Source organism: Ornithodoros turicata, chromosome 8 (genome assembly GCF_037126465.1).
Source record: "Ornithodoros turicata isolate Travis chromosome 8, ASM3712646v1, whole genome shotgun sequence".
Classification (NCBI taxonomy): domain Eukaryota; kingdom Metazoa; phylum Arthropoda; class Arachnida; order Ixodida; family Argasidae; genus Ornithodoros; species Ornithodoros turicata.
This window is the reverse complement of record NC_088208.1, coordinates 38,981,689-39,469,275: the sequence shown is the minus strand read 5'-3', so window position 1 is coordinate 39,469,275 and position 487,587 is coordinate 38,981,689. Positions and strand designations below refer to the sequence as shown.

The following is a 487,587-nucleotide window of genomic DNA, read 5'->3' as shown; positions in this document are numbered from 1 at the left end:
GTGCTATGTGGTCAAGTTCTGTTTTAACCGTGTAGAAGTAAGACATTGAGAGCTATTTTATGCGTGGAGGCTTCATGCTTATATTTCCCCTTATTACGGCCCTGTATACTATCCGGTATAACTACAGTGGTATACCACTATAGTTATACAGGATATTATACGTCAACACAAAACGCTATATAGGCGTCCGGTATAGGTATATAGGTATACAGGTGTACGGTATAGGTGTTGAAGATCGGTTGATTAGACGAGGAGGAAGACTGGGGGGGACGAACCGAGCTCGCGCTGAGTAATAAACGAGGCATTCGATGTCTGTCTCTCAACCAGAACGGAGGCTAGTTCTTCTTATTCAACATAATTTGGTGCCGAAACCCGGGAGTAAAACTGACCTCGGCAACTGGGATGGACAAGCTGCGTAAGAACCGGTCTGTAGTCCGCGGCGCAACGACTCGACGGCTGTCATCTGCAACCGACCTCCTGAAACAAGAGATACCGTCTACCGAAGAGTTGCAGGTGGCCCTCGATGACCTTTTGGACAAAGATGCGACGCTTGCGGGCTTAAACGAAAAGATTGCGGACCTCGTCGACGACGACAGTTACGAAGAGGAGGTCAGTACCGCCTTGGATTACCACGAAAGGATTCTTAGCTGCATCAGCAGGATTCGACTTCGCACGCGCTCCCGTTCCGACGCCACCCTCGCACAGGCCGCCGCCACCGTTTCGCTTCAAGGCCCGCCAGGGGATCGCACCGAGTACGTTACGAGTTGCGCGGCTCCTACCGCTCCTACTGTTCACAAGAATCCTGCGCCTGGGAAGGTCCCTCGACCCTCGACGATGCGCGTTGCCCTTCCGGAGTTGCAGGTGCCTGTCTTCTCCGGTGATCCCCCACACCCGGCTGGAGACCCTTCAAAAATGTGGACGAGGCTCGACGCAATTGGCGTTTCAGACCCTGGGGAACAGCCCATCGACGAGCCAACGGCGGTGGTGCAGTTCCATGACGCTGTCTACAAGGACAAAGGGCGTTATGTCGTGCCCGTCATGCTAAGGTCTCAACTCCACGTGCCAAGCACGAATCAGACAGTTGCAGAAACGCGGCTAATGCGTCAGCTACAACGCTTCCTGACCCAACCCGAATTACTTCAGGAGTACGACAGCGTCATCAGGGAGTACCCGAAGGAAGGTCATGCAGAGGTAGTGCCAGCGAACGACGATTCAAGGATGGTATACTATCTTCCACATCACGCAGTCGTACGTCGAGAAGCCGTCACCACGAAAGTTCGGGTCGTATTCGATGCGTCTTCTCATGAACTGGGGAGTCCTTCACTCAACGACGTACTGGACAATGGAGTGAGGCTCGGGGCAGAGTTGTTCCAGCTTCTGTTGCAGTTCAGATGCAGCCCAATAGTCCTCACCGCCGACATACGTAAAGCGTTCCTGCAGATCTGCATCAGGCCGGACGAGCGGGACCTTCTGCGCTTTCTCTGGTTTCACCGCTTACCTGCAGCGACAGGACCTGGCCCTCCTTTTGTGTCCTCCGTCCCAGTGGACGACGCCCGTTACAACGACCGTACCCCTTGGAGGCAGACGCAACAAACGCCGCGGGGGAGGATGTTGAAGATCGGTTGATTAGACGAGGAGGAAGACTGGGGGGGGACGAACCGAGCTCGCGCTGAGTAATAAACGAGGCATTCGATGTCTGTCTCTCAACCAGAACGGAGGCTAGTTCTTCTTATTCAACAATAGGTATATAGGTACAGGTTTAGAGAGGGTGAAAGAGCACATTGTTGCGTCTCGTGTCCTGGAAAAATATTGATATTAAAAGAAAATGGAAAATGCAACCCACGATAAGGGCAGTTCCGATAGCGTCACCCGGTGCATGTGTTTTTGTTTTGTTTCCGAAAGTTAAAGCTAATCTTGGACGCATGAGGCGGCAGTATGGCGGCATCTTCGACGCATAAGGCTCCTTCACCCTCTCACGTTGGAGATGAAGGAAAAACGCGTCTCCGAAGATGAGCAATGAACAAAATAAATAAAGAAAGAAATGGTGTTCCTTCACGATTTTTTTGCGGAAGATCTACCGAACACATTTTTGTCCTGAAAACGGCTACGATATCAGGTCACCGAAAGGAACAGGTGTTCTCATTGGGACAACTTTGTGGCTTTTATAATTAAACAGTTAATTAACGTTTAGGCAATAAGTCATTTGACGATTGAGCAACATATGACCAAGAACCTGCACTGGCCCAGAGATTATAGAAGTGAAAACAGCATGTCTATAGCCATTATATTTTTCTAATGAAAAATCTGTGTGAAAAAAAGGCATCTTGTATGTGTGTCCTGTGTTGCAGAACTGCGTCGTAAGAACAGATTTTGTGCAGCATATGGGTCACGGCACATATGCGGGGAACACAGTTAACAGCCACTTGTGCAGTCACTTGCAAATCGTGTTTCCGATGCGGTGAAGCTCATTTCTAAGAGTGTACGGGCAGCGGACAAGCCGTCCATCGCGTTATCACTCTGGTCGTACAGTATCTTGATTACACATGGGGTCATTGTTGTTAATCGTGCCATTTTTTATTCCGACATTTATGTGAAAACAAGACAATACAGTGGTGCCTCTGGTTCCATGTTCATTGTCATCGCTGTTTTGCACGCGGGCTCCAGGCGAACTACACACGAGGACAATTTTCTTGGTAGGTGTGGCGTACTTTGTTGCTTTTTGCGCAAGCTTGGAACTTGGTATCGCAGCAGCCGAGCGAGTTGCTTCGAACGACAGCCTCGTCAGCCCACAGTTCGCAATCTAGGAAATGGAGAATGTGGAGAAATTAATTGGAACAGAAGAAGATGGATATGTTGCACGGTTGGTTGCTCTTTTCGTGCAACGTTTGAAAGCACCTTCTATAAACAGAACTTCACCGCATACACTCTTAAAAAAAGGGGTGTACTTTAACTCATTTTTCTTGCCACATATATAACTCCCTTTTGGAGAGTACATTTACTCTCAAAAAAGGAGTCTCCTCACTCCATCAAGGGAGTAGCATATAACACCTTTCTCCCTGCCGGAGAGTATTATTACTCTCCAGTAGGGAGCTAGAGCGTAATCAAGGAGACTCCAAGGAGACTGAGGTGACTCCTTTTTTGAGAGTAATTGTACTCTCCAAAAACGAGTGATGTACAGGGTGTCTCACGTAACGTGTCCAAAAATTATATTTAAAAATCTACACGTCGGAAAATTATGGCGTCAACGGTATTCGCCTTCAGATCGTTTTTGCCATCGTGTGAGAACACTTTTATGAATTTTCCCCATAGAAATTTAATTTTCCGAATTAGTCTGGAAATTGCCTAGTCACTGTCACTGTTTTTCATGCGTCGCTTCCCGGAGCGCTCTGACGGGATGTGAAAGGCAAGCGGCATTTTGCGCAGCCCGAAATGGGATATTTCCCAATTTTTTTCCGCTCCTTACTTTTGTACCACGAAGTGAAAGTTTCCGTGGTGAGCTAAACTCGACCCGTGCTACCCAAATCTGTCGAAAAAATGTTAGGTTGACTAGACAATTTCCGGACTTTAATTCGGAAAATTAAATTTCCCATGGCGAAAAATTCATAAAAGTGTTCTCACACGATGGCAAAAATTCTCTGAAGGCGAACACCCTTGACCCCATAATTTTCCGACGTGTAGATTTTTAAATATAATTTTTTGACACGTTACGTGAGACACCCTGTATGTGGCAAGGAAAGCAGTTAAAGTACACCCTTTTTTTAAAGAGTGTAGCATGAATGCGCCAACCATTGCCGACAGTGATAGGGTTATCGCTTCTAATTCGAAGAGAGAGGTGAGCGTACGCCTTTTTGTGACAATTTGGATATATGAAAATTGCCACAAAAAGGCGTACACCCCCCTCTCCCTTCGAATCAGAAGCGATAACCCTATCACCCTCGGCAATGGTTGGTGCACAGTGTGCTATGTGGTGAAGTTCTTGTTTTAGAGTACATCTGACATTCCTCATTCTGCTCATTACCAAATTCCTCGTTACTTTACTTCAGCCACGTGTCTCTATTTATTTATTTATTTATTTATTTATTTATTTATGTATGTATTTACTGTTAATAAAGGGACCATAACGCAGTCGAACTGAAGCCTCCTCAGAAAATTTATCTGTGCGATAGCCCACACTCTCTTTACTCTTACGTCATATAACTTTCGCACTAATTGCGCACATAGTTTTTAAAACTTTTCAAGCTTATTAAACTTTTTTTACACCAGAGTTTTTAACATTTTAAAATTAAAATTGAAAATTACGGACTACACTGTGTCGAGGACTCTACACCGACTGCGAAATGCGCGCCCAGTGCGGCGGTAAAACAACATCGCATGCACATTTCGTTTAAAACAAACGAAGTATATTCTATATACGTGTGTAGGTTACAGTCCTGTTTTCAACAAATCAGGGGAGAAAAACGATGCCATTCGAGATTACGGTTGGTTAAGAGGTGAAGTTACTGACATTCCGTTTGACGTTTGAAGTTTTGAAAGGAAGTGAACGAGTCACCTGCAGTTTCAATTCAATTCAATTCAATTCTTCCTTTATTTACTGTAACTGAAGGTTACCATAACACACCCCTAGCGAATGACCATTCCGAATTACATCGTTATCGCCCCTGATTTGTTGAGAACTGCACTCTTAGAAATGAACTTCACCGCACAGCACGCTCCTAGCCAACCATCACCTCGAATGATATCGTTATCTGCACTGATTTGCTGAAAACGGGAGGCGTACGCGTTTTTTGTGACAATTATGAACAGCATAAGTGTCACAAAAAGGCGTACGCCTCCCGTTTTGAACAAATCAGGGCAGATAACGATATCATTAGAGATTCGAGATTCGAGTTGGCTAGGTGCGTGCTATGTGGTGAAGTTCATTTCTAAGAGTGTGGAGTCGCACGTCGATTTTGACATATCCCGCCCACCAGTGACACTTGTCACAAAAAGGCGTACGCATTCCAGAAACTAGGAATGATAACGGTATCATACTATGGGCAGTGGTTGCACTCTAAAAACAGAACTCCACCGCGTAGCACACTGTGCGTCAACTACACTCTTAAAAATGAATTTCACCGCATAGCACGTTCTTAGCCAACCATAATCTCGAATGATATCGTTATGTGCCCTGATTTGTCGAAAACGGGAGGCGTACGCCTTTTCTGTGACAATTATGAACAGCATAAGTGTCACAGAAAAGGCGTACGCCTACCGCTTTCAACAAATCAGGGCAGATAACGATATCATTCGAGATAATGGTTGGACAGGAGCGTGCTATGCGGTGAAGTTCATTTTTAAGAGTGTAGTGCCACGAATGATAGGCTTATCGCTTGTGATTGGAAGACAGAGGGAGGCGTACGCCTTTTTGGAGCAATTCCATACATCTAAACTGCCACGAAAAGGCGTACGCCCTTTTTCTCTTCGAATCACAAGCGATAACCCTACCATTCGTGGCAACGGTTGGTGTACGGTGCGCTATGCGGTGAAGTTCTGTATTTTTAAGGTGTGCCTTCAGCAAGAGGGGTTCATGGGGTCAGGTTCGCTTTTAATATCGTGGTAGCTTCATGGGGATGTAGAAATCGGGTCGGGTTTCGTGCTAATACCCGTCCAGGAAACGACAAGGCAGGTACATGCACAATAGGTCGCTGTCTGAAGGCGAGGGAACATGTTTAATATTTACCTCCAGCTGGTCCACGGAGCACGTCACAGGATCCGTAGTCAGAGAAAAGAACTGTCAATGCCCCCTGGCTACCTTGATATGTACACATATACGAAATTTTTGTATTTAAGTGGAATATAAATACATATAAATACGGCATACATAAGTGCAAAATACATTAGAATATATGCGTACAAGTATTAAGCAAAAGGGTTCATTGAGCGTTAAATTACTTAAGCATTAAGTGTCATGGCAAGCTTTACGGCAAGCAGTTACGTCATCATTACCACTAGCAGAGGGCTCTCTTGACCGCATGGCAAGCTTTACGGCAAGCAGTTACGTCATCATTACCACTAGCAGAGGGCTCTCTTGACCACATGGCAAGCTTTACGGCAAGCAGTTACGTCATCATTACCACTAGCAGAGGGCTCTCTTGACCGCATAGCACGCAGTATGCCGTAATAATCGCGCATGAATAGAATAGAAATAGAAATAGAAAAAAAAAATGGAAACGTGCGTCGCACAGGTGCGACCAGCTGTTCCAGGACGCTTGACGTGTGAAAGCACTGAATTATTTAAAAGGTTATTTCAGCACGTGTATGTCCTTGAGGTAGGTCGTTAGTGCACACAGCGCAGGTTGCTGGTGCTGCCTTGGACAGCTTCCCAGTGCCTTCTCAACACTATACAGTCGGTTTGTCAAGTTTCGCGAGGGCTGCTTTCTTCAGTGTTCGCCGACTAGAGTCGAAACGTCGGCAGGTTTACCAGCACGTGCTCCGTGTTCTCCACAGTTCCGTAAGTTGAACAGTTCGACGATCCAACGACACCTATCTTACGAAGGAACGCCTAAATCTCATGGTTAGTGCCTAAAAATCCGCTCTCTATAATTCGTCACCAGCACCCTTTTCAGTTTTAGTTTTGTGTTATTCCTTTTCTTTTCTTCTCTGTCTTTTCCTTTCTTTTCTTCTTTGTCTTCCCCTTTTCTTTTCTTCTTTTCCTTTGCTTTAATTTCCCCTTTTCTACTTTTTCGTCTCCCTCTCTTTTCTTCCCCATTTTCTTTTTTTTGAATAGCAAGCCGACATCCGTCTGGCTGACCTTTCCGTTCTTTTTTCTTAATAAACATATTCTCCCCCCCCCCACCCCCACCACCACCACCACCCCATTATGGCAAGCTTGCCAAGATGTTGACGCGGTGGCACGGAAGCTCCGCTTACACCAGAACATCCTGAACAACACTCTTAAAAATGATGGTGGTGGTGGTGGTGATGGTGAAAATGAACTTCACCACATAGCACGCTCCTAGCCAACCATCATCCCGAATGACAACGTTCTCGCCCCTGATTTTTTGAAAACGGGATGTGGAGCCTATTCTGTGCCGTGCATAATGGCACAAAATAGGCTCCGCCTCTCGTTTTCAACAAATCGGGAGCGAGAACGTTGTCATTCGGGATGATGGTTGGCTAGGAGCGTGCTATGTGGTGAAGTTCATTTTGAAGGCGATACCCGTACTACATAACGTCGCTTTACCCGCGTCAATTATGATGCGGCGATAGTTTCGACGTCGGCCTACTACGCGACGCAGAGTGATGTGGCTAGCTATTCAGCCAATAGGAACAAGACTATATACGGCGGGGCTTAAACGTGCCTGTGTTAGCTTGAACACGACTACAGTCATATATTGCCCGCAGTTGATTTACTTTGCACGCATTTTGTGCCCATCGGCTCGTCTCTGGAACGATAGCAGCTTTCGTGCTAGTTAACGAACTGTTAGTTATGCAATCCCAGGGTTAGAGAATGTGGTACAAGTGATGCAGATATCTTCCTGGAATCTCCGCCATTCTCAACACACATAGTCCCACCAAACAAACAAGAAAGAAAATACCGCTGTAGCAGAGGCTGTCAAAGCTGTTGACTTACCTCCAGTAACAACAAGCTCCTTTCCTTGCGCTTTAACCTTTGCACTTTGCTTCGTCCTGAAAGTTAAAAGATCGTCTCACAGTACAGATTCTGAATGACACAGGTTCAATTCCTTACAGCGACTTGCCATCGCGTAACCCGAATGAAAAAGAAGCGCTTTTGCTTGCTTGATCAACATTGCCGGGTTTCAAATAACTACATTCACCCAGGTTTACTGATGTAGTCTTCACAAGAAAATATCTTTTGGATTGTCGACGTTGCAGAAGCTGAAAAGAGGCAGACACACGTAAGACGAATGAATCATGCACGAAAACTTGCAGCGCCACTGGTGGCTACCGGTACAAAAGTAACCACATGATCGAACGGAACTGGTCTTTGGACCTAGCAGATTTTTCTTTAAAAGGTGTCCTCTGAAGGTCCAAAAAGGCGCAGTACCCATTTTAATGTCGACAGCGCCTTGCTTTAGAAGTTATGTTTTTGTTTTTTACGAAACTAATTTGAATTTCTATTTAAATAATGAGCACCTTATACTCATTCGCACGGTGCGCAGCTTGTAGGTGGTATCGGACAGATACTTGCAAGAAAGAAAGTTCGTCGATTGGTGCCCCCTTTCACGAATTATTTTGCTCGGAGATTTAATTGAGACACCTGAAGTACACTGCTAACGTTGAAGAGATCAGAGTACAGTAAAGAACTGCTGCATTCTGTATCATTCAAACTACACAGCGCATATTTACTTTCTGGTCCTCCATCTCTATAGAACAACTTACCGTCCACGCATCAGTCTGGTCCGGGCATTGAGCATGCACGACGCACACGTACATGCAGACAACAAAGATGAAGATTACAGGGTGCGCCATATCGATGTCACTTGAAACGAGCTAGCTCACTATGGTACTCTTTTCAAGGTACTTATATACTCCCAAGAAGCATTAATCAAAGCGAATTAGATATGTGGCCAACTTGATATTCATACTTTGATATTTATCGGACAAGAAAAACGAATTATAAATCAATTTCAAATTCAATATCAATTGCGAGACAGGACAAACTTTGCTGCACGTGGCGTCAACACGCACTAAATGAGCAACCAAAAGTAAGAACGCGACAGCTGGATATTGTTGGATATCCCATACGATTCTACATGCATGTCGCGCACAGTACAATGAAATTTAAAAGGCAAACGTGTACAGTGCGAGACATATGTTTTTTTATACGTGTGTATATTTGACACGAAAACGCTTAATACTTGGAGATAATTATGAGTGACATAGAAGAAATAGGACAAACCTTACTGCGTGCCAGACATCTGGGACTTCAGTGTTCAACTTTTCTTTATCACGTAACGCGTGATAAATGCAAAATTTTCCCGCGACATGTCCGGGGGTCCCACACGAAGATCAATGAAAACTCCATAATGTAAAAGCATGAGTCTGGGTACACAGAGGGACGACACGAGCACACGACTCAAACCAGTAAAGTTTACTCTGAGTAAACTTTACTGGTTGCAAAGCAAACACAAGTGTTGCTAAAGAAAACGCAAGAACACGCACGACACTCGCAAGTACGTTTGCAAGTATACGTTTCAGGGTGCCTATACGTTAGTGTCGCTGGTCACAGTCATGCAGTCACATGTACATAGTCACAGTCATGGAGACACATGCACATAGTCACAGTCATGCAGACACATGTACATGCCATGACTTGAAAACCCGAGAGAGTCCATACACATTAGAGACATACGAGTACATGTTACCCGTCGAAAACAGGTGGAGAAACAGGTGGAGGGTGAAGAAGCAACGTAGCATTAATAAAGAATGTATTCATCATAGCTTGCGAATATGTGACAAGTATAACTTCTTGTCGCGGAACGTAATGATATAGCGTGGTATCCTCTGTGTCGTTCTGACGGACTTTAATGCAATTTTGCTGCTGGTGTTCGTGAAAATGCATCAGTTTCTTGCCTGCCTCACATTTCCATTTTTCTTTCTTTTCATTCTGCTATACGTATCCTCTTTTTCTTGACTTTGAGGAAAAAGAATGAGACAGTGGTAACAATGGTAACACAACGAAGTGGAGAGGACAGGATCATCTGATAAAGTTTTAATAAAGATAATCAAAAGTGGACAGGCAACATTCTGTATCATTCGCACTACGGAGGACATATTTCCTTTCGTTCTTGGTATCTGGAGGATAGCTCACGCTCCAAGCATCAAACGCATCTGGGGAAAGAGAAGACCTCACATGTGCAGAGCATGCGCGCACGTAGACAACGGAAGTAAAGGTGATTGGCTTCTTCATATGTTCCTTGTCCCCTTCGAAACAAGCGACTAGTATTTTTTTTCAGGCGTTTCTGTATCAAGACGCAATTACCAAAGCCAATTTGATACGTCCACAACTCAATATACTTGCTTAGATATTAACCGAGCTAAATGTAAAAAGTGAAGGGAAATGTACTGAAACTCAATTTAAAATTCAGTAATGGGTTGACATTTGCTGCATGAGAGATGATAAGCAGACACTCCAGCCAATATGTTACAACGCATCCACTTGGTGATTGCGGAAGCGCCAGACGTCTTAAAGATCAGCTACACCGATTTCGCGATGTGTTTATGTGGTTTGATATTTAAAACGAGCACATCCAACCTCCCCCGAAATGCCCCTTCGTCAATTTTGTCTTCCTGTTACGAAAATTCGTTAATGAAAGAAACCAAAACAAGTCATGAGCGCGGCCATTTTTGTGACGTAGATGTGCAGAACCTGCCCTATGTATGTGGTTGGGGTATCGTGCTTCTGATGGGTTGAGGGGTGGGGCTTTCTCAGACTTCCCTGACTGCTTCTCAGGTTTGCGAGAAACTCCAGTTATGGCGGTCGGCTATCACAGAGCTATTGGACGATGGAAGCAACTACGAACTCTTCTCTACAGCATTTTCGATGCGAAATTGAGATTATGTGCTTGAGAAGTTTGCTACTTCAGCTTGGCATTCACGTCGACCCGTTTGTTATTTACTATAAGCACGTATGGGAGCGAATGGGCAACAGCGTGACTAGTGGTGGTCGTGTGAGCACATACCTATAGAGGAAGGAGGCGGTACCTTGTGCCCGTGTGCAAATCGTGCTATTGCTAGACTTGTTACACGATATATATATATTGCATATACATGGTGTTTCACCTGAGGTGATAAAAAATTCTATCTGGCTACGTACTCGCCGGAGGATTGTCAGACTTTCGACAATTACCTTAACTTTTGCCACCATCGAAGAAGTCTTTGGACAATTTTTAAATGTGGGAAACTTTTTTTTTTTCAAATGAACTTTGAAAATTGCCAAGCGATTTTTATTTTACAGAAATATGAAGTCCACCACGGATAGCCACACACCCAACCGAAACTATGCGCAGTATAGCAACAGAAATAGTCTAAAAAATTAATTAAAAAAAGTCGGCTTTAGCCCGGACTGCTATTCTGCCCTGTATATTCTGCAGCATCATATCGCGCCCGCAATGAACGACGTACGGATGCATCGTGACCTCATTCCTCTTCCTCTTCCATTGAGTCGCGTCAGCTTCGGTGCTCGCGCTGCCCATTTTCTCCGCTTTCATCAACCTCATCGCCGTGAAAACTTCAAAGCAGGTTCACGCCAGGACAAAGATGATTTATATTTATCTGGGATTACCTGGGATGACGTGTCACAAACCTTTTAACCTGATGTCAATTCTCAGATAAATCAGATAAATGGCACCAAATCCTTCATACTCTGAAGACACGATGTTTAGTCCCAGGTGGAACTTTAAGGCAGTGGCCCTGCTGCTCTCTTAGTGGGTACCTTTGTACCGAAACTGCGCCGTTCCTGTACGTCTGCTCTCGAAGGCACTACTATCGCTCGAAAGCTACTTCTTTGGAGGAGGGCGCGACGTTTTCTATTTTTCGATGCAGGGCGTGGTTACTCTGCTACAGAACGGAGATCATGACGACATTTTCGATCATTGCTCTTGTTTGTACCAACGTTATGCAAAACCAAAAACAGATTGTGCTGTCTAGTTTTTGCGTGGTGTTGCTCTACAATACGAAGAGGCGGCTAAGTTGCGACAATTTTGGTACCTAGACTTTTTAATGCACACAGGCCTGGTGGAAACAATGCGAAAGTGCATTCGCCTCAATATTGATGACTGGTGTGATGTCCCGTGACGGCGAAGCTGAGTACAATGATGCGTTTAATTAATCCCGACAGTTCTACATTAAAAAGTTGTAATTAGAGCACCAAAAAGTAATCTACGGAATCTGGAAGACATCCAACCGAAACAAAAAGAACAAACGTTGAAAGCATCACCTAGCAGTGACGTAGCTAGACGGAGTTTTCGGGGGTTCAGTTCAGATGTCCCCCGGACCTTTGGATAATGCATTTTGGACATGGAGAACGAGGGTGAATTCCTCTCCCCATTTAAATTTCCCACTGAACCCCCGTGAAATACTTTTCTGACTGCACTATTGCCATGTAACGTCCATATTTCGAAACCTTCGCGATAGCAACTACAAGGGATGCTGGGAGGGTCCCAAAGGAGTTGCTTGGCACATCTTTATATGGCTTTTTATTGTGGCCAAAAAGCCTGTTTTGAAACCGCGGCATCTGGAAGCAATCTCACGTGGTATTTGTTGTATTCTGAAGGCTTTATTTTTAGGCTGAAAGGAAAGCGCCACACACTAAGTCCCTCTTTTGAAACGACTTGATTGTGTGTACTGCGTGCACCTCACAACTTTCAAATTGACACCTCTGCCCCTAGACTAATATTCTAGAAGTAAGCTAAATCGTAGGCTAGGCAGATTGAAAGAATACTAGCTCCTACGCTGCACGACAGCGAACAACATTCAGTTGGCTTTATTCGTGTGAAGTGTTCCATCTTTTTTAACAATGTTCTTGCATGTTGGTTCGGGCACGTACGCTGTGTGCAGGTACACAATATTTTTGACGGTTACGATGTGAGACATGTAGGTTCCAACGACATGAATGATGTGGGATCGTCGAGGCAGAAATCTCAGTTCATAGCAACAATTCAATGCGTACTTTGCTCGAACAAGATCTCGCTTGTCTCGAGGTCTCACAGATCAGAAATGCACAACGTCAACTACGTCTTTAACAAGCTCGAACAAGTGGACAAATAGGAACAGAATATCACAAAATTAATACAAAATATCTTGAAAGTTGTTCTTTACTCACACCACTATTTCAATTCATAAAATTGTAGGATTTGCAGTAATATACCGCATAGTATATTTTGTTCATGCTGTGATCGCGATCGATATGTTGCAAAATATGCGTGCTTCCTTCCTCTCCACGCTACTGACGAAGACAGCCTTCCTGGTAGGGGTGCTGGACTGAGCTGGACTTGGCACACTCTTGGAACTTTGTACTGCAGCAGCCGTATGATCTTGTTCTCAGGACTTTCTCGTGAACCCAGAGCTCACAAGCTGGACATACACAAAGGAAGGGGAAACAGGAAATTAGGGAATGCAATGTCGAAGACAATTCGAACTTCTCAGGCTGACGCTTTTTCGGCTTCATGGCAATGTCCCTTGCGACTGAGTTATTTCATGCCGGGTGGAGTGAGACTATGCAAAAGAAGAGTGACCCATTGCTACCACCAGCAAGAGCATTATGCCAACGACTTCCATCCATTGGTTACAGACTTTAATACACCAGCCTTCATATGACCATTTTTTGTGGACTGCCAATCGCTGACTGCATTTTAGGGCTTCTCTAGGCACATCTGACGGACGAAAACATTTGGGAAAGCAGAAGCCACGATCAAAGAATTTCATGCCAATTCCCACGTTGAAGAGACGCAGAAGCTTCGCAAAATGAAGCGAAGGTGGCGAACTAAGATGCTTCGCAAAACGAACCAGAACTAGCGCTTTCGTATTACATAGCGTTTAAGTAAAAAACGGAACATAACTCCATAGACAGGATTGTTCAATACCAACATGACCAAGAGACAGAAAGCCCATCCTCCTTTTGCTAGTACGCTACGTGAACACATAAAGTCATGCCGTATAGACGACTTCGAACACACGTTTTCTGCGTCTACCTGCTAGACAGCGGCTCGGCTCCAAAGCTACGCCAATCGAAAGCACGCCGTGATTACTCTAGGTGGCGTTGCGGTTGCTTGATAAGATATTTACCTCCAGTTGGCGCCAGAAAAACGTCACAGGTACCGTACTCAGCATGAAGAAGTGTCGTCATCCCACCCCGACCTACATGTACATACGCATGTTTTAAAGGGACATTCAACTGATGTAGAAACAACGATACATTTGTAAATATTGAACAACTGAGCAACAAAAATTGAACAATGCGTTATGAAATTCTGGAGGTCGACCACCACATAGTAGCACGGCAATTATAAAACGCGTCGTGCACTACTTTTTCAATCATTCTGCGTCACTCGAGTTCTTACAACAATAGTGTCGACGTCGTTTTGAAGTTTCACACGCGCAACCACTGACATTGCTGCATTCTTAAGAAAACACTTTTAGAACCAGTAGAATACATTCGCGAGGAATGTCCTTCTACAACGCATTATTTGTAGATTTCTTGCAGAGGCCTTCAGTAACAGAAACTACTTCATAAGCCGCACTTCTGTACTTTGAAGTGAGATAGCTCTGCATTGGCGGATCTGTAACAATGAGGTAGTAAACATGTTACGTAGGTTGTGGCAGTCACACTAGGTTTACGAGCTCTCATCCACAAAAACTAACAACAACATTATTGTTAAAAATAACATGACTCGGCTGACGTTGTGGAGAGCTTGGGATTGATTGACACCGCAAAGCGCCATTCGGTGGGAAATACACACGACACTGCTAGTATAGTTTAGTGACCCTATAAAGGGTCTACGACTTAAAAATGAAATGTGTGTTTTGATGAAATTGCAATGTGCAATCACCACGTCATACTCTGATACAAGCACGAGATTTCTGCACAGCCCGCACCGGAATCGTACGCGCGCACTTTCTTTCCTTCATGCAGTTGACGTCACGAGGAGTGTCAACATTATGACGGGGGATGTGATGGCGCCACCGAACATAGGGTTGACAAGCTGTATCGTCCGATGCGGACCTCTGTAAGGGCAGTGCTTTGTTGTTTAAAGGAATTTAATTTGTTAAACGCAAATACCACCAAATACAACCGGGGCGAAGAACAATTGGCGAATAAATGGCGAAAAATAATACACGGAGAGAAATATTCGTGATCACTACTTACATGATATATGCTTCTTTTTACATAAGTGTGCTTTGATGGCAACGTTTTAAGTTCAGGTGCCTCTGTTTAGGTATAGTTTTCTCGCAGATGGTAGAAGCCGCTCGATGTAAAAGGCGGAATAATTTCGGATATGTGTCTCGAGCGGGCTTACCTCCCGTAAGATGAAGTTTATCTCCTTCTGCTCTAACTGTCCCCAGCAACTTTATCCTGCAAGTCAACGCATTGTTGCAGAGTCCAGATGGAAGCATCGAACCCAATCTCTTACAGCCCTTCTCCATCCTTGTCACGTGATCCAAATGTGATGTTAGCACTTTTTTCGTTTTCAGAGATGAACGTCGGCTGATCCACGTAAGCACATTCGTACGGGTTCGGCGTCGTAGCCTCCAGAAGGAAATACTTTCCAGGGCCTCGACTATTAAGATTCTTTAAAACAGACAGAAAGAACTTCAACAAACCATGCGATGAAATACGTATACCAATAACACAACTTTACAAGGAACAGTGTTCATTTTGAATGGAACAATTCGTTTTCTGTAATGAACTCTCCTGAAGTAATGAACATGTACCACATAATGTACGAAAAAAGGAAGCCGAAGCTGTTCGGCTGCACGCAGTGTATCCGTTCGAGTATTCGAACGTCGTCATACCAGCACTGGACAGCTGTTTCGGCATTATTGGGCCATCATTAGCAGTGCGCAGGGAGGCAACATTTCTGTTGGGTGGCGTCACAAGGTCCGTCAGAACTTGATCCACTCTTAAGGATGAGAGCCTCACAACTGAAAGCCCTGAAAGCGCGGGACTTTCAGTGGTGAAAGTCTCACCCTGACGGGAGGACATCACGTTCTACGTGGCCTTGTGACGCTACCCAACCGAAATGTTGCCTGCCTGCGCACTGCTGCTATAATGTCGAAACAGGCGCCCAGTGCTGGTATGGCGACGTTTGAGCACACATGTAGCACATATGGTCTGTTATCAGGGTCATGACTGGATAGGGATTCCTTCCTTTGTTTTGTCCAGTCTTTGTCCTCATTGTTAGGAAATTTCTTTAGTGGGGTGAAAAGTTAAACGAAGCTACTGAAATTGCTTTCGCTCATCTCCGATATATCGAAAAAAAAAAAAGAAGTTCGGTCTTCTACTTATTATTAGTATTTCCCTTTGCAAAGCCTCACGTTTACGTAATTTTCGAGCAATTTTTGTTATCGCATTTGTTGTGCTAATGTTCTCCAATTTACAGGCAGTGTTCGAATTATCGGCAGCTTCTGGCCTGAGGCTGTTTCCTCGAAACTCTTTTTCTGTTTCACCATTAGTGGATACATTTTCTATACCTACAGCTACTTCTGCCGTGACACATGTTCATTATCTTTCTTTTTTTTTCTTTCCCCGGTGCTTAAGATAGTACTACAACAGTATACAACTTGCCTTCCACGCATCCGTTTGGTTCGGGCAAGAAGACCGCACTGTGTCCCCGACACTTCCGTAAGTGTAAACGCAACGCAACAGGACAACGAGATGCAGCTTCATGTCAATGCCACTCGTTCTCGTTGAAAGGTGCAAGCCGCATGCTCGTGCCGACCACCTGCATGCTCTCAAAGAGCGATTCTCAATGACGTAATAAACATGATTTACATTCAGCGTCTGAAGGGGCCGCGTATAAAGCCTTCCATTGTCATATGAGAACAGCTTTATTGTTGCGTGTGCGCGTGGCTATTTTATTTCCGCGTTAAGACCGCGGAGCAACTGCGTCTATGAGAGGTGTAGAGAGATGGAGAGAGGACAGCAGGAAAGAGTTAATATCCGTCGTGGACCGACTTCAAGGGGAGGTGTGACGGCATCTTCCCCGAAAAGCCTGCTGAAAAACCACCGAGGAAATATGAATGATTCAGACAGCAAATTCGAGTGTTTAGAATGACTTTGGAGCTCACACCAACAGGCAGATGTTTCCATACTGTCGCACCACTTCTTGTAGTGAACCCTGGTGACGTTTCGTGTTAATTTTTTCTTTTCACGTTAATTTTTGCTATTAATTTCTCTGTGGAAGTCGGATCGCGTTTCATAAAATGCGAAATGTGTAAAAAGCAGTGATGGCCAGTACAGTTCGACTATAGTTCGACGACGCAACACATTATTGCGAGAAGCCTCAAAATGCATGCGCCAACACCGGCGAAGAGAAAGACGTTGGGGGCGGATAGCATGACACGTGAGTTCGTCGTCGTCACCCACACGAAAACACCTTTCTTCATGCGCCAAACAACGCTAATGCAAAGCTCCCGCTTCTTTCGATGACGCTTTTACGGTGGGAAACGGAAGAACCGTACACCGACATTTATGCCTTTCATGTTTCGGCAGTGGACACATTATAGGCATTGCGAGAAAAAGCTTCGCCAACTCGCGTCACAGCCCGCAGCATGTTTTCATGTCAACAAACATGGCGGCCATCGCCATGCGCATACGCGTTCCCCGAAATGGTCCATTCTGTGGACTATAACTTTTTTTATATGCGTTTCAACTACCCCATCTGATGCACTTCTTAATTTTTAATTAAATTGTTTTTAATTCCTCTATTTTAATTCTAATTCTATTTTAATTCTTTTTAATTTTAATTCAATTTTTATACGTTTCACGCAATATACGAACGTCCTTCCTGTTTAATTTCGTTACTAATTAGTTCCTGTTTTACGTAAGAGCGTTTGATTTGTATTTTTATTCTTTTTTCTTTAAAAAAAGCCAGTGGTCCCGATACGGAACTACATCCATTATAAAAATCCTGTACCTGTACCTCAAGACTATACAAAGGCATGCGCAATGTCTCATGGCTTCATGAGGTCATGTGTGACGAATGATACCTGGAAAAACCTGCTTTGCATCCATCAACCATATTATTTGAATGTCGGAAACAGCTTTTAGCAGGATCTCATGTATTCATATCTGTGACAAGCAGAGATGGCGCCACGCATTTCTCTGCTGCTAGTCGCATCGCTCTGTAGTGTACTTGACGATCAGGGAAGAATCTTTGCCAGTCAATGGGACAACTTATGGTACGAGCCTCCGCCAAAAGTTCCACTTAAACCGTACGCTGAGACAAAGTCGATACTTTCCAAATATCAAGATGCGTGGAAGGCAAGTAGAACGAGCATGGATTTTACGTCATTTTGTATTGTTTGTTATGCGTGCGAAATCACCAGAGAATAGATAGGTGAGTACTGCATTACATTTCGGTAATGAGCAATGCTAATGCATAACATTTTATGGTGAGGTAATGAGTAATGTAATGCCATTAGCCATTGCTTGGGTTGGAAATTCAGGCACTGTTTAAAGCCAGCAGCTAGGAATTGTTGATGGTGTATGCAAGGAAAATTGCCAAGTTGTCTTTTTCTAGCTACCTTTGTCACCGACCAGATCATCAGGGTCTACACTGTGGAGTATTGGAACACCAACTCCTTCTACGTTACAATCAATCTTATCTATGGTTGCGCAATTAGATTATGAACACTGCTTTTACTGCTGTCTCTCTCCTATATGTAAAGGAGTAAAAGAAAGTATATTGGAAAGTAAAGTAAAGTAAACGAAACTTTAATAAATGACCAATAACGCCACATTACAGTACGCGCTTCAAACACCACATAGAACTGTCTCAGAGACTTCCAGTAAAGTGTAATGCAAAATAATGTAATAACTTGATGAAAGTAATCGTATCAGTACGCATGGAAAAGTAATTTATTTCAAGCTTTACAAAATAAAAGTAGTTTTCCCAAATCTGTTTCTAAATATGGTCGAAGGAGAGGGGGTGGGGGACGGCGCTCTTAAAACGCTACTTTGCAGCACTTTGAATTTTTGTTGATTGTCCCCCGAAAAAAACAAGAAATCTGAAATTAGGGTGGTTTCATTGTAACTCCCGGCACTAGAGGTGCTGGTATGGCGCTGGCGCAATGGTGCTTGGTACTCTGACTCTTGTACGAGATAGACACAGTCATAACTCAGCTATCCCCTTTGTCGTTAACACCTTCACGAACGTTGTAATGTTACACGCCACCGATGTTGGACATTGCCATACATACATACATACATACATGCGTACATGCATACATGCATACATACATGCATACATGCATACATACATACATGCATGCATACATGCATGCATACATGCATACATACATGCATACATACATGCATAATGCATGCATGCATGCACACCACCACCATCACCACGCACCATGCATACATGCATGCTTGCTTCCTCATCCTGCACTATTGCTGGGTGATGAGGCTATCATCCCTCTTAGTAGAGTTTAAAATTTTTTAAGTGCTATTGGAATTGTAAACCGTTTGTAGTTTTAGACTGGCATTTTATATATTGCTTCTCTGCTTATATTAAACATCTTACCTATTTTAAACTCATCTCATCTTAATCACAGTGTTGGCGCATTATGACCTTTGTTGTCGATGCGCCACAAAAACTCCACTCCTCATCATCATCATCACATACGTACACATATACATATATGGACTATACTGTCATACACAGAAACGTAGTTCCCTTTTCTTTATTTTTTAAGGGAGGGACACTTGAGCTTTCATTGTGCGTATAAAGTGTTCTATTAAATAGACAATTCCTGACCGCAAGCTAAGCCGAAACTATGCCTAAATGGATTATGAATTCTTCTGTGGAACTTTGTAAGGTGTTTCCCCATAGTTCAAGCAATCTGCTGGCGATATATTGATGGGAAGCACAGTGCAGAGGACTCCACTTGGGTTCCTTATACACACATGAAAAAACACTTGAGGTCTGGGACCCTGTACGTCATACAATCGTGGATTACTCAGTTACCTTCTCTGGTCGCAACGTCCAAAATTTAGTCCCTTTATCTTTTAGAACACCACGCAAGTTTAGGGATCACTAAAACAAGTTACCTTTGTTGTCCCAGTTCATTACGAGAAACAGAACTATGTTCCTGTATCAACGGTCGTACAAGCATGACCGAATGTATGGGAAGAACGGCCAATGCGTGAAAGCGGAGGTCATCTACATCGATAGAAGGACAAAGACTGCCACCGTACAGCTAAGTTCTGCGAACCACAAAAAACGTGAGATGTAAGTATTACGTCTGCCACCTGGTCTTTCATTGAGCAGTTACGTTGCAGTAATGCCTCCCGCTGTGAACTTTGCAGAACGCAGTTTGTTGCGTACTTCACCGCCAACCGCACAAGAGGGTATGACGTATATAATGTGTTATATGCAAGGTACGAGCTGGACTCAGGTGAGTACCACTCCGAACTAAACTCGTGTCTTCAGAACGCCAAATAATAAATGCAATTGCAAACTGCGTGCCTCTCATTGTGTCAAAGTAGCAGGATAGTAACTCCTAGTTTTGAAAACTATATAGCAGGTATGCAAGAAGAAGTAAACATTGTCAATCTAAGATCGCGAACGTGGGTCATTGTGCCACTGCTAGGAGACAAACGCTAGTGCTCGTTATGATGTCACATACTCTCATACCTACTATCTACGGACACCACAAACCCTTGCCCATTCTTTCAAAAATGAGGGAAAATTCTACTGTGTCTTCCGGAAACGTTGCTTATAAGACGGGATCATAATAAGCTCACCTCTCTAATAATCGCACCTGAGTTACTCGACACAGTCATACTGACTTTGTTTCTGCGGAGAACAGCTACACTCTAAGAAAAAAGGGAGTACTTTTACTCCTTTTGGGGAGTAATTGCATTGCCACAAAAAATAGTCCCTTTCGGGAGTAAATGCACGGGAGTAAATGAATGTGACAGAGTGAAGACCGCATTTCACGCGCTGTCGTAAGAGTCCCAGGTACTTAATTGGTGCGCATGCATGAAAATACTTCGAAGCAAACCGTCAACCGTGATATATCGAGTGATATAAAATCTTGCGCCATACTAGGGCACAATTTGCGAAGAAAAATGCGCTAACTGTTTCTTACTCTGTGTGGCTGGAAAATTGCTACGTTGTCTGAGTTATACAGCGTTATGCCCTTCAAATTGACCAAGGGCACATATTTACGGTGACTGTTGCATTCAGGAGACCATTCGCGAAGTTTAGTGACAATTTGCAGTCCTGGGGAGTAAATGTCGGGACTAAATGTTGGGTTAGGGGACTAAAATGGGGAGTAATTGCACACTAGGGAAGTAGAAGCTGCAATTACTCCCCGTTTTACTCTTTTTTTTCTTAGAGTGTATAAGATATAACATCGAGCGAGATAAAACCAGTGCGTACTATATGCAGAATAGAGTAGTAATGAAAATCGACGATGACTTCGTGAGTAATGAAAATGATCGCGTTACAAACCTACAATTTCTCTTCTTCCGCTTCTCCTCCATCGTCTCGCTCTTTTTGCCTAGAATGACGAGATCGCGTTCGTATATCTGGAAGAGGGTCGGACAGATAACTTTTTAGCACACCCTCGTATGTTCAACATTGACACACAACAATTAGTTTTCTCAACCTCATTATTCCCACTGACTTGCTGCAGATGATCCAGGTTACCATTATCCCATGATATTTTCGGACTATAAAACTTGCGGAATCCTGAGAATTCCTCACTATGAAAAACGTAAGTATGGAATTCATTTCTTGGGATAAGACGTCAGAGGATCCCCCACACAAATCCCCACTATAGCCGGCTGAATAATAAGTTGGCAAAAGCAATCGTACGGCGCATGCGCGCTTCCTCTGTGGGCCGTCTTCCGGGCGGTTTGGTTGAAAACAAACGAACCATTTTGTTTTTGCTGCTGAACTGTACCATTTGAGGAAAACGAAACGGCGAAGAATTGGTAGCTTTTACTCGCGAGGCAATAAGCATTCTGTTCTCTACAATATTGAATATGTCGAATGCCTATTCCGAACCTTTCATTTCATTTCCTTTGCGGGAGTAGCCGAATTCGTCAAGTGACGAATTCGATATCTTCCTTTTTTTTTCTTTCTATAATCAACCTCAACCTTCGGGCTTCGCTGCAGTTAACAAAACGCAGTCCTCAGATCAAACTTTGCGTGGGAAAGTACGCCGACGTTTATTCGGGCGTGGTAGGGGGTGATGGTGTTAAGCTGCAAAAGTTTCAATTAGAGTGTCACAGATGATACGTGAACAGATAATACATTGTGTGTGTTGTTCTGCAGCTGGGAAGCCAGCGTGTCAAGTGTGGGCGTACGAAGGGCAGACAATCAGGAGTAGCTGTATGTTCATCTATGATCTGCTGTGTGGACCATCCAGGTATGCAGTGTACGGTAAAGCAAAATGCCATTACGAAACATCGCACGATGTCATTATCGAAGAAGACTGAAGACTACGTCAAGCTTTCTTATCGTCTTGATTCGCAACTTGAATGAATACGATGTTATTGGACTTCTCCTTCTTGATGTTTAATAATATTCAACTTTACGCCCATATCCTAAAAAGTTTTTTTTTTCTTACTTAAGGCAGTGACATAGGTTAGTTGGTACATCCTGAACAGGGATGAAACAGCGAGAAAAACTGGACGGAGAAAAGAGAGACGTGTCCTTTCTCTCCGTCCAGTTTTTCTCGCTGTTTTATATCCCTGTTCAAGATGTCTTTTCTTCCTTGTTTTCAGCGTTTGGAAATTTTGTGGAAGTAGAAAATGGGAAGATAGTCCCGACACGGTCAGGATGGCTACCCCACAATATGCCTTACTCTAGACTGCAATGAAAAATAAAACGAATAAGGCAATAAAACAGAGAGCAGGCGAAAGTTCGATCTATCGGAAATCACCAGTGGAAAACACTCGCCGAGTGATCTCACGCACTTAAGCAAGGAAAGTCACAAAATAGTCTATCATCCTTCTACTGTTCTCATTTAAGTTTCGTACTTATGAGATTACACATTTTCAGTTAGTTCGATTTTTGTTCTCGTCTTATATTTCGAAGACGAACATCACAGTTAACAAAGGCACCTTTCGAAATATCCAAGTCCACACATCCGCTTGACATTTTCTCACACAATGAACACACAATACGACGCTTCCTGTGTTCAGAAGCGCGATTATCATGTCAGAGACGTTATAAGTTCATGACATTACTAAGTCGGAATCACTCAAAAGGAATAGGTTGAATTGCATGAAAGAGGAAATAGCGAAGATGTGGAAAAAGCATCATGCGAGCTTAGAATGGACAAACAAGCTAACGAGAACTAGCCACATCGACGAGTACTCTTTCACGATGCAGTCAGTAACTGTAATTAATAACTCTCTCTCAGTGAGCAGCTTTCATGGTGAATACCAGTCGGCGACAGGTAGTGAACAAAGATAAGTTTCTCAAATTTGAGACACAAACACGATATTCTAAAGCAACTAGTTGCCTCGCTGTATAGTTACAGTTACGCAATTGGAATTCCCCGGTTATCTATAATTTCAGAAACTTGTGATTACTTGTAACTAATTTGCTTCCCAAGACGACATCTGCAAGAACAAAATCATTCGAGAGCCAATGTGATGTTACTCGGGAACGAATGACAGCACGTACGAGTTCTTCTATATATTAAAAAAAAATGTTTACGTATATTGTGCTCTTTTCGAGCAAGAGTATTGTTGGCCAATCCAGGAATCATATTAGATGCACAACACGCCCGTGAATGACGTAATGAATGAATTAATATTATCTAATTATTTCATAAGTAACAATGAACGTAGCGAATCCCTGTGCGTGCCGTGCCAACCCCACACATGTAAACAGATGTTACATATTTAATGACATGTTAAACTCATAGATTGATTTCTACAATTTTACTTAACTGCGCGCATTAGCACTATAAAGTGGACTCCGGGTTACGACGAACTAACCGGTGAACAAGAACTCACGTCGAAGATTAATGTGAGCGCTAGTCGCCACCAAGCTACAGTTCAAAACTGCAGAAAGCTGACAACCCGTCAAGTGGGAACTAGGCATCAAGCGGTTGCGCGGAGAACTGCAAAAATGAAACTGAAAAACAAGCGGTGACCTAACTTGGCTCGCCTGCTGGTGAGAAGACGGAAATATCAAAGGAAGAAGAAAGCACTAAAACGCAAGAAAGCTGGTGTAACGACGTTGATGGTATGATTTCATTGAGCTTGAAGCAGTGGTAGGGACAAGAACACAAACCACAAGTAGTCCTACCCCTGTCCTAGTCCTGTCCGCTTGTGTTTTGTGTCCCTATCCCTACCACCGCCTCAAGCTCAAGGAAATGATCTGATGATACCATCAACATGAAAGGTAGAACCAGAAAGTGGGGGGGGGGGGGGGGGGGGGTCGGACTCGGTCAAGGAAGCGTTACCACAAGGAAGTCGCCATCCGTTGGTCATGGAAGGCGTTGGCCTTCCGTTTGCTGCTTCATTCCGCTAAACTTGACTTGCTTGTTTTCCTAAATTCGTCGCTTCTTATCTACGTAAGTTTGGCATACTATGTGCGTACCTCATGTACATTTGTTTAAGAAATAAGCAGCGAATATTTTCCACTAAATTACTCGCGTGTGTGCTGTCGTTCGTACGTCACTTTATTGTTACAGAAACTCGACGGGCCAGAGCAAGGAATGGCGGGTGGTTTCAGTTTTACATACTTGCGGTTCCCATTTGTTCGCAGAGCAGCATGATGGTGACTGTTGTTGTCTTCAAAAATGCATGCCTATATTCCTTACAATTTATTTATTTCACTCGCAAAGCATACACATGCTGCTTCAACACGTCATTTGCGGTAAACATGTTCATCCGTGCCGCCGGAAAGCAAAGGGTTCGCGCTGCTGTAGACGATCTCACAGGTAAGATAAGATTCACGACGTTTACGCTACGATACCGATAGCGCTACTTAATTCTACACACGCACGCAGAAGTGCCGTACATACGCAACAAATTGTACAGGCGTTGAATCGCTTCCTTCGCTGGCCGTATTTCCCTCTATCGTCCCGTTTCGCTGTTCCCACGTGCACACGTGCATGACTGCGCAGGGTTGGTAACAAACGCAGCAGCTCCGCTGTAGTTATGGGGCAGAAATTCGTCCACTGACACTGTCCATGACCAACGGCTAGGACGTGCATGTACCCATGCGCTGTCTGTCCGATGCAAAGGGATCAGCCACCATGACCATCGTCATCATCATCTGCGCCCTGGCGGTCACACTCGGGGATAGGGGGATCCCATCACAGGGGTGACACAAACCCGCCATTGTTGTAACTACCCTCAAGCGGGTGCTTTTGGCAAAACTGCCATCTTGTCCTGGTCGCACGTCATAGAAAACGTCACTTTCAGGTCATGTGACTTTGTTTATATGTCGTTTTGTCGCTTATGGACATATTTTCGCCGTCATAACACCAAGAGATTACCGTATTTTGCTAGCGTAAACTATGTGGTGCTTCTTCCGCAACATGGTAGCCCATTTCTCCTTAGTTTAAGTACATGGCATCGGCTCGGTAAGTCTTAACGCGCAGTCGTCATCACATCTTTGGAAGTCAACAATACGAGGCTTTGTGTGCAAAACTGCGCGTTTTACTGCAAGATTATCGGATAAAAATAATTACCGTGATCGAAAAACATCCAAAACGTCGTCCAGAAACAACAACCGCATTGTTTACAAACGGCTTGGCCGCCGATCACGGGCGCCGCCATCTTTAAGGTCACGTGCGCCTTGACGTTTGCTGTGACGTGCGACCAGGACCTGTCCAGGATGCATTGCGTTCGCCCAGCACGCTTTCGTCTACGGAGGAATACATTGGATGCCACCCCTGTGGATCCCATTGATCCATTGATGCCATTGCCTGCGCGCCAAGTCCGTTCTCGTTTGCTTCGCTGACTCCCCAACTGAGGGTGCTCCGGAAGGGCAGGACTACATGGCGCTCGCCTTTCTAGGTGGAGACACCGTGCCGTCCTCTCCAAATCAACTGATGGCGGGAAGGCGGAGAGCCATTTAAACGCACTCTTGGAAATTAAAGGTACATACACAGCCGTAACTTGTTTTCTTTTTTGATGCGGAAATTCAACTTTGTCGTGTACCTTTACATGAGTTTCGTTGCTATTTTATATCGATGACACGAGAAAATCTTATTTTTCTGATGAACCACCGATAACTATAGTATACTATAAATATTAATAGGCACATCCCCTGACGCGCAGAGAGTGTTTTGGCTACAAGGGCCGCGAGAAACGCAGCTGCAAAAGAATACACGCCCACCAGAAAAACACACGCACAACTCACGCTTCGTCGACTTTTTGCCGACTTTTTCTTTTGTCAATGTGAGTTATAGAGAGCGCTAGCGTGTTTCGCCCTTTTGCATGCTTACATGTTTCCTACGGTGGGTACTTGTGTTGGCCTACTCAAATCCCAAAGAGCGAGAGCGAGAGACCTCAGAGAGAGAGCGAGAGAGAGAGATCCTCGCTCTTATAAGGCCATTCGAGTTCATTTCCCCATTAACCTATTCGCTTTCCCATCCTCTTTGCGCACCGAGCCGCCCATCCAGAGCATATACTGATCGCACTCTCGCCCAAACGTAGCTTCGCCCCTGTTGAAGCGAACACACTAGAAGCTGCTGCTGAAATAAAAATGACGAAGACACCGGACCGGGCAAGCTCCCGCACACCCGACTACACGTGCACCCATAACATAGTCTGCGCTATCTGAGAATTTCTCACTGGACTCTCTGGTACACTTTCCAGACGTCCTTCTAAAGATTGCCGAAGAACGCATACCCCCCCCCCCCATTTCTTCCTGTTGCCCTCTCTCCATGTGTCCATGTCTGCAGACCACCCGTAGTAGCCGGTGCTTCGCGGCGCTAACAAAAATAAAAAATGAAGATAAAAAACGCTACACAGGTAAAAAGGGTGATATGTAACGCGGTGCAAGCACCCTTTGGAAATTGCACAGTTGAATTTTGTGCAGCCTCGCCTACTTCGGTTATGCTCTGAGGTGAGACAATTGAGCATACCACAAGTGCGCATCCATGGCTGATGCAACGGTTAGTTTTGGAGGTGCAGAAGGCTTCTGTGCTTTCTGCTTCTGCTGTGCTTCTGCAGAAGGCTTCTGTGCACACATGAATTCCCTTCCACATATCTGTCCATAATGGAATAGACACAGTGACAAGGACAAGATGGTGACTTGATGGCCACAAGGGCCACAAGCGACCGCTTCAAAGGGTAAAAGGTGAGCACGAAAATTGGGTTATAGTAGGGCATTCCCGTAGCTGTATATAATCTTCCTGTGACCTTCGGCGCTCTCGTGATTCTTTGAAACTTGCTTTTCAAAAGTACTATTCATTGAAAAGTTGATAAGTAAATTCCTATTCGCTATTCGTTATTACGCACACGTACCCCATTTCTACACATATTTTGTGTAGCACCTTTTTTATTAACAATCCGAGTGTCGAAACGAAACGTGTTTTGTTCCGGTTTTGTACCGGTTCGAGGAAAATAGTTCAGCTCCGGTTCAGCTCCGGCGTAAAAAATAACTGTTCGAACCGGTTCTGGCGTCAGCACAAGTGCCATCTTTGACAATCTCTGTGAACTTTTTGGATCTCGCTGCGCGCGTGTTTGCAATTGAACTGGACCAGGGGTGTGGGGAGGCTCCAAATTCCTCCATTTTTTTTTAAATAATACCCCTGACTTTCATGAAGTTGAACATACCACACCAGAGGTATTTCTGAATTGAGATTTTTGCTTGTTAGCTATAGGCTATTCATAAGATTAGGAATCACTCCGGTTTTGAAGCAAGGGCTGTGCCGAATTTCGGGGGTTTCACAAAGAAACAGGAGAAGCAGAAGTCTAAAAGAAGTATGATGTGTGCAACCACTCGATTCGAGATTTTTCGAGAGAGATTCAAGAAACATGCGCCGCACGAAAACTTGAAAATGGGCGAGATGATAGGAAATACGGTACAAGGTGGTTATGTGAACTTGCTGATCGTAGTCCATCTTAACACCGGTAAAACAAAAATGACAACTCTAAGACACCAAACGGCGGGGTAACCACATTGACGGTGAGTGAATCTAAGCCCGGTTTCAAGAGGATATGTCACACACTGCTTTCCGGTACGTACCTTCGATTTCCAGACGTCCCAACTGTCCAACCGAAAACCTTTAAGACCATTTTTCGGTTTTGTTCCGGAACGAAAAAGAACATTTGGTGTTTTCTTCAATTTCGGTTTGCCAAAAAATAACGGTTTTTCCGGTTTTCGGTTCGGTTCGGCTACACTATACTCTTACCAGTTGCTTCACGGAGCTAACGCGGGATTAAGGAAGAAAAGAAAGACTACTCTTACGTATAACAGAAGTACATATATCAAGGAAACAAAGCTCAGGCAATGCAAGAGAAGGAGGCACCGATATTTCAGCTTTATTTGGCTTTTCATTGAAATGTCACCTGGCAACCTGTACAGTTTTCACGCAATCGTGTCACCGCAAATCACCGACACAATGCAGGCGCACAGTGACGCAGTGAATACGGTGCGCCTACGTTTGGTGCTTTAACTTTTCATAGATAACAATACTATATCGTATACTTTGTATTTTCCGATAACGGTACTTCAACAACGTACACAGGAACACTTCATGGAGCCACGAGGACTCATTGATAAATTGGTACGCTTCGTCACACTTCAGTTGACGTGTTGCGCACAACTCTATGATGTGCTGATGACGGTTATGCGAACGTCTGCCAATGGAACTATTGACACGTTCACATTTTTTCTCAATGGGGGATATGTTGACAAATGGAACAGACGGGAAGAGGATAGGAGGTAGTGCAAGCATGTTAAGCCTAACGTGGCGTAAAAAAGTTAAGCCGTGATGCCAGTAGATTTCTAAGGATGCTTAATTCGGAAGCCTCGCGGTCACGTGAACATTGCCAAAAGTAAAAGAAATAGACAATGATTGCGTCAACTGTGATAGTTAGTCCCTGATATCCTGTACAATATATTTCGAGCCTTTCAAAGAACCACTCTACTCTCAGCCGGGCTTTTTGGGTTAATTTAAACGAAAGCCTGCACGCCTTTCTCGAATACGTCATTCATTATTTCGTCGAAAGAAAGTCGTTACACTTTGACTATTTCCCGCAAGAAAATATCTAGTTTACGACCAGGCACTCGTATTATGCATACTCAAAACTGCACAATGCCATTTTTTTTTGTGTTGTTGTTGCAGAAATAGCACTGTAGCCCAATATATCGAATTTGTAGCAGTATATCGAATTTGCTCATGTATATTGAAATGGCCGCGAAAAATCCCGTGAAATAAGAAATGCGAGGATATGTACGCAGTCGTACTCTCTCTCTCACACTTGCAGCATCTTTCGCACCTAAATAAATTCCACAAATATAAAATCAAAGCCAGGTCTTATGACAGCTAAGTTTTGTTTAGCCGCGGTAATGGATTTAGATTCCCCTAATGTATAAAAAAAAACACAGTTTTGTACCAAAATCGTTTACCGATATCTTTCAGTGATTGAAGGCCCTTAATGTTTCATACAAAAACCCGCAACCACACAAAGCAACAACAAAAAAGTCAATAAGAAATCCATGGTGCAGTCTTCCACTTTCACTACAGCCATCCTGTGATCCACTAAGTATACAGATAAACCTCTAACAACAACTGTCAATGAAACATGCTTGATATAGTCACAGTAGATATGTTCGGCCATGAAACAATACACAGACAATGCAATGGGCATGATGAAAAAGAAAGGAACACACATCTAGACTCTACGAGGACACAATGCCAACTTTACACAGCTCGACGGCGTCGGGTCGCTCTGGGCAACCGTGGCAGCCTTGCTAGTTAGGTACTTATCATTTGGCTAAGCGCGCACTTCGGATTACCAAAACGCAATAGGCTAATTGAGCTACGAACGAAGTCGTTAAACTCTGCGTCAGATGCATGCGACGAGGGACAAATTAGAATGGGCGAGTATTTAAAAAACTTAGAACACGAAGTTCTTTCGCCCGTTTCCATGCTGTTGTGATAGTTCCATGCACTGTAAACTAAAAAGCACCCTTATGGGTGCAAATGGCTTGTCCTATAACTCACACCTCTTTTTGCACCGTAAGGTCTGGAACACCCTTTTTAGAGGTTATATTCTGTGTAAAACATCCTTTGAAAGGGTCCTTTTCCTTGAAAATGCTGTCCTTTGCACCTTTTATACACCCTTTCAGGGGGGTGTTTAACAATCTTACAAGCTCCTAAAATGGTGTTTAAAGCGTGCAAAGAAGGCATTTTCAAGGAAGAGCACCCCTTTCAAAGGGTGTTTTACACAGAATACACCGTCTCACAAGGGTGTTCCAGACCATACGGTGTAAAAAGAGATGTGAGTTATAGGACAAGCCATTTACACCCATAAGGGTGTTTTTCAGTTTACAGTGCATATCATTTCGACGTTTCGAGGCTTCGTTGCTTCGATGCTAGAAACAGGGGCTAATTATCTTTTATGTGGCTTCACTGTGATTTGAAGAAGCTGATATGGAATACGATATTGGAAATTGCTTTGAATATAAATTGTATTGCCTGGTTGATACTATTCCATTGCCCGAAAAAGACAACGGAATGGATTGACACTTGGGACACTTGAGACACCTATAAAGCTTAAATTGTAGTGTTTAGAACGAATGGTGTTGTAGTATGGTGTCTTTGATGGGTCAGTATCAATAGCACCAATTGGTACATGGATGCTAAAAGTATGCAGTTTTATGAAGTAAATAAGTTTTCAAATGACTTTCTCAAAATACATTCGGTTTGACTGGCCGGGATTCGATTCTATTGGACTGTCGACGAACGTACAAACGTAAATGCAATGTGAGACGTGTAGGTTTCCATGACATAAATTAAGTAGGATTCTACGACACGAGGGTCACTAGTGGCACTTGAAGCATTTTTGTGTTTGGATGAATAAATTCAGCTTAGGGCTTTTAACGACAGTGCTACTGAGACTTTCTTAAAGTGGATTGTACTGACTTATCTTTCTAAAGAAGACAACAACGCCTAAGTTGGAATCCAACGCAAGGACACCTTTGCTTATTTAGCGTGTTACTGCGGGATCACGCCTAAGCTAAGTGTCCTTCAAAGGTCGAGCGTTTTTAGTGAATATAAAAACATGCTAGGGTACAGATTCATATGAGAGTGCAGACCCTCTAATCGTCCTATACTTTTCGACTGTCCTGTAATCCTATTCAGTGTCGCGTCAGAATGCCATTTCGAATTCAAAACTTCCACTATTCGCGAAGGAAAGTTCGTTTGCGAGCGTGCATATACGTACCGGACATGCAACATCATAGCGTCTAACATTATTTTTAAAGAATTCACTCTTTCTGCGAAATTATTTCAACGGTTTTCTGACCAGCATGCATCTCCGTCGTCCAAAAGGGGCAGTTGACCTATTACAAAAGGCACCTGTCCATTGAGTTTCTCTTGCCACAAGCGGTCTGGCTGGGATTCTCCCTTCATTCTCTTTTGTACACTGTTGCCGTTTGCGCGCCACAAAATGGCCACCGTAAAATTACGAGAGAGAGAGAAAAAAAAAGCGTGTCTGCAAATACGAGGCAGTTGTTGGGCTATGAGAAACGACTCGTCTGTTTTTCAAAGAACAGTGTCTGTCACGTATGAAGGCATATGTACAGTGGTGGTCACTGACATCGACTAATAGTGACCCCTAGTGAAGAGTCAACACCCGATAAAATATCTCAGTCATCTGGTGGAGACAGAAATCTGATATACATGACTACTGTGTTTTCCTATCCAGGTATTGTACAGAAGGAAGTACATCCAGTAGCAACGCTGATGGTATGCCCAGGAATGGGAGTCGTTTATGGTACCAAGCAGAGCAATATACAAGAGATGCGTGACGTCAGAGAACAGAATGATTGATGTCACTGAGATGCAGTATCAGTTAGAAAGGTAATGACTAAGGAGACAACATAAAATCGTAACTCGATAATTGAAGATCAGACAACACAGACTTTATTCGGCAGCCTCCAGAGCAAGCTCCACTGCATGGTTTTGTATCTGCCAACTTTTGGACCACTGTTTGGGTACTGCCTGCTGACGACGCCAATAAAAATCGCAGCGTCTGTCGTAATACAAGCAACGAAAGACATTAAAGATGAAAGAAATATCATCTAAGCGTTTCAGCCACATCCTACTATTTCCGAATTTTCAGAGAGCGTAAGGTGTCGAGCCCCGGCCACCAAACTACCCTTGAAATTCAGAAATCTGCAGTATGTGGCAAACAATTTTACGACGTCCCAGTTTCGAGGGCTACCATTGCGTCGCCAGAATGCGTTGACCACAAGTTACTCGGCTTTGCACTGGCATGAAGTCATATACCCTTCAATGTCGGAAGACACTTCCATGCAGCGTCGCATAATATCTTACACCACGAGAATGGAAGTCACAAGAGGTAAGTTCTGTTCGCAACCGTGCGTTTCATGTAGGAGATTTCCAGCGTGCAATTCGCCCGTCTTCCGGCGCACGATGTCAAACTCAGTCCTCGAAACCATGAACCGTAACGGAGACTTCATCGTTTCGCCTGGACTGCAGTTCGAAACTCGGGGGAGTATTCGATGAAGAGTTCTTGGCCGCCAGGAGGCCAACTTTGGCTCCTCCTCGCTGTCACCTATAGACGGGCTTGTGACCGCACAAAATCCGGCCGAACGCGCTGCGGAAGTCCGGGCTAAATATCGTGTATATGATGGGGTTAATCATAGAGTTCGCGTAACCCAGCCACAGAAAGAAGCTGAACAACAATTTGCTGGGTTGACAGGACGTGAAGAGTGTCATTAGGATTACCATAACGAAAAACGGCAACCAACAAATAACAAACACACCCGTTATGATGGCGACTGTCTTTGCAGCCTTTCGTTCGCGGCGTGATTCGATAGATTCCTCGACATTCCTCCTCTCCCTTTTGGTGAGCACTAGAAGTCGACCTATCCCTCCCTGCACTGCCTTCATGCCGTTACTTGACGACGGCGCAGGACTGGTGGGCCGTAGTTGAGCGGTTGGGCCGTGCTGCGGCGTGTTCTCGGTCGATGGCAACGCGGACGATGTGGACGGGTCCTTCTGCACTACAAGCACAGCTTTCGCGCCAGGCTTGTGCCTGATTCGTTGGCGGGCTACTTTGAAGATCCTCCAATAAAGCAGAAGGATCATAATGAGCGGTACGTAAAAGCTGGAGCACGTCGCGAAAATCTGATACGCAACGTCCTGGCTAACAAGACACGTCTTGTCGTTGAGGACGCGTCGATGGAAATCATCATCTTTCCATCCAAAGATCGGGGCGATGGATACAACGAACGCGACGGACCATACGAGTAGGATCATGATGCCGACCTTACGCACGTCCCGGCGACGCACGTAGTCGACACAAGTCACGGCCCAGTAACGGTCGACGGCGATGGCTAGAAGGTGGAGAATGGAGGCCGTACAACAGAGTACGTCGCAACACGTCCACACGTCACATAGCTCCGGCGCAAGCACCCACTCTTGAGTAACTTCGTACACGGCACCTAGCGGCATCACGAGGCAGGCAACCATGAGGTCAGCAACAGCGAGAGAGAGCACCAGGTAGTTGCTGACGGTACGTAGGTTGCGTTCCATTAAGATCGCAGCCATTACGAAAATGTTTCCGATGACTGTCGCGACGATGACTAAGCTTAGCAAGATGGACACCGTAATGACAACAACGAGGTTCTCGTGCCATATAAGCGTCACGTTCTCTGTTCCGTTACCTTCGGACACGTTCATGCTGTCTTCTTCCTGCAGAGCTCCGGCAGCACTGTAGATGTATTGGGGATCAGCTCCTTGTATGATGGCCGATGGAACAACAATGCTCTTATTGCAAGACTGCATCGTCGTTGTGGAGTTCCTTGACACGCGAGTTGTCTTGCGAAGCGAAGCAGTCGCTTGCCATTGGGTTTATGTAGTTCTCTCGTTCCAGATATGCGGTGTGGAGATTCGTAACGTTCTCGAGGCCGGTGCTACATGTCTGGCGGTGTACTGCGGGTGATCACCTTGTTGAGGTTGATGGAGTCTGTAAATAAAGAACAGTCCTTATTCAATAGGGAAAAATAGCGGCTGAAAAAGCTGGGTCAGGAAATACCCAGCTTAAAAAAAAATCACGTCGACACTTTTCAAGGCTCTTGAACTTGATAATTAAGTATTCTCGAACACCTCATTGTTCATAATAGATTCGCCCTAGATTCGCAGTTGAAAGACGCTACAGGTTGTATCCGTCTCACGTGTTTCATAGTAACGCCTCGGAAGTCACTCCACCTCAATGAGATATGGCATCTCCATTTTTTTTTCGTTTACAAATCAAATCAAATCGATGAGATACGGCTGCCACGACGTCCGTATAGCCCACCCGTGCAGGCACAAACTAGATCAATCCTCCCCTACAATCTCGCACGCTTCAAACAGAACCCCACGCAAACCACCAGAAAACACACACCCTACTACACACATAAAGCTAATTTACGTTGTCGACATTCAAATTACACGTTCCCGAAGGACAGCGTGACAACAAGGCGTGCCGAAATTGTCCCTGCCAACCGCGCCCCAAAATTGTGTAAGGAGCGCGAGCGATACAAGAACTCATAAATATGATAATTTGAAGCCCCGCAAGACAGCTAATCTGATCTCGAGTCAAAAGGGACCCAGACACTATTCACTGCGGCGAACCCCGCTCGAGCGCGCGCGCGCGGCTGGGTCTTTCTTGAATACAAGAAAAATACCTCCTTCCCCGACCGTTCTAGGTCTCCTGATTTCCTTTCTTTTCCCTTCGGACTCTCCTTACAATTGAAGGAAACGAAGCTAGAAATGCAATTACCTTGGCTGCATTGCGGACCGCACTTGAGAACTCTCCGAGTATATTTCTCCTTTTTTGGTTGGTACAAAGGAGGCAGTATGGTGCGTTTATTTGCTTAGGAAAGACGTGAGGACGGTTATTCGGTTAGCCTATCGATGGAATGCGGCGTTAAGTGTGTGGCGGAAGCTCCATCCTGTCCACACGCGTCTGCTACGAGGACGTCTCGACCGAATGGGATAACAAGGCATTATGCTGCTGGAGTGCCTACAATGGATGATACAATTTAAAAAAGATAAATGTAGGTTGCATCTTGCTGCAACACGCCTACGAAGTGTTCCACATACAACACGAAGAAGAAGGGACAACTTTCGTGGGACCGTCATGCGCATGCGCACCTCTCCTGCGATGTCCTCTCCTGGACAGTGCGGTTTAAAAGAAACCTTTCATTTTGCCTTCGTCGTTGTAGTCGAACCCGCTCAAAGGTCAAATTACAAAAATTGCTCGATATATAGTTGAGTTATGATTGTGAGCTGCTGGTTAATAAACCAATATCGCTTAGAGTTGAGGGGGGGGATATATTTATTAGACGAAAAGGAAAAAAAGAACGGGGGAAAGGTCAGCCAAACGAGACGTCGGCTTGCTATTCCAGAAATAAATAAATAAAGAAAGAAAGAAAATTAAGGAATAAGAAAAAAAAAACAAGAATTAGGAAATAAAGGATAAACTAACAAATGATGAAAGTAGGATGAGGTAGATTAAAGACAAAGATGACAAAAAAAAGATGACTAACAAACGGTGAAAGAATGTTGAGATGGATCACAGGAGATGACTTTAAAAGGAAAGCATGAGGTTAATGCGTTGAGGGTGAGAGTGGGGCACAGAAGAATGAGATTGCACGACTGAGTTCACAGGCTGTTCATAAGACTTGTGTTGAGTTGAGTTGAGTTGAGCGGTACTGAGCATGTGCGTGCTGTGATAACAAAACGTTCATTTCCAAGTGCAGCCTACTGCTAGAGTCCTACAAAATCCAAAGAAGAGTTAAAGAATCTAAGAGGAGTCTGAACAGAATCCTGTCTAGGTCAGGTAGTGAGAAGGAACCAGGGACTATATCGGCACTTTTCTAAAAATTCGTTCAACATATCATGTCACGGTTGGCCCTGTGCACATCACATCCTATCTCATCAACAACATTTCATAACCCATCGTTCGACTTCAGCGTCATAACCTATCATAACCGTTTGTATTTATCGAGGAATAAATTAACGGGACCTGGGTGTCCAAATAATATTAGCTCTAAGAAGGCCATATCGCGAATATGTATATGAATCATTGATTTCGAACGCAAAATGACACCTTCGGTTAGATACAATTTTGGCCGGTTTCCTGAGAAGCACCCGATGTATACGCACGCTGGTGCAGCTGATCACATCGGACTTCCGTCCGCTTTCCTACGTTCTTTCTCATTCCATCACTCGTTCCTTTTCTTGACGATGGGAGCGTGTGCAATGCAGCTCATCAGGCAGAGACAAAGGAAAGATTAAGTAGGCTTCGTCCTCTGAATGAGAAAGATAAGGTTTGAGCCTTAACGCGCCACAGAGATAAGGTCCTCATTTAAAGTCACAATCTCCACACTCTGTGCTACGCAGTCACAGATCTCGGTGAGCCTGGAGACCTTTCATAATAAGGTCCGGCGAGTTTACTGAGATAAAGGCCCTCGAGATAAATCCCTAAAGAAAAGAGAGGCCCACTATAAACCGATAAAGAGCCAACCCACAGAGCGATTTAGAGTTCCGTCGCGCCTGCAGCAAGTAGCAAGAATTAGAAATTTACATCTTTGCGAGAGACAATGAAGACGTTCGCGAAGACCTGGGCTGCATTTACGTCCGCAGTCCTCTCTTTTAGCAGAGAGCTTGGTTAATTACGGGTTTTTATGTCGATAGTCGATGAGCGCCGTAACATTGTACTGTAGTAACATTGTAGTATAACAGCACGCCGTCTACCTTTTTTTTTGCCAATAGTCATAGATTGAGAAGTTGCTCGTCAAAAAGAACCGACAAAAGAAGAAGCTAAGAAAGAAGAAAGAAAAGAAGAAGAAGAAAGAAGAAAGAAAAGAAGAAGAAGTTAAGTTACCGTGTGCAAAATGTAACTGAGTCAATAACGAAGTTCTTCAGCCTGAAATGTAACTCGCAGTTACTGAGTTACTTAAAAAAAGAACGAGTTACTTCCAAGTTACTTCGGACACAAAATAGCATTACGCAGGTGCAGCGCGCGTGAGCACTTGGGTTAGACCTTGAGTTGCCTGCGGAGGAGTGCAACACGTTTAGATCGCTTTCGTTTACGTCCAACAATAGACCTCTCCCTGTTTGTAAACAAATGACGTCATAGTGTTCGACAGCGCCAAAATTTGGTAGAATGGAACTACGCTCGAAGCTAGAGGTGAACAAGGTCGCGCTCGAAAGCCACGGTCTTGAGGGGATTACGATATGGTCCCTAAAAGGGACGTGACCCTCGGTCCTACTTTTCTTTCAATTGGAGGCAGCGAACAATTGCCCGTTCGTGGAACCCAGCCCTCTCCTTCCGATTTGTTTCGGTTTCAGTCTGTCTCCCAATGTCATGATGACGTTTCTCTGGTAGAGGTATATTCGAACGCTTTGCATCTTACTCCCTGTGGGCGCACAATGGTTCAGCTTCATTTCAATGGCAGCGGTTCTCAGTTCCTGAATAAAATACTGTCATTCATTGAATATCGCGTTTTATGGCAAAAAATGCCATGAAAGAACCGGAGAGAAAGCAAGAAAATATGTGGACGTGAGTGAAAAGTGAGTTAAAAGTAACTTGGAACTTAACTTAAGTTAGTTTGGCAAAGTTACCTGAAAAAGGCACGAGTTCCTCTGAAGGTTACCACGGCGCAAATGTACCGAGTTAAGTTACAAGTTACCAAAAAAAGAACTTAGTTACAGTAACGAGTTACCTCGAACTCTGTTTTTAGTAGGAAAATTAATAATCTCGGTACAACTTCTTCGAGCTAAACGCCTTCCACATGCTCAAGGGCTGAAAACGTACATATCAATAATGCTGTTCGGGCTTAGAGTAAAACTACAATTCTGGTAGCATAAAAGTTTCTGCAATGTACGCCGCGAGAGAACTCCGGTCATGTGCAAAGCCGCGATTCGCTATTGTTCTGATGTGCAATGCACATGATTTAGTGTTGTATACTTTGGTGCCACAAAACGTTTTGACATATTAGATACGACGCTGTAGCCGGGTGGACCTGTATTGGAATGTTCTCGTACGTGACATGAACGTGAAAGAAATGAAAGAGTACCACCAAACGTGTCAATATGGTGAAGTAGAAAGCTCACCTAGCCACATGTCCCGACGATGATGACGCTAGCAGATACAATAGAGTATCTTATTTCCTCAAAATAGCTGTCTAGTTCACTACTGGCTGATTCGTTTCCAGACTTCCGTCGTTAACAACCTAAACTTCATATTTTAAAGATTTAATCAATCACTAATGTACTGCCATTTCCCTGCACATGAAAGAGGACGACGTAATGGGCTACACCGTTACGAGTTCGGCGCGCAGGGAAGTTTCCCGGTTGCGCAGAAACATCGCAATACAGCGCTGCAACTGAAGCGGAGATGATGTGTAGATTGATTTGCCGCTCGGCCAGCGTAACTAATGCGTCGGCCACACGCAATTACTGGGGCAACCGTGCCACAAACGCGGGCAGTGTCCTTTCGGTTACGTGAACCAAACCGGCTCCCAAATACGAATTGTTTTATGCGAGAAATATATAAAAGTGTATAATATATATAGAAAAAGCGTAAAAAATATAAAAGCGCTATAAAAGCGTCATTTGAGACTGCCAGGTAAAACCTACATCGCAGTTTTGCTCTTGCTGTCTGCACACGTAGAGAGCAAGTCGCACCAAGGTGGTCCAAAAACGAAGAATGCGGAAGTCTCCGTTGTCACTACGTTTCAATTACCGTAAGTGCGAACGTAACAGAATAAAGGCTGTGGTTTACGAAGGCGTGCTGAGACGTTCCCGGCCGACTCACTTCCAGATATACGAACGCGACCTCGTCATCGGAGACACAAAGAGCGAGACGAAGAAGAAGCAGAAGAAGAAGAAGAAGATGATTATGATGATGATGAAGAAGAAGAAGAAGAAGAAGAAGAAGAAGAAAAAAAATTTTTTGTTTGTAAAGCAAAGCGTTCATTTTTGCTCGGGGGAGGGAGAGGTATATATTTATTAAGAAATAAGAAGAAAGGAAAAGTTAGCCAGGCAAAGAGCCGGCTTGCTATTCCAAAAAGAAAAAGAAAAAAAGCGGAAAAGAAAAACAAGGAAAATGAAAGAAAACGAAAGGAAAGAAGAAAGGAGGCAGTAGGACAACGCTCGGGCTATCAGTGGAGCCACGTCTCTAGACGACTTGAGCACCTACGTCATTGATTACGTAACGCCGCGGCGCAAAGGATGCTGGTGGGCACTACCAGCCTATCAGCCAACGCGTTTTTCCCGCTTCTTGCCCATCACAGCAAAGTATAACCTCGAACCGCTCTTCTCGTGACGTCATGTGTTTGTAAACAGAGTGTCGTCTATAACAAACGTTAAATTTTCAAAGATTGAACTTCAGGCTCTCATCATGTTCTTGTTCATGCAGAAGAAAATTCCAAAGGAAATCTGTGAGTGCATGATGCAAACCTTAAGTGACCAGGGTGCTTCAGACTCAACAATAAAGAAGTGGTGTGGCAACTTTCAGCGTGAGAGTTTTCACAATGAAGACGTCGGAGACCTCCAACAGCGTTAACACTGGAAATTGTTTATTGTGTCCATGACCTCATTTTGGCAGATCGGCGAATCTCGGCTAAAATAATTGCGAATTCATTATTTTTGTCTCTTTATTCGTCTCGGTCGCAACATACATCTCACGTACCAACCAGCCCAATATGTCTTGCGATTGTGGATACCTTAGGCATATCCTGAGAACGCATGGGTTAGTTCATGAAGAGTTGGGTATGCGGAAGCTGACAGCCAAGTGGGAGGCCGAAATGTTTGAATACAAATGAGAAGCAACGCCGAATGGATGGCTCCAAGTTGATTTTGCATCATTTTGATCGTTCTAGTGGCACGTTTCCTGAGCGACTTGTTACAGTTGATGAGACATGGTTGCGTCACGATGATCCTGATACAAAACGAGAGACTATCTCCAGAAGGGTGAAACAGTTAATGCAGCGTACTGCTCTAGCTTGCTCTTCCGGTTAAAGGAGGCTTTGAAAGAAAAACGGCACAGGAAGCCACGGGAAGGCGTTCGTCTTTTGCAGGACAATGCACCGGCTCACAAAGCAGGCAAGAATATGCAAGTTCTGAAGGACTCACGATTTGAATGCATTGAACATCCGCCGTACTCGCCGGATCGTGCCCCGTCGGGCTATGTTTTGTTAAAAAAAAAAGATTGAAAGGAAAAATATTCTCGGAGGACTAGGAGCTGATAGGAGCTAACCGAAGCAGATTTCGGAGAGCAGATAGTATCGGATTGCTTTTTTTTAACAAGCCTCAGGAACGATGTGCCAGGTTCGTTGAACTTGTAGGTGAATACGTTGAATTGTAAAAAAAAAAAAAAAAATCACGAATTAAATATTTTTCAACAAGCTTCAGGAAAGACGTGCCAAGTTCGTTAAACTTCTTGGTGAATATCTCGAATTGTAATGAAGATTTCTGATTCTAGGCCACCTTCTTCCTTGCCGGGCCAATACCTTTTCAGTACACCCTCGTATCTGCTGGATTAAGCACTGTATACCGCCCATCATCTATCTATTTATACGTGCATAAGTACGTTAAATCGCGACCCTATGAACCACAACATGCCTTTTCCTTCTGAGTACCTTCCTGAGTACTCCCTAACACTTCCATGTGTCTCACACTCCCATGTGTCTCATTCTATGCCTTCAACTTTAAGTATGCCTTCCTATGAGAAATCAACGGAGTTTATTCTTTTAATCGATGTGGTCTTTTTACAGTCCGAGAAAAAACAACAACAAAAGACTTGTGTGTGTTCATATTCGATAACTATCTGAAGATACATTCATTGAATACCTTGTTGTACAGATGCATCACAGCAAAGGAAAAGACAGCGAACGTGAACGTGCTATGTGAGATTTTGCGTGGGTACGTTCGGGCAATACCTTATACATATCATAGTATGAGCTAATACAAAACCATTATTGTGTATTATTATTTTTCGTCAACATCAACTTACTGTGTTGGACTCGTGCTGCATGGCGCTTCGTCCCGGGTTCTCCGGTCCGTTGTCTGCCCAGACACCTGGCTTAGCAGCATTGTACTGTTAAAAAGAGAAAAATGCATGCCGTATATAAAAACTCGTTTCCACACAATAAACTCGTTCGGAGCCTGTTTCACACACTGTTTATCTCAGAGATAATTAAAGCCGATTAAAATACCGATTAAAAGAAGAAAGAAACAGCCAAATAAATCCTCGCCATAGAGAGAGAGAGAGAGAGAGAGAAAAGAAGAAACTCAGACATAGGTACAGCGGCAGCACCTTGAGCAGAAGCGTACTTGTGCAGTGCTCTACTTGTTACTTTCTAGTCTCTCTTTTTAAGACGGTACATTTACAGGCTGACTCCATTTGCATTTAGGACTGTTTTACTTCCTTCCTTACCGGCTTCACTGATGCGGTCCGCTGGGATTCGACTCTCAATTAACCGGATGAAAGTTTTACTGCCACTGGGAGTCTCAAACGACCACTGAGAGAAGCAACTTAAGCCTCGTTGCAACAGATATCTGCGAGACTTCATTAGCGAGGCCCCGTATATGGACTTATCTAAGATGGCCTTTCTTTCTATGACGAGAAACGCCTACAAAAGACGAAAAAGTCAATAAGCTCCAACTGCAAATCTAAGGCGCGAGGCTGTTCATAATGCGCCTGATTGCATACTCATCTCTTTTAATGGCGCCATTCTGTGATTAAAAGACAAGGAGGAATAAAGCTTCCACGTGCGTTGTGCGTAATTGATCTCGGATCGTACGATTTTAAAACGAACTTGAGGGGCCCTTGATCATGCGCGAGTGATCATTTGTGAGGGAGGGAGAAGGCGACGAGACTTCGGGTGAGGATATCTCGGCATCGTTATATTCTATGCATTAATGGTCGTCATTCTATTGATTAATAAGGGCGACCGTCTGCGGAAGGCATTCTACAAATAGGGAGTGAAATCAGACGAATTGTCCGTCTGACCGAGATGGTCTCCAGTAAAGCGTGCTTTCACTGCATTGACATAATGTGCGCAGGAGGAGCATCCAGGCAATATGTCTTTCCTCGACGTAACGTTGCTGCGCTTTTCATGTTAAATGTGCTGACAGTGACGCGGGCCTTCCGTGTTTACTCAGATACACGCATCCTGAAGACAGTACAGCATTTCACTCTGTTTTGAAATAATTGAAGATCTGCTTCTTCACCGGTCGTTGTAACTTGTAAATATCCTTCAGTTGACTGCTCAATGCGTGATTCAGTTTACATCTTGTGACACTGGGAATGTTTTACAGATCGCGGGTTCCATCACGGCCGAGGACGGTGAGCAATGTGGGGGAAATTTCCGGCACAAGTCAAAAGAACGCCAGGTGCTCGAACTTATCCGCAGCCCTATCCCGCGGAACGTGCAGCATGTCGCCACACGAATAAGCTGACACGCCTTACGTGTAAATCTACTCCGTTTCTCTTTTTTTTACGTCGTCTCATAATATCCACCTCACTCATGACGTAAACTGGCGACCGGTGCCACAACAAACAATTCTTGAAGCGACACGTCTACTGTATCTAGGCTCTAGAGGAAGAATGACAGTAACTTATTGTGTTAATAAAGCTTACCTGGTAAAACGCATCTGTGTTTGTTATTATAGTGGTACTCTTGCCAGTTTACGCCATAAGTCTACTGAATCATATTACAGTAGCTCTTATATCATCCCTGGTGGACCTAGTAAATACTGTTGGAGCAAAAAAAAGGCTTCCTTGTTTGGCTTCGACCACATCCTCCTGAGATGTTCCATAAAGGTAATGCATAGAGCGAACATACGGCGAAGGAGAGATTGTGGCGCACCCAATATGGACTGAGGGGCTTCCCACAGAGTGTTTCAAGTCAGAACAAAACAAAGTCACCACATCCACAGGTAACTACAAGAGCCCGTTATCAGCAAGAGCCCGTTATGTGGCGCTCGTGCATAACGCGACAGTCTACATAGCAAAAGTGTAGGGAGCATTCCAAGGCGAGCCGCGACGAACACAAACTGATGTGGTTCTATCAGGGCAAACGCAAGGTTTAGACAATATCATTATATCGTAGGAATGACAATTAATTAATAAAAACCAGCTGAACGTTTTAGGATACCTTGGCAGGTAATCAAAATAAAATTCAAACACTTATTAAGAGCATCTAGTTTTAAGGAGAAGCTTTCGTGCATTCATTAGGTGAAAAAAAAAAAAAATTGACCACGCAGATGAATACACTTTTTTTTTGTTTACATATCATTTATTTCAAAAAACGTAGGAGAGTAGCACAGGTAATTTTTTTGGCAGGTGGGTTATACGACTATGGAGGGTGTGTAACTACTCTATTACTAATTACCCAAAATGTTAATATTTAATTTAAATATTTTTTATTGAATGTTTTATTTAATGTTAAATATTTAATTATTAATTAAATCATTCATTAGTCACAGAGCCATTGGAGCAGCACAGACGAGAGCACCAGCAGTCTTGTTCTATTGCTCGTAACTGAATCGACAAATTTTTTTTTCTGCAATTGTGGATCGAGAAAGTAAATCCCTGGTGAGGATCGACGCGACGCAAGTCCAAAGCCGTCTCTTCGGTCAACCTGTCTGAGCGATAAAAATCAATGGAAGCACCGAAGCAAATCTGCTTTCAAGTCGTTGAAATTGACTCTTCCACCTCGGACAACAAGGAAATAAGAGAGGTACAAGCTTTGGAGATTAGGAAATCAGGTAAAAAGCTATACTGCGACCCTCCTAGAAGCCAGATCGATGTCTGGGTACTTGTTGACAAGAGCGAAACACACTTCTTTGTCACTCGCAAACAAACACAACACCGTGTTCTTCGGCGGATTCCTTTCTATCGTTTTGTGTCACGTGAAAAGACAGAAGAAAGACACACATTTGAAGTCGTTCACACGAGAAACATACAGGACGTGTCTCTCTCTTTATCACATCGCCATCCTTGTCTTCGTCGTGTTCGCGCGTTGTCATCACTCAAGGGTAACTACCTGTTAGCCCAACACTCCACGCTTGCACTTGAGTAGAGTGGAGCACTGGCACGCTTTCAGGCTGAAACATCCATCGACGCTGTGAAAGATTACACTCTAAATTGGGAGTTTCAGAATAGGGGGCGCAGTTTTGGCGTACTCAATAAACGTCCCATACAGCGCACACAAAACGAAGGAAATGAGAAGAGACATTTTTGAGGTTGCCGCAACGGAACACAGAATACAAGGACATGGTGCTCGCAGCACGATCGAGCGATAGCCACAGTATTCCCTTTGTGTGCGAAATTCATTTCATTTGGAATACAAAGTTTCGGTCCCAAAAATCGAGTTCAATTTCGGTTACATTAGACCTTGTGTGCCTCTTTTACTCGTTTTCCATAGTGTGTATGCCTGTAAAGGGTGCTTCTCCTAGCAATAGAAAGCGTGGGAAGAAGCTGCCTTGCTGGGCGACGCCAACTGAACCACCTGCGAGAACGCTTCGTTCTTCTTTACCTTTCATAAGCACTCGTGTTTAATTTATTATAAAATTATGACACTTATAACAAAAGCAACTCCTAGAAATCACGAAGCATTCAGTATGCTTCATGAATTTTGATTTACGATGCGAACACACCGCTACAAGCAGAGAAATTTCGCGAATACTCTTTCTGAACGGATAATTTATAATACCTTATATTGCCTAGGTTTCGCACTTGTTACATCGTGCAAACATCCCACTCCGCGAACGCAATTAGTCACGACACATCCTCACGTCTTCGCACGTTCCTAACAATCGACCTCCGCAAAAACTCGGCACCACAGCTGCACCCATTGTTAGTACAGATATTTCAAGATACCACACCATACATTACCGCGTTGAATATTCCGAACAAATTACTTCCACCGCAACTTCCTTTCAACAGCTTGACATCAAAGGCCTATCCGACCATAGCAAAGTGCGAAACTCTGCTCTAAACGCGTGCACGCTGTTCTCCCAGCTTCTTTCGAGGAAGAGCTAAACTGCCGTTTTGGGAGCACGTCGCTGTCATATCCTCGCCAAGATGGTGACGGTAACAAAAGTACATCATGCTGAGTGACGCGCCTGCCAGCTTTACGATGTGCCCGTGCATGTCCTACGCGTTGTTGGAGCGATGGGAGACGGCAACTTAGCGTAAGACATAAAACACAGCGACTTAAGAGAAAAAGCGAGTTCTTGCCGTTCTTGCATTGCATAACAGGCACTCTCCCCGATATTGGGTTGTTCACTTTGCTCTACGTTGCCAGCAGCTGTGGATCAAGTTTCCTTCTTTTTTGCTGTTGTTGTCGTTGTTGGGCGTTGGAACTGTTGGGTGCATCGTTCTTGTGGCGCGTGCGTTACAAAGACTTTAAATACAACCCATCTAGAAGAGTAGGTTTACTTCATAACAGTAGCACGCTTGGGTTCGTGCACTGACATGACAAGTTTGTCACTTATTCGAGCGGGAATGTTTTTGCTTAGTTTAGTTTTGTTTTTTGTTGTTGATGGGTATGGTTAGAACACAAGAGGGGCCTTGTTTAGCCTCCATCTTGTTAAATGTGTATGGTCTTCTGTAGGGAGTCCTTGATTGTATTTCCCGCACTTTATGCTACGGCAGTACGCAGTAGTGGGCAGGCAAACCTTACCTGTAACATCACGGTACCATTATTAGTACGTCTCTGAGCATGAGAGAAAGAAAAGGTTGTTGTTGTTGTTGTTGTTGTTGTTGTTGTTGTTGGTGGTGGTGGTGGTGAAAGGGCTCGTCCAGTTCCGTGTATGCCAAAGGGAGTCTGCCCATTAATGGGCCCTGCCTACACCTGAGGCTCCACCCACTTTTTAAGGTATCTAGCCAATCACAGGTCGAAATACAGGTGCCTATTATTACATCCATCCTGCACTTATACCTCACCCTTATTTACTGGGTGCCACCATTTTGGAGAAACTCGATTGATTCGGATTGAAACGGATACCACCGGTGACAGACCAAAACAACGGATTTTGCGCTCACTTTTATCAACGCCATCTGCATAGAGAGAGGCATGTTGGGAAGGCTCAGAATTGCAGAAATGGTTGCTGGCAGAAGTGATTGGCCAGGAGAGCGGTACAACCGCTTCTTCGTAGCAGACGACTGCGCTATGAAGTTTTAAGTCACGTCATGTAACTAGATCGAATCAAAAATGAGCAAAGATGTATGTATAAATAAAATGCAATTATATAATGCAAAATCCTACGTATAAGGGTCGTCCTTCTTGATATTTTCTCGGTATCACGGTCTTAACTAGGAATAACGTTAGCGACGAAACATACCATTTTAGCGTAATTAATGATGGCGGAGCGAAAGTTGAAGCTGATTTTACAGATGCTTACATGAGGATATATACTCACAGCATAAAATTAAAGTAGTCTGCGAAAATTTTTTGCCACGAAATCTCCGCTTCGCCGTTCCAAGCACCATCCTCCATCTTGGAGAAAATTCGGTGTCATGGCAGCTCCCATGAAAAACAGTAACCAATGAAATGCGCCTAAGTTTGATTGACAGGTCGAGCCTCTTTTTTTAGGCTCCTCCTAATGGCCAGACTCCCCTTTGGCATACACGGCACTGGGCTTGCCGTTGTCGACCTCACAGAGGTGGGCAACAGAGGTGGGCCTCACAGAGGTGGGTCGAGTTGTCTCGCCGGTGAGAAAGTTGGCCGTTTTTCCGTCGAGAAATCGTCGTATGCGGTTACCGCTTAACGCTCTGGGAGAATGTGCGTCCTGGGCCGACTTCTAAAGGAACTGTGCCGACATATGTCTGACAGCGTCTGAGGAAAACCCTGGAAAAACCCCAGACGGCACAGCCGGCACCGGGATTCGAGCCCGGGTAGCTCCCAGTTCTCGACGTGACGTGGTCAGCAGGCTAACCACTCAGCCACACGAGCTGATGTTGTCGCGGTACCTTATTTAAGAGCGATCAAATGAGACCGTCCTAAGTGCACGAGTGGAAAGGGAAAAGATGAGGAGATGCGCGAAAGGCTGACATACTTGCATAGCGTATTGTCTTGAAAATGCGTCTCTTTTTAAATGCGATAGCGTCTCTTTTTAACGCTCATTTGGAACCATGGTGAAGTCACGTCGCGTCAGCTTGTAGGGCATCGGAGAATGAGGACATTGGGAGAGGGGTCACTTCACTCTCCCTGCGATTTAAAAAAACGGAGCTCCGACGAATATTGTGCTGGAGCTCGCGAACAAAGGTGCAAGCGCCGAAGGATTTTCATAAGTGCGCTAAGACAAGGGGAAGGGTATACGTATAGAGTTAAAATACGCGGGTGGGTTAGTTGCAGCTGCGAGGACATGCTAACGCACATGATCAGCGGTTACAAGTTAACCGACGTGGATCGGTCAATTGATTGATGACTGATTGATTTCTTTGCCTACTTTGAGCATCATTCATCGTCGTAAATTAGTGCAGGTCATACAAGGGGTTGTTGCCGTGCAGAGCAGGGCAGGCATCCATGCACCAAAAAACACGTCCGTGAACTGCGAACTATGTCGCTTCGCTTCCGTTCTCATCTCTTCGGCTCTGTGACTCCGCATTTGACGGTGGCAGAAATTTTTGTACTCGAGTTACGCGCACCGGAATTGCGCTTGGCCGTTTAGTGGGGTCGCTACTCAACGCGCGCACTGTCTGCACAGCGCGAAGGCATTGCTGAAGACTTGAAGGCTCGAATCCGCGCCGGGCTTTACCGTCTGTGGGGTTTTCTGCCAGGGTTTTTCCCAAAGACTTTCGAGACGGACATCGTCGCAGTTATCCTTGAAGTCGGGTGCAGAAGGGCATTCTGCCGTCGGCACCCCATTACACTGTACTACTGCGCGCGCACATCCTCCCTTGATCAATATGAAATCACACAAGAAACTACTAAAAACGTACTGCATCTCTGGGCATTGTGCCAGACACGTTTAAGTGCGTTAGCTTTATAGGGCATTAGTTGGCGGTAAATTTTTGGCGAAAGTATTTTCGAAAACGCAATTTGGCGATCACGTGGAGGTGACAGGTCGCCTTGTTAGTCGCGTGGTGTCACGTGTTAGTGCCACCACGTGATCTATAAAGCTATGGACGGGCCTACACGGTGGCTCGACCTATAAAACTATCGCCGAGAAAATCAAATAATCCGAGGAACCCCCCTCTCGTCGCAGCCGAGCAAGCGAAATCCTGCCTATAGGGACACCCACTTTAACGGGATAGCGTCGTCTGCCCGGCAAACGAGGGCATCTGACCGCTTCCAAATGCCGATTTCGAGAGCCTAGGCGTTCCGTAATGATGGCACCGATCGGCCAAGTTTGTCGTCTCACGGCAAGACCGCCCTCCCCGCAATTTCGTCCATCGTTGTCCGGGCGCTTAATTGCGGCCACTCCCTTCCACGGCGTGCCGCGCATTCTTCCTGCCGTCCGTTTTACGGGACTTTAATTTCTTCTCGACGCTACGCCCTGTGCCTCTGGAATGCGGGAAGTAGCCAAATTTAAGGATGCGATCTTCCTCCGTCTTCTCTCCCGACGGCTGACACTGCCGTACTTAAAAGATGCTTTAAACTTTGTCCGGTTTTAAAGTTTCCGCGCACGACAATCGGTTTCGTGTTGAATTGCTGAATAGACGACTTCAGAAAATCCCGGAGAGCTTAGCGCCGCTTTGAACTATGGGAACTTGCTGAGAACAAAGGAGGAGAAGGTCTCCTAGATGTTTCGATTCCTTCTCTCTCGACCGATTGTCCACGAGGAGTCAAGGTCAGCGAAAACGAAACGTGAAGGGCAGGTCTCCCTTCGTCATTCCAGTAATCTCCCAGAATGCAACGCGTGCGCAAGGAGCGCTGGGATTTTGTGAAATTGTAAATTTCAGTTCTGCGATGGCATATAGCGTGGTTTGGGTTCTTTATTGCGAACCAATGGCCTCCAAACTGACAGTGCAGTTAAAAGGGCTGGGAACAGATGGAAAGACCAATAGTAATGGACACACTTGTGACAGCGCCAAGCAAAATTGGACCGACAAACGCTAAGAAAATGGCGACGCAAACTCGCAAATCTACGTACTAGAAACTAAGGGGGTGGAAGGGGCAATCCACAAGAGGTGACCATAACTGGGACTTTCCACCTCTTTCGAGGCCAAGCTGGACACACAGGACATGGAACAAACACCCCTTTCAAACAGTTATGACTTCCATCTCAGTGCTGTTATATCGTGCTCATGTCACAATGCGACTACAAACCATCGTGCAACTACCGCGATAACCACGCAAATACCGGCTGCCATGAAACTATCGGCAACCATGCAACTACGGGACGCCATGTGACTACTCGCACAAATGCAACTACCGGTCGCCCCGTCTCGTAACATGTGACTCCCGCGGGCGCGTGCCTCATCAACACACGCACGTTGCACACGTTCGGACATTGGAAGTCGGTATTGATGATGATGATTGAAAGAAAGAAATGGGGATTGTAGTCCTCATCACGAGGGCCAGCTAGAGAGAGAGAGAGAGAGAGAAATACATGATGACGATGATATGGGGATGACTTCCGCTGATTGAGCAGAATGCTACCAGCTAGGAAGTCGGTATTGCGAGCCCAAAAACGTATCCAGCGTTTGAAACATCACCCCAACAACACAGAATGTCCTCTGGATGTACCAATAATGTCCTAACGAGTTCATATGTCCGATGGACATCCCTCGGACATCCATCGGACGTACGAATCCGAGTCGTACATCCAGAGGACATTCGCTGTTGTCAGGGCAATCAAGCATGCCTTTAATTGACTATATTCGTCTGATGGAAACGCTATATTAAACAACAATGACCTGTGAAGTAGAGCAAAGACATGATTATGACAATCCTGCGTGCTGGATTAACGTTTCGAACTGCGTGGAATGTGGAATATTCCCTGGCTTCGAGTCCCACTGCTGGTAACCTTTCATCAGCCGATATTCTTGATTCGTAACGAGTAATTTAATTCGTTCAATTTAATTCGTGTAACTCGTCCAATAAACGGCGAAAAGCTGAATTCCCGTGTCCAAATACGCGCTTGAAAGACAAATGGGAGGAATTTCCCAAAGGAATCACTTCCACGAAAACGCACATTCTCTAAACATTCTCTTATTCGTTATCAGCCTGGAACAGTAGTGATGCCTTTAAAAAATGCCTGAAGCCCTGGGTCCCAGTATGACGTGGTACGAGATTAGATCCCGAAGAGCGTCCACGAGGATTGGGATTGTATTCTATTATTGGACCTCACAAAGCCCTGCAAAGCACTTGAGGTCAGGAATCGTCCGAGGACCTCAAGGCGCTCTGGGCTGTTATTTCACCAGCTTCAAATCGGTAGTCGCGCTTGGTCCTGCAAATTGGACGCTCTTTGAAGGTCAGGAACCGATGCCCCAGGTTATTTTATTTATTTGTTTAACAATACTGCGAGCCCGTCTCGGGCCCAAGCAGATTACAACAACCAACAGTAAAACACAACAATACACAACTAGAAATGACGTTGAAAAATAGACGAAACGTATTACAAAATACGCAAAATAGAGGCCTATGTGTGAGCAAGGTATGAATTATGTACGGTCATGTGCTGGTTCGCATCCGATAATTATTATTATGCTTTTGATCATAATTCGTTATATTCAGTGACCAGAAGTCGCAAGCACTGTTTTTACATTTTTTGCCTTCGCATTTTACAAAAAGTCGTTTGCGCTTGTAGGTTGAGAGCTCTTTGTTACAGCATTGGAAGAATCATCCAAATGTGACTGGCTGTAAGAAACAAGCAAGGTAGTGGAGAACAGCCAATTGGCGCAGAGGCTACACGCGGGATTCAAACTCAACCTCACGCTTATTGCCCGTCAGATATTCTACCATTAGACCACACCGCACTGAAACCCGCATCGTCAACATACCGCGCCTCGTCCAGGCACGCCATTCTCCCTCCATTCACTGGCACACAACCGCGACTACACAGAAACGCCAAAGAAAGGACACTTGGTATTGAAACGCCGTAGAAAATAGCACAACGCTACGCTCCACGTTTCCAAATAGCAGGTGCGAAAGTGCTTCCAGTAACCTATTACACTGTAGCGTTCGAGATGTCTGTGCTTCTTATTCGTTTTCTCCCGTTTCGTTTTCACACGGCCATCACCGTCATCACGACCTCCTCGAACACGCTTGGGAGACATTCCTTTTCCATACCGCCATGATGTTTAGAAGACTCCTTCGTAAGGAAAACCTTTTGTAAGATGCATGCAACGCATATTCCAAATAGCCCCCCATAATCGTACAAAGTACCAGCAGGCCATAACGACAGAGGGAACATCGACGCACGTTTTCTATCGGCGCCTAACTCATCAAGGCATCTTCAGCACAGTGCACTGCCATTGACGAAACGCATTTTTCACTTTATCTCCGCCTCCCAAATCGACTCCATAAGAAAGCGCTTTAAAAGTAAGGCCAGGCAGCGAGCCGGGATAGTCTTAAAATATCCACACATATCTCCACTTTTCAAGACGTCGTTTATCAGGCAACGGCATAGTCGCCATTATCTGCGAGGCCCGGCTGTCGCCATGACTACAACGGACATTATTACAGCATCCCTTTCTTTTCTTTCTCGAATGTTCCTTATCCAATATCCGTTTACTTTATCCGAATCTTCCTCTCTTTCTGCGTCTCTACGGCGACGAATACTCGCTGACCTCATTAACACCGTTCTTTTTCGCTGTCTAACAAGTTGTTGCCACCTTGCTGCCGTCTTTCTATTCGAAGGCTGGAAGATGGGCGAGTGCGCAAAGTTTGGCTTTTATATTCAAGATTCCTTTGTATGTGGTATTAACGTCCATCTTTTAAACGGAAGTTGCTGTCTATGTGGATACATGCGGAAATTGCAAGAAAGAAATGGAAGTTTGTAGTATAAGGTTTAATCTATCTCATCCTTCTTTCTCCTTTCGTTAGTTTATCCTTTACTTCCCAATTCCTTCCTTTTCTTTTCTTTTTTTTGCGGAATAGCAAGCCGACATCCCGTTTGGCTGACCTTTCCTGCCCCCTTTTTTCCCTATGTTCTAATAAATATATCCCCCCGTTAAAAAAGGCGTATAATCACTCTGTCCGTAGATGTCGGTACTGTATTTCCACGTGGAAGACATTAGTGCTGATGCTATGCGGTTTCTTACAGGCTTAAGAGCACTATGAAGCCAAATTTGTCCAAGGGCCTAAAGCCTAAGTACTCTTACGTCCCAATTTTCGTCCCAATTGCGGCTCATGGTATTTCGGAAAATTGAAATTGAAAACTATACGGACAACACTGTATCGCCACCAACTGCACGTTGCTCGCCAAGTACTGCGGTAAAACTATGTTACATGCGCATAACATTGTGTCCAAAATACAAGAAGTCAGCTACGTGTCGGCTACGTAGCCGTCAGGAGCAGCAAGCCGGTTGGGAACGTAGATCACTGTTGCTTGACAAATTGGGAATTATTTCCCGGCAGACGTCGCCCCTAGTTTTTTTACGATATACGATGCGAGGCGCGTCACAGGAAATTAGACGAAAAGATGTGAAGATTCTGTCATATATTCACCTAAACAACGTAGACACGAAATGGCGGAAAAGAACTAGGCGCCTGTCTGCTCAATATTTAACTTGGGACGAGAAAAATAAGAAGAGTAGTATGAAGACTAGTTGAAGGGAAACGGAAACGAGACAGTGGACAAGTAAAATGTAGACGAAACCGTCACGTGAGGTGTACAGGGAATATAAAAACGAAATACGCTCAGAGGGAATTTTCGACAACTCTAGGCCAATCGCGCTGCTTGTTTGAGGCAAGGACAAGGGTGTTAAGAACCGAAACTGATGTCGCGAAATATACAGATGTCTCAGATAAAACATGCGGTTTATGTGGACAAGAAGAGTACATTGCGGAGCATGTCATACTGGCATGCAAAGGTATTCAGCCGACGCAGGGCGATGTGACTTTATGGGAAGCACTGGGTTTTCGAAACGATAGGAGCGAAGTTAACTTAAAAATAGAGCAAAATACAAAGGATCGACTAAGTGATTGGTGGCATAAGAGTAATGTCGTTCTTTCCAATGCAAACACCGGCAGTGTGAACAGTTCTGATAATGTGAAGTAACTTCAACCTCAGTAATGTGTCCATCCATCCACCCACCCACCCACCCGCCAAAGTTCCTGTTGAAGTGCGACGCAAACTGCTCAGACTATAGGCCACAAACTGAAGAGAATGAAAGAGATTTTAGTTTCAGAAAATTCCGGAAAAGACGCGGACCACAATATCTAAGACGCAAGAAGACTGAGACGATGCACTATAGACTTCTCTAATCCGGATTATGTTGCACGCGGTCGGCTATACCTTTTAGTGTACCCACATTACGATGATCTAATCCCCCCTTCCCTGCGTTTCTTTTCCCTATCAAGGCAGGATATATTTTTGGCCTCCAAAGTTGCAGTGGCAGCAATGAATTACTTTCCTGTAGCCTAAAGCTCCATAAGTGACAAAGAATGTATGTGGTTTTCGCTACGAAATACTGAGCTATAGGGACGTCGCAGCAAAAGTCAGCGAGCGCCGCTGGCGGCAATCGAACCAATACCTCTTTGGGAACAAGTGACTGTTCAATCAGAGTCCTGTGGGTTCGATCATCGGCATCCGGTGACTTTTCTTTATCACATCACCCCCACCATGGACAGTGTACAGCTAGCAAATGGTTCATTTAGACAGAACGAACTATATCCCGGGAAGTCCAAGAAAACAAGGGCAACCTGTAGCCGAGACAAGTTCACCGACATGTGAGTCGGCGAACTGTCTCCGCTAGAGGTCTCGCCCAGCTAGAGTTTCTGTCCAAGTAAGCCAGTCGTTAGTTGAACGTTGTCAGTGTTTGTCCCTGTTTCTGTGCGTTCTTTACCATGTCCATGCACCGATGGGTCTGGAATCCCACTTCTTAATTGCTAGCCAAGTGCGCTTCCTATGACACCATACCGGCAGAGTCTCGCAATGACTTCCCAAGGTCCTCGTTCAGACAGAAGGAAAGAACGCTCTCAGTCACATCACACACTGAAACATACACACATCCGAAGTATATTTGAACATATGCGAACGTATCTGAAGCGTTATCTGAAAGACACGTGCATGCAGCACACCCACCAGACACGCCGAGGCAGCGATACCTGATGAACATGACGGAAAGTAACGAAGCCGAGCACATTTTCGCTTCAGACGGTAGACAGTAATGGCGAATTCTACTGGTCCATTCGAAGCGGATTCGCGTGTTCAGCTTGCCGTTTCACATCAACTAGCTCCATACGCAATGACTTTCGGCGTGCTCTTATAGCTCGTTTCCGTGGATTCGTATTGGGTCTCCTCGTGCCCGATTTCCTTGCTCTGTGGCGGATCGATCTCTGTTCCAGATCGACCGCTATACTGAGAAACGCCAGTTTAGAGTGATGTTTCGGATGAGAGGGCGTGACAACGGGTTACAAACAGTCCCGTAGTCCGTCAGGAGAATTGTCTGACTAGACATGGGTATTGATGGTTGAACTAACGAATGTCTTATGGCACACATGTATTTCGATTGCTGCTGGGCTACATGGCGTTTTGACATAAGTCATTACAAACCAAGACGGAAAGCTACAAACACGGCCCGCGTCTACAGGGGGGGGGGCAAGGGCGCAACTCCCCTCCTGAGCCCGCCTAAAGGGGAGCAAAAAAGACACCTTTCGAGGAGCCAGAATACCGGGGGTGGGGGGGGGCGAAAATTTCCCACTTGTACCCCTGGTGGTGCAAAGTAGACGCCGGTAGTGGTTGCAAACAACACATGAGCTGTAGTGAAGTACCATATTATTTTCCCCCAATTTCACACCAGCGAGGAGAGTGTCCTGTCTTTCCCTGCTGATGTTCCAGGCAAAGTTCCTTTAATTGAAGGACGACCACTATCTCTTCTTTCCGCTGTCCTAGCTCCATTTGTTGGTGTCTGTACACGTGTCACAGCTATAGAGTCCTTATTTATCTTTAAAGAGAGAGAGAGACAGTTTGACATTAGGGAGAAGATAAGCTTATATTGCAGAACTCACAGCCGCTCCGCTTTCTGTTGCATGCCACAAACGTCAGTCAGTGTCAGTGTTCTGTCTTCTCTTTTTCTTTTGCGTTAACGACTGCTTAAGGTAATGTGTCATACGCATCACATTCTCGAAAAACACACGCATTATTTCTAGACACATATGCGTTCAGATGTCACTGGTGCGGCCCACCGTTTCTGTGTGCTTGGCAGATCCGCCTCTCCATAACCAACACTAAGGCATAAAATCTTCTTAATCCCAAACAACTCCCATCTTCCTTGTGACAGAAACGGGAAACCTCTAACAGGGAGTGCTAGTTGGACACTACTTCCAAAGCCTTTTCCGCTCAGGCAAGAAAGAAAGACACAGTCTTGTCCAATCCTCATTCTGCATAGCCGAGCAAGATGGCGCAACAGGAGGGTTCCTCTGTCAGTTTGAGAGGCTTACCTCCCAAAACAGCTTTCTCCTTGAAACCGGACCCTCAAAGTAGGAAAGAAGGAGAGCGTCATTACTGGGGGATAATCCGCGCCAGCGTTCACCGTTCTGTTAAAACTTGATCCACCTACCCGAACGATGTTTCCCAGTCGCTCTCGTTATTTTTCTTTATCTTCGAGACTCCTCCTCAGTCTTCTTCCTTTTAATCATGATTTCGTTGAGGTTTGAGAAGATATTCCGCTCCTAATGAGGACGTATGTAACGCTTCTGCGGCGTAACTACGGTAACCATCCTTCTTTGATACTGTTTGGGGTTTGTCTCTTGTCTTCTTGTTCTACTATCTTCTTGGGTCTTTCTCATATGCTCGTGAAAAGTAAGGAGTGATTCCGTGGTTTCTCATGCGCTTATTGGCTGAGGGAGACAGAAGACAGCGCAGGCAGTTGGTCGGATACATCACTGAAAAAGTGAAACGACCAACGGTTCAGAATCAGGTCTCGTCTGTGTGGCCCTTGACATTGAGCTCAAGACGCGCCAAGGTTTAAACTCCTTATCAGGCCATTCAAAAGGACCTATCCATTGCTGGTAGAGAATGATGTTCTGAGCATTTCGCGAGCTTTTTTTTTTATTCGTATAGGAATTTCTTCTATAACGTCATATTCGACTGACGTCACGGAATGCTTCTGCGTTTCCTTTACGATGTGGGGTCCTCTATCGGGGGACGTGAAAGAAAGAGATCCGGAGCCGCCAGCTGAACGGAACAGAAGAGTAGCGTGCCAGAACGGCGGAAGCTTCACGGATACGTGGCCAACGTGAAGACGCGACTCGGCGTTACTTCTTTCCGTGGCGCTGGCGTCATCCCTTGTTCGGGTCACCAGATGTGGGGTCCTCAATCGGGGGGCGTCAAAGAAAGAGGTCCGGAGCCGCCAGCTGATCGGAACAAGTGAATGGTTTTATTTCGCGCGTCCCGCGCACCTAAACTATAGCCGGCACAGCACGAGAGTGTCGTCGTCGGTGGCGCTACAATGCAATGCATGTGGGTGTGAACTGTGCTACGCTGTGCGCTGCGACCGCTATTTGTACGCTACATGTTTTCTTGCTGTTGCCAGATGTTCTAGATGTCCTTTTGCTGTTGATGCACCCAGGATGCAACAAAAATTGCAACACCAGCCTCGAAGTACCTAGGGAGCCATGTTGTTAAGAGAAAATTTATGCAAGACGCAGGGAGCGATTCAAACAACCAAGAAAATCAACAGTTATATACAACACTATATGCGTGTAACATACACTCCACAGATTCTCTATACAGACATACAAACATATAGACACTCACTTAAGACAGAATTGAGCCATATTTGAACCCTTATTTACCTCTAGAGTTCATACTCATCATTCTAAAGCATTGGCTTGACGTGAGCTGTTTGTGGCTTACACGCACATGCACACACGACAGCACATATTCAAGAGTCAAGACTGAGGAAGTGATAGAACTTGGTAGAGCCCTGGAGCGGTAATTCAGAAGATGTGGGTTCGAGTCCTACAGCTGGCTAACCTTTTCCGTGACTTTCATCCTTCATCGTTGATTTCTTAGGCAAATTGAGGCTTTGTATGTGTTTGTCCTCTCTATGTTGTTCCAGCCTCAGAACATCAGTTCTCTATTGAGAAAGCATGCCTGTTTCCAGGTTGCCTGTACCTGACTAACCCAATTTGCGGACCTTACTCGGTCCCGTGCAGCGCGCCCGAGAGTGCGTAGTCACCAGACTGCTCCTCCGTTACTTCGCTGCAACCGACCTACTGGTCGCCCTGTGAACCGGACTTTGCCCGCCTGGGTACTCTTTTGCTGATTTTTTTTGGAATAGCAAGCCGACACCCTGTCTGGCTGACCTTTCCCTCGTTCCTCTTCTTTGTTATCATTAAACATATCCGCCCCCCCCCCCCAATTTACATTAGTCAATCAAAAATATCACACAAGTGTGGATAACAGAGCGCTCTGCAGTACAAATATGGCATGGTAAAGAAGATAGTCCAAGACCATTGCAAGAGGTAACCTTACATGCCTAGCTTGCAGACTGACATCACAGCGCAATAACTCTCTCTACGCTCTACACACCAATAACGGCAATCTCCGTACAGAATTGCACACGCAAAATCACGACACGGCTCCCAAAGACGACGCCCCAGTGACCCTTCAGGTCCAGAGCACGCCCATGTGTCTAACAACCAGGACGGCTACGAAATCAATGATAGCGACCGTTAATGGTCTCCCACTGGCGTCCCCGGAGAAATCGCTGCGATTGGCCAACTGTTGTCTTAGAAGTGCAAACAGAAACGTTACACCGAAGAGACACAGAAGCCTTATTTTTGCTTGACCCGAGTGCATTTACTTCGTCTTGTAGGCAATGTCCCCGCTGAGGGACATTGCTTTTGCGTAAGGCATAAGTTAGTAGTGCTGTATGGTCGTTGCAAGGGAATTTGTTATGGAAGACTCCGGCTGGTCTTCGTGGTACGCGGACATGTTCTTTGCGCTGATATCAAAGAGAAGTCTGCAAATGCTGAGAAGTAATTCACGTGCACTATTGTACATGTAGCGTTTAAGAAGAGCGTAGACGATGTCTATACGTGACGCTGACCTCTCAGTCTCTGGACGACTATATGCTGCTTGCGTAACTAACAACAAGTATACATGCATTCACGCACATATTCTACGCTAGCAGGGGATAGTGCACGTTTGATGCGTTCATTGTAATATTGTACGTCTTTTAGTATGGTACAAGGAATGCGCAGGACGTGTGAGCATGACGAAAGCATCTTAAACATTTCTGGGCTTACAACGCGCTTTTGCTTCACAATTTTATGTCTGCCTACTGGATGTTTGTAAAAAAATTGTGAAGTCAATCCCCGGATTACTGAACTGTATATATTACGTTTGCGCAGATTTTTAATCGCTTGCGAGGCAAGTTGGGCTTCCTCACTTCTTAGTGAGTTTCAGTTAGTACGTTACCGCTTTTGCGTACGTAAAGGATAGCGTGGTGGTTCTGGGCACACTGCGAAGCTTTCTATATGTTTTGCACGTGCGCAGAACCATCAACGCTCTCCCTTATACACACTACGAAAAGGCGAAGTTCGTTAGATAAGGTTGACGCAAAAACTCTTCGTTCGATGATATGCATTGCAGTAAACAAACCTACAAGATCACGAGCTCTGCTTTCAGCGAGATCGTATGTGCTACCGTATCTGCTGTACACGCTCCTCATACGCACTGCATATGAACATCCCCAAGCAGTCAACCACATAGCATACTCGTACTAATCTCGAACATAATCTCCAGAGCAACGGTGTGTACCATCAATTCGGGGACCCCTTAGCGTCCTTCACTGTCAGCTCTCCGAACATGCTTCAGAATCCATAGCGCATCGATCTAAGATCGCCTTGCGGCATCAGATTTCTCTCCGAAACTTTGCGTGATGAGAATCTGCGTAGCATTATCCTCTCTGTCCGTTATGGCTTTGTCAACAGGGATGAGAATTCATAAGACCTGCGCAAACATCGCCGTTGTGTAACGGTACCTTTCGGAGCACCTGGTTATCAATTATTCGTGGAGGGCGCATGTGGAAATTAGACACAGTCTAACGGATGATTCTGTGTTTGTATTTTCCGTGGATAAATTGAACTTATCAGACAACGGAATGAAAAATAGATAGATAGACATTTTTGTATTCAGGTTCTTATTTACACAGTGCCGAAATTTTACATGGGATATGGTCAAGAGCAATACCAATAGGCGCTAACATACAAGGATCAATCGCTAGAAAATAGAATCCAATGCGTGGACGGTGAATAAGGGAGAAGAACCAAGAGCTTCTACGACTTTTTTTTTTCTTCTTCTCTTTTCAGCCCTGTGCGCGTATTAGTCGCAGATCCCGTGAATTGCTCTTCTGCGTGTGTTATGTTTCTAAGGCATAGGAGCTTTTGCAAACGTTCGATAACTTCGTTGTTGTAGTACATGTAACGATGAACATTAAGATGAACTGCGTAGACTGCGTGTGTCACTCTTACGTGCACTATTTTAGCTAAGACGATCTTCAGGCAAAAGAAGAACCTATGCTATGTTTTGGAAACTAAAAATTCAGTCGGTCACCGACCTGTAAACTTGGTAGATTGTCAAGTAGATGAAATGACTTAACACCTGGAATTCTGGTATTGGTTCTAAGATAACCGTATTTATCCATATCATGTTAGCAACGACCTGCTCTGATTTGTGTTAGAAAAAACATAACTGTCGAAGAAAATGTGCTTTTCGAGAGGATAGAGAGGTAGCAAGCGAGCTGGTGGTATAGATCCAACACTTAATACGTGTTATAATTTTCTTTTAATTCTGTGTGAGCATCACGATACAGCGGTTGTAGCCTACAACTTCAAGAAAAGATACCACCACGAACGGCTACCATAATATCATAGCAAAGTAGGCTTTCACCTTAAGGGAACCCCCCAAAAAACATGTGAATAAATATTTACTGTTTCTGACGCAATATGAGATGTGACCTGACTTGATTTAACACAGAATTTTTTTTCTGTATTCAACATTTAAAAAAAAAGAGAGAAAGAAGAAACGCACCCGAACATTGACGCGCGCTTTCCCACTCAACTCGCTCTGCAGGGTGAAACGAGGAGGAGGGGGAAGAGAGAGGGAACGTCACCGGTGATGTCATGCAGTAGGGTTCACAAAAGTGACAGCGCTCCAATCGGGGCCGGCGCTTCCCCACCCCCCTTTTTTTGGTTTCTCTCCAAGTTCTTCTTGTGTCGCAGACGACGTTTCTCAAAACCAATCAGCGGGCTGTATCGTGATGACGTCAAAGCGGCCTACTGCGAGCATTGCCACCTTTGCGCAAGGTCGCGGTTTTTTAAACCGAACTCTGCGATACTTGCGCATCTGTCGAATGAATCACTTCGCATAGTTCATTTTAATAAGTAGGTAAACGGCTCGCTTTAAAAAAAAAAGGCAGTGACTGAAGTGATTTCTGTGCTGCTTTACGTTACGTTGTATAAACAAAATGTGGAAACCGACACTGAAGATTTTTGTTTAATTTGAAGTTTAATTTGTACAAGCTTTCGCGTGGAGGTCCACGCTTCCTCAGGTACTTCCTCAGGTTTATGTGATCTACAGGACTTGACTCCCCTCATCGTATACGCTTCTGTTACGTTGTATAGTGTATTTTAATGTATCAGAATCAGGTTAGTAGTTTTATTGCTTCCTCTATTATCTATTCGAAGAACTATTCTTAGCGAACACGCGATGTACTTTGGAAGGCCCCAAAAGGTCCTCGTCGATATACTACAGGTAGCCAGCCCTGCTCCAGAGAAACGCTTGCGTGCGCCCTGCAACCGTGCCGTATACGAACTCCAAAGCACGTATCACGCCATAAAACTCCGTACCTTAGTCACACGGCTACTCTAAGGTAATGCGTAGCCGTGTCGATATTCTTTTCTCCTTTTCTCAGCCATTACAAGACGTGCATGTAGGGTTCCCGAAGGAAGTACAGTCTCCATCTCCAAGATGCCGGTTCCATAGAAACCTTGGAAAGGAGATTCGATATTGGGTCTCGATCTGTCACATCAAGTGCAACCTTCGGCCTGACTGATGTGCTAGTAAGGAACGGGCTCAGTCTCTTGGAGACCGCTAAACTGCGGAATGTTGTTGCTACGAAGGGAATGAATGAAACAAAGGAGATCTTGACGCTATTAGTGGCTGCCTCGGTGTCACCGAATGACTGACTGTAGCTTACAGAACGCGCCAAGTGCGGTGGGTTATGGGCGTTGTAACTGTTCAAGTAAGGACAGGTTGGAGCAATGAATCGTGTGTAGCTCTCAGCTTACAGCCACAGCTACCTTCGTAAAAAAAAACACACACACAAAAAACCCGTCCTAATCCCCATCGGAATATTGTAACCGTGTCTAAAGGAGACGACAAGTTGGCCCATATATAACAGGATATGCGAATAATTTCCGCGCTGAGATTAATTTAACTGTAGTTTCTGTACTTCCTGTTAGCTTTATGTCACCCCGCTATGGTCATACTTTGCAAAATGACACGTTTCTTTGATTCGAGTGGTAAAAATCTGCAGACTGACTATCTTCTGTTACCATCTTCTGAAACAACTAAGGTGAGCTTGATTTCTGCAAGTCTTCTGACTGCCGGTCAGAAATATAGCTGTTCAGAATATTTTATTTAACATAATTATCTAAGTACACAAGTAACTTCTCAGGTTACTAACACCATAACAACGTAGATGTTCTGCGTGCGAACTATCGTTACAAGAATGTCACACTGCTAGAAATATGTACAATCTACCATTCGTATGTAGACATATCGGGCAAAATTCGACTGAAAAAATGGTTGCGATTATTTACACTATTTACATAATCTGAATCCCTTGTTAGAAAACGAGGTTCCTCAGAGCAACGCGCCCATACTTCACGCATATATACCGATTAGACCACTGACGCAGGAATTCCTGCTCCCTAGCGAAAAGAGGCGGTGCTCAAGGTAGCCACGGAGCCAACACATAGCAAGGGTAAGTCTCGGATGCACTGCTCGAATACAGCGATTCTGAGCTGCAGCCCGACATCGGAACTTCCAGAGTACGAATGACACAATTATTATGATTAGGTGGTCAAAATTACTGCGAGCGCTCACTGCAACATTACGCCTTACCGCGAAGCGCCGGCGCACTAAAGTCCACAATGTCGACACTACAACACACCCATGTAGAACATGTGTATTTTTTCATTTGCACCACAATGCCATGGTAGGTATGTACCTTTCCGCAAACACACCAAACGTCGTGCAAATGGGACACACAAGGACAGGCCCTCCCCCCTCACCCTCTGCATCATTTTGTGAGGACGTTGTAAGGATCAGAGCAAACGTACCATTTTGAAAAAATAAGAAAGCAAGAGAAAGGCAATGTTGTGGTGGTAGTGTCGTTAGTATTGAGCAGCTGTCCTGCCTCATGTGCGTGCTTGTGAGGGTATCTTGCATCCTGGGTCGGCTTCATGGGGAAATGGGCCGACATTTGCCTTAAATCGTCCGACGAAAACCCAGGGGGAAGAGCAGAGATTGCTGGATCTATGACCGAAGTTCCCGTTCTAACATCAATAAGAACCCAAGTGCCATTAGACCAATCATTTTAATGTGGCAGAAAGTCAAAGCGTTTCCTTTTATTTTTTTATTTTTACGCTCTGCCTTTCCATGGTCCAGAACAAACTAAAACCATTCGCGTCTCAGTAAAACGAAACCCCGTGGAATGAAAGAACAGATCAAAGTGTTCGGTTCACAGATGGCTTAAAACTTGGCACTTCGGCAACAAAGTTTCTTTCCACTATACGGCTAATTAGTGAAACTAAAGGGCAGGTCAGAAATTACTAGGGCGTACGTCAGTGTGGCCAGCATACCGCGCGAGGAAGGAACTAATTCTGACCAGGTACGCTGAAGGAGATCTTGAGGTCAGTCGGATTGTTGAATTATGCATGAACACTTCGAGAGGGCACAAGAAGAAAGGGCCGAAATAAGCTGCATGCTCTTGGGAATAAAACAAATAGTAAGAGCGCCGAGAACGCCGTGCCGACTATGGTCATGTAGACAGCATGCGGCATTTGTCCGGACTTGAGGTCTCGGCAAGCAAAATGTGATGTATAGTTAGAAGAAACGAAAGGTAAATTTCGGGGGTTAACTGCAAACTGATAAATTGTAGTTGAAAGGTACCCCACCAACACCGAATATCCTCTGGATGTACGAATAATGTCCTAACAAATTCGTGCGTCCCATGGATATCCCTCGGACATCCATCGGACGTACGAATGCGTTAAGACATTATTTGTACACTCGGAGGATATTCGGTGTTGCTGGGGTACGCCAGCCTTACACCATTCGGGATATTATCTCCTTGTAAGCTCTCTCTTAATATTATTTGTAATCTGAATTCATTTTTCCAAGCAGTGTAAAACCATGAATGTTTTTCAGTCTCACAGAACCTGCGTCTTGTCTTAAAGGGTGTGTCACCGTTGGTGAGGCCGGATAAGTGTAAAAGACCTTTATTTGCATCACTTAATCCTGCGTTCCACATTTTACAGCGAAAGGACATAGCGTTGAAAAGGGACGTCAATACCGGAATTTACCCGGCTGTGACACCACGGAAGGTACCTCTGAGGCGGCCAGAAGTAACCTCCCCCATATAACGCCTTCCCAGTGTCGTTTGGGTGTATATAGATTGATTGATTGATTGCAATTCTGAACTCGTAGAAACTGTTTGATCGATGTGCAAAAAACAAATGTCAGTTTTGTTTATCCCACAAGGGACTCTCGCAGTCTTCAACGCAATCCTTCTTGTATTTCTTTTTTTTAAACCGTTTGAACCGTTTTCCCAAAACAGATAAAACTATCTATTCAGCATCTGGAAAATTCCATCATTCTACGACCTCTGCCGTTTCAGAGAAAGGCAGTTTACCTACCCTGTTTTGAATATTGTCCAAATATGGAATCCGTGCGTCACGCCGTGAGAACCCTTATCGCCGGTTGCCCTAGTAACGGAAAAGCATTTCAATGTCTACCGCCTCAGTTTATCCGATACTTCGGATCAAGCTTTGTGACTATACGGCACTCCGACGACGAAAAGGGAATTGTGTGGATTGGGTTAATGCGATGCCGTCGTTCAACTGTCAGTGAAACGTTTCCAATGGTACATTCTGGAAAGAAGACCGACAGAGGGAGATGCGTCTCTCTTTGTTACGGGTGAATAAAAGTGAACGCCAAAGGTGTCAGGGGCTGGACATTGATAACAGCAAGTTTTGGCGTCGGGTGTCGCCCTCTATCGGGACAAAAGCCAATGATTGGACACTGAACTAATTTCGTCCAACTTATACTACTTCGGGGCAAGTTAAATCCTACAGGTGAATCCCACCCAAAAACTTAAAGACATCTGCGATTGGCTTAGGCGGGCGTATGACGCCTATACGGGTAAAAGTTGATTCACATTACTGGGTTTACGGCTGCGTACAGCGTCTTACGTAGAAATGCGAAGCCCCGAAAAAAACCCGGAAATTTGGGCGGAAAAAAAAGTTTTTTCCGTTTTTTCCTCGTCTCCGGAAAAAGAGCCCAAAATATCCCGACGACAAATGACAAATGTAATGTCGAGCGAATGACATTTCCTCTGAATGTCATTCGTTTGCTTCGCTGCGACAAGGAAACATGTAATGACATAACACGAAAATGACATTCGCTTACCGAATCAATTGGGCAACTTATTCGCTTTTGGTTTGGCACAAAACTGCGTACGCTGCATGGCAGGGGTGGAGTCAAAAACGGCAACGTCAAATCGTAATAAAAAACGCAAATTATTAAAATTTATTTATTAAAAATTATTAAAAGTTATCGACCGATGTGTGCTTTGTCTTTTCGACATTAAAAAGAGACGACAAAGAACTGCCATCATTCCTAATAACGTTCATCGCCTCTTTTATGCCGGCCATATTAATTGTTGAGGTTGCTTTGGACCTCGTCGCGAGCAGTTATGTTGAAACTTTCCCCATCACATGTGTCTTTAAAAACATATTTAAAAAATACGAAAAGGAATAAGATATAGGCTACGCTCTAGTATAATCTGATACGAATACCATACTACTCGCTTGACCATATTAAAAGCAATGAGGTTCTCTCGTTAGATAAATTACTTGTATCAACACGTTGAACCACCAAGTGGTCATGCCGCCTCTTGTCGCACTAGGAAAGAGCTCCAAAATGTATACCCCTGTCCCAAGGCCAGCCCTCAATGATGATTGTAAGCAATGACCATTGAACACCGTAGCGCCATCAAGCGTGGAACGTGTCAACTTCTCAAAGAACATTGGACATAATGCTCTCTGACAGGTGGAGCCACGTGCACGTTCAATGGCCATTGGTTTCAATCATCATTGAAGACTTGCCCGTGTGAGAGGGTATTACACAGCGCGTAAAATACCATCGCCACCGTGTCAGTGCGTCGCTCGCACACATGGTCACATCACGTGCTATCGGTTGGATATTGCCGAGACGTTTTGCGATGTCGCTGTTACATCGATCAATCAATTTTATTATCTCAATTCCAAATTACAATATCGAGAATTGCCTAAAAGCAGCAAAACAGCCGCTTCACAATGAACTTGTTTTGTATTATACACTCGTTTCGACAACAAGTACGCTAAAGAAAATTTCAAAAATAACACTAAAACAAACCACAAATTGGACCGCCACATAAATGGTGCCTTTAATGAAGATGACGAGGGTTAATTACTATTTACACTGTGAGTGTAAGCATTAAAGTGGTAGGAAGACTATGAGATGGCAATTACTGAAGATGGTTCGCTAAAAGGAAACCTCCCACTCTTATGCATGAGGCATGCGCTGTGTGTGCCGCTTTTCTAATGGGAATAACGACAATGTGAAGCACCTATTCGAACACTGCTCTGGGCACCATACTTCGAGGAGTCTCACCACGTCCCTCCAGAGTCATGCTAATTTACCGCTACAGTTAGCAACGTGTACCGTCTGACGCTTTATGCTACGTGCTTGACTGCACGTATTTGATCTAGTGTGTTTTACCCGTATTGTATACCGATTGTTTTTCATGCGGAGCTCAGGCCGATGTCTGTAGCTGCGCTGCTACGTGTTTTAATGAAACAAACGAGCGAACAAATAAATAAACAATTTATACATAATCTCATCTCTCCCTCGCTATGAAAACTTTCATCGTGCCGTAAGGACATACTGCACTTCACGTCGAAAACAGGCAAGTAATTTATATATATGAGGAGCATGTCGATTCGCATGGTTTCCACGGGCCTGTCAACAACAAGCGACCTCCGCCTACCAGCCTATAAATTCACTCTTAACTCCCCTTTCCGAAAACGTGTATGTGAAACCTCCTTACCCTCTTATCTACCCTGTTCTCCTCCACGGTGAGACAATCAGACAATGTGACACACTTGTACAAAAAATGGCTTTCCGTAAAAAATATCGGGACAGAGCGGCATCTCCTTTTCTGCCTCAAATAAACACACTGTGCAGAAGTATAATGCCTGTTGCTTTCTCCGTATACTCCTTGAATGTATTATATCCGCGAGATGGTGTTTTCCTTAGGGCATATTTCCATTCGAGCCATATTTCTCAAGGCCCCGTCCAGGCAGCCTAATGCATCCGCTGCCTTTTCGGAAGTCTCATACATTATGCCCCTGAGCCTTCGAAAGTCCCCTGGTGGCAGCAGAGGCAGTGCGACAACGTCTGCTTCCCGATGCTCTCTTATCGTGACATTGCGCGTGTGTACACTTTCAATTTGAGTGTTCTGGTAGCGTACATGTTTCTGTACCTCCTAAAAGGAAACTAAAAACGGCACAAAAACGTAACACGGGACGTGTACCTTATTATCGTTTAAGAATGCACTCAGGGTAAAAGCGAACATAGTCGAACTCACTGATATTATCGTGCGATATGACCCGATCGAATCGTGTGCTAAGTTCATCAACAACGACTTTATTGAAATGATGATGAGTGCGGATACTAAGTTCAACGTATATATCGCGAAGCACCATGGCGAAGTAGTACCAGCTGCAGTAATGGGAGGTAGTTGCAGTACCTAGTACTCAAGTACTACTTTACATTTCCGAGGACTTGTACTGTCCATTTCTAATTGTGTACCTTATGATGAAAGATGAAAGTCACTGAAAAGGTTAGCCAGATGTAGGACTCGAAACCACATCTTCTGGAATACCGGTCCAGGGCTCATCCAGAAGATGTGGGTTCGACTCCTACAGCTGGCTAACCTTTTCAGTGACTTTCATCGTTCATTTCTTAGGCAATTTGAGGCTTTGTATGTGTTTGTCCTTTCTATGTTGTTCCAGCCTCAGAACATCAGTTCTCTCTTGTGTACTTTATACTGCACTGCAAGTGTACTTTTCTGTAGTGCTTTGACATGAAGTACCTGACTGACTTCCGATTATGATATGAGGAAAGAAAATGCAGAAGCCAGATGTGTTTCGTTTCACATTTCTACATAGCTGTAGAAAAGATGTTTTTCATTGCGCTTTACATCCTTTCATGAATGAGAATGATATAGTGATAACTCGTTGGGCATATGTGACATGTTACGATGCAGCGGGGAGTCATCGGAAAGATGTAGGTTCTGTTGGCTTGTCTGTCTGTCTGTTTGTGTGTGTGTGCTTGTGTGTGTGTGCGAGACAGAGGGAGAGAGAGAAAGCATGCCTTCCTGGTTCATATTACACCAGTACGTTGTAGTATAGCACCACTGATTGTCCGCGCAATCAGTGGTGCTACTACAACGTTCTGCGTTGCCTGCGCAGGTATAAATGCAAATTGTAATCTGACAATCTGTTCCAGTTCAAATAAGTGCTAAAGATTTACTGTAAATTTCAAGATATTATTACTTTTCGCACGTTTGACCGCCACCAACGGATGAAACGTTGCCAAGTACTGCTAAGTACTCTGTACTTTATTTCAAGTACGCTGTACGGTACTTACTGTTCTTAAAGGGCCAGTGAAGCTAGGTACTTAGCGCATTCCTTGAAGTGCAATTCTGAGGTAATTTGGCCATCATTGGCCAACTGGAGTGCTGTTTTGTACTGCTCAGTTTTGAACTGTGCGCGAGTACCGTCTAAGAGTAGTAGAGAATAGCACTACAGGTCATTCTTCATCATTTTGAATAATGACATACGTATATATGTACAAGAAAACAAATGTTCAAGTGGTTGCCACGTGTACCTTATCGCGAAGAAAAAATTCACCAGCGGAACTCGCGTATTTATCACTAATAAGACAAATTAAGACGACGAGACAAATTAAAATTCAAAGAGAAGGCACACCTTTTGAATGCTTGTCTCGCGCTGAAGTATATGCAAGGATCTGTCCCTGCTGCGGTCTTTCCTGCAAAGACAAAACAGAAGCTGTGAAAAAACTGGCAATCCAATATACCTTTTTTCTTTAGCTCATCAATATCACCAATATATATAAAAAAGAAAAAGACAGGAAATGAAAACATCGGCTACATGCTGAGAAAGAGTATATTTAAGATTCCACGCTAGAAGGTAAAGCCCGGGCGTACAGTACAGGTAGCCCGCAATAAATGTATCTCGCGTAACATATCGAACAAAATGTTACTTTTAATATATACACACAAATAACAGACACAATAACAGACATAAATAACAGACGTAATAAAACTGTGTGTCGACCATATTTTCAAAGAAAATCGATATCCCGGACGTTGCTATTATTTTGCCGAATCCCGCTATAGGGCTGTTGCAGTGAAGTTTGCACAGCGCCATTTCGGCCCCAAACGGTCACGGATCCCAACAATCGGTCGTTTCATTAGCGGGCTTTGCATGGTGTTTCAAACGGTATGTGTTCTAATGAAAGCTACAAAACATGTAAGAAATACACAGAAAAAACGGTGCTTCTTCAAAAGTGCGAACAACTCGAGACCGTGTATTTGAAAGTGCCGCGTCGTCTGCTAAACTATATACCGCGTGTTGCATAATTTGGGGCGCTGACGTTGCTGCTCACTCGCGCCACCTGGCCCAGAGAAGCAGGTCTATAGTTTTAGTGGTTGAGACACAGCGTCGCAGCATTTGCGGCCGCCACGGATCATGGCGGCTTCCGAACGTGGCGATAAGAGAGGGCGCCGAATCCTTACAAATCCTCTGTTTTCTTCCGCTTCTTTTCCCCGCAGTCTTTCCTCTAACCACTCTCGGTTTTATTTCTACGCTCTTTACTACACGCCGGGACAACACGAGACAACTACAGTCACACGATATATAGTATCTCCACTATAGCGGAGAAAGAATGTAGTCTTGACATTGAGACGGGGCATACGAGAAGCTATGGTGGACGCCATAGCCAAGCCAAGCCAAGCATAGCTGATAGCCAAGGTCGTGCTGAAGACTGGAAGGTGACACGGGTTCGAATCCTACCACCGGCTGTGCGGTCTGGGGTTTTTCCTCGGTTTTTTCGACGTCTTCCCAGACGAATGTCGGCACAGTTTTCCCTTGAAGTCGTCCCAGGACGCATAGTAACCCCACTGTGCCCCACTCCTTCATGCTGTCCTCTCTCCAATTTGTTCACGTCTGTACGACGCTCATAGCCACAGTTGCTTCGCGGCGCTAACGCAGAATTAAAAAAAAACATATTTTGCTTCCGCGTATATTTTACGTGTTTGCATGGAAATGTGCTTTAAGTTTGTCGTTTCCGACAAGTGTTTTTATTAAGAAAAAAAAAGAATGGATTGGTCAGCCAGACGGAGGTCGGCTTGCTATTAAAAAGGAAAATGTGGGAAGAAAGGAAAAGAAAGAGAAGGAAAGAAAAGGAGCAGAGAAAAGAAGAAAAGGGGAAGAAGAGAAAAGGAGAAAAGACAAGAAGAAAAGAAAAGGGAAATATAAAGAAGAAAAGAAAAGGGAAATATAAAGATGAAAAGAAAAGTGAGACAAGTGTTTTCGTAACATGATCACTATGTAAGCAAGTTCAAGTAAGCGAACGCATTATGTTATGATATGACTTGAAACTCTAACGGACACGCATAAGGCAATCACAGAAATCTTTAAATTTGTGGACTGTGTTAGCCTGTAAAAGTTGTCTTACCCGAAGGTATAAGTATAAAGCATCGAAAAAATGTGTCGAAGATACAAACTACTTCCACTTCTCTACTGGATATATAACTCCAGATTCTGACAGCCTTTCAAGTTATCACGCCATTGTCAACGAAATGATATTAGTGGATCCCTCTGCATTCTCGACTACTCCGCGGTAGATCATTCGAGACACTAATTAGATCTTTCTATTGAGAACAGCGAATAACACGTTTTCTTCATTCCCCGACGGCCTGTCCTAATTAAATGGCCCGTTGAAATTTACAAAGCCACACGTGCCAACGACGAGGCAGAGTTTTAGTCCCGTGTAAACCAGCCCTGGAGCAGTGTGCCCTTTTGGCTTCTCAAACAGTGCGCAGTAAGTGAGGTCATTACATTTGGGGAAAGAAGCTAATGCGTCACAATAATGTTAATTACGTTAATAAGGAGCCTTCCCTCGCCTTTCTAGTAGTCAAACAGCGGACTAATGAGATTTATTCATTAAAGCTTAAAATGTGGCATATTACCTAGCGCCTGTTGAAGTGAATATACGGCTTCACGCCTTATAAATTATGCGATGACGCCGCGGAACGACCATGACCAGATACAGATGTTTGCAGAGTGTGTGTGTGTGTGTGAGTGTGTGGGAGAGAGAGAGAGAGAGAGAGAAATGGGAATCAGCGGTGATACTATGCGTCGTTAGCCGACTTCAGAGAGAAATGTGCCAACATGCTTTAGGAAAGTCCGCCGAAAAACGTGGGGAGAACCTCATACAGCACAGCAGGTTGCCGGGGTGGATCCGTTGCCACAGTCTTCAGCATGACATTGGAGCCCCCAACAACGAGCGAATGGTCTCTATACTCAGGTAGCGCGTTCGAACCCGGTCTAGGATGAGAGATATTCGGTAGCATTGCACAAACTTCCGAGATACGTCGTCGTCTGGAAGGTGAACCACGTACGCGTCGCTGCGCTCAGATTTCAGCATACACAAGAAGAACAGTGCGACGAAAACTAAGGACGAAGTGAGGCACAAACACAAGCGCTGATTCGCAACTGAAAATATTGTGGAGGAAACGTGGTAGCCAAGTCGGTAGCGTGCTGGTCAAGATCGCGGGTACGATCCCGGCCGAGAACGGTACCAAGTGTGAGGAAGGTAAACATTCCTTGTCTCTGCGCATGAGAGGAGGCAGTGAGAGGGAAGAGGGAGGGCGCCGCCGTAGCCAATGGAGCTTCCCGAGTGGAGTAACCGGGAGAGGAGACACGCGCAGAACGTTCGGTTACTTGCAGAGCGTATAGCACCGTGCACTTCTGATGCGCGCTGAAGAACCTCAAGTGGTCGAAATTATCCGCCGTCCTGCAGTGCACGCGCAACATATAGCCACACAAGTGTGGGCGGTCTCACATTACGTTTAAATCTACTCCCAATTATTAGATATTTGTTAGTTTCTTGCTGTACACATACATGACGGAAAGGTAAAGCGCCACCTATTTCAGTGTCCATTGGAGGAGCCCAGGAAGTCATCTCTCAAAGGTATACTATTTTTGACGCATTATGGAAGTATGATGTGTGATTATGTGTGTGTAATATTTTTCTATTAAAACAAAAACAAAACAAAAAAACGCACTCGAACATCGACGCTCGCGTTCCCGCTCAACTCACTCTGTAGAGCGAAACGAGGAGGAGGAGGAAAAACGTCACCGATGATGTCATTACGGTTACAAGAGTGACCGCGCTCCAATCGGGACAAGCGTGTTCCGTTTTTTTTTTTTTTTTCGTTTCTCTCTCAGTCCGCTTGTGTAGCAGACAACGTTTCTCTAAACCAGTCAGCGGGCTGAACCATCATGACGTCAAAGCGACTCGGGCAGCTAGTTGCCGGCATTGCCACAGCTGCGCATGGTCGCTATTTTTAAAATCGATTTTTGCGATATTGATGTGTCTTTTGAATGAATCACAGGGGCCACCGGCTCACCCTCCAATGGGTCCCTAGCCATATTGGAATAAGAGGCAATGACGTAGCTGATCGGGCAGCTCCTGCGGCTCACCATCGCCGCTCAGCAGTCGTACTTTCGAATGGGGACAGGCGTTCCCTCTTGTCCGACGTTGACGTCGCCTTGGGCCCATCAGGAATGGTGTCATGACATCACCCGGTGGTCGCTTCTGTATGCTGTTGACCCAACGCTTTTATTTGAAATGCCAGGCGGTTTCCCTCGCCTCTTTACGTCTCTCGTGCGTCGTTAACGACTTAGCGTCGCATTCACCCCTGCACTCCGATATATAGGTTGGGCCACAGCAACACGGCGCTGTGTACTACTTGTGGTTTCCTGGCAACAATCCGACACATTCTAGAAGACTGCAGCCAGTACGTACGCGAGCGACGGGCCTTTAAATGTCAACTTGAAATGCTGGATCAGAGGCCATTCAACATCTGCAAAGTTCTCGGCCCATGGAGTAACCCTGGACATCAGTGCCGTGCACTTGGCGCTTTTCTTTCCTTTCTGAGGGCCACCGGCCTCCTTCACGAACTGTAGGGATTTCCTTCCCTCGTCATCCTTTCATGCGAACCTTTTTGGAATGGGGTAGGGTCCTGCACTCAACGCAGGGAAACATCCCACATCATCATCATCATCTATTCATCTATGTTGTTGTTGTTGTTGTTGTTGAATGAATCACTTCGCATAGTGCATTTTTATAGACATGTTAACGGCGTGGTTAAAACAAATAGTGGTGACTGGAGTGGCTTGTGCGCTTCTTTAAGCTACCCGCGCGGGTTCACGCTCGAAAGCGTCATGCGTAAGTAATAATGAATGCAGAACAAACAAAGACGCCGTATCTCTGCTCTCGGCGCCTGTTATTACTCAGGCTTCATGGCAGTGCGTACTTTCACTTAGCAAGACAGAACAAACAATTCACTCGCATCTCGCTCAAAAGTCTCTCTCAGAGAAGCTTTTAAGCGAAACGCTGAAATGGTTTCACTTTGCTAAGTGGCGACCCAATGTTACCGCGCGCTTCGCAAAACCTTCTAGCGCGATTAGAAGAACTGTTCGTTAAGCACGGCGATATTACAAAAGAGGCAATTTTTTATCCGTGTTATAAACGAACTTAATGGGGTCATGTGGCTAATGAAGCTCCTCGTTAGACTACTTCTGACGTTAACAGTAAGCAAGCAGTGTAATACTGCAGACTACCGCGCAGTGCATGACAATTCACTGTTGAGCTACCGTACTGCAGTCCGATGTAGCATTTGTAGCGACAATACAGCCAAATACACAGCAAAATACATAGCATAGTTGTGTACGAGAGGGAGCGCTCTTTCTTTCTCTTTTTTTTTTTTTTTTGTTTGTTGCGGATTTCAAACTTGCAGTGAAGAGTAATAATATAGCAAACTATATTAAAAAGCTGCTGATACGGAGGGAAAAACTTTCACGTCATTCAGTTGTTAACAGTGCTCACAACAAACCTTCTCGTAACCCATATCGTGTTGATGATGATGTTTGCGAAAAAATAAATAGGAGAACATACCATATCATCTTAATGCATGAACGGTGCATTTGCGTGTATTACACAAACTGGGCACCCCAGCTTTCATTTTTGTAGCATCTGGCTTGAGTTGCTAACAGCCAACAACGTATGAACGCAGACGAGAAGGTGCTAATTTCTTGTTTACCAACTTTACTACGTAATATTTGTCTTACATATTCTTCATCCTCTCAAAAACAAATCCCCAGTTACCTTCACTGCAGACGGTTCACATGCGACAACAGCACAATGCAAAGATGCGACAAAATCACAACAATAACATGGCAAAAAAAAACAAAAAAAAAAACGATGGACAAGCGTGTGCACTGTCGCACGACGTAGTACTCTCTACCAGACACTATAACCTTTGGTAAGCAGAATAAACAAAACACCTCTGAAAAAAAAGCAACCACGTTTAATAAAGACCACGCCCCAGACGAAAAAAGTATCGCGATAACATTCCCCTGTGGTCAGTAAACGTGTCTATTTTCTGCTTTCGAGACAACAACATCGCAAAACGGTCAGCGCTTTCGGCCTCCCGGAACACAAGCGAAACACGTATTTTCTCCTCCTTGTTCAGCATTCTCCACTTTATGCATTCCTCGAAAGTGTTCGTCACGTTTGTTCCACTGTCAACAGTCTCAATTGGATTTCTGAACAGCGTCCGTCCACTTGTATGCTTTCGATTCTTTTTTCGACCGACGTTCGGGCCTGGTAAGCCGGAGACGAGACGTCACGCGCGGATGAAGTTTGCACTTTATTCGTTGCGAGGGAAACTCTCCCAAAAAAGTCGTAAACCGTGAGCTCAATAAGAAGGCTAGTCTTACAAACGACCTGGAGTGAATAAGCAATATATGTAGAGGGAAGGACAGAGAGGGAGAAGGTTTCCTTTTACGAGCCTCGATGGCGTTCACCTCGTAACACAGAGGGGGAACAACTGGGAAAGGCGATAAAATTATTCCTGTGCTATTTAGGAAAGACGGGGCGCTGAGTACGTTTATAATGCAATCGGGTCGCAGGAATCGCGGATAACGTGAGATTGGACCGCGGGAGAACCAACTACCGGCTGTGTTGCAGCACGCCGAAATGAACACCGCTTCCATGATACTAACCGTGTATTCATACGAGCGACATTTCCCCAGGAGCGGAAGATGCGAAAAGCGTCATAGCACTCTGCTGTCACCTGAGCGCGAGCGCTCACCGTCGTGTCTTGTCGTCGTCGTGTACGCTGCTAACCATGGGGAATATCCTGCTACGCAGCCACAAGATATTCTATAGCAGACGACAGGAAACAGCAGTCCAAAGCAGTCTAAAAGCAGACGCCGATGGCAGAGAGGTGTCAAAGCAGATGACGTGCTAACACAGATGAGTATTTTTCTTATTTATTTATTTTTTTTTTTTCTGTACAAGAAATGCGAAAGCAAGTGCGCAGTACCTTTCGGGCTAACACCGTCTTGCGGATTTGTCCACTTCATCCCAGAGCGCCTTACAAAGTCCCCGCACAAAACCGTGCCCAGTTTCGCGTGCGTCTGCGTGAATAGGATTATGTAGGTGCGGAAATGCCTTGCTGAGAAAATTGCATTGAAAAGGACCCTCTACTGAAGCAGCAGCGGCTAAGCTTCCTTCCGTTCATTTATTGCTGAACGTGAGACGAGAGGAAAAAAAAAATGAAGAAGAAAAGAAAAAGAAACAAGCAGGGGGAGCCAATAGGAACTTAGACCATCGTCGGGAAAATTACTACCAAAGGCGTCACATCCAGTTTGACTCTACGCATCCCAAATTTAAGCAGTTCCTTCGGAACGACTAACTGTTTCGATCCGAAGTCAATTTGGCAAAACGTTTTGAGGGAGTTGTCACCTCATTTGGCAGCTAGGTAGGGTTTGAGTAGATTGAGCGTTTGAGTCAGGGTACGCGAACGATATTTAAGTAGATAAGAGGATACAGCTTCGAAAGGATGAATACTGACTGTATATAAGGTTTAGAACGTTCCCGACTGCGATGATACGAGATCAGCGAATGGGCTTATCTAGACGCAAGGGGGCCACGGCTGTCCGATCCGTAATAACCATGATGCTAAATGAGGCGTTCTATGGAGATTGTTATAACTTGTGTGGACCGCTCGGCGTTCGTATGCTCAAAGCTCCATCCATTTAATAATGGGGTAGTCACCTGGGTATGTTCCTCACTCCCGAGGCGGTGCACTGGATGCTGTCGTACAATTTCTTGCAGGTGTAGAAGCAGACAATGTATTTTGATTCTTTTGGGTTATTTTTTCCTTAGGTACTTCGACTTTCCTTAGGCAGGAAGAAGCATGCGTCCTGGGAAGACTTCGGGGGGAAGTGTGACCGCATTTATCCATAAACTCTGCCAGAAAAAAGTTCAGGGAGAACTTCAGGTAACACAGTCGATGGTTAAATTCGGTCTCACAACATTCAGCGTGCCACTCGAGCAACTACCGGAGGTTATATTTCGTCCCCCGCACCGCTGCTGCTCTAAAACTACTTGAACTCTCCAAGCACTTTGCGGTATACGAACGTTGACAACATTTGACTTGCAAATCCAATCTTCAAAGTAACGCCGCACTCTGCTTCATAATTTCGTCATTCACCACCAGAGAGCGCCCGTTCAGCTCCGGCCCAAATTTTCACGGTACGATATACTGCAATTAAACATTTCTAAAGCATCACACTCGAAACGAGAGAGCACGCACGTACACACAAGGCTCGTTTCCAAAGACGACGGCACTCGGCAAACAGGCATCTGGGAAACACTCAGGAAACGCTCTCAAGATCTCGCTCGAGACTCAGTCGCAGCAGCATAGAATAGAGGAAACCGTGTTAGACTCCTCGACAAATAACGGGATAGGAGTTGGGATTCTTCGCCGGCGTCTTTAATGAGATGACGGTTTTAGGAAACCTCGTTAACAGCTGAAGAGCACGTCGCTCCCTTCAAAGCTCTAATGAGACGAGATCTCACCCGAAGGTTGAAGCAAAAATAGCAGTCTTTGAGAAACACGAAGGATGGAGCGAGTCGTGAATGGGTTCGTAATATACGTGGTTTTAAAGTGAAGGGCCCGCGGATATCTCGCGCGTATAACATTTACGGAGAGACGTCGTTTTAATTGCGTGTTTGAAGAGATCTGCCCCAAGTTTCCGAAGTTTGCTTATGCAAAATATGCGAAATGGCGCGTCTAATATATTTTGATGAAATGTGTGGCGAAAGGAAACTACAGCTACACGATCTATTTAGTCTTAAATACCTGCATTGAAAGTGAGCACCATGCGGTCTTGTCTTCAATTAAGCTCAGTGTACATGTCAGGTTCGGCATTAACCCCACGGAAGTTCGTCTTTGTCGTCCTTTCGTCTGGTGGTCGAACTGCTTGCCGTAGTCGACCACGCTCACGCGGGGAACGGCACGACTATGGCAAGGGGGAGGATCTCGCGTCCGTGGCTGACTTCACAGGGAACTATGCCGGCATTTGTGTTAAAGCATGTAAGGAAAGCCCACACACACAGCCGGCACCCGGATTCGAACCCGGGTCACCTCCCAGCCTCGGCGCTGAATGCCATCATCATAGCCACTGAAATGTTAGGCCAATAACGCGAACGCATGGTTCGCGTATGAGTCGTTCCTGCGGATGGCTCGGTGCATGGACGAAAGGGTGATTTTTATTCGGGTAGAGAGCGATACATGAAAAATTCAGTAAGGGCTATAAAGGTTCAGATTTCATAAAAGGTACTTAGGGGGTGTGCTTGCGAACGGCAAGAAAAATTTCGTGGGAGTCGTATAGGGAGTTCGGAGACTATAGATTGTCCTTTTAAGCAGACGGTCACCATGTCGTAATTAGGAATGCTGGTCGCAGATGATAGCAAACGGCAAGACAAACAAACGGAGACAGAACTTCTTCACAACCAGAAGCCATACACGATACGTTCCACGATCAGAGCGGGATGGTTCACTAGTAAGGCCCCGGGTGCCGTGGGCACCGAGCTCAAAAGAAATCGCATAGTTCTAAAAAAAAATAAATAAATAAACGTGACCCGTGCTTCTCTGAAAGTACTGTAAAGCAGTAGAGCTGCAAATTCTCAGAAAATTTATCTCCTCGATAGCCTGAGCCATCAATACTCTTACGTCACAGTTTTCGTCACAATTGCGCTTATAGTTTTTTTTTAGAAAATCGAAATTGAAAATTACGGGCAACACTGTGTCAAAGTTGCCACCAACTGCGCAGTGCTCGCCAAGTACGGCGACAAAACCACATTGCGTGCGCATAACACTGTGTCCAAAACAAAAGAAGTCGGCTACGTGTCGGCTACGTAGTCAGCATGAGCAGCAAGCCAGTCGGGAACATAGACGCCCAGTTTTACAAGCAAATTAAAAATATTTAGCGTTCTCTGTCACATGTAAAACTTGTTCTGCAGGGTTTACAAGCAACAAGCTGTTGAACTACGCCGCCAACATAACCTCCTTGTCTGTCTGCTGCTATACGGTAGCTTGAATGTCATCGCTCAGACTCGCGAAGGGTTTCTATCGCAGAAAGATTGGATAGGATTGGATTGGATTAAAAATAATATGAAGACAGTGGCTCTACAAGTAGGGAGGCTTCTATCGGGTTGTCTACGTCATGCATACTCTAGTCACGCATTAGGATAGTTCTTTTTCTCTCTTTACTCCGGCGTACAATACAATGCATGCATGCGCCGTGTAATTAACCAAGAGTATAACGGTAACGTGTTGGCTTGCTGAGCTCAAGTTCGCGGGTTCGATCCCGGACGATGACGGTAGCAATGGGGAGGAGGTAAAAATTGCTTCCAGCACCGTTTATCGCAGTCTAGGTCAATAGGCTGATTCACCTTACGTGTACATCTACTTGAATTACCAAGAATATAAGTGCGTCACAAAGCAGAGTCCAGCATTATATTGGATGAAGAAGAAGGATCGGCGAACCGCAATATCAACCCCCTTAATTTATTCTGACAAAGCAGAAGGCTTTGCTCGTTCATTTGCATTGCAAGGATTCCTTATGTCGCAGTGACGAATTGCAAGCAGCAAAACAAGAACTTAGAGGGGGACCCAGAAATAGCCACGTAGTTTGGCAGTACAAAGATATCGTGCACAGAAGACTCGTTTCTCTTAAGCAAACACGTAGTTGTGTTTGCGCTTCGCAAGTGCTTGCAGCTTCCTCTAGCTGTGCACACTAAAGAGAGAGTTGCCAGACTTCTTTTTGCATTGCCGCCTTTTTTTGTTGTCGAACACCCCTGTAATGGAGCAGAACAACCAGACGTCCCAGTGGAGCGCGATGAAAAGCTTTTTCGGGAAGCGCAAACTTGGCACAGGATGACATATATCCTTTGTGACAAGGCACTCGAACTTCAAGGCGGGCTTTTGATATGATGCTATTGTCAGCGAGGGACGTCGACGTCACCGGAAACGCAACAGGTTCTGAAGTTCAAGTTCATGTTCTTATTTTGATTTTGTGGACGTTCGTCGTCTTTGAGAGAATGGGTTATGCCAATAACAGCAAAATAGCCCCTACACACGATGAATAAAACGGAAACGCTTCGTCGGGCTGCGAACAAAATAGTTCCGAACTCGAAAGGGGGAAAAAAATCACTAGGTAGGTCGATATTTTAAAGAACATTGTCTTTCGCGTTTGATTAGCATAGTTCGTATACCTTGCATAGCTCATTATAGAAGAATCGAAAAATAATTTAGGTACAGGCTATCGTGCAGCAAATATTGTGCATTCATGTGCATGATGATTGTAGAGCCTATAAGCGAGAGAGAGCGAGAAATGCCTTTGAAGTGCTCGCCTTCTGAAAACCCGTCAGTCAGTTCAAAGAGACCGTAAGTGAAGGAATGACATGGAGAACCCGCTGCAAGTGGCGCGGCGCCGTGTCTGTAGCAGACGAACTTTGTGTGTGCTTTTTACGCCGATGCTACGTCACACTGATCCTATGACGTCACGCAAGTACATTGGGAAGAGGCCAGGAACCATCGCTCATGACTGGCTTTTGAGGGTGTTTTTTTGTAACTTGCATTACGCAGTGAGAAGACACAGTTCAGCGAAGGTGTTTGGAATGATGGATTCGGTGGACTGGTTCGTTAATACATTCCATCATTTACTTTACACTCTGGGTTTAAAAGCGCTGCAAAAGGGGGTGGGATGAAAGGAAAAAAAAAAGAGACAAAACAATGTGGGATTACTCTTAGGTAGACCATAGAAACAAGTCTGACTATCAAGCACACACACCAACGGAAACTAAAGTTGGATGATGTAGTGTTCATATACTGCGTCCCTGAATTTATTAGACGCGTTAATTGATGTAATACAGCCAGGAAGGTGACTCCAGTCTACTCCCGTCAACCTTAAAAAATAAAAAAAAATAAAAAAATATGGTCTCGTGTCCGAGCACGATTATAGCAACTCTTGGGGGCCATAAGGAAATCTTAGCGAAACAAAATTATTCTGTTAGTTAGTAACGCAAGGATTTTGTTCGCTAACATTCCCCCAGTGCCCCCCAGCAGGGTCGCTGTTATCGCGCTCGGAACTGAGATTGAAATTGTTCCAGTGTTATTATTAAGGTTGACGGGTGCTGTACGCGGGGATAAATGATGAGTGGAAGGCTGCAGTGTTGCAAACTACGAATGCTTGATTTTCGGGATTTTCGGACAGCTTGTTCCCCTTCATTGCTGAAAAGGCGTCGCTGCGACGTAATATATCGACGAGGCACTAAGATGGCGTTCGAACTCTTTTATTTATTTATTTATTTATTTATGTTACTTAAATTCCGCGTTAGCTCATCGAAGCAACTGTGGCTATATGAGCGGCGTACAGATCAAGGAGGACAGCAGGAAGGAGTGGGGGGGACAGGGGGGTTAGTGTGCGTCCTGGGCCGACTTCAGGGGGAACCGTGCCGACATTCGTCTGGAAAGTCTTCGGAAAACCCAGGGAAAACCTCAGACAGCGCGCAGCCGGTGACAGGATTGGAACCCCGTTTCACTTCCCAGTCTCGGCGGCGTGGGAAGCGACCCTAACTCTTCTAGCACTAATCCAGTAAACTCATCTTGCGCTGAAGAACGCTCGTGCGCCATAGAGCCTTCCTCGCATTCAGAGGTGAGTACACAACCGCCAGAGAAAACAGGTCTTCACATAATTCCACGGCGTTGATTCGACAAATTACTGAACATGCCCACCTGAAAGGAGCTCCAATGAATTCCCTCCGGCGAAACCCCCGTAAACGTATACGGTCGGCTTACAAGTGCCGCAAATGAGTGAGTGGAGTGAGCGGAGGGAAAATTGTTTCGTTAACTCTTAGGCTTCGGGCGAAATAGATATTCCCTCGTATACGTAACGCGTCCTCATTAGCCGGGTGTCACAAGTGAAGGAGGGGAATCTACGGACCTGCTGCTGCAGAAGATGGAAATGGGAGCCCGGTGTCGAGATTGCAACTGCTATACCTGCCATTACGGCATTATCAACGGATGTACCTCTACAGGGAGTAGTGTCGTGAACAGAGATTGAAAACAAGTAGAGACATGGGAAGGATACGTTTTCAACATGTCAGCATCACCTTTCGTAGTGTTCCGTCATCGGGAACAATACGCTCTCTAGAACCCAGTTCCACTAACTGCTGTTTTTGAAACACGTTAAATGTTAAAGCTATACTGTAAACCACTATAGTTGCAATCGCAGAAAATTTATCTATTCGATTGTCTGAGCCCTCAGTACTCTTACGTCACAATTGCGCTCATAGTTTCATTATCTTTTTGTAACATTAAAACTGAAAATTACGAGCAACACTGCGTCGAAGTGGCCCCCAACTGCGCATATTGCTCGCCAAAGTACGGCGGTAAAACAACACGCATGCGCATAACACTGTGTCTAAAAGAAAAGAAGTCGGCTACGTATCGGCTGCATAGTCACCATGAGCAGCAAACCAGTCGGGAACGTAGATTACTGTTGCTTGACAAATTGGGGATTATCTCCCACCAGACACCGCCCTAAGCCCCCTTTCCGCAATTTTACTGGCTAATTAAAAATACTTAGCGTTCCTACTGACATGTATAACGTGTTGAGCTGGGTTTACAAGCAAGAAGCTGTTAAACTACGCCGGCAACATCACCTGTCTTGTCTGCTGCGTTACGGTACCGTTAACCTGAATACTTTCCACAGCTTTCGATAGGAGTCTTCGAGATTTTAATAATATCTATGGTTCCACCCAGCAAAACCTTGATTTCTCTGCTGTTCCATGGCATTACCTGGGTAATGTCTCGCATCAGTCTCCTTCGGAAGCAGGTAGTGGCCTATAGGTATATTACTCCAGATTGGCTTCTCCAACTAACATTAGATATTGCGAGGGGAAAAGCCTCACGACGAGAGCCTCCGATATTTCGGACAGAGACTGTTCTTTTGGGTGGCTCTCGTCCTGAGGCTCTCCCTTAACATTTCCCCACTAGTTTGGGACTGAAACAGCATCCGCACGTCAGTCTTAAATCCAAGGCACCGCTAAAGATTGGCTGTGAATTCTGAGGTCATCCCTTTGTCTCCTAGCAGTCTTTCCATGCGTATCTCGGTAAATGAGTCCGTGCAGCCACTGTTCCGGAGCACTAGCAAGACGAGGAAAAAATCTTCAGATCGTGCCCCAAGCTCAACTGAGCTCGCAGCAGTTCATTTCTCGCGCGCACCTTAACCGCGCTGGCGATGTTGCAGACACATATTCTCCCACGCGAACTGCCCGTGACTGGAGAATAAGAAGGACCCGGCGTTAACTTCGTAGAGCACGGCCGCTACTAGAATCTCTAGCCCTCGTTTCGCTACGTGTAATTCAAACGTTTGAGTCCTAACCGCTTCTCAACTCAACGAGCGCAAGTTCTCGATCGCGCAAGTCGTCGTGAATCTAGATTACATTCGTAGGCTCGTCACAGCGAATTAAAGCATTCCCCATCTAACGAGCATTAGAAATGAGCAGCCTGCAATCAGCAGCAGTAGCAGCAGCTTCGTCGAGAGCACTGCGAAGAGCAAGTTGAAGCAAATGTAGGTTTCAATTAGCGCAAACGACGCTCATGACACAGAACGCAAGAGAGAGAGAGAGAGAGAGAGAGATAGAAAAAAAGAAAAGAAAAGCATGACGTGTATATGGTGTGCCTTGATTGAAGTCTCAGCCTGCCTTGTAACCTGGCAACCGCGTCTCTCGGAAGCCCTACAGCGTCTCCGCTCTCTTCGTTAAGGAGGAACAGATCTGAGCTCGGCACATTTTGTTTCTCTCTCGGGTACCTTCTTGCTGCGTAGTTTTCCTGCTAGCACCAATCATGAGAAGGAATCTCTTTTTCTCTCTTCTTTTTTTAGGACGTCGTTAGTTCTTTATGCGAAAATATGGTAACATGGACGGTTGTGGTCTTATCATCTCCCGCCAGAGAAACCTCATCATAATTTCTAGCATCCCATCTTCCTCTTTGTTCCGAATTTAGGGGACCCGTTGCGTTACTTCGGGGATCGGTAGGAGTGACTGCCGTGATTGCAGTGATGAGTGATTGCATGCGCTCCAAAATTCGGGTTGTCCGTAATACCCGCGTAATACTATGCTCAAACTGATATTGCTACCTTCACGTCCACTATTGATTATTCCCAACATTGGTAACCAATGTTCGCTAGACATTGACTGCTTGTTTTTTCGCCGTTAAGAAGATTGTTAAAGGTACTGTAACGCAGCACCGATCAAATGTCATTTAGTGTGGCTATTCGATAGTCCAAGCCACCAGGACAAAAACTGCGCAAGTTTCATTCCAATCGACTGTGCAATTACTTAAAAAAATACGATTAAAGATTACAGGCAACACTGTACTAAGTATTCGAAATGAATCCTTACCCCTGCCACATACGGCGGCAACCACATTGCATGCGTATAACACTGGGCCCGACATAACAATTCACCAAAATCCACCATAAAATCCGCCCCTGCAGTCTACACAACGATCCACATCTGAGGATAAACGGATAAGCGAAATGAAATGCTGAGCCGTTGAAAAAAGTGTGTCAGACGTTCAAGAAGCCAGACAGCGTCGGGACTTGTTTGTTCACAGAGGTTCACAGAAAGAGATTGTTTGTTCGAAAGAGGCCGCGAACAGAAGGAGCGCGCAGGCGCAGCAGAGAAGTAGGGAGAGCCTCCATCGCCAGCGTCCAGCGCTGGGTTACTTCGCAAAAAACACTGTTAACAGGGGTTTCCGAATGCATAGGTAAACAGAGAAACTAATAATATGGTTACTAAAATAACGAAGTTCCGATGTAATAGTGTGTAATACCAATTTTCCGTGTTGCCGCTGTACAGGGGGTTGTTTGACACCAGGCGTCGCACCGCTCCACTGCGCGGAATTTTTCATGGCAAATTAAAAACATTTATAGCGCGTTGTCAGTCGTATGGTTGGTTCCGCATATGGTATTTAGAAGCAACAAAGTCTCTAGTCACATCACCGGCATATCAAGACGTGACATATGAAGTATGAAGACTCATTGAAGACTCATTGAAAACTCATATGAAGACTCATATGAAGTAGAAGAATCATTTAATCCCGGGACCAGTGGCATATGGTCGAGAGGGTAAAGTATTGTAGGTAAAGTAAAGTAAGTACAGTAAGAGGGTAAAGTATTGTTGGGTAAGACAGTAGCCGAGAGGGTAAAAGGCGTCCGCTCGTTCGCAGTAGCGCACCGGCCGTGCTGTCTGAGGTTTTCCCTGGGTTTTCCGTACGTTTTCCCATGCTCCTCCCCATCTGTCCACATCAATACGCCGCTGATAGCCAAACTTGATTCGAGGCCCTAACGCGGAAATTACAAACAATTGGGTGTGGGGACTAAAATAGGGAGTAATGGCAATCTAGGGGAGAATAAGCCGCATTTACTTCCTAATAAGCTCTTTTTTTTTCCTTCTGGCAGTTCGCTACGTACGATTGGCCCACAAATATCCAATGGAAGCCCTCACTTTGCTCGTTCAACGACTAAACATGGACATGCATTCACGGAATTACAGACACAAATTCGATCACTCTTAAATCCTATTGGAATTGTTCAATAGCTTCTTCTTTTTAGATTGACGTCGTCTTTTAGTGTGAAAGTAAGAACAGAAAACAAAAAAAAAATGGGAAGAAATAAGACGGAAGCGAAGTCAGTCCGTTTCATGAATATCTGTCCCGGTAATAAGACCCTTTCGAACGAGGATGGAAACATCCTGGAAACATCCCCACGGGAGCTGTGCTCCCTATCTACTTTGTACCCCTCTCTCCACCATTTCCCGATTCGCAATATTGTTCAATCAGAGAATAAATCCCTACCGTGAGTTTCCCTAATTGCCTGACCAGATCGGGGCCATTGTTTCAGGGAGATGGCAGGTGCCATTCGTAATCCAAGATTTATTGCGATTATTACGGCGGACGGAGGAAGATGTTCTTTCCTTTTTTGCTGAAGCACATGAGTCGCGGTGAACGACTACAGTAACTGTACGCGTACCAGTCTATTGTCCTTAATAAGCCGGTCTGAGCTCTTTTACAAGTTGCATGGAAGAGACAAGCCTTCCGTGAAGACGAGCTGTGTAAGAAGTGCAGCGGGATGAACGTGTGGGGAGACCAGTTAGACAAAGTAGGTACCCGAGTAGGAACTTGAGAGAGGTAAGTAGCATAGGGCAAATTGCTCCTAATTAGCTTTCGGGACTTACGGTTGCTATTGTGTGACTGGGGAGAAAGGCACAATGAAGGGATCAGCTGAGACAACTTGGACCCATGCTATTGTATTACAGTGAACCCTCGTTATTATGACCATGGTCGTTCCCGAAAATTTTGGTCATAATGCGGAATTGTCATATTAACGGAGGGGGCCGGGCGATTTGCAGAGGTTTCACTGCATTGTTCTCCAGGCGTATGGTTGTAAAGCGCATATGTCAGATTATCGGGGGTCATAGTAACGAGGGTTCACTGTGCATACTGCTAAAGGTTCACAAAACACAAGAAAATAACGTATCACAATGTAGAAGCTTTTATTTGTTTTGTTTAGAATTTTGGGGACAGATTTTCCTTCGAGAAGTGATTCGATGATGAACTTAAATTCGAGGAAAAAGATTGCAGGCACGGTTTTAAGCTCATGTCATTTGTCATTAAGAACCAGCTCGCGTGGCGTAGTGGTTAGGATGATCATCATCCACGCCGAAACTCACGAGCGACCGCAGTCCCGCAGCTTCTTTCGCACTCTCCGTGACGAAAACACGAGAAAGAAAACACGGAGAAAAAAATTGTAAGCGGAACGGAGGCCCATCTCACAGACCGCGAACGGTGGTGGCGCCACAGTGCGGAGCATGCTAGCAGACGACAAAAGCACGATTTTCATTCGCACGAGACTCGAAAACTGTAGAGGTTTGGTCCAGTTTATTTATTGCAGTCAATTCCTTGACTGTTGCTTTAGAGAATGACACCATTTTGTGACAGATGTCGTCGCCGTGGGTGTCTAGAGAAACGAAGGTGTCGCGACTCCCACAAACTTCCATTTTTTTTTCAAAATTTGACACATTTTAATTTGTTAAAAACCAGTAGCTCGTCTCAGGCCTTCCAGAAATATGTCGTTCCGTAGATAAACACAAAAGGAACACACTTGCACAGTTTTCGCATAGAAATGTCGTGTGGTTTATGCGAGCCGTACGAACAAAAATTCACCATAGACTCCCCCAGCATCTGTACGCTGCAAATTCGGTTCTGCGAACAGGGCTTATCTTTAGTATGCTTCTAGCATACTATAGACCGAGATAATGCTCACCTCCAGTATTCCATGTTGAAAGCGTTACGTGACATGTGTCCCGGGTAATTCGATTCGCAATTTTTGGTGCGTTCACACGGGCCAATTTTCTGCACCAACTCGAACCAACGTCTTATGACCAACTTCAAGACGGTGCCGTCCCCGCGTTCACACGTACCGACTCGGTAACTCCACCGAGAAGCACCTTTCGGCAATCGGAGTGTATGGGTTCAAATCCAACCGCTGGCGACTTTTTTTTTTTTTTTCGACTCTGATTATTCAGAGCAAAGTCATTTTATTTCGCCAGGAGATCACCAGTATCTCCAGAAAATGCCTATTATATGGCGCTAGTAAAAAAAAAAGAAAGAAGAAACGGGGGAAAATTAAGTACGTCGTGTAGGATTTGAACCCATGCCAGGTGGTACGGCTGCATGGAACGAAATCGCTTGACGCCCTCGACGGTCACGTGGCAATGCTCCTTACGTTGATTGGCTGGAACACCACCAACTCCTCCAAGTTTTCGGTTGGGGACCGATTCGGAGCAACTCGAGTTGGTCGTGGTTGGTGGTGTCGGCCAACTCGGACAAACTCCAAAGTTGGTCATGGTTGGTGGAGAAAGTTGGTGTGTGTGAACGGAGTGGTTTCACGCAAAAAAAAAAAAAAAAAAGAGAGAGAAGAGAAAACGGGAAAAAACAACAACAACAAGAAGAAATGACTTCAAAGGGACATCTACCGTACGAGGTGCGCACATCACATCGTAGAACACAGTAATAAGACAACATTTATATCACCCAGAGCGACAGTACCACGTCCGCGTACCTTCAGTAAGTTCCAATGTGCCGTATCCTGTGATCGATGAAATTGTTCATGCATTCGTCCGTCATGTTAATTGTCGTTAATTGTGTCGATGAATACAATAACGAAGAATCACTTTCTTTAAAATCACGCGCGCTTTTGCTTCACAGTTCCAGTTTCATTGTACACGATAATGGTCTTTTTAGAGGAGTTTTAGTGAATTGTTTTCACTCAAACGGTTCGCAAAGAGTTTCGCCCTTGCCCTAACTGGATGATTAGGTTCTGTTCCCAGTTCGATTCCCAGTGGTCAGTTCCCCTTCCCATTGGCCAGCCGCGATACCGTTCGCAGACCGCCTTAGCGAAAACGGTTCCCTGAAATTCACCGTTGTTCAAAACTGTGCACTGTTCAAACCATGCTCAACCTGAAAACCCGCCCTTCGATATCGCAAATTCAATATGGCAGATAGCTGTGCCAGTCTGTGCACGGTGCATTATAGTGCTTAAGAGAAAACAAAAACAAGCTGTGCGAAAGTTTCACACTCTTACGTAACCGGAAAGTTTCCGACAGAACCCAGCAAAGCTCCACACGCAGACATAACAAAAGACGAAATCTCCATTCGTTGGAACGATTCGACGAGTTTAAGCTCAAACTCGGCAACAGCTTTTCAACGGCGCTTAGCACTTTACGCGACAGAAGTTGCCAACATTGCAACAAGGACGCATCCACTTTTCGCGCTCTTTCTCGTGGCGATTCGAGTTTCTGTCTGCTCGCTCCGAAGCTGCGCAAAACAAAAACAAGATGGGCCGATCTCTGGCATCGGACGCGTTCCCGGTAATGACAATGCGAACGCTTAACGAGCAGCAAAAAGCTAAACCTACACCGTTTCAAAGTTTGCGCATTTCGTAAGCAAGCCCTCCGCGAACGAGGATTGAAACGGCAATTCCACGAAAGGGCATCAGACCGCGGAGAGGCAGCTGCCACAAATAGCTCTAAACAACAGCACCTCTACCTCTTACACTCTCGCATTTGCCTGGGTTTGATCTTTAATCGAAGCACTTCCAAGACCTGATGAAATTACTACCGAAGCAACAAACGAGAATATACTGTATCTTTCGGAAAAAAAAATAGATGTGCGTTGGAGCGGACGAGGAAAAATTGCGGTAGTTCCCTTAAAAAAAGAAAGAATAATGGAAAAGGCGGAGGATTAACGTCAAAAGGAATGCAATCCTGGTATCCTATCCACTAGGAGGGAAGCGGTTGTAAACATGTTTTTGGTAACACCTCTATCCATGCTTATTTTAAACATTGGGCATCCAGGAAGTTCCCGAAGGTGCAGTTATAGACATGGCACGGCTAGAGATGCGAAGCCCCGGAAAAAACCCGGCAATTTTGAAAAAAGAAAAGAAAGACACTTTGCTTCGCTTTTTTGCTTGTCTCTGGAAAAATTGCCCAAAATTTCCAGGCGACAAAATTCAAAAATATAAATTTTCGTGCCTTCGATGCGTTCCAACCCGCCAACAGGGCCTTAGGTGCCTCCAATCCGCCAACAATCACCAACTTAGAGCTCCGTCTGGCTGGTCCAAGCGATCGCCATCGCGTTCACGCAATGTCGGAGTTCCGGTCGGATTGGCCGGGTTATTCTAATTACCTATCGCTGAGTAGACAACAGTCTCATGGGATGCTCTGCTCTGCGTTTATGCCCAGAGGGTGAACACTACTAAAGTTTCTAGCTCATTGTACGCTGTGGCTTGGCCGGCAATGCTTCGACCCAGCAATAACCGCGTTTGTTTTCATTTTGTTAAATTTTTCGGACCCCCCCCCCCCCAAAGAAAAAAAGAACAGTTTTTTTTCCGAGCGATTCTAAATTTCCGGAAATTTTTCATCTCTAGGCACGGCATGTGTTATGGGACGCCTTCTTCTAGATCCCCCCCCCCCTCCCAGAGCAAGGGCAAGAGATACACAGTTCGTCGTCCATTCTGAATGTGCATAAGCAACTGTCCTGTCAGCAGTCGTCCTGCGTTTTGTTTCTCATTTTTGTTTTCTCGTTAACATTAAAACATCGTGATACACGTGCGCAGGATTTTAATACTTGGAAAAGAATAAAGCGAGCCGAATGTACTTCCATTTTCGGTCGGAATTAGGATCACGTATACCGTATATACGTGCATCTGATGCTGGTCGTGGAATGTAAAGAAAGACGGGAAGAGGGAGCTGGAAGAACGAGACGCATACTGCTTTGGTTTGAGCCGGAAAAGAAAACGAAACACACTTGTTTTATTCAGCAGCAGCGCATATGTCTCCCTTGCGAGGTATGAGAACGCAAACTAGAGAAGCAGTACTTCACTCGTAGGTTTGGAGTAATCAGGTTAAACCTAACTTGGAATTCGGAAGATAGAGAGGGTGGGTTTTTCGAAACGCATGAGCATTCAAACATTTGTATATGTACGGCAGGGGAAAAGTGGAAGACTGAAACAACAAGAACAGGTTCGTACATCCCGACAGTGAAATATTTTGTGGAAACCTCGTGGGAGACAGAGCTCTCCTCTATTTTATAGGGGCGAGGGGGAATATTTAAGAAAAATCTGGAGTTAACTGCGGCTTTTAGTTAGTCACATATTACAGTGTCATACTGCTCATAATATACCGACTATACTTTGAAAACAAATTTTCTCAATCTACAGAAACAAATCTGGAACCTTTAGAAGTTTACACGACTTTCAAGCCAAGTTAGACCAGTTTCAGACTTGCGTTTGTGTGCGCCATTTTAATTTTTTCCGCCTAGTCTCGTGTTTTCGTTATGGATATCTGCCACCAGCTCGCTTGCGAACTATCTTTTTTTGCGGATAACGTGTTGCCTATGGTGGCACATGCCTGCGAACGCTATAGGACATCGGGACACGGAGGGAGGATACACGATAAACATTTATCCAAGCGTTGCTGTTCACGAATACGTCGTGGTGTCCCTTACAGTCTCCAAGAAAGACGCTACGTATATATCAAGTCCCTGTACGACTTCCACGACTGAAAACGATAGCCCCTATCATTCTATACTTTCTCTTTCTCAGGAAGTGTCAACAGTTGGCACCCGTATCGACAGGTCCACCGGAGCATTACGTAACTCTGTCATAGTCTCGGGGTTATTTGAGAGAAGAAGCAATGGATCTGTAGACGTTAAGGCACAGTCTACGGACACACAAAGGAACACCAGTTGGGTTTCCTTCCTAAGAGTCTTTTCCGAAGGGTTTCTATGTTCCGAGACGACAGTACGACGAGATCGATCAATCAGTGACGCCATCACGATTCACGCGCGTGATGGCAATGCCTTGTGATGTAATACCGACGAACGAAAGTGGCCCAAGCAGCACAATGTACTGAAAGCCGAGTGCAATGGGGGGGGGGGGACGGTATGTGTCTTATCAACGTTCTTTAGCTTCACGGGTGTGTTCGAGGCTTTCCACTTGCCCGTCCACCCCCATTGCACTCGGCTTTCAGTACACTGTGCTGGTTGGGGAACTTCATTGAAATGCGCTACTGCCCTTGGTTCTGCATCAGAATAATCATAAAACACGAAGGAAACTGATGTTCTGAGGCTGGAACGCAGAAGAAAGGACAAACACACAAAACCTCGAGTCCTGCAGCTGGCTAACCTTTTCAGTGACTTCCTTCTTTCTTCAATCATAAACGTTTTTCAGGCCCGTCCATCTTACAGCCTTCTATTAGCAACTTCTTTCCCCCGTAGGCAGTATAGGTAATAATCAGATAATATTCAACAATTTCAAATTTGCACTCGTTTCACTTCGTACCTTGCTGAATAAAGTTGACAGATAAAATTGCTGAACAAAGTTGCTTTCTTATCAATTACCTTCCGAATATTGTACTTGTTTACTAACAGCGCACTTTCGGTGGCGCTCTCCATCAAATTCAATCACCATATTTCATCCTACACTTTATCTCGAGCACCCTCCACTCGCTAATAACACGACCGGTCTCCGCTCCCTTAATCACCTCTATATAACGTACCCCCAACAAGTTTCACCAAACCGATAATTCCCCTTCTTAAACTGTTCCCTCCTCGTAATAACCGCTCACCCACTAAAAGTTCCGCTGCCCCGCAAAGTTCGCGCAGGATCCTTTCATCATGGTCAGTGGTACGGCGGATAAAACCTCGCGCGTCGACAAGACCATTCACGATAACGCCTTTGCCTCCCGAGCGATCTCTCGCGTTTCAAGGCTCAGGAGGAGACCTCTTCGATTCCTCCAGATATAATTACGATCCTCCACCAGGGGGCCTGAGACGGCGAAATCTAAGCGTAAAACAACTTCCAAACTGCGCTCAGGAGTTGCCTTCTTTCGAGCGAGAGATAACGGGGGGGGGGGGGGGGCGTGTAATGATACGGTGGGCGGCATGCGGTGAAATGATTGTGGCTTCGTCGTTACTTTCTTCAGCCCTAGGCGGTTAGTGCGAGTGATGTAGGTAACCGAGGTCAATAGTGGGTGGATGCGAGATGTGGCAACTTGCGTTTTCTGCAAATTTTGTTCTGTGTTACGCTGTGGCACTTGAATGAAGATCATTCAGCTTTGAATTCACGTACCGTACCACAAAGCTGCAAAGGGCATGCTGTGCACCCGAGCACAGCATGTGCAGAGCAGGCACATGCATGTCCATGCATGCATCTCGAGATAGGAATGCGTGCGAGTTTTGCTTCGTCATGTGGCTCCATGTTCACATGTGACTCGTTTTCAAGACTAGACAGCGCAGAGCATAAACAACGGACGTTTAATGGCTGAAAACATGGAATGAAGAATAACTGTGAACGTGAGAACGGCTTCTTGTTATGAGTTAAGAGTTGTTAGCCATAATCTGAGGCTTGCTACTCTCTGAGAGAGAAACAAAAAAAAAACGAGGACAGTGGGATATGAAGACGCCTACCCGCCTCTGGGGGCGGCTTCTTTCTTTAGTTATGTCGTTATGGCGAATGCTCCTTACTACTATGAGAAGTGATTATTGCGTTGCTTTACGTCGCAAGAGTGCGTGTGAACATGAACGATTCAAATATGGCAGTCGCTTATGGTTTGATATCGGTACCGGAGAGTTGATGTTGGACTGGATAGAAATATTAGACGGGATAGTTGACATGGTACCATATAATTGATTAGGGACTGGACAGTTTGCGCAGTTAGTTGACGCACGGGCTTCGATTACTGTGGATACTAATGGTGATGCAGAGTTTGCCTTTTCTCTGCGCTGTTAACGCCGGCACCTTCAGCCACGTGGCGCGCGTCATAAATCCGACATTTTCGAAATGCCGCTAATTTTCAGGGCCCGCGTTCTACAACGCAAAATGCAGTAATATAGGGATTTGAGTCACACAAATGACATGACATGTGCCTGTCTGCCCGTTCATCCGTGACATCTCCTGTAAAGCGTGCTTTCACTGCAGCGGCGCAATGTATGCAGGAGAAGCAACCTTGTCATTATTTATTTCCTCAGGTCCCTTAGCAGATGTTCACAATTCCAACACGTATTAAATATATTTCGGAAGCCCTTTCGGACAGTGTAGTCGTGGAATCATCTCTGTACGCGCACTGGAGTTTGAGGTAGAAACAGAACATTTGTGCAGTAAAAAAAAAAAACCCTATCTCGGTTTGGTGCTGTTCTGAAAGATACACTCTTTGCAGAAAATGCTTCTTGCATGGAAGCTAAAGAGATATGACATCAGCACGATCGACTTCACAGTCAAGCATCTTCCTCGTTAGACACGCAGTTCCGCATTGAATTGCGCACGGACCACATTCTTAATACTGACGACCTAAGCTTAGTTCGCTTTTTTACTACTGCGACACGCTTATCTCGAGCCGCGCTGCAAGAATCCCTCAGTGTGTTCGGTTATTCCACTCGCGAGTTCGTGTGCGAATCGTGACGTATGAAAGTCATCGTACGTCATAGACTCGAGCGGCCCACATCAAGACGGGAGTCGCTGATAGTCGTCCCTCGAGCACCCCTAGTGTTGAATAATCGAATTTTAGAACGGGAGTAATGGCAACCTGCATGACGTCACAAAAAGCCGCACCGTGACATTTTTGCCCACCAAGAGTCGTCTTTCTCGACTCTCGAGTTGGTCGAGTCCAACAAACGAACGCACCCTTAACAAGTGTGTCGGAGGTAGCACATGAAGACTGCATAACAATAAGGCAGATAACTGCAGCGTGTCTCAAGTGGCCCATGATGCCTACTTAAGAACTGCGAAATACGTCGATCGTTTCAGCCCCGACACACGAAGCAGAAAAATTTAATCGCGCAGTGTCTATTATACAAGCACAGAAAACACTTCAGTCACTACCATTTTTTAAACCAATCCGTTAACTTACCTATTAAGATGCACTAAACGAAGATTCATTCAACACATGCATAAATATCGTAGAATTCGATTTTTCATCGCGAACCATGCGCAACGGTGGCAATGCCCGTTACTAGGTGCCCAAGCAGCTTTGACGTCATTACGGTACAGCCCGCTGATTGGTCTAGAGAAAGGTCGTCAGCAACACAGGGCAGAACTGGGAGAGAAATGAAAAAGAAAAAGCGGAAAGCGCTGGCCCCAATTGGAGCGCGGTCGCTCTTGTCACGTTTTGCTTCCCTCTCCTCCTCGTTTCACCCTGCGAAGCGAGTTAAGCGGGAACGAGCACGTCTATGTTCGGCTGCGTTTTTTCTGAAAAAAAAATATTGCACAAAGAGTCTCGCGTTATTTGTCAAGTAAAATCACATCCTTTCACAATGCCATGGAAACAGAAAATCTTTGATATGGCTTTCTGGGCTCATTTAAAAATTAAAACTCAACATTCCCGCGTTGTGAAACCAACTACGTCACTCACCATAGCTAAGTATATATCTTCCGAGCAGTTCAGTTTCAATAGGGCGACACTCCAATCTTAATACAAAGTATAAGCTCTAAGCCAGTAAAAGATACAGAAAAGTCATTTGTAACACTACTTCACACAGATGAGAAGCATTATATAACTGATGTAAGAGACGCAAGAGAAAAGCTACACCCCCGAAGCTATATCAACTAACTCTATCTGCCAAGCTGGGGAAAAAATATAATTTAATGCGGGCCCTTCATCACGGCAAAGGATAGACTTTATATTGCAGACGCTGCACATTACGGTGTCAGGCTCATGGCGACGGCATTGAAGAAAAAGAGTAGATTGAAAGCAGTTGGAACCAGACTCGTCTCAGTCCTCTAGAGGCTTTAGGATTCAGGTCGTAGGTATATAGGGAGTATTTTGAGATTTTCCTCGTAATGTTTGTTTTTCCTCTAGGGGGGCTTAAAAGCTTGGGTGTCGCCGAGTGAAGTTCTGTGTCTAGTTTTCTTCTTCTGGTTCTGTTTACTTTATGATGTTCGGGTTACCCTTGAAGTCCGCGTAGGAGCACAGTCAGATCTGCGTGGTGAGTTAACTTAGCTACTTCCTTCAAACTCTACGCCGTTATTTTCAGGTTACACAGGTATTAGAGAGTTTTAGTAGATGGAGAGATGTTCGCTATAACTGTTTCGAAAACATGATAAGCCTATCACATTATTCCCCACTTACTGATACCTCATCTGACATATTCCTTTATCGTGTCCTTTTGCGTAGAGTGCCTTCCGACCCAATAAATTACCCTGCACTTTTTCTGCTTTTTGTCTTGTATCTAGACGAATTTCCGGGGGATAGTGCGGAGCGTCTTTATCAAATTTTTGATTTGACGGATAACAGCTTCGGTTCACGCAATGCTTGCCAGAACGACCGAACGAACATCTCGACCCAAGCAGCAAAATGTACTGAAAGTCGAGTGCAATAGGGGTGGGCGGTATGTGTCTTATCAATGTTCTTTAGTGTCACGAGTGTGTTCAAGGCCTTCCAGCTACCCGTCCACCCCTATTGCACTCGACTTTCAGTACATTGTGTTGCTTGGGGAGGGTGAATAACACACGTACAGCCACGGTCCGACCTAACCGTAACGGCTCAAGCACCGCGGAGCGCTGACTGCTCAGTTTGAAGGCACCACATGCAACGCCATGGTAGGTGAGAGGGAGTCCACCACCGCGTATGATACAACGTTCCCCTGCTTGGATAATCGGCCAATCGGTCGCGCGCAGCCGCTATCGTAAGACGGTGGATGCGCGTCGCGGGACCCAGCCTCAATCCCACAGCCGAACGCTTCGCGGCGTGGCGCCTGCGTGGGTCACGCGGCAGCCTGTTCCGGTTAAGTGTGACGGGGGCTGTACATATGTAAATACAGTGTGTTCCACTGAACGCGGTACAATCTGGAACGCCACCTCGGTGGATCAGCTAGTAGTGCACCAGCTCCCGTGGCATAGTGGTTAAGATGATCGCTTTCCACGCCGAGACTGGGAGGTGACACGGGTTCGAATCCTGTCACCGGCTGTGCTGTCTGAGGTTTTCCCTGGGTTTTCCGAAGACTTTCCAGACGAATGTCGGCACAGTTCCCCCTGAAGTCCGCCCAGAACGCCCCTGTCCCCCACTCCTTCCTGCTGTTCTCTCTCCATCTGTCCACGTCTGTACGCCGTTCATAGCCACAGTTGCTTCGCGGCGCTAACACGAAATTAAAAAAAAAGGTAGTAGTGCGTCTGTTTTGTGTTCCACGGCTGCGAGTTGGATCACGCATAATTAAGTATTCCTGCAGCAAGCGGTATTTTGGATGATCGTTTAATTCTCCTGTCGGCGAAAAAGAGCACTACGAAATTAGTGACTCAGCAGCACGTCAACGTGACAAGTGGCAGCAACAAGAGGCTACCAGCACAAAGTTCGCTGTGGTAGCTGTCGTTGTTTGTTTGGCTTTTCTGTACGCAGCCCGAGGCTATACGTCGTCTATTCTTCTCGCCTCATACTGGTAACGCGGAGACGTGCTTGATCCTACCGCATGTCTGTATCCACTACCTGCTTCTCAAAGAATCAAACAATGCGCTTTACTTGGAAATCCCTCAACTTCAGTCCTAAACAGGAATATGCTGTACGTTCAAAACTGAATTAAAAACATATCTGAATGCGTGGCAAAAATATATGGACGCCAAGTGTTCTATACCAGGTTTTGAAAGGGACTGTAAAGTGAAATGTAACGACCATGTTTTACGATACCATCATACCGAACTTGGCTTTGTGACCGGACCCCTTATCATATCCATCATCATCTCTCATCACGTATAAGTGGCACTGGGGCAGCGTGCAGCCTGCTGGCCGGCATCAGCCCCATCTCATCATCGTATCTCTATTTGTGCGTGTGTGTGTTGGCTTTGTGATGACACACACAAGTCATCACCTCTCAGTTCTTCCTACATTTCGTAGAAATTAATTTTGAACACTTCTTGAAACTTTACGGTGGTGACTTTCTACTCCACCGAAGGAAAAAATGGGAGCCCGTCCCGGATTGGTAACTGGGTCATTCCAGCACAAGTGCCCCCGTCGCGTGGCTCGACCATCTCCGATTTCCGCGAAAAAAAATCTACAATGTTCGCCATAATGGCTACATGCGCTCCTCGTAATAGTTTTGTTTAACACAGCGCAGAACAGCCATTAGGCGGCTCCGAATGTCGCCGTCAGACCGAAAAGTGTGGTGCGTTTGAGCGGCTGTGGAATGGTTGCAACTAAACGTGCAGCAAAAATTTCAAGCGGACCTTCTTGGACAAGGATAAGACTAATTGCAGCCGCATCCACGCCTTGCCTGAGTATCCCGTTGAACGGCCTTTGCCGAGTGAAAGGCTCACAAAATCTGCGAAGTTTGAAATTTTTTTTCTCGTAGCATGTATAAATGCCGAAATCTAGAAACATATTATTTATTCTGTTTAGGCGATTAGGCATGTAGGCGATTTTTTTTTAGAAAATGCGAAAGTGAGGGTTTCGGGCGGAATTGCTTTAGTTTGGCAGGAAAAAGCGGAATTGGTGGATGCGCCTGAACGCTGAACCTTGCGCAGAGGTGATGCCCAACATTCGACTAATAAAAACAGAAAATATCTCGAGGGCGTTTTTCCTTTAACTCCAGTGAGGATTTTTCGAACGCGCCCTGGTTGCGAAGCTCTCGACGGTGCGCGCGACATCCCGTAGGGAACGTCAAGCCCACTTACAGGCTGCGTCAGGTCTTATCATCTGTCAAGAGAAATCCTTAGGTCCTCAAGGTACCATGTCCTTATGTAACACGAAGTCGTCGATGAAATCATAAAGCCTCAGTGCCGTTGCACATAGGGTGTCAGGAATTTACAATTCCTCTATGACGTCTGCTGCGCATATGTACACGAAGTAGCATATTTCAAATGACACGATGTGCTAGAGAGACTTTTTTTCAGGTTCCCTCGGGAAATACGGCGAACAGGACGCGATCAAGCAGGTCCAATGCAGTTTAAGTCACCGCCCAGAAGATCACGCGCAGAAAGTTTATTTAGAGGTTACGGGTAATGACTTGCCTTCATGCTACCATAGCGGCTGATGGTTCCTTCACCTTCAGGAAGCCAATAAGTCACGTAGTATCCGCACGGAGAAGCTCGTCCCAAAGAGGAATCAGTCTGTAGCACACAGTGCTGCCTCTGGAACAAAAGTGCTAAAGCTAAAATAGGTGCCTGACTTTACTGGATCTTTCACGACTTCCTATATTCTCTGGCTTATGACGATTTAGCAACCAGTTGGCGTTCCATGGCTCTTTTTCAAATGTTTCTTGATCCTTCATGCGAAACGGGTTGACATTGCGGCCGTTTGACTGTTGTAAACTGGATAAACGTTATGTTGGGCTCAGACTGCACGCGTGTGCTGTGACCAAGTAGGGATGGGAACCTACCTGTTCGGGTAGATACTTTTGCAAGTTCTTCAACTCTAGGCTACACATTCGAGAACAATTTCACGTGAAGAGAACTCGTACCTCGCCAGGCCGCCGGAACAGAAAATATTTGCATGTGAATCATTCGAATGGTTCGTGATACATTACACGACAATACACAACGAAAATAAACTGTGCCCAATAAATCGTACGTTGACAGTGAGCTAAACTTTTTAAAATTTCTCGTTAGCACCGCGGGGTTAACTTACGACTACGACAGTTACAGGTGGACAGATTGAGAAAAGACAGCATAATGGAGTGCGAGATGAGGAGGTTAGTAGGCGTCCTCGGCTGACATCAGGGCGGACTCTGCTACAAAATCCTGGAGGGTCTGCCGCAAAACCCTCAGAAAACCGCAGGCAGCAAGCAGAGCCGCTATGTGATTTGATGACTCAAACGCTGGAATGGGTAAATCCTTCTGGACAAATGGTCTACGAATGGCTTTGACAACTTAAAGCCTATATATTGCGAAAGCATGCGCCACTGTCCTTCCATCAACGATCGTTCCGAACGCTTCAAATCCTTTTCACAAACTCGGATTCCGAAACAGTCGGAAACACCGATTTGCTGTGCCAACCTTTCAAAGAGAGAGAGAGAGAGAAAAAAAGAAAGAAACACACATTACTGGTTGAAAAAGATCGACTGATCCTCTATATTGGGCCCAAGGGGTCACGCGTAGCAGCCACAAGAATAAACGTCACATTCAAGGTCGCCCCTCTTTCCTGCCTCTCTCGCCTCCAGGCGCAAAATGGAAGCGAGACGAACGACCAAAACCCCCTCTATTTCTTTTTTTATGAAAAAAACCATTTCCTCGGAAAATCTCACTGTAACCCATTACAATATCGCCCTTCAGAGAGAGAGAGAAAGAAAAGAGAGGATACCAAATATTGAATTTTTTAATACATCTCTCGTTATAAACACAAAGCTCTGTCATCGATCACACGAAACCACGAAGACTCCGAGAAGGAAACACACACGATATATATTTGGAAAGGCGACCGCAATTCCCGCAGTCTGGCGCTAACATCGCTGTAATTTATAACGGCTCATTACATCTGGACGTTGTTTTCCGGGCGCATTGATTTATGACCATTTCGGAAAATATTTTTCCTCCTCGTGGGGGAGGGAAAATAACATATTCCCTCCAAATGGAAACTCAGAGAAATGAAAGAGAGAGAGAGAGAGAAAACCGTTTCTGATGGATTCACCACAAGGCAGGTGATATTGAAAGGGGAGCCCGAAGTATTGATCCCCATTTAATTTGAGAAGGCGAGACCGGCTGGGTACAAGGCATCTCAAAGGGGACAGGAAGAGGGGGGAGATGTTGTTCTACCACGAGAATCCATTTCTGCCAAGGGAACTATTCGTCGAGCCCGCGAGTCGTCTGGCGTTTTCTTTCTTTCTTTTTTTTTTTTTTGTGTGTAATGATTTTTTGTATCGAGGTACCGAGACTTTTGCCTGATATAAAAGTACGAACTTTGAAAGCACGAATATGAAGAACAATAGCAACAATGAATGAATAAATAAATAGTGGTGATCACATGGGACCCTATATACCCAGCTTCACGAACATGGAAGTTTTATGTGATCACTTACAAAGACGTAGTGCGAGATTCGTTGGCGGGAGTTCGCGCGGTAAATATATTTCGGGCTTTGATGTGGTACTTTTTTTTACTTCTTGTGGACGTTGCTCGAAGACAGGAAAAAGCACTATCTTCTTGAAGTAGCAGTGCAAGACTCTAAAAAAACGATTCTTTATCCGACTGTGATGCAATGTTTTTCAACATAACGTTCTCAAACAGAAGAAATACGAGCTTGGCGCATCGGCAGAACGCACAGCAAACGTTTTACCTCCACGCGTTCGCGAAACACATCGTCCTTCTTTGATGCATATGATGTCACGGGTCACGTGTGCACATGCCACGATGCGACGATGTACATGAACACGGTAGAAGACGCTCTGCGACTGGCGTACGCAACACCGTGAGAGAGGAGCAAGATCACAGACAAATTATTTATATCATACTTTTATGGTGAATTATCTCGCGCATCATACCCCTTTTTCGGGACAAAACTTAGCGTTAAATGTCTTGACAGTTATGTGCTTCGGCAAGCACATACACTATTTTTGCACCACAGGCAAAAGGAAAACTGTAATAACTCTCATGGAAAGCTGAAAAAAAAAAAGAAAAAAGCATTCGACGGAGCGGGTTCCACTTTCGTTTCCGCTGAAGCGGCAGTAATATTTGTACGCCTTATGTCGTATGCGTAAACAGAAAATATTACTGCGCATGCGCTCTGGAGAAATGGTTTGCCAACAGAGAGAAGGTAATATCCGAGGGGGAAAAAAAAGAATAAGAGCAAGCAATTTCATATTTTTCCGCTTCGTATAAACGATCCCTGTCTCAGAGTGGAGGCGGAATGAGGTGCGCTTTCGCAACTGCACCAGGATTCGAATTTGAGCCTCGGCTCGAATAAAAAGGCAACGGTTGAGAATGGCGCGTACGCCTTCCTAGCACTCACTAGCTTCAGTGGGTGTACTTTCAAAGAGTTTACCTTCAACCATTTACAGCGAAATACGATGCATTAATTGTTCAGGTATCGTAATGGCAATCGTATTCAGGTTAACGCCATTTTTATTGACTTTAGTAAGGCCTTCGATAAACTCTCGCACGTTAAACCTCTTTTGAAATTGAAAACGATTCCTAAAAACGAGCGCATTGTGGGATGGATTGCGGATTACCTTTCAAACCGCTCTCAGTATGTTTCTTTTTCTATCCTATTGGGAGAAGATAATTATATTATATATATATATAGTTGAAATAAATGGGAGACAGAAGACGAAAGTAGGGGAAGTAACAAAAAAGGGGTTTATTAAAACTTAAAAATCATAAAAGCTAGGGAGGACGTCTACGTTACGGCGGAAGCTCCGCCTTCTTCGGGACAAAAGAGCTAAATGCGCTAAGAACTAAAAAACCACATTTAGCTCTTTTGTCCCGAAGAAGGCGGAGCTTCCGCCGTAACGTAGACGTCCTCCCTAACTTTTATGATTTTTAAGTTTTAATAAACCCCTTTTTTGTTACTTCCCCTACTTTCGTCTTCTGTCTCCCATTTATTTCAACTATAATTACGTAGCCGTCCGATCCAACTCCAACTTTTCAAGATATATATATATATATATACGGTAAGAGATGAAAAGTCGGATGGGCACGAAATGATATAAACACAAAATAAACGAGACGTGGACAACAGAAGTAGGAGTATTAAGTTAAAAAAAGGATTTATTATGAATTAAACTAGTTAATTAAAATGCGCTAACGGAAATTTACATTCAGTCTACGTTGCGGCGGAGGCTCCGCCTTCGTCAGGACAAAAGTATTAAGTGACCTCATAGGGCTTCCAAAAGTCACAAGTGTCGTCACAATGGAGGAGGTCGCGCCACGTGGCGCTGGTCAAGAGGCAGGGTTCTAGAATGTTCTTAGAACGTATGTACTAAGAACATTCTAGAACGTACTAAGAACATTCTAGAACCCGACCTCCTCCATTGTGACGTCACTTGTGACCTTTGGAGGTCCTATGAGGCCACTTAATACTTTTGTCCTGACGAAGGCGGAGCCTCCGCCGCAACGTAGACTGAATGTAAATTTCCGTTAGCGCATTTTAACTTGTTTAATTCATAATAAATATATTTTTACTTAATACTCCTACTTCCGTTGTCCACGTCTCGTTTATTTTGCATATATATATATATATATATATATTGATCGGGACCATAGGCAACTGCACCAGCCCTCTCCGCGTCTTCATTCCCGTGGATGCCACAGTATCTATGAGTCCAGTGTAGGGATACTTCATGACCACTACTCAACAGTAGACGGCTTGTTTCCTGGAGGATCTCTCTAAATACCGGAGACAAGGCTCCACCAAGACCCACATGCGCAATACATTGCAGGACAGCTTTGGAATCGCAGTATACCGCGCAGGTACTGCGACGAGTGGATGAGACATTTCTGAGGCATAGTAAGATGTCATGTAGCTCTGCACACGTTGAGGACGTGACATGCGATGATCGGTACTCACGAGTCACCGAGTCATCCTTAATGGTAAAAACAGCGGTCGCACTGAGAACCGGCAGATCCATCCGTGAACACTGCTCGTGATATCCGCTCCACATCATGTACTGCTCGCGACACGGTTGTCTGATATAGCCGATCAGTGGGTCTACGCTTCCTTGGTTGCCCTCGGAAATGTGTCAATATTGCATTTACAGCGCGAGCAGTACATTGTTAATTGTTTCAAAACGTGTGGTCTGATCCTTCCGGCCTTTCAGCCCAGGAATGGAATGAGAGAGAGAAGGGCTCGGGAACGTCCACTGAGGCGTCACAGGCAATATGGAGCTGGGAAAAAATGCGGGGCTTCACACTAGAGATGCTCCGGTTCCGACGACGAATCTTCGAGATCAAAGGGTGACGACGATAGCGAGCAACCAGGCGTAAGTAGTGATGTACATCTGAGACACACACGGACACTTGAGACGGAAGACCTCCACTGGAGTCCCGTGGAGTCGTAATAGAGGAAAACGAGGCCGAGCACGCAGAAAGAGGGCGAAATATGTACCGTACTGCTCCATTAGGGTAGAACTAGTTTATTACGGAGCACGGCGTACAGCAGAACTGCTACACCATAAGATGCAGTGCGCACTAGAAATACTATAGGAAAAGATAGAACTACTATAGTCGAAAGAGAATCTCTAGAACCTCCACCCTATGGAACAATTAAAGGCGCGGTCTCGTACAGACCGGACGATTCGGAAACTTAGCCGAAACCTATATTCACGAGGACTATTGATATTCAACCGTGAAAGTTTCGTTCGGAATAACGAAAGTGATTTTCGAGAAACGCGTATAGACATATCCCTGTATGGAAGACGAACATCACGCATGACGTATGCCTGATGGTAAGTTGCCCATTGGAGCGCAAAGCAGTTGTTTTGCAACATCAACACAATGCTCAATAACAGACTTTTTCAGCCTTGTGTTGGTGTAGTACTTCTGTTTGTGCCCACACTCTGTCATTTGCATGATATGGAGTATGTCCACCAGCTGGTCTGCATCTACGTATATTCTGTCTATATGTGTATATCAGGCGCTACAGGTGCACCAGATACTAGCTGCAATCTAGAAGCACTGTGTCATATATAGGAGAGATGCTGGTGGTGGTGGTGGTGGTGGTTGGTAAAATAACAAGGGGAGGTTGAATTCGCGCAAGCGAACTCTGCTACCCCCAAAAAAAGAAAGACGGTACACCCCAAAGCAGAAAAGAAAAAAGAAAGGAAACGGTACGATTGCACCACAGAATGTGCGAGCGCACCGCAAAAGTTAGCGTGGTAGGAGAGGTGTTGTTTTCGTGGACATGCATCATTTCATTTTTTTTTTTTGATTGGGTGTTAGCGCCGCGAAGCAACTATGGCTATGAGCGACGTACAGATGTGAACAGACGGAGAGAGGATAGCAGGAAGGAGTGGGGGACAGGGGGGTTAGTATGCGTCCTGGGCCGACTTCAGGGGGAACTGTGCCGACATTCGTCTGGAAAGTCTTCGGAAAACCCAGGGAAAACCTCAGACAGCACAGCCGGCGGTAGGATTCGAACCCACCACCTCCCAGTCTTCAGCACGACCTTGGTTACCACCAACGAGCGGACGCCTTAGCCCACTCGGCCATGCCGCTGGTGCATCATTTCATGCAATATGCACTAAGACAACAATAATACCACAAAGAGAAACAGAAAACAACTCCTTGCAGCATATACGACATTAACAGCACGAACACATGTCTATGTCCGCGGATCTCGGCACTGTCCAGAGACAAGAGGAGGGGAAAAAGTCCATTACAACTGAACGTGCCATTCCTTGCAGAACACACAGTTACACTGTGCATGTTCAGTTTCTTCTTCCGTGTGGGAATTGCGAGTGATAAATAATTATAAGCCGATAAAACATAGATGGTACTGCGCGTACGGCATAGGAAAACACATTATCCCATAGGTGGATCGGCGTGTTGATGACCGCATATGTTGATACAGCCGAGTACTGCGCTCCTGGGAGGCGGAACGTGATACTATGTCGGAATAGCTGCCACACACACACAAACACACGCACGCGTCCGCGAATACGTTTGCGGTGATGAAGCATTTTCACGAAAAAAAAAATATTGCTGCAAAACGTTATTTTCTTTCGCAAAATTCCATTTAGAATTTCAGACTGTGGATGCAGAAGCAAGATGGGAGGAGGGAAAGAGTATTTCGTAGAACTGAAACGAGGAGGAGGAGGAGGAGGAGTGTCGTTGGGAGGAACCGAGAGGTCTGCCTGCCTGAATAGGCGGCATGTTTCTCGGGAAAGGAAGGGTGGTGGAGAGGAGGAGAGGAAAGGGTGAAGTGGAAGACCGAGCGGAATCCGCTCGGGGGGAGGATAGCTGCGTCCATGGGCCGACTTCAGGGGAACTGTGCCGGCATACGCCATATTACACATCTGAGGGAAACCCAGGAAAAACCCCAGACGGCACAGCCGGCCCGCGGATTCGAACCGCGGACCTCCCAGTCTCCAAGCGCACGCGTTACCGCTGCGCCACCGGAGCTGGTGAACTGAAACGACGACGGGTAAAGCGAGCATCGAGTGGCTCTAAGTTACATGTACTACCTCGAAGCTTCTGGTATTCCTTTCTTACTCTTTTCTTTTTCATTTTGAAAACGAATTTCAATTGAAATCTGTTTGCGCGCAATTCGAGCAATTGCTAAGTTACTTAACGCAGGTTTACCTCAGTGGATTATTAACTGGATGCATGCCTACTCGTCAAACCGGTCCCACATAGCGGCATTTGTGGCACCCACTCTGATAGTTTATCTGTTACTTCGAGAGTTCCATTGTGCAGTGTTATTGGACCTTTATTATTTTTGATTGATGTCAATGATATTGTTGATGTTGTCAGCACTAGAGTATAAATACGTTTGTTTGCAGATGATTGTGTGTTATATTGCCAAGTTTATTCTGACGACGAACAAGTTCTCCTGAGTAATAGTCTATAGCTGGCACCTCCGACTTGTGTGACGGGTGAGGCATGAAACTCAATCGTGATAAAACTGTTCTCCGAATCACGGCCAAAGGGCAACCTATTCAGTTCGGTTATTTTGTTGGGAATGTTCCATTAGCGGAGGTAAAGGAGTTTAAATACCTCGGTGCGACCTTTAAATCTGGTTTCAAACGGTCGAGACACACTACAGACACATTATGGACCGCTCGTCTACCCAACGTTACCCCCCCTTCCCCCCCCCCAGACACATTAACTTAACTTGCACTGCCGCCATGCGTAAACTTGAATATCTGAAGAAGAAACTTCGAAAAGACCGACCTGATGTCGAGATATTGGCTTTTAATTCCATCGAAAGGGACAAAGAGTACGCCAGTATCGTGTGGGACCCGCATACTTGCCTGAAGCAGTACAACGGAAAACTGTGCGTTTTATTTTTCATGCATACGATAGACAGGACTCTATTAACTCCTCTCATGAGTGAAAATAATATTACGCCCTCGCAGACAAGTAGAAAAATTGCACGGCTGGAGTTCTTGTTTGAGACGTGTAGAAGTGATTTTAGATTACAGTGCCTTTCGTATCTAGAATCCCTCCAACCACGATGTACGCGCCATCTTCACCCTTTTTCCTTTAAACCAATATTCGATCTCGTTGCGATCTCGTTACCCAACCCCACGGCTTTTGTATTAGATCATGGTTTGAGAGTCGTGTAAGGAATGCTGAAAAAAATAATAATATAGTCGACCCGGGTTTATCCGGACTTCATTTATCCGGATCCTGCGCTATCCGGACAAAAAAGCACGGGGACGGATTTCTCCCCATGTATTTCGCCCTCGTTTATCCGGACTTCAGCTTCCGGACTCGGACGAGAATTCCAGGGAACAGAAGTGACTAATACCCAACAATCGGCTTCAGTTATCCGGTCATTGTCCATGAATGACACTTGGCCCACACCTAGTCAAGCGAGGTCGAGAACCCTGGTCGTGGCCTCCTTTTTACTGATACAAAGATGGTGTTGCTAGGAAGAATTTTCTCCCTTTCCGACTCTGCACGTTACACAAAAGCAAGGTACAGTAAGGTACAGTTTTCTGTGTAATTGTCAATAAAGATGTCCTTTTAAGATCACTCTGGATTTTTGTGTTTCACTTATCCGGTTTCCCCGCCATCCGGACATTTTCACAGGAAACGAAGCCGTCCGGATAAACGCGGGTCGACTGTATACAAATACAATAATTTCATGCCGTTATGCGAAGTCAAATATGTATATCAGCCCAATATGTGTATTGCAGAAATCATCTCTGTGCTCTCAATCAGTTATTTATTTATTTATTTTGTAGGCAGTGAATTCTAGGACGTGTCCAACTACCGAGAAGAGGATGCGAATAACATACTTTCCCTTTAAAGTGGATATCAATGCCATTCCGAATGATGTAGCATTCGTTATTGCTCTCTGTAGAAAACTGGCTTGTTTCTATTCCCTAAAAATTCCTGATAAACACGAATTTCTCCAGTGTACGTTTTTCTACACTGATGCACGCAGATATGTACAGAGCATTTGTATATACTGACGCACACATATTTGTTTTTTTTTGTGTGTGTGTGTTAGAGCCGCGAAGCAACTGTGACCATGAGCGGCGTATAGACATAGGCAGATGGAGAGAGGACAAGAGGAAGGAGTAGGGGCCGTGGGGTTAGTATGCCTACTGTGCCTAGAAGTTCTGCCACAAAATCCAGGGAAAACATGAGACAGCCGGTGCCTGAGTTCGAACCTGTGTCACCTCCCAGTTTCTGCGTTGAACGCGGTCATTCTAACCACTATGCCACGCGAGGTAATCGCACGTATTTATACAGTGCGCTTTTCAACGCTTATGGAAGCAGTGGTACAGTGTACATTTCTTTACTGATACACACAGTTTGTACACTGGACATTTCTGCATAATACACACGGATTTGCATAGTGCGCAAATATATTATTTTATTATTATTTCAACGGTAATGCAACCAGCTGTACGGTACACGTTTCAGCACTTATGCGAACCGTTGTGCAATGTAAATTTCTGCCCTGATGCATGCAGATTTGTACAGTGCACGTTTCTGCAGTGTTGCACCCAGATTTCTACGGTGCACATTCCTGCACTTATGAATGGAGATTTGCGCAGTGTGCACATATCTGCACTGATGGACGCAAATTTGTAGTGTTTGAGCATGAGAGAACTGATGTTCTGTAATCCAGAAGATGTGGGTTCGAGTCCTACACAGCTGGCTAACCTCTTCAGTGACTTTCATCTTTCTTTCATGGTAGTGTTTATTTCTGCACTGATACATGCAGATTTGTACAGTGCACGATCCTGCACTAATGCACCCAGATTTGTACTGTGCACATTTCTGTATTGATGCATGCAGATTTGTCAGGGTGAATCGCCCACCCCATTACCATCCAATGTATGTGTGTGTGTGTGTGTGTGTGTGTGTGTGTGTGTGTGTGTGTGTGTGTGTGTGTGTGTGTGTGTGTGTGTGTACAGTACACATTTCTGCACTAGTACACCCAGATTTCTACCGTGCGCGTTTCTGTACTGATGCAAGGAGATTTGTCAGTGCGCAGTCGTACACTGCTGTGCGGATATTTATGAAAATTCCGCACAGTTGGAAATTTCTCCACTGACGCATGCATGTTTGCACAGTGCACATTTCTGCACTTATACGTAGAGATGTGTGCAGTGCTCCTTTCTACACTGATGCGAACGATTGTAGAGTGCATATTTCTGTGCTGGTGCACACTGATTTGTACGCTCGATAATGCCACACAACACAGGTGAAAAAAAGCAACGACACGTCGAAATCAATGTAGGAGCGGCATATCGGGTAACCCGCGCGAAAGCAGGAGACCTTTGTTTACGAGCAGAAGGTATCGCTTTACCGCTCCACCGGCACATCCTTATTAACAAAAGCGCTTCTTCGACAAACGCTATAGACTAGCAGCCCGTAAGAAAACACATGTTGCCAACTTCTCTTGCGAGCCTTAATTAGCAGTCGACGGTAAATTAGCACACATCAATCAAGCCAGTCAGCTTGCGAGCAGCCACGCGGAGAATATTTCCCGCAGCAAGGAGAGCGGATTGCAAAATAAGGGTATATCCGTCTTTGTGTTCGACTTCCCCTTTCGCGGAGCATTGATCTCGGACACGCGCCGAGACAGAGTCATTCGTCACTGTCAAGAGAGGCGTTACTAACCTCTAACTGTCAGAGACAGGAGATGGAGGTCCCTAGTTGCCAACTTTGTTGTGGCCACATCCGCTATATATGCGAGGTGCATGTATCGAGACAGAAACGGTGATGATGATGATGATGGTAAGAAAAGAAAAGAAAATAAAAAAAAACTTTGTGGCCCGTCACAGGGTTATTCTTCGATGCACCTATCAGAAGTAACGTACGCGTGACACGTCAGATGAATAGAAAGAAAGGATTGATTGAGAGACATTAAGGGGGGTTGCTGCGATTAAGGTAAAGAAGGCAAAAATGGCTTGAGTGGTTAACTCTTCCTGCGTGCTACGTGTCAATTCGTACCCAAAGTAGCTAAATCGCATTGAGAATATTAACGGGAAAAATAAATCCAGCCGTTGGTTCGTGTGTGTGTGTGTGTCTGATATCTTTCCCCTGGGTGTGCGACACAGTTTTCCGCGACAGAGTTTACCGATAAACCAAATAAAGACCTCATACGGCACAGACGGCAGTGTATGAAGTCACTTCGCAATGTTTCGTCTCGATCTAAACCCAAGGCGTTAATAGTGTGACCACAAGGCCCTAATTCCTATCGGAACTCCAGAGAAAAAGGGTAAAGATTTCCCCACATACGCCACTGCATTGTTTATTTTCTCCCTTACGTTAGCGACCCAAAATATGACACAGCTAGAAGCTGCGTTAGAGCAGCCACGCTTAGAGCCCACCCGACACTGAAAGGTATCGTCTATAAATAGAAAAACTGTCAATGGATGATACTCTTAAGCCTAATCTTTTCACAAAGCCGACACGTACAACAGACGTCTTGACAGACCAAACCCTGACAATAGCTTTCTTGAGATAATAGCGGGTTTTAGTACATCGGAAGGTGTACACGATAAGTCGATAACACTTCTAAGACATGATAAGCCAATAGCCCTGCTTTTTTTTTTTTTTTTTGATGTGGGTGACATCACATTTCCAAGCTTGGATTTGATAACTTATTTTATCGTATTGTTGTTGTATTGTGTTTGTATTTGTTTTGTTTTGTATCGTTTGCTGAAACTCGCCAGCAAGCTTTCGTCGCAGCAACAGCCATATGTAGCCCAATCCTCGATCTTCTTCACCTAACACCTCTAAAGTGCAAAGCAAAGATAAAGTGGGAACTTGACCGAAAAGCTTCGAAAAATCTCGAAACGCCTACGCGTGTCAAAACGGATCAGATGATGAGCAAAGATACCGTCGAATTCAATATCATTTCCCGAATGCAGAGTCATCCATTCCTGCCGCGCGCAACAAGAAACCCGTCTGCTTTCTTTTCTTTTGTGGCTTGGCTTCGCTCCGGCTGATATATGCAAAAGCAAGGAGCGATGACAGAGGACGTGGTCATGCGCCCCACGCCATTTAGACCTGGCAATCTTGGTCCACTCTATCATGCTTATCCCGGCGGTTGCATAAAATGAGTCGGGATATCATAACGGCCCTTCTTCCTTACCCGCTCACTGCATGGAAATGAGAGCTCGAAACGTTGTCAACAGGCGTCGGCCAAGTCGCTGCTTGACGTGATGGTCATCTCCATGTGGAAGTTTAACGTCACTCGTGGATACGAAGACGACAAACGTACGAGGTTCCCTCCAGCTTCGTCACTTTATAGTCTCCCGCTCTTTCATTACATCTTTTTTTTAAAAAAAAAACATCTTACTTCTTCGTGATACAGTCAATCCTTGACTTAGCAACAACAACTTTATTTTAATGATGATGATTGTGCAGACTCGATTCGTAAGACCTCGATGTATGGTGCCACAGCGCTCTTTTGGCGCTCTTCCGCTTATTCGAAACCTCTATTTATGAATCCCTCGATGTATGAATCATTTTCGAGGAAAGGTATCCCGTTCGTAAACCGAGGGTTCACTGTATTTCAATGGTTGAACCCCAGGCAGCAGCCTGAGCAGACGCTCCACGTTTGTGAAACTATACCACTCCCTTATTTTTCTTCAAGTCCATCTCCATCTTCGAGTACAGAGTCAGTTTTTTACCATTCGTAGTTGGAGCGTAGGCTGATATAGCGATAAAGATCCTAAACTGACTCTCTCTCTAAGCGCAAACTCTCAATATTAGAGTTTTAGCGCATCGTACGCTATCGCCCTTGCGTAGTGAGAGATAGCGTTGGTGCTTCTACGCATGCGCAAAACATAAAGAGAGCTTGCGCAGTGCGCAGAACCATCACGCGATCCCTAACGTGCGCAAAGGCAACTCACTAATGTTGATAGCAATGTATCGCACTTCCAAGCTACGTGCGGCGGAAACAAACAACCGTTATCTACCTGGTCATCCCGTCCTGTGCTTTCCCCTCAAACTCAAGGCAATGTTAACATCAATTCAACACCAGGTAGCTTGCCTGCTATGTTCAACAAGAACAACTTCATTTAAATGGTGACGAGTGGGGAGCTTCATCGCCAGGGGCGGAACCCTGGAAAAAATGGCCCCGGAAGAAATGGTCTCTGAAGAGATGGTCCCGACGCCAGAGGCGGAAAAAATGGTCCCATCACAGTCGTCCGCGAGAAACTGCCAACGGCAAACTGAGACTAACCTGGACATATAAATAACCTAACTAATCGATAAATTACCAGCATGCTGCGTTCTCTTTCCACTGCAGATGTGGCAAGCAAGAGAAACTCGAGACGCGGGACCATTTTTCCGCCATTGCCGTCCGGGACCATTTTTTCCGGAACCCGGTGAAATGGAATATTGAGTCGCCGCAGTGAGGACCGAAGTCCTATACAGTGTCCGAAAGCTTCCGAAGTGCTTTTAGGCCAGAGCGTTGGTCGGTGCATTTCGCTATGGACCACAGTGAGAGGGCGAGAGTCCAGCAGATTTAGAGCTACTGAAAGGGTGGTTCTGAACGGTTGGTTGTGCGGGTAATGAAGAAGGATGAGGCGGAAAGAAAGGCGACCATACAGTATTATGAGGCTAACATGACACGGCTGAATTTCTGTCGCGTTCAGCAGTTGCAAGCAACATAATTTTTCCAGAATTTCCAACTGGAACAGCAGCTTGAAACTGCACAGACGTCCCCCTCTGGAAAGCCCGCGGCAAATTCGAGAAAGACCTCGGACTCCACAGTCCGTGGTAGAATGCGACCCAGTCACCTTCAAGCGTTCAGCATGACCTAGCAAGCTGCCACGTCGCCGGAATGGGTTGAACAGTGTCGAATATATTTTTACCATTAAAGCACATCACTGTCAAGTTATGAACGCGAAAAGTGTCGCCTCTACGTGTGCAAGCTTTAAAATACCCTGTTTGTTTCCAGACCAATGTGAGATACCAAATCTACTACCATGTACCAAACAGCATTGCAAATGCCATTCTCATTTCAGCTTCAGACACAAAATTGATGATGGCCTCTTTAAGACGTTTCCACCTATCTGCATCAAAAGAAGAAATGAATAAAAAGTCAGACAGATTGGAGCAGAAGACAATGCACTTCCATGGACTGATCCAGATCCTCCAGGGAGACGGCACAGTCGAGCAAATTACTCACCGATGCAGCGCGCTCTAATTTTCATTTCAACAGGTACAAGTTACGATCCTTCTGATCCTCCAATTCGTCCGATAGATCCCGAGCGTGAGATTTCCAAGCGCAGATTGCAATCTAGCCCTCAGTATTCTTCAACGCCATTTCTGCCCCGGGTAGCGTCTTAAAATAGGCACACTTGGATTGCTATTTTTTTTATGTTTATATATGTGTTTTTTGCAAGGCAGATCTGTCTGGATTGCAAGAGCAAGAGGGAAAAGGGGAAGTCATAAAAACGGAGCGCGGAAGGTAATGGTCGTCTGTCTCTCTCATTATGCTGGTAACGAAGATACAGTTGTATGGTACATGTGTTACTGATTTCCAAGTGCGTATGGTGATGTATGAGAGAAGCGAGTTCGTTTCTGAACGAGAGGATGTCAGAAACCTCCTGTTTGTTGGAGCGAGAGTTGCACCACAACTTTGTCAGAATGTAAACGATCTGAAGCAACAGACTGAGGGGTATGGTTCTGTTGTTGTTATAAATATTTATTATAAATTATTATTATTATTATTAATTATTATTATTATTATTATTATTATTATTATTATTATTATTATTATTATTATTATTATTATTTATTTATTTATTGCATGAATTAATCCCAGACGCTAGATGGATGGGTGTGAAAAGGGAAAGTTCGACACATTATTAGGGCCATGCGGACAACCCGGAACTTATTATACACAGCGACTGTTATGAGCAAGGATTCAACAACTTTCTATGGACACGTATACAAAAACTTGCTTATACAGTAACTTGCTATGAACACAGATACAGCGACTTGATATAAGCAGTTCTGAAACAATTTTTTTTAACTAAAATACTTTTTTTGAGCGTGGTCGAACTTGACTGAACCCGCAAAACTTTGCTGAGCTTCAAACGCTACTTGATCAGCAACCAAGCGCAAGCACTGCACCTCGACCGGAAGTGCCCGCGCAATCTGTCCCGTCATGCCACTCAAGCCCAGCTTGAAGACGCATTGTCAAATCTTATTTGCGATCCACCTGAAAAAAGTTATCTACATGTAACAATTTTGACAGTGATAGCAGAACTGAGAGACGAATCCATTCAAAGAAAATATATTTTGTGTTTGTTTCCTGCTGGGGACGACCACATTGACTTAGAGGACCGTGAGCATGGCCAATTGGATAATGGACCATAAAACGGAGTTTATATTTTGAATGATTTCCAACCGTTCACCAAACGGAATCCCTCCGTCGAGAAACAAATGTCGAAAAACCACTATCTGATAAGCCTTCGACGTGGCCGCCTAGCGAGCTTTTTAATGATGGTGACGATGAAAGAAGAAGACGATTAATTCAATATAATATTTCAGAGCGACCAACCTCGTTGTAATCCATTTTTCCACTTAATGTGGACGCACTTACTAGCTGTGTGCTCGTGATAGTTTTGTTTTGGTAACAATGATTGAAAAAAAAAAAAAAAAGAAACAAGAAAAAAGAACGGCAGAGGTAGAAAGAAAAGTTAATTGCCCGTGAAGTCACGGCTGTGATTTGTAGAAGGTACGTGGTTCGTGGATCGAGTGAATGAACGTTGTTACGGTCCTTCTTGTACGCTTCGCATAAAGTTACTTGTACCACGCGTAGACGCAGGGATTTAATTTGATTGCCTCATGAACGAGGAAATGTTAAAGGGAAATACAAAGCAACAATAAACAGAAAGATGAATGTGTCCAGGAATGAGATTCTGTAACAGAAGGCCAATGGAAAAATCACGTGGTCATGAAACGTTAACAGCTCGACACGACAGGTAGTCGAAACAGGTAGTCACACGGTTTGTCTATACGGATACAGGTAGTCTATACAGGGTAGTCACGTGGTTTGCTTTTCTTCAAACTTAGCAGGATTTCTTTGCAGCCTGGGAAGGGAGGATCCCATTGAACAAGGTGATCCACGCTGAGACAAGGAAGTGACCCAGGTTAGAATCTTGGCACCGGCTGTGCAGTTTGTGTGTTTGCCAGTGTTTCCTAAGATGCTGCGAGGCACATGACGACACAACTCCTTATGAAGTCGGCCCAGGGCGCACGATTTCCCGAGCAACATCCACCAACCAGGCGTGAGACGTAGATGTACCTGATTTCAAACAACCGAACCAGGTGCTTTGGAAAAGGCATTACCGCTTGAGACAAATTGATTCTCCCACCTGCTGCCACTGTGGTGCTCTTGAGGATCTGGAGCACATTCTTCTTCATTGCCCTCACTACGAACCTTCCCGAACCACACTCTCCGAGTCTCTTCGTCAGCTGGACTCTCGCCCTTTCTCCCTACCGAAATTGCTTGGTCCCTGGCCCAATCCAGCCCAGCAACGCTCTGCGCTCAAAGCTTTTCTGACATTTCTGGACACCATCGGACTTCGATCGTTATTGTAAAGGGGCTCGTTATTTTATTCCCCCCATTCCACCAAGCACTGGGGTAGAGTATCGCCTGTTGCGATGAAACTCCCCACTCTCCAAGGCCGGAAATAAAGTTGTTGTTGTTGTTGTTGGAAAAGGCATTTCACTTGATAGTCTAGCTCTAAATGTAACTCGTAAAATTCGCATATTTTACCTCCATTAATTAAACAAAGACAATACACAGAAATTCCCAGACTTACCCTAAGAGACCGCCAAGAATATGAAGCTTCGCGAAGACCCTGCGCGAAGGCCCTGCACATTTACACGTGTCCATGCGTTAAAAAGCAAAAAGGTCAGACGGCTACGTTCTGTTCCATCTCTCGAATATTTTCCCCGCTACCGCAGTGCACAGCTAATCTATTTTATGCCTACTGCATACACATATATCAAGAAGAAAGGCAAACAAAAAGATCCCTACGCCTTTGCGCTGCCCCGCGAGAATAGCACGATACCCTACCAACGATAATGAAGCACGAACGGTGGCCTATACGAATATCGCTCCGTAGACGATTACAGCTACGTCAGCAGCCGTTCGGGAGACAAAACATTGCGTCGGCACGTGATTCAGGGCCCACAATGGAGTCGTACGATGCCGTGTCAACAAGAACCCTGGATGCCCCTCGTGTGCCGGGGGCACGAGGAACGTGACTCGGGACAAGGCCGCGAAAGGCGCTCCCGGGACAAGGTTCGGCTTCGTCTATTATGCAGCGCTTAATTATTATATTATGCACGGATTCAGCGCAATACGTTGGCCTCCCCGAGGTGGAACCACGCGTGGTCTGCATGTATTTAAAGGGCTTTGGAAAACATGATGATTAACACGGGCAACACGATATGCAAAAAAAAATATTAGGTAGTTGTGGTGTGAACCCATCCGGTAATTTGAACCCACCATCTCCAAGTTTTCAGCGTGACGTCATAGACTTACAGCTACCAGACATGGAGATGCATAGTAAATTGGGTGCGTGTGTCTTTTACCAATTTTTGTAGAGCAGTACTTACAGATCAGAAGCGTAAAGTTAAATGACTCTAAAAGAGGTCGTGACGATTTTAAAAACAGGAAGCCCCCAAACTGTTATCAGATGAAAGCCAGATACAGGTTCTCAAGAAGGCTGACGAAAAAGTGGAGTCAACGACATAAGTTTACGCACATATCTTGACCAGTAAAGACCCGACCGGATCGTCTAGTTGACAAATCAGGTATCAACAACAATAGGCGCCTACTGCGTGGGGGCCCGGAGCCCTGAGCCCCCCCCCCCCCCCCCACTCCGGCCCGGAACTTCCCCGAGGGGGACCAGGCCCCCTCCTAAAAGTCTACCCAGCTGACACTCAAGATGGATGGTTTCGAGGGATATCCTAATAAACGCTTGTTTCATGCGAGTGAACATGAAGATCCTGACGATTTAGCATTATGCATGAAAATCCTGTATAAGTTTGCATCACAACGTCACAACACGGAATGCCCGACACTCATCCCTACCTCTGTGTATGAAGGGGGGTTGTGCCCGGGCCCCCTCCGGCAGGTTGAAAATTCTCAGCGTATCTCAACAATGACTTGTGCTTGATCGAAGAGTGTCAGATGGAATGCACTGCGTGCCATAAATAAGTCGAAGGCTATGTAAGTCGTTCTTATGGGAAAATTTATTACGTACGTAATACACAAACTAAACCGATGGCAACAGCGTACTTTAGAGACTCGAATGAATTCCAGTCAAAAGGTTAGGACTAGAGCGGTGATAAATATGCACTAGAAATCTTCGAGATATGCAGTAAAATTCCTGAATGTATGCAATGTTTTCGTTTGTTCTTGGTGTGAAAGCAACGCGTCGAATGCATATTTGACAAAATTTCAACATTTTATTTGGGATCGCGCGGTAAAATAAAGCCGCCTTCGTTCAGGTGCGCGAAACAAAGAAGGCTTGCGCAACAGATATAAATCAAAGGGTCGAAGGCTTTGCGTTCGGCACTGTACTGCAGTGCATATTAAAAAACAGACGCCGTCCGCTTTGTAACGGTAAAGAAAGTGGCGAAGGCGAAGTACGGCCCATCGACCGTGCACGGGGAGCGAACGCACTCCGACGACATGCGAGGGCGCGAGCCTTGAGCGTAGAAACTAAGAAAACATCGCAAACACTTGGGATATAGTGCGCTTTGCCCTGCTTAAACATCCCACTACATCGTCATCGCTAATTTGTTGTTCTTATTGGTCCTGCTTTGATGCTAAATCTACTTTCTTTTTTTTTATCAAACATAAAAAATTACTCGATCTTGATCAGCATTTTTGAGAAAGAGGATTTTTGAGGATTTTAAGGATCAAATAGGGAGTAGGTTTGCACGTAAGGTGAGTCAGCCTATTTGTGTGGCGACATGCTGCACGTTCCGCGGGATAGGACTGCGGATAATTTCGACCACCTGGGGTCCTTTTGACGTGCGCCGGAAATCTCCGACACGCGGTGCTGGAAGCAATCTTTACCTTCCCCACATTGCTACCTTCTTGTTTGTAGGGGCCGGGATCGTGGCAATATGAAAATATGGCAAAATATGCTCTGCGCCTGCATTTCTGTGCGAAATATGCCGCAAGGTGCGAAACATGCATTTATGCATTTACTGGAGCGACATATAGCCATTGGAAGACACCCAAACAAAAATGAAAACGACCAGTCCCTAAGTTAAATCCGTCACTTGTCAATTGGATGTCTCGCCTTTCTTCTGTGGTACTTGTCTTTGCGGCACATGTCGTCGAGGATGTACAGCTCCAGTCAACCTTAATAATAACACCGGAAAAAATTGTCTCATTCCCGAGCGCGATAACAGCCACCCTTTGGGCACTGGGAAATTTTAAGTGAACAAAATACTTGCGTTAAACTAAGAGAATAATTTAGTTCAATTAAGATTTCCTCACGGCTCCAAGGGTTGCTGTAATCGCTCTTGGGAACGAGACCTTTTTTTTTTTTTAGTGTTATTATTAAGGTTGAGGGGAGCTGTACCAACATCCCAGTTTCACTACGCTAATTCGGAAAGTTTTAACGGTTCTAAGCAGATCATGTTGGCGCAATGTGTGTCTGCACTACAAACAGAAAACAATAAGTTCCAGTATCTGTACGGCTGTAATTTTCACATTATATAGGAAGAGCGGCGTTTCCCTCATCGGGCGCGGTCAATTACCTCTAAGTTCATCGATACATGTAATGCAGTCTCCAAACTTTTCCCCAAACACTGCACTGAAACTTTGTAACGGCGAAAACGTTTTGACTCCGCCGGCTCCGTAATTAAGTTTCCTGCAGGAATCTGTTCAGGCGCGCCACTTTTTCCCCACACAAAACAATAGAGACACGTCCTGTCTATAGAGGGAAGTGAGAAAGCGTGTGCAGCTATAGGGGGTCGGGGGCGCGACTAGAGTTTATTAAACTCGCAAACTCTCGTTGCTGCTGATCTGCGTTTATGACACGAATCAGATGAAGAGGTGGGCCCGGATCGCGATAAACTTGGTAGAGAACATCATGGAGGATTTAGTGATTCAAACTCCTCCGCCCGAAACCATACCTTTGGTAGTGCATTTGGGAGAGGGAAACAAGGAGGACATCCTTCTGCTCCCATGGACCTCCCGGTATGTGTATACATATATATATATATATATACATATATACAAAGGGAAAATAGCAGAAGCTCTGTGGCTGCACGTGCAGCCACACGCACTTGCTCGCTTGCACTGCGGCCTCCACAGGTGGAGCTGTCACCGCGGAACAGAACACTGATGTCTTGCCAAAACACACTGTTAGCGCCAAACCAAGGTCCTGTCACTTCCCTGCACCGGGCTGATGAGCTCCAAGTAGAGCGAAACAGCTGTCCTCGGCTGGGACTGCACGATCAAATTATATATATATATATGTATTGTCTACGAAACTGTGTGACGTCCAAGTCAAAGCGCCCAGCCTTCGCGAATGCAGAGCAGACCATACACCTGGAAGCTCAGGCTTTCCCAGTCATTGATACGGTCCACCAGCCTGCCTGCATTTCACTATCATTTTACGTGGATATGTGAAGTCGCTCTGTTGTCAACCAAATGAAAAAAAAAAAGCTTCCGTAACTAGCAAACTGCTTCATTCTAGCTCTCATTCGAGGAAAGCGGTGTGCGCAGATAATATGGCATAGATGCAACGCAAGCTGGTGGAGACATTGCATATGCGTATTGGAGAGGATATAATGAGTCGAAGAGGAAAAAAAAAACTTTCAGATATGATGCAATTTACATCAGATCAACGACAGCGACAGGGCTGAAGGGTTGAAGGACCGTAAGGTGTGCCTTATGGTCACTGTAATATGTGGAGACAAGTACAAGCACAAGTAAGTATTATATAAGACCACGTCCATGAGAAAGACGCACTCGAGGCAACCCCCACTTCTGCAGGTGGTAGTGGTGGTGGGTGATGTAGGGGGGAAGGTGCGGTCAGCCTGGTGGGAAAGGAGGGTAGGGGAGAGATGATGGTGGCACAGGAGAGGGATGGCTGTGCTAACCCTCTTGCTCTGGGATTGGGTAGTCCAAGGGAACTACCTCACAACAGAAAACATCCGAGCATCCCTCAGTAGTCTTCATTGGGATGTTCCCTGTACCGCGGTAACCACCAGGATTATTGGCGAAATATACCTCCAAAATTGTGGCTAAAAAGTTTCGTCGTGTTAGGCCCCTAGCGAGCTTTTCGTGCAAACGCACGCAGGGACATAAACTGAAGCTTACCGAAAACACGTGTGCTGACTTTTGTGCTCGCAAGGTAGCCAGCACATTGCGGTTGGCCGCTGACATCAATCTGAAATGGCGGCGCCCACGATCAAATCTAAAATTTACAGAGAAGCGAGACAGACACGTCTGGAGTTCAAACATCTCTTATCTTAAATCTTAGAACATGGGCGTACTGAGAGGGGGCAAGGGGAGGCATGTCCCCCTGGGGCTTCAAGGTCACTTGTGAAAATTGCGCACTCTTTATTCACAAGTCATGATTTTTCTCAGATGTCGTAATATGAACCTCTGAACAGCCGCACAGTCCCCAGCGCAGGCCTCAGGAAAAGACCTGAGGGGGGTGGCACGATTTGCCCCCCTGGAACAACTTTGTTCTCCCCTTTGAAAGAATCCTGGGAACGTCCGTACTGAAGAACAAACGTACTACTTAAAGTTATCTAATGCCGAAGAGGCAACCAAACAAACCCAAGTGGCAAAAGCTCAGCCAGCCTCATCAGCAGGATTCGAACCACAAACCTGGCCACGTGCAGTCTTTCCCAATCAAAGCAGCTTTGTCCGAAAAGAATCCGGAATCGACGAAGCGTACAACTTGTACTAATTGACTAAATCGTTTTAGCAGGCTGTTCTTCGCATTACGACGCACACGCCATGACTCCCGTAACTCAGCGATCCCCACTGTCCCTAGCTCCTCCTAGCGTGCTCGATTTCATGACTGCACGCTAATCCGCTAATTAATCGCTAAAGAGACGTGGGTATATATGTGTGTGTGTTTTTTTTATTCCGCGATAGAGCACCGAAGCGGCGTACTGACCTGGACAATGGAGAGAGCAGAGCAGCAAGGAGTGGGTGGCAGAGGTAGGGTGGGGGGTGGGGTGGGGGGGTTATTATGGGTCCTGGGCCGACTTCAACAGGAACTGTGTCGACAGTCGCCCGGAAAGTCTGCCGGAAACCCCAAAGGAAGACCTCAGTGAGCACAGCCGGTGTTAGGATTCTAACCCAGAACCTCCTACAGTCTTCAGCAGGACATTGTCTACCACCAACGAGACGACGCTCGACCATGCTGCTGGTAGTATGTGTTTGCTGCCCTGCTTATTCACGTGCCGTTGGTTCTTCCTTCTGTTCTTTCTTCACAGGAAGATGGGAGCTTCCAAGGCTTGGTACAGTGAACGTCTTCTTTGGAAGATGCAGTGAGACACATTAATCGCGAAAACTCACGTTTTATCTCGTGTAATTTGAACGAGCTATATGTACCCTTGTAGCGACGTATTGTATTTCACATTGATTCGTCCTAGAAATCCTGACCTTTCACACCCGCATACTTCCACCTTACTTCCCTCTATAGATCTTTAATTTCTGCGCATTTCCATGTAGGGTGTGAGCGAAATATGGAGATTTTAAGCGGAGGGTCAAACATCACCATTTTCTAGGGTTATAGACGACATGTGACATACTTTGAAATACGGTCCACTGTATGCGGTAACATAGATCAAAAGAAGAAGACGAAAAAAAAAAGAAATCGTATATAGAATCATAATACGTTTCAACCAACCAGTCTTTTGATCGAGTACGTTTACCGCGTCTAAAGGAAACATATTTCGAAGGATCTTATCTTGCCCTTATGAATATATGAGTGCGCGTATGAAAATTCGTACCCGCAGCCACGGGCGCACGGCCCGCATTCGCATCCGCCGTAATGTCATTGGTGCAACCCACACCCATCGTGACGCGTACCCGCAGACGTACCCGCACCCCAATGCGTACGCAGGTTTCAGTTATGCCACATAATCGTCACTGCACGAAATGCTTTATTGATGCTAGGGACACTGTCCGTAAGCGAGCCACTTTTTAAACGCGCCACAGACGCTGTGGAAACTGCTGACATAGTTGCCAGTCTACTAATACGAAACCGAAAGGTAGCCGAAATTAGCCATGCGGCAAACATAGTCAAAGAGTGAGCATAGAACGCGGTGCCAGTAAATTACAGAGATGTCATCATCTCACATACCACGGAGGGTCTGGATATGGAGGGGACGCAAATAACGTCTTGGAAACTATTTTGGGAGAAATAATATTCGCAATAAATCCGGACGGTCACCACAAGCCGACGGGCTGGCTTTGCGCTCGCTGGTATTGCGGGCATATACCCGCGTAGTCCGCGGAAGCAGTGAGGGGCTACCCGCGCCTTACGGTCGTATTTCAATACAAAATACTCGTCAAACAGAATTTTATTCCCGAGTTTCGAAATACAGACTTAGTCGCGAAATGGCAAAAGGAACCTCAATATCGCGGTGTCCATGCATCTACGCAAAAAGCACTTTGTCAGTGATGTTAATTCGCTTTGATCCATATGGTAATGGAATGAAGACATCGAGATGTTCGTCCGAAAGGTCGGATCGCTTTGATCTCCATAACGATACTTCATGTAGCACAACGCAGTAGATCAGTACAATAGTATACAAAGTTGTATCGCTAAGTGCAAGGGTTAGCTCTGTGTATGCCGACGGCGAATAGAAGGTCATATACGTACAACTTTAAATGTTCATCCATTAGCGTACTGTCATGTCATGCGTGTACCAACGTCACTAACATTATCCACTGAGTGACATGCCGATCATTAGTTCACGTTACAGCCGTTAGACAGTTACGTAACTTAATGCAGCCAATTTGCGCAACTTTTTGCGTTGCCTATTTTCATGTTTCCTTCACTATGCTGTATTTGCGACATTTCGTGGCAGAATGCAGGTTATATAAGCTGCTTTCATCGCACTAAATAACCTTGCTGACATAGTATTTTTATTCCTGTGCTCACTGGTGTACTACTTTGTCGCTGCTGACCCTGTCATCCCTTTGTTGGAGTATCCGATCAAATAAAACAACAGAAATATCATTAATATACGTATTCATCTCAAAAACATCAAAATATCGCCAAAGTAATCATTTAGCTTCTATTAAATGCAGGCATTTTTGGGTTCGCTAGCAACTCGCAACTATGCACGGTAAAGGAAGGGATGCGATAGTAGTTTAAATCAGGCCCCTTGTATACGCATTTGAAGTAAAGTCATAAATAAATAAAAATCGAAAGAAAAAAAAAGAAAATCGATTACATCTTGCTCGACGACTTCTCGCTCTAGAAGATTTTACGAAAGCAACCAGCAGCGTTATTGGAATGGCTTCAACAGAAATATCACTTCTGACGCTTGCGACGGTTTTCCAGCACCAGAAAGGTGTCTGCATGTAACACAGCGTTGAATTCAATGATCGCGCGTGAACCTCTAGTGAAGACAGAGGTGAATTATTCATGTGGCGTTTCTCTACAGTTGATACAGCTGTCACTGGCATCGCGTTCCCTGTCCTGCTCGAAAAGCGTTAGCCAGGAGCGTTTGACAGGAGGACCAATGACAACTTTTCAGAGCACGGTCGATCTGATGTTTTCAAGAGCGTAGATATAAAAGGAGTTCGGTTCTTGAAGCATGGGTGTCGTCGTAATGTCTGTGCTTTTGCTACCTTCTTTCTCTAGTAAATATTCCAGAAGGAGGTTTAAGGAAAGGAAAGGTTGGATTTTGCAATCATTTTTCGACCTTCCTTTCCTATAGTGGGTGCATGCTGGCCTGCATTGTGACGACTACGTTCACTACAAAGTAAAGAAAGTGCAAGTCACACCGCGTGCAATAGCACCACCCCGACATTGCACTTTGGTCAACGCAATAAAAGCACCTTCGTTCAGCGATCTTATACTTCTATTAGACGGGCAACCCTCAATGACCGTTGAAGCCTTGAAAAACGCGCGTAGCGCCGGAAAGCGCGCAATAAGTCAACTTCTAAAAGGGCATTGAATCCAATGCTGTTTGATAGGTTGACACAATACACGCTTGCGCGCTACGGGCGTTTTTCAAGGCAGTTGGTTTCAACGGTCGTCAAAGGCTGTCCCTGTAACAGGGGCATTAGAGGTGCGAGTTCGAGTCTCGTCAATGACATTTGGTAACATCTTATCAAACATAATCTTATGATAAGACGCTGAACGACGCTGAATAGGGGTCATTAGTCAGTGGAGTCAGTGAGACGACATCAACAGAACGCTAGGCAAAAACACAACACACAAAAACGCACCCACACAGCACACAGGTACGGAGGCACGTCACAGGGTAGAGAGGAGACCGTTTGTCCCGTAGAAAAATCTGGAGGTACTCAGGAGCATGGCGATGGTCGATCTGGCTTGACCAAGAGACGAGGATGGTTGCCAATGGTTGGCCAATGGCCGTGATCTATTGCAGGCTACACTGCAGAGCTGCTCTTTGGGACGTGTAAAGACGGCAGTCGAGAAGCGCATGCTTGGTGTCCGCCAAAACAGCACAGCGAGAGCAGAGCATAGAGTCGGAGCGGTCGATCAGATCTTTGAAATGGGGGTGAACGCGACCCCGAGACGAAGTGCTATGCACCAGCGATGCAAAATGGCGAGGCACACGAGAGGGCATAGTGAAGCAGAGGTCAGGGTCCACTTCACGCAACTCTTGATGGAACGTCACGGGACCATTGCGCATCTGCGAGAGACCTCACCACACATCATTGAGGAAGGTTCGCCTGTCCCCGTTGGGGAGGGTAAACCGCACGCTTGATCGGGAATGATACTCAGCTTCTGCAGCCCTGTCAGCCTCTCCATTGCTGCGGATGCGCAGTGCGCAGGAACCCACTGGAAGTAGACAGAGTGCCCGCTCGTCTCGTTCACAACCACTGGCGCCAGTGATCCACGAAGACACATGTTCGCTATACACTGAAGAGCTGCCTTGGAGTCACAGTATATCACCCAGCTGCTGATATCGGCGGATGGAATGTGCTTGAGGGAGTACAGAATGACATGCAACTCTTCAGACGTGGATGAGGTGCGGTGCGAGAGACGGTATGCGTGGCACGACGACATAGTCGGCATTGTAAAGGCAGCAGTGGAGCAGTGTAAGTTGGTCGACCCATCTGTGAATACTGCAGTGTGCGAAGGGTAACGGTACTGCATCACGTCTAGCGCAAGTTGTTTCAACACGGGTGCTGCAACGTGATCTTTTTTGTTCTTGAGCCCAGGAATGGTAGTAGAGATTGAAGGTATCGAAAAGACCCAAGGAGGGGAACTGGGGGCGATTGATCTGCCAACAAAGACCGGTAGCAACGGCTTTACAGCAGAAATGCAGCGAGAAATGTTAATTCCCCTCCCCCTTTTGAGCTTCGAAACCTATCCAAGTTCATGTGGGTTGGTAGGATTTCATCAGTTAGCAGGACACGCACGCGAATGCAACAGGACAAATGCTTATAGTTCGTCCAATAGGCTTCTGGGCTGATAGCAAAGTCATAAGCAATCGAAGAGCTAAGCTCTGGTGTGTCCAAGAATCTTGGATATACTCTGAACGATCTGATATCGATCTTCTCGTTAACGCATAAGCATGTGTCGTTCCGTCGTGTAGTGTTGGCAGGTCATGTGGCTGTGGTCGTGAACGGTACAGGTTATGTACAGCATTGAGATGCTGAGGCCCAAATTACAAAAACGAAAGGGTAAAGGCTACGTTCAGCTGCAGTCGATGCATGAAGGACATGAACGTCTGCTTCCTTTATGAATCCGCCCATCTATCTTTCGTAATGGCGTACACACACAGAGAAACAAATATTAAGGCTTTGCTACTACCAGAAGGCGGCTGGCTAATACTCAGCTGCCAAGCACCGATGATGTTGCTTCCTACTGATTATGCCTTTCAGATTCCGTATAATTAAATACGTGCAAACATAAACTATACCTCTGGCTGCAGCGCTACGCAACTAGAAGGAGAAAAACTAAACAAGACTCATTCGGATTATATAATTAGGAAGTCTCGTGCTACGGAGAGAAATTGTAAAAACGATAACAACGAATGGCGCAAATCATACCCTTCCCCGCGGCTAATTCTCAATGGGTACAAAGCTCGCTCGTTTCCGATAATCAAATTACGCACGTACGAAGGGGCCACGTATCATGAATGCGCTCGTAATTACGTAGAAGCATATTACGGAGTTCGCTCAGATTACGGCGGGAACTACCAAGACGGGTTTCCAATAAGACAAAAAGGATTGAAAGTTCCCAAACTTAGATTCTTCCAATTATAAGCAAAGTATCATCAGCCAAATTTTGTGGCAGGCAACGGGAGACGACGTAAAAATACGCCATATATATGCAGTTCATCGGGATGTTCTAATTAGCGAGCTATTTCGAAACACATACGAGATATTGAATTGAATAGAGGGGAAAATATTATAACGAAATATGCCCCTTTCAGAGCTAATGATTTGCTGCAGTCATGCCCGTTATATTCTTCAAGCAACAGCATAAAGCTCCTGAGAGCGATGAACTGCGTTCCTGTTAATGGTCCAAAGGATCCAGAAACACCATACATGAAACTAGATACTAGTACTATGTTCAGCGTCGGCTGACAATCTACAGGGTGAATATAGCAAAGGTTACACATTTTGATCGCGTCATAAAAATAGAAGATGACGTTTCTGTCGCTTCAGACTTTGCAGACTGATAGTCATTTGCCTGAAGCTTTATTCATATTTTTTCAAATGCTGTCACTCTGTAGAAAAAAAAAAGTTAGAAGCAAAGCAAATTCTCACCCGATGTACTCCCGATGATGTCTCCCTATGGCCTATTACAGCCCGCAAACCGCCATGTTTTCACCCTTCTGTTTTCCTTGTTCCCTTCCCTTTCCTGTTGTCCTTCAGTGTTTTCACGCCTTCACGTTCACATTCCCACCTATAGGTGGGGCTGCCTCGAAACCCTGCATCTGGTCCATCTGATTGTTCCATAGGTTTTGGTTTTGCTTCGTCTCCAGGCAGCGCCACCTACACTGGTGATGTAAACGTGAAGCAGACAGAGGAAAAAAAAAATGGTGGTTTGCGGGCGGCATAGGCGCATTAGGCGCATAGGCGCATAGGGCATAGGCATTTTATCGCGAATTCAGCTGATTGTTTTCGTGCAGAAAAAGTTGCACTGGCTCGAGCGTGCATGTCCCACGGCAGCTTCAACCCAACTTGCGTTGTGCACTCGCGTTTCATTGGTCCTTCGGTTCGCTCTTCGTTCGTTTTTGCCTTCACAGAAGGAGTGCGAGAGAGAAAAGAGAGTGTCGCCTACTGGCATGAAAGCTTGGAGTCTTGCCAAGGTGGTTGCGTACTCTATTCACTCTCTATCTCGCTGGTATTGACATCCACCGTGCACGAGGGCATGATCGAGGCGCCAGATCTGCACAAACGGCATTGGCGGAGAGACCAGTCGTTCACTCACCAAGTCGAGCTCCAGCAAATCGGTCGCCATGGGCGGATACACGTAGCCTCGGCACGTTTCTGGTTAGCGTAGTAGTTAGCGCATTCCACCGGCAATCGAGAGAAACGTGGTTCGATTCCCGTCGCTGTCTGGCTTTTTCGACGACTGCCATATTTGAATTTGTTAAGGATCAGATGTTTCGAGAACAATTTCATCACAGCTTAAGAATGTGTATTGTAATACAAAACATTGCCAGGCGCATGTAGGTGTAGAAAAATGCGATATCTACAGCAGAACAAACAGCTATTTTGTTAATATTGCGATGCCTTTATCTCATATAACCCATGCGCGCACGTTTTTATGCTGAGACCGCACACCCATATCTTTAATGACTAACCACTCTTTGTTCCTTCCTATACACCCTCTGATGCATGCAATAGCGCATTTTTATCCCTCTCTCTCAGCCTTGAAGCAAATCCCCGCAGCGACGAGAAATAGCAATAACTCGCTATACGCGATCTCTTTCAAAACTGCGCGGATAACGTGTTTTATAGGGCCACGAGCCAGATGCCTACGAACGCATGCAGTTCTAACGTTCCTTCTAATGGGAAGGAACGGTCCGGGGACTTAAGCCCAGGGAACGTACATAACGGGACCGTTATTACATGACCTTTATTTTGTGTTGCTAAACCTTCAGGTCATTAGGCAAAGCGCACGCAATGCGATCTGCGATCACGAACGATGTAGTGGTATACAGGGGGCTAACTGCGATGAACCGTCATTAAAGCTCGACAGTTGTTGAGCAGCTGCGCTTATGTAAACATTTACGGTGATGCGATTTTTTTTTCTTGTCTCTTACGAAACGTTGGTGTCTGGGGAGCGCGCTTGCTCATCAAGCTTTTGCATGCTTCGGCCTGTTCTGTGACGTTAGCAGAACCTCAAAGAGCGGTTCCGGTTTCTGTACGTCTAACTGAAGTACACTCAATAGAGAGAGAGAGAAAAAAAAACAACTCGAAAAGGGTACTGTAAAGCATAAAGCTACAATCCCAGAAAGTTTATCTATTCGATAGCCTGAGCCCTCAGTACTCGTGCGTCACAATTTTCGTCACAACTTGCGCTCATAGTTTTTAGAAAATTAAAACTGAAAATTACGGGCAACACTGTGTCGAAGTAGCCACCAACTGCGCATTGCCCGTCAAGTACATCGGCAAAACTACATTGCATGCGCATAACGCTGTGTCTAAAACAAAAGAAGCCGGCTACGCGTCAACTCCGTAGTCGTCATGGCGTCATGAAAGGTCCAAGGTCGAGGCGGCAAGATCAAGGGATGGCGGTACTTTTCACAACGTTTTACTAGGGTGCCTGAATACTGAATAGAATATTTATTTCACTTGTCTACGAAATGTTCAAAATATCACAAAGCCTGACTGCTGAAAACTCTCAGACTAGTGTGCAACACGGTCGCCGTCCTTTAGAAACAAAACGATGTCATTTACCTTCTAAATTTGCCTGAATACTAGCTCCCTCTGTGTATAGGGTGGAGTCACCCTTAGTAGAAGCGAATGCCGCCAAGCCGCCATATTGACTCCCACGCTTACCATGTATGAATGCTGTGTACCGATTTCACCAACTTTTTCAAACCTCCTTTGCTACGAATATACTCAACTCTAAAATGCAGCGCGTCGCTAAACGTATATCGCTACACTTTTGTGAGCGTATCGCGAGCTGTGCGTGGGAGTCAATATGGCGGAAATTCGTGGCTGCCGACGCGGTTATCTGCACCTTATGCAGAGGGAGCTAGTATTGAGGCGTTCCCTGTGACACGTATAACTTTTTGTGCTGGGTTTACGAGCAACATGTTCTACGCCGCCGACGTAACCTGTCCGCCAGCTGCATTGCGGTACTCCTTTAAAGTTCACAAATATATACGATGAATAAACCCCGATACCCGCTCCTGCTGAACTGTTCGCGAGTAGAATTCTCGTCCTTCTGGTGCTCCTTTTGTTCTCATCTGAGTTTTTCTTCTTTTCCTCGGGAGGAGACCGACACGTGTTACCATAAATGCGCAACACTTCGACTTGACGCATCCGGTGGAAGCAGATCAGGAAATATCTATTTCGCTGCTCGTGCAGTGCGCGGCGAAAAATGCAGCCCAGTGTTGCTCAAATATTGTGGAGCTAACGTCACATCTAGCGGCACTTCCGACACCTCACTGTTTGCTGCGACCGTTGCTGAGGACGTTATGAAGCAACTTACTTGATAACGCGGCTTTAATGACGATGCCCGGCGTTGCCACACTTTCCAGGTGAGTCGGTGACTTTATCCACTTGCGAAAGCTTTGGGTAAAAGCCTCGTCGAAGCTGTCACGTTCACGAGGTTGACGTTCCGCTTTTGTTACGAATAGAGCGCGGAAAAATACGCGCTAAAAGCACCCGAAATATGCATGCAATAAAATCTTCGAAATCTGCAGTAAAATTCTTGAACATACGCAATGTTTTTCCTTGTCCTTGGTATGAAAGCAACGCGTCGAATGCATATTTCACAAAAATTTCAGCATTTTAATTAGGGATCACGCGGTAAAATAAAGCCGCCTTCGTTCAGGAGAAGATAACAAAGAAGGCTTGCGCAACAAATATACATCATGCAGCTAAAAGGTTTGCTTTCAGCACTGCACTACAGTGGGATTAAAATGCAAACGGCGAAAGTGGCAAAGGTGAAGTACGGTCCATCAACCACGCACGCGCAGCGTACGTACTCCTACGCCATGCCAGGGCGCCCAGCTGTAAGAAAAGCTCTCAAACACTTGGATATTGTGCGCTTAACCCTGCAATCGCAGCAATGGCGGATGCTAAACACCACGCCCATCCGAAACATCGCAAGTACTCGATTTTGACCAGAATTTTCGCAAAAGAGCAGCCAAAGCCTTCCCAAGATCACGAAGACCTTGTATTAAAAAAAGTAGACGAAAGCTGTCACTCTTGGCCATATGAAAATATGGCAAAATATGCTCTATGCATGCAGTTCCACGAGAAATATGACGTAACGTGCGAAACATGCATTTACATGCACAATAGAACCCATATAATCAGCCCCAAATCAAGGTCAAAGGGCTTCTTTTCGTCGCCCAGGTACGAAACCATGCCGAGAAAAAACATGCAATTACGTGAAAATCCGCGCTCGAGGGATGAACAATAAGATGCGAAGATTCTTACACGACAACTGCGCGTGAAATCGATACCGATCTTATTTTACATACTACATTATTATTATTTCCATAAGAATTCGCAACCACAAGGAAACATCGCTTACTGGGAACTTAAAAAAGATAAGAACTAGTGCGTCAGCATACATCGAATATCTCAGACTTGATGTCCTAAGCATAAAACCGCGATGTGAGACGTGTCAACGTGCAGCAGAAGGCTATATAATGAACGTCATCTCGAGAGAGAGAGAGAGAATCACAGCGTCACCGACATCACGACAGCGCGGAAAAGGCAGTGTTGCCAGCACACAAGGGGCAGCAAGATTGCAGTTTTCAAAGTATGCAAATGTCCTTCAAGGTCACCTTCATATTCCGTCCAGACGATAAGCGGAGCATGTCGGGACCTTGTATGTCACAGTTATGCGGAGCTCAGCGCCCCCCCCCCCCCCCCTTATTGCATACGAGCTCCCCTCGTTATGGATATATACTCTCGGACTATTTTCTTTTCCCAGACTTTTCTCAGTTTCCGCGGTCGATTGCTTTTCGCCTTGCGATCTCGCTTAAATATTCTTTACATTTGCGCGTTGCTTCGTGAGCTTCCGCGCAGTTTGATCCCCATCGAGAGACGGTTTAACATTTTCTTCGTGGTGTCTTCCTAATACAGGCTAATGAAGATCGATGTACGTCCTCTTAGAACCAAGCGGTACGCTAAAGCGGGATGTAGTGGTTAGCATTTGGTTAGCAATGGTTAGAAATATAGGAGGTTGCGGACTCGCACCTCATTACTGGCGCATTCTCGTCGAGTAGCACTGTCTAACTTGCATGCAAACGGCGGTGTCCAACTCCACGCAGTGCATAGTACATTACTGTTTTACAAAATTTGCACGGTGAAGTGACGTTGCACAAGAACGCTCTGTAACGAAAGAACACACGATCGTGTTAGTTGAGTGTTCTTTCTTTAGGCCTCGTTCTTTCGCTATATGTTACTTCTCCGTGCAACTTTACGACTACCCGGCACTTCTACACTTTGTTTCAGGAAATGTTTATGTACCTAACTGTATATGTGCTGTGTTATATTCAATTTTATATTTAATTTTAAGTAAGCTGAGCGTGATTCAGGAAAGCTTGCCTTCGTCGAGAGTGTGGTTAGTTGGTTTATGGATACAGTATGGATTTTTTAAAATTCTGTGTTAGCGCCGCGAAGCAACAGTGGCTATGAGCGGCGTACTGACGCTGACATGTGGAGAGAGGACACCAGGAAGGAGAGGGGGACAGAGGGTTAGCATGCGTCCTGGGCAGACTTCAAGGGGAACTGTGCTGACATTCGTCTGGAAAACCTGCCGGAAAACCCAGGGAAAACCTCAAACAGCACAGCCGGTGGTAGGATTCGAACCCGCGTCACCATACTCATAAGTTGCTCGTAAGTTGCTCGTAAGTTGCTCATAAGTTGCTCATAAGTTGCTCATAAGTTGCTCATAAGTTGCTCATAAGTTGCTCATAAGTTGCTCATAAGTTGCTCATAAGTTGCTCATAAGTTGCTCATAAGTTGCTCATAAGTTACTCATAAGTTTCTCATAAGTTACTTCGAACCGAAAGAATAACACCTCGGAAAGTAAGAGTTCCGAGGCTGAAACACAAACAGAATGACACAATACAAGCCTCAAGGTGACTAAGAACATTAACGAGTGAAATATGTCAGTCGTCTAACAAACCATACAGCGGCGGGAGTCGACCTACGCACCTCTCGATTGCTGGTCAAGTGCGTAACGAACAGACGATTTTACTAGATGCGCGAGCCATCAAGCGCGCGGCGCAAAGCAGCATGGGAACTTTGAGAAACACTGCTCCGTCATCTGCTTCGGTTATGGTTTATCACGGCTAACGCTGCTGCTGCGCACACCGGGAAGGTTGTTGTTCTTCTTCTACCTCCGCCTCTGGCCGTCTTGTAATGCTGTGAGGCGCTATAACTTCCCATGAGCCCTTGCGTGCCATAGGTGGCGCTTCCACGGGCTGGTCTTCCACGATGATGTCAATACAGGCTTGCTTTTGTAAAAAGGTCTATTACGCTACGCCGGCAACAACACCTACGGAACACTTCCTTGCTACAGGCTCTTCAAATGACGAATGCGTTGCTTCCTCAAAAAAGGTGCATGTCTTCTGCTTTAAAAATAATGCACTTTCAGCCCTATTGCGAAGACTTTTTCCTTCACACATCGCAAGTTATATCGCGTACCACGCAGAGGTCTGTCGACGTGCCATCCATATGTGCGCTCGCAACCATTTCTTTCTGATGAAACTTGTTAATGGAATACTATGCTTTGTGGTCCGTACTGATAAAGACGAGCAAAGACTATGAAAATAACGCGCGCTTCATATTTCATCGTATACCTCTCCCTTCTTTCTGTGTTGCTTCTCTGTGTTTGGTTTCAAACCAATTTCATTTTCGCTGGCTGATTACATAACTCTCGCAAAAATTGCTTCCCGCGCTGTAGCAACGGCCAAGAGAAGTTAATGAATCTCCTCGTCCGTCGGGTCTCGAACTAAATTTCGCAACAGATGGGAAGAAAAAAGGTTGTTGCTCAACACGGTTGCAACTATGGACGAGTGAGGAAGACAAGAACACAATATCATTTCTTTTCAATTCCAATTCAAGTTACGGTTTTAAATACATGTATTTACATTGCGTTAGATGTGAGGAGGGTGGGGAAAAAGCTGTGCAGAACAGCTTGACGAGTCCCATGCTCCCCACAACTGTTGCATAGCAGCATTAGCGGCATACAACTTATACGTATATAGAGATATGCAAACTGTAATTGATACACACACAAAAAAAATATTCACAGGTTAACTTACTTAACAGTAACTACCCGAAAGCACTTTTTATATACGCGTACATTGATATACACACGCACGCATTGATATATAAACACACGCACATATTCACATCAACACATGGCCATACATACATAGATAGTTCGCTTTACCATATCACGTAACGTCTTTTTGGGTAGTACACGTAACTGTTCTGTGGTAAGCGAGTTTGAATTTATTTAGTGCGCTTGGAAGTGTATGTTGATGCATCTGAAGCCCGTAATTTGTTCGAGGTGTGGGGACAAACCGGTGCTCAGTATGTCGCGCTGATCGGAGCGAAGGGTTGGCCGTTTCTCCTAACGAAATGCTTCATGCTCAAGCACACATTCCTGCCACAGCTATCACGCGACGCTCACAACACCTTGACCTCCCCTGAACAACGCATGTAGTAAACGCGGACATTTAAATGCGTCTACGTAGCTGCGCATGCTATGACATTGAGGGTCCCGCTTACAATGAGAATCACGTGCAGCGGTCATAGATTTACCGCTCCCTTTCTCCAGGGCTGCAACAGTCGGGATGGAACCTTTTCTGCATTTCCGTACTGCGCAGCAGGAGGAGATGGCACGGAAATATGCGAGGGCGAAATATATATATAAACTGATTCGGACGTGGGCAGAAAGCTTATTGACACAGTGCCTCCATGTTTCTCGCACTTCAGCATACGTTCAGTGTCTGGCCCGTCGTGGGATTTATTTTTGTGTGACGCCGTCGTCGTCGGGCGCAACACGTACTTTAGAATACTGGTAGGTTCGTGGATTTGAATACGAAGCAATGAGCGTTGTGCGATATTGGGAGTAAAATAAGCTGTGCTGAAAACTTGAATACATTGAACGATTGCAGTCATGAGCAAAGCGTGCGGAGAGCGTGGTTGAGAGTTACGTTTTTATCGCCCTGGCACACGATTTTACGCTGCACAGAATAATGTCCTGTAAGTGGAAATCGAACAGTTCTATATTTCCCAAAAGAACATTGTTTTACTTTGCGAAATTTTCATACAAGCTGCTTCCAAAGTGTACAACCACCAAATTTTCCGAGAGGGTTGCTGAAATGTTCTGGGCCGGACAACGAAGTCATAAACCTTCGTTAAACAATTCCACATACTGTATAAGTGGTTAAATTCGCGGGCTCAATAATTCGCGAATTTGTGAGAAGCCAGGATCAGGCAATTATTCGCGGAACCTTACATTCGCGGTACCGCCGCGTCGACCGGGGCCCTCCACCTTGAACTTCCTGGAAGAGGCTAATAAAAGGTATCACAACTGGGCGACTCGTTCAGTTTGTCTTCCTTTTGATCAGTTCTGACTGAAAGGGTTGCGATTAGGGGGTCCTACTCGGCTTGTATCTATGCCATTGCCGAACTGCCCTGTCTCCCGTCATTCTTGTCATCGCATCGAGCAGGTCCGATTGGCGCTCGATAGTGATGCCGACAACTTTTACAAATACAATTACTCTTCGCGTGGCAGAGTGCATACGCGCTTGCTGGATGATCCAGGCTTGCAAGGAACTGGAATCACGGGGCGCCTACATCTCCGCGGGATTCGTACATGAAGGCGGGACTACTGTCTCCAGTTGCAGCGGCGAACAGAGCACTTTGCGAGACAATGCAGTGTAATAGCGCAAGAAACCCCGTGTACATAAGTTGCCACCGCGTCCTGGGTCAAATTTCTGGGTATATTTCGTTCACGTATTTCTCTATCATTGATTCGAATATTTCGCGGGATTTTAAATTCGCGAAAAAAAAAAGGGCGTTCGCGAACTTCGCGAAAAATAGGTCCTCGCGAAAATTACTACTTATACAATATTCATCTCGAAGTTCAATGCAAACGCCTAAGCTCTGCGCAATTGTTTTAACCCAGATTCGCCGATCTGCCAAAAAAGGGTGTTTTATTTCCGGTGTTGACACTGTTAGAGATCTCCTTTATCTCCCAGCATCTTTGGTGTCAAAACCCCTACGCTGAAAGGTGACACACCACTTCTTCGCGGTTGAGCATAACGGGCGCTTCTCACCCTAGCACTTTTGGCGTCACTTAATGTTTGCATCATGCGGTCATAGATCCTTCTCTGAGTTTTCTTCTGCATCAACAGGAACTTCATGACAGCCCAAAGTCCAACGTTTGAAAATTCCATGCTTGTAGCTAGCAGACATGGTTCTGTGGACAAACCTGTTATATACCTGCATTTTTTTTATTCTTTTTATTTCTTTATTTTTAATTTTTTTTTTGGAATAGCAAGCCGACACCCTGTCTGGCTGATCTTTCCCTCGTTCCTCTTCTTTGTTATCATTAAACATATCCCCCCCCCCCCTGCAATTTCTCTTCTTCTTCGTCTCGCTCTTTGTGTCTACGACGACGAGATGGCGTTCGTGTCGGTCGGGCCAAGAACTTTTAAGCACGCCCTCGTAAAGCTTTCAATGAAGCGCGCCTTAAGAAAGTCCTGCGTTCGCTGTTCCCTTTGAGTGGCAGAGAGAAGCCAAACAAAAAATTCTACATTACAGATCAACCGATCGTGAATACCCGACCTCGCAAAATTCCGCCACAATTTTAAGCCCTGTTCTGAGTCAGCCCCTTTGCATAACGTCCGTAATCAGCTAACTTTCCACGTCCTCGAACAATTCCAGCTCCATCGTAGCCCTGGATGTTCGTAACCTTCAGAGCCCTTCCAACAATGAATCGATAGCATCGGACTGTATAAGCGCCGTCTAATCCATTTGAAACGTATTGCTATCGAACGGATCGATCCTCGAATGTTTCCCGGATCCATTTTACAATGCGTATATGACAGAGCGATGTAATCTCAGAAATGGACTTCCGGTACGGAACGCCTGGCATTTAATGCACGCGCGCAAATTAACTTATTCTAGACAATCGACCGGCATCTGCATGCCCGATACACGAGCGATGATAATTCGCCGGGAATTATAATTATGAGCATACTCTAAAGGAGCTTCAACTGGAAGATTCTGCCAAACTATGCGATGCATGCCTGTGATGTCCGCCGCACGTCTTACTATATGTGTTTATCTGTTTGACAGTACAATACAGTATAGACTGTGTACGCATTAACACCGCGTAGCAACTACGGCAGTGAGGGTGGATGTACGTGAACGAATGGACAGAGAGGGCAGTTTATTAACGAATAGTGGAGACGACCACTGTCCACGCTGGAGATAATAGGTTCGCACAATACGAAAAAAAAAAAAAAAAGGAGTACGTGGATACATCAAAGCGTGGTTGTTCTTGTTACGGTTTACCCTCCCAGAGTGGTGTGGCAGGGGGCAAAAGGGATAAGTCCTCGTTCATCCGCAGGTACCCATTATTTATTTATTTTAATTTATTTATCTACACAATGAACTAATAATTTTTAGGCGCGCTATTTCGCGTCCATACTCTGATGGTTCTTAGTCCATGTCCGGCATCATACCTGTGACGAGAGGGTATCTGATTACAATTATTCGTAATAAAATGGACAGATAAGCGTTTATCTTTTTATTTTTCCTATATATGCGTCCTGGGCCGGCTTCAGTGGAACTGTCCAGACACGCGTCTGGAAAGCGTGCCGGAAGACCGGGAAGAGAAAATCTTAGACAGCACGTACCGGCGGTGGGATTTCAAACAACCGCTTCCGAATCGTTTGCATTACCTCATATCTACTAGCATACAGTGGGCGTGTTATCCATACGGCCTTCCCATTTGCGTAGAACGATAGCAAACGAAGAAAAACCTGAGATAGGGAGACAGTCGTGTTTTGTCCTTGTAATTTCTGTCTCCGTTTTTTTTCCTCGCAATGTATCAGCTCGCATGCACCCAAGCAATTTTCCTGTATAGCGACTGAAATTACTTTATCTTCAAGATAAATTAACTTCTCCGAATCGCTCCTACTAATATGTTCCTTCCTTCACGCTCAGCTACAACAAGAAAAAAAAAAAACTACGCAGCTAAAATTTCCAAATACCTAGATAAAAACAGTCGCTTTTTTTTTTCAGCTAACCGGATGGGCATCCACCTTTAATCAATAATTGCCCTCAGCGGCTCACGGCATATGAGTAGACAAAGGCCGCGCGTTGTCCGAAGCAATTATCTAACTGCTTTCCCCTTCAATTACACGCAGTTCAAGCAGCAAAAAAAGGAAAAAGAAAGAACCGTAAGGCAAAAAGACGTGGCTCGGCCGCAAGGCACGTTCCACAGTCGGCGCTTTTTTCTTTTCTTTTTCGCTTTTCTTTTTCTTTTCTTTTACACGTGCCATCATTCACAGCCTCTTGAGACTGAAGGGCCGACGTGATGGGACTGCGATTCCCCCAAAACTATTTTCAACTATCAAATCAGCAGTCTGCCTTTTTGTTAGTTTCATCTTTGTTTTTAGGGGGGGGGGGGGGAGTAAAACTATCAGGATCGATTAGGGAGGTGTTTTCAAAACCATGGCACATTCATCAAGTGAATGATGACAGTTGAAGAAAAGGCACCGACAGTGGGGGTTCGAACTCACACCCTCTGATTGCCGGTCACAGACGCTACCAATCGCATCATGCAATTAGAAAGTGCGAGCCCGAATCCCACAGCTGGTGCCTTTTATCTTCAACGGCCATCATTCAATTGAAGTATGCAACTGGGCGCGCTGTGAGGCTTGTGTTGTATTTTGTACTTCTATATGTTTTAATTGCCTCATCCACTACAATGTTCCACCCATCAAGGTTTCTAATGATAATTTCTGGCTTTAGGTCGCGAGACAACTAAGATCATGAGCGACATCAGAGTGCTCTGTCGAGTATCGACTGTACGATCTGATGTCAACTATCCGGATCAACATCCGGTCCGATGTATCTAGTTCTACTACGCCGGTACTATACTCAGAGACTGTAAATCCCGCGCAGCAGCGTTCCCTTCCGAAGACTTTCCAGAGGAATATCGGCACAGTTCCCCTTGAAGTCGGCCCAGGACGCATATTAACCCCCCTTTGTCCCCTACTCCTTCCTGCTATCTCTTCTCTCCATCTCTCCACATCTGTACGTCGCTCATAGCCAAGTTGCTTCGCGGCGCTAACACAGAACTTAAAAAAAAAACAATGAAAATTACGAAAGCACTCTGTCGAAGTGGTCACCAACTGCGCACAGCTCGTCAACTGCGACGGTAGAGCTACATTGTATACGTACAACACTGGGTCTGAAACTATGGCGCCACTGAAACGAAAGAAGTTGGCTACGTGTCGGCTACATAGCCATCAGGAGCAGCAAGTCAGTCGAGAACATAGATCACTGTTGCTCGACTTCCTTCACTCCTTCCTGCTGTACGCCGCTCAGAGCAACAGTTGCTTCGCGGCGTTAACGCACACAAAAAATCTAATAAACTTGTCTAGTGCAGCCTGCCGCCATTTATTATCACCATTTCTCATCACATCACCATCAGCATTTATTTAGTTGTAACAAACAACTACGCACGTTTGTCACTGCTTGCGTCAACGTGCAATAATTTCTCTGTTCGGCGTCGAACATAAATAACTTGAAGCAATTTGCAACTCATTTCGCCATTAACCTCCTCGCTCAGGGAATAATAAAACTAGAGCCGATACAGCCCGGATGTCAACCGGCGTTCGATCCAACATGTCCACTTCAATGTCGGGGAGATGCAAAGGTTAATTACTGGAGGCCGATATTTAGGTCACTACCGCCACTACAGAGCCCGGTTGGTCTGAGTAGCTTGCTCGACGGCAGTAGCCACACTACATGAACAGTAAAACTGAAAGGTAAGTAAAAGGGAGGTTCGTAAATATAGGCAATCTTAATGGGGTTCCTTTTTCTTAATCATCCGTGAATTACATATTGTCTCTGACGTATCGACCGTTGGTATGTATGTAAATACCGTGTTTTACTTATGCTCGTTTGCTCTCTCATGCCTGTTTTAGTGCCAAAAAAAAAAAAAGAAGGAAATTGCGTCGCGCATTAATAAGGCCGGTTCATAATTCGAAGCCAAAGAAAAAAAAAAGAGCAATCAACACGAGGACAACAGAAATCACATTCGTGGTCACCAGTGATAGGCAAAGTACCCAAAGCTTTAATTATACTTAAAGTAACGTACAAAGTGCTGGGAGTTCTACTTTAAAGTACTCGCCAAGTACATTGCAACTGCGTTAAGATAGTAAGCTAGCCAAGTTGCCACATCTTGAAGAGGAAAAACTTGCAATGTATGTGCATGCAAACAATGGGACTAAGGAAGAGTGTGGGTTGCGTTCTTGTGATGGCGAATGTGTTGTTTACATTAGCTAGATGCCAATGTAAGCAAATACTAGTTCTGAAGCCCAGCTGATTAGTGCTTTTGTCATGAGTGTGACCTGCAACAGATGGCATAATCTCTATTTACAGTTGCTCATGCAACCAGCTGTGCTAGTGGAACATAGATTTATATTCCTCCTTGAATCTCTCGGTATAATATGAAAAAAAAAAAGACAGCAGTCCACTTTCTTGTTCAAAAATACTGCTTCTCGAAGCAAAACTTACTTCCCTTTTCCATTTTTTTTAATTTGTATTTCCAGTTGGGTACTTGATGGGAAAATGCTAGACAAAAGTAGTTGAACTACAGTACAAGGTACACAATTGGAAATATACTTAAAATAAAGTACAAGTACTCAGAAATATACTTAAAGTAGTACTTCAGTACTTGACACTTCAAGTACTGCCCATCATTGGTGGTCACAGTAAATATACAAACCTGGCGACTGCAACAAAAAGGTGCAAAAAATCCTTTCAAGTGCACTTACCTCATAATCAAACTCTAAGTATCGCACTAATCGCAACATTCCATTTGTTTCATAAGGTGCACGCGTACGCAGTCATGATTTACTGTGTTGCACTTCTGGCCAAGTACACGCGTCTCAGACAACGCAAATACGTCATTAAGACTCGAAGCTTCATGGGAGTTGGGGAGGGGGCTTTACTAGGCACCATTAAGAATCATTTTCGTGTCTTCTGCGAAGTACGGAGACACGTTGTGCAATCAATTCACGAGTTAGTGTCTGTGCCCCGCATGTTGATACCAGGTGGTTGCGTCGGGGAATATATTTTTCCTTGTGCATAGCTAATGCATGAACCCTTTGTGGGTTTCCACACGGATGTGCCTGGTGCTAGCGCACCTCTGTGTTCCGCTAGGGTACTTCACTGTAAGGGTTCCGGATAAGGGTACTTCACGACTTTGACATATATATATATTCGCAAGTCCTTGAAAGTATTCTAGTTAGTAAACGTGTGAGATACCAAGAGATCACATTTCGTTATACCCTGAAGGTTTTATATATCAAGATACCACATTTCCTAACACCTAACAGTGAATGCACTTACATGTGGTCTCTTGGTATCTCAAACGTTGGATATCTAGACTTACTTCCAATACCTTGCGTATATATGCGTCAAAATGCAAAAAACAGACCGTTACTACTGAAACGGTACTTTGAATATCATTTAATAGCTACGAAGGCCTACAGGACTAGCGAAGAAGTAATAGACAAATAAATTGCTAAATATCTAACGATGAGCCAACACGACCACGCAGTTACCCTGGCACTTCCTTGGCAGAGGTATTTGTATGGGAGAGATTATAATATTATAGACAAAGGGAGTTATAGATATACTGCATCGTCATCTCAAACAATGATGCAAAACACCTGTAGCCTGTGGCCATATTTTTCTTTCCTAACTCCAACTCCATGCACCATAATAACAGATAACGTCGTGAACCATGCAACAGAGTACATACAACCATTCCCTAGTAGTTTTTACAGTACAGAGTGAGAAAAATAAAAGTAAGATATAGTTCCTCAGACTTTTATGTATCTTGAGTACCGTACTCAAAATACAGTATTTTAAATATAGCATCATCATCTAACGTATGTGTGTGTGTGTGCGCGCGCGCTGGTAGTTTAATGTCCTATTCAGTTCTTTTTTAAATGCTCGTGTACTGTATTTCAAATATTTTTCACTAGTTTCTTCTCCGTACTATTACCTTCTAGTTTGTTTCTGTAATACGTTCTGTCTCAAAACGTCTTTCCGCTTCCTTTTCATACCTCTTGACTTTTCCTACATCGAATTATTCGCACTTATATTATTTGTCCTCGCACAGCGCGTTCTGAGATGAAGCTTGATCTCCATGCCAGAGGGTTTCCTCCTGCCGGGTTCGTGCCACTTGAATTTGCGGGCTTTCCCACCTGAGGGCACATAGAATTTGTTGACTCAATATCATGTAACTACAACTTGACACGTGAGCACGTTACCAATGCCAGCCTTCGTCATGCCATATACGTAGGCGTCCTGGGGTAGCCAGTTCGACACGCGACTCATAAATCCATTTTTTTTTCTTTACCACACCATCATCACCATCTTCATTATTTCGTCCGTAGGATCTGGAGAATCCTGTACTGTAACCATCAACTTATTTATTTTTTTCAACTTGCAGCAACTCGATAAATTTATTATTGAAAAATCAGGGACCTGATTACACAGTACCTTCCACTAGTCCTTACAAAAAATAGTTCCAGTGTCAAATCTGCTGCCACCACCAGGGGACCTTGGCGACAAACAATGTCGCAAGGGAGAGAAAACACCTCGGGTGTATATTGACGCAAATCCGCTAAGGACAGCGACGGAGAGTTACAGGCAAATCGCACAGACTTTCTCAACGAAGCGGCAAACAAAACGCGCACCAAGGAACACACGAACTGTTTGCTGTTTCGTTGAGATGGACAAGTACCAACTACCCGGCTTGTCTATACGCTATTGGACGAGAAACGCAATATTTTCGAGAACCCACGGTAAAACGTCCCCATCCGTCACGAAAGATTAAGAAGAAAAACACTCCGCGTCGTTCGGTTAATCTGTTTTCTTCTCACAGTTTTCGGGCAACTCCCCGTTGCAATTCGTGCTCTTCTCGAATCAAGTAGGAGCGATTCCCCTCAGACCTGCCGCGGTGTCAGCGAGGCAATTTCCTTGTCCGTACCTATACACGCTGGATTCTGCTTCTGTGAACGAGGGGGAAGCCAGGCTTTTCAGGGCTTGACACGTCCAGGGAGATATAGGGCTCTTGTGTTGTCCTGGAAGCTTATATTAAAGACCGTCATGGTATTGTTTACCTCCGGCCCAAATGCAAAGATTGAGATACGTGTTTGTGGGCGATGTCACTTGCTGTAACGGAAGCGACGCTGTTGTTTTCAGAGGATTGTCTCGACGGAACTGCTGAATTGGAACATTGCGAATTGGCACACAGTGTCCGCTTGTCTATGGTATAATTCCCTGGCTGCACTTGGAAACCGCAGCAGGTTATTTGTGCTACTATTATACGCCACATTGTCAACATATGTCTATTATATGTCTACTGTTTACACAGGGTGTCCCACAAAACGTGTCATTGAATTCTAATTAAAAAAAAAACTACGCTACCTATAGAATCATGCGGTCAGCGGCATTTGTTCTCACTAGGTTTTTGCCACCTCCTGATGTGCATGTCGTGTAACATAAGTTTTTGCGAAGTGAACTCGGAAATTTGCCAACTTAAGGTCACTTTTTTACCCCACCAACATGAAGAGCGTGCCGAATTTACTCAAATTCATGATAATTGACAGTGATATTCAGGAGCTATCCCATCGGGAAAAATAGCCGAACGTCATGCTTCTCGGGGCACTTGGGTATAACGCGCTTGTCTTTTTGAGCGCATTCGCTGTCAGTCCGACGAAAGCAGGTTGGAAATCCAGCCCACAGAGTTGATAGTAGAAAAAGTGACAGTTCCCGAAATTGGGAGAGGGAAGGCATGATCCCAGCGGAAGCCGGACGCGATAAGCTTTATCTGTGTTATCTCTTTCTACCATGCCGGTATGGGCTGGGTTTCCAACCTCCTTTCCTCGGACTGACAGTGATTTAGTTCGTCGCGCGCTATCCTCTGCGAGCTCCCTTGAGCATGATTTTCGGCTATTTTTTCCGATACGATAGCTCCATAATATTCCTGTCAATTATCATTAATTTGAGTAAATTCGGCACGCTCTTCACATTGGTGGGGGAAAAAAGTAACCTTTACTTGGCAAATTTCCGAGTTCCGTTCGCAAAAATTTACATAATTGAACCTAGGTTACATGAGATGCACATCAGGAGGTGGCAAAAACCTAGTAAGAACAAATGCCGTTGACCGCATGACTCTATGTTGCGTAGTTTTTTAATTAAAATTCAACGACACGTCTCCTGGGACACCCGTATATACGTCTAGTTGCGCGAAATGTTTCGGACTTGGCGGACCTAATCCTAAAACCGAATGTACTGTACGAGGTTTCACCTGGGTTTCCCAGCAGACTTCCCGGCTCAGTTTCTTCCCGAAGTGTGGCCATCTGTCCACGCTTCAAGTTTCTTGAAATTTTGTGTTTGCGCCGCGAAGAGAGCGAACTGTGAGAGTTAGGATAGTCATAATGCTGAATGCTGTTATTGTTGATGCTGATAAAAACTCCCACTTATGAAACCAAATATCTGTACAATATCTCGCATTAAACTGGGTCAACCCACGCTGAGAACATGTAATCTGTCTACTGACAACGACCATTTCTCTCTAAATTAGATTTTCGGACGCCGCAGATTTTTTTTTTTTACGCGTGCGTCTAAAATGGTGCAGTTCACGATCTTAACGAAGTTTCAACCCTCTCTGTGTTACGTCACTCCGTAACTATCGTGTGACGTAACGCCTCCCTTCGAACATCTTTATTGCACTCTGGAAAGCAGGTTACGAAGTACCAGGGACATAAGCCTCCATAAAGCACTGAAACAGGCCTTGTAATATGTCTTGACAGACTGCATAAAATCTGGCCCTGCTGTTCAATATCAAAGTGCGATTACGACCTGACACGTTCAAAGTGACGAACATGTAAGCATGTCTTTTTGTTTGTCTTTGTCTTCCAGTGTTCTACGAAAAATTGCAGGGAGGAGGAAATTCCATTAGACTAAATGTAAGAGGAGGACAGCTTCGATAGCTGCGTCAGAATCTTTATCAGCTTGGAAAGCTGTCACGAAGGCTTAGTCTGTTAAGCGGCCGTGGAAGTCGCTTACACTTTTGCGAAAATAATAAATCAGAGTAACGCGATTGGAACGGATAAGAAGCAGAAGTGAGAAGAAAGTGGGGCAGTAAAACAAGGGTGTTACTCGGTCTGTGGAAATGGCAGCGCTGATGGTACGGGGGAAAGGATGTCGAGAGAGAGGGCCGTATTCTTAAACGGTCCTCGACTCGATACTCCACTTCACCATTTCCTCAAGAGCGTTTTTGTGCTTCAAAAATCTACCTTGATATACGAAACGAACTTCTAGAGTGGAAGAGATACTTGACGCTTCCCTCGAGTAGTACACGGTCATACTATAGTGTCGGCGTTTCCTTCAAGTCCAAAGCTCCTCAAGGGGAGGAGCGCTGCTTTCGTCCACTCACTGGAGTCTAGGCAAGATGTCGAGCCGAGGACTGTTTAAGAATACAGACGAGAGTGTCAAGTAAAGGGTTGTTCCCATCCTGAAAATTCCCAGGTAGATTATCGCAGGTATAAGGGGGAAAATGTGTGTACGTATCGCAATTGGTTCAATGTGTTGTGCCATTTTCATATTGCGCTTCACTCGACGTATTTGTTGCTGCTGCCGCTGTTGTTGTTCCGTGGATAATTACATCATGCACGCATTGTACTGCACGTGAGGGTATATTGAAGAACACGATACTAATTTCTCCGCGTGTCGCAGTTAGCGCAACATAGGTCACTCAACACGCTACGGCGTCGAGCTGTGACGTCGGAGGATCGTGAGCCTCGTCAGAGCCTCGGCCATTCCGATTGGTTCTCGTAAGCACGTGACCCCTCCCGCAGCCGCATCATTGGCGAAGACGCTTCTCGTGATGTCAGAGCCGGATAATGTTGGGTATTCGCGGTGCCCTATGGCTCTATTACACGTTTTGACTGTAAAACTTTGTATACAAATACAGTGAACCCTCCTTATTATGACCATGGTCGTTCCCGAAAATTTTGGTCATAATGCGGAATTGTCATATTAACGCGGGAGATTTGGAGAGGTTTCACAGCATTGTTCCCTAGGAGTATGGTCGTCAAGCGCGTATGTCAGATTATCGGGGGTCATATCAGAGTTGTGCCTAAGTCGTTACAAGTAACTCGTTACTTGGTAACGGTTACTTTTTTTGGTAACGAAGTAACGATTCAGTTACTTTTTAAAAAATGGTAATAGTAACGGAATCAGTTACAAAAATTGGTAACTCGTTACTGACGTTACTCGTTCCTTTTGTTCAGCGCGGGGGAGCACATTTCGGCACTCCGTGTGGCGCAATGCGTGGACCTGCGTGACCCACGCTCACGTGTGACTCAAAGTATTATTGCAGTCTCTCGTTGGATGTGATGACGTGCTGAATCGTCTTAAACGAAAGCCCTTGTCTTTTCTCTTGTTTCCGTAATCTCCGACCATCACTGCTTCCCAAGGATGGGTACCAATTGTGCTATGGCTACAAAAAACGCGTTTCGACTTGTAGCCCTTTCTTGTCTTTGCTAAGCTTCTGAGAGCCCTAAATTATGACGCAGCCCCTCGTCTGTTTTTGGGAACCGTTGGTGATCGGTGGTACGAAAACTGGTGTCTTTTCTTGTGTTTTCATAACCTCCGATCACCCCCACTTCGGCAGCAGATGTCATCACACGAAAGAGAACGAATATCACTGATGTAAATTTCGAGTATCAGCTTCTTGTGAAGTGCAATTTCTCATTAATAATGAGTTGAAGGCAAGTGACGGCATGTTTGTTGGCTCCTTTAACTATGCGGCGGTAACGAAAAAGTAACTCGTTACCTGTGAGTAACGAGAACTCGTTACTTTTGTATGTTGGTAACGAGTAACGTATTTAGTTACTTTTTTCTGAAGTAACGGGTAACGGTATTTAGTTCCTATTTTTTGGTAACGGGCACAAGTCTGGGTCATATTAACCAAGGTTCACTGCCTGTGTTCACTGTATCCACCTTCTCCATTTATACTGCACAACTCGGCGTTGAAGTGTCACAACCACTTTAACGTCCGTCAAAATCATCTTTCACAACTTCTTTTATTCGTCCCTTTCCACTACTCCACTTCCTACTCATCCAACTTCTCAAGGTTCGAGCCTGCGCTGAGTCCCGCAGTGCGCAGCGATACAGCGGAATATCAATCTTGAACAAATCAGCAAACAAAGCTACCGCTCCGAAATTGCTCCAACTCTGCCGATAGGCGCACGAGTTGTTTCCGTCACAATGCATACCCTGCACTCACACCTCGAGTCTTCTACTTTGTCATCATTTCCCTATACTTTAATTAAATCTCTCGTCGCTGTGACCTTCGAAGCGCTATCACCCCGGGCAGCCTCTCTCTCTCTCCCTCTCCCTCAAACGCTCGTCGTTTCCGAAAGTTGAAGTCAGAAAATTCATCTGGAAAGTAATTAACGAATTGGTCGTGTATAAACTCGAGGGGAGAAAACAAAGAATTTGCGCGGCGCACTCGAGCATTACCGCGTGGCTTAAGACAGAGAACCCCCGGCGACAGTGTGCTGCTTCGCGTTCCACATTCGGTTCGATTCGAATAGCCTCGTACCCGCCGTAATCACATTATTCACGCCTTGGCCAGTCCGGCGTTGTCGAGGGAGAGGGCAGGAAGCAGGGTTTGCAGAGCAGTTGAGATGACTTTCAGGAGTGCTTACTGTAAAAAGACTAAAATAGGAAAGAGTGAACGGGACACTAATTAAAGCAGAATGAGTGGCTTTTGTTAATTTTGTAATTTTCTGTCTGTTCTACGACGATTTGCCGGTTCAATATCCTATGACGACAATATATTCACTGAGACAGAAGCTTCTGTTAAAGAAAGAAGAACAGAATGTAATCGGCTAGGAGACGATACGTGAGGATAGATCATGACTTTCGGGGTTCTGAACGGAGTAATTAGCTTGAAGATACAGAGTGCATTTTCGAGAAGAATGCTTGTTAGAGATAAACATAATTAAATGAAGTCAAGTTCCCTCACAGTTAAAAAGTTAGCAGTTACGGTAACAACCTAACAACTAAGGGAGTGCGATGAGATTCCCCAAGCAGCACGATGTACTGAAAGTCGAGTGCAATAGGGATGGACGGTATGTGTCTTATCAATGTTCGTTAGTTTCACGAGCCTGTACAAGGCGTTCCACCTACCCGTCCACCCCTATTGCGCTCGACTTTCAGTACATTGTGCTGCTCGGGTCTCATGACGTCATACCCTGTGTCAAAAGGCATCACTGAGACATCCAGGAGGAGATGGGAAAGTGCCACGCGTGTGGCTGTAAGCTTCATCCACTTTGCGACACCGCGTCAGCATCTTTGGCAATGATCAGGTGGATTAGTCAGCCGTTTTATCACGTCAGGCTGCCATGCCAGCCTTCTTGTCTTCCTGACATTATCTCACGAACGATATGGCCCGAACACAAAGAAGCTCTTTCGCTCATAACTTCGTATCGGGCTCGTTCACTGTTCGGACCAAGTCCTTTAGCCGTAACAGCATTACTGCACTCTCTCTCTAGCGCATTTCCGCAAACCAACTTTGCGAGCAGAGACATTACCTTCCCAGCAGATGGTCACGTGACGCGTGTCCACCAATCACAGCACTCGCTTAGTGCGCCCCGAGCAGTATATGCAATCACTGCTGGCAACGGCAGTAATGCGTTGTTCGCGCACGGTACTAAATACAACCATTTTCGACAGGAAGTGCTATTGGTTACCCCGTCCGGCGCACACTCATCCTGCTGCAGTAAGACATTCTAGAGACAGGAATTCTTAATATAGCATACGCAGAAAAGTTTTGTCGTAGTTCCCAAAAATCTGGAAGGTTTCCTACTCCATAATTACTACGGGGGCATTGTACCGATACAGTGCTGCGATCTGGAGGTAGTTAGCAGGGCCGGACGTTCTGTTCTTACGCCGCGAGAGAGCACCGGGGTACGATTACCCGATGCGTGCATAATGAGGCCGTTAGAATACGTAGGATGTTAACTCGTTATATGCAGTCACAGTAACAGGAGGCTGAAGCAAAGTAAAAGTTGCAGATATGATGGCAGCCTGCCACGAGCTTTGTTCTAACGCCTTTGCCGCACACATATCGTGACGTCGTGAACCCGTAAAGTTTTTTTCTCCGCAGTATTTCCGCGTCGCCCGCAGAAACGGATTCTGGAACGTACATAGCACGTGAAGAATCGCCACGTACGCCCTGCATGTGCAGCTACTGCAGATAATTTTACAGTGTTTGCGCACCACCTCATATGTGCAATTGCGTGCCACATCATTTCATCATTAGCGCATTTCTCCAGTGCACTGCAGTCTCATGCCAGCGAAATCAAGGGCAGTCAAAATCTAAGACCCCCCCAAACCCCCTTTTCTTCACGAGTTCGAATGTTGCTATACGACCCCAGCCGCACAGTGAGCATATTTTTGTAACTAACTGCTCTCCATCCAACTAACCACTAGCTCTTGACTTTATCCGCAAATCTCCACCCAATTCTATATGACGCATTCTCTAATATCTCTCATATGCCACCTGTATCTTATTATCTCTTGCACACACACGATATTTTCACACACTATGCATATGTAACGGGCTTACGAAATCCAATCAACCTTATCTTTCCAAGCATAAAAGTTCCACAATTCCTCCGACCCCTCCAGTGTTACTTCACAACCGTATGTAGATGTGATAAATTATCGGTTCCTTCTGCGAACACAAAAGCACCGTCGGAGCACGCCGTGCTCCCTTTGTTTGCCTTCATTAACTCTCGAATAAGGACCCGATGATATGCTGATATTCATTTCCACGTAAACCTAGGTCATTGATTACGTTGGAAACTGCTAAGACGAGATGTATATACTATAATAAAATAATATATCGTATAATTGTGTATCCAAGCGGGAATACAATTGGAAAAGACGCAACAAAAACGCACCTCTCTTTGTTCACGTGTGCCCGATATTCCTCATAAATTATAGTTTTTACTTCGAGGAGCAACCGTGATCATGAAAGACGCCACTGTTGTAAGGTAGTGTATTTCTCCCACCGGAGGGACCTCGAAAAAAATCACAGCAATCGAAGCCCAGACACTCTCCTGTTCAAACTTATACTCTAAGAGGCGACGTGTATCTAAGCGAACTGTTAGCGTGGATTAAGCTGGACAGAACAAAGGTCCGTGCCGAGCGGCTGCCAGGTATCAAACCGAGGCACGCTCGTTTATTCGTCTTCCATTTTGGGCCCTTGCCTTCGAGGGCGCTACTGGGCTCACCCCCAGACCGTACTAAAAAGGAACGGTCGACATAGCTGAGGACCAAGCGGCGTGTTTGGTTGGAGGATGCGATGTAGGCAGGCTTGACTCGGTCGAGCGCAACGGTGTCCGGCTTGCCGTTGATCTCTATTGCGCACAGTCTTGGGTGTCCGGGACAGAATGGAATAGCGACCGGAGTAGGGCGGCGTCTGTGAGGGTTTCGCACGGTCGGTTCTGACGAAAACATGACTCGCAGTGGTTCAGTCCTGGCTAACGAAGACTGTGCGACGTGCTTGTTTATTCGTCGTCCTGTTTGGGCCCTTGCCACCGAGGGCGCTACATTAGCGCAACTTCGGGAAACCTTTTACGGCTCTTACTTTTTTATAAAGTTCAATATATGATAATAGAAGGTAGAACAATCTGCAACTAAAGTATCTGCACGATGTACTAGCCGCGCGAGCAAATATCGTTTCAGTCTCTTGTTCCGTGGCTCCCCAACACATTTGCAAAGCACACACAGCTTCCTCCAACTTCAGCTAAGCGGACTCCGGAATTTCTTTATAAAAAAAAAAATAAGAACCGCTAAATACAGCATTAATCCTCGTGATTGCAGAGTGAAGTACATTTCCACTACCAACTGATCTCACGCTTAGCGTCTCTTTCACGAAAGCGATGGGCGCGCGAGAGTCCACGGGAGTAGAGTAGAGTAGAGTAGTGTAGAAGTAGCCGCGTTTTGGAGCTTGTCGTTTGGAGTCCACGGGAGCTCATCGGCCAGCGTCTATGAGCTCTAAAGCCTTAATAAACTACTTCTTGCCTTTGGTAACACGCCTGCTATTCCGTATCTTTATTCATCATCATCTGTCCTGGCCAAATGGGGACGTCATCAGGACTGCCACTGACTATCATCGGTCGTCAACGACCACACAGTCTCCCCAGTTTGTGCCTGACATGGAAAGAAGTAGAATCTCCTGATACGAAATACAATTTTCAATTTTCTTTCAATTTCAATTTTCCTCACTGTAATAACGACATGGGGACATTTCATTTTTGTTAGAGGCGCATTTTTGTTAGAGGCACTGTGGTGCTCTTGAGGATCTGGAGCACATTCTTCTTCATTGCCCTCACTACGAACCTTCCCGAATCACACTCTCCGAGTCTCTTCGTCAGCTGGACTCTCGCCCTTTCTCCCTACCGAAATTGCTTGGTCCCTGGCCCAATCCAGCCCAGCAACGCTCTGCGCTCAAAGCTCTTCTGACATTTCTGGACACCATCGGACTTCGATCGTTATTGTAAAGGGGCTCGTTATTTTATTCCCCCCATTCCACCAAGCACTGGGGTAGAGTATCGCCTGTTGCGATGAAACTCCCCACTCTCCAAGGCCGAAAATAAAGTTGTTGTTGTTGTTTTGTTAGAGGCGGGCGTGTGAGCGCAAAACTGTTCAATCACCCTCATCGTCACTGTCATAAGCAAGCAGCGGCGTCGCCAGTGGTCGCCACGCGCTGATGTATACGTTCTTCATCTACTTTAACGTCGTCACTCATGGATGTTGGATCCTGGTATTAGCTCACTCGGCCCTTCAACACCCAAATTGTTAGGGAATACGAGTGTTTCATCATTTCATTCACATTCATTGTACGTATAATCCCAGAGTGTTGCATAAAATCTCTGTGTGTTTTCCAAATGCCGTATTCTTGAATCTCTTGAGTTAGGCAGATATCCAGGGGCATCGGGTCCGTCACGGACGCTTAACTCCATCTTGACCTCTTTTCCATCGGTCTACCTTGCCTCACAGTAGGGCTTTCAAGGATAGAACACACTGGGCGCGTTAAGCAGGCTCCCGAGCGCCATAACCCGGGTTTTCAGGGGAACGTTTCCTTGGTGTCTCTACTTAATGGTGTTTGTGAGCCTATCCGGAAGCCGAGCGCCAGAGCCGGTGAGCGCGCGCCGCCTATCGAGCTTTCTTTTGTCGTCTGCTTTTAAGTAAACTAAGTAAACATAGCAGTAGGCCATAGCAGTCCTCTATAATCGTATAACTATTTACCGCCGACATCCGACGATTCCGGAAACACAAAGAGCATGGGCGGTTGCAACGTGTTCCAACGGTTGCGCCATTTCGAAAGGCAGTACACCGGAACATGCGTCACGCTCCGGAACTGGCCTCGCTCTTCCCCAGCATTCTCCGGCTCCCCGGCTCCGAAGAAGGGGTGCGCAGGGTGCACCCGGGAACGTGCACCGGAAGTCACTTTGGAGGTGTTAAGTGATCCCCTGAAAGAGGGAATGTTCCCGGAGCACGAACGTACCTAACGCGCCCACTGCTGCGCCGGCGACAGCTTCCGGCAAGAAAGACTGATGCGTCACTTCCGCCGTTCCCCTCAAGTACCTGCTCACCCCAGACGTCGGCGAGACAGGTCTCCGCCTATATTGTTTTCGGAGCCGAGCGGAAAACAGTCGAGAAAACGTCGTATGCGCTTCGGCCTTAACTGACACAAAAGCGCCTATAGCCAGCTATTGCTTATCCCCCCCCCCCAAAGAAAAGAACAGAAAAAAAAAGAAAGAGGAGTTAGAAGCCATATAGTGGTATGAAAATCCAGAGACGGCAGTCACGTCTCTTACAAAAGGCAGGCTTTGTGAGAGATTTAGTTCTCCAGCGAAATGAATTGTGAACGGAATCATCCGAAGGAAAAATCCTGCTGCCACAGACAACTAAGGATTTCCGTCTGTGGGGTAACACTCGCATGCGGTATAGAGACGCGTGGAACCGCGTGCATACCGCCTCCGCTAAACCAGCTCCGCCCGCGCGACGCTCCGCAGGGAGATCTCGTCAAAAGCGAGAGCTTCGGAGCTACGTCTTGTCAGACGGGGGCGTCTGGCGAAACGGAGAACGACAGCAAAGTCGAGTTAAAAATAACTGCGGTGAACATTCTGCTGTGGCGATACTTTTCCTCTGATCTCACTTTAGCTTTCGGGCATCCCTGGTCACCGGACACTATGACAACTGTACTTCCGAGTTTTTGTCAAATTTCGGAGGCCCGACGAAAGCAAGAACGTGGCGCCACTTACGTTGACGTCCTGGTTGGTCAACCCAACTCTTGGTAACCCAAACAGTCTTGCTCGGAAAGGCTTTTCTCTCTGCTGCATCATTTTCTTCCTAGTCTAGGGCATTAGGTTAGGATTATGCGTTGTACACGAAAATAGCCTCAGTAGTGTCTTCAATTCAAGTCACCTGCACGGTTATTTCATTTCAGCTCCATTTGCAGCCATTTTTCATTAGATTTAGTTAAATGTAATATTTACCCCTCAAAGCTCGGAATTCTGTCCGACGTCAGATATGTAGGTCGGCTTGCAAACCACTTTTATGAGTTGTGATCGTTCTTGGAGAGAGTGCGAGAACCTGAAGATCGATATACAATGAGCTGATCAGCAACCGCTCAGACTTCGCCAAATTCTGGAAACATCCGCAATGCCATGCAATGCAACGCATTGCAACGCATTGCATTGCATTGAGCACACAATTGAGGTATACAATGAGCTGATCAGCAACCGCTCAGACTTCGCCAAATTCTGGAGCCATCCGCAACGCAACGCAATACAATGCAATGCGATGCGACGCGACGCGACGCAACGCAACGCATCCGTTAAAGGAAAATTTATTAAACTCAAGAACGGAGTATGGAACTACTACATTACCCCATAATAAGCGGACAGACTCTATCTACCGCCTAATGCCCTGACGGGCGAGTAAGCGAAACACAGCAGCATTCCCGTGCCTGTAGCAGACGACAGCCTTCTCTCGGGAGTTCCTGCTTCTATAAAGAAGGCCCGCATCTCACAGTATAGCAGCTGCCTCCACTTTGAAACTTTTCTCCGCTTTCGCCTGCTTCATCCGCCTAATACCAGAGCTTCGGCCTAGCTCCTGACACCCACTGCCCGTGAATCTTTCCCGCTAATCTTCGCTATACGTTTATGGAAACAGACGCCCATTTTCCCATCCCGAATATCCAGACGCGAGTAGCATCTTGAAGAGACAGGCCGCTCAGAGAAATGGAGCCGCGAGGCTCCAAACAACGGGAGTTTTAAATCAGCGATGTTATTATGTATAGAGCGCATATCGCATGCAGGGCGCCACTTTCTCAATGCGCGCGTTAGATTAAAAATTTTTGGGAAACGTCATGTATCTAAATATAAATGTACATGTATGCGCCCGTTGTGTGGCTCTAAATGTCATTGCGGAGGGAAATATTCTAAAGACATCTATTTATTATCACGCAGTGCGTAGTGCGCCGTTATGGAACGTGCTGCCGTTACGGTAGTGATATCACGTTCGGACGTAAATGGGTTACGATTCCAAATGATGCTATGTTTAGCTTAGGAACTGTGCTTTGCTGTACAGGTTCCTTCGGGACTCTTACACAATGCACGTCTATACACGGCGTTGTAATTGGATTCAGTGAGATTTTTTTTATCGAGCGCATATCATTTGAAGTAATATTGATGTAGGAACTTGTGAAGTAAGAAAGGAGGCGTCTGTCGCCAGAGACTTCATTATTCTTTTTGTTATCCGCTGGTTCTCGTGCCTAGGTTATCCCACAAGTACATGGCAGGAAGTGCCAAGCAAAAATGGTCTTCACCAGCAGTACAGTCTCGGACGTTTTTAAAGTGAAGTATAAAAATTATCTCAAATGTATTTTAAGTGTATAATGAGCACATTCTTATACTGCACTGTTATTTTTTCGTTTTGTTGTTACTCAGACTTGCACGTATCTTGAGTACGTACTCAAAATACAGTATTTTAAATACTTCTTCCGGTATTTTTGTACTTTACTCAATACTTTTTGCGACGAGTATTTCTGAAGTATTTAAAACATTTTTCAGTTTATCACCAAAGTTTAGTTTAGTTCACAAAAGTTCATCAAACAATATGCTTGAGTATGGCGGATGAAGTTGATTCCTTGCATTTGTACGGCCGCGTTCAGAACACGCGTTTCACTTACTGCTAATACTAAAGTACTTTAAGTAGTATCTTAAATACTTCTCTGAGTAGTTAGTACTCTACTCAAATTACTTCCAGTTTTGAGTAGTTTGAACTCTATTTTAAATACTTTTTACGTGGAGTATATAGCACCTTATTTTTAAATACTTTTGCGCAGTACTTTGTACGTGTCTGGTTGAACTTGTACTGTATCAAAGGGGATAAACGCAGAAGGCGGCGTTTCAAATTCAATCCAATTCACCGGACGTCACGGCGCACACAGCAACGTCGCGCGCGCAAAAAAAAAAATTAAAGTACAAATACCCGACTGAGATCATTATCGAAATATGTCGTTTCACAGTGACTTTAAATAACACGTGGAATCACTCAACTGCATTTTTGTAGTTTTCATTTGCGCTTTACCGCATAGCTTCAAACCTAACGAACATGCCTCTCCTAAGTTTACGCCGAAATGCATTGCGCCGGGACACAAATTCATACTGCGATGATTTTAATCAAGGTATGGCTAGACACGGTGCGAGTCCAAGCCATGAGCGGGCACCGTGAACTATCGACCCGGAAGCGATTTATATCTGTCCCCACGCATTTCCACGCTCCAATGATCACGTCGGGATTTTCCACTCTGTGCATTGGACCGCCAGTCGAAACTCATTGCGTCGTCGACGCTGGATTCCGCACGTCAACCGGCACGCCGGTTCTTTTGGGGCTCAGTCATACATTGGATGCATAATCATCGAAAGATAATCACGTGCGTACAGACATGTTTAAAGGTACCGTAAAGCAGCGCAGACGAACCGGTTATGCTGGCGGCGTAATTTAACAGCTTGTTGCTCGTAAATCCAGCACAACAAGTTATGCACGTGACAGCGAACGCTAAATATTTTTAATTCGCTCGTAAAATTGCGGTAAAACGGCTAGGGGCGACGTCAGGTGGCAAACAATCGCCACCATAGGAATAGGATCGCCAATGAGTGACAAAGACAGGCAAGTAGGTCACTCACACACACTGTCCACACACACCGATGAAGATCTTACGTTTGCTGGTGCTTCCTCTTTAAGAAGTGCGCAGAGGCTCGACATTGTAGAGTATGGATGTCGAGTAGACTGTTTTAAGTATTTTTTCCTACGTTGCATTACCGAGTGGCATTGTTCGCGAGATGTCTTCAAGTCAGCTTTTTTACTCACTCGCGCAATAGCCTTGAGTGAGGCACCAGTATGTTCAAATAAATAAATCTCTGGTATGCAGACCGCATTTCTACAAACGGCACGGTACAATACTGAAGGGAAGCAAAAGACTACTAATCTGGTTGTAAAGCAGGGGGACAATACAGAGGGACAATACATCGAGCTTCAACCACGACCAACGATAAGTCCTGTCTTGTAGGGAGCAGTACGTCAAGAGTACCTCGCTTATCGTAAATTATTTGCATTTGTCCTTCAGTAGTTGCTCCGGTATAGCTCACCAGCTGTATTTCCTTTTCCATAGTATTCCGCATCGTTTGTTAGTCTTACTAATTTCGCTATTCCGCCACCGCAGGTGCCCCTCGTAGTTGCATTTTCAGTTCAATAGTACCGGTCGTATTTCGTGGTAGTTTCACGCACTTTTCGATAGGACCGATAGTAAGTTAAACACTTACCAGTGATGTCTAGAGAAGCTGTAGGGAATATCCCATCTTCTCCAGCAGGATAACTATGTTTCTCAAATAGGAACCCTGCAACAGAGCGATTGGTACGATTACAATCAATCCCAACTGCAACGCCTATAGTGCACACGTATCACGTTTACACACAAGGTATTCATTGCGCTTAAAGTATTTATACCATAGACAATATATGTTGAAAGATGAAATCACGATCGAATCACGAAACAAACGTGATTTGGACAAGAGTAGTAAGGCAACTGAAAAAGAAAAAAAGAAAAAAAGAAGACAGAAAAAGAAAAAGAGGAAAAAGAAAAAAAAAATAGCTCTTGGTAGCTTGCTAAAGGGTCAACTATTTACAAAGCTCATGTCGAACGTCGCAGCGTCATGGTTTATCCCTTAATAAATTGTGTTTAAAAAAACGAATAACCGAGAGACACGGCACACGTAGACAAACACGAAGAAGAGTGTTGTTGTGTTGTTGTTGTGACGTTGAACTGTGTTCTCGTTTTTTCACGTTCGTTACTATTTTTTTTCGAGTGTCATTTTTCTCATTGTAAATTCCCCGTTATTATTATTGCTGCACCGGTTGCGCGTTAACTTTGTCAACATCCTGCTGCGGGACTTGTTTACGTTGGGACAGGTCACCTTCGAGCGGCTGTGGTGTTCGTGTCGATGATGGACGTGTCATCATGGCAGGCGCTCCTGCCTAACTGTATACATATTGTACCTCATAAGATGTGTTTGTTGGAAAATCGTTACTTTGCTGTACGTACTGTATTGTACTGTTGCGGTTTTGTTGCACATACTTCGGGGGGGGGGGGGGGGTCTTGCTGTTGTACATATGGTACCCAAGCAGCAGAATGTACCGAAAGTCCAGTGCAATAGGGGTGGACGGTATGTGTCTTATCAATGTTCTTTAGTTTCAGGAGTCTGTTCAAGGCCTTCCACCCACCCGTCCACCCCTATTGCACTCGACACTCAGTACATTGTGCTGCTTGGGTACCCTCCTGTTGTTCTTTTGTTGTAAATACTTGGCTGACAGTTTTGCTGTTGTATTTCGCTCGCGGAGAGGTTGCATGTCCTGAACTGTATACAGTCTGATTTTTGTATTGGCCTGGACTCTTCGTAGGTGTTAGGTTTGCTGTAAATATTCGGCTGAATGTTTTGCCATTGCACTTTACATATTACAGGTTACATATCCTGAACTGTACGTAGTCTTATTCATACTGAACTGTTCATAGTCTTATTCATACTAAACTGTTCATAGTCTTATTCATACTGAACTGTTCATAGTCTTATTCATACTGAACTGTTCATAGTCTTATTCGTACTGAACTGTTCCTATAGTCGTTTTATTCATCCTGGTTTTGCTCTCTCGTTGGCACCCTTGTGTGCACGTTAATACCGCGTTATATTAAATTTTCCTCAAACAACAAGAATACATTAGACAAACAGGCGGTTGTTTAGCGAGTCAGTTTGCATATCTAGATTCTCTAGAGATTACCTAGAAAATTCTATATCTGGGATTAGATATCTATTCTATGGAATACACTTAAATATCTACATTTCTTCTAGACTTTCCCTCTTTCGCTCTTATACCGCAATCGTCTTTTCTTTCCGATCTCACCTGTCCCCACACGCTTTTACTTCACAAATGAGAGACCCACTATATCTCATCCGTAACGAACACTCTCAGCCACCTGCCAACAACTACCAACTTTCCTCTCAGTAAACCACATAAACGAGTTAGGAGCCCAACAAAGGCACGCTTCCCAACCGTACAATATATCTTCGTCCCACCCACACGGAGAACCGTGGCGAATAATATAGCTTACAACACTTCCACTGAGCGGCCACCCTATACACTGTGGGCTGCCGTCATCCATATCAGAAGGAACCGCCCAGACAAATGCTCTCCGCACCTGCGCTCCACGGAACAAAGTTAGGCGAACAAACACATTTCACCTGTCCGCTCGTTCCAACCCGCATGTTTGTTGCAGGAAAAAGGCGAGGCGGACCATGCCTCCTTACGCCAAGAACAGATGTTGGAGCACATTAGTTTCGCCAGGAGCACCAAGAGCAAGTGCGGGGACAAACAAGGCAGGGACTTCAACAAGCACTACGTAAGAAAAGAACAAGATGAAAAGTTATCGAGTGTCCTTGATGTTCGTAACGATCGAGCCGGGGGCTCTGGGCAAATCGGCTCCATAGAATTGGCTCCGGGCACATCTGCCCCTGTGTGTCTCATTGATTAAGAACGAGACCATGTTAATGCCTTATATGGCTCTTTGCTTACTGACTTCGCGAGGAGATTCGTCTACACTGTACGGAGTGAGCTGTGTTCTTTCGTCAGTTCAATAAAATAGGAGGATTTTGCGCACTCATTTACCCCCTCTAGATGGCAGCAGCATCGAAAAGGCGCGACCACGGCCGTTATGCAGGTACCGGCAAAGTGTACTTCGGTTTACGCTTTCTGCCACTTAGAAGACTACTAACGTCAAAATATTGATTATTAGAGGAATGCCATTAGAATAATATTCGCACAGTACAGCCTGGAAAAATGAACAGTGAATGCGATGAAGGCGAGGCAGAGAAATGTTAGGATCTGCGACATGGCAGCAAATCCGATCTGGCGCTGCGCTCCAGCCACGTCACGCAAGCACACCCTAGAAAATGATAGCAATTGTTCGCGGATAGGACTGTTCCCATGGTATGACATGTACAAAAGTCCGTCTCATTGTGATCCTGTTTATCAGCAATGGAGGAGGCAACACTGACGGACGAAACTGAAACGAGCTCTGAATATTTATTGGAAACACACAAGGTTCACTAGCCAGGGGCAAATACCGATCGCATCGTAGAAATAGAAGTTGTCCCATAATAGTTTGTCCCACACCAACAACAACTGCACCCCAAACTATAGTTTGTCCCACCCCAACAACAACTGCACCCCAAACTTTGCAGACTGGTAGCCATTTGTCTGACGTTTTGTTGGATTTTTTGGGAGCATTACGGTCCTGTAGAAGAAGAATTAAAAATCAAGCAAAATCTAATTCCATGCATTTTGTATGGCCCATCTCACTCAAAAGCCGCCGTTTTCCCCTGTGTGCGCTTCATTTTCATTTTACCGCACACAGGTAGCGTCAACGCACAGAAGAAGAGGATTAGAGGATTAGCATGGGCATGTCACATCGCTGTAGGCAGCGCCGTCTGTGTGAAGTGATATGAACGTGAAGCGGACACAAGAAAAAAAAATGGCGGTGTTTGTGCGAAATTGGTCATTGAAAATGCATGGGGCGAGATCTTGCTTGATTTTTCATTTTGTTTCTTCGTGACCATAACGCTTACATTACATTACAAAAAAAATTAATACTTAAATTAATACTCACTTAATACTTTACTGGCTTCGCACTGGGCTTTCAGAGGTGAGTTACTCACCCTGACGGGAGGACATGACGTTCCACGTGACCTTCGGCCGCCACTCGCTCAAACGTCGCCCACCTACGCATTGCTGATGAAGGCCCAATAAGGCCGAAACAGCTGTCCAATGCTGGTGTGGCGACGTTTGGGACTTATAAACATATATATATATACATATATCCAATAAAGCTTCAGACAAATGGCTATCAGTCTGTGGGCCAAGCCCAGTCTCTTATTTTTACGATGCGATCGAAATGAGTAACATTTGCTAGACTAATCCGGTAGATTACAGAATGGATCCAGAGCTGCAAACGCCCGACTAATGCCCCGAGAACTCTGCGAATTATCGCGCCTGCTTCCAAAAGAACGCGGGAGGAGCCATATTTTAGAAAGTTTTGCAACATTGAGATCAGCCTAAACACACAGCAGTAGACTAGTATGTGGAGAAACCGGACCAACTATGTTTATGACGGATGAACATATAGATGGAGTGGAGGCTGGGGGGGGAGGGGGGGTTAGTATAGTTGGCCGACATTCGTCTAGACATCCCACAGGAAAACCTTGAGAAAACCTCGCACAGGAAACCACCACCTTCCAATCTTCAGTGTCATACCGGGCCCGACTGCCACCTACGAGCTGAGGCTGCTTCCACAGGGCTACGCCGCTTCTCTGGGACGACCACGTACGTCACTCATAATTTCGGGTCTGAGAGATAATCATCAGGGTTGTATGTCGTGACGGTACAAATGTGATTTCCACTGGGGTCTGCAAGACTCTCCACTGTCTACGTCCAGTAAAACACCAAAACCAAGCAACAGAAACACCATGTCGTCAGGAGAAATTAAATATATATATATTTTTTTAATTTCATGAAGCGAGACAGTACCCACATCGCTGCAAGCGGAGGATATGTGAAATAATGAAGGAGGCGGTAGGCGGCTATGAGCGAGTAAAATATTTTCCTTTTAAAGGCGCCTCGGTTTCTTGTTGAGGGACACAGAAAAGGTGGGACACAGCTGCCGGTGATAAATGCTGTTTTGGAGCCGAGAAGCACGTCAGAGAGGAAGAGGTTGATTGCTCGGTGTTGAAGCGAGAGAATGGGGGGAGGATATGTTTATTGATAAAGAACAGGAGGAAAAGGAGAGCTTAGCCAGGCAAAGAGCCGGATATTATACGTGTAAGTGCAGAGAGATGAGGGGTGAGTATTATGGTGAGAGAAGTGAAAAGGTGCGTGTGATGTCATCGTACAGAGAACCTATATCCATAAAGATGCGAAGATATGCTCCATTTTATCCCTAGCCTACATACCGAAGAACAGCTCCTCCCGTAGGAGATTCGTACCCGTCAGATCATGTGAATAATCCAGGACAGTACAGGAGGCCAGTACAGTCTCCCATGGTCTCCCACTCACCTTGGACATGATATTAAAGGTGGTTTAAAGGGGTTGAAACACTTTCGTATGTGTGGTTGATTACATCATGGACGCATTGTATTGCAAGCCAGAATACCGAGGAAAAAAGAATTATTCTTCTATGTGTCGTGCTTAGCGAGATACAAGCCCTCGAACGCGCTCCCGTGCAAAGCGCAGACGTGTCCATTCCCATTGGCAGCCTTAAGCACGTGACTTCTCTTGCGCTGCCTCACTGGCGGCGGTGGGGTCTTAAATGTCAGAGCCGCCTGAGTTTCGGTATCCGCGGTGCCCATTTTCTCCGTTTCTATTACCCTCTTCGCTGTGAAACTTTCAATGCAGATTCACACCGATGCAAAGCACCGTCTCTCACGTTTATCTGGGAAGACCTGAGATGACCTGTCGCAACCCCTTTTTAAAGAAAATAACAGTATGTGTATTCTAGAACACTCTACAGTGCTTCTTTTTTTCCCTCTAACACTCTCATCCTCCGTTCATCCGCCCTCCATCCTTTTTGGCTAAGCCCTTTTTCAGTTTAGATGTGAACGTTCCATTGGTTCCCGTCACTGATGTTTCCTCGCATTCGCCCTAAAGCCCACGATCCCAGCAACCACGGTTGCTTGATTCTCCTGCGCTAAATCATACCGTCACACACACAAAAAAAGAAAGGAAACGAAAAAATAGTCTCACAAGCTGCATTCTGTCTCAGAAATGTCGGGGGCTCATCTAAGAAACGGAAACGGATTATGATGAGCCTTCGCTCTAGTACCAGCGCCGAAATAAGTCGAGCAAATATTCTACTGCTTCCATATCAAATGGAAGGGATCGTACAAGTCTGAAAACTTCCATTTACTCCGAGCTTCGCAAACATGTGACGTCACTAATAACCTTTTAGAAGTGCCCACGCAAGTGACGCAACGGTTCCACTACTGTTACTTTCCTATATCCATGCTTTATCGATACGTGTACACTATACGTATAATACGCCACTTTCTGAACCGGAGGCTTAGACAACGTAATCCCCTTCCCCCACGTCGCAAAAAAGATATTCCATTCATATAACGCACATTGCAATTGCACTTCATGATAGGGCGGACAGTCCTAACTATGTTACCTCTGTGGTCCTCTCGTGTAGCTCTGCGTTCTAGAAGACGCAATCGCATAGCACGGTTGCCTAAGACAGCTCAGAGTGTGAGGAAATCCGATGCGAGTGACGCCAGGATTGGGCGATATCGAGCTCTTCCACGACTTCTTCCATAATACACCTTGGACGCTCATTGTCATGAGCAGTCACAGCTGGAATGTCCGGACAGTTATGAGAGCTAATTTAAACAAGATCACGTTCTTTCGGGGAGATTGATTTCGTGAAAAGCGGCACCGATCACTGCTTGCATTGCCACAGAGAAAGTGATGTCATTAGAAGCGTTTGCGGTGTTTCTTTTTTTTTTTAGTTGTGTGCTAGCACCGCGAACCAACTGTGGCTATAAGCGGCGTACGGACGTGGAGAGAGGACAACAGCAGAAAGGAGGGGGAAGTGGGTTAAGCACGCCTCCAGGGCCGACTTCATTGTGGGTATTGTTCCAACATTTTTCCGAAAAGTCTGCCAGAAAACCGAGGGAAACCATCAGACAGCGCAGCCAGTGGTATAAGATTCGAGCTCACCACTTATCACGACCTTCGACCAACCGCAAAGGAGTGATCACTCAGCCAAGCAGCTGGGTTCCTGGTTCATAACAAGCGGGGCCATGGACGTTGCACAGAGCTACGAGACCCTTCGTCGACGTAGAATCGGTTTTGTGGACGGGAAAAGCGCTAGGTAGGAATGCCTGCTACGCCACAGCGAAAAAATGATACCACGGAAGCATCCGCATTTTCTACATTTCTTTCTATTTTCTCTCTATATCCTCAAAACTTAACTCCAACATGGTCATGTTCCCGGATGACCTCCAAGATACAAAAAAAAAAAAAAACACTGGTTGTGTCACACGACGTTGTGAGAGAGTAAATCCCAGACAATGACCTTTCGCTGCAGTGTTGCCAACTGCTGTGGTACCCACAAGAGTCTTCAAAGCACGGCACATTGCCTCCACAGGCAGTACAGGCAATACGCCAAGCGGAAAATTGGACGATTCAGCGAGGCTGAACACAGAGCAAATTATGGCTTCTGACAAGAACGGAAAAGTACGTTTTTTTTTGTTTCTTTTGCTTCTTTTTACAACCCACATCTGACTGGGGCGTTGTGAGTCGGTCGTTATGTGGACAGTGCACGCATGTGTGGGTCTTGACCGTATGCGATTTGCACTAGACATGTATAGTGCCTTTTTTGTTTTCGTCTATAGCGTGATCACGTGCAGTCTGCGGTGGCGCTTCCTACAGTTCTACAGTTTTAAAGCGGATAGGATGAAAAACATAACACGTGATACTTTTGTTTGAAAACTATTATCTTCCACCAGACTATTAACTTGAGTCAGTTGGTGCATGCATACTAGAGAAGAGAGAGAGAGAGAAAAGTCGCGACACAGAACAGATGCCGATGCAACGAACGGAACAACACGAGGCAGGCCTTTTAGGAGATGTGACTCTAAAAGGTGTCTCCGTCAGTAGCAGTAACGCTGCATACAGAGTAACTTTTACACCTCTCTCGTGTAAATGACACACACACACCCTTCGTGGGACAAGTTCAATCCAGACAGAAGGGTGCGCCGTAAAACACCCTTACTAAATGGTGTATTGTAATTGCGTATGAAGCACACATTAGGTAGATTTCGTAGAACGCTTCCGATGTGCTAAAACTACCTAATGTGCGCTACTTTTTGATTCTGTGCTAGCGCCGCGAATCAACTGTGGCCACGAGCAGCGCACAGGCTTGGACAGATGGAGAGAGGGCAGCAGGAAGCAGGAAAGAGTGGGGGACATGGGGGTTAGTATGCGTCCTGGGCAGACTTCCAGAGGAACTGTGCCGACATCATTCGTCTGGAAAATCGGCCAGAAGCACACCTCAGAGAGCGCAGCCTGTAGTAGGGCTCGAACTCACCACTTCCCAGTCGTCTAGTGCGAACTCGGCTACCACCAACGAGGTACCCACTCGCCCATGACCCTGACAACGCCACCTAGATACAAAAGGCCTGCTTATTGCCTCCTCTCTCTCCTCCGCAACGTGGACATATAAGGTCAGAATTCGTCGCTACTGCGATTCGTCGCTCTGCAAATTCAAGGACACGCAAATGATTGCACCTAACTTAGACCCTGTAGACTTGAATCTGCAGACAGAAATTGCAACACGCTTTTCAGCAAATCAGTCTTGAGAAAGATATGGGACGATTTTGCGCTTTATTTTAATGTGTGTGTGTGTGTTTTTTTTTTTTTTTTCATTTAGTACGCGGGGACGTTCAGTCCCTACTCGCAGCCGACGGTGGTTCGTCCTCTTGGCTCCGACCGCTGAAAGCACGTTCGTGATTGGCTACGGCCGCTGAAAGCACGATCCCGATTGGATGACTCTTAGTTGTTACGTCACGTCGACGATTAAGCAGGCTTTCTGTATCTAGGTGGTGTTGCCCCTGGTCGCTCAGTGTCTGCACAGCGCGTCTCACGTGGCGTTGTCCACGTCTTCTGGCATCCCGGACGCCGTGGTGTAACCAGCGTAACCAGGTGTGGTGCGGGGCATTTTTTGTACCTTTCGCGTGTAAATATCTTGTCGAATGCCGCACTTTTGCGGTGGAAGTTTCACCCCATGCAAACGGGCCCTCCAGAAAACGCTCTTACAAAATGATGTATTCTGCAAAAAGCACCATTTCAAAGGGCATATTCTTCAGAAAACATAGTTTCGGAGGTGCGTATTTTATTTAAACCGCTGTTTCATGTGGGCGTTTTGCAAGCAGCTTTTCCAATATTAAACGTTTCAACACAGCCTGCGTAATAAAAATAGATGTGTTTATTTTCAAGAACATTCCTTTTCCACGGTGAAAAGTGTAAAACTATTTACTGTGTACGGTCAGAAGGTCAGTATATACCTACTAATTTATTCAGAAAGCAAAATTGGTCAAAGAATGAAACTGTCAGTCTCTGGACAGAATAGAGTGCAACATCTACTTTACGTCTATCAGTGCTTTACTTCGCTGCTCGCTACAGCGCCATTTAGGTGCTTTACGAAAAGTGTTTTCATGGGGGAAAAAGCAAGTAAGAAACCAATTGGTGAATTTACTAAAGAGGTCCTTCACCCGTCTACTAAGCCATCTAGCGGTGGCCTCGCTTTTAGAAAACAGAGAAACATTTTAACGGCGTCCTTTCATTATCGCCCTATTATGCGGATGACGTCGTTAAACTCTGATGAGGCTGGGGGTCGTTCATTTCAAACACGGTTTCCTTTCAGAGCACCGTGTCATTAGAGGTTACCCACAATTTCGTTACTCACGTTCGTTTATCCCCTATAGTAACCTCCTCAAGAGGTACCCACCAAGTACGCAGGAGGTACCCAGACCACGAATAATCTGTTTTTGTTCCTTTATTTCTTTTTTATTGCGCACAGGATTTTCGACAGCTACGAGCGTGGCCCGAATCTAACCGAGAATTTATTCCTATGTGTCCAGATATTTATGAAATTATACTTCAGGAATTTCTATTTTTAAAATTGCCTCTTTACTTTTGTATTTTGTCAGCTCTGACTGAGATGCGCCTGTTCTATCATTCCGTCGACTGCAATCTCAAAAAAGTTTTTCTGTAGGTTGTCACAACAGCTGTGCACAACTCCAAACATACGGCATACTTTATAATTTCTAACTTTTTTTTTTCATCGTTGACTTTTTAATGCAGGAAATAAACGGAAGCTCGGCTTGTACTCCGTTTAAAATGAGATGCTGGCTTCCTTTTTTTCTTCTCTCATTTGAAAGAAGTCACCGCACACTCTATTTTGCTTTTAAGTTGTAAGAAATTCAAAGTAATATCGGCTTTTTAATCCAAGATCACGTAGCCATGGTCTTGCCTGAAAAAAAAAAAAACACTTTCTACTTTTACTTTTCTACACGGAACAAAAGGCGCTATTTTTTCATCTCATACTTTTTAGATTCAGGCACAGAATGGTAGACCCAGGAAGCTGACCCAATGGCGATCAACAGGAACCGATAGTTGGTGGCACGTATTTGAACAGCTGTCTGCCAGTGATGACCAGTAGTTAACTACATGTAGTTAAACTACTAGTTAAACTACCTCATTGTAGTTAAAAAGTAGTTATCAACTACTTGCAGAAATGTAGTGGCAACTACTAGTTAAACTACTATTTCGAGTAGTTAACTACAGTAGTTAGGTTACTGCAGGCACCAACTACTTCCGATTTTACCGCAAGCTTTACGGCACGATTGTGCTTCCGACTTTTACCTTGAGCTACTTGTTTGATGGGAACGGAGGTGCAGAGCAATTGTGCCGTGCATTTGTACTAAATCTTCACTTTTATCACTGCTTGTGATTCATATTTAGGTGTCCATGAACACTATAGAATGGGATTGGTGTTGATGGACAACGTTAAGTACTTATAGATGTAGTTAAAATACATTGCACTAGCTAAAGAAGTAGTTTTAACTATCTCCCCTGAAAAGAAGTTGAACTACTAGTTAAACTACTCCATCGCGAAGTAGTTAATAGTTATAGTTAAACTACTGTAGAAGTAGTTAGCGGCCATCACTGCTCTCTACAAGTTTCCTTCTCGCCTGTTATTTTCTAGTGACAATTTTTTTTTTTTAAGTTTCGCAAATTTTGCACTTTTACGTCTCGCTCTGACCTAGCTCCCAAACAGCTTACACACACAAAAAAAAAAGTTTTAATGTCGCCATCCAGGTACCTCATTACTGAAACAAGAGCAACTACGCTCAGCCTATAAAGTCGCCTAATTGACATACCAGAGGCACAAAAAAGTGAAAACACCGTAACAACAGTAAGGGCTCTGTGTACGCTATGATTGAAATTACGAGGTAGGAGAATAAGATGAAAACGATTTTGTGACCATGAAGCCCCATCTACGGGGGCGTTTCAGGGGTTATAGTTGACAATCATAATAAAAAAGACATTAAAACAGAATTAAAAAAGGAGAGGCCATATCAAAGGTAATTAATGTCGAGGCCCTAATTACTCTTCTTTTATAAACTAGAGGATGGCCAAAAATAATCACGTCGAAGTTATCGCGGCCATAGGGACTAATCGGCGACGCAGGGAGAGAAGAGAACTATGAAAAAAATATTGTCGTTAAGGAATTTTTTTTTTTCTCTCTCTCTCTCTCTTTTGTGGTTCTTTTTTTGGGTTGTGAATTCCTAGAACTAGCAAAACGTACAACGTATCGAACACGGGTTTCTCATGTGTTTCTTTTAAGTCCTCCAAAACTAGGGGTAACAGAAGAGTTGTTTGTTCCAGCTTCCGTGTACATTACAAGTGCTTAGACTGTAACAGGCGTTTGAAAAGGCACCAGCTCTACAAAGTTATATTCAATTCCAAGAACCAGTATCAAAGCAGGAATGGAAAGGGAATATGTTTACTGAAAAAAAAAAGAAAGAGAGGAAAGGTTAGTCAGGCGTAGGACGGCTTGCTATGCCTTTAAGAAAAAAGAAAAGAAAGAAAAAAGAAAGAAAGCACACGGAAAAGGGCCCTTAGAGACTGGTCGGGAGGCCGATGGTACAAAGAAAGCTCAAGAGGGTAGTCGTAACCGCCCCCTGATTGTGCAGGACCAGGAATGGTTCAAGCATAAGGGTTATGTGTTTTCTGTGTGGATGGTTAGCGTGTTTGCCATGTCACGTCGAGACTGGGAGGTACCCGGGTTCGATTCCCGGTGCCGGCTGTGCCGCCTGGGGTTTTTCCTGGGTCTTCCTCAGACGCTTTCAGACGTATGTCGGCACAGTTCCCTTAGAAGTCGGCACAGTACTCTTTTCTATTGCTTGTCTTGTTGCAATATTGCTTGCCTAAATACCGTGATGCCTGTCTTGTTACCTTCAGCAAGGTGAGGCGTTGGGCGTGTTGGAACATACTTGTAGTAGAGTACCATGTTGAAATCTTGACGAAACACATTATTCCTTGTTCTCTTCCGTGTCCGCGTTTTTTCCACGCTACTCTGCTACAACTTGTTACCTTGTTGCTGGCCACGTTGTTTGTCATTGCCTTGTTACAATATCGCTTAGATTGTTACCATGATTATTGTATATTTGCCATGTTGGTTGCCTTGTTGGGTTGTTCCCTGTTTCTGCTTCTTGCTCCTGTTCCCAGTCCTGTTCCCACCCCTCCAGCAATAGACCTCTACCTGTTTGTAAACAAATGACGCCATAATGTTCGACAGCGCCACCAGTTTGGTAGACTACGTTCAAAGCTAGTGGCGAACAAGGTCGCGCCCGAAAGCCACCGTCTTGAGGGGATTACGATGGTCCCTGAAAGGGACGCGGCCTTCGGTCCGACTTTTCTTTCAATAGGAGGCAGCGAACAATTGACCACTCGTGGAACCCAGCTCCCCCCTTCCGATCTGTTTTCGGTGTGTCTACCAACGTCATGATGACGTTTCTCGGGTAGAGGTTTATACGAATACCGTTTCAGTGCTGGCCGTACGTTAGTCAACCCCGACTTTGTACCGGAATGCCAACCACTGAATATTCCACGACGGATTTCCAATATTCTTTCATGTAGGAAGATACTGCTTTGCTGACAACCACGGACACTCCAGCAAGTACCACATGCAACATCACCGATTTTCCACCCTGATCGGTCTCGGCGTGCGTCTTGGCAAAATCGTCATGTCGCACGCCATGTCGTAATGTCGCACGCCGGACGACGACAACAACAGACAAATGACGCAAAACGAACTCTCTAGAATATGAGTGAATGTGTAAACGCGTTAATAAAAACAGCGAACCGCCTTGACAAGTGTTACGAAAGAGCCAAGGTGAAAGGAATAGAAGTTAAGCATGGTTCACACTAGTGCGTTCTGCTGCGTGCGTGCGTATGCGTGCGATGTAAGCAATCCGTTCCGCTGTTCACATACCTGCGTCCGAATGCGTGCGTCACCAAACCGTAAGCCAATGAGCGCCGCCAGCGCCTTCCACTCCGGTGGCCGCCATGTTGAAAACAGTCTCGCAGAGAGAAACCTACTGCGCACGCTCGGGATGCGGCCTCGCGATTCGTTCTCCGCTTGCGGGCTGCTGCGTGCGTCGGAAAAGTTGAGCTCGGGCGAACTCCTTGCGTTCTGCTGCGGGTGGTCGCGCACGTATCCGTTGCCACGGTAACCAGCGCCCGCCCGCTTCCGCACGCAGCAGAACGCACTAGTGTGAACCATGCTTTAGAGGTCCTTCGAACCTTCGGTAAGACGAGAAGGACGCGCACCTGCCGGGCGCTTTTAATACCCATGAAGGAATCAGCACATCCGAACCAACGCAGGAACAAAGGCCTACCCCGAGTTGGAAAGAAAGGGACGCAGTCTAAGTGCATCCGCAGCTCCAAGGGATTTCTGGGAAGCCGCGGTGTCTTATCCAGCGATGGTCAACGGTAGCTCCTTTGTTCAAGCCTTTAGAAGCGCTGAGCGCCATTTTGTATTGCTCACTCACATACTAACATGTCACTGTAAATAAACCTGTATAGTTTTCCTTCCCTGGCTGTGTCGGCTCGCTACCACGTCGACTCGGAACCCATGTCGCAACACCAGTCACAACCATGCGCCCTATTGGTTGATAAATTGGTCGTGGTCGTGGAAGGCAAAGCAAGGGCATTGTTTCACGCTGTTGCCGATGACAGTGGATAATTAAGTGATGGCTTCATAATGAACTTCGGTTGCCACCACGAACACCGTTGCGAGTTCTGCGTGCTATCCAGCGGTTCACCTTTTTCTCAAGCAAAGCCAAGGCAACTTAAGTCAAGCATAAGCAAATATGTAAATCGTGCCGTGTTTTCCCCTATATACCAACACGAAGACAGTGAGCACATTGATGTCTTTCAGCGTACCAAACTTTGCTGTATGTCGTGATTCAGCGATGAAACTGAGTATTTAAAGTATTTCTGTTTTTCTTCCAAACCCTGCCATTTCATATATTTAGGAACAGGAATACAAATAATTAAACATAATCTAGTTTCCAATTTAGTGTTACTACTGCGACAGAGACCGAGAGCTACGTTACAGAAAAACAGCGCGGGACGGGCTCTTTCCTGTAACTGTGCTGTGACTGTAACTGTTGTGACTGCTGTAACTGTAATTCCTGTGCCGTCTTCCTGTAACGTCGCTCTCTGTCTCTGTCGCAATGAAGAGCCAGGTAGCCCAGCTTCTAACTAGTGTTGGTTCGTTTCGTGTTGTCCAGCAGTGTGCATCTGCTGAACTGCACACATAATGCCTCACGTGGAGTGTTTTCTACTCGGGTTGTCGTGTTCGCGACACGAATATATCTAGCATAACATAATACATATCTAGTAAAATATATACTACAAAAATGACAAAGTAACCGAAACCATCGGGGGAGCGTATTTTATGCACGCAGAAGCACCGGCGACACACGAGCTAATGCAACAAAATTCCGTCCTTGCTGCCCTGCAGGTGAGCGCAGCACGTCACACTTCACTGCACCTGGAACACATTATTCCTTTTAGACGCAGCTCGATAGCAGTTTCTTGAGCCAATAATACGCACCCATGTTGTGTCATGCGCAGATTAGAAACTAAGGTTGGGAAGACTTTCCAGACGAATGTCGGCACAGTTCCCCCTGAAGTCGGCCCAGGACGCATACTAATCCCCCTGTCCCCACTCCTTCCTGCTGTCCTCTCTCCGTCTGTCCACATCTGTACGTCGCTCATAGCCACAGTTGCTTCGCGGCGCTAACACGCAATCAAAAAAAAAAAGGAGAAAACTAAGGTTGGCTCTCCCACATAAAGCCTTTAATAGAGGTGAAGCACGCTTTACAGGAACATGCCGTGGGAGCGGCTTAACAATTCATCGGCGCCGTTGCTGACGCTGTGTCGTCACGTCACGCATTACCTGTTGTTTGGTAATGTGTCTCGTGTTCCCCACAGTAGTATTTTCTCTACCGTTCAATATTATTCACATCTGGCTGTCGGCCTTTTTTTTTTTTTCAGCTTCATCTTACGTACGGCGATGAATATGTTCATGGAGCGACGAATTGCGAAATAAAACGATAATTGGTTCATTAATTGATTGAGTAGCTGCAACCGTCTTTGTGAACTTCTTGCGCCCACTTTGATAGACTTTTCCCGAAAAATCTGTCTCCAATTCGGCCATTGAGGTTATGAATATGTTTGATTATTGAAATACCGATGCCAATATACGTTAAGAAAGCACGTGTATTACGTGCAGCCATTGGGTTTCGCATTATTCCGTTGCACACCCACGTGTGTTTTAATGCACATTCATGTACGCTTTCGAATATGCATTTTCATCCCATTCTATACCCAATTTCGTGTTCCTCAGTTATATACTTTTTTCGTACACTTATATTCTTTAGAACACGTTGTCACAACAGGCCTTAAACAAGACGTCGCAGTATATGTTGGAGAAAAACTACAATGCGGTAGAAAGATGGGAGCAAAAAAAAAGAAAAAAAAAAGAAAAGAAAACAAAAGGCTTACAAGTGGTGCTGTGGAAGGTCGCGGATTTTGAGATTCAATCCGCTGCAAGAGCTTGCGAAATGAAGAAGTAAAACATTTTATATGGTTGCACGGCCACGAGACTAGTTCCTTTCTCGAGCACATTTCCACGGTCACGGCGCTCCAGTTTGCTCACTGCATAGACTCGTGTAATCTGGTGTACATGCGAGGAGAACACACATTTACTAGCACTTTAAGAACAGAGCGGTGATGCGGTAGAGTCAATTTATGCTTGCGGTTTGTAACACAAATAAAAACGAAAAACACCGAAGATACCCTTTTAATGCATACAAGCTTTCGTGCAGTGGTCTGCACTGCTTCAGGTATAAATTACAACTGTTCAATTACAACAGTTGTAATTTATACCCGAAGAAGTGCAGACCACTGCACGAAAGCTTGTATGCATTAAAAGGGTATCTTCAGTGTTTTTCGTTTTTATTTTTTATTACAACAGTTGTAATTTATACCCGAAGAAGTGCAGACCACTGCACGAAAGCTTGTACGCATTAAAAGGGTATCTTCAGTGTTTTTCGTTTTTATTTTTTATTAGCGCTTTCAGAAAAGATAAACAAGGAAAACGTCTCTCTGGTGGACCAGCTCCGCTCCAGTCGGTTCACTACACTACTAATTCGCCAGTTTCATCGTTTTATGTTTTTCAGCCCAATATACTCCACATCGACTCTTTTCGAAGAGTAAGCTTGTCTAAAATGGCATTTTCAACTATATCTACCGTTCATTTAACCTTCATGACGTCATACTTTGTACAAACATCCGCACGAGCACCGCGAAACAACTGAGGTTTTCGGGTGGAGAGAGGACAGGATAATAGGAAAGGAATATAGGAAGATAGGAAAGGAAGTATTGGAAGGGAGAAAACGGAGGAGCCAAAGCAGACGAACAAAGTGAAACTGGAGAGAGGACGCAGAAAAGAAGGAGATGTACACAGGAGAAGAGTATGTATCGTGGGCCGACTTCAAGGGGAACTGTGTCGACATCTAGCTGGGATGTTTGCCGGAAAACCCAGAGAGAATCGCAGACACCACAGACTGTAGAAGGGTTCGAACCCAGCACCTTCCAGTCATTAACATGTTCCCAGAGCCACCAGCTACGAGCAGATGCTGTCTATGTACATTCGCTTACAGCTCCGTATTATCAAGGGACAAATTAATGCATTTTTCGTTGAATTTAATCACCAAAAATAAAGACAATTTCTTCGTTTTCAACCTGTCTTCTAACAAACTACCTTTCTCCGATATTTTTCCTTAAAATAAAAATTGTTACCCTTCCGCAATTTCCGTACCCTTAACAGTAACGCGCCAATAATGACATATTTTTGTTTGTTTCGTGTTTACAAAAACAGCGTAACAGAAACAAAATCCAGCCTGACATCCGCAATTATTCGGAATGGGCGCTAATTATCTCCCAGAACACATGTCGTAAACAGACCAGCAAACTTTTTCGCGTGGCCAGCCCTCCGATGAAGACGGACACTAAATACAGTCTTTCAAATTACTACGTTTTTGCTCTCTCTCCCCCTTAATACTCCCCCGCGCAAATTAACACACTAACTCCGTCCTGGATAAAGAAGTTACGAAAGCGGTAAGACGTAAAAGAGGAAGACGACGTTAAGCGGCTTATACGGAGGTACAAGTACGCCCCCTTCAATCATAGAAACGTTTTTCCTTTCCACTGACCTTGCCCCCCAATATCTGAGCTTAATTCTAAGCTAATCCGAGGCACAGGTATGCCAGTCATTAAGGTGTCCCTGCACCCACGCAAAAAAGAGGGGGACACTTTATTAAGCGCGGCCTTCTCCGCCAGGTAATTGGGCGGGTATCTTGTAGTCCATTTCAAAGTGTCTTTCAAGAAGAAGGAAACGTAACGGGTCTGAGCAGGCAAGTAAAAAGAAACTCTAGACATCGAAAGAAAGAGCGACACGTTCTTTACGAACTAAGTGAAACGTTGCATGTCCCAGATACTGCAACGTAGTATTCAATTCAACAGCGTCTTCGACGATACAAGCAAGCAGATCTTCACTTCTTAGACTGCTTTTTTTATGTTTATGTTAAATGTTTGTTAAATGTTGCTATGTCCAAGGCAGGTTCACAGTGACTTGGAACGATTTTCTTCTAATTTCTTATTAGCATCGCGAATTGGCTATCGACTATTGGCTACAACCAATGAGCGAATGCTGCACACAACACGTGACCTGTTACGATAATAAATACTCCAAGATTAAGTCATTCGTAAATAAGTATAATGAAGCACCGAATGGCTGTCGTACACTTGGTGCGGTTATTCTATACAGGGTGCCCCAGAAAACATGTCATTGAATTTATTTAATTTTTAATTTAAAAATTGTAAAAAAACTACGCCACCTAGAATCATGCGGCCAACGGCATTTGTTCATACTAGGTTTTTGCCACCTCCTGATGTGAATGTTATGTAACGCAAGTTTAATTATGCAAATTTTTGCGAACTGAACTCAGAAATTTGCCATGTAAAGGTCACTTTTTACCACACCAACATGAAGAGCGTGCCCAATTTACTCAAATTCATGATAATTGACAGTGATATTCAGGAGCTATCCCATCGGAAAAAATAGCCGAATAGGAATGCTTTTCGGAGCACCTTAACATAACGCGCGACGACGTTTTGAGCGCAATCGCTGTTATTCCGACAAAAGGAGGTCTCAAACCCAGCCCACAGAGTGATAGTAGAAAAAGTGACAGTTCCTGAAAATGGGAGAGGGAAGGCATGATCCCAGCGGAAGCCGGACGCGATAAGCCATGCCTGTGTTACCTCTTTCTACGATACCGGTGTGGGCTGGGTTTCCAACCTCCTCTCGTCGGACTGACAACAATTGCGCTGAAAAATTCGACGCGCGCTATCCTCTGGGAGCTCCGTAGAGGATGATGTTCAGCTATTTTTTCCGATGGTATAGCTCTTCAATATCGCTGTCAATTATTATTAATTTGAGTAAATTCGGCACGGTCTTCACATAGGCAGGCTAAAAAAGGGAACTTTGCCTGGCAAATTTCCGAGTTCAGTTCGCAAAAATTCGCATACTTAAACTTACGTTACATGACATTCACATCAAGAGGTGGCAAAAACTTAGTCCGAACAAATGCCGTTGACCGCATGATTCTAGGTGGTGTTTTTTTTTTAATTATTATAATTCGTTGACATGTTTCCTGCGACACCCTGTATACAGAAACGCCCCCGCTGTGTCGTAAGCATGACGTCACTCTGCACGAGAGGTACTCGCTGAGAAGTTCCCCGCACACTGTGTCATCCTGTCAGGTTCGTGAGTTCACGGTGTGCAGTTGGTGAGTGTACCGCGTGCAGCAGTGGTATTAAAGTCGCTATAAAGTTGAGTTAGGCAGTGCGATGGCGGTGACCATTGAGCAGTTCTTGCCGCAGGGATTGACGCGTTGAACGCAGAACCTCAGCTTCTAATATGGTGTACGTTTTACGACGACGCTCAAGCATTGTTTCCATCCCGTCGTAGAATATTCGAAACTCCCGGCCAGTTTCTCCAATGCCCTATCGACTTCCAGGACGTCATTCATCATCCACGTTACATCCTCCGATTGCGCGCCTTTACTTTTAACTACTCCAAGGAACCCACATAGACAGCGCTCATGCCTATCCTCTCGATACGCTGTCGTCACAAAATCAAGCACAAAGCGCTCGATCATTCTCCTAAAACCAGAGAACACCATCAATACCATCGCTTTCCCCCAAAAACAAAAAAAAATCGAGGAGCGTCATGAATGATGCAGGATGGCTGGAGATAAATATTTCTCACGCGTGCTCCGCCGAAAAAGCAAAGCTGCACCTGCGAAGACTTCAAGATAGGGTCCCCGAGGCGTCATTTTTCAAGTCGCCATTTATATATACGAGGAAGGGATGCAGTGCTGCTACCCGGCCACTGTCAGGGCGGTCACTCGGTGTAATATTGCGGGCCAGTTGTCATGTCCTGACACCTATTGGCAGGAAAAGTACAATATCGCTTTTTACAGCGCGGTTCAGAATATTTACTGTGATCCGTTATTGTTCCGGATGGGTTTGATGTCCGTATGAGGGTGGAAGATATTGAGTTTTAGCGGAGTCGTTTTTCTTGTCCAAGGTGGCCGATATTGATTTCGTACGTCCAGCTGGGTTTCTCACAGACGGCAGCGATGCTGCTGCGTGAAGGCGATGCTAGCGATACTTTATGTGAGCTGGGGTATTGACCAAGTTCTGCGTCCGAGCAACTAACTGCAGCAAGAAAAAAAAATGTTCTTTCCTATTTTCTTATCCGCAGAACTAGCAGGCTAGAACTATTACCATGCGCGGAGCTCAACAGAATGGCGTAAAAAAAGCTAAGCTTACATTAGATATGAAAAGAAAAACATGGAAATGGTACCCCAGATGTGGACAACGTTGGTTACTCCGTTACAGCAGGTCTGCGAGAAGATTTCATGATGCGGATTGAAGATGCAGACGATGAAGACTTGATGAAGCAGGAAAACGCACAAAGCAGTATGAGCACCATATCCGTAAACACATACACACAAAAAAAAAACAGAATAAGATAATAATTGATAAAGAATTAAGATGAAGAGAACAAACAACTTTATTAAGATGAAGAGAACAGCTGAAAACTGGCAGTTATTTCTCATTTTCCACACGGAAGGCTAGTTCTAGAACTACGAAACTCTCACTTCCAATTACGTTTTTTGACGACTTTGTATCAGAGATGGTGTTTGCTGTTGGGTAGTTTGATTATCAACAAGAACACTGCAAGAATACTGCAGGACGTTTTTGCCAGTCTAATCTCGTCCTTATCCACCATATGTATCAATATCAATCAATATAGTGATATAGAACAGCAATATTGTCAATATTATATATATTGTATATATTGTTAATATTGTCATATAGAACAGCAACTATAGAAAACTCGCAGCTTTCTTTGAGATACCCGACCTATCACGGTCTGTGTACAACTACCCTTGTCGTTGACAACAAAGCCGGTCTGTTCCAAAATGTAGGACTACATATGGAGAACGCGGACTTCAGTATACACTTCCAACCTTGTCGAATAGCATCGGTATTGATCTCTTAAAATCTTCATGAAGACAGGTTAAAGAACATGTTTTGTTTCATCCCTACCCTTTTAAAGATCGTTGTTGTTATTCCATTGATTGGTTGCACTGCAAATGATATGATGATGATGGTTATTTGGTGTCTAGTGGCGCAAGAACAATACGAGTTAGAATGCGCCATCCCTTTGAGTTGGAAGTTGCACGAGTTTAACTTTCCCCTCTATTGGAGATTAGCAATTAGGTGTGTTGTTGATGTAGTGATGTGTAACAAAATCCAAAAACCAGCGATTGAAGTAATCAATCAATCAATGTACAAGACAGGCGAGATCAAATGCAGGTGCTATATGGTCCTCTATGTGATGTGGATATCTTTTCCCCTGTGTTGACGTTGATTTTGTTACGATTTTTTCTTTTCTTTCTTTTTTCTTTTTTTTTTGTGGCTGTTAGCTGCTGCTGCTGCATGCGTGGGGAGCAGGTACCCCGTCAAGTCGCGCCATGTGACTTTTTGTATCTGTTTCCTCGTGTGACTAAATAAAACTAATTTATTTTAAAAAATGAATTGTTTCCAAAATTTTCAAATCGGTCCCATATGTTTTTCACCCAGTTATTATCAAACCCCTTTCCTCTGAGCTCACCGGGCGCGGTCGCCCCTGCCGGCTGCCCTGTCTGTCTATACATATGCATTTCTCTTTCACTTTCTTCAAGAGAACACTAGACAAATTAGGAAAGGGTCGTCAGCGGAAGAACAAGAGAAGTAACTCCCGTTCAATATTACCCGTGAAGGAAGGATAATTATGAATGACAGGTTGACTGGCGCCACGCAATGGCAGTTCCTTACCTTGATGTGGGCCTCAGTGGATCCGATTCACTGCGACCGACATCAAATTATGGAACCGCCTTTACCTTCCTGTACACCCTTGGACTATTTTCAGGGACATTTCTCTGATTATGTTTCGGGAAAGGACAGCACTCTGACGTCTCCCCTTTTCATGCGCAGGGCACCATACGCAGGGAGCGGCCACAAGTTGCAATCTACGGAAGGAAGGACGTAGAAAGAGGTTAAAGTTCCTTTGAGGAACACTGATGTAAAAATGACGAGGATGGCGCGTGTTTTTATAGAACTCCAGAAAATTTTACACTTCTTTTCCCTCTTTCTACAGCACACCTGCTCACTTCCGCCATTTTAATTTGCTCATGGAATGGTACAGGTACAAATACAGGGTACTTTTTGCGCTGCGAGACTTTAAAAAAAAAAGATATCAGGGCAGCACGGAAGCCTTTTTAGCACTTGAGTTACACGGCCAAGCGGACATCTTCTATGCTAGACGGTTAATAACAAAAATTATTAATTAACTTTTTAGTCAAGCAGGGCACCGTGTGGTGAGCTTTCATCGCACGTTAAAGAACCCTCAGGTGGGCAAAAGCAATCCACAGACCGACCCCTGTGGCGTCGCTCATGATCTCAGTTGTCTCGCGACGTAGACCTCCAATTATTAATTATTAATTATTATTTTTAGTCAAGGCTTTCGAGAAAAGTGAGGTAGCATCATGAGAGACAAACCTTGTCGAAAGCCTTAAAAAAATCTTGAAAATCCTGTATGTTGAAATATACATTGCCGAATTTTGCTATGCAAACCAGTCGAAAACGAAACCGCGTGCCTCAGGTGCGCAGGGATGACATTGCTCATTCCACGTCAGAGGCCCACGTGCTTTTGAGCAATGGAGATGACTGAAGTAGATGCTGATCAACCGCTTTGGGACCCAGATAACCCTCCGACGGCGAAGGTTATGCGCTCCTGGGGCGCGTGGTTTCGGTTTCGGTTTCGGCTCATTTGCGTAGCAAAATTCGGCTATTGACATATCAACGCATAGTGCTCGTTTCCAGATTAAAAAAAAAAGGCCTTTGAATAGGATTGCGTCGAATTCTGTTACCACGCTTTTATCCGAAAACCCCTAGTTAAAGAGTTAATTAATCAATTTTTAGTAATGAGTCATCTATATTGGTTACATACCCTCTTCGCGAGGATGCCCCGCCTGGCCGTACTGAACTCAATTACAAAAAACGGCGTTCCTGCACTGCTCTCATAGCTTTAAAAAAGCATTTGCGAACAAAAAGCGTATCGATAACGCCATTAAAAAAAGCATTCTTCATGATAAATGCGATTATGCGGCATGTTGACCACCTCGCGAAGCAAACACGGCCGTACATATTTCGGAATACCCACCATCTCGTATTGCGCAGTCCTCCAGCGCAACACTGGCATATAGGAAGGATGAAACTGAGAGCGGATGTCGGCGTAAATGTAGATTACAACATGCGCATGAAATGCTTTCCACAAAGCAAGACCATCAGCGCAGTTCGCGGCGGAAAAAGCCGATTCAGAGAGCGTAATACCCGATACCAGATTAGGCTTTCCCGCCAGGAAATAATTCATTACCTTTCGCGGCTCTCTTTGGAAGAGCCGCAATTATAGGTTTCCTGACTTCTGCGCTGCAGTTATATCTGTGGATCCGGTGGCGTTTCGGCCGTTCCGATGCATGCAAGAGTGAACAGGAAAGCGCACTGTGGATGGTTGGCTGCATTCATCGATATTGTTACACAATGTACAAAAGCGGACGCGATAAATCAAAGGACAGCTCTAACAGGGCGATCTGCCATAGACATAAATATACATCATTTCTTGCAGATATCGGGGCGGACGAACAATTTTCATTCTTTGTGTGTGAGTTCTTTTTCCTTCCTCTCTCCTTAGTGCTGCCATTGTTTATCTTTTCTCAAACCCCAGCAGTGCAATATTTCTTCCAGCGGTCTTCTTTACCATGTTCGCTCACCTGAGATCTCTCAACGGTTTTTGTCTCCGGTAACACCCCTGGTGTACATCGCCTTCTTTTGTATTTTCTTTTTCGCGCCCTCAATCCTCTCTAATAAGAATTTGTATTTCCTCCTCACCACCTCCTCACCACCTCCTCACCTTCTGTGTCCCCTTTCTCTGATGTACATTAGTATAAATATCTCTACCAAGTGTTCAATGTATCGCACCTGATGCAGGACGGACTCCGTCCGAAATCTTGTTTTTCAGTAAAATAAATGTTTCAATCTCTTTCAAGACTTATTTTATTCACTTGCGAGTGCTAGACTTCTTCCATTTTTTGCTTTAGTTCCCTTATTAGCACTTTGACCTTTTTTTTTCGCTACCTGCAACTCATCAGAGTGCATGTCACATGTATCATTGTATAATTATTTTTATTACTGCTCTCTTTTATGGCATTTACCACGTAGGACTATAGCTTGCATCCATGTTGATGGACGTTCATGTTTTTCTTTTTCTTCCAGCCCGATTTCCATAAATATGACTATTTTAGCCATGAAAGTAAAAGAAGAATTACATATTCCAGTATAATGTGAAATGCCATAACTGTATGTAACTCCAAGGCAATGATACCTTTTACTTTGTCTTTGCTTACTATCACCATTTACTTATCACTGAAGTTACTTGCTCGTAACTACCGTCACTGTACTTTAATCCGATAATGCCCGAATGCATAACGCTGAATAATAGCCCTGTCATGCGGGTAGTCTTCAATTATCATTGAAACTAATGGCCATTGAGTTTATGCGTAGTGCCACTAAGCGTGCGACGTGTCAACTTCTGAAACGAGCATTATAAATACAATGCTGCATGATAGGTTACACTCTAGGTGGCGCTACGAACTTGTTCAATGACCATTGTTCGCAATGATCATTAAAGGCTGTTCGTGTGAAAAGGGCATAATAACCAGAGTTCGAGGTAACTCGTTACTGTAACCAAGTTCTTTTTTTTTGGTAGCTTGTAACTTAACTCGGTACTTTTACGCTGTGGTAACTTTCAGAGGAACTCGTTTCTTTTTCAGGTAACTTTGCCAAAGTAACTTAAGCTAAGTTCCAAGTTACTTTTAATTCGCTTTTCACTCACGTCCACTTATTTTCTTGCTTTCTCTCCGGTTCCTTCATGGCATTTTAGGCCATAAAACGCGATATTCAATCAATGACAGTATCCTGGATTGGATTGGATTGGATTGGAAAAGAGATTGGAGAAAATATGGAGAGGTTAGTCCTAGTATCCTATTTAGGAAGTAAGAACCGCTGCTATTGAAATGAAGCTGAACCTTTGGAATTGTTGCACACAAACGAAAACGATCTGAGCGTGTTGCACTCAAGGTGGAACTCAACTGCTCACGCGCCCAGTACCTGTGTTGTGCTATCTTGTGTCCGAAGTAACTTGGAAGCTACTCGTTCCTTTTTTTTAAGTAACTCCGTAACTGCGAGTTACCTTTCAGGCTGAAGAACTTCGTTACTAACTTAGTTACATTTTTCACACGGTAACTTAACTAGTAACGAGTTTTTTTTTTTTTTTGACGGGTAACTTCTCGATCTATGATAATAACAATTAAGAAAACAATCATCACATCAGCCACCCTTCCATCCTGGCCTTTCGAACGCAGAATACCACTCCCTTATTCCTGCCTTATTATCTCATAGTTCCAGACCCGTGTAAAGCAACCTAATGAGAAAAGTGCCTCCGCTTCGTGCCAGCGTTGACAGGCATCTTGCGGTCCCTCCCACCCTGCGGTGGCGTGCCAACAACACTGAGACGGCCAAGAAAGAAGAAAAAAGAAAGTTGTATAAAGGATCGGCGACGCACGGAGAGCAACACGTTGTTTCCATTAGGCTTCATTGGGTTCCCTCGGTGCATAACAGCTAAGGCCTCGCGGAGAGCCTGTATTGAGCCTTTGCGAGTACTATGGAGGACGTGACGGCTAAGTTTGCCTTGGAGAATATAAATGGGCCGAAAACACCCTTTTGCTAAGAGGTTGTCAATTGCTCCATCTTGCCTCGAAGCGATGCTGCCAAGCGGAAGCTCTTTCTTTTGTGCTCAACTTTATGTCGGGGATATTCGTACTTTTATTGTATTTTTATTTGGTGTTATAGCACCATGAAGCAACTGCGACTAGAAGCCGTGTGCAGACGTGAAAAAGCAGACTTGGACGATTTAACGGAGGAACTGTGCCTACATCCGTGTGCCTGTTCGGAATATATCGAATATATGTGCACTCACACGTACAACCGCCTACATACAAACATTAGCGTGTTTTGTCCCGAAGGAGACACACCAAACATCGGGAGATACACCAAAAACATCGATTCAAGGTTTGTAATTCTCCTAAATCGGTCCTAGTTCTAATAACTGATATTTCTCTTGTGACTATCTAATAAACTACCAACTGTATAGTCACTTTCCCTGTAGCCTCCGCCTGAGACTCTTATTCATTGCTTTATATAGACATACATGTTGTATACTGGGGTGCAGAGTGAGCTTTGACTTGCACATGTACATTATTAATATTGCATATTTCATCAGTTTCACAATGTAGTCCTTGCAGATCGTAATTTCCTGCACCTAATTTTTGCATACAATTCAATTTATCTGGCTGTGATGCGCTTTACAATTTTCAATATTAGGCGGTACGTCACGTCAGTGGTTCCGCCGGAAGCGGTACAACGACGGAAGCAGACGACAATTCCCGACGTGCCTTGCGCATCCTAGGTGGCGTTGGCAATCCACTTGCAACCCAAGATGGCGCTATCCAAGTTGGATAGTGGGACAAATAGTGAGGATAGGTTGATTGAAAGTGTCTCATATTTCAAGACCTCATTGGTCAGAAAGCTGAAAAAGTGGGTGGAGCTTCAGGTATAGCAATGGCCCATTATATACGGCTCTGGAGTTGCGCAACCCAGTTGCTAAGTTGCAGCACGGATCGCCCCACGAGCGATTCTCTTCGCAACCTTCAGGCGCAACCTGTCCACTACTTTGCTCCTCCTCCAAAGACAACCAATTGGAATGGCTGTCTGTCGTGACGTCACTTCCGAGACGTAAATTTAGCAGCCCGCAGCCGGTGCGGTTTACGACGTCGACGCTGTAGCAGTATATGAAAGCTCCCCCGGCGGTTCATGTAAAATTTTTCACGAGAATGTGTTCCTGAATACGTCCTTGCAAACTGTCAATCCTTATTTCCAGTTGCCGCTCTTGTGCGGTTAGACGAAGGTGATAATGACATTTTCTCGCGCCATCTCACGGGTCCGTTCACAACACACGACACAACGTCTTCTTACCTGTTGTAACAAAACCAGGTGCATTGTTGCTGTCACCATAGCTTTTTTCCTTCGATAAAAGTTACTGCTATCTGTAGTGAATGTACGCTTCCCTGCTGTAAGGTACTCGATGAATAACATATATCGAAATGCCGATACCAACCGAGCACATCTATTCTACACGTGACAATATCATTCAAGTTTAACGAGCCCTACAATGCCACCGCTCGAGGGCATTCGGAAGGATGGCACTCAAGGAACCGTCAATATTTAACCAGAGAGTAGCCAGTGGAATCTACCGAAGAACAGACCACGTTTCCGTAGGTGTTCGCGAATCGATCGCTGTTATGTGACCAATACAACTGATTTTTTGGGATAGCAAGCCGATCTCTATCTGGCTGACCTTTCCTTTTTTTCTTTAATAAATCTTCACACCCCCCCCCCCCCCCCGATTAGTATGCATCGCAAAAATGAAACAACGGATCTGGCGTCGAGAGATCACCTCATCAGTTTGTCAGCGACTTTGCAACGAATAGAACTAAGCTGATTTTAGGAAGGGAGTTGCCTCAGGACAGAAGTCCCCGATATTTCGGACAGAGACTGTTCTTCTCATCTCTGAAAACTAAAGCATATATGCAGCCCGACAAAAAAGATTGCGATCACAAGAGTAATATCCGATTATCAATCACCGCCGCCGAGAGTTTTTGTCGTACGTCAACGATGGAACAGCAGCATATATTCTCCCCTCGGTCGGCATGGCGATGCAGCTACCGCGCGTACACACACGTCCCCCCGGTTGTACTAATTGTGGGAAAACTGTGTTCGGGCGCCTAACAGTCCATAGCGACCAAAAACAGAAACAAAGTTGTGTGCCTCTAGACTGCTCCTTTAAAGGTACCGCAAAGCAGCAGAGGCTGAATTGTAGAAGATATCTCTATTTGATTGCCTGAGCCGGCCCTCAGTACTCTTCCGTCACAATTGCGCTCGTAGTGTTTAGAACATTTGAACTGAAAATTACGGGCAGCACTGTGTCGAAGTGGTCACCAACTGTGCATTGCTCGTCAAGTATGGCGGCAAAACTACATCGCACGCGGACAACACTGGAACTTTAAAATGAAAGTGCTGGACCCTCACGGTCCGTTGTAGTGCAGGGAACTGTAGAACCACACGTGTGAGCCTTCCCCTTCAACTTTCATCCCTTCCCCGAGCAACGTGCAGCCAATCTAGGCAGACAGACCGCTCGAATCCCCCCTCACCCCCTCTATAGTCCTCGAAGTGCTCCACTGTTGGATCTGTGCTGGACATGCGATACAGAGAGGCACACCAGGGGGCGCCACTATCCATCCACCCATCCAAGAAGTTGACTACATGGCGGCTACGTAGCCATCGGGAGCAGCAAGTCAGTAGGGAACATAGATCACTGTTGCTTGACAAATTGACCATTATTTGCCACTAGACGTCGCGCCGAGCCGTTTTACCTCAATTTTGCTCGAAAATTAAAACTCTGCAGCGTTGTTTGTCACATGTGTAACTTGTTGCGCTGCGTTTAAGGCCCAGAAGCTGTTACACTACGCAGTCAACATAAACTGCCTGTCTGCTGCTTTACGCTGCCTTTAATAATCGTATATCGCGATCCGGCTATTTCCCCATTAACGTACGATTGTGTGATGCGTTCACACGCTTGAGATATGAGAGACATGGTATCTAAAAGCACCTAATTTATTCGCAAACGACGCACCGGTACCGTACCTATCACTCCGCGGGTATATCCTTTAGTAGGAGAAAGAAAAACTTGTAGCGGCCAGCGCTGGACCGTGAGCGAAGATGTTGTTTCGGCACGCAGCCTCGCGGCACGCCCCTTTTCTCTTTCGGCCCGGCATCTTTCCAAATTAAACTCAGTTCTACGCCTGACCTCTGTGAGTCCACCTTGCTTGCTGGTCTTTCACAAACTGTTAAAACGCAGAGTTGGACGCCCATTCCAACAAACTACTCTCAATGAGTACCTCAACATTTCGTACCCTCCACAAGCTGGAGAATAAATCTAGCGCAATGGCTGCCCTTCCGCACGAGAACGCACGCAGCAATAATCTTCAGTGGGAGTCTCCATTCGACGACGGAGTCCTTCAAGGAGGGCTACGGAAGGACGGCAAAATTTACAGACAAAAACACAAAAGACAAAAAGAATTCGTAATGCTCCTTCCTCCATTTTTCTGTCGAGTTGAAACTGCCACTTAAGCGGAGGAAAACTCGCAAAACTCGTCCCATCACATATATAAACGGAGCATTTGAAGGAAAAAGACCAACTCCCCCATGGAAGCAAAAAGGAAACTTCCATCTTCGGGGCACACATTCCTAGGCTTTATCTTCTCTTGGTGATTGATATAGATATTTATATATTTATATTCGTCTGGATGTGCCGACAGACTTTATCTGGTGCATGGCAAAACGGTTTCGCTGTCACTTCTTTCCAAACCATAAAGATGTACGAGACGAACCACCGTAATATTGAGATGTGGTGCTGCATATGTGCATAGTGCCAATTCCTACCGCAAAAAAAAAAAAGCTGCGATGGATGCCGAGAGACCGGCTTTTCGAGGGAAATCGGTAGAAATAGCAGAAACTGCAACGTCTTGCGGTATCATAGAGATGTTGCTTCTTACATGTGAGTACGCGGCCTATATCTCTTAGGACTCGATCGGGAAAGCGGAACCTACGTACAGAGGGCCTTCTCTCACTTCTTTGTCACGTGATCGTATAGAATCGCAATGTCGTCTGCTTCGCCTAATCGCCGCAGACGACTTCAAAACACAAGCTTTCTGTGACTTCCAGTCGCTTTCCGCACTTTTAAAGAAAATTTCAACCCTTTCTCGAAGTGTGCTCACGGTATACCTAGTGGCACGGGATGAATCCAGAGCAGATGAGACAAAATATGTATATATATATATGTATCCCAGAGCGAACGACGCGGTGACGTCCTTCTAATACCCAAGCCTGAGAGAGCTTGCAATTAAAAGAGGGCCCAGAAATGACCATCCGTATTAAGCACTCCAGAGCGCCCTCTTCCAGTTCTCTGTTCACGTGCTCTCCTCTCCTTCGATTATGCACTGCCTCATTTGTGCTAATGGTTCCTGCCGAACATCAGTGAACTTTTTTTCTTCTTCTTTCGCCGTTACTAATGGGCCGAGGAAATGCAAGAAAAACGCCGCTGGACTTAATTGCAAAATCAAAGTAACGGAAAACGCATCTAGCACACTGATCCTTCCTTCCTAATGGGTGGCTCTTCAGGTGTTACTTTCTGTTCGCGAGCGTTTGGCAATGCATGCCATCAAAGAAAGGCTACAAAGCAGTCTGAAAATGGAGCTATGCTGTGTTCATGTATGCCATCAAAGAAAGGCAACAAAGCTGTTTGAAAATGGGGCTATGCTCCGTTCATGTGGTTGTTGTCGCATGCTAGTTGTTATCCTGCTATGTTGGTTGAGAGATTTTGATTAGGGTAAAGTTAGCATAGCTAGTGTTTTTCTTTTGTTTTAACTTTGTCATATCGCTGCGTTCATTTTCTTAGTTTCCTGTATCATCTTTTTCACATTTTTATGGACGACAAAAACTTTCTATTTTGATTATGAATCTGTATGAAACGTATATCCCTCCCCCACCTGTTTCAGTGCGATAGGCAATACTCTACCCGATTGCTAGAGGCACTTTCGCAGAAATATAATGGAGATTGAAGTCATCAAATGACAGTGAAAATAGACACTCTGGTGCGCAGTTAAGCAAATTCCTTCATGGTCGGGTCATCACAGACATGATTCACCTTCACGTCATGGAGAATGATGTGATGCTGCGTGATTGGCTGCGATATATGGCGTGACGTTAAAGTTGATGTTCAATTACGTCCTATAGATGTGATGTGATGTGATGCTGAAGTTAAAGGTTTCGAAGTTGGAATCCAATGGCCGTTCGACCTGAACTTCATCCCAGTGATGGGCTTTGAAGTTGAAGCGCAGTGATGTTGATGCCGCATGATGAATTATGATGTTGATATGACGTGACGGGCTGTGAGTAAGACACACCATGATGCGATGTTGAATGAATTTGCAGGAGATAAGATTCTTATCTCCTATCAATATATAGAGATAAGAACTACATTCTTATCTTTTCCATGTGTAAAAAAAAAACTTATTGTACCATCGAAGAATCGTCGCTGTACTTTTTTTATTTATTTATATAATACTGAAACGAAGCAGGGTGGTACACGATAATAAGAGAAATATAAGAGAAAAATAACGGCAGCAGTTATAAGAACAGAGGACCCAAAAATTTGCTATCTAATCTAATACTCCAAGCTAATCTAATCTAGTCTAATCTAACAACACAAAAGGAACGCCTTTTTGTGGCGTCAACAAGTGAACTGTCGTAACTGCAAGACGAACTGACAAGCCTGACGCCATCAGGCGCCCATCACAAGCCTGAGCCCAAGCCATCCAGCGACTTATTCCTAAATTTTAGTTGAAGTATTTCAGTGACAGAATAAGTTTAACAAGTAAAAATACGCGTGGTAAACGCTCCCTGTTAGACTTCGTAAAGAACGCCGTTCGACGAAAGCAAGCACACTTTGTCATCGCACAAAAGGAACTGCATTACGCGATACACGATACAACGATGGCGTCGTCACGTTCGGTAAACAACGTCTGAAAGAAAGGACACTTCCTTGAAATGGTCGCCACTCTACGGGTTGCGCTTAAATGGTTGAAAGCATCCAGGAATGTGTATACTTTCAAAGGAGACATAAAGGGAAAGAAAGAAAGGGACTGCGGGTTTTGACCGAGACAAAGTATAACGTTCTCAATAACGCGAAAGCGACATTGATGGTTAAACTGCAAGTCGGAAAACGTAATGACCCTTAAAATTACATAGAATTGTAGCTCATAAATCGTGGACGAATGTCGGCCCAGGACTGTACGCCGCTCGTAACCATATTTGCTTCGTGACGCTAACAAGGAATACAAAATCGTGAACATTGGAGAAAAAAACTTGCTGACGTACTTCAAATGGGACACACATACTGCTAAGTGTCGTGTGCAAGGGGGCTGTGCTTGCGATTTTTGTTTCGCTGGTTGTAAACTTTGTGTGTGTGTTACAGTCCTTGTGCTAAATAGGCATGTCCGCGTGTTCATCCTAAGAAAGGGCAGGAAATGCAGTCGGTCGACGCTAACAGAAATTATACTGCAGCGCCACCAGGCGTCATATAGTTTTGTGTGGGCGCACTACTTGCCGTGACGTATATAGAGTGATGCAGCCAATAGGAATGAGCGTAGGGTGGGGCGTAAACGTTCCGTTCTTAGGCTGAACATGACTGAACAGCGAAGTAAAAAAAATAAAAAGGATGTCAAGTCCAGAAAGAAATAGCCAAGAGAAATAATGATAAAAGGAATAGCGGCCAGGGACAAGGACGAGGAAACGCACAAACGAACTGCTGCGCGCTTCCTTGTCCCTGTCCCTGGCTGCTATTCCTTTTATCATTATGAACTGTCACCAACTACCCCGCATTTCGACGCTCGTTCACGAAAAATGGAACGGTTAGAAGCATCAATATAGTTTAATTTGACAAGCTTTCGGACGGTGTCCGTCCGAAAGCTTGTCAAATTAAACTATATCAATGCCTCTAACAGCTCCGTTTATTTTTCGTGGCTGAACATGACTATAATTTCGAAGTCTGTGCGTCGATGCACGTATCAGGGAGTGACCAATCCTGGCCACGTCGGGAGTAACACCTCCACATTTTTCTTTTCACTACGCGCGTACAACATGCAAAGTTGCATACAAGAAGTACGTGAAGTTCTACTGCAGTTACAGTCGTTGTGACGCTAGAAGGCCCCGGATGGGAGTACTAAATTTGAAGTCCTTTAAATCACATCAATCACAAATCGTACATTAACTCGATTAATGGCTTATCGTCCGTTTATTTATACGAACCTTGTCTCGCCACACCTTCTCTGCCCTCTAACAGACCTCTACTAACCATCCGCTTTGTTCGCAATGCTTAAGATGAACAGAATTCAGCACACACGCGCTTTTACAGTTTCAGGACTGGCGAGATTATAACGAAATCCTCGATGCTTGGCAAACTAATCAGCAAGACGGAACAAATCTAGACTGTTACAACAAGCCAGAAGTACACGACGCCTTTTCTCTCCAGTCTGGAACGAAAAGCAAGTGCCGCACCTTCGCTTAACAGTGAGCGAAAAAAAGTCGATGAATTCTTTACCGACTCGATTCCCTCTCGGAGAGATGCGCCGCTCAATGATTTACCAAACTCCGATATCACGCTAGCCGCAGCTATCATACTCTAAGCACATATAAGCCTTGCCGAGTATATACAGATTTAATTTATTTTTCCGCAACCGAGTCTCCAAGTAACGGAAGAAAAAAAATTCTCAAACGGTAATCGAAACTTGGCGAGCCACATAGGCGAGATATAGAGCGTATAAGCGAGAAGGAATAAAAGCGAGGCAGAGGAAGGGATTTGTGGTTCCTGACAGTTTTGAAAGGTCGACGACCAGTATGAAGCAGGCCGGGGATGAATCTTACGCTAAGGCATCTGATGGCCAAAGCCGAGCAACTTCTACACTGTCGACGCACCAGACACGCTTAATCTCCTCTCGAGTTGTAACTGGGTGCTCGGACAGGGTTTTTTTTTTTTTTTCTTTTTTTTTTCTGCTCCTTGTGGCAGTGTAGATTATTAGAGGGGGCGTTCAGCTTGGTTTAGGAGGACCACGTGTCATTTATTTTTTAAATATATACTTTGCATACTTCTCCAGGAAACGCTTTCCGAAGTAAAATAATACCGGCAAAACGCTGCCAGAATTGCAAACCGGCAGCCGGCCTGAGCGACAAAGAAGCGACCGTGTCGGTTAAATACCGACCGGGTGGCAATCCTACCGCTGCCATCCATTGCGACATTCGTTCAGAAACTGCCAGCACTATACTGTGAGATAACGTAAGAGCAATAGCCACGGAGGTATATATCTACGCCAGCAAAAAATGAAGTCCGCACATTCGTGAGTGGTGCATATACGAGAAGATGGCAGACGCCAGGAAGGCGGAGAAGCCGATTTACATGTTTCATTAACGGGAATATTTGACACGTTTTCTATAAAAGTATGCTAATGTAAACGCATCGAGTGTTTTCGCCACATGATCAGTGTACAAGCAACAAGTTGAAGCATTCGTCATGCGCCCGCATAAGTCAAACACAGACGGCTTTAGATCTGTGGGCGGAGCTTGACATGTAGGAGTTAAATTGTTTCGAAATATAAAACCCGCTTCACGCTCCCCACCTGTCATCTACATAAGGGTGGCCGAACGAACGTGAACATATTTCGAATATACGGTGATAGCAAATGGAAATTTGTTTTTCTCTCGAAATACCAGCGCCCGCTGCAGTCAACAACCTGCCACAACGTAATCACGTCTCTCCATTTAAACTAGCAAGTGCGAACCTCTATGGACGTATTCAAATCCCACTCACAACTAAGCACAAATTAATGGTTGGATTGCGTAACGCGCTGACGCCACTAATTGGAGCCGCAATGCAATCATATCATAGCCGTGTTCACTTGCGCGCCTCGGCGCGATTCGAAATAACGAGGGGACTACGGATGCACAATCCGACATGAAGGCCAATGCGGAATGCAGGACACATTCTAATCCCACGTTGCAACGCCATCGTTGTGTTGCTGGGTTACCACAACGAATAAAAGTACGTCGAAACGCACACCCTCTGTCGTTAACTGTGGCGCTGACTTTGCAGATCAAACTAACGCCAAGCCGTGGACCGAGAACTTTACGGGCCGCGTTTCACGTTTGGAATGTTGGACCGAGCAAAAGCCGTAGCCACACCGGCAGTAACCGCGCTGCTGATTGCACTTCGTATAGGTGTCTAACCTTTCCTGTATCTGATCGAGTTTGAATATGCGAGCGTAGCGCGCGGAAATGAAGTGGTGTGACGGAGACCACAAGATAACCCTCACTGGAGAAAGCGGGAACTGGAAACAATTTTACCATAGGAATCATTGTGGCTGCATCCATATGGCGATTGGTTTTTTTTTGCGCACGACTTCTCCCGCGCGTTCTCATTGTGGCTGGCCATCGAGAACGCAAAACAGAGCGCAATTTCTGAGTCTCCGTTGTCGTGCATTGTGAATATGGGATGGCATGAAATGGATGACGCTGCGCTTCATGACACATGGTGCTTTGGGGAAATTCGAGTAAGCGCTCCAGCGTTGGCTGCAGGTATAGGGCGTTAGGACTGAATTGTGATTGATGGTCTGCGTGCGTTGTGCCGTTTACTCGTTTAGTAAAGTAGGTCTCCTGCGTAGTATCGTGCCCCTATTGTGCACAATATTACGGATTCGATCGACATGATCAATGCTGATAAAACGTAAAGCAAAATATGCTTTTGAGGGTTTCAACTAGTTTCCACCAGGACCAGACTTGCACACCCCTCGTTCAGCAGCAACCTTAGAGGAATCGCTGCTGCCATGCCAAGGTGATGCTGAAACCCGGTGAATACTATACAGTCGGATATACCGAATCTCAAGCTTTTCCTGTCAATTTGTGACTTCGTAGACGAATGTCGGCGCAGTTCCCATTGAAAGTGGCAGTAGCCTGCGGAAACGTGTGTATGAAACAAATAACACAATGTCCGACGTTGTTCGACAGTCTATTTGGCCAATTTTCTCTCCAGAAAGTACATGGGTATTAAATAAACGACTTTCATAGGTTTGCAGTGCCTCTGCAGGTGGGAGAGCCCAGCGGCAACGACATCATGGGCACGTACTTTTGTACACCAATCAGAGGGCAGTGACAAACCAACTGGCGTTGCAGACGATTGTTTCTGAGGTCATCTGCTCTTTCCAGACCGCCGCTCATGCGGTTCAGCTTTGTCAAAGGAGTGCCATCATTGGCCAGTTACAGTATGACGTTTGCTCGTTTTTCCAGCGAGTGAATTCCGCCATACTGTCAAAATCCGGTCGTCTTCTCGTGCGGTGTATTTCATCAAATTGCACCAAAAGCTACGCCAGTAATTCGCATGGGATTTTCGGTACCATGGTCAGTGATCAACAAGGAATAAAATGCCACCATAGTTTCGGAATCGATGGGGACGAAGACGATCGTCCCTTGAAGTCGGCCCAGGACGCATAGCCCCCCTTCCTCCATGTTGTCCTCTCAATCTGTCCCAGTCTCTATACCGTATTCACTGAATCAGTATACGCACTTGAGAAACTCCGATCACTGCCATGACGACCCTTCAATCTGATGGCGCGACAGCCTCTTATTTCTGCAGCGTCAAAGCTAGCGCCACGGCGAACGACAAGTCGTCGGGAATCTTTCCCTGTCAGCGGCCGGACAGGTTGAGCGACCGCCGTAACGATAAAAGGCGAGACGAACAACAAGGCTGACGAAGGTTTATATGCGTAAACCAGATGCAGCCGTGCCCATTGTTGCCAGATGCAGGTACAATGCACTCGCTACGCTGACGTCGCCGTCTGTCTCCTCGGCAGCATATATCAACAATGTTCCCATTTGGGATGTCTTATCAGGCATTACGGTCGTGTGTGTTTAGTGTTTGTTTGCTCCACCGGGAAAACAGTGCTGTATACTGCTCCTTATAGTAGTTTTTTTGTGTGTGTGGAACGGAAATAATGGTAGGCGTCAATGCCACCATTTGAGAGCGCGGTAACGAAAGCTGCTCGATCGTTACATCTGATAAGGAAAGGTATACGTTTGAAAGCTCTTCGGCAGCTCTCTGCATTGTGAAGGCTACGTATGCCGTGCCGGTGCAAGAGCCTAAAATAGACAACTGTCAAATTCCTCGTTAGCACCGAGATGCAACAGTGGCTCTACTGTCGTGGTGAGGTATAGGAAGGAGAACAGTAAAGAGGGAGAGAGAAAGAGGGAGAGTGGTGAGTATGCGTCCACGACCGGCTTTACAGCAAAATGTGCTGCCATCTGTCCGCAGTGTTTGCCGGAAGTGACGTTAAGTGTGGAAAAGTTACGGTGGAAGACTACTCCTATACATAAAACTAAGGGACGGTTTCATAATGAAAATAAAAACAAAAGGCATGCCCTGGGGGCAAATATTCATCTGACAAAGCACTTGTACAGATTTTCCGGGATATCAGTGTAGGACGCAAGAAAAAAAGAATAAACTACTGCCATCTAAAGCCTTGGTGAATAGACGACTTCAGAAAATCCCAGTGCTCTTTGCGCACGCATTGCATCATGGGCGCTTGCTGAGCGGGGGAACGAAGAATAATCCCTCACATTTCGCTTTCGCTGACCTTGAGACGTCGTGGACAGTGCACCGGTAGGGGAAACATCGGAAGAGTTTGGAGGTCACCCGTTTCTTTGGTATTAATAAACTCCCACAGTTCAAAGCGGCGCTAAGCACTCTGGGATTTTCTGAGCTCGTATTGGCTTGGCTTCCTGAGGTGACGTGGCAACCGCAAGGCACGAATTGGGCGGAGATAGGTTTATGGTGATATAAAATGAAAGATTAGCCAGACTACAGTCGCATTGCTATTCTTTTACTCTTGGAAGTCTTCATACCACTGGTTCATACGGCTTGTCGCTCGCAATTTTTCTAAGTTCTTTCCCTGCGTAGTCGGAATAAAATTCCTGCGTCAAAACTGTCGTCCACGAAGGGTGGCATATTCCGATATAATCTGACGCTTTGGAGTTCTAAGCCTACATGGTTCATATACTTCTACGCTTTCTAGAACGGGGTCCCATCCCTTCCATTCTGCTTAGGATCATTGTCAACATAATAATCCTTTTTCACTGAACTTTGACTTTTTCCGAACATCGTCACGAGGTTCCGTCTGCAGAGCAGGCGAAAATGTCAAAGCGTCCACCGACCATCTATCACGTCGACAGAGCTGGCTGTCATTGTCGCCAAATATAACGGACGACGAGGATAACGATAGGGTAAAGAGAGACACAGACATACTGGCTTCACATCGAAAGTGTGTCCGATTTCATCATCCGTAACCGTACATTGCAGCACGCCAAGATAGAGACGGGAAGCAATTTGAGGAACTAATGATCCTATAATGGAACCGAACTGTCCACCCTTGTTCAATGAATATCTGTCACGAAAGTTGATTGAATTAAAAAGGGAGAGAGGAAAATATTGAGTTTCGAGAGGTGAAAACGCCCCTTTCCTTTCTGACCTGGTTTTCATGACAGGTTTAAGGGAAAAAAACAGGCGTCAGGTGGAGCGCTTGATCCAAATCAATCACGTATAGAACTGACACACAAAGGTTCTACCGCCTCAGAACACTGAAAAGTTGAAATGAATTGAAACACTAGAAAGAAATGACGCAACACAGACAACTAGTCTTTCGAATGGATCGACTGTGTCGTTTGACCGTGTTCCCAAGATAAGGCCTTTTTCGATACGGCGGACTCCTTATCTCTGATACTCCCAATACCTTGCGTGTTGCCACAAGGCATCAAAGCATGCCATCCTTTGAATATTCACCCTTTCACTGCTTACCAACAGTCCAAATGCACAAATTTTACTATTTGTAAACAATGAAAGGGTTTAACTGAAATGAGTGACACGGCGTGGCGCCACATCCAGCCGCTGACGTTGGAAACCTTAGTCGACTTCCGGTTGTGCCTTCTGTTTGTAAACAGTGAAAGGGTGATGGCTTTCTGTTTCCAAACATATGACGTCACGAGAACACTGGTTCGTGGTTATATTTTGCTGTAGTGGTCAAGAAGTGGGAAAGACGCGTCGGCTGATAGGTTGATAAAGCTGATAGTGCCGACCAGCATGCTTTGCGCGGCGGCGGTATGTAATCAGTGACGTAGGGGCTCACGTAGTCTATATGCACTGCACCAATAAAAGGCCCCTTTCAGAACGTTCTCTACCAGCAATCCGGTATTTATGGCCTTTGTATCAGGCTGTGGACAGCAGCAACTTGGTGGCATGGCACAAGCTGCTTCGGCACATCGTACTGTGCGAGCTAGCTTAGTCAAAGGATGATGCGTGGTGGGCAAAATCAACCAACCAACTGACCGCTCTGACCGCGCTCATTAGTGAGCTTTAGCGCGTTCTTTGCGTACACAAGGGATAGCGTGCGTGGTTCGGCGTACCGCGCGAAACACTTTTTATGTTTTGCGGGGAGCAGCGGATCCTCGAACGCAATACCTTACGCACGCTAAGGCGATAGCGTGCGGCGCACTAAAACTCGCTATTATCTAAATTGTCGCGCAAAGTAGACCCTGCAATAGATCTTTTTAGAAAAGCACACACGTATTGGCATCGCAGCGGGAGACCAGCCACACAGACTGGTTCCCTCTGTTTCACACGGACAACGTAGATACCAATTCTAGAGCAGATCACTGCATGCGGACGTCGCCATGCAACGATCGAAGACTCGAGGAAGGTTGCGTGCGTGACAACGGCACAATCTACAGTGTATTGGCATCAAATGGAAGGCCGGCCACAGGGGCAGGCTTCCTGTAGCATCTACGCACAAACTACACGCAAAAGCTCATAGGGACTTTGAGCGTCTTAAGCACTACGAGACGACCAGAGACGGAGGTATAAGGAGAACAACAACGTTCCCGGTGTGAGCAGCATCAGCAGCCGGACAAACCGTAACCGAAGTAGACGACGGACCAGTGACCCTCAAAGTTCCCATGCTGCTTTGCGCCGCGCGCATCTTTTTAAAATCGTCTCTCGCTACATCACTAGTATTAGCACACTAGTGTCTATACTGTAACGTTCAGCGTAACATGAGATAACTGATGTTCTGAGACTGGAACAACAGGTAATCCAGAAGATGTGGGTTCGAGTCCTACAGCTGGCTAACCTTTTCAGTGACTTTCATCTTTCATCGTTCAGTGTAAGTTTCACATCACCGCACATTATTCGGAAGAAGTAAGAGACGAAACGCAGCTTCCCTTCTATACTACAGCGACCGCGGGAAATGGAATACCGGATATCACACATACCCTTCTGTAAGCACACCGTATACTGCGTAAGAAGAACCCCAACATTTCACCACTCCCCATTATTACAGATAACAGTATCTCACCTGTGTAACTGGAAGTATCCCGAAGCTCTTCATAAAGCTCAATCGATCACAGTCATCGCACGCTGGTTGCAGACTACACACTCACTTCCAGAAGAAGTTCCTGTAACGAAATGCGAGAAGAGTTTGATATCGCAGGCACTAAAAGAGACCTGGGATGCGTTCCATCTTTTTGGCAACCGAATTTCATACCGACCTGCAAACGCGCGCACTCGTCCTCACTATCGGCATGCTTGGACGCACGCACATACGTATAGGCGTGGGAGCCCGCGTTTCCGTAACAAGCAAATGTTGCCGCATACTTCATGTTGCAGCCGTTCGCAGGAGACGTTCATTGCTGAGCAGCGAGTAAGCGTTGACGACATTGTACGCATTCCTCACCGAGTTCGAAGCCAAATTATGCGTGTAATGCGCGCAGAAGGGGCGAAAGGAAAAGTGAATTACAGTCATTCCTAAAAGGAATGAACGCCTAGTTACGTTTGTAGAGGGCGGCTCAGGTTATGCAATAGCGGGTCTCTCGCGCGTGCAGCGAGAGCCCGTTCAAACAAACAACTATTTAAGCTACCTTAGAACTCCTAATGCGTCATGTATGAAGCGTTGATGCGACAGATTTAATATCGCAAAAGGCTCGAAATAAAGAATTCGAGGCAATGATGATGAATACTGCCGATGTGACTCCCCCATTAATCAGCTCAAAATAAAGTTGTGATTTGATTTTGATAAAGTTGTTGCTTGTTTGCTTGTGATAGAGCGCTTATAAAACGCGTATGAAATTTGAAAACGAGGCACAAGTGGAGGTTTCTCTTTCTTTTTTCTTTTTTTTTCGTGTTAGCGCCGCGATGCAACTGCGGATATGAGCGGCGTACAGACGAGGACAGATGGAGAAAGGCATACATCGAGAAGTTACCCGGCAAAAAGAACTCGTTACGAGTTAAGTTACCGTGTGACTAAGTTAACGTAACTAAGGTAATAACGAAGTTTTGCACCCTGAAATGTAACTCGCAGTTACGGAGTTACTTAAAAAAAAGAACGAGTTACTTCTAAGTTACTTCGGACACAAAATAGCAGTACACAGGTGCAACGCGCGTGAGCAGTTCAGTTAGGGCTTGAGTTGCCTGCAGAGGAGTGCAACACGCTTAGATCGTTTTCGTTTATGTCCAACAATTCGAACGCTTTACATCTTACTCCCCGTGGGCGCACAGTGGTTCAGCAGCATTTCAATGGCAGCGGTTCTTACTTCCTGGATAGAATACTGTCATTGATTGAATATCACGTTCTGTGGCATAAAATGACATGAAAGAACCGGAGAGAAAGGAAGAAAATAAGTGGACGCGAGTGAAAAGCGAATTAAAAGTAACTTGGAACTTAGTTAACTTTGTTAACCAAAGTAACTTGGACTTAAGTTACTTTGGCAAAGGTACCTGAAAAAGAAACGAGTTCCTCTTAAAGTTACCACGGCGCAAAAGTACCGAGTTAAGTTACAAGTTACCAAAAAAAGGAACTTAGTTACAGTAACGAGTTACCTCGAACTCTGAATAAAGGACAGCCGAGGAAGAAGTGGAGGACAGAGGAGTTACCATGCGTCCTGGGCCGACTTCAGAGGGAAGTGTGCCGATATTCGTCTGGAACGTATGCCGGAAAACCCAGGGGAAACCTCAGACGGCACAGCTGATGCCGGGATCCGAACACGTGTCACCTCTCCATCTCGGCGTGTAAGGCGATCACCTCCTAACCGCTATGCCACAAGAGCTGGTACGTGCAGATAACGCCTCATTGTATTTAAACAATAATTATATAACAGTCACGTTCGGCTTAAAGTCGCCATTGTTGTGACGTCATTGATCATCCCTCATCAAATACTTGCGCATGTCATGGAGTAGAGAAGGGAAGTTGGCGGAGCATTCGAGGGAAGAAAAAAGCATGGGGCGAGCGACGTATGAATACGGGACGCGATTAGCTGATTGGGATCACTGTAAGGGCCACTTGGCCTGAGAACGCCAATGAGAAGGCTTTGAACACGTCACGTTTTAGGGTCCGCTTTGACACGCGAGGGGCAGATCCCTCCAAGGATTCCAAACCTCCAAATGGCTATGCAGACGACAGTAAAACTGGGAAGACTAGCGGTGACGTCACATGGCTCACTCCCAAAAAGTAAGTAAAAAGCGCCAGTAAAAACTCCCTAAAAAGTAAGTGAGATAAAGCACGTGTCATAAATATGTCATTCCTAAATAGAAGATAAAAGAAATAGAAATACACAACCATCACTTTATTATGTAATTCCATGGCTGCCTTTGATAACAACCCTCTTGGAAGGAAACTCGAATAGAGCCGCTACATCAAAGATAACGGAATAATCATTCGTCTTTTGTTGTGTCAAGACAAGCAACCTAATTAGCGATTACCTTTTGAAGCTCAGTATCAGTTTGCATGTGCCTAATCGAGCGTGCGCTAGTCTTGCAAGATAATGAAGAAGGTCAGAAAACAATGGGCACGGCACTAAGGCTAATGACTTCCAATTGGCTATTTGCATTGAGAGCAAAACGACTGGAAGAGATACAGAATGACACACCCGGGCCCTCGCGATGTCGTTAATTATGTCTAATGACCCAGAAACTTATTTTCGCCTTGATAAAAAGAACAATGAAAAATTATTCGCACAAGTCTTCTTGGAGGTGCTCTTTGTCTGAATCTCATCAGCAGATAGATCTTGCAGTGTGCGTGTGTGCGAACTTTGAAGTGTAAGGCTTTTATCCTCATCCGAAAAGAAGTCTTCAAAGCGGTTCCGGCTACGAGGAACATCGACATGGACATTCACCCAGGTTTAGACACACTATCTAAATAAGTAAGCGTGAGTTAGCAAGAAGGCTGAGCTTTTAAAATGGTACGGTAGCAAGTTAGTTCCACCCTTTGCCTGAGTCGTGACCTGTGTAGGTTAACTAACGTTCAGCCTATATATTAACCTGTAGCTTCTCAAGAACGGAGTCTTTCCTTCGAGCGACATGAGTAGTATAGAGAGGTGTCCAGTAAAATCAGTGTCTAGTTAAACCAGTGGCAGATAAAACGATGTCCAGTTAAGGCAGAAACGCATGGAGCGTTTTTCCGACGTGCGTGTGAACTCGAAAAAAAGAGTTTTCCAACGCGCGCGGTGAGTGTACACCGGAGTCTGTTGACTACAGATATTCGCGTGCGTTCAGGTGCATTTTTCGAGGAGTGGATGGAGGGATGGCAGACAAAGTTGCGTATGAGTAGCTCGCAATTTTTGGGACAATATACAACACACGAAATTTACTGCTGCGTTTCATCGATATCTGTACCGAATGAACGCAGACACCATAGAAAACAACAGCATCGGCACATTCCAACAGATGCTTGTGGTTGACAAATATGGGAACATTGGTGCGCGTCACTTGCTCTGTACGCGTCCTATGCTTGTCTCCCGGGCGTTTCTTCGCCGCGCGTACAAGGCCACAGCGCGCACGCCACGTCTAGACGCTGAGAAAACGTTCCATGCGCTTCAGGCTTCAGCACGCGTCTTCCTGGCGGCATGAGAACGCATCCGGCTGCGCGATCCGCGGCCACTTGTGCGACCCTCTCTCAAACACTTCTCTCAACTCTGAATGAAGAGCCCCTGTTCAGATGATCACAAAGAACACACATACACATGCAGTACACAAAAAATATTTCTTTCTTACAACTACCTGTCCGATACCACCTACAAGCTGCACACCGTGTAAATGAGTGGGAGGCACTCATTATTTAAACAAAAATTAAAATGTGTTTGGTGAAAAAATATGACTTCTAAAGCAGGGCGCCGTCGGCATTAAAATGGGTACTACCCCTTTTGGGACCCTCAGTGCACACTTTTTAGAGAACAAATTGCCACCGAAACAGGTTATTTGTTGCAGTAATGAATTGGTTTTGGTTTACATATTTTTGTCATGGCGAAGCGGAAAAGGACATAATTCATTGGTGTAACGACATAATTCATTGGTGGATAAGGGAGTGGAAGAGTGCCCTTTTGCGCTTCACCGCCACAACAAAAGTATGTAATCTGAAACCAATTAATTACTGCAACAAATGACCCGCTTTGGTGGCAGATTTTTCTCTAAAAGGTGTCCACTGAAGGTACCAAAAGAGGGCACACCCATTTTAATGCCAATGGCGCCCTGCTTTAGAATTTGTTTTTCACAAAACTCATTTGAATTTTTATTTAGATAACGAGCGCCTCCCACTCATTCACACGGTGCACAGCTTGTAGGTGGTATCGGACAGATACTTGTAAAAAAGGAGAACGTTCCTAGATTGGTGCACCCGCTCGCGAATTATTTAGCCTGGGGATTTAACTGAAACACCCTGTATACTTGGCATTCGTATGGGCTGGAATTGGCTAGGTCTTTACACACACCTGCAACTCCATGACAAGTGCTTCCCCCATGCAAAGATTGTACAGACGTTCACTAAAAATATTTTTTCTTATTGTCCATTGTAATAGTCTGTAGATGAATTGAAATAGTCTGTAGATGGCCTGCACCCGTCCTTCGTCAAGAACTCAGTGACAGCAGGTTGCTTCTCCTTGCAATCCATTATTCACCCGCAAGGAAGGAAACGATTCTGTAACACCTGTATAGAGGAAGAGTCACTCCAACTACATGTGCAAGTTGAAAGACCTACATCAGTTAATAAAGAAGTTTTGACCACATTTGCATTACTTTCAGTATAGCTCTTAGAATGTTGGTTGTTCCTGAAGTCAAGTAGAATAATTATTGCTCGCCATGATTCTGTCCCTGTAATTTCCGTTCAAAATTCTGAGTGAGTATAAGGCACGTTTCTGGTAGCACATGCAGAATAATTATTGCTCACATTGGTTCTGTTCCTCTGATTTTGAATAAAATGAACATGGTACAAAATTTGCAGTAAGCCTATGCAGAGCGAGATATGCAAACTAGAATGCTTATTGTTCACTATGACTGGTATGAGTTGTTTTAACATGTTCTTACAGCTATTGATAGTATGGGCCGATTGGACAGAGATCTTTGTATTTGTGAGATGAGTCGGTTGAAGTCGAAAATATTTTCGAGTGTATAAGTGTGTACGTCTATTCTTTGCATGTCGGCGTCCAGGTGTGGGTGGGAAGTGGGATGTGTCGTGTCGTGGGTATTCGACGAAACAATTAGTTCTTTTATAAATATATTTTCAAGTGTACATCTACGTATTCTTTGCATGTCGGCGTGCTAGTGCATGTGGAGAGTCAGCGAATACTGCGGGAGTCGTTGCTGGTGTCGGTCATCGGTGTGTGAGGTGGGTCGGCGGGCGAACGAAGCTGCGTTCGGATCACGCGCTTGGCCGAAAGTACAACAGTCGAAACAGTCGAAACCATCTTCCGTACCTTTGCAGACAGGTGAGCAGACCTTTCAGTTTTCGACAACTGTCACAGAGTGCTGCACTCACGACATGCTGGATGTTACGCGGTTTGGAGATTACCAAAGGTTAATCAGCCTGGGTACTCCGCTTTATCAAATGTATATCGAAACAAAGAAGCTCGGGTACGCTAAGCGCAGAAGAGCTAAAGGAGCCAGAGAAATACTGGGTAAAACGCGGACAGAAGCTGTTCGAAGAAAACGGATCCAAAGGTTCTCTGACGTACCAAAACGTTCGTCGTTACAAAGATGAGGACGGAATATGGGGATTCGAAGTGAGAATGCAGGCTAGTGAGATGTGTTACATCCAATAATTCTTCCGAAGAATATACATTTTACGGAGCTATTGATACGTTATTTTTTTATTCAGTGTTAGCGCAGCGAAGCAACTGTGACTATGAGCGCGCGTACAGTCGTGGACAGATGGAGAGAGGACATCGATGATGGAGAGATGATGCAGGAAGGAGTGGGAGACATGGGGTTAGTATGCGTCCTGGGCCGACTTCAGGGGGAACTGTGCCAACATCTGTTCTCAACACATACTTAAATATTGCATATGATCAGAACGCAACAATAAACATACTAAACAAAAGCTATCTTCGAACCTTCTTCGTCAATCATTAGTGCACTGATACGGTTAACTCTCTTCTTTATTATTTCACATTTAGTGTCAGCCACTAAAGGTTTTTAAGTACCTGCAAGTAGCACCATTCTATTGTGGTTTAGTATTGTACAAGGACGTTTGTGGGTTTTTAATTATTTCAAGCGTTGGTAGTTTGTTGAACAATGTCTGTATAAACACATGCTGCTGGTGCTGAAATTAGGGCGTCGGGGCCTTGCCAAGTTGCTTAAGCAACTTTTTGCCCTGCCGCCTTCCATGTACACAATAGCTCATGGTAAATAAATTTCAATTCAATTTCAATTCAATTCAACATTCGTCTGAAAGTCTTCGGAAAATCCTGGGAAAACCTGAGACACAGGCTTGATCATCTCTTTTTTTGCAGATGTGTCTTGATAATCTTAAATGAATAAAAGTACGAGGCTGCACCGTTGCGTAGTCTGGAAGAACCTCGTCATAAACATTGGGAAGTGAGGCTAACACCCCTTCATGAAGGGAGTGCACGCAACACCCTCGCATTAAATATGGTCACGGAAGGGTGTCACTGCAACGCGCTCTGTGTTCGCGAGGGTGTCCGAGCATCATTTGACTTCATTTTGACTCCCTTTTTTCTGAGAGTGTGTCCTCTCATTTTAGAACAACTCCATTCGTTGCACTACAAACTAATCGAAAGCTTTAAGGAAGTTGTCCTATGATGCTGCACCCTTCATCAAGCTCTTAGAAAGCGACGCTCGATAAGGCTCACACAAAATGATTTAACGGTGGGGGGAAAAGAGACGCTGCTGTTCAAACAACGTGGGTATCCTATGGTGTGTTTTCTTCGCAGGGGTCGATATGTGAGCACCGGAAAGATCGCAAAATAGGATGGAAACGGCAACGCGGGCAAATGGCGAGAAAAAAATGGCACGAAAAGAAAAAAATCCATCCTTTTCCCAACAGCTGTTACAGAGAACACGATGAAACAGCTTCGTTCGCAGCCTGCCTTGCGTATTAGTGTGGTCCAAGTACAGCGTGTTTCCACAAACGTAATGGGGTCAAAGCAGTATTTCTCGAAGCGTCGTTTGGTGTCGCCACGTTTCGAAGATCAGCTCAAAACTAGTCTTTCAGGCGTCGACGACGAAACAGTGCTTTCCGTGTATGTGAGTTGTATCTCACTTCTGTTCGTTTGTCTTTCTAGTATAATAAAGCGCAGGGTAAGCAGGACGGTCCTGTGGTCCCCTACAGGTACAACATTTCAAAGTTTATTCGATTATATTTTGCTCTTAACAACCTCAGTCCGTTAAAGGGACCGTAAAGTGAAATATAAGCACCAGTTTTAAGATGCTAACCATGCAGAACTTTGTTTTGTGATGACACACACAAGTCATTACCTCTCACTTCTTCATACTTTTCTGACTAATTAATTTTGAACACTTTTAGAAACTTAATGGTGGCGACCTTCTACGTTCGCCAAGGAAAACAGTGAGAGCCCGCCACGGAGTGGCGGACAGATCTCACGTGATACTGACGTACTACGTAATAAAGTAGATGGGTAGAAATCCAGCGAACCGGTAGAGATGTAGGAAGGGAGTTGCCTCAGGACAGAAGCCGCCGATATTTCGAACAGAGACTGTTCTTCTTCCGTAAAAACCCGTACGGACCTTTCTTCCCTCCGGGCTGTTGACCCACAATTCGCATGAACCTTTAAACACGTCACATCTAACCCTTTAAATACCATGCCAATGATGAGGACGGTGCCCAGAAGAAGAACAGTCTCTGTTCGAAATATCGGCGGCTTCTGTCCTGAGGCAACTCCCTTCCTACGTAATAAAGTAGTACTACGTAGTAGTAAGTAGTACTACGTACTACGTAAGTAAACGTGATACTGAAGTACTACGTAATAAAGTACTACGTTTCAGACAGGTTGCTAACCTGTCTTGAAGAATATACAGAATATACCTGTAGAGAAGAACCTGAAGAATATACCTGTCTTGAGAAAATAATGAAACAGGACGGGGTAGTTCATATACTTATAAATGCAGCAAGGAACGACGAAGACAGGGCGGTTGGAACAAGACAGAATATCGACAGGCACAACTGCAGAGAAGTTCGGTTTAAAGCTGTAACGAGTAAGAATATCTGCGCGATGTGCGCCATCTGTTGGCCTTTCTCTCCGCGTCTCTGCGTCGTCTGCCATTACCTCCGCTATTACCCACGGTCCCGGCGTGAGTAGAGTGACCAGAAGATGAGAGCTGTGAAAGTAGCTTGGTATTCCTGCTGTGTGCAAAACCTCGCATCCAGGTGATTTCTACGGATGTCTGGCTTACGTTGTGGTGCTCCGGGATACACTAACCGTGTACCTTCCACGACGAAACGCACATTGCAGCTGATCACGACCCTCCAGCTGGCTAGCCTAGTTACTCGCGTTCTCGATAGATGGCGCGCGAGTCGCCTCAGGGTTACCGCGTCTTGAAGTCCGCAAGTTTTCTTTGGCGCAGCAGCCTTTGAAATTAGATCGCTAAAACAATGCGCAATGTACAGGAGAGCTATTACATATCTGAGGCATCCAAGTCACAAGCTTTTATAAAAGCACACACTTTCTAGAGGTTTTTCATTCCCTTTACAGTCCTTTTAATGCAGCATCAAGAAGCTCTGAGCAAATAACTGATGCAGCTGCAAAGCCACAATCTTAAGTGCCTCTACACACTACGTCACATTATAAGCGACTTTTAGAACCCTCTGAATAATAACGTTACATGTGAATGGCCCATCACATCGTCGTCCCATATATGTGTGTGTGTTACATGCTTTAATTTCCGCGGGAGTATTACATTCTGAAATCGCTCCGTTTTCAATGTGTTCTCAAGCCATCGCTTCTCAGAGCGTTCACCGGAAGCTCTAGACAAGGTGCCAGCGTGTCGTCTGCAATCACTTTCGTCTGCTACGAAAAAGCCAAGCAGACGAAAAGTTCAAACGAGAGACATTGCATTCAGAATATTTATTCTGCATTTTGATATCACATATTTACGACTTTGTCGTTTTTTTAAGCTGAAGTCTGCTCAAATTCAATTTGGAATCCGGTTCGAGTCTATCGTCTGCTACAAAGGGATGTAGCAGACGACGAAAGCAGAATTGAAACTACCGTCATCGGTGGACTGGCATAGCCAAGCTTTATATGCAAAGCATGAAAGCATCCAATTCGAGACTGCCTCCATCGAGAATTTGTCTTTCGAGAATGACTGCTTCTTGCATACGAAACTCGTGTCGCAAATTATTCTGTTGGTAAAGAAACAAAAAGATCATATGCTCTCTAATGCACAGCAACTGCATACGCATGCGAACGCTGACAGCTCAGCTTGAGTACATCTTAGCATTAAAAATGTACTACACGCCGCATTCCGATGCACTGCCTTTGCAGGAAAGTTAGACGTCAAAATGGGGTGTTAAGAAAGCAGCAGGGTTTCTGACTTATTATTAAGCAATGAAAAATTAAGAGAGTAAATGTTGGAGGTCAAAGTACTATGGATTCGTCATGTCTACTGGATTTTTTCAAACGCATCATGCTGTGTTGACAGGACGATGAGAACTGACACAAGGCTTACGCTTGGTAGGACGCTCTTTTTAGGCGCACAGGCAGTTATACTTCTAGCTTTTAGTGATCGAATTCGTCTGCTGCGATCTTTCAAAGCAGACGACATCAGTTAGTGTCACGAGGAGAACCAGAAAGAGATGGCATAGAACAGACGCCTTCAAAAAGACGTCGCGTGTGTGTTGATCTTACGCACTTCTAAAAGAGCGCGCACACGTATATTTTCTCTCTCTTTTTAGTTTTCATAAAGCAGGGAGGACGATAAACCGAAGAGTCTTGAACAAGATAAGCAATAATCAAGCACGAAACCACACAAGCACCTCAACGGCGGACTCCCAGCGCAAGCATACTCTCCAGAAACACGAACAAAAGACTGGGTGCTTTCACGATGGCTTTTGTACGGGAGCGCTATGGGGCTCGCGAACGGTCACCACAACATAAAATTAATTCTTGGCTACGACGCACTTCACAGGTTTCTCTTGCATCCTTCAATTACACGGTCTGCTTCATGCTCAAAGAGAAGCTAGTTTTCTTTTACGCGCAACCCTGTCATTACTTTTTGAAGCAGTGGGCAGGAAAAAAAGAAAGAGAAGCTCTAAGGAAACTACGCCTGGTATCACTTCACACTGAGAGTGCAGACAACATTCACGCCTTTCTGTCGGCGAGTTCTGACGGTGATGTGCAGTTTCAGTAAAGAACAACCGTTCAAGGATCGCCCGGAAGACATCCTGCTGGAAACATTTGATTCTAATGGCGAGAAGAACCTCCATCTTCACGTCACAAGTGTCGTGGTTGAAACGTAAAAAAAAAAAAGGATGTGATATCCCTGTCACCGGCAAATTGAAAGTCATTTCCAGCGCATGGCTTTCGCATCGAATGTCATTCATTAGTGCTGCGTAGTGCCACACAGCGAAACGTACAAACCCATTCGCGTGGCTAGGACCGTATCGTACAAGAGCATACGCGGCCGTGTTTTCTTTATATTTATACTATACGAAGTTTTTAAATACAGCGTAACAGCGACATTTTCAGCTGTACTGCCCGTAACGATATATTGGTTCAACAAACAAATGTGGCCGACATGAAGCGCTCAAGTTGACTATAGGAACGGGGGTAGCTCTATGTGAAGTCGTCCTTTTTAACGTAGAAAATAAACTCTGCGTTAAACCGCGTTGTTGTTGTTGTTTTTTTTCTTATCACTATCAGATGTGTATGTTTTATACTTCACCCCTTCCATCGAAAGTATGCAGTTCGTAACAGAGTAAAAGAGACTGAGTCCCTCAAACCCCATTCGGTAAGTGAGTATCACACCCGTGTACTGTCATTATGTGTTCCCGTGTTGCAGCGAACGAATGACATTCAGTGTGCATGCCATTTTCTAGAGATAACTTTCAATTTCCAGTGCGACAGGGCGCGTTAGTATAAGGTACCCCCCACGACGTAACAGTGATTCACACCGTTCCTACCATTTCTCAACAGCCCAGCCCTCTACTACGGTTCCAATATATTTTCAAGGTGACCCAGTGTATGTCCTAGCAGCCGCTCCCATCATCCCGATGCCCCTCCAACGACGATTCCATTTCCCGGACATTATCATATCCAAAGCAGATCCATTTGCACGTGGAACTTCGACGTATGAAAGAAAACGAAGGTCATTCCTCGATCCTACAAATCTGCGAATCCCAGACGAGGGCAAGCGGTGATCGAACCGGGCCGATCATTCTCGGCCTTCGCGACTGCAAAAATGGGCCGTAATTTTCATCGATCTTCCAAGCAAAGGTAGTGAAAGCCCAGCAGGGCACACAGCATGATCGTCGTTTTGATGAGAGACCCGAGGTCATTTTCTTTCGGACGGCTGACCAGTGGCGCCTCCTATAATGCATTGCTTTGGCGAGATCCTTAAGGAACCGCATAGAGATATCTTAGACTGGCTTCGAGATTATGGAGGTATCCATACATCTTACCCAACAACACCGAATGTCCCCTGGATGTGCGAATAATGTCCTAACGAATCCGTACGTGCGATGGATGTCCTGAGAATGTCCATCGGACGTACGAATCCGCTAGGACATTATTTGTACACCCAGAAGACATCCGGTGCTGTTGGAGTTACCCCCTCACTTGTCTTCCTGATCACGACACTATAAGTACACTCTTACTTGTCCAGCACCCTTTCGCACCTACGACTCCAATCCTTATCTAGCGCAACTGAAACTTGGGCGCCTTTTGTTTCGTCGGTTTCTTGGCACCACTTCGACGCAATACACACAAAAAATAAGAAAAAAAAACGCACGCAGACAGACGACACAAAAAAAAAAAAACGCAAGCAGACAGACGAAACTCTGAATAAAGAAAGAACGTTGATGTAAAAACCCGCTTCAAGGAATCGGCGGACGGAATACAGTCCATTTTCTTCTTTCGCAAAACTGTTGAGCGACGCCAAATGGGTTGTTAAATGGAGCGGTAAGCGTTTGCAGAGCACGTGTTCTTTAACGGCAAGAAACTGAGAAGTTCGCGACGGTTTCAAACTAAACAAAAACGGTGGGAAAGACTTGACTGAAACAACAAATTAGTACGCTTCAGAGCGTGCTGATGCAACTGAAGTAATGATGCAGTTTCTTTTTTCGCTCAAATTGTACGGAAGCTGAGAATATCTCGCAAGAAGTCTCGCGGGGTTTCGCAAGTCGCGCTGAGTCCCTATAATGTTCCTCTAATGAGAGCTTTCTCGTGATATCAGGGAGGGTTGGGGGAGCTTCTGGGTGTTCCAACATGCTTGTCGGTGTAATGACGTGAAATGGAGCATGTCACATACTAAGATATTCTCCAATTTAAAGTTTCGAAAGGATACCGTACCTGCGTCTGTGGAAATGGTCGTGCCGGCGCGTTATCAACTACCTCGATCGGATATTAAGAACATGTCGAGAGAGAGAGAAAGTAAATAATCTTTTATGGATACAAGGGAAACAGCAATGAATGATGGTGCCACGTTATCTTTACAATGAGTCATGGCAGTCGCACATGCATTTCACATCGATGACCTTACACCACGTGCCTATTCTTCAATGCCGATGATGCCACGTGATGTTCTCCATCGAAGCAAGCATTAGATTAAAGAGCTTTACCGCTGTACGCGTTACATATTAGACATGACAGGGATTCAGATCTGCTTTATTCAAAGAGCGACGACAGATCCTTATGATCAGTAAAGTGCGTCAGCTGTATGTCTGCGAGCTGCTGGGAGCTGGGAGAGGAGAATTGTTTGTGCTAGTTGTTTCCCCTCAGACTGACGCCACACCCACTCCTTATTTTTCTTTCCTCCTTGTACAGGCGACAAGCGCACAATACCGGTTTATTTCCCTCTACCTGCGCTGCGATTGACTACCGCGCCAGCCAATGGCGGTGCTGCAGGCGGAGTGATGTCATGTGTATGTGATGTCATTGGTGACATCCACTGTTCCACCTGATGTTATGACGTCATGGCCGCGGTGACGACATTTCATTTCTGCTACGCTCGACATATTCACCGCCAACGCCGCAAAACCTCCCTGATACAGTTATCGCGGTAAAACAAAAAAGGTATACAAGGGCTGAATGCCAGTCTGTTTAATTAGCTATCATGCCAGTCAACTCTTCATCCTACGACTCATGTACATACAAGGTTTATAAATGACAAATGCATTAGCAATCATGCGCAGTGAACCTTCGTTAATATTGCTACGAATGAAAACAGACGAGCGAGACGGCGAAAGAGCGATAGCTCTCAAACTGAACTAAGGTAAACAATGCTCCGCTTGGGAGCTCACAAGCTTTTATACACAGCGGCGAACTTTGTAGAAAGCACGCGTCGGTGAAGAAGAGGAAATAGAGAAGCTTCTCCAAGGTCGTCGACCCGTCCATGAGATTGATGCGAGCGAAGGAACAGATGCTTCAGGAAGCATCGCTCGCTAATCAGCGCGGCGTGTCGTGGATCTCAGCCCGTCTCTCGACGCCTCGCCGTCCGTTGTTACTGTTCCGTGTGGTCGCTTCAAGGATGATACGTGGCAATATGACCACCGCCGTCCCCGTGGATTTTGGTCATATAGCGAATTGTCATACTAACAAGAAACGCACCCTCCGGACAGAACGCTACGCAGAACAAAAGCCTACGCAGTGATGATTTATTTTCTGAAAAAGTTCTTTACCAATGCCTACTTGGAGCAATTATCAGTAATTATCAGTTTTCTGAATGGACAATTGCACCATCAGTTGCGCACTCGTTATAAATGTCCGTCTATTGAACAATGAATAACAGTGCAACTTTTAGTGCTTCGCTTGCCTCTTTCGCAGTGGCGTGTGGAGGGCAGGCCCCACCATCAGGCACCTCACCCCGCAGCTTTAGCGGGTGATCTCTGGGCGGATTGGATGTGTCACTCGCTAAAGAGAGGATAATATATGCCTTTGACTCGTGACACAAATCTTGGTCATTGTCAGATAAGGGAATTGTCATACTAACCAGGTGGAGTAACATGGCTGCGAAACGGTTTCCAAGAAAACGGGTCATAAGGCGAGCATGTCAGATTAACGGGGTCATACTAACCAGGGTTCACCGTATTTAGAATACTAGTTGTATGTATGTTTTTGTATGAATGTAATTTCATTATATTGTTCTTCAGTCTATGCTACAGGTATATTTTACTGACAAACTCTTTAACCCCGTGTCACAGTATCTTTGTCCTGTTCGATGAAGAAATAAATAGACACGCGTTGCGTTTCAAGCCATATATTTCACGGACTAAACTAATGCTTTTTGTTGATGATAGTCATATGCAAACGTCATGGTGTCGTCATCCTTGACAAATTGCTGTTCAAAGAAACAGCCTACTTCTGACAGCGTCTTTTTATTTTTTGTTCATTCCATGTTAGCAACTGTGAGTATGAGGGATGTGCAAGCGTGAACATGCGGAGAGAGGGCAGAGAAAGGAGAGGGACACAGAGGGTCTGGAATGCGTCCTGGGTGGACTTCACAAGAAACTCTGTCAACGTCTATATAGGAAACCAGCTGAAAGACCGACGGAAAACCTCAACGAGCGCAGCCAATGATTAGATCCCACTACACCTCAGTGTTTAGCATGACCTTGGACCATAAGACACGCATGTGAAAAGCATAAAGAAAAGCGCAGAAAAGCTTTCTCCGCGATCCCGTTTTATAACACACCCTCTACATCGACTGGTTCGCAGCGTATACGGGCTGGTAAACGTAAGAATAATGTATGAGGACATCTCTAATGCGCTGCACTTGCGTATTCACAGCACGCTTTTTAACAGCTAAGATGCAACAACGCTTGTTTTGATATGGAGGAGATGCAAAGAAAGGGTCTAGACGAAACTACACTAATATTTTTAATGCCCTAGCAAAAGTCGAACGTCGTCTCTTATAGGGTGTTATAACTAACATGCAGCAAAATAAGAAAGAAAAAAAAAAAAACACTGAGCGCTCTACGCTAACGAAACCAACTTAATATTGTTAGCTGTCATGTATCCTGGTCGCCAGTATCTTTTGCGTAATTAATTAATTGCATTAGTTTAATTAGCTTATTTTTGAAATACTCGTGTAAAGGTCGGGGTGTCAATTGAAAAGTTGTAGAGTGTTTGGAGAAACACCAGACTGAGCTGTTTCCAGCAAGATACGCCTTTTTTGTTTGTTTGTTTGTTTGTTTTTGTGTACCACCATAACGGTGGGGAATGACCCACCACATCCCATTTATGTGCGTGTGTGTGTGTTCCTTAACAGAAAAAATACCAGGTGAGAGCACGCCCTGCCACTGCAGCACGCGCCAACAATATTTAATATTCATAATAATAACAATAATTAATTACGTTTAACGAAGATTACCTGCGACGACAACACGACTAACATTCAATTACTCCCGTCTTTTGAAATCTTGGTGCATGGTAGTTGCGACATCCTGTCAGAAGAAACTAAGAGTCTCGTAACAATGGGCGGCAGACGATACAATGTTTTTTTTTTCTCTCTCTCTCTCTTCGTAGCTTCGCCGCTCTTTTCAACGCTTTCTTGATGGAATTTATTGTCGAGGTAGGGTTGCCTTTTCTGCGGGGTTGTAAAAACTTTTTTTAGTACAGTATATGCAATCTGGGGGTTGACCTCTCTATTCTGTTCTACGCAGCAGGCCATCAACGAGGTCGTTCCAGTGAGACCAGCATGCAAATGATTCATGACAGAATTGCCAATTTCCCTGCAAATGCCGTAAATATTGATTCGAAGCCGAGTTTCGCATCTTCTTAGTCCTGGTGTTGTAACTATACTCTGCACAGAAATCTCCCTTGCGGTCATTTGATGACCAGACAGGGGATTTTGAGGCACTAAAAAAAACTGCGCTTTAGGTGGCTAAAAGGCAGTAAAAAAGGCACGTATTTTCTAGAAAAACACACTAGCAATATTGCGATACAGCTACCGTGAGGGAGTCGTACGCAGACATGTACAAGATACTCAAAAAATGTATTTAAGATAAGATAATAACGTTAGAATGTAGTTAAGATAGAGTACAAAATACTTCAAAAAGTATTTGAAATACAATTAAAATACTATTTATCATTGAACGCAAAAAGTCACCGGTCACTGGTCGATGCGGCAAGTCGCTGCTATGTGACATGAATCACATAAACCTCGCGCACTACGCTAGCCGCCGCTGTCTGATAGGAGTCATCTAAACACAAGTCCCAAAAAGATGACAGAGAGGTACCACATAGGGACTCTAGTACCACATAACTCCACTAAGTACATGTGACCCAGAACAATAAAGCAAACTTCTAGCAAGTCCCTGCACGGTGAGGTCATAATTCGGCGTAACCGCGTCAAGGCACACAGAATAGAACCCTCACTGGCCAAGGATTAGTACACACGGGGCAAGATCTCTAAACGGGGACTTCCAAGAAGGGCCAATGTCCGGGTCAAGTCCGAGGGACTCAGGAAATTTCCACTGAACAAGCAAGATAATGGAAAGACGAGACACAGAAAGTTTGAGAGGGAGATCCAAAATATGTAATTAGAGTATTGAGTACAAAATATCATAAAATGTATTTTAAATAGAGTACAAATACACAAGACAAAAAGTATTGAGTAGAGTACCAAAATACCGCAAATTGTATTTAAAATACAGTATTTTAAATACAATACTCCAATTACGTACAAGTCTGGTCGTACGACATGTCGCTCTGCAAGTAGGATGCGCCAGATCTTACCTCCAGAGTCGTATCCACATATTCTGTGACAACAGCTGACGCAAAAAAAAATGATGCTAAAACTTTGTCCGTAAACTAAGCCATGACGCTAGCTCGTACTACGGAAATTTCGACGAACATCGTACATCGTTACCCTTTCCAACAGAAGAAACTACAGGCATCATGATAATTCATCCCCAAACTTCAATTACGGCAGCAAACATAGAAGAGGTCAAGAGCCATGCAGCTCGCAGGGGACGTGAGAACTTAGAAACTCTTAACTGCCTCCCAATGCATAAAAGCAGAAATGAGCAGCATCATTTTTAAGCGTTTCGTCGTAAAGTCCCGCTTTCTGTCACTCAGAATGGTTTTGTACGCAGAAACGATCTACGGCGATCGAAGCAATCGGCGCGTGCTTGTACGAACAAACGTATTTGAGGGATATATCATCTGGAACAACCGAGTCGAAGCGTCACCAGCAAACAAATGCAAGGAGGGCCACGGTGAAGCAGGCCATTTAGGAATGCATGCAATGCACTCGTGCAAGTAGGCCATGTCGAAGGTGCATTCACTAGCACTCCCAGTAGCAATCCTGACTTCTGACCAACTACCATCCTTTGACCCATGCTTGGAGTAATGTTTTGTGTGTTCTGTTTTGCCCTCGGTATTGAATCGCGAAGCGTTCTGCAGATGCATAGCTCTGAAGCGTAACAAGTTGGTGGTCCCACACACTGGTGGTATAGGAGAAGCTCAACTTTCTCATTCCTGTTTATACTTGCCTGACTCAATATGTGTTTCTCTCGTCGCTGGCGTGGTTCATCAAACTTTCCTAATACGTCTCGGTACGAGGTTAACGCGGTCCGTTAATTCCCCCACCGTCTCGCCCGGGGCCTTTCTGGGCGCCCAAATCTAACGCGCTCACACACATCTGGTAATTAATTTTGCTCATGCCCGCGCCAAATCTGCTTCCACTGTCGTCGGCACCGATCGTCACAGAGAGTGGTTGAGGTGGACGAATTACCTTTCGTTGCATCAGGATAAAAGGGCCGGGAAGGTAATATGGGAGTCAGCTGGGAGGAGATACAGAAGCGGACCGGAGGGAGGTTGGGATGATTTGCGACAGAGCACAAATTAGTCAATGGGTGAGTCATGGAAGTCAGAATACTCAGGAGCGCATCGAACGTGTTGCTGTGGCGTGGGTGAGATTGGGATAATATCCTTCGGTGTTCTACAAGCTGCGACCCGTGGTTGGGGCAGTACGAGATAAGGGCACTCACAGCATCAGTGCTGTTTAACGTCATATTTGTGTTAGGTGTTACATGTAGCACACGATGTCAACGTGGGATTACATAAATTGCACGATAGGTAAGAGAAAACGTGTTTAAGCGAGTTCTTGTCCGCCAGCCGGTTCCGAATCCGCAACCTGCCGTTCAGAAATCCTGTATGTCACCATTTGATGCAATGTTCCGACAGGTATCATTGTTAGACTACGCAACCATTCAGCTCAAGGCCCGATTCTTGAGTGTTTCGGCTGTAGTTCGATTGTGTAGTCCCAATGTAGTTCCATTTGCTGTACGACATGCGGCAGACGACGGGCATCATGCATTGCGTGAGCTAGCTGACGAGCTTGATGAACAGCATACCACAGGGAATGTATAATGGTGGTATAAACGAATGAAAAAGCCGTACCGCGAATTTTAGGGGCTGAAAAAAAAAAAAGCACTGTTCATCTTCCAAAAGGACTTCCACATACACTTCGACCACTCTTAGCTCAAGATGAGCATCCTGTAAATTTTTCCTTTGCTGTACAGGCTGGAAAATAAATTATAGAGCCAATCATTTTTACCTTTTTCACAATAACCACGAAGGCATTACGTCCGACTTTTAGGACATGACGCCATCTTGTCATAGTCATGGACCTACAGATAGTAGTAAAATGGTAGTAGATATCCATTGGATTATCTATTCACCCGCCCGATTGACATATAGGAAACGAAGAAGAAAACGCACGCTTGGCACGCACGAAGTGCCTCACGGCCATCATCTCATTGGTAGAAGAAGAAGTCGAAGACGAAGACGTTCTCGATTTCCACCCCGCAGCGTCACGCAGCAGCTGCAATCGGGATGTTGGACGATATGCGCGTATACTACGCCACTCCTATTTCTTTCACCGCTCTGCTACTCTCGTATGCCTACCCTCTCGCTTTCATCAGGTTGTCTTCGATGAAGAAGGACCTGAAATGGATAGCCGTTCTGATAGACACCAGCGTCAGCGTCGTCGCCGGCGTGGGCCTCGCTAACTGGTCTATCCGAATGGTGCCCTTCTGTCGGCTGATGAACAAGCTGGCCGGGTTCAAGCAGCCGGTGGATACTGCACTGATTGCCGTCGGCGTATTGCTCGTTTGTAGTTTCCACCTTCTCAATCGCTCCAGGCATATGCCGAAGAATCCCAAGTTTGCGAAACGTGTCCTGCCGTGGACCAGAGGCAACCTCTACGTCGTACGCCACTTGCCCAGCACAGTGTTCTTCAATACAATGTTGCTGGTGTACCTGTACGGTACCATAGAGGGCTTCAACGTCGGCTCCATATTAGATAGAAACAGCTCGCGCATACTCTGTTCACTAGTGTTCCACCACATGATGTTTACGGGATTCATCAGTGTGTCGGCCCTGAGAACGCGCTGCAGAGCTGGAGACATTGTAAAGATAGGCGTCTTTGTGTCGTCCGGACTGTCTTCGGGGATAATGGCGGGTGTGACGGTTGGGGATGATCACTTGAACTCCGCTTTTGCAGTGTCGCTTCTGGCTGTTGCTTCCTTGTGCTCCGGGGCCTACGTGACGGTACTGTTTAAGTACTTCGTGGTGTCAGAGATCAACGAGAAGGCAAGGCGTCATGCGTTCGCATTTGGCATGCTGATATTCATGTTCGCCGCATATCCCGTATATGATATGTGATTAGTTTGTTATAATCTGATTAGTATCCCTAAAGTGGACTATATAGTATAACTGTTTAGGCCTTTATCTGGTTCAATACAGTTTTGCGGTTCATTTGTTAAATTTGCGTGAAATGTCTAGGTTGGTAGATTTCAATGATTGATGCTGTAAAACAGCATACAGGCAGCAGATGTTGACGGCGTAGTGTAACATCTTGTTGCTTGTAAACACAGCGCAATAAGTGATAACATGTAAGTAAAATAGGCTGCATGAATAATAGCTCCCTCTGTGTACACAGAGGGAGCTACTATTCAGGCACCCAGAGGCAAAACTGCTCGGGGCGACGTCTGGTGGGATATATAATTCGCCAGGCAACAGTGACTGACTTGTTGCTCCTGATGGCTACGTAGCCGACAGGTAGCCAACTTCTTTCGTTGGAGACCCAGTGTTGTCTGCACGCAATGTAGTTTTGCCGCCGTACTTAACGAACAATGCGCATTTGGTGAACATCGAAACAGTGTTGCCCGTAATTTTCAATTGTAATGTACAATAAACTACGAGTGTAATTCGGACGAAAACTGCGACGTAAGAGTACTGAGGGCTCAGGCTATCCATGAGATAGATTTTCTTAGATCGCACCTCTACTGCGTTATGGTAGCTTTGATGAGGCTAGACCTTTGGAGTGGACCCTAGAAACTTTTCCACAGCCGCCCAGAAGATAACAAAAATCGCATTTCGGGCTCCATTCACTTCAGTGATCACACTGGGCCCATCTTCCACCGGTGTCCTACCTTCTATAAGTCTGCCTTCTGCACGACACTTTCGTCAGATATAGTTGGCCGAGAAGACCCGATCAACATTTTAGATTCAAGCTGGCTGCAAGATGTCGAATACAGTGACGAAATTCGTGGCGTTTGTATACTGAGCACCCAGGCTCTCAAATGAGCCAGCGGTTGTATGCCTGCTGCGACCAAGTACACTATGAAGCGGTGTTTTTTTGTGTTTTTTTTTTCTGGTAAACAAATTGCACACATCAAAACCTTTAGCGCCATTCGGTAAAATGACACACACACTTTCATCAGAAGTCTTAATCTTAAAAATTTTTGGAAGGCCCTCTGTACTCCTTTAATACAACGACGAGGTTAACCCAGTTGCGTTTCTACAACCAAAAATACAAAACGAATCGTACGCATGGCCACACGCACATAACACAGGCGCAACTTTCGTGCACCCACCATCATCAACCACCGCCAACCCCCAACATAATTACAAAGCCTCGCCCCAAGGCTGTGCGAACAACTCTGACTCCGTCTGCAGAACATTATGCAGATTCCCCCAAAACCTCGCTCCCAATATCGTGGCACATGGATCCTTGCACACGCACACCCCGCAGCTATTGTTCGCGGCATCCAACATCATAGGCAGCATTCCTTCACCCTCCGGGGCATGTTCTTGGCCTTGCACGCCGTGCAAGAATAAAGTGCGCCTGGCAAAATGAGGGCGCTTTTGTCGGCAGTTCGGACGGAGATGCTTCTTACTCGAGACAGTAATAACTAGGTTAACTAACCTTGCTGTCTTTTACGTCTGAAAACATCGCGGGTTTCTCTGCTGCTGCTGCTGGATAATAATGAAACTGGTGCCGATTGCAATGTGGATACTCATTAATGTCTATAAGCGCCGTTCGAGTCCTGGATGGGGTTTCTTGTGCGAGTGGCGCGTCCTGGTGACTTGATGAGGAAAGAAGCAGGCGATGAAGTCTATAGATAAGGCTATGAAGCGTAACGAGGTAACGTCGAGAATACTATCGGGAAGGATGTGTGTGGTTAGACCTCCCTTTCAGTGCGCGTAGGAGCGTTTATATATATGGGCATGATACACAGCAGCAGGGCGTAACAAAGAGGTGGTACTAGCCCGCCATAGTGGTACTTGGAGAACGGTGCGAAGTATAGTAACTATACTTCGAGACTGCTACATAATGCATCAAAAACGCGGCCACAAGACAGACAAAGGAGAAAACAACAAGCAGGGACGCGACGAACTGCGAACTCATAACTAACCGTTTATTTTTGCACTCACGCGTGAAGAACACGGATGCGAAAAACGATTACATGAAACCGGCCTAGGCCAATCGCACGACATCTTTAGATCTGCGAGCGAAGTTGACCTTCAGGAGATGTCTTATCTCGAAGCATACTGCCTTGAGCAAGAATCCAGTTAAAGAAAAAACCCAAGGTGGTGGGGTGGTGATGGTCGTGAAAGGGCCCGCCGTTGTCGGCCTCATAGAGGTGGGCACCGTCACGACTGACGGGGAATGTGCGTCCTGGGCCGACTTCTAAGGGAACTGTGCCGACATATGTCAGAAACACTGCGGTGTTGTACAGTCAATCAGACAGCAACTCACAATCTCATACAAAATTTCTGTCGTGAATAAATGTCGTGCTGGTTTCGTTACAGTATTGGAGGGGGAAAGAAAAAATTCGATTTATTGATCACGATTCAGAACCGGCGACTCAACTGCATGGCTGGAAGGAAGTTGACTCACTCCCTTTTGAACGCTTGGAGCTCAAATAGATTCGTCGGCAGCGACTTTCGAATTCTCTTACACATTCGCCCTTACTCTATTCCATAAGTTTCTCTACCATTTTTCTTTCTTTCCTTCTTTATTATTATTTTTTTTTATTTATATATATATATATATATATTTTTTTTTTTTCACTTTCTGGAGATCGTAGCACGGCGGAGGAGAAGCGGGAAGATCTTTAGACAAGGTAACATCATGACATCGAACAATTGGGATGGATACCGTACCGAAACGTTGCGCACAGCAGTTTCAAGTTGCACTCGTTCATTACGTTGCGTCGGTGGAAGCCGAATGGGGGTCATGCGTGCACATCCCTTAAAATTCATCTCGAAGAAAGTCGCTGCCTCCGGGAACATAAAACTCCCACTACGTGTCCCTGGACAACCCTATCGCGAAGTAGAAGAAACAAAGCAGGGAGATAAACGCTTCCAACGGCTTCTTTAAGGCCTCGGTGTTCTATACTTGCCGCATCAACGTATAGCGCGCTATCGGTCGCTTCCATTTCGGCTTTCCATCCTGCTTCTTCTTTGGATTGAACTTTTTCTCCACATGCATCGTTAAAGCATCTCCCTGTTGAACTGTACTATACCCTGCTCTCCCTTTTTTTTTTTTTTTTTCTTGCAAAAGACAAGAAAAATTGTATCCTATATGCCTTTGAGAGTTGAGCCTTCACACCACTTCATGCGCCGCGGAAAAGAAAGAAGCAACAGAAAGTCATACATGTATGAAGGAAAACGCTTCGCTTTTTACAGCAGACGCAAAGATTTCCCTTTTGGCATTGTAGGACTTCTCGCGGATCGTTGAAGTCGACAGTTCACTGCCTTCGGGAACGCATAGCAAAATGAGATCCGTTCGGAGAATGTGCTCAGAACACGCTTGAGACGATGCTTTTGGAGCACATGCGCATATCGGGAGTGAGCCAATGAAAATATGCTTCTTCTTGCGTCGAGGGGCTCGTAAATGGTATGCAGATGGAGGATTTCCTTGCCGAACAGCGCCGTGTTATTGGTCGCGTATACGAAGGGTTTCTTTGAAAGACGGAGACATTTTTTTGTTTTGTGGAATTTGCTTTGAGGGTTCAACTTGCATAGTGGTTCTTCACTTCGTGCCACGGAGCTCTCTGGAGAATCAATGATTCATAGCGGTTGATTGCACGCTAAAAGGCTTCTGTTGCCCAGTTTTTACGAGGATTGTTTCAAACTTTTGCTCTACGAATGCACAGCTCAGTAAATACGTCGGTTAAATCTTTTTTTTTCTTTTTTTACTTGCAATCAAATTTAAAGGGATTGAGAAACCACATGCAACTAGCTAAACGTATATGGCTCCGTTCCATACGTTGTAGTCCACGGATTTGACACGCAAAGTCGCACATTGCTCATTTGAAGGGCTTTTTAACTTCTGGGCAGACACACGGGAAGTGACATTTTATCGGTCCGCGCTTGCAGAAAGTACCCGAAGGTCACCATACCGAATGCCGTTCTCCGGTGGCCGACAATAGTCGTGTTCAACTTAAGAAGGAAAATAAATCTAGTTCGTCAGCACTCAAACTATTAATGCGCCACAGGTAGGATGGTTGGGCACAGAGAGGTCACGCTCCGTCCTGCGCCAGATAATGTAATCCATCATACTCACTCTGCTTCCGTATTGACTGTTAAAACAGGCCGCATGACACTATACGCTGCGGCAAAAAGTGCGCTCCCCTACTGATGGCGCTGCACTATTAATTCCTTATCTCCAACGGCGTATGTAGTTGACGGACTAGATTTCTTTTCCTGCTTAAGTTGAACACGACTCTACCTCTTTAGAAACTCCTATGTCGTCATGGAAACGGGAAAGTATGCGCTTCCTTTTTCCACGATAAAACGTCACTCCAAAAACGGGTGAGGAGGTAAAGAGCTGAGTGCGACGGCGTAGCTCAACCAGCGGGCGACATTCGGAGTGCAATAGCTTCGTAACGCAAAATCGCAGAAACACAGCGTTTTGGCGTGCACGTTTAGTGCATATAAATCAATGTTTACAACGTTATCTATTCAGAACTTTGGAAATGGTTTCACAACCCCTTTAACAAAGGGGGTATTGTCGTCATTGACGCTACATTGTGTGGAGAGGAAGCCTCAGACGGAATCTTCGTCTGTCGACTTGCAGTCACTATGTACGTCATCAATGGCATTGTGGAAAACGAAAAGCAAACAAAACAAGCCTGAAGTAAACTTGGACATGCATTGAGCGCTGCTGCAGTTCTACAAGAATGCTGCCACGCTGGCGAAGTGCACTTTGTAATGGGCACTTGGCCATCGGCGGCCTAGAGTAACCAATAACAGCCAACAGCAGCCACTAGAAGCCAACAGTGGTCGGCAGTAGCCAATTCTCAGGGACGCCTGAACCCCCGCGCCAAATTCCTGCGTTCAGCCTTCAACCTAACGGCAACCGAGCACCCCTCTTGTGTGTCATAATCTGTCTAATGGACCGGCGGAAGATGTACTCCAATGTTTCAGGATGGCTGGCTCGTCTTCGACCAGCTCGTCCGTGTGACACCCCACAGCACCGAGAACGTGCGGATATTTTTGGACTACTTCAACATTGGCTGATCAATGGATTGACTGGGCGCAATTTTGAATTGGAAACGCATGCCATTCCTAATAGTGGAAAAATTAAGAAACTCTATGCCGTGAATAACATCAAAGAGAAGGGCGCGCCAAGTTGGTGATATTGTCTCTTTCATCTTCTTCTGTTATATCGCGAGTTGGGTCTGACATTTCCACTGAGACCACATTCCATTCGGTGCCAATTGATACCCTTAAACCCCAGTCATGCGGACAGTCACGAATGATCATTGGTACCAATGACATTTGAACTGGCGCTATGCACACGTTCGATTGTCATTGGTACCAACGATCATTGAAGACTGTCCGTTGTTCTTTTTAACGTATGTGCATTGTCTTATTACAGCAGCTAGTAGCCCGCCCAAATCTTATAGAAGACAAACTAATCCTTCTTTCTCTACTTCATTCATTGGTCTGTGGCTTTTTCTTGCCCAGCAATCTGCCTGCGTGTATGATGATATGTTGCTCGGGAGGACCGCGCGTCCTGGGCCGACTTCATGGACTGTGACGACTTTGCCTTGCACGCAGCCGTGTGAGGAAAACTCAGAGAAAAAGCCAGATAGCACAGCCAGCGACGGCGTTCGAACCCGGTTCACCTCTCAGTATCGGCATGAAAGGTGAATGAATCTTGAATGAATGAATTGAGTGAATAAATGAATCTTAGCCCCCAAGCCGTCTTAACCACTGATTACGAAACATAAATAAACTAAAGCGCGTCAAAGGCGCACGCTCACGGCCATAAAGTGCTTGATTAATTAGTCAGGGCCTAGGTGGCGCTGCTTAACGTCTTTATTACAAATTGATTAAAAGCACAGCCCTTCTGCACTGCGGCCCCGATTGTATATACACTTTCCAGATAAAGTAGCATTTTTTCCCGTGTTATGAAACTGCGCGAAAGCAAAACAAAAAGGCGAATCCTTCAATGTGGGAAAAGACAAGTATTGCAACACGTAAACAATAACAGTAATGATTGAGGTTGTACGGTCCTGTTACAAAAATTCCGGTAATGAAGCTTCCGCTTAAGAAAGCAAAATCGCGGCAGTATTGAACCGTTTCCAAACCGCCCGCGGGATTTATAACCTCCATGTTTTTAATAGACCGTTGCCGGACTGTTTCGAGTAAGACAAAAGCAGAGCAAGAATATGAATATTAACTCTGCAATTTAGAAAGTGATTTCGAGTGTTCCGGAGCACAAAAGGAATCGATACGTTGCACTAGGTGTGTGTGTGTGGGGGGGGGGGGACCAAAGTGTTGCGTCGCGTAACCGGTCGATAGTGCTTTACTCACGAGAGTAACGTTGACACGGGCTTTGCCGCTACTTGAAAAATGAATTCATAATACCGGCGAAATGGACAGAGATCGCAGGAGTTGCTCTCAGCGGTGCTGCGATTGAAGGAAGTCATGTTTGCATCAAGATGATTCCATCTTCAGAAGTGGGATAAGACACACTGGCGATGTGGCATCGAAATAATTGAAGCTAAAAGGACGAAAGACCTACAATGATGTTCGAGCTTATCGATACCTAAAACAAGTAAACACGAACTCGACGCGTCTTAATCATGAGTTTGCAATTCGCCCGCACGAACCCAGCGATAACAGCTTGTTACGTGCGTTCCTAGTTCCGTGACCAGCGTGGTCCGCACAAAACGGCAATGCGCATAGGCCGTTGTGAAAAAGGCCCATTGATTGCTTCAAGTACTGCACTGTGGGGGCGCCGCAACGACAGCAACTGCGGTGCTTGAGTCGCCATTTACCTGCTCGCTAGTGCAACCGCTACGCTACTCGAAGTGCCCGTCTGTGAAAATGATTCGGAGTGATTTGTGCAGTGAAGATGTCCAGTAGACTCGTGATAGTCTTGTGCTACTTCTCGCCACGCTCCACGACGGAACGGATGCGCAACTATATACGGTCTACGCACTCGCACTTTTCCGCACTAGCAAGCTCCTCCTCGTCGGGGACTTCAACGTGGACGTTTCAGCGGGCAAGAACACGGCGTTCCTATAGAAAACTCTTCCCATAAACTAAACCTCACACTACGCACCGACGTCCGCCGACCTATATCACCAGACACGGATGGTGCATGGACTTGGTAATTGGAAACACCCATTTCGTTCGAGACATCACTCATTTCGCCAACCATGTCAACGACCACAAAGCAGTGGTGGTCATCACGCTGAAATAAGTACTTTGTGTACAAACTTTATTTTTCTTCCCCGGAATAATGCAGGAATGGAGCAGACAACTCCGAAACGTTTTCCGTGCATAAATAACACTGGCCACTTTCAGCGATAGATGGTGGACTTTGTCACCGGTGGCTTTTTCTGCACAAGAAGTTGAACACTGGTGATTGATATCATTACTAATGATTGCCCTATACTACTTGGCGTGCATTCTTTATTTATTTGTTTAACTTCTGTAATTATCCGAAAGGGCTTGGAGTGTAGTAAACAAAACTAAACATGGCCCTGCGACCCATTACGGATTGTTTAAGCACAATCCCCCTCATCCAACATTCACAAGGCTAAAATAGTCGACGCTGACCGTAGCATGTCTGCTTCCTCTGTTAAAACGCCCATCTTTAATAATAAGGTAATGAAATTAAGAGAAACAACGGCAGCAAAAAAGAAAAAAGGAAAGAAGGAAACGCCAGTGTTAACTGCTAACTTTCGCTACTTGCCTTAGGGCCAACTGCAGAGTTGCCACATTAGAGCTTGTTTTATTGACTTCAAAAGCGAGACACCGCATTCTCTCCGAGGCCCTTTTGACGGACTTTCAATTTGGCCTTCATTCGGTTAGACGATCTCGAGAAAGTTGGTGCTTGAAAACAATATATCGTACATTCCAAACACGCACCGTTCGTTCAGCAGCTTGGAACCGAACGCACCGACCGCGAAGCTGAGAAGAAAAAAAAAAAAGGACAGAAAGAGCGAACGTAGAAGAACGTAGAGGAATCAGGACGCGTAGGAGATGTGAGAAGAAGGGGTAAGGGAGCGAATTCTTCGAGCAGTTCATGTCGCGCAAAGCAGAGAAGAATTTCAATTAAACGGAAAGGCGGTCAGGAGTCGAATTAATAATGGAGCACGCTTTTGACAAAATATCTCTTGCCGGTGTTGTTCCTGTTTTTCTTTGCTGTATTTGCGATGCAGCCGTGGCTATGAACAGACGCGGACAGATTCGGAGCTGGGAAAGTGGGAAGGAGTGGGAAACGAGGGAGCTAGCACGCGTCCTGGGCGGACTTCAGGAGAAACTGCGTGTCGACGTCTATCGGGAACGTTCACGGGGAGACCCACAGAAAATGGTTTCACGATAAACGACAACGAAATTTCGGATAAACGAGTAATATAGGATATGTATATTTGCAATTTTATTCAATTCAATTCTTTACTGTTCAGGTGACCATGAACAACCAGGATTGGTCTAAGTGATGGCCTAAAAGAACAGGCCTATATAACAAATTGAAAAGTGTACGTCGTATCCTTGTGATGTGATGTGATGTGATGTGATGTGGGACGAATCCAGAATTTAGCGAATCCAAATCCAAATCCGAATCCAAGGAAGGATCTGCGAATGAACGAATCTTACGAATCTCGAATCTTTCGAATCCTTTCTTTAAAAAGAGTTTAAAAAGCCAAGAAAAAAAAAACTTCTACTGGTGATTCCTTTGAAGCAGAACATGATACATTTGTTGGATAAAAATTAAAAAAAAATAATAATAATAGTTCAGTTTCGGGAGAAAGTATGCCCATATAGTTTACTTAAAATATTGTTCATCGACAACAAGAAATACATAAATTCTCGAGTCTACTTCCATAAAGCTAAAGCAACAATCGAAACCAAAACCATATTACTTTTAAACTTGTAATGTAACAGTTCCTGCCTGGACTCTTTCAGTTCAGAGCAATGTAAACAAAGAAACAAAAACAGCCGTCGGTCAACAAGGTTTTCGGCGGATTCCGGAAGCGCCAATTTGAAAAAGAAACGAACAAACATGGTCGGTGGATTCGAAAGATTGGATTCGTCGTTTTGGGCACTGGGATTTGGATTCCGCGAATCTCGAATCCTTGAAAGATGGAATCCTCTTTCATGCTCGAATCCTTGCCTAGGATTCGTGGATTCGAGGATCCGGTTGGCACATCCCTAGATGTGACAGAGGACAAAAAAAAAGAAAAATGAGGATTTAAGTCACGACAAACCCCACCAAACACCCACTCGACTGGCTACCCCAGGCCACTCAGCCGCAGATAGCTCAAAAAGAAAAAAAACGGGGAAAAAACCCAGTAGTTGGGGAGGAGGCGAGAGACAAACATCCCGAACTAGTGGGAACACTAGTCACAAACGAGGGACCGGAAAATGATACAAAATGTCACGAATCCTCGTCATACAAGCTCACATCAGCCATTTGCACTGTAACGTAAACGGCAGAGGCTGAACGTACGATTAAGACAAACATTCAAAATGTGCAACAAACAACCTTCAACGAGCAAATTCAATTGTTCAGTTTAATAATACTTAGGCCTCACTGACTTCTCGGCAACTGCCGTTGTTAATAAACGTCAAATCAAGCAAGGTGCTCGCATATTTGTTCACCATATATTTTTTTCTATTCTATTGTATTGTTTACCATGTGTTCGGAAGTCAAAATAATTTTTAAAAGAATGAACAGTTCCTAAGGGTCTTACATTATCTGACAACCATGATCACAAAATAAGGTTGTTGTTTATGTAACTGGTTGACGAGCAAATCGTTATATGCAGCAACATCTAAAGCTTCTATGAGGCTCGATGCCCAGGTAACGATGCTAATCTTCTTATATCTCCAAAAACACGTTGTGTCGTGTGAGACACGACAAAAGGGAAAGTGCACGAGCGCGAATACGTCATTTGTAAGTCATTGCTCAAAAGTAGCTCGAAAATACATTTTTCTTTGGCTGATATATTCAGCTGATGTATTTTGTTGGTTGGTTGGTGTAAAAAAGAAAAAAAATACATGGAGATGTTGACCCAACTCTACACCAGGACAGCTACTCCAGCACGTTGAAGTTACTTTTGTAGAAGGAACTAGTTACTGCATAAAGTAACTATATGGTTACAGTTACAAGTTACTTTCGTAGAAAAGTAACTAGTTACTACATAAAGTAACTATATGGTTACAGTTACAAGTTACTTTTGTAGAAAAGGAACAAGTTACTACAAAAAGTAACTAGTTAGAGTTACAAGTTACTTGCAACTTAGTTCCTACCCAAGGCTGCCCTAAACAGTGACATCATTTGGTTGCCACGATGACCGAAGCCCGTTGTTATGCGTGTTACCACCTTCCACGTTACGTTTTTTTTTTTGTTTTTTTTATGGCTTCAGTGCGAATTGTACGGGCAGCTACGAGTAAAGTACTGCTGTGACATGGAACATTCAGCCAATGGCTACAGGTAACGACAGTCACACGTCATGAGGCTCGCTAGTCGTGCATTGGTTTGTCGATGTTTTAATCTTAGGCGCTGTACATTGCGGGAAACATCTATTATGAGTATGAGCCGCTGCTACTTCCGAACAACAAAACTTCCGACAACAAAAGAACACAGAAGCGCGGTAACGTACCAGCCTTGTAGCCCTCGCGTTGTTGGTTTATTGTTTTGCAGTGAGCCTTATCTCAACCCTTGCTTTCGTCACGTACCCTCATAACAGCCTACAACTTGAGATAGAACTCGTACAAAATCCCCAATGTTCTACTTTTTTTCTTCCCTCTGTCACATCACGCCACATCGTTCAAAAATTTAACAGCACTGGAGTCTCAAAGACAGATCACAGTAAACATCGGACCCGAAAATTTGGCACAAAGCCAATTCAGATAGACACAACATCTCTTTTTCGAGGCTTACACCTCTCAGACTATAACGGAAGCTGACAACACAGATTGTTTCGGCCACATTCCCTACCACACCTCCCGAAGCAACATTTCGTTAAACGAATCGTTTCGTTAAAAAATCCCTTTCCCCGTCTGCAAAAATGCCTTACTCCGCAAAATACTAACCTTATCCACGGTGTTTATTACATACCAACAACCATTCCGAACAAATGTCAGTCTCTCTCCGTTCTCTTATCGAGAAAAACTTGCTGCGGAAACTGATATCACATCAAAACCAATTCTTCCGATCCTTCGTATCACGAACCCATAACAGACTGCATTTCCTAATGTTTCTTTTCTCTCTCTCTCTCTCTAAACTTTCTGCAGCAATACGAAAGACTGCAGCCTTCCAGGGGGCACGTTTATTGCAGTCCTTGTCAAATTCTTCCAACATGAGCAGTAGTCCATTTCACATTTTTCTTTCTTTTCCCAACATTTAATTTCAGAGTGAACACGGTGCAGCTAGTTTGAAGCAAACCTCCTGACTGACTCGCTGTCACTGTTGCTATCGTGTTTTCTTGTGCTTTCTAGCTGGCTCCTTGAGATCGCATCTTGGTAGCAGAAGAGCTTCCTGCGTGACGCCGTGATCAGAATCACCCAGAAGGCGCGTCATTAGGGTTTTTGTTCTGCGGCGGGAAATGATGTGGCAATACAGAGCCACGACTCCAACGGGGAACGAAGAACAACGAAGGAGCCTTTTATTCTTCTTTTTCCTTTTTTTTTTCTTTTTGCCTTGTTACGAAGTAAGTTTGTTACGAAAGCTTCGCTCGCGAAGCAACTGTTATATATATATATATATATATATATATATATATATATATATATATTCAAGTTGTAATAAACGAATTTCACGAACTATTGCTCTTTGTTGCGAAAAGTGTTTTCGATACACGTACTAGATTGCGATACGCTTGGCTCCGAAGTATTATATTGCGTTACACCGTAAACGTCCCGGAAGAATTCCACTAGTGGTGGTGATAGAGTTTCAGTCGATAACGACGTAATTCCCGAGCGAACGTCGCTGAGTAGCGTCAAAATTTGCTGCGTTGTGTGTTGCACAGCGGCGTTCAGGCGTGTCAACGTGGAGGCGGGACAGAGAAGCAAAGAGCAGGAGACATGCGGGTGAGTTATGCGTCTTAGGACGACTTCAGGGGTAACTGTGTCGACAACTGTTGCGAAAGTCTTCCTGAAAACTCGGGGGAGGGGAGGGGAACCTGAAACCGCAGGCAGTTGTAGAATTCAATCCCATATCATGTCAGAGTCTATCTGGCATGACCTTGGAGACAGTATGTATGTATATAGTTTTTTCTAACTACCCGAAGGGTCCTTACAAACATTACTGACAGATAGGACGAAGCAGTCAGTGTCGTATCCACCAGCGCTGGTTTTTAGCGTCGATAAAATTGAATGACTGAAAGGAAAAATACTACAGTCGCACGATTCTACCAGCTACGCAAAAATAATTGTACAGAATGTAGTGAGGCTGTCAGGCAAATTCGACCCGTGTGAAGTCTGCCCAAGACGCATGATTCTCTCCGAGCAAGATGTCGCCACACCGGCTCGGTTGATAACACGCAATTAACCAACAAAACTATCCTCATAAGTTCTTCTCTTACCTACATGCACGAGACGACAAATGCAGCTCGCGTAGGGATGCGAAGCCCCGGAAAAAAACCCCGGAAATTTTGGGGAAAAAAACAGTTTCTTTCGGTTTTTTTCGTCGTCTCTGGAAAATTATCCCAAAATTTCGAGGCGACAAAATTCAAAAATGTAAATTTTTCGTGCCTTTGATGCGTTCCAACCCGCCAACAGTGCCTTAGGTGCCTCTAATCCGCCAACAACCACCAACTTAGAGCTTCGTCTTGCTGCTCCAAGCTATCGCCATCGCGTTCACATAATGTCGGAGTTCTGGTCGGAGTGGACGGGTTGTTCCAATTACCTATCGCAGAGTAGACAGCAGTCTCATGGGATGCTCTGCTCGGCATTTATGCCTAGAGGGTGGACACTACTAAAGTTTCTAGCTCATCGTATGCTGTATAGCTTGGCCGGCAATGCTTCGACACAGCAGTAACCGCGTTTGTTACCATTCTCTGCAATTTTTTCCAATTTTTCGGGAAAAAAAAAGCGAAAAAAATCTTTTTTTTTTTCGAGCGATTCCAAATTTCCGGAAATTTTGCATCTCTAAGCTCACGTCTTAAATATGTATCTAAACATCCACCGTATGGGACACACCGGAACCAACGGAAGGGAAAACGGGGACAGTTGAAATTCAAAAGGACAACAAACATGGGAGGACAGTCAGGAAGAGGAAGCCATGAAGCGTAACAAAGACCATAAGGTGGGACGACAGACGCAGGGAGGGAGGGAGAGAGAGACGAGGCAACGGAGCGAGAGACGAAGAAGAGCGCGTCGGTTCATTTCCGACGAAACGGCCGATACGCGACGAATGGAAAGAAGTAGTGACGGCCGCCGAAATCGCCGAAGCAGCAGAAACGGCAAGGATTCTGACAAGAGAAGCAGTAGAAGAAAGAGCTTGGAAAGTTGATGGATGAACAGAATAAAGGTAGACTTCCACCGCGCGCGACGAGATGGATTGACTACGACATTGGATACGAGTCCTCTGCAAAGGTCGAATGCTTTCTGGGACGGTGTAAGGGTACCAAAGAGGTGCGACGCGGGAAGGAACGCGATGCACGGTGTAGAAGACTATATGCTGAGCGACTTGTGGGTGGGTCTCGAATAATATTATTTGAAGTTGTAGCAGCGGGGTGGGGGCATAGATAGACGCGTTTTTGGAAACTGGACGGTTGATGGCAGGAAATTAATGAGCGAACGCATAAACACCAATCACCACTAAAGCATCTGGAAACTTATTGGTGAAGACCTTTTTTGTTTATTTATTACCAATATCGTCGGGACAGAAGGGTTGGACTTCAAGGTTACTGCAAATCATATTATTATTAGTAGTAGTAGTATGCTCACAAGCCTTTCGGCTTAGACGGGCCTGCAGTAGTTTGCAATTGTATATAGAGTGGAAAAATAAAATTATTATTATTATTATTATTCGATTATTACGAGGGTTACTTTCATTACGTATAAACACTTCACATATGAACGACAAACACTTATGCGTCAACTCGAAACCATCGACAGAAGACCATTCAGCACATCCAAGATTCTTGAAACTTGGCCCGATCCTGCTCATCAGCGCACGGCTCTGGGATCGTTCATGACTTTCCTCACGGCAACCGGCCTCTAACGGACGAACTGTAAGCCCTGATACCTTTGTGGGTGTGTCATCCTCACTCATCAAATCATATCAACGCACATGCTCTGGGGCATCCGTAGCCGAACACACCATGTACATCATCATTCATATGTTGCTGTTCATTGCGCACAAGAACTATTGCAAGCATGCTACAAAACGTTGTGTTTGAGGCCTTCAAATCTGTACGTTTGCGTTATGCATTGAAACCAAGAGTTCGCCTCATCTCACGACTCAACTGATCACCCAAGCAGCATCCCGATGTCGGGCTGACATCGGTCCGAGTTGGGCCAATATCATGTCAGGATATTGGCCAGATGTAATTTCCACATGCTGCCTACGTGCTGCTGCTGTCATTTGGACATGCTTCCGTTCTGTGACCGATGTTGCGCCAACATCATCTTTTCTGTGTGTTTTTCTTCGTGTGTCCAAGCCAACGATCATTCTGAAGTCGTCCCACGACGCCCACTAGCTACTCCCTGCCTTCCCCTCCTTCTTAATGCCTCCCTTCCGCCTGTCCACGTCTCTTCTAGTCATGGTTCTTTCGCGGGGCTAACACAGAATAAAACAACTTCGGCAATATTTTCTTTTTCTAACCGATGAAGTCAGATAGGGGGTCTCCGTTTTCTCTGGCAAGCTGGCACCCAAAAGTTCCAACTTCCAATATTGCGGCCTCATTAAATATTCTCAAAGGAAGATTGTCCATGGAGATTTTCATCTGCGCCCCCAAAAATATAAAGAGTGTCCGACCTTGTGGGCGAAGGAGACTTAATATCCACCCTACGACATGCGCATCAATCCTCCCCTCTACGACTTCCAGCTCGACCTTTCGCTACAAATGTGATTCTTCCACGGTGAAGCTTATGAACTCCATAACCACAGGCGTGTGGCAAATGACTTTCATTACTATTACCGGTGAGGGCCTGCAGAAATGGCGATGTACGTTTCTTCTGACGCTAAATACACGAGTGAAAGAATGTTTTTTTTTTAATTTCGTGTTAGCGCTGCGAAGCAACTGTGGCTATGACAGCCGTACAGACATGGACAGCAGGAAGGAGTGGGTAGCAGAGGGGTTAGTATGCGTCCTGGGCCGACTTCAAGGGGATATTCGTTCGGACCCGCGTCACCTCGCAGGCTTGGCCCGTTGAAAGCGATCATCGAACCACTATGCCACGGGAACTGAAATGTTAGGAAACACTGATTTGTTGCATGGTATTCACCACAAGAATATAATGGCTATACGGAAGCACCGAGATGTTTGCATAAGAGAAGTGACGACGTAAAATATTCTTTTGTCTTACCTGTCAGGAACAGGGATTTCCCTACACCCCCCTCAGGGGGGGGGGTACACCCTCCCTGCATTTTTGCAACACCCCCCCTGAAAATTCTCAGGTGACCCCACCCAGCTCGGCCACCAACACGTTCTGGTAGTGAGTCCAGCGCAGCGAATTACATCCCGTGCTCTCAAATTTGGGCTGTAGGACCACAGTCATGTAGATGATCGTACCATGCATTTGTCCAAAATCATTTGAAAGTGACTGTGCAGTGCATATATTGCGCGTATGTGCATGCAAAAATGCGTGCGGGCATGCAAACTCAACGTGGATCATCAAGAGCCATTTGCGCCCAACTCAACCAAGCGAGGTATTCTAAGGTTTTCACCGTTGACTGCTAGGTGTTCGTTGACAAGATGGTGGTCTCTTCTTCATCTTTGTCGGTCGTGTGATTATGCATCTTAATGTTCAAATGCCGTTCACAATGAATCTCTATTCTAATGCACTGTGTGCTAAAGTAATAACATGTACAAATAAACCGGGAAAGCTGTGCACAGATGTCACCATTGTGCCATGATTCTTTCCGTGTCTAAGAAAAATTCCGTAAGTGGAACCTTCACCAAGCATGACCCCCACCCCCCCTTGAAAGCTCGGCACCCCCCCCCCCCAGTAGTGAATTCACTGGTCAGGAACAAACTTAGATCCGTCGCATGGAGCGGCTAGCTGCCCTAGGGCTGAGGGAGGACTCGCTGGCAACGCTACTGGGACCTCTGCAACGCCCCATTCAGTGGCGCGTCGGAAGGGAACTCGTACGCTTCCTTACTGACACAGGGCTCGCGCTGAGCCTGTGACTGCGCCTCTTTTCTTTCGCTCTTACTTTCTCGTTTTTTCTTTCCTTTTCTTCTTTTTATTTTTCCTTTTTTGTAAGCAGGAATAGCAAGTCGGCTTTTGGAGCCAGGTATAACCTTTCCCCTCTTTTCTTCTTTTTTTTTTGCAATAAACCTATATCCCCCCCCCCCCGTCGCACGTTTTTCTGAGTGGGAAACAAAGTGTTCGATTTGCCTCCGTGAAAAACACGAAAGAGAAAAACGGTACTGTGAAATAGGCCTTATTGTGAGACGAAGAAAGCAAGCATATTGTTCTCAACCTTGAAGACGTGCTATGCGAGTATGACATGGAGCATATCAGAGCGCCTCTTGCTCAGCGATTCAACGTCAAAGGGTACGACAAAATTTCCGTTCGTAGAAGCAGCTGCAACGCAACAACTGCGACAAGTTGTCAACAATGAAGTGCCAACTTAGCTGGCTTGAAAAGGCACAGAGAGAGGAGCTTACGGAAATCCATTTATAACTGAAATATGAAGCTCGAATGTCGACAATGCATTTCATAACACCTGTCGTTCAACTAGAAGAGCCGGACAAAAGCCCTCCACATAAAAACGCCGAAATTCTGCGACAGGCGCAGACGATGGGTGACACAAAATGGAAAGTTGTGTGCTGCCGACGAGAGGTAATTAGGAAATTGCCTCCAGGGCGCGCGGCTATCAACCGCGGAACACAGGGAGGATTTGACATCTGCTCTATTTGTTAATTGTCTTCTGCATGTGTGGAGGAAGCAAGGTGAAGAGCACGTCCGCATGGCGCACGTTGCAAAGGGAAGGTCATTTGACCACCGCGTTGTTGCGTCTGACCTTTGGTAGAATTTTTTTTTCTCTCGTACTTCGATGAATGTATCCAGAGAGAGATATTAGTAGTGGTATCACTAAAGTGCAGCCATCATGGCATCTGAAGCTACAGGCTGCTTGGGACCACACAGCACCTGCATGCTGGTATTGTATCTTTTACCTTAACCTTTTTCATCGCATTGGTGTAGTAGTTCCGCAATATCGAGATAAAGAATAAGAGATGATGGGGGTCGAATCTATCCACAGATAGTGTTATATGAGGTGTTGTGTGGATTTGTTTCCGGCCGGCCCTCCAGACACATTCTTCCCGAACTAGCGTTATTTGATTTGCAAAGTGTCCGCGTTGAGTTTTGTCTTGCGTAAGACAATAGATAGGTTTAGCGAATCGAAAGCGCCTCCCGACTCCGACTCCCTTTACGGAGCCCCCCTTCGAAGTGTTGGATGCCTCCCTATGGTACGATTCCGACTACGCCGACATGGGGACACCTATATGAGCAATGGAACGAATTGAATTGGTTACCGTGGCATTACATCCGCTTAGCTCTTTTCCTTAGCTGCCGGTGTGATCTCTGTCTCTTCCTTTTGTCTATCAAGTACCTCACAAATGAGGAATAAATCATCTCCCACTGTTAAGCGCTTCTAATTCGCGAAGCTCCCGAAACAGTTTAAGAGAGGTCGCGTGGTCGGGTTGCCATATTGATCTCACGAGACGGATTTGGAAAGCGGCTCCCTTTCAGCCTTAGGGAGGAGTCGTTGCACCGTAAAACGTATCAGCCTGCGACTCAGCGGCCTGCGCTCTCATTGGCTGACAGCGATACAGAGTTGAAATCTGAGGGCTTACTGTTCTCTAAAACTCCCTAATAGAACTTAAGATTCGATTTAATTTCGTTTAGACTGAAAAGCACGGACGTTCAAAGTGTACCTCTGAAGCAACGACAACGTTTTCAGAAAAAAGTGAACAATTTTCAGAACAAAGTATACAATTTTCAGAACAAAGTATACAATTTTCAGGACAAAGTATACAATTTTCAGGATAAAACATATCGCGTAACGAATTTCGTTCCGCAAAGCGCCAACAGATGCACGTTTGCTTAGAGCGCAAAACGTTTGGCTGATTTTGATTACCATTCCACATTAAACATTGGACGTTTTTTTGTTGTTCCATAAGACACACGTCTGCTTTGTACACATTCCAAATAAACGGAAGAAAGAAGTAAAACTCTTGGTTTGGTTCGGGTGCATAGAAGTAAACGTCTTCATGTCGGTCACCTTGTACTCATGGGGGTTTGCCGTTCCTCGAAGACGAGCAAAGAAAGAAAGAAAATGTTCTATACGGACATCCCTTTCTTCGCTATCACGTCCAAACACGGGAAGCGGAGAACGTTTCTTGTAGTCCCTTTCGCTGCAGTTGCTCACCCTGTGGATGCGGGTTCCGCTGCCGCTGTCCATCAGACAACCCTCCCCCCGTTTTCCGATGCACGTCTTCGAGCTTCGTCTCTCCCCGTCAACACGCATACTTGCACTTTGCGCATTCCTTCTTGCAAGTACTACCACCTTATCTCGCAGAGTGGCTCTTGTCGACAACCGGCTCTATAGGGCACTATGTAGCACCATAAACTGTCTCTGTAATGGTTATAGGAGAGTCACCAGTGCGTACGCTCTACTTGTCCGTTCTGCTTATGTGTTATGGACACTGTAGGCCGTATACACGCTTCGGTGCACCCTACACTGTGTTATAACTTGAGATACGGCGTTGCTTGGAAAAAGTAGTTCCACTAGTACAAACGAAAGCAAAACGTCTATAAATCAAGAACATTACCCTCCTCTGCTCACGATGAATGGTCGGATGGCATAGGTATGAAATGTCTGCAATGGTTTGTCTGCTGCTTCTTTAATGTGCGCTCCACGGTAAATCACCGCTACTGCAATGCATAACGCGGTACCGCCTCAACTAGAATATTCCTTCCGCCTAAGGGCTGTAGGGTAACTATAGCGCTACGTAACTATACTTTACTTATGACAACTTAGGATAACAGGGTTGAGCTAGCATGAGAGTAGAAAAAATTTGTCGGGTGACGGGTCAATATCTTCCTATGCGAGAAACACCCCGTGACATTATCATTCATAATTTAATTGTTGTTTGTTGTTATTGTTGGCTCCTACAGCCAACCATAGTCCCTAATGACATCGTTCTCTCCCCCAACCTGTTGAAAACGGGACGCGTACGCCTCTTTGTGACACTTATGCAAGTACATTAATTGTCACTAACAGCCGTACATCTAGCGCTTTTCCACAAATCAGGAGTGGTAGTAGTAGTAGCATCACTCTGTGAAATGGATGGCGCTCAGCGTGTTATGTGGTCAAGTTATGCTTTAAGTGTCTATCCAATCCAATCCAATCCTCCCGCCTCTGCAACTTTCGCTACCCCACAAACACCCTACTTCTCATCCTCCCTGCTTTAAAAATGAAAGGTTACAAAACATTACTCCGTCAACAAAACAGCTGAAGAACAAGAAAATGTGCACACGGTAAATTTGACACGACACTAACTACGCCGCACGCGCTTCAATCGCGTGTTCAGACACAAACGGTTCAACAAAACAAATAGCCATCAGACGAGGATTAAGCCAATGAATATGTTACAGGCCCTTAATGAGTGCGCAACGCGTAACAGAGAGAACAAAAAAAAAACATTGAGGTAGAAAACTACAACGAGATTAAAATAAAGAGTGGCAGCATAGTCAACAGATGCGTGTTAAAAACAAGCCTAAGAGACTTTGCTTCGACAGAGTACGGGAGATTAAACATTCAGTGAGTTTCAAAGAAGATTAAAGAGTCGTTAAAAGTCTATCCCGCACGCCCGTCGTCAAATCAATATTCCTCTGACGCCGTGTCAGCGCAAACAGTCGACGGAAAAAAACGCACAACCACGCGTTTCGAAAAGAAAAAAAAAAGAAAAGGACGGAAAGTTCAAATTCCGAAGGAGGGCTTTTCGGAACATTTCGAAAAGGATTCCAGTACTTTGCTGTAAATGCTTGGACTGCCGGCAACTCAAATCCACGCAACAACAACACGTTTTTTTTTTAAATTAATACCGTGTTTCGTCGCCAGAGGCGACACTCTACCCCCCATTGCTCGCTCTAATTTGGCGACAATATAATCATAAGCCTCGCAGCGAAGTGTAAATTGGTGAATTGGTGGTGGTGCTCCACTTCATGGACACTGTAGGGCTACGGTTCTCAACCTGAGGTCCATCGTTATTCTTTTTCTTCTTTTTTTTTTTTGTGCGTGTGAAAATAAAGTGATGACCTTTACAGTGAGGACGCAAGACATACGGTGTCCAAAAAGGTGAACAGTGATTTAGTACATGGTGTTCGTCAGCTGGATTGGACCAGGGGTCAAGCGATTTCATCCTAGTGATAGGGGGGGGGGGGAGCATAAGTGATTTCAAAACACTGTAAGTGCAGTCCTAAAAGGTTCCTAGTGCAGGCAATAGAGAAGGATGTGTCACATTTTCAGTCAACGTTACGACGGCAGCTTGGAGACTGCACTTGTCGCTGGCGGTAACACAACTGAGCATTAGAGGCTGTAAATGAAAGACTGCTAAAATGAAAGAGTACAGATAAAAATAGAACTAGAGAAGTCCCTTCCGGAAGAGCCGAAAAGAAAAAAAAAAGGAAATACCAAATCAGCCTCTTCCTATAAGCAGGCTTCACCTTAGCAAGCGTCACTCAACGGCAAAGCACGCTTTACAGAAACGACTCGTGTCTGAAATTAACAAGAGAGAAACTGATGTTCTGAGGCTGGAACAACATAGAAGGGACAGATACAAACAAAGCCTCAATTGCCTAAGAAATCAACGATGAAAGATGAAAGTCACTGAGTTTCATCGTCTGAAATTAACTAAGGTTAGCCAGCTGTAGGGATCGAACCCACATCTTCTGGATTACCGATCCAGGGCTCTACCAATTGAGCTAAGCTAACACGCCTCACCAGCGACTTTCGGGGTGCGTCATCTGAAAGGGACGACAAACCAGCCACTCACTCTCACTCACCCTCCTTTCACTCTTACATTTTTTTGCTCACTCATACACACATTCATACGACGGAAATCGACGCAAGCGGCACCTGTTGAACAAGAGAGAAACTGATGTTCTGAGGCTGGAACAACATAGAAGGGACAGATACAAACAAAGCCTCAATTGCCTAAGAAATCAATGATGAAAGATGAAAGTCACTGAGTTTCATCGTCTGAAATTAACTATGGCTTGCTGTGTAGAAGGGTAGCAAATCCATCGAACCGGTAAGGAAGTATGAAGGTAAGTGCCTCAGGACGAGAGTCGTCCATATTTGGGACAGAGACTGTTCTTCTTCTGGCTTACTGTGGGACACGACGCACGTGGCGAAAGACGAAACTTCATTTGGAAAAGGGGGCTTTCCTTTCAGCACTAAAGAGCTATTAGTGAGGTTTAGTGCATCGTACGCTGTCGCCTTTGCGTACGTAAGGGATAGCGTTGGTAGTTCTGCGCACGCGCAGAACATATTGAGAGCTTCAGATATAGATAGCGCGCAGAACCGCCACGCTATCCCTAACGTACGCGTGCGAACCTTGTGAACATTTGTTTATATAAAACAAATAAGCGTGGTTTCCAAGAAATACACACACGGCTCAGTCCGCTTATCTTCCACCACGAAGCATTTCAGCTCCGAACTCCGAATACGCGTCAACCTTCCGACTCAGAAATGATTCACATAGATCACGTCAGCTATGATAGACGATCTGAATACCACCGAGCATGCGCAGTACGCGCCTTCTATGTGTTCGCCCGCATGAAAAATAAACAACACAGCCATAACGCAACCGTACCCTCCTATCTCATTCAGATCAGCCCCGGAGTGGCCAGAAGAGAAGGCTGCGTATTATGGTCCACTCCGTGAGTGTTTTTCTCGCCGAAGATGCTCCGCATAACTGTTTCCCTTCCGAATGAGCACTCATCTCATATTATTCGTCTCGCGTTCACATCACGGAGAAACGACAATGACGTCGCTTTCGTCTGCCGCGAGAAGGCGTTTTTATCCGATCCGGAACGCTAGCTCATCGTGACATGTGTACGGAAGATATACCACTTCTCGATGTAGGAGCACTTAACAGCGTCCTCGAAAATAAAGACCAAGCAACGCACGTTCTGGTCCGCGAGAGTCGATTATTTGCTGGTTTATTTAAATAAAACATAGAGGTACGCGAGGAAAATTTCTTTTATGCAGTCTTATATGGAAGCGCGAAGCAGCTGTTGCTTCGTCAGGGGTGCACAGACCTGTGCAAACAGAGAGAGAGGACAGCAGGCAAGGAGAGGTTAACAAGAGGGTTACTCTGCGTCCCGTACCGGCTTCACGGGGAACCATACTGACATCCGTCTGGGAAGTCTCCCTGAAAATTCAGGGAAACCTCAGACGCTGGTGCCAAGGAAAGTACTGAAGAAGCACCAAAATACACTATATAAACTGCAAAAGAGGCTATTCATCGTGCTGGAATGCTCTATTTTCGTACTACTACAGTAGGACAGCCGTATTATGGGCACGTCTTAGGTCACAGAGGTATCGACCAAGGCAACACCACTTAGAGTAAATAAAGCTTGATTGAAATAACTGAAATAAGCTTGTATTTCAAAAATGCTGGAAATGATCCGAAGACGGCCCTGCTACACATTTAAACGCGTCTGGCAGTTTACTCAACGATGCGGCAAGCTTTGCGCTGCCCACGACATCATCATCCAATTTATGTGTGTGTGCGTGTGTGTGCGCGCTGCCACAGCGAAGTAGCCGTGGCTGTGAGTAGTATACAGATGTGAACAAATAATGAGTGGGCAGTAGAAAGGATTAGTACGTGTTTTGGGATGACGTCAGAGGGAACTGCATGGAAAGACTGCAGGGAAAAACCAACAATGCTTGATGGCAAAAAATGAGAGAAACGTTAGCCATACACGAGGCTTTTATTTTGGCTGGATATTGCCATGGACCCAGCAATTTTGACATAGTGCTTTAGCGAGTTCTCCCCATATAGACCCTGAAAGTGAAAGACTGGTGGCGCGGGCAATGGAGAAAGCTGTGCACTAGATCTTCCACATCACCGCAGTGAGTGTAACGCCACTGAGCTGCGAGAGCCACATTGAGTCGCACCCGAATGAGTAGCACTCGGCAAGGCCTCTAGTGGAACGTTGCAAAGAGCTTCTCATTAACGTGCTACGCAGCGGACTGCAACGCCGCAGATCACGTTGCATTTTGTATGGCTACCTCGCAATTTATGTAAACACGCCTGCTACGCGCCATGTACGCACCGACCATATCGGAGGCGCGCAATCTTCCATCCAGGGGCAAGGGACGCAGCTACCAAGCAGGCGAAATCCACGCGCTGGCCTTTATGCGGATTGCTCCGGGAATCACAAACGAACACCGGAGACTATTAGGCAACGGCACGGAGCGACCGCTATGTAAACACACCGCGATGCCTCGTGGGAAACCGCGGGAGAAGATTGAGTTTCACCGCAGAGGGCGAGCAATAAAAGAGGCTCCACCGCTTTGCACGCAATAAATTATGGTGAGAACGATGCTCGAACATGCACGTTCAAGCGTTAGACGTTCTCGGTATGAAGGTTCATACGAAATTTGTCAATTCTAATTAGTCTTAGTGTAACTAAGTTACAAGTAACTTGTAGCTGTAATTAGTTGCTTTTTCAGTAACCATTCACTGTAACTAGATACTTCTCTACAAAAGTAACTTGCAACTGTAACAAGATGCTTCACTGCAAAAGTAACTTGCAACTCTAACAGGATGCTTCACTGCAAAAGTAACTTGCAACTGTAACACTGTAACAAGATACCTCTCTACAAAAGTAAGTAGTTACTCTAACTAGATACTTTTCTACAAAAGTAACTTGCAACTCTAACAGGATGCTTCACTGCAAAAGTAACTTGCAACTGTAACACTGTAACAAGATACCTCTACAAAAGTAAGTAGTTACTCTAACTAGATACTTTTCTATAAAAGTAACTTGCAACTGTAACAAGATACTCCTCTACAAAAGTAACTTGCAACTGTAACAAGATGCTTCACTGCAAAAGTAACTTGCAACTGTAACAAGATGCTTCACTGCAAAAGTAACTTGAAACTGTAACATTGTAACAAGATACCTCTCTACAAAAGTAAGTAGTTAATCTAACTAGATACTCCTCTACAAAAGTAACTTGCAACTGTAAGAAGATACTTCTCTACAAAGGTAACCTGCAACTGTAACAAGATGCTTCACTGCAAAAGTAACTTGCAACTGTAACACTGTAACAAGATACCTCTCTACAAAAGTAAGTAGTTACCCTAACTAGATACTTTTCTACAAAAGTAACTTGCAACTGTAACAAGATACTCCTCTACAAAAGTAACTGTAGCTAGTCACTGCTTTTTGTTAGAGTAACTGCAAAAGTGTAATATTTTCCACGTGTCAGTTCCCTAGCGTCATCTTGTCGAGGCTTCGAATGCCCTCACAAGCAGCCAGGATGGCCTTAGACTACCTAACACCATATGCTATTAAGACCCATGGAAAAACATGACAAGGTATAGCTATGCATCGGCAGAACAAGTGCTCAAGCAAGCTTTTCGGTTACATCTATTCTGCTTTTTTTTTTCGAATGTAATTGTCAAGTATTCAAGTTACTTTAATGCAGTAACTGCAGCTGTAACTAGTTGAATTTCGAAAACAGTAGTTATAACTGCAACTCAGTTACTATGTTTGCACGCAAACTGTAACTACAACTTTGTTACATTTTTTAGTAACTTCCCCATGACTGATTATAACATGTTCAGATAAAATACAGAGGCCTGAGGGTACAGTTTTCACGGTTCCATATAGCTCGTCGTCATTGTAGCATAGATTGAGCAGTTACCCGTCAAAAATAACTCGTTACAAGTTAAGTTACCGTGTGCAAAATGTAACTAAGTTAATAACGAAGTTCTTCAGCCTGAAATGTAACTCGCAGTTACTGAGTTACTTAAAAAAGAACGAGTTACTTCCAAGTTACTTCGGACACAAAATAGCATTACGCAGGTGCAGCGCGCGTGAGCAGTTGAGTTAGACCTTGAGTTGCCTGCGGAGGAGTGCGACACGCTTAGTTCCTGTGGGCGCACAATGGTTCAGCAATGGTAGCGGTTCTTACTTCCTGAATAAAATACTGTAATTGATGGAATACCACGTTTTATGGCAAAAAAAATGCCATGAAGGAACCGGAGAGCAAGCATGAAAACACGTGGACGTGAGTGAAAAGCGAGTTAAAAGTAACTTGGAACTTAGCTTAAGTTACTTTGGCAAAGTTACCTGAAAAACGAACGAGTTCCTCTGAAAGTTACCACGGCGCAAAAGTACCGAGTTAAGTTACAAGTTACCAAAAAAAGGAACTTAGTTACAGTAACGAGTTACCTCGAACTCTGCATTGTAGAGGGCGTTATATGAGCGCGCGATGGGCGATGTTGATAACGATTGTCTTTCTTCGTGCTGCAATGGCAAAAAAGGGACAATGAAAAAAAGAAAGACACTGAGTCATACTCACTCTGGTCGCATTCTCGCTTACATTTTGTTCCAAGCATCCTCCCATTGCGATTTGGGCGTGTGTTGAATGTGTCCTCATTGTTCATGCAGCCTCTGCAGCTTACGTTACTAAGCTATAATGGATTGCGGATGGCCCAGAAGAACAAACCATTCGCTTAGTGAAAGAGCTGAGAACATAGTCAACCATCTATCGGCAAACCTACGCTGACAAACAACATTTTCCAAGGTTACTGGGGTGGAGACCTCATTTTCAAATTCTAGTAGCAGTGCGTGGTTAATTAATGACTCTGAGCTAGCCACAAAGTGGGGATTAGGTTTCCATACTTTCATTTTTCCTCCCCAACATTATCACCATATTTCATATGACCGCCAACGAAAACAAAGAAACGAGCGTCGTTTGAACAAAGGTTGTTAAGGTTTATTACCCGTCGAGATGGGAAAAAAGGCTTAGCGGTTTAGTTCCGGCAATGGCTTAACGGCAGTTGCAAGCAATCGTGCTTAAACCCTTTGTAGTGGTCAGTGCAAAGAACAAAGTAGTATGGTGCCGTACACGGACTTGCAAACAGATGACTGTGTTACCTATACGCGTATGTCTGAAGATGAATCATGCGAAGCAACACAGTGGACTCTAGACAAATATTCCCTATCCCCCACTCTTTCCTGCTGCCCTCTTTCCACCTGTGCACGTCTGCACGCCGCTCATAGCCATAGTTGCTTCGCGGCGCTAACACGCAATTTAAAAAACGCGCAGTAAAAAGTAATTAAGCGATATTAGCGCTACCATAAGCCAGCGGATGGTACCCTGCCATGCTTCTGGTAACACGCCATTTTCGTTCTATGTTCACTGCTGTTGAGCGATGATGCTATGTGATGCTGTCTAGTCGGTCAACAACACATTATCGAGCACCCTCTTTTTTTCACGCGAACTGGCACAAATTTTCATTCATTACATCCTATTGGTGTTCGGAACCTCTTGGAAGCTCCATCGGAATTCCTCAGGAACTCCACGCACAAGCAAGAGCCCCCCTGTTTTACTGTCATTGAACTCTATGTGTTGCGTGGAGCAACTCCTGGGGCAATAAGCCTCAGAGTAGCAGCAAGCTAATGAGGCGCGAAATGCCCCGCGGAGGGTACGCAATAAAAAAAAAAAGGAAAGGACGAACACCGACTAGTGGTAAACTAGATTAGGAGGTCTCACGCACTTCAGCAAATGTAGACGTGTTAAAATAGACTTCGTTATCAGAGTGTTTGACTTGTTGAGTACGAAAGCGCCTTGCGTACGCAAGAAAATAGCGTGGTCACACTGCACTCGCGCTATACGTAAAGCTATATTCGGCGCATGTGGAGTGTGCACCTGCTATTTCCTTGCGTACGCAGTACCGACACTATCTACTATTAGGCTACCATTAGCGTTTTCATACATTTAATCCTTGAAAAGAAAGCGCGGTGAAAGGGCGTACTTTTTTCTTAATAAACATATCCCCCCCCCCCCTTGAAAAGAAAGTGATATATATCACTGTAGAAGTATACGTTTCGACCACTGAGTGCAGCGCTATTTGGAGGCCGTGCCTCAATATATCCAACGTGTCGAAAAGGAAAAAGTGCGAGGAGGTTTGGTCAATGCTTGACAAAACCAAAAAACAAACACATTATTATTACTATTACTATTATTATTATTATTAGTCCTTCCACGTGCAATACGTCCTCTACACACACACGCCTCTTGGTGCTCCACACTGCATTAGCCCCTACTGCCACCACAGCTTCGACTTCGTTCTACACTCTAAGAAAAAAAGGGTGTGAAAAGGTGGTAACTTCTATAGTTACCACACAGGTCAACGTAGCCTGTGATAAAGGTGGTAAAAGCAATTATCATATATCCAAATTGCTACAAAAAGTCTGCAGGCCGCTCATGGTCACAGTTGCTTCGCGGCGCTAATACTGAATCTTTAAAAAAATTTAATGTAAGAAGGACACGTTATAGAGTTCAGCACCCGAGATGCCTTTCTTAGGTTCAGTACAACTATAGTAGACTATCATAATAGACTATCATAATAGACAACGCTAGTCGTCTTTCTCCCACTCCTCAATCATACATTGCTACCATCCCTGGGTCATGTAACTAGCGCCATTGTGGCACGAACGCAAACCAAGGCGAGCCTACGCTCTCAATGGGAAACTCGTGAAGCTTTCAGGCCATGGTGTAGTATATGGAAACGGAAGCATATATACAAGGTTTGAATTAACTCCGGCGCGGACGTCGAAACAAAGACCCTTTTCTATTCTCTGGCGGCCTATTGCGGTTCCTCCGCCTTTTCTCTGTGAGAGGGGATATTTCTCCTAGCTATCACGCTCCGCGCTGGCACCATTGTTATCTAAAATAACTTTTCTAAAGGAAGACGCGCACAAGAGGACTCGGAGTGGGAGGCCCCACAATACCCGGATGTAATTTAATCAAACTAACCAGAAAGAGTAAAAGAAGAACAGACTCTGTTCGAATTATCAACGTCCCCCGACCTGAGGCTTCGAACTACCTCCACCAGACCGTTGAGCGTTCAATTTCCGAAGAAAAAAAAAGGGTTGTTCTTTTAAATTACCTTTCCTGTGTTTGCCGAACACATTTTCCAGACTGAGCAATGACAATGTGTCCCGGAGATTTACCGAATAAGACAATGGGATAAAGAGAGAAAGAGCGAGATAAGGGGGGGGGGGGGAAGACGATGAAACCAAAAGAACGGTCAAAGAAGGAAGTAGTGTCGCGTTTCGATATTCTTTTTTTTTTTTTTTTTTTTCAATTTCGTTTCCAGTTTTTCTTAGTAAGGCGCAAGTAGGGAAGAAGCCTCGAAGAAAGTTTGAGAAGTTCCTCTTTTATCTGTCTTTTGGTTCTATTTATTCTAAAATTTAGAAGGTAAATATAGGGATTGGTTTTCGTTTTTTACGAGGGGGAATAGTAGCGGAAATCGGGTGATAGCCATCCTCAGACTTACGAGTGGTTCTGGAACTTACAAAGTAGTTTATACTTTGTTTCCTTTCGTGGCGGAACTTAAGTGTATCACTGAAAGAAAGCAGGCAAAGGGAGGGAAAACAGTAGGTGCATTAAGCCACGGGAGCGGAGAGAACTCCACGGGTAATGGAGGGAAAGAAGAGAACTAGGAGGGAAACGGATACAGCGGAGGAGGAACTATAGAGAAAGAGGCGAAAACGGGAGAAGCAGCAGGTGACACAGGGGAGAAGGGAGACCAGAGGAGGACGCAAACGAGACGGGTAAAGTAGAGAACGAAGTAGAGACAGAGGCGGGGAAACGGAGAAGTTGCAGGTGACACGGGTGACACCGGGGAGACATGAGAACTAGTAGTGGGCACAGGGGAGAAGGGAGACCAGAGGGGACACAAGCGAAACGAACGAGAAGGGGCGGGGCAGATGAAGCAGAGAAGGAGAAGAGGAAGCACGCGGGGAGATGAGCGACTCAGAGATCTGCAAAGTGCATGATTCGTCAGAAAATTGAATATCATGACTGGCCCCCAATTTTTGCTTCATTTTTTTTTTCGCGGTGAAAGGGCGTACATCCTCGCATCCCCTTCTCATCCCAAAGTGTGCAGAGCTCGCTCAATAGATAAACAAAAGGGGGAGCCCTCAAGTCCAGAAGTCATTATAAATACGCCGTTGCTCTAGCACGGGGTCCATTGTTCCGTCGTTTAGCAAATGTTTAACTTTGCAGTCTTGCACATACAGCTCATCTATTGTTTCGAGGTGCTAGTAATTGAGCAGCTTGAAAAGGCGCCAGTGTACAATAGCTTGAAGGGAGGAAGGCTCAAGTAATAAGTACTATAGAAGTCTCCATTTAGTGGGATCTAATTGTTTCTATTGTATCAAGTCTGCGTATATATTGTGTGTGTACACTGAAGTTGGATGAGTTGGGTGTTTCCTTCCCAACTGTTTCAGTACATTTCATTGGCTGTTTTTGGCGCTCTATGGTCTTCGTCGCTTTTGCGCCAAAAGACCCAATCAATCAATCAATCAATCAATCAATCAAAACATTTCATCGGAAAGCGGAAACTTGGCAATGTGAATTTAAAGGAACGGTCGCATCCGGAATCCCATCTATGAAACCGATAACTTAGATATTAAATAAACCAATTTTACATATCAGCGCTGCTTCCGCAGCTGCAGAGCTTCCGGCGACGTGACGTCACTCCTTAACCGGAGGAATGAGAGGGCGGGGGTAAGAAGAGAAAGGCGCCGTCCAGACGCCCGTACACCAAAAGGCATTCCTTTTATCAATGCCGCGCTCTGGTTGGTGGTGTAGGGAATGACGTTTTCGCCTTTTTCCAGAGAGGGAATTCCGGCATACTCTCAACATCCGCCGTCCGCTCTTGTCGTGTATTCCACGGAATAACAGCCAGCTACACCACTATTTTGCGTCAGATTTTCGAATGCGTGGTCAGTGGTACCGAAAGGCAGTGGTCAGTCGTCAGGGTCAGTGGTTCGAAATCGACTGGAACGGACGCCCCGTCCCTTTAAGAGGGCGATTATTAAATGGATTATCACTTGTCCAGGGGATTAAGTGCACAACGCATATAAACTACAACGCCCGCTAAACGTTCTCTAACACGCGTGCGCCTGCAGTACAAAGATCACATCAAGTCGTACAGTCGATGTAATTTATGCGATTTATGTCCTGGGATTTAATCGCATAAAGTTACAATCTAAAGAACAAAGCACTACTTTTACCCCCTGGGATTTATAAGGGGAATTTCTACCCGAGAAACTTGCATGCTACGTGTGATTTATCCCGTATCTTTCTAAGCACACTGCTGCAGTCAACCTGTTATAGCACCATATCGCATGTTCCCCTGTTTCGCTGAATGTCCATTACTCATGGTTTCCTGTTCTTTCCTAAAACAACGTCAGTAAAGTGAGCATTCCGAAACTTGTTTTCTGCTCTTCAATATATCACGTCCGTGACAATGCGGCATCACAACCGAGGCACGTGTGTTTTCATTTTTACTACAAATAGATGGTTTACTTCTGCTGGGAGAACCCACACAAAGTTAGGTACCGTGAATATATATGGTAGGTTTCAGAACATAAACGAACACAGCCGCGTTTTGTATATCTGGAAGAGTTGTATATCTTGAAGAGACAGAGAGAGAGATTTTATGGCTCGTGAAGTCGGCCCTACACGGTTGAACATCGCCGAGCAGCACAGCCCCATCCGGCAGGCCCAGCGCCTGGACATGTTTACAAAGAGGTTACTGGTCCCTTATCCTGCTCGAACGTGACTAAGCATCTCTAAATGTGCACATGTTTATTGCAGTGTATTCTCTAATCAAGCCTATGACATCCAGCAAAAGTTGCCGCTTAAATTTAGTTGAAAATGCTTCAAGTCGCAAACAATGAACTTATTTTGGTGATAATGAATGGGGTTATATCCCTATGACATCGCCCAGAAAAGAAACAATGAATAAAATTCACTTCTTAATGCCTTTATAAGTTGCATAAGGGAAGAAATACTTTTTCTTGCTGCTGAAGTGGAACAAAATTTTCGGTTCTCTTTCAATTTCTAAAAACGACATGACTGCGAGTGTCGAATGTGCAGCATAATTAGGAGCATCGAAGAAGTGCTAATAACCTTCCTAGAAATGAGTGCTCGTGGAGGCAATCCGAATTTGAAAGCCCCCGAAACAAAAACGCCCGACAATAAAAAAAAAAAAAAAACTACCTGTCCTTTTTCACTTCGCTGAACCGATACTGCCATCAAAATCAAGCCGTAAACCCTTTCCTCGTTTCTAACGAGAATCTACGCTTAGCAGCATCTTTTCTTTTCTTTTTTTTTTTTAAGAAAACAATTTCCAATCACCTCAAGTGTCCCTTTAGACTCCCTCAATACAACTCGGAAGTACGTGTTTGAAAAAAGAGAAAAAGGAACGATACATGCACTAAGAAAGCGGGGGTGGAAAACGTTCAACGACCCGTGCAAAAAAGTTCACAGACACTTGGACCCCATCCGATTTTACAGCCAAGATTCATGACTTGTTCGAGAATCCCGGTGTATATATATACGGGTTATATGTAGCAGGAAATAAGAGAAGCGCGATACCCAAGCGACCATAACGTCCGGACAGTCCCTCTCACCCGAGAAGCTTAACATGGGGGCGATTCATAGTAATCAGGGCTGGCTCTTCATTTCACGCTTGTCCATTGGCTGTGAGCAGAGAAGCTCCCGTTCGGTATACGAACTGCGGCACTGACGGATTAGAGTGATAGATGGTCCCGCAAAATCCTCTCTGTATCGATTTAAAGCAGGTTGTGGTCGCGTCTCAGGGCTCAGGTCCGCCACGCCGGCTTATAGGCGAACCTTCTTCTGAACCCCTAGTGTTTGAGTTTGTACAGACGCGTACCTGAAATGGATGTTTTTTTTTAAAGGGTGCTTTAAAGCAGTAGAACTGCAATCTCAGAGAGAGAGATAATACCTGTTTATTTACAAACATTGGAACTGAGTGACACCCTTGGCAATCTCAGAAAATTTATCTATTCGATATTCAGAGCCATCTTACATCAGAGCTTTCGTCCGAATTGCGCTCGCAGTTTTTTTTTTTTTACTTAAAATTGAAAATTAAGGGCAACACGGTGTCGAAGTCACCAGCAACTGCGAATTGCTCGTCAAGTACGGCGGCAAAGCTACATTGCATGCGCGTAACACTGTGTCTAAAACAAAAGAAGTCGGCTACGTAGTCAATATGGGCAGCAAGCCAGTCGGGAACATAGATCACTGTTGCTTGACAAATTGGGGATTATTTCCCAGCAGACGTCGCCCTGAGCCGTTTTACCGCAATTTTACTAGCAAATTAAAAATATTTAGCGTTCGCTGTTACATGTAAAACTTGTTGTGCTGGGTTTACAAGCAACAAGCTGTTAAGCAACGCCTGCAACGTAACCAGGCTGCCTGCTGCTTTACGGTACCTTTAACATTTGACGTTAACTTTGCGATAACACACCTATTACCTGGTCGTTCATTTGCTTATATAGTTTATTTTTTTCCGTGCCCACGGTGGCTTTTCGCTCTTTTTGCACGTTGGGACCACGAAACGACTCTGGTTACGTGATAGTAATTAATGTTCTGAGGCTGGAACACAGAATAAAGGACAACAACACACAGAGCCTCAAGTGTCTAAGAACAATGGAATAAGAAAGTCACTGAAAAGGTTAACCAGCCTGGTTACGTGCGCAGTGCGCAAGCGTGGACACGTGGAGAAGAGTCAGCAGCAACGAGTAGGTGACAGTGAAGGTCAGTAAGCGTCGTGGGTCGACTTCAGGAAGAACTGTGTCAACAGGCGTTGGGAAGGTCTGTCAGGAAACGCGCGGAGAACTCGGGCAGCATAGCAGGCGGTAGGTGTCTAACCCACTACCACTTTCCTGCCTTCAGAACGACCTGAATTTATGAATCTGTCCATACGTGACCGATTTTCTTTTCTTTTTCTCAGGAGCGTTAATTGTACTACAATTAACGCTTACAATTGTTGTCACGCCACAGACGCAAAGCCCTTTTGACAACGCTCGGAAACGCTCGATCGCGCAGCATATGATCGTTTGAACATAAAGTATTTTCCGTCTGTAAACCCGCTTTCGTTTGCATCTTCTCCAAGAACACGCTGCGGACAATACGGACACGCTGAGCCACTCCAAATCCAATAAGGAGCCGAGGAAAACACACGAATGCCGCGAGGGAAAGAATATGCGAGAGTCCCTTTTTCGCGCGAATGTTTTCATTATGATGTGGGGAGACCCCTCACAAAGCAAACGTGAGCAAGCCAGAAGGAAATCCTACCGGAACAGATGTGGCCGTATTCCGAGGAAATCTGTGCGACGGGCACCGCTACCAAGTTGCTGTGTATAGAGATTAAGTAGTCAGATTCCCTGCATGGTATTGTACGACTCGCCGTCATATCGCAGCTGCTATATATGCTTTGTGAGCTGAATGGAGGGATGACTCGAGGAGGACGCAGCATAATAAGCGTCGCGGAAAACTTGTCCAGTATTATTATATTGTCTAATATTTCGGACTGGATCAGCGGGAATGCATATCCATAGAATATATTGCTGGTTTGCAGTCTCCGCTGTCCATTTCATTCCTTATCTGTTCTCCCATATCACATCAAACTCGTGCTTAGAGTTCAACGATGCGTCATACTGGTATACTTACAACCCCTTTCTTCTTTCAATTCTTCTTTCAATCTTTCCTTCCTTTCTTTCCCTTTTTTCCCTTCCTTTTTTTTCGATTCCCCCGTGTTTCTTTTTTCCTTCCTTCCTTTGTTTCGATTCCCCCTTTTTCTTTCTCCTTCCTTTTCTTTTTCGTTTTGCCCTTCCCCTTTTTTCCTTTTTTTTCGGAATAGCAAGCCGGCTCTTTGCCTGGCTAACCTTTCCTTTCTTTTTTCTTAATAAACATATCCCCCCTCCCCCCATAGTAGTCCTATGCGATGGGCCCGTTCTGGTTGTTAGTCTTACAGCTGTCCCGTCCAATCTCATTATGGGACTTGTATACTCCGGTACCCGACCCATGAAAGTCTTATTATAGATCTATTATAGTCTTAATACTTAGTTTCGTATGACCTCACTAAGCGCACGGCTAGAAGCTAGAGAATAGGAGCAATTACAGGTACCTAATATAATCCCGCGCGCGCGTGTCTATATTTTAGTGGCCGGACAACTCATATAGCATGCAATTAACGACGCCATAATTTTCCTTCCTCGCAATAGCAACGCCTTTCACCGACGCAACTGTGGACGGCGCGCGAAGCGCAATATATTACGTCGTGGAAGTTACATACGCCAACACGAATGCGCCATGAATTGTTGACTGGCATGACACAGCGGCAGGTCTCACCCAACAATGACAAATGCTAGCACGGCAGGTCGCGACCGCTCTTTAAGCTTGCGGGATTCATTAGGGCCGAGACAGTTACGCGTCAGCCCCCGACACGGAGGACAAATTAGAAGGACAGCTGCGAGAATTTTTAATAAAGTAGACCGTCACCGAACAGTGCCATGCCGCGCGCATTTTTCCATCACAAAACAACGGTATACGAGTACTGCGAAGTTGTTCTGAAAGCGGTACGTGTTCCCTCCAGTGTCACCTGGCTGGCAGGTCTATAGTCTGTGTTCAACTTAAGAAGGAGAAGAAATCTAGTCCGTCAACTACATACGCCGCTGGAGGGAAAGAGTCGCCAGGAGAAATATTGCAGCGCCACCACGCGCCATCAGTAGGAGAGAGAGCACTTTCTCCCGCAGTGGTGGTGATGGTGGTGGTGATAGGGCTTGCCGTTGTCGGCCTCACGTATGTGGGCAACGTCACGACTCACGCCCTGGATGTGCGTCCTGGGCCGACTTCTAAGGGAACTGTGCCGACATATGTCTGAAAGCGTCTGAGGAAAACCCAGGAAAAACCCCAGACAGCACAGCCGGCACCGGGATTCGAACCCGGGTACCTCCCAGTCTCGACGTGACATGGCCACGCTAACCACTGAGCCACGGGAGCTGGTCTCCCGCAGCGGTCACAGCTGGTTCTCCCGCAGCGTAGTGTCATCCGGAGAGTCGTAACAGCCAATACCGAAGCAGAGGGGGTATGACGGATTACACAATCTGGCGAAGTAGGGAGCGTGACCTCTCTGTGTCGAGCTACCCTATCTGCGGCGCAGTTGCAGGAATCGAACCCGCGAACTTCAGCTCAGGAAGCCAACATGTTAACGACTGAGCTACCGACCAGCAGGACCAGTTGTCGGCAGAAAGCAGAGTCGGGATGTCGTCTGCTACAACGAATCGCCGCAGACGATTTGAAACACAGGCTTTCTGTGGCTACTAGTGGCTGTCAATGAGGCTCACGGCGTCTCGTCTCCATAACTACGGCCACTGAAAGCACGGTCGTGGTCTGCGGACTTTCAATGACTATATCGCATGCGATCAAGCTTCGCTTAGCTAGGTGGCGTTGGTTGAGGCATTCCATTTTTTCTTTTTTCTCTAAATATTTGTGCACGTTAGTCGCGACAACCTGTCGAATAGAGTAACAAAAGGAAGATAATGTGGAGTCCCAAATGGTTCAAAAATTACGAAGAGTTTCTTCTACGTCATCCCCTTCGCGCAAGTCATGGCGATGCATGCCCACTAAACTTGGAGGAAAGAATGCTAAGGAGACCGAGTGACGTAATGCTGATGGGAGCTCTCCCGTCGCAATTTCTTACGGGCAAACAAACTCCGCGCACAAACACTCGCCCGCATAACGTTGGTGTTGTAAATAATTGCGCCGTGTCGCGCAACGCTCGCTCCTCGACCCCGCTGGTTTCTCCGTAACATGTGTCTGAGTTTCCATTGGCTTAGTGCACAGAATGACGTGTAACGTCTGACGTCACTTCTCACACATTTCTCCGCATTTGGGGAAATACGGCGGGCGACGACACCTATATACTACCGGGCGCCGTCAGCACCACCACGTCCTGTGATCCAATTCATCGTCGCAGGTTAGAAACTCTAAAAATGCTTTTAACAGGCTTTTCCTTTGAGCCCATATGTTTTCGGAATAAATGACGAAAGACTCACGGAAGTCCGAAAAGCCCAAGTCGACCGCTGTATATACATATTGCGATCTATATACATATAGTGGCATATACCAGACACGAACGTGAATTCAATTTCAAAACGGTTTTCACGGAAGGAAGCGGATTGTCGGAAGGAGTTCTGCGAAGTTCCCTTTGAATGTCCTGACAAATTGTACTCGCCTCTCTGCTCCTAAGCTCCGGTGGTCAGTTGAAAGCTCAAGGATTCAGTCGGCCAGACGCAGACAGATTGAATTTTGAGGCATCGTCTCTTGGAAGACGTCTAGGGCTTCCCAAGATAATGAACGAGGTTTTAAATGGAACAAAATCGATAAAAATTGTTTTAAAAGCTGCACTATACATTGGAAGGGTGTAACAACCGCTAAAAATACGTGAAAAAAAGTGTTTTCTTCCAGTTCCCTGTCGATAAATCTTGAACATCAAAAAAGGGAACGCTGCCCTATTATGCCCCTCATATTTTCAGTGCCGTATACCTGCTAGGCCTCGCGCGCATGCGGGCTTGCATGGTGTCGTAGCGATCGACACCTTGTTACGATACTTGTTTGTTGCGTTTTTACACTTTCGAAACATTGCATACTTCTCGCCTTTGCGTACGTAAGGAATAGCATGGTAGTTCTACGCACTGCGCGAAGCTCTCTATGTTTTGCGTGTGCGCAGAGCCACCGACGCTATACCTTACGTACGCAAAAGCCAATGCGAGCAATTCAATAAGACTCTCTTTAGTATAGTGATAGGCTTGTTTATCGACAAACATTTGGTGTTACGTCTGCTGATTTAACATATTAACACTTTTGCAGGTCACAGTGCACTTGCCTGTAGGTCTCACATCGCATTAAACGCATTGTAATTCAAACAGAAAAGCTTACCTGGGTTCATAGAAAACCGATGGGGGACCTGGTATCGTCTCTGCCTGAAAGAACCAGAACGCTAAGTGTCAACAAACTGAGCAACACATCAAAATGAAACATCGCGGTCGCCAACGGCAGACACACTGAGGAGCTAACGGTAACCCGAGCAAGCGCCAAATTTCTATAACGGCGGACGTGACAAGCGCTCCAGATAACAGACCTGTAGACGAGAGGGAAGGAGAGAACGTCCCACCGATCTGCTACAGCGTAGATAAGAACAGCGTTCCACTGTACAGTGGAAATCTCTTATCAGCTACCAAATGATTCGTGGCAGACCGTGTTGGAAAAGGTTAAGAAGGGAAAAAAAAAATAACACGTGGCGATTAAAGTGTTGATCGGGTCCGTTAGGTGAAAGCTTCCTTTTCAGACAATGGTGAGTTTCAGTGCATCGCGCGTTATCGCCTTTGCGTACTTAAGGGATAGCGTTGATTGTTGTGCGCACGCACAACATCTGAACTGAGAGCGCAAGATACACGGACAAAGAGCGGGGAAACAGACAGGACGGGCGCTAACTTCCAACTAAGTTTATTGAACAAAAAAGCAGAAACCCCCTCACAGCACACGTGTCACTCTCTGGGCGCACCGGTTCTGAGCACACCGGTTCTGAGGAAGATCAGTTCCTTTTCGGTTAGAGATACAGAAGGTGTGTTAACGCATGCATTTTGATGGTTATTCTGCTTCTATTATTTCCCTTGTTAGTTTAGTCTTGTTTCTTGCGATGATTGCGAAGTCTTGCCCGCATCAAATGGCAGAGTGTCTTCAACGACAAACCGAGAGGTTGCATAGTGCAGGTTACCCAACGCATGTTGTGGTATCTGTAGCTGAAGCCTTGCTCAGGCAAATTCGAGCTCATGGCCCTAATCAACTGACGGCACCCGAGCCCGACAGAGGAAGGGTAGTTGTTATTCCCTACTTGCAAAACATCTCGCACCGCCTACCTAAAGGTGAAAGGCTACCGCCTAAAGGTGAAAGGGCAGGAGCAAGGGTTGTCTTCTCGGCCCCGGAAAAGCTGAGTAAGCTCAGTAAATTGAGTTGTCCCCAGGCTGCGCACACATGCAGTACCAAGCACAGAAATCCCTTTGTTCCCTGTGATGAAGGAGTGGTGTATAAGTTACCACTCACTTGTGGAAAATGTTATATAGGCCAAACAGGGCGATGCATTAATGATCGCTTGCGCGAACACCGAAATCATGTGAACAACAAGAAAAAAGAGGGGTGGTTGGCTTGTCATTGTAACACCCATGAATGTGAACCTATCTATCGAGATTGCCAAAATCATCGCAAGAAACGAGACTAAACTAACAAGGGAAATAATGGAAGCAGAAAAGATAAATAAGCATCAAGATGTATGCGTTAGCACACCTTCTGTATCTCTAACCGAAAAGGAACTGACCTTCCTCAGAACCGGTGTGCTCAGAACCGGTGCGCCCAGAAAGGCCAGAAAGTGACACGTGTGCTGTGAGGGGGTTTCTGCTTTTCTGCTCATTTTCTTCAATAAACTTAGTTGGAAGTTAGCGCCCGTCCTGTCTGTTTCTCCGTTCTTTGTCAGTGTATCTTTCGCTCTCAGTTCAGATGTCTCATTACCAACTAGCCCAATCCTCAACCCTTCTGAATTTCGCACGCACAAAACATAATGAGAGCTTTGCGCATTGCGCAGAACCATCACGGTATCCACGCAAAGGCCATACCGTACGATGCGCTAAGACTCACTAATATAACGCTGAAATTAGCTGTATGAAATTGCGTATAGGCCTCTTTCCGTTTACAAACAAAAGACGCCATTGTTGTGTGGGCAACCACACGAACGCAACTCCCGATTACAGTGTGTAATTGCAGATTGATTCAGGTGTTGTCGAATTGTAATTTCTGGCAAACTCTGTCACATTATTCTCATTGTCCCGAACTCTCTGTCAATTTGTTTTGCCCACACAGGCCTTGTGACGTCACCCGCGGAAACTGGTCTTATAAAGTAAATCAAAGACGCCTGCACCTTGGTCTTACAATAAATGCGCAGATGTTTAACTTGTATGGAAGCAATCCCTTCATGTCGGTAAGCAACAATAATATTTTGAAATCGCGAATAGCCCCCACGGATCTGCTGGTGGTGCCGATGTTCATTTCATATTCTCCAGAAATATTTCCAGCAGTTCAAGGAATGTTGTAATTGACTATCTTGCGTTCTCTTCTTCTTCTTCGTCTGTTCTCGAGCACCGCAGGGAATGCAGACCAAGCAGCATTGCAAGTTCAACCGTTGCGTTGCGTTGATGAGATACATCAAACAACAATGCGACGTATACCTTCCTCGTGCTGCATCACCCGTCACCAAATATCCCTAAAGTACAATGCTGCCTTGCATACCTTAATAACATGTTCAATTATTCGGGCTTTTCACAGCATGTGCTGGTTCATTGTTCCAATGCGCACACCCCTTCACTTTTTAACCAGGTCTTCATTTGCAGCACCGTCGCGTGAAACGTGAGGAAGCAGTATAGGAAGCAATGTCTTTCTTTGCATGCGCATTCTGGTAGTCGAAGACAGACGCAAAAATATATACCGATTCACCGAGCAGTTTCACTTTCTTTTTCGTCCTTCTTCTTTTGTTGTTGTTGTTGTTTTTTAGTGGTAACTATACTTCCTACTTTTTCCGTGTTTGCACCGCGAAGTAACAAACGTGGATAGATGGCGAGCATGCTGCAGGAAGGAGTTAGCTATATGCGTCCTAGGCCGACTTCGAAATGAACTGCGCCGAGATACGCCTGAAAAAATGTACCTGAAAACTCAGGGGGAATACTCGAACAGCTCGTAAATCGGTGGTATAGGATTCGAACCCACTACCTCGACTGTCTTCAGCACGACATTGGAAGTACAGTAAACAACGAGCGAACGTTGTATCCATACCCTGCCAGGCCATTGGTCACCTCGCTGTTCATATTCCTAAGGAAGATTCCACCGGCGCGACTCGCAGCGAGACGCATCTCGCATATTCATGCGCACTCCCGTTAAGTGATAGACCGCATATGCGTCATAGAGCAAGTTTCTTTCGAACGGACGGCGTGGCTTCATATGCATACAGTGAAGCCGCCGCGTGTTCATTAATAAAGCTTGGCGGCGAATTATTATTCTCGACATAATGTATTCCTAATTAAGCTTCTCGTTGCACCTCTGTCATCCACAATCTTCTTAGATGGCTTTGCCGGCGCATCGCCACCCTGATATTATGAGCTCTGTCCTGGGTACGAAGAGCGTGCTCAAAATAACGGCACCCCCTCAAGTTCGTTATGGATCGCAAAGAAGGGGAAGACAGCCAAAGGACCCATCTCGATTTAAAGGAAAAGGGGGGAAAAGCAAAATGTCCCGACTCGGTAGATGACGTATACAGCGGAGATTTTTGGGTTTCACGTTTCAAGTTAATTGCTAGGTATAATTTGCTTATAAATTTATAGTTATAGTTAAAAGCAAGTATATAAAGTATGTAGCATACGTAATATATACAGGGTGTTCAAAATTAAGCTTTCACGAGCGCTACGCAATCACAGCGATGGCAGGAAACCGGATGATAACTTTACGCTACTTGTGTAAGAAACAGATGCAGCTAATTATGTAGCACCTGTTGCTGACTCAAGGAACAGAAACATAGCAGCCAGTTTTCTTTTGTTCGCCTATTTACAAAGTGCTTAGTGAAAGCTTAATTTTGAACACCCTGTATATAACGTAATGTATGTAAGTATACAAGTAGTAACCGTATATAGGGTCCCGGCTTTTTGGTTCTATCCCAGAAACAGCAATAAACACTCGCCGGATATTTTTTCTAAATATCCAGGCTCATTTGACAACCGACGATTTTTCTGGGCGCTAGAATGGCAATATCCACGGTTCTCATGCGTTTCACTCATTCGGAGGCAAATGCCCGACACGGCCATTTCTAACTGAATACAGCTCAATACAGGAAAGATAATGGAAAGTGATGCCCTGAGGCTGGAACACTGGCTGAGGTAAGGACCGGCAATCAGAAGATGTGGGTTCGAGTCCCGCAACTGTGGTTAGCCTTTTCAGTGACTTGCTTCTTTCACAGGAAAAAGGTCAAGGCACGATATAGCCTCTGCTAATCTCTCTTACCACTGCACTGGGATATGAACAGAGGATAGAACAAACTTGTGTTCCTGCATTCTATGCAGTGATCTCGTTACCAGGGCAGGATTACTCTATTTGAGAGAAACAACATTTCGAACGACACGAACAACAATTCGAACGATACGAATACACCTACGACTGTGAAAGATCATATAGAGCTAACGGAGTAGCATGATGAATTTGTAGAGTGCTATGAGTACCACACCACGATGTCAATATCTTTCCAATGAGCTTCTTGGGTGTTGAGCGGAAGTCATCCCCATATCATCGTCATCATGTATTTCTCTCTCTCTCTCTCTTCTTGGGTGTTCCACAAAACGAACTGGTCCGTCCTTGCACGAGCAAGTCTCGTGACCAATGTTAACGTGAAACGGAACTTTTCAAAAGTTCAGAATGATTAACGGCAAGGAACGGTAAGTGTGTTGTAGTGTCGACATTGTGGAGATGTGAGCAATGTGGAGATGTGAGCAGATGTGAACAAAGTGGAGATGTGAGCAATGCATCCGGGACTTACTCTTGCTATGTGTTTGCTCCGTGGTGTTTGCTCCGTGTGTTTGCTCCGTGCTACCTTGAGCACCGTATCTTTTCGCTAGGTGAGCAGGAATTCCTGCGTCAGTGGTCTAATTGACACATACGCATGAAGTTTGGGCGCGTTACTCTGAGGAACCTCGTTTTCTTACAAGGAATTCAGACTATGTAAATAGTCACATTTTTCCTGATATGTGTACATACGAATGGTAGATTGTATATATATATTTTTAGCAGTTTGACATTCTTGTAACGATAGTTTTCACGTGGAAAACTATCGTTATATCTTAGAAAGTATCAACGTTATATCGTAGAAGTAGAAACATCTGTATCGTTAGCGTAGAAAGTATAGATGTGATGTAAGTTGTTATCGTGAGTGAAAAGCAAAGTGTAATCTGGGCAGTTATTTAAGTAATTAGATAATTATGTTAATAAAATACGAGTTACGTGGTACACCTGCCGGGAGAAAATACAAATGCCTCCTTGTAGGCAACACATATATTCTTTGAGCACATCATCATCCTACGCTGTGCTGCATCCTGTTTACGGTTAGCTTTGCGCAAGATCAGCACCGCGGCCCATTAAACCTGAAAGTTTTTCTAGGGCCCTGGAACAATGCAGCATCCAAACGTTTTGCCATTGGCGCCTTAATACTATTCTTGACGGACACGGGCTGGGTTTCTCGTCTTTGACTGCGTCTTCGACTGTGACATCACCAATGTCCCAGTGACGCGTGTGTTGCAGTGGCTACTGCCTGCACCCACAGAAAATGAATGCACAGTAGTGTAAGCCCTCATAGCTGCGGCCAACTTCTCCGCGTATTTTAACTTTCTATATCCCCCCCTTATCGTTGAAGATGAGGAAACACACAAGCACAAATGACAACAAACACACACGAAGGGACGAGGTTTCTCCCCACGCTCGAGAAATACGTTCCCTATAAGTTCGTTAGAGTACCCAGCTTGCCTTCTGCCCCTGTGTTGAGTTTAAATGCGTCCAAAGTACGAGCTGCTATGGCATCCCGTTAACGCAAATTTGAGAGATCATACATCTAAGGGACCGCTACTCCGCTTCACATAATGCGATTCAGGCTGAAACTTTCCTCGCGCATTTCTGACACACAGTATGTGTATCTATCGGCGTACCCGGCTAGGCCAGCTCTATACGCGGATAAAATTACTGTTGCGCTTATTTTACCTTACTTTCAGCATTTCTTTTTACTTATACATCGATAAGCGATCGCGGACGTGTTGGACAAAGTATATATCAATTGGATTTTCCTACAACTTACCCAAAAAAAAAGCTCGTAAAGGAATAAGCTTACAGAAGCGCTTGTTAGAGCCGCAGCCTCGGGTGGACTGCAATAATACTATTAACGGGAGCCGGCAAAAGGATTGAAAAAAAAAAGAACTTATCCAATAACACCTGCTCGGCAGCTGCGCCCCAAAGATTCGTCTTCTCGAAGAGAGGAGGAGTGCACCCGACACTGTACTGAACCAAGCACAAGTAATAAATTGAGACGGGGTGCAACGGGGCAAGGCAAAGTAATGAGACACGGCCGCTGTACGGGAAAGAGAGGCCGTCATGATCGAGTTAATGCTGCTCAAATATAATCTTGGTAAACTAGAACTGAGGAAAAACGAAAGAAAGCTTTGATGGCCCGGTGCCTCGTTCCTTCACGCCTGTGTTTTTTTTTTTTTTTTTTTTTTTTTTTGTTATTCCGCGTTAGTACCACAAATCAACTGTCCCCATATGAACGCTGTGCAGACGTGAACAGGTGGACAGGGAACGCTATATGAAAAAGTAGGAGACATAGGGGGTCATTATGCGTCTTTAGCCGACTTCAGAGGGAACTCTGGCGCGACATCTGTACCTTGAAAGTCCTGGTAGCACAGTCGGAGGTATAGGATTCGAACGTAGCAGGTCCCCGGGTTCAGACTCTGTATGTACAACGAACTAGCGGATTCTGCATCTTCTCCGGCGCAACCGCTCGTGTATCTGAAACTTCGCATAGAACGTTAGGTTGTGCGCAAGTTGCTTTTAGCTTTAACCAACTGGAGTATGCATAATGACTTGCTCTGTACAGTTTACTAGGACCGCGTGCTTCATTGTGCACTATGCTTGTTTGGTCTTGTGTTCCTTTGACCACCTCCAGGTATGGCAGGCGAAAGTGGCGTTTTTTTTTCCCCCCGGTTGGGTGGGGGGATGCATGATCTGTTTATGGGAGTAGATGTGATGAAGTCAATCTATACTTTTAGCTTTTTTTTTTTTCAACATCAACATTTTCTGTTACCATCGGCTGGTGTCTGCTAGAAACACACGGCAAAGACTTCTGCACAAAACTATGACGCTGTTCGTTGTACCACTGCCAGTCTGTGTACCACTACCATGTACCCTGGACGATATAGTTAGAGCGTGGCTCGATATAGGTGGCTTTTTCACGTTGTATCAGTGATATAGCACGTGCGGAATGGCCTTTTCGGCTGTGACACCATGGTACTTCTTGAGAATCTGCACTGAGTACGTTCCTATTTTTCGTAACCGTAGAAGATGTCCCTTACGACGAGCCTTATTTCAGTACGAACTTCTGCCATCATGAAGTTATTTGCCTGGTTAGTCTCGGAAGTAAGTCAACACCCGAATGCGCACTTGTTGGCTAGCAGTCTGCTCACTAACTGTAACACCAACTAGTGTATTAGTGTGTATTAATGTTAGTATTAGTACTCGTAGTGTGCTCTATAGTATGAGTCGTCTAATAAATTTTCTCAAACAACTAACACCACGCTTGAAGAACTTTCCCCCAAGTCTCCCCAAGGGCCTTATTCCGACGGACAGGGCGGGACTCACCCTCTTCACACCCTCTCCAGCATTTTTTGCGAGCACACTCTCAAACCAGTTCTTTCCCTCCTTGTTTGTTTCACTCTCGAAAGGATAGCGATGACTACGCATTCTTTTTTTTCAAAATAGATAAACAACATTCCAAACTGTTTACAACCCTTTGCTATTATCTTTTTAGAGCAATATTTTGAAGACGCGGACACCAACAGTTCGTAAACTGTTGCTGTGAATTATTCTTCAGAGGAGATCCATCATTGTCAAAGCACCCAGCTCGGCTACGACACCAAGGCGTTTAGCTGTACACAACGTGTGCTTATGGCTGCGTCTACCCCACGTCAAGCCCAGACGCTCCGACGATTGATTGTATCCACTATGTGGGTCGTTGGGTTAGACGCCGCTTTGCGTCGTGCATCATATTTAAAGTCCCGGCCTGCAGTGGAGTGCGGTTGTGTTACTCATAAAGATGAATAACGATAACTACTCGCTATAGCGAGTAGTTATTGTAGCAGCTATAGCGTGTAGGCATGGCTCATATATGAGCAATGCCTACACGGTGCAATACTGCTTCATTAAAGGAGCAATGAAATTACCCGTTAGCACTGCTCGAATACCCTGCTTCATTCATCCAAAAGCCAACTCCGCTCGGTAGAGGCAGTTAAAGCTCGTGCTGAAGTGTGGAAGGTGGTGGGTTGGAATCCTTTACCAGCGGCTGTGCTGTCCGAGGTTTTCCCTGACTTTTCCTACTAACCCCCTATCCCCCACTCCTTCCTGTGTCCCCTCTCCAACTGCCCAATAAGTTTGTACGCCGTCCATATAGCAGCAGTTGCTTCTTCTCGCTATCATGGAACAAGAAAATCACCCAACAACCTGTAAGGAGATCGGAGAAATGTAATTTACCAAAAAGTCTTAAAAAAAGAATAAAGAAAACAGTCATGAGCCGTGCGCCGTGGCTCGGTCTCCTAGCGTGACTTACAGCGTTATGGATATCTGCCACCAGCTCGCTTGCATCCTATCTTTTTATCGTTACAACGTCTCCTTTGCTCAGAGAGTAACGTTGTAAAAAAGGTATGTTTACCAGAACGCGATGCCGGGGTAGTGTAACGGTAGCACACCTGACTCGCAATAAGAGGGGTAGGAGATCGATTCCCTCCACCAGTGCTCGCCCACTTTACGTCAACGGTCTCATATATCTTGCGGAAAATTCGTCCGCTGCCAGCACGGCGTGGAATTACTTGCGGCGCGTACTCTGCATGACGCGAACGGAAGACAACATCAACTATTCATTCATGGGTTCTCGAATGGCTTTCGAGATGGTGTGCAGATCAATGACCTCTCTCCATCGGTAAGCAAGCTACTCTCGAGCGCGTGTTGGCTGTTGCCCAATCAGCCGCATCGGAAAACGGACCATTTATGGCGGGGGCATTTCGCTGCTGCTTTAAAGTAAAGCAAGTAATAAAAATACTCCAAATGATTGCAGACTAGACAACACACACAAACTCCCTTGGACAACGTGAAATGGATTGGATTGGATTGGATTGCGTTAGAAAGCAAGAGTGACAAACATTGTTGTCAGTTTAACGAACCCCTCTAACTTCACCGGTGGAGTTGACTGCCGATCAGTGCACGAATCTGTGACGTCATACGTTAGGAGCGAGATAAGGTGATCAACTTATCTCTTACAGTGCTTATCTTATATGCGCTCAGTCAGGATAGTGTTTGCGTGCTCGACACCGCAGTGCTGGTTGCACCTGTATGATGGTGCCGAAGGAGCACAGCACCTCTCTACAAATAATCTGCTGTCCTCCATTTCTCTCTTCTTCCCAGCTTGTCTTCTTAGTCTTTCTATAACTTCTTAGGCCAACATATTTCTTTCTCCAACGGTGTTACAACCGTCATCGCCGTCATCAGAGCAAATCCATTCCCTAATCCGCTGCCGCGTATAGTTACCGCGAACGCCTTCGCAACCACCGACCCCTTTTACGGGTTCCATCAAGTCGTGGCTGCACCTCTAATTCCCACTTTCGATCCTCCCTGAAAGTTTACCCTTTCTCTCCTTCTTCCACAAATATCACTATCCTCCCCTCTACATAATCAGGCTGCACGCGTCATTCCAAAGACTACCTGCTGCCTGCACGGGAGCTATGGAGTCCTCTAAATCCCTCCAAGAAGACGCTTCCATTCTTCAAAACGGGACAGACGAGCGGGAAAAGGGGACCCCGAATCAATGGGGATCTACCTGAGATAGGATGGTCGCTTCTTCAAAGGCGTTATGCCACAGATTCTACGTGTTGGAATTAAGCTTAGACGAAATGCAAAGGCAGGGCCAAGTTAAGTCATGCTGCAATGCCCAAGCTGCGGATTTGTAAGAGGATGAGCTACGTAATAGGTTCTTTGAGATGGAACTGTGAGGATTACGTAATGGATTAGGTCTGCAGGATAGACAGTGTGATTTGCTGCGCGGAAGAACGTGCACCAAGATGCGATGCCGTTATAATGCTGCGGGCTTGTGAAGGTGAGTTACGAGGCCGCAGTTCTGCCCATGATAACATAGTGGAATTTCTAGAGGTGTTTCTGGAGTTGGACTCTGAGACAACAACTACTACTACTACTACTAAATCATGACTATGGCCTGGGGAGATTCACTGCTTGAGAGCAGTACACTGCCCCATTACACGAGAAGCGTGAGATGTGAAATATGAAAATGAAGTTATGTGCAAGTACAACTCCCGTCCTCTGGTTGCGCAACGCTACGTCACACAAAAGGAAGAAGCACATGAAAGAAGCGCCAATGGTCCTTGAGATGCAGGGGAGGCCCCTACAGCGTCTGGAGCAAGCCGGTAGCCAAGAGGAACTCCAACTCTGAGACAACATGAGAGCTACAGTCACATAAGTAGTTATATATCTCCGCCAGCGGATAATGTAGTCTACACATTCAAAAGTGGGACACATAACTTGATGTCAAACCACAGGCAGATGCGGAAACCGGTTCACATACGATGCTTCACGAGAATACTTTACGTGTTTGCTTTACCAGCACGCACATGTGACCTAAGTGCATCGTCTCCGACGAGTGCTTTTACGACAAGCAACAGTTTGAAGCATGCGTGCAGAAATCTGTCACTTAATTTTCAACTCCATTTAATTGTTTATTTCTCATTCAGCGATGGGTGGGACTGGGGAAAAGAGGCGCAAATTTGTGACTCACTACCAAATGGCACACTGGTTAGTGTGAGCTGTGTTGTGACGAGGTGATGCGTGAATAATTGCCGATAGCTGTTCCAGAACACTTGGTGTATTATTATTAATATTATGGTTATTGTTATTATTATTATGCAGTAGTGTGAGTCCCAAACAAGGAACTACGGGAGACGGTAGAGGAAAGCAAACAAACCAACAAACAAACACCATACTTACACGACGGAAATTGATGTTCTGAGGCTGGGGCACAGAGAAAGGACAAACACACGAAGCCTCAAGTGCCTTCTGTTGAAAGCTTCTTTCATCGTTCATTGTTCTTAGGCACTTGATGCTTTGTCTGTTTGTCCTTTCTTCTGTGTCCCAGCCTCAGAACATCAATTTCCATCGTGTTCAACAGATGCCGCTTGCGTCGCCCCGTCGTACGAATGTGTGTGAGAGTGAGAAAAGATGTAAGGGTGAAAGTGGAATGAAAGAGGCAGAGAGAGAGAGTGGATGTGGTTTGTCCCTTCAAATGACGCACCCATGGAAGTCACTGGGGAGACGGCGACCAGCTCCGGTGGCGCAGCGGTAACGCGTGCGCTTGGAGACTGGGAGGTCCGCGGTTCGAATCCGCGGGCCGGCTGTGCCGTCTGGGGTTTTTCCTGGGTTTCCCTCGGATGTGTAATAGGCGTATGCCGGCACAGTTCCCCTGAAGTCGGCCCATGGACGCAGCTATCCTCCCCCCGAGCAGATTCCGCTCGGTCTTCCACTTCACCCTTTCCTCTCTTCCTCTCCACCAGCTTTCCCTTCCCGAGAAACATGCCGCCTAATCAGGCAGGCTGACCTCTCGGGTTCCTCTCAACGACACTCCTCCTCCTCCTCCTCCTGGGGAGACGTGTTAGCTTAGCTCAATTGGTAGAGCACAGCTGGACCGGTAATTCAGAAGATGTGGGTTCGAGTCCTGCAGCTGGCTAAACTTTTCAGTCACTTCATTCTTTCATCGAATATACTTATATATAACTTGATGTATAAGTTATACATCAAGCAACCGACTACCCTAACGAACCAAGAATATATTCCCATTGGCTCACTGTTATGATATATACATGAACATCTGTTACAAATGTGTGATCTAAAAGAACATACGAGATAAACAATGAGTACATGATGGCTCACAGACATTTCGTAAGTGAATCACAAAAACTAGAGTATGTTGTTGCAGAGACGCAATCCTCTGAATCTGTCTGAATGGCATCATTTTTAAGAATTTTACTAAGCTAAACAACAACTTTAGATAACTAACTGTGTCAAAGGTTTTTTCCGAAATCAATAAAAATTATGTCAACCTCAAAACCTGAGTTAAAGGTACTGTAAAGCAGCACCGATCAAATGTCATTTAGTGCGGGTATTCGATGGTCCAAGCCACCAGGACAAAAACTCCGCAAGTTTCATTCCACTCGACGGTGCAATTAATTAGAAAATTACAATGAAAGATTACGGGCAACACTGTACTAGGTATTCGAAATGATCCCGTACTCCTGCCACATACGGCGGCATCCACATTGCATGCGTATAACACTGGGCCCGACATAACAATCCACCATAAAACACGTCCCTGCAATTCACACAACGATCCGCATCTGGAGGATAAACGGATAAGCGAACTGAAATGAAATGCCGAGCCGTTGAAAAAAATGTGTCAGACGTGCAAGAAGCCAGACAGCGTCGGGACTTGTTTGTTCACAGAGGTTCACAGAGAGAGTTAGTTCGTTCGAAAGAGTCAGCGAACAGAAGGAGCGCGCAGGCGCAGTAGAGAAGTAGGGAGAGCCTCCATCGAACAGCGGCCAGCGCTGGGTTACTCGCAAAAAACACTGTTAACAGGGGTTTCAGAATGCATAGGTAAACAGAGAAACTAATAATATGGTTACTAAAATAACGAAGTTCCGATGTAATAAAAGTTCCGATGTAATAGTGTGTAATACCAATTTTCAGTGTTGTTTGACACCAGTCTTCGCACCGCTCCACTACGCCGCATTTTTCGTGGCAAATTAAAAATATTTATAGCGCGTTGTCGGTCGTATGGTTCCGCATACGGTATTTAGAAGCAACAAAGTCTCTAGTCATATCACCGGCATATCATGCTTGTCTACTGCTTTACAGTACCTTTAACGGTATAGCGGGAATGGTGAACAGACCCTTTTAAAACCAGGCTGAAACTGAGTAATAACATTGGTCCAAGAACTTGGATATATGGCAGTAACTAATACGTTTAAGCATTTTACAGGAATAACAAGTGAACAGCGAAGTTTAAAAAAATACAAATAAAAACGATGTCAAGTCCAGGAAGGAACAGCCACGAAAAATAAATGGAACGGTTAGAAGCATTAATATAGTTTTATTTGACAAGTTCCGTTTATATCTAACCGTTCCATTTAATAACAAGTGAGTGAAATGGGTCTTGGTGAGTCTTGAATGAGTGAATGGGTGTCTTTGGTCTACATGTGGTACTTGGGACAGGTCACGAAAAGCATCATATGCAGTTGATAAATAGTCAAGTCTATCATCGGCATTGACCAGATCATAATACTGGATAGTATTGTCAACAGAGGGAAGTATATTTAAATTAATATCTTGAGAGAAATTTAGAGAGTATGTTAGAAAGAGCACTAATCACTTTCTTTGAGATATCGAGTGTTCATCGGTTTAAGTACACCTTGATTTGTGCAAAACTGGACCAGTAATTTCCCCAGAAATCGACCTCTTGGGAGGGGGTGCCGAGCTTCCAGAGGGGGTATATGTTTCTGGATACATATTTATGTATATGTGTCTGTAGCCGGGCAGTATTGGGAACCCCAGAAATTTCAGGGGGTGGCGCTAGAAACCAGGGGGTTGAGAGAAACCCCTGAACTTCACCAATGATCGGACACCGTTTTTCAGAAACGTCATCTTCACCATGTGCGAACCACACGCCACCTTAACCCCAACCATCTCCATTGAGCATGTACTGCTCGCAGCACGGTTGTCTGGAATCTCCTGTCAGTAGTTCTGCAGTAAATATTCCATCTATTGCTATCCTATCGAAAACATTGTTCGAATATTGTATTTAAAGGTGGACCATATGCTGCACGTCTTTCTAACCGTGTATTCACACGAGCGACATTTCCCCAGAAGTGGAAGATGCGAAAAGCGTCATAGCTTTCTGCTGTCAAGTTAGCGCGAGCGCTCAACGTCGTGTCTTCACGTACACTGCTAACCGTGGGGAATATCCTGCTACACAGTCACAACATATTCCGTAGCAGACGACAGGAAAACACGCTGACGGTGTCGTCTGCTAAGTGTCGTCTGCTAAATGCGCAGCACGCCACGCCCGATATTCTGCACCGTGTGAATGCTCACATAACACGGGACGGAACTTGGTCTCTGTAAGCAGTGCTTTTGCTTTTTCTTCCACTAGAATATTCCGTGAGGATGTCGCCCGTGTGAATACACGGTTATTCGAAATAAATGATCTTCCAGCAGCTCGAGATCTGAGATGCGATGAAACACGGGGTGCTGATTTCAGACAACCGCGTGTCGCAAGCAGTACTTATCTCCTTCAACACCCCGTTCAGAAATCTACTTCCGTCCACACCCGCCCTACCAAAAACTCACCTCTCCGGAGAAATCCCCCAGTTGAAATCCTGCAGGTTCCTCTTAAATGCCCATCTTCCTGCCAGACCTACTCTTCCTTATCGGGATCACGCAGGGATGCATTCCAACAGGAAGTGGAGCGTCGGAAGACGCACTCTACGGCGGGGCCACCAAATAATAACTTACTTCCGTGTCACTGACCAGAAATTGCCTTACGAGGCAAAAAAAAAAAAAAGAAAGAGAGACCCGTCTTATCTGTTGGTGTACAGTAGACGCAGTGGGTGTGATTCATTCACCAGATGGCAGCAGAAGCGGCGGATCTTGTTTCGTTATTGAGAAGGAAGAGATACTAGCTCGCAGCATGACGCAGTCCATGCTTCCGACCTGCTATACTGGGGATATTCCTCACCTGTGACCATCATTGCTTCTTTCTTCATTGCTTCTTTCATTCATTGTATTCATTGCTTCTTTTATTGAGAGTGTGTGTGCTTCTCTTGCCGACACGTGGCGCTACCAACTTTGGAATCGGTTTCCAGGTCAATGGTGGTGGTGGTGGTCCAGGATGCGGAACTTATTGATTGGAATAGAAGTTGTGACGAAGGAAATGTTTTGTTGTTGTTTCTGCTGGTACTTTCTGTATCGGGGTTTTGAGCATGCCTGTGAATAAAGACGAAGTTTTGCAGCCAGCGCATGTTGGGTGCGGACGTATTCGTTCGTCGTTCCTGGAATTAGGCCTATACCCCAACGATACACTTTCTGCTATTCTGCTTTGGGATATTATATGGATATTGGACATCTTGACTTATTTTTAAAAATTACGCGTAGCCGCTGTTACTCCACAGGATTCCAATGCGCATTATAGGAGGCATTGTCCCCTTCAGAGGGCAATGCTTCCTATGTCTTGCCTGCCTATAGAACATTGCCCCCAGAACTCTTCGTCTCCGAAGCCTTATAGTCAGACTCTCCAGGACAAGAGGCGGTGTCTGACAGGTCAAACACCCACAACCATAGCATTTTGTACATACGCATCTGAGGTTTGTACCAGAGGACAGGCACAGCAGCGTGTTGCAACCAATGGGATAACAATAAAGTTGCGAGGTCTGGAATGGCAGCAAAGTTGCACGATTTGGTGTGACAGCAAAGTGCTGTAAAGACAGCAAAGTTGTAAGGCGTAGGATGGAAGCAAAATTACAAGGTGTGTGATGGAAACAAAATTGGTCTGGGATGGCAGCACAGAACTGTAAGGATGATATGGCAGCAAAGTTGCAAGACCGTATAGACAAGACCGTAGGCAAGACCGTAGACGGCGCACACAGTGTCCGTGCTGCGCAAATTTATGGACGATGCGAAATATGTGTTCAATCCTCCAAATATTTACGGTCTTCCAACAGGGACGTCTTCCACCCCGGCGTCATCTTTACGCCACACTCCACAGGGTACACACGCATAAAGAAAAAAGCATCATGCTTCCAGACGAACACTTTGCTTCCTAAAACAGAAATCCTATCCTCGGCATATTCCGCTTGGGTAAACAATCAAAATAAGCTGGAATCCCCCCGGCTCCAATTGCCAGTTCGATCATCGATCCTTGCTCTGGCATCAGGAAAGCAAACGTTCCTATTTTTTTGCTTACTGAAGATCTCATGGAAGCATCACGGAATCGATGGAGAAGCAGAATAGGACCGTATACAGCGCTGTCCAGCACAATTATGGCCAGCTACTTTGGTAGCGCTGTGAAATGTGACTTAACTTGACCAATCTAAATCTAGCTCCGCTCAACCACACCTAAGATAGCATAACCTAGTAATGACTTCACGCGTGACTTGACACAGTCACGGTCTTACGTGGTGTAACCTAACATCAACAAACTTATCCAAGTTTAAAGAACGCCTGTTTATGGCTTTCCTACGCTTTCTGGAAATACGGGTGGCGCAGGTGGTAAGGTCATTATCATTATTAGCTCTTCGCAGGGGCGGATGTAGAGGGGGGGTCCGGATGTCCTGACCCCCTCCTCAATTTCTCTCTTCTCATAGTGTTGACGCACTTGACCTAGATCGTGTGTCTACCACGCTGAGCAAGGCTGGACCTCCCTTCTCAGAAAAATCCCGGATCCGCCCCTGGCTCTTCGGCTGGCCATATTAGCAGCTCTCTGTCCAGGGTGTGAAGTTATACTAGGCAGTCTCCACGTGATCATTAACTGCCCACCATTCAACGACGACTGTACGTCCTGGACCTCAATCCAGACCGATGGCGCTATCAGTCACCACGTAGTCACGTAAGCACAGAAACAATGTAGCACATACACACACAGTGTATGTCACAAACTTCGCAGGGTGGCATTTGCCGCAGCCCTTAGCAAATGTCACAACGCAACCGGAGACGTTAAAATCACGACGCCACCACCCTTCCATATACGATGCAACACATGAAGCATATACCACGAAAGCACAGCCTTCATAGCTTAGTTGCTTCTCGGTGCTAACACAAAGGATACGCCCAAATCAGCAGAAACGACGGGAAGTTTGTAAGTTTTCTTCAGTCTTTTGTTCATCAGTCGCAGCTGCTTCGTAGACACGAGTAACCCTTACCTATAACGTAAAAGCGCGCAGCTGCCGAACTGTCAGGAGACAATGTGAGCATTGGCACGAACACGACATTGTTTTCATAGCAGAAAGCCTTCATGAAGTACGGGAAAGCACGACATCTGTCAATGAGTGCATTAGCGGTATGCGATCAAATAGGAGATGGCAATGTATTTATGCTGTTGCCTCAGTGAAAGTTGTTTCATAACGTAATCCTCTTTCCAACAGCTTTGTTTTGCTTTGTGCCATCAAAGCATATGATAACAATGATGAAGCGGAAATTTTGTTTGTATTACCTTAATGTTCAGCTAACCGTGTGGGCTTTGCTGCGACTGGTCTTACAGTAGAGTACTTTTGATACCACTTTTGAGTACTGTTGGATAGTAGTGGTTGGATCGGTATGCTTGCTATTTCAGTTCAGATTGTATTAATAATTTGCTAATTGGTTTAATTGGAATGCATGTTACGCACGTTATTCGAATGCATGTTGGATTGGTATGGACGCTATCTTGGATTTGCTTGGTTGGATTGATACACATACTACGCTGGCTTCGATCGTTTGGTTTCCCGGACTTATTGTCTCTTCATTGTAATTTGTTGTAGTTGGATTGGGATCCATCTATCTTGGATTATTTTATGTCTCCAGAATTGTAAATCGTGTTGGTTATCTATTACGTAACTTTTTAAATTTTCTTTTGATCTCTTTTGTTTCACCAAAAATATCCCACATGTCAGAATATAGAACTGTAAAGAAAATAAATGCAGACAAACCGCAGAACCTGAGAATAACAGGCAGTTCTGGAATTATTTGCCTGCCAAGGTTCGTGCATCCAGTTATCAACCTGCCACTATTTTTTTTTCCTTTTTTTCTTTTGCGCCATACACCGTAATAAATACATTACTAGCCAAACGTTACATGCTAACAGTGTAACGCAGGCGAGTTCTTTTGCAGGGGCTGCAGACCTATACGCACAGAACAAATTGGTTCTCGTCAATACATCTGAAAAGTAGCGTCATTTTTCAACATCCATTTTATATGTTGCTCCCAGTTGTATGAGTGACATTCAATGACCCTCTATACAAACAAATCTCGCGACAAACCTTTCCATGTTCGCATTACCGATTTCCCAATTTAAGCTTTCGAGACCCTGCGAGGCTTCTGAAATACGATCAATTATGCAAGGCAACATCTAAAATTCATGCTGCAACGACTTCTGACTTACTGAATCCGATTTCCAGATATAGAAGCTTACAATGGTATCAAAGGATTACAAAAAAACGTGAGTGACGCAACGCAAAAATCAGTCACTGCAGTAAGGGGATATATCCCGTTACGATTAACATAAAATACAACTGCGTGAGTGTTATAGGAGGACTGATATGCAGCGCCAGAACGTGTCAAAGTCAGTACATGCGGCAACTGTGTGCGGGTACACGCACGTGATTGGGAGAGGGGGAGAGAGAGAGAGAAAACACAAAAACGTTCGGCCGCCAGGGGAGACTGAAATGGTGCTTTGGGCCCTGCAATAGACCCGCATCCAGGACTGTCACAACAAATGGAATTCCGACGAAATGCGGGCAATTACATTGCTTTATCAGCTTTATCGCTTTTTATCGCTTTATCAGCGGCATAGCCCAGTGGATACATCATGTTTCCAGCTGGTGACTGTGCTAGCTCCAAGGCCATGCTGATGACTGAGATATGTGGTTGGTTCCAATCCTACAATTGGGTGTGCTGTTTAAGGTTTTTCCTTTGTTTTCCGATAGGCTTTTCATACGAACGACAACTTATTCTCTACAATCCATAACTTAGAAACCCGAGACTGGGGGACAAAAAAAAAAACGACAACATCACAGACAAGGTCTCAAGCCTTCCCTGACCTTCCCGTTGGTTTTGGAGATGTTCTTTCGTCCTCCTCACCCTTCTGTCTCACCCACTTGAACTCTTTATATGTTTGTGTAGTTGAGTAAATTTTTCAGCTTTGTTTGAGACCTCGTCTGTGTTGTCGTTTTTTTTTCTTCTTTTTTTTCTTTTCGTCCCCCAGTCTCGGGTTTCTAAGTTATGGATCTATACCACCAGCTCGCTTGCTACCTCTCTATCTACTCGTTATTTCTTCTACAAGATGACGATGACCTGGGGGTGAACCCAAGATGTCCCAAGAGCAGGGGCTCTACAAAAAATGGGCAGGGTCCAACTAATGGATAAGTCCAATTAGTGACGCAATAGTTCAAATAACCGTATAGACCAAACGCACCTATGGCACTCAACGCGCTGCGCAATGTACCTTTCCCTAAGGGTGTCGGGACAAGACGTATGCCTGCTGAAATTCCATTCAGTTCACTGAGAAGAAAATCAATCCCGAAGTTAAATGAACCTAAACACGGATACTTCACATCGTGGAATGAGTCAAACCCTGGAGCTTCAAAAGCATGCTAATATGTTTCCGCACACTCCCGAATGCACTCTGCCACAGGACCAAGTGGATTGGTATACTCACGCGACACACTTTCCTTTTCCGGTCTGTCATTTCAGGTGATTGCAAGTGTAGCGTGTCAGAGGCACGAGCCAAAGAAAAAACGTGAAATATAAATCTGACGCGTCAGCTTCGCATAATGGTTTTAGTCACGATGGAAATGGATGTCCTGAGGTGGGAACACAGAAGAAAGGACAAACACACAGAGCCACAAGTCTCATAGAAGTCATAGAAGTTCATTGTCATAGAAGTCTCAAAGCCTCATCCAGATGATGCGGGTTCGAGTTAGAGCACTGCACGGGCCCGGGCTCTTCCGAAAGCCCGAGCCCGGTCCACGGGCCGGGCTTGGCGTCTTTTAGGCGGGCCTGGGCAGGGCTCGGGTTTCAGCCACCGGGCCCGTGCAGGGTACGGGCTTGACAACGCAAGACATGGTCGGGCATGTACGCGAACATATTTCACTTCACGAGACTGGACAGCTGAATTTTCATGTTACTTCTTTTCCCCATTGGGTATGGGATATGAGGTATTCTCATATGAGAACTATCACTTTTTTACATGTGATCATGCTTATTTCGTGAATGGGTCTGGATTTCACGCGCGCACTCACACACATTTGGGGACGATTGGTGTGGGGTCCTGCACGAGCGTCAGTTAGGTTAGGTGTTGGGACATATTTCGTTCTCGTGAGGGTCTGGCACGAGGGTCAGTGAGGTTGGGTGTTCTGACATATTTCGTTTTTATGAGAGTCCGGCAAGAGGGTCGGTTAGGTTAGGTGTGCGTCCTTTTCCTTGCTGCGTTGTGCTCTTTGGTAAATCTAAATACGCCTGCGAACCTCGAGAACAAATAGAGCAGAGGCGGGCTTGGACCGGGCCTGAGCATGGAAACAGTCGGGTACGGGTTGGGCCCGGGCCGGTGGAGTCGGGCTCGGGTCGGGCCCGGGCTGGAAATATATAGAAGACGTCGGGCCCGGGCCGAGTACGAGCCGTAGCAGCCGGGCCAGGGCCGAGCACGGGCCTGAAAATTAGTCCCGTGCAGTGCTCTAGTTCGAGTCCTGCGGCTGGCTAACCTTTTCATTGACTTCCTTCTTTCTTCATTCATTGTTCTTAGGCACTTGAAGATCTCTGCGTTTGTCCCGCCTCAGGACATCAATCGTTCATATCAGTTCAGTTTATATCACGTTCAACAGATGCCGCTTGCGTCGACCCGTCGTATGAATGTGTGTGTGTGCGAGAAAACATGAAAGAGTGAAACCCTGTATTCACGCGGAGGACATCCTTACGAAAGATTGTAGTGGAAGGGAAAGCGAAAACACTGCTCACAGAGCTCAAGTTCCGTCCCATCCGAGTGTTATGTCCAGCGTTCACACGGCGCCATTCATAGCAGACGACACTAGGCAGACGACACCGTCAGCGTCCTTCCCTGTCGTCTGCTACAGAATATCTTCTGGCTGTGCCGTGAAGACATGACGTTGAGTGCTCGCGCTCACGTGACAGCAGAAAGCTATGACGTTTTTCGCATTTTCCGCTGGAGCATTCTGGGGAATATATCGCTCTTGTGAATACACAGAAAGTGGTATGCGTGAGTGGGTGTAGTTTGTCCACTCAGATGACGCAACCTTGGAAGTCATTGGAGAGGTGTGCTAGCTTAGCTCAATTGGTAGAGCCATATACCGGCGATATAGAAGATGCGGGTTCGAGTCCTGCAGCTGGCTAAACTTTTCATTGCCTTTCTTCTTTCTTCGTTCATGATTTTAGTGTTACTTTCATGTCGTCCCACTGCAATTTCGCGCAAGGACCATACGTTTATGGCAACAGAGAGTAGAGATCGGCATGGACGTCCATTTGGAAAGAAATGTTTGCGAGGACCGGGTATGTCATCAATCTACAATCGAAAAACGGAAGAGCCTGCGATGGAAAATGGCTAGGCTAGCGTGCCGACGGTACCCCTTGTAAAAGTGCGAGACGTCTAAAAAAATCTGAGTGCCGAAAACGAAGAAGCAAATGGCCTCGAAGATGCGTTCTCCTCTTGGGAGTTTAGGGGCCCCTTGCACGAACGTTGAGGCTATTCCTCAGTGCTGCCCTCAGTAGCTTTGCCAGTGCCAAAAGAAAGAGAAGCGTCCAGGACAGTACCGTGTGCAGAAAACACTATACCGAAGCAGGCAGCACTGAGGAATATGGCCTCAACGTTCATGCAAGCGGGCCGGTTCAGTCACCCTATATATTTCAGAATGTTCGTCCTTTTATTGTTTTGCTACGATGGAGAACAGAAACAATGCATTTTTTCCTATTTCTATTCTACTCTACTCTACAATGCATTTGAGAATGGCACTGAATTTTTTAAGCATATTGTTGCGCTTCGAGATGTTGAACGTGGACACTTTCACAAAACAGCGACGATCTATTTAAAGGTATTAAAAAGTTTCTTAGCAGTAGCAGTCATGGTGGGACTTAGTCATAGTCCATCACATTTCGCCAACATTATACACATTCCATTTCAAAGTGATCATTCGTCATTGTACATCAAACTCAGAGCTAATCATTCACTTCTATACATCTTAACCTCTCATCACATATATTTTATTGCTATCTGGGGATGGGACGAGTCACAAAACTTAGAGCCACATAAAAACTAAGAGCAGCTGCTCATGTAGTCTCATTACGGCCGATGTCTCAATACGGCCGAAAGTCTCAATACGGCCGATAATCCTTTAATCCCCAAGTGTCTCATTACGGCCAAAGTCTCAATACGGCCGAAGATGTCTCATAACGGCCAAATGTGAAAATGTGTATTGTAACCCGCATTGATATAGTTTAATGGACACGTAATTTACATCACATTACATTAGTAAGTTACATTGCATGAGTTAACTTGCATTATTCCACTTTGACATTCACCTTCACCGTCACATCTCATCGCAGCCCATCATTCAACTCAACATCACATCGTTCTCCGTGATGGTGAACGATGTTCAAAAGTGAATTTGCCTATCTACGGTCTTGAAGTCAGAAGCATCATTGTCATGCGAAGTGAGCTTCATCCAGAAAGCTCTTCGCGTTAGGGGAAATCTTGAAGGTTCACCTGAATGCTTCGCTGTCCCAGTAAGTACCAGGTAACGAGCCTCCTTCACAACGAGAACGCTCTCTATGGCACGCAAGGAGGGTTTCTTACTACGCATACACTTTGCTGCATCCTCCTCTGGCAAAATTTGCGTAATCATGGGGCGAAGGACCAGGGAATAACTTGCGACGTGTGCTTTTGCGAAATGAAATTATCAATTTTCCACGGCTTTCTAGGTGGCATGCGGTGCAGTAGATAGACATCGGATACGTCGGACACCCAAGAAGGCTTGACAGGATGAATGGGACAAGGATCGTAATAAAGTATGCTCGTTGTAGGGCTCATGTAGCTGGGCTTTTTTTTCGGGTGTGCGGCTTTTGCGTGATACAAGGACCCCGCGGGCAGGCACGGTCGCGCTTGCGGGTGAAGTGGGTGCAGTTGTGGATTAGTATCACGTCCATGTCTAACAAGCCGTTTGGAAGATTGTTTGCGTATTCCATAAGTGCTTTTGTAGTTTATTTCTGTAATAAATCAGAAATAATCAAATACATTACTTCGTTAATTATGTGCGTCCTGTAGAAGACCTTCGTTTCAAGGTTAAACGATTTTTTCGCGCTTTTCGTGTGCACCCAAGAAAAATCACCTACTTCCCGCTAATCGATCCGTTCATCCAACACGTTGGACGTTAAGTATTGAAGATCACAACCGTTCTTTTTTCTTTTTTTTTTCTGCAGTATGCTACTAATCCGGTACGCGGTTGGAAATACTTTCTACATAACAGAAGGAAGAACATTCAAATGCTAAATTAATGCAGCTTAATTTACCTCTGAAGTCTTACCAGCTTAAACCCGATCGAGAGGTACCTATACAACCTCTTCTGAGAATTCCCTTCCCGCGAATCACTTTTCGAAAGCGTTCCGCCTAAATACACCAAAATGTTTTCCAGGCAAGTAAAAAGGAACTCTATATAGGGAAAGGCATCGGGAAAAAAGTACTTTGGAAGTGTCTGAATGAGCGTAACTCGTGCGACAGCAGTTTCCCGCTCTTGCTTTATCTGTTCTTTTTATTATTCACTTATTTCTTCCCGACATCCCAATGTTCCCCGTTCACCTCTGCCTCCATGTGCGATGGAATAGCAAGATCCAAACTTGTGGAACTGCCATCTCCATATTTCCTCTCAAATACACCCAGCTCCGACACTCCGTTTTTATGACTTCTTTCCCCAAAGTCACTTATCGTCAAATCGGGACGAAAAAACTAAATTTTGCACCGACTATTTTCTTGTTTTCTTTCTATTTTGTGCGTGAACTTCGAACGCGGTTTCTCGATGCAATCTCAGCCCCGTCGTTCCCATCTTGGAATTACAATGCTGGTTTCGATAGAACAGCAACGTGTAATTCTCACGAACATCAGGACGCTGTTCTGCAGCGCGTATACAAGCTCCGTGTTCATGTCTGCCCCTTCTTTCTTCTTAGCATTTCCTCGGAGCACAATTGGGATTTTGATCCGAATTGTAAACGAAGCGCCGCAAACGTTTATTCAAGCTGTCTCCAAGCTGCCGCACGCGCGCACACTTACCAGAGGTGTCGGCGAGGAAAGATTCTCAGACCTCTTTTTCTCTGGCGCGTCTTATGGCTGGTGGTTTTCCATCGGAGTAAAACGATTTTTGGCGAACTAGGTTTCTTCTGTGATTCAATAAGGATACATGCATTTCTGAGGAAGACTGCACGCGCGGTCTCGCTATTACGAGAAAGAGAGCCGAAACCAATCATCAGAGAGGGGGAGCGATATAGAAACGGGAAGAAATATAAACGCGAGTTTGGATGGAGTTAAGTTTTTGTTGTTGTTTTATTCTGAGCTCGCGCCGCGAAGCAAGTGTGGCAATGATCGGCTATACGGACGTTCAACAGGTGGAGAGAGGATAGCAGGAAGGAGAGGGAGACGGAGGTGTTATATGCGTCCTGGGCCGACTTCAGGGGAAACTCTGCCGATATCCGTCCGGAAAGACTGTTGGAAAACAAAGGGAAGCCCTGAGACATCGCAGCCAGTGGCAGGATTCGAACCTACCACCTCGCAGTCTTCAGCACGACCTTCGCTATGCTACCGACGAGAGGAAGCTTTAACCGCTCGGTCATGCTGTTTGCGATGAAGTAAAGTGGGGGATGCCCCAATATTTTTTATAATTTCTTGGGTTATTATTTTTAATATATCCGCGCAAGCACTGCGTCGTCGTTCATCGTAGCAACCTAAGCAGCAAACATCTTGGGCTAATATTGGCAATGTCGGCCCAATATAGAACGAACCAGGATTGGACCAATATTGGGCCAGTATTGCCCACATTGGTCCAATATTGGACCAAGGTTGTACCAATATTGGGCTAGCATAGCCCACATTGGTCCAATATTGGACCAAGATTGGACATATATCGGGCCAGTATTGCCCACATTGGTCCAATATTGGACCAAGATTGGACCCATATCGGGCCAGTATGGCACACGTTGGTCCAATATTGGACCAAGATTAGACCAATATTGGGCCAGTATTGCCCACATTGGTCTAATATTGGACCAAAATTGAACCCATATCGGGCCACTATGGGACACGTTGGTCCAATATAGGACCAAGATTAGACTATGGGCCAGTATGGCACACATTGGTCTAGTATTGGGCCAAGATGTTGTGCTGCTTGGGAAACGTCATGGGAGGCTGTGCCGCCATAATAAACCCAGCGCAGCGGAATAGAAGAGAGACGACACAACACAGCACTAAGCTGCCAAACAATGAAATTTAATCCGAAACAGGGCCACAATCCCACATACAAATCACCACTAGGCTCCCCAGAACGCAATTGGCCCAAACCAACCTTCCTTACCAAGCAACTGCACGATATCTACTTACAAGAAGTAGATATCGTGTTGTTGCTTGGCGCGTGTAAGGACGGTTTGTTTGTGCCATTTGCGTTCTGGGGAGCCTGGTGGCGATTTGTATGTGGGGGTGTGGCCCTGTTTCGGATTAAATTTCATGCAGTTTCCCAAGCAGCACAATGTACTGAAAGTCGAGTGCAATAGGCGTGGACGGTATGTGTCTTATCGATGTTCCTTAGTTTCACGAGTCTGTTCAAGGCCTTCCACCTACCCGTCCACCCCTATTGCACTCGACTTTCAGTACATTTTGCTGCTTGGGTTACTGCTGTGTTGTGGAGCAGTGGTAGATGTGGGTTCGAGTCCTACAGCTGGCTAACCTTTTCAGTGACTTCCTTCTTTCACAGTCTCCTTCGTGTTCATCTGCACTGGTTTTCTTTCATACGGGCTACAAAACAGCTCGGTTTCTTACGCTTTTTAATTTTGTGCCGGCATCTATGATTTTGTTGTTTATTCAACTCGCGTGACCCGCGAGTCGAAGTCGTGACGTATGACAGTCATCGTACGTCATCGACTCCGGCGACACGCATCGAGAAGAGAGTCGCTATGGGAGTCGGCTGTCGAGCGTCCCTAGTGTTGAATCCTCGAAATTTAGAACGGGAGTCACTGCCACGGGGATGACGTCATGAGAGCCCCGCCGTGGCATTTTCGCCCAAGAGGGGTCGACTCTCTCGACTCTCGAGCTGCTCGAGCTCAATAAACGAACACAACCATAGTCGAAAGCCTTGAGGTAAATCGGGGAAAATCTCTGACAGTACATCCGGTGGAAGGTTGGGGCCTTACCACGTTTCAGCCATCAGCATGACCTCGAACCTAATGATGGGATGCTGTGGCGCTGAATGGACGACGGCATCAGCTTCCATAGCAGAAGACGACGCGTGAACATATCCAATCTAATAATAATAATAATAATACGAATGTTTTAGTAGTGCGCAAGAACGGCCACAGGGGCCTTAGTATTGGCGCGCATATCTAACGCAATGAATTACAGGAGTAAAAAATTTGACTTTTTCTCCAAGTGTGTGGCATGATGAAAGACTGAGGCCGACCGTGGACAATGACGAGGTTGGACACGCGACTGGAGCACCCGCTCCTCAGTTCCACCGGCACCGTCCTAGCGTGAGAACACTAACATCTGCCCGCTGGGACATTCCATCACCGCCGGTCAGGACCCACGTAGAGGAACACCATCTCCTCAACAAGACTACATTAAATGGAATGAATAAATGTGTCTCATTCCACCATGCATGCATTCTGTTAACACGTCGAAGAACGGACGTACAGTTGGAGAGATGCAAACCTTTGGAGAAACTTGCGTGTCAACTGCCGAGCTCTGACGTTAAGGGAGTAGGACTTTCCTTTGGGCTGAAGCACTTGCACAGATGCCTCTCATGATGTCACAGGTAGATGCATATCGGTATACGCTATGCAAGCAGGTCAGCTGTCAGCGCAGTTCTACTGTCTCCCTCTCTCCCCTATTGCTCGTGGACGGACCTTATTGGTCCCTTCATTTCAAGGTTGAGGCCCACGCGGTTTCGTCTGTGGACCCGTGTTGGACTACGAATACCCCCTTGTTGCTGCCTTGTGATTGGACAAACACTTCGTCACGTGGCTTCTCCAAACTTTGCCCTCTTCCCTACGCAGAGAACTCTCGTGGAGTGTTCCTGTTTAAACACATTTCGCTGCAAAACTTGAACTGTCGGTCCACACCGACGCAAATGTAACTGCCTGTTACGTTTATACCGCATTACATGGGCCAAATGTGACAAACCTTTTAAAGAAAGCGTTGTGAGGCTGAAGTTTTATGTCTATGTTTCATTGTGTCGACGAAACACGGCTCATCACATCTGTTCATGTGTGCTTTCGTCTAACGAGCCGTTCTTCATGTGGCTAAATGCTACTTGCGAATCAATGCTGAAAATAAATGAATAAAGGCTCTGAAGCAAGATTGGAAAGTGACCATCAGGCACCCGAGGTGCTGCTGTTCTTTACGTTAAACATGATTATACGATATTTGCTGTTCATGTCGCCATGTAAATATATCGAGGAGAAAAACGTCGACACGAGCCGCGCTTTTTGAAAGGATCGATGAAAATGTCATCACGATGTTCCTTCTGTATCTGTCGTGTTCCCAACCGTATAATGTGCTCTGTATCGACTATCTATTTGCTTAAGTCATTATCTCATACCCACGACAGGGAGAAGGCGCTCAATAGACGGGATGAAAAATGTCATTATCGCATTGCAAGTTTGTTCAGATTGGCGCGGTATCGCCTTTTCAAAAAGAAGAAAAAGCAAACAAATCAAAGTGCTATGTTGGCTCTACATATGCTGTTCTTTCGATTTATCGCTTTAAAGTAGATTGTGCCCGTAAAATATTGCAAAAATATTCGGTGTACAAAACTTCTTTTGGAAATTCTTATTTTTAGACGTCATCCGTAGCAACCTTCGAGCATATTCCGAATAGATTCTTCGACATCTCGTTCTTCCAAAGCCGCAGTGCCTCCAGGCCAATTTTCGTGCGTTTGCAACATCATCTGCTTCAGCAGGGTTAAGAGGTTCCTCGGGTTAAGAGTATACCCTCTGCACTACCTTAGTTTTCATACATAATCATTCATCAAACTCCTATACTTCAAAAAGTTTGACGTCACAACTGACGTCACACTGCATCTTCGCGCCACGTTTCAATACAATGGCTAAAGATTATGCGCTTATGCAATGTCGTTTTCTATCAGAGCTCACAGTTGACATCTGAATAACGCAGTCGCGAGCCACGATCTCACTTGCGCAAATGATACTATCCGAACTCACTTCCACGAGTGTCTTCCCTATCCTCCTAACACACATCCACCGACTTGCCGCTTACCGTTTCCGCAGGAGTACATGTAAGACAGCTTCGACACATCCAAGTCTTAGTCACTCCGCATGGGGCACAGGGCACAAGTACTGTTTAGTCACTGCTTACCCAATACGTTTTTTTTTCGTTCCCGTAGTTTCTTTGTTCTGTTGAAACCAAAACGCACTCACATCGCTGAGCCAAACACCATCATACTCGTTCGGGCACCACAGCACTTTTCAAACATGAACGCACATTCCAAGAATACGGCCACCAGAAGAGATGACATGATTCACTTTCGGCAAAAAAAAAAACGAAACTACCTTTCAAAGTGGCGCAAAACTAAAAGAACAACCAAGAAATCCCTACGCAACACGCCAACTTAAAGGAAGGTGTCGTACGTGACGTTCCATCACGCCCTACGGTTCAGTCAGAACGCATCCGGAGTCAGGACCACACTGACGGCTCGCTCCGGTGAAAGTGGAAGACCACGTACGACCTTGCCAGGGATGTGGGGATACGAGAGGAGAGAATTAAAAGGGAGAAGAGGGGGGCAAACCACGTGACCAGGCTGAGCGGAGCGCCGCCCGCTCGCCTGCTGCCAGTGTTCTGCTGCAGTCAGGGATCGAGGGACGTGACGTCCGCCTGCTGCTGCTGCTGCTGCTGCTTTCGGGACGATCTCTCTGATTAAGAGAGTACGGCTACTACAACGTCTCTCGAGGGACGTCCGCGCTTCTTTTATGTCGTGCAGTCTTTTGTTTACTGATTGGACAGACGCACGGGTAATGATGTTAGTGTGTAGTTTTGGACGTAGAGAAAAAAAAAGTTTTCCTCAGCTCGTGCGTGGCGAAACGGGAGATCGTCCGATATGTTTCGTTATTTCGTAGGGGAGGATTTTCACGGTGATACGAGCTGCGGTCTACAGAGGGTGTTATGTCGCGTCACGTGGGGTTACGGGTGGATGATTTTTGTTGTCCGATGTCGTGGCTTACCTACTTACGATGAAGTAGTAGGTTATCTGCTCTTTTTTGTTTTAGTAGGTTAGCTCTGTAAAGGGGAATTGCAGGAAGGAGGGGTGGTACGGGGAGAAGGTTAGTGCACGTCTTTGGCCGACTTCAGCAGCAAAGGTGGCCAGATCTGTCTGGAAAGTTTGCTGTAGAACATAGGGGGCCACCTTCTCATAGAACACCCAGGAAACGCAGGAAAAGTATTTTTAGGGATACGACGTTTTACCTTGACGCATTACTTTATGCATTAGTCTGATACACGAAAAATCATATTTTTTTATCGCACTTTAAAAATAGATTGAGTCGCACATTCATGCGCCCACTTACCATATACTCGTAAAAAAAGGGGTGTACTTTAACTCCTTCTTTTGCCACATATATAACACCCTTTTGGAGAGCACAATTACGCTCAAAATGGCGTCTCCTCACTCCCTCAAGGGAGCAGCATAACACCTTTCTCCCTACCGGAGAGTAATATTACTCCCCGGCAGGGAGAAGGTGTTATGCTACTCCCTTGAGGGAGTGAGGAGATACCCTTTTGAGCGTAATTGTACTCTCCAAAAGGGTGTTATATATGTGGCAAGGAAATGAGTTAATAAAGTACACCTTTTTTTTTAAATAGTGTAGTTTCGGCAGTGAGGTTCAGTTGCCTCCTAAGACATTTCTAGAATATATTACCGATAATCTTGACTACAAAGGACTTATCGACGTCAGAAGGTCGTCGTTGAAGTCAACCCATCACCATCTATGCAATATAGCTCTTGCTTCAAGTTCAGCTCCCATGTGCCTTTTCTTCCCTCTATCCTCGAAGGACTACATCACCTTATACTTTCCTTTCCAATATTCGCTCCCATTTTTCATTCTTGGATGCCTCTTTTTGGGTCCGCATAAAAACCGACCAAGCGAGCAAATGCTCTTTTTCTGTTCTCGCATTATACGGGCCTGGGAATCTGGTCTCTACTCTAAAGTCAGAATTTACTGTCGGGAATCCGGGACGTTTTCCCCATCGTATTCCCGGGCACAATTTCATTCTCCCGGTTAGGACTCCCCATGGTCCTATCTCTCCTGCTTGGCATCCGCGCTCAATTTGCTACTGAGTCTCTTTCTCTAATGCATGCATGTCTGACCGATAGAGTTGCTATATATATGTATATACGTGTTTGCCCTTTAACGGTTTAGTTAACTTGCTGTACAGCTTGTGTTGTTTTTAGGGATAAATGGGACATGGGCTCCCTTTTAATACAGTATGCAATCCTACGTAACTGTGAGAATTCGCACCAGGAACGATAGGAGTTATTCTGGAGTCTGCGTTGTCTGCCGTTGGTGTGGCTTCTCACCGGCATACCTCACGCCTACCTGGCACAGAGAACATACAGTGCCTTTCCCATGACACATGCCTTACCGGCGATGACGTTATAAAGATACTGCGAGCTACGTACGCAGCCTTCTTGTGTGTGTGTGTTTGCTTTCGCTATTGGACGATTGCTTTTCTCGTGAGTCTTCAACGGTCCTTCGGTGTGATTCTTACATTACGACTAATTGTAATACGTTTTTCGGATGTCTATAAGCGCATAATAAAAATATATTAATGAAAAGGAATAACAACTCGATGGCGCCGGGTACTTTCAGTGCGCAAGTAAACACATAAACGGACAGAACAGCGTTCAGTGGCTTCGTTTAGCCACAAGAAACATCCGTCAATGAACGAACGAACGAACGAACTTGGGCAATACAGATGAACCACAGCCAGAATCCCACAAGAAATGGGGGCTTTCTAAGCTCCGAAGAAGGCGCTGGATCAAGCTCCATCCTCGTGCCTGTTAAGCCCACTGTAGTGAAGACACAATAGGGATTGCAATGTATATGAGAGGGGCGTTCTAGAACAAACCCCCCTTTTGTTTGATGAGCTGTGCGGCGGCATCAATATTCTGTGGTGGTAGACAGCCGTGCGATCAATACCAAAAGAGGAGAAAAAAAAACGTTCGACGCTCTTTTTCACTGCATTTCTTTAGATATACGTATACCGTTTGTCGTCTCAGTTACTCATACACTTTGCCACCTGGGATCACTTCGGTTTTTCTGGGACGTTTACTTATTTGTCGTATCTGCTGTCCATCTCAAACTTTTCTGTTCATAAGATTCAACACTCGCACGGAAAAAGTAATTACGATACTTTTCGAAGCTGCAAAGCGGTTAGCGGACATGTTGATGGATATAATGCTGCAAAGCCTTGTTTTTTTTTTTATTTCGAGGCTGTTACCCCTGAAGTCATTTCACAGGGCACATACTAATTTCCCCCGTGTTCTACTCCTTCCTGGTGTCCTCTCTCCATCTATCCACATCTCTACGCCGCTCATGGTCACAGCTGCTTCGCGGCGCTAACACACATTTTTTTTTAAACCTCATCTTTAGGCATAAACGTTGATGGTCTCACTCTAAAAGCGGTGCCCATACGGCGACTGATTTGGAACGCCTTTAGTCTTATGATACCGTAAGATATCCTTTTCTGAATATAAAAAGGACCGCCCCTTTAATATTTTCCTTTTAACAATGCCCCCATCTTTCACACTCGTTTGACAGCAGCTGCAAGAGGAAGGAAGCAAAGCTTCTAACAAAGTTGCAGCACAAACACGGTCTTCAGCATTTACACTGGCTTCCAAGGCTTCTTTCATGACCGGCCAAGTAAAATAAAGTATCCTCTTCGGCACAGCGCCGCGTAGTGACAAGCTGTGTCATTGTTCTTCATAAATATCGCGACCCGCCGCTCTACAGTCTTCGTGTTCCCAGGGTGCTACGTGGAAATCCCCCCCGAATCCTCCTTGCGCTTTCTGTGAGGTATATATTTATTATGTGAGGTGACTTTGAAACTTGAGTTCATTTTTCGTTCTCAAAGCGAAGACGGCGCCGCGATTCTGGGCAGCTTCGACGCCGGCGTGCGAACGTGTTTCTTCGATTCTCGTTATATATAATATATATATATATATATATACAACAAAAATCAGAAAAGAAAATCCACATCCGTGCCTCCCGAAACTATATTTCGAACAACGAAACTATATTTTGTCGTCTCTCCTATTCCTATTTCTCTGAAAGCAGCTACCTCCATCACAGTCGATGGTATGATTATGATGATGACAGGTGAAGAAGAAAAATAAAATTTAAAAATCGAATAAATACATAGGGAAAGAAAGTTTGGTCTTCAACGTTGACATCATTAAAAAACTGATCCCATATCAGCTGTACCAAATATGAAATTTCTCTTCAGGACGTTGTGACACCGCGTCTCAAGTTACGCAGGGTAGATGGAAAAGACCAGTGATGGCCAGTAGTTAACTACATGTAGTTAAACTACTAGTTAAACTACCTGATTGTAGTTAAAAAGTAGTTATCAACTACTTGCAGAAATGTAGTGTGCAACTACTAGTTAAACTACTATTTCGAGTAGTTAACTACAGTAGTTAGGTTACTGCAGGCGCCAACTACTTCCGATTTTGCCGCAAGCTTTACAGCACAATTGTGCTTCCTTGAGCTACTTGTTTGATGAGAACGGAAGTGCAGAGCAATTGTGCCGTTCATGTGTACTAAATCTTCTCTTTTATCACTGCTTGTGATTCATATTTAGGTGTTCAAGAACACTATGGGATGGCGTTGATGGACAACGTTAAGTAGTTAGAGATGTAGTTAAAATACATTGCAGTAGTTATAGAAGTAGTTTTAACTACCTCCCCTGAAAAGTAGTTGAACTACTAGTTAAACTACTCCATCACGAACTACTGTAGTTAAACTACTGTAGAAGTAGTTAGTGGCCATCACTGGAAAAGACTGTTTCTTTTGATTTCTTTCCTTTTTCTTTTTTTTCATCGATGTGGGCCTGCATGCATTCCAAGTTTTACTGCAAAGAGGGAAATAGACATATCATAGAAAATGGGCGCCGACAATAACCGAAACTCATCGGCTAGTTACGTCAAGGCTGCATCCCCGCCGGCGCGCCAGGGAAGCGGCCGCGGTTGAGGTCACGTGACTTCGAGAACCAATGGGAATGGCCCGTGCTCTTGCCCTTTTGATGTCAACGATTGATGACACACGTACAAAAACAAAATATGTTTTTTTTTCTTTTTTAATAATCTGGCGTAAGTATATACGATGCAATAAACCACATATATCAAAGTGCCACAACCGCTCTATTCTGCTCACTTCTGCAGCTCCAGAGAGCTATGCCGCGGCGACTTAAAAGTGCGCTTTTTCACGAGGAGGAAGAGCTACAGCAGAAAACCGCTTTCCTGGGCCCCGCACGAACCTACAAGTACCGAAACTGCTTTGCGGAGAAATGTTTCTTACAACTATACTCACTCGAGAGATATTATGACTATATGTTGTCGTGACTGAGAGACATTGCCTTGCAGTTCTGCTATATCAAACATTACTTACACCTTTCCTCAGAGCGGCTTTTTTCTTCTTCCTTCTTCTTCTTCTGCTTCTTCTTTTTTTTTTCTTTTCTTTTTTTTTTACTGCCGCTACGATGCCTTTTTATCATTTTGCTCAAGTGTCTTTCTTTCTCTTCTTTTTTCGCTTTTTTTTTTGCTCGCGGTACGGAAGTCCTTTTTCTTTTGTTAGTTTCACGGTGCGAAAGAGATCCTAAGCAACGTAGGAATCTTAACTTTCACTGCAAGAGCCAGAAAATCGATGACTGTAAAAAGAAAAAGTAAAGACAGACTGTCACGATGCTATTCAACCGTTCGATGCTGAAGCGTATACAGAAGTGTGACGTGCTTCTCTCACGACGAAAAACCCTGAGGTTACAGGACGGAAAAAGAACTTGAGTTTGTTCGCGTCACGCTGAATGATACGATAGCAACTCTAAGCCAACGAATACTTGGTGCAGTACGTCTAAGCCATCCACACCACCACCGTAAGCACAACACGTTCGAACATTATTTTCGTCGGGAAAAGTTAATTATCTCACTTTTTTTTACTTCACTTTGTCATAAACACATGATCGCCTGACGTGCAGACATCACCTGGGCTGTAGCTACTTCCCAAGCAGCACAATGTACTGAAAGTCGAGTGCAATAGGGGTGGACGGTATGTGTCTTATCGATGCTCCTTAGTTTCACGAGTCTGTTCAAGGCCTTCCACCTACCCGTACACCCCTATTGCACCCGACTTTCAGTACATTTTGCTGCTTGGGTTCGTGTGTTAAGGAATGGTGGTACACCACACGTGCGCTGTCACAAATGGTATTTTTATGGCATTCAACTACTGCTATCATTGATTTGAACTGTAAGAAAATATAGAAAGAAAGGAAGGAGGAACTGCTATCGTTGTATTTCCTGATTTTTCTCCGTGACACCGGTCTATTCTCTATTGGATTGGATTGGAAAAAGAAAGAAAAATATGGAGAGGTTAGTCCCGACCCAGTCAGAACTGGCTACTCCAAAACGCGTTTGTGGGTGAAAAAAAGAAAGAAAGAAAAAGGTTAGCTACGATAAATAGAAGAACAAACAAACAAACAAACAAACAAAAACTCTTCTCTATCCTATGCTGTGCCTGCGTACCTTTGTGCTGTGTGTGTGTTCTTGTGGGTCGTGTTTTTGCCTAGCGTTCTGTTGATGTTCTTGCCGCCCCTACTGTTGTCTCGCTGACTCCACGGACTGCGTGTCGACCCCTTTTCAGCATCGTTTATCGTCCCATTATCGGGACACATCTCATCCTGTCCATTGTGCCTTGGGGTAGTGGGCCGCACCTCATGTGGCGTATTTCCCCATTGATTGATTGATTGATTTGTAAAAGAAAAAAAATGGAGATGTTATAATTTCCCCATTCATCATCATTAAAAAGGTGTTGCGACACTTTCTCTGATGTGTTGAAGCATAATATATATATGCATCGTACTCATTATGAGAACACCGCGGAAAAAGAATTTCTCCTCTCGCTAGATTGGTTCGGAAAATAGGCGCAGCCACAAAACGACGACCCACGGTGTGACCTCACGGATCCCTCTCCCCCATTTGACTCGGGAGACGCGCGTCTTCCCTCGCTGCTCCTGTGTGACGTCACCGATGTCACTTCTTCGGGGCCGTTTTTCTCCGTATCTGCTCACGTCATGGACCTGACAACTTGAATATGGGATGATGTCGGGTGATAGAATAATTTTTCGTATTTATCTGGGAAAGCTGGAAACCAACTGTCACAACACCTGTAATTTATCTGTTGTTGTTGTTATTCACAAATCACTTTTCGGTAGTAGATGCGCGACATAATGTAACCGCTATCATGTCGCCGCCATGTTCTTGCCTGAGCCAGTCGCTGCTAAGAAAACAGTGCGGCATTTAGTCTACCGCAACAAGTGTCCTGGTCAGTTCGTGTATCTGATAGCTATGGTCATTTGAGGAAGCGAACAGCGGGTTTATCAGCTCAGGCCAATGAAAAGCATTAGGGCGAGCACCGCAAAATGAGAGTGCCCCTCGAAGGAGCAGTAGGCCCCCTAGGGCTCCCCGAGGACGGAGCGGTATAATAAGTCGGTGAGACCCACAGCGCCATTTTAGATAAAAGAAGATAGTTCACGAAACCGCACCATCATTAACGAATTGTTAACGTTTCCCTCTACAATCCAAGGAAAAAAAAAGAGTACTCTTACTCCTTTGGGGGACTAAATGCATTGCCACAAAAAAATAGTCCCTTTCGGGAGCAAATGCACGGGAGTAAATGAATGTCACAGAGTGGATACTGCATTTCACGCGCTGTTGTAAGAGTCCCAAGTAAATAATTCGTGTGCATGCGTGAAAATACTTTGAAGCAAACCGTCAACCGTGATATATCGTGTGATATAAAATCTTGCGCCATGCATATGGGGCACAATTTGTGAAGAACGATGCGCTAACTGTTTCTTACGCCGTGTGGCTGGAAAATTGCTACGTTGGCTGAGTTACACAGCCTTATGCCGTTTAAATTGATCAAGGACACATGTTTACGTAGACTGTTGCATTCGGGAGACCATTCGCGAAGTTCAGGGACAATTTGCAGTCCTGGGAAGTACATGTCGGGACTAAACTGTCGGGTTAGGGGACTAAAATGGGGAGTAATTGCAGAATAGGGGAGTAGAAGCCGCAATTACTCCCCGTTTTACTCCTCTTTTTTTTTCGTTAGAGTGTACTGATTCTAAGGTAGCGGGTTCGAATCCGGCCAATGACGTCAGCCATTCGACGATATGATCCAAGTTTCTTAGGCACGTCGCGCCGCGCCTGCGAGTAACGTCAAATACGAGATGCCCTCTGGTGGACACAGGTGGCATCAAGCATTACCGCATTTGTCTTGTGACGTAAGTCAGGAATAGTCACGAGTTACCAGCACCAGCAAAAGAAACTCTCACCAGGGCCTATTCCACACAGGAGGGCGCCGACTTCAATCAATGCGCCTCTACAATACCGTGCCTGCACTTCTGCGCCTCGTTGTATCCACGCTATATATCTGTGTTTTCTTTCCGTTCTGGATCATCGAACGCGCAGGGGAAGCTCGCGCAACACAACTAACCCACCGTAGCGGGGATTCCGGATACCGACACAGAACAAAAATACGAAGCAAGTCAAGTGGTCACGCGGAGCCCAAAGCCAATTGTTATTAGTTTGGTTTAGTGCAGAAAGAAAAAAAAAAGCGAACCATATAAACCGATACTTGCAACCGATCTGTGTGAAAGCTCAGTTGCAGCTGTTGAGAGCACTCGCTGCGCGCATCCAATATTTCTTATTAATTACTGCTCGATCGATATACGAATACATTTAGTGTAACGAAGTGTTGCGCGCGAACTCGTTCTCTGTGAAGGGAAAAGAACAAACGAGGACAAAAACAAAAGGAAAGGATGTTCTTGTTAATTGGACACCACGTTTGCTATAAATAGCACCTAAGAGAACTCCCCATGCACTTTCGAGATAGCACTTGTGAGAGCCAAGCATTCTTGTTCAGTGTTTTTGCTAAAGAGGACTTCGTTGTAACTCATGCTCAATTAACAACGAAAGGTTCAAGTCGATGTCTATACAAAGAAAAATGGACTGCAGAAAATGATGGCGAAATTCTCGAAACGCGTCCTTCTGGGCACTGTTACGTTGCAAGTGGAGTTTTCTTTTTCGTTCTTTTTAAATTTTTTTTATGCAAAAGCAATTAACTAAAGTTTTGAAACTGCACATAGCATAATGTGCCTTGTGAAACTGAAAACGTCCTTCAAGCAATGGGTCATTAGGAAGTTTAAGCCAGTGATGGTGAGTACCTTATTAAGTACCGAGTACTCAAGCACCACACTAAGTAAGTACGTTCTTAAGTGCTTGTACTCTACTTTAAAGAGACGGTCGCATCCGTTCCAGTCGATTTCGAAATCGCGTGGTGTAATTTTATTCCTCGTGGACCATTGACTATGCTATCGGAAACCCCCTGCGAAATATCGTCAAGTAGCATGCCGAGGTAACGCAACTTAAATAAACAAAGTCTGATTGCATAAGCTACGTGACGCAGTCCATGTTAAGAGTCCATGTATCACAACCATGCATCCAGCGGCCGTAGCTATGGAAACGAGCCACTATTAGCTGCATGGGAAGCCACTTGTAGCCACAGAAAGCTTGTGTTTGAAATCGTCTGCAACATTGTCTCAAGCAGACGACACCCTGACTTCATATGTTGACGTGGGCTGTACCAGGCCAACCCGACCGTAGATGGTTGTTCCACCACCACCACCATATGTTCACGTGGAGAAGTAGTGAGAGGAGGCGTACCTAGGTGGCGTCACGGAACTGAGACCAAGGTTGCCAGACCGATTCTTTGCATGAATTTTATTATTTTTGAAGATCAGAATTTTGTGATTTGGTATGCGGCCCATTAATTGTGTTTCAGGAAAAAAATATGTAGAATCGATCGAACATCGTTAATTATATGTTTCGATAACGGTCGTTTTCACTGGCCTGCATGTCGGTTGACTACCCCTTTAAACGTCACTGAATAAAGTCTTTATCGCCATATGCTAACGTTGCTAACAGTAATGGTTTCTCGACGCCGCACCAGGCAGTAAACGTACGACTAATAGGCCTAGTTTCAACATTCGTTTCTGTAAGTATATACCGAGCTCGCTGACGCGGCGCATTACTTCCAGGTAATTCCTGCACCTATTTCTTAGATCTGAACTTCCGTATTAATAAGTGTGTGGGTTAAATGGCCCTCCCAGCAATCACAGATTATCGCGCATGTCATAAGCCGGACGTAATCATCTCGCCGGGGTCGAAATATCCCCTTATAGCGTCCATTACGGGATCACCAAAGTGCTCTGTTTGCCCAGTATATGCTTTCAGGGGGAATAAATTGGTATTTTATGAAGCAGGCTGTGGTTGTACTAGTGCATTTAACGAATACTGCGCTATCACCGCTATATAAAGCGCTGTCTTACATCGACAATTTAATAATAATGCCCGGTTCCACGTCGGGGAGACGACTGTATTATCGTCAGCGATGTTGCAGGGGTCGGTCAGCGGATTAAATTTGTCCATCCTAGAGTTCTTTAAACGTGCCACGAGATATTGGCACTATAGGCATCATGTATCTACCGTCCCCGGAAGGCAATGACGTGCTGGTGGTCGGCCAGAGGATGACGTGACTCAGCAACTTGCACCGTGCCGTCGTATCGCGCCGCGAAACAACGGTGGCCATGAGCGGGCTACAGACGGGAACACTGTAAAGCAATAAGCAGTTTGTGTTGACGGCGTAGCTCAACAGCGTGTTGATTGTAAACCCTGCGCAACAAGTTACAAATGTGGCAGACAAAACTTAAAGCGGACTCACTTCTTATGGGGAATTTTTGTTCGCAGGGTTTTCGTAAACCTCGCTAAATTTCCGCACGAAACAAGCACAGGCGTGTTCCCCTCGAGTTTATCTAGGGAATTACATATTTTTTAAAGACCTGACGCGATCCACTGATTTTTGGCGAATTAATGTCTGTCAACTTTTCAGTACATGGGAACCTATGGGAGATGCAACAAAATCTCTTCTCTCGGCACGCCAGCCCGCGATATTTGGGCCAAAATGATGTCATTCCCTAGAGTAAGAGTATGGGAAGTGATTGCAGTCAACAAATTTGACAAGCTTACTGCAGTTTTCCAGATTTCTGCGAATGAAAATAATGGCTTAGTCGTTCGCTATCATGTTCTGCAAGATGGCGCCGATAACATTAATTCCTTAAAACGCGGGAGGAAAGCAAAGCGAAGAAAACAATTTTGGGACGGTTCAGCCAACTCTCTCCGGAAGCGAACGTTAACTAGACCGCGTGGGTCCGCCTTAATGTTTTTAATTAGCTAGGAATAGGTAAAATGGCTTGGTGCGACGCCTGGTGGCAAATAATTAATACCCGATTCGTCACGCAACAGTGATCTGTGTCCCCGCCCGACTGACTCCTGATGGCTACGTAGCCAACTTCTTTTGTTTTAGACCCAGCGTCGTCCGCAAACAATGTAGTTTTGCCGCCGTAATCCACGAACAATGCGCAGTTTGAGATCAGTTCGACACAGTGTTGCCCCTACTTTTCAATTTTCTTTTCCCGAAAAACTACGACTGCGACTGGGACGAAAATTGTAAGAGTACTGAGCGCTCAGGCATATTCTCAGATTGCACTTCTAATGATTAACGGCACCTTCAATGTGCGTCCTAGGCCGGCATCAGGAGGAACTGTTACGGGTAATTGAGCAGAACCCTCAGGTTGGGAACTGCCGATATTGCGAACAAACACTGTCTTCTACTGGATTGGCAGCCGCGAGCTCATCATAGTCATTATGATAACTTTCTCGTGGGCTCTTTTCACAGTACGATGTGGAAATGAAGCATTTCATTTCATTTCTATTATACTGGGCTTCTATCTGGTCGGGAGATTCTGCCGGAAATCCCAGTGGGAGCACAGCATGTTAGTTTCCATAACACTCTAAAGGGCGTGGCATGAAAACCGCATGTTGTATGTGAGGCACTTAATAAACACGTGTGTTTCTAAGTCCCAAAGGTCGCTACACCAGCACTGGACAGCTGTTTCGGCCTTATTGGGCCATCGTCAGCAGTGCGCAGGTGGGCGATGTTTGAGAGTGTGGCGTCAGAAGGTCACATGAAACGTGGTGTCCTCCCGTCAGGGTGAGAGAACCACCTCTGAAAGCCCAGTGCAAAGCCAGTGAAGTATTAAGGGAAGGAAAGTAGCCGAAGCTCTTTGGCTGCACGTTGAACACGTGTTTATAAGTCCCAAACGTCGCCACACCAGCACTGTGCTGGTGTGGCTCAGTGCTGGTGTGGCCACGTTTTGGACTTAAAAACACATGTTCAACGTGCATCCAAAGAGCTTCGGCTACTTTCCTTCCCTTAATAAACACATGTTTCAAGTACATTTCTCCCCAGCAGTTTATGCTTTGCTTAGCCCCGGCAGGACTGTTAACTATATTTAAATTACATATATTTTCGGGTACTTAATACTTTACTTGCAGTACCTTTCCTGATACTTTGCCCATCACTGCCGGAGCAGATGACGTATCCACTCCGCCATGGCGCTGATGAAACACAAAGTGTGCAATAAAGTGCAAAGTAAAAGCGATATAAACAAAGCTAGGTAGATGTCAACTCAAACCGGATTCAACCGGACTCAACAACTCCGTTGATTGGTTAGAAGACTACCAAGTTATCTACATCGGGCACGCTTCCCATCATGCCTGCGTTCTCCGAAAGAGCACGTTCAGTGAGCCCGACTCGCCTTCTTGTGCTAAGGAAGGAAAACAAGGTTCTCTTGTAGTTACAATGAGCACTAACGTTCTTAACGCATCTTGACATCAAAGAACGCGACAAACACCGATTTCCTCCGGCTTACAAAATGCGCTCGATATGCACTTCGTGCGAAGGCAGCTCCCCCTGTTACTCCTGTTATGCAAATCAAGCGATGCATCAACTGGAAGGAGAGCGAGTACCACGCGTGCATGAGAGTCCGGACGTGCTTAATGGTCATTTTGCGCAGATTAGACAGCCCCTTCCTTGACGGTCATCCAGATGGCGCTGCACAACACTTGTGCAAACATCGAACCCGAGAGGCTTTAGCCAGAGGGCTACTCGTGTAAGATACTTTGCGCCCTACAGTTCGGCAGCTGCACGCGATGAATGTGCTCTATAAAACTTTTCGCAATTGCTTCGATTGTATCGGAAGGAACATGGAATAGGGATTACGAAGCTGATAGTTATACGCGCTTGATCATGCTCTGTTAAAGTGAAGTGTGTCGTCGATGATGCAAAACACTCGACGACGAGCTGGCAACTTTGGATTTCGAAACTGAAAGCTAGCTGTTTGTTGGTTGTCATGCCAGGAATTCGATACTCTTTGTTCAAAAAGGCATTAGTATTATTTTTTTCTTTTGCGACCGAATCCAGTCCAATCCAATAAACACACTGGAAATGATATATTTTCACTACACGTCCAGACTTGTGCTATTAAACGCATGGAGCTGCTGTTAGTCATCCTTTTTTTTTGTCATCTTTGTCTTTAATCTACCTCATCCTTCTTTCATCATTTGTTAGTTTTTCCTTATTTCCTAATTCTTTTTCTTTTTATTTATTTCTTATTTCTTAATTTTCTTTCTTTATTTATTTCTTATTCCTTCCTATTTCTTTCTTTCTTTAATTCTTGTCTTTACTTTTTATTCATTTATTATTTCTTATTTCTGGAATAGCAAGCCGACGTTTCAGCCCAGCCTGTCAGCGAGGCAAAAATATGGTGGGTTGGTTTTCAACCAGAAAGTGTGCAAGATTGCATGAGAAGCGCGCATGCACCGTGTAGTTCAGTGAAAATCCCTTCGATTCGCTTGGTAGTCTATCTGTGACTACCAGTCAAGAAGCTCTTCCTTCTCATAGCTTAAGACAGGTACAGCTAGCACATTGGAACAAAGTAACTAGTTCGAAAAATCACCAAGGAGGTTTTCCTTACTGATTTAACTGTGCGCAAGTAACACTCCGCTAAGTTCGCGAGGAAAATTTTGTAATTAAGGACAGAGCTATTTCTCTAACAGTTTTTTTTTTTAAGATCAGTACAAAATTCACTCCTGCAGCTTCATATTCTCTTGTATTTTCATTAAGAACAGGCTGAAGTATACCCTCCAGCTTTGAGTACCCTTCAGAAAGAAAATAATTACGCGGCCTTCTATGCGCATTGGAAGCAAAGTCGTATATGGAGAAGTACAGAAAAAAATATTGTTTTTCAACTGAAAACTTATCATCCAAAAAATGCGAATGTAAAACACAAAACGTATTATATTGCCTTTCCTCTGAGTTCGTATTTCGGTCTGAGTTTTCCGAAATTTTAATTTCCAACCTGCTGCGCTGGGTGTGTAATTACGAGGTTCGGTGCCGGGGCAGGGACTCCCGTGTTCCGATTCGAAACTTCGGCAAAACGCAATATCTGAACGCCGTGCTTTCCTCTCTCTTTTATTGACAGTCGCCCCCTGGTGAGAACTATGAAAGACTCACTGTGAAAAAAAAAAATAAACGTGGGATTACTTGCCACCACTTTGAATTTGTGCCAAGTTATAATGAAAGTAGGAGTTTATAATCTAGCGGGAGGGAAATTACAGACACAGTCCTCTGTGTTAACGAGTATACCCTAAATGGGGTTATGTGAAGGATGCAAAAGGGAAAGAATGCGTGTCTTGAGAACTCTGTCCGATATGACCCATTCGCTACACGCACGATTGCACACTACTGCTATACTGATCAGAATATTTTATTTAACATAATTATCTAAGTACACAAGTTACTTCTCAAGTTACACTTTGCTTGTAAGTAACACCATAACAACGTAGATGTTCTGCTTGTGAACTATCGTTACAAGAATGTCACACTGCTAAAAGTATGTACAATCTACCATTCGTATGTACACATATCAGGCAAAATTCGACTGAAAAATTGGTTGTGATTATTTACACTATTTACATAATCTGAATCCCTTGTTAGAAAACGAGGTTCCTCAGAGTAACGCGCCCAAACTTCACGCGTATATGTGTCAATTAGACCACTGGCGAGGAGGAGGGCGTACGCCTTTTTGTAGTAACGTGGATATGTGATAATAGCTTTTACCACCCTTTTACATCATTTATGTGCTTACAGTACCTGCTACGATTACTACTTACTCTTGCTCCATGTTTTTTCTTCTTATCTGTGCTTCCCAAGCCAGACCACGTCAGAAAGTAAAAGGCAAAGTGTCAACGATTGCATTGTTGTGTTTTAACGTGCAACGCCTCCTTTAACGCCTGATTTAACGTGTTCCTAAAAACGCACTTCAGAAATATTTCTCCCTAGCCTGCACTCCTGTGGCGACTGCCAGGGTGCGCTATATAGCTAATGCTTACGCCATTTGAAAACGGAAGCCGTGTAGTTTTACCTCCGCAAATATGAGGCTTATCTGAATCAAATTGAATCATCAATCAGAATCACCTGCATGCATCTCATAACTCGTTGTCGTCCTGCCTTCTATAAGAGCTCCCCTGAACCAATACCGCAACGAAAAAGAGCGCTGCAATCAATTTTGCACGCTAAACCTGCCGCACAACCCGAAGAAAAGCAGTTAAGAATCACTTTCAAACTTATCCGCATAAAAACAAAGAGAGAACATCAACGCGCACTTTCCTAAACAAAATAATGGCGCTCGAACAATTTAACGCGCGCACATTTATACAAGGCAGGACGGAGTATACATAAAATGCAGAAAGCCCGAACTATCATCGTTCTTAGCTTAGGTGCGTTGCTTGGTACGTTGCTCGGATGGAAAGCCTAAAATGTGAAATCAATACGTCAAGACAGAAAGAAATAAACAACAATAGCGAGGCTTAGCAGCGCCTGGAATCCGATTTGTCATACATTAAACCGATGGTATTGGAATGATAAATGAAATTGCTTCGAGAGTAAGGGGTTCAGTCCTTTTTCGAGGCTCTAATTTGCATGGCAAAAGGAAGGAACAGGAGAGACAAGATTCTCGGAATGCATCCAAGAGTTAGGAAGACCATTATTGAAGAACGCAGAAGTCACGGCAGGAAAAATGCTATAAAAAAATGGTTAACAAGCAGAGAGGCAGACAGACGTTTATTTGTAGTATTTGGCGCAATATCTTTCTGATTAGCATATACGTCATTGCGTCTTTGAGAAAGAGTTCGTGACATTCCGAATTTCCCGCTGTAAGGTGTTCGGGATTAATAAGTCGGGTCTAATTCACGCCGCGAGACAGCTATCTATGATTATGAGCTACGTAGTCGGTCCGTGAACTCACCAGTTAATAGAATAATTTTTACTCCCACAGTGGACTAAAACGTTTCTCGCTTTTTACAGCGTGAACCAGCGGATAGATAAAGGATCCGCTCGGTCCTGGTGACTCTAAGGTGGTGCTAAAGGCTGTGACTTGCGGGGTCGTGCCAAAGGCATTGGATTCGAGTTCGCACTGAAGGCTGGAATTTGGGGGTCGTGCCAAATGCTAGGAGCACATGTGCCGTCTCATGTTTTCATCGGGTTCTTCGGTATGCCGTCAGGATAAACGCATGCACGAACCCCGATGAAGTTCGGTCCAGGAAGCTCTGTCTCGAGCTCCTCAATGCTACCACCTGCCCACTTCTGTACACCACTCAGAGCAACGGTTGCTTCGCGGTGTAAACGTAGATTGGTTGATTGATTGATTTGAAGAAAAAATTAACGTTACGTCAACGTAGAATCAGAAACAAATACGTAGTATAATAAGGTCGTGCGAACAGGAACCACCAGTTGCTCCAGCAAGACATGCCAATGCATTAACTTTTCTTTTTCTTTTTCTTTTTTTTTTTTTTCGAAGGCCTCTACCACACCCAGCACGAAGTAGAAGGGAGGCAAAAAAACGTGAAATGAACGACTCGCTTCCGGAGAGACAAAGCGTCTGCGTCACAGCGTAATGGCACACAACCCATAAAACTCATAAATTCGTCAACGTTCGGGCATGATGATTTATGATGCACAGTAGCGTTCAGTCGTATGATCAGTACCCTATTTAGGGGTCGTGGCATTGACTTATGGTTGCACGGCTTAGTGACCTTTTTAAAAGATTCTCATAATGCGCGTCTCGCGTGAGGTCAATATTTCAACCCTTGCTATTCCTAAGCCTGGACGGGCCGGGCGCATGACAATTATGTAAGGTAGCATCGTACGATATTGATGACCTCATGCGGAATATTTATGCAGCGTTTGACAAATAGCTGAGAAGAGCCGCCATTGGATGGCTTCCTGTAGGAAGGAATTGAAGACATCTTATGAGCAAGACGTCCACAGTTAGCGTAGAGCTTCAGAAATCAGTTTCATTCGTGTACGGTTTGCTGTTCCTGCCTGGTTTGTTCCTTGTAGCCTCTAGACGTGGTAGTGGTGCAACTGCTACCGTAGTTGGCCTCACAGGGCGTGCAACGTCATGGCCACGTGGTCATGGCCGACCAACGCCAGTCCAGGAAAGCAGTAATGTCAGGGGGAGCGCTGTACGCTCTACTGCACGTGAGGTCCACGTCGCTTCTTCACCAGCTCGCGTGGCTCAGTGGTTAGCGTGCTGGCCATGTGACGTCGAGACTGGGAGCTAGGTAACCGGGTTCCAATCCCTGTGCCGGCTGTGTTGTCGGGGGTTTTCCCTCACCCGACAACACTGTGAGGCCGACAACGTCGAGCCCCTTCATCAGCACCTCCTCCTCCAATCACGTTGCTTCATCTTTTTCACCACAATGTGTTGGCCCGTCTGCAAATAGCCCCTTATTGCTGCTTTCTTAGTGGCCAGACACTTTGTCACGTGTTTCTCCAACCTTTTCTTTCTCTCCCGCGGTATTCACCGATTTACAGATCGCGATGACCGTAGGTTTCGATTTTGTGCTGTTTTTGATTTGTGTTTGTTCGCGCCACCGGTGGTATACAATGAGCATCACGCCAGCGGTCAATATTCTATCGGCGCAACACGTCATTGTGCAAGTGAGAACGTGAAGGCAGAGATGTTCAACTTTAAGAAGGAAAAGAAATGTAGTCCGTCAGCTCTCGAAATATTACTGCGCCGCAGATAGGATGGCTGGGCACAGAGACGTCACTCTCCTTCCTCCGCCAGATAGTGTAATCCATCGCACTCACTTTGCTTGCGTACTGGCTGTTAAGACTGGCCGCGTGACACTACGCGAGCCCTCCCCATGGCGGGGGGCTGCAGTATCTCTGCTGGCGTGCTATTGTGTCTCCTTATCTCTAACGGCGTATCTAGATGACGGACTAGATTTATTGTCCTTCTTAAGTTGAACACGAGTATATGTTTTTGTTTTAAGTGCTCTTTTATAGCACTACGCAGCAGAGCGCTGTGTCTGAGAACGCTCAGAACCGGCGCCATTCAGAATGATATCCTTGACGTTATTTTATGGCAACCTGCACACAAACCCCTCCCCCCCCCCATCAAAAAAAAAAAATCATAAGCGATATCGTTCGGAGGTGAGCCCGTTATGTGGCCAGGTTCCATTTTTAGAGTGCGCTTCCTGAAGACTGTCTCAGCTGTCTGTCATCTAACTTGCCACTGCTAAGGCAACGGACTGTGTCATTCTCATCTGCGTCATTGTTTTGAACTCTCCGACAGTTCGGCTACGGCTCACCTTCCGTTTATCAACTGAACGAGAGCGAACTCGGAAGAAACTCGACGCATGTCACAGCACCCGTTAAATCACCCTTTAAAGCGTCGCCGCTCTCCCCGAGATGCATTCTGCCAAGAAAGACCCGTCGTTAACTCCCTTCTCTAACTTCCCTACGACGTGCGTGTCTCCATATCAGTGACAGAAGCGAACAGCTATCGAAGCTAGATAGGATAAATTGGGTTATTAAAACTGTCTACATACCTCGGTTGCTGCGTGTCAATTTCTTCTCGGGAAAACCCAATATTCGCGCACATATACGAAAGGCTTCTAAATTGGTAAACGGAAGTCTTTCCATCTACATACACAGTCAAGCATAAAGTCGCCCCAAGAAGTTGTGCGAAAAAATGCCGCTTGGGCGATAAGTAGAACCGCTCGAATGTGTTAGTTCGCTGAATGACCGATCGGCGTTGCGGTGAGGCATGTAATAGGGCGTGCTGAAAAGTCCTCGGTCCGACCCATTTCCAGATACACGAACGCCATTTTGTCATCGTAGACTCAAAGATGCGAGACGAAAAAAGAGAACATAAATTGTATGTTTTGGAACGCGAAAGTGTTCATTTTTAGTCGGGTATCAAGAGAACCACGTCTGCTAGCTACAAGCCTTAAAATTTTCGAAGGTTGAACTTTCTGGCTGTCATCAAGTTCCTGTTCATGCAGAAGAAAACTCGGTTGTAGCTCCGCATCGGGACCACCGGGTAGCGAAAGCAACTCGGAAGGTAAATATTAACACCAGCCGTTGCGCTTTCTGCAGCATGTGTGCCTGATTAATGACAACCGCGCTGAAAGATTCGGATTTTGTGCACCGAATGCTTGAGAGCAAATATTCGCTTAAATGTTAGTATTTTTGATTTAACTCTTAAATTTGCGACACGTAAAACTGTGAAAAAAAAAACGATAACGTTTACTATTTACAAGAAATAATCTGGTAAACTTCGTTGTTCCACGAGATCAGAAATATTCCCGTGAAGCCCTCTTTATCGAATGCTTCCCGCATATTCCAACATGGAAAAAGACATGAAAATGCGAAGAGTAAATTTTTTTAATGTAGAGTTGGTCGTGAAGCCATTTTATTTATTTATTTATTATTTTTATGTATTTTCATTTTATTATTTTTATTTATTTATTTTTATGATTTTTTATTTGTTTATTTCGGTTCACCGCAAGGGCCATTAAGGGACGGCTTATTGAGTGCTTACCGCCTACCTGCATGTATGAAAGGCATTTGAAAATGCAAAGCTGGCTGTCAGATTCAGGTTCCCTTATTTAGAATGCACATAATTACTTACAGTGAAAACGGGACTGTGAGGGCGTACACTGTTGTACATTTGCGAACCCATTATTGTACGTTTACATTGACAATTTGCAACGCAGACAGCCCTGCGTCAAGTATTGAACAGCCAACTCAACAACATTACATGATATATCAGAGAGAATGCCATAGATCATAAATATAAAATGTGCTTCTGTGAGGGAAGCACTAAGAATAGGAGGAGGACACGGTAATTCCGCTTACGTCGTGTCGAAATAAAAGTAACCGTCATCACGTCAGAAATAACTTCCAACTCAATAACGTTACATGATACAAACATGTCAAAGAAAAAAGAAAACATAAATCGCAAATATAAAATATACTTTCGTAAGGGAAACATAGAAAATAAAGAAACACAAAAGCTTCAATTTACATCGTGGCGGAACAAAAATAACCGTGACTCCCGTTTGAACACCGGAAAACTATTAGATAGCCGGAGTTGTGACGACGGCGAATTCCACACCTTAGGGCAGAGGTATGAAATGCAGTGAGTTCCAAAATCAGTTGTGTGGGAGAAAGGCTGCATAGCAGAGCCGTCTGATCGTGTAAACATTAAACAGTATGGTGTTTGAAAAGGATCTAGTCACATGGAATGCGTAACAGTCATGCCATGGTACAATTTTTTTATATAAGTAGTGCAAGTTTATATTTTACAAGGGTTAAAATGTCACGTACCGAGAGGCAGCGAAATGCGTAGGATATTGATTCATATAGTGCCAAAAGCATAGCAATGTTGCCATGAAGCATCGTTTATTGAGTACTTGCCGTCTACATGAAAAGGAGGCGTACAATTTAAAACTTCATAGCGTGCCTTAAACCTCGTATGTTTACGGAAAGTGGCTCCCTGTCACGAGCTCAATAGAGCACGTTGCCGGTGAAGCTTCGTGCAAGCCAGTGCAGCTTCCAATATCTGGGCCAAGGCTAAACTTTATTACCTTCCACAATGCAGATTTACGATAACTCATAACCCCCTAATGCTTCCTTTATGCTTCCGAAAGAAACAGTTCGTCACACAGTATGCAGTTATAGCTTTTCGCCAGCATATAAACTCAGTTAAGCTAAGCTAAACTAAATTGTAAGCTAACAATTACATGTCTACGGCTGTTTGCATAAGAAATCAAAGCATGCCACATGTTTGAATTGGAGCCGATAGCCGTAAATGAGCTTGATGAAGCTGACGTGTTTTCGTAGTTGGTAATTATATTTTGTGGAGCGGTGACAAGCACGAAAGGTCGGAAATCTAATTTGCTTCATTCGATGACGCGTACTTTCTCCTTTGGCCTCTAGGTACGACGAGAGCTCTGTGCTTTCTGTAGCGGGCGAATGTGGCAGATGAAGTCGTCACTGTGCGGAATTTCATCGTGAACTTCAAAATTAACTAGAAATCCAAAACTGTCTTTACTAGAAGCTTGCGGCTTACAGTATGTGTAATGGGAGCCTTTGAAGTCATCAATAAAGACCGTGAAAAATTATTGTACAAGAGGACTGAGAAAATCAAAAACAAGAATCACTTAAGAAGACACATTGAAGAGTTTGGCGCTCCTTTACATTGCATCATATACACATTGTTTTTGGATGCTGGAGTAGTGAGTAAAGGATATTCAGTTTCCCTACTTGGGTGCCGTGGCTAGAGAGGTACGTACCCTTGAATACACATCACTTTGAGCGAGAGCTTCGATCGTTCCTATTGGTTCTCACAAGCACGTGACTTCTACACTCCGCTTCCACCAAAGCCCACTAAAGTGGACTAGATGTCACCGCTGAGGAGCGTGAGATCTTTAGAAGTACCTTCATTTTACTTTATCAACTCCAAGGCAATGGAGATGCTAATGATTTGAATATTACACAACCCGATGAAATCCCGTCCGCACTCAAATGGCACACAATATTCCGTGCACTCTCTGTTCTGTTTGCCCTCACAGTGTTTACGCGTAGACCCAATAGGGACCCTTCGTTTGATCCTTTGAATAAAGGATCAAACGAAGGGTTCCAATCTAGTATCTCTTCGATATCAGTATTCAAGGCGCCAGAGAGCGTCGACAAAGGAAAGGCAGAGTGAATAGGAGAGATAAGAAACCAATTAGGGGACTCGAATATGAAAGCGACAGAAGGAGCTGGTGCTCGATTTCGACAGATTTGTGTGTTTTTGTTTTGCTTCTTCGCGGATTGCAAGGAAACGCAGGAAACCAACCGCGTCCTTAAATGCCAAGTGGGGTTGTTTAGAATCACTGTAGAAAACTAGGTTTCTCCAGGGACTCTAGGGTTGTATATTAACCAACGCCATCTACGGACTAAACAAGGGCTACTCGGTATCTCATTTTTCGCCACGTGACCCATTCACTCCCAGTGTCGTCTGCTTTAGCAGACGCTGCTTTACCAATGTCATCTGCTTTAGCAGACGACACTCGCACTGCTCGCACACGATTTCAACCTCAAAAAGCTGCTGAGGCAACGCCACCTGGTGACGCCAATGTAGACTAAACAAACCCTCGTCCCTTAAACGATATCTTGTATAGCGATTAGGAATCCGCTAATCGCGACCGTACTTTCGGCGGTACTATGGTCGTGTTTAACTTAAGAACTCTCAAAATATTACTGCGCCGCGGATAAGATGGCTGGGCACAAAGGCGCCACTCTCCCTACTCCGCCAGGTAATGTAATCAGTCACACTCCACACTCACTCTGCTTCCGAGCCCTCCCCATGGTGGCGCTGCAGTATTTCTCCTGCCAGCTCTGTCAGAAATGAAATGAGAATTGAGAATCAGAAGTGAAAATTGAAAACTATGGGCAACACTGTGTTTACAACAAAAACGTTGGCTATACGTGTCGGCTAAGTAGCCATCGGAGCCGGAAGTCATTCGGGAACATATCATGACTGTTGCTCGACGAATTGGGGATTATTTCGCACCAGACGTCTCACCCACCAGGCCGTTTTATCACAATTTTGCTAGCAAATTAAAAATAATTGGGTGGGTTTATAGGCAACAATCTGTTAAACTATGGCGCCAACAAAATGCGAGTCTCCTGCTTTCCGGTACCTTTAAGCAGGCTTTCTGTATCCAGGTGACGTTTCCTGGATATTCCATGATTGCTAGAAAGTTGGCTGTGGTCCGCAATCATAACGTTTTGATGTCATTAATAGTACTTTTCTTCTAAATACCTCACTGATAACTTTCTGCGACGTATTCCAAACGTCACACGACGGATCTACGAAGCTTTCGCGAGGGATTATCATTTCTAGGGAACGGATGAATGCCATTAACGGTAACAACAGTTGGTACAGCGCGTTATTGCCACGTGCAGACGAACTTTTGCCAGCACTTTCTCATCTACTGTTGCGTAGCAGGGCGAAACCAAGGTTACCAAGGCTCCTCCTTTCGGACCGTCTTCCATCGAACCTATTAACAGCTTTTCTATGTTACGTCATGCATTCTTAACGGGAAATTTGCTAACGCTGCACGTTTAGAAGCAATGTATTCCATCGAAGAGCAAGGTGGTTGCAGATGATTAAAAGATGAGCTTTGAAATACGTTAATGAATGACGTCAATGCCGCTAAGAGAAACAGGAACTTGCCGTCGGGATTCAAAGTTTGATTATTCTTCTCTGTGGAGAGTAGTTCATTTTTAAGGGTTTGGCGTACATTGACAACGGTGCTACTTTTAATATGAAAGGTGAAGTGGTATTGCGTTATACATTAATAGTATCGGAACTAACGTAGGTCCTTGAAGAAAGAAGGGGTAAGATGAGAGTCAGGTGCAGGAAAGGAAACTATGGATAAAAAAAAAGAGAGCAGCTCCACCTAACCTGTACCCGAAAGGAAGGAAAAGGCAAGTGACGTGTGAACTGGGGAGAGGCTTTAGCTTTGTATCTGTCACGATAGATGAGAAGACTCATGCAATGTTTTTGCACACGTCACGAACCCTTCATCGAACCCTCCGCGCCACAAATCCAACTACGTGGAGAGTAGAATCACCCTCCTCTCCCGGACACGCAAAACTTTTGCGATTAGAGCATTGTCGCTGAGTTACATAAGGACGTCCAAGAGGTCTCCGACAGAACGACTTTTTGAACCACGCAATCCGCTTCCCAATTTCATGAATGTCGCTTTTCCCGAAAGCTGGAAGACTTCGTAATCAATTCGGGTGAGACAAATCGCAGGGCATTGCCCTTCGCTTTCCTATTCCCTCAGTTCTCTTTTCTCTTCGCCTCAGTCAAGCAATTCTGTGTTCACACGCGGAATGGTAGCAGCTCGAAGCAGCAAACAATGTGCCTCGTGATTCTCATCCAATGGCACATCGCGCCGTCTTTTTGATGTACTTCGTCGACTTACACCAATCTTTGGCCTCCGTCAAATGATTGCTTTGTTTGTCTCATTCGGAAAAATAAACTCTCTTCTTATAATCTTCTCTTTGCTGTCTCTGATGCCTCCTCGCCCGATGCCGAAGTGACCAAGGATTATTGACCTCTGAAAATATTGTTCTCTTTCTTCCTTTTTTAAATTCCATGTTGGCACGCACTTGTGACTAGATCCATAAAGAGTGTCGCTTGTGGCAACCCATCTAGCGCTCGAAATGATCATATCTGGCTTTTTATTTCAGCTTCACCTGCACAAACAGAAATAGTTCCCGGTGTCGAGTTGACTCTCTCTCATTGCGGCCGAAGCCTCATTACGACCAAAGTGTCAATACGATAAAAATCCCCATTACGGCCAATAATCCTTTAATCCCCAAGTGTGTCATTGCGATGAAAATCTCAGTTCGGCGAAAGGAGTCTCAATACGGCAAAAAGTGTCTCATTACGGCCAAAGGTTCATGTAAAAACCGGTATGTTGTTATCTTTATTGCGAGCTGCGCACCCATAAGTGCACGCTGCTGAATGCACATCTATACTGGGCTGCAACGTATCATATTATGGTTCGAGAGCACAGTTTGGCTCACAGTATACATATATGAAGGGATGTGTATGTATTGTGAGATAAACAGTGTATTAACATAGCACAGCACAATACAGCATATTGTGTAACGTGTAACTCTGTATAGGTCGCCTTCCATTAGAGGCTTTTGGTGCACAAATCCTGCACTTGCCTCTTCAACAGTGTAACTTTTGATTGGTGCAATAAAAAAAAACACACTGTTCTTCAGCGTAACGCGTCTCAAGGACGAGTAAATAGCCGTGAGCTCTTGCTCTAAAGACTCCATAGGAAGAAGCTGAAGGTACCACTATTTGCCTATCCTGTTAGCGCACAGAATTGGAGCTTCGAGTTGGATTTCTTCCGAGGAACTCTGGGAACAATCTCGGGGCTCAGACACTGCGAGAAAGAGGTTGTCAGCGCTTCGCCTTCTTTGCGCAATCACTTTGTGCGAAGACGGTTCCGTCGTCGTGCTTCGTTCTTCAAATTAGGGCGGCAAAAGCGAAACAGTTTTTGTTTGCTTTTTTTTTTCTCTGACTTTTTATATGATAATTTCGTTCGAGCTCACAAAAATGCGCACACAATAGGTTTGTATCTTGTATTTTAGTCGTTAAGGAGCTTGTTTACCTAACTCCGATTACATCATTTGAGACACAGACGCAAAGTCAGGCCTGACGTCTGATGTCGAAAAGTCGTGGTTGTTACCGCGCTCCTGTGGAGATTGCTTCGGTCGTCCTGTGTTTCGCTTGGTAAGCAATAAAGCGGAAAAACTTGAAAAGAGGAAACTTAGACGTCTTTAGGGAGTGTATTCGAGAAGCAGGAGCGTTGAGGAAGAATGAGCAACCGTTTTACAAACGGCTAAAGCAAGTAGCTTTAGTGATGATGATAGATGAAAGTGCAGGCAAGCTGGATCTTCATCATGAAGGAAAACCGAGAGCCACAGACAAAAAAAAAAAGACGCGCGTGTGTGTTTGTCTTTTGTCCCTGCGTCTCAATATTCTTCCATGAAAATTGAGTAATTGAGTAACTTATGAAGGCAGTCTTGGCGAATGATTGGTGAGCACTCTAAAAAGGAAAAAAGCACGAAGTACTGGAAAGTAAAAAAAAAATGTACTGGGGACAATAAAGTTGCTTTGCCGCAACCAATAACCCATTTATGCTGTACGAACTGTGTGCAATGCTGATGAGTTATCTTCGGGGTCAGAAGACTAAAATTGGGAGCAATTGCAATCTAGGGGACTAAACCTTGGAGTTGCTTTTTTCCTTAGAAAATTCCAGATAAGATAACGCTGAATCAAGTACGCGTTATTACAACGTTCAGGTGAAATTGTGGAACTATATGCTTGCACTTCTCTAAAACAAGTGATCCATCTCGTGCTTTGGGGGTCAACTTGCATTCGTGAAACGAATGGTGAACTGCAGCGCCACGAAACTGGTCCAGGTAACGGAGGCTAATAGACCTCTCTCTGTTTGTAAACAAATGACGTCATAGTGTTCGACAGCGCCACCAATTTGGTAGAGCTGAACTACGCTCCAAGCTAGGGGGCGAACAAGGTCGCGCCCGAAAGCCACGGTCTTGAGGGGATTACGATGGTCCCTGAAAGGGACGCGACCTTCGGCCCTACTTTTCTTTCAATAGGAGGCAGCGAACAAGTGCCTATTTGTGGAACCAAGCCCTCCCCTTCAGATTTGTTTCGGTTTCAGTATGTCTACCAACGTCATGATGACGTTTCTCGGGTAGAGGTCTATTGAATGGCCCTTGTCTAGGTAGCGGAGGATGGACATGAGGTATCGGGCATGACTTTTGTAGTCAGGAAGGCTTCCGCCCTGAAGTGGGTTCTCTCCGCGACAAAATAAATTAAATAACAAATGCCACACTTGTAGCAAACAAAAAACAAAAAACAGATACGTATTCACGCCCTTGTTTTTTTTTGTTTTTTTTTTGCCACTTCTTTCAGGAATCTTTACTTGCAAGAGAAACGAAAGCAGAAATTAGAAGCTTCCTGTTCCTTCCCTGCACTTCTTTTTCCCGTCCCCCGAGCATGCACCTTCTTTTGCACCGCATGCACCTTTTTCCTTCATCCTTTGTACCGTATGTCGTTTGTTTGTGCCGCCCTGAACATCCAGAAAGCAGTTCCGGTAACCCTCATTTCATTCCCCCAATTTAGGTTCCGCTCCTTTTCATTTCCCTTTTTCCCGACAACACTTCGGGTGCACTGCGTCTTCGGTAGAAGCGGAAATGTTGGTTCGCTTCTTAAAACGGCAGGCGTCTCAAGGCCAAGGTGAGAATGGATGTACGTTATTTTGGTGCGACCTCTTTTGCAGCTTCGTTTTCGTTTGTCCTGTGTTCAGAGGAATCATAAGTGCACTAGCGTGTTCCACATATCTGTCGGTTTCTTTTCAAAAGCGTCCCCGTGTGACGTAGTATCATCGTAGCCGCGAGATTTCATTCCTCACTGAAAATCCGTCTGCTATAGACGCAGCGGACTTAATTGGCGCTAACTACGAATGTTCACCCTTCTGGAAACGCCACAACCCTTTCAGAGTGCACGGGTGGTGCTGACGTCATTCCGTGACGTGGAGTGTCCCCCGAAAGTAGCCCCGCGTCCGTAGCAGACGCAGACCAGGCGGCCCGCGCGAATTGGAAACCCTACCCTTTATTTCTTTTTCTTTTTTTTTTTTTTCTCAGAATAAGTTCTGACATGCGATAAAGAATGCGCATTTCTGATACAATTTTGCGCTATCTAATACTGCACTTCCTAGACCGCACTACCTAGATCACGTACTAATTATGCCGTCTGGTTCACCTCGCACTGGAAATTTTCTATTACCAGGCTCGATGATTACGTCCATTCCATCATTTTCGAAAGACTCTCATGGTTCATCTCCTGAACTCGGTCACAGCTCACATATACTTCCATATATCCACGTTGTGTTTATTCTATTCTATTATTGAGTATTATTCTGAATTGTCTCGTAATTATCTAATTGATTTTGTGTTTATTTTAACTTATCTACTCCATTAGGCACGAAATTTTGGCTAACAGCACGTGTTATCCTGACAGTACATCATTTTGTTATGTTGTCGTCACCACTTTTATCGGATACCATATGTATTTGGGTATAGTCTAGAGAGGCCCCTTCTCTAGCGACGCCGTTTCATCGACGTCGTTTTAGCGAACGCCATTTTATCGAACGCCCTTTCGTCGAACGCCGTTTCATCGACGCCTGACCAAGGTTAGGTTAGGAGAGCCTTTTACGTATTTCACACGTTGCTGAAAAAAAAAAAAAAAGCAGCGGCCACCTTTTCGATGAAACGGCGTTCGATGGAACGTCCATTTCCGACGAAATCTTGACGCTCTGTTTCACGTATACAGAAAACGGATTCTGTGCGCGAAATTTTACTGGAATACGCACCATGTGAGTAGGCCTTTACATATGCTGGCTACCCTCTCTTCAACGCACTAAGGCACGCAAGGAAACACGCATTCACTCTCAACACACCAACAACAATGTAAGAGAAAATGTGTCGAGGGTGAATGTGTGTTCCCGTGTTTATTCCCGTATTGGGTTCGAATCCCACTGGTTTCCTCCTCTCTGGCTCGGACAGGCGAGGGGGTTTTGTGCCACAGACACGGCGACACGGCGAGTCTCAAAAACCAGATAAAACACATAAGCTAAACTAAGAAGTTACGCATTTTACGCAACAAAGTAAAAACTATCCAACTTACAGGTGAGAAGAATTCGTATATCCTCGCTGGCATCCCCGCGCAATCCAAACAAGGCTCCAAACTGTTTGTTCGCAGCGCAGCCTAAAGCCAGCCTCGATAACCTGGTCGTCTCAACAAATGAGAACTACATTTTTCTCTTTTCTTTTACGTTTCTGCCAGACGTAATCTCTGGAAAGCGCCAATCGAAATCTCATTTGCGCGACCCCCATGGCTACAAAGCAGAACAAAAATGTGTTACGGTACAGAAAGTAATCTCGGTCCCAAAAGCATTTATTTTTCCTGTAGGCCTCGACTTTTCTTGATATCGCAAAAGGCACCGTGAGCGATAGTGGCCCAAGGTCACGCACTTCCATCGCATGCTTTGTACCCTCTGGGAAATTCGGGTCTCCCCATGTATTGTGCTCTGTTTAGAGCAAAAATCTCGATACAGCGACAACAAATAAGGAACCGATAACGTATTAGCCGGTAGGAGAAGCCTCAGGTCAGAACCAGCGCCACCGACATTTCGATGTCCTTTTCTGTTATACTTGACTTCAGGCTTGTCCTCTCCTCAGTCCTTTATCTTTGAAGCACTGCTGTGCCCTACGTTGCATTGAACGCCAAAGTTCAAATCGTATAAGCTGTAGTAGCAGGGGGTTTTAGTCCAGGGGGTTTTAGGAAATCGTAAGCGCCTCTCAGGTTCCCATTCTCCATCGCTGTCAGTCAATCAGATATCAGCAACGTGATGTCACCCACTCCAAAGGAATCAGGCAATTAGCTTATCATGTTTTTGGAAACGTTATCGTGAAACTTCTACGTTTTCCTAAAATTAAGCGTCGCCGAGGAACGCTACAGCCCATGATGACGTCACCTGGTCTTGGAGAAACCGAAACTAGAGTTGCATGTTCTTCAAAAAATCTAGAAGAATGCGTAATATCCACTGAACTAGGTTATATTTTGCGCACCGTTTTCGAAAATAAGCGATGAACCCCTTTAGTACTCAGTGTGAAGTTTTTTGCTTTAATCAAATATCAAAGTATGATTGATTGAAAAATAAAAATATAGAGATGCGAAACCCGACAAAGTCCAGTCAGGCTACTCCAGAACACATGAATAGAAAAGAAAGTAGAAAAACATAACAAATGTAAACCCCAAGGTGACCAAGAGGCATAACAAAGAGCAGCTATCCTGAAACTCCACCGCAAGTAAGCTAACGTGCAATCAAATCTGGTCTCTTGGAAATGACTGGTCAGTGCTCCCAGTCTACCTCGTTCAGTGCATGGGATCCACCTTCCGACAAAACATTTAACTATAGTTGCACTTTTGTCACGGTGGTACATCACTTCTTACCTGCCACCTGCCGGAGGACGAACGACCCTTTCTATAGGATGGATGAATGGCTGTCATTCTTGTGATGAACCATGGAAGCCTTTGTCACGACAGGGAGCTTGGGGAGAACGGATGAACCGCGTTTGAAAGTCAATGACACGGAAGTTTGGGAGAACTCTTCCCTTTGTTCTACCCTGGAGCTTCGCTGATGAGGGCAGGTAAGATGTGAAATTAATTCAGCTGGGCCAAGAATTCGTCTTTGATGGAGGTATTTCGTTGGTCTGTGTGAGTGACTAGAGGGGGATCGAGTGAGTAGAGGAAGAGGAGAATGAAAAGAGGGTGGATGAAGTGGTCGGGAGTGATCGCGAACCGTCTGCAGGAAAAGACGAGCTAATGTCTGCAGCTTCGCAAGAGGAGTCAAAGTGGGTGAGGCAGAATGAGTAGCTTGCCAGCCGTAATCACTTTGTATATACGCGGGCTTTACTGCTCGCAGCGACTATATAACCAGGGTTGAAAAACAAGTTGCATGCTTGTCTGAGCAATTCGCGTCGTTGCACTCAGGGGTAGAAACGAACCAACGAAAGAACGTATGAACAAAGCTGTATTCTCCAGAATACGTCTGTGTGGACGTGGGGGCGTGATGACGAAAGGGCTCGCCGTTGTCGGCCTCACAGAGGTGAGCAACGTCACGACTGATGCCCTGGGGAATGTGCGTCCTGGGCCGACTTCTAAGGGAACTGTGCCGACATATATGTCTCAAAGCGTCTGAAGAAAACCCAGGAAAAACCCCAGACAGCACAGCCGGCTCCGGGACTCGAACCCGGGTACCTTCCACAGTCTCGACGTCACATGGCCAGCACTGCTAACCACTGTGGACATGGAGAATAAAGGCAGAGGACCTGACGACAAATGACCACGAGGAGCCTCTTGTAATAATGTAACACACTATTTTCTATCTATCTCTCTCTCTTAGCTTCAGTAAATTATTATTATATGTTTACTCATTATTACCTTTATTCCCCAGCAAGTACAATAAATGGAAATTAAATTGTCGGACTTTCCATTCAGCGGATGTCTCTATTGAGCTAGCCCCAATTTCTGTGTACTACACCCTATTCATCATCCGCGCCGCCAGTAAAACATGAAGTGAAGCTAATAGTTTCCTTTTTTACGGAAGATCAAACAATATTTTACGAGCACTTAAAAGCACTAATATGTGCGCTTCAGCACTTAAGTGGTCTCTCGCACTATCCGACATTCAAAGCTTGCGTGCACATTCAGCTTCGTATTAATGACTAGGATTTGCACTAATGAATGGCACAGCATATCAGCGCTTCTGCGAAGTAGGCTTCTCGAGTGGCTAAAAATAGATTCTGCAGTGTCGTGCAGACAGGACAGACATGCTGACGCGACAGGAGAGATATCTAATCCGGCAAAGGGGAGCACTGCATTATCGGGGATATAGAGATTTGACATGGCTTGAATTGGGTTCCTGCGTGAGCACCAAGGCCAACCTCCATGGAGCGAATGTACAGCGAAATAGCTGCGAACTTCGCTCAGCGTCGGACGCCCTGCGCGAGGAGTCCTTCCTTCCTTCCTTATTATGGGTTATGTGAGCGTCCGCCGGCGATCTGCCCATGCCAGATATTTTCGCCCAGCGTCCGCGATTCCGGAAGCGTCAACTTTGGATGAACCCGAGGGCCGGCCAATCAAAGCGTTCTTCCGCTACGAATCTGCGCCAGCTACGCCGCCTTGTCGTCTGCTACGTTATGGGGTACCTTGTTATGGGGTACCACTCGTCTGCTCGCTGTCTTGCCTACTGCACCGCTAGAACGCCATGCATTCTCTGCCAAGAAACATGTGTTCCTTTTGCAGTATTGAATATGCCTTTCGGTACATTACTGGGCACACTTTTTTAGACAGTTGTTGGATTTAGCTGCAAAATTTTTAATATGAAGTGCATTTTTTCGAGCAACTGATTTCAGTACACTTTCACCTTGTACACTGGCAAACGTGACTTTCCGACGACGTCCGTTTGTTTTTTCCCATAGTTTTTCGTCCCATGGAGCTGGTGCCGACGAACAACTGGCGGCGGAACGCACGTGGCAGTCTGCCGCGCGAACTTCGTTGCAAAAAAAATTCGCTCCACTGAGGTTGGCAAGTGAAGCCGTAACTGTTGCTTCAGTCCCCCATCTGTTTTCTTTCTCATAATCGCAAAATGGATTACAATGGCTAAAATCATTAAGTGACAGGTTCGAGTCCCTAAACTTGAACTACCCGTGACAGAATACATAGATTTTTGCAAAACAGAGGTGTAATACGGTTACCAGAACGGATGTGAAATTTCAACTGAGGTGTTACAACAAACAGTTTAATATTCGCGCACAGCTCCCTGCAACGTTAAGTTGAACGCGGCGACGACTGCCGGAGCAGCTGGAGAGCTACCCTATCGTCGCTACGTAGAACTACAGGGAGAGAGCGTTGTGGGCTATCCCACTCGTGTTTGTTGGTGTTTGTCGGGAAGCCTCCTCCGCGCATTCGGAGCGCAGCGTCTGCTTCTTGATAAACACCCCAAGCATGAGTGGGATAGCCCACAAGGGTGGCTCTCAAACTGCTCGCCAGTCGGCGCCGCGTTCAAGTTAGCGTTGCAGAAAGCTGTACAATGAACAGCCCACTGCCACTGACATTGATGCTGCCACCTGCTACGGCTCCTTCTTAGACTTTACCAACAATACTCACTGAGATTCGTGCGTCTATGACATCATCACTGTGGGCATCATGGAATTAATGCATAATGGATAGCATCATTAATTACGCGCATCGTGGAATTAATAGAGCCCTTTTAACGGCGATGCCTCACACCTGTGAGCCCGAAACCCGTGCAAAACCTGATTCTTCCATCGCATTTCTTCTCACCAACCGATCAATCAGAAACTTTTACAGCGATAGCTGTATCAAGGAGGTTTCGCGGCGTTGACGGCGATTTTGGCGAGTGTATCAGAAATTAAATAACATCACCATGCCATGACGTCAGAACAATATTGTACGCAGAGTGCGCGCGCAATCCGAGGAGCAAGAGTGGAAAGTCCAGTGCGCCGCTGCTGCTGGTGCGCGTCGTCGTACACAAAGTGAAGCACATGAGAAGCCGCATGTGCCGCGAAGAAGGAAGTGTGAAAACAGTTGTGTATGTGTGCGTGGCGAACACAACCGTGATAGGTGATGGGCATATTAGAGAATTTTAGCAAACCATTGATAGCGTCACTTGCGTCGAACCGTATCAACCGGTACCAATCAGTGGATAAGATTCTGAGTCACACACGACTGCGATTGGCTCCGATATAGGCACGATAACTTTACCAACGGTGTGCTAAAACTGCCTATTTTCTTTTTAGTCTCACCGTATACGGTACACCAGCGTTTCTGAGACCCAACGGGAGACCAATGGGGCCTCAATCGAAGTCCTTGCGTGCACAGACGCCAGAAATCCCACCTGAGAGAGCTAAGAAAGGGACAAAACGAAAGCTATAAAACAGCCTACGCTGTGCCGATGAGAGCCAAGAAGCTCGAAACGGCCGTCTCCCTTCAGATCGGCGTTCTAATGATCGCCGTGGAGGGAGACAATCTAGTGCATGCCTGCTCTTCGTTTTTAGGGCGAGGGCAGTGCTATTTTTTGAACCGTGGTGTGGGTAAGCTTACGCTTGCCCCATCCTACAGTTGGCAATACAAAACAGCCACGATTCATCTGTAATTCGCAAAGAGCGCTGCTGAGGTAATTTTTGAACCGTATCACTTATCGAAACAATATTTTGCTGGAATATACAACGCGAGATCGACGTGCACACTTCAACGACACAAGTTAGATAGGATTTTGAAAACAAAAACAAAAATATTTAGTCAGGTAGGACCGAGTAGTACCTCTAATGAGGCAGTAATGCAATGGTGGCAACACGTAAGATCAAAAGCTTGTATGTTTTGTCAGTCCTTCGTAATTACGTTTCGTATTAGCTTCGCAACAAACAAGCGATGGCTCGTCCTTTTTCCGAGACCAACATCCACCTGTGCCTTTAATTTACTTTTTCGTTACACTGATAGAGCGAGCAATTAGAGGGCAGCTGCTATCTAACTGCGCCGCGCGCATTAAGTTAAATAATGTCGTAAATAATTCCTCCGAGACGGAGAACTAATTCGACATTCGTTACATGCAGCCTTAATGAGGTTTTCTTCTTCTTTCTTTTTTTTTTTTTTTTTTCAAGCCTACCGGTTCCGCGAAACATAAGACGACTTTCGCTTATGTTCTCTCATCTTGCTGTCCTTCTTAATGACATGCCAAATAAGGTTAATTTGTGCGTTCAAACTCAGCCTTCTTTTCCTTCGTCCTGCCGGCGGAGCTCGCGTGGCATGTTGTCCCGTCAGTCTCAATGCTAAGATTAAAGCTAAAACGATGTGAGTAAGGGTGAAAGATGAAAGATGAGGCCTTGAGGCCTTGTATGTGATTGTCCCTTCTATGTTGTTCCAGCCTCAGAACATCAGTTCTCCAATGTGAGTGACGGCGCAGCGCCGTGTGGGCAGTAGATGCGTATTTACTTTATTCATCATAAAAACAGCGGACCATAATTTGCGGCCCTCGAATCATGCGCTGCTGCGACATTTATTTGAATTCATTAGCGATGACAATTTGCGTTTTGATAAAAAATGAAGTATAATAATGTGGGTTTTCAACTATATATACTTCGTTCAGCTGCGCTCATCTGACCTTCATTTAAATAAACTCATTCGGAATCATTGCTTTTGGTCGTGATCTTCATAAGTGCAAACTATGCCGATTAGAATCGCGTAATCCATATAAATAATGACTGGCTCCAATTCTGCCATCTCGCATTTCACCGAAAACACTCTGGCTAATAAGTTAACTAATACATTTTAGGTAATTAGTCGTCCTGTAGTTCGTGTGTTTTCCGACAGGATGTTCGTCTGGCCGCATAACCCACATGTGAAAACCGCATCTAGGTAGCTCACACAGTTTTACTATAAAAATTATGTGAATGATAAAAATCAGAGCGGGCTCCATCGTGTAAGAGCCGTAGTGTTTTACATGAAAACGTCACGATATTCGATTCCTTTGGGGGATTCTAGTGAAAGAAATACACGTTTTTATTCATGTATTCAGGAGGGTATAAGGGCTCGCAGTGCTGTTGCCCCCTGCTAATCTTCTTCGGCGTTCCCGTAGCTCTCTCGATCGTTCCGTTTTGGGTTCGAGCCGTCCTTTCTTCTGACCACATTTTAGTTTGATGTATGCCGATATTCTGGAAAAAAATTTGATATTTCAAATTTGCAAACTTCAAAAATTTTGATTGTTGTCGTAGAAGCCTATGTCGCTTAAGACCCAAGTAGAACCTCTCAAGCGCTTTCTAACGACACCTCGAACGGCGTCCTAGCTTCCCGCGTTCGCGAGATAGACTGCCCGCAAGGTATACGCGTACCCCTATATTTCCGTCTCACTCGCACGCGCCCGCCACATCCAGAGATTGCGACAGCCGCCGCAATGACCTTGTTAGCTAGAATCTTACACGTGTAAGCTATCTGGATTTAGCCGGTTGGTTGCTATCGGATTACTACTCGCGGAGTTACCGCGTCATGAAATTCGGCATTGTTTCGTTGCATGGTAAATTTTGACTTGGCTACCAAACCAAACTAAGACGTTTTCACGTCAAAAATAACCCCTGTGTAACAAAATAGTACCATACAGGGTGTATCCAAAAGAATCATCCGATTTCAAAAGGCTGAATCCTTTACTCGCATGAACATAGAACATTGCGCAAAATTTTTAAATACATGTCGGAATATTAAGTTTCCGAACGCGATGAAAACGGTCGTCTGCAATGAACTTCTAGCAGACGATGCAGACGTCTGCAACAGGAATTTCGGCTCGATTATAGGGTTTCACTCGGTAACCAGTAGCGCGTCGACATGGCAACGAAGGAACAGGAAGCATTCTGTGAATAGAAGAATAACACCGTTATTATATCGAGGTTAGTTAAGCGACAGTCTCAGTGAACCATGGCACGAGAAAAATAATACAAAAATCTACTTAGTCGCCAGAGTCAGTGCACGAACGCGTCCATTTTCCCATGTTAGCTAATTAGCCATCGACTTAGCGTATGGCTGCTCGTTCCCCCAAGCGTGCGCCGGCTATTTCTCTTCTTTTTCAACGTTAATCCACCTATTTTATGAACAGCCTGTCAATTTAATACGCTCTCTCTATTCTTTGTTACAACCTCTGTCTTTTGTGCTGAAGCTTAATCGGGAAGACCTAGATGAAAAAGAAAAAAAGAAGATAGCTCAGCATAGAGGAGCACGTTCCAAACCGGATGACAAGAGGAAATTGGCCGAGCCCTGACCAACGCAACAAATAAAATTTTCTTTGCCCTGTTGTGCATTCAGTGTCAGATGAACATCCGGGAGAGCTTTTGTCCCACGTTTATATGCATGCTGCAGAGCCCGACAGGGCTTCTGCTTCTGTTGAACCGCAATAGAGCTTACTGCCTCCTTGGGTTGCTCTTCTTGTCGCTGGCCTTATATCAGCGGAGAAAAAGAGAAGTCACGGTCACGAGGTCATGGTAAGCAGGATCAGACCTACGAGCATTATGCTTAGCGCACATGTACAGGCACCTAGTACCATGCTTTGTCTACAGGAGCACATCCGTCGGCATCTAGTACATGCATAGGTGCGCACGTGTGTCAGAACGTTGTGCGACACCCAGTCTACATGCGTACCTGCCTAGCCCCATACCATGTACAGTGAACCCTCGTTAATATGACCCCCGATAATCTGACATACACGCATTACGACCGTACTCTTGGGGAACAATGCTGTGAAACATCTGCAAATCCTCCCCGTTAATATGACAATTCCGCATTATGAACAGAATTTTCGGGAACGACCATGGTCATAATAACGAGGGTCCACTATACCTGTCTTTGTGTGAATAAAGCTTGTGAATACATGAGTGCGAATTTGTGCCTGGGCGTGAGTTTGTGCCTCTCCTTTGTCCTCGACCATCTTATCACAAGCACGTAAGATAAGTGAAGGCAGGCGGGTACACTTCCTCCTCTTGCCGCACATGTCGTGCGCGTTTTTTTGCGACAATAAAGCAGGCGGGGCTACGGCAGCACTTTTACTATTTTTTTCCCGACTATTTCTGTTGCCACACTGTGCACAGTCCTTGTTGGGTCTGCGGTTATCTGTGGAGGACTTCATGTTTCTTCTGTACAGAAAAAAGTGAGGTTGTCTTGGCAATTCTCAAAGTTGATTGAAAAAAATAAATTCCCCCCAATTAAAAATAGTCCAGAGCCTTCCTCAATGGTGGGAAAAGTTTCCAGAAGGTAATTTTTGAAAGTCCCACAATCCCTCGGCGAGTATACGTCGATAGTTAAAATTTTTTTATCACTTTAGGTGAAACACCCTGTATAAGTGAATATGTGTGAACATCGCGCCTGGTACCATGCCTAGCCTACAAGAGCACACGTCACATAGTACCATGACTGAAACTCAAGAAAGATGTTGTACGGACCAAGTGGATAACACAACTTTGATCCTGGGGACCATATCTACTCCATGTCTATGTCTAGTCTATGTCTAGTCTGTTTGTTCGGGAACTTCCGAGTATATCGCTAGTAATTTAATGAAGAGCAAACTACCATTTTGCTCCTCTGATTTTCTTAGTCCTAGTACAGGATAGTATTTCTCATATACGTGTAATGGTATATGGTGTTGACTGCTTCTCACATAGTTCCATGTGTTTCTTTCATGGCCTGTTATGGCCTGCGTTCTCTGTCTACAATGTTCTCTTTGTCTTTCAATGTTGTTTTTGCCACGCTGCCTGGGCAACTCTTGCGTAACATTTTGATCAACAGTACAAGAAATAAATTGTCCCACAAAATGATCGAACTTCGTAGAACGTAATAACGGAATTATTGTTCCGGAACGAACACAACTGCCTCTTCGAATCTCTCAGACACCTATACCGTACACTATGCGTACAACAATGGCGCCTGATTGTACAAGGCACCTGAATACCTGAAATTATAAATGGCTTTAAGCTTAATTGGCTTGGACACGCTCACCGTCTAAAGTCCTTTTCCTGAGCTCCTTACCAGCATAGAAGGACGTAAACAGTGTCACAGAAGTGGCTTAATTCGGTATTCGACTAAGTGGGCTATAAATTCCCGCAAGATTTAGACGCGCGGTTCTCACAATCCACTGGCTAGTCGAAAATAACGGACGTTTCACGGAGCCAAAATATGCGTAAGATATCTGTCCTGCTATACGTAAGGAGAGAAAGTGCAGAGAAAGGTGACAGAGAGAGAATAATGAGAGAGGTAGAGGAAATGCACGGAAGCGGTGCCCTCTCCAATAGTTTCAGAAGCTACCATGACATGTCGGCCACCACTGCACTGGGCCTCATTGGCTGAAGTTAGCGACTCGACAAAAAGGAAAAAAAAAAAGCAGTCGCTTGTGCGTGCGAGGGCTGCACTCCGGCTGATATATAGCAGTGTTGTCCGCAGGCGCGACAATACTTTGCAACCTATACCTATTACCATATATATACCTATTACCATATACCTATTGCATTTATAGCAGCAACGCTTGTCACTCACTGTATCGAGTAAAACCATACCGTTCTTTCCTGTGGCCTGCACGTGCGAACTCGCATGACGTCACCACCAGCAGCTCCCGGTTTTTGTCTTAGCTATTATTTTTTCCCTGAAAAGCAGCTTATCCAGGGTGCACATCCCTGTTATGCCACGTAGGTGCGCCACCTAGCGCTTACGCCAGAGTAAAACCAAATTCGGATGCGGGTTTCTGCTTCCTCCGAAAGTAAGTAAATTTTACATGTAGCATGTCAGCATGCATCTGACAGTCGTACTCTTTCCCCTCAGAACCGTTGTACGGTGTAATGGTACATTCTTCACGAATCTCCCATACATCCCTGGTATACATCCACCCCTTTTAAGCGCTGTTACAGAACGTACACTGAGAACCTTACCACACTTTATGTACAAGAGCCATTGCATATAATTAGACACGGGTTAATAATTGTCATAACTATGAACTACTCGAAATATAACTATAATACCTTAAATATGCCCACACATGTGAACCCCAAGCACGCACAATTGTACAAGTATCATTCATATAAACAACCACAAACCACGTGTATTATATCCAGAGTTTACATTTATCAACTGGGTTCATGGCATCACTTCTTCCACAATGCCAAGCAAGTGCGAAGGACTGAGTATTCCGAAGAGGAATGTTCACCTTCAGCTTGGCTTGCGTGAACCCATCTTCCGGCAACTCCCTCCTCAATTGTTCGACAGTTCCTCCGCATCTATCAATTGCATAGAGAACGTGGAACAGCTGTTCAGCATCCACAGGGAGACTAACGACCTCCTTCTGGACATCGACGCCACTCTCTTTGACGTATTTCAATAATTTCTTCAAAGAGATTTGCAGCGCAACGTTGTCCAGGAAATCGTACGGTGTTATCGTCACCGACCGAACTTTCATTTCGTCATTTGACGGATCGGCTACGTAACGGTACTGGGCTTGAAGACACGCCTGCTTTTCCTTAACGGTCTCGGTCGTGTTCAAATGCCACAGCTCCCCAGGATGCGGGTAGAAGTTCCGGTGGAGACTAGCTATCATGGCTGCCATTAACCTGGTAGCGATCCTGGGAATTTGAATCAGGAGCGCCGCGTCAGAATTGCTGTGGCTGAAGTTAAATATTCCAGCCGGCACGAAGACAGTTCTGCTTTCGTAGTCGAAAGTAGGGTACGTGTCGAAGATGCTGCCCTTCCAGTCCAGGAGCCGTCCCGGATCATGTCCTGCAATCCTGCGGAGGCTTCCTTCAGCCAGTTTGTGAGTGTGGTCCCGGAATGCTTCCAAGAGCGATCGGTTGGTGAGGCTGGGAAAGACGTTCTCATTTGTCTCTTCCCGAATGTTAAACCAAGAAGGAAATATTGTTTCAATCTTCAAATTTGACAGTATGTCATTGGCTTGAATCTTGGCCTCTGCAGATAACCATGCAGCGTCGCTTATTTCACCAGCTACGGTAGTCTTGAGATCATTCAAGAGAACGGCTATCTTATACGTGTCCATTTTTCTCTGTAACACCTGGTAGTAGTACTGAAGGTACACTGTCGGAAGCACCGGATCGATGACTCGAAGACAGGTCTTCCAACGCGGCCAGCGTCGTTCTTTTGTACCTGTTAGTTGCTGCAACCGCACGGCAGCGAGGTCTGCGAATGCTTCCGCATGAAGCATTGGGGACACATGTAGGATGGCCCTGAAACCCAGATAGTTCAGAACGTGATAATTTGGAGTAGCATGCAACAAGGTCTTTAACGCCTTCAAATAACGCACGCTCTTGACTAGCACACGTGTTCTTTCTGTGACGGGCGTTATTTCGTCGAACATCAAACCTAGGAACTGCGAGAAGGAGTTGAAGGCCTGAACCATTGACATCTTCACGTCCCCTGCGTAGTTTCGTTCTCCTCTTGCACTGGTAATATCTGCCAGTCTACTAGACAATTCAAGGATGTAGTGTACGTAAGACGGATACGTGTACGGTACGAGTAACTTCATCGTAGCTCGAACGAGGTCGCCGTACCAGCTCGGCAGACGCGAGGTCTTCGTCGCGAACAGGCCGAAGAAGATGTCAGGTTCGTCCAATGCAATCACGTAATTCGTCTCATTCTCAGGATCTTTCTCTACCCGTACCGATAGCAAGGCCTGGAAACCCAAGTGTCTGTACAGCAAGGCGTTCGTCCGCCAGAGATCTGCACGACTGGTGGTATCGTTCCTGTAAGGCCAGTTCTCCAACCCGACCTGGTCCATCAGAGCCATCAGTTCTTTCCGTTCGCTGTCTTGATTTGCAGAGACATTTCTCATGCATGAGTTGAGAAGTTCTTTAGCATGAGCAATCGCAGAACGGTTGGTGCCTTCTTCAATCTCCTTCTGAATTAAACCATCCTTCAGCTGGTTGTAAATTTCTTCAACGTAAAGAGAGTCTTGCGATGGAGCTAAAATGTTGCCCGTCTTCCAAGTGCAAGCGAAATCATAAAAGTCATCGCAGGGTGCGATTGACCAGTTCAAAGTGTGCTTCAAGCGTTCGGTCTGGTACAGACAAAATGGAGTACGGCAATGCACGTCCGGCGAATTCGTCCCCAAATATTCCGTAGAGCCCTCTCGTCTTGGCTTGAGGTAAAACTGCTTCTTCGACACGTCTTCACTGTCCGTCAATCCCGTCCAGACCTCGAATCCCCAAGGACCTACAGACAGCGTCGTTCTGTTAAAGCCAGCCACATCTCTGAGACGAATTACAAACGAGTTGTTGTTGAAACCAACACTCCTGTCGATAAACTGAGTGGTGACGACATAGTACGAGAACAGCGCTCCAACGAACATAGCCATCACAATCGTAGCGCAGAAGAAGCACATGCGACAAAGTCCTATCCTCGCTCTGACGTCATTCTTCGCGTTCTCCTCCCTTCGAGTATTAGGGCGGGCCGCAAGTTCTGCGAGTGCCTCGGTGACACGACGCGACGCGGCGACATCAAGATCTCGACCTAATGCAATGCCACCGTGCTGATAGGGCAAGCCGTAACTGGAGATAAAGGCCGGCGATGGAATCATCATGCCCGTTGGCGGCGGAGGACGCTGGTGCTTCCAGAAAGACGGGAGACGATCGCGCGCGTGCATCTTGCGGGCCGACCTCCCAGAGCGGCGGTCACCCTGCTCCCGCTGACCCCACGGAGGAGTGGGGCTAGCCGCGCCTGGATCAGGCACCACAGGTAAGTAGTAAGACATGGGAACATACGGCGGAGGGATGATGTCGTAGCTAGAACTATCTTCGAGGCTCGACTGTACGGGTGGTGGTGTAGGGGACTGTGAAGTGCGTTTCTTCGGTGAGGAATATTGGAAGCTCATATTGCTGAACGGGTTAGGAAGTTCACCAGGCTGGAGTAGGTGCAAGAACGGCCGGTCGTTGTTGTTTGCTGGTGGCGCTAGCAATGAGGATGCACGAGGAGCAAGGAGCGCAGTCACGTAGTTGTCTTGCAGTGACTTTGGCCATTCATGCGGCACATATATGCCTCGCAGAAATATGCGATTATTTATTACCATAACATTCTGCACCACCAAATGGGTGACAAACTGTCTATAAAAGCCTGACAAAAACGTAAATCGGAGCGTGCATCAAGTGTCCAGATGTGAACAGTATGTTGTCGTTGTTGTTGTTGGTGGTGGTGGTGCTGTTCCAGGAATAGTCACTTTATTCCCACGAGCTGGAAGTGACAAATGAAGAGAAAGACTCAGCTCACGCATCACGGTTCACGGCCATCATCTCCTTAGAAGAAGAAGAAGAAGAGGAATGACAAGCAGTTGAATCAAGATACTGTGTGTCTACCTAAAAGAAAGCGGTATATACAGCCACTACTAGCAGCCAGATATCATAAACCTCAAAACCATCTAATATGAGATGGAGCTGCAGGCGCCCTTGGCGGCAGCCACCCTGTTCCAAGTCCTCCTCCCCCCCCCCCCCCCTTTTTTTTCTTTTTTAGCAGTTAATTACTACTACTACTTTAATTTCAGTTGTCTTCTAGTCCTTGAACATTCGTGACGAATTCGTCATACAAAGTAGCTTTTCGTGTGTTTTTCCAACTGTGGAAGGTGTTCATGTTTGGGGAAAGTTTATCTATGCACAAAGCTAGTCGAGTCCACCAAACTACTTTCCTGCACATCGACAAAGGACTGCAGCGAAATGCCCAACTTACGACAACAGAGAGAGGGCGCAGACAAGCTGGTTCATGATGACAAGGATGGAACCCGAGACAGGGAAATAAATAAATAAAATAAATAAATAATAATAAAATTGTTGTCTGTTGTTTATTTCCCTGTCTCGGGTTCCATCCTTGCCCAACTTACGGCGCCTCTTCATTTTTATTATTCTTATTTTTTTAGTGGTTCGCTACTTTTAAGTTCTCGTATTACTAGTTGTTCTTGGTAAAACAAAGTTTTAAACTTCAGTTTTAAACTAACTTAAAGCCTTCGTTTATCGGTGCGAGCGTATCAAAGAGTTTCAATTTAGAAATCTCCGCATAATATTAGCTGGCTTTCAAAAGGTGATTCCTCCGGAAACAAAAATAAATGAAAAAAAAGAGAGAGTTAACTCTCTGAGGCTTCTCGGAACTTTCCCTTTTGAGACACGTTTTACCCTTCTCGTTTTTTTTTTTTTTATAAATATCAGCGAACAAGAACTAAAACAAGCTATGCCACGAGACTCTCTGAAAAGGACGCGTAAGCTGAAACATGAGAAACCCGTGTTCTTTCTTTAGAAGAAACAGCGTCCCTTTCTGCCGCATTTAAAACGGGTGTATTCTTACACGGGCGGTCATAGCTGGCGTGGCTTGAGAAGACTTGTCAGCACCTTGCGCAATGGCCCGACACAGGAGTGAACGCTAGGCGAAACTATAGAGAGCTTTGAAATTCTATGCGCTTTTGTAACTATTCTTGGCATCCGAGATTTCCAACGAAACAGGTGGGGGAAAAAGGGGGGAGGGGTAAAGGAAACAGGCAAAGTGAGTTCTTAGATCCGCTTGTGCTGTTCCATAAGGGTTGAAATTGAATTCATTGAAAGGAGCTTCACGTTTCCTCATTCTTTGCACTAATTTCGGACAGCGCGTTAATAAGTTACGCTCTATGCAGTGTGTAAATATGAGAAGACAAAGGACGCGTAATGTGGCGTTAATGTTAAGGAAAAGACCTTTGAAGGGGTGTGTTTTCAACGCCGTATTTTTGAATGGCCTGGATGAAACACCTTGCAGTTAGGTAACGCAAAGGCGCACGTGTTCATAGTATAAGGTTGTGCGAATATTCGGATTTTTCAAGCAGCAAAGCAAAGCGAACACTCAGAAACCCAAGAACGCCAGAAGGGAGGGTGCTGTTTCATACGAAGATCCACATGCACATATCACGTACATAAATATATATACGCTGCATATTCCTTTATATACCGTGTACGTGTTCGATTCGCTTATCTAACTATTCGTTTCGTATACTCAATTCGGTTTTAAAACTACTATTCGCATAACTCTAGTTCATTCATTGACGCTTCATCTCAGTTTATCATACTCGTCATTTTGGGTGCTCTACATACTATAACTACAAACACATTCTGAGTGAACCTCATATCTCGACTTGATCTCATCGCAGAAATATTCGTGACTGTTATTTCATGTATGAGGTCATACATGCATTCATTGATTCTCCTTTAGCATTAGGTTTCGAGTGTCGTCACGTACCCTAAGATGTTCTTGTTTTTTACCGTCACTCTTTCTTCGAGCTTAATCCTATCAACCGCTCCTTGTTAATGTTAAACAATGTGTCGCAGCACCACGCCATTGACATTTTTGCTCCCTTTCATGAGTTTGTTTGCAGTTACATTTTGCTATATCAAATGTTCATATCCGTTGTTACCCACTATGGTCATTTTTGCCTAATATTTGATATCAATGGGGTTGTTTTTGGGCGCCGTAGCAAAAATAAATTGTTTATTATTATTATAGTAGAAAACACGTTTGTCCTGTTGACGGCGACCTCTCCCACAGAGAGAGAGGGAGAGAGAGAGACAAAACAAAAATACTGTCGAAATGCAGAGAAACGGAAACGGCACTCTTCTTCAGCCATGAAGTCATTCACAATTGCGCAAAAGACCTTACAAGCTAGTAAATATCATAATTCGAAGTATGCGCAAAACTGAACAGTATAGTTGTTCCTTTTTCATGATGCATTCATTAAAGATGTGGCAGCCAGGATTTGAGAGAAGATTCTAACAAATAGGCTAGCTTATTAGTATTCGACTTTGCACTCTAATCAGACTTTCTCAAGATAGTACCCGGCGGGTAGACCGATCGACAATAACAGGACATCGACAAAACAAAAATAGTTCGTTTTCTATTCATGCGCTTGTCTGTCCGATGCATTCCAAGAACGACGAGCAAAACTTCCGAAGTAATACCGCTTTGTATGAGGTCGGCTTGCTTGACGAACTAGCTATTCTCTTTCTCGATAGAACTGTTAGAAACCATTCAAATGTATCGCAGAGTTATTCAGGTGGCCCTAATCACGCGATTGATGAAAAACGGCTGTTTTTCTACTTTAATCCCGACAGACCTGTTTTCCAAATTTCTTAGGCGCATGCGCCAGGCGTCGGCAATCTTGGAGGCGATTATGAACCGTCCTGTTTCTGTTTTACTCCTGACGACTTTTTTTTTTGTGCGCCTACGACTTTGGAGTTGCCGTGTAGCATTCTTTGCCGGCCCAACAGGTAGCGCTGTACGCGTCTGATTCAGATAAGGACGCATTCTGCCAGGAATCTTCATCCGACGTGACCACCGGCGAGAGCTCGCTCCTGGACCATCAGTCCGTCATCCTAACTTATACGTCGCTTTCGTTTACTGGAATTTTTGAAAAGCACACGATAACCAAGGCAGAGCACTGGTGGGTTGGATCTGGCCATGGACCAAGCAATTTTTACAAATCAGGATGACTGGTAGTGTGGACGATGAAGGAGGACGTGCTTTAGATCTTCCAGATCACCGCAGTGACGGCCTCTGCGAGAGTCCACTTGTCTCGAGCGGTAACGCCACTAAGCTGTAAAAACCCCGTCGAGTCCCATCCGATGAATTAATGCAGAGTCTTGACGAGCGGTGTTTCGTGACCTCCGGAAAGGTAGCGTGGTATCAACTCTTGCAAGGCATAGACGGGGGGGAGGAGAGAATGTCATTTGTCCTGAAATCGCCATCCAGCTAAGTAAGAGTTATTGCAATGCAGGAATTATACGGTGGATGATGTCTTACATCACAGAGGATCTTTCACGGAAAGACTCTAAAAATTTCGCAGCCTCGTCTGCTTTCTCCGTGGAGTCTGGCCTCGCCCAAAGACTATATGAGCGCCTCTCGGACTTCTCACCAATTCTTGCAGTGACCGCCCTAGATCTTAACTTTCGCCCGTCATCTTTCCCCCTACATCTGTTATCATATCATCTTATGTCATGTTGGCTATACAGTCGTGACGCTGCCCGCATAAGTGAGGCCAACAACGACAAGCCGGTTTCCACCACCACCACCATCGCCACCACCACCACCAAGACTCTGGACCTCTATTGCGTATTCCTGAGAATAACGCAAAGAAATAGCTTTACATATGACGCATAAACAAGGCACGGATCAGTCAGAAGGAAGTCGGGCCCGTGTTCTGCAAGACTAAAGCAAAGCACGGGAACTGTTTCCATTTCTCTTCTTCTCCACGTATTTTCAGTGTCTTGTGATAGGTACGACGTTAACCGGAGCATTCAGAAAAAAAAAAAAACATGATCATAGCGACGCCACAGAAATCATTCTGTGGAGCACATATTCGACATATTTTATTCACATTCTCTTCGATGACATAGTACTGGCTCGGGCAGCTGGTGGTGTAGGAAAGAAGGCGATTGAACAGAAATCACGTCCTCCTGTAAAGTACCTATAAACATTGCAGGCGGTGCAGAAGCAATCACAAAGTTTATTTTTAGAAGCCTTCCGCTGACCCTGGCTTCCCTCGTTTTTTTTATCTGTATTTTTTACGTCTTCTCCTTAATGGCTATTATGCTACCATCGTGGCCGATATTTTTGTCTCGTACCCCAAACTATAATTGGTCCCGCGTCGTTAATTTCCACGTATTACACACACCAACAGCTCACTTCAAAAACATCCAACCTGCGTACCCAAAAAGATGGAGATTGCGTTTTTCTTTTGTTTCCTTCTTTTTTCTTTTTTTCTACAACCAACGCCGAAAAAGTTTCTGATTTCTCAGTGGTATTCGTGTTCGGTTACACCAACTACAAAACCATAACGCCAGAAACATGATTCCGCGAGGCGAATACATCTTCTTTGCTCGATAAAGCACGCGAGGAGCAACAAAAATCGACTTGGACAGCGATAAAAATAAAGTGAATAAAAGCGGAGGCAGAAGTTGAAATTTACGGCGTCTTGCCGATAGCACGCGATGTGTCGCTTTACGGTCGTTTTGCAGAACGTGATCCCTGGAACGGCAGCGGTTATTCGTCCCCGGTTTCGTTCTGCAGACGCTGCGGAAAGCAGAAAGAGATGGATGCACTTCTGGGGCTGCGGATCCTGCCCGGAATAAATGTGCGTGCTACGTCAGAGGTAAGGAGGGAAGCAAAATTTAGAAAGAGAACTGCGGAGGAAGAATAGCATTTGGAAAATTGATTTCTTCTTCTTCGTTTGTCGTCTGTGTGGTTCACATCAATCATCATCATCATCATCATCATCATTCTACGTGCATTGACGTGCGTCTACTGTGTTTTTAGGCTAGGACGCGCACTGACCCGCAGAACGCTGTCCGCCCGGTATAAAGGGAACGGCCAACACGATCATCATCATCATCATCATCATCATTGATGGGAGCTGTTGTCTTCTGCGGCAGTGTGCCCGCTTGGGCCCTTCGTAAACCAACAAGCATGCAGCTTACATGTTTCGTGTCGTTTAAGAGCTCGTTGCTTATAAATACCTTGCAACATAGCACACAAGTGATATGTCGCTCTATTTTTTTAATTGTTGTGGAAATTACAATAAAATCGATCGAGGCGACGCCTGGTGTGAAACAACCCTCATCTTAGCGGGCAACACTGGCGCTCATGTCTCCGGCATTTTTTGTTGTGGTTTCGGTTACCACGCGGCGCACAGTGGATGGACGTCGTTGTGTTAGACCCAGTGTCCTGCACATGCTATGTAGTTTCGCTGCCGTACTTGACAGGCAACGCGAAGTTGGTGTCTACTTCGCCACAGTGTTGCCCGCAATTTCCAATTTCGATTCTCGAAAAAAACTACGAGCGTGATTAGGGCGAAAATTGTGACGTTCCTGGAGGCCAACGGTATTGAGTGAACTTATTTTATAAGAGGCACAATGTTAGAAAGTGATAATAATAATAATATTATTATTTTAGAAGATTGCGCCTCAACCGCTTTACGGCAACTGTAAATATCAACCTCCAATCATGATAGGCAGGGCCGGCGCCTACTTTTCGCCTACGGGGGGACAAGTGGGAAATGGGCTCAGGGCGGACAATTGCCCCCCCCCCCCCCCCCCGTAGACGCCGGCCCTGACGATAGGGATCCCGCGGGCAGATTTATAGCGCCCCTCGCGGATGATACGGACGTGACCACCCATTCGAGTTTCACATTATGGTATGGTCGGTATAATGTTGGAGACCTTGTTGTGGTTTCGCCGCTTGTATTCTCGGTGCTTATTAGCATCGAAATGCTTGTTGTTGTTGTTGTTGCTTTTTATTTGGCGTAAAATTTTCACAGTCAAGTTCTGCAACACGACCGAGGTGTCTACAATAACGACTGTCCCGTTGGGGGGTCGGCTTTACTGCTCCTGCGCAAGCACCATTAAAGACGAAATCCCAGTCTACCACTGATAGCCGCAGGTGCTTGGCAGCGCTAACGTGAAATCAAAGGCAGAAAAACTTGACGTGGAACTTTTCCTTTCCCGAATGCTCGCGAAGAAAAAAAAAAAGGTGCTACACGAGCCATAAGGTTGACGTGCACACATCTTGATCGTGCCCAAGAAGGTCCTCTCCAGAGACGTGCTTATCTTGCCAGGCGAAAAGTGTCATTTATTAAAAGCCAAAAACAACAACTAAGCACGTCTTTCTCGATCCGTCGCCATTGGTGTCTCATGCGGAACATAAGCTGAAGCAGCAACCGAAGCCAATCGGGAAAAACGCCATTTCCGCGCCGTGGGAGGGCGTCACTGGCTCCTAATGCGAAATGGAATCACTCACCCGCATTCTAAGCACTCACGTACCTCATTCGATATCGTCATTATCACGTCTCCGCACGGCGGCGCTCGCGTCCTATTTACTGCCATTAGGCAAGCATTTTTGCTGCGTTATAGACGCTGGGTGGCGTCGTAGTCCAAAGTGTGCGTGGTTATGGAATCGACTGACGTGATATTATCTTTCTACGTGCGCCAGCAGTTTCTACGTCTCTCCCTGGTAAGAGTTATTAAACGCCGTGTATAGTAAGGGGCGATATCAGCGTTTTCTTCAATTTTTCTTCTAATTGCTAAGTCGTGCGTTACAGCGATGCCAATGTAGTAACTGAGGTGATGAGTACTTGCGTAGGTGACACTAATATATCCTATGTTTCGAAGGCTAGACTATAGCGTAAACGGTAGCTTATACCCTTGCCATATGACACGAAAAATGACATGAAGTGCTTATTCCCTTACGTCTTAATGTCATCCATGCGGTGCCTCTCGGAGATATTTAATGACATTTGTCGGAATGACAGTTTCTGCTTAATGAGATCGCCACAACTCATTCGCGGATGAACTTCCTACTCTCGCTCCCACGGAGTAACAGATTTATTGATGCATAAACCACTTTGTATACCGTGCAGCACAAAATTATTTCATAGTTCGAGGTTACACGACGATTGGCTCGATGCAACAGATGACACATTGTTTGTTTTGAATTGGTTACCAGTTGGCTTTTAGGTTACCACGTTGGTGATGGTGATGTGATAAAGACAAAAAATGGAGACGTCACTACGTTAGTAGGGCTTATTACAGCTTATCCGCATGAAAATAAAGTTACTATTGGTAAATGTCGCAATATTACATGCCCTTCCGACCTGTTTAATAGCCTTTAAGTTTCTAAAGGGGCATAAATTTTACTTGACAAGTCAGTGGGTGGCATCGACATCGTGGGTTTTAATTTCGTTTCAGACTGACAGACTGACGTGTGGCATGGACTTTGTGGACAATGCCGTTCGGGACCGGAATGGCATTAGACGATGTCATTTGTTCTGCCCATGTCGCACAGGTATTAGCTTACACTATAGAGACACGTATACACTGTATTCCACGTTGGTGGGCACTAGAAAAAAAATTCGGAGTAGCTGTGCAACGTTTGGTACTCGCAGCCGAAATACAGCGACAGCCGTGTCGCTTTACGCATTATGGGCAGACTTTAACACGATTCTTTCTCAGCATTTGATTTTTTTTTATTGCTTGTTAGCGCCGCGAAGCAACTGTGGCTGTGAGCGGCGTACAGACGTGGACAGATGGAGTGAGGACAGCAGGAAGGAGTGGGGGACAGGGGGGTTAGTGTGCGTCCTGGGCCGACTTCAGGGGGAACTGTGCCGACATTCGTCTGGAAAGTCTTCGGAAAACCCAGGGAAACCTCAGACAGCACAGCCCGCAGTAGGATTCGAACCCACCACCTCCCAGTCTACAGCACGACCTTGGTTACCACCAACGAGCGGACGCCTTAGCCCACTCGGCCATGCCGCTGGTCTCTCCGTTTGAGAGTTCTTAACATATAATGTGTTAATATTTCGAAATTATCCCTTACAAATGCATTGCAACTCGAGCCCCGTTCCGATGTTTACAAATATTTACAATTTTTTTCTGAACGAGTTCGCAGTGCATGTACACAAGAGAGGAACCTTCACTAAGGATCTTCCTCGGCGGAGCCATCGTGGCGAAAGGCCTGGCGTCTTGTGCTTTCCACTCCCGCCACCTGCATCACCACACCTCACGTGATACCTAACGTCGTATCGCGCCACCTTCGCATCGCGCTTCTTCAGTGGACTTGTCTAGTTCCTCCTGTGGCGCACGCGTGCTGTGCGATGCTCATCTCCGCATATACACAGCCGTCGGTGTCAAATAAATAAATAAATACATAAATAAATAGCGTTGAGACACCGCCTCGCTCAAATAGCAATCCCCAGTGTACTAAACGTGCTGGAGAATTTGGTTCTTCCCTTATATGTCGACACAAGGACCTCCAGGACATCCGACACGGGACATCCAGTGTGCACCGGTGTTTTTGTGACCCAGTTTACCTCTTGGTAGACAACTGAAAAACGGCAATGAAGCTTCCTAAAGTGTTTGTTCTACTACTGGACCTGACTTTTCCTATACTCTACCGGAGTATACCTCATCTGCTATAGCTCTTTGTGTAAGATTCCCACTGCGGAACATTCTGTATACATACGGAGGGACCCACCCTTGCAGCTAAGAATTCATTCAGGATATTGCATTCCACTCGGCAGTATGTATCTGTGCACACAGGTTAAACCGCAAAGCGTAGACGTACCGCTGGGCCAACATTAGAGGAATGCGTTTTCCAATTTTGCGCTGGATTCGAAAGAACGCGTGTTCGTCATCTCGCACAAACATGGAACAAACAGTCACTGGGAAGAAAAAAATCCGTGTTTATACGCAGGAAACGACGTGGCATGTTGAAGAGGCTATTGCGAGATGACTGCGTGGGTTGAGGGGTTGAGGTAACGTTGCAATAGTTACAGGTTTGATATATTCGGCGGTGCGTTCGTGCCTTTCGAATAAAAGTCGGTGTTCTGTACCTGGGCGTTGAAGGAGAGCAAGAAATGGGCTGCGAAAGTAGTTTTCATACACTTTCGTTTTTTTTCTCTCTCCCTCTCTTCTGATCCTCGCCATGACGTATACCTTTTCTGACGAGCACGGCTTAAAAAGCCTCAACAGCACATCATACCATCTGTTCACTTCCAATAATGTGTCTTTAGCTACCAGACAACGTTGAACAAACTTAAAGTAACAAAGAAGTGACATTTAACGTGGCTCTAAACCTTCCATCATCCATCAAGCAGTCTGTCGGAAGACCACTATACGCAATATTTACGATGTCCGATGTATTGACACTGCGCAGAGAAATTTACGAAGTGCCCTGAGAAAGCAGCCATCCACCGGCTCGATCTCCTCCTGTGACGTCATCAGACGTGCCTGGAATCAAGCATGCGATTGGCTGTCCGAAATTTGTCTGCAGCTGCTACCTCACGATTCTCCTGATGGGCCCTCCCATCAGGACTGCGAACGTCACGTCAAGAGACATCAAGGATTGCCTTCTATTCCGTTCTCTTTCCCGAAAATATCTAATAAAAAAGTTAGTTAATGAATTTTAGATAATTATAGTCTGCGGTAGTTACATGCACTCTCCCACAGGGTACCCCCTTGCCACTAAGGAATTATTTAATAAGGAATAGCAAGCCGTCCTTTCTGGCTGGCTTTTCCTGTGAAAATAAATAGATCCCCCCGCCCCTTGCCGTGAAACCCACCCGCATAGACGACGTCTGTGTAGCTTTCTTAGCTTGTTTTTTTTTCTATAAAACATCTGTGACGGATAAAAATGAACGTCACGTATATGTTTCTTTATTTTTTGGCTTTTTCTTTTTTTCTTTTTTGTTGGTTGGTGGGCCTCTGTGTCCACTGTCTCTCCTCCTACCCTCAAACTCAAGAAAATATTCTTCACCGCGTCGAGATAAAGAAGATTTGATTGTAAGCTGCATGGGAGAAGCTAATCAGTGACGAAATCATAACAACAAGAAAATAATCGCGCAGCGAGCTGTTTCGAATGAACTGAAAGATGTGCTGCTTGCGCCCGGTCCTTCTGCGAGAGAGACAGTTTTTATTGCGATAGCTGTTAGTGCCTCGTTTCCCGAGATGGCGGCGTCGGCGTCCACAGAAGGAATCACATTTACCTCCCCATTTAGAGCAATTCAGTGGTGCTTCACGTTCTCCGTAGAGGGCGCTTTGTATCCTCTATTACATCATTATTTAGAAGAAAACACAGTGTTAGCGGGGACGACGACGAGGACAGTGCTAGCACGATGAAAAAAAAAAGTTTACCGAAAACACCCTTGTGTATGGTGAACTATGCCATACTTCACCATATGGCGAACTTCACCGTACCCTGGTGATTCTGCCAGCTTCAGACGCCATGGAGATACGGAGTCCTGCTTACGCACAAGCTTGGAGGCGGGCACGAGAAGGCGAACTGAAGCGCAGAGCTCGCGATGCCCCAGCTCGTCGTGCAGCCGAGGCCCCAAACAAGAGAGTGCGACACGTCAGGATGCCAACGCGCGTGCCGGCGAAGCTGAGGCAAGGCGGACTCAGTGGCAAGACACTGCGGTACATGCCGCCGAAGCGGAGGCAAAGAGGCGTCAGAGGCAAGCAAAAGCCGAGGGAGCCACGAAGGGCTTAACGAGGCAACTCAGGAAGAACCCATTCGGATACAGTTGCTCGGTGTGCGATCGCTTGTGGTTCAGGAACGATCTCACGGCGCTGCTTCGACTAAAATTGCCAACTGCCGACCTTACCACCTTCCGCTTGTGTGCATCGTGTCTCAAGTCTCCGGTCGGTCCGCACCGTTGCAGGCCGGTGAAGGGCTTTCAGTATAGCTGCGTCTCTCGACGCGACTGGAAGAACCGCGCGGTCGGAGTAGCCATCTACATGCGAGATGGAGTCAACGCTTCACCCTATAGACGACCTTGCAGTCTGCAAAGACGTGTGTGAGATGTGTGCGGTGCAATTTGAGAGCGGACTCATCGTCGTGGCCGTCTACTTTGCCCCCCACCGCAACAGTTTCGCGAGCTATAACATACCTCACCTATATATGCCTTAACAGTCCACATGCCATCGCCGATACTGCTTCATCACTGGTCTTCATCACCGGCATACAAGAAGCGCCGATGTTGCATCTCGCCACCAGAACACTGGCCGTAACAACCTCGAGAAAGACCTGCATTGACTTCGTATTCCAAATCAGAGACCTCGTCAAGAATATTGACAACATCACCACTCACTTCACAATAAGTTCTCCACACATCAGCAATAAAAGTGTCAACATCCACCCGCAGCAGCGCGTTACACAACCGTAACCATCCTACGATTTTTTTAAAAATCCTATTTATTTGTATCTGAAGTGTATAAGCAACTCACCGCACGCTTTTATTTTTATTTCGTCTCTGATTATCCTCTTCCATACTGTAGTTAATCACTCCTTACCTGCCTTCCGAAGATGAAATCTGTACTAGGTATTTAACAGAGCTGATAATCAACCGAAGTATCTGGCTACAGCAGCATAGGACCCGCCTACTTTTACGGGAGAGGCACGCCTTCTTTCAAACGTTAAAGATACGCGAATTACAGGTTCCTCTCACCTTCTTTCAGTGTTTGAGGGTCACCAGAAAGGTGAGAGAGAAAGGTGTCACTGAAGCATTCCAGGCCTGATCATAAATAAAATTATTCGGCGCACATACTTACGAGGTAGGTGACGCTGCGCCCTTTTGGGATTTCAACTGCGATATGTCTTGCGAGTGCGATATGCTCCCCCTGCTGGCCTTGTTATTATCATAAAAGGAAAGTTGTACGGCGGAAAATATATAGCGTTTGCGAAGGCGATATATCACGGCTGATGGCCTGACTTTGGCTCGTTCTTGCCGTGATATCCACGATTTTGCATAGAAATCTATCCTACGCTTGGAAGGTTGTGTATATCTCTACTGATATAGCGCTGAGTAGTATAGAGACGCATGATACAAGACACGTGAAAGATGGAAACTCGTGACCGGGTAGGGGAAAGAGTAAAAATACCACGGCAGAGAATTTTTTTCTTTTTTTATAAAGGAAACGAATGAAGCGTGTCGTCGAATACGACAGTCCTCAAGGACAGACAATATACTTCAATTGAATTCATCGGACATTGTGAGGCTTGTGTTGTCTTTGTCCTCACTACAACGTTAGACAATATGCGTACTTTTCGTACGTGCAGTGTTTTTGAGTGGTTTTATCCCTCTGCGCTGTGAATACGGTAGAGACATGCGCAAAACATGCAGATAATTGTGAAATAGCTATACTATCCTGAAATTATTCAGCGCTTTCTGATCGCACTGCGCTGATCAAAGCAGTTTCAGTAATTGCCTCGATAAGCAGTGCTAACCACGTACAACTGTACGTGGTCTGTTCATGATTCATGTGCCAAACGCGTTCGAAGATCATCTTCCGTACATGAATTTCCGAATTGTTTCTTTGTAGAAAATCTCATCTATATATGGGGTATTGAATAGTAAATGCGCTGCAGACGCACACTCGTATTTGGTAAAACTATTTCGTATTCGGTAGGGATTGCACTCACGAGAAAAATCTCCCGGAAAAGGTGAATAGACGGCGCTTTGCACAAAGTTCCCGGCTGTGCTGTCTGTCTGTTTTCCCCTCAGAGGCTGTGAGGCAAATGTCCGCACATTGCTCCACGAAGTCAGCCCAGAACGCACAATCCCCCGAGGAGCATGCCTCTATATCGGCAGGCAAACGGCTTGGCACCAACCAACCAACTACAAATGGAAGACGAAGTTACACCATTTCGAGAAAGAAGAGTGCATCCACGCTGTGAGCTCATCAGCAGCAACTACAAACCACGCTGAAGTAAGATCAAAATATGCCCTCTCTCTAAGAGAAGTAGGAAAATGTACATTCTCATTCTAAACAGTAGCGCGGGATGAGTTTGTTCACACCTCTATGCGCAGCACTTGTGCTACAAGCGCAGGAGAGTCGTAACGGTGCACATACCATTTCAGATGACAGCTCCTGTGCACCGATCACATCAAGTAGCTGATTTTTTAATACACAATGAACTGCACGTTTCATAACTGACATGTGTCGTGACCACGCACGCGGAAGCTTAAAATTTCGCCTCGGGGGATGCTTATACGTATTTCTTCTCCTTGGGCTATAGCATGGCAGCGACGGGCGACCACCCAGCAAACGAAGCCTGTCGTGGACAAGGCGACCTCCAAGTATTCATGCAAACTGATGACGACATCCCTCCCGACAACAGGAAGCTGTATTACACAATCATCGTTCTTATGTACATCGTCATGATGCTCTGTGGACTGGGAGTTGCCAAGGCGGCATTCATCGGGGGCTCGCACAAAGTGATTGATTAGACTGTGTGACTTCGCGCCGATGTGAATAAATGTCACTATCATGTGTGGTGTGAATCGGAAGGTGTAAACGACTTGAGATGCTAATCTACTAACCTTTTCGCTTATCGTGCGAGGACGCAGCATTTTTCTTTCCCCCAACTACACAATTATTTCTGCCATTATGTAGCTATCACTATGCCGAGTCCTGCTGGCTACTCCACGTGACGTGATGTGACGTATCATTAGAAGTCCTTCCAATCAAGACCGCGCTTTGAGCAACTTTAACCATAGAAATGAGCCTCCCCAAATGCCGCTTAGGTAGCAGACACTAGACTGTCTGATACGGATGGCTCTGCGGCCAATCCCACCACATTGCTGTCTCTTCAGGGACTGTGAAACGACCTCCAACTAACGGATGCTGTACTAGTGGACCACGCAGAGAGTCACTTGCAATGTAGTAGTAGTAAGCAAGTTAGCACCCAACCTGTAGAAACTGTAGCGCAGTTCACTCACATTTATTCGTGAATACCGACTGATTTAGCTTTCACATTAAATTCATCAAGGAACACATGTCAAGCACGTTACTATTTTCTTCCATAAAACAAAAAAAGATAACTCGATTCATGGTCCAAGCGGTGTCCCTATGGAAATGTTGTGATGGAGAAGGGTGATACTTCGTACGCAATCCTCCAATTGAAAAGAATGTTGTCCCATTGTAGATGCCTGAAGAGTTGCTTGAGGAGATCCTTGTTGACAAAGTAGTCGAGTGCCTGAACTTCAATCTTGTCCAAGACAGCAAACAGGACCATCGCAACCCGAGTGAACAGAGTGTCGAGCCACCATTTCAAGTCTTTCTGAACGAACGTGTTGGCATTGTAGTTGTTGATTGCAGTGAAGTAGTCGGTCATCTCTACCTGCACCGAAAGCAAAGGTCCGAAGTCTGTCATGCTGTGTTTATGCATTTCGCCGTTCTGGAGCACCGCCAAATAAGACAAAGACATGTCCTGACAAAGACAAAAATGAGAAACAGACATGTCCTTATATCTCATTTCATTGGTTTCGATTGATTATAGTGTCCCAGGGACACCTAGACTTTGAGAACTACGTATATTTCAGGACTACTATACGTTATTTTTTTTTTCTTGTTGTCATGTTGCTATGACGGGGATCAGTGATACGCCGCTGGCGTTTGATCCCTTTCATGTTTTGTCACTGTTCTCAGATTTTATTAGTCATCCTGCGAAGCTGGCAATATGTAATGTAAAATAATGTAAAAAAATTAACAATTTCCTTCCTAAACAAACAATATTTTAATATGAGATACTATTCGGGAGTAAGTCAGACCACTCAGGTCACAGTCAGTAACGGCGTAACTTCAAACTTAAGCAAGGAGTGCATCTAAGAACTGGCCAATTTTACACAGTTCCCTCCTAGGGCTCTTGTCCTGGTTTGCGCAAACCACCGTAAAGGCCATCCCTTGATGCCTCGCCCACATTACTCTCGTCGCGTTTCAAAGGTTCTCACGCACTTATCAAACCAGATCTACTCCGTGCTTCGTGGGGTGCACTGTACCTGAAGCATGCCGTAGCATAGAAGGGCATGCTCGAACTCCCGAGAGAACTGCGGGTAGGAGTTATGGACGTGGTTCCGCAGAATAAGCAGCATCATGTGCCCCTGGTTGAGGAATTCCTCGACGCGCCATCTGAACACTTCCAATCGAGTGGGGTTATCCTGTGGGCCGAGGAAGGTTGTCGGCTCTGCTGCACCTAACTCGACGATCTCGGTTCCCTTGATGGACCGGGACCCCGCAGGCGCCTTTTGCATGGTCAAGGCCCCGGCGGTTCAGCAAACTGATGATGATGATGATGCCGATTGACATGAGGTTAATTGTGCAGTGTCGTCTTTATCATCGTTGGTGAAGCGAACGGTAAACGTATAAGGGGCTAACTAAAGGTGCATGACTGAGCTGCTAAACGCATCAGAGGGTATCCGTTGTCATTGTGAAAGGTACCGTAAAAGGTACCGTCAACGTAGTTCAACAGCTTGTTGCTTGTAAACCCCGCGCAAGAAGTTAGAAATGTGTCAGATAATGCCTAACATTTTGAAGACATCTGATGAAAGTGTGTGTGTCAATTTACCGAATAGCACTTCAATGCTTCAAATTCAATTTCTGCGATAATTATGACTCTGTGGAGTGAATTACGTCTCATGGTGCATCTTATTGGTCTGGTTAACAGTTTATATTTATATATATATATAGAAAGAAAACAGGGTGTTAAAAATGACTTCTGTGCTACTCTAAATTTGCTAGCAAAATTGAGGTAAAACAGCTCGGAGCAACGTCTAGTGGCAAAATATTCGTCAGTTTCTTCAAGCAACAGTGATCTATGTTCCTGGCTTACTTGCTGCTCCTGATGGCTTCGTAGCCGGCACGTAGCCGAAATATTTCGTTTTAGACCCAGTGTTGTCCGCATGCAACGTGGTTTTTGGCGCCTTACTTGACGAGCAATGCGCAGTTGGTGAGAACTTTGACACAGTGTTGCTCGCCATTTTAATTTTCTGAAAAATTATGACCGCGATTGGGACGAAACTTGAGACGTAAGAATACTGAGGACTCAGACTATCGAAAAGATAAATCCTCTGAGATTGCACCCCTACTGTTTGACGGTGCATTTAAATATGTATTAAGGATACATTCTGAACAAGTCGTTTAACAAATTCATCTGGTTTACTCTAGACACTTATTAACTTTGTCTTTACACTGTCGTTTAACTGGTACATAACCTGAGTCACGAGCGTCCTGTACTTAATATACTTCCAGCTTCACATTTTCGCCGTTTGTGCTTTTCGAAAAGTACCGAAACGCGGTAAAAATTGACGAAGGATGATACAAGGTTGAATTGGTTTATGTCCTCATAAAACAACCAGATAAGCTCTCTTTTTCACCTCTCTTCGTCCTACTTGATAGTACCTCGTAAAGTACGTATAACCGTCGAAAACGAGAGACCCATAATCCGAACCGTTCCTGCTTTTCACCAATCATCTGTACGCGTGGAGAGACGATATGTTACAGTGTGTTTCTCCGCCCTCTTTTCCGAGTGCAGTTCACCCACGCGGTCGTCCCCGACACACATCAATGAATGGCGCAGATTTACGTAACATAATGCACGTTTACGGTCGCTCCTCCTGTCTACTTCTGTTGCAGAACACAGCAGCTTTCACGAACATTGCGTGGAATGCCGTGTTCCCATTGAAGTAATAGGCCGAATCAGTCCCAGGACTTCCTGATTGTGGAACACGCATCATGGCGTGACCCTTCATTCTGCATCGTCCAAATCACTGATGGAGAACTCGAGGGAGGCGGTTTCGTGATCACCACTCAGCAAGCATCGGCGATGATTAGTTCCCTTCCCTAGATCTTGTTTTGCTTTGATTGCTGTACTTTTGTTATCTCTTCAAGCTCGTTTCCGTGTTCGAAGCCGCCAAAGAAAAACGAACACAACGTTAAGAATAAGGGACGACAAAACGAGGTTCCACGCCGGCAGCTTTTCTGCCACGTTATTTTCTCAAGCCGGTAAACAACCGTGAGCTGGAAGTCGTGATCGTTAGGTGATCGTTATTACCCCTGCCACTCAGTCAATTTACAATGATGATTGAAATCAATAGCCATTGAACACACCTAGCATGTAACGCGTCAACACCACTTTTTTTTTTTTTCTTATCAACTCAACTCAACCTATGGAAGCATTGGATCCGCTCCTCCCTGAGAGGTTGACGAGTGTGTGCTCGGTGACGCTGAGCGCATATTGAATAACCGTTTGATTCAATCATCATTAAGACTGCCGGTATCCCACTGGAAACAGTGAGAACGCCAACTTGTGGCAGCATGCACGTGCGACAACGTATGTAGCATTTTGGTGCTCTCTCTATCCAAAGTTGAATATGATGCTCGTTAATCTGACGTCCTCGCTTTTTATGCCCATTTTGTTCAGGAACCATTCCCTCCCCGTGGAAATCGTCTTCGTTATTACGACAATTCCCTTATCCGACAACGACCAAGATTTTTTTTTTTTTTTGTACAAATAGGAGGCGACCACGTGTATTCTACCCTCAATATTTTGACCATCGGCGCATGAACCAGTGGAACCTGTCTTCACGGGTTCCACTGGTGGAAAGTCTTCACAGTGCCTAAAGATTCAGAGAAGTGGGTAGGAGTTCTTGTTGGCGGAACGGGCACTGTTCGTGCAGGACCACCACAGTACGCGTCCTTATGGAAGGCACTGCTAGCGTGGTTCACTGACAGGAGAGCCAGGACAGCCATCGTCAAGGATGCCACGCTCACAGAGAAAGCGGACTTCGTGCGGAACGTTCTCCAATAAGTCAATGGGCTACGAAAATCGGTCGATGCTCGATCCTTATTGTGAACGGGCTCATTATTTCGTTCCTCGCATCGTCACCAGCAATGGGGTAGAGTATCGCCCCCTGGCGATGAAACTCCCCATTCCTCATCTCACGATAAAGTTGTTTGTTGGTCGATCAAGTAGCCAGAACCAGCTCTACGGTTCAATGAGCAACCGGAAGACACATAGAATATATTTTTCGTTATTTTTTTATTCTTCTTTTTCATTTCTTTACCTTTTTTTTGCCATGGTCGGTGCAAGATATATGTTTGCCATGGACCATCTATGCAATAGTATCAAACACAGTGAAATTACAGATTGAAGGTAGACACCTATATTGGATTTCTTCCGCAAACAACATGTTTTTTGCAGCGTAACATGTTTTTGTACAATTTGTACGTTACACATTGTTTCGAACATGTACTGTTTTCCGCACCGTAACATGTTTTTCAGCAATGCCTTCTGTTTCGTAATAGCACAGCCTCGTGGTCATGGTAACGAGGGTCGACTCTATATACCCGTATTTGCCACGGCAGATCTGTTGCTAAGATGTCCCTTTGGCGATGCTTCGGCTTCTGAGAACCATAGCAGTTCCATGGCGCAAGAAGAAACTTATCTTGGTCCCTTTTCAATCACATTTCATTAGCCTACTCCAAAATCCCAAAAAGAGAGAACTCTGTAACGAGAAGCAAAAGCCCTCTCTATGTAATCTGCTCCCCCTCCAGCATGACCTCTGAGCCTCGTCGGTCTACTTCTTGTTGTTCATCTCAGGGTTATGATGTCCAACTTCGTCCATAGACAGTGAAAGAACCTTTACAACATTATCAATATCACCATCACCATCATCATCATCATGTGTGTTCACGTACCGCGTGCATGCCTCGTGGCGCTGATTGAGTTCTGCGTTTCGGCGACGGCTATTGAAAAGGTTCAGCGCATTCAAAGCGCCAGCCTTTTCATACGGAGTAATACACTTCGAAATTAAGAGACTGCGCCATGAAACGCTGGAATATAATCTCACAGAGCAGCTAAAGCCCTTTGAGACGATTACGCAAGTGGGGGCACGGTATGAGTTCCGAATGACTGCATTTATTCCAGACGAAAACATCCTGCGGATATGAGACAGGAATCTGTTCGAATAAGAACTGCGCTATAGGGAGCAAGAGGTACTCGGGTTATAGAAACATTTCGACATTGAAGGAACAGCAGGAAGAGGAAGCTTTCAAACGGTGGCCTCTAGAGCAGACTTGGACAATTTATTCAAAACAAAAAACAAAAAAGTCTGAACAGCATTCTTAGACTTTTGTGTTCGTGTGTCAAGGTTTCATCTGCAAGGTTGCATCCAGTTATAAGTATCAAAAGGTTTACGACACTTCACGCGAAGTTATACGCCAGATGAATGTGAACGACGGTTACTTGCATGGATGTGAGACCTGCCCTCTTTTTCTTATTATTATTATCATTATGAGTTAAGAGTTGTTAGCCATAATCTAAGGCTTGCTACTCTTTGGGAAAAAAATTCGCACACAGACAGACTTGCCACTGGCCTCATCAGCCTGCACTCATCAGCGGCATGGCAGAGCGGGTTAAAGGGTCTGCTCGTCGGTGGTAGCCAAGCTTGTGCTGAAGACTAAGAGGTAGTGGGTTCGAATCCTACCACCGGCTGGTGCTGTTTGAGGTTTTTCCTGGGCTTTCCGGCAGACATTCCAAACAAATGACGCAACAGTTCCCGCTGAAGTCTGCCCAGGACGCACACTAAACACCCTGTCCCCCGCGCCTTCCTTCTGTCCTCTCTCCATCTCTCCACGTCTGTACGCTGCTCATAGCCACAGTTGCTTCGCGGGGCAAACACGGAATTAAAAAAAGAGAAGGAGGATGCAATAGATGCTGCGTAGAAAATGGCACCGCGAATACGATAACTCATCCTACTGTGACGTCACAGAGAGAGAGAGAGAGAGAGAGAGAGAAAGACGTCGCGTCGGTCGTACAACTTGCCTCCGGTAACTTTTCAACTCATTAGTGAGTTTTAGTGTACCGTACGCTATCGCCTTTGCGTACGTAAGGGATAGCGTGGCGGTTCTGCGCACTGCGCGAAGCTCTCTTTATGGTTTGCGCGTGCGCAGAACCACCAACGCTATCCCTTACGTACGCAAAGGCGATAGCGTACGGTACACTAAAACTCTCAATTGTCGCTATATGGAACACCTTCCCACTTACCCATCTTAATGGCCTTCATATCTCATCAACCAGATAACGCACAAACACGTCTCTCAGAACTCATATATACTTCTCATGTTTCCTCTCTGCAACGCCCACCGTTAAACACTTTGATCCAATTCAGCGTCCACGACAGAGCCGCCATCAAAGATCGTCCGGTGTCCATGACAACCATACTGGCTGTCACCGAGCAAGTAAAGGATCCTGAAAGTAGGTCATTATTAAAGCCCAATAAGCGAAGATACGTCCGCGCCTCTCGGGAAATCCTTCAGGAATCGTGCTTTATCCCCTTGGGCTGCAGATATCAACTTTGTTTCCAACGGAGCCCGTATCGCGTCCCGGAGGGAAGTCGTTGATGGAACCACCAACGCAATCCGGCCCCGTAAGTCTCTAATGTCATCCTTTGATTTGGACCCGACAGCTGCAATATCCGCTCAGGAAAGATTTGAAAGAAATGATGCACCAATCCAGGCAATAACACGGCGGCCGCAAGCTAGACTGAAATAGAGAAGCACTTGCTTCACGTTTAGGTTAATCCGAAAGTATATTTTCTAGACATTTCAATGAGCCTAGAGATAGTTTGCAAAATACTAATTAACACTTTATCAACTGGGAATTTGTTTTCCTCAGCCCATGAACAATATAAGGCCTTGTTTTGAGACAAAACCACGTGGCCAAAAATTGCCAACAGTGGCCCTTTAAAGCTGCCGCATTTGGACGCGTTTGGCCCAACTATGGAGGCAATTTAATTTTCGCTTCGTGGTGAATGCAGTACATTATGTTTGTCCGTACACTGTTTCACAGCAGTCAAAGCAGCATCGACTGCTCGGACTCGTGCCTTCCTCTGAGAAGAGAACGCGTAATTACGAATATTCGGCGACCTCAATTTCCTTCCCGACTGCTAAGCACGTGGTAGCTGGGCCAGACCATGCGACGCGCCCTCTGGCGGAGCTGAATGCGGCTGACAAATCTATTGAAGTGGTCGCGCCCCATTGAAGGCTGCATTCATGGAACAACCAGGAGATAGATGAGCTGGAATACGAAATTAGACCGGAACAATGCACTCATTGCATTGGGTTCGCGCGCAGATTTGCCAATGTATAATTGATGGTTGCAATAAGCACCTCGAAGCACGATTGCTTCACCAGAGTAGCCAGCCCTACGATGAAGAGCTAACTTCTCCATTATTCTTTCTTTCTCCTGTCACAATCAGCACCTATGTGAGTTTAACGAAAAAAGGGAGGAGAAGTTAGATGAGAGGGACGGCTACTCCACCGAACAGGATGCTGGCGACACTATTTTAGCACCGCGAAGCAAATGTGGCCTTAAGCGGTATCCAGACGCCGACGGGTGGAGAAAGGACAAGAAGAAGCCGGAATTGGGAGCGGGGGAGATTTAGCGCAAGTTTTATTCCGACATTCGAGGGGAACAGTACAAACATCCCTCTAGGAACCTCGTAGTACAGCTGAGGCAGTGAAACACAGAAGGACACACAAGGGCCAGTTGCATTGCGCCGAATAAACAATGCAGTAGATGAAAAAGCACCCGCATGGGGTACCTTTTCATCAGCTCTCATTCTTTGTTCCGTCTAGAAAGCCTGAAACTTGGGCCTGTGGTGTGATTCGACCCCAGAACCTCACAGCTGTTCTAGCGACATCGGAGCCTCCACCAGCGCTCTGATGCTTTATTCACTACGGCTCGTAAGAAAAAAAGCTTCTGGAAACGACGAGCGTCCGATGCATTCGATGTATCGTAAGGAGAGATAGGTATATCGAACTCCAAGTGTGGCCGACCATGGCGAAGAGCTCCACTTTCACCACCACCACCACCGGTATACCGAAGAAAAGAATGGCTCCACCTTTGAAGATTGTGCCAAACGCGTTTAAGTGTATCTTTATAGGGTCGTCACTCGGCCATATCACGTGACCCCGTCACGTGGTCATACGGTACCACGTGGTGGCTGGGCCTAGAAAGTCACAGACGGGCTTACACGGTGATTGGCCCTATAAAGCTGTCGCTTTAAAAAGGGGAGCAGGAGAGGCAAGAGGGTTGAATGGAGGTAAAAATGACGTTTCTAGCTTAAGGCTCTTCTTCACCAAACGGGTGAAAACAACAGAACGAGTGGACGCAACGGAATTCATTCGTTTTCACTCGCTCGATAGAGCTTTACTCTCGAACATACCTGGATAACTTACCTCCAAAATGGAATTAAATTACATTACTCATTACTCCAGATAGAATTTAATTAAATTGCATTACTCATTATTGCAATCGAAATGTAATGAAATTACATTACAATTACTACGAAAAAGTAATCACATTACAAAGTCATTACTGCGAGTTTAAAGGTAACGATGTTGAGGATGTGAAAATTCATTTTCAGACAACACTACGTTGTAAAAACAAAACATATTTTATTCTGTGCCGATTGAGTGCGTCACCGATCATAGTGGGCGTTGGAATTCTTTGAACTCGCCAGTCGGCAACTCTCTTTTTGCCAAATGCCAACACAGAGCACGCACTCGATTCTTTCGTAAAAAGTAATGAGGATTGTCATTAAAATTACTGCCCAAATGTAATTAAATTACATTACAAATTATATAATGTCAAAAGTGACCCATTACATTACAGATTACCAGAAAAAGTAATTCATTACTGTAATTTCATTACAGTAATGACATTACTACCCAGGTATGCTCTGGAAGCGTCATTTTCACCTCTATCCCCTTCTCTTTCCTTTCTTTCCCTTCGGCACAACAATCTGCCGTTTTATCCTCTTGCATCGATGATTCGACATTGTACCAAGGTTGGCAGGATAGCGAACAGCATATTTCTAGCAAATATTGAGCTTCCTTGTTTGGAACCCTTCGTTCGCCTTCCACCGGGACTTTGTCTCGTACGCGCAGCTGCGTTTATATAATCAAAAATGCATTACTCACGCTGAGAACTTTGCTGAACAGGCGGTTTCGAAGATTTAATTTGAAGAGGACTTAATGATGGCTTGCACGCGTTTTGTGCTTTTCCTTTGAGCGCTGCGTTCTTTGCGTGTTTCTGAAAAAATATGTGCCACAACGTTTGTGAGGAACTCCCATTAACATCGTTTGCGAGGTGAAAGGTAAAATCTGCAATCCTCGCGAAGCAGTTAATCGCTTCTAAGTAGTACATAATGAGAAACTGATTGCGGAGTACGGTGAACGCATTACTTCTTCTTGTCTACCGCTTACATTTTACACTTTGACAGGTGCAAAGTTTGGAAAACGTATTTATTCTTCATCGATCGCTAGTTATGCGTCGCAAAAAATGTAATAGATCACGAGCGACGTGACCTAATCTAACGCAATCTAATTATATCGATCGTACTAGTTTCGAGGGGTGGAAAACACATTTTTATCGTTCTTTGAAGCAAACCGAAGGAATCGGCCTCCGAAGAAGAGGCTCCACGGTAGATAGCTAAAAATTTCGCCCTCTCACAAGCGATCAATGCTTTCCAGGATGCGTGCATCGCGATGAGTCCAGTCGAATCTTTGTTCCAATCTATCACAGCGCCCCCTATAATTCCGAAGCCAATAGACATAGCGTCGTTTTAAAGGAATTTCCTATGCTGCGGAGGGGTAGAAACATGTACAGAAGCGAAGAGCACGAGCATAACTGCCATTCCTTGACCACACACATGAAAACCTCTGCTGAGGAGCAAGTGCATAAGTTGCGGAAGAGTCTAAGAAAAGTGTCTGGGTGTCTGGGTTCACATCATCAGAGTGTACAGTCGACTGCTGCCTCAGTGTTACTGCTGTGTACATCATGTACATCACGTTGTTCGAGAACAGCGTACGATGGATAAAACTAGAGTAAACACTAAAGCATTCATCGTTTAAGAACAACGAAATAAAGCAGTGTGCGAAACAACCGTGCAGTGGCGCTACAGTCGGACCCGCAGATCTCCATAACCGTTACGCCACGCTGGCAGGACTTTTGCTAAGGACCTCGTTTGTCCGGATTGAAAAAGAACGTATTTGTAGCTCTACTTCACTGGTCTTTGAAGTTCTGGGTTCGATTCCCGACCAAGGCCGCTAAACATACGGTGGCGATTAGATACTTGTTTTGATCGATGCTCCATAAGCAGTAGATGTGTTTCATGAATGGAACCATTTGGCAATCTGTAAGGTGATATCTGGGTGACAGAGATGGACATAGAAAAGAAGAAAATTGCGACTATGGCGAAATATTAGTAGCGTGGCATCCGTATGCAAGGCAAGTGATACAAGGCAAGTACTCTCTTTGATTGTACATGGCAAGTGCACGAGACAAAGAATGACAGCTGCGTTCATTTCCAAAACAGTTGTAGAGGCTTAATGCAGTGTCTGTGGTACGGCAGCACGCTTCTTTCGCAGGTTTGGCAACCGTGTCTAGCTACACTATTCCGTTGACGCGCAAACTACACGAAACATCGAAAAGAATTTAAACACACGAATGCACGTACGTCTGTAATTTCACGCCGATATTTCAACCACTCGCAGCTCTCATGTTAGCGGACGGTGAAAAACGTCGAACTGCTACAAATGTTTAGTTCCGGAATGAGATGAGAATGTGCCCTATCACAGCGCCCTTCGACGTCAATGACATATGACACCCAGTGTGGCTAGAATGCCATGTTTTCCCTTGTACGTACCGTGCATTCTAACAACCGTGAAAAAGACGAGCGCGATGCAGAATGTCGCTCATTAGCAAGAGTAGCTCTCTGTATGTGTTTCATCGGTTTCTGGGAGTCTGGCATCTGCGAACACTGTCGTGTGCAAAACGGAGTGATTTTTTTTTCGGACTTACTCACGAATTCATAGCCGCATCATAAGCCGCATCTTGACTTGTGAAAGACCTGTCCTCGCTCAAGACGGGTCGCGTCTTTCATGAACCCTCCCGCTGGCTTACTTCGTCAAGCCGCAGGCTGTTAACTTTAACTGCGTCTGGGAGCGAGATTTTCGTTCAAGTTTGCACTTAAGACGTGACATTTCTTTGCGTCAGGGCTTATAACATGTGCCACACCAGTCATCATGGCACCAACACTTGTGCAAAGGCCATGTAAACAAATTGGTGACGCATCAGCTCATGTCAAGCCAAGCCAAGGCAAGATTCTCAGTATCATGTGGCTTCCCGTAGCTGGCGTACTAGAGCGTTATCCAAGTCGGTTCAAGGTAGCCCGAGCGCTGACGTGACATTTTCACCACACGTGTCAAGTCGAGCTCGCTGCGTAAGAACGCTTCAGGCCGAGCAGTGGGTTTCTGAATTGCATTGGCGCTGTTCCAAGGCATCTACAAGTCAAGTAGATATAAAGTCACACCTACGAATTCCGGGGTTAGTAACTTGCGAACGGCACGTGGACACGAGAACGCCATTTTCTCTGGTATACCGCGGTTATATGGTTATTTTGATATGTGCACGGCCACTGAATACATGATCGGCTACAGTCCACATCATCAGCACGCCTCATATCAGGCGCGGTCATACCTGTTCGCGACGTCTTCAAGACCACAACGTAATGTACGAAACAAGGAGGATCGATAAAATTTACATGTGGCTGCAATGAATAAAGTTATCAACGCATAAACTTTTACTATCCAAGCTCTGGTCCTGAGGAACAAAACCCTTGGCTCGTTTATTCACTCCCCTGCATATTTTTAGTATTGTGACCAGGGGCCCGATCTTCAACTTGTCGTTACCCCATAATGCGCGTTAAATGCATTTCTTCGGTTCGTGATTCAATTTCAATTTATTTCAATTTCTGCGGTACAGAAATTTGGTCCATGTACAAAAGGCCCAGGCCTGACGAGGTACATACACATACATCGCCACGAGCGCTCTTGCGTGAGCCTACCAAGGCGCCTCTTGAGCGCACGAACGTTAAATATATATAAAGATAACGATCGCTATGTGAAAGTTTAAGATCGGGGCCCGGGGCCTAGACGGCTACGTGCTATTGTCTCTCCAGGGTTCACCTCGTATGCATATATTGTTGTTATTGCTCTTTCTCAAGCAAAACAAGTGAGACGTTCATATTTCTGCCCTCTTACCCTTCATGCTCAGCCACATAGAAGTTCTGCTTCTCCTTAGCTCGAATTACCCGCCTGACTTCATGCTCCTTTGAAGCGTGCTTTGCCTGCAGTGCTACAGAATATGAGGAAGAAGCTTGATGCGAAATTCTTTCTTATTCCGGTATTTATTGTGGTACAGGGAACACTTCCATGAAGGCTGCTGGATATGTTCCCGTATTCCTTGCGTAAATGTTAAATTCACAGCAGTACCACCAAAGGTGATTTTAAAGGGGCACTAAAATGCAAAAACAAGTTCACTTCAAATTACGTTACACGCTATGAGAATTTCCCACTTGTTATCACAATTCAAAACTTTGATTCTGTTACGAAGCTACAATCAGAATTATACCGGACTCTTTGTTGCTTCGGCACTAAGGAGTGAACGTCGCTTCAGCTCGTGCATCGGGTATACATCGAGTGCTTTTAGTCCGTGCAGCGCGCGCGCGCGCGCACGTGCCATGCCATGGAGCAGTCCCGGCTAAAAACGCAGTGCGAGGTGCGAAGTGGACTGGTGTCGTTGTCCGAAGGACGTGAAGATAATTGGTGTCAGTGGAACATTTGTGATAACTGTTGTGGTCTACAATTCAGTAAACCAGTACTGAGACATGCAAGAATGAGCATCATGCGTCATGTGCGGAACACTACGATCGGACCCGTTCCAAATCCACACGCACACGACAGGTATGCGCGTGCTTTAGTGCCCCTTTAAGTATCACACGTTCGACGTCATCCCCCACAAAACTCTCCTCACATTATCCACACTTTCTTCTGGATGCATAGCACAGCAGACTTTGCATATTTTAGCATCTCCATCCATGTCGTAGACGCTCACGAAATGCCAGAACCAACCGTCCCAGTTCCTGGAGCATGACTGAGCTGCGTGCACTCAGCAGAGGGCTTTGAATGGCTTCCTTGTCATCGAAATCCCACTGTGGGGCAGAGCAATCCTTTTTCTTCCTCGAGACGATCGAGGCGAAATCCTGTTTGACACCTTATCGGTTGAAGGCGTGTCGGAGATCAGAGCCGTGTCAGAAAGAAACTGTAGAAACAAACCACTCATTGAAACTGATTTTATTCAGCACGGGAACATATTTCGTATGCTGACTCCTGATAGGCTGCTTGATGAATGGAGCAGGGTTTCCAGCAATGCTAAGGGCCGTATTCTTAAACGATCCTATTTCGGCCCTCCACTCGAGCAGATCATGGAGGCTTGTTTTGTACATCCAAACTCGACCGTGATTCTACGACTCCCCTAGTGGAGGGAACTCTTTGCACTTTCCTAAGGTACTATGTGGAGGAGATGGTGTTCCTCTACACACGTGCTGATCGGCGATGATGGAATGTCCCTAAGTGTTAAGTGTGTTGGGGAGCTTCTCGACCCGTGACTTCACTCAGGGACGTTGCCGATAGAACTGACTGGCTTCTGCCGCGGTGGCTGAATGGCGGTGGCGGAGTGGATGAATATGCGCGGTGGTAGTCGCGCGTCGTCGCCGTCGCCGTCGTCGTCCACGGGCCGCCACCATCACTCCCCCTCTCAGATATGGAGTGGTGCTTGCGGTTGAGGTCCGCGTCGATAGCACGAAGAGGGGAATGAGGAGGACACGTGGGGTGATGGACGACTGTGCACACGGCTTGTGATTGAGGCACTGGATGCAGCACCAGCGGGATGGCATGCACATGTGCGCTGTTAGCCTAGCGGTTTCCAGTGAGCAGCACAGTGAAGGCGTGGAATTGAGGTCGAGCGGGCGGGAGTACCGCGTCTGGTACGTGAGCGTAAGCTAAACGCGGGATGTCGCAAGAGAGGTGTCGGTGAGGACCATCGCGAAGCAGGTGGAGGCAGATAACGGAGCTCACTGTGGCCTCCCTGCGAGAAGAGTAGCCCCGTATCCTTTGTCTGCCAGTGGGTGGTAGACTATTGGCTTGCCGAAGATGAGGCCCAGTTGGGAAAATCAGGTGAGAAGGTTGCTTGGGCTGGCTTCCTCGACCGCTTTCGTAGGAGATGCGTGTGGTGCGTTCGATACGGGTGTACCGCGACCGGCACTAGGGCTTGTGGCGCGGGAAGGTGCCGCTGGTGGATGTCCGATGATAACCATCGCTAAGCGTCAGACAGCGTGACGCTGTGAAGGTGTCCGTGACGTGTTGCAACTTGTGCGAGGCAGGAGCGCCGCCGCCTAGCGAATCCTCAGAGGAACAGGCACCGTACCTCCAGCGATGGCTTCCGGAAAGGTCCTTGGGTGGTCTTGAGTAGATGTGAAATTTGGGATGATGAATGTCCGAATGGACTACCGGAATGAGGTGTCCGTTGTCCGGGTCACCACGTGTAGAGGAGACTGTGTTCCTCTACTCAACTTGTCGACCCGTGGCGTCAATCTAAGACGTCGTTCAGTTTATTTGCACCAAAGCATGATGCTGAGGGTACTGGGCAAAAAGTAACAGAAACGTTGCCGATAGAACTGACTGACGTCTTCTTCTTCCTCTCAAAAGATGGCTGTGAGCCGACGCCATTTCTACCATTGCGCGCAGTAGCTGTGGCGCACCGTCTACGAGCCGCCTCAACTACACGGTAGTTCCAGTGTTTCCTCGAAGCACCAATAGCTCCTCAATAGAAGGGCCACTCCGCTCCACCACTTTCCTCCACTCACTACAGTTAAGGCGGGGTGTCGACACCAGGCGGCCACAAGTACCATTTAGTTGCTGCTTTTACCACTTGTCATTACCAATCCTAACTCTTCAACGCTCTTTTCTTTTCATATTCTTGGTGTGTCTCTGTGTGATGGCATTATAATGGTATGCAGCGAACGAGACAGGACTGTGTGTCTCAAAATTTGCACGAGGAAAATGGTTCGCTTACTCACAATTAGTCATACCGTCTAGCGCGACTGGCTTTACTACACGGACACCAACTTGGCAGCACAACGATACCGTCGATAACGAAGCGTATGTGTCCAAAGGCTAGATTAATTATTCGCAGTGAGCCCCCCGGCTGTACCCATACAGTAAATAAAAGGGAAAGTCGTACGACTGCGCGTGCCGGAACACTAATTAAAAGTCCAAAGCTATACCTTTGCTGATTGTTTGGCCTGCGGTGCATCATGCGGGTGTCTTGCTAATTGGAGTCGCTCGGTAATCAGATTATGCTTAATTCGATAACGTGCAAAACGAGCAGCACTGCCTGTGCACAGCGCTGCTACGTGAATAGTTTAAGGTGACTCGTATACAAGTGAGCTCGTTAGAAAACAAACGACGTGAAAAGAAGATGAAGCGTCTGGTCATTGTGGAAGTCTGGCAACGTCAGCTGCTGCACAGTGTGCAATAGTATGAAAGGGGAAAAGAAAACGTATTTGTATTTTTATTACGTAGTAGAAACGCAGAGTAACTGGAGCCATGTCCGGTAAGCAGACATGAAACGGACGTAGACGGGAGTGCTAATATGCGCCCTGGGCTCACTTCAGGGGTGACGATCTAATAGCGACCAGGCTCTATTTACTCTGATGCTGTTGGGTCTGGGCAGATCGGCACTGGCAGGCCAGAGATCCAGGGTCTTCGTCATGTTAAATGTCTTGCTGTCCAGTTGGACTAAGCATACCTGGAGACGTTGTCGATGCTGATGATATCGACGCCAAGACAGCAAGATATGTCCTGTGTCCTTAACAGACCCACATATTCCGCCGGTTAGCGCATAGCCTGCCTTCCTAAGTCCACATAGTTGTCATCTGCTGTAGGGAACATTTAGACGAAACCGGTGGAACAGCACGGTGAACGGCCTCGGAAAAGATAGTGCTAGGTTATGGGTCAACTTGTGGGTCAACCCGGTGCAGAAGGAAGAACCGAACCTCGCACTGTCCCTAATTAGCCAACTGATGACACAGGAGGGCCAGCCGATACTTGAAAACGCTTTATTCAAACCCATGCCTATCTTTCGAGTTCGAAAGCGTCTTCTGCAAAAGAAAAAACGATCGACTATTGAGGTCACAGCCTCTAAACCCGACGCCTTTCCTATCACAGCAATGTGTGTTCACCAAAATTAGCAACACGCTTTGCGTACAAAGCGTGCGTATAACCCCAGCGGTTTGGGATGTGTTATCTGTGCAGCCATGGAATGCATAATGGCTTCGTAGTACAATGTGACAACGGGAGTACGCGCGAATACATTATCAATTGAAGTGTCTGTATCGCGTTGCAGCAGCTGGTTAGCGATGCGTACGATGCGTGCGCTGCCCGCAGGACAACGGAGCACGCATGGCTGGACTGGCAACGGTGAACGTATCACAGTAATGGACCCTGTCTACTCGATGAAATAAATGACAAAAGATGCTGCGTCGAAATTAAAAATGAAAAGAAACACTGCTCGTGCTGCAACAAAGTGGTTCCTCACTAAAGGGGGCATTGTGACGTCCAACGGCCGGAAGAATACAGCATTCGCTCGTTGGCGGCAGCACCGGGGTCATGTGAAAGACCATGCCAGGTCATGGAAGGTGAAGAGTTGGTGGTGAAGGGTGAAGGTGAGCCTTACACCGCCCTCTGGAAATTCTGCAGGAAAACCCGGGCAGAACTTCAGACGGTACCCCTCCCCCCCCCCCAGCTGGTGGTAAGATTCGAATTCAAAACCTCCCAGTGTTCGGACATTGGATGTACGCTCCCACCGTAAACTTCTCTCATTCCTCATGACGTCTCGTGAACGTGACGTTGAGGTGACGTCAGAAGCGCAGCCAATCGCGAACCGGAGAAGCTGTCAGTCTGCAATTACGACATTTCCCGCGACAACTGGGCATAACATTTGCTTGCTGATGGTTAACCACGAGGTCATGCCAACAACTACTAGGTAAGGGTATCGAATTCCCCACTGACTCTGCTGTCCGAGGACTGCTCAGGCGAAAGAAAACAAAAACATTGATACTAAAGGCGCTTCGTATGAAACAAACTATTAGCTTGAAACTCGAAAATTCAAGCAGCCCTCTTATAATATCGCAGCTTCACCATTACCTTCACCCCTAGTATAAACAATGAAAAAGCTGCTAGACAGCGCCCTCTTCAAATGCATCGACAATGCACTATATGTCCGCCGCCTTGCAGTTGAATTGAATAGGCTGTTTATTTCGATAGTGAACGATGGTATAAATACCGAACACGTGCAGACCCATAGCAGTCTGCTCGTAGTGGGTCTGCTACAATGATTTATATAAAAATTTCACGTGCAACAGCGTGAAAAACTCAAGTACAGCAATACGGACAACACATCAATACGGACAACACATTTATACACTCTTATGAAGAGTACACAACCCGATGAGGACACAGCTATTGTAGACATTCAAAACAGAACCTAGTGAGAGGGGGTTTAAAGTTACGCGCTCTTTTTGTGTCTATGGGAAGTGAGTTCCATATCTTACATATCTTAACCCACGACCATGAACATTATTGACCATCCGAAGGTTAAAGTTCCATAAATCTCTCCCTCTGGTCGACCTCAATTCGGGTTGTAACAAGTGAACAGAAAACGGAAAATTACGACTAATAATACGCCGTTTAATAATTAAGTTACACCGTCCCATGAAATTAAGCGGCTCACCCCTGACCTTTTTCCCTCGTCATTAGACGTCTTACATTTCATCTGAAGCCAATTTATTTCCCTCTGCCCACGTAAACGTAGGCAGACCATTCAACTGTTCGGTTTTCATTCAGGATTCGAATAGAGCGCGCATGTCTAGAAGTGAATTCGGCCTCTTTCTACAAGGCGTGGGAGCTTTGCCGCCGCCAGAGCTTTTTTTATTGGTCAGTACTACACACCCGGACATGCTCCAGACTGCCCACGCTCCAAGATAAAGGGTTTGTGCTAGTGCCTGACCCCTTACCTACAGGGTTATAACGACCAATGTCATATTTACATTACCGCCAGCAATGGGGTAGAGTCTCACCCCTGGCGATGAAACTCTCCAATATCATCATTAATATAAAGTTGTCGTCATATTCACCCCTCCGCGGCGACTGGCATAGGCCTGGTTTCTTTCTGCATTACCTATAATAAGCTTGTACTTGTAAACCTCCCAGTCTACAAGTACCCGGTACCCGGGTTCGAATCCCGGTACCGGCTGTGCTGTCTGGGGTTTTTCCTGGGTTTTCCACAGACTCTTTCAGACATATGTCGGCACAGTTCCCTTAGAAGTCGGCCCAGGACGCACATTCCCCCAGGGCGTCAGTCGTGACGTTGCCCACCTCTGTGAGGCCGACAACGGGCGAGCCCTTTCACCATCACCATCATTGTACTTGTAAAAGGTCAAGGAGTCCATGAAGACGACATCACCACCTCCATGGACATGGTCTCTACAGATCGTAGAGTACAGTAGTATAGTACATGTCTGGTCTAGATACAGGAGCACGACAGGAGTAGTTCCCTGATGAGACGCTTGGGAGCGACAAGATTACCAAACAGGCGGCTCATTGCGACGACGAGGCAGAAGAAGCCACGAGTAACCGACCATCCAAAATGGCGCACACCAAGGCGGCCACGACCCCAACAGCTGAAGAGGCCAGTGAACTCGGCGAGGACGTCGTTCCACTACGTCAAGTGCCGCACAAGACTCCTGATGCGTTCCACGAGTGGCTAGACGCCCTCCTCAACCAGGGAACCGTCATGCTCGTGGTCATTCGGAATCACGTCCACCAACATGCTCCCCACCACACGTCCGAGCTGGAGCATGCCATCATGTGCTATAACATGATCAAGCTTCAGCTGGACGACTACTTCACCACCATGAAATGCTACAAGTCCAAGAACGTGTCGCAGCGGGAACTTAAGTGGTGGCCCGACCTCCTGTTCCGCTGGGTCGCTGCCATCATATTCGGAGTGTTGGACAAGGTGAAAATCCAGACGTTGGACTACTACGTGAACAAGGAGAATCTCAAGCAAGTCTTCAGGCACCTGCAGTGGGGAAACATCTTGTTCAACTGGAAGGGTGCTGCATGATTCGTGTCGCGACTTGTGTTCAATCTTTGTTGCTGGTCCTTTTAATATGAGCAACCATGAGACATTGCAAAAGTAAGAGGTACCCAGAGGCTAATCGCACTGGTATTTTAATAAAGAAATCGAGTGAGCAATTTCATGTATGCTATTCTCCATTTTGAGCCCATTAACCGCGACAAAACAGACTAACACATTTTTCGTAGCCGATCATCTCTAAGAACTACAAAAAGTTTTAGAAATGTTTTCTTTTTCTTTTTTGTGGAATGTTCTAGTTTGAGACGAACGTTTGAAACGAAATAGGTTAGATTAGGACGGTGTATGAACTTAAAAAAAAGTGAGAAAACTTGAGCATCTATAATTCATCTCCCTCTCTAAGTTACCAACAACGAAGAAATTCCGTTTTCGGAGGCTACACTAACCTTCTTTTTTTTTCCTTCTTCCTCCAGCTTTCAAGTGCCAAGTTACCCGATGGCGTCAGATAAGCGAAGCGACAGGGAATCAGGTTGTGTGTAGAACGTTCAAACATTTTTACCATCCGACGCGCTCCCATATGTACCTACGCACTTATGCCATTGGCGTTATCAATGTAACTCATCGCGCGTTGCAGGTGGTGCCTACAAGATATAAGGTTTTCGTACTTTTTTATTGATGTGCTAGAGCTGTAAATCCGTGAGTAATCCGCGGAAAGACAGATTTAGCCCCGGATATAGAACAAAATCGATTATGGCGCTAGATATCGGCTGGAAGCCCAAGGATGTCAGACGCACTTTATGAGCAAAAAACCACAGGTTGAACAGGTTGAGAAACAAGATGCAACCCAAGACGTATGACTCAGTTTCATAAGTTGTAGTCCGTAGACTCGTGACGCAATGTCGCACATTGCTCATTTGTACTTTTTCGTAGCTTTTTTTTTAACTATGAGTTTTCAAAACTGCGATTTTTTCAAGCCATCGTCGACGGTGGCCCCGAACTTCGCTGAGAGACGTCGGCAGACACGGGAAGTGACGTGAAGTGACACGGGAAGTGACGTTTGCGCGCTTGCCCGAAGTACTCGAAGGTAACCATACCGAAGGTCATTCCCCGGTGGCCGACTCCCTCTTTACAACCGCCTACGTCGTCATGGAAACGGAAAAGTATGCACTCCCTTTCTCCACGATAAAACGTCACTCCAAAAACGGTCGAGGAGGTGAACAGTTGAGGGCGACGGAATAGCTTCACCAGCGAAGCACCTCTGGAATGCAATAACTTCGTAACGCGGAATTTTAGTTTAGTAAAGTTTAGTACATATAAATACGCAGAAATCAATATATGTATAAAGTTATTTCTTCACAACTTTGAAAATGGTTTCACAACACCTTTAATGGCGACTTTTCGAAAACCCATTGCCATCGCGAGGCTACCACGGCAAATGGAGTGAGTGAGTTGCATGAATATCGTCATCAGCATCAGCGCAGCTCGAACTCTCGTGTTGTCCTCCGAAGTCCCCAAAAGCACCATGACCACGGGCGACGATACGAACCAAGCGTCTGACGACGCCCGCGAGACAGAAACGTCTACGAGCACTTCGCCCATTGGGCAAAACGATCCATCTATGCTGCTAACGGCATTGGTTGTGGTCGTCGCCGGGGGTTTCCTCCTAGTCTACACTGTCATCACCTTCAAGGAAGACCAGAAAGTTGGCACTATCAGGGGAGACCCCACAGTCACAGACAAGGAGAGCACCACTGCGCTCCTCAAGGTGAACTTGGGGTGGCATTCCGCAAATCTTACCGGGGTCAGTCGAAGTACGACGAAGACTACTCCTAATGCAACTCAGGTGATTGGTTCTTAACCCCATGGAGAATGGCCGACGTTATACCGAATCTTGACTAGTTTAGAGTCACAGCAGCTTGTCTTTCACTTTTAGGCTCTGAACTCCACAACGGCGCCACCTGAGAGTTCTTCCACCGTCAACACGATGACCGCGGACTCCGACACGGTGTAATCAACGCCCTCTATATTCAATTGTTTTATAATTATTTGACAAAAATATGTAAACAGGTTCCCAGAGTAAGTCAACGTTGTACTAAAGTACTACTATGTCATGTAGTGTTGACCAATCTTCCAAACTGTACAAATTCACTTCAACACAGCGGAAAGCAACTGTTCCGAGGCCGAAACACACAAACAAACGAACACAGCACATGAACATGATGCCAGCGTGGCATAATTGGTTAATGCACTCTGCTGGCAATAGAGACATAACGCATATGGTTCGAGCCCCGGCGCTGTCTGACTTCTTCGGCGACTGCTATACGTATTTCAATTGCTCAAGAGTTCGCTACAGTGCTGTAATGACAGCGTCTAATGACTGTGGGGAACGCTAGAGGCGCCTGCAAGTACCTGGCAAGAAGCGTATATCATCTTCGAATATCAGTTACAGCGCCCGCTATGGCTCATTTCGCGGTCGCGGCACACGATAAAAGATCCTAGGGTATTTTTCCTTCTATAAAAACTCATCATCGCAAAATGTTCGTTCCATAAAGCCCGGTCTACTTTTGATCGATCCTTTTCATTGACGTTTTGAGCACTGCCGTTCGAAACCAGCACCGTTTCATGAGGGGTAACAACGTCATGGAACGCGAATATTGGGGGTTGAGTTTCATATGGAAGTATAACCCCTACTTACATGAGAAGACGCCTATGACGACCTTCCATTGAAAACTCCCAGAACGCGTCGCAACGTGAAACCAAAACACCGCAAAACTGGAGTTGAGGCAATCCACACTCCCCCTGTAAGAGAGATGTCGTAGGCAGAACCATGTCTTGCTTCAATTGCATTGTTACACCGTCTTTTTATCGCACGTGTCTGATAATCAAGTTTATCTTGTTTCTTGCAACCCGTCCTGTCTATATATTGACCAGCTACCCACTTTCCTTTTTGTTTTTGACGGCATTGATAAGGTGGCTTTAGGTGTTATCCCTGCTGATAGTGGATCCCGTCCGTAGGTGCCTAATCAGGGCACGGTACACGGCACTTGGTGGACGGGGAAAGAACGTGGAAGTACTAGTAAAGCAAGTGGTATAGTAGACCGTTGATGACGTCACCGCGAAGTTATCGTACCTTCTGGAACTAATAGCAGCAAGCGTGACTCAGAATCTTGTCCGTTGATTGGGTCCGGTAGATACGGAACTTCGAAAGCCACGTTATCGATTTGTGGTACGTACGCAAGGCATGGCGTTCCTGGTTCTGCGCATGCGCAAAACATAGAGCTTCGCGCTGTGCGCAGAACCATCACGCTATCCCTTACGTACGCAAATGCGATTGCGTACGGTGCACTAAAACTCACTAATATCCTGGAAATGGTCATACGATCGACCTTTGGCGATAGGAAAAAAACCATGCGCTGCGAACAACGCGTTGAATCAGTTCAGGAGCTTGCGCAGGACATGAAAATCTGAAATCTTGAAGGAGTACTGCCATTGGAGTTGTACCGATATTGGTATCGGCATTGGAGGCGGCGTCATGTTTGCAACGCGGTGTTTGTGTGCTGCATGTCGACGACCAAACACGTACATTAACCATTAACCTGATGAGAGTTATTGTCGAGGAGCATGATATCCAGCATGACACTTCAGCTAGGCAGCTTCAACTATAGGCCTCGGCTTTGATGGCCATGCAGGCATTTAATCCTGGTCCACGTTGAAAGGTTTCCATCATATTCTTTATTGTATGCTTCTCTACTTTTTGACAATGTGTGTATCGCTTTTTCCTTGGACAAAGACTGCATTTCGGCAGGGAATTTCGAGAGCACATGAAAAGCGACGTTGTATGTTGGTGCTCAAGGAAATCTCCGACCAATTGCGGCGTCACCAATTTCTTGCACTGTAGTTATTTTATTCGCTAACAAAACTTCGTCAGAATATAGCTTGCATCGTTGATATAACGGAGCTGTCTCTATGTGCGAAACAGCTACGTTACTATCCAGCAAAAAGAAACGAGCGAAAGTGAGAGTTATAGTTTAATTATTCAGTTACGGAGCATGCATAAACATACCAGAACAGCTCGCATTTCGTCAGCTAGGACACGATCAGCCGAAAGAAGCCAGGAAGAAAAAGAAGAAAGAAAAAGCCGTTACGCCGAAAAGAAAGCAAACACCTTTTCCTTATGTTCCCAGCATGCTATGGTCGTCCTCGTCTCGTAAGCGGACATGTCGCTGGTCTCACAAACAGGCTTTATTTCGAACGCAGAACAGCCGGAAAAAAGATCGTTGTGTATTCAGCTGGTGGCTGGGGCCAGGAAGTAGGTGTAAGGACCGTCGTAAAAATGCAGTTGGTCCTCTTCGTGGCCTATTATTCTCCCTGCAAGCAGACGCCGGCCGTAGAGGACGCCGTCCGCGCGCGTCTTACAGAGGCCACAGTCGAGCAGCCAGTCGACGAGCTTGTGACCATGGAATGGGACTCCTTTCGGCGACGTTGGCATTCTGGGATTGCAAGCAATAAACATTTGGGAGGGGACCGTTTGATTTTGATGGCGGTGTCGCTGTTCTCTTGTGCTATGTTTGAACTCTTTATGTCGAGACAGTGGACGTTTTCAGAACGCATGCCACTCTTAAAAAAAGGGTTTACTTTAACTCCTTTTTTTTTGCCACATATATAACACCCTTTTGGAGAGTACAATTACGCTCAAAAGGGTGTCTCCTCACTCCCTCAAGGGAGTATTATAACACCTTCTCCCTGGCGGGGAGTAATATTACTCTCCAGTGGGGAGAAAGGTGTTATGCTACTCCCTTGAGGGAGTGAGGAGACACCCTTTTGAGCGTAATTGTTCTCTCCAAAAGGGTGTTATATATGTGGCAAAAAAAAAGGAGTTAAAGTACACCCTTTTTTTTTTTAAGAGTGTGGACGACGGGCGTCCATGGTCATGTCGCTCCGCTAATTGCAAAGTTTTACTTCGCTTTTTATAAATTAAATTGAGCAGTGACAAGTCACCGGACAGTGAAAATATTTTGCATGGTGGATCCTTTCACCAAACAAACGTTATAGGTAACATATAGAGAAAAGGGGACAAACGATTATTAATAAGGTAACATTTCCCTCAGTCTCGAGGAAGTTATTCGAACTTGTGCCAGCTGGCTTGCAAGTTAATTTATGTGCAATACTGTTATATCGGGAGGGGCAATCAAATAACAAGAGTACGAATGAAATATCTGAATGACCCTTCAGTACACCATTCAGGACAAACTACGAAGGCTGTTGTATATAGGAGGTCACACTACGAAATATGCGAAAACTGAAAGGAGAGGGAATGGAAGATTCATTCGCGATGGTGTGTGTGGTACCCATGGCGATAAAGTGTGAAACCAAACACATTTGTGCACATGTATGATATGCGTTCGCAGTGTGTTCGTAGGAAAGTGTTTCTATGGGTGTATGCATTGTGCACACGTGCACAAAAGTATGCAAGTAAATGTCAAAGAAAAACATGGCTTATATTACAACTAAACTTACATTTCTGTCTCTTCCAGAAGCCTTTCGAAGTTTCTATGATGGTACTTCGCGAACTGTTCGCAAGTGGTTGCGTCAGCCTCGCTCAGCAGAGCTGTTCCATTGGTGCTCGCCTCTCCTTTATCCGTGACCTTCAATCCCACAATCCTGCAGACGGAAGAATTGAAATAAAAAAAAGAAATCTCTGCTATTCGTGCCACATGTGAGAAATGCGAAACTGCGTATACCTGCAGAACTTTCGTTTGGCCTCTTTCAGCAACTCGATATTGGTGGCGTAGATGCAAAAAGCAACTACCCCCTGCGCTACAGAAAGAAAAAGTAATCATATTAGATTCCGCAATGTGTTTGTTATTACTTCTCATAGAGGATGAGATTATATATGGTGCAACTGAATTCGTTTCTGTCCGGAAAAGATTAAATTTGGACCAGTCCGGTGATTACACTTGCATGGGGTCTTGTCTCTCTGTGTGTGCGGAGGTATTGGTGTATCATGTTTCTGACATTAGAAGCATGTTTTTGTGGCACACGCCGGAACGACATTAACCGGAAATCATGAAACTACGCGTGACCTCTTATATCAGCTGCGAGGCTAATTCGATGTAGGAACCGGAACTTACGAAACTATGCGCCTATTCTTGCATTAGCTGCGACGCTTCAGCAATGTACGCTAGGGGATTCAGAACGCTTTCTTTTGGTGAAGGGCATGGCGTGTACACAACGACTTTACTAAAGAGAAGAAATGTTGTCGAAATTTAGAGTTTTTACTTATAGACGTTTATATAGTTTTTATAGTTTGAAATACAGTTGAGTATTTTATCAATGTAGTATGATTGACCTAATTAATTGTCCTACATTGACCCGTAAGGAAATTTTCTTTTATTTCTTTTTGTGTGTATATGAGGCATTCGGGTAAAGAAAATGAGCATAGCGAAAGCAGACGACACCTCCATTTCAGTTTTTCATTTCGATTCCGTTCCTTGCGTAACAGACGACAACGCCGTCGTCTGCTTTATCATTGCCTTCTGCAAAAAACGAAAAGAGCCTCCTTGCCTGGGTGTCCGAAGAGCTCGTGTGTTTCTGTCTGGACTAATCCAATTGAAAAAACGCACCTCTCTCTTTAATGTCCTAAATTTCCTATCACTAATATCCCTGACGGCTAACTTGCACGCGCAGAAGTTCACTTTCGGATTTGATCGTCCCTGTCGTCGACCTGCGTGAAAATAAACGAAGATTGTCAATGGCAGAGTAGCTTAAAAATGTGCTAACGAAACTTCTTGCAGAGAAAAGTTGCGTGAAGCGATCGGATAAGCTGAAATGTATTTTTTCACGAAACATTCCGAGAGAATATTGTTCCAAAAACGAGAAAAAGATTCAGCGGGGGTGAATATGTACATATAAATTGTGTTGACAGTATTGGAGGGTTTAACTATTTGGCAAATCCCTTATAAAACACTCGCCTGTGAGAAACTGAGCACAGCGTCCAGGAACTCCATGGCCACAATCATTCCACGAAGCGGACGAGGACGGGGTCTTGCGAACACTCTCCAGTAACATAGGACTAAGCCCTGAAATACAAGCGAAACTACTTTGTATGTCATGCGTATCTTCTGGATATTTATCTTCATATTTAGTTCTAAATCGGTGAATACTGCAATTTCATTAAAAGTACCGTAAAGCAGCAGATATGCAGTTTATATTGACGGCGTACTTTAACAACTTTCTGCTTGTAAACCCGGCGCAACAAATTACAACTGTGACAGAGGACGCTTAATAATATTGAGGTAAGAACGGCTCGGGGCGACGTTTGCTGGCAAATAATCTCAAATTCGTCAAGCAACAGTGATCTATGTTCCCCACTGACTTCCTGTTCGTGATGGCTACGTAGCCGACACGTAGCCAACTTCTTTCGTATTAGACCCAGTGTTGTCCGCATGCAATATAGTTTTCCGCCGTACTTGACGAGCAGAGCGCATCTGATGAGTACTTCGACACAATGTAGCCCGTAATTATAATTTTCAATTTAAAAAAAAAAACGATGAGTCCAACAGGGAGGAAAAATGTGTCGTAAGACTACTGAGGTCTCAGGCTATCGGGTAGATAAATATGCCGAGATTCCAACTCTCCTGCTTTAGGGTAGTGCCTTTGAAGAAGCAGTGAGGCACCCATAGATCGTCCGTTTTTTTTTGTTTTTTTTTTTGTTCTGTGTTACCACCGCGGAAGCAACTGTGGCCGTGAGGACGTACAGATGTGGACAGATGGAGAGAAGACAGCAGAAAGAAGGGGGGGACAGGGGAGGTCAATATGCGTCCTGGGCGGACTTCAGAGAGAACTGTGCACTGGGGGAACACTGTAACATAATTTGGCGTACATTATCATAATTATGATAACATTAGAATCAATGTGATAACACATTGATTCTGTAACATTCAATGGTCCTTAAATGTGACCTTTACAAAGCCTTCCTGCATCCCCAACATGCTTAATCCTTCTTCCTTGTACGGGGACGAAAGTTTCTTTTCCCGATCCTTTCTCCCGCATGTCTAAGCAGCCGTGCCGTGGAGCGGCACAGGCCCTCGTTTTGTCTTCATTTGAGAAGAGAAACTTACCGTGATCACAGACACGAACAACATGGCCAGAAAGAGGGAAGTCTTCCCGTGCTGGGAGTTGCTCGACGCTGATTCCTGGCGTGGCCAGCACATGGGCTCAGTAGGTGGCAGCTGAAAGCGTACTTTCCCGGATGAAACTCTCCGTCGAGGTGGTGTGGCTTGCGTGTCACTGTGTTTTTAAGGGGTGACTTTTTAGCGTCGTCTTTTAAGCAGCGCGCGACGATGATAATCATACTTTGCAGTGATATTTAAGTTCAATCAGTCTACAGTTTAAGAACAACGTGGCTTTTTAGTACTTTTGAGAGCTATAGGTTCATAGTCATTACTTTCGGAACTAAATGTTTGGATGTCTAGGAATTATTTGTGACGCTGTAGAGTAAATTTCGGGATCGGGGAACTGAAATGGGAAGTAATTGCAACCTGGGCGACTAGGAGTTGCCCCCCAATTTGCTCTTTCTTCTCTCTTGGAGAGTATATGTTCCTAGCTTGTACACTGTTGTACACTGTGTTTAATCTGAACAGTAGTGTTCAGATTAAACGTAAGCTGCTATGCAATTTAACCGAGCCAGGTCGCTATTTTTTTATGTCAATAAATCGTTAGTTATGAGCTTGCAGTCGTCGTGGCCTGTCTTCCTCTGTGTTTGTCCCTAGTTTTATTTGCCGCGCCATGTCTACGCCGTGAATATGAGATCATAAAATTGTGCCGCGTAAAATCTGGTGACCATAATACACTGAAACGCCAGAAATGACGTGTCATTTGTAAACGGACTAGCGAGTTTCCAGCGCAATGTGTAGCGAGGTGACAATGAGTGGTCGCAATGCTTGGACAGCTGCCTGTAAAGGGTTATTTTGTGCACGCTACACAATCCGCTTTACATCAGTAACGTGTACATTGACTTTCGCCACGTGGACGGATTTTTTTCAGAGCACTCTTCCTTATGTCGGAAACCCCGCTTTAAATTTAGACTATATTAGATTCGAAGGAAGAGAAAAATATGGAGATGTTAATCCCCACGGACTCAGGTCTGGCTATTGCAGACCCTGGACTGTAGACCCGAATGTAGATGTAGACTGAGCAAATACGCTTTAAAATGCATTTGCAAACTTAAAACAAAATCATGTGTATTGTATTTCGCATTATAAATCAACCTCTCTCAAAGACTCAGTAGGCAGAATAAAAAATGCAATCAGTGAACGTTACGCGCTTCCACGAGTTTTCGAGGAAAAAAACGCAAAACATCATAGTTTCGGATTCTCTAAGGGCATGTGACGTTAGACTCAGAAGGCAGAATAAAAAAATTCAATTAGTGAACGTTACGCGCTTGCACGAATTTTCAAATAAAAAACGCAAAACATCACAGTTTCGGATTCTCCAAGGGCAGGTCACGTTATCGAGAGTTGGCGTCTCTCACCTAGCAACAGCGCGAGCATCTTCGCTCTTCACCCAACGTTTGAAGTCTGCCATCAGCTGTGGTCACATGGAGGAAGGAAGAAAAGCAGGCGCCCAATGGGTATTCGAGAGAAGAGAAAAGCGTGACGTACGAACAGAGGGTGAGTTTTAGCTTGCTCGAGGCCCTGTAAGGGTCACGTGATCCGAGAACGCCAATGAGGAAGCTCTGCGCACGCCACATTGGGGACCACTTCGACACGCTATGCGATCACAGCTCTCCATGAATTCCGAAGCTGTGTAATGCAGAGAACTGTAATGTCGAAACCGGGAGGCCAGCAGTGACGTCACACATTTTTCACACCTCCTCTCATTCCTTCCTCCGTGTGTGGTGAGGAGACGAAAATCGACCTTCCGGGAGCAATGTTGCCGGTCGCATTGCCGATGGCGTCATCCTGTGACGCCATACTTCTCAAAACTAGAAATTAATTTTATGACATACTTCCGCTTCACATAGAGGAACAGTGCTTCGGGAGAATACAGTGTGAGGATTGCAATAACATATATGATTCTGAGGAGACAAGGCTTAGTGCCATACTTGCGATTGTGCCTTAAAATGACGGCAATTGATGTTCTCAGGCTGGGACACATAGAAAGGACAAATACATACAAAGTCTCAAGTGCCTTGGAAATTACTGATGAAAGAAGGAAGTCACTGAAGGAAGTCCTGCAGCTGGCTAACCTTTTCAGTGACTTCCTTCTTTCATCATTAATGTGTCTTAAAAGTTCGCAATTAACATAAAACGGATTTATCGTGATCAATAGTTGCTTCTTTCGTTGGATGGACACAGAGGTTGTGGAACATGAAAACGCCATTTGTATCATCGCCCTCTCCACATACGTAGTGTCAATGTGGTGAAGCACGCTTCCGGGCAAATATACCACGAAGTAGCTTCCGTCACGTGAGGTAGCCCGGAGAGAAATATGATACACATAATATGCGCATATGATACACATAATGTCGTCCGTATTCGGTGGCTTATATACTTGGAAAAGTTCACCTTTTACGTATAGACCAGATTTGCATACGGCATATGCGCATGCAAAAAGAAAAAATGTTTGTTTGTTTTGTGCGTGTACAGTGGGCAAATAAGGTCACGTCTAGTACTCCATACGTGTGCAGATGGTAATCATAGAAAACGCAAATGCAAATATTTATAGAAATATATGCTTCACTTGCCTTGAGGCTCCGTTCGTAGCCGTGTGATTTGGATCACGGTTCGCTTCGTGCTTCTTCGTAGTAACTAGAGTTTACGAACATAGTTATAGGCTATTTGTAACTTTCAACGGAATGGAATTTCAGAAGCAAGTTTATCGGGATGTGCCAGAGAAAAGGTTTCACACTCACGTATCTCTGTCATCTTAACGGGCGGAGTGGTCACGGGAGGACAGGGAACCTTTTTTCGGCAGGACATTCTCGCCCAGTCGCGGAGCTTTTCGAACATCACAAACGCGACAACCGCTGCGCATAAGGTTAGGATCAGGATCGCAGCGATAGCCTGAAATCGGGAATAAGTGAGTGAGCGTTCTAATATCCTTACGGGGACAGCAGAAGCAGCAACAAGGACCGTAATAAGAAGTGCAAATGCATAAAGAATGGTAGTATTAGTACAAATTAGTTTTTAAAAAGTGGCATGCGTTGGGCATTGTGCCAAGCGCATTCAAATGTTCCAGCTTTACGGGGGGCCGTCACGTGGCCATATCACGTGGTGTCACGTGCGTAAATAAACGGACACCGTGATTGGCCCCATATAGCTATCACCTTAAGAGGGCATACCAGTCTAATAGAGCATCTCTGATTCACGATTTTCCGAGCAATAGATGGCGCCACGTTCGCCGTGCCTTGTCACGCATATGAACCGTCTCAGAAATGGCTGTTTTTTTGTTTACTGATTCAGCCTTAGCACTGAGAGAGAAGGGAAAGATAGGGATACGGCTTTTTCGGAATATCCGGAAAAAACTTGAGACGCACAGCCAGTAGTAGGATCCCATATACCGGAGCTTTCCAGTCTCTTTGTTTTACTCCGTGTTAGCACCGCGAAGCAACTGTGACTATGGGCGGCGTACTGACGTGGACAGATGGAGAGAGGACAGCAAAGGGAGCGGGGGATTTGTATGCGTCCTGGGCCGACTTCATGGGGAACTGTGCCGACAGTCGCCCGGAAAGTGTGCCCACAAACCCAGAGAAAACCTCGGACAGCACAGCCGGTGCCGGGATTCGAACACGTGTCACCTCCCAGTCTCGGCGTGGAAGGCGATCATCCTAATCACTATATATGCCACGCGCGAGCTGGCTGGTCGGTTATGATCTGACAAGTCTCTGGCCACAAAAGCGACCCCTGCTTCGAGCTACACAGTATTTTTTTTACACGTTTCTTGCGTAAGTGTCCCGTCCTATGGCACACTGCTTTTGTAGTGAAAGTTTCGCACCGTACAGAATGGTGTTTTGTGAAACACCCTTCTAGATGGTGCGTTCTGCAAAAAGCATCATTTCAAAGGGTATATTTTACAGAAAAAAAAACCGCTTCAGAGGACATATATTCTACCTAGAAAACACCATTACGAAGGGAACACTCTATAGAAAACACCATTACGAAGGAAATGCTCTATAGAAAACACAATTACGAAGGGAATACTCTATATAAAACACCATTATGACGGGAAAACTATAGAAAACACCATTACGAAGGGAACACTCTATGGAAAACACCATTACGAAGGGAACACTCTATAGAAAACACCATTACGAAGGGAACACTCTATAGAAAACACCATTACGAAGGGAACACTCTATAGAAAACACCATTTCCATCTATAGAAACGCCAGCCTCTACGCCTATAGAAGTCAGCCCAGGACGCACATTCCCCCAGGGCATCAGTCGTGGCGTTGCCCACCTCTGGGAGGCCGACAACAGCGACCTCTTTCACCGTCACCATCACCACCACTACCGCGCTCCCCTACTGTTAGCGCATGGTGGCGCTGCAGTGTTTCTCCTGGCTCGCTATTGCGTCGCCTTATCTCCAACTGCGCATGTAGTTGACGGACTAGATTACTTTTTTCTTCTGAAGCTGAACACGACTGTAGCAACAAGCGGATGCCGGCTGCATACGCTCGGTACGCAGCTGTTGATTAGATGAAGATCGAGAGATTCAAATCGTCTCTTCTATTCACCCATCCCATTTCATTTCCCTGTCGCTGCCTCTAAAAGCGGTAATTGAAATCTCACTGAAAAGCTTTGAAGTTTGCGACAACCGGCGTTGATGCGTCGGCACAGTGGGGGGTCGGAAGCATAAGCCGGTTATTAACGAGGAATTCGGTAACGGCGACATTCAACAAGAGCATACCATATACGTTGTTCGTGACAAAATTCAATGTGTGTTATTGGGCGAATATCAGACTTCAAACGTATAGTTCTTTTGATCTGGAAGGATGTTCTGTTGTTGAGGTTGCAAGATTTTCCGAATGGCACACGATATTGAAACGTGGCGTGCTGTTCCGGGATATGGGAGTTGGTATGTGTGTCATATTGAAAAGAGCAATTTATTGTTATGCGTAATGAGACCAGTAAGGAGACTAAAAGTAACGAAAAGTGGCGTGCGAGAACGCAGTTGAGTACTTAGAACGTCGTAGGCGAATGCGTCGCGAACGATTATATTTGTCACACGACGTAAATTCCAGAATCATTTGCGACCCTATTTCGAAGTGACGAATCTGGAATGTAATAAAAGGGCCGCCCGTAAGGGGGCGGGGGGTATCCCGAAATGCCACCGTTAAGAATCCACCGTTTAGAATCCCACATGTTCAAAGTCCCAAATGGCGTAGCGTTGCGTGCGTGCTCAACTGTGGGGAGACCCCCACCCAACGGCGTGGTGAACTGTCAAAAAACATCTAAACTAACCTAACCTCTGAAAACTAACCTAACCTAACCCAACCTAACCTAACCCAATTCCTCCAACAATTTTTGCTTCTCTGGCGTGGCTGCCATGCTAAGCCTAACGGTCGCCATAAACCTGGTTTTTTATTCACAACTTCTACTGACGTCAACATCACGCAATACTGCGTGGTTTGTCAGTAATACGTATTATTCAACACTATCATTCCGTCATTCTTCATATTAAAGCTTTAATTTATAAATCTGGGATTTTGAACATCTGGGATTTTAAACGGTGGATTCCTAACGGTGGAATATCGTGGCATCCCCGGGGGCGGCTTCGTCTCTGAAATCCAAAGAGGTCCGCTCTAAATACTGAAGTGAGTGTTGATGCGCAGGATCACGGCGAACTTAAATAAAACATTTCGTTGCAGTTTGGAGCACTACCCCTTTTACTGCAAAGCGCTAATCCTGTACCATAGCCTCCTATGTCTGTACACTGAAACAAGCGGGATTCGCGAGCTTTCGAGCCTACTCTATTTGCACGACGGCGAACGTTAAGAGCCGTTACTCCAATTTACGTTCTGGCTTACACCGATGAGACTGGTTATCAACGCAACTGATAAGAATTCACCCACGTGCCTCGTAGTCTCCGTTGAAGAAAAGAGGAATATAAGCACTTTCGTCCGCTGGGACATGCAGCAAGCGGCCTGTGATGGTCAAGGAACTCGATAGCAGGACCGGTACACTGCAGAGGAAGGTCAGTTGGTCTTGGCTTCAAAGGCTTCGACCTCTCTGTATAGCATGTGTCGGCGGTTCTTACCCAAATCCGATGAAGAAGATGATGGGAGTATATTTGATGAGCTTCCTCTCGTCGTGGTATCTTATCAGGTATATCCCTAATGCCAAGAAGGCTGTCCAAATCCTCGTGGCAAACTGACCAATCATGATCAAGGAGGATGCGAGCAGTCGACGTAGCGAATATGACGCGTCGGTCGTTGACCACAAGATGATACCTATGGAACCAAGTAGCTACGGAGATAAAGACAGTGAGAATGGCATTTATTAGCGGGATGCAGATGCATGTAAACAATGCGTGCTTGCATGATGGGAATCGCATCTATCTGACAAGGTTGTGATTCTACATCACAAGTTATGAAGGATAAATGGGAAATACTGTTATTTGCATCCACATTGACCTGCATGCATTTCAATTGACTTTTATTTTTTCACATCAGCGTCGTATCATAGCGGCTCTCCAGCGAACCACCCTCTGCGCACGCCAAAACAAACCCACGTGGGTAGCATAAAGGACCAAAACCGGTCTTGGAGTGGGGCCGACGAGTTCGCGGGTTGTCCGCACTAAAGCCCCTACCTGTCGTCCCCACCCAGCGCCATCTATTGATCACAGAGATAATGTTTGTTCGGTGCACCCAAGGTCAACGGCACCGCAGCGCATGCGCATAAACAGTTGTGAAAAGAGTTCATTTTTGCAGCAAAAAGGCGTAACAGACATTGCGTAGAAAAAGGGCACCGCCAATACCGAAACCCATCTGACATCACTGCAGGCGACTCCGACCGTGGGAGAGGTCACGTGCTCACGAGAACCAATGCGAATCGTTCCTCTGACGTCTGAGCTCGACGCGAAGGTTTATTGAATGTATTTTATTAACTGTGGCTATGAGCGGCGTACAGACGTGGACAGGCGGAGAGAGGACAGCAGGAAGGAGTGGGGGTAGCATGCTTCCTGGGCTGACTTCAAGCTGGTGGTAGGATTTGAACCCGCCACCCCCCAGTCTACAGCATAGCCCGGCGTTTCGGGCCTTCGAAGCTCACGATCGCAATCATCTGATAAGGCGTGAGTCCGGGCCCTGCTAAGAACTCACTCACGTGAAGGTCGACATGGCGCATTGGTGATCTTGATCATAGCGCGTATTAGTGCGCTCACCGAATAACGTCACAGTTGTAAACAGAGCAATGTCAGCACCTTGAAATAAAAACATGCGGACTCTCGATACAAGAAAATATGTCTATGCCTCAAGAGCCTCACCTACTCCATTGTCCATAAGCCACGCGGGAACCTGGTTGCCAAGTGGAGTCGTAATATTTGCTACAACGCACGCCCCTTTCATGACTTGCTCCCCTTTCTTGAGCTCTACGGAGTTCTTTAACTGCGTCGAAGCTCGTGCGCAGAAAAGATCTGTGGTGCTGTAGAAGGTTCGCGTACGCGCGGGAAGATCCTGCGTGTCCTTGGCTTCAGATACCACAGTGATGGAGACAGATCCATTGCTAGATTGGCTGTCGTATTTGATATTCACATGCCACTTTCCAGGCTGTAAAAGTCGTGAATGTCATTAAAATGAAAATCTGTTGCAAGATAACCTCTTGTAACGCTTGCTGAGAAAAAATGACTGTATGTACCTCCACGGTGTCACCTATGGACACCTTATGACGCAAGAAGTCCTCGTCGTACTCTCCAATATAGGTCATTCCTGACGGACTTTTAGCTGTCATTGCCGTTGCGGTTACCTGGTGAGTGCGCTAACATCCGGCATGATCGAGCTCACTGATAAGTCATGTTGACCTTCACGTGATTTCGTAGCAAGGCCCGAACTCACGCCTTATCAGATGATTGTGACCGTGCGTTTCGAAGGCCCGAAACGCCGAGCTATGGTCTTCGGCACTACCTTGACTACCACCAACGAGAAGATGATTTAACCCGCACCGCCATGACTCTGGTTTGAATGGTTTGTATCTCGCAAACAATGAGTGCGTACGGTATTTCATTTTTCTCAGTGTGATGGCAAATCTTACTGGTACCTGGCTGACAAGAAGACAGAAGCAGATACCCGAAATGTACTTGCGCAGTCTTCCCGCTAACACGAACAGCACCATGACGGCAATCTGCCAAAAAGACACGTTACGGGCGGCAACATTACATCTCTCCCATATTGGCAGCGCAGAAATTGTAGAAACGAATACTTACACACGCTGCCACGTTGAACGCACTGATTACGGTGAGGGTAGGCTTGAGCTGGAGCGGCGACTTCAGGAATCCCGGTAAAGTGAGGCTGATCATTCTTGCGGACACCAGCATTAGAGGCACCGATAACGCCGTGCACAATGCTATAGCTGTAGACAACTGATAGAATAAGGAAGGAAACAAAGTCCAAACAAGGTCTTGCATTCTTTGTTCAGGTTGTGTACGTGTTTTTAGGGTTCCCTGGCATAGCAGGGCGCCGTATACTTGTAACAGTACTAAAAGTATCAGTGCACGGATCGTATTTGTTATTTTGTATTTGCTATGCTGTTTGCATTGCATGAACTTACTACGGGCACGGTGCGGCGTTGCTTCGGGCGTACTCTCTACGTCATAGAGCAACGCCGCCTAGGTATAGAGAAAGCCTGCTTAATGCCTGATGTCGTCTGCTTCAGCTTCTGGTGAGCTCACCATACTTCAGCTAACCGCCGCAGACGATTTTGAAACACATGCTTTCTGTGGCTATACCAGTGGCTACCCATGCGGCTGATGACGACTTGTCTCCATAGCTACGGCCGCTGAAAGCTTTCGAGGTTTCTTCGTCTAGGTGGCATTGCACGATGTGAGGTCAACATCACTCGTTCAGTTACCGGTTTTTCGAAAAATTTCAGGTGCTTCTATACACACTGTGCATATCACAGACCTTTCGCGTGTGCTAGAGGTCAGTTAAGGACGTCGCTCTTGCACAAGACCACGTGTTGTTCATTGCCCAATCTGCCGGAGCCCGAAACGAGCAATTTATAAAGGAGGGCTTTCACAACTTTATAAGATCATTACCATTCATGTTGAACAAGTGCAAGAAATTTGCATTAACACCCACTTCAGATGACGCCATCATCGGTCTTGCCTTTCTAAGCATTTCTTACTCTGTAGAAGACACTAATAAGATTCGCCTTTGAACGAAGGCCGCATAAATTATTTCCATGTAGCTGTATAGAGGTCTTTGAAGGTCTAATGTGATTACATCTGAAGTCTTTCATGCGCTGCTGTTACTCGAACGTTTGCTTTGCTCTCTGCCCTCTGCGGAAAGCTTCTGGAAGCACAAGTTGCAGCGGAAAATTGCAAATATTCCGTAATTGTTTTCAGAAATGTTCAACTGTTATCACAACCAGAGACACATGTTTTCACAACAAGAGAAGCAAAAAGTTGCTATCAAATAAAAACAAAAGCATTTCGCTGTTGTTTTTATTTGATAGCAACTTTTTGCTTCTCTATATGTCTGCGTGAACTTTTCCAACTTTCTCTGGAAATATCATTTCGTTTTACTTCTTTCAGCCAAATCTTCTCAGCCAATGCGTTCGTCTTTAAGAAGTGTAAGTTGCGGGACCAGTACACGCACCGCCTTCTCCGATTACCGCTTCGTAATGCTACTACTACACCGGGCCAACACTGCCTTTACACCAACGCACTGAGACATCACTCAGACCTGAACCACATTATCTCTATGTCTCTCTCTTTCTGTCTCTCGACATTGTTGTGTTCGTCCCATTCACGTTCAACCCAGTGATTCTACCAGAATTCGAATTTCGGAGGGGGGGGGGGCTATCAAGAGGGGGTATATATGCATGTGTATGGGTATATGCAGTGGCGTATCTAGAGCTACCTGCGCCCATGCCAACATGGTTAATATGATGTCCTTGGGGATGCGTTTTCGTGTGGTCCGCACTAGGTTTCACACTACATCCTCTCTAATGGCGGGTGCTTTAGATCATTTATGAATGTGCCAGGTTGAGTGCCCGACCTGGCACATTCGCACCCGACCACATAATGGCGCCCCTGTTCACCTGGTGCCCATGGCGCCTGTCCACACCTGATACGCCCTAGATACGCCACTGGGTATATGTATTGGTATAGCCGATTGTACTGGGTAATCGCCGAAATTTTAGGGGGCAGGGGGGGGGGTCTAAAAAAAACAGGGAGGGCATAGGAAAAACCCAGCGTTCATCGAACGAATGACGTAGTGAGAAGACGTCGACAGGGTGTGAAGGCGTCATACATTCCTTACCGTTTGCGTCTGCAGCCCTCTTTGAGAGGCATACAGGATTACGATGGGAGCCGTGGGCACCGTGCCGTAGAGAAAGGCAAAGCTGGATAGATCTTCCTCTGTGTTTCCGGTGCCTCGCAAGACTTGCACGGAAGCTTTCAAGAATATTGGTAACACGATCCTGCAAGATATGAAGAAGGACCATCTCGTCTGTCGTATGCCCTTCATGGTGCAGCAGTGCGGGAAAGCGCTGTGACCAAAAAAGAAAGTCAACGCGTGCTAGTCATGAAGAGTCGTACCACAACCAACAAACAGAAAACAACTCAGACTTGGTGGTATCGCAGAATGTGCAAGGAGCTCGAGTTGCGCTGGATGTGTTCATCTTTGAATGGACGTATCCTTTGGTGATGCCGAATATAGGTAAGTCACTACTCATGTAGGGTTCTGCGCAGGGATGCGTGTCAAGAAATCTTTCTGAACAAACATTTTTGTGATGACCGTTGCACAGGTAAGTAAGAATGACCTTCAAAAAGTGTAGCGGGACTTCTGTAAAAGCTAGGGGTCGTCGATAGAGGTATGGAAATAGAAGAAAGACGATGATACAAAACATTGAGACGACAAAAGCAGACGTGTGCGTGTACTTGGTAACTTGAGTAGGTATACGGTTCCTCACTCCTGCGTGCATTAACATAATAAGTAGGAGCCCCAGGACGAAAGACGCCGATATTTCCAACAGTAGACTGTTCTTCTACTGGACGCACACAAGAAGAACAGTCGCTGGCAAAAACAACTTTATTGCGCTGGATTTCGATGGAGCTCTGCTCTCGACATAATGAATAGTGATTCACAAAAATGAAGCAACAAAAAAAGATGGTGTTGTGGTTTATTTTGGTTTGCGGACTAAGAGTTGATGAGGAAAACGACATGAGCTTCTTCGTCTTTGCGTGCGCTTGCTTACCATTGCTTGCTCCATTTCTTTTTTCTTTTTTTTTTACTGTTCGACGATGTTCGACGGAGTCCATTAAAGCTGGTCTTATAGAGCAGTACTGCCAGTCATTCTTTTTCTGAGTGGAAGCTTAGGTTTTCACGACAGATGGTTGTATTCAGTAGAACAACTAATGTTCAGCCTTTAGTTATCCCACCTGACTGCATAAAAGAAGCACGTTACTGTATGTGGAGTTTCTGTGTCGTAGACTCAAGCTTATCATATAGGAAACTCCTTTGTCGTAGCACTCCTTTAAGAAGACTGAAGAGAAGCAGCATAAAGCATTAGCCAGATCAAGCATTATAAATAGTACAACTTACGTTTTCAACGTTGCCAGTGCAGCCGCACTGACAAACTGTGCTTTGAAGTCCTTCCCTCTGACGATTTTCGCCAAGTAGTGACCCAACAAGAATAGGATCGGAGCCGTGAATGCTCTGCCCATAACCTGGATAGTTGATGCACAAAAGCAGAGGGGAGAAAGTAGACATGCATATTTTTGTCTGAGACTGTTTAAATCATGACACACTCATGATATAGGAACCAAGGTACATTGTTTATTGCACTTGCTAGAGGTTCTGTTCCCATTCTTCGCGGAAAGTACTAGAGACTTACATGGTGGCTTACCCCTTCCTCAGTGTTTTAATCGAAGTTAGTCAATACGATCATGTCACACGAGATAAACGCAGCACACACACGAAGAACTCGCGAAACTTTGTTGCATAGGCTGCGAATGTGACGAAGCAGGTCCGAAAATCATTCCGTTGTGGATGTACGTTCGTTATAAAGGAATTCGTTATAAACGTGCGTATGCAAAAAATATATATATATCGGAAGACTCGGCCGCTTGCATAAATGTTGAGTACGAGTCTCAGACTCCTCAGCGCCCCCCTGCATTGCTATAGTATTCGAGATTCGCCGATATGCTAAAGTGAGGTCAATTTCGGGTGGTGACAAGGTCTCCCTGATCTTCCAGCAGTGTTCGTGTCAAAATCCCCACGCTGGAACGGCTGGCACACCACTTCTTCACGGTTGAGCAGGTTGGACGCTCGTCACATAATGTCTGCATCATATGCACTCGTAGATTTTCCTTGGTGTTCTCTTATGCATGAACAGGAACTTCATGACAGCCCGAAGTTCAACCTTTCAAAATTTCACGCTTGTTGTATAGACGTGGTTCTGTTCGTAGCCCGAGTGAACGCCTTCGAGTTAAAAACTTAAAATTTCTCTTCTCCTTCGTGCTCTTTCCGTGTATTCACACGAGCGACATATTCCCCCGGAAGCGGAAGATGCGAAAAGCGTCATAGCTTTCCGCTGTCCCGTGCATGAGCGCGAACGCTAAACGTCGAGTCTTCACGTGCACAGCTAACCGTGGGGGATATCCTGCTACACAGCCGTGGTGCCATCTAGGGTGGTACGTGGCAACCTTTCAGGGAACATTGGATCCGATGCTTTTTGCGAAGTTGACACGTTACACGCTTGCTTGCGCCACGCGCGTTTTCAACGACCATTGAATTCAATGATCATTGAAAACTGCCCGTGTGGCAGGGGTATTATGTCTCGTAGCTGCAGTCTGATTGTTTCTCCGTCCTAAAAAGGAGGTGAACGGGTAATTTCCCCAGAAATCGACCTCTGTGTGGGCGGGAGGGGGCGTATATATATGTTTATGTTTATATACGTTTATGACTATGTGCACTGTTGACTGAGTTGTATTGGGAAATCTCGGAAATTTCAGGGGGGCAGGAAAATTCCTGGTGGCGAAGAAGGGCAATTCTATACATTGATCGCTGTGAAAACTATTTTTCACCACGAATAGATCCTCTTCTTCTTTTTCTTCGTAAGTACGTGCGCTGAGATGGTACAGTCTAAAACCTAACCAGCCTTCCGCTGGAAACTAAATTAATTTTCATTGTCTACAATCAAGCTTTCGTGGGTGTCCTAACGAACCTCGCAGTTCGCCCATGTCTTTGCTTCGCATCGACCCCCCAACGGTGCAATCTTCTCTATGTCAAAATCAACGAAAGAGAGAATCGTTAGTTTTAATTAAAGGGTGTTCCCCGAGGAGTAAGCCAGTTGGTGCATGGGAGTAATAAGGTCAAAAGATGAGCGTTTTTCCCATGGGGGCATTATCCTCTCTCTCTCTCTCTCTCTCTCTCTGACGTCGACGGCGTCTGCCCTCAATTTCGTCATCGGCCGTCAGTCAAGGGGGGCGCTGTCGGCGTCCCGCAAAATTTGGTATACACGTTCTGAATAATTTGGCACCCTGCCAAGAAAGACGTATCAACAAGTTATTTACACTGATCCGCTTGATTATATTAATTTTACTTGTTCGATAGCCAAGAGGCAAAGTTGTGTTCGAATATTCTTGTATAATTCCATTGAATTCATTTCATTTTGTATTCATCTCTGATGTATAGCCAGAGGACAGGAGACAAAGCACTAAAATTAAAGTAAAGGTTGCACACTAAACTGCAATTTCGATAGTGCCCATCATACTTGGATTACGGTGAATAATTACGCGATTTATTACTTTTTTTCTTACAGAAAGCTCGTTAGGAATGGGTGCAGTTCGGGTGTCATTTCTTTCGTGCACTCCCAAAGCCTATGAAACACCGGGATGAGTTTCCTCTAACAAATGCTTCGCGACCACTTTGCCAGTCGTTTTAATTGCAAAGTTATAAGTGGCGAGGTTGAGCACGATATATATATATATATATATATATATATACGCGCGCATGACGAGCAATGTGCACTTGACAGTTGGAGCGAGTTTTTAAACTGATGTGGCAACTATTGGGAATGCGCCCCCGTAAATCGGTTAAGAGTAACCATCTATCATTTGCACACACCTGAATCGCAGCGGTCCGTGCATTGTGTAAGCGCGGGAACGCCGGGATAATGCTCCCTTCCTGCGAGAGTTCTGACGCGTAATGAGTTTGGTTGTGAATCTAGGATGTTTTCCGTTGAAACAACGCGATCGGAACAGGTGGTCTCCTCTCGCGTCCACTGAATGGGTGCATTATGCACGGTCCCCTGAATCGCTCTGAGAAGGAGGCACTCGCTTAATGCATACAAATGCAAGTACAATCACGGTGGACAAATGTAACACATTTTTTGTCTTTCCCATCATGTCCACCAGGTGCCGCCTGCCTCATTGTGTTTATGTGAGACAATGTGGGAAAAGGTGTGAAGAGGGCGTGTCCCGCATAGGCCAGAATGAGACCATTAGCAAGATCATTTGCTTATGAATTGAATGTGCATGTGTCACGCGTTGTACAGCTTGGGACAAAAGTTCGCGGCACATCTGGGTGCCGCATATTCAATAGACGAGTTCAGAAAATCCCAGAGTGCTTAGCGTCGCTTTGAACTGTGGGAGTTTACTAATACGAAAGAAACGGGGGCACTCCAAACTGTTCGGATTTTCTCCCCTACCGATCCATTGTCCACGATGTGTCAAGGTCAGCGGAAGCGAAATGTGAAGGATGTTATTCTTCGTTCCCCCGCTCAGCAAGCGCCCAGAATGCAATGCGTGCGCAAAGAGCACTGGGATTTTTTGAACTCGTCTATTGGAGCGACACCCTATCAACAAACAGGAGCGGACACACATACTGAGAGATGAATAGAATAGCCGGCCACACGTTTATTCTATTTCTTCCTGGGAGCTAGCAGGTGGCCGCTGCGATGAAGAAATACGCTTGTACCGTGCTCCGTAAACTTTTCTCTCAAGCTGTAGTATGTAAGTGTTTTCGCAGACACTTTGTGCAGGAAAAAGACTGCGCAGTAAAAAGAAAACACATTGGCATGCTGTAGGCAAGTTCCGCTTGCGTAATGGTTAGTGGTTAGTGCACTTATTGGTAATCATAAAGCGCAGCTAGATTCTATTCCTGGTCGATAGATAGCGTTGTGGTCGCTTTTCATGTTCAACAAGAATGCTGCGAGGCATCGCTGACCAAAATTTTACATACAGCACGTGCAAGTACTTTACAATCAAACACTCTACGCATTATCGCCAAAATAAAGTTGTACTTTTCGATCGGACACAACTTTAATTTGATACTCATTGGATGATTCCAGATTGCAAAGCGTCACATCGGACTAAACCCTGTGTTTTCAAAATGCTACCCAGGTTACGCCACTGACACCTGCAACGCTGTCGGTGCAAGAGCGCCCGGGCCATCCTGCTAAGCGAACCGAAGGGACTCGTTCGGAAAATGCGCCTGCGCCATACTCCCAAGACCAACGCGCGCGCGTGATGACGTCACCCGCCTCCTTGTGAAACCGAAACTTGCCATTGAGGCCTGTGCAGTGACGTCACGTTCGTTCACGTGACTCGGGAACACACGGTAACCGTAGGAGGGCATTCCGTGGGCTGCTGCGGTATGCGTGAAAATCGTAAAAACACACGCTATTGCAGTATTCCTCCCGTTGTATGACACTGTGACGCATCCCCGTGTTTTCCCGTGTCACGTGGCTCAAAGGCTGCGCGTGACGTCATATGCGCGAGCCTCATTACTACGAATACCTAACGTTCACTGATAGCGTTTAAATTATGCGTATTATGCCTGTGAGTGTTGATGCATTAATGCGAAATTACATACGAATGTGTTTTTCCTGCCCCCACTGCCCCAGACATCTTACAATAGACGATTTTACAAAGATGCGCGCGCCACCAAGCGCGCAGCGCAAAGCAGCATGGGAACTTTGAGGGACACTGCTCCGTCGTCTGCTTCGGTTATGGTTTACCCCGGCTGACGCCGCTTCTGTGGACACCGCGAATGTCGTTGTTGTTCTTCTTCTACTACCGCCTCTGGCCGTCTCGTAATGCTCTAAAACGCTCGAAGTTCCCATGAGCCCTTGCGTGCTACAGGTGGCGCTTGCTTTGCCACAGGTGGAGCTTATTTTTGAAGCGTGATGTGAGCAAGCTTACGCTTGTCCTATCCTACGGTTAGCAATACGAGGTGTACTTAAATATGGCAGTCACCGAAAAAGCCAGACAGCGGCGAGGGAATCGAACCGAGCACCTCTCGATTGCTGGTCGAGTGCGCTGACCAATTACGCAACGCTGGCACCAGCCTTCCGACGCCTTACCAAGGGCCTTCATTCGACTAACGCCGACACTCTCTTCACATTCTCTCTTACATTTCTTTTCTCATACACACGCACATAGATAAAACACAAGTACGAGGCAGCGACATCTGGTGAACATGATGGAAAGTTCACCAGCAGAAGCCAATCGAGAGACGCGTGGTTTCAGACTCAGAACTGTTACTTTCGACATCTTACGTAACCTGCAACAGAAAGACTTTCATACCTTGAGAACATCGCCGACCAGAAGGGGAAGCCGGTCCTTGAAGAAGGCGTTAAACAGAAGTGCCAGCACAGATACCCACACATGTGGATGAGTGAACACATTCACCGTCACGGTCCAGCACGCTTTCAAGACAACCCGCGATACTTTCATTTTCTTTCCATCCATGAGACTGCGTTTAGAGTCGCGTCGAACTTTTTCCACTTCCATGAGCAGGAATCCGATGGGATTTAACGCGACGAGTGATAGTGGCGCCACCAGGTACATGTACGAAGCGTAACTGGGGTGTTTCCTTCGGTACAGAGAGTCCACTGGAAAAGTTTTAGAGTGAAGCTTCAGTCTTATATCAGCTAGTAAACGTGGTTGTAGGAGCTGGAGGACGTGGAGATAAGGGTATAGTATGTATGTATGTATGTATGCATGCATGTAACAGGACCAGATATTGTCCTCAGAAACCAACTAGAGCGTTTTATCCCCTCCTTCCTCTCCCTACTTATTCTTCCTCTTATTCTTCCTCTTTCATAGTTATGGATTGTGTTAAGTGTTGCAGCTGTGCTGTACACACTAACATGACCAAGGATCAGCAACAGATTTCAGCAACACAGAACGTGAAACTACAGACTTAGATTACTACTCGCCTAGTACCAGCACACACACACACACACCTAAAGAGACGATGATGAGATGGGGTTGACGCCGGTCAGCGGGCTGGTGTATAGGAAATGAAAGACAATGATGGATCAAAAAATGACGTCTGTACCGAAAAAGTGTACGTATATAGCTTGGTGCGGCACTTAAGGTATCGATAGCGTTTGCAATGTGCGTCACACTCCTGGTATTTGCAGTGTACACAATAGCTAATGTGTAGACAGAATTTTTTACTCACAGAGTGGATAAGCAAGTCCGAAATCGTTGACTTGTGTCACAAATATACAGTAGAGACCGACATTGGCAAGGTTGCCAGGTTGGCCAACGACCATCATGCCAGCCATGACCAGGGCAAACAGAAGACACTTTCCCAGCAGGATCCCTCCGATGGCTTCCCACGCTACATTGCGCAAGTCGATGTGGCACAGGTTGAAGAAGATCAGGGCGGACAGGCAAAAGTGCGAGGTGAACAAGTCCAGGCCTTTCACTTCTCGACCTTGGATTAGGTGGAAGCGTGCTGCCAGGTACCTGCATGACGCGTGGAACCGGTGAGATATGGGGATCAAAAGGCCTCGACAACTCTGTGTCCTAGCGATATATGTGCTCCGGTAATAACGTGGCACAGGTTCAATAGCATAGAAACTGTATCAGCGGTGACTCCAAGGTGACCCCAAGGTGCTCTTCACCGTGACTCCAAGGTGACAAGGTGGTTAGACCGAATCCAGATACCAGCACAGTTCCCCCAAACTTCGAACCAGGACCATTGCTAATCTCCTGTCTCCCAATCCTCCCCGTTGCGCTCCCTCCAACTCCACACTCTTCGTATAGCAACAGCTGTTCCGCGGTCATAACACCCAAGCAAAAGACCTATTTTTCATACCAGCTCACAGCTCCAAGATCTCTCTTTAAAAAGCACCGTCATATTTTTAACGCCCAAAGTGTAAAAACAGTTAAACCTGAAAGAAAGTCCCGCGTTACACATGAATAACGGGTGAAGTATGCCACGCGTACATTCGACCTCAACTAAAATGGCGGCTATATGTTTTACATTGTGTCCTTATCATTTAAGAGTCGCGACATGAGTACTTACCCGAGTGCTAGAATGATAAAGCATCGTACCAGGGTCCATAGAAAGTTTGTGGACGATACAGCGCCTCCTCCGCACTCGATGGAGTCGTCCATTTAGATCCGCCGCGCGACGTTATGGTTCCTTCCGTTGACGTAGCTGGAGACAACAACTTTATTTGAAGATGATGCATGGGAAGTTTCATGGCTCGGGACGATAACCAATAAGGCATTCCTCATACGTTGTTATCCAGTATGTTTCTTGCCTATATCAAAGGGGAAGCGCGCTCATAATTCTAGCGTTCTGTGCGTATGTGTGTCCGAAGCTGTGCTTTGAGAAAGTCCATATAGAGTCCTTCGTTCGAGACAAGACAACAACATTGGCTTCATTTTTGGGTATTGTGCCAAGTGCGTTCAAATGCAGTGTATTCCTGGGGCCGACACGTGGCCATGTCACGTAACCACGTCACGTGCGTGGTTATAGAACGTCACTCGAAGGAGGCAGTCACGTGGTCGCTACAAAAGCCACGGACAGATTCACACGATGGTTGCCTCATAAAGCTGTCGCTATAAAAAGCCATTCGTCCCAGCACAATATGCACTCTCCACGCGCTCGTACTTCAAGCTCACCTAACTCGCGGCCACTGGCCATTCTGTGATGCTTCAGTGGATCACGGGACACGTGGGCCTTCTTGGTAACACCCGCGCAGACACAATGGCGAGACTCGCAACATCTACCAGAGCTCTCCCTGCTACCCCTCTTACCCCTAACAATCTCTGCCTGTTCCCTGTAGATTCGCCGTTGGCGCTGTGTCCGTACCCGGCAGTTCCGAGCGGACTCTACCTCGTATGATATTTTCTTACGTCTCATTGGCCTTCTACAGGACTTTACTATCGGCTGCCGTTGCAATAGAGCTGAAGAGTCACTCCTTCATCGTCTTCGAATGAACTTTGCACGCGCACCCTCACTAATATAATGCGCCGAACGTGTGTTGTTGCGTGGTAGCCGACATTGAGCGCTATTTGTTATCCTGCAACCGGTATCTCTCTTTCAACGATTCGTCCTCCAACCCACTTGCGACAACTTGGTTACCCCAACGTCCTGTCCTGTCCGTCCTAACCTTTTCTCCCTTTCTTTGACCACTCTGCTCGGCCCAGTCCTGCACAACCAGGGGGCGGTTACGACTACCCTCTTGAGCTTTCTTCATGCCTCCGGCCTCTCGACCAGCCTCTAAGGCCCGCTTTTGTGTGTGGGTGTGTGTGTGAGAGAGAGAGTACAGACACCACCTTTGTACAGACACTATAATTCTACCCGTGTCCTGCGTGCCGGATAACAACACTCCGTATGGAAGTGCTGTTATCTGGCTAAGCTTTTCGTACTAGCCATACCAAGCTAACAATACGAACATGGGAGAGTCGCTGCGGAGGGTATACAGTCCTAGCGAGCTGGCTGGAGACCAGAGCAGATTTTTGTGAAAAGGTCTTCCAGAAACGGTACTGCAAGCAATACTGCCCTGCCACCTTTCGGCCGGAGAAAATTAGGAAAAATATTTCCATGCAGCAGTACTACAAGCAATACTTCCCCGCAACCGTTGGACCAAGACACGACCCACCAAGGCAGACCGCGTTAATGCTCTCACCCTAAGCAGGAGAGCAGGCTCACTTCCGCCCCCTCTACCACGTAAGGACGCGGATTTAAAGGGAGACCTCATTGTGTATTGTGATCAAGCAGAAGAGCTACCATCCTGACCTGGTAGGTCTGTCCTATCTACTGGTCCTATTGGTTCTACTAAGCAGGTGATCTCTCCTGCGGCCACCTCAATGTCGCAGTGATGTCACAACCGGTTGAGTTTCGATATCCGCGGTGTTCATTTTTTACGCTATGTCCATTACCCCTTTTGCTGCAATAACATTGAATGCAGGTTCGTATCGATAGAGATAGCAATCTTTCACATTTATCCACCATAACATAGGGCCAAGTGTCACACACATTCTAATCAGAACGACAGTTCATGTATAGAGACAGAAACGACCCAGACGGGCTGCAATGACATTTCAATATCGACTGAGCTGCCTCACTTATCGCCACCAAAATAAAGCGATGTCAGAATCCGGGCTTTCCCAAGGAATCGGAAAGGAGAGCTCCAATGTATCCGTCGGAAGCCAGAACATGAATTATTCAGTGAACAGCCGGAACATGTCGAGCGGAAAACGAAAGCCCGCGAATCCGAACAACAACAACAGAACAACAACTTTATTTGATGATGAATATGATAGGGGAGTGCGAGATTTCGATACCGTAGCCTAGTTTATCGGCTTTTTATCTGTGCTGCGTTTGGAACAGCCGATCGACAAGTATTCAGGAACTGGATAGAGCGAGATATTCAAATTTTTCGCGTGTCTGTGCCATACACTGCCTTACAGTGCGCAGTGTAACGGTGGCTGCGAAGGACTTTCGTCGGTCTTTAGTCATAGATACAGCGAGGTACCGTGCGTCTCACGCTGTTCTGCACACCGCCGAAGCTAACCGATGAAAATTTCGTGTCGTCATGTATTGCCTCCACCATTTGCTCTGTTGTCCGGCCTAAACACTTCCGCTCGTCGCGATGCCACCGGGCTGACACAATGCTTGATGACAATACACACCGAGCTGACCCCCCGCTTGATGGCAATACACACCGAGCTGTCTATGTAGTCCTCTTACTTGATGACAACACACACCAAGCTGTCTCCTGCTCGATGACAATACACCGAGATCCTGGTTACTTACTTATCCGACAGTCTTGTGGCATGTCTGAGACTGCAGAACATTGTTTTTACTGTGGAATAAGGCGGCGCAAATATCTTTTTGTATTTGTTGTTGTTGTTGTTGGATTTTGTATTAATTTTATTCTATTGCATTTATTTTCATTTCACACAGAAATGAAGGGTCAGGTGAGAAAAGGGTAGAGAATCCCTGACGAGGCACTTGACCCTTTAGAGAGCAGTTCAGTAGAGGCATGATTGTACCAATTAAGTAACATACTACAAAATTACTTTCTCTACATTATGCTAATGACACTTCTAATGACACTTATATCGTTTCAAACAACTCTTTTGTCAACATTTTTCTATATGTACATAAATTTGTATGTGTTCCAAACAAATGGCTCCATGAACTGATGAAATCTGCAATTACACTATTGGTATATCGTGACCGATAATTCCGTGCGGTTGAACGGAGGCGTTACCGGATTCTTACGAAAACTGTATAGTGCTTTATGGTGATATTCAAGGAGAACGAGCCTGACGATAGCTGTACATATGCGTATATACTCCTAGTTTTAAGGTAAATAGTTGTTGAATGGGCAAGATATTAACCTCACGGAAAGTTTCACGGGTGATTGTCATATTACATGTAATGAATTTTATTAGTCGTTTTTGGTAAGGTGTATATTCTAATATAATTGCTAATAGGTTGTCATTGCTGATCTCTGAAATAAACTTCCAAATTTGGATTCACCGGTGTCGGCTGGCCTTCGGTGGCTCAGATGTCGGGAGCGTGGCTATTTTCCAGGCAGAATACCAGGCTGAATATATCATCCGTGAGCAGTCATCATCCGTGAGCAGTCCGTGTGAGCAGTCATCAGTCAGCAGTACCTTGGAGGTTCGTGCCACTGGCTTACCTCTACTCCACTCTATGCTCATGATCAAGGTAAGTGGCACATCAAGTTCTACTGAGCACACTAGGAAAGTACTGGCCCCGTAGCGACTCTTCCGGGTCGAGTTTCAAGATTGTTCGCATGGTATATGGCACGTACAAAAAGCAAACTCCCCTTGGGAGCGTTGTTATCTAGTATGTAAGAAAGAGTCGGTGTCAAGGGGACTGCCTCCATATGTAGTTCTCTTACCTGGTGACAAACACACCGAGCTCCTGCTTCCTTACTTGATGACAATACACGTCGAGCTCCTGGAAAGACATTTCCTAACCTGTCACCGAGCTATATGATGACAACACACACACCGAGCTATAGTGTCATAACATGCTGTTGAAAATGACACAAACATAAAATTGACAAGTGAAAGCAGTCGACAGTCAACTTAATGGTCAATGAATATCGTTGTCAACGTGGATATCATTTGGGCGCATATTGTGGAGGTTTGTGGAAATGTTAGTTACATTGCATGCCTTGAATGTCTGCTTACTCCCTTCAGTCGTGCCTTTTCAATTTCATTTAGTTATCCTGTTTGATGAAAATACACTCTGATCACTGTCACTCTCTAGTCTCCCTTCCAATCCGCATAATTTCTAATCCGTCACTCATCAGCTTGAGTGCGAACATCAAGTTCTAATACGCGTACGAGGATGTTCTGCCCTCAGCAGCGACTCTTCCAAAGTTTCATGATTGTTCGCAAGGTATGGCATGTACAGAAAGTCAAAAACCAATATCCGCTTGTGAGCGTTGTTATCTGGAAAGTAAGATAAAGTTTCAGTCGGTGAAAATATTCATGTTCAATTGCCTCAATTCAGAGGCGGATCCAGGATTTTTCTGAGGGGGCAGGGGGGTCCTTCCTTGGACCCCCTTGCTATTACACCACCAAGGTCAATTGAAACTCTATATAACGACTGAAACTGAGGGGGTCAGGATATCCAGACACCTCTTAAATCCGCCCCTGCATCAATTGCCATTGTTGATTGTGGTAACAATTTAGCACATCTAAATATAACCTATTTACTCTTTGTCTAATCTAAGCGGAAAAGGTTAATTGTTGAAAGGCAGTGTTGGTCGAACATTGCGCTTTGACCCATCCTCCAATAACCGCTATACTTTCCTCGTTCTCCCAATCCCCTCTGCAACGTTACTAAGCTCTGAGAATAAAATAAATAAACAAATAAATAAAAGCTCGAAACCACATAACCTCACTTATACCACGACACAGCGACCCGTCCCGCGATTTTTCACACAATCTCTTTCTTGCCCCGTCTTAAAAACATCAGCTAATCAATAATAATCGGTAATTACTGTAAACGTATTTTTATTCGCGATGTATTAATTTTCGCGAATTTCGCGACCGCTGAAAAATCGCGAAAAATTGTACTCGCGAACCGACAGCTTCATGTTTATACCGCTAACGGAAGCAGCCCTGGAATCGCGAAATTAGATTCTCGCGAATAAAAATACGTTTACAGTTATGTCGCGCAAGTTTCCCTTTCCCTTTTTCGCTCTTTCTTCCCTTTTCCTTCTCGCCCTTTCCCATCGTTATCCCTCGCGAGCACATGGGCTCCACAACGTAACCTGTTGCCATCCGCTGGTGCATGACAGAAGTGCTACTCACCTCACGAAAGCCCAGCGATGGCGGTCAAAGACTCCGCGTCGCACCTCGAGGACCCCGAAGCTCGCAGTGGTGGGGCCGCAGGCGCCACTGAGGAGAAACCCCTTTGGAGATCATTACAGACCCCACAGCGCTCTCTCTTCCCTTTTCCTTTTCTTTCCTTACGGAGATATGCGTGGCATCTTTTAATTGGAATGGCAGCGCAGCCCCCTTCATTGCTCCTGTCAGAAGTTGTAAATGGGGGAGCAAATATCTGTCAGGTACGAAAGGGGGGGCCTTGTATAGGGATATTATAGGGACTTTCGGCATCGCATTTAGATATTGCCAAGTGTTATGTGGTTGCGTCTCAAGGCAGCGCATTGTATGGTCTGTCGTAGATGTCCAAGTGTGTTGATTGGATTGCGTCCTTTTTTATTCTGACTGATACTCGGTTGCAGTTCGGCGCTTTCGACTTTTTTCTCGTTTTCATGTTTTTGATTCGCTAAAATGGCGTAGATACAGGCTAGCTGGTGGACGAACTTCATAATGAGCAATGGGCAGAAGACAGAGAACACAACACGAAGCGCACGAAGAGCGCAAAGAATGTAAAACGTGATGGGTATGCGGCAGCTGAAAAACAAGCAAACGACAACGATGGTCTGCTGCATTCGTTCGAACACCACATTGAAATATAACTATTGACTGGAAGATGACGCGTCTCAGGTTAGCTTGAAGACAAAGCTCAACTTTTCTACCGTCACACGCCGTGTCTTTTCGACCCGTTTAGATCCACCGAGGGAACAGCAGAAGTCATATGTATCATAATCTACATCGTATTAATCGTTTTCACCTTCAATATTCATGTTTAACGTACGAAACGTTTTGCTTAATTCTAGTAAGGCAGAAGTGCAGCACTGCGCGTTGACGTTGAAACAACAAAAAATGAGAAGCAGAAGAAAGAAGCGAGACTGTCCCGCTTGTCCTTAGCTTCTGCGCAAGTTATGAATTCCGACATCACCGAAAGTGCACCAAAAAGATAAATACACCAGCTCGCTTGCCTCTTACTCTGCTAAATAGTAGATTATCTGCTGTTCGCCCACGCCTGGCAGTTTCGCTTTCGCTTTCAGCGCTACTAGCGCCACACCGCTACGTTATACTTGATATTTATGTATTATCTTCTGAAAATACAGTATCAGGTATTTTTCCTACTCACATACGCGCAAATATGTATAAATATGCACATTATAAGCTAAGTATGTGCACAAACTTCTTTTTACGACTCCTATTCCATTGTTGCCATGCTATCGTAAATGTGGCAACATGGCAGCCGTCGCGAGTGTAAATACGAAGGAAATGAAGGATAATATAGACAACTGGGAGGATCCACACAGTCCTTTAGCTCCATTAACTGACAAACAAAGAGAAGGGATCGCTGAACTCATGGCCTATGCTTCGAATAGGCCCCTACCAAGTGGGGTAGGTAGTAATCGGCCTTCCTTTGCCGCTTACGTGCTCGCAGCAATAGCTCGATCGCCGATGTCAGCCTATGTTCTAGCTCGTCCACCGTTTCTAAACGTCTTATACGCGATCTAAGTATGCTATTACATACCACTATCATTCCCCTTTAGTGGTTTATCCGTTTCAGATGCTGACTTTGAAAGACAGCATAAATATAAGTCAGCTGATAGTGTGTTTCGTTTTCACTTGCCGATTTGGTGTCTTACGAGGTACACGATAAGACGTGCGCCGTCTGCAGACTCTAAACGGATCAGGAGATCCGGATCGTCTGACAGTTTTTATTAATCGACGGGATCGTTGGTATCTTGTAGATGGTTTTAAAGGAACCTCCTATCACGCCGGAGCCTGATGGTGACACCGCAAGTGCGCCTACTGGAAGGACAGACATGCCTCAGTGTCTTAAGAAGGTTCTTGACGGAGAAGTTCACATTACAAACTCCCAACAAGTGAGTGAATCCTTACTTTTATTTTTCTTGATATTTTACGGCCGTTTAAAATATTGTTTCTCCCGTACAGTTTCTTAGCTGGTTTTCTCAAGTTGAAGAACAAATGTCGTCAGAAAATGACAAGCATTACACGTAAGCGTGTAGCTTCATGCCTGGAAGTGACATGGTCTGATTCGTGACATCTTGTTTCTTGCAGCAACTACGTGTGCGAAGCGACAGCCTATCACAATCAGTGCTGCGACCTATTGAGAGAAATCAACACGTCAATGGAACAGCTGGAAATGCTTCAAAAAGAGTACTTGTTTGTAGCCAACAAAACAAATGCTCTGCATGAAGCCTGCGAGCAGCTGCTCGCCGATCAGGTACGTTGATCGCCTCATCACTTTGTGACGTCACCAAATGGAGATGGTTACCCACATAACGACTGATTTTCAGTCGAAGCTCATGAACGCTGCCGAGAGCATAGCAGAGAAGCTGAGGTACTTTTCCGAGTTTGATGAACTTTCACAGGTAAGGTTGCTGCTCTGCGTCTTCATTCTAAATACGTATGTACAATTGTATGTGACATTAGCCTTTGCTCTTCTTGCAGAAAATCGGGTCATTAGATATTAACGTCCTAAGCGAAGGATTTGTCCCCATCCTGACGAGGCTCGATGAATGCATCGGATACCTGGAAGCAAATGTAAAACTCGGTATCCAATTGATTAATTTGACTTGTATGTTTACTCACGATTTCCTTTGGTAGCCTCAGTACAAAGAAGCAGCGGTGTACCTGGCAAGGTTTTGCCACCTGCAGTGGCAGGCATTAGGAATGATCCGCTCTTACGTTACCAGCACGCTACAACACACCACGCAACAAGTGCTGTCGAGGTGTGACGCCCTGTCTTCCAGCGAGAACGCGTTTGCGCTCCTGTACGGAAAGTTTCGGACGCACGCACCAAGGATACATTCCCTGATGGCTCAAATCGAAGACAGGGTCGAGAAGAGGTCACAGTAAGTGTTTGTGCTTTTTTTTTTTTTACCTCTTAGTGATGTTTTGTATGTTAGCTATAAATGAAACAAGGAAGCAAGTGACGGACAAATCTAATTAACATCACTCCATGATTAGCAAGCCTGAACGATGGGCAAGACACGTAAACAATGCAATACGAAGGCTCGGAACACGGAACCCACCGCTCAGGCTTGCCTATCGTGGAGTTTATCCACCAGCTAGCCTGCATATAATACGCCATTCTATCTAATCAACATCAGCACTTAAAATGCTGAGCATAAAGAAAAGAGACGAGCTAGAATCTCATTTCATCATTCGTTTGCCTGCTGTGGTACCGTGTGCCGACAGCTCAGCCCACGTTAAAGAACCCGCAGATGGACAGAAAATAGTCCCCGGACTGACCACCAGAGCGTGGCTCATTGATCGTAGCCCTTTCACGCCATTTAATTACTATCATTGTTTTAATTATTATTATTGTATTCTATTATTTAATTATTTCATAGCCATTTTAATTATTACAATTGATTAATTAATTATTTAAGTGATGAATTGATTAATTAATTATTTAATTAATTGATTAATTATTACAATTGATATGAAAGACACATCCCATAGGTTCATGGACTGCTGTCCTCTAATTTGTGCAGATACCAGGAACTGCTGGACAGTTGCCACCAGTGTTACTTCAGCCAGCGGGAGACACTTCTGGGTCCCAGCGTTTCCACGGCGATAGACGACCTGGCCAAGACGCACCAGCGCGACCACTGCGCCCTCGTGCGGAGCGGTTGCGCATTCCTCATCCACCTCTGCGAGGACGAGCACCAACTGTACATGCAGTTCTTCGCAAAGGTTACGGCACAGCTGGAGTGGGTTAACTTTTTTGCTTGCGTCACGTCCACGGAGCGACATTCAGCACGGGGGTTCTGTCTTGCAGCGATTTTCTGGGACGGCTCTGCGGTCGACTCTACGATGTCTTTAGGCCAATCATCATCCACATCAACCACTTGGAGACACTGGCAGAATTGTGCAGCATACTGAAGGTGATTGCAAGCGCCGAACATGATAGACCCGCTTTCTTTTTTTGTGTTGTAAGGCATTCCTGTTGTCCGCATTGCAGGTGGAGATGATGGAGCAGCACATTGTTGCCAGTCGTGAGTAACCAGTTTTGGCTTGCACCAGAGGACAAGGAGCTTGCACGCTACAAAGTTAAACAACGATGTTGATTCTGACTAAGGTATTGTGTCAGTTATGGTTCCATTTTTTTTGCAGCCGCTCAGTTGAAAGCATTCGGAAAAGTTGCTCAGCAGATGTTGGAAGATGTACAAGAAAGGCTCGTGTACAGGACGTTGGTGTACATCCGAACCGATATCTTGGGTTACAATCCCGCTCCTGGAGACTTAGCCTATCCAGAGAAGCTAGAGATGATGGAAGTAGGTGTCTCTGCTTGTACAGTGTCACAATAATGAAATAAGCCAACAAAAGAGCAAGAATACACAGAATGTGCAAACTTCTGCTCCGGTGCCCTCTTCCATACTTTTTGGTCGAGTGTAAACCCGCCACTTTACATTGGTTGCTGTAGAAAAGTGAGCAATGCAGGGGTGGCACCCCATCGGGTTTTGGGTGGCTCCCTTTGGCAAACGGACATTTCAGAGCACTCAAGGCTTGGGTGCAAGTAGTTTTGCAATGCATGATGGAAGTTGTAAATTCTGACACTGGTGAGCAAAAGTAGCACTAGATTAGATATTGCATCACTAAATAAGATTAAAGCACAAAGTACACATTTGTCATTTTTGCTTTCAGTAGCATTCAAACTGCTTTATGGAATTTCTCCTTTCTGCACCCACCAAGTTTGCAGATTTTCTTTGTTATCCCCAATTCCTCTCAATTTCCAGAAGAATTAGAAGAATTCCAGAAGAATCCATTAGAAGAATTTCTCAATTCTTCTAATTTGATTACAACTTTATTTGATGATGACGTAATACCCAAGTACCCACAATTTCTCCAAACTGTCTCAATCTAACTGTCCTAGTCTCGTTAGTCCTCCTAACATTCCTATTCTTCCCAGTCCCCTTAGTTTCCTCATTGTCTCCAAGTTTCCTAGTCCCCCTACTAGCATGAGAAACTGCACTATTTCCATGAATCTAATTTCCCTATTTTTCGGACACACTTAGTATTCACAATCGTAATTTTCTCAATTTTGCCAATTTCTCCCCATTCCCAAAGCTTCCCTAATGTCCCTTATTTCCTTAGCTCTGCCAACGACCCTCATTTCCCTCAATTCCCTAAGAGCTCTTAGATACAAAACATGCTGTCAGTATTTGGCGAGATTCTTTCAACACAGATGGCATAAAATACATTTACGTACCGTGCTACACAGATGCATGTTTATTTACTGCTTGCAATTGTCCCCAGGGGGCGCTAACTCGCGCGTCACTTTTGCACACAGAGTATTGCAGAGAGCCTTGCGGCTCAAAACAGCCTCAGCCGTTCCAGTTCCAGGGCATCTCTCGTCTCCATTGGGTCCTCAGGCTCCATTCCAATTAACAGCGCTCTGACCACAACCGACACCCACACGGAGCCGGCCGTCCTACAAGTATCATCTTCGCAGAACGTTGCCGAAGCCGGAGGTCCTGTCCAGACAACGGTGCATCAGTATGAAACTAAAAGCAAAGGATGTACGTGCCCCTTGTGCCTAATGACTAGGGCCTGACTTTTTTGGGTTTTATTTTTGGCCAAATTCGGGGGGTAAGTATCGGGTGATATTTTTCATTCGAAAATTCGGGTGTACTCGGGTTAAATCCCGTTACGGCATATTCTGTCGTCAGGAATTCGGGTGCATTCGGGTGTTTTTTTTTTTTTGTTTAATACACTTTTTTGTTTGTTTGTTTTTGTTTGTTTTGTTTTGTTGTTTTGTTTTGTTGTCTTAACATGGAACTAATGTTTAGCAATGTTATCAAACTTTATTTTAATGCACGCTTATGAGTGTGCCACGCGACCCGGATGTTTTCGGGTAGATTCGGGTTAAACCCGAATTTTACAGATTTCGTTTGGGGGGGGGGGGGTAAATATCGGGCGGATACAGGTTTAACCCTAAAAAGTCAGGCCCTACTAATAATGCCGTCCACTGTTACAGCTCCTAGCTTTCCAAATTTCCATGGCCACAATTGGCCATATTTCATGGAATCTGTTGTTTCCCTCGGGATCACCAGTTTTTTGTGGAGTATACGATATCTTACATAATTATGTAAGGATTTCGTTTGATCCGCAACATTTTCGAAAGTTTAACATGATCAGTCGCGACTGCAGTGCCTGACGCCACTGATAATGCTGGCACAGCTGAATGTGTTGTGCTGAATGCTGCACTTTTCTTTTTTTGCTTGTTTATTCTTGCCCACAGATTTGAAAATCCCACTTCGCGGAAAAGTCAATAGTATTCCACCGCAGAAAGCTAGGGGCTTTACCCACAGTATATGAGGAGGATACAAGATTTCTGAAATTGCGGTAACCATAAATTCCTGCCATGTCCCATCGTGTAGTTTTGACACAAGTAAGCAATGTACATCACAAATATTAGATATCAGTATTTATATTTCCGTATATATACTGTTTGTATTTAATACTTACCTCGAATTTTGACTAAACACTGATCTAACCAACTTTTGTTTATGAATTACCTGAGTAATATGTTTAAAAATTGTAGTTTTCAAAATTCAGTGTAACCAGTCGCTTGAGTGCATTTATCCCATTCTGTGTGTAAACTATTTTGCTCAAATACAAGGTAACCTATTCGTCAGTTGTAGAAGCACATTGTGTCTTATACACGAATAAATATGGTGAATGCTGAGTAGTGATAATATGGACAACATGGACAGACAACAGTGCAAAATAAGTTTCAACGCAGTTCTCAAGAACAGCCTTTTCCATCTCTTTATCTCCTCCAGTTATTGTACCTCTATCTTACACTATCCTTGCAGATTCTCCAGCCGATCTGCATGGGATGTGGTACCCGACGGTGCGCAGGACGTTGGTGTGCCTATCCAAATTGTATCGCTGTCTGGATGTAAGTTTTCAAGCTACCTTTGTTTGCTGACAGACATATATACACCACTTAGACTGCTACAGTCAGTGATTCGTGGCCTTAGACTGAACAGTCTGTACATGTAGTACTGCACTCCCTTTTTAACAGACCCCTTGTGGTGGTACAGGTTTTGGTGCAAAGGTATGTTGGCTGTAACACTTTCTCGGGGGCTGGTATTGTGCACAACAAAGCTTGAGGTTGTACACGCACAAATTTCTATCTTCTAACCAGGCTTTTTGTCTACTACTTGTCTACTACGTTGCATGCATAGTGGCATCTACTCTTCCATACTCTTGCATCCACAACTCAGATTTCCACCAGTAAACACATTACAGTTTGAAGCCTTTATTGTCATCTTGAGAGCCCCTAGCTTTCCGCAGTTCTGCAAAATTTTGTGGAAACAGCCATGTCTCTCAAAAGCTGCTTTTCCTCAGAATCGTGTTTTTTTTAAATTTTGTTTGTTTGTTTCCTCTTACCCACAGAACCCTGCAGGTTTGTAAATACCACTTCGCGGAAATGTTAATTTCCCAATACCGAAAGCTAGGGGCTTTAATAATCTTGCATATAGTATCGAATATTGTGCAGATGTTGTTGCTGAGGTTTCTGAAATTTTCTCGTCATATCCTGCTTCTTTTCCAGAAAACAATCTTCCAAGGTCTTAGTCAAGAAGTGTTAGCAATGTGTATCGAATCTCTCGATGTGGCAGGAAAGGCAATTGAGAAAAAGAAGGTAGTCTCAACACTTCCTACCGTATCTTTTACAAAGTCTGTGCTGTAAAGGCCCGTTTTGCAGACATCCCTGGATGGAGAACTGTTCCAAATCAAGCACCTCCTGATTCTACGTGAACAAATTGCGCCCTTCCAAATCGACTTTGCAATCAAGGAGACCTCCCTAGACTTTACAAGGATAAGAGGTATGTCTAGCTGGGCATATCTTTGTAAATGCATTTTTATTATTGTTTTTAGAAAATTTTGCAGATGTCAGAATGCTGTTACTTAGGGCTGAAATAGGTTATCAAGTATTTTCTTCCGAGCAATTGAACATAGGCAATAAGCTTGTACTCTGTATGTTGTAATTAGTGATGTCATGAAACAGTTGAGGTTGAAATTGGAAAAAGTTGGCAAAGTTTGAACTTTTATTCAGAAAATTCAAAAACGTTCACTGATAATTCCACCTTACTACACATGAAGTTGTATCATATTCCTAGATGAGGAAGCTGCTGCCATGTATTGTAGTATGTTTGGGTTATGATGCTGTAAGTCTTGCTGCATGTTATATATTTTTTTAACTTGTGCTGTGTGTTAGTTTGCTAGAGAAATAGACACCTTGGAAAGCTCCCATTATGGGTATACCACACATCCCAGGTTCTGTTCCGATATCAAATGCGTGCTTTTCAATTTATCAAAAATGTATCAAGAACAGTACTTCTAAATTTTTGTCAGAATGGTCAAGTCCGCAGACTTTTTGTGAACCTCAGCGAATCTGACTAACAGTTTGAAACTTTCTGGAGCTGCACAAAGCACATAATCAGTTGCGATTATTTGCCAGTCATTCTAAAGGAATTGTCCGTTTCTCTTACAGAGGCCGCTCTCAGTTTGTACCACAAGAAGTCCAAACTATTTTCTATAGGAACAAACAACGCATTATGGGAATTTGTTTTTGAGGTGAACCCATTAAGTTCATTCTTGGTCTCTGCGATTCTCTTACATCGAACCAGGGAGCTGTAAACGCTATATATACATGAGTTTCTTTACGTCTCACACAAGCTGGTATTTCGTTCCTACGAACTAGGGGACGTTACAAATTAAGGAAAACCTCATCGACTCCAAGAAAGCTGTGGACAATCAGCTGAAAACCCTGTGTGAAGAATTCATTGCAAACACAGCACAGATGCTTATTGGGCCTTTACAGCCATTCCTAGACAAGGTAAACATCCAGTTTCTTTTTTTTTTTTTTTTTTTTTTTTTTTTTTTTTTTTTTTTTTTGTTACCGTGTAAAGCAGGTACTTAGACCTGTAGAATTGTTGTTTCGGAGCTTTGTTGGGGCAGTGCACATAACTGGAATGTACTTGGGGCCTGAAGTTTTCGGGTTTAACCCGATTCTTCCCCGCATTTGCACCCCGAATTCAAGGTTGCCCCCTTGGGGCAAAACCCGATTTTTACCCGGCAAATTGCCCTCACCGAGATGTCCGTAGGAAGAATCACTAACTAGTTTGACAGCAAATTCAGTTTACATCACCTTTTCTACCAAACCGGTACAGTTACTACCGAACCGCCGAGCCCGATTTCTCCCCGAATTTAGCGTAATGGAAGTTTTTCCACCCGAATTCGCATGAATTTAGAGCACATGTAATATTTACCCGATTTTTACCCCCTAATATAGAGAAGAAAAAAATATATATTTCCCCGACCACTTCAGGCTCTAAATATACTGGATTGCACTGAAATACACACGTGCAATTTCAGGCAAACGTGATCCTTCAAGTTCAACACGACGAGCCTACACGTGGGGTCATTTTGCGCAACCAGCCCTTTGCTTCAGTGGACGCCGTGGCAACCGTTGTTAGCAGCAGCAATCGCCACCTCAAAGCAAGTCTGTGCACACTTCAGAGGAGCATGTCCTTGTATCTCGCAAACAGGGACACGGAACAGATACTTTTCAAGCCGGTCAAGGTACGTTTGACTTTTGACAGTGGGAAGTATATCGAGCGGCTCTTTTAACTGCTAGATTGTTACGCTGGTGTTTTCAGACCAAGGTCCTTGCAGCGTATGAGAGTCTAAACCAAATAGTCAAGTCCACCTTTCTGGAAGAAGATCAGCTCATCATTGCTTGCCCGTCCGTGGAACAAGTAACCAATTTCTAACAAATTCTGTCTGTACAGTTAAAACCTTAGGAGTCAAAACCCATCATTGGAATTCAACCCCAAAAAACCCTGAATCAGACTGTTCCTCAGCACAGTGCCGAGGAACAGCCCAGTGCAGTCCACGGGGTTACAAGAGGTCATGGCTACAGCCCCTGGTTTTCTGCTGCGGCAAATTCCAGATTATGCGGTACCGAATTGTAAAATTTCGCGATTTTCCGCGACAAGGTGTCAATGGCTGCTTGGAACGGGACACACTTCATTTTCCTGGATAATGTCACCATAAATAAATAATGTGGGAACAAAAATATTTTATAAAATTACAGATTCAGAGCACTGTTGTGGCTCAGCATTATATACACGATATCTTGTGATGCGGTCTGTTTCGCCTGGAATCATTTTATGCCCGCTGAAAGATCTTTCAGCATCTACAGAGTACATCAAATCAAAATCCCCCCGTCCCACCGCTAAACTGCACACGGGAGGGACACCACCCCTTCCTCAAGCAAAGTATGCACAATAAACTTGGGCTAAGCTAAACTAGAATCTGTCAGTGTTGGTCCTGCCCTGCATCATGGGCAGTTTCGTAAAGCAGGCTTCACCTCGTGCAGGGAAGCATCAGGTGAAGCCCGCTTTCGGGAGGTGTTGTTCATATTCGGCAATAGTCGAATGGTATTCCGAAACCCGAATATTGGGTATTCGATTCGCGAATCGAACATTTCGAGTGATTAATTTTCGATTCGAATTCGAGAACTCGAATATCCACACACCCGTAAAAATAAGGGATTCCGTGAAATTCCGTGCCAAACGAAGCATTCCCCACGATGAATTCCGGATCCCGCGAAATTTCGCGGATTCGCGGGAAACCCGGGGCGTTAGTCATGACCGCCATTTTGTGGCATAGCCAGAGAATTGTAAAGACAAACAGTGATTTAGTACAATTGCCTAAGTTTGGTAAGATGTCACATGTATCCCACTTTGTTTTCCAGGTTAATGTCATGCTGACGTCCTTCCAGACCAAGTGACCAACTCCCAACACTTCCACGTGGGCATTTTCTAAAAAGGCCGCGAGACGGACAGAGTTGAAAAGTATATTTATAGTCGGGTGTAAATATGTAAATAGCAGTGCTCTACGGTTGGCTGGTCTAATTTATTTCTACGCAGAGCTCTTGGTCCTATATTTTCTGGGCATAATAATAAAAGTTATGGATGCTGTAATTTCTCCAGGTTACCTGTATCATATTCTCGGGTGGTGTACTTCGTGAGATACAAATCCACTGAACCATTTGCTGTGAAACCCTAACCATTTCTAACTTATCTGTCATAAATTGGGGGGCGAAGTCTGACCACCTTGACCGGAGTACCTCAAATCATCGAGAACAGTGACATCTCTTGTGTGGTAGCAGTAAACCATTGGGATCAATGACATAAATTTACTTTCACTCAAAGTTAGAATCCAAACAACAATGACCACATGCTAAAACATTATTGATTTACTTCAATGTCAACACAAAAATTACACTGGAAAACCAACCCTACTATCAATGTACATCCTGCTTTGGGCAACTATCAAGCTTCTGCTGAACTCTCCTGCTTTGGTTTGAGAAATTGCACTTGCATGTGTGGTGTCCCCTCCCATAACACGTTTCCTTCCAGGTCTATGGCAAAGTTGTAACTGACGGGGTTCTCCACCGCAAACTCAATGGCGTCCTGTAGCTTTTCCAGGGTGACGTAGGTGGCGCTCTGTTCCTGCAGGGAGACCAATCAGTAAACATCGAAGTCCAGCTAAGTTATACACAATGCTAACCTTCTCTCGCCTGACGATCTCTTCGATCTGTTTCTTCCTTTCTTCCATTTCTCTCTTCGCGTCTGCTTCGATTTTGAGAAGCTCCTCAACTCTCTCCTCCATTAATTTCTTTCTCCATTCCGCTCTTTTAAAAAGAAGGAAGAAAGACAGCTACGTAAAGACCTCAGGTTCCGTTTGATCTCTTACCTCAGCTTTGCGACCCGCTGATTCTCTTTCTCGTTTTCCTCCAATAGCCGTTCCTGCTCCTTCACTTCTTCAATGGATATAGCGGAGTACTTGTCTGCTGCCTCAATACTTTTCTTATGCTCACCTACGAAGTAGTTACTGTAAAATAGACGGCATCAATTACTCGCTCGTCTGCGAGCCTGTGCAGGAACTCTTACATGATTGATTTTATCTCCGTCTTGTACATCCTGTATAGATGATCGAGTTGTTGGGTTTCCTCGGGATCTCGCGGTTTGCGCTCAATGATGTTGAACAACTTGCTCGGAGCTATGGGCATCCACCGGGGCTTCCTCCTTCTGGACACTTTCCAGCGTTGTTGTTGAAGACCACCGGCTATTTGAGGTACCGGTCGAAGTACATAACCATACGTCGCATCGGCGACAGACAAACGGCTTAATTTCATAACTAATGAGCCCAACATCGTGTAAAATGCGTGAGATGTTGATTTCAAAACATCAACTTGCACCGCTTACACGGCTTACACTACACACGTAGCGACAGGCGTGATCGCTCACGTGTGATTTCAATAATAACCAGTTCGTGACAGCAACCAACTAACGATAAAAAAATGAATAAAATTTCTGTTACTAATACTTTCATGTTGTGAAAGCTGCATTTAGTTACAATTTTTGAACGTTCCTAATCGTTACAACATTGCTACGACGTCCAGAAAATCGGCTCTTTGGCAGCGCCATCTGGAATGGTTTGAAAACTTCTTGTTTCGGTTTCGGGGCTACTGCTGAATCAAAAAGCGCGCCAGTGGGTGCTTGCATGGCGATTGATACCAAATGGCAATAAATAATGACAACAAATGTAAAAAAGTAATGTGCTCTTGATGCTAAGGTGTATTGCACGAAATATGCTGCAAAGTATGCACAAAACAACTAGAAAATAACTCAGAAATGAACAGGGTTTTCCAGTAAAAAATTATTTTAAAAAATATTACAAATTCACAGCGCTGTACAAGGTACCAGCGGTAGTGCACACGTTGAAAATTTCGAAAATAATATTTAGGATTTCTCGAAAATCATGGATTTTGTTTCCGTATATTAAAATATAGTAAAAATCGCTGTTCTCTATGCAGTGTGGCGTAGCCTATTCCGTCATTTTTTAAGCTGGCGCGGTGTTACTGTCACTTTCAAATGAACCCTGGAAGCTATATTTACTACCCTTGTTCAGACACTTAGGTCTGGTTCGGGATTTGTTTAAACGTAATTAGCAGCCTCGCTGTGCAATATCAAAAGCTGCAACAAGTTGGTCTCTACTTTATTTTGTTTTATTTTATTTTTACTTTCGCTGCTGCCGTTTTTCGCGCCTTCTCTATCACCTTCGTGGCCGTCCGACCTTTCATATTTTTCGACACATACGCATCAAGTAGCCGTCCAACTAGTAAGCAAAACCAACGGACCTCAAAGGCCCCCACATTTCACCGCCTGTTCCGTTATATCCACAAAACAAAACGTAGTACATATTCGACAAGACGACCACCCCAACCATTTAAGACGAGGAAACTTTTAATTGGTGAAAAATGGCCCGTCTCTCGTGCAAGTGGTGCTTATCAAGCACTGTGTCACGACGGAAAAGTTCGTGCATTCACATAGCGCGGGGTCGGCCTCTAAGCAGGTGCACGGAGGAGCGTGTCCCTTTGGGCGGCGTGCAACAGGTGTGCCGCATTAAGCTCATCGAAATCCGTTTGGCCCGCTGGGAGTCGACCGATTTTTTGCCTACCAGAGATACGACCGCCGAAAGGGTGATTTTATTTTATTTTATTTTTTTATAGCGGATATAAGTCGCACTATACAGTAGGGTGTGTGGGAGGCTAGAGTAGCTGATGCTTTTCAGCGCAACGGCAAGAAACGTTATAACGAAGTCAACGGGACCGAAAAATAATTCGATATAAGCGGTAATTCGATAAAAGCGGAAGCGCCACAATCAAGTAAGCAATCATTGGTGCAGAACACCTTGGAATCTTTTTTTTAATTTATGCGCAATAAAAAAGAATAGGAAGGGGAAAGACTTTAGCTGTGTTTGCTGCACGCTCTAATTTTATAGAACTTCGCCGCACATTGAGTATCAATCAGGCACATTCTCACACTGTAACTATATACGTGTAAGTGGGTTAATTTTCTAGTACCGTAATTGTATTTCAATTAATTCTAGTTCGAGAATCTTACTAATGCCCGCAGAGAATTACCGGCTAAAAAGGAAATCCTCTTACCGTCTGACGCGCTTCCGCCTTCTATAATCAGCTAATAAGATATGACTTAATTTGTGACTCAACATCAGGTTACTTCTCGCATTCTTCCGTAAATACTCATAAAAAACACAAACAGTACAGAGAAAGGATGCGCGCAAAGTGCACTTGACGTAAACTGGTCTCGTCACGGTATCATGTGATTACGCGGTATCTGATAAGCAGTGTCGAAAGATCAGATAGGCTTCTGGGCTTGATAACAGTGCTTCGATGCAAAGAAGCGACAAGGTGGGAGCACCCCCTAGTTCGACGTTTTCCCATCTTTACACTTCGATGGATTTAACCGTAAGTTTATAATTCGATTTGGGAGCGACATTATTCGGTATCGGCGCATTTCTGAACGTCCGATGAAGAAACGTCGAATGTCCGTCGGTGTTTCTTCGCGTAGTGCATAATGTTCATCTTTATCAGAGGCTTAATGGCAACAGTGATATTATGGAAAGGCTTCAATACTACTTATGATGATGACGATATAGCCCATTAGTTCGTTCGTCGTTTGGGCAGATTGTTTGAAGTCATATTTATCCGAATCAGTAATTCGTTTTATAAAGCTTGCGCGTTCTTAGATACACAATGTCGAAAAATGTTCGTAAATTTGGTAGGATTGTACATCAACGAATTTTAGGAATCCTTTCCTTGGCATCGGAAATCGGTGCGAAGTTCGTGGTCTCCTGTGAGGTAGAGTCACGACTCTACTGTGAGGAGCTCACACAGCACCCGTCCGATATCTCACTCCTCCCCTGCAAGAGGTACAATGAACCGACTCATAAAGTATTGAGCCTCAGATACTGAACAGAAGGGGTGGAACCACCCACCCATCGTTCTGGCCGATTGGTTCCCATTGTTCGACGATACGCGCGAGTGCACGCTGTACTCTGGGGACGGAATCCCTCAAATTATGCATCGTACTCAAGGAGACTCACACAGGCCGTATTGCTGCTCCGTACATATGTATCCATGCGATTGTGTGTAGTTATACGTGCTTATTTATCTCAGCATGTATACATGAGCAGCGTACATGTGAATACAATATGTATATAATTACACGTGTAAATGTGTATAGGTAGTCCGATGTTCTCATATCGAACAGGATGCTCGGGGACTGCTAATCGCTCTTCCAGAGAAAGATGTCGACCACTATTCGGAACGGTGAATGTGCGATGAGGGTGACATCATCGAACAGGATGCGCTTCATCATAAAAGGAAACGGAAACGTCAGATAAAACAATGAACATTCGCGGTGGATATTCACATAGACATAACAGTTTACATTGAAAGCTTACTATAGACCTGCCTCTCGTTCTGGACATGCAGTGTACCAGGGATTTGCACGGACTTTTCGTTTGAAACGGATGTTGCAATTCTGTGACAGGTTGTGACACCCATCTCATCTGGCCGCTGTCCTATTCGCGAGGGAAAGTGTATTTCATTATTATCTTTATTATTTCGTGTTAGCGCCGTGAAACAACTGTGGCTATGAGCGACGTACAGATGTGGACAGATGGAGAGAGGACAGCAGGAAGGAGTTAGTATGCGTCCTGGGCCGACTTCAGGGGGAACTGTGTCGACATTCGTCTGGAAAGTCTTCGAAAAAAAAAAAGGGAAACTTCAAGACAAGTCAGTGGTAGGATTCGAACCCAGCACCTTCCAGTCTTCAGCACGACCTCTGCAATACCACCAACGAGGGTGCTTCACGCTTCACCCACTGGGGGTGCGAGGGGTGCGGTTCGCACCGGGTGACGTAACGGTAAGGGGCGACGCGCTGCACCGGTACGGCCGCTTCCTGTTTTTTTCTCTGCCGGCGACCACACCAAAAACATGAGGAGCACTCTGCGAACACGTGATTCTTTTTCTTCGTGTGGTATGACATTATTGCTTAAATAATGTATCGAGTGCTATGGAAAGGGGGTTCATTATTGGGGGAGGGAGGGGGTGACGCAAAGAGCTTTCACACCGGGTGACGCGTGCCCTATAGTGACGTCACTGGGCATTACTTTTATAATTTTCATTTGCTCCCTGTACACACGGTTATAGCTACCAGTGGTTACAGTGGTCGACTGGGTACAGATGCTCGTTTGTGGCAACTGTGTCTTACAGGTAAAGTTTCGAGGCGGATGCGAACGCGGAATTAAAAACATATTATGCAGAGAAGATTATGAATGGGAAGCAGAAAGTAAAATATGCATTTTTAGTCGAGCAAGATGGAGCAAAATAGAAGAACCACTGGCTCGTGGACACAGGCTGGCATTCAGAAGACGATGATGAAGATCATTAATTTTGCCTCGTGGTGGTGGTGGTGGTGGTGATGGCGATAGGGCTTGCCGTTGTCGGCCTCACGTAGGTGGGCAACGTCACGACTGACGCCCTGGGGGAATATGCGTCCTCGGCCGACTTCTAAGGGAACTGTGCCGACATATGTCTGAAAGCGTCTGAGGAAAACCCAGGAAAAACCCCAGACAGCACAGCCGGTACCGGGATTCGAACCCGGGTACCTCCCAGTCTCGACACTTTTGCCTCGTACATTTTACTCCGTTCGTAATCGACTTCCAATTGCCGCATCGCTCGCTATAATGTCTTTGTTGGATATCTATGTTGTCGCCATCCCCACGCGGAACAGTTTAACGGCAACAATAAGACCTACATGGAAGGGCAAACAGCGAGCGAAAGTTTAGACACATATAGCTCATCCCTGGGAGCCGAATGGCAGCACGCCAGAAGTAAGGGGAAGTGAAAGGGAAGGGGAGAGAGTACGGATGTAATGAAGCACACAGTCGCGTACGTTCAGTAGAGGTCTGTATCTTGTGTGCGTTGTACCTCCCCCGTTGGATTGCCAGCTGCGTTGGAATTGCATAACGTGCTCAACAGTTGTGTTGGCGGCATGACAAAGTGCTTCAGGTTAGTCTGCGGCCCGTCTGTGTCCGAATCACGCATCTCGGCGATTTCGGTGACACGGGAATTTTATCGAGCAGTTTTTAGTAGATCGGATGGTGTTCACGGAAAGAGTTCCGCATGCGCGATAAGGATCTCGCGATGTCTCTTTCGTGTAGACTGGCATCACATTACGGGGTTTTAGTACAATCTAAAAACAGAACTTCACCCCATAGCACGCTGTTCGCCAACCGTTCCCAAGAATGATGGGATTATCGCTTCTGATTCGAAGAGAGAGGGGGGCGTACGCCTTTTTTGTGACAATTTGGATATATGAAAATTGCCACAAAAAGGTGTATGCCCCCTCTCTCTTCGAATCAGAAGCGATAACCCTATCATTCGTGGTAATGGTTGGCGGACAGCGTGCTATGGGGTGAAGTTCTGCTTTTAGAATGTAGATATAGGAAGCGTTCTACGAAACCGATACGATGATCCAAGCTGTCGAATCAAAGCTCAGCACCGTGATGTGAGCCACTTCAAAGGACTGACGACCTGAATGAATCGAGGAGAGGACTAGAAGTTAAATATAAAATGGAATGATATTGGTAATATTATTATTGCGTACGCGTTTCTGTGTTTTTTCGTGTTAGTTGAATAATATACGCTCATATAATCTACTACTGATTGCGCTGTCTCAGGTTTTCCCTGCACAATTTCCCCTGAAGTCGGACCAGGACCCATAATAACCCCCCCTGTTTTCCCAGTCCTCCCCACTGTCCCCGTTTGTTCACGGCTCATTGTCACCTGATAACAGAGAACAAAAAGTAATTAGAAGTCCTTAATTTAATTGCTGCTCATGTAATGCTGTATGGTAATGAGGGGCACTCATTAGGGGTGACACATAAACTTCGTACGGGTCGATCTGCGGCGGCAGCGTCGGGAGACGAAATACGAGACGGAGAGGCAAGGCTTACGCGGGCCAGACACGTCCTATCAGTCAATCTTATCTGCTGTCACGTTTCTTCTGCTTCAACATTTTTATGTATGTGTACTAGAGTACACAGTTGTATAGGAGCGCCGTTGATGAAGTACACAGAATCAACAAAAAGTGGATCCGACTAAAATGCAAATGTCGTGTGTCTCATACAATGTTGTTCCTTCAACTCAGAGGACCTTTCAGAAACGCGCTCTATTCAACTGTACGCACCACTGTTTTCGGTTTTCTTTCGCATTTCGCTTTTCGGTTCGCACCACGGTTTCCTTTCTTTTCTTTGACCTGTCCCATGTATCTTATCATCTGATGTCATATGTACACGTACATGTAATTTGTCATCTGCTGTTACACTATAGATCGCATCACCACCACATAGTCATAGAGTCAATGAAAAGCCAACTGTATGGCTGGGCGCATGGGTGCGGGTACCCATTCGTATGGGCGCAAAGGTCATGCTAAAGGCCCAGAAGGTTTGAATCCTACTACCGGCTGGACTATCTGAGGTTTTCCCTCAGTATTCCCGCAAACTGTGCGGAGGGATGTCAGGGGAGTTCCTCCTTAACTCCCCGTCTTCCTGGTGTCTTCCTTCCACCTGTCCACTGCTAAACCCAGTCCTAAACCCAGTTGCTTCGCCGTGCTAACACTCAATTTAAGAAACGTTTCCCACGCGTTGTGCTCGGTATACAACCGGTGCAACGTAACCGCCTACCTTGGCTCCCACCTTCACGCACCCTTGTCCCACATATTCAGCGGACAATGCAGTGCGAGGCTTCAGGAAAAAAATCCATCATGCTCTGTCACGCCTCTACCAACTCCCCCTTTAATCTGTGGCTCCCCTTGGAGTATATATATATATTATGCAGGACGTGATACCCGCTATCTTGGCGATCGTGTGGACGGGATCACTCAGCGCCTGGAGTGCGCTATGTGGAGTCTGCGGTGAGAAATTCCTTTTTGGATGATCCGTCACATGATGTGGAGCTTGCGATGATAAATTCCTTTTTGGATGATCCGTCAGATGATGTGGAGTGGAAAAAGCGTAATGAGATCATCTCCGCGATAAGCGCCGGTGACGTCAACGATGGGGTTTTCAGGATCCACAGAGGGTGCGAACGCGATGGTGGTGTGGAAACACCGTGCGGAGTCAATGGGTTCGAATCCTACCACTGGCTGTGCCGTCTGAGGTTTTCCCAGGGGGCCTGCTTGCACGAACATTGCGAAGATCCTCTGTGATGTACTCAGTAGCTTCGGTAGTCCTTTGGGTACGCACTACAGCCCTCATCACGGAAGAATTTCCACGACGGCACGGTTCCGTCTGAAGTCGGCCCAGTACGCATCCCTGTCACCCACTCCATCGTGCTTTCCTCTCTCCACCTGTCCACGTCTGGACGCCGCTCGTATAGCCGCAGTTGCTTCGTGGTGCTGACAGAGCATTAAAAGAATCGTAGCGAAGGTATCTACCCTGCAGGTGGCTAAGTGTCATGCACGCGGGTCAATCGCAGCTCCGCAAGGTATCTGCGAAGGGCGCATTATTAAGCGTATAAAAACTCTTCAGTCCTCCATTACACGAAAGTACCACCCATGAAGCTCGTTATGTTCCGCTATTATGCACGAGCAACGGTTCCTGAAGTCGGACACGCGTATCACACCATTCACCCAATCCAATATTCATGAGCGTGCCACACGAGATCCCGGGACTCCACCCTCTTCGTTTTCGGAAGCCCGTATACAAACCAAAACACATGTGCGTGGTGTCTGAATGATGGGAATGTCTCGATTCGTTACGTTAGCATTCACAAGGTGGAGAATCCGGTCCGGCCGGTGCTCACTCACTCTTTGGGAGCTTCGGTGCTGACCTCTTGGCTCGGCGCGTGCAATTAGCTGACCCGTTTTCCGGAAGTTCTTTTCGATGTTAGCACCGCGAATCAACTGTGGCTGTGAGTTGTGTACAGGTGAGGACAGGTGAGGACAACAGGAAGGTGTGGGCAGGGGCGGATCTAGGATTTTCCCGAAGGGGGGAGGGGGGTCCGCTATATGGACAAGTGCCACGTGCATGCTGGGATTGGTCCACTGAACCCTATGTTCAAGTCTGGAATTGAGGGGGGTCCGGACCCCTGGAACCCCCCTAGATCCGCGCCTAATGGGTGCGGCAGGCGGGGGTTAGACGGGGAATCGACTGCGGACGGTCGACCGCAGTGTTGTTGACATATCGTTCTGCCGGAGGGAATCTTGAGACAGCAAAGCCGCCGTCGGGGTTCGAACTCTTACCTTCCAGTGTTTAGCATGATCTTGGCACTACTATCAGATGTTATACCAATTCAGTCACACCTTGTGTAATCGGGATCGTATGGGATCCGGATTCGCCACTGACTTCTCGTCAAGTGCACCTCTTTCATCGTTGCTTTGGGTATTGATCAGGCTCTAACTGTTGTGTGTATGCTAGTTATGTTTAATCAGGCTCCACAATTTTGCGTCACACGCATGCACATTCATTTCTGAGCGACCATGGGTTAAGTGATACAGCGCCCCAGCGAAATGTCTGATATAGTGAGCTGTGCTGGCGGAACTTGTCGGAATTCCAGTCTCATTCTATAGCACCAATAAAATAGCACGGGGCGATGGCAGTACGCACGTTGGAAACTCAACGATTCAGCACACGAACGTGTTCCTGTGTACATAAGGGAGGAGTTTCATCTGACACACAGTACCAGCGATCATCCGCTATACCTGTGTATGAAACCCGAATACACACTGTTAAAGGGTGACACCCCCATACTGCGTACATATTGTTTGACAGACTTCTTTCGCCGACCGGAATAGTGCTGCTACATATGGTCATGTAATACGCCTTCCCGTCGTGGAACAGCGGTGCTATTTCTCCAGGATGCAACGTGCGTATAACCTACGTCGGTATATGGTCAGTCCTGGTGTGAATACCATACTATCTTGTGTTGTCCAATATCGTGTTACTCTAATCAGCTGTCATACTATCTTATAAAGGATCAAACACATACAGGTCCTGCTCTCAGCTCAGGGTTGCGGGAACTGAAGTCAGCAACAGTAATCGACAAGGTACCTCAAAATTGTACTCAAAGTAGTATATGCTAGGTATACCTAGCACCTGTTGTAAGTGCAATACTACAAAAGTACCGCACTACAAATGTACTAAAAGTAAAGTACAAAGTCGTTGGCAAAGAACTTGTCATGTACATTAAAAATTTGGATAGTATCGCTGGACATTTTTTGGTCCTTCGCTCTGGCTGTAGCTGTCGATGCTGGCCGTTGCTGGTTACCGTCGTATTCACTGCAATTCGTCGCAGTTGTCGTTTCAACGCCGCTGTCCATCGCATAGTCCTTACTCACACAGCCGCCTCTACGGCTGTCCTTGGCTGCGGTTATGACGAGTGACTTGCCTGCCCGTTTCATGCCGATGGTCGTCGCTGCTCTTCTTCTTGCCAAGAAGGGGAACCTGTCGACCGCGCTAGTAAAAGTGGTTCTTTTGCTTCTCTCTTCCTCATAGCTTGCCAGTGTCGGTGATGCTGACAGCGATCTTGAATGCTTGGTGAAAAGCTTATTTAGGGCAACGGATTAAAATCTAAAGCTTACATGACACGATAAAGTCACTCATCCTCCGAACGGTCCGTCTGCTACATAGAAAAGAAACCAGCCATTTCTGTCGCACGCCAAGAACTGCAACTTTACACACCAAGTGTCTACGTTGATTAGTACTTGGTACTCAAGTACTTCCATCACTGGACTCATCCATCAATACCTTCTACACACTCGCCACATAATCTTTTCACACGCGCAATCGATCCAATGAGTCCCAGCGATCTACTTCAGTGCTTAATCGTCTCCAAAATTTTCTCACGGCAGGAGGATTGGGAGAATTGGACGGCCTCACGGGGACCCACGGGGATGAAGCGGCGGCGGCGTGCCATGCCGCCGAACCGCTGCTGCGACGACAATTTTTCGGCACTGTCATCGCGGGTGCGCTGCTTCTTGGTCGTGGTCGTCGTGCTCGTCGTGGTCGTCGCTGTCTTTGTCCCTCTCTACTTCTTGGTCTTTCGGCACCACTTCCCGCACTTCTGGAGTTCCATCACCGGTGGCACGTCCGGGCCTGACGATGGCTCAAACACGGGCAATGGATGGCAACCTGATTGTCCTGATGTAAGCATTGTTCTCTGGACACGGATTAAGGCTTGGAGGAAATTGAAAGGAAATTACGGCGCCCTTTCCTGATGTTCAAGTTCGACGGCCATTGATTTCAAATTGAAATTTCCAGACTACTATATCAGTTGTCATTAACGTTTCTAATATCATTTGCGGATGATTTGATTGATTGATTTGATTTAATTTACTTGCATCATAATTGATGGGGATCTTGGTATCCACATCTGATCCAAACACACACTCGATTGTTCAGAATTTCAGTCAATGAGCAGTTTTTATTTTTGTTCATGTCCGCAAATATTCCTGCCGATTTAATATTGTCGTCTATAATTAACGCAGTTCGCTAGTCTACGATCAATAAATATCAACTTCATTTGATATTACCGGCTATATTCTTTGATATTGAAAAGAATACAAAAGTGTTCTACGTCCAGCTCCCTGTGCTGGATCGCGACCGCTACGACTGCTACCCGGACGACAGCAAAGTGACCAGGCAGCGATGCGAAGAAAGAGGTTGCTGCTGGGCGCGGTTGGCCATCGATGACATCATTGACAAGGACCCGGACCTCAAGGTTGAGCCCTTCAGGTATGATGCTGCATCGGTGCAATCTTGCACGTGGAAAGAGCACTGGCAAACGCGGAGGCAATGCAGCGCATTGACTTACTATAGATGCCTTCCATAGGTCATAGCCTTCCATATCCCGTTTTACTTCTCACGTTCTAGATTGGCTTAGAGGTTAGATGGGATGGGTTGTAACCCCTCGGGTTTAATGCACTGCTCGTTGCATTAAATCCAGCACACAAAGTTATCTCCGAAGCAAGTCGTTTTTATACGAATATTAACACAAAAAAAAGTGCCTTCAGAGACTTGCCTTTGATACAGAGGGAGCGACATCACTTGGAGAATTCGCCTAGCGGGTAGCTTCCGGTTACTATGGGAACAGGCATGATTTGCGCCTTCCCATAAAGTGGAGCGCGCGTTGACTCATGCGCCAGTACGTGACGTATTTGTCAACAGTGTGGAAGCGAGCGACGACGGTTAGTTACATTTTCGATTACCTACCTAGCTACGTAGCTCTTCGTGAAACTGAAACTTGTGATGGCTTGCCAATTCGTTCAAGGATTATTAGGAATATATACCTTATCGACCTTGTAAATACCTTATACCTTTTATGTATATTTTAATCGACCTGTTCGCAAATTATTCCAGAGATAAAATCCCCGCTTGTATCTACCCCCGTAACTACGGCTACCGGATCTCTGGAAAGGAGGAGCCCTTTTATGGTGGATTCGAACTTCCTCTGCAGCGGATCCCGGCTCCTTCTCGTTACGGCGACGATGTACACCACATCAGGGTACGCGTCGAGATGCAGACGCCACACAGGCTACGCATCAAGGCAAGTTGGTTACCTTTTGAAAACAGACTTGGAGGGTGTTGTAAGATATTTGGGGGTTGCGGGGGTGCTGGCAAAATCCCTGCCGTACATAACGTCCTTTCCGAAGGATAATGTGTCTAAGCAACTTGTACCATTCCAGTAGGTTGCTTGTCATCAGCAATCTTCGCTCAGTGAGCGGACACGTCGATCGGGAAGACGCCTGCGCAGTTAGGAATCGAACGCGCTCGCGCGTGGTGACGTCACCTGCAGTTTCACAAAACCCAAACTTGCGAATGCTTATCAGCTTTCAAAAATAATAGAGATACCTAATAACAAACGGTTGGTAACATCGTTTATGTACCGGGGATTGAATCTTTGAATGACATTGTTTTTAGATGCAGAACAGCTGAATACAATAGATATTAACAAGTAATCTGCATGCCCTCGTGATATTTGTGGTGCCAATTACAGATCTACGATCCATCGGATGAGAGGTACGAGGTACCCGATCCCGTGATTCCCATGGACCGCGTCCCCGATGCAGAAAGTGCGGAGCAGGTTCGAATGTACGCGACTACCTACAATCTTGGCGAAAATGCGCCGTTCAGTATCAAAGTACGCCGTGCGGACACAGGAATTGACATGTGAGTGTTATAAACGAAACCGTAGAGACTCTAAATAAGTTTGGCTTCAGAGTTCTGTCGCTGCGGAACACGGAGCAGCAATCGGCGCCATTTCGCTTTCGTATCTGCCGAGATCGAACGGTGTCGGCGCGCTGCGGAGAACGGAGAACTATCGTAGTGTGGACGCGTCGTCTGCTTTTACACGTTTATTCCGCGTTCAGTGCCGTATACGGAACCGAATAGTATCGTACCATCGCGGCACAAGTGATCTTCCAGTGAATATACACAAGAATTACGGAAAAGAACCATCAAACCCGAACATCGGCCCACGTGTTATCCACACTAGAATGGTGACAGTGTCGCCCCCTATAGGTCGATCTCGCAGATCTGAACCTGAACCTGAGCTAATACCGCTGTCAGAGCCATCTGCCGGGAAAAAAAATTGCGAAACTAACAACATGTTTAACGCCGCTTGCTCCTCTACAGGTGCCATAGTGGGCGCCGCAGCTGTTGCCTCAGTGACTGAACTCTCCTGATTACGGGGTCATCTGTTAATATTTCAGATTTCCTCTAGTTACGTACACATACATAATTTTTCTACCATAGCTTCGATACGGGCGTTGGAGGGCTGACATTTTCTCACCAGTTCTTGCAAATCTCGACGAAGCTTCCATGTCATCGAATCTATGGATTGGGTGAACATCTGCATAAAACGTTCCCTCACGACACAAAATGGCGGACGTGGAGCTTCTTCAACAGAGACGCATACCCCGAGGTAAGGTCGCCCATATATCAAAGTTCGCAGCGCTAATGTGTTAATGCTAACTTGACGTTTCGTTCCAGGATTTCTCTAACCTGTACGGGTCTCACCCGATGTACATGTGCGTTGAGAAGGACTTTAATGCACATGCAGTGCTGCTGCTCAATAGTAATGCCATGGGTAAGGCGACGGTTCTCCCTGCTCTGGAACTGGTCGTTTCATTCATCGTACAATGTCTCTCATTCTTCAGAAGTGCAACTCCAGCCAACCCCAGCCATCACATTCCGCACGACGGGTGGCATCTTGGATTTCTACTTCTTTCTAGGTCCTACGCCAGAGGACGTCGTCAAGCAGTACACGGCTGTGAGTTAGACCAACAGACTCGGTGTTATATACACACCAAGTTTCGTTATATGCAGCCGTCACATTAATGGAACATGTCTCTCGCAGGCCGTAGGGCGTCCCATGATGCCTCCGTACTGGGCATTGGGATTCCATCTAGGTCGGTGGGGATATGGAAGCGCGGAATACGTGGAAGAGGTGCAGAAGAAAATGCGAGACATGGATATGCCTCAAGTAAGGATCATGTCACATGTCAATCTTCTATGTTCAAGAAGCCGTCCCTCTATGGATACTTCAGTATTCCAGAATAACTATTAGCGGAACATTGCAGGGGCACATCACGTAGTCGTGGAGTTAGTGTGCGCTTCGTTATGAACTCCCATTCATGCCGCCTCGCTGGTCTTTGTCTGACGGCATTGAACTTGACCATACATTGTTGTTTCGACATCGAAAGCGACAGAGGACTACGGCAACTTGGTGACACGGCACAAGTCTCGTGGGCACGTCATCTTCCGATGGACGTTTAAATTCTTTCGGGTTAAATTCGGTTTGGCGGAGCTACCGACTGGCGTCGCCCATGCAAAGACCAAATTATTATTAGAAAGTTTAGCTGACCGTAAGCTATCATTTTTTTTTGTACGCTACGATAAGACGCTTCGCGTTTAGCGCCGGACGCTATTAAACGAGATGTATGAATTTATTTGTGTAATATTTGATGGTATTTTGTACATACTTCGCGCAGCTGTCTTCGCTTGCGTTGAGCCGCCTTCGTGCCTGCTTCTGCGTTGCCGCATTGTTTAATGTCGAACAAGTCGAAATCCTGCAAGAAACTCCCGCGAAAACTTATGGTGTACGCACGCTATTCCCGAAAAATAGCGTGTGCTTGCAAGGCGTCCTACCAGACTATTCCTTACGTACGCAAAGGCGATAGCGTGCGATGCACTAAACATCACTATAACTACTTGTACGTTAGTTGTACGTGGGTTTGGCTGATGAGCTTCACATCAACTCTGAAATGTACGCAGGATGTTGCTCACTTGGACATGGATTACCGGTCCCACTATCGTATGTTCACCTTGGACGAAGACAAATTTGCAAAACTTCCCGACGTTGTACGGGACATTAAAGGCCGCGGCCAACATGTGATGCTAGTCTTAGATCCTGCCATTAGTTCTGCAAAGGACAAAGGCGTCTATCCCGCCTATACGACGGGCGCCTCCCTTGGAGTCTTCGTCAACGACACTTGGGGAAACCAACACCTGCAAGGCGCTGTAAGAATCTCTTTGATTATGCGATGAGTCCTGTCTGCTATATGGCCACAGACGTTTTCTCCCGTTCTACACAGGGTTGGCCAGGACCTGTTGTCTTTCCTGACTTTGGCAATCCTTCTACACAGCCGTGGTGGACCGAAGAATTGAAACAGTTTCACGAACTACTGCCCTTTGACGGTATTTGGATTGTAAGAATTTAATTCAGGTTCAGTCCTTGTGTCTTTCGGACGCGTAGCCACCGCCGATTTTGCGGACGATCTATCGGACGGATTTTTGTTCTGAAAACGGCTACGGTATCAGGCGACCGAAGATACCAGATGATCTCATTGGGGCAACTTTGTAGATTGTATAATTAAGTTAGTTATTGAAAGTTAATTAGGACATTGCCTTAGGAGTTCGCTGGTGCCCTCTTAAGAAGCGCCCTTCAGCATATGCTATATTGCAACTGTCTTGTCGAAAAAAGTGATATATATATTTTAAAGAAATCTCTTCGCATTTAGGTGGGACACCCTGTAGAACTATAGCTTAGATGATGTTCTTTTGGTAACAGACGTCCAACGAGCCCTCAAACTACGTCAACGGTTCCATAAGTGGCTGTGTCTACGATGACCTCAACAGGCCTCCTTACAAGCCAAGTAAGTATTATCTTTAGATTTGCGTAGACTTGTTCAGTTATTTAACACGCAATGAACGTATTGGAATTGGAGGCGACACTTCTGACAGCCATACCATTGGCGGGCTTGGTTTTTGTTAAGAAGCTAAGGTTCAGGAATGACTGCGAACGACTCCGAAAACAGATTTTAATGCAGAGCTGACGGCCCTTTCGCAGTGCATGGGCGCGTCCGCTCGCACAAAAACGTGCATGCGTGCAGCTCTCCGACGGTCATTCGCGAGAAGTGAGACTGTGAGACGAGAGGGGAAAACTTTCCAGTAACTGTGGACATTTCCAATGGATACCTTCGTGGCAAAGTAAGGACGTTACATCCTGTAAGGGAACCATGTGGAAGCAAATAAGCCATGCTATGCGAATCTAGACACCTTCCTCACATTCATGTACCGACACAACATATCTATGCTCCTCCAAACTCCTATGCTCCTCCAACTACGAACTGGTGGCGGCGGCTAAAGTTCGCTTTCACACTTATGGGGAACGTGCGACAACGTGGCTCGCACGGAAGTAAGCGCCGCCACCACCTCATCACACCGGCTCTCGGCATGCTCACTTGGGCTGCTACTTGATCACCGTGCAATCGCAGCAGTCGTTCTCGTCTGCGCACCTGCGCTTGTTACCGACGGTGCTGCATCCGCGATAGCACCTGTCCGAAACCCAGCGGCCAACGCTTCGCGGCGCTGGCGCTGCGTTAACCATGCTGTACATGACTATGTTGCTTCAGCAAATTCATGCTCAAAATATGCTTATCTTGTCGCTGATATTATGATCATGTAAACCAATTCAAGTCTCCATTTCTGCACTCTTTTTATTCTTTCGCCTATTTTCGCCTAATGTTTTCGGCGAAATTTCGCAGAAAGCCACCGTTTCCAGTTTCCAAAGAAGTCTAAATTTTTTTTCTCGCTAAATTTTCGCGAAAAAGTATAATAGCAGAAAACCACAAACTGTATCTACCTTCTATCATCCGTTGCCAATGTTATGAGGAAGGCCTTGCACCGTGTAAGCCTTCCATTGAAAGAAGTGAGAAAGTCAGGAGCATGTACGATGCCATGTGCAGCGCTGCTGTGTTAATACATGTTCATAATAGTGAAACATACAAATGTCCGTTCCCTTCCCTCCAGAAACAAAAGGAAATAGTCTATTCGAGGGAACCTTGTGCATGGACGCCGTGCAATGGCTCAACGGAATTCAACGGCGTCATTACGACATCCACAACCTGTACGGCCATATGATGAGCGCCGCCACTTATCAGTGAGTAAATATATTAATGAGGTTAATTGGTTGCGGACAGGAGCCCCCCCCCCCCCCCCGGCCAACGTCATCAGGACTAAAGTAATACCTGACCTCTGCTCGAACGTGACGTGACGTCCTTAGGAGTCACTCTAATCTCAGGCATCAAGTTAATAGTTAAAGCTTCGAGTTTCGTGGAAGAGCCTTTATATCGACCTCGTAAAAGTGGGAGAGGAGGAACCAGGTTGCCCTTAGTTTCGAAGGCGTTGACCTAGGGCACACTTTGTGGAACAGAGTACTTTACGGCCATATACCATAACAGGTCCCTGGCTGAATTATTTGGACACCGTCGTTTTTTGCTGATGTCCCGTTCCACCTTCGTCGGAAGCGGTCGCTACGTTGGTCACTGGCTCGGGGACAATGCTAGCCGTTGGCCTGACATGGCACACTCAATACCCACCATTCTGGAGTTCTCCATCTTCGGCATCCCGTTGGTAAAACCTTCCTGCCTCCAAAGACTTTTCCTAGATCTCTGATATCCTGCCTATCCTGCAGAGGCTTCTAGAAGAACGCATGTAAAAGCAACGGACGTATTTCACATATGAGGACATTGATATTGTTATTGTATAGTCAGTTGGACATATTGCCTTCTACGTCCAGGTAGGAGCGGACATTTGCGGATATTTCGATGATGCTGCAGAAGAGCTGTGTCTGCGATGGACACAACTAGGAATATTCTATCCTCTTGCCAGAAACAACAACGCTATCCATAACAGAGTAAATATTGTCTATTCACTGTCACATGTACTGGTAGCACTTGAACGTCATGAAGCTGAGTGATCTGTTTCCCGTCAGGCGCAAGACCCATCGGCGTTCAGCGAAAGCTTTCAGAACATGGTGCGAAGAGCTTTGAAAATAAGATATGAACTGTTGCCGTATCTCTACACACTCTTCTACGACGCTCATACCAAAGGCACAACAGTGGCTAGGCCTCTTTTCCACGTGTAAGTCACTGAACATTCAGGCGCTGAGACGTTTGTTGTATCGCAAATTTCGCATAGGTTTCTCGTTCCAGGTTTCCGGACGACATTGATACTCATGACATCGACAAACAGTTCATGTGGGGCGACGCTTTGCTGATCAGTCCAGTACTGGAACAGGTAACTGGTTCGTACTCAGATATGTCTATACGTATTTCGTCCTACGTAAATTCTGAACAGCGCGTGCGTTCATACTTTCAGGGGTCCATTCTCGTCGACGGATATTTCCCTAAGGGTACCTGGTACGATTACCATACAGTGAGTCGATAAGGCACCGGCTCTACGTAAGACAGGGATGAAGACATTATATTGCCGTTATAGGGACAGGTCTTCGCCGAAGGGCCGTTAGGCCAATGGCTGCCCATTCATTCTTCCATGGACAACCCTGAGAGGCCATGTAACCTGCACGTGAGGGGAGGATCAATAATCGTTACACAAAGACCCGCTAATACTACCGCAGTGAGGTGAGGACATCTGACAAAAATAAGTACAGAGTATACTGTTCCTAACTCGCACTCAACTATATCATTTTTCAGCCGTAGAAACCCTATGAAACTCATTGTTGCACTGAGCCATACACAGGAGGCAGTAGGTGACCTCTACTGGGACGACGGTGAAACCAAAGGTATCTATATCTTCGTCTTCGAACACCGTGGAGCATGTTGTCTGCGAGACAAGACGAGTGGAGCGGGAAGGAAGGGAACGGGTACGCGCGTGAGTGAGGACGACTCTTGGAGAGCTCTTCTGGACTTTGCGTTGTCAGTACCACAAAAAAATATTGTTGCAACAAACGAGCACCTGTATCAAAACTTGGTCGTGGTATGGAGGAATCCTGACATGGCTATGCGCTACATACACCCCGTGGGCACTCCAGTCCAAGAAAGAGAGATTCGAATTGCGACGCCGTGCGCTATACAAGACGCGATTTCATCCCGCGGAAAGCAAAGGACTGACCTTCGGTTCGGGATGCAAACTAGTAGAACATCGCGGCAAGTGGGAACGTGACCCGTGCACGTTGTGGGTAAAATGTGCTCTCTGCCATAAGCCTTCTAGATTCTACCGGGAGAAGTCATACAGAATTTGTAGGAGCGGGAGTGTGTAGGAACAAGTTATGACTTCCGTATCCCCAAGGGTCCTTCAATGTTGACCGAGTCTTTTATTTCGTTAAATGCAATAGAAAATTCAGGAAACACCAAACTACGTCAGTTTTTCAAGGTATTCACCGTACGCATCTAGACACCGCTGCCATCGCTGTAGCAACTCTGTCATGCCTTTGGCGTAGAATCAAGTGGCTGCTGGTAGCCACGGCAGGGCATCTTTCTGGAGGGCTTCGTCTGGAACGTCTTTCCTCCATCTCTTGGGGCTAAATCTGGGCTGTAAGGGACATGGGGAAAAACCTCCCAGTGCATTTCGGCCATGGTTGCTACCGTCAAATTCGCCGTGTGAGGTCGGGCATTGTCATGAAGAAGAATGACCCTCCCGGACAACATCCCTGTTGAAAAAAAGCCAAATAGGTTGTATGCGATCCTATTTATCCTATACAAATTGATGTAGGATCCTTTATGTCCTATTTTGTATCATGTGGGAGAGTTGTGGGATCCTACATGTCCTATATTAATTCACATATAGGTGAGTCATAGGATCCTACATGTCTCATATTAGGCTATGTAGGAGAGTTGTGGTGTCCTACTTGTCCCATATTCGGCAATATAGGAGAGTTGTAGGACACTACATCGCCTATATCCGGCTACGTAGCAGACTTGTAGGATCCTACAAGGCATCAAAAAGGAGCTATGGGAGATCTTACGTGGCCTGTTTGGTTTCATGTGGGGAGGACGTGGGGAATTATTTTGAGATATGGAAGTGATATATTAACACAGCAACAAACATTTGATTCCTTCAAAACAGGGGCCCAGAACGAACTAGTCATATTCAATCATGTTTGCCAACGCGCACACATACGGCAGGTTATCAAGTGCGAATTCTATTAGAACCACTGCAAATGAATATATTTTTTTAGGTTGAAAACAACTGAATGGACTGGTTGCATTCATTTATAGAACATGCGTAGAGTATGCCCATTACTAGTCGACGAAACATCAAGCATACAATGATGCGTGCATTCCTTTGAGTACTATTTAAGCACAAACTTCGACAACAGTGCGCAACAGGTCGAGGTGGCGGTTGAACGCCATCGAGCGACATTGCGGTGTCGATGGGGTTTTCGGTCTAATTTCTACGACTAAACCGGTTCTATCAGGACGCGGCTTGTTGTGACGGATTCCCCAATCCTTCGCCTTCACGTGCACGCTCACGGCTCGCAGGAAATCCTAAGAGTAGTCGAGATACTTGAAAATTCCAGGCCTCCGTCTGCACTTCCGATACATTCGGAGCTCCGTAACATCCGCCCCGGTGGTCATGTCGACGCCAGAATTTCCGTCCTAGTAGGACATGAGTCGCTCTACGATCGGTCAAATGGAACCATCAGTCGGTCTTTAGCGGTTCGGGGGTTGTGGGCAGAGACGCGTTCGTAACTCTGTTTTTTTAAGCTTGATGCCCTTTTTCGGACGGAAGCCCGCGTCGGACAGTTTTCACCTTTCTAGAGTGTACTCGCCTCAACTCGGTGAACGTGGCAAAATTTACTACAGCTGTCAAAGTCTTCTGGTTCTCGAGCTACCGGTTTCCGTGTTTACACTCCTCCCAATACATGGGACTGCCGGCTGTTTTTCCCCTAAAACCGTTTCCATCGCACCTACAGAGTCGTGTTTGACATAGTTTTGAAGCTCTTGACGTGCTCTTTCCAACCACTTTAATCCCGTAAGCGCGAGACTCTCCGTTCCCCAGATATGGGCTTTGCAGTTGGAGGGTCATGGCACTGGCGCCAGCAAGTCTGGCTGACGCCGCTCGGAGACGCTTCCGTGGGTGCCGTTCCTTTAGTGCCGTAATCTCGCTTACCTAACGTCCAATTTACTGGAAATTTTGGATGCGTGTTCTTCGTTCTTTGCTCTACAACTTTTCAATTCGCACCTTCCGTCTATTTACTACAGGTTATGGCGTTATTCCCGAAATTCCTTAGGCTGACTCTCCTTCTGCGCACCTTCGTCCCTGTTTTTAGGTTTGAACCCTGTGGGAGATCTGAATCACCTATTAATGGATTCGTGCACTCCGAACACCGAACGGCTAGAAACTTGCGGGATCTTTTTATCTCTCTCCATTCTCGAGTGAGGACAAACATGGCAAAAGCGGCTCGTTATACATGGGGCTGGGGGCATTTTTTTCGATGCCGGTTGTTTGTTGGCGTAGAAATGTGATTGAAGACTTATTTTGACGGGAAAAACGTCCTCTTTCCAATGGCACTGGTCACCCGTACGCGCGACTTTCTGCTTTCTGGATGTAGCGCGAGGAGAGCATGGTGGAGAGAGCCGTTACAGCCAGGCGGCGCCGTTGGAGCTTGGAATTCCTCCAGCTCATTTGGAAGGGAAATCATAGAAGCGTTCGGACGCATGTCCAGAGAGCTCTCGTTCGGGAAGCGTCTTTCGTCGTAGTTTTGGTGGTTTTGGTGCCCCGCAGTGCTGTGACTGTATTTCATGCCTTACTAGTGGTATCTGGACCTGTTTCTGTGTGTGTACCTTGGAAGACCGAAAGCTGTTGGATTTCGTGAATTGAAGGTTAGTTGTGTGCATGTAATGCCATGTTTCGTGCACCTTTTGCTTTGTATTCTTCCTAGCGTGTGGGTTCCTATAACTTTATCCGCTCAGTGCGATTATTACCCTATTGTTACCTATTTCCTTATCCTCCATCTGTAATCTTGTGCTCTTACCCTGTTGGTTAACCTGTATCATCACTTAACATCAGGTTGATATAATGTGTGATGCTTCTGCGGCCCTGCTACAGGGTACCGGTGCTCTAAAGATACAGATCTTCCTTTTTTGGTTATTAATTCATAATAACTCAGCTTGTGTCATGCATATTTTCCCCGAGTGTGGAAGGAATATGACAGAATGTAAATAGTTGCGGATATTATAACTCAACGTGCATTGTTTTCACCCTGTTCAGGTAATGCCTTACTGACACCCTTGCTGTAGCCCCAGTTGTCATAGTTAATTGATCTTACTGCTAACAAACAAAGCCATTGTCTTTGGACCTCAAGTAACAGCATATGTGGGAAGTCTGGTTAACCTGTGCACGAGTTTTGGCATATTTTATGTGACGCATAATGTATTATCCCTTGTTAAATCTAGCTTCCTAACTCACTTTATTGTTTCAGATGCCTACAAGAAATATATCTTAGAGCTATCATCTAGCATGATCTGTAAAGGTGTTGAAGACGCTGTACATCAGGCAAGAGTGTGATTGTTCAACAGACATGTCACAGGGATGATGAACGATATCAATAAAAAAAAAAATAGAAGCTGCATGATTTGTTATTTCCTAATATACACAGCACAATAGGGTGCACAAATTATACGGGATCACAACGAGAGACTTGAACCTATTGGCATGTAGGACCCAACGTAGGTCCCACAATCAAATAGGATCCTGTTAATATGTAGGATCGCATTTGCATGTAGGTCCCCCAACCAAATAGGATCCTGTTTATATGTAGGATCGCATTTGCATGTAGGACCCACAATTAAACAGGATCCTATTTGTATGTAGGTTCCTTCATCATGTAGGACCTGGTGTCATAATACCATATGGAGTCAAGTAGGAATTTCCAATAGGGATCCCAGGCCTTTTCTTGCGAATTAACGTTTCGCACGGCACCCTTTATCAACGTGGAGTAGTACTGGGCATTAATCGTGAAACGCTTGCTCCAAGAAGTCCACATAGATGACACCCTGCATGTCCCAGAAGGCAGTTCCCATTGACTTCCCAAAAGACGATTGCATCTTGCTTTTCTTTGGCGGCGGGGAAGCCTTATGGCACCATTCCACGCTGCTTCTTTTTGTCTCTGGGGTGAAATGATGCATCCAGGTTTCATCACATGTGATGACTGATTGCAAAAATGTGTCCCCCTCTGATTGAAACCGGTTGAAACAGCTGCTCAGAGACTGCCATGCGCGCTCCCTTCTGGTCACAAGTGAGGTGTCGGGGAAACCCATCTTGCACAGACTTTGCGGAACAGTAAGTGCTCGTGAATGATTGTCTCCACACTGCCGACGCTACGCTGGGCTGCAATGTCCTGAACTGTTACCCGCCGGTTCTCGATGGTGGCTTGCTCAACGCCTGCGATGTTCACTGGTGTGACTGCAGTCGGACGAACTTGCCATGCTCGCCGCCATGATGGCTGCCGCTGTTGCTGCACGTGCCGCTGACCCTAGAAGGATTGCACTTCGTCCTCCGAAAGTTTTATTCAGTTACACTTACTCACAAATTTTTCTCGAGCAAAGTTATCGGTCAACCTTGAACGACCCTTGTATCATTGGGGCTCATTTAACGAGACGTCTCTTTTTGCTACCTTGACTAAGCTTGACTAGGTACCATGATAGTGCTTTGAATTCACGTACTTCTTTTTACAGATGCTCATATCCTTGGTGAATGCATCTTTGTGAATTTTCGAGCATTCAACGTAAGTACTAGAGTCACTAAATAGCTGTCTCTAGTAAGTACCACTGCACGATGTTACTGTTCTCTTACCCAGTGTAGAGTATAACGAGAACAGACGCAACCGGCATACGAGGGCAACCACTGGCGTAGCCAGAGGAGAGGTTTCGGGGGTTCAAACCTCCGAAACCGTACCTTTGGTAGTGCATTTGGGGAGATGAAAAACGAGGGTGAAATCCTCTCCCCCCATGTAATGTTCTCGCGTAGAACCCCTCCCGAAATATTTTTCTGTCTACGCCACTGAGCTCGACAAAATGTATTTGGTTCCGTATCTAAATAGGCCTTGGGACGTGGTTAGTTTGTACTAAAGTTTTCGTCGTCTTCTTCTTTTTGTAACATAGTAAAACAAGAACCCTTTCTAATAACTGTGCAGAACACTTTGAACATCACCAGTTTCCCCCAGAAGCAAGCGTTCCAGTCCAGCTTCGATATGGTGTCCATTACAGAAGTTAATGTCTTCGGTGTGCCAAGGAGGCCTCAACGCGTCATTCTGGACGACGACTATCCATTGAACTTGAGGCAGTTCAGGTGGCATCACACCCGCAGGGTAATGAACGCACTTTCTTATGAAGAATCCCGCTACATGTAGGGACATAGGGTAGCGTATAGGTGCTTCATCAACGACCGGTGGTCGGTTGATGTTTTATTGCCGTGCGATCTGCCTGCCGATATGGTAGCAGGCTGTTGGATGGTAGGGTTTCCAGCAATCCTCAGTGTCATTTCATTGCCCCTTTAAAACGTTCTAACGCTTTCTTCCGTATTCCAGGTGGCTATCTTCAAGAATATTTTACTTCCACTGTCAAAGAACAGCACAATCAAGTGGTTTATGCGCTGAACACTCTCAGTCGAGGCTTCAACGCGACCATCCTGTCGTGCAGCTGCTGTGATAGTCATGAGAGATGTCTTTATCCAACGTGAAAACTAAGTCATACACCGTTCCACTGCCGGTTCTCCTTCAACCAGCTTGAGGGCTTCCAAAGATAGTTTCACTATTATAGCATCCATCGTATACAGTTCCTAGACCTGTATGTGGAGGATGGTCAGCGGTGCCGAAAGCCGGCCAGTGCTGGCGCCACCTATAGATATTGAAGACCTTCTTGTGTAATGTCGAGATGTCGTCTGCTTCAGCCAAGCCGATAGCCAAGCACAGACTTTCTGTGGCTATTAGTGGCTGCACTTGCGGCTCACGGCAGCTCGTCTCCATAGCCGAAAGCACTGTCGTGATTGGTGGGCTCTTGACTACGTCACGTCTTTTAAGTGATTAGGCTTTGTTTAGCTAGGTGGTGTTGGCACTTTCCTCCTGTCCTGCATGTATGGGAAAGCATGCCGTCTGCGGTAGCTGATCTTTCTAAATAACACCTTGCCAAATGCCAACGCTGGTTGTGTGAGACTTATTGTTCATATATGTGCCTAGTATTCGTGCTCAATGTAATATAGCTCATCGAAACAAAAACAAAAGTGAAACGAGAAATAACTCGTATATGCCATCTTCAACCCCGTGTGTGTCCCATTTTGCAACGTCGGGATTGAATTGTGCGAGAATTTGACGCAATTTCACGGAATGTCTCTGAGAGCAGTTAGTCAACAGAAATAAAGTTGGTATTGATGGTCATTATGGCGATTGCCATTCGGCCGCCGAATATCTCAAAATGTAAGGAAGGGACAGAAACACTTGTTCCGATTATATTTACACCGTCTTCGTCATTCGTCGTGTAAACTAGACAGGATTGAGTGGTACTATTAGGTACTCCAAAACTGGGGATTTGTAAGCTTCCCGACGTGCGTAGTACTTCAAAAACATCAAGATTCACCTGTTTGATGACTGTTGCTCGGATTGCAATTATCCTTTTTGGGAATGATGTATATATAAGAGTAAACAGGACGCAAGTTGTTAGTCATGTAGGATATAAAGAAAAAATATACATTTTGGCCCAAAGTGGGCTTGTATGCTTTCCTTGGACCTCCAGATAATGCGATAAGTTCAAAATCTGCTTTTATCACTCCTCCAACAGCTGCCACCACGCTGTCCGCCACACGGACAGCTTTCGACAGGGCAACAAAACTAACACTGTTTCCTCGTCGCAGTAGCAGTGTGTGTGTGTGCTTGTGTGTGAAAGCAAATAAAACTATGTTTGACAGTACTCTAATGGAAGTCATTCGATGCTTAGGGCGAAATCAGAAGCGTCAGATAAATTCCCTCGATGCACATACCCTATATACCCAAATTTATGTCGTCTCAAAGTGGACTCTTGGGGTATAGTTGATACCTTGATAAGGCTTGCATAGCGCAGCAACATAGACGAGGGACAAAGGCAGAGGAAGACATTATTGCAGTCGTCGTACAGTGTCTCACTCTGTGGAAATTGATGCTCTGAGGCTCAGTGACTTTCAATGACTTCCTTCTTCCATCTCCCTCTGTCTTTGTCCCTTGTCTACATTGCTGCGCTATGCAAGCTCACTACATATTTTTTGTATTGCATTCTGTCACAAAATGTATTTCCAGTTCAGAGAAGTATGACGTCATAATGTGCGCAATCTGCCATCCGTCTGGCAACACTGCTTCTCTCAACAGGCCACGTTCAGTGGTCACGTCATCTGCTCTTGGAGAATCCGAAAGTATGAACTTTTGATGGTTCTTTCGAAAGCCCATGGGAGCGCTTAATGTCCTCTGACGGCATTTATGTTTCGCGCACCAAGTATTTGAGCGAGATTGGTTAAAAAAAAACGAAGTAAATCGGAAACGTTTGTCTACACTTTACACTTCGCGCCATTCAACGGCATCGACACCATTTTTTTGCATGATATTTTTTGCCTTTGGCCAACAAGCCTCGCGGAGCTAGCCGATACAAGAGCCAACAAAAGACAAGTTTGTCCACACTGTCGCCGTCCATTTCCCATGCTTGGCGTTTCAATAACGCTACACTAGGCTTGGTCCTTATTCCGGAAATAATGATTCTATGATTTGTGCTATAAACGTATTCCCAGAATAGCCAATCTCACCACAAAGGAGCTAATGTTCAGAGCAGGAATAGCGTGAAGGCCTCGGCGTGCCCTGCCTCTGCGATAGAGGGTCGTTCCATGAGCAGGGCGTGTATTGAAGTGTTCTAAGGAGAGTTAGGTAAGTGTTCTGTTTCGAGATTTTCTCGGTGCACTACAGTTCTCCAAAGCATTTCGCAGTCCCCATGCAACCGCGCTCCCTGCTTTGAAAACACACCCAAATCGGCTCATGATTCAGCAGCCGCCTTTCTTTGTGCTTTGCTGTGGTCTCACATGCATGGCATTTTCTCTACGGAAGCGTGATGCATGTTTGTAGCACACCACGTTGTCGTTTATGTACCCTGCATTTGGGCTGCCTTCGTTGGGGTGGAAATCAACGGTGTACCTTAGTGTTCTTACGTAGTGTTCGTGGAATGCGATTAATGTTCAGTTGCCGCCGTCTGATTGTCACTGCCGCGCTCCACGTCCCGAGTGTAACAGTAGAAGAATGTTTTGACAGATAAAGATAAGCCATGTTTACTACATATGATAAGCAGTCCCATCACGAGTCGACGAGTAAGAAAACGTTACTCAATTCTTGGGAGGGTAAGTGACCCGCGTAACTCACGTCGGTTTTCATTTCTTTTTCATTTCTTTTTCAAGTACCTTATCTATTTTTAACTGAGCGTACGGGAATCTGCGTAATCCCAGTTGCAAAGAGGAAAGCGTCTCCTCCCTAGAATAAATTAATGAATAGGTTAGTTGCGTTCATATACAACCAGTCTCTCATCAGCTTATGCAGTGCTTACTTATTGCAAAGGTCGCCGTTGCAAGATATCAAAGGACTTACCATAGTGCCTTTCTGTCCTCTAAAATAAGAACCTTTGGAGTGCAGTGAAATCTCATTCATTTGAAATGAAAATTGTAACAAAGTAACTGCAAATTTCATTTAAACAATATTAAATCATTCTTTGAGGTAAATTTTGTGCATGGTAGTAAATTAACTGGGACTTGAAATTTGTCACATTCGGTTTTCGCCACGTCATTTGTCACGGTTTCTCAACCACAACCTCCGTTAAAGGGGCAGCGAAAGGAACGTTAGAACCCCTGTAAATGTTCCGTGTTGGCTACGGCGGAGAGTGCAACAAGTAACGTGTGCTGTTGCACGGGAACAAAGAACTTAGTTGGCCTCTGGCGCGCTCGAGAAATTTTTCACCTGCGCGTTGTCTAGAAACCCTCAACTCTTACAAGGACTTGTAAGTGAACGAGTGGTGTTGATGTCATTCTGCGACATGTAAAGTATGCTGCAAGTAGCGTAGTGCCATGAAGCAACTGGCTATGAGCGGCATACAGGCATTGACAGATGGAGAGAGGAGAACAGGAAGGAGGGGGAGACAGGGGAGTTAAAGTACGCATACTGGGCAGACTTCAGAGCGAACCTTTAACCTGTTACCCGATGAAGCCGACAAATGTTGTCACTGCAGTGTGATGTTTTCCCTGTCGCGTCCTAGGGACGTACTGTCAAGTTGCCTTCAATTCACCGTTGCGTTGGCGCAGGCTGAATCGTTGACATGCAGAAAGGGAGCGGTGGCATGGTCGGAGGAGTGGGCAGCGTGGCGTCGGGACGTCCCATCAAGTGTGTGGTCGTGGGGGACGGCACGGTTGGCAAGACGTGCATGCTCATCTCGTACACGACAGACTCTTTTCCGGGCGAGTATGTGCCCACCGTGTTCGACAACTACTCGGCAGCCATGATGTGCGACGGCGTGCCCGTCAGCCTAGGCCTCTGGGACACCGCAGGACAGGAGGACTACGACCGTCTGCGGCCCCTCTCTTACCCACAAGTAAGTATACCACCCATGTCTTCAAACTTTGCCCCAGGATCTGTTAACATCAGGCGGACAGCATTTGCTTGAGTCTGAGGTGTGTGTGTGTGTGTGGGGGGGGGGGGGGGGGGCAGAGAGAATAAGAGTCAAAATAAAAACAGTTCAACTGTTTATCGCTTGAAAATATCTACATCTTTTAACATTGCATCCACTTTTTCCGTCGTCTGTCTCTGTTGTCCGAGCCCACTGCCTCAACTCAAGGAAATGCTTCAAGTATCCACCAGCTCACTTGCATTTTACTGTTTTGTCCTCCGACCTGTCAACAGATTTCTTTTTCTTTTTCTACCCCCAGACGGACGTCTTCCTCATCTGCTTCAGCGTCGTGAGCCCATCCTCATTCGAGAATGTCACCTCCAAGTGGTTTCCTGAGATCAAGCACCACTGTCCAGATGCTCCCATCATTCTTGTCGGTTGGTACATTCAAAGCACTGTACCCATGCCTCAATGTATCATTCTCTAGACACTCCATCTAAATGCTCCAAAGAATGCCCTGTGTTCACTTAGTTCACTTTCCTGCCACCTTGGCACTGTTTACATGTCCCAAGAAGTTGTTGAGCGCACGGCGACCCGCTACGAGGAACACTCGTACCGTACCGCCCTCCACTCCCTTGAACATGTGTTCAGTGTTCCAACAGTTCCACGTTCCAGTGGGGGGGGTCTGCGTTGCTGCCTGATCATGTGCAAGTTGCAATATGCTCCTGCAGCGAGGAATTAATGTACTGTGCAGGAACAAAAATGGATCTTCGAGAGGACAAGGAGACACTCCAGCAGCTCTCTGAACAAGGGCTTAGTCCCATCCGTAGGGAACAGGGCCAGAAGCTCAGTTCCAAGATCCGAGCCGTCAAATACCTCGAGTGCTCCGCCCTCACGCAGCGTGGTTTGAAGCAGGTGAGTGTCTGTTTTGGCATGTAAATATTTCTTGCGGCATTCAGCGTACTGTCGTCTGTTCCGTTGACATTTAGAGTGTCTCTAACTTGACCCTCGGTTATAACTAGGGCATGACTTTTTAGGGTTAAACCCGTCTCCGCCCGATATTTACCCCGCGAACAAAAATCTGTCAAATTCGGGTTTAACCCGAATCTACCCGAAAACATCCCGGTCGCGTGGCACACTCGTAAGCGTGCATTAAAAATAAAGTTTGATAACATTGCTAAACATTAGTTCCATGTTAAGACAAATTTTTATTTTAAAAAAAAATCACCCGAATACACCCTGACGACAGAATATGCCGTAACGGGATTTAACCCGAATACACCCGAATTTTCGAACGAAAAATATCACCCGATATTTACCCCCCGAATTTGGCCAAAAATAAAACCCGAAAAAGTCGGGCCCTAATTATAAACAATGCTACCAAACGCTACTGCAGCGCTCCTATATTTACAGTGTCATTAACAAAGTTTCTCGGGTTCCAGGTATTCGACGAGGCCGTGCGCGCGGTGTTGCGGCCGGAGCCACAAAAGCGTCGTCAGCGTAGGTGCAAGATTGTGTGAGTCATACCGTGTGGGATCAGCCACCACCGTAGATTAATGGATTAACGGAGCAAGCTGGCATCTTGCTCGTCTGGGGATATACGATGCTGTGCATTTGTCTTATTTTTTTTTCTTTTTCAGCTGCATTTTGGGGCCTCTATCTCCCTCTCCCCCCCTTTTTTTTTTAATAGCCCTTCCTCTTCAGTCCCGCGTCTTATAAGGTACCACAAAGCAGAGCCAAGTTTGGGCACTTAAAAAATGTATGCTAAACGCACATTATCCAGGCCCAGGGCTTGCTGCATCCTTTCCCGTTCACTTGGTGTGCTGTGTAGCTTGAAAGCCCTCAGTTTGTTCACTGCCAGAGAGTTGTCTCTACAAACGTACATGAGAATCTGTAAACGATGATATGCTGATGAGTATGTAGATAAGCTCCAACTCGATCAAATCTTACAAAGCACCATTGTTGCGCTTTTCTTTTCACTTCTGTTCAGTTCCTTGTAACCTAATTTCTCTCTTAATGTCAATCATACTTTTGTTGCCATAAATGACTCACTTTCTTTTCTCATATATGATGTGTCAGATACTCGCACTACCACACTTCTAGCTAAATAGGCAAAGATGACAGGACTGCATGGAAGTCAAAGCTCACACTTGGGTATGCATTAAGGCCCAAAAATCACCAAGAAATCCATATTTTGCTGTGAGAATCAATTGGTTGCACCTCTCTGTGCATTCCTGTTGGTTTCTATACCATGCTAAAGCTCTTGTGTTTGAGTTTTGATAGTTTAATTTTCATATAAGTCAACATTGCTATAACTTATCCTGCTGCTTTCCTACGGTTCAGAACATAAGATGCACTTTTTATACTTCACTTTAGTGAGTGTGTCTTTTAAAGTAACTTTAAGTAAGTAAAAAAAAAAGGGGTGGACATTGACTTTCATTTTCGCTATTTTCGGAGCAGTCTTGAAAGTACATACCAAGTTTAGTTTTCGTGGTGCCGACCAATCATGTTTCGAATAATCTCGACGAAATCGGAACACTTGCATTCACTTGTTTGCTGTTGTATTGCTGCTCTTGGTGTTGAATTCCTTTCTTCCCTATAAGGTTGGAAATCTTTCACCTGATAGCATGCCGCTTGATGAGAGAGGATGCAGTATCGGTAGAGCAAGCACAGCTCTGGAAGCCAGTTGCATCACTTTGTACTCAGTTATATGTTCCAATCATGTCACACGTCAGACATGAATCATATTTGCCTCTTTGCCTCAAAAGTTTTGTCAGTGCTTTGTGGGCAGTTTTTAACACCTCCAAACGCATGTACGGGGACATAATGCTTACATGTCCTGCTATAGGAGAAAACAGTCCCTTGTTCTCATTTATACGTAATTTCAAATCCATACAGCGATCCTTAACCCAGAGCCGTCCCAAGGCGAACTTTCGTGTGGAGCAAAAAAAAAATAAACGAGGAACATATCTAAAGAATCGGGCACAGAATTTACATAACGTGCTCTCCATACTTGGCTATGCAAATGTCATGGGTCATTTATTGCGTTCAAGGTGGGAGGGAAGTAGTGGATAGTGAAACCGAAAAAATTCTACTTAAAAAAATATTTCTTTCTAAAAAATTTCTAAAAAAATATTTCTAAAAAATTTCTAAAAAAATTATTTCTAAAAAAATTCTAAAAGTCTTAAAAAATTCTGAAAAAATCTTTCTAAAAATTTTTTTCTAAAAAGATTCTCTTTATAAGTTCCAAGGACATACCATATGGTGCCCCCCTCTGTTGCTCCTTGGAACAGCTCTGCCTCGAAAGAGGATCCTTCAGTGTGGTTCAACATGTACACTGCCACAGTTAGCGGAATCAAAATAGGAACATTTTGCACAAAAAAAGGGGAAACAACTGAGCAATTACTTCAGCCTAGAAAGTGTTCTTATATCTTTTTGACTTCTCGCTTCTGGCATAATTTGTATTCAGTGTAAAGCATAGAACTCGACAATTGTGCCCGAAGTGGAAAATTGTATGGTGATCTGCAGTCACAGCTGGAATTTGTAATATACAGTCTATGGTTTATGCTCATTGAATCCCATATAGTTGTCTGTTGTCTGATCAATGTTAGTGGCTTTGAAGCGTGGCAGTGAAATGCAAGTATCTGAGCACTGAGAAATATCACGAGGCATGGAAGGTGAAATCAAGCAAACAAAATCATGTTGAGAAGGACAGCACTACACTAACTGCAATGACATTATTTTCTCCGCTTCATTGCATTATGCAGTTATCATTATGTTGCGTTCTCGTAAAAGCACACCAACTGTAGCAGTGAAATTGGAACTGCTGACTGGCCTCCGATTTTTACTTGGACTTGACCACCTTTAGGCTGCGTTACATTCTGAAGCCATGTAGCTGAAAGTAGTTTTATGAAGTCCACTATACACGAATTTTTCACACCTAATCAGCAGAAAAATGTTCAAAAATGTGACTATAATGAATGACCTCCATACACTGGACAGGGCAGCATCTCAACCTCGAGACTGGCACTGATCAAGTTTTCAAAACATAGAGGGCGCCTCCACTGCACACTTTGCACTTTTTTTTTACGTCTATTGGATTCCTGGCTGTTTTTGGCCCTTTGATCTTCATCATTTTTTTCCCCCTAGTGTCTTTGCCATTGTGCTATAATATTTGTTTTATAATTAACAAGTGCTTTCTAGTCTTGCATATCTTAACCGTGTTTTTGGCTGGAGTGCGATCTTCCATGTCTGCCGCCGGTGGAAAGACTGCCGAGTGTCGCGCGCGTGTTGCAATGACAAATCATCACTCAAGTGGCAGGGGTTCACCAGAACAGTAGAATCACACAATAATCGTTGTTCCTCTGCAAGAATATAGTTTTGATGGCAATAGAGAATCATGTCATGATCGCCGTAGAAAAGGGCCCAAAGGTGGCCCGTATCTCTGAGGTTTTATTTATAGTTCCGGACCGATACTTTGCACTGTAACTACAGTGTTTACTCAGATGTAAGGTAACCCATTTGCTTTTCATGCTCGATCCCTAACGTTAGACAGATGTCAGTGGGATCTTGAATGTGATAGCAGTGAAACACGAATTTTTTTTTTTTTTTTCCCGAGACACTTTTTTTTTCACTTCGAAGAAATATGCTGTAAAAGATGCGGTACTCTGGGTAGCTTCAACACATATGTACGTACTAATAGCACCAATACACAGTACCATATTTTTGAGTCTCACCCTACCTCATTTTCATCGAGGTTAATGGTACCTCTTCCAAGCTAAAGCTGGCATACATGCTACCTGCTATTTTGCTCATGCAGTACGCTGTGCTCGATATAAATTGCATCAGTATCGGTAGAGAACTACGGCCTAGTAGAGATCATGGCAGTAACAGAGCGCGCAAAATAGGATGGGGGTACAGATACTCGGCATTACAGTGCATTACAGAACGTGACTGAATGGCCTATAATACCCGCTTGAAATGATGTACTTGATGAGGTAATCAAAGATGTTCACCACATGTTCCTCCCTTCATGGTTTTATGTAACATCTGCACCACTGTGTTAGGTACATACTTGCACACATTTTTGGTTGGGAACCCAGTGAGCAGAAGAATTGAATGTTGAGGGCTATATCAAGTTGGGCATTTCTGTGTTGGTCATGCAGTTGTACAGCCCAAGAATGACTTCTGCAAACCTGCAGGAAGTTTCTTCAGTATGTGCATGAGTACAGATGCTGTGTGAACAGTTGTGTGGTTTAACAGATGGGCAGCTATGGGTGCCATTGGTCAACTAATTTTTGTACAGCCAATAAACATGAGCCTTTTATGGAGTTATCTGCATTCTTTGAGCACTGTGTAGAGATCCATGGAGCAGTGCTAGCAGCAGACAAATGCGTTAGCGTTAAGTGCCTTTTCTGGTCTATACTTGACTTCCGGTTGGAAGCGCTCAATTACTACATGCAAGTCCATTTAATTAACCTTTCATCAGCCTCAATTACCCTTTAATTATCGAAGGTAGCAGCAGGTTACCCGAGGTAATCTTGAATTTCATTTAATTCCCTTTAATTAGGTTTACTTGCTTTAATTATTCTCAATTTAACTTTAATTGATGTTAATTACCTTTGATTACATTTAAGTACCTCCAGTAACCTGTGGATAACTCCGGTAAAATTTAATTTCATTTAATCTTTCTCTTAATTACATATATCAAGCATTCATCACCTTTAAATTCAACTTTCTTGCTTTAATTACTCTTAAGAACCTTCAACTACTTAAATTTCATATCATTTACCCTCATCACCCCTCTGCCCCAGTGAGGCTTCACCATCTCTGACACACACACACACACATACAGCTTTTTCCACTTTGACACTCCTAATGCTAACGCATTAATATTAAGAGTATAAAAGCACGAGCATGTGTAGTAGTAAAAACCCCATATGGCACATACTCAGGACAACACATTTAGTAATGACAAGCAGGTACAGGGAACACTGCCACATATTAATGCACTTGAGTGTCGTTATTAAGCATCTGTGTGCCTGAGTATGTGGCATCCAGTTCTTCGTCCTGCATTTTTAGCACCCCCGATTGTGTATCGATAAACACTGAAACTAAACGAGACACTAAACTAAAAGTTGCATCTAAGACGGGACAACACTCCCGAAATTCACAATCGATGCAGGGCACAGTATCTCTTACATTATTTATTGTGCATACCACTACGCAATGTGCACATGTTGTTTTCACATAATTATACAAAACAATACTCTGGACAACCATTAACGAAGTTATAGACCGCCGCAAAAGGCGGGAAAACTTATCGGGACAGCGCCCACAGCACCTCGTGTTCTGGGCAAGTCCTCGTAGCGCTCTCCCCTCTTTAAAAAAAAAAGAAGAAGAAAGCATGTCCGTTGCACTACACCACGACGTGCTCACTTTTAAGTCCTCCGCGGACGGGCACGGCGGCGCTGCTCCGCGGGTGACCCCTCGAGCCTTCCCTCAGAGGCACCCTGTGCCCCTCGGACAAGACTCCTCACGGTAGCCACCAGCGACACGACGGCCTCCTTGAGACGACCCCCCCGTTGGGCCCCCCCTCCTCCTCCTCCCAACAGTATGAGTGTTGCGATGATCAAGGGTAGTACAATAAGAAGGGAGGGGCGCCCGCTCAGGGGTTCCGGGGTGTCTGCCATGAGGGGCGCGGCCAGGGGAGACTTCCACGGGACGGGGACGTGCACGTAAGGGGCGTCCCCCTGGAAGCACGCGGTCGGAGAAGATCCCTCGACGCGGACGCAGTACGTGCGGCCGTCCCGAGTCATTGGAGACAGCAGGAAGAAGCCACCAGGCCCAACGCTGGTGGTCTGGAGGATTTGGTCGGGCGACTCTTCCGCGAACAGGCGGACCTGGAAGAGTTGAATGGGTAATGCTCGGTTGATGCGGGTGCATGGTGTGGTGAAGGTGGTGAACTCGAGTGAAGTGCCGCTTCAAACATTCCTTTTTATTTTTAGAATCCTACGAAAGTTACGCCACTGAAGTCGAGTCTACGTGTGACTTGAAATTTAGACCAGGAGATAAGCGCAGTCTGGCAACACCTAGCACCATCGCTGCCGCTTAAAGCCTCGGGTTGTGGGGTTAAACCCGAGTAGTCCTGCTTTCACCTCCCCAATTTGCATAAAGCAAGAAAGAAAGAAAAAAAAAGAACAGAACTCAGCCACTTATATAGGCACTGGTGAACACTTAATACTTGAAACTATCTCACTTCTCACTATCTTATGTGTTCTGCTTTTCACTTTTTCCCACCCAAAAATATGCTCTTTCACAGGACACCATCAGATTGTACCCCACTTTAGAGCTTGTAAAACAACAAAATTTCAAAAATGCAGCGTGTAAAGATAGTAAAAACGTCCAACGCAGTATGCAAAGATGCTTTTGGCATCCCAGTACAAACACTTGCCTTAAGATGTGCTGGCTGCTTTCCATCAATCTGAACCTTCCCAGTGACATCCATCTGGTTAAAGAACCGGAACACTATCACCCGCGTCCCGACGATGTCTTCGGAGCCAATGTTGAGGACGATTTCTGGCGGAGCCGCACGTTCGATGTGGCTGTTGACCCCTGTGACCCCTGTGGGGCTCTGCTTGAGACGCAGGACATAGGAACAGTTGGGAAGCAGACCGCGCAGTCTGAAGGCTCCATCTGCCTCGCTGACGGCTTCCTCTTGGCTGGAATTGCAGGCTGGGTTGTCTCCTGTGCCCTGTGCTTCAAGAGCCACTCCTGGTTCAGCCTCCCCAGTCACTGATGTCACGCTACCCATGCAGCTGAAGGCCACGCGTTCTGCCCTGCAAGTTACCCGCAATGCTGCAAACATTGGCATACCGGACACTCCACAGAACCGGTGTATTTCCATGTCCGGTACTTTGGACCATTCCTTAGACATGGGGTCCTGACCCAAAGCAAAGGCTCACTGTCACATGATTTCCCACAATGCTCAGGGTCATCGTGCAAACTATTTTAGTGAAGTTTGCTGCCAATTATTTATGTTCTAATTTTGAGTGAGAAGCTTAGCATGAAATTGCTGAAAAGCACACGAAACCCTGGACTATCCCTTTTAAGGAAAACGGCTCGATTTGCCATGCAAACTTTATGGGGCACGGATTGATTTAGCTGGAGCTCGGACTAAAATCGCCGGGAAAACCTGTAGTAGGACGTGGGTACGTCTGCGTTACCTGACGAGCACATCGACAGCGGCTCCTTCAGCAACGGCCACCATCTTGGACGGTGGCGTAAACCTGTACTCTTTCATCATCGGCCGGAGAAAGTAATTTCCGGGACTCAGGTTTGGAAAGTGCACCTTGCCGTCTTCCCCGCTACGGCTGTGGTTGCGGTAGTCCGAACCGCCGCTCAACGACACCAGCACCCCGGAGAGCGGGGCGCCGCCTTCTTTCACCTCTATGGCCACTTCCGCAAACTTGAAAGCCTCGAAGTGGCCCAGCTTGTGGGTCGGCTTGAGCACGTAGCCTGGCTTAGTCGCGTCCACTTCGTAGTCGACCTGGGGGTCCAGGGGCCCCACACGAAAGGTGCCCTCTGCATCCGATTCCGTCGTCACGTGCACTTCTTCGCCCGAGCGTACGACGACTTTGACGCCCTCGAGGACCGGCTGGATTTGACCGTCGATGAAGAGGCCCACTCGGCCCTTGAAGTGTGCGGAGTCCAGGTCGCAGTCCTCCGAGGTTGTCAGCTGAAAAAGATGCATCGGCGTCAATGCACTCCAGCAGACACAGCAAGGATCGCAGCGCCACTTTCCACGGATTTCCGCAGGATTTTTATCTTAGGGGGACGTTGGTATTCCGCAGAGAGGCGTGCCAGCCATATCTGCTGGCTATTGCCATGAACAAAGAAACTTTGAGCCACTTTGCACAAAGGTGATGCTCGATGGTGCCAGTTAATAATTTCAATCCAATTGCAGATTTGAGAGACAAGAAGTAATAAAATGCCCAAGCCGCCAATTGTGGTGCATAAGTGAATTAATTAACTAGAGTGTATATATACTAGGTGAAAGGGGTTCGGACGACCGCGAATGCGTGTAGCTGAAATGAAAAACGAAACACAGGCTACGAAGGTATGGGAAGTAAGAAAAAAGGGGACAATTTATTTACATTTACGATGCTTGAAATGCTAAAAGGGGGTTGTCTTCATTACGGCAGAAGATCCATCTTCGTCAGGACGAAAACGTATATATATATATATTTTTTTTTTTTTTTTTCGTGTGTTCGTCAATCTCCCCTAAGGCCTCCTCAAACTCAAGGAAAATGCTGCCTGTATCAAGTCCAAACCAGCTTGCTCCCCTTATACTTCTGTATTCAACCTAACTAGAATAGTTTGTGAGCCAGTCTGCCTAAATGACAAAACACAACAGCTTCTTACTAAAATGAATATCCTGTCCCAGCAGAAACAGGCCATACGTGGACCATCTTTTACTTTCAAGTTTTCTCTCGAGTTTATGGTCCATTTGAAATAAACAAAAGGTTGTGTGGGCCAGCAGACGCCATGTTTTTGCAAAGGAACCTCCCTTGCAACATATGCAGAGTACAGCCGGTTATGGGGACTAGTTTGCTACCCTGTTGCACTACTGAACAATTACCTCAACTGCAGCCGGGCTGAACAGAAGCCTTCCTGACTTGGGCACCAACTCTATTTCCATGCCCGGTGCACACATGAACTGGAACCTGTGCACAAATTTTTTCTTCCCTTCCTTCGATTGTACAGGCACCAGACTGACTGCGAGGTTTGTGCCATCTTTTGCCGTTGCTGTGACAGCCAAGTCCGTTACGTTCTCCTCTGTCACTATCGTTCCACCCACGGCATGCTTGATGGCTGTCAGAACAATGGTAACTGGATCCTCTGTGTCAAATTTCAAGTCCGTTTCTTCAAACTCGTGACATCCGGATGCCTTCATGGAGTAGGTACCTCTCTTTGGAAGGCAATGCTCCGAGTCTCCCTGGGGTACTACTAGCTCATGTTTACCACCGCCCATGTGAAGTGCATTCAGTTGCGTTTCGTGCGACGAAGTCACTCTCACTTTAAATCCTTTCTGACGAATGACGACACCAGGAACGTCTCCTTCTGCGACACGGACTTCTACGTGGTCCTTCTCCCAACACCACTCTGGATGGTCCACGGAGATCCGGTACAGCCCGGCGGAAAGTCCGTCGAACGCGAATTTTCCTCCCTCTCCAACCTCGACAGACTTCGACACTCCGCTGGCGACTCCCTTCAGAGCGACTTTCAATCCGGCACTGCAGCTGTCGACACACTTGACGGATCCTCGGATTTCAGCTTGGAACTGGACGAAAGAGAGGGTACCCCTTTCCATGGGTACCCTGAAGTCCATCTTGCTCGGTATAAAACGCAGTCCGCCTTTCTCCTCCTGTTGGCTGACTGATGGCGCGATGACGTAATTTCCCGCGCGCAGCGACGCGCAGAAGCTGCCGCTTGCGTCCGACGTCACGGTGAGGGGTTCCTTCTCGTGCTGGCTCCGAATGGATAGGTGGCGCTGACCGCCCTCGACTGTTCCGCAGGTCTTGAAGTGGCTGGGAATGATCGTGGGAAGTTGCGGCGTGGCAGGTGTCACTTTGAAAGACTTCGATTCGAATGCGAGGCCCTCAGCGCGAACTTCGACGGTGTACTGCCCGGCCTTCATGTTCTCGAGTCTGAAAGTGCCATCCTTGGCAGTCGTAGCCGCATGACGGCCGTCCAAGAAGACCTGAGCCCCGGCGATGCCACCTCCCTTATTGGAGAGTCCTACACGTCCACCCACGCTGAATCCACGTACCTGTACGAAATGGGACGTGCTCGTAAGAGATCGAGAGCCACGGGTAGCCAGACAGAATTTACTGCTAGTCCGGAAGAAGCCGATTTGTCACGCGCTGGACACGCCTCGACCTAGTAGATTATAACGACCATGTCATGCCGCGCCCTTTCCAGCGCCGCATTTGGAGGCTAGTGGTGGCGCCACTCATCGGCCCGGTTATTGCTTCCTTAATTTCTACAGTACTCTGTATTTTAGGTTACCTTAGTATTTTTGTGCAAGCGGTGGATGTCCCACAATGGGTGCTTGCTTCTAAAGTTGATTATCATCATCATTCCACGCGTTTTCATAGGAGCTGTTGCTGTCGTCTGCTATGGTAATCGTGCATCCGCTTCTGCGCATTCAAAATTCAAATTTCTATCCTCCAATCATGACGCAGATTTCGCGGGCCGATGAGTAGCGCCCCTAGTGGATAGGGCGGACGGGCTCCTGATTGATTTTGACGATTATGACATGATCGCTATAATCTAGTAGGTCGTGGGACAGACTCACCTGGAACCTTTTGTCAAACTTGTAGCTCCCATGGCCCACCGAGAACCTGACCTGAGAAGGAGCCATATCGAACTCCATGTGGTCTCCTTTGTAGAACGGTAGTAAGACGTAGGAACCCGGTGCCACCGCAGAAAACGCAAACCTTCCTTCCTTGCTGGAGGTCACCAGACAGTGAAAGGAGAGACCGGAAGGCAGTACAAAGCCCGCCGGAGGACGAGAGTGTTTGCAGTCTGCAGGTCTTGCCTTGTCCTGGATGGTGCTTTCAGACGCCAGGATGAAATGAACCCCACCAATGGGGTCGCCTTCACTCTCAACCTCTCCGCTAACGTCGTAGCCCGCAACTCGGGGAGATTTCGATATAACAGCGTTGTCCTCTGTAACCTGAAGAAATGACGTATCATTGCAGCGCATAGTTGACAATTAATGTAACGTGACTCTTAAATACATTACATAAATTACACACAACGAAACATAACGAATTTAATGGAAAAAGCTTTCAGGCGGAGGCCGCAGTTCTTCGGGCTACAAAAAGAAAAACCTGAAAAACCTTTTTGTAACCCGAAGTAGTGCGGCCTCTGCACTAAATCTTTTTCCACTAAATTTGTGATGTTTTGTTCTGTGTAATTTATGTAATGTATTCCAGAAGCTTGGACTGCGCTTCAGTCTTATTATTTTCTGGCTTTTCATCCATATCTTTTTGAATTAGGCTTCCGTCAGACTTAACTGTAACACACTACTGGTGACACTACTATATGGGTACCACTCGTACCTCTGGAAAGGTATTGCCATACTGCAGGCCATGAGTACCTTAACGGCCAGCCGCGGGTCTTGAACATCCCAGGAGAGGTGCTTTGCAAGCACCGTGTACTCTCCGGGCAGAACTCTCGAAAAGCCGTAAGCTCCACCTTCCCCCGTCGTGTCTACTTGCAGGACGTTCCCAGCGCTGTCAAGGAGTTGCACCGTAACTCCCGGTGGCCCAACGTCTTCACCCTGGCTTACCACCTAATAGAGACGGTGCAAGTTTTTATAGTAGGAGCTCACCGGCTAATTAACTGTACCTTGCCCAAGATGGAGAACCCCTGGAAGGTGAAGTCGATGTCCTTTCCGGCACTACAGGCGTCTGTGGAACCATCCACAGTGAGTTCCACTGAAGATGGTTCGAAGCTCCAACCACTGGGGGGTTCGACGCGGAGCACGTACTCTCCCTTATCGTACAAGGGGATCAGGTAGTAACCATTGTTTGGGGCACCTTCCGTCTGATACTTGAGGCTGCCAAGCTTCGTAAACCTTAAACGGAGAGAGAGAGGTGATATGCTCAGATACTCTGTGGATCATCCTTGGGAGCACACGAAGTCTTCCTACTTCCAAAACAGTGAACGCAGCTGTCCTACGTTCTGTTGCCAAATACACACAGAAGTTCTAAAACTGAACACGTCTCCAATCTGAACAAGTTGATAAGGAAGCGGCACTTACAATTTTACCTCAACCCTGGAGTAGTTTATGGGTACGTTAGAACGTATGAAGCCCCCGCATCCAACGAGGTCATCGAGTTGAACGAACTTGAATAGTGCGAGAAGCAACAAGGTAATTTCGTTGAAATTAATTTGAAAAGCCATGGTTGAACGAATGCTATGCAAACCAGGAAACAGAACACATGCTCAATCTAGCCCGTGCTTCGGCCCGTCCAGCCAGTGCCAATTCGAAACTAACGGCCGGATGAGAATTGCTAAAGTAATTTAAAAAAAACGAAACTTTGCGAAAGTATGGTATTTTTATGCATAATACTAGAAAATAATAACTACTAGATACTTTTGAGATAATAACAAAGAGACAGCGCATTATTTCGAGATTTTGTTCTGCATCGAAGCACAGAAGGCCGGCATTATCCGATCCACGACAATCCGGCATCCAGTTTTTGCTTCGAGGCGAGGAGCTTGGTTTTGTGTACTTTCGTTTCGTGGTTTTTCGAAGTAAGAAGTATACGTAAGACATCATGTAATCGCTTGTCAAAGATAGTTTTCACGAACTTCTGTGTACATACCTCATCTTTCGTACCTTCAAATGATGTAAAGTTGCCAAAAGAAGACGCGTTTCGACTTTTGTGACAGGTAAGTCAAGAGAACACTCATGGGTGCACCGGTGGGCATTTGTTTAGGTTTGAAGCATGCTGTTGTAACATTTACCGAAGCCTCAAGCAGAGCAGACGAAGTGTATTTGTTGTTGTTGTCAATGTAGATCACTTAAATATTGGAAACAACTCTGTTTACAAAGCAGATGTCTGATAGCGTTCCGAAAGTCGTGATGGCGTGTGGAATGTGCACCATTGGTTCTGTCTGGCTGTAGCCTGTTCTAAAAGATTGGTTCGGGTGTCTAGATATTGTTTTCTCGGTGTCTGGACATATTGCAAAGTAATCATAACACGATTTCAAGTCAAGTATAACACAAGCAATCATCGTTTATGAGTCTTGTTTCTCAACTCGAGCTTATCGAACTTTGTTCGATTAGTTCGAACTGCGTTCTTGAAAAGAACACAACTGTAGAATGCACATGTGCGCGGTGACATTTTGGGAGCGCACGTTGCTTTTGCGAATAAATATTTTTATTGTGTGTTCAAAGTGTAATTAACCGTAGCATTCCTCGCAGCCAAATACTTAAACGTCTTCCAATATATATCTTGTACATTGTGTTCTGAAGTTACTTTCGCACACACACACGCTCTCACACTGCTTCATGTTTACTTATGGAATTATATGATCAGCCTTCTCATCTTGAGCTTTCTGCACATGCATGTGCACTTTGTGATGTTTTCTGTCGACGATGTCACGTTAAATATCCAGTCCTTTTGCTGGGAAACGATCCTCTTGTGCTGCTGAGCTGTATGTGTTTTTTTTTTCTTCTTTTTCTTAAGGATATTGATGTTTTAACAACAACTTGTGATTTTATGTTTGTACCTTAGCTTACTCACTGCACAATCAACATTCATTTTAATTTGATTTTTGTAAGTAGTTTTACTTCCACTTTCTTGCATCGATTTTCCCATGGCTTAGTACGTCACGGGCTATGTCCTTTTGTACCATTAAACAACAAATCGTCGTCACTACCATGTAAATAACCGCATAACAGTCAAAACTATGCTTGTTGGAAATGTAGTTTTTTGTACATTTCATGTAAGTAACACTTCCTAAACATAACTATGACGTCAACACACGACATTGTTTACTACGTTTCTTTCAAACATATTGCCTTCCGTCGAATAGATGTAGGAGCAAGTTTTTCCATGATTTTTTATCATTCGGAAAGATGTCATACAAATTATTTCAGTAAGATTTGCAGCCACTTGTTTGTAATTTGACTTTGTAGCCACTACTCTTGAGAGTGATGTCACCATTGGCAGCTTCAGGTTTTTGCGCAAACCTTTCTTCAGAATCTACACTGCGCTGTGTACCACAAAGAGAGTGCCCATGAGGTGTGCTTATTATTATATTTTGCTCTTTTTCTTGGGTTCATTAAGGCACCTAGTGACATCTGGTGATCCTGTCACGTCGATATCAAGAGGATGGATACTCACGTAACACGGTAAGGTACACTTTCAAGAGGAAGATCGAAATTAATCGCATCGTCAATTGAATTTTTACTTTTTAGGATGCAATCTGGGGGAGCCCAATCCATGACCATGGACCCTGTGGCCCAGATAAACACCTACCGTTCTTTTGTCTTCATGCTGGACGACCCTGGAGCAAGTAAGTTGTCTTGTAAATAATTTACTCTTGAGCTAAGTTATCAAGCACCGACTTGAGTCACAACCAACTTCTGAGCCCTGAACTAAGAATACCAATGCATACCAATGTTTTTCTGTCATTGCAGAAGACGAAAGCAAACTGAAAGCTGTGCAGGAACTCAGTGAAGACCTCGAGGTAAGAATCGCAGACACAAACAAAACAAAATTTTCAGCAAAATATTTAAGAACCCCCCCAGGACCCAAGAAAATATATTTGCTTTTGTTGAGCAATTTCAACCGAAGCTACAAAAGCAAAATCTGTACTGAAAAAGGACATCACATATTTCTACTAATTTTTGATGGAACTGGCAACCGTAAAGAATATTCTGTTCCGTGAAAGAGTTGGGGGCAGTAAAAATGTGTTTCGCAGGGTCGAACGCTAGGGCACAGGTCTGTATTTGCGTCCCTGAAACTTTTATGATGGTTCTGGCACTGGCTTGTATGCCAGCACACATCCTCTTTGAGGCTGTTTTTGGAAGTGGCAGTTCTCCTTTGTCATGAGAGGATGTCTTCCTCTCAGCTGTGCGAACCTCTGTGCTAAAGTTCTCTCATTATAAAATTTCTAGACTATCGTCACATCGGTACACTACCCGACGTTTCTAGACCACGCAATGCATGTCTTCCTCAAGATACTGCAGGAGGGGAAGCCGCAGTTCATTGCCGAACACAACATGCAGGTAGGTGTGAGTAACCCTGCTGAACTTTTCTTTGTCTTGGTACGTGGCTTGGTCCAGTTCGTAAAGAGCTGCAGTAGTGCTGTGCATGTTGTGTGTGCCTGCTTCTGTTGGAAGACAATGAAAACATCACCTTTGAGCTGCCAGAGCCTGAAAGACTTTGTCCTCCAACTTGAGGCTTGTGCTCTCGTCACGCAGGAAATTAAATGCCATTTTCAGCTAATGACATTCACGCACTGAATGTCATTCGTTTGCTGCTGCGCGGAAACATACAGTGACATGACATGAAAATGACTTTTGCTTTGCGTACCCCCAACTGCGTACCCCTGAAGGACAGTAACAAAAAGAGCAATGTAAAATAGTAGTGAAAAAAAAGTGCGTTAAGGGTTATCAGCCAGTATGTGTTTTACAAGTTGATATAATTTTCACATTGAGAAGGTCGACTTCACGCAGTTTGCAAAGAGCTACCCTCATCTCATCCCCAGTCAGCTTCAGAGCTCCAGTTTACTGTCAGCCGTATTTATTTGTTGAGTGCGCTTTGAATTTGTACGTCATCACCAAAGAGCGGATTTTCAGGGAAATGCCCTTTCCTCGGGGGAACGTTGAGGTAGTGCCTTACAATGTTCTAAGCAGGAATCGGGTCGAAAAGGACGTTTTAATCTCGTGTATTGTTTGTGCCTTTTTTCGACTTTTTGTGCCTCTTTCATCAGTAATTGCAGATAAATGCCTAAATGGACATTTCCATAATTATTATTATTTTCAAGACTAAAATTAAAAGAACTGACTTTCATCGCATGCTTTGCGCACAGGCTTTACCGATGTTACGACAAAATCAGAAATGATTACACTACCATAAACCAGTTGACGCCCGCACCGAAGAAAGTTTTGCTCTTCGAGTGCACCTTAAAGAGGCGTTGCTCTACCGTTCCAGACCGTTATTACCCGATGGGATATATACACATCCCGAAGATGACGGTACTTTGCTTCGCTGTCCAACGTATCGTCGGTAGTTTCTCACTGGACGAAGCTGCCCTCGTTAGAACTGCACGGGCGGCTCTTTCCAGAAAGACAACAACAACAGATAGATTGATGATGAGTGGGGAAATTTGGTAGAAAGACAGACGTAGCTGATATTCATTCGCGTTCTTAGCACACGCTTCACTGTGTGTGCTCTTGGATAGCAGAAAGCAGCTGGAGCGACTCGACAACACTGTGTACGGTGCCTCCAAAGTGATCGAAGTCCTGGAAAGATGTCCTGGTTTCCAGACCCCGTCTGTCCTTGCTTCCTTTGTTTACTGGCAACATATGGACTCTTTCGAGTGCGTGTCCAGCTCTTTATTGCCAACACATAGGACAGCACCTGGACATTCAACGTGATGGACCGTTGGCTGAGGACAGCAAAGCGGACTGTTCGTAAAAGACATGTTGCCGCAGACAGTGACACCAAAGATGCCACGTGCAGCAGAAACGTAAAGGAACCGAAGCGGAAAATACGTATGTACTCTCCAGATTATTTGTAACTTGGACCCACTTTTATTGAAGAAGTGTGCCCAGAGGCCACAGACCGTTGTCTGCCATGAACACGATTGTCAAGACGCTTGTAGCCTCCAGTATGCAGCATCATCCTTTGCACTGAACGCAATGTTGAACTGCAATTTCATGCTAGGTTTTCGTGTGTGATACTGTGATACTAAAGAAGGCAGAAACATTCTACCTTCTGATTTTTTGCATGGCGGTGCCTCGATTATTTGGTTTGTTTGTTTGTTTATATCGACATGAATGGTACTTAACGGGGGTCCTCGAATGGATTCTCACTGGTTTTGGGGGTTGACACAACGAGAAGTTTGGGAAACACTGGCCTTTCTGTATAGAAAACGATTCTGAGCGACAGGAAGCAGAACTTTACGTCGGAACACTTGGAAATGTCGCTGGTCACTTCTGCTTTTATACATTCAACAAGGAGACAGCTGACAGTGTGTAAGACCTCACGTCCCCTATTAGTTGCTGTGGCTTTTAACCCTGTTTGCTGTCGTAAAATGAAGCTTGAGACGATGGAAAATATTCGTATCATCTGAAATTCGTATCGAAAGAATTAAACCAAATATTAAAAATGAGGCAAAATAATAGACAGCGACTGTTCATTTCCCATTACTCTTCGTGAAAGAAGTCGGTCGAACGCTTTTGCGCCTCTGCTTTCGGCCAATGCTGCCGAAATTAGAGAGATGATGCAGTGGGCTTTCCATCTGCATTGGGCCGACACGCGCGACAGTGTCGTAAAGCAAGCTTCTCCTAAAGCACGCAGGCTGACTTGCGGTGATGGTGATGCCGAATGTTGTCTGAAGTTGTCCTGACATATTCCCTCCGCCTGTTCTGGTTGCTCTTTTCCTGAACCAGCGCGGCGTCAGCACAGCCTCGGGGTTTGTGGCTGCACATACTCAAGTATAATGCGGACTTAACACTTTATGGATTGACAGAAGGGAGAGTCCGCAAACAGGATTTCGCGGTTTGTCATTGCCGTCATTTGCAAATTTTAAAATTTATTTTTCCGTAACTCTACGCAGCACGAACAAATAACATTCGTATAATGTGTGCGTAACATTCACATTAAAAAAATAACGTGTGAACGTCATTCGCTGGAAATTTACTGTGCGACAGGTGTGCTTGTGAGTCATCTGATTTCATATACTGAAACAAGGTTGAAATTTGGACGGGTTGGTGATACGTTCTGAAAGTGTTAAAACGCCAGTGCAGGTGAAGACAATAAAAGACAATCACGAGACAACGCACGCATTGACTGCCAATCAAATTTTGAAAATTTGAAATTTTGTGACATCACTATTCGCTACCCCAGAGTTGACTAGTCCATGTACGTCAAAGTCCAGAGATCGTCCATTGTGTTCACGGTTTTAACAGTCATCAAAACCTTTTTGTCGTCTTTGTCCATTTATGTTGTGTGTGTTACTGTCCATCAAATTGTAAAGTCTAGGAAATCTGCTGGACCTAGCCTTTAAGCATAAGGTCAGCCTGTATCCTCACCAGGTCCGTGCATTTACCATGCAGCAACTCCGCAAGCTTCTTCTGGAGATCATCCACCGCATCCCAACCAACGAACACCTGCGTCCGTACGTCAAGCAGACCCTCAGCCTCATGTTTGAGTTGCTCAAGGTGAGTCATGGAGCACAGTGTGTTCTTGGTAGGAGTTAGTGCTCGCCCTGACTGGTATGGTCTGGAAGGGGGGAAAAGAGACCGTGAAGTAAACAAACACGATACTCTTTGAATCTGCACACGTAATTTGCCCTTTTTTTTTACATTGCCTGCTTTATTGTCTTCTCTCCAGGTGGAAAATGAAGAAAACGTCCTGGTCTGCCTGCGAATAATCATCGAATTGCACAAACAGTTCCGACCACCGTTCAATCCGGAGGTACTCTTTGCTTATTGGGATGACCGTTTCGTGTTCTGCTTGCTGCCGCCAGACGATTTTTACGATTTCTGGCGGTGCGTTGCGTGTCACATTTTTATTCGAGAAATCTCATCCAAAATTGACACCCAAGGTGCAGAGGAGGGTTTGTACACATCTTGTGTGTTCTTTCCAATATCATTAACCGAGCCATCAAAGCCATCTGAGAGCGTGAATGCACCTCATTGATTTTATCCAACCTGCGACATCTCCCAGAATGACGAAGACACAAGCACAATAGGAGCTCCCAGTTTTTGTTTGGTTGAGCTTCCAGGATTGATCAAAATAGCTGATAAGATCTGACTGGGCATGTCACCAATTCGGGCTCTCTGTTTTGACGTGGAACTCCAGCACGCGGGATGTGTACGTTTTGCGCTTACCCAGTGGCGACTGTTGCAGATAAAGGACTTCCTCCAGTTTGTGAAAAACATTTACAAGGAACTGCCGAGTCATCTGAACAAGATCTTCGAGCCGCGTCCCCAGATTAAGGTGAAGGACTTGGCCGAGGTGAACCTGGAGGCACTGCTGCAGGAGACCTTCACCCTGACAAACATCCAGGTGGAAAAGAAAGCAGCGGATGGCACCTGTGCCTCTGTGAGTCCTTGTTCACGACGTTCTTTCCAGTACTGTACCCATTTCATGTTGGAAACGTGACAGATTTCTGCCACTCTGTCTGTGACGTTGAACTGTCCTTGACCCCTCTAAGCCAATGGTTAGAGCCCCCCTAGCTTTGCAAGATGCCTCGCAGAACCTGCTGTTTTCCTTAAAAATTGTCTGTTGCTTCTTCTGGTTTTTTTTTGTTTTTTTTTATATATATTTGATATTTCAAATCGGCTTGCTGCAACAATAGACGCGGACAAGGAGTTAGAACATCAATGGGACAAACCCTGGGTTGACAAATGGGTTTGTCCCATTTATGTTCTAACTGCTTGTCCGCATCTATTGCAGCAGCAAGCCGATATGAACTCGTACCAACTTACCCCGCTTTGTCCCCCTTGTGTATTCAATATCTTACAGAATCATGTAAAGATTTCAATTGATCTGCAATGCAGTAAACCTCGGTTATAACAGCCCCACTTGTAACGAATTTCCGGTCACAACGAACACATCGCAAATGACCGTCAATATTTAACCCAATGTAAGGAGAGACCCCATTTATAATGAACTTCTGGATATAACGAACAGTTTTCATGTGACCATCGAGTTCATTATAAATCAGATTTACTGTGTCTTCATGGGTGAAATCCGATCAGTTGCGAATTTGTTTTCTTTCTTTCTTTTTTAATTATTTATTTATTTATTTATTTATTATTTATTTATTTTTATTTATTTTATATTTATCTTTGCTTGTTCTCACTAGCCTGTAGAGTCCCACAGATATATAAATCCCGTTTTGTGGAAGGGTAATTTTAAGTAAAAAAGTAAAAGTAAGAAAGCTAGGGGCTTTAACAGTGGTTCCCGAATGGGGATCTGCCACGGTCGCTTGACGCACGGGACTAACTTTTAACTCGCTGCGGCACAGTACAACGTGGTGCCACGGGCGGTGCTGTCCCTCAAGGTCCTGGCAGAACTGCCCATCATTGTGGTCCTCATGTACCAGCTCTACAAGCAGGGAGTGCATCAGGATGTGGCAGAGTTCATTCCCCTCATTCTCAGCACGATTACTCTGCAACCCAGACCACAGGACAGGTAGGAACTCTCATGGTGTGTTCACGGCTGATTTACTCATTGCAAGACATGTCATTGCTGAGTCCTGTTCTTCTTTTTTTTTCTTTTTTTTTTTTTTTTTGATTCTCGAAGACTGAATCCAGCGTTCAACAAGGAAGTCTTCGTCGACTTCATGGCTGCCCAGATCAAGACCCTCTCCTTCTTGGCGTACATCGTAAAGATCTACCAGGTACAGAACATCTTTTGTGTTGCCGTCAGTTTTCGTGAACAAGATTAGGGCCTGGCTTTTTTATTATGCTGAGTAAAGATGACGAAGATTTCGTCTGATGGAATCCGATTCAACCAGAACTGGTTGAATCAGGTTCAGTTAGACCCGATTACACTCGAATTATTGAAGCAAAATATGGCCCGATAGTTAGCCCCCGACGTTGCTGAAAAATATGACCCGAAAAAGTCAGGCCCTTAAAGATGACATGAGGCTTCATTAGCTAAGACACTTACAAGTTGCTAGGAGTCTGTGCATTAAAAAAAAAGAAGAAAGTACTTTCTGTAAAGCCCTTCGAACACCCTCCCGTTACGGGGTGCTATCTTTGTGCCCGCACGATTTTTGACGCTCCAAAGCTCGAGACAAAATGTCACATCACTTCAGTACAGTCTTGCTTGCATGCTTCTTGTGGTGTGCAAGGTAGACGTCTGCACTTTCCAAATCCTCAAAAAGCCTTTATTTCTGGATGTGACGAATTACATCCAACCCGCGTGCGCCCCCTAGGATCTGTGGCGCCCTCTACCACACTTCTCAACGGGGGATAATCGTCGTAACACTATCGTTAAAACCTCTCTGGATGGGAGATTTGTCAACAAGCCTTCCAAAGGCCACTGCAGCGTAAACTTGTATCGATGGGTGCAGTGGCTACAGGCGCAAAAAATTGCAAAATGCACGTTCCCTTCTCATTAGGCCCCATGTCATGTCTGATCTACGTTCCAAAACATAACTTTCGTGCAGGATGTAGTCAGTGCAAATTCGAGCCAGTTAGCCAAAGGCCTGCTTGGCCTGCTTGTACTCTGCCCTCAAGAAGTGGCCCATCTACGCAAGGAACTCCTCATTGCAGCCCGACACATCCTGGCCACAGAGCTCAGAAACAGTAAGTGCTGCCCTCTGGCCTCCTCGTCACTTCTGCAAGCTAATGGTGTTTCTTTCCCTTTCGCAGAGTTTGTGGGTTGTATCGAGCAATTGTTTGACGAGAACATTCTTATTGGGACCGGTTGGACTGCGTACGAGTCTCTTAGGTGAACATTTTTTATCTTTATTTTTTCTGCCAATGACAATAGCTGCAATAGATACAGCACACTTCCCGTAGAGATTTCCGTTAATTTGATGTTCGATATGGGGCTCACATAAAAGAGCTGAAATTGCCAGCTGTAACATGGGAATTTACATGTTGGTGTTGCACTATCACTCAGTTACAGCAGCGGAACTTCTGGTTCCCGTCAACATTGTTGTAAACAGGCTCGACTGTACAATACAAAAAAAAAAAAAGGGACTCAGTCTTGCTGCCATTCTTTGAATTTGACCTTCCCATAACCCCGCCCATCTTGGAGGACCCGCGAGGTTCGATCCAACGGAAGTCTTCTGTATTCGAGGGTTTTGGAAAGTCTAGTCCATCACTGGCTACACTGCCTGCTCGGGGGCTTGACCTCGCGTTTGCATTTGCAGGCCCCTGGCCTACAGCACGTTGGCCGACCTGGTTCACCATGTGCGGACACAGCTGGCTCTGCGCGAACTGTCTGCTGCCGTGGCTGTGTTCTCTCGCAATGTGCATGATGAGTCCCTTCCAACTTCCATCCAGACCATGAGCTGCAAGTTGCTGCTGAATCTTGTCGAGTGCATACGCACACGCTCGGACCAGGAAGGGGCAAACGTATTATTATTACTCATTATTATTATTATTATCATTATCATATTACCGTTACCACTGTCATTATTACTAGAGCCCCTAGCTTTGCGTGAGAGTTCGCAGAGTTGGCCATGTCTTGCGTAACCTGCTGTTTCCCTCAGAATCGTGTGTTTTTTACAGAATATATATATTATATTCTTGCAGAATTATATATTATATTAGAATATAATATATATATATATATATATAGACCCTGAAGTTTTCGGGTCTTATTTTTTTCCAAATTCGGGGGGTAAAATTCGGGTCAATCACTTGATGTCGAAAATTCATGCAAATTCGGGCGGAAAAATTACCATCGGACTGAATTTGGGGATAAACCGGGCTCTATTGTCGAACAAACGTTCGTTGTACAGCCTATCCAGAGTTATCAGACGTTGAGATCAACTGTGTATTTTGTGAAAAATTAGTATGGCATTGCCGTGAGGTGCCTAGCTTAGGTGCAGTTTTGCGGGTAGAAATCGGGTTTAACCCTAAACCGGTGAACCTCGATTCGGGGTGCAAATTCGAGGAAAAATCGGGTTTAACCCTAAAACTTCAGGGTCTATATATATATTACGTAATAATGTAAGGATTTCAGTACATCTGCGTCACTTTTGTGGGTTAAACCCAATCAGTCGCGACTGCAATGCCTGGAAAGATTGGAAAAGCTCATGGGGCGAGCTGGTAAGCGATCTTGAGGGGGGAATGCTTCACGAAAGTGTTAATTTTCCATTGCCGAAAGCTTGGGGCTTTAATGACAATAACCGTGATAATTTATTTTTCGATATTGAGTTTTGCTACTACGATAACTGGGTAAGAAACCTCAAATACCCTTTCAGGGACGAGAACTTCTCATTCGCATGCTGGAGGTGTTTGTGCTGAAGTTCAATACAATTGCCAAGCTCCAACTTCCCACGCTCATGCAGAAAGGGTAAAGACATTATTGCCCCCGTGCTTTTCAACTGTGTCAGATTGTCGAGGCTCGTGTTAAACTCCCCCTTGCGTAAAAGGTTGGATTGCTAATGCGAGCATTCAGAGGTAGTAGTAGCATGTGTCGGTAATTTGCTCGGTGGCTGCAGACGACAGCCAGCTCCCACGGGCGGGCAGCAAGCGGGACAGCAAGCTGGGCAGACCCAGCCAGGAGCGGCAACACTGGAGGCCCAGAAGGTGCCCCTAGACGAGGCAGGGCGGACTGCTGCCGCACTACAGTTTGCTTCCCCTCTTGCCGATGCCAAAGAAGAAAAGGTCGGTTGCATTCCTTATATATGAGTGTGAAAATGCTGCACTTTCTTGACTACTGTGAGAACACGTAATGAGCATAAATTGTCGCCAGGTCGTCAAAAAAAACTCTTGGCACTCCTTTAGTGAAGCAGTTAAAAAAACAAAAAAAAACGTGTTCGAAAGTTGAAAAAATATGGGAATTGTAAGGCATTGTGAACATTTTCAGCAAGAATTTACACTTTTCGAAGACTATGATGCTACAATCACGAACTTTATTTTCACAGTTGGTTTGTACGGGTGACTAGTAAGCACGTGAGCTGCTTTGCAGAAAAATCATTCGTTATACCACTTTTATTAAATGAAGCGAAGGAAATGAAGTGTGTTGCAAGGTGAGCCAGTCAGGCCATCCAGATTTCGCTAAATATAGTGGCTGCGAATGTTTGCCCTATGCCAAGTTCGAGAAAATTACCTTTACAGTACACTCTATACCAGCGTTCACATTGATTGCAACAGAAGTAGGGCGCTGTGAAAAGCTGAAATGTCAAATACCAATATTATGCGAATATTTTGCTTAAAATATCGAGGAAGTGGAGAGGGAACGCTTGCACTGGGGGAGAGCACACACTCAACACACGTTAAAGATACCACTGTAGCATTGCTCATATGATCAGTGTCAACTTAAGAGTAATCATCTCATAAAATCATACCCTGCAGGCGAACAGCTACACAGTGTCAGACTGCCGTAGCCTCGTGAAGACACTGGTGTGTGGCGTCAAGACAATCACATGGGGAATAGGCACTTGCAGGGTTCCAGGAGGTGAGGGAACCTTGTTAAACACTGGCCTTAAATCGTTCAAATACGATTCTCGATATGTGCTGCGCGAGAACAAATAAAAATAATCGGGCAAATTCAGGATCCCTGGAAGAAAAACAGTTCCAGCCGCAGGAGACTCTGGTGTTCATCCGCCTGGTGAAGTACGCGCTGCAAGCACTAGACATCTACACGCTTCAGGTTCCAAATGCGCCTGCAGGGGGCCAAGCACAGCAACTGCCTCGCAATGCTGCGTAAGCTCTCTCTCTTTTCTTTCTTCTTTTCTTCCAGCATGGTACGTAGATAAGGCCCTGGGTTTTAGGGTAAAACACAGTGTTTTTACTCTCCGATTTGCACCGTCGTCGCCTAGGGTAAAACCCGAAACAAAAAAAACAAAACAAAAAAAACTGAAAATAAGTTGGCAATGTGCCAATTCAGCCACCTGTAGGGCATCTTTCGAAGTTAAACACTGCACGCTTGGGCATAGCTGTCATGTATCTTGTGATATTCTAAAATGCGAGAAATGCTTTTATTTTTTTTTAAGTTTTTGGTCGGAAAATATGCTTTTCCCCTCGATATCAACCCGGTTTTAGCCCGTTTTACAGCTCCTGAAATAAACCCCAATTTTTTTTACCCCGGATTTTCAAGAAAAAAATAAAACGAAAACACAGGGCCCTATCGTAGGCTGTTTGAGTAGTAAATAGTGTTTGCTGACCTGGAAACGAAATGGAGCCAATTACCTTCCTGGCTAACTCGGTGGAGATACTCTGCGCCCAAGCCCATTCAGCGCTCTCGTTCATATGAGGAGGCTGATTGCGCGTTGTTTTGCTCTCTCTTTCAGCATCCAGTCTGCGGTTCGTTCAAAAGAAGAAAAAGAAGTGCTTGATCACTTTGGAGGCGTGGTATAGTCTTTCTCTTTCTCTCTCTGTTTTTTTTTTTTTTTTTTTTCTTTTTTTTTTTCACTCTGCAGAATCAAAACCCTAATCTTGTGGACACTTTTCTTCATCACAGTTCACCATGATGAGCCCCCTGACGTTTCGGGAAGTTTTCTCAACGACCATCGAGGTGAGGGAGCCTCCCGTTATTTTTTTGCAAAATATTTTGTGCCTCCGTCGGCGTGTGGTTTTTTTTATTGGCTTGATCTGTTTCTTTTTCCTTTCAGTACGTGGTGGAGAGATTGAACAAAAATTCTGCCCTTCAAGTGAGTAAAATTTGTGCGATCTTTTTCTTTTATATATCACGGCTACCTGATATACTAATTGTTGCTGTAATTTCTTAAATAATGTTTTTTCATGTCGTATGTATTTTTCTCTTTTTAACCACTCCCCACTGTATTCCCCATTTGGGCCTTGAAGGTAAAATAAATAAATATACCTCTCAGACGAACCATGAAAAAAAATTTTCTAGAATTTTTGCAATGGTTTCCACTGGTTCTTGAAACCCTTGAATGGAACTTCTTGAATTTGAAAATACAATTTGCGATGTCTGGAAAACCCTGGAATTTTTCGCAGTCCCTGGAAACCCCTGATGTTGCGTGTTTTTCTTGTTGTGGAGCTGCTAGTGCAAATTCCGCTTATCCGCAGTCGGAACTAAAGTTTTGCAACCGCCACCGGAGTTTGCACTCTTTCCAATAGGAACCTGCAGCAAGAAATTATGGCACCCTCCACTTTATTAATCAGATTTCTTTTCTGTCTTGGGATTTTTAACATTCAGGAGTTGTCAGTCACATTTACGAACAGATCATTATTATGCGGTTCCTGTGTATTCTGCCACATGATACCACTTAGCTTATAAATATTTTTGTGAAATATTGAAGCCCTGGCCATAAAGTATTTTTTACGTTTAAGGCAAAATGATGTTAAGCCTTAAAATGCCCGTGAAAGACCCTTGAATTAACAAAAATTCAGTTGGAACCATGTTTGGAACCAACTCTGCATGGTCTATGCAGCTGATTGCAATGTACCGCCTCCAGTAGAGGTCATGCCCCCGCTGGATTGGTTCTTTTCTCTCTAACGAGAGTCCTTTGTCCATCTAGATCGTGGCCAACTTCTTTCTGGCCAACAAAGCGACGTCGCCCATCTTTGCTACCATCCTGGTGGAATACCTCCTCGATCGAATGGAGGAAATGGGATGTGAGTCATTATAAAATGCTCGATTATATTAGGCAGAGCTTAGAGTAACCCTGTGTGCCGTTTCACTGCTCATTTAGCAGTAATGACTGATATACTGTAATGTATGCCACGCAGCCAATCCAGAGAAGTCAAACCTCTACCTGAAGCTCTTCAAGTTGGTCTTTGGATCTGTATCTCTGTTTGCTGCAGAGAACGAGCTCATGCTGAAGGTAGGCTGTCCTTTTTTCTTTTATATATATATATTATCGTTACTTTTTGAATTATAAATTTACTTTGTTTATTCAATTACCGGTCGACCTAACACTGCTGTTCTCCGTTCCGTAGCCACACCTGCACAAGATTGTGAACCGTTCCATGTCTCTTGCACTGAGTGCCCGTGAGCCATACAATTACTTCCTGCTCTTGAGGGCCCTGTTCCGTTCCATTGGTGGTGGCAGCCACGACCTGCTTTACCAAGAGTTTCTACCCCTGTTACCCACTCTCCTACAAGGTACGCTCGGTGATATGGAGAGCGTATTCCGTGTGCATTCATCATGCCTAGTACCACATAGTAGATAGGCATTGCAGTCTTGTTGTCTGGTCCCATTTTATGAGTGAATGTGATCTGAGAAAAGTGAAAAATTCAAAACAACCCTTCACTGTTGTGGCGCATTACCAGGACTCAATGGACTTCAGAGTGGCCTGCACAAGCAGCACATGAAGGACCTGTTTGTGGAACTGTGCCTGACCGTTCCCGTACGGCTCAGCTCCTTGTTGCCCTACCTGCCCATGCTGATGGACCCCCTCGTCTCGGCGCTCAACGGATCCCAGACGCTCGTCAGCCAGGTCGGGTCGCGATTTTTATTTTGCGCCTGAAATTGATTCCCGTCGTCGTACCTGACTGTTTTGCAGGGTCTTCGCACACTGGAACTTTGTGTGGACAACCTTCAGCCGGACTTCTTGTACGAGCACATCCAACCGGTGCGCGCCGAGTTGATGCAAGCCCTCTGGCGGACCCTGCGAAATCCGGCGGACCACGTTGCTCAAGTGGCTGGCGGCCCCAGTAGCCAGGCACAGGTGGCCTTCAGGGTATTGGGCAAGTTTGGGGGCGGCAACCGCAAGATGCTGAGGGAGCCGCAGAAGGTAAGGAACACCTGGGCAAGGCGCAGGTCCATGCAGAAGTGCATTTTTATTTGTTTGTTTTTAAATTTTTATTTTTAATTTTTTTATTATTTTTTTTTTTTCATTTTTTTGTAAGTCTGAATGGGGAACGTTAGAGCGTACTTTCCTTTCCCCCTCCCCTCTTTGCAGCTGGAGTATAATGACAAAGATGCAGTAGGACCCTGCATCACAGTCTACTTCCAAGACTACAAGAGCCCCATCGCCCTGCCCGTCGAGAAGGTAGCATTCCGTGCCCGTGGGTACGGTACACTGACGTCTCCAATTTTGACGCAGATAATTGAGACCGCTTTCAATGCGCTGAAAGCGAGCGGGACGGACTCGTTCTACCGCCGTCAGTGCTGGGAGATCACGAGGGGCTTCCTGGTCGGGCAGCTGGAACTGGAGGATGACCGCCAGGGGCTCCTCCAGCTCTTCTCCCACCCCAGTTTTGGGAGCGGAGAAATTGCGCCCACCCAGGGGAACCTGTACAAGTGCACCCAGGTGGAGACTCGCAAGGTGCACAAGATGGCCCTCACGGGAATGTTTGGTAAGGGGTGTGGTTCTCTGCTGCTCCAGAAATAGGTTTTATAGGGTTTCATCCAAAGAATATATAGGCCCTTTTGTTTGAGGCTAAACCTGGTAAAGCCCATTTTTACTCTTCCACCCCCAATTTGCATCATCATCATTTAGGGTAAGACCCCGGGGGTGAACGAAAATGAACTTGGCAAAGTGCGAATTCAGCCAGCGATACGGGGTACATTCAGCACAGTTGTTCTGCATCTTGTGTTCATCTAAAATGCGAGAAGAGAGTTTTTTATTTTTCACCCAGAGATGGGCTTTTCCATCCGATATTGCCCATTTTACCTTGTTTTTACAGTTTGTTTTTACACCCGCACGTATTTCTTGAACGTCCGTTTGCATCCACGGATAGGCGCAGGGCTTTGCTCTACTGTCTTCCTCTCGTACTGCAGCTGCAGCTGCAATCAAGGAACTGCACAACCAGGTGCTGCCTTTCTTGGTGTCGCTGGTGTCTCACTACACCCTGGTGGCCATCAGCCAGCAGGCGGGACCCTTCCGTGGCAGTCAGACGGGTACGGGCATGGACCCCACTGTGCTGGTGGATGCCCTGGCTGCCATCATGGCCCATGAGGAGAAGGAACTCTGCAAAGTTGGACAGCTGGCGCTCATATTGATTGCGGAAAACGCTGCCACCGTGCTTACTTCACGGGAACGGGTAAGTGCAGTTTTCAGGCGAATAGCAGGCCGTGAAAATGAAAGCCCTGTTCCCTGTTTCAGGCCTGCCAGCTACCTTATGTTGAGTACCTTGTGGAACAGATGTGTGCCCTGTGTTATGACCGTGCTTGGTATGCAAAGTCTGGAGGGTGAGTCTTTTAACTGCTCTATGGTGAAAGGTTCAGTTCTTCAGTTTTCTGTGTGGCTTATCTGTGGGAAAATGTATACGTGTGAAACTATAGAAGATGTCGTAAGTAGAGCCTGAAGTTTTCGGGAAATATTTTTTTCTAAATTCGGGGGTAAAAATCGGGTAAATAAACGTGCAGTAAATTCATGCAAATTCGGGTGAAAAAACTTCCAGTATGCTAAATTTGGGGAGAAATCGGGCCCAGTTTCACAAACTAACTGTAGTGGTTTGGTACAAACAGTGATGTACCTGCATTTGCTGCCAAACAAGTAGGTTAGTGCATTCCTACAGACATCCCAGTGGGGGCAGTTTCCCGGGTAAAAATTCGGATTCACCCTAAAGAGGCAACCTTCAATTCGGGGTGCAAATTCGGGGGAAGAATCAGGTTAAACCCTAAAACTTCAGGTTCTAGTTTTAAAGGTGCCAAAAAATGGCGATTTTCTTTCATGCTGTAAGTGTGCTGCATGGAGACTTGCCCATTAAAAAAAAGGATTGTTTTGCAACATTTCAGGTGCTTTGCAATCAAGTGCCTGATGGAACGGATGCCCCTGCGTTGGGTACTGTCCCATCAGTACCTGTTCCTGAAAGCACTTCTCTTCATCATGATGGACCTCACCGGCGAAGTGTCCAGCGGAGCTGTTGACATGGCCAAGTATACGACCTCCTTCTCTCTCTTTTTTTTTTCCCTAGCTTAGGACCTTACCTTTATTTCCTCGTATCACTTATCTAGAGCTAATCTCGAAAAGATGCTCACTCTGTGCGGGACGCCGGTATCCGGTGACGGCACAGACGGGGACCTCGCCGAAGTCCAGCGCAAGTCGCTCAACGAGGTTGCGTTGGAACTCGTGCGCCAGGTGACCTCTCCTAACACCTGTGTGCGAGACCAGGTACGGTCCAGTGCTCTTCATCCTCATCCAGTGCCATCTAGACCAAACGAGGTCTGATCACTGTGGAAACGAGCCACCTCAAGCTGCTATAGCCATAGCCATAGCCAACGGCTTTCTGTGTTAGGAATCCATTCTGGCTTTGGGCTGAAACAGACGACACGGTGTGGCCAACACAACCTAGATAGAGAAAGCCTGCTTACTGGTCAAAGAGTCAGCAAATCAGGACTGTGTCTTCAACGGCCGTAGCCAATCACGAACATGCCTTCAACGGTCGTGTCCACGAAGACGGACCACCGTCGTCTGCAAGCTGTGATTGAACGTCCCTGCGTACTAAATGGGAGAACTTCTAAATAAAGCGCAAAACAGTGTCAATCTTTCTCAAAACTGTTTTTCTGGAATGCGTCTCGCGCTTTTTCTCTAAATATTTAGGTCTGCAGCTTCCAGGTGAGCTGCAGTCATCTGCAAGTTCTTGATTTTGCAGACGGCGAATCGCAGTAGCAGACGAATTCTGACTCTTAATGTCCAAGTAACGAAGGAGGGAGAGGAGGCAATGAGCAGGCTCTCTGTATCTAGGTGGTGTTGGTGTGGCTCTATATGTCCGCGTAACGAAGTGGGGAGAGGGGGCATTGATCGGGCTGTCTTTGTTCTAAGTGGCATTGCGTGATTTTGGTGGCTTATGGAAATTGTTGATGGTTAAAGGAGATGCTGCGAAGCCCATGAAGTGAGATAATTCGTATAGTAGACTCCCTACTATGTCCCATTACTGTTAACGGTAGACACGAGTCTCTCAGCATTTGAGTATCTCATGCCGTTTGCATCGGAAGAGGTGTAACCCAGTGCGCACGATTTTATTGATCGATTGATTGCTCGACGCGACCCGTACAGGCTATGCACTCCCTGGAAGTGCTGGCCCAGGCATCACAGCAGAGTGTCACCGCCCTGATGGAGCCCCACAAGGAGGTGCTGGCAGACATGGTGCCGCCAAAGAAGCACCTGCTGCGCCACCAGCCAGTCAATGCTCAGATTGGGCTCATGGAAGGGAACACTTTCTGCACCACGCTGCAGCCACGCCTATTTACGTTGGGTCAGTTTGTCTTTTCTTAGGTTCTATTTTGCTCCTTGCATCGCCTCCTGTGACAGAAGATCCGGTTTGTCTTCGCAGACCTGTCAATCCCAGAGCACAAAACGTTCTTTTCGGAACTGGTGAACCTGTGCGAAGTGGAAGACGCGCAGCTGCTAAAGCTTCCCTGTTACAAGGGCTGCGGGTCACTGGTACCCCTGCGGAAGGCTGCCCTTCGGGCCCTTGCCGCGTGCCATTACCTTCCCTGCAGGGAGAAAGTCTTTCACGTGCTCTACAGGGCCCTCAATGCTAGAGACCCTGAACTGCAGGAAGCTGGCTTCAAGTGCATGCAGCAGTTCGTCAATGCGTGCAAGATCGACATGGAGATTGTGAGTGTATGCCTGCCTGTGTGTGTATGTATATGCATGTGAGGTACAGCCTTACCTATTGTCATTGTCATTATTACTGGGTGGCACTTTTGTTTTACGCAGTGTTAGACAGCTTAGTGAATAAGATATATGTTTGGGGGGGCAGAACATTTTTTACTGGACCGTTTCTTCCCCTGGACAGGTCCACAAGGCCATAAGGTCGCTCCTCATGCTTCTCGGAGACTTCCGACAGCTGTCGCTGAGTGTGATACAGCGGTTGAGCTATCTCACGCAACTGTTCCCGCACACATTCAACGAGAAACTATGCGACCAGCTCTTGCAGCACCTCGGTTGCTGGCTCGAAGTTGCCGTCACCGCGGCCACACCGCGGACCACTGCACCGCGTGGATTGTCCACGGAGATGCGTCAGTGTGCTGCCATCGTCGAGATCTTTCACCAGGTACGGTACTGGTAAAGAAAAACATGAGACTCCACGTAAGAACCATGCCACAAATCCTCATGCTGCATGCCCTTCTCTCAGATCCCTGCAGCCAGTGCACACTTCATCAAGCCTCTGGTGACGCTGGTGCTGAAGCACGAGCAGACGCTCATGATGGAGGCAGGCAGCCCCTTCCACGAGCCCCTGGTGAAGTTCTTGCGCAGACACCCGGTGCAAGCGATAGAGTTCCTCCTAGCCGAGGCAAACCTTTCGGATCCACAGTCCAACAGATTCCTCGAGGTACATGAACTTCAAACGTTGCAAGCTAAGCCTAAAGGCCTGCGCACTTGTACAGTGAAGCACATTCAATGAATCCGAAACAGGGTGTTCGATAGTCCAATTTTCAGTGGTGTGACCCACATGCACAAGAGGGATGTCATCCGATAAATGGGTACTAGGGCAATCAACAAAATAAAATACATTGCTTCAAGAAGTAGTGCAACAAAAATTGTTTCTTATACAAATAAAGGGTACTTGTCTGCAAGGTTTTACCGGGTTACGTGTTCACCGAAAGCTGGTACCCAACTGCTCTGTCATCCGCAAAACTGTCCTTAATTGGCTAACAGGACTGTCAGATCTGGCAAACATCTGCTCTGGTTCATTCGCTCTGATGGTCCAATTCTCAATTGCTTCTCTCTATGTTGCAACGTCGCGAAACCCAAATTTTGACATCCAACGGTGTGCATCTGTGCTGGTGTGCATCTGAACTAAACTTTCTTTACATCTCGTACAGCACCAGTTGTCCTTCTGCGTACATGTTGGATTGAAATTTCTCTCATTGCTGCCACCCAGCACATCCTGAAAGGAGATCAAGGCACCGTATTCCGCGAGGTCCTCCACCAGAGCTGGCAGCGACTGATGCCCCTGCTGGACGTGACTGGAGCGTCGTCGTCTTCGGAGAGCACCACGACTGTTCCGCTGAGGGGGGACCTACAGTACCTCTCCGTGAGAGTCATAAGCATTCTCGCAAAACACGACGACGATTTCCTGCCCTGCCGGCCTCAGCTGGTCGCGCGGCTCCGTGCCGTGTGGGTGTCCGAAGCATTTCAGGTACGTTACTTGGCCACGGCCTACTAGATTATAACGACCATGTCATAGGCACGCCCTTCCGAGCGCCACATTTGGAAGCTGGCGGTGGCGCTACTGATCAGCCCGGTTATTACTTCCTCAATTTCCGCAGTACTTTGTACTTCAGCTCACCTCAGTATTTTTTGTACAAGCGGTGGATGTCCAACGAGAGATGCTTCTTTTTAAAGTTGATTATCATCATCATCGCCATTCTGCACATTTTCACAGCAGGTGCTGCTGTCGTCTGCTATCGTACGGGGTGTATCCCGTTTGAAACCATTAAAAATAATCTTTCAAAAATAAACGCGTAAGTACCCACTGTTAAAAATGTATCTCCCAGAATATACGCTTAAAAATAAAGGCACAAAAATAATCGCTGAAATATCCCCGTTTAAATATAAACGCTAAATCCACGGTTAAGAATATATCGTTAAAAATAAATCGTTTCAGAATCCCCTCTAAATCTACAGTTGCTAGAGTCATGCGGTATGGCCCAAATCAAGGTGAACTGCAAGCAAGGGGCTTAACCTAACCTCACAGGACCAAACTAGCCTAAACTATCCCGAACTAACCAAACTAAACTAACCTAACATAACATGCTATAACCCGGCATAAATTGCAATTAGTCCGCCTCCGTGCTAGATGGTGAGAAGATTTTGAAACAGTTCATTTTTAATGGTGGATAATGAAACGGTGATCTCTAAGCGGGGATAGTAAGCGGTTTATTTTAGGAGATATATTTTTAACCGTGTATTTTTTAAGCGGGTTATTCTTGAATGTCTTATTCTTAATGGTGGATTTCAGGGGCCCCCCGTCGTACGTCTGCTTCTGCGCATTCAAATTTCCATTGTCCAAACATGATATAGATCACACAAGCCAATGAGTAACGGCTTGTACGGTCGTTACATGGTCGTTATAATATAGTAGGTCATGTACTTGGCTTCCTGTACTGTTACGCTCTTACGCAACCGTAACTCTCTTTCCCCCTTGGCAGGTGCGTCACCTGAGAGCGGACCCGTCGTCTGCGGAGTTTGCTCGGTGGAAGGAGCCCAAGTTGCTGTGCCGCTGCCTCCTGGGCGTGGTGCGCAAACGTCCCGCGGAGATTGAGCTGCTGTTCCAGCTGCTGCGTGCCTTCACGGGACGTTTCCTGCCAGACTTCGGGTTCCTGCGCGAGGCCCTGGACGGGTGGGCTGCTCGAGGGCAGACGGTGGACTGGAAGAGGGCCTCTTTCTTTCGCTTTGTCGAAGCCTTCCACGACCCCGCGTTTCCGCAGCCGTTGCTCGCAAAGGTGTGCCGCTGTTCTTGGTTGGAGTTTAAGTGAGGGCTGAACGAATGCTGAATATAATGCTGAAAATAATTCCTTCGTATGGTACGAGGAAGACTATTTATCCGTGTGAATGCAATAACCGTCGTACAATTACTTGCAACTAGATGTTGCATTTTGAATATTTGGAAGCCAAAAATTGCATCTTATTTCAGGAGCTGTAGAATAGGGTAAAATCAGATGTGAAGTCGGTGAGGAGATTGCTGGGTAATAAAGTAAAAAAGCAAACAGCTCTTGCAATTCAGATGGACGCGCGATAGCGCTGAACAGATTGATGAGTTTAGATTTCTTTTTTTTTTTTTTTTTTTTTGTAGGAGCGGGTCTTAATGCGTCTAAGTCACTGCTTATAATCAACGATCACTTCCTCTCATCACTTTTCGTAAAAAAGACTCCTAATGTTTTCTGCTACAGGTGCTACAGTATGTGATAGTGCCAGCCTTTGCGGCCTCATTTGAGAAGGACGAAGGGGAGCAGCTCATCGGGGGCCCTCCCCAGCCCGAACGGGACTCTGCGGACAATGTTATCAGCGTGTTCATCAACCGGGTGATCGACCCAGAAAACCCCTTCGGCACATCAGACGCGGTGCGAATCCTGCTGCTTCAGTTTGCCTGTCTTCTTGTGGAGAGGGCTTCCCCACACATACATGACGCCGCTAACAAGTAAGTGACTCCGCTGGGTTTCATGTTGTGCAACGATCTACGTAGTTTTGAGTCCCACGAGTACATTTGAAAACCGCTACCTAGCCCTGTCCACAACAGTATTGGGACAGGACTTTGTGTTGCGGGGTGAATGAATGTTTTTCTCATTACCCCACCAGGCGTCAGGGGATCAAGCTGCGGCGGCTGATGACGTTTGCGTGGCCGTGCCTGTTGGGTAAAAACTGTGTCGACCCGGCAACCAAGTACCATGGACACTTGCTGCTTGCCCACATCATTGCCAAGTTTGCCATCCACAAGCGCATCGTACTGCAGGCATGTATTCGTATTCAATGTGCATGCTACTTGCACAAGTACAAGATGTCCGCGGCGTCGATCTCGTAGATGTCGCCTGGGCGTCCGTCTGATGTAGAACGAGTCGTGGAAGTGCAGTGCACGCACCCGTATTGCATGTAGCATTGCTACAGACTTTTTTGGGGAATCCCAGGTTTGCAGCCAAACCTGCTAATTTCGTCTACAGTCTCGCGACATCACCATCCAAGTAGCATAACATCTTTGCCCAATATTGGACCAATATTGGCAATACCGGCACAATATATTACCGATATTGTGCAAATATTGCACCGATGTTGGCAATATTGGACCAATATTGGCAACACCTGACTAATATTGGACCGATATTGTGCCAATATTGGCAGTACCTGGCCAATATTCGACCGATATTGTGCCAATGTTGGTCCATGATACTGTGCTGCTTGGGCAAATGTAATGTGCGTTTGTTGATTGAGAGTGAACGCTGCTGAGCTCCCATTGGGTAAACTCATCGTTGCAGGTGTTTCACAGCCTGTTGAAAGCCCACGCTGTGGAGGCTCGTGCAGTGGTGCGGCAGGCCCTCGAGATCCTGACACCAGCCATGCCTGCTCGCATGGAGGACGGTAACTCTATGCTCACCCATTGGACCAAGAAGATCATAGTCGAAGAGGGACACACCCTTGCACAGCTTGTTCACATGTTGCAGCTCTTACATCGTCATTATAAGGTATGTCTTTCTCTTCTTCTGAACAGTCTTCTGCACTTTAAACGGTCCTGCATGAATATGGCCCTGTATTTTAGGGTAAAACCCCGAAAACCCGTTTTTTTTACCCCTAATTTGCGTCATCATTACTTGGGGTAAAACACCGAAAAAACCCAAAAATGAACTTGCAAAGTGCCAATTCAAGCCACCAATACGGGCATTGGAGAATGCTAAGCATTGGACACTCAGGACAGCCGCTCCATATCTCATGTTAGCCTTAAATGTGAGAAGCACTGTTTTTTAATTTTTTCCACCCAATATTGCCCGATTTTGCCCAAAATAAAACCCGATTTTCAAAAAACATAAAACCTGAGAACACAGGGCCCTGTGCATCAACGCTTACATACAAGTCTTTCTCTGTCACTTGTTTCTACCTAAATTCTGTCCATGTCACTTTCATCTTTTCCGAGCCATTGCAAAGCAGCACCTTCGGCTCTTGTTGCATCACCCGTTGAATAGAGTTCTAAACGTTTGTGCGTGCAGGTGTACTATTCTGTCCGTCACCACCTGGTACAGCACATGGTGAGCTCCGTTCAGCGATTGGGCTTCACGCCCAATGCCAACCTGGAACACAAAAAGCTGGCCGTCGACTTGGCCGAAGTGGTCATACGCTGGGAGATGCAGCGTCACCGTGAAGAAGGTCAAGGTGGCCCACCCTCTGTAAGTTGCTCCCTACTTCAAATTGGTTCCTCATCCACAATCCCACTATCCCCGCGATTCCAATTTTGGGATTCCGCGCAGAGTCCAGATCCGGCTGGAGCCTCACTGGGAGCACCCAAGCGCACTCTGGGTGCCATTTCCGCCGCAGGGGGAACAAGCTCCGCAGGTGGGTCCAGCATGGACTTGGGAAGCATGGACCCCAAGAGGGTGCGGAACCTCTCGGGAGGTGCGTCAGGGGGCGCCACTGACACTGGACGTCCCATTGATAAGCATCATGCGGATGCACTGGTCAACTTTCTACTGCGCATGGCTTGTCAGGTAGGTGGGCGTTTCAGCTCTGTCGTCTGTTACGTCTAGCATCCTAGCTTGTTTCTTGCTTTTTTTACGATGTGAAAAAAACAAACAAAAAAAACACGTTATTATGTCTTTTTTTTTATCTGTCTTGTTACTGCCAGGTAAACGAGACCTCAACCAATATTGGATCTCAAGGCGAAGTGCTGTCGAGGAGATGCGTAACGCTCCTGAAGACCGCGCTCAAGCCCGACGTCTGGCCCAACTCCGAGCTGAAACTGGCTTGGTTTGACAAGCTGCTCATGACAGTGGTGGGTGAAGTTCACTGTAGAATCGTCTGTGATGCACGCGCTCTAGAGTGGTGATCGATCCCTTTCTTGTCTCGCACAGGAGGGCAACCAACCCAACTACGGTAACATCTGCACCGCCCTGGAACTCCTCTCCTTCTTGCTGACCATCCTGCGGCAGGAGACTGTCCTGGCGAGCTTCCGGCCGCTCCAGCGCGGGATTGCCGCGTGCATGACCTGCAACAACTCCAAGGTACGGAGTTTTTGGTGCGTTCGAGGAGGGACCGGTCCAAGTGGCAAACCCTGTGCAGGTCATACGTTCGGTGCACGTGTTGCTTTCCCGACTGATGAGCATTTTCCCGAGCGAGCCGACGACCTCGAACTTGGCCTCGAAGTACGAAGAGCTGGAGTGTTTGTACGCCTCGGTGAGCAAGGTCGTCTTTGAAGGACTGGCAAACTACGAAAAGTAAGTCCGGAAATAATGTGCTCTTGCAGCGCAAAAATTTAACTTGGCGAACTCGAAGTCGTAAAAAAAAACGTGGAAAATGTGAGAGAAAGTGGGGTTTTGAAATATGCGAAATTCTGAAATTTTTAATGTAATGATCATAAATTGTACATTTAAGTAAACTTGCATTCGCAACGGAACGTGGGGTTTTGAAATATGTGAAATTCTGAAATTTTTAATGCAACGATCATAAATTGTACAAATTATACATTTCAGTAAACTTGCATTCGCAAGGGAACCACAGTTACACAAAATGACTGCATAAGAAAAAAAAAGTCTACGTCACTTGGCGTCGATTTGTACCTCACTTGCACTCCTTAAAAAAAAAATAGGTCCAACAGCGCCGCCCCGTCTTCACTCTTTGGCCCATTGATGATCCTGAAGGCAGCCTGTATGAGCAACCAGTGTTACGTAGATCGTCTCATCACCCCGTTCATGCGGGTACTCCAAAAGATGGCGCGGGAGCACCTCAGCCCCGCCAGCCATGAGAGTACCTCGAGTAAGTACCGCGAAGTACTACCTACCAGCTGCACGGAGCGCAAGTAAATAAAATGTGGTACCTGCTGCCATTTGTATGGCTGTTGCTTCTCTGCTTCAGTGGGTACGGAGCTCTTGATCCTCAGCCTGGACCTGGTGAAGAACCGCGTTGGCGTGATGGGACAGGAAATGCGCAAGGCCTTCATCGGCACCATCCTCGTGGGACTCATCGAGAAGTCTCCCGACGCCAAAGTCCTGAAGGCCATCACGCGCATGGTCGAGGATTGGGTCAAGAGCAAAGGTCCCTTCGCCGTCAACCAGAGCCCCACCTTGAGGGAGAAGTCTATACTCCTGGTGAAGATGATGCAGTTCGTGGAGAAGCGCTTCGCGGATGACCTCGAGCTCAACGCCCAGTTTTTGGAGCTGGTGAACTACGTGTACAGGTTAGAGAACGTTGTGGCAGGAACGTGGCAAGTATCCAACGCCCGCCTTGATGAACGCAGGGACGAAGCTCTGAAAGGGACGGAGCTGACTTCGAAACTGGAGCCCGCTTTCATGGCTGGGCTGCGCTGTGTGCAACCAAACATACGCGCAAAGTTTTTTGAGGTTAGTTTGAGTTACTACTTTTCAGCAGTAGAGCATTCTCGAACGGAACCACCGTCGGGCTCACGGCTCTCTTTTTGAGCGGATGTACCGTTGAGAGGGTGCAGGTCACAATGTCATCATTTTATCTCATCTTCCTCATCTAGGTTCTGGACGGCAGCGTCAGGCGACGCCTCCACGAGCGTCTCTTGTACATTGTGTGCTCGCAGAACTGGGAGACGATTGGCCCCCACTTCTGGATCAAGCAGTGCCTGGAGCTGGTGCTGGCCTCCGCCGCGCCTCAGGCTCCTCTTCGTGCCGCCTCTCCCGGTGCGCTCCTGCCCTCTGCACTCGCACCTCTGCACCGAGCGGATGCCCAAGAAAGGGCCGACTTTGCTCTCGCTGCTACGTTCAAGGAGGAGTCTATGGATGTTGACCCGCCGAGAGACGACGTGAGTCACCCTGGTGCCAGTGTTGTATTGTGCAGCGTCTTGATGCGCAGAGGTATCTACGGTCGCTGACCGATAATTCGGACTTGTGTTCGGAACATTCAGAACAGTGTGCTCTCGCACCCGATGTTCTGTACTGCGTTTTGTACTGCGTTACAAAACTGAAGCCATCCCCGACAAAGGCACAGAAGCGCGTGCGGGAAGGTGGCGCTTATTTGCATGCAGCCAAAACCGAATGCTTGGCCTCAGACACAGCTTTTCCTTATTATCATATGTTTTTGGCACCAACAACATAAAAAAAATGTAAAAATCGCAACAGAGACATGGAGATTGTTGATGAACTACCGTCCACTGCGGCAATCCTTGCTGTGACTGAGTTGATGAACGTGTACAGGCATAGTATTACGCTCACTGATATTCACTGCAATACGTTGCTGCACACTTGCGCTACGAAGCTGATAAATTTTATAAGCCACTTTGAATGTTCTGACTGAAGGCTTTTGAAATAAAAAGTGGATCTGTGCCCTTCGCTAAAAATTCTTGTTTACGTGGCTCCTAAAGTCCGAAATCCTGGTTGGCATCCGTACATGAATGAGCACAAGCAATTTCTTCCCTCGTAGGAAGAAATCGACATTGAACTTCCCTCTGGCGAAGACACACCGTCTGCCACGTCCACCGGGGTCCCGCGGGGTGGATTCGGAGGTGGTACTCTGAGCAGCACGGGACTGGGGAACCTGGGCAGCGTCGGAGGCACAGGAACCGCACAGAGCCTGCAGCAGCTACTGATGCGCCAAGCCCACTTCTTGGAGAAACTGCGCGAAGTGCGCACCGGGTCGTTCCTCAACGCTACGGCTCAGTTGTGCCACTTGGATACGGCTCTGTCTCAGCACCTATGGGTCCAGCTGTTCCCCAGGCTCTGGAAAATACTCAGCGAAAAGAAACAGGCTGTGAGTAACCTGACTCACTGTGAGTAACCTGAGTCACCTGACTCACTGTGAGTAACCTGAGTCACCTGACTCAGGTGAGTAACCTGTCTCACTGTGAGTAACCTGAGTCACCTGACTTGGGTTAGGAAGGGAGTTGCCTCAGGACAGAAGCCGCCCTTCTTCGGCTTCTGTCCTGAGGCAACTCCCTTCCTACATTCTACCGGTTCGCTGGATTTCTACCCATCTACTGACTTGGGTTAGTAACCTGACTCACTTTGAGTAACCTGAGTCACCTGACTCAGGTGAGTAACTGACTCACTGTGGGTAACCTGAGTCACCTGACTCAGTGTGACTCAGTCACGTATTCCGGTCTCCCGCTCATGACACTTGCGAACCTTTTTTTCCGCGAAGAACCCTTAGAGATGTTAAGTACATGGAGTAGTAGGTTTTGAAGTGGGACTCTCGATGGTGTCGTTGTGGTGATAGTTTATGAAATTGTTCATTGCAGGTACTGGGTGCAGAGCTCATTCCCTTCCTGTGCAGCGGGAGTCACGTTATCCAGAAGGACTGCCACCCGAATGCAGTAGGTACTTTCATGGAGGCCCTTTCGCAGTGCTCGCCCCCAGTACCAATCAAACCAGCACTTGTCAAGGTAATTTTTTTATCTCATGGCTGCTGAGAAGTGATTGCAATTGCACATTGAGTGCAATTGCTCGATGTTCTAATGGAAAGGGGTATTCGTTGCTGTTACAGTGTTTATGTGGATTTCTAAGTAGTGGCTTGGTAGGGCATAAAAGGCATATGTTTGTCTCTCTTGATCTACGAAGCATACTGTCTCTGTTCAGTCAAACTGCTCATACCTGTATGGCATCTACCGACATTCGGCAACATCCTGTGGTCCACGTAGCCGGCCCCAGTAATTGTGTTTTGCGAGAAAATGTGCGTGGATCTAAGAAAACGTGTTGGCTGAAACCAGTCGGTAGGAATCAACAAAATGTTGCAAGTGCTCTTTGTCTGTGTTTATAACCTTTCATAAGAAGAGCCTAGCGGTGGTTTATCGTAGGTGGCTATTTTCGCTTTAAAGGAAAAACTTTAACTCGACTTCGGGTTTTTACTTGACTTCCGGCTCGACACTTTCAATTACTATGTACGAGTCTGTTTAATTAACCATTAATTAGCCTTAGTTACTTTCAGTTACCCTGTAATCACCCTTTAATTAACTAAGCAACCGCAGGTTACCTGAGATAGTGCTGAAGTTCATTTAATTCTTTTTAATTACGTTTACTTGCTTTAATTATGTGCATTTCCCCTTTAATTGACGTTAATTACCTTTAATTACATTTAATTACCTTCGGCAACTTGCGGTTACCTTCGGTAATCCTTAATTTCATTTAATCTTTCTGTTACACATACCTTACGTTCATTACCTTTAAACTCAATTGCCTCGAATGACCTCTAAGTACCTTCGACTACTTCAATTCCAAATCATTTACCTGAGTTTACGTTAACCCTCTCATACCTCATTTACATGTCTTCTTATACCTCTGTCTTGGTGAGGATTCACGACCGCACACGCGTACATGCACACAAACAAACATACAGCTCCATGACGAAAACCCGAGACTGAAACCATTTTACTGAACTGAAACCATTTTATCTGAAACGTACAGCTTTTTTCCATCTTGACACTCCTAATGCTAACGCGTTGAAATGTACCTGTGCTGAGGACAAGCTGTTGTGCTTGCAGTGTCGGAACGCGCTGTAAGTATTGTGCAGCTCTCGCAAAAAAACACCTTCTCCGAGAACAACAAACAAACCTCTTCCGCTCGCAGTACCTGGGCAAGTCCCACAACGTGTGGCACCGCAGCTGTCTTCTCCTGGAGAGCGGGGCATCCCTCTCCGGGGCGGGACCGGGTGGAAGGCGTGCCGCCGAGACTTCCGTGTCCGCAGCTATCGCGGATGGCCCCTCCACGTCTACCGGCTCTGGCAACCTGGGACCGCATGACACGCTGGACTGCTTGGCGGAACTGTATGCGCTGCTGCGTGAGGAAGACCTCTGGGGAGGTCTGTGGCAACGAAGGGCTCGCTACGCCGAAACTGCTGCTGCCGTGGCACTGGAGCAGCAAGGCTTTTTCGAGCAGGCGCAGGTACACACACTCTCGTTATTATGTGAAACGGTTGGCAGATGAACTCTCGACTGTTAGAGGGTCTGTTCTGCTCTCATGTGAGCTGCGGCATCAAAGGACTAGTGGAGTTCTTCAACGTGCCGTGGAGCTGTACTCAGTTTTTAAGTTTTATTCGAGTTCCGTAGATCATAGTCTTGTTTTTTAGTCTACAGGTTTTCCCGGCGATTTTAATCCGAGTGTCAGCTAAATTAATCCGTGCCCCCATAAGGTTTGCATGGCACGTGGATTAAAATCGCCGGGAAGACCTGTAGTGTGGTCTTTTTTGGTACTTACGTACTGTTCCTCTAGGTTTATTCGCTACATATTGTTCGGTAGTGGCAAGGCCATCAGTAGACCTTCATTGTGTTTGAGAAGGCATTAGTACCATAACTGTTTGTCACTACGTAATTAGAGCCTGAAGTTTTAGGGTTTAACCCGATTCTTTAACCCCAAATTTGCGCCCCAAATTGAAGGTTGCCTCTTTAGGGTGAAACCTGATACGGTATTTACCTGGCACATTGCCCTCACTGAGATGTCTGTAGGAATGCAGACCAACTTGTTTGGTAGAAAATGCATTTACATCAACGTTTGTACCAAACCAGTACAGTTACAGTTTGAGTAACTGAGCAAGATTTCTCCCTGAATTTAGCATACTGGAAGTTTTTTTTTCACCCGAATACGCATGAATTTAGAGCACATGTTTATGTACCCAATTTTTACCCCTTCCCCGGATTTAGAGAAAAATATTTCCCGAAAACTTCAGGCTTTATTCGTTGCATTTGTGGAGGGGCATTGCATGATCTGTAGCACCGTAACTGTTTGTCACTATATAATTAGAGCCTAAAGTTTTCGGGAAATATTTTTTTCTAAATTTGGGGGGTAAAAATCGGGTAAATAAACGTGCGCACTAAATTCATGCGAATTCGGGTGAAAAAACTTCCATTACGCTAAAATCGGGGAGAAATCGTGCTCGGTTATTTAAACTAACTCTAGCGGTTTGGTACAAACGGTGATGTAACTGAATTTTTCTGCCAAACAGGTAAGTTGGTGCACTCCTACAGACGTCCCAGAGTGGGCAATTTGCCTGGTAAAAATCGGGTTTCACCCTAAAGAGGCAACCTTCAATTCAGGGTAAAGAATCGGGTAAAACCCTAAAACTTCAGGCTCTATATGTAATGTTTTGATAGTGGCAAGATTGCTGTTAATCTTCCAATCTTACGGAAGCACCACCATGTTGATACGGTGCACTCACACGATTTAATTTGACACGACGCTGACAGTCTACCTATGAGGCAGCTATGGGGCGTGCCAAGCACGACCATGCCGTATCCCCGGCGTCTCCCCTTCTGCAAAGTGAGATAAGGCTGTGGGAGGAGCACTGGCTCAGGTGAGTGGATTGACCTCCTCCTGAAAGAGGAGGACCCTGAAGGCGGTGAACTTGGATGAACTCTTTTATTTTTTTTTGCAGGTGTTCCAAGGAACTGAGCCAGTGGGATCTCCTCTTGGACTACAGCAACTCCAAAGGTTGTGCCAACCCACACTTGGTGCTGGAGAGTGCGTGGCGTATTCCGAACTGGACCCTCATGAAGGAAGCTCTCTCTCAGGTACGACGCTGTTCAAATGTGCAAAACTTTTCGAGTACTCGTGCTTGGTGTAGTACTTCAACTACAGGTTTTCCCGCCGATTTTAATCCAAGTGCCAGTTAAATTAATCCATGTGCCATGCAAACTTTATGGGGCATGGATTAATTTAGCTGGCACTTGGATTAAAATTGCCGGGAAAACCTGTAGTAAAAAGGAAAGAAAAAGTGAGGAAATGCGTAGGACGTCCGAGTCTGAGGTTATACATGCGGCAGAAACTTTAAAAATTAACATGTGTAGCCTCTTCTCGCCGAGGAACAACACAGTGCTCAGATGCCCAGTATAAGAGTTCAAAAAGCAGATGCCAGACAACAAGCAGGTGCCCTATAAAGGTGTGACATCACTGACGGCACCAGGGGTGACAAGCCGTTGCAGGCAGCGCTGTACTGGGACCGTTTTCTCAAGTTTTGAGTGTATTACTCGAGAACCCTGAAATGAAGGCGTTGCCATGGTTACAGGTGGAGCAGAGCTGTCCAAAGGAACAGGCATGGAGGGTGAATCTGTACAGAGGGTACTTGGCCATCTGCCACCCAGACGATCATCACCTGTCCCTGGTCGACCGAGTGGTCGAAGTGATCACGGGACAGTGCATACGCGAGTGGCGACGTCTACCTCGCGTTGTTTCCCACGTCCACCTTCCCATCTTGCAGGTAGGATCATTGTGGCCTAGCACTGAACATCTATTGAATCTGCCTTGCTTCCAAAGCCTCTGTTTATAATAACGAAGGAGATCGTTTGATGTTGTCGGCGGTGCTGCCCCCCAAAAATTGAAAAGTAGAATCGAAATTGAAAAAATCAAAATTAAAAAAATACAAAAATGGAAAAATCAGTCGGGAATAGAATAGAACTGACGTTGGTAGACAGACTGAAGCTGAAAAAAAAATTGGAATGGGAGGGCTGGGTTCTTGAATAGGCACTTGTTCGCCGCCTCCTATCGAAACAAAAGTAGGACCGAAGGTCGCGTCCCATTACGGGACCATCGTAGTCCCCTCAAGACCGTGGCTTTCGGGCCCCGACCTTGTTCGCCCCCCCGGCTTCGAGCATAGTTCAACTCTACCAAATTGGTGGCGCTGTCGAACACTGTGATGTCGTTTGTTTACAAACAGGGAGAGGTCTCTTGTATCGGCGTTGATTCCGTGGCTATTGCAGGCAGCTCAGCAGATAATGGAGCTGCAGGAAGCAGCTCAGATCCATCAGGGTCTGTTGCCAGGTGGTGGGGGCCGATCGGCGGCTTCTCTCTACGACATGCGCGCCATTGTCAAGACATGGCGCAACCGTCTGCCTGTCCTCAGCGACGACCTGTCCCACTGGAGTGATATCTTCACATGGAGGCAACAGCATTACCAGGTACTGGCTTCTCCCCGTCCATCCCGAGAAGGGACGTCCTGATAACATCCTAATAATGTCCTCCGTCCGGACGATGCAGGCAATCGTCACGCACTACGACAGCAATCCCGTGGGTGCCACTCCGCCGGACCCACAGGCGAATCAGGCCATGCTCGGAGTGCACGCGTCGGCCCAGTCCATCATCCACTACGGAAAGATTGCGCGGAAGCACGGACTCACCAATGTGTGCCTGGACTCGTTGAGCCGGTGGGCATCTTGGCAGCGGCTGGGCATTGCGAGTCGCCTTTACGTCAAACTTCGAGTGACGTCTTTTTCCCCCCCAGGATTCATACCATTCCGAGCGTGCCCATTGTGGACTGCTTCCAGAAAATTCGTCAACAAGTCAAGTGTTACCTGCAGATGTCCAATGTCATGGGCAAGAATGAACTACAAGAGGTGAGCCCACAGAGGTTATGCTTAACTGCAGTTCTCTTCAGCTGAGCTCTTTTGCTCTGGTCTTGTTTACTGCAGCAAGGTGTCCTCCAATTTGGAGGAAAGCTTGCATTGGTTTGCGTTCACAGGCATAGAGCTTTCGTACTACTTAGAAGCCGAAGCATTCAAAAGGGCACAGCATTGATCATTGATAGAGGGTATCGCTTCCTTGCAAGTCCTCTTCATCGACCATATTCCTCTATCCCAGCACGTTCGCCCTCTCCGCTTAGTATTTTTTTAATGCTCTCTCACCGCTGCTCACTTCCCCCTTCTGTCAGGGCTTGGACGTGATAGAGTCGACCAACCTGAAGTACTTTGCCAAGGACATGACGGCCGAGTTCTACGCACTCAAGGGTCTCTTCCTGGCCCAGATGGGTCGCTCGGAAGAGGCCAACAAGGCACTGAGCGCAGCCGTGCAGCTGCACGACACCTTGGTGCGGGCGTGGGCCCTCTGGGGTGACTACTTGGAACAGTTGTTTGTGCGAGATCGATGGGACGCGCGCCAGCCGTCGCTGGCAGTCGGAGCGCTCACCTGCTTCCTGCACGCCTGTCGGCACCAAAACGAACCCAAGGCACGAAAGTACCTTGCCAAGGTAATTGATGTTTTTTGTCTTGTCATGCCCAGTGTCTTATTCCCAAGCAGCACAACATCTTGGCCCAATATTGACAATATTGGCCCAATATTTGTCCAATATTGGGCCGACACTGCCAGTATTGGTCCAATATTGGGTGAAGATGTTTTGTGCTGCTTGGGTTGAGCAGTGCCAGCTCCTGTGGCATAGTGGTTAGGATGCTTAGCTTTCCAGGAGTAGTTAGCTTTCCACGCCGAGACTGGGAGGTGACACGGGTTCGAAATCCTGTCACCGGCTGTGCCACCCGAGGTTTTCCCCGGATTTTCCGAAGACTTTCCGCACGAATGTCGGCACAGTTTCCCCCTGAAGTCGGCCCAGGATGCATACTAACCCACCCTGTCAACCCCACTCCTTCCTGCTGTCCTCTCTCCATCTGTCCGCGTCTGTACGCCGCTCATGGCCACAGTTGCTTCACGGCGCTAACGCGGAATTAAAAAAAAAATATCATTGAGCAGCAAAAGAGCATCTAGCAGTAGTAGCGAGAATGGGGTTGGTCAGTGACGCGAGATAAGACGTTGAACTCAGTTGTTGGATGTCCCCTTGTTTTCAGTAGCTGAATTTACATTTGTGGACTAATATTTCATTTTCGAAATATTGAGTGAGCAGGGTTTATACATAGGGAACTGTGTTTTTGGGTTTTATGTTTTTTGAAAATCGGGAAGGGGGTAAAAATCGTTTTATATTGCTGGAAACAGTAAAATATGGTGGTATTGGGTGGAAAATAAAAAGAGCGCTTCTCACATTTCCGATTGACATAAGATGCGGTACAGCTGTGCTGAATGTACAGTGTTTATCTCCAGTCCCCATATTGGTTGGTGGGTTTTTTCGGGTCTTACCCTAAGTGATGATAATGCAAATGGGGGGGGGGGGGGGGGTAAAAACTGGTTTTGCCTTATTTTACCCTAAAACATAGGGCCCTATTTATACAGTAACGTTGCTTCTCGAAATGCTTTTTAAGCTGTTAAGCTGTAACTTGTCCAGGTAAAATCAGGTCCCGCCCAATTTGGTGCGCATTCTGTTGAGCCCGACCGTTCCCAAGCCTTCTCTGTGCTTCACGGTCTTTCGTCTGGCAAGATTGCGTAAACAGTGTCCAATTCCCTCACGAATTTTAGGCGAAAAGATAGCGCCTCTGTTTCACCTCCAGAACTTTTCAAAAGTATCGTCAAAAATATAGCATTAACCCTTGTGGCTTCGTACCACACCCTCCTGTCGAGGTACATAAAAGCCTTCAACTAAGGACCTTGCACGCAGGTATTATGGTTGCTCACGTACGACAACGAGAAAGGCACCCTGGCGGAAGCAGTGGACAAGTACAGCGCTGGTGTGCCACCGCAGCAGTGGCTCCCCTGGGTGCCTCAGTTGCTCACCTGCCTGGTGAGGGCTGAGGGCCGCCTGCTGCTCAACCTGCTGGTCCAAGTTGGCCGAGTCTTTCCGCAGGCTGTCTACTTTCCCATCAGGACGCTCTACCTCACTCTCAAAATAGAGCAGCGTGAAAGATGTGCGTGGTCTCCTCCAGCTCCACTACACCCGCCAACCTTTTTTTCTCTATCTTCATCCACGTTCTTTTTCTCTTTCTCTCTCTCTCGAAAATACAGACAAGAGCTCCAACCCCGAAGCATCTTCTGCCGAGGCAGCCAAGGGATCTGCCTCGCAAACCCAGGCACAGCCTCAGGGTTCTGCAGAAAATGCGGCGCAGCTGCAGGGAACTCCTCAGCAGACGGCTGCGCAGGGTACCGCAGGAGCCTCTGCTACTGCAGCAACAGGTTTATGCAGCAGTCCTCACTACCTAGTTCATTTTTATTTGCTTTTTACTCAACTGTCTGCTGGCACATGCAGGTGAAGGGGCGCAGGGTGGCCAGCAGCCTCCTGCGGGTGATGCTGCAGGAGGGCCAATCAGGGCCACGCCTTCCATGTGGCGCTGCAGCAAGATCATGCACATGCAGAGAGACCTCCACCCCACTGTGCTGTCATCGCTGGAAGGAATCGTTGATCAGGTAAGGCTTTGGTTGTTAAACACCTCTGCTCCTTTAAATCTCGATCCTTAATGCCCCGAATTATTAATTAGCATTATGCAGTGAGTGGTTTCCCAAGTGCAGTTGTCTGGAGAGTGTAATTTTAACAGCATGAGTACAGAATAAATCACCTGAAGCAACTCTTGTTACTGCACTAAGCTGTAAACTGACGCTGATGCTCCATGTCTCAAGCTTGTGATTCTGGACTCATTACAAGAAAGACCTTAGTGACGTCCAGTACGTACGTGCAGATGGTGTGGTTCCGGGAAAACTGGTACGAAGAAGTCTTGAGGCAGCTGCGGCAAGGCCTGGCCAAGTGTTACGCCGTGGCGTTCGAAAACCGCGGCGCAGTCGCGGAGGCTACGGTCACTCCGCACACGCTGAACTTCCTCAAGAAGCTGGTGTCCACCTTCGGGGTGGGCATCGAGAACGTATCGGGTGTGGCCACCACCTTCTCCAGCGCGGCTTCAGAGTCTCTCGCTCGCCGTGCTCAGGCCACCGCTCAGGACCCAGTCTTCCAGAAGATGAAGGGACAGTTCACTACGGATTTTGACTTCAGGTGAGGTGTACGACCAGGTCTGCTGTCCTGGTTCCCTTGCTTGTCCTGTTTTTGCTGTACGGTGTCAAAACGTGTCCACGCAGCGTTCCTGGAGCAATGAAGCTGCACAACTTGATAAACAAACTGAAGAAGTGGATCAAGATTCTCGAAGCAAAAACGAAGCTCTTGCCAAAGTGAGTCGGCGATAACTTAAATGTTTCTACCAGAGACCATTATCGTGGTACAGAGAGAAACAAATGCTACTTGCTCCCTCCGAAGGTCACTGCTCATCGAAGAGAAGTGCCGCTTCCTGAGCAACTTTTCGCAGCAGACGGCAGACGTTGCCCTTCCCGGGGAGTTTCTGCTCCCAAAGGTGCGCAAAACTTGTCCTTAGTTCGAGAAAGTGTAGTGGCTTATTTATTATTAAGAATGCAACCACTGACATCTGAAGCATACACTGGATAAAACTTGCTGCATGGCTCTTATTTTTCAATCTAGAACAATCATTACTACGTCCGAATAGCGCGGTTCATGCCTCGAGTTGAAATAGTGCAGAAGCACAACACAGCTGCAAGGAGGCTCTACATCAGGGGACAGAACGGAAAGGTATGTAGAACATTCTACTTTTCTCTTGTCTCGTTCATTCGTTTATTTATTTGTTCACGCATAAGCACTAGCTCATTTCAAAACGCCTGCGAACTAAAAAAAAATCATTCAAAAATTTTTCTGGTCTCGCAAAGCACATTGCGAGTCTTGTTTGCCGCGAGTAATAATTGCTGTAAATTTTAGTGAATAAATCTTTGATTGTTTTCGCTCTACGATGACCTTGCGATCGAAAACTGAACCTGTACCCCCCTCTCAGATCTACCCGTACCTCGTGGTGAATGACGCCTGCCTGAGTGACGCTCGCCGCGAAGAACGCGTCCTGCAGTTGCTGCGGATGCTGAACCACTACCTGGACAAGCAGAAGGAAACTGCACGCCGTTGCCTGCACTTTGCAGTGCCCCGCGTGGTGGCAGTCTCTCCGCAGATGCGCCTCGTCGAAGACAATCCTGCATCCATTTCCCTCCTGGACATCTACAAGCAGCGGTGCCTCAAGCGTGGAGTCGAACCCGACGCTCCCTTGGGCCGGTACTACGAGCGTCTGGCTGCGGTGCAGGCGCGAGGCGCTCAGGCCAGCCACCAGGTGCTGCGGGACATCCTGCGGGACGTGCAGGGGTCTGCGGTGCCTCGGACGCTCCTGCGCGACTGGGCGCAGAGCACGTTCCTGTGCCCTACGGACTACTGGACCTTCAGGAAGCAGGTGCGGCAAGATTTTTTTTCGTCATTTTCAAAAGTGCGTTTCTATGGTAACCACCCGCGACTTTGTCACCGCAGTTGACGCTGCAGCTGTCCCTGGCTGGCCTTGCAGAGTTTGTAATGCACCTGACTCGGCTGAATCCTGACATGATGTACCTCCATCAGGACTCTGGACTGATGAACCTGTCTTACTTCAAGTTTGACGTGGACGATGTCACAGGTGCCTATTGCTCGCACATCAGCATTGTGCCATATTAGACAAACCACTGGAATGCACGGGATAATGCAGTTGAATGAACATGAGGGAAAGACGAGACAAGGACTAGCACTTGGGTGTGGGATGGGGGTTAAAAAGTAGTTCTACCGCATTTAACCACAAAACAGAAGAAGGTTCTAATCGTATGTTATCATTTGCCATGTATATTTTCAGGCGAACTGGATGCCAATCGTCCCGTGCCATTCCGGCTGACTCCCAACCTGTCCGAATTCATCACACCCGTTGGCGTGGCGGGTCCCATGACTGCTGCGATGATTGCTACGGCCCGCTGCCTGGCCCACCCCAACTTCAAGGTGCAGGCCCTCCTGAGGGCCGTTCTCAGGGACGAAATGATCGCCTGGCACAAGAAGGTGAGGACCAGTTGACAACCTCGTAAAACACAGCAATGAGGGTGGTTGCAATTTCCGGAAAGGAGATCACGTCCTTCCAGAAATAGGTGTCATTCACAGTGCACACATTGTGTTGCACACCTGAGTATTGAGGGAAAAAGAACTGGCTGCTAGAGATACCTCGTGGTGCTTGTTTTCCACCCTTGTACAAGTGGGACACCGGTGTCCCACGGTCCAATGGAGGGTTACGCGTTACTCGGAGCAACACTATTGGTTGGTAATTGAATGTAATGCCTTCCTTTCAGAAACAGGATGACACGACAGCTCCTGGCGGGGTGCCGCATGACATGGATGGAGAGCTGCTGATCAACATGGTCTCCAAGGCTGTCAATGCAATTACAACGAGGCTACAAAGTAAGGGTTCATATGATCTTCCACGTCCTGATTCAGTTTAGCGAGACGATAGTGTTTGGCAAACGGCACATATAAATTCCTCAGCTTTGTGGTGGAAAATTAGCATTTCCGCGAAGTGGGATTTACAAATCCGTGGGATTCTGGGGGCAAGCATAGAATGGAACTGCGGGTACAGGTGCCTCACTGCCCGATGTACGAAAGTATGGGTTCATTACAGCGCAATTAATGGAACCATACTATTTACTGAAGCGTGATCTATTTCCAAACTTGCAGCACTGGCCACCTTTGAGGGCGCAGACAGCAAGGCCAGCACCCTGGTTGCTGCAGCCAACAGCCATGACAACCTGTGCCGCATGGACCCAGCCTGGCAGCCCTGGCTCTGAATTTGAATCATTCACCCTTTTGTTCACCCTTTTCACAAAACATTTGTACAGACAATGAATTTTGCTCCTTCTTTCCTCTCTTCTCTCATGAGACCCAACTTCACCGAACATTTCCCATTGAAGTGCAAAGGGATGTTTTTATTCATTTTGTATTATGGATTGCATGGATCAGTCTTTCATACATCCATCAACATAATTAAACCATCGCCATGTTGTTGTTTTTGGAAGCAGAATGTATTTTGCAGTTTGATTGTAAAAATATTTTGGGTCACCTCATTAAATACTGGGTACTCATTAACCCTGTGGTTCATTGTCTGTCTTGTAGCATATAGGACATGTAGAATTGTTTTCTTCTTTGTGTCAGATGGGAATCTGTATTGCTGGACTATCAAGGGTAAAAAAAGCTTGCATTGTCCACTAGACTGCTCCATGAATCTGTCTGTCAATCACTAGCGAATGTAACCAATCAATAGCAAGAAAAATATTTTTACATGAGGAAAATTTCACCCAGTTTTCCGTTCCTCAAATGCACTACCATAGGTAAAGTTCAGGGGAGAGGGTTGATCCCCCTAACCCTCTGGCAATGCCACTGTACACACTGATGCAGTCACTGATGTGGTGTTCAAGGCAAAAAAAAATGCAGAACTTCGTTTCGAGGGTATGCGACTAAATTAAACTATATGTATGTGCCTAAAAAAATATTATCAATAATCTTCTGTCACCTGTTTCAATGAAGCTAATGGTTGTTTTGCATTTATTGGTGCCCTCCTGAGAACTAGTTAGTTTTAATCCAAGTGCCAGCTAAATTAATCCACGTGCCATGCAAACTTTATGGGGCATGGATTAATTTAGCTGGCACTTGGATTAAAATCGCCGGGAAAACCTGTAGTAGTATAGAGTGTCGAGGAGACTGATGTGACAAAGGCTGATGTATGGCCCGAGTTCAATAAGCCATATGCTTTCAAGGGGTGTGTGCCCCACAGAATGAGCGTGGAATTCGTAACATTGCAATGCCACTACCTTGCAGTTACTGTCAAAATTTTGGTGCATTTTTCAACTTCAGCAAAAACAATCGCTATAGCGAATCATTGTATAAAGCGGGTGCGGGTCACAGGATAGGAAAAATCGCTTCACTATAATGGTACCCTTGCGGCCTTGCCATAACATGACAAGGGTACCAGAAATTCGAAAGAATGTTACTGTAATTCTGCGTATAACTGTATTCTATACGACCTGCGCATGCGCACCACGTGCAACCATTAATGTTGTATAAGTATTCTAGCGTGGTCATCGTTTTAAACATGCGCGCCCGAAACAAGTGATATGCGCCGTTCGGTATACCGAAATGCTCGCAAAAATTACATCATGCTCATGCGTGCGGCAATTTATCTCAACTTCGAAGATGTCGGTGAAGCCTCGAGTAGATGAAACAACTCCCTTGTTGCATATATTTAGTTAAATTAGGTTTGGATTTCCCCACCGTGCAGCTAACGCACACACAAATATTGGTCACTACGTTTCGAAATCGAGCTCGCGTTTTTTCGTGAACAGCGTAATATTTATTTATTTAGTTGTTTTTACGTAGCGTGAAATAGCGCGTGAGTTCAAAAAAACGACGAAAATCATTAGGTCGCGACGTCACGCTTGTGACGTGGCTTTTTCTTCAGTTCTGAGTTCTCGCACCGCCATATTTTGTCGCCTGTGCTGCCGGTACGTGTGCTCTCTATTCACTTCGTAATTTAAGCTTTTTACACTTACGTGTTCGTTCTAGCCGATTTTTGCATGATTTTATGTACGCACGACGTTATATTTGCCATTTATTTTGTCTTGGTTGTTGTCAACGTCAGAAATACGTCTTGGAACAGACAAACTGCTCAATGGAACATGGCCTTTTAGCGCCATATTAGCAGTGGATGCTTAATAATTGCCGAAATTTTTGCCACTGTCCTCCGACGAACGTGCATCCTTGGATCAAGAAATCCCGTTCCGTAAAATAACTACGCGTTGTGTACTTAACTGCCCGTTTGGCTGACATTTGAGCGTGCGCCTGGTCCCCTGTGCTCGAGGTTTTTCATCACCCGCGTTGTTCTGTAGGTTATTCGTTTTATTACAAAAGGGTGCGGCGAAACATTATCTCCGCGCTGCTGTGGGAGTTGAGCAGAGTGAATTTCATTTTCTTCATTACGTCGTGAGTTATCGTTGACACCCCGCTCCTAAGCCTAAGTAGCTGGGGCGTCAGTATGTTTTGTAATCCGTGGTGTACTACGTGATAGACTGCTCACATTTCCAAGCACGTTTTCTTTGATTGCAGGCGGTACGAGTGTACATCATCCGCCTTCGAAAATGGGAAACATATTCGCCAACCTGTTCAAAGGCCTTTTCGGCAAGAAAGAGATGAGGATTCTCATGGTTGGGCTCGACGCCGCTGGCAAGACGACAATTCTCTATAAACTCAAGCTGGGCGAAATTGTCACGACCATTCCAACCATCGGTGAGTAATGGATTTGGAGTCGCCAGTTGTGTTCGCCGAGATTTTGGTCTTGGATGTGTTACGGGCGAGGCCCTCGGTACGTGATACCGTGCAGATGGCAATCAAAGTGGAGCTTCTTCCTGACGATTCGCTTTGCAGAGCCGAGAGTAAAGTGGGACAGCTGACTTTTGAACGATAGGGCGGTAGGCGCAAGTGGTTCACTTCATGCAGGTGTTCTGGCTTCCAAACTTTGTTTTGTAAACTGGTTGCCTTTCAGTTGTTTCCAACATGGTTGAGGTTTATTTGCATCAGTTCCTCGCTTATTCCAAAAAGGGGAAAGCATAGAAAACAGCAGATGACACGACACGGATAAGCTCAAGTGTCGTCTGCTGCTTTTAATGCTCTCCTCTCTTTGGATTGTTGCTCATAATTGTACCTCAGTGCGGAGTGTTTGCTATGAATCAAATGCTATCCAGTGTGGTATGACGGTTGATTGCCGTAAGTAAACATAATTATTGTTTTTCAGGATTCAATGTGGAAACCGTTGAGTACAAAAACATTAGCTTCACAGTATGGGACGTTGGCGGTCAGGATAAGATTCGACCTCTGTGGCGTCATTACTTCCAGAACACTCAAGGTAACATTTCCATTCACCTCTCCAATGCACAATTTTCCAAGCGGAGTTTTTCTGTTTTAATTTCTAGCCTGTCTTTTTACTGATGTCCTTTTGTGGGAAAATCGTGCAAATTTCTTCGATATGTATAGTTTTGTGTATTCTTTTGTCTCACTCCCCTCTGTAATGCAATTGCGCTTGAGGGTAATAAAATGAAATTAAATTTACTTTCTTCTTTAAGCAAATGGGAATTGTTTTCAGTTTGAGTCATAGAAATCTTCCTTACACAAATTTCAATGCTTTTCTACGGTCTGTACAAATTTGACACCTTTGCAGCAGTGTTCCTGCCTTGCATGTTGCAAACAATGCATTTTCCACAGAAGTATTGCTAAAAAATTGCCTACATACCTGTGCATTAGTGCAGGCCCATAGTACAAGTTAGTATGTTGCCATAATTGCTGTAAAGATTCTATCTCCAAGTGATACCTTGCTGATTGTCACGTAGAATATTTTATTTGTACCACGTTGTATCATATATTGTGTTATATGTACCTCGGTGTATTATGCAATATTATTGCAAAACAGCTGAAAACACTTAGTTTTTACGGTTGCGAACTGCACCGTTAACATGACACACTTCTCGTTGTCGCAGGTTTAATATTTGTAGTCGACAGCAACGACAGGGAGCGTATCGGTGAAGCCAGGGAAGAGCTGATGAGGATGTTGGCGGAAGACGAGCTTAGAGATGCGGTGTTGCTCATCTTCGCCAACAAACAGGTGAGTGACTGGCCTTCTGTGGGTCCGCTGACAAACGTGGTGTGAGGTGTTCCGGCCTTTGAACCTAACGTCTGGAAACTTTCTACCCGCAGGACTTGCCAAATGCAATGAATGCCGCAGAAATCACGGACAAGCTGGGCTTGCATTCGCTGCGCAACCGCAACTGGTACATTCAAGCCACGTGTGCCACCAGCGGGGACGGCCTCTACGAGGGGTTAGACTGGCTCTCGAACCAGCTCAAGAACCAGAAGTAGGGAGGGGGAAATGCTCCTGCTGCTGCTGCACCACCAAAAGAGACTTCCTTCTACCTTCCTTTCTCTCCCACACCCCTGGTCTTTCTGGTCCGCCTCCTCCGGCCCCCCTTTTTCGCCCCTTCCTCGCCTCCCCCTGTGAAAGTGAACAATGACAATGGACTCCTTCCTCTTTTTTTTTAGTCTTAATTTTTTTGTTTTCTCCGACTTAGTGCGCAGCCTCCTACGAGAAGGGGGGGGATAGGAGGCGAAAGGACGAGTGTTTAAAAAAAAAAATAGAAGTTGCGCATTACGCACGGCAAGAGTGTACCCCCGGCGAATTTCGGATTAAAAAGACAAAGAAGGCTTAGCTGCATTTCTGTGAGGATGGTCTCGTGGGTGGGTTCTTTTGGTGTGTGTGCGTGCTTCTGAGTTTGTACATAACATTGGAAAGAAGTTTGGGCCCAATTTGTGTACGTGTGTGCGGAGGGCAGTGGTGCCGTATACATAATTTTATTGCAGTATAAAAGGTCTTTCCATCAGCCCTAAGTTACGTCTGCTTCATTCAGTGCTCTTTGATAGGTCATCTTTCTTGCGTATCTTTGTAATTTTCACTGAAAATAAATTGATAATGTTTAGGATTTGTGTCCTTTGTCAGCTGCCAGTGGTGCGCGGTGTCCAATGACACGTCTCAAAAATGAGGATGGCCCCATAAACAGCCGAGATAGCGGCAGTCAAAGTCGTCGGACAGCAGTGGAACTGCCTTACTTCTACATTCATGCGCGTTGGAATCATCTTGTTGGGTTTGAGGAGTTCTCAAGTGACCAACTCGGAAAACCACGAATACTTCGTGAGGCATTTCTCACGTCGACTTTGAAAAGAAAAGATAAAAAAGCACGAAAACACCCTAAAAGCTAGCGCCCTCTATATCTACGGCGACATACACCACGTAATGTCGAAGCTTGTGTACAGCTGGTACTGGAGGATGAGCATGTGATCGTGCCAGCGGTGCCAGTTAAAAATGTTTGCGCTTTTGCGTGTACGATGTTGTCTATTGAGACATGAGTTCTCACAGTAATGCGTACATTTTATATCAAGATGTATGCGAGGTGGGAAGCTTCAGCTCACAATATGGCAGCGACAATAGCATGTCGTACGCGGCCGTCAATGTCATCGGTCCCCCATCCGTGTATCCAGACTGTGGCGACTACGCCGAAACCTTCTCGACAGTGAGTTGATTGAATATACAATAAATACATTGCGGAAACAAATACAAATGGCCGTGCTGGGTTGCGTCTATTCCAGCGCTCATACGGACCGTGGTGCTTGGACCTGTCAATAGCGCACACCACTTTTTCTGGTCCTCTGCCCGAGCATAGACATGTCAGAAGCCAGGATTTTCTTGGTACGCAGATTTTGGCACCACCTGCTGCAAGAAGGACTGAGAAAATATTTCGTCGGCGTGCGACTATAGCACTGTTTTTATATTTTCAGAGGTACAGTTCGAGCGTGCAGTTCAACCGGTAGAACTGAAGATCTTCGAGACCTACAACCCAGGCAGCATAGTGCGGATCCTCGCGTTTGATGCAGTCGTGGAGAGGTTCGTTATTTGACGGGTTCCCTCTATTTAGTCTGTCGCTCACACACCATATCCGTTCTTCTAATAGATGGAAAGAAATCTGGACTGGAAAGCCCGGGAAACATCCGATCGCGCCTGCGCTTTTCACTCCTGCACTGAAAAATGCGTGCTTTCAAACAAAGTAAGGAACGCGGCCTTCTATTAAAGGGAAGGTCCATCATTATTCCTTATCATTTCCCAGGGCCATTCGACTGGAGTTCTACCATGCTCACCTCGATTACTACTCGCAGTTAGATGCCGTGTCTCTCGGAGGGGTGCCAAGACTTGCGTTTCGGTCTGCGTCCAAAGCTAGCAGGCACCACGATAACGGCTCGAGCAAGAGTGTGACATGTACATCCGGATTTCATTTGTTGCCGGTAATTTGCTATACTTCAGCTGTTTTTAGTGTTCTTAAGCGGCATAATTTTAATGTCCAACTCCAAATTTTAGCACGAGCTTCTGGTTTCCATCTTCAGCCGACTAGACTTGCAGTCGATTTTGACACTTTCAAGGTGTTGCACGTAAGTGTACCATCTACGTACTTGTTCCTGGGGAGCATCGAGGATAGTATTACGGTTCTGATGGCGCATACATGCAGACGACACACATGAACCCTTTGCGCAGGTGTAAAATTTAAGAGATGAAACTGCACATGCAAGCTGTAACTGGCAGTATTACTGCATTAATGTCATGCGGCAAAACAAACATTTCCTAACCCGGGGTCTGATGCTCAACTGAACCTACAGTTTATTATCGCTTTCTTTTCTTTATTCTTCTTCTTTTTTTTAGTTGATGCGCTTCAAATGTCGTGCGACCGCACGTGAAAATCGTTTCAGTAGGCAGGGATTACAAATAAACGTCACGATTGGCTGTCACGCAGGAGCTCGTGACAAATCACAATTCTTCAATGTGCCGTACCGTTTTCGTTGCGGGACATCTTCATATCAGATCGTACTTATCTCTTTTTGTGTCTGTAGAGCCAGATGACTTTACTGATGCGTTGTGCACAGTCGTACGAATTATTTACATGTTTGTGTCTCTCCCATAGACTTTTCAAAAAAGTATGTTACGACCAGGTGTTTTACCGAGTGCTGGACCTGCAGCCTTATTGGGAGAAGGTAAGATCATTAATCAGTCAATCAAAGTGGAACTTGTGGAAGTGCTCAGTATGGCTGCAATGCTCGTTCCTTGCAAAAAGCTGTTTGCTCTGGTGCTTGTCCTAAAAGGTCAGGTCAGTTCACCCGAGGTTGGGTTCATGCCCTCTTGTGGGACATGCATCGGATTTGAAGCCTCAAAAGCCGCAAACATACCAAGGGCAGTTAAATACCAGAGAAAGCTTTTTTTTTTATATCTGCTCATATGAATATGTTGGTTTCATACGAATCATGTCGAACTCTTAATCTGATATCCAAATATGATTGCAGAGCTCCAGTTAAGTGTTCCTTTTACGTCTTATTATTGTTTTCGTTACTTACGTTGACATGCAGGTGACAGATGCTGCCTTGAAGTGTCTCCGGGGCAGATGCTGTTCTTTACAGAAGTTAAATTTGTCCTGGTGTGGGGCACATGGTACTCTGACGTCAGATGCCTTTGTGAGGTATTTTTCTTTGTCTAATGTCTCCAGTTTGGATATAGTGACCAGGTGTGAGTCATCAATTGGTCTTGACTGTGTCATCTGTACTGTTCTAGGTTTGTTGAAGCCACTGGAGCGCACCTACGCTGTTTGTGCCTGTCGTGCTGCCCATTTGTGGACTATGAATGCCTCAAAACAATTGCCAATGAGTGCCCTAACATTGAAGGTGAAGCCCTATTCTTCTTGAAATTAGAGAAGCAAGAAATTCAGGGTCTTGCTTATGTACTATCTTGTCTTTTAACCACCTGCACTCAATACCACCTGCTTTTCCACCTGAACTTGATGCAACCTATGCCAAATTCTTCTTTTCTTTTCTGTATTCTGCTGTGCAGACTAAATACCATCTGGCTTTTCCTACCAGAACTCAATG

General features: G+C 45.6%; 16 protein-coding genes and 1 long non-coding RNA gene across 39 annotated transcripts in view; 9 read left to right on the top strand and 8 right to left on the bottom strand.

Annotated features, from left to right (window-relative positions):
• Nucleotides 1-2,551: 2,551 nt before the first annotated feature.
• LOC135367298 (allergen Arg r 1-like) lies at nt 2,552-8,516 on the bottom strand. The gene is made up of 5 exons (XM_064600502.1): nt 8,383-8,516; nt 7,730-7,878; nt 7,613-7,668; nt 5,720-5,791; nt 2,552-2,800 (listed from the first exon to the last, which is right to left on the bottom strand). The coding sequence occupies exons 1-5, from the start codon at nt 8,470-8,472 to the stop codon at nt 2,670-2,672; spliced, it is 498 nt and encodes a 165-aa protein (XP_064456572.1). The 5' UTR covers nt 8,473-8,516; the 3' UTR covers nt 2,552-2,669.
• Nucleotides 8,517-12,457: 3,941 nt separating this feature from the next.
• LOC135367297 (allergen Arg r 1-like) lies at nt 12,458-16,448 on the bottom strand. The gene is made up of 5 exons (XM_064600501.1): nt 16,289-16,448; nt 15,135-15,292; nt 15,021-15,076; nt 13,789-13,860; nt 12,458-13,077 (listed from the first exon to the last, which is right to left on the bottom strand). Exons 1-5 carry the CDS (start codon nt 16,388-16,390, stop codon nt 12,947-12,949), a joined length of 519 nt encoding a protein of 172 aa, XP_064456571.1. The 5' UTR covers nt 16,391-16,448; the 3' UTR covers nt 12,458-12,946.
• Nucleotides 16,449-17,750: 1,302 nt separating this feature from the next.
• LOC135367296 (uncharacterized) lies at nt 17,751-31,961 on the top strand. 2 transcript variants are annotated; one of them, XM_064600500.1, is made up of 5 exons: nt 17,751-17,986; nt 19,795-19,961; nt 20,039-20,127; nt 21,373-21,453; nt 31,595-31,961. In XM_064600500.1, exons 1-5 carry the CDS (start codon nt 17,810-17,812, stop codon nt 31,717-31,719), a joined length of 639 nt encoding a protein of 212 aa, XP_064456570.1. In that variant the 5' UTR covers nt 17,751-17,809; the 3' UTR covers nt 31,720-31,961. The 2 variants fall into 2 exon arrangements, with proteins under 2 accessions (XP_064456570.1, XP_064456569.1); XM_064600499.1 differs by lacking the exon at nt 31,595-31,961 and adding an exon at nt 22,017-22,246 and having other exon boundaries at nt 17,756-17,986.
• On the bottom strand, nt 31,790-280,723 carry LOC135367293 (5-hydroxytryptamine receptor 2B-like). 5 transcript variants are annotated; one of them, XM_064600494.1, is made up of 7 exons: nt 280,498-280,723; nt 252,252-252,295; nt 195,127-195,226; nt 155,353-155,427; nt 68,367-68,427; nt 40,925-41,008; nt 31,790-33,883 (listed from the first exon to the last, which is right to left on the bottom strand). In XM_064600494.1, the coding sequence occupies exon 7, from the start codon at nt 33,700-33,702 to the stop codon at nt 32,464-32,466; it is 1,239 nt and encodes a 412-aa protein (XP_064456564.1). In that variant the 5' UTR covers nt 33,703-33,883; nt 40,925-41,008; nt 68,367-68,427; nt 155,353-155,427; nt 195,127-195,226; nt 252,252-252,295; nt 280,498-280,723; the 3' UTR covers nt 31,790-32,463. The 5 variants fall into 5 exon arrangements, with proteins under 5 accessions (XP_064456564.1, XP_064456565.1, XP_064456563.1 ...); XM_064600495.1 differs by lacking the exon at nt 280,498-280,723 and adding an exon at nt 97,665-97,784 and having other exon boundaries at nt 252,252-252,394; XM_064600493.1 differs by lacking the exon at nt 280,498-280,723 and having other exon boundaries at nt 252,252-252,394.
• A 38,922-nt stretch (nt 280,724-319,645) lies between these two features.
• Nucleotides 319,646-322,417, bottom strand: LOC135367609 (neprilysin-1-like). The gene has a single exon (XM_064600898.1). The coding sequence runs from the start codon at nt 322,415-322,417 to the stop codon at nt 319,646-319,648; it is 2,772 nt and encodes a 923-aa protein (XP_064456968.1).
• Nucleotides 322,418-335,705: 13,288 nt separating this feature from the next.
• On the top strand, nt 335,706-336,365 carry LOC135367291 (uncharacterized). The gene is made up of 2 exons (XR_010414420.1): nt 335,706-335,801; nt 336,112-336,365. It is a non-coding gene; the product is annotated as an uncharacterized LOC135367291 (long non-coding RNA).
• Nucleotides 336,366-336,800: 435 nt separating this feature from the next.
• LOC135367288 (uncharacterized) lies at nt 336,801-338,173 on the bottom strand. The gene is made up of 2 exons (XM_064600489.1): nt 337,874-338,173; nt 336,801-337,215 (listed from the first exon to the last, which is right to left on the bottom strand). Exons 1-2 carry the CDS (start codon nt 338,123-338,125, stop codon nt 336,943-336,945), a joined length of 525 nt encoding a protein of 174 aa, XP_064456559.1. The 5' UTR covers nt 338,126-338,173; the 3' UTR covers nt 336,801-336,942.
• A 19,203-nt stretch (nt 338,174-357,376) lies between these two features.
• LOC135367289 (uncharacterized) lies at nt 357,377-358,050 on the top strand. The gene is made up of 2 exons (XM_064600490.1): nt 357,377-357,778; nt 357,869-358,050. The coding sequence occupies exons 1-2, from the start codon at nt 357,389-357,391 to the stop codon at nt 357,944-357,946; spliced, it is 468 nt and encodes a 155-aa protein (XP_064456560.1). The 5' UTR covers nt 357,377-357,388; the 3' UTR covers nt 357,947-358,050.
• Nucleotides 358,051-360,164: 2,114 nt separating this feature from the next.
• On the bottom strand, nt 360,165-382,518 carry LOC135367608 (lysosomal cholesterol signaling protein-like). Its single transcript, XM_064600897.1, has 16 exons — nt 382,427-382,518; nt 381,575-381,864; nt 380,692-380,999; nt 375,704-375,828; nt 374,420-374,579; nt 372,361-372,516; nt 372,195-372,278; nt 370,198-370,406; nt 370,017-370,122; nt 366,851-367,001; nt 366,683-366,746; nt 364,056-364,224; nt 362,907-363,014; nt 361,677-361,747; nt 361,453-361,596; nt 360,165-360,425 (listed from the first exon to the last, which is right to left on the bottom strand). The coding sequence occupies exons 1-16, from the start codon at nt 382,516-382,518 to the stop codon at nt 360,221-360,223; spliced, it is 2,442 nt and encodes an 813-aa protein (XP_064456967.1). The 3' UTR covers nt 360,165-360,220.
• Nucleotides 382,519-389,004: 6,486 nt separating this feature from the next.
• On the top strand, nt 389,005-398,807 carry LOC135367292 (conserved oligomeric Golgi complex subunit 3-like). Of its 2 annotated transcripts, XM_064600491.1 has the most exons (21): nt 389,005-389,169; nt 389,523-389,657; nt 389,728-389,789; nt 389,854-390,019; nt 390,093-390,167; nt 390,247-390,339; nt 390,403-390,650; nt 391,296-391,514; nt 391,583-391,688; nt 391,766-391,799; nt 391,918-392,078; nt 393,095-393,323; nt 394,623-394,708; nt 394,835-394,867; nt 395,366-395,455; nt 395,519-395,639; nt 396,308-396,390; nt 396,518-396,652; nt 397,192-397,398; nt 397,476-397,574; nt 398,576-398,807. In XM_064600491.1, the coding sequence occupies exons 1-21, from the start codon at nt 389,014-389,016 to the stop codon at nt 398,609-398,611; spliced, it is 2,574 nt and encodes an 857-aa protein (XP_064456561.1). In that variant the 5' UTR covers nt 389,005-389,013; the 3' UTR covers nt 398,612-398,807. The 2 variants fall into 2 exon arrangements, with proteins under 2 accessions (XP_064456561.1, XP_064456562.1); XM_064600492.1 differs by lacking the exon at nt 394,835-394,867.
• Nucleotides 398,808-399,064: 257 nt separating this feature from the next.
• LOC135367295 (small ribosomal subunit protein mS26-like) lies at nt 399,065-400,113 on the bottom strand. Its single transcript, XM_064600498.1, has 4 exons — nt 399,777-400,113; nt 399,580-399,717; nt 399,394-399,517; nt 399,065-399,335 (listed from the first exon to the last, which is right to left on the bottom strand). Exons 1-4 carry the CDS (start codon nt 400,037-400,039, stop codon nt 399,156-399,158), a joined length of 705 nt encoding a protein of 234 aa, XP_064456568.1. The 5' UTR covers nt 400,040-400,113; the 3' UTR covers nt 399,065-399,155.
• A 1,967-nt stretch (nt 400,114-402,080) lies between these two features.
• Nucleotides 402,081-424,967, top strand: LOC135367285 (sucrase-isomaltase, intestinal-like). Of its 6 annotated transcripts, none has more exons than XM_064600483.1 (23): nt 402,081-402,157; nt 409,611-409,904; nt 410,342-410,493; nt 411,118-411,304; nt 411,755-411,927; nt 412,513-412,681; nt 412,750-412,846; nt 412,917-413,029; nt 413,117-413,242; nt 414,034-414,279; nt 414,354-414,467; nt 414,830-414,914; nt 416,071-416,200; nt 416,502-416,673; nt 416,840-416,956; nt 417,035-417,183; nt 417,255-417,339; nt 417,421-417,477; nt 417,541-417,683; nt 417,756-417,844; nt 422,742-422,791; nt 423,200-423,373; nt 423,593-424,967. In XM_064600483.1, exons 1-23 carry the CDS (start codon nt 402,083-402,085, stop codon nt 423,659-423,661), a joined length of 3,066 nt encoding a protein of 1,021 aa, XP_064456553.1. In that variant the 5' UTR covers nt 402,081-402,082; the 3' UTR covers nt 423,662-424,967. The 6 variants fall into 6 exon arrangements, 5 of the variants coding, with proteins under 5 accessions (XP_064456553.1, XP_064456554.1, XP_064456552.1 ...); XM_064600482.1 differs by lacking the exon at nt 402,081-402,157 and adding an exon at nt 403,320-403,619; XM_064600485.1 differs by lacking the exon at nt 402,081-402,157 and adding an exon at nt 404,623-404,767.
• Nucleotides 424,968-425,658: 691 nt separating this feature from the next.
• Nucleotides 425,659-432,991, top strand: LOC135367287 (ras-related C3 botulinum toxin substrate 1-like). The gene is made up of 5 exons (XM_064600488.1): nt 425,659-425,944; nt 427,360-427,646; nt 427,981-428,098; nt 428,416-428,576; nt 429,104-432,991. The coding sequence occupies exons 2-5, from the start codon at nt 427,374-427,376 to the stop codon at nt 429,179-429,181; spliced, it is 630 nt and encodes a 209-aa protein (XP_064456558.1). The 5' UTR covers nt 425,659-425,944; nt 427,360-427,373; the 3' UTR covers nt 429,182-432,991.
• Nucleotides 432,992-433,847: 856 nt separating this feature from the next.
• On the bottom strand, nt 433,848-440,703 carry LOC135367284 (BOS complex subunit NOMO1-like). Its single transcript, XM_064600481.1, has 8 exons — nt 440,494-440,703; nt 440,079-440,307; nt 439,828-440,022; nt 439,021-439,401; nt 437,302-438,492; nt 435,887-436,398; nt 435,115-435,499; nt 433,848-434,563 (listed from the first exon to the last, which is right to left on the bottom strand). The coding sequence occupies exons 1-8, from the start codon at nt 440,634-440,636 to the stop codon at nt 434,102-434,104; spliced, it is 3,498 nt and encodes a 1,165-aa protein (XP_064456551.1). The 5' UTR covers nt 440,637-440,703; the 3' UTR covers nt 433,848-434,101.
• Nucleotides 440,704-440,920: 217 nt separating this feature from the next.
• On the top strand, nt 440,921-480,174 carry LOC135367283 (transformation/transcription domain-associated protein-like). Of its 2 annotated transcripts, none has more exons than XM_064600480.1 (71): nt 440,921-441,128; nt 442,532-442,596; nt 442,663-442,760; nt 442,885-442,934; nt 443,365-443,475; nt 446,533-446,637; nt 446,810-446,893; nt 447,329-447,523; nt 448,452-448,618; nt 448,730-448,826; nt 449,601-449,739; nt 449,806-449,884; nt 450,312-450,516; nt 451,371-451,462; nt 451,611-451,776; nt 452,467-452,569; nt 452,667-452,817; nt 453,405-453,465; nt 453,575-453,628; nt 453,726-453,764; nt 454,599-454,695; nt 454,810-454,904; nt 455,020-455,185; nt 455,354-455,520; nt 455,587-455,817; nt 455,986-456,075; nt 456,130-456,382; nt 456,807-457,069; nt 457,132-457,217; nt 457,767-457,907; nt 457,986-458,142; nt 459,028-459,226; nt 459,305-459,591; nt 459,773-460,030; nt 460,112-460,309; nt 460,862-461,119; nt 462,132-462,425; nt 462,873-463,120; nt 463,279-463,432; nt 463,950-464,156; nt 464,676-464,852; nt 464,934-465,170; nt 465,308-465,454; nt 465,534-465,683; nt 465,742-465,896; nt 466,268-466,434; nt 466,534-466,855; nt 466,916-467,018; nt 467,162-467,446; nt 468,064-468,390; nt 468,878-469,021; nt 470,202-470,516; nt 471,815-471,921; nt 472,003-472,138; nt 472,633-472,824; nt 473,324-473,521; nt 473,601-473,767; nt 473,845-473,956; nt 474,271-474,585; nt 475,876-476,122; nt 476,220-476,387; nt 476,461-476,618; nt 476,888-477,195; nt 477,279-477,368; nt 477,454-477,547; nt 477,673-477,780; nt 478,037-478,477; nt 478,552-478,693; nt 478,904-479,100; nt 479,385-479,493; nt 479,767-480,174. In XM_064600480.1, exons 2-71 carry the CDS (start codon nt 442,577-442,579, stop codon nt 479,874-479,876), a joined length of 11,793 nt encoding a protein of 3,930 aa, XP_064456550.1. In that variant the 5' UTR covers nt 440,921-441,128; nt 442,532-442,576; the 3' UTR covers nt 479,877-480,174. The 2 variants fall into 2 exon arrangements, with proteins under 2 accessions (XP_064456550.1, XP_064456549.1); XM_064600479.1 differs by having other exon boundaries at nt 443,365-443,481.
• Nucleotides 480,175-481,478: 1,304 nt separating this feature from the next.
• On the top strand, nt 481,479-484,607 carry LOC135367282 (ADP-ribosylation factor 1). The gene is made up of 5 exons (XM_064600478.1): nt 481,479-481,586; nt 482,188-482,367; nt 482,873-482,983; nt 483,612-483,736; nt 483,829-484,607. The coding sequence occupies exons 2-5, from the start codon at nt 482,220-482,222 to the stop codon at nt 483,988-483,990; spliced, it is 546 nt and encodes a 181-aa protein (XP_064456548.1). The 5' UTR covers nt 481,479-481,586; nt 482,188-482,219; the 3' UTR covers nt 483,991-484,607.
• A 318-nt stretch (nt 484,608-484,925) lies between these two features.
• The window catches only part of LOC135367279 (F-box/LRR-repeat protein 4-like), a 77,356-nt gene continuing 74,694 nt past the window's right edge, over nt 484,926-487,587 (top strand). For 10 of the 11 annotated variants that reach the window (XR_010414416.1, XR_010414414.1, XR_010414417.1 and 7 more), the window contains exons 1-9: nt 484,927-485,195; nt 485,272-485,371; nt 485,461-485,566; nt 485,634-485,726; nt 485,787-485,961; nt 486,035-486,105; nt 486,633-486,702; nt 487,072-487,181; nt 487,274-487,383. Coding sequence is in view for 4 of the 11 variants with exons in the window: in XM_064600474.1 (XP_064456544.1) it covers nt 485,028-485,195; nt 485,272-485,371; nt 485,461-485,566; nt 485,634-485,726; nt 485,787-485,961; nt 486,035-486,105; nt 486,633-486,702; nt 487,072-487,181; nt 487,274-487,383 (1,003 nt within the window). In the remaining 7 variants the exon portion in view is untranslated. Of the gene's footprint in view, nt 485,196-485,271; nt 485,372-485,460; nt 485,567-485,633; nt 485,727-485,786; nt 485,962-486,034; nt 486,106-486,632; nt 486,703-487,071; nt 487,182-487,273; nt 487,384-487,587 lie in introns of all 11 variants that reach the window. The other variant, XM_064600476.1, reaches the window with a different exon arrangement.

Excerpts from the sequence above, each read along its gene's own strand:
- LOC135367289 (XM_064600490.1), top strand. The coding sequence starts at position 357,389 with ATGAATATCGTCATCAGCATCAGCGCAGCTCGAACTCTCGTGTTGTCC. Across the intron at positions 357,779-357,868 it reads CTACTCCTAATGCAACTCAG|GCTCTGAACTCCACAACGGC; the intron begins GTGATTGGTTCT and ends TTTCACTTTTAG.
- LOC135367282 (XM_064600478.1), top strand. The coding sequence starts at position 482,220 with ATGGGAAACATATTCGCCAACCTGTTCAAAGGCCTTTTCGGCAAGAAA. Across the intron at positions 482,368-482,872 it reads CACGACCATTCCAACCATCG|GATTCAATGTGGAAACCGTT; the intron begins GTGAGTAATGGA and ends ATTGTTTTTCAG. Across the intron at positions 483,737-483,828 it reads TCATCTTCGCCAACAAACAG|GACTTGCCAAATGCAATGAA; the intron begins GTGAGTGACTGG and ends TTCTACCCGCAG.
- LOC135367288 (XM_064600489.1), bottom strand. The coding sequence starts at position 338,125 with ATGCAAAAGGCGCCTGCGGGGTCCCGGTCCATCAAGGGAACCGAGATC. Across the intron at positions 337,216-337,873 it reads TATGCTACGGCATGCTTCAG|GTAGAGATGACCGACTACTT; the intron begins GTACAGTGCACC and ends CTTTCGGTGCAG.
- LOC135367287 (XM_064600488.1), top strand. The coding sequence starts at position 427,374 with ATGCAGAAAGGGAGCGGTGGCATGGTCGGAGGAGTGGGCAGCGTGGCG. Across the intron at positions 427,647-427,980 it reads GGCCCCTCTCTTACCCACAA|ACGGACGTCTTCCTCATCTG; the intron begins GTAAGTATACCA and ends TTCTACCCCCAG. Across the intron at positions 428,099-428,415 it reads TGCTCCCATCATTCTTGTCG|GAACAAAAATGGATCTTCGA; the intron begins GTTGGTACATTC and ends TGTACTGTGCAG.
- LOC135367296 (XM_064600499.1), top strand. The coding sequence starts at position 17,810 with ATGGCGCCACGCATTTCTCTGCTGCTAGTCGCATCGCTCTGTAGTGTA. Across the intron at positions 17,987-19,794 it reads AATATCAAGATGCGTGGAAG|TTCATTACGAGAAACAGAAC; the intron begins GCAAGTAGAACG and ends TTGTTGTCCCAG. Across the intron at positions 21,454-22,016 it reads AATTCCTCACTATGAAAAAC|CTGGGAAGCCAGCGTGTCAA; the intron begins GTAAGTATGGAA and ends GTTGTTCTGCAG.
- LOC135367608 (XM_064600897.1), bottom strand. The coding sequence starts at position 382,518 with ATGGACGACTCCATCGAGTGCGGAGGAGGCGCTGTATCGTCCACAAAC. Across the intron at positions 375,829-380,691 it reads TGGTCGGCGATGTTCTCAAG|GTTATGGGCAGAGCATTCAC; the intron begins GTATGAAAGTCT and ends TCAACTATCCAG. Across the intron at positions 361,748-362,906 it reads CTGTGCTCAGTTTCTCACAG|GGGGTAGTTGCTTTTTGCAT; the intron begins GCGAGTGTTTTA and ends TCTGTAGCGCAG.
- LOC135367285 (XM_064600482.1), top strand. The coding sequence starts at position 403,374 with ATGGAGAGAGGACAGCAGGAAGGAGTTAGTATGCGTCCTGGGCCGACT. Across the intron at positions 416,957-417,034 it reads ACAACGCTATCCATAACAGA|GCGCAAGACCCATCGGCGTT; the intron begins GTAAATATTGTC and ends GTTTCCCGTCAG. Across the intron at positions 423,374-423,592 it reads GGTGGCATCACACCCGCAGG|GTGGCTATCTTCAAGAATAT; the intron begins GTAATGAACGCA and ends TCCGTATTCCAG.
- LOC135367295 (XM_064600498.1), bottom strand. The coding sequence starts at position 400,039 with ATGTTGGGCTCATTAGTTATGAAATTAAGCCGTTTGTCTGTCGCCGAT. Across the intron at positions 399,718-399,776 it reads ACGGAGATAAAATCAATCAT|TAACTACTTCGTAGGTGAGC; the intron begins GTAAGAGTTCCT and ends TCTATTTTACAG. Across the intron at positions 399,518-399,579 it reads CAGCGGGTCGCAAAGCTGAG|AGCGGAATGGAGAAAGAAAT; the intron begins GTAAGAGATCAA and ends TCTTTTTAAAAG.
- LOC135367283 (XM_064600479.1), top strand. The coding sequence starts at position 442,577 with ATGGATACTCACGTAACACG. Across the intron at positions 453,629-453,725 it reads TTTTCTCAACGACCATCGAG|TACGTGGTGGAGAGATTGAA; the intron begins GTGAGGGAGCCT and ends TTTTCCTTTCAG. Across the intron at positions 458,143-459,027 it reads ACACCTGTGTGCGAGACCAG|GCTATGCACTCCCTGGAAGT; the intron begins GTACGGTCCAGT and ends CGACCCGTACAG.
- LOC135367298 (XM_064600502.1), bottom strand. The coding sequence starts at position 8,472 with ATGGCGCACCCTGTAATCTTCATCTTTGTTGTCTGCATGTACGTGTGC. Across the intron at positions 7,879-8,382 it reads ACCAGACTGATGCGTGGACG|CTTCTGCAACGTCGACAATC; the intron begins GTAAGTTGTTCT and ends GCCTCTTTTCAG. Across the intron at positions 7,669-7,729 it reads TTACGCGATGGCAAGTCGCT|GACGAAGCAAAGTGCAAAGG; the intron begins GTAAGGAATTGA and ends TTTAACTTTCAG.
- LOC135367292 (XM_064600491.1), top strand. The coding sequence starts at position 389,014 with ATGGCAGCCGTCGCGAGTGTAAATACGAAGGAAATGAAGGATAATATA. Across the intron at positions 390,020-390,092 it reads AGCAGCTGCTCGCCGATCAG|TCGAAGCTCATGAACGCTGC; the intron begins GTACGTTGATCG and ends ACTGATTTTCAG. Across the intron at positions 394,709-394,834 it reads AATTGTATCGCTGTCTGGAT|ACCCCTTGTGGTGGTACAGG; the intron begins GTAAGTTTTCAA and ends CCTTTTTAACAG.
- LOC135367609 (XM_064600898.1), bottom strand. The coding sequence starts at position 322,417 with ATGAGCTTCCAATATTCCTCACCGAAGAAACGCACTTCACAGTCCCCT.
- LOC135367293 (XM_064600494.1), bottom strand. The coding sequence starts at position 33,702 with ATGCAGTCTTGCAATAAGAGCATTGTTGTTCCATCGGCCATCATACAA.
- LOC135367297 (XM_064600501.1), bottom strand. The coding sequence starts at position 16,390 with ATGAAGCTGCATCTCGTTGTCCTGTTGCGTTGCGTTTACACTTACGGA. Across the intron at positions 15,077-15,134 it reads GACAAGGATGGAGAAGGGCT|GATAAAGTTGCTGGGGACAG; the intron begins GTAAGAGATTGG and ends GTTGACTTGCAG. Across the intron at positions 13,078-13,788 it reads TTTTCTGGCGCCAACTGGAG|CTTGTGAGCTCTGGGTTCAC; the intron begins GTAAATATCTTA and ends GTGTATGTCCAG.
- LOC135367284 (XM_064600481.1), bottom strand. The coding sequence starts at position 440,636 with ATGGCTTTTCAAATTAATTTCAACGAAATTACCTTGTTGCTTCTCGCA. Across the intron at positions 438,493-439,020 it reads AGTTTGACAAAAGGTTCCAG|GTACGTGGATTCAGCGTGGG; the intron begins GTGAGTCTGTCC and ends CATTTCGTACAG. Across the intron at positions 434,564-435,114 it reads AGCAGCCAGCACATCTTAAG|GTCCGCCTGTTCGCGGAAGA; the intron begins GCAAGTGTTTGT and ends CAACTCTTCCAG.